This window comes from Eulemur rufifrons, chromosome 17 (assembly GCF_041146395.1).
Source record: "Eulemur rufifrons isolate Redbay chromosome 17, OSU_ERuf_1, whole genome shotgun sequence".
NCBI lineage: Eukaryota > Metazoa > Chordata > Mammalia > Primates > Lemuridae > Eulemur > Eulemur rufifrons.
The window spans coordinates 93,515,890-94,003,476 of record NC_090999.1 but is presented as its reverse complement, the minus strand read 5'-3'; the positions used below and the strand labels follow the sequence as shown (position 1 = coordinate 94,003,476).

Sequence of the window (487,587 nt, the reverse complement as noted above, 5' to 3'; positions counted from 1 at the left end):
CCTAGTTTAATTCCTTTAGTTTAGAGATGTGGGAGTGAACACCCAGGAAGGTTAAATGATTCACACAGTACCATAGAGTGGATTAATAAAAGAGCCATGACTAGAAACCCTGTATGTATTTGTGAAAATATAAATTGATGTGGTTTTTGGTTTTGAACATTCTTATTTTCTTTCCTGTCCCTCTCCTTTAATTCCAGGCAGGCTCTAAGCTGTCGGGGGAGGGGTGGCGGGGAGTGTAACAAAATAAAAGAGCCAGTGTTGGGTAATTGCTGCACTCCAAACTTTTAAAATACTCTGACAAATAATACATCAAGAGAAAGGGCTTTTTAGAGAGTTGGAGGCTCTTGTGGGCTCCACTTCTACAAGGAGTGGAGGCTGTTGTATGCCAACATAAACAGCTAAATTTAGGGGTTTGGAGCAGAATAGAATTGACTGCATGGATTTTTAGAGTCTTAATAGGCCTCAGGTGGCTTCACTGAAATTTCTGAGGCTCGAGAATGGCTCGGAATAGTTCCAACTTTACATTTGCCATCAAGAAGGTACAGGGTTTTGTGAGAGAGGGGTGAGAGGGGTTTGGCAGACCAAAGACGTCAGGGTGCGAGGGTGTGCAGGACGCAGGGTGCAGATGTCGTGACCGGGCTGGCACTGCAGTCGGGGAAGAGAGCAGGGAGACACCAGGCGCACAGACTAGCCTGGGCGAGGACATCCATCCCAGCAGAGGCCGCAGGGAACCAAGTCAGTGGTCACAGACCGCATAATTCACCCCATGTGAACTCTCTTGAACTTAGACAATGCCAGAAAGGAGAACAAATTGGGAAAAATTCCAGAACTAAATTTATGCCGGAAGTGACCTAGGATTGACTAAGTTTATATTTCCTGATATTAGATAAATTGACCAATGGGGCCAGAGAGTTTTAGCAAATGCTTCTCAGAAACAGGTAGGTGAAGAAGAAAAATTGTCTTAGATATCAAAGCTAAATGATTTAATAAGTTTAAACTAATAGCTATAAATAAAATTTTACATACAACAGAGAATGCATACATTAAACAATTACTAAATTCACTTGAAATAGTCCAATCTCCCTAAAGCTTTGGATAACTTACTCTATAGTATACCAAAGGCCGGGTAGTGGAAGCTACTCTTAAGTCCATGTTTCTGACAACTAACAAAGAAAACTATAATATTAGAGGCATTTCTAGCCCTTCAGTTTTGAATCTAGAATCTCTTATTAGTAAGCCTTATCTATGAATTCATCCTGACTCAACTTTATATTCTTCCCACTTTGATCTTAAAATTCATTCCTCCAAGGCTCCTGAAAAAGTCTTTTTTGTGTGTACATCAGATCAGGTTGTCCTTTGGATTTCACCCTCTGAGGGCTACTGATTCTTGAGTTTAGGTAAAGATCTAGAAGCAAAGCCAGGCGGGAAGAGTAGGTCCTGAGGAATATCAGCAGCACCTGGCAAGATGACTACTTCAGGGGAAGACATTGAAGTTCTTTAGGAAAGGGTGACTGGCCTCCTTAGGTTGTGGCGATGGTTAAAAGGCTGCTTCCCCAGGCTCAGCAGAATTTTGGGGTTGAAAGTCAGCAGCTTCATTGGAATCTGCCTGTCTGTCCCTTTCCCAATTTTCTAGATTCGACTCAACCTGTATGAATGGTCTCACTTTAACAAAAGAGAAGCTATAGAGTTGAAAATCCAATTTGCATTTGTAATTCAGCCACCCACAGAATTAGATGGTGGATTGGGTTTTCAGAAATATCCGCCCCATGGCTACAAGAAGTGAGTTTGCTTTAGGACAGTTATTGAGGTTTTCAGACTCCTTATGCAGACTTCAAGCTTACAATTTAAGGTCTTGAGCTCATTTTATTTTCCACATTTCTGCAGCACAAGCAACCAACCAACCCCATTATATTTCTTATTTTCAATAAAATGTTCCATGACAGCAATTACTTGCCTTCTATAGGCACTGATTATAATCGTCGACAGGTGATAATTTGAGTACCTGTTTCGCCACTGAATGCCATGGCTGACTAATGTGCCCTTTACCCTCGGAAACGAGGTCATTAATGCCTTTAAGTCTAATCAGATCAGAGAATTCAGTATGGACAACTCAAAACCATTTCAGATAACTCATTTTAAAGATTCTGTTCCTCTGGACACACTCTTGGCATCAAATTCTGTGCCAGTCAGGCTTTAATTAGAGAAGCAGAAACATGAGGAGATGTTGAAGTGTATGTAGATTTAGATGTAAATATAAGCGTAGGCGGAGATGCAGATGCAGATATATAGAGACAGAGATATGTAGATTCAAGTATAGATAAGTTATGGGATTTGTTACAAGGATTTGCGTTTATACAACTATAGGAGCATGTTAGTCAGTGTCTTTAAGACTATTGCCTTTGCATTTGATGCTGGAGCTGAAGGTCGTAGAGTAGGCGTCAGGAACAAAAGATGGATACAATGTAGAGAAGAGCAAGGACACGCTGTGACCCCCAAACAAAAGATGGGCCATAGGAGGACAGACTGACAAACATGGCAGTTTTTGCTACCTCTGACCTTGACAGCAGGGATGTCCGGCAAGAGAAGCTGTGGCTCTTGCCCTCCGATAGAACTTGACGCACACCTGGCTCAGGAAGGAGAGAAGCTGCGGGAGGCCCCAGGAAGGGGGGCAGTGACAGGCTGCGCTCTCCCCGAAAGATTCTCAGGCAGATGAGCAAAGATGAGAGCAGGCTCCCAAATGGCTGCGTCTTCGCTCCCACTCTACTGAAGCTTGCACAAGAATATTTCTTTAGCTCATCCCTCCCCAGAAACATACAGGAAAGGGAATTATGAGGAAAGTAGTGCAGCCAGCCAAATTGGCACTACAGGGCACCACAAATATTTGCTAATTCATTACCATTCTTTTGTCAGTTCCTGAGAGAAGAGTGTTGAAGTCTTCAACAATAGCTGCAAACACATCTTATTTCTCCTTAAAGTTTTATCGTCTTTGCTTCATTTGCTTTGAGGATTTGTTATAGGGGCATACATATTTCAGATTGTTGCGTATTTTTGGAGAATTGACCACTTTGCCATTATCATTATATAATGTCCCTTTTTTGTCCCCAATAACATTTCTTCTTTTGAAGTCTATTTTGCTTGATATTCTATGACCACTCCAACTTTTTTTGTGGTTAATGCTGCATCATATAACTGTTTCCATATTTTTACTTTTAATATATCTACATCTTATACTTAAAATGGATTTCTTACACAGCCTATAGTTGTAAGTTGCTTTTAAAAAATCAAATCTGAAAATGTTTGTCTTTTAACTGATTGTTAACCAGTTTTTTTTTTAAAAACTTGCCTTTTAACTGCTGCCTTTAGACTATTTTATATTAATTGTGGTTTGCTAATGTGACTGGATTAAAGTCTACCATTTTTAATTAGCTGTTTTCTATTTGCTTCGCCATTCTACTTTTTCTGCATCTTTTTGTATTAATTGAGCATTTTTATGCTCCTATTTTATCTTGTCTATCAATTTGTCACTTATAACTCTTTTTTTCTTTTTACTTTTTTGCTTAGGTCTTACAATCGCCTCAGGTCTTACAATATGCATTTTTAACCAACACTTCATATATAGTTTAGAAACTTTAGAACAATATATTCCTAATTTTCCTCTATTCTATCCATTGTCACTTTTACATATTCTATAAAGATATAATGCATTGCTATATTTTTTGCCTTAAACACTCAGTAATATTTTAGCAACTTAAAATGAGACAATTATTTTACCTTCATTTATTTAATTTTTAGGATTCTCTATTTCTTTGTGTAGACCCAAGTTTCTGTCTGATGCCATATTTCTTCTGCTTTAGAAAGTTCCTTTATTATTTCTTGCAGAGTAGGTCTGCTGACACTAAATTCCCTCTGTTTTCTTTGGCTAAGAAATCTTTTCTTTCTCTTTTATTTTTGAAAGATATTTTCTCAGGGTTTGAAATTCTAGCTTGATACTTACGTTTTTTCTTCCAGCCTTTGAAAGATGTTAGTATATTCTCTTTTAGCTTGTAAGGTTTCTGACATGAACTTTGCTGTAATTCTTATCTGTATGCAGTGTGTTTTTGCTCTCTAGCTATTTTCAAGATTTTCTCTTTATTTTTTCCCCCTGCAGTTTAACTATGATATGCTAAATGCGTTTTTTTGCATTTATCCTGCTTGGTAAACTCCGAACTTCTTGGAGAGTGTGTGTGTGTGTGTGTGTGTGTGTGTGTTTGGAGGGGGTGGAGGCTGTCATCAGTTTTAGGTACTTCTAAGCCATTATTCTTCAGACATCGTCTTCCCCAGCTCTCTTTCCCCTGCTTGTGGGATCCAGTCGTGCACAGGTGAACCCGTTCCATCGTGTTCCACGGCTGGTGCTTTGGACTCTGCGGTCCACGGCTGCCTGTCCCCTCCGAGTCTCATGTTGATATTTGAGTCCTAGCGTGGGGCCCGATAGGCGGAGTTTGGTCACGGGAGCGGATCCCGCGTGGATCGATTCCTGTTCTCCCTCTAAGGTTCCTGAGAAAGCTGGCTGTCGGACAGAGCTGGCACCTCACCCGCTTCGCTGCCTCTGTCGCCACGTGGTCTCTGCGCAAGGCGGCGTCCCCTCCCCTCCATCAGGAGTGGAGGCCACTGGAGGCCTCAGCAGAAACACACGCTGGCGCCGTGCTTCCTATTCAGCCTGCAGAACTGTGAGCCAAACAAACCTGTTTTCCGTATAAATTCCCCAGCCCAAGGTCTTCCTTCCAACTGAGTGCACTAAGACACACCCCATAGAGTAAGGCCTCTGTTCTGTGGGGAAGACAAGAGGAGACCCAGGAGAAGGGTCCAGGAAGAGTTTCAATCTCCTTCCACCAGTGGCTGCTTCCCCCTCCCTCCAGGTCTGCACTACAAGAAACAATTTCTTAAAGCCTTCTGCAATCCTTTCTGTGAGCATCCAGTAGGGTGCACAGAGGAAAAAACCGTGAAGAGGGTGAGGACTTTCCTAATTTCTATAAAACTCTAACTTTGGAGTTTTGACTCTCTCATCAGCTCACATTTTGCTTTCACCAATTGGCCGAAACCCGACCGAACCGTCTCACCTGACCCTGGCCGTGCGCTCCAGGCCGGCAGAGCTCTGCGCTCGCCTCTCCCTGCAGCCGCTGTTGCTCCTTGGATTTGGGGTCCCTTGGTTGCTGTGCGACCTCATCTTTCTCATGGATTCACGAAAACTGGTGAGTTTATAATTTTTCTTTCTTTATAGCGTTGTGTGGGAGTGACACCCTGCCCAGCTCGCCACATCCCCAAGGGGACCCTGTAAGACGGTCTTATCTGTTTAATGCACGATGCCTTCTGGCTGCGCGTACGTGGTCTAGTCTACCCCACTTCCCAGCTTTGCTTACTGTATCATGCTCTGCCATTTTACATCATCCTGTTACCTGATTCGACCTGGCCCCTGCTTTAAACATTTTAGAGACCTTTTACTCATACTGATTCTAAGTAAACAATTTTGCAATTGTTTTATCAGATATTGTCCAGGCTATAAATTTTGCAAGGCTATAAATTTGTGGCTATAAATTTTGCAAGGCTTGCTGCAAAATCTTTCTTTCATTTGTTTTCTACAACTAAAATTCTCACTATTTGAACTGCTGCTTTATTAAATTTATGTTTTCAGAAGGCCAAATCGAAATACAAATGTATTTCTTGGAATGAGGGGCACATCAATGAATCATCATCAAATGTAGTCGAAGGCAAGTTCCTTGGGGATTGGAACCCAGCGTCAGTAAGTGTTGATGTGTGGAGTAGATCTGAGATGGAAACGGTATCTCGGCATGAAGGAGGGTATCTCCCTTGTGTAAGTGACCAGGCAACACAGGACGGACATGCCAATGTGGGGAAGGTGGGGGAGAAAGCACGTGGCTGTCTGAATAGCAAGGACAATCACAGGAATTTCATGACAGGTTTGGGAGTGAGGGAAGTCATTACCAAACAAAATCAGCATTATCTTATTTATGGGTCTTTTCTTAGGGTCAGAATTAGATCCTACCCTCAGTTAATCTCAATGCTAGTCTAACGAGGGTGTGGAAACCCTCAGAGAGACCATCCAAAATCAGAGGATGGAAGTTTAAGATGCTATGAGTTAACTCAATTTCCCACAATATTTTTTTTCATAACTTGAAATTTTGGTCTGTTAGATGTCTCAATCATCAAATTGCTTGCTATTGAAAGTAGTGTCTCACTGCCTAGACTTACTATTGGGCTACTATTCATATATTTGTAGTTCAGTTTTTTCTTCCATGGCGCTTGCTCTAGTTTTTGATGTTACATTTCTCTCATAATAATTCTTTTTTGCTTGGGGCACAAAATAACATTTTTCATGGCTTTGAATCTTTTTGCCCTAGTCAAGCGCTTTCTCAGCACGTAGAAAGAGACATTCCCTCGCAAGGGCAGAGGAATACAAAGGCACATGCCACTTTGAATTCCAGATAGGCCAGGGACTTTGTTCCTCACCAGGATCCTCACGCATGTGAACAACTAAAAAGTGCGGAGTGATAGAACGCAGTTTCCCGCAGCACGTGTGTGTTTACATGATAGAACGCAGTTTCCCGCAGCACGTGTGTGCTGACATGTGCTTTCTCACATGGGGTCAGCCTGCTGCTGCGGCAGGGCGGGGGCAGCAGAGCAGGGCTGACTGGGCGCTTGCTGGCTTCCAGAGAATTCCTGCAGCATGTTTATTCATTTGATCGTTCCAAGTTGTGAGGAAAATATAAAATTATTAACCATGTTTTAATGGATGGAGAAGTTCCAGTCATACCACTGGTAACAGACAGGCTGAATTCTAGGCTCCTGACTTCCCCCCCCCCCATCCTTTCTGCTTAATCTGGGAGGAAAGAGATGAATTTGACAGAACCGCCTGGTTCCCTGAGATTCAGAGCCTGCAAAACTGCCGAAGATGCCCTGTAAACAAATCCAAGCCAGAATTTCACTTTTGCTTTAGTTATTAATTTTTTACAGCATAGATCCATTTTCAGCTATTTTCTTAAGCCAAGTAAATGTCAAAAGAAAAATCAGCATCCACCTGCTCAAAACCCTCAGCTGCTGCCAAACTCCGGGGTGCACAGTACAAATAGTTCGGTCTGACTCACTCTTACGGCCTGGACGCTCCTTGCGCTTATCTCTGCCTGCTAACATTTGGCCTGCCCTTTCAGACCTATTTCAAATGTCACTTCTTCTGTGAAACCTCTGGTCCCCCTCAACCAGAGATCTCGTTTTCTTTTGAACTTCTATTTTGGTTAATTTGGCTTATTTGCTGTTTTATAATACTTACTTCCTATGTGCCTTTCCATTAAATATAGAAAATGCAGGTAGATAATGCTGAAAAGAGAAATAAGAAATTAAAATGAGTCAGAAAGGAGACAAAACTTGTTCATTCACATTCATTCAAAAATACATATTGAGCTCCTGTAACATACCAGGAGCTGTAAAAAGTCCCTGTCCCCATGGCTGGTTGGTATTAATGAAATTTTTCATGACTCTGAACTTTACTGCAAATATCATGTGTTTTGTACGGCTGTTTTGAAGAATACTTTCTACTCTATATACACTATATTCTGTATGATTGTGCTCACTTAAAAAAGAAGCACAGATCTTGTGAAAACAAAAATTGTGTATTTTTATTCACCTTTTAAAACATTTAAGACTGGATTTAGTGACTCTATATAAATGGACATTCAAATGACTGTTGATTGAAGTCTGATTATTTCAGTTTGATAAGCATTACAAATCTGGTGGGTGGATCCCCCACGCGACGTTAAAGAAGGCAGCGCCGCGGCGTGCCCGCCCCCACTGGTCAGCGAGCGTAGCGCCCAGCTCTGCGCTGAAGCCTCTCCGGATGCCGGTGTCACGGAGGACGCTCCCAAAGGCACGAACCTGAAGTTACGCTGAGTTTGAATCCTGCCTCCAAGATTACTAGATAGAAGACTTTAGAAAAGTCCTTAGCTCTTCTGTGCTACACTTACAGAATTTAATCAAAAAGATGTTTTATGATTAAGTGCAGTAATTCTTTGTAATACTTGTAAGGCAATGTCAGGGTTTTCCAGAGAAACAGAACCAATAGGAGATATATATCTCTCCCATATACACACTCATATATATATATATATATATATGACTAGATTTACTATAAGGTATTGGCTCACACGACTACTGAGGCTGAGATGTCCTGTGATCTGCCATCAGCCAGCGGAGACTCCAGAAGGCTGGAGGTGTCATTCAAAGGCCCAAGAGCTGGGCAGAGCTGACGGTGTAGGTTCTAGTCCATGTCTGCAGGCTGCGAACCGGGAGCACTGAGGAGCAGAAGGTCAATGTCCCAGTTCAAACAGAGAGAGTGAATCCTCCCTTCTTTTGTTCTACTCAGGCCCTGAATGGACTGGATGATGTGCACCCTTATTGGGTGGTCAGTCAGCTTTACTCAGTCTACAGATTCAAAGGCTAATCTCTTCTTTTCTGGTTTTTTTTTTTTTTTTTGAGACAGAGTCTCACTCTGTCACCTGTGGCGTGACAAAGCCCACCTCAAACTCCTGGGCTCAAGCAATTCTGCCTCAGCCTCCCGAGCAGCTGTGATTACAGGCGCACACTACCACACCCGGCTAATTTTTCTGTTTTTAGTAGAGACAGGGTCTCACTGTTGTTCAGGCTGGAATCTCTTCTGAAGACACCCTCACAAACACACTCAGAAATAATGTTGAACTAGATTTTAGACACTCAGTGATCCTGTCAAGTTCACACACAAAATTCACATTACAAGCAGTTGCAACAATGCCTAGCGTGCACTACATGTCAACTAAAATGAGCAATTTCTATTTTTTTATTGAAAGCTGTGTATTTTAAGATGATTAAAACACATCTGTGCCCACCAGTTTGCAATCTCTGTAGTATGTGAACCTCCCACTTTTACTTTAGTCAAGTAATGAGTCAATTAGTGAATAGATTACTGGGGCTAGTTCAGTGACAACACCAAAGTATTCTTTGCTCCTATGATTCATTCACTCTAATGGTGTTGGCGTGTAAAGGGGAATGAAGAAGTGATGAGCAGCATGACAGACAATGAACAACTAAACAGTGTTTGGGGTGACAGGTCGGTTCCACGGAGATAACCCACGTGGTAGGGTTGGGCCTGGGCTAGAAGAACGTAGACTATTTCACAGAGACTGGCTGGAGAAGGCCTCTGTGAAAAAAATGTAGTCGTCCATACAAGTCTGGAGTTCAGATGCTATGTCAGGGCGTGGAATATGCATTTGGATTTATCAGTGGTTGGAATTTAAAATTACGATGTTGTGCAAGAGTACCTCAGAAACGAGCGTAGATGGGAAGCTGTCAGGATGCCCTGGGCAGGCCCCACGCGAGAACCAGACGCCCAGGAGGGTCCATGCAAGACCCTTGGCAGGCCCCACGCGAGAACCAGACGTCTAGGAGGGTCCAACAAAGACTGACGAGGAGCAGCCAGTTGGCACCAGGAAAGAGGCCCAGTAAAGGTGTGTTTTCAGAAGCATCACCCAAGCAAATGCTCTGGACAAATTGAGTATTTGAGGACTGACACTGGCCGTTGGGGTTGGCAAGGTGGAGATCATCAGTAATCCTGACAAGGGAAATTTTAGAATATTGACGAGGACAAAAGCATCAATGGAGTGGGTTCGAGAGAAAACGAAAGGAAGGAAGGCCCAGAGTGAGTCTGACAATTCTGCCGAGTTTGTTGTGCAGAGCGTGTCCGGCAACAGCTGGAGAGGAGCAGGGACGGGGCCAATGCAGCTGTTTTTGTTTCTGTCGTTGGCTGGTTTTCAAAGAGGGGAGGCATTTTAACATGTTCATCTGTTGATAGGGGTGATTCAGTGTAGAAAGAGGTTGAGCCCGTGCAAGAAAGGGAAGGGCCAGGGTCATCTGCGGGAGGGGTGGGGTCGGGTTGACGGACGGCAGGGGACCCTGCGCACTTCAGGGTAGAACGGAGAGCATCCGTCCACCGAGAAGCAGGGAGTGGAACTGACGGGTGCTGGCGGAGGGTGTGCAAGTGTGTGCATTTCTACTGTTTGCTTTTATTTTCTTAGTGAAATAAGAAGCAAAGCCAAGTCCTTTTTGCATGTCATTTCTTGAACCTATGGCTTACCTACCTCTGTGGCCATTAACCATATTATTCTGCCCATAGGAACTCATCCTCCTAATTCTCTTGTGGAAATCCTGCTGTTCTTCAACAATCAGCTTAAGACAGGCACCCTCTGAGAAAGTTCTCTGATCCCCTAATCAGAAAAAGCCTTCGTTCCGTGGCCTGCAGCCTGCCGCAGTGCGTGCAGCCCGGCAGCGCCGTCTCGTGCTCTGCAGCGGCCCTGGGTTTTCCCGTTTTTACTGGACGCTGCGTACTCGGGCTCTGTGGGTGGAAACACTGCGATTCTTGCCGGTGGCAGCTCGCTAGGTGTCAGCAATAGCAGTGGTTGTAGCAGCGATAATGGAGCAGGTAGTGTAGTAGTAACAGTTATGCTGTTAAGTAGATAGTAGATAGTTAGCTGGGATAACAGGCATAACTACTAGATAGATAGTAGTTAGCCAGGGAGATAGTAGCTAGTATTTTCAAAATATTGGTGATCTTGCATTTTATTTATTGGAGAAACAAAACAAAACTAGTGCTATATCAACATTTGTATTTTGACTTTTGTTCTTATTATGTCTTCTTAATTTTAAAAACTCTGTTTATTAATATATATAATTGCTTGCTACCTTTGCTGGAAGATGACAGTGCCATAAACTGTGTTATACTTGCTTGGTTCTAGATTGTTGCCATGAATTTTAACTTTTTAAGTCTTTTTTTATTTCCATGTTTTGTGTAGTTCAAACAAAGATCTTCAAAATTACTGTTCTTGTATACCTACCTCAGCAAAAAATCTGAAAACTCAAGTCAAGGACAATATTTACTATTCCTGTTGGCATTTCTGTTCTCTTTATTCAAACTTCACTAACTTTCATTTCCAGAAGTATTTATACTAGGAGTTTAGTAAGAATGTCTCTACCTTTACATATTGTACTCTCTAAAGAAGATTTGAAGACATGTATTTCTGTTTCTGAGTGTCAGGTGTAAGCAAGCTCTAACGATTCACAAAGCACATATCGTGAATACATAGAATGCAATTTTAGACGGTTTTTTAAAATAACAATACAAATTTATTTATTATCTTGCAGTTCTGAAGGTCACAAGTTCAGACTGGGTGCCATGGGGCTAAAATCAAGGTGGCAGCAGGGTTTCCTTCCTTCTGGAGAATTCGTTCCTTGACTTTTCCAGGGTCTGGAAGCCGCCTGCATTTCTTGGCCAGGGGCCCCTTCTATCTTCAAAGCCAGCACTCAGAGCACCCCAGCCTCTGTTTCCCATCCTCACATCCTCTCTGATTCTCCTGCCTCCCTCTTTCTCTAATAAGGACCCTTGTGATTGTATTCAGGGTAATTCAGGATAATCTTCCTGTCTCAATATCCTTAACTTCATCACATCCACAAAGTCCCTTTTGCAGGGGAGAGACATAGTCACAGGCTCCAGAGATTGGGACACGGACATCTTTGGGGGCCATTATCACTCCCACCACAGAATTTATTTTTCCCAATACTTCTCTATGTTATTAAGGTTGACCGACATAGTCAAAAGTCAGGTGTCACGTAACAATGGGGACACATTCTGAGAAACGCATTGCTGGGTGATTTTGTCCCTGTGCAAACATCACAGAGAGCACTTACGCAAACTAGAGGGTGTGGCCCACTACACACCCAGGCTATGTGGTACACCTGCTGCTTCCAGGACACGGTCTGTACAGCATGTTGCTGTACTGAATACTGTAGGCAATGTTAGACCATTTTTCAGGAAAAGATAGTTGAACAAATAATTATTTTAAAATATCGAATGAAATTGAGTGAGTTCCCAAAATGTTATATGTGTATAGTAATGAAAAGATTAACAAATCTATAAATGAAACACTATGAGACTATTTTTGTTAATATCTTATAGAATTCAAGACAATGCACCAAAATATTTGCTTTACAAATTCACTTGTAGATGATAGAGCCAAGCTATTTTATAAAACAAACACAAATAATATAGAATCCTAGCATACTTTCAATTTTCATCTATTTTTAAATGGCAGCTCATTTAAGCCCACCTGTAGAAGCTATCTGATACAGAACTTTCTGAGCATAAGTTTTCATTTGCCATTGCAATATAGATATATGATAGGTAAATATATAGATTAGCAACATCCAATAAAACTGCCTTTTTGGTGCATAGTTGTGTAAGTTTTAACACATTTATAGACCCATGTGTCCTCCACCAGAGTCAGGATTCAGAGTAAGTTTATCACCCCCAAATCTTCATGCTTCCCCTTTGTACTTACACACTAAAATCACCCCACCTCTTGGCTACAGCTGATCTTTTCTCCAGGGCTACACTTTTGCCTCTTGTCAAATTCCTTTTGCTCAGAGTTTCCCACAAGGGGTCCCTCCACTCCAGGGAAATTCCAGAAATCTCTTATTGTCTGGGTGAAGGTGGCGACATTAATCATTTTCTTGTGGTTAGGCTCTGAGAAGAAATGTACTGAAATAGACGAAGGAGGTTAAGACTGTGCCATGACTCAATCTCTCTGGGCACGAGCACATGAAATTGGAAAGAGTAACCAAGTTTATCACTCACTGCTTTCTCTGTCCTCAGGGTAGCTGTTGCTGTCCTCCCATCTGACTTCTAACTCAAACCATGTCGACAGATGGAGAGAAGCCTTCCACAGAGAGCAAGGACTGAAAATCTAAATGATTTCATTCAAAGATGCTGCTCTTATCACAAAACAGGGCAGACTCAAATGGGCATAAGAGATGAAATTGATTTTGCTCCCTTCCTTGGAAGGATGTTAAAAATTCAAGCTCCAGGAGGACACAGGTGACTCAGGAATGCTGCTTCAGATGAAGGGAGGAATGGAGATTCTCTCTCCTTCCTGGGGTAGGTGAAGAAAGAAAAGGAAGGGAATACCAGTCGATCCCTTGACCAATGCGGCATTTCTGAGAAACGTAGAGACAGATTTGCCCTATTTGAGTTGCAATTTGACAGCGGAAACCTCAGAGGTGCACCCCATACCATGAGTTCTGGCTCAAACAATGGAAGTGGTACATTTTGGCAAGAGAAGGGCCAGTCCTGCCTGATATCCCCGTGGCTGGGGAGTGGCATTGAAGAGGTGTATACTCTTCCCGGGGCTCCACGATGAGCTATGGAAATTGTCTTGGAGTGTGAGCTGATGACTGTCCCCAGAGGCTGCCTGGCCAAAAACAAGTCATAGACGGAGGAGATGCATGTGACCAGGATATACGTGGACCCTTAGAAGTGAGCTGGTGGCTGGCTTCTCCAGCACACGGTACTGGTGATGACTGTCCCCTGCAGGAGCCAGCACCACCCAGCACTGGTGCCACAAAACAACCAAAGGAGACAGGATCTCACCCTCCCTGTCAGGGATGAATGGACTCGTCTCCTTCCCAGACCCACACCTCCTCCGGGGGAAAGGGTAGGCGACTCAGACTCAAAATTTGAGTTTAATCTGGACTGAGTTAGTAACCCCGACAAATGATGGATCAGACTGAAGTTACCTTCAACACTATATTTCTGGAGACAAATCAGGAGTTCCTTTTCCTGGTGACCATAGAATGTAAACATGTTACATAAATTTGGGGTCAGAAGAATTGGCTTTGTATCCCAGAAACCAGCGTTAGAGACAATACGTGGCTAGAGTTCCAACCCCTTGACTCACACGAAAATCCTGCTGATGCACAAGAAATCGTCATGGCCTTGTCTGTCTGTGCTGGCCGAGGCCTTTCTCAGCGTCATAGTCCTATTTCTAAGACTCCATTTACAGTGAGTACCAATTCCAGCTCAACCGTCAAAGCATAAATTACCTGTTAAATAAAGATCAGTCTTTAAAGACCTTACAGGTTAAATTGCTCATGAGTCGTGTACTCATTAAGGGCAGAGGAAAAGGGCCAGGACAAAGACATGACCTGTGTCTCTATCTCTGCCTTTTGGTTCCAGAGGGAAATGCCACCGAGAGGCCTTACGTTCCCGGGAGCCTGGAATGAACATTTTAAAATTCACCACGAAGCCCAGGATCACTGTGGCTCTGACCAACCTAAGCCTTGGCCTTGCAGGAGTCTGCTGAGGAGCCGACTCTTCTCCAGATCTTCCCTCAAACTCCAGAGAGAAAGAATCGCCCAGGGAACTTGTTACACATTAAGATTCTGGTTACGCTGTCCCAGGATTCTGAATTTTTTAACAAGCGCGAACCACAATTTGAGCGAAGAGACTATAGAAGACTTGGTTAATGAGTTCTGTGTGCTCAGCTTGAACTTCCCTGATCTGAAGCCTTCTCTGTGTGGGACCCCAATTACTGTCACTTTTCTGTGCTGATGCACACTCAGCGGTCCAGGCAGGTCCCCTGCTCCCAATTCTAGGGCTTAATCAGCACAATTAATCACTCTTACTCCTTTAGAAGTTCTCCACTCATTTGTCAGGATTCCTGCATTTTGACACAACATTAGTACTGCCTCAAAATGTGCAGGCAGTGGTTTGACACCCTGGTGCACACCTGCCATCTGGTGGTGACAGATTAACTCCAAGACACAGGGAAATAAAAGAAGATCCTTTCTCCTTTTTATTTCACGGTTAACAAGATGACACTCTGTGTTTGGTCAGTGTAAATTAAGAAAGGTGCATTTCTGAAGGCACAGTCTCCAAAGACGGGAAAGTCCACGAGCAAACTGTGCTGTTAATCTCTGCCCCGGTGCCGGCCGGCAGGGTCGGAGAGCCAGTGAGTGAGGGACGCGGCCCGGCGAAGCTCCGGTGCTGGTGTGGGCCCGCAGGCCTGGGGAGGCGAGGTTCTCTTCCCAGTGGCTGCGCTGTCACCTCCTCTGGAGCCAAACGCTTTCCTGCCTGGACCCCGGGGGAGTTGGGGCTTCCTGGGGCTGGTGTGTAATTGAGGGATGACCTAAGGCAAAGTTGGAGACATCATACCCTGTACTCCGGAACATTGTGCTAAGGGAGAGGCTTCTAGCAACAGCATTTACTCAGAAAAGAGCAATTAACCCATAAATACTCTTAATCGTAGCGGCTAGGGTTTACTTTTTTACCTTACAAAGAAGCTTTATGAACCTAAATTGACAAAATGGTACAACCTTATGGCATTCAGGTCTACCAGCATTCTGAACATAACTGTGTTTGCACTGAAGTAAAGCACGCATTTTCTGTGTTTGCTCCTGAAGCCCGGGGCTGGAAAAGAGTGCGCTGGAGCAGAGAAGATCACCTTCCTCTGTTTCGTCAGCAGCTGGCATATGTCAAGCCCTGATTACAGTCATGAGAAAATAACAAACAAGTAGGGTGGAAAGAACCATCAGAACAGGTTTGGAAGATGCAGGCTCTCGTTCTAGTTTAATTGTGACAAGCCTTTTGATGTCTGAGCCTCAATCTCTTCTCTTATAAAATACAGTTTTTACACTTATCTCTCAAGATTATAGTGAGATCAGATGAGACTGTGCAAGTGGAAGGTTCTAGCAATCATGAAACGCAGAAGATATGACTATGTCTGTTGCCTTTCTGGCAGCCCCGGCAGCTGGGTGAGTTTCAGGGGTGCGGGCGGCAGGCTGGCACTGTGCCGGACACCACTGTCCGTGGGCACCACTGGGACGGCCACAACCTGTTCGCGACACGTGTCAAGGCAGTAATAGAACTTCATTCAAAGGAGGCTACTACAGTGGGTTCTGTAGCGGGGGAGAGAGTTCAGGCTCAACGCAAGACAAAGTTTGGATTTATAGCAAAGGGGCAGGGTCGGCGCTGGAGGTATTTCTGTGAGGTAGGGTGATGTTTTGCTAACGTGATCTAACAGGATTTTTGTTGAGGGCAGACTAGTGTCCAAGTTACAACACAGCCGGAGGGCAGACCAAAGGCAGGAGTCCTGCTCAAACTGGAATCAGGTGGCCAAGGACAGAGCCCGACATCCAGAGCGTAGTCATGAAGAGAGCTCGGAGGAGCCCAGCTAGAATGAGGACAGAATCCTTCTGAATAACTTAGAAAAGGGCTCTAAAAGTTGTGCATTTATATGTTGAAGAGAAGCAAAATAAAACTTTTTTTTAACTGTATTTAGAATTTTAACAGAACGGTGTGTGACCATTGTATTTTAAAAAAAAAATTCTTGCAGCAGGAAAAATGAAGTTATTATAACTAGTAAGCATTGATTCTAAATGTTGTACTCTTTAACATCATGCATTTTGAGAAAGAAACTTAGTTAACTGCTGTTTCATATATACATTCACTGATACAGTTTTGGACTTGGTCTTGCCATACTTTTATTATTCAAGTGATTATTTAAACAGTATTTTCTCAACCTTGAAACTAATTCAAACGGGAAGGATTTTAATGCTTATTTCATAGCTGAAAAAAGCTATAACATGAATGCTACGAAGTTCTGAGGCTATGAAGCTTGTCCTATGAGGTGTAATTAGCGTAAGGCTCTTGCTTTCTCTCTGTCAGAAACTTAAAAACAGTAAGTATAGTGCAAGTGAAACCGTGTGAGCCTTGAATCTCTTTCCGTCCGGCTAAAGAAATCTGGTCACAGAATGTTTTATACTAAACAAAATTGCTTATTTAAAAGATACATTTTTTAATTTCAATTTTTTCTTTGGAAAGAAAGCCTTTTGTATTTGGGTGTTACATGTGTGTATATGCACGTACTGTGAACACAGACGCACAGTTCTTTCTGCACTGCACGCTTCTCTGTGTCCTCTGCGTCTTCTCAGGAGGTTTAAGGCATTGAGGAAAGATGGAGCACCCTGGGGAGGCCACGTCCTTAAGGCAGGAAGGAAGAGGAGGCAAAGGGCAGGTTATGAACAGAGCCAGGAACGAGGATGGGGCACAGAGTGCACACCAGCAAGTCTCATATGCTCCCTCGTGGAGAGAGGGTCACCATTTTGTCATGGATTTTTCCAGCAGTCTGCACAAAGAAGGAAATTTGATCAGGTACATGAGTCACAGTTTCCATGAAATGAAAGCAGAACAACTGCTTTGGCACAAATCTGGGTTGAGTTTCTGAAGTCATTCCCTTTGGTTGAATATTCTCAGCCCAAGTTGGGCAAGAGCCTAGACTAAGTGATTATTTGAAAGGAACCCCCAAAAGTTATCTTTCCTCTAAGAGATACAGTCTGTTAGACTTTGTGGGTCTAGAAGTAGAAATCCGGAGGGCCCTGTCTAACTACAGTTTAAAAAATATATTTCTCATATATGATAAAATTATATTTATTCCATTATATGAGAGGAGAACTTGAAAATTGGTAAAAGCAATGGGTACAGAAAAAAAAGAGGAATTTAAAGACACTATCAATACAGAGAGCTACACATGCTGAAATGTAGACCGTATCAAATCTGAAACAAGAAGCACGTTACTTAATACTCCTGGAACACTAATCACTGGAGGGTGCTGGGAATGGAGCAGTCCAGGAGGCGGCTTCCGGCTGCGGCTTCAGCGCGTGCAGCAGGGTCAGGGGTTCCTGCTGAGGGCTCCGGCGCCCCCTCCACGTGTCAGCATCACTCAAGGCCAGTCGTACCTCTTTTCTTGCAAGATGAGACGAGGTCACAATTAGTGGTTGCAGGAGGGCAGGCAGGAGCTCTTGGCCTCCTCATCACGCAGATTCTAACCAGGAACTGTATCCAGGCCGTCACTCACAGAATGTCCCTTTGGTAAAACGCCTTTCCGGGACCAAGAGCAGGCTTAGCGCCCACGGCCACCAGGTGGCGGTAGTGCACTCTGGATAAAGGGAGCAGGGCCAGACCTTTTTATTTGTTTTCCACCCACTAAATTCTCGCCTAGGTGACAGCAATGTGGATATAATTGGAATGGCAATTAATGGATTGTGTTAAAAAACAATTTTAATCCTTCTGGTAAATCTGAGAGCAGTACTTTGAAGAAGTATGCACACTTGGAATTTGTTTTCCTGGACAATTTAACATACTGTTTGCTTTTAGGTCTCCCCCACACTAACCTAATATACAAAAACAAAACAAAAGAAAAAAAAAAGCAAACCTTTTTTGGGGGGTACACCTTCCAAAGAAGCTGGGAAAGATCATTGTTGAAACTAAATTCTTAGTAATGAATTTGTGGGTCTTCTCACAGCAGTCCAGAAAAACAGCGACTACAATAGCACTGAAGATAGTGATAGTTATTATTTACTGACCGCCTGGTATGTGCCAGGGATTGTATTCAAATACTTGGAAAACATTAGTTCATTGACTGTGGATCAAAGCTGAGAGCCATGTCCTGTTTCCCACAGCCTCGGCTTGTTCCGCTGCAGCCGGCTTCACAAAACCCACACTGAAGGAGCAATTGGAACGGCTTTCCACGTGTGATTCTGAGTGCAGACAGGAATGTATTCTCCCTTTTTATGACTTGCCCTCACATGTAGATGCATAACATTAATTCAGTGAGATACAATGATATATTTTAATTCTATAGCTACATGGAAGGCTAAAAATGAAGATTGGTTTGGGAGCAATAGGACAGTGCTAAACTCATGCATACTGAAATATAAAGGACTGACAGTAACATAGCTGCACGGTGAAGAGGGCTAAGGAGAGCAGAGGAATACTAGTCGCCTGACTAGTACTGACCGGGTGGGGGGGGCTGGGAGTTCAGGTGAGCAGCTTTTGCACTTCTGTTTTACCCCTGCTTAGTGCCCTTAGAGAGCCCTACCTGTGTGCTCCTAGACAGCCACACGTAACCAGAGGCAGCAAACATGCCTTCCATGTGTGGCAGAGACCTGGACATGTTTCGAATCCCTTAGAGGCAAACATTAGGCAAGCAAGCTTTGAAGACAGAGTAATAGCAAGTGGTATCTGTGTCCACAGTGAGAGCGAAGAAGTCTCCAAGACCTTCATTTCTCCTGTAATTCAGTTCTAAATTGGACCACAACCTCCCACAGAGGAGGGGAGGAATAAGAAGGCAGAGACTACAAACATGATTAAGACAATTTTTTTGTGCACAATTTTATTGTCCTGTAAAGCTGCACTTTAATGTACTTTATTTCAAGTATCTTTAAGAGAAATACAACAAAATGATATGGCGTTATCAAAGGACAAAAGCTGACTTTAGGCCAATAGGAAGCAGAGAAAGTCACTCTTTCGTGTTTTGCACAAGACAGCCTTAGGGTGGGGTGTTTAAAAAGGAGAAAGGGGTGGGGATGGGGGGCTTAGAGAAGGACGTTGTCCAGGAAGGGGAGGTGGTGACGTGACTCTCCCTCTGTGTCCAGAGCCATGCACCCAGGTATCTGCAGGCCACGGCAGGTGAACGCAGGCTGCTAATTAGCTATTGCAAATTAGTTATAGCAACTGCCGTTAATTAAGCAACTGCTTATTAGGAGCCAGACATTGTTCATACCTATGTTTCTTGTTTAGTCCTTTGGCCAGCCCTACTGGGGAGGTGGGTAATATTTCTTCTCTAAGAGAATAACTTGCCAGGGTCCAACAGTTAGCAAATGGCACGGTTAGGCTTCAGACTCTACTCTCTTAGCAGTGTCCCCTCTGGTTTTCAAGGGCCGGGCACCCAGACCATGGTTGATGGTATATACTCACTGCCACTAGGGCTCACAGTATCCAGTATGAATGAATTAGTAATCGCAATTGGATCTAAATGTAATTAATTTTATAACTGTGGCCTGTACAAGTTCAGTTCTACTAAAATTGCAAAATGAAATTGGGGCATTATAGAGGATTACTGGGAAAATAAGAATAAATTTAAATAAAATCTTCTCCTCCCTTCTTTCTTCCTGCCGTAAACAGAAACAAAGGAAAATAAAAGAGAATGACTCCAACCCAACTGGCAGCACAACCAGAAGCTTTTATGGCGTCTACCTGTCAGCTGGCTCAAAAATGATGAGCTCAGACTTCCCTAGTGATCACAGGAGGATGGAGGGGCAGGGAGCGCACAGTATTTTAAAAGCAAGGTAAATACAGTTTGAGCATTAAGACAAGCTTGCTAACAATTGTTGACACTGTTTTACTCTCTATCACAATGTTTAATTTGAGTTGTATAGAATGACCTTTCTGTGACTGCCATCCCAGATTCCTGCTTCCTGGAGGACAAGAGTCAGGCTGGAATTCTCACACAGGTTTCATAGAACAAAGTAGGGCAAACATATCACAAACAACGCTCACATTCTACAGGAAGCTACATTTAATCGTACAATCAACAATACATTCACAGTGCTGGTCCATGTTTCTCTGCAAATGTTTGTCTAGAAAGACTTTTAAGAAATTTCATGTAGCTCTGTGTGTGGCAGTTTCCTCAGGTGAAAAGAGTGCTAATCGTCACTATGGTGACCAAGATGGAGGTCAGGACAAGTAAGATCAGACCCATACGACATAATTTTGATTGCTTCTCTTGTTTCTTCTCCTTTTTCAATAAAGTGTCAAAACCTGGTGTGTACATGTCTCCCAACCAAAACCGTAGGTCGTTAGGATTTTCCTAAAAGAAAATTACATGGAGAATATTATCAATCAGTGATCAATCAGCGTTACAAACTAATTTGAGTCGCAGAACAAGATACTGTCTCAAGTACTCAAGGTCGGTATTCACACTGTCTTGGGTGAGACCTAAGTGTCACAGCTCAAATAAGCGAGGCACCCTTCTCTGAAAAGCACAAGCGCGCGGCTGCAGTCTCCCGGCTGACAGGAATCCTGCAGTTACAACCTGGATGTCTGCAGCAGAATTAATTAGGAGTCTTGTATGATTTTTTTTATTAAATTGCTCACATTGGAGGGTCAGAAACACAACAGTGTTTTCCATAGTGTTTTAGTCAATTTAGTGTTTCTTACGTCTTATAAATAGTACATGTAATCAGGTTAGCAAGTTGAAATAAAATTAAAATTCCTTGCTTTAGGTGAACCTTAGAGGTTTGATTTTGTCTGCATAGCAGGAATAAATACTTGGGTGAGTTTTCAGTAAATCCAGAAGCTGAGCTCCTCGGAAGCAGCAGTGAGGCAGGAGTCAAGAGTCCCTTCCACGACCCTTGGCCTGCCGGTCTCCTTGCAGAGGCTGCAGCGTGTCTGACACACGGAAACTTCGGCATTATTTGACCTCCTGAGAAGGGACCGTTACATCTTCACATCAGCGCCTGTTTATTTCCCGTGTCTGTGTTTCTTTCACGGCCTCATTTTCCTTTCAGTGCCAGAGAATCATCTTCCAGTCAACTTGGTCTCTGTCTAATAAGTCACCTGCAAACTCTACTGTCCATACGTTTATAAAAAGACACTTCTCTTACCATCTCCTGCTTGCTTTTGGTGCTGCACACGGTGTCTGTGCCAGCAGGCGTGCGACAAAGGCACAGCGGACGTTCACTCTCTGCTCTGGCAAAGGCCTGGTCGTTTCCCACCCAGGGCAGTGGCTGCGCCGCTCTGGTCCCCGCGGACGCGGTCGGGGACAGCACAGCCGGCTGCGCCTCCGGGCGGTGACCGCCTGCAGACCGCGTGCGGTGCTGGGCGGGGGGTGGGGGGGCGCGTGCGGGCGTGCGGGGAGCCGGGTGGGCTCTGGCGATGGAGACGTCATTCTTCCATTACACTGTATGCATTTGAACGTCCCCGTCTTAGAAATGCTAAAATATTAAAATAAAATTTGGGCGACCTGTGCACAAGGATAATGGTTTAAAAATCCCGTCCACCCCACTCCCGTCCTTCGTGTCGTGTGTGTCCTCATCGTGGCCCGCATCTTGCCCGCATCTTGCCCGCATCTTGCCCGCCGCTTACCGTCTCTGTCCGCCGTCAAGGGCTTCCATACTGGAGAACGTGCCCCCTCTAGCTTGCCTTGGCAACTGAATACGGGATTTCTTTCCTCTTCTCTGACTCACAGACTCTTGGCAACTAGGAAGATGCGAGTGCTGGGGGCGCGTGGAAGGTCTATGGGCTGGAGGCGGCAGCGGGTTTCGGACAGCAAGGGACGGCTCCGTGGGCCGGTTCCCGACATCGACGGGGCGGCGGGGAAGGAAGCCGAAGGAAGGAAGTAGAGAAAGAAATTCTAACAACAACAAACGTCAAGGCTTCCAGAAGCATCTCTCAAGAAGACGTTGCTAAAGAGCAGCTTCACGAGGCCGGCGAGCAGGCGCAGGGCTTGGAGGAGCGAGAAGGCTCAGAGCACCGGCTTGGTGGCCCCGGATCTGGTTTTACTGAAGCAACGCGCCCATCGTATTTGTGTTCAGTCTTACCAAACAGAGCTCATTCAGTTGTCCAAATTACTGCTTATTTTCTGACTATTCTATTACTGAAAATCTAGGTCCAGCAAAACTGGGCTTGTTTAGACAAAGTCTCTCACTCTCCTGCATTTCGGCCATGGCTCCGACAGAACAGCCTCCCGCTCGTGCAGACCATTTACAGCTTTTGGAACGCTTCGCATTCTTCAGATTCATCGGAAATTCACTTTTTCATGAAGTCTTTTTGTAATCAGGTGTGATTTTTGTTCCCTCACGCGTCTGCACAGCACGTTGTGCCGCCACTGCCCTCAGCGTCCTCCATCCGGTTCTAAAGTGACTGTTAATTTAGTCAGTTCCATGAGCTATTTTTGGGCAGAGACAGTAACATTCACCCCTATGGTCCTCTTGGCTTTCAGGTAAACAGCAAAGGAAAGAGGATCTGGCACCTGTCAAGAAGTGTTTGTGAAATAAATCAATACTTTTCTTTTTCTTAATAGTAGGGGCGACTTCATAGAGAACCTGATCTTACGACCCCTGATAAGAAACACAAGATTTTTTTTAAAGAAAGAAAAAGAAGCACATTATTATTGCTGAGGGTAGCATCTCTGATGGAAACTTCTCTGGAAAAGGGGTACATACATTAAGGAGAAGACACACTCAGTGTGCCAGGAGATTAAGAAACTTCAAACATTCTGGACAATAGGCATTTCAATGAGTGCATATTTGAGATTTTTAATTGTGTGTAGGATTTAAGGGTGCTGTTCCCATCAAAAGAAAAAAAAAATCCTCTATTGCTTCAGGTATGGGGGTTAGAACAGATACCCATCTTTGAAGGAAGGGTACGTATTTGTTCCGTGGCAGCCTTCCTGGCGCAGGCAGGCAGGGGCAGGCCTGGGCTGCACGGGCGTCCAGGCCGCTCGGAAACAGAAGGCAGCCGTCCCCGCGCTGCAGGTACTGCGAGCTCTTCCATGCCGTGGGTGACGCCAGGGGGGAGAAAAAGAAAAACTTAAGTCGGGTTTAAGCTGGGTGAATGAGTTCATTGCATACTTTTCCTGTGTTGAAATGTTTTTGTTTTGTTTTGTTACTGAGACACAGGAAAATGGCCAAAATGTAAATCTGCAACCTTAAATCATTCAGTGAGCTCGAAATAAAATGCTCTTTGATGAGAACTCCCTTGCACAGTGCCCAGGACAAAGCACTTAAGAAATATTTTTGAATACGTTAGAATAGGGAACCAGATCTTAAATGTTTATAAACATAAATGATCATAAACCAGGAGAAAACATATGTAATCTTGCAAAGTAATTGTCTAAAGGCTTTTACCCTCCTGGAAAACCTGTGTTCTGTGCCACGTCATTTTCCCTCTGTACGCTACACAGATGCCAGTAACTGCTGAAATTGTAAAAGTCAAAACAAATAAACACAAATAATGACCAAGAGAGAGAAAGGAATGCCCGAGGCCAGAATGATCTGAAATCTGGAGATTTTGTGCCTAGTGAAGAACTCCTTAACACACCATTTTTAAAGGGTTATTGAACTGACCGCTCTTATCAATTGAAGAAGGTGATTCCTGCCCTCGAGTACCTGTAGATGTCCAGAGAGGTTTGTGTGCAGGGAACGTTTGTCATAGTCCTTGATGGTCCACGAAGGGCTCCTTTTTCTCTCTTCCATAGCTTCCTCCAAAGTTATGTCACCATATAGCGGGTTACTCTTCACCACCGACGACATGGATGGTGGGGGGCTGTCAGCAGCGACACCGTGCCCTGTACTGGATCCTCTAATTCGCTGAGCAGCAAAGTTCTTCTTGTCTCTCTGTTAAGAGGCAAAGAGACAGGCTTCTCTTAGCAATGAGCCTTCTGATGGCAGAGAATGTAACATGAGATAACTGCACCCAAAAATGTGCTGATTCTGCCCAGAAACCCAACAGGTTAGGACAATGGATGAGAAAAGGGGTCTAGGATCTGGTTTGACATAGAAACCCACCATTAATTGAGTTCTTTCTTTGTGTGTAATCTTAATCAGCTTTAGTAATCACTCATTAAACTGCTATTTTATAACTACAGAGAAATAATGCTGTTATCAATTCAAATACTAGAATTCTGAACAAAGCCAACTTTTCCCAGCTTATTTGCATTGAGATTTAATGACATTTTACTTTCTCTGTGCATTCTATGACTTATAAAATATTAATCCAGCAACATCTAAATTAAAAGACATTTTAGAGAGATGCTTTGGCTTTCACAGATGCTCTCTTAGTTCTGATTTCAGACAGCTTTGAAGACTGGACTAGCAGCATCCTATGTGTAACTCAGCCTCTGTATGTGTCTACAGACCAGCTGGCTATTATGCGGCTCTAATGTTGACTTTCAGAATTTTTAAAACTTTTTTATTGAAGAATAATAGAAATATAAATGTGTACACGTGATAAATATATAGATCAATAAATTTTAACAAACCAAATAAGCCCCAGATTCAACATGCAGACCAAGAAACAGAACATTATGAGCATACCTCGTGGTCCTTTGTAGCCACTGCCCCTCCCTCTGCCTAAGAGGAATGAGAAGCCCGAACTCTAACAACATAGGTTAGTTTGGACTGAATTTGTATTTTACATAAATAAAATCATACAATGTGTGCTTTTCTGTGTCTGACTTTCAGATTTTTTTACCGTGGTTTTACTTATTTTTTTTCCTTAGAACCATACAGCTATCATGAAGGTACAAAATTTTGAAATTAAAATTTGTTCATTGGCCAAATACAAATTGAGAAGACACAAAAATCTTACAGAGTGATTTCAGCCTTACTTACATGGGGCATCAAGAGAGAAATTCCATATCAGTTAATTTTAGACAACTTATGTTTAATCTTTAAAAACTGGCAGCCTATTTCTTTAATTTACAGCAATTTTTCAATAAATATGTTAAACATATTTTTTAGCCATCATAAACGTGTAGAAGGTTCAATAGGAATATTATTCCACTCATTATTTATTATCATCAATACCTTTCTGATTTGAATCTCTCCCAGTACCAAAAAAATCAAATACCCTTGTGCTCAGCATCTATTGGGGTATGTAGGTGACATGAACTATATACTATATAAGCTTAAGTTATAAACTAACATTACATATAGCTTCTATCTGAAATGGCTAGTAAGTAAAAAAAAAATCATCTAGATAAACTCATTCACATTCTCTTTGGTGTTGGGTCTCTTTAACTTTCTTAATCCGTGCATTTTTCACATACTTAGAGATCAGCTTAGAGATCCTCTCTGACTTTAGGTTCTTGATCTGCTCAAAGTCAATTTATATTCTATGATACCGAAGTTTACAATGAAATAGTAAATCTTCATGACTTAGCATTTGTGTTAAAGATGGATTACCTCAAAAGAAATGTTTCTGAATTGAGCAAAATATAACTTGATAAGAAATTCAGATTCTATGAGCTTAGCATAATTCTTAGTTTTTTTTTCTTTATGACTAGAAATCTTTGATCGCCTTTGAAGAGGCATAATTATTTTGACATTGACAAATTGGCTTTGTCAGGTTATTTGTCTGCTAGACAAATTGCTGAGCTTCTTAAAGAAGAAAGCTCTATAAATGAGGAGCTTTCACAATACTGTGGTGGGGTAAAAACAATTGCACACTCTATTACAATGTATATAGACTTTAAAAAACCTAATATTTAAAAGATAGCAAAACAATCAGAGGTATATTCTGAAAGAACATTTTGGCCCTTATTTCCAGGCCATATTCTGGAAAGTTTATTCTTGAACATGATGTCATCCAATTTTGCTCTGCATGTCAATTTTATATGTGAGGGACATGTAAAGGAACAATTAATAATATAAATTAATTAATAATTTAATGACAGTATTTAATTAGTATTAAAAATACTAATTATGATTGAAGTTTATTTGTATTTTGGTATTTTTTTCCAAATAGCTATAAGGAAAAAGAGTATGTATTTAACTCCAACCCTCAGTCTATAAGAAAGAATACTTTTACCAGAGAACAACTCAACAGCAATTTCATTATTTTAATTATACAGACTCTAAAATACATAACACTTAAAATATTTATTTAAGTAAAGTAACACTTCAAAGCTCACCTAGACTTTTTTTGTATTAAGAATTACTTTTTCCGCTTGTCATGTATATACTTTAATCATTATGCCCTTTATGAGTAAGTGAACTACCATTCAATAAAGAGAGTGAGATATAATATATATTTGGACAAATAAAAATTAAGAGTACACAATTAATAGACCATTAAAGAAAGAACCTCTAAATCAATTCAAAAAGAATATTGATAACTGAAGAAAAGATTAAGATACAAGAAGGGATACTGAGAGAAAGGAAGAAAGAAAATTGATAAATGTATGTGTAAATCCAAGCAAGCTTTGATTTTATAAAATCAAAATAGATTTAAAACAGAAATAATAATAATCACTAATTTGTGAGTTTTAAGAGAAATGTAAACACTAGCCAATAATAGGTTTAACACAGATATTTTTGATTAGAGAATTTTAAGACACCATTTCACTGAGGGGAAAGAGATATTACTAAAAAGTAGAGAAATAATGTACAGCTTCTAAATCTGTAGAGCCGTAGAAGAAAAAGAAAAAAAGGAAAGTTGATCAATCTTTAAGAAGACCAGAAAAGTGAAATAAAAAATATAGGCAGAAAATATGAAGAAAATAGAAAAATTTTATAAATAATCACATTAAATGTAAATGGACTAAACTCCCTATTTACATGACAGAGATTGTCAGATCAGATTTTAAAGTAAATTAAATTATATTATACCATAAAATGCCTAAAATATAAGGACTCATAATGAGAGTGAGGAATGTAAAAATATATACTAAGCAAATATAAGCAGGAAGAGCTGGGTGCCATGGTGACTGGCTAAATGCTCACCAATTTTCTTTCCCCTTTGCAAGTACAGGGGATGCCTGCCTTTCCCGACCTGTTTTGAATTTTGACTGGGGCCAGGTGTTTTACGGCCAATGATGTGTGGACAGAAGTAATAGAAACCAATTCCAAGTCTGGCCCCTGAAATCATCAAGATTTTTGGCTCACTCTTACTCATTTTTTTTTTTTTTTTTTTGTGACATTGTAAGCAAGACTGCTGAGATATAAAATGAAATAACTTGACACCCTGGGTCATTGCTCGGGAAGGAGCTGCCCCCAAAACCCATTTTCCATTCCTCAGACTTTTTTCATAAATATGAACATTTATTTTCATTTTTAGTTACTGATATTTTGTGGGGTATTTGTCGTCACAATGTAGACCAGTCTGCCCTCCCTTATGCAGAAAGCGATGTTTTGAAATTACACAAATGTGTGGCATTGCCTTAGCAGTCGAGAAGTGGAAGGGGATGAAAGTGATATCAGAAGCCAGAATAATGATTATTCATATTATACGTGGAAAACACTTGGTATATGCGTCACCTGTGGTAATTTGGAAGGTAATCACCTTTAGGAGATATGCTTGTCAATAATCAGAACATTTACATACTTAGAATGATTTTACAAGGATCTATAACACCCATATCAGACCTTGTGTGAATGAGACACACACTTTATTGTGTTAAGTCACTAAGAATTTGGGTACATTTGTTTCCACAGTGCAACTTAGCCTGCCTAACCACTAAGGAAAAAAAATATATATGTATATATCAGACAAAAGAGACTTAACGTATAAGACTTTGTTAGATATAAAGAAGGTTGCTAGAAAATTAATAAAGTTAGACATCATCAGTAAAACTTAATAATTCTAAGCTTTATGTATTTTATGTTCAACATTTATGAAGCAAAACTTGAAATAATTACAAAGAGAAATTTATACATGCAATTTTTACCAAGCATGCAAAACAATTCTTAAGGATAAAGAAGATTTGAACAATAAAATCAACACGCTTGATCAAGTGACATATAAAGATGTCTTTATTAAATGATCGAAAATATTAATATTTAAAACATATACTGAGCATTTTATAAAATTTGATAATATGTTAAACTCTAAAACAAATTTCAAAGATTGAATATATTATATGGATTATGTCTTTGGCCATGGACAACTTAGTCATAAATCTAGAAATCATTATCAAAAAGATTACCTAAAATATCACACTTGGCAGTCATTTAAAAATATATTTCAAAGAAATAATGTTGAAAAAATTAAAATTTAGGACAGAATGAAAGTGAAAATGCTATATTATATAGTTGACTGGAGCTGAAATAGTATTTTGAGAGAATATTATGGGCATATATGCTTGCATTATAAACGCAGAATGAGAAAATTAATGAACTAAGCATCCAATTCAAAGTCTTAACATCAAAGCCACAGAGTAAATCTAAGAAAATAATCAAAATGAAATAGCAAGCATAAAGCAGAAAATAATAAATATTCATAAGAAAAACAAATATACAATGAAGAGAATAAACAAAATTGAAAGCTATTTCTTTGAAAAGACTAACCAGATTGAAAACATCTCTGGCAATACTGCTCAGAATAAAACAATAAAGACACAAATCCACCAAGTTAGAAATGTAAATGTTAGAAATTCCACTGAGCATGAGAAGAGACACAGCAGAGATTAAGAAACAATAGAAAAATAATTTGACCAGCTTTAAAAGTTGATATGCCATTGGGCAATTTCCCACATAATATAATTTGCCAAGCTTAATTAAGAATAAACAAAAAATATTAACAAACCTGTGATAATTTGACTACTTGAGTCAATAGTTTAAAATCTACTGAAAACACACACATACACTGAAGAACAGGCCAGAGAATTTTTCAGTCAATTTCTACCATTCTTGAAACAGATAATTTCTATCTTAGTCAAATTCTTCCAGAAAATAGGAAAATGAATACTCTCCGGCTCCTTTTATGAAGTTAGTGTAAACTCCAAATGAGGGCAGCAAGTAAAAGAAAATTATAAGCCAATTTCTCTTACAGACATAAATGCAACAATTATAAATACAATATTGCTTAATATAATTCTACAATATAAATAAATTATATGTAACAGGATAAGACAGATTTATGCCAGAGAAAAATGTTATACCATGAGCATGGCTTAATATTAGAATATGAACAAAATCTACCACAATAACAGAAGAAGAATATAAAATTTTGCAATAGTTCAGAAAATAATTTTTAAAAGTTTCAGAATTAATACGAGGATGCCAGTAATCACAACGTCCATAAAATATTGCAGCAGAAGCTCAAAGCAATGCAATAAGAATAGAAAAATAAATAAATAAAAGAAATAAGGGTTGCGAATAATGAAACAAAATAGCAAATGACATGATTATCTACAGGGATATTTAGAGGCAAAATGAAATAAGATATTTTAACTTACTTCCTGAATAAAAATTTAATATATAATGATCAGTAATATACATGAGTAATACTCTATTATAAAACATGATTTTGAAGATACTATTCTCAAGAGCAGTAAGCAGTGTAGGTATTTAGATTTAAACTGAACACACTATATGCAAAACTTCTTATCTATAGAGGAATCAAGTAATATCTGCTCCTATGCTCTTCTTGCAAATGTGGAAGACGTGAGTATCTGTATTGATGGGGATTGACAACGTGCTGGTCACTGCCTTGACTGACATCACGGCTTCCTTTTCTAGATCATACGGTATTGCTTCTGCTCACAGAAAAATGGCTTAGAGAATTTCTTCTGGAAGTGGAATGTAAGTTTAAAAACATAGAATATAAATCATTGATATAAAAGTGATACTTATATTTAAGAATTCATCTTGATATTTGGGATCTAGAGAATTCCTGTTTTAACTGCCGAGTTACCCCCAATTTGAAGGTAATAGCTGTAGGTTAGGTCATATGACGTTCCATGAAGTAGCCCCAAACACAATGCACCTGATCGGAGTGGGACTGGAGGACCAGCCGGCACCTCTCAGGAGTGTGTGTGGATTTCATGTGGTGTCATATTTACTGCTTGGGTTAGCTACACAGCTTGACAGGAGCGTTGAGGACATCCCCTCAATCACTGCCACCACACACACACACACACAAACACACGCACACACCATCCACCTCCAAACACAATATCTATAGAATAATGAAAGTGGAATTATCTGCTATTTTCCAAAATCCAGTGAAAGGATAACTTCAGTATATTTTGAAATATTGGTAAATAATAGTAATAATAATACATACTTACCCTGTACATACTTCTTGCTCTCTTATAGGAAGCTCTGCCTCTCAATTGCTTTTACCTCATATTTCATTTGCTCTCACTTTTAAGGAAATACGTAAAACAAATATCATCCTAATTTTTGCAAGCAGAAATACTGCAGCATGGACTAAAGGCCATGATAGACGTCTTTCAAACTGGTTTATTGTGGATTTGAGACAGGAAACCAAGTTTCTAATCTCTTCATTCCATATTCTTCCCATTAGCTTGATGACTCCCCAACAGTGTGAGGGTTTTAAATTAAGAACTATCTGGCACTTTGAACCTTATGTGTGCTTAAAACTTCAATACACCAGGTGTATTCAGTGTCTTCTTCCAGTTATCATGACAACTATTTAGAACTTTTATGTAACCATTTCTCTGAGGCTTATTTTTTAATCTAAGGAATATATCAATCCTGGATTGTAAGATCCAGCAAAGGAAAGAAGAATTATTTGAGTGTATCGTGAAGTAATGAATATAATCCTTGTTACTCATGGTTTGGGCATGCCTACCTGATTACCTGAATTTGTACTTGATTTACCACCCCAGCTCTCCATTCCATGCATTATTTGGATAGTAAATTGGCCTTCATTCAGTCATTTAAGATTTCTTTGTAGGGTAAAAGAATAGCTAAATCAAGTTTATTTGAAGTTTATGATTTTCAACAATGCATACTCAAAGATCAGTGAAGCAGAAGTTTACCTCCTGGGTTTTTCCGTGAATAACTATTTTGACCCAACAGAGCCTGTAGAAACAGCTGGTTTTTAAAAATTTGCATTTCATTTAGGTTTAGGAACAAACTTCAACAGAGTTTAAACTGTGAAGTTCCACATGAAGGAAACAGATCAACTCCAGTACCAAACAAAAGATGTTAGATTGATATGTTCCAACCTCAGAAGAATTTATTGGATATGTTTTCTTAGACTAAACTTCATAGCATAGGAGGGCCAAGCTTTTCTGATTTTTGAATCATTTTATTCTATGATACAAACAATGAGGAAGAAAGAGGAGCAATTTAATTTCATTTAATTTAAAACACAAAAATAACAACTATACCGAAGGGTATGAAAGGGCAGAGGGCTTGAGGATTACAAAAGGGATTGATGCAAAATTCAAAAAATGCCAGTTGTCATAACAGGCTGCCTTATGATGGAAATAAATTAAAATCCTTATAGGTGGAGGAAACACTTACATAATCATTTGAATGTACTTGATTTTGAGTGATCTCATGGCAAAGTCCCGAGGAGCCCACAAACATACCACAAAGGAGTCACTTTACACCAGGACTCATGAGTAGCAACTGTTCTTAAAAGAAAACAAATTTCTGTTCAGGGAATTTGAACCACTCCAAAGGATTTAATGACTTGCAGGGGTTTGTAGGTCAGTCACATCTGTTCTGGAATGAAATGCTTCTTCCTGTTTCTAAATTGACTAACTCTTAACCCCATTAGCCTTCACGTCTGAAAACAAAGATGATTCCTGTTTCATTAGCTGTGCAACAGTCAGGGCCTTTATGTTTACTCCAGCAGACGGAACTCATCACAGTTTTATTCTTCTCTTCTGGTCAGCATACAAGAAGGAAGATGCAAGAAAAGCAAGAGAAATAAAATCCGTGTTGGGTTTGAAGGTCTGATTGGTATGTCTTGTACACATGGACACACGTGGAGAATAAGAGTATCTGTAATGATATTAATAGCTAGCTAGCACTTTTCCAAGGTGGAGAGTTCTTTTTTTTTTTTTTCCCTGTATTTTTTTCCCCTTCAATTATCAGGTTTCCATTGTTCTGCTGTCTGAATCTTCTGTGTGTAAATGAAAGGGAGCTTGTCTAAGAGAGGCAGAGACAAGGTCTCCAGCTGTCTTAGAGGCTCGTTTACACCCACGATGTAAGTTTCTGACGCTTTATGCTTAGATGACGCGAAAAGATAAAGATGGGTCTTTCCCCCTAGATCTTTATTTGCAAACGTCACAACTTGCTTGAAAAGTTCTGAAGGGAAAAAGCAAAATGAGGGCTACATGAAATCCAAAATGAGGACAGGCTGAGAAGCTAGTGCTTGGAGGGGAATGAATGAATGAAAGAATTCTCACATTTTGTAAAGAGATGAGAGGAAGCCTCCTTATGTTCAGGAAGAGAGAGAGACTATGGGAAGAGAGAGCACCCACCTTGGCTTCTGTTCCCTGTGGCCTTCTTTTTGCACAAATGAGGAAATGGCAGGTAGTGAGAAAGACATAACTCCCTCCCTGCATTTCTATGCCCCCAGATCTTACCTGTGCGTAGAGGAGGTTCTGCCAGTGCTGTGCAGTGGGATCATTTCCACCCGGACACCGCGCCAGGCTGGCCTGAAGGAGGGCTGAGCTCATTAAAGGCTTCACGTCAAGCTGCAGGAATTTGTCAGGATGGTTGTTATTTGGCAAAACAGAGAGATCCATGTCTCCCTTCACCCACAGTGGAAACCAGAGGCTGGCGAAGCTGCTCCTATCGGACTCTCCATTATTAATGAGCCCGGGATGCTCCGACTGGCCTCTGAAACCAGGCCTCCTCGCTGCACACACGGAAGCCACTCTCGAAATGACGCATCAACGCACAGGGACAAAGCAACAAAGCAGCACACTGCCTACCTTTCACACACACACACACACACACACACACACGCACACACATACATTGAGGGTGTCTGAATGAAACAGATGGGTCTGACTCGTTAAAATTAATAGGATGACAAAATTAGGTATGTGTAGCACTTACTGTCTCTCCGTGCGGAGTTAGAAATAACAATTCAAGGGAAACTGTTGTTTGGACAAAGGCTGCCAGCATTCAGGGTCACAGCCCATAATGCGGAGCACACGAAAGAGTCACCTGCAGAGAGACATCGTTGCTGAGCTCACCTGGCTGCCTTGGCCCCGCGGCGCAGCCCCACGTGCGGTATGCGGGTCATGTTCCTTCTCATGTTTGGACTCCCGGAGCCTCAAGCTCGTGTGAAACCTAATCACATTTAGGGTGTCAGCTTCGTTCTGAGCAGGGAAATGGCGAGCATTTGCTTCTTAGTTTGCTACAGTCGTCCAGCGCCCCGACCGACCGCTTTGACCTGTTCCCAGCTGTGCGCGCCTGCAGTGTGCGTCCCTGTTCTCGCAGCACGCCGGAGCTGAAGGGAGGTGGCTGCTGGCTTTGGACGACAGGCCGCCCACCCTGACAGAGCCGCCTGCTGCTAAGGGAGCCCAGGTGCCACCAAGGCTGTGGCCAGCGAGCGATGAGGACTTGAATGGAGACCCCCTCTCTCCTCCCGAGCCTCTCCGCTGTGGGCCACCGTGCCTCCCACTGGGAAAGAGGGAGGGGGAACTTCCCTGCTCGTGGAAGGCCAGGGATAGACACATCAGCAGTTTCTAAAAGACATAGGTTGTTTGTTATTTTTGCGTCTCTACAACCCCCTCTGATTCAGCAGGAAGGTCTCCCTGCCGGGGCCCAGGGGGTGCATGCGGAGCTGTCACCCCGGGATTTCAGAAGAGCGCCGCGCAGCTTACCCCGAGCAGCGGCCGGGATGTTCCTGAGCCAAGCGAGACGCTGCAGAGGACTTACCTTCTTTACAGCAATAAGCACCAGGGGGTGTGTTTTAAAAAATCTGCTGTGCTTATGGTTGCAAAGCTGAATACGTAGCTAAAATTTGCCCTAAGAAATTGTTGGACGCAAACTCCATCACTATTTTACCGTATTTAAAATATATTTGGATGGTTTCATAAACACATTTACTAAAGAAAGTAATAGGCACTTCATAATGACAGTTAATAACAAAACAGTTAAACCACAAGTGTTTCAAGACTCACATGTGTATGTGCATGTGCTTGGTACCGTCTGGATTTTTCTGACTGCTGCCAGAATGTATCTAATGAACAAATATTTCTCAGGCTGCTTTTCCTAAAGGATTCTTTGGGGAATAACACACATCTTCAAGCAAAACCTTACTTGTCTTTGGCTTTCTATACTGGCAAGTAGAGACACAGAACCCAGATCCAAATCTATTAGATTAGGCCTTTTCCTTAGCCCAAGAGTAGGTAGGTGGAAGGAGCCTCGGGCCTTCCTCAGGCATCCTTCCCTTCCATTCCTCCACATGCCCTCTCTGGCCAAAGGCTTCCAGACTGTCTCTCTCTGTTTACAAGTTTAGTCTCAGAGTCTCCGTCATCTCCCACCACCCTTTGTCTACGTTTCCCCAGAACCATCAGGTCTCACTTCTCACTGCTACCCGCGTCGGCAGCCTCCCTGGCGGGCGTCAGCGAATCGGGCCTGGCCCTCGCTGCCTCCACTGCTCCCCGCGCCACGCGGACCGAGCCTGTGCCCTGCGCGCCAGCTCTGCAGCGCCAACCGTTTCTCCCCTCGCCCCAACCACCCTTCAGGCCGTCACTGATGCCTTTCGCAAAATCTTTATACATTTTCCCTAGGAGGGATGATTTTTCCCGCCTTTGAAACTTTACAGTGATTTGTTTACATGCTCATCTTACTGTCTTTTGTTCATAACGTATTCCGTGCTTTTGTTCCAGGAGCCCTACGCTACAGGACGCATTACAGAAGAGCAGCCCTGCGATGGCCCCTTTCACTGGAGCGTGGCTGAAGACCCGAACGAAGCCCTTTGCTCCATGAATAATGATTGCTGTTGTCTCTTCTAGTCTCTTAGGACTCAACTATAATTATAAATTGATAATCCAATTAAATTTGGTTAAAAAATGGCTTTGTGCTCTGTTTTTCCATCTATGTTCCAACTGGGCTCAGAGAATAAAGGATTCTCTTGCCAAAAATGACATCCTCTCTGTATTCTCCTCTGGTAGTTTACAATGCATAAACTCACATGGAAGCCTATGTTCTGTTTTATTAACTCTAGCATTTTTCAAATTTATTTGATCACATAATACCCATTCTTTGTTTTCCTATTACTTCAATAAATAAAGTTACTTGAGAATAATTGGACAGATATTGGCTTAGGGTTTCTGTTCCCTATCAATAATACCTTCATTCAAGAGTGACAAAGAATATAAATAGGTATAAAAAAAAGAGCTTCATTGGAGGAGAATTTGGGAGGAAATGTGCATATCTGAGGCCTTACAGCTCTTGCCATGCAGGTAATTATTTGCTTTTTCTTTACAGCAATTTTTAAAGTGTCATTTTCCCATGGATTGGTATCCAGAATTATTATTTTCTGAACTACAAAGTTCAAAAAATTTTGTTTGAAAACAAAATTATATGCAGGTTCATTAAGCAAAACTGTCTACATATTAATTACTTTCTTTTCCTCTATTCTTCTCTCTTTTTAGTTTTTCTCTCTCTTCTTTCCCTCCCTCCCTCCCTCTCTCCTTTCCTATCCTACCCTCCTTTTTTCCTTCCTTCCTTCCTCTTCTTCTCTTTCTTTCTTTCTCTATTTCTTCTTTTGTTTGTCTTTCTTTTCTCTTTGAAGACTGTACCAACAACCCACTGAAATACCAGAAAGTATTTCCAGCTGAAATGCCTGTACAATGATCAGATGAGCAGTTGGGTTTTATCAAACTATGTGAGATAGCTTGAAAATTATTTGGATAGTTATATAAATCCTTGTGCATCTGTTATGAAGCATTCTTGAAATTGGTGAACAAGAGAGGCTATCAGGATAGTTGAATACATGGAATTTATACTCATAGTAGCTGCATTACATCCAACTAAATTGTGTTCTTAGGCAAATTTCCTCAGCTAAAAATTTAAGATATTAATGGTATCTTACAAGGTTGCTGTGCAGTTTAATATGTATAGTGGTTACCAGAATGCTCAGCATATATTATGCACTAAAAAAGTTTGCTCTTATTTTAAGAGTGCATAAGTACATGGATTTTTATTTCAGTTATAATCTGATATAAAGCAAACTGAAAAAATTCAAACTTAAAGCCATATTAACAATCTATAGTTTAAAAGCCAACTACATTTCCCAGAATTCCCTTCCCTGTTCATTCTGGGTTAGAATTGGCCAAAAGAAGAACTTGCATGAAATTTTGAAGGCAAAATGGAAGTAGTATCCATTAGTCTGAAAGTCTTTTTTTGGTCAGATGTGGGGACAGAGTCACATGTGCCTGGTATATTCCAGCTGGACCTTGGTGTCTTAAGCTCCATGCCCATTTGTCTTTCCAACCATTGGTCCTGCTGAGCAACAGACAACTCAGATTCACAACCAGATGTTTGGCTGTGGACCTACAAAGGAGGAAGTTGCGTGGAGGCAACGGCATCCCACAGACATCGTTGCAAACCACCCATCCACACTCATGCTTAGCTGGCGGAGCCTGGCTGCTCAGATTGATTGGCTGGTGACCCTCTACTCCTCCAAGTCCTCTTGTGGCCCTTCAGTTCTTCATCTGCTCCCACAGATACATGAGCTCAAATACATTATTCTGTGACAGCCTGACACCACTCTGCTAACTAAACCAACAATTATTGGTACCAAAAGTGTTTCCAGGGAACAGAACTTAAAAAATGAAATGTGGAATTGGTTCTCTGATCTGAATAGATTTAAGGGCATTAATGACCCTATTGACAGTAGTAAGTAGGACCCTGGCCATCCATGGCGTGCAGTGACTAAACAGTTATTCACATTTTCACCTGTGGTCACCTGCAGTAAAGTGCCTACAGAAGGCAAGGGGCAGAGTTACTAAGTATCTAGGGTATCTAGTATATTAGAACATTTTCATAGAAACAAAGAGAATAATGACTCATTGCTTCTAAATGTGCTGAAGAACTCAGGGGAAAAATGATAAGATTGCAGATTTAAATTCACAGCTCAAAGTCGAGTTAGGAACCAGAAAAATTCCATAACTTCCCTGAAATAAAACCTTTTTAAAAAAAAATTCTTAATTTTTAAATTTATATGTAATAGTTATTTTATATATATATATATATACACACACATATATATATGGGGTACATAGTGATGTTTCAATATATAAAATGTATGGTGATAGATCAGGGTAATTAGTATATCCAATCATCTCAAATATTTTTAATTTGTGTTGAGAATATTTAAAGTCCTCTCTTCCAGCTATTTGAAAATACATATTGTTAACTATACTCATCCTACACTGCTATAGAACATGAGAACTTATTCCCCCTATCTAGATGTAATTTTGTATCCTTCACCAAATCTCTTCCTGTTCCCTTTCCCCCCCACCCTTCCTATCCTCTAGTAACCTCTGGTCTACTCCTTACCTCTATGAGATCAACTTTTTTTAGCTTCCACATGTAAGTGATGACATGTGGTGTGTAATATTCTGTTCCTGGCTTATTTCATCTAGCATAATGTCTTCAAGGCTCATTCATGTTGCCTAAAATGACAGGATTTTATTCATTTTTATGGCTGAATATTATCCATTGTGTATATCTATCACATTTTCTTTATCCATTCATCCATTGTTGGACACATGGGTTGATTCCATATCTTGGCTATTGTGAATAGTGCCACAATAATCATGGGAGTGCAAATATCTCTTTGATACACTGATTTCCTTTTCTTTTGGTATATATCCAGTTGCAGTATTGCTGGATCATATGGTAGTTCTATTTGTAGTTTTTTGAGGGACCTCCCTACTGTTCTCCATCATGGCTGTATTAGTTCACATTCCCACCAAAAGTGTATGAGTTCCCTTTTCTTTACATCCTTGCTGGCATTTTTTTTTGTTTGTTTTTGTTTTTTTGATAATAGTCATTCTAACTGGAATGAGATAATATCTCACTGTGGTTTTGATTTGCATTTCCCTGACAATTAATGACGTTGACAATTTGTTTCATGCACCTGTTGACCATTTATGTGCCTTCCTTTGCAAAATGTCTGTTGAGATCATTTGCCCATTTTTAATCAGATTGTTGTTGGTTTTTGTTTTTGTTTATTTGCTATTATGACATCTGAGTTCCTTGTATACTCTGGATATTAATCCCCTGTTAGATAAATAGTTACAAATAGTTCATCCCATTCTATAAGTTGTCTTTTGATTCTGTTGATTGTTTCCTTTGCTGTACAGAGGCTTTTCATTTGATATAATATCATTCGTTTATTTTTACTTTTATTTCCTGTGCTTTTGAGGTTTTATTCATAAAATATTTTCCCAGACCAACATCTTGAAGCATTTCCTCTATGTTTTCATCTAGTAGTTTTATAGTTTCAGGTCTTACATTTTTGTCTTTCATCTATTTTTTTTTTTTTAAGAATTGTGATTTCTTTATTCATATGGCATGGTTTGTGTTGAAAGAAGTGTTGTCATTTCTCTGTGTTGTCTTCAAGACTTTAATCTATTTTGAGTTGATTTTTACACAGAATGAGAAATGGGAGTCTAGTTTCATTTTTTAGCGTATGGGTATCCAGCACCATTTGTTGAAGAGATCATCCTTTCTCCTATTAACAATATTCTAAGTACCTTTGAGAAAAATCAGTTGGCTGTACATATGTGGATTAATTTCTGGGTGATCAGGTTATGAGAGCAGAACCCTCAGGAATGGAATTAGTGCCCTTATAAAAGGGCTTGAGGGAGCTTCCCTACCCTTTCTGGCATGTGAGGACAAAGAGAAGGCACCATTTATGAAGAACAGGTCCTTATCAGACACCAAATATGTAGGTACCTTGATCTTGGACTTTTGAGCCTCCAGAACTATGAGCAACAAGTTTCTGTTGTATATAAATTACCAAGTCCAAGGTATTTTGTTGTAGCAGCCCAAATGGACTAAGATAGAGATGGTTTTACCTGCAAAGATTTTTGGTATCAGACATTTCATCAGGGAGTTCTTACAAGTGAAATGTGTAGGCATTCTACTAAAGTCTAACTTGATTTTTATTAGGATTATATCTTTATAGTGAACAGAAGACTGCTCTGAATCACCACACCCAAGGGATTATATTCCTTTGATCAGTTTTTACAGCAGAGCTGGTTCACAGACCCGAAACTGGAATGAATAGAAAGGTTTCTATTATACTGTACACAATTCATACTGTAAAACTACCTTTTAGTCTTCCCTCATAGTGTCTCATAGTTATTTTCTACACACTCAAAGTTATTTTCTAATCCTAGAAGACATGTTTGAAATGGACATATTCAGAAACTTACAGAACCCTTCCTACTTGTTGGTTCCATGATCTGTTAAATGAGGACTTTCATGGTGGTAATGCCAATGGAAGCCTTAGAACTACCTTCTCATATTAAAATTAAAAACCAAATCAATACTGCATTTCTGGAAGTATTTCAGACTTTTTCCCCCACCATTAAGGGTGGGAAGGATGTAGGGGTTGTAAATTCTCATTCTTGCTGTTTGTGCAGAATTCTAGATTTTGGAGAATTACATTGGATTATCCAAACTTAATCAGATGGTGGCTCCAATCAGCTGCTGCTCCAGCTATATTACTTGAGCAAATGTACATATCCCCTGGAACCTGGAAAAATGCTTTTTTAAATTTTCTAAAGACTATCAATAGCAGTTTAGTGTCATCCCACAATTACTTTAATTGTCCTACCTTAGAGGTATATCAACTCTCTAGCCCACAGAGTCCACAATCTCCTTTATATTGCATAGAATATCATACTGGTAAAAACATCAATGATACCATGTTGACTGGACCCGCTGAACAGGAAGTAGTAACTAATAATACTACATAAACACCTTAATAAGATACATATGTGCTAGAGGGTGTAAATTAAATCCCTGAAAACTTCAGGGACCTCACACCTTGATAAAGTTTCTAGGAATCCAGTAATATGAAGAGATATCTAAGGTGAAGGACAAGTTCCTGCCTCTGTCCCTTTTTTAAAAAAAAAAATTAATTTTTTTTATTTCAGCATATTACAGGGGTACAAAGGTTTAGGTTACATATATTGCCTTTTTCCCAACCAAGCTTCAAGCATGTCCATCCCCCAGACAGTGCACACTGCACCCATTAGGTGTGAATATACCCATCCGCTCCTCCTCCCTCCCACCTGCCCAACACCTGATGAATGTTACTAATATGTGTGCACTTAAGTGTTGGTCAGTTAAGTCAGTAAATACCAATTTGATGGTGAGTACATATGGTGCTTGTTTTTCCATTCTTGGGATACTTCACTTAGTAGAATGGGCTCCAGCTCCATCCAGGATAATACAAGAGGTGCTAGATCACTGTTGTTTTTTGTGGCTGAGTAGAACTCCATGGTATACATATACCACATTTTATTAATCCACTCATGGATTGATGGGCACTTGGGTTGTTTCCACATCTTTGCAATTGTGAGTTGTGCTGCTATAAACATTCCATGCAGATGGCTCTTCTTAAGAGAGCAACATAAAGCCCAGTTAGGCTGGTGTGGCAATGTATACCTCATTTGGGAATGCTGTCCTGCAGCTTATTACTGAGTAACCCCCAAGACTTCCAGTTCATGTAGTGCATAGAGTAAGAGGAGAGTCTGTAATCAGTCCAAGTTGCAATTGATGCTGCTCTGCTACTTGGGCTACGTGGCACAGCAGATGTGGTGGTACTTGAAGAACGGGTGGCACATATGGATCCCATATAGAAACTCTGGCAGGTGCCTACTGGTGAATCATAAGAGGTTTTTTAGGATTTGGGAGCAAAGCTGTGTTATACTTTACAAATAATTATTTTTGTTTTGAGAAACAACTTATGGTTTGCTACTAGATCCTAGAAAAGGCTTAATGACTTACCATAGGCCACCAAATTCCCATGTAACCTGGACTACCTACTATAAATTGGATGATATCTGATCCACAAAGCCTGTGCACAGATTACCTGGGCAGAATATCACTCCATCACCAATTGTGCAAGATTAGTCATGATCACATTTTGAAGCCATAAGCTTCCATGAACAACTAGATCTGATTGTTAAGGGTCTTACTACTGCTACATTGCCTTGTATCAACCCATACCTAAAATCTCATAATATATTTCTTGTAACTAGTTGGCTGAGACAGAAAACATTTGGGCATGGTTTACTAATGGTTGTTCAATGCTAGCACAACCAAGAGTGGATAGCTGCAGCTATACAACCACATAGAGGTGACCCTAAATGACATTAGTAAGGAAAATCCTCTCAGTTAGAAATAATTCAAGCTGTGCATCTGGCTGTTCATTTTACCTGGAAGAAAACATGGCCAGAGGTATGGACATGCACTAATCCATGGGCTGTGTTTAATGATTTGGCTGGATTGGTAGGAACTTGGAAGAAGCATGACTTGAAAGTTGGTGACAAGTTCTGAGGAAAAGGCATGTGGATAGATCTCCTTGGATTGCTTATATACTTATAATCCACCTGACTGTTCATCAAAGAACACCCTCAGGAGAGGAATCTCAGTCATCTGGTAGATAAGATGACATATTCTGTGGATATTGATCAGTCTCTTTTACCCATCTTTTTCCTTGACCAATGGGCTAAAGAACAAAGAGACAATGGTGGCATGAGTGGAGGTTATGCTTGAGCTCAGCAATGTGGGCTTCCCTTCACCAAGGCAAATGGAGCTAGTCACTGCTGAGGGTTCAACCTAACAATAGCAAAGAAAACATTATGTCCTCAATACGGTATAATTCCATCGGAGGACCAGCCCACCACCTTGATTATAGGTTGATTACATCAGAATGCTTCTATCCCCAAAGAGGCAGTGGCTTGTTCTTGCAGAAATAGTCACTTGCTCTGAAAATGGATTTGCCTCCCCAGCCTCCAATGCTTCTGCCAGAATACCATCTGTGTACTTAACGGATGTCTCATTCACTGTTACGGTATTCCACACTATATTGTTTCTGAGCAGGGAACTCATTTAACAGCAAATAAAATGTGGCGATGGGCTCCCATTCATGTAAATGTCTAGTGTTTCCATGCTCCCCATCTCCCTAAAGCAGATGGCCTCAGAGAATGATACAATGTCTTTTCAAAAAAGATTTAATCTGACACCAGCTGGGTGAAAACACTTTGGAGATCTGAAATAATATCCTCAGATGTATGTGTTCTGAATCATCATCCAATATATTATCCTATTTCTACCTAGATTCATGCATTCAAGAATCAAGGGATAGAATTAGGAGTGCCTCCTCTTACTATTTCAATTTTCCCTCCTCCCATTCACTACTAGCTCACATAAGATTTGCTGATATTGGTTAATCTTCTATCTCAGCAATTAAATTAAAGGTGTTACGTAATAAGGGACAACCTAGAAACAAAATGGCCCCAATATTAAAACAGGTTCATTAAAATGAAGGTGAAAAATATTAAGGAGGAAAGTGCAAAACCGTGAAGGTTTTGAGATTTTACCCTACTTGCAACCTCTCAAGCTAACCTGCCACATTTTCAGGGCAGAAGACATGACTTCTGGGTTAGAGACAAAGGACTTTATTCCTCCAGCAACAGCAGTAGCCAGGGAATCGCACTTTCTCGCAGTGGCTCCCTGAGCCCGAGTCCCACAGGTGTCAGAAAGGAGCCCGGTGACACCGGCACGTGCACTGCGTTGTATTATTGATGTAAGAAGAAACCTCGGGACCCGGACACTTTTAATGATAAGAAGCTTATTTGCCACTTGCTCCGAAGAGAGACACCATTTCTACCTTCCAAGGCAGTTCGCCACACCAAAGTCCTCTAGAAGATACTCCAGAGCAAAAGCGGACAGCACCTTTGCTTGCCAGACATGTGGAAACGTGAGAAGTCTATGAAGAATTCTCTCCCAGCAGGAAGTTTCACATATTTTATTGTAAAATCTAAGAAATCATGTGACTCATGTACAATATTTTCTCACAAGAAACATTTTAAGCTGGCTTTTGAACGTTTCACAGAATTGTAAAACTTTTCAATTTTTAAAAGGAAAAAACCCACAATAAAACTACCACAGTATTATATGTTTTTTGTTTTTCCTTGTTCCTAGGAAAATGGTTGAAAAATATTTAGCAAATTTTCTCATTATGATTTGTGAGGCTAAGTACTATTCTCTTCCATAAATCTGCTAAAAAGATACAAGGAAATGGGTGGACCAATGTCATCTTCGTTCAAAATATTAAAAAAAAAGCTAAAATCTAATAACAACATGTTAAAATAATACACATTTTTGTAAGATGTTATCATTTCTAACGGTTTCTCTACACTATATCAACAGTGCAATGGTGATTCAGTGTAAATCTTTACAGTGTTTCATTGTTACAATACTTGTGTTCAAGTACATGTTCATGAACATGATCAAAGTCTCTATTTTGACTTTTGTTTCCCGTTATTAAAATAAGATTATAAGTACAGCAGAATTTTTCCTATGGATGTTTCCAAATCTGAACCAAATTCATAATACATTCTCTAAAAACCTGTTCAACACTATGAGGTTTGTTATGTTTACACATCTCCTGCAGATTACAGAAAATGGGCTAATTCTGCAGCAGGACACCAAAAAACAAAAATAATTTCTCTCCATATATAACTAAACTATTATGCTAAGTTAGTATACATTCTGGATAACTGGATGGTGTTGATGGGGAGAAAGTAGCACCTTAGAGAGAGCCCTAACAAACAAAAACATTTTTTTAAGTCTAATGATCTTTTTTTCCTTTTTCTTTTATTAAGTTATTGGATCCAACTTAACTATTTATATAAAATGATTCATGAAGCCATATAGTTTAAATCAAAAATATTTGCATAATCAAAACAAGCACCATATTGGATGTTTGGCAGGCCCCCAAAAATAAATTAATTTGATTAAATTATATGTAATCTGATAATATTTGGTCTGAAAAACATGCTAGTGTGTGTGTTTATAAATAAAGTAATTGCAAAGAGCCGTGCGCCAGCCGGTCCGCTCGAGGTCAACTCTTCTGCTGCAGCCTCTGGGCGTAGAAGTCCCTGCAGGTCTCGCAGCAGCGCTGGTACCACCGCATGTCCTGGCACAGGTTCTTCTCGCGGATCACCCGGCAGTACACTGGCCACTGGTCGCCCAGGCACTTGAACGTTAGGGCAGCTGCGAAACAGAACACAGTGAATTCAGTACATGCAGATACAACAGATGTCATTAGCAGACACAAATTTCAGTCACTTGGACTCATGTATGTTACCTTCTGGAACTTAATAGACAAAGAGATACCAACACACACACACTCTCTCTGCTATAAAGGAGTGAAGTGAATGAATAATGTTCTTACTTCTAAAAGTTTTTAGGCTTATTAAAGATAGAATTCCCAAATTCAATATGTTATACTTTTAAGCTTCAATTTTGTGGCTTTCATTTAGGCTTCGTTTGGATTTTAGTAGAGAAGATTAAAAAGAAAAAAAGAAATGTGCTTGATATATCCACTTTTGTGGGGATATGAAAATTACTAAGTAGTATTGTTATGAATGAAATTATAAAGAAACAGACAATTGAAAATATTCTCACATTTATTTCATATTCCTACTTTCCCACATGTAGGTGGAATATCTGGAGACAGGGATTTCCAGCTTCTGTAAAATCAAAGCTCATCATCACAAGTGACTGAAATTTATATCAATAGTTATGGTGTTTGAAATGAGAATGAAGCATACAAAATTTGGTCATGTATTAGGTTACTAAGTATGAAATGTCTGATTTTCTTAAGTACTAAGTTTGACAATTGATACCTGTGATATATCACCTTTACACTTCTCGTTTTATTTTTATTGTGAAGGCACATCCTCAGTCTTTCAAATGAATGGTTTGGCTTGTGATTATGATTACCTTTCAAATTTTTTTTAGCGCAACTTTTTTGAAACCATGGATAAGTGAAAAATTCATGTTGATTTAGAATATGAGTTCCATTGTGGAACCACTGCAGCACAGACAGCTTGAAATATCAACAAAATGTTTGGGAGGGATGTAGCTAATGAATGCATAGTACACTGATGGTTTGAGAAGTTCCATTCTGGTGATTTTAATCTTGAAAACGAGTCAAGTAGGCAACCTGAGACCAAGGTGGGTAATGATGAGCTGAAAGCTGTAGTGGAAATGAATCCATCTCAACCTACGCATGAATTAACGGCAAGATTTGATGTTACTATTCTAACAATATTGGACCATTTGACACAAATGAGCAAGGTAAAGAAGTTAGATAGATGGGTTCCACATGAATTAAATGAATGTCAGAAATTTCATCTCGAAGCTTGCCTTTCTTTGCTGTCATGACATAAAGGCAAACCATTTCTACAATGTGTTGTTATGTGTGATGAAAAATGGATTCTTTTTGACAATCACGAGCATTTTGGCATGATGGTTGAATAAAGATGAAGTGCTGAAACACTGCCCAAAACCAAATATTCATCAAAAAAAGCTAATGGTGTCTGTTTGGTGGTCCAATGCTGGTATTATCTACCCACTACAGCTTCATGAAGCCTGGTCAATCCATTTCAGCAGATGCTTACTGCAACCAGTTGGAGGAAATGATGAGGATGTTTGCAGTTAAGCAGCTGAGATTTGGTCAATAGAGACAGGTCAATCCTCTTGCAAGACAATGCTTGACCACGTGTTGCATAAACAACGCTGCTCAAACTACAGAAGCTGGACTTGGAAACTCTCTGTCAACCACTGTATTCACCAGACCTTGCACCAACTGACTACCACTCCTTCCAGGCTGTGGACCACTTCTTGAAAGGGAAAATATTCAATTCTCAACAAGCTGTGGGAAATGCCTTTTGCGATTTCATCGTCACTCACTCTCCAGGCTTCTTCGTTGTTGGCACAAACAAGCTACATTAAAACGGCAAAGCTGTGTTGATACTTTAGGAGCATATGTTGATTAATTGTATTGCTTATTGTTTGAGATAATAATAAACTACAATTGACTCGAAGTCGGATATTTCATATTTAATGACCTAACTAGATTTGGCCTCAGTTTCCCTGGAGAAACAGCGTGCTCCGGCATAATGAAAGTTAGTCCTACAACAACTCTTTCTTTTGTCCATCAGAATGAATCATATTCTAATATGATTATTTTACTTTAAAAAACCTTAGATTTTCCAAGCATTGTGTTTCTGTGTTTTGGGGTATACCTTCAGGGAATAATAGAGAAACTGCAATTTTAACAAAATTATTCTTTTAATCCATTATTTTCTGCCACAGGCTACTTCAGGGACTCCAAGTAACCGTTGGAGAAAGAGAGCATGCTGTCATTGAAGGCCTGGACTCAGTGCACCTGCTCTAGGATTGCTTAGCCTGTTGTCGTAATTAGTCTCATCCAACTCAAACTTATCATTTCTTAGAAATGTTAATTACTAATATTTGTATTACAAAGTAGAATTTTTGTATTTCCATAAATAACCTAACTTTTCCTTTTGATTGAATCTTATGCCTGGAAAAACACATATGACAATGTAGCTCTTTGCATTTTGGTAATATTATTCTGTATGATTCAAATTGTTCCCCAGGAGATATAAGCACAGGTTATAAATGAAGGTGTTAAATCTAAATTAACCCAGTGATAGTCAGGTAGGAGTGCTGTTAAAAGCCACTAACTGCCATACAAATAAAGGCTAATTCATTCATTAGTATTTTTTATGCAAGGGCAGGCTATACCCTACTTAAAATACATGCTCTATTTCTTGATTAGACTAAATGACAGGAATTGATAATATATATGAAAGCATTTATAAGATAAAAATTATATAAATATAAATATACTACTAGCATTTATTTTTCAATTACTATTATATTCTCAAAAGCGAAAAAGAAAATGGTGCCTCTTGTTCCGTGGTGTAGATCTATGCATCCATTCTTCGTGAGAGCCATTTTTTACTCTATGTCTCTCCAAAGAATAATTTGTACTCTGAATCACAAGGGAGGCTATTAACCACGGAGAGATCTAAGGCTTATAATACAATCTCATCTTTCTTCAGACATTAACTTAATTGATAGTTCTGCCATGGGACTGGTCCAAGCCTAATATTTGGTTATATCCATCAACTCTTTACAAGGTCAACTTGGGTGGTGCGGCATTAGTATTTCCGGGACCTGGCTCTCACTTGATACCTTCAGGAATCAAAGCACTTTAGTCTTTAGAGTTTTTTACCTACCTGACCATTTAGACTAAATGACATTTAAATAGCTTCAATTTAGTCAGAACCAAAATAATCAGCATTGGCTTACAATTCTCAAGGTTAAAGTGATAGGCAAAATAGAAGAAGCCGGCAGCATTTTTGTTTCTCAAAAGCATCCCCCTTTCGGTCTGCTTACCCAGTCTGGGTGACGTTATGGTATTTACATTAATCTTCTCATTGCAGGGCTGAAGGTGGCATGGCCTGTACGCTGCAGGCTTTTCTGAAGAGAAACATTCATTTCCATGTCTTCCTGTGATCTTATGCATGCACTGGATAACGCGAGACTGCATTCCTTTGCCACAGGTAATTGAGCACTAAAGAGATACAAAGTTTATTAAAAGTTCTTTTTGCCATTTCCTTTTCCTGGGCTATGAGCCATTTTCTCTATTTATTTCTTAAAATTAAACAGGAGGCTCAGCCTGCACAGTCAATGCAAAACACGGTCGTGGTGCTCCTAACTCAGGCACAATGCTGTTAAGAGCCTCTGGCGGACCGAAGGCGGAGCTTTGAACCATGAAGGACTTAGGAGAGGAAAGAAGGACAGAGAAAGTTGGCGAGTATGACCTGAAGGGAAAGAGAGTGAATGACAGCAGTAATGCTTAGGCGGATAATTTTCAAAGGTCTAACACATAGTGTACCACAAATAATTGATTTATTATTATTCAATTTCAACATTGATGTTCAAGAGTAAGTACATGCCCAGTGGCAGAGCTGGGTCCTTGTTAGAAGTCTTTCAGCGTACTAATCCATTCTATTTGCTCTGCCCTTAAAATGTTTATTGACAATATCAACAGAGTTCACTAACGTGATTTGTTATAGAACTAACTGCTATTTCTTGGAAGATTAGATGACATCAGTATTAACATAGTAGAAATATTGATAATCTGGATTCTCTAATAAAATGTACTTTTAATGTTTTCCTTCCATTTCACCTAAATGTTGTTTGTCTTTATTTGTAAAATATTTTGCAAAGAAGAACATGTTTGATATACAAAGTCTCATTAGAAAAGTCTCTCAGTTTTATATATATATATCTCACTAGATTTAATTTGTGACACAAATACCTGATGCTAATTTGACTGAAAAAAATACAATTATTTTATGGTATCAAAATTATATGTAAAAAAGGAAGTGTACTTACATTTCTGAGAAAATGATAATTGATTTACTAGCTGTATTTTCTACATAAAAAGATTTAGCTACATTTTGCAAAAGATATTTATTAATTCCATTAGAGTTATTTAAATAGATTATCTTGGTGTATGATATTCTAATTAAAAATTGGTAAATATTTTCTGATTGTCACTTTTTAAATATGCAAACATATGATTTTTAATGATTTGTTTTTTCTCTATATTTTACCAAGTCACTATTAAGATGCATTCTCTTTGCTGTCAGTTCTTCCTTCATGATCATCATTGGTCCCTATCTTTTATTATAATTTGCACAAGAAGCATTCTGCATAAACCCTTATCACTTCAAGTCTAATCTACTATTGTTTGATCTGTGTCTAGTTTTCAGCCTTCCAAGGAATGTCACACATTAACTGAATATGTATTCTTTCAAAATTTATTTTTATATGTACTCTCCTTAGACGAAAATCTTTGGTTATTGAGTTCACCATTGCTACAAGATAAAGCCTAGTATACTACTATAGCCAGGCTGGGGGTTAGCTACCTCTGTAACTTTAGTTTCCATCCAACCTTATTACAAATCATTTCCTTTTTTATAAACTAATCATTTCCATGCAGTTTCTATTCTCGCTTCTACAACTGTGCTCATAGATTTACTCCTTTGCAGAATGCCTTGCCTCTTTTCAGACGCAATCCCAGATCCGCCTCCTTCCTGAAGGCTGCCGCGTTACCCCCACCTGTGCATGTCTGTGCAACCCCCACCTGTGCATGTCTGTGCAACCCACTACCTGTGCATGTCTGTGCAACACTTACGGACCGAACCATGCAACCATGCACTGAGTCTGTACTCCAGAATCACGAGGGAAGATTGTTTAAAAAAATTATAGACTTTAAGCCATAGAATATCTAAGTCAGTAAACTCATGTGAAATTTGGGAATCTGCATTTCAAAACCATATCTAGGTGACTGTGCTGTGCAGCCCATGTTTGGAAGCTACTGGCCAGAGTATGCGTTCTGTATTTAATGTATGCTAATTTGTATTGCCCTTGATCTTTAAATAATGCCTTTTAATGTATCTAGTTTGTCTCCTCAGCGAGATGGTAAATGATATTAGACTCACTGTCATGTCATATTCAGTGAGAAAACGTACATTTCAGGTATAAAAAGAGCTTATTACAGAATGATAGAATTTTATGTGCATGTCATTAATAGGGAACTAGAGATAATTTTCTAAGATCTTTCTAATATTTACTTTGTAAATATTTCTGCATAATACTCTTTGTATTTAATGAATTCTTAGCTTTCTGCAAATAACAGATCAAAGAACAAACTAGGCTGTTACATCCCTTTAAAGTTGTCTTTTTCTTTTTAAATTCTATAGGATCTGAATGCTTCCAGTTCAATATAAGCTTTATTATAAGTTGAAACTACTATAGGAGTACTGTTTGACATGGTCTTTCTCCCTTGAAAGCCTTAATTTCAATGCCACTCTAAACAATGGATATAATTATATAAATAAAGACATCATGCTTCTTAGAAAAATATTTTCAGAAAAATGCAAAAGAGTTACATTAAAGCTTTTAGGGATTAAGATTATATGAAAAAATACTGCTCAAATATCCATTCCTAAAATTTCTGTAGACATTGAAAGCAATCACAACATTTGAGAAATACTGGGGCAGTTCTGGATAAACTGCGACCTAGACTCACCCTGTCTACACACAACAGATTATCAGATCCGTGTATTAGAGAATAAACTGAAATGAGTGGATACATGAAATAGCCATTATATTCCAGGCATTATCGAATATGCTTTTACGTAGAATGTCTTTGTTATCTCCCTTATAACCTTAATAACTTTACAAATGGAAAGTGGAAAGTGTGAGGCGCAGAGAGCTGATTTGATTCATTCATTCGGTGAGTATGTACTGACAGCAGCCCACGTGCCAGGCGCTGCTCTGTAGCCCGAGAGGAGCTGGCAAACAGACAGACAGGAGCAAACGTCCTCTGTGGTGCTTACATTCGCCTGGGGGAAGGAGGAGCAAGAAAATAAAGGAAAAAATACATTGTGTTTAGATGTTAACAGGTACTATGGAAAAAAACAAAGCTGGGAGAGAGGATGGGGAAAGATTGGGGTGGGAGGTTTGCAATTCAAATAGGATGATCAGGGAAGGATTTATGGAGAAGTTGACTTGTCCCATAAGAAAGAGAGACAAACCTCAGATGCAAGCCTTTTGATTCCAAATATGATGTTCTTTCCACTATATGCACTATATACTTTTTATTCAAACATCTGTGTGCTATGGTTTTCCAAAATGTTTAATAAGAAGGGGGAATGAATGGAGTGGGAGGTGAAGTCAGTGTTTCTTAAAATTCATTTTCAATGGCTCTCTCGTTCATGCTCTCTCCCCCCTTCCTTTCTTCTTTTCTCCTTTCTCCCAGTCTTTCATTCCAATACATTTTAAATCTTGCTCTTCACATGTGCATCAAGTAAATTTAAATATATATCTGAAACAAGGCAGCACTATAGACTTCTACTAAAACCCCAAATGCTAAAATGTCAACATCAATTTGCCAGCAACTAGTAAAGAAACACAGGGTGTACCAGACAAGTTGCCATTGATATTTCTTTCACAAGGAAAACTTCCGGATTAGAATATTTTAAAAACAGAACTTTGTATTGTCTGATAAATATTCTGTTTCCCAAATAGTTTAATGTTGCCCCAAAGGACCTTTGAAACAAAGCACTGCATGAATCAATTCCATGTACTATAAGTCTTTAATTCTGCACAGGAAATATAATCATGATATCCCATGTTTACAAGAGTGAAGAGGAAGCAGTAATCTTTAGAACAAATTTAAATAACTTAGAAAATTGTTCACAATGATTTAGGAGTTAAATAGATTTTTTTTTACAGAGAAAACAAGGCACAAGGAAAATTGATATTGGTGCTCTCTCCCCTCCACCAAAAAATAAGACCCAAAGTCTCTGAAAGTGAGGACGTTTTATTTGTTTTATTGATTTAGTGATAGTCATCATTTCAATCTAAGTAAATTATGATCTTCCCTGCACTTGGGTATGCATAATTTCAGCATAGATTTCCCTTATAATGGAATAAATCTTTTCTTGCTCTGCGACATAATGACATTTTCTAAAACTGTATTATATGACAAGAGAGACTTAATAATAAAAAGTTTGGACTATCAAAATGGAGAAATCGTATAATAAATGAGAAGCTCAAAAACGTATGTTAGCAAATCAACTTTGAAAATGAAGTAAAAGGCTTCATCTTCTTTTGAAATGAGATATATGTTATCAAACTTCATGACCGTTCCCATACTCTGACATAATTTCCTGCCATTTCCTACTTTATCACCTGCCATTCTTATGCTAACCAATAAGAGCTGATTGACTTTACTTGAACCTAAGAAGAAGATTTCATCTAAATAAACTAACTGAGAAGGAAATAATTTGGGGAAGTATAAGCCATACCCGAGTGTGTGGAAGTGTAGAGTAGACGATCACTTAACGCAGTTATTTATATTTTTTCTAAAAATAACCAAGGATGATCTAGTAATTATATAGGCGTGAACTCTTACAAAGTTATAGTTACTAAGTTAGGTGACAACACTGAGTATACAGGGTTTGACAGTACTGATAAAGACAGGCTACAATGCTAGAATGATTTGGTAAATATACGGATTGGTCTAAATGCAAACAAATGAGGGGAAATAGAAATTTGTAGGAAGTAAAAACACACTAAAAATTCTTAACTGTGACAATATTATAGAAACTAGAGGATGAAATGAACTCTAAATGCCTGTGAAGCCCATTTCTTGGAAAAGGCAAGGTGTGAAATCCTTTCTTCTATCACAAAAGATGAATGACTAGAGACTGCTGAAAAGTTAAATTGCAGGAAGAAACTGAACTTGTAAATTTCACTCCTGATACACTGTTATTTATGGCACTAATAGAAAGTGTCACTAAGATCTTGGTTGATGCTTTGAACAGTGGGTGAACATCTTACAGAAGGTGCTCCAAGAACGGCCACTTATCTTGAGACATGTACTGATGTCACAGTTTAGGTATGTTCAAGAGCAGCGAGTGTGTCCTGTTGAATAATGGTGGCCTAATGAAAATAAAGCTTTTCAAGTCTAATCTGATGCATTTTAGGAACTGAGGATAATGAGGTCTAAATTAGCACAATGGTATAAAAATGTTTTTGATGTATCAAATGCTACATAGAGATATGAATGTAGTCTGTTGCTAAATTTTTATTACTTTATATGGAAATATTCTTTTTATGATATAGTCAAATGTTTTTATCAAGATAACTTCATGTATTTTTTTCCACAGTTTATATGAACACCACTATGCTTAGTAGATATGCACTAAATACCAGTGAATGATAGTAAACATGCTTTGAAATATATTAAAATGAGTAAAACATGTTTAATTCAAAGCAAGAGGGCTACATAAGCACCAATAAATAGCCATCTACAAATTCATAAAATGCTTAAATGAGGCAAGAAAAGAGTCACTCATGATTTCAGCGGGTTCTTCAAGGTTTGTCTGTAGTTCAACTTGAATCTACTTTTGTAAAGTATAGAATTATCTTTCTGTCATTAAAAATTCATGAAATCATGTAGAAATGTATGCAATGGCTCATGGTAAAACCTTCCCATTATCACGTCTCTGTCAGATTAACCTCAGAATATTGTTGTCTTCTAGTCCAAGAAGTAACCTATGCACTTCTGGACAACTTATTTTGACTTAAGAACACTTTATAAATGGCATATTCGTAAATACCTCTTATCTATTCTCCTATTTAGAGAGCAGACATTCATTCTTTCCACTGATCTGAATCTCGTGTTGCTTCTGTGATCCATGCATTCTGAGATCCATTACACTATGCATCTTATAATTCTTCCTTTGCAAAAATTAAGATATCTTAATGCTTCTCAAGTGAATGTGAAAGAAAGAAATATAAAAATAACTGGCCTAGAATTCAAGTGTATGATACAAGGTCTGACTCTTGGCACAAAAGAGGTCAAAAGAAAAAGGAAATAAATATTTTATTGTTAGAATGAAATATTTCCCAAACTGACAATTTGAGATTTTATTTTAATGATATCATTCTGAAAATAGGCATTGAGATAATTACTAAATCTACTTAACTGATGAACAACTGTTGTTATAGAAAATATTCTCTATTTTTCCATTAAATGATAATTTGAAATAATATATGATTTTGAACATGCGGCTAAAAAAAGACTTCTATAACTGGTTGTAGGTATTGAGAATCCATGGTAAATTTCTAAACTTCAAAATTATTGGTTAAATGTTAATTTCTACCTTTCATTTCAGGACTTCAGAAAAAGCACATAAGCACTGTTTTGGTGCTAGCTAGTTATTTGTCACTCCGAATATTTAAATTACTTACATTTGGGGACCGTATGGCAGATTACAGTGTAAGTAATTTGCAGATTTAGGTTATATAATCTACTAGTTTGTCAGTGAGTTTAGGGAACTATTAATCTGGACATGTTAAACACAATCCTAAAGGAACTGTAAAACTCTTCAAGCTGTAAATCCTATAAAATGTCATCTTAAAGACTTTACCAAAGAGGCAGAAAACCCAGTGGTAAAAATGCCACGATAAGGTATTTACATAAAGTTTTGTTAGATTAAAAAACCTAACTAAAACTGGTATATTTTTTAATTCCTTCAAAAAAAAAAATCTTCAGTGTATTTAGGGGTTAAAAATAATAATTCTCACACTTGGCCAACACGGAGATTACCCGAGATTCCTTTACTTCTAGACTGTGCCAAAGATATATATTTTGGAGAGAACGTGTATTCTCCAGGCCAACAGCTAAGAAGGCTCTGTAATGCTTTGCTCATTTCCAGCTGGCCTCTGTGAGAAGTAGGAATTCCTAAATTAAGGGAAAATTGTCACTGGCAGAGCTCGAATGTTTTTTTCCCCTCAAAAAATACAATGGACGATCTTACAGCACTTGATACAGTCTATAATGATAAGTGCCAATCTGTAACAGGGGTAACAGCATTGACTTGGATAATTTGTCTTTAGGAATAAACGGATTATTCCAAAGTGCTTTAACAAGAGTGAAGTAGCACTCGCAGTGGAGCGAGGACCTCAGAAGGAAACTAAACGGTGACTTCTACTGGAAATTATTAGTGCGGCATTCCTGTTCATTTATGTATATGTTTGGCAGTTCCTTCGTTCACTTTTTAATAAAGTGAGTGTGAAACAAGCATACTAAAGAACAAAAGTTAGGTTTGTTTTTAAAGATTTGCTGTTTATTTTGGTCTGTGTTTCAGTGTCTTTTTAAAGTAATGCGTCTGTCTTATTTAACACATGAGCATTTGAAATTGAATCCATTCCTAGAGGTCAGATATTTGAGGGTGTTTTTTGTGTGTATGTGATTGATTAATTCATTTTTTGGATCTAAAGTTCAAACTCTTCTTGTCTTTTTAGCAAAAATTTTGCACATAAGTATAGCAGATCAAGGAAATGTGTGTGATAAAATCAAACACGTTGCTTATAAATGATTTAGAAAGGACTGAATGTGTTCTGAAAGAACTGTCAAAATAGCCACAAAGGTTTTTTACATGAAGTGTACATTGATCATCACCACAATGGAATTAAAAGAAGGCATTTGTGTGAAGAAGTAATTAATATACACAAAGTCTTCGGCAAACTTGCAAATCTTCCCGAGCTCAGCCCACAAATCACTAGATATTGCTGAGGTGAAGAAACTGTACCAGGACATTTCTATTTTATCACTGTCATTCCAGTGAAAAATCTTCCCACGAAAGAGAACTTTTTAGAATGACAATGATTAAATTTCCTCTTCAAATAAAATATTTTTCAGGTCCAGTCTAACAATTGTATGTTAAAAATGGATAAGGTCCTTTTGTGTAAGAGAGAGAAGTGTGTGTTTTCTGTTTGTTTTGTTTTAATAAGTAAAGTCTTGATTTAAAATAGCACAGAAAGCATTGTATAGCTACCTTTATCTTATTCCAACTTAAAAATAAACCACATGTTTGCTAGCTGACAGAGAAAAATCTTAATTAGCTTTGCTGTCATCCACTGCTGCTCTTCTAGGTTAGATAATTGCTAACCTGATGGTGGGTATTCCAGCCAAATGGATTCAAGAGGATACCAAAGAAGGCTGCCAGCTTCCTTGAACTCAACCTTAAGGGCCTTTTCTTGGCTCAAATATCATGATATTCAAATAAGGGTGTGTTTACTTTTCAAAAAATTGTATGTTTCAGTTGTTTGAGTCACCATACAGGAAAAGGCAAAGGGAGTCAGATGACCACATAAAACTATACTGATTACTAATGTTCCTGGAGAACATGAGTTAATTACTAATTCCCTTATTGTAAAATATATGAAATATCTTACGTGTTATTGAATTAGAGTCAGAAAAATAAAATAGACCATGCTACAGAAGAAAAGGTAAACAATGCTTGAATGTGTCATACCTTTTTTTGATGTACCTGATGAAAAATATTTAGCAGTCATTTATTCAATAAATGTTTACTGCATATAGTACAATATTCTAATTGCTGAAAGAGATTTATGAGAATGGTAAAAGAGTTAAACTATCCTTAATGTAATGGCAACAATGTAAGATAATAAATAAATAGTTGGGGGAAAAAACTAATGTAATCATAAGTGTCCAGGAGTTCTGAGGCTGTCATTTATTGGGGGAGAAATGAGGAATGAGGCACTTGAGCTGGTCCTGGAGGATCTGGATAGTTGGAAGAAACACACTGTAGGCAACGAGAACTGTACAGACGATGAAATGGAGGTTGTAGAAGTAAACACTGCTCAGGCCTGAATTAGTGGAAATGCCTGAGTTGATGAAAATGGCGAGAGAATTCTGAATGGGCAGGTTAGGTCACAATACGGAAAGTTTTGTGCCCGTGTATCTGCATTAATAGTTGACAGTGTAGTCAACGGCGACGCTCGGGAGGTCGTGGGCGGTGGCGCAGACATGGACGGGTCTGCAGAAGGAAAGGCGAGAAGGCGAGGAAGCTGTTCCTCTAACCTGGTGAAGGAGTAAGGAGGGGCCCAGTATGATCCTCAGAGCACAGAGCACCTGAGGCAGAGCCCCACTGTGCACAGAAGAATACGAGTGTCAAGGACAGCATCTAGCCTGGGTAGATGGGGGATGATTTTGACATTTTTTGAGGAAAAGGAAACTGGGAGTGAGCTATGGCTTAAGGAACTAAAACGAAGAACTTTGGTTTGAATACACAAAATTGGAAGAGCTCTTGCAATGCCAACGGCACTGTCTTACAGCAGTTGCAGTTTGAATTGAGACTAAAGATACTGGACACCCTCAACTCCCTCAAATTCAGTCCCCATCTCACTGAACATTCTTAAAAATACTTCTTGCTTTTGTTTCTCATGATTTTCCTGCCACTCCTCTGAGCGAGGCTTTCTCAGTTCCTCTTGCTCGCAGCTGCTGCCTCTCCTACACACCTTCAGCAGGGGCGTCGCCCAGAACCCTCTTCCTCCCCTCCCCAGGCATAGTTAGACTTTAAAATTTTAACCACCATTTAGATGCTGTTGACTCCAACATTTTTATTTCCATCCCATACCTCTCTCTGATCTGCCTACAGCTAGTAATTTAACTGCTTTTTGGGCACATGAAATATAGTCCAAAATAGAGTTCACAATTTTTCCCCTCAAACTTAATCCTTCTCCAGGGGTTTCTGTCTCATATCATATTAATAGATGGATGATAATATCATATTATCATCCATACAAGTTGCTGAGGCCAAAAACTAACCCGGGAGTTCTCAACACCTCCCTCTTTCTTACTTCCCGCTATATGCAATACACCCCACTTGTGTTCATTTCAACCTCATGAAAATTTCTCAAACTCAATCATTTCTCCCCATCCCCTCTGATACTACAATGTAAATTGCCAGCATTTGTGTAGTCACTATGTATGCAGCACTAGGCTAAGAACTTTCCATGAATTATTTCATTTGAGCTAATTGTCTTATCATGAGCGAAGATCCAGAATTCAAACGAGGGATATCTAACTCCATACACTGAGCTATCTTATCTGTTCTGGTCCCAAGTCCTCACCCCTCCTCTGGAAAGTCTACAGTATTCCTGCAGCATTTGCCTACGTCCATGACGTCATCATTCTCAGTATTACAACCTGAAAAAAAAAATGTAAGGATTAAAAAGTATGAGGTTTTTTAAAAAATTCCAGATAAAAACTGTTAACAATTTTATAAAATTAAAAGTAATATATAAAGCTATGGTAGAGTTCTAAGTACAAAAGTTTCTTTTTTCCAGTATAATTCAAAGAAAATGGTCTTTGTACATCTGTGCAGAAAAGTTTTAATATGCATAAAACACATAAGTTTTTATGTACATAACCTCTGTTGACACTATATAACTTTTCTGCATATTTACTTGATAGTAGGTGTTAGAGAAATTTACTCATTGGTATACATTTATTAATACCTATAAATATTTTTTAAAAGTTACAGTATTCCACTATTTAAATATAGTGTCATGATTTATATAATTAGTTAATGGACATATAGGTTGTTTCCAAATTTTTATAGTTCTAACAAGGTGAAAATGATGAGAATCTTCATAAATATGGTTAGCAAATTAGATGGGAATGTCCATAAGGAAAATCTTTAGCAATGGAGCTGCTGAGTCAAAGAATGTGTACTTCAGAAATGACATTGTTTTCACTTATAAAATTAATAAACATTTTAAAAAGTGTGATAGCATTCAGTCTCAGAAGTGGTGTGGAGAGACAGAGACGGGCAGGCAATGGGCGGAGCTGAGCGGAGTCTGCCCTGACACAGGTTCCCGCCCGGATAACCCCGACCCACTTGGCTGGTGCGTGCACGCTGACTTCTACACGTTTGTTGGTTTTGTTTATTACGCTACGTGGACTCACACATCTTCTGTCCTATAGTATACAAGCTTATAGATGTATATTTTTCCAATCCATTCTGCTCTTTGTGTTTTGTTTCCTAAGACAGACATTTCATTTTAAGCAGCTCCGAATACTTTTCCATGGCTTATGCACATCATTGACACTGCATTATTACTTTTACTTGCATAGTTAGAGCATGTTGAACTGCAAAGAAACCTGTACTTACTTTGGTATATTTTGCAAATGTGGGTTTGAGGGTAGGGGCCTAAGGAATTTCTCCTCTGTAAACAATAAGATCAACACTGGCCTGAACCCCGAGGTGTGGATGCTGGAGGCACCGGGCATCCTGAAACAGCACCTGGAGGCCAGGGCCTGGAGCCTAGGGGTCTGTTTGTTAAAGCAGTTTTCCTGTTTGTTACTTTTTCTACCCAAAGACCTCATGTGATGCCTTTGTAACTGGCTGATCACTTGCATATTTTTTTTTCTTGCATTTTAAACTTGTCTTTCTCCAGTTCTGGTTATCTGCTTATGTCTATCTCAGGATAGTCTCTGGTATTTGATGTACATACACTTCACTATATCTAAGTAAAAAACATTCAATGCTAAGATTATTGCTTTTAATTTTGTAACATTCTTATCAACTTCCGTTATATGTTTTTCATGTGAACCTCCCCTCAGACACCACAAAACATAGTCCTATTGAGGTTCAACATCACAAAAATGAGATTTGGCATGATCCATGCTCCATCCCCCTCTAAAGAATATCAAGAGTAACACAATCACATTTATTTACTAAATTACTTTCAGATATGATTTAGAAGATCAAATGATAGATTCCCTGGTATGCTGCGTAAGAACACTGATAGAAAGTATTATTTCAAGAGCCTAGTAGTTTTTCTGGAACCTATCACGAGAGCATTGATAAACCCTGTGAGTTTTATTTTTTTTAACATTATATCTCTTGTATTTTCCAATCTAAAGGATATTAAACATACATTCTTATATCTGCATTTATTGTTATATATGTGTGTTATATACATTACACACAGATTTTATTTATATATATGACTATATACAGAGACATACTACTTCAATCTATCTAAATTATAAATTTTCTTTAGATAGATGATATAGATAATATATGTGCCTTATTGTTTTTAAGCTAATGTATTAATATTTCTGCTCTGTTCAATCATACTAGCCAAACATACTTGATTATTTTCAGTAATTCAAACATTTTAGAAATTAAATTTTTAATTTTTTATATCTGGTGGCAATAAATAAGACTCTCAGGAGATTTTAAAAATAAAAAATGATAGCAATGCAAAAGAATTTCACATTTTATGGCAGTGCAAAGAGACAGATACAAAATGATTTGATAGCCAATAGTTTGGGGATTTTCTGCATGATTTCTTCCGATGTAAAGGTGAGCAGCAAGTTGTATAAGTGCTCAGTATATATAACTAAACAACAAAATAGAAAATCATTCTTCAGAAAAGAGATTCTGTTTATTATTGAGTCATTTCTTTGGTGTCAACAGTTTTTAAGGAAAATATAATGCTAAATATCTATTGTAGGGATATCTTGGGATAGGTTTCTTTAATGTCCAAATGCTTGAAAACTAAGCCCACAGTCTTTGATATATTTAATTGATTGATCTAACAATGATAGTTTTCAGTGTGATAGTTTCAAATTTATTTTTGGGTGCTGAAAATTTCGCTGCTTAAATATTCCTGTCTTATGTGATCATTTATAATTACAAAAATTGTAAGCAGTTATCTTTTTCAAATAGCAGATTTGTAGACATAATGAAAAATAAATTTATAGAAATAGAAATGAATAGAAATGCTAACCAATTTCAAGAATAGTTCTCTAGATTATAGATAATTGCAGTTTGGTTTCAACCTACAAATTTTCTCTGTGTAGAAAAAACATTTACATAACTAGTCTTTGAAATTTGAATAGCCTAATGTGAGGTCACCAAAAGTGTATTGCGCTAAATAACAAACTAGCTACATTCTCTGCAAAAGTGACCTTTGGCAAAAAGAAAAAAGAAAGAAGAAATACTATAGTCTCCTCTTTGTGATTTACCAAATACAAAAGGATGTGGAAAATCCTACAGCAAAGATATTTGCTTATCTTTGTTTAATACCAGCGTTTCTCATACATGGAGATCACATCCAAAGGAATGAATTTTTCATGGAAAAAAATTCTAGAAATGCAAGTGTAAAGAATTCTTAAATTATGAATTTGGTCTTGTAAAAATGATCACAATTCAGGTCTTTAGTATATATCAATTTTACTAATGTATCTACTTGACAATGTATTTTCTCCATTATAGCAGTTCTCATTTTTTTTTTTTTTTATTCTCTAGTTTTGGATAATACTTAACATTTTCTATGTTTACATTTTACTAGATTTGGTTATTTACTGTTTCTGCTAAAGGGAAATCATTCTAACAAGGAATTGAGCTTCCTTCTACTAAGCTGTAACAGCCTACTTCATTTAGTTGTGTTAAAATTAGGAAGCTATACATACCTTCAACTTGGACTTTGTTGTTATTTTAATTGGGGTGGGGTATATGCCAGCATTGGGCCAGTCCAGACATGTGGGGATCCGTAGTCCTAAGGTCCTACCCTGGATATGGGGCAGCAGGAAATCTTTCCTTTGGGATTTTTAGATCTGGTGCTTTTTGTGTCTTTTGACAATGCAAAAACACTAGCTTACAGAGATGCATGATTAAAATGGTGTCTAGTCATTTAGTGCAGGGTATTGTTGATTGCATCATACCAAGGTTTGTTTCTTTAAGTTTCCTTCAAAGACTCACTGAGTTTCTTTCAGTGGAAAGACATGTCCTCAGTAATTATTCATAAATTTCTACCAACGGTGATAAGTCACAATCACCACTGTCAATGTTAATTTTAAAGAGTGACAAGCTTCTGTGTAGAAAATAAAAGGCAAATATGGTCAGGGCAAAGACCCTATGAGCCTAAACGATCTATTAATTTATTGAGAGCTTCAAATTCACACGCTCTGTCTCTGTAAGAATATACTATAACAAAAAGTAAGAGATAAAATGATGTTTTCTTTGGGATATGTGATATACTGCAAATCAAGCCACTTGTATTGACTGTTGGCCAATCTGGATATAGGTAGGGCTCCAAATGACAGGGAGCCCTACCTACTAAATTTTCTATTTGTCTTTATAGACTTATTTTAAGTATGTTAGTAAAGAATGTTTTGTGAAATTGTTTCTTTGATCTTACACTTGTCTGTTATGCATTGTTTTAATTTAATAATTATGCAACAGAAGAACACTTTAAAGTTATAATGCTTGATTAATTTTTACCTTCTATTTTTGAGCTTCATTTTTAAAAAATTAGAGTGCGAACTATGTAAGAATAGGAACACTTATTTTATCATGGTCATTACAGATTCATAAAACAATATGATATATCAAGAAGATTTCAATAACATCAGTAATATGTGTGGTAAGAACACTATTTTTACTAGAAATAACCCAGATATATGTAGGTATTTAGTTACAAAAATAAATTATTAAGTAGTGAATATATTTTATTTTTTTATTTTTTTTAGCCAACACATTATTCCTGAAAGGATGCAAAAAATTATTGTAAAACACCATTCTGAAATATGTAACTACATGAAACTAGAAAATCTTCACTATGAGAATGACCTCAGAATAAGCAGAATTTCTGCTAATGTAAATGTAATTTCTATGGCTAAAAAGCATCTATATAGGCAAATATGTTTTCCCTTCCATTAGGAAGAATTACCTTAGTTTTAAGATTCTTCATTTATCTAATTCCTCTTCTATTCATTTGAATGTGCTGAAAACAATTTTGGTTTCCTTTTGCAGGATAAATTAAAAACGACTCATTATACTACAAGCTTTATATCTATTACTACTAAAAAAAGATATACCCAACTGGCTGCATACCTAAACCATCCAAAATTATTTACTGTGCTTCGAGCATTATTTTGTATTATATCATCTCAAAAAGACTCACAAATCTCTTGTGTAAATATCTATTAATGATGGAAAAACAAGTACCACATGTACTCACCATCAAATTGGTACTAACTGATCAACACTTAGTTGCTTACAAGGAAGTACTCATCGGGTGCCCGGCAGGTAGGAGGGGGGTGGTGGGGATGGGTGAACTCACACCCAGTGGGTGCGGAGCGCACTGTATGGGGGATGGGCATGCTTGTAGCTCTGGCTTGGGAGAGGCAAAGGCATTATATAAAACCAAAATGTTTGTACCCCCATAATATTCTGAAATTTAAAAAAATAAAATAAAATAAGTATCTATTAATGGTGTCATGATTTGATATATGGCCAAAAGTATTAATATCCTAGTATATTAAAGGATTGAATAAGTCTATAGAATATGAATTGAATCTAAGACTAAACCAAGAGTAATTATGTGTAATTCCAAGTTGTCTTGTTTTTCATCAGAATTCAGTTGAATAAGTTTAAATCACTTGTTAACACTGCATGGAAAAGTTAACTCCATAAAAACGTCATAAAGAACCAAATTCTGTGTAACAGGTAGATAAAACAATACTCTCTTACTCGCTCCTCTCCTGGCCTCCAATAATGAAAACCAGAAATTTTAGAAGTTCAAATAAAGGTAGAAAGGTCAAATTCAGACAGAAAATATGTCATTTCATAAACATAAGAGACTATGTTATTTTTCAAGTTAGTGTTCCATATTTAGGACAGCTTAAGTGAGTGAATGCAGATTTATATTGCCAGGAAACATGTGGATCGTGTTCTGTTCTCCCAGGAAAGACCCCAAGGCCATATCTATAGCAGAGACACAGTCAGAACGAGGCAGACAATTGTGTCAATAGCTAATGCAAGCCAGAGCAAAGCAGCCACATTGTGTGTGCCCTGCTGTGCCAATGTTCTAGTCTCAATGAAATAAACATGAGCATTATTCAACAAAGGCTGTATTACATCCACTTAGAAATCAGAGGTAACACCTTTATGACAGATTTCTCTCTTTGCGTGTACCTGGACCTGTTTTTTTCCTTCTCAAGCCCAGAGCAATTTTTCCACTGTTTATACAAAACGACCCAAATCATGTAGGCTGATACCAATGCGGTGAACATAGCGTGAGGCACACACCGTAGTTGTAGTCAGCCTCTGTTTAGCCAGGATTACCTTTGCCCCATAGTGGTCAATGAATCTTAGGCAGTGGGAGAAGCTAAGGACATATTTTTCTTTTGATTCTCCTAGCGATCTATTTTATCATGGGAGGGGCAGATTTTCAGTGCTAGCCTTTATAGATTGTACATTGAATATTCCTGACTAAAGCCAATCCAAGGCTTAATTTTAAGTCCACTTCGGCATTGATAGTTTTAAAATATGAGCAGAACTTGAGTAAAGCTGACAGATTAATTGACCTCAGAGGAGCACAAAAATCTACCCACATCTTGTTGCTATTCCTGTTCCAGGGACACAGCTGATAAGAACAAGAGATTTATGTGTGTTCTCTGTCCCTGAATGCTTTAATCACTGAAACTTTATAATCCTAGCATTATTCCTTTTCTCTGTAATTATTTTGGGACGGTCTTCATTTTCACATGAAAGTGCTATCATGGAAGTATAAAAGTGGAGTGAGATCAATGAAATTCACATGGAGCCACTGGTTTTCATTTGTGCTGTTTGAGTCTGTGATGCTGAGACCTCAGTCGTTATAAAGAAGGAAAAATGGCTTCAAAGAAAAGAGCAGACTTACATTCCTATAAAGAGAACTCTTAAAGAGAAAAGAAAAGCACAACTTATTAGATCTTCCAAATAAGCAAACAAAGAAACAAACAGTCCAGCAAACAAGGCCAAAAGATAAGGAATAAAGAGGAATGCAGTTCTCTCTCTGTACATGCAGGGGATTGGTTCCAGGACCACCCGTTTACACCAAAATCATGAATACTCAAGTCTCGCTATCAGCCCTGTGGAACCCTCGTTCATAGAGGAATGTTGGCCCTCGACAGAAGCAGGTTTCACAACCCAGAATACTGTATTTACCATCTGTGTTTGGTGGAAAAGTATCTGCATATAAATGGACCTATGCAGTTCAAAGGTCAACTCTATTTATTGGAGCTATCCATTGCTTTCCTCAGTCAAAGGCTATGTTCCAGTTGGGTGGCTATATAGTAACACAACAGAACCAGTGAAGAGTAATTCTATCCAAGTATATTTAAGAGTTACGTACATAAATTGTGGTAAAATTGAAAAATGTATTTTTTCAGGTTTAGCATTAAAGAGCAAAATCAATGTTCTTTATGATCTCAGTTAATTTGGCTTTGTTTAAGATCTACCCAGAGGCCACATAACAGGCACATTTTATTAATGAAAAGTAACAGCATCTATCACGCAACGAGGATGTGGGAGCCCGATTTCCACATGCAGCAAGGTACGAGCTTCCAGTCTGCCACACATTACAATAGAACCCGAATCTTCTGTTTTTGTGCAATTATATCTTTTGGGTTTTATAGTTAACTGGGAGTTAACAACATCTAACATTAAAAATATTTATATCTATTACCAAAGTTGGAAAATATAGCTCACCTATTCTAGTGGTTTTCTTTTAAGACTAGAATTGGTTCATTTAAAGAAAATGTACAGAATTTCACTAGCCAAAAGAAACAAATGAGTCCCTGCAATGGGATCATTTGGGAGTAGGTGATCTCCTACTGCCCCTACCCTGTCGCTGGTACTTTTTCTACTTCCTTATCCTATGCTCTGCCGTCAGTGCTGAATGAAAAGCTAAGATACATATAGCTTGAAAACTGGTCCATTTTCCTTATTTTACTCATATGGAAACAAAGACGCAAAGGCATTCAATGGTTTAACCAATTTTCCCACCTACCATGCCAAGAGGGAGTCGAAACTGTCCCCTGTATTGCTTGACTCCCAAGCCCATCCTCCTATTCTATTTCTCTCCTCTAGAGTTAGAGAAAAATATCCTGAACATAACAGAAATTAGTTGTGGTTAATAGGGAATCCTCTGCTGCCTCAAAGTTGTTTACTCTGAAATGTGAAGTTTCCTTATGTGGTTCGCCAGTGAAAAGCTGCACAGATTGAGCTGAATATCTCTAACTTCTATAGTCTGGGATTGATTGACATTGTTTACAGATGTGTCCTTTAAAGAGTCCCCATGTGAAATTTGAATGTTGTGAGTGGTGGAAAGAGAGTATAGTTACTGAGAACTCAGATGCAATGTTAACATGCAAACTTTTGTTAGGGAGAAAAGGCATAAATCGTCATAAGAAAATAGCTTAGATTTTAAATGTCATGGATTTCATTTGGGGCAAGACTGGAAAAATGGGATAATATATTGAAAATATTTCTCCCAGAATGTCCTTAAGTTTTATTTATCAAAAATTATCATGATTCCCATCATGCCCCAGTAGACACACATTCTTTTTTCATTTATGAAATAAATGGGAAGGAGAGAGGATTTATTATGTCTCATCTAAAGCATTATGTCCATGATAATAAGTATATAATATCACAGCTGACTGTGGGATCCCTTGAGTCATACTTACATTTCTGGAAACTACTATGTGAGAGCCATTATTACCCAGATAGGATCAGAATTTTATCTTAAAACATAGGGTTTATTAATACTTCATAAAGTGAATATGTTAGGTATTTCTACAGCTCAATCATATGAGGCTCTACTTTACTCACATGAATTTTAAGTAAGCATTACTATTATTATGAATTAAGCTCACTGTTCACTTGCCAAATAAATTGTGCACACTTGATTTCACCAAAGGATTTCAAAAATTCTGCTCCTTTCTATTTCTACTATACACAATCCAAAAAATTGGTGGGAAAAAGACTGCCTTTTTCCTATTACGATGTGAGTTCCCTTTGTTTGGTTCCACTGCTACACTTCAAAATTATATTTTGAATTTACTTATCTTAAAATATCCTATTTATTAGATAAATTTTATGCAAAAATATTCTGAGAAAGAGCTATATCAACAAAATCTGGCAATGCCACAATAATAATAGCTACTAATTTTTGAGAATTCCTTTCTCAAGCACGGTGCTAAGTGCTTTATACATTTTATCTTAAGTCATTGTTAACACAGATCTATAGAGATCATGATCACTGACAGACAGCTAGGATTTGAACATGGATGTGGTATATAATTCTCCACATCCTATGATCTTTACTCTCTATTCCTCCTAACTCCATTTGGCACGGTTCTAGTACCCAGGGACATGCTGACGTTATTGAAACCTGTTCCTGAGAATATACAGAATGATTCTCACCTTCGACCAGTCACCCATTCGCCACACATAGCACTTTGAATAATCCTCACAGTCCTCAGCCTCCCTGGGTCTGGTGGAGAGGACACATTTCTTCCGTGGGTTAGTACACCTCACTGTCCGATGACGTACACCTTTGCCACACTTGACCGAGCACTGGAAGATAACATCAGAGGGATTAGATAAAGTTGGTGATTAGGAGATATAGACTATGTATTCAATGTGTTAAGTATTGGTCTCTATCATCCCTCATAAGTCCACCAGCCACATTCAAGCAGGTAAATTAATAAAGAATATGTCTAAGGTGACACCAGGCTAAACACCAGCATCAGCGGCCGGTTGGAGCTAAGGCAGTGCTGGAGACAGTCGGTTTCAGGAATGACTGAACCACTATTACGGACAGTAATATAACATAGGGATTATTTAAGAAAGACAAATAGCATACAATGATAAAAATATGATTGTTATCAAGTTTTTAATGTAATAATTAAAGAAATCCATGTTATCTTCGCTAAAATTTACTTTTTTTTTTTTTTTTTTAGTCTGAAGAAATGTTTGTGAAAAATAACAAATGTTCACAGGCTATCTTTTCTCAAAAACATTTTTTCAAGCTAAAATAGAGAAAATCTTAGAAAAAATAAAATGAAAAATGAGAAAAATCTTAGAAAAAATAAAATGAAAAATTCCTTAACATAATCATATACCCCTAGGAATCATCATTCTATATGGATTGAAAAAATAATTTGGTTCAAACATAGTTGTTAATTCAATAAATAGTTAATGTATAATGAATGATGGTGACATAATATATTGAAGCACGTATGTATTTTCCACCAATCTTTTCTAGGTTCAATTTACTCTTTCACTTATATTTATTCTCCATATTGTGGAATGTGCATAAAGCACCCCTGTTTTCCAAAGGCAGCAGCACTGACTGACTGCCGGCACACGGGGCCAAAACTGCATTCTGTGTGAGTCAGGGCGCACCAGATACCGCAAAACTGGAAAGTCCAATTTATGCTCGTGTCTGGAAAAGGCCCGCAGGAGTTGGGTGTGCACTTCGCAGTGATGCTCTCTGGGAGTGAGCGTGCTGGTTCCCGGCTCAGTGCCCCTGCCAGGATGGGAGGGGCTGAGCCCACCGCCCTGCTCACACTGCTGGGCTTTGGCAACAGCTGTGTTCCTGAAAACATGAGCATGGAACTAATGACATTTTAAATAATCACAGTGTGATTTGTCATTTTAATATTTATATTTTGACTTTTTGCAATTAAAACTATCCCTGATTGATAAAATCAAGTTTTAAATTAAATCATAACAAGAGTGACATTTTTTAATGGGCATATTGCATTGTGACATATGATTTCTCTCAGCAGATGCCAGAAATCTGTATAGTAGAATATTTCTGACTAATTTCCTCCTGAAGAGTTGGCAAAAATGTTATGGTTGGGCTGGGGGTGGGGCATTTCGTTTCTCTAATGCTCGTGTGAATCTTCTCTCTAGATTGAACTGATTCATTTCAATATAAAATATGATATGGCATTCATTTTCAAAAGTATACACTGCAAATGAAAAAGAATCTATTAAACAGCAAGGTACAACCCAGAAAAGTAAGAGAACAGAAAGTTGGGTTGTTTGCTAATGTGCTTTTTGAGGGGGTTGGGTTAACTGAAGAACATTTAGAAACCATATTATCTAAGCCACTTTATCCTAATTTTCAAAACAGTGGCTACTTACTTCAAGCAATTTTAATTATAATTTTTAGATCCTATCTAATATTCTGAAATTAAGTAGATGGATGTTTTTGCATGTGTATGGGTGTGTCTTTGCCCATACGTATGAGTATATAAATGAGTGTGTTTATGTGGGTATACGTACCCATACACTCACCTAAAATGCTTCAGGGCTGTCAGTCAATACAAGCAATGACTGCCTGTTACTACTATGCAAAGACACGCACTATGGTAACAGACAAGAAATCACTGTGGTTCGGCTTGGAATACACACTGTAAGTTACAAGCCAGTAGGGGGTGGAGGCTTGGGGGTGGGGTGCAGCGAGTTACACAATCAGATCCCAACTATCACTTAGGTAGAACTTAGGGTAAGCTATTAATATTTCAGTTCTCTGAGCTATATGATCCTTACTTATAAAATGGTGAAACTTAAATTTCTGGCATTGGTTATTAAATATAAATAATAGACTAAATATGAAGTAAAATCACTTTATGCTCACATAAAATAATTTTTAAATGTTATTTTCCTTTTTCCTTTCCCTTTTAAAAGTTCATGGATATGTGATGAGTCAAATGCGTATTTTAATGTGTGTCCACTTAAGAGTGTACTCATAGTATAGATTACAAAAAAAAGCAGAATTCTAAAATGTATATAAAATACAATCTTGCTTATGTTATAATATTTACAAAGAGTAAATATTTTTGTCTTTTTCTATTTTCAAAATTAGTTTTGAATGCATTCCTTTTATTATCAGCAAAATTAATAGGTAGTATAGAAAAACGCCAACTGCCATGCAGAGAAATTCCGGACATGATCCAACTCGACCTGTACAAGCTGAGAGTCAGAGAAAGACCAGGGAGAAAGACGGGGTGGCCCCGCACCTCAGACCACACTCCCGCCTCCCACACGGTCATGCAGTCCTGGCCCTCGCAGCGCTGGGCAGCGGCAGGCTTGGGCCCGGCGCAGTCCCTTTCCCGGGCTCGAGTCAGCGTCCCGTTGCTCAGTTGCTGGGTACAAGCCACTTGTCTGCTCTGCAGCCCTTTCCCACAAGTCCGTGAACAGGGGGTCCATTCCGTCATCATCCACCTGGAAGTAAAGCAAGAGTCACTGGAAACAAGGTAAAAGATACCTACGTGCCATACACCTTGACATGTTTGCAGTTTGCAGAATGTCACACAATAACTTTATACTTTTTTTTATTAACATTATAGTTTTCTCCAAGACATCCATGATTTCTATTCCTTGAGTGCTCTATATTTCGTTTTGCTTTTTTATTTCAGTAGCGTTAGGGGTACAAGTTGAATTCTGCTACATGTATAATATATATTGTATAGTGGTGAAGTCTGGGCTTTTAGTGTACCCATCATCTGGATGGTGTATATTTCACCCACTACGTACTTTTTCAGCCTCCATATTTCTTATCTCAGGGCCTTGTTCTTATCAGAATCTCCGAGTATCTATCAGATTCTGTCCGTGTCATGCTACATGCTGCCTTTTACTACTCATCATATGCCCATATTTAGGTACGCTGTAAGTATAAATCTGCTAATATCCAGGAATTATTCCTATTCTTTGTATTTTAAATCTTCACAATAGCCCCATGTGTTAGGTACCACAACTATCATGGCCATTTACAGAGAGGGAAACTGAGGCATACAGAGGTTTTAGTCATTTCCAGGTCACAAGATTGTGGAGCCAGAAATTGAAGCTGTCGACTACCTCAAGATGAGCAATGTGCTGGTATTAGCAAGGTGACAGAAGCCTGTGACTGAGAATCCCCTCGTGCTGGATGAAATCATCACCAAGGCATCATGCCTATCACTGGCAAGAAGATTTCTGTGAGCGGGCTGTCACAGATGGAGCTAAGTATGCTTCGTTAGCGTAGCCACTGTCTAGCTGTGATGTGATCATAGATATTGGAGTGACACAGGGCTAAACTTAAAGTGACCCCGTTTTATAGGACCTCAGGACTCCAATATTATTCTTTGACTTATTTCACTAAATCACTCACTCATCCATTACATATGTATTTTAATACGTGGATGGAAACCTTTTTCCCCCAATCACTAAAGCAGTGCAATGTATCCGATGTCACTTCCATTTTAATGAATTAGGATCTACCCTAAGGTCCACTAATTTGAACACCTCCTCAAATTTATTTCAGGAAAGAACTAAGAATTATGCCAGAAAAGGGATTCCTAAAATTTGATATTTGTACGATTCTTGTCCATAAAAATCCTCCCTATATTTCCCATTCCTTGGACAATCCTATAGGGTGACCCGCACTAAGCCATTTCACAGAAGCTCGAGTTTATTGTGGGTACATTACTAGCTGTGCATAGTTTTTAAATAATACTTAACAGCTGTAAACCCCCATTGTCTCATCTGTAAAGGGTCTATTATTATATTCTCTGACATACAATAGGTACTCAGCATATAGTGTATAATATATATTGCAGTATATTTAAAATATTTATTCATATGTTTTTCTAGCATCATCTACCACTTGTTTGGAAAATAAACCATATGCTGAGCTTCTTCCCCAGACATTTTCTATTTTCACCTCATGGCATTATTTACTTGGCAACCGCCCCTAGTTTCTTACAGTCAGCTCCAAGCCCCTCCCACCTAGAGGGGCTTCTCCACCTAGCCAGCTTCCTTCCCCGCCCTGTCACCTAGCTGTCACCTCCCTGTCACCTAGCGGGGAGCACGCACATGGCTCACAGATGCTCCCCGGGGAAGGGAACGGGCTTAACGGCTACCTAAGGCCTTCTTTCCCTTTTCAGTACATAAGTTCCTCAAAGGCATAGATCAATGCTTTGTTCTTTTTTGCATCCATAACACATTCACATAATAGCTTCTCATTAAAGGTTTCTTGAAATAGAATTTATGTTTCTCTCTGTTTTACAGAAATAACCCTAATTATTCCAAATTTATCTAAGCCCAAATATTCCTAGTAATGATCCACATTTTGAGGAGTGACATCCTTTTTCAGCCTAGTTTTCTCATCTGTAAAACAGTTTAATTGTGAACAATTTTATGCTTCTATTTCTGAAACAGAAAACCTTCCGATAACATTGGTGTTCCAGCGCTGACCCTTCCAAGGCTCTTGTCCTCTGGTCTATCAAGTAGGACACAGACCTGCCACCTTGCTTTGGAGTCCCCTGGGGCAGCGGCCCCCAAACTTTTCGGCACCAGGGCCCAGTTTCCTGGAAGAGGATTTGTCCGCGGCCGGGGCGGGTGCGAGTGGAGACGCAGCCCCGCCCGCCTCCCTGTCTGCGCTTCCGGGAAGACCGTCGGTTTTTCTGCGGACCGGGCGGGAGGGGGCGGGAGGTGGGGGGGTGGGACAGCGCAGCTCTGCGCCCCTTCTCTAACAGGGGGACCCTGCCGGGGTTGGGGACTGCAGCCCTAGTGGCTATTTCCTGATGTGACTATTCATCACCCAAATTTAGTTTAGTTTGTGCTTCATAGTCTGTGCAAGAACATCCAGGAAATAATCATAATTTAAATCCATCTATATATCTTACAAAATATGGAACCCAGAAGGCACTGATGGAAAGCATTTGCAATTTCATAGAATTTCATATTTTCAAGTAAATAATATTTTGAGATCCTTAATATAATTATAAAAGTTGCGTTTCTATTCCTTGTGAAAACTGCTCAAAATAAGAACTAAATATATTCTAATGAGAGAAAATATTTTTATATTTTAGAATTTATCTAATTTGGAATGATCTCATTTCCTTACGTCTAAGAGGCCTACTTCTTACAAAGCTATTTACTAATACATCAGTCTATTTTATATTTGGCACATAGAGTGCTATTGGGCCATTTGGTGACTTTTCCAGTAAGTGTGAATGGAAATTAGAATGTTTCTTACTGGAATAGAGAAAGAGAAAAGGCAGAAGAAATAAAGGTTGTTCTCTGCTGGTAAGTCTTGGAAAGTTTTCCCATGATGACCCTTAATAATTGCCCGTGTCTATTTCTTACTTTCTGAGATTTTGGTTAACCTCACTAACATCACTTCGTGGTCGTTCAAAATATACTACCTCCCTTTCCAAAGAAGGAAGATAATAATCTCTAACAAGAAGACTTCCAGCCTCCAGATGCAAAAATTTCTCACTCAGAAATGTACTGACCTTTTAAAACTATTCATTTTACCAAGTCATTATTGAGGCATTTTTCCCCAAGATAGCTGAGGTCAGTGAATGAACAATAAATGGCGTCGATTATATACTCTGCTCCTTCGCAGACCAAGTTTTGAAGCGAGAAATATGCTCTAGTCCTTAAAGCCAGCTCATTCAAGATTCCTGATGTATCAAAAAATCCACGGTTCTTTCATCAAAATGGAAAAAATATATGGCATATAAAATGGTGTTTTGAAATATTTTAAGAAATCATTTTACACAAGATAATTAAGGATTGTAATGTCTACTAAAGGGGATAGGGAAAGAAAAAGAGAATACTGAGGAACAGTTGTAACAATAAGGATCCAGGTCTTTAGCTGACCGGGCAAAGGCCAAAAACACTGTTTCTGTATCTGCCCGTCACTGAATTGTAAGGACCCAAGGATGCGACTATAGGTAGCAATAATTCCCCAGGTTTCCCTACCAGATTACTATCCTGCATCATGAAAATGTTTTAGCAGTTCCCACACTTACGGAGTTAGACTGAAAAGCATTCACCCAGGAAGGGGCCATGTACATGACCATTACTGAACACATATTAATATACTTTTCTCTATTGCCCATCCTTTTACATATCATTCTTCCCTCCAATTCTTTTAGAAACACATATTTGCCTGGTGGTAGCATTGTTAGAGCAGGAATGCAAAAGATAGGAAAGTTTTATGACCTCTGGAATAGGGTTACCTCGTTTGGCATGGTTGTTCATTACACTTTCGAATCTGTGGCTCTGGCTTGGTTAAATATTTGCATTTCTTGTTGTCCACAATGCTGATATTTTTGCTCATGATTTTTGTGCAGGACACTGTTGTCTTCCTTTCTCCTGAAAAGAGCAAATAAACATATAAAGAAATGTTATTATAGACCTTTATGTAATGGATTTAGGAGGTGTTCATAGGCTTGTTATACTTTTCAATGATACTTTAAACAAATTTTAGGTTAGATCAATGAAGATGATATTATTTATAATTTACATAATAAAATGTACCTCTAGGCTTAAAGAGGATGAATAATAATTTTTTTCCTTGTTAGAAATTAGATGACAAGTTTTATATATGAAATTATTATGGCAACATAACTTACAAGATATTAATTGAAGATATCTTTGTAAAGGATTGTGGCCATCTTTTAGCATTAAGTGGTTGAAAGCTGTATTTGCATAAAACATTAGGAGTCCAATCTCCCTAATGGGCCTTCCTGAAAGCACATAAACATGCACATAAACATGCATGCGCATTTTGTCATTCGGTTGTACATCATCAGCACTCTACCAGTGAGTTATGGGAATTACGCTTATTTTGAGTATAACTCAGACCTTTATTCTTATCACCTCTGATGAAGACCCCAAGAATTCTAGAAGCTTTACTCCTAAATGATTTTCATCTTCTGTAAGACAAGCCATGGGATTCTTACCACCTTTCATCAGATTTTCAGAAAACTGACTTTTCTACTTTCTCCGGTGTGGTAAAGTCCGGTGATAGGAGGTACAAATGACAATGTGTATGCTGTATTCACTTGTCTTATGGCTGTGTAAACACACGTCCTGGACAAGACTTCTACCATTTATCTTACACTTAAAAAATCTAGTAAATATGTGCTAATTTCTGTTTCTTTTTATAAAAGTCTTATAAATTTCCCATGAGTACAAAAAGATAAACATCTGTATAAGATTTAAGAATCTAATTTAATTTATTGTTTGACATTATAAAATAATCAAATCAGCCAGCAAGCTTAAAGCCAGATGAGTCATGAAGGATTAAGAAGAAATCACAAGTCTTCTGGGTCACTATTGAACGGCCCCTGAGTTAGGGTCCATGGACTGTCTTGCAGTGACAATTAGGAAGCTCAGAGCATTCATGCTGGTCATGCCAAACATGAAAGGCTGGGCTGGTGGCAGAGAGGTCACTCTGTCATTCCATAATAAGAAGGGAAGGCTCGGATCCGGAATGAGAAAAGAAGGGATATATAGAGAAAGGTACTTTGAATAATTTTATAGTATCTTTTACTTTGGTTTGAGAGTGGAATGGGAAGGGACAATGAGGGTGGCCAAGTAGAAGGCAAAAGAACAGCTATAGGTTTGGGATCTTTCCTTCATTTCCCTCTCAACAACTCTGAGTATAGTCCCACCACAATTTGTAGTATAAAAACATGCCTACATCTATAATATATACATGTGTGGATTAAACAATAATTATATCTGTGATCATTGCATATCATGTTATTAAAACCATTTAGACCTTTAGTTTATCTTCTAACAGAGGTAGCACAATGTCAGCCAAATTATTACTTTTCTGGGTAATCCCAGAGTACTGTGTATTGCAATTTATTCTATGGGAGCTCAATACAGGGTAATCGTCACGTAGGTAACTCCCCCTTTCCCTTGAGTGGGAGGAAGGAGGCCCCCTACCAGAATCCTGTGGCATTCAAGAAGTGTGCACTAGTGGGCCAGCAATGGGGAGGGCCTTCAGACAGACATCCGATAATATGTTAAAAGGTGCCTCTCGGGACGGATGTATTAGAGAAAAAGCATTGCCTCTAGGCAGATGAATTAGACACCCGTCCTCCTCCTCCACAGAGGCAGCCTTGCCACAGGATGCATGACTCGGCACGTGAAGCATGGGCTGGATGGCAGTCCCTGCGGCCGAGGACTTTGTGCAGTGCACAAACCGACCTGCACGCAGGGGCTGCTCCCTCTGCAGTCCTCGCACAGAGTGTGAAGTGTGGCATCAGACTTAACCATGCCAGTGCTCAAACACACAATGACTTGAAGTGATTTTCAAATAAGCTACTAGGGAAACAGATATGACTTACTATATTCATTTTCTCACATAGAGAAACAGGCCTTTCAAGGTAGGAGTTACCTAAATGTAAAAATTTGGGACAGATTTTTGGTCAATTTCTTCCTAGTTCCCTATGCTTCAGGGGTTCCTTTATCACCTTATAAATATATCAATAGATACTATGTATAATGCTAGCATATGTAGTATTTCTATATTATTATTATGCATAGCTAAAGGTAGGATTAAAATAAATGTTACTTTTATGACGTATAAATGTTAGTGTTAAAGTCTAATTTGAAGCTTCATAGTCATAAGGCGCTTTTTTACAGAATACGAATAGTTGTATAAACTAATTTAAATGATGGCATTTTTGTCAACTACACAAAAAAATGACAGATAGATAATATTCAGAAAACTTCTGCTGAACATATATGAAGTCACAGAATAAATTACTCAGGGCTAGTTTTAATGCATTTTTTTTCTTTCATCAGAAAATATCTAACCTTAGTTATGTTAGCCCAGAGCTAACATATTGAGCTATTGAAAAGAAAATCTTTTAAGTATAAACATTGATATAGAAAAAGGATGACAGGTATTGGCATCATTGTAGGAGCGCCCCAGTGGTGCCCCGAGAAAGCATGAAGGCCGCGAGTACGGCCTGGGACACTCCGTTCACACTGTGAGCAAAGACATTCGCGTCTTAAGTTTTTGGCAAGTAGAAGCTTAGCCCTGCTTTTTTTTTTTTTTTTAATTTCGTTGAATAAAAACAATAGAATCAGGAAAAAAATGTCTTGCTCAGCTACAGACGTATTATACCTATGAAAGCACAACTAAGATTTTAAAGTCATATGGAAATGTTATTGAGTTTTTCTTTTTTATACTTTTATGTCCCGGCCAACACAGGAAATTTCCATTCTTGCATCTAATAGCAGTATCTACAATGCATCCAATACTGTGGAACCCGGGACAAAGAGGAAGTGACGGAGCAACTGGCCTTCTGCCTGACCATGAGGGTCACTTGCTTTCTGGTGATTAACTTTACCTCTGGGTCATTCCCGTTAAATCAGTCTGGGGAAATCTGTTTGGAGGTGTTGAATATGATTATACATAAAGTAAAATAACCATTATGCATTCGTCCCTTTGCCACGCTGAAAAATCTGAATATAAAAAGTAAATTTTACTTACTTTGTGCTTTGAAGAAATTTAACAAAGACTAGACATTATATTAAGTGAACCTTCTTTTCCAGTTTTGTGGATAAGCTAATACTTTTTTTCATGCTCTGTATTTAACCCATAAAATGGATATTTTTTATATAAAATTATATCCCATCCAGATAGATTGTATTTTTAGAATTTGTATCATAAATGCTGAAATGCAGTCTTGGGGGTGGGTTCAGTGTTTTAATATGCATAATTGAAGTTCTTTTATATTATTGAACATTCCAAATTTTTAACCTAAGTTGTTAAACTCTATAAGACAGAGACTATATATATACATCTTAAATATATATATATTCTATATATACACACACACACACACACATATATATAAATTTGTCTTCATAATTTTCTTTTAAAATTTTTACAAATTTTCCATTAAACTAACAATGGCCAGTAAGCATGAGAATCAAAATGAATACACATTAATGAGGATGAAGGACCTCTCTCTGAGCATGTCTTAGACATACATTTATTTGATTTGGACAACTTCTAAAATCATGTCATGCCATTTACTTCCTAGCCATTCTCTTTTACAGTTCTATAAAATATTATTCCCTCAGGATGTGGGTTGGGTATTAAAATGCTTATTTCATTGTTTATTTGAATGAAAAAAATACTTTGCATTGTTCACAACACCCTATATCTAATCTAATCTGATCTTGCCATTCGTATGCATACAAATATTTTAATGGGATCCCTTAATTTTCAAGTTAAATTTAACTTGAATGCTAGTGTAATAGCCAAGAACCTTCATGAACTGGCTTTCTTCCTACCTTTCTGATCAAATCACTTTCCACTCCCCAATCCTCATATTTTATACCCTAGTAATAAACATTATCACTAACCCCAGTGCCTTTGCACCTACATATATCTCTGGAAGATTTTCTATATCTTCTTTATCACTCTGCGTGGTGATTTTGTTATTATTTGACCCCACTAGATGTACTGTGAGTTCTCTTAAAGCGGGAAATATTCATCTCTGGACCACCAGCAATAGTGCATACACAGTCAGTACTTGTAAAGGAATGAATGAGTAAAATATAAGCATGTAATTCAAGCTCTCAGTATTTTGTGTACTAAGAGGTTGATCTCAATATTATGTTTCATAAAATGGTGAAAAAATCATTTGCAAACTAACTGACCAATTATGGGGAATATATATCAATGGCAAATCCAGTTTATGGATTAGAATTTAGGTATTAAAAATCAAGTATATGCAGAGCCTATGTTAATATAAGATGTTTTTATTCTATTAAGAAAAAAGATTATAAAATTTTAATGAAGATTATTGAAATCAAATAACACAGAGAAAAAAATCCTGGTGTATTTTCTTTGGCAAATAATTGTTTATTTTGGCATATGCATAGTAACTTTAAAATGTAAAAACGGGAACAAATTGCACCCTTAAAAAAGTCTTTCCTGTCAAATATATTCTGGAGGGTTTTAAAAAGTACCGGTGGTTATATACTGAGATGTTGTCCTCGACTTGATCACAAAGGCGTGGCTATCTCCTTACAATCTGGATATGGACAAGGACAGCAGTGGCAAGAGGATCCCACAACGCAACAACAAGGGTGTGAGAGGCATAAGCTGGATGAATTTGGACTAAGGTAAGAATGAGAAATACTGGCTTTCCCCCCTCTTCAAATTGGATCTATTTAGGATTTCCTAAAAGCATGTTTAATTCTTCATTTGTGTCAAAAGCGGTTATTGAATTTTGGGGTGCCCATTCTATTTTGTTTCATTCATCTGTTCCCTAGAGCAACATAAATACCAGAGTAATGCAACTAATGCTGATCCACACGCACCCCTCAGGTATTACGGAATGATACATCACTAATGCCTCTGGAGACCAAGATAATTTGAAACAGGTCTTTAACATCAAGAAGAACCTTGTAGCAAACTGATCCACGCTTCTGAGGTGCCAAAGTAAATTTAAAATATTCCTTCAAATATATTTTAGATGTTTTAGAACTCTAATGCAAAGTAAACATTTATTTTACAAACATGTTTTAAGATGTTTGAAGATAAAAGCACTCATTTCAATGGTCGATGCTGAGCTACAAAACGATTTACTGATTCACGTACTTCTAGAGTTATCATGAGACTTTGAAAAGAGCATGATGAAATGTGTATGATAATTCATGGGCCTGAGTTAAACTATTGGAAAAATTTACTCGCAATCACCAGTCTTTATTAGATATTTTAAGACAATATTCCCTTTAAAAGAGAAAATGTTCATATCTTAGGCCTTTCATATCTTATAATAACTGGCACTAACAAATTAATACAAATGCATAATAAATTAAGTTTAATTTGATTTACCATTTTAAGACTCAGTTTGAGATACTTATGTAAAAGATCATTATGATAAAAATTTAGCTAGACAGCACTAGGGGTGTCCTTTTAAAATTTCTTTTTCTCACTTATTGCAGTATTGTAAATTTAATAGTTTACAGCAGGATTAGAAAAATAACTTATCTCAAACACTGAAATTTTATACTGCCCTAGGGTACTTTATTTGCTCTTATTTATCATATTTGTGTGAAGAAAAATAGTACTATTATTGTTCCTTTTTGCTGTTGAAGATAAGTTTTGCATAAATCTGTTTCCAATGCTCTGTGCTTTGAACTTACTCTCATTTATTTCATGAATATGCTGAAAGATTACAAAGCTCTTTCTGGCTATAAAATCAATGATATGAAGTCAGAAACAATGCGATTCTTGAAATCCTGTTTATCCACTTTGCTTATGAACTCCAAAGAAAAATAATATCCAAAAGCCCAGAAATATTTTGGCATTGAAATGAATATGTACCCTATTAACATAGAGATAATTGAAAATTGTTGGCTAAACACAGTGGGGCAGAGTTAGAAGAGAAGGTCTATTCAAGCACAAATCACATAGGCGTTGTAATTTATTATTATAGCAATTATTTTACAAAATTGGCCATTTGAAATAAAAATAAGAACATATCTAAATCCTTATTCAAGAGAATACAATAAAACATCTCTTTAAATCCAAAGAAATCCTAAGTACTCTCCAGGGCACAGTCTCTACTTTGTGGAAAGAAACCACATCAAGTCTCCTGAGCTGCTCTGGAAGACGGAGTGAGAGGAGACTTGGACGCTGGGGTCGCGGGAACCGGCTCTCCCCTAACGCGCCACGTGACCTCGGGAAGTCACTGGATCTTTTTTTTCCCATGTTGATAACTGAGAAGTCATGTTTAAGAAAACGTAATATTCCTTCTGACTCTGAAACTAAGAGACTTTATATATAGTCAACCTCTATTACTTAAGATTTAACAATTGGTAAAACATATTTTAGGAAGTAATTAATGTGGCTTTGGGAAACATTTTTAACCCTGAACAATTTGCTTTTTCAAACTGAAGACTGACAAATTCTGTATGTTTAACTACGTCTGATGCAGCTTCTATTAGACCACAGTTGCAGAAGGCGGATTAAAAAAATGAGGATAATAAAATTCACTGGGCAACAATTTTCCTGTCTAGGTTTTTAAATGCAAAGAGATTCCAAGGAGCTGTCGGCCTCCCCGTGTGGCGTGTGGCGGGGCTGTGGCCGACTAGGGGCCTCCGCGTCCCATTAAAGGGGTAACTGTGACTGTGCGCTTGCGTCTAGAGAGTGTCCGCCTCCGTCCGTCCTGCTTTCGGTCCCTGGGGACACGAAGCAGAGCCCCTGGGGCGCGCTGGGCGCAGCGAGGACAGGAGCGTGGGTGACTGGGGGACCAGCCGGGGAAACACGAGCGACAGCAGCTCGAGTCACGCAGCGACAGCCACGCGGAGGCCCAGGGAGAAACGTGGCCACCGGAAATCTTGTGGCAAGAATGACGGGTAACATTTCTAATTTAGGGGAGTGACTTGAAATCGTTTTGCTGTAAATACCCTGTGTCCTCAGGAGCAAAGCGAGCCCCGGGCTGGCGCGCCCTCCGCCTGCCCCCACGCTGCCTGCGCCCTGGTGGCCCAGAGTCAGGTGGGGACCCCAAAGCTCTGAGCGCTCTGGCCTTTGGCAAAACTGCTCCTCCCCAGCCTCTGCTCCTTTGAAGGATCCCAGCATCGTCTCTGTCCTGAGGACGTGGTTTCTAGCTTTCTCTGCAGCCTTCATTGTTTCCTTGTGCCCGGTGCCTTTGGGTCTAGAGCGCGTGGGGGCGCCCCTGCTCCCCACTGCCTCTGCAGAGCCTCCCCCTCCTCTTCCTCCTAAACCGCCGGCTTTGGATTAGACTATGCACGCATCACCCTTCTCGCTGTAGTCACTCCTTCTCTTTAAGATTTTAGCTCCTCGCTTATTGTTTTTAATAACACTGTCCCTGGCACGATCTTAGAATTACAACATCTATTTGAATGATTCTTCCCACACCCAGTCCTCTTGGTCTTGGCCCTCTTCTCTTCCCGACAATCTTGCTATTCACTTTACTTAAGCCACTCACTCCACTGGTGATTTTATTACCAATACCTATAACCACTCCATAACTCCGCCCGCCGCCCACACTCGCCCGGGTTTGGATCCGCACGATCTTCTCCTTAAGGCTTGTGCCGACCATCGTATTGAAAGCAGGACCTACTCCCTCTCATCTATACAGCCCCATTTCCTTTCCCTCCTTGCTTTATTTTTATCCAGAGTACTTATCATAATTTGATACTATCATATATTACTTATTCGTATGTTCTGTCTCCCTCTCTCTTAAGCACAATCCCCCAAATCCAGTCTCTGCACCTTCCCTCCTCACTTCTGCTGCAGCAACGTTTAGGCCACACGTGTCCACAATTTCTTTGCTCAGAAAACAAGCTAAATGGTTCATGTCTTCGCATGACTCAGTTTACACTATATACACAGTATATGTATATATAATTAGATTTTCATGTAATTGAATGTGTCTCCTTTCAGCCCTAGGAGGAATCTGTTAATGCAAAGCCATAGATAAGTAGGAGAAATGAGAACAGAAATCATACACTGCTTATCCATATGGACACAAATGGAAGTGGGACATCCCATGACCTGGGATCTTACCTTGGCTTTAGTACTAAATGATTCCGTGAGCACTGACAACCTATTTGTCTTGTGGAACACAGTTGTCTTACTGGTACAATACGTGTGTAGGATTTCGTGATTTCCTAGTCTCACATTTTATACTGAACTAATTTTGTTCTTTTGCCTCCTCAACCTCTAATATAAAAACAAAAATTAAAAAAAAAAACCTTAAAGCACAATTTCAGGATTTAAATTTCTACATTTATTAAAAACAGTGGCACACTTAAAAATAGCAAATTAAAGGAATTGAGGAATTACATGTTCTGCATACAGTTGGCCCTCTGTATCTGTGGGTTTTGCATCCATGGATTCAACCAATCAAGGATCAAAATCTTCAGATTTGAAAGGCTGACTGTAGGGTATTTTCCACCCTGTGGTTGGTTGAATCCGTGGATGCAGAACCCACGGGTACAGAGGGCTGACGGTGCTACACCATTTTATATCAGGAGCATGAGCATCTGAGAATTGTGGTATTCACGCGGGGCTTGGACCCAATCCCTCTCGGATACAAAGAGCCAACTTTATTTAGCATACGTTTTCAGACAACAGAGAAGCAGGCTCAATGCTGCTCTGTCAAAAACCTTTACATTCAGTTCAGGTCTGCAATTCTTATGGGCAGGTGGACTTGAAATTTAGAAATTTTAAGATTTCATAGAAGTAATACAGCACATATATATATTACATAACCTAAATGGTGTCTGAGGAAGGCCCTGTAAACAAATATATTAATATTTACGCAATGCAATGCAATGTGTAATCATATTAAGTGAGATACGTAAGAACTCTAAATGTTTTTTTTTTTTTTTTTCCAGTTCAAGTCAGATTTAGCCACAAAGTAGTTCAGGTGTTTAGCTATGAAACATGTCATACTAAAGTTTCAGTTTCCAAACTTTTAGATCCATTGCAGATTAGGAATTTGGGATCTGTCTTAATTATCAATGCTTAATCAGAAAACAGCTGATGTTTTGGAAAGATAAATATTTAAAAATCCTTCACCTCCTCCGCACGTGGCATCGCAGTCTTCCCAGCCAGTGTGTGTCCACATGAAGAGGGGCTCAGGTGCTTTCGAGCTCTGGTTCTCTGGAACGGGGTCTGATGGGATAGTGTACTCATAGTGAAGACCATAATTCTGATCCTGAAACAGGAGTACCTATAGCATATAAAAATGATCAAGGCAGATGGATCAAACCAGAGTACATTCAGTGTGAAGTATTAAACTAAGGATACTAAGAATTTAAAATACTTATTGCACAGTGTGCTTGTGAGATTTGGTTGTTGTTAAAATACACTTCTCTCTCTCTTTTTTTTTTTTGTTTTTTAGAAACAAGGTTTCACTGTGCCGCCCAGGCTGCAGTGCAGAGCACGGCAGTGCAAGCACAGCTCACAGAACCTGGAACTCCTGGGCTCAAGCAATCTTCCTGCCGCAGCCTCCCAAGTAGCTGGGACTGCAGGCATGACGTGACATCGCTGGCTAATGTTGACATTGTCATGCTTTTGAAAATATTAGAGCTGCATACTTACCTCTGCGCTAAAGACATCATGAAGAAAAGCTCATCTGAATGAAGTCAGGGATAACAAATCATGTTCTTTCAGTCTAATGGACTAGACAGTCTCCCAATGCCTGGTACGTGTATAAAATAACTTTAGTGGTGGGTGGGGATGAGTGGCAGCAAGAATATGTGTCCTATCTAATGTACACAAACCACCCACGATGTAATATCAAATGTAGACTTTCCACTCACATAAAAAGAAAAGATGGACAGGAAGCCCCTGAGTCAACAGAGGAAGAGAATGGAAGACTTAGGGGATCATTCCACTGTGTAAGGACAGCGAACTTCTAAGCTAAGTGGCGATAGGAATTTCATACCATGTATGCTTATAGTTAACTTTTAATTTTGGCAAGGTTGCTGACTTTCCATTTGTAGTCAAGATTATTTACTTTGAAAATAAATTTGTGTTAAAATGAAATTTTAGGAAATATTAATTTAATAACTGTACAGTTACATACATCTATGCAAATAGTCCAATAAAACATAAAGGATATATGGGAATTACTGAACCATGGGCTACGCTGAACTGAAGTATAAGCAGGAACCACGTCTGTTTTGTTCTCTGCTAGTACCCAGTGCCACGATCAGAACTGGATCATCATGGCCACTTATGCATACATGTACATATGTACGAAAAAAAGAGTGAATGAGAATATATGTCTCTTTACAAGTCTATTTTCAGAAAATATATCAAACTATTCCCTGAAATATATCACCTCTATGGATCTGAGGATCTATGGAAAGAATCTATATAATACCACGTGATACAAAAAAACATATATACCTAAATTTTTAAATTTTACTAAATTATTAAGGAACTTTCTTAATATGTAACCTGTATCTAGGTAATTGTAATGATAGGTAATCCAGAGTTAACACTACATGAAATAAAATTTAAATGGGCTCCAGGTTAAGTGTCTGAGCATTTCTATTATATTTTCTTTATTTTTTTCAAGATTTTGTTCAACATATCAACAGAACTTCTAAGATATATTTTGATGCATGGATTGGGGAACTAGTGTGTTGCCTTTATAAAAAAAACTATAGTTTTTAAGTTCTTTAAGTTCACAGAGGCATAACATTCTGAGTACTGATTCTAAATACATCACAGTGCTTATTTTGGCTTAAATATCTCATTTGATGTTGCCAATTATAAGTGACTTTCAGCTTAATGAGTTTAAAGGAAGAGAGTTTAAATGAGTTTTTAAAAAATGACATACTTTGTTTACGGTTATAACCAGACTACTACATAGTTTTTAAATTGATAAAATGAACATATACATAACATCTATTTGCCAACTTATTTAGTTATGTAAAAATGTGCCTATTTTTCCTAATAAACTACCTTTTCATTGACAGAACTTTAGATTGTCCTTGAATATCTAAAACTACTTAAAATAGAGACATTGGCTACAAAACTGTTAGCTTTTCCTTAAACCATTTGAATTTGGCAGTGTTCTCTGCACAAAGGAAAGTGTGACTGCTACGGCCGAGGGGCACAGGCTGCAGCAGGGCCGCGGAAGGTGTTGCCTTTCAAAACGCAGTACCAGCTTTCGGCTGTAATAGTCATTAAAGAAAACATCGTAGAAGTACAGTTTCCCTTGGATTACTGAGTAAATCCAGGTCACACAGATGCCTTCTTTTCGACATAGTTCACCGACTTTAATTATGCTTCATGCTTCCAGGAAAAACCTTGGTAATTACCAGTTAGATTAAGGATTCTGCAGCAAGGAAACTCCCTGTGCCCAACACCATAGTCTCACATTTACTGTTTTAAGATTTTTGAATTAGAAGCTCAGTAAAAAAGCCCAGGTCTTGTTCCATTTTTTAAAAAGTAGGTTATACTTACTAATATATAAGGCAGACACCATGATGGCATTTTTTGTAACACAATCATTAAAAATATATTGCTGATGATAATGCTGTTATTATAAGTGACTCAATCATGAAATGAGCCAGATGTGGTTCATGTAGTGTTTGTTCAGTCATTTTTCTCTCCCTAGATGGCATAAAGCATAGAGTGGCATTTCCAGTTGAAATTGAATAATAGGATCCAAAGGACTTTTGGTGAGATGCACAAAGTAATTATCCATAGTGTATGTATGTTTATGATCCAAGGCTGTTTGGTACAATGAACTTGGATCTAAGCTTTCTATCAGAGAGGTAGCAAGAGGAATGAATAACACCTGGTTTATTCACAGCTAATAATTTATTGGACAACACTGGACACATTGATTGACTTTCTCATACTTAGTCCATTTTAATCTATAAAATGGAGTGATAATAATATGTATTACACATGATTATTGTGAGGATTAAATGCTGTAATGAGGTAAAGCACTTTTGGACAGGGCCTGATACTTAGTGCCCAATGAATGGTGGATATCATTAAGGTTTGAGACAGCAGATACACACAACACTCACCTTGCTCCCTTTATTCTTGTTGGTAAAGCATATCAATTGCAGTTATGTAAAACTTTATAATTAAAATTGTGGTTTGTGGACCAATAGCAGTAGCACCATGTGAGAGCTGGTTAGAAACACAGATTTCAGACCCCACCCCAAACCAAAAGAATCAGAATGTGCATTTTAACAAGAACCCAAGGTAATCTGCAAACACATTACAGTAGGAGAAGCAAATGGGCCAATATGTGATGTGAACCTCTGGCTCCTAGACTAGCAAAACACATGTCTTCAATTCTGAAGACAAATTCAGCTTAAATTGTGTGATGATATTAAATAATGTGGCATACCATGCCCCAAATAAACAATCAATCGTGTTTTAGAGTTGTTTTATGTGTGGACTTACGGAGGTGCTGAAGTGTTTGAATTTTAGACTTCTTGCCACTAGGATGGAAAACTCACCCCAGCTGTGTATTCAGTCCCCTGGGTCCTGTGACAGCAACATTAACTGCCATGGTCAAGGTCAAAAGGGACACGTGGACCTGCTACCAGCCTAGACAGAGTCCCATCGTCCTGATTCTTTCCCTCCAAACTCTATACAACTCATACCTAATCTTTTACGACTTGGTACAGAAACTCATCATCCCAAATATTCAAATTTTCATAATTCTTTATAGGAATCCATTAATCTAGTAAGAAAATATAATAAGGTAATTGGGAGCATTATTAGACATATTTATCAAATTATTTCCCCCAAGCAAAATAACATTTTATCAAAGGATTTCTATGCAAATTCAGACAATGGTCATTTCATAGTACTCTTTTTATAGATATCACTCTGGTTAGTAAATGTATGCTTTTAGAAAAAAGGGGTTCTTAGGATGCCTAATACATCTGTACTTTGAGTCTGTGAATTCTCTAAAACCCCTTGTTCCTCTTGTAATAATTCCTGTTATTAGACATCATGATTTAAAACATATGTTTAAAAAACCTTGAAAACCAATTTCTTAAATAATTTTAAATGTCTATCATTTAAATTTCCAATTCAAGTTTGGAAACAAGATTAGAAAAGGTGCAGCTGGAATGTCGTTCGCCACGGGAAGTGGGTTGCGCAGTGTTCCCAATCCGTCCCCGCCTACCAGGAGGTGTAGAGGGGCCGTGGTGGGGCCTTTGGCGGAGATTTTCTCCCAGAGGCCGCGTCTGACATAGTGGACAGTAGTTCCGGCTAAACTGAAGGCTCCAGAGTGTTCAATCTTCCAGTCACTATTAATAGACTGTTTGCCAGCATCCCGGAGAGCTATAAAGAGATTGAAAAATATAAGGAGTATTATAAATCAGCATCGTTGGTCAACATCCTTTCATACTGCTCAGTTAAAAGCATTCCATTCATTTATAAACTGACGGGGCAGCATTCTCTGGTGTAAAACTCGAGGCGTATCTTTTCAGGAAATGTTCACAATCATGGCAAATTCCACGAGTTCTCCTTTTGTCCTGAAGCTATCCACAACTACACAGCCACATTTATCTTTGCTTCCTGAAACTTCCTTGGACACTTGATATCTGTACTCCTTATAGTCATTTACTCCTAAACACATTATTATGTTACGGCTGTATGTGTCTGCCTAGTCTACCCAATGACCATACGAGCACCGTGAATACAGGCACCACATCTCATCCGTACTCTGTGTCGCCTGTGCCCATCCGGAAAAGTATGTCACTAAAGAAGGGTCATTAAATAGCATGTTAACTAACAGGTTAAGTGGCAGAGTTATATGCATTACAAAACAATTCAAAGATAATACATTGGTTTTAAAACAGACTCAGGACCTTTTAACATCTCCTCTTTGTGATTAGCTGTTAATAAGAATGGAAGATAAATACTACTTCTTAGCCATAAACAGCCACCATTTGTATGGGATTTTACAGAATAACTTTGTTTACATATTTTTTCTTTCTTTGTTGAGCTGATCACTATTATTTATATAAGACTCATGACATAGAAGTGAAATGTTATGGTTATCATTTTAAAGATTTCTTTTTATTTTCCTCCTTTTTAAAAAATTTAAACCTTTAGAATTCCCCATACAACTTTATTCTCTTCCCAAAAGACAGGTACGTAAAGATTCACTGAAAGCTTTTATGTCAAGATTATATGAAAGTACTTTGATAACGTAAGCTGAAAAATCTTGCTAATTATTATTGAAGCTAATCTCCATTTATTGGATGTTTGAGGATTTCCAAGTTTTTAAATTATTAGTGATAATATAATATGATATATAATATTATAAATAATACAAAATAATATAAATAATGCTTAAACATACTGTACACTATGTGTATATCTGAGGATTTCCCTTGAATAAAGATCCAGATTTGGAATTACGGAGGCAAATAAATATTTAAGATTTTGAAAAACTGTTTTGAACTGATTTTCATAAAGGTTGCTTCAATTCATGCTCCCGTAGCAGTGACAAAGTGACCCAATGGTGGGTCCACCATTTCTGAACCCGTCCTTGGAAGAAACTTTTTCTCATATAACATTTAATCATGATAGAATAATAAATTATCAAGTATCAGCTATAACTCAAATAATACTCAAAGTTCTGGAAATCCCAAAATGAACAACGGATATGTTCTCTGGCCTCATGGAATCATGTTCTGCCTGGAGAACCAGACATTCCACAAGCTTCACGGCTGGCTGATTACACCCCGTGGCCCAGGCGGGGCGGGAGGGACAGTGTCTGAGGGCTGCCGCCCCTGGGGAGGGTCGCTGGGGGTAAAGAGCCTGCGAGCCGGAGGCAGCGCAGGTGGGAAAGGCCGCAGGGGCACCGCCGCCCGGGCGGGTCAGGAGACCAGTGTGCACCAAGCCCACTCGCTGAAGCAGACCAGGAAGAGAAGAGGCCGGAGAGATGAGGAACAGCCAGACGTTCCAGGGTTTGTTAGTATTTTGAGGGATTTCCTAAGGAAGGAAAGGTAAAACTTAAGATATTTTCAAAAATAATACGTGAAAATGGACTGTTGCAGGGTGAAGTTAGACAGGACACGAGGCTAACGTTGCAGCCCACCTGAAAGCAATGGTGGCCTGGATGAACACACTGACTGCTACACTAGAAAAAAATTTTTTTTCCTTGGGGCCATGGTATTTTATTATGAAAATAGAATAAAAACTATGAAACTGAACCGATCCTTTCTAATTTAATGAAAAATTTGTTATTTTTTACTGTTTTCTGTGCATGAGTTATATGCAGCTTGAAAAATAGTTCTTGAGGCTTCCAAGGTGAAGAGATGTGTGAGTTATATACACTTCATGAGGCCCTGGGCTCAAAACTAGCGTGAGTTAAATACAATTCACATGACAGTTAATGTGTTAAGGTAGTAGAGAACATTGTTAAGATGTATTAGGAGTAAAATTGATAAACATGGTGATGATTTGATTGTCCTGGGTGAAAGGAAGTGTCAAGTATGATGCTAGGGTTCTAGGATGAGAAAACAGATGGGTTATGATGACAAATATAGAGATGGTAAAAACTATCAATAAAACATTGGTTGAGAAGAAATATCAAAAGTTAAGTTTTCAATAATCTATTATATTTATAAAAGATGTCTTATTTCTATTAAACTTGAAGATTTTTTTCACTTGCTTATTAGTTGCAAATGGATATACTTTAGACAATGCTAAACTGATAAAATAATAATTAATAATTTTGCCTAAAAGGTAAAATATTTCCTTGTATTCCCCTAACATCTACTAAATATTTTGAGGAATCTTTTTGGCCTACATTTTTACTGTGGTCAGTACAATCCCATTTTTTCCCCTGTATTTCAAAACATTTTCAGGACACAATGATAAAGAAATACTTCCTGAAAATATCAAATAAAAATGCATTAAAAGTCCTCATAGGGGTTGCTAGAGTATGAAATTTAGACTCAATTGGTATTTCTGACCTTCAGCATTCCCCGGAAAATGGTGCGTGCACGTACCTTCAAATCCACACAATTCATTAGTTTAATAGCAGCCTCACATGAAGAATCAGCACTTGGTTATGTGGTATTTCTTGGTTTTCATTTTTATTTAATTAATTTGAAAAATGTCCTTTTAGAAATCCTGTTTCTGGCCATGACTGAATAACTGAAACTGTACTAGCTTTTGTACCATAAGCAAATAGAAGACTAGACAATGTATAAAACAACTGTTCTCAAACACTGGATAACATACAACAGAAAACTGTGATCCCTAAGAGGAGAATAAATGCTATGAGCTCTGAAATTGCTTGGCTTTTTGCCTGAAGATATTTATTAATACCAGACCCCCCGCTGAGAGGTAGCATCCACACAGAGGACGGATGATGAGGGCTCCAGTGAGAAGAGGACACAGAGAATGGAGTTCAAATTGGCTAAAGCAGCTGGAATCCGTCTTGGGGTGTGTTGGAGAAGAATGAGCTACACAGAGATAGAACTCCAAAAATCTGCAAAAGGGTTCCTTTAAGCCTGTGGCCAAACGCTAAATGGCAAATAAGTAGGCATGACTCCTCAGAACAGAAAAAAGAGCAACTACCTGGGACCTCTAAATTGTACAACACCTGCAGCCCACATACGGATGGAAGACATCATGAGTTCTATGCAGTCAGAGTATCGAGATCTTACTGAACACACAATCTTTAGTGGAGAACTCAGAAAGGCTACACATAAGAAATAAGGCTAACCTAGTCCTCGAGCAAAGGCTACTTTAGATTTACCTTAACAAAGCTTATAAAAAATCTCAAGAAATGTAGCTGAACCAAAAAGTACTAGGTATGGGAAGAAGTCAGAAATTGTGATCTATCATAATAAGGGGGAAAAAAAAACAGTCAATAAAATGAGATCCAGGAATAATAGAGATGACAGAACTAACTATACAATGTACATTATAATCAAACTGCTGAAACCTAATGATAGTGATAACAATGTTTATAATGTCTAGAGAGAAAAAGGCATATTATATACAGGGTTAAAAAGATTTAAGAATGCACTGGATATACCATTAGAACTACTACAAGCCAGAAGATAATGAAATATCACATTTAGAGAGATGAAAATAAAATAAAATAAAATAAAACCAAACCGAAATTTAGAATTCTATATCCAAAGAAAATATCCTTCAGACAAAAAGGCAAAATAAATTTATTTTCAGACAAAGAAAATTTGTGAAATTTTGCTTGACAAAAAATGTTAGATGTTCTTCAGGCTGAAATAAAATGGTTTGAGATGGAAACGTGTATTTAAATGAAAGAAAGAGGAATATTGGGTACTGGTGAATGTAAAAAGATAAAATATTTATTGTTATTAAAACTGATAGTATAATTCACTAAAGCTAAATGATTAACATGTATTTTTTGTTTTTAAAGCATAAGTAAAAAATATATGAGATGTGGAATAAAATGCATAATAGCAAGGAGGGAAAAAGGGAACTATGCTGTTTTAAGGAGCTCACATTATATGTAAAGTGGTATAATATAATTTGTAATGAGACTAATAAGTTAAAATGCACATTATAAATGCTAGAGCAACGATCAAAAATATAAAACAAGAGCTATAGCTAATAAGCAAGTAAAAATAAGAATGGAATACTAAAAAACATACTCAATCCACCAGAAGTCTGAAAAAGAGAAAAAAAGGAATAAAGAAGAGATGAAATAGAAAACAAATTCAATATAATTATAATTATATTATGTTTAAATCGACTAAGGGCATTGGTTGAAAGATTGTCGGGCTAAAAAAAACAAAAGATCTCGTATATTCAATTTACAAAAATGTGCTTTGAAAATACATAGGTTAAAGTAAAAGGATGCAAAAAGATGTCGCATGCAACACTGATCATAAAAAAGATGGCTATATTAATACTGGGCAGCACAGACTTCAGGGCAATGAATATTTCCAGAGATAAAAGAAGACATTTCAAAAAATGTCACTTAAATTAATTTAATTTTAAAATTTAAAATGACATATAAAATTTGTATGTCATTATGTGTGATGCAACATCAAAACGTGAAGCAAAAATTGACATAATTGAAAGGAGACATATAGAAAAATCCATAATTTTCGTCAGAGATTTCAATACTTCTCTATCCTTAATTGATAGAACAAGAGAAATATCAGTAAGAATATAGAAGACTTGAACCAAATAAACCTCATTGATATTTAGGGAAGATTACAGCCAGATATTATAGAATACAAATTTTTTCAAGTATAAATGGATCATTAGCCAATATAGGCCATGAGCCATACAACAAGCCTCAATTAAAATTACACTCAGTATATTCTTGTACCACAACAGATTTAAACTAGAAATCAATAACAAAATAGCTATAAAAAATTTAAAATATTTGGAAATTAAACCATTTATAAGTAACACATGGATCAAAGTAGAAATCACAATGGTAACATGAAAATATTTTTAACCAAAAATACAACTGGAATGCAACTAAGGCAGTGCTTAGAATTTTACAGCTTTAAATTGTCACACTAGCAAAGAAAAAAGAACTCAAATCTATGATCTAAGTTTTCCCTTAAAATGGTAGGAAAAAAGAGCAATTTAAACCCAAAGTGAATAGAAAAAAGAAAACAGTAAAGGGCAGAAATCAATTAAACAGAAAATAACAATAGAGGCAACCCACAATACCAGAACTTGGTTAACTCAAAAGATTATATGAATGATAGAAGTCTAGTTTGTCTGATTAAGAAAAATAGACACAAATTAATAATATAGAAATAACAGATATAATATTGTTTTTACAGACATTATGATGTAATAAGGAAATATTATAAATAATTTTAAGCCTATAGATTTGACAAGTGAAATAGATTAATTTCTTGAAGACATCAAGTACCAAAACTGACACAAGAACAAGAACATCTGAATTGCCACATATACATATATATATATATATATATATATATATAAAAATGAAACTAAGTTGGGATTTAAAACTTTCCCACAAAGAAAACTTTAATATTCAAACATCTAAGCAAAAATACTACCAATCTTATACAAAATATACTATAACATAGAAAAGGAGGGGCACAGGTTTCTTCTAACATACAAAAAAAGTTATTTTTCTTAAGGTGGATAATAAATGTAAATATGTTCATTTTATTGTTTCTAATCAGCTAAGGATATTTATTTGTACATATTATTCAGGAAAATTACATTTGCATATATTCTATATAAGTATATAAGTTTATTGCAAATGTTTCTCTGAAACTATGGTTTTCATTTTTATTTTCTCAATGGTGTCTTTTAAGGAGAAATAGATTTACTATTAATTAAATCCAATATATCTTTTTTTTAGGATTAGTAATTTTGAAAAGTAGTAAAGAATCATGGGTTAACACAAGGTAATGAACATTTTTTCTTATGTTTTTTCTAGATGTTTTAGAGTCTTAGCGTTTTTGTTTAGCTCTCTAATTCGTTTTGTGGTAATTTCTGTGCATGATGTGAGGGAGGAGCCAAGGTTCATTTTTTGTGTTCTGTATAAATATGTAGTTGTTTCCGCACCACTTGTTTAGAATATCATTTTTCCCATTCATTACTTCAACACTTTGGTTGAAGTCAGTTGAACCCATAACTGTGTGTTTATTTCTCACTATGATGATGAATTTGTCAATTTTTCTTTGCCATGTTTTGCTTTATAGCTTTGAAGCTATATTCCTGGGTTCATATAATTTTAAAATTTTAATACCTTTCCAATGAATGCTTTTATAATTATTTTGTGGCTTTTAAAAAAAAGCCTCAAGCAATGTGCGTTGCTTTCCTGTGAATTCTGACTGACATTATTATTATTATCATTAGTTTTTTGGTTTGTATTTTTCTGGAAGAGTTCTCTATTCTTCAATGTTCAGTATTTGTGAATCTTATTTTTATATATGTCTCTTTTGAACATCATATATCTGAATTATTTTCAAAATTCAATCTGACAATTTTTATCTTTTAACTACAGATTTTAGTCTCTAAGTATTTATTAAAATTGTTGATATCTTTTGCTTTATTTATGTCATCTCATTTTGTGTTCTTTTTTCCTACTTGCTGTATCTTTCTTTTATTTTCTTCTATCTTAGTTTCAATTGATTATTTTAAATTACATTTCTCAAAATTATATTTTGTTCTTTAAAATAATGTGTCTATTCAATTATAGTCATATTCTTCATTCTTACTATTAGATCCCTCTTTTGCATGTTTAAACATTTTAACCATAATTATTTTTATATTCTCTGTATATGACACAGATTTATAGGCTCTTTTTTGTTTTTACTATATTTTGTTCATGTCTATTTCCTTTTGTATTTTCTGAATTTTATTATTAAATTATATTTGTTGAACTTTATAGACGTTTTTTGAGGCCTGATTTGAAGCTGCATTCCTTCCAAAAGGATTTGCATTTGCATGTGCAGCCACTTTGGTGACCACGTTGAAATAAATGTCTTGAGGATCTGGGACTTCACAGTCAGGGTAAACTGGTGCTGCAAATCCATGTGACGGTTTGCTTTGCCTTGCAAATACTTAGGGAAATTGAGTTTTTATTTCCACCTAATACTAAAGTTAACATAGACACATTTTCTTTCTTGTTCCGTTTGTGGCACAGATGCACATCTATCTTTCTCTCCTCGGAACCGAGCCCGCAGTCCTCTGGAGTTCTTGCTTTATTCAGGGTCTCCTGTTAGAGTTCCCAGTTGGTAAAGGCCTCAGGCTTTGTTTTCTGTCCACAGAACCCCGTGACTCTCCAAGTCCAAGCTTGGTTACCAGGATTAAGCATAAGAGGGTCTTCAGAGACAGCCTAATATTCTGGCTTCCTGCTTCCACTTTGTTTTTGGCATCTAAAGATTCCTTACTTTCTTTCCAGTTCAGAGGTATTATAGACTGAATGCCTGTGTCCCCCCAAAATCCATATTTTGAAACCCTACCCCCCAATGTGATGGTATTATGAGGTGGGATCTTTGGGAGGTAATTAGGATTAGATGAGGTCATGAGAGTGAAATCCTTATGAATGGGATTAGTGTTCTTATAGGGGTCCCGAGAGAGCTTGCTTCCTCTCTCTCTGCCACGTGAGGACACAGCCAGACGTTGGCAGTCTGCAACCCAGAAGGGGGCCTTCACCAGCACTCAACAATGCTGGCACCCTGATCTTGGGCTTCCAGCTTCCAGAACTGTGAAATATAAATTTCTTTTGTTTATAAGCCACCCAATCTTTGGTACTTTGTTATAGTAGCCCAAAGTGACTAAAATAAGAGGTAAATTGTGAAATTTTTTTTCTTTTGTATTTTGCTCCATTTAATTTGTTGTCAGTAAGAGATTTGTCCACATTGCCTGCATGTAAAACTGCATGGAAGGTAAATTGACTCATATGACCTTTTTTGAGAGGTTTTTTTGGTTTGTTTTTTGCTTTTTTTTTTTTTAGAGAAGAGCTTTTGTTCTGTCACGATCATAGCTCACTGCTGCTTGGAACTCCTAGGCTCAAGTGATCTTCCTGCCTCAGCCTTCCTAGTAGCTAGGATTCCAGGTGCATGCCACCATGCCTGGCTCTTCTGGAGATTTTTAAAAATCACAAACTATAATGATTTTGTAAAAATATAACACAGGTTTATCTGAAGTAGTCTCCATGTTAGGCTTTTTGATAAATTATTAACAAAATAATAATGCCATAATCTTCAGCATAGCAGATAATAATTTATTATAAGAATACAGTTCAAAGAGAGTAATGAAAAAGAAAAACTGCATTGGGAGATGATTAAATGCCTCTATAACAGAATACATAGTTTGATGTAGACAATTTGTTTAGGAATGATCAGTTTGCCGAGGTTCTATTTTCCTTTGTTTTTTGCTAAAGCCATTTCAGATGAAGATTTCCAATGACTTCCTATGCCCAAAGGAGCCTTTAGAAAATGTGATTTATGATATGTATTCATTTGCCAGGGCTTTGGGCTTGAAATCTAGGATTTTAATACGGTGCCATTTATTTTTTTCTCCCAACTTTCCCCTCGTCCATGTGTCCTATGTCGGTAAATAGCACTACCACTTGCCAGAAACCTAGAAGTCATCCTGGAATCTTTATCCTTATCAACACTCACGTCCATTTTTCAACAAGTTTCAACAGTTCAACTTCTTTAATATCTCTGGAAGCCACTGAATTTTTCCCATGCCTATTTTCTTGACTGGTTTATGCAACTGGTTACTTTGCCTTCATTCTTGCACCTTTCCACTAATTCATCAGGGTAAGTATGTTTTCTGAGTCAGCAAATGAGGAAACTGTTGTCTCTTGAATAAACATGGTGACACATTAGCATTTTCAGCACTGATTTAATCTCCAGAGAAGCATTCAGGCTGTTTAGGAAAATAGATCCTGTTTCTTTATACTAGGCAAAGACCCTGTTAACTTAGGCTCAAAGCTAAGCATCAGGAGAACTGACAATAATTAGGGCCAGACACTTGAGACAGATATGTGATTCAAACATTAAAATGAATGGTCTTTTATTAACAAAGAGTGATTGAGGACTTATGTTTAGAGGTCTGTAGCAGAAAAAGAAGATGAGATTTCGCAGAATTGGAACCAGCAATTAGAGAAGAAAACAGTCACTTCACAATTTTTGCCCTTCTGAGTTAGGTCTATACAATAAGTCAATCACATTAGTTTAAAAAGGGGGAAAAAGAGGTTAAGTGAGGGAAGTTTAAGGAAAATGTGTTCAAATATGACATTTACCTTAAAATCATAAGTGTTGCATGGAAGGCAACACTTTCCTTTAAAAAAGGAAAAATTAAAAAGCAGCAGCATGGTTCATTGTCTAAGAATCTAGATGCTATGGCCAGACTCTTTGGGTGCATATTTAGTATCATAGATTTTTAAATGTGTGACGCTGGACAAAAAATTTAGTCTTTGTTCCTCTATTCCCTGATTTTAAAAAATTAGGAAATCAGTAGTACCCACTTCATAGGGTTGCTGTGCAGATTTATTTAATGGGTATATGTAATTCACTGGACTATATTAATCATTAAGCAAGTGTGGGCCTCTTTTCTTTAAAAAATGCACTCAAAAAATCTCTAATTTCTTGTGTGCCACATTCTGTTTTAGTTATTGTAGGCAAAGCACTGAACAAAATGCCTTCAAGAATTAACAGTGGAGACTGACAATGTAAATGCAAACATGTAAACAAACAAAACATTCAGGCAAGGAGAAGTGCTATAAATGAAATAAAGCAAGATAATGTAATAGCGAGTGGCTTGCTGGAGGTCACACTGTATATGGAAAGAAAGTAATAGCTGGTGGGATTTGCTGATATATCATATTAAAGAGGCAAAGAAAGTGAAAGATCAAGGAGCACTCTCAGTTTTGACATAAACTTCTAGATAGACAGTAGTGAGTGTGGTAGGCTGACTAATGACCACCCCCCAATCCATCCGTGTTCCTAAAAGATAGATATCATACAAAATTCCTCTCTGACCACAAAGCGATGAAGTTAGAAATCAGTAACAGAAGAAAAACTGGAAATTTCACAAATTTATGGAAATTAAACAACACACTCTTAAAGAACCAATGAATCAATGAAAAAAAAATCACAAGAGAAATTAAAACGTATCTGGAAACAAATGAAAATGAAAACTGAATATACCAAAACTTATGGTAAACAGAAAAAAATAGCTCTAAGGGGGACATGTATAACTATAAACTCTTACATTAAAAAAGAAGAAAATGGCAGGGCACAGTGGCTCACACCTGTAATCCCAGCACTTTGGGAGGCCAAGGTGGTAGGATTGCTTGAGGCCAGGGGTTCAAAACCAGCCTGAGCAACACAGCAACGACTCCATCTCTATGAAAAATAAAATTAAAAAATTAGCCAGTCATGGTTGTATGATTGTGCATGTTTGTAGCCCCAGCTACTTATGATGATGCCGCTGAACTCTAGCCTGGGTAACAATATGAGGCCTTGTCTCTAAATAAAAAGAAAGAAAAAAGGAAAGACTTCAAATTAACAATCTAACTTTAGAACTGAAGGAACTGGAAAAAGAAAAACAAACTGAATCCAAAAGTAACAGAAGGAAGAAAGTAATCAAGATTAGAACAGAGAGAAAAACAGAATAGGGAAAAATCAACAAAACCAAAAGATGGTTCTTAGAAGAAATTAACAAAAATGACAAATCTTTAGCTAGACTGACTAAGGGAAAAAAAAAAGAGAAGACTTAAATTACCAAAATCAGAAATGAAAGTCGGGACATTACAGAAATGCTATAGAATTAAAAAGCACTATCGGGTACTATAAACAACTGTACGACAACAAATTGAATAAACTAAATAAAATGGACAAACTCCCAGAAATACAAAACCTACCAAGAATAAATCATGAAGAAACAGAAGTCCTATATAGACCTATAACTGGTGAGGGGATTTAATCAATAATCAAAAATCAAAAGAAAAGTCCTAGACCTGGTAAATTTTTATATATGGTGTTAGGTAAGTGTACAATTTCATTTTTCTGTATATAGATATTTAGTTTTCCCAGCACCGTTGGATAAAAATACTGTCCTTTCTCCACTGAATAGTCTTGGTACCCTTGCTGAGAATCATTTAATCATAAATGTAAGGGTTGGTTTCTGGGCTTTCTAGTCTATTCCACTGACGTATATGTCTGTTTTTAGGTGGGTACCATACTGTTTTGATTACTGTAGCTTTGTAGTAAGTTTTGAAATTAGAAGTATGAGTGCTCCATCTTTTCCTTCTTTTTCATGATTGGTTTGACTATGCAGGGGCACTTGATATTCCATGTGAATGTTCTGATGGATTTTTGTATTTCTTCAGAAGGTGTCACTGAGATGTGAATGTACTCAATTCCACTGAACCTGTTAAACTTTACACTTAAAACAGTTAAGATGGTAAATTTTATGTTATATGTATTTTACTGCAATGAAAATGTGTTAATGGGGGAAAAAATAAATATCTAAGTCCTATCCCTGGAACCTATGAATGCTACTGACATGGGCTGAATATCGAAATTTTAACCCCCAAGGTAATGTTGTTATTAATAGAAGGTGGAGCCTTTTGAGAGGTGATTTGGTCATGAGGGATTAGTGCCCTTATAAAGGAGACCCCAGAGAACTAACTAGCCCTTTATACCGTGGGAGGACACAGTGAAAAGTTGCCAAACAAGGAATTAGGAAAGAGACCCTTACCAGGCACAGAATCTGTTAGCACTTTGATCTTGGACTTCCCAGGCTCCAGAACCATGAGAAATAAATTCTGTTGTTTATAAGCTGCCCGATCCACGGTATTTTCATAGCAGCCTGAAGGAACTAAGATAGCTACCTTCTATGGCACATTAAAAAAAAGGCTTTGCAGATATTAAAGATCTTAATGGGAAGATTATCCTGGATAATCCAGGTGGGCCCTAAATGCAATTAGATGTATCCTTCTAAGAGGGAAGAAGAGGGAGACTTGAACACAGAAGAAAAAGAGATGACAATGAGACCATAAGGCAGATATTGGAGTGATGAGGCCACAAGCAAAGAAATGCTGGCAGCCACCAGAGCTGGAAGAGACAGGGAATGGATGTTTCCCTGGAGTCTACAGAGATATTGCTGCATGGAAGATACTTTGATTTTTGGTCCGGTGAAACTGATTTTGGACTTCTGCCCTCCAGAACTATGAGAGAATAAATTTCTGTTGTTTTAAGTAACCAAGTTTTCAGTAATTGTTATAGCAGCCATAGGGCACTAATACAGAGACATTCATTGTATTGCAATGGGAAAAATTAAGGTAAGAACATGTTTCAGCATGGGGTAAAAATCAAATTTTTGATTTAGACTTTTGATTTTGGACTTACTATTTCTGAGGTGCCTATGAGATGCTTGATAATTTACATCAAATAAACATGTAAAGCAATAGAGTTAAATGTGATTCCTGAGGGAGAGAGTACAGCAGACAAGATAGCAGGGCCCAGGCCTGACCCCTACAGCCTGAAAACATTCAGGAACTGTGAAGAGGCTGAGGGCTCAATAAAAGAGGCTGGTGAGGGGACTCTGGTGAGGGAGAGGAACGCACAGTCTTAAAAGCCAAAGGAAGAAAGTGATTAAGGAGAGGTCACAGTTTTAAAGGTCGTTTACAGGTCAAATAACATTGAATTTGTCAACATGCAGGGCATTTGCTGACCTTGAAAAGGGCAGTTACTCTGTACAAGGAGACAAGAAACAAGACTGGATTGGTTGAAGAGACTGGGAGGCAAGGAATGGGAGACAGCACAGAAATGCCCGTTAGTAAATTAGATGGTTTGTTTTACTACATGCCAGGTTACTAAAACTCATATTATAATTTAGAACTTTGTAAAATTGTGAAAATTCCATTTGCAGCATCTATGTTCCTTTCCAGCTTGGAAAAAAGAAAACCTACACCCAAGTATAATAGCCAATTACCTGCTACTGAATGAATGTATGAAATCCTATAGATGATGCCCTGTGTCTCCAAAAAGTGCATATAAGGAATTTAACCTGAATTTGCAAATCATGGATGATGTACTTGCACTTAAAGTGTATTTAAAAGCCATAGTAGGTAAAAATAGATCATAGATATATATTGGTAAGAACAAACTGATGAGTGATAAGGAATTTCTTTTACTGTCCCTACCCTCAAATTTTCCTACAACCCAAGCAAACTCTAAAGGAAAAAAAAAATCAATTTGAGTGGAGATCACATATTTTTGATATTGCAGAATAGAAACAATCTTGTAAGATGGGTTGTTTTCCATGTACAAAGGATTTCCCTATTGGGACATTATTGCTTATTTGAGAAAGAATAATGAGGACATTATTTTTGTTAAGAAAATAAAGGCCTTGAGAGCTTTTTAAAAGATAATATAAATACAATGTTATAATTCTGGAAAATTATTTAGTCTTCTACATGACCTAATCATATTAGATCTCTCTATCTGTGGATGCCATGACTATAAAAATCCACTTCACATGACTTAATTAGATTGAAACTTTAATACATAAGTGTAATTGACAAATGAGTATTTTCTTTCATATATTCAAAAGTTATTAATCTAAATATTAAAATAACTATATATATGTTCCTTTTCACAAGCAATACTTAAAAATACTCTCTTCAGTAGGTCAGTTTTCCCCTGGAGCATGAGAGAGAATCTTTTTTTTTTTTTTTTTTGAGACAGAGTCTCACTCTGTTGCCCGGGCTAGAGTGAGTACCGTGGCGTCAGCCTAGCTCACAGCAACCTCAAACTCCTGGGCTTAAGCGATCCTACTGCCTCAGCCTCTCGAGTAGCTGGGACTACAGGCATGCGCCACCATGCCCGGCTAATTTTTTCTATATATATTTTAGTTGGCCATATAATTTCTTTCTATTTTTAGTAGAGACGGGGTCTCGCTCTTGCTCAGGCTGGTCTCGAACTCCTGACCTCGAGCTATCCACCCACCTCGGCCTCCCAGAGTGCTAGGATTACAGGCGTGAGCCACCTCGCCCGGCGGAGAGAGAATCTTTTTTCACTTAAAGATCAAGTCCTTTTAAAATGTAGAAAACATTTTTTTGAATCCAACCGTTTTCCTAATTCTAAAATAAACACTATGGATATATACACATATATGCATGTATACATGCAATTAATATGAAGATGTGTATATGTATGTATGTGTAATATGCAAAATAAATACATCTATGAAATATATTACATATGGATATAATACGAAATAAAACATACCCAAACCATTCAATGAGTTTTTCTTTTTCTTATCATTAACTCACATGTGAAAGCAATTTATACCCCTCAGACACATACAGACAACCAGATTGCTTTTGCTCCTGGGAAGTCCCTGGGAGAGAAAGAAAGAAATTCCTACTTGATAATGACAAGAGGTGCTTCCTGGGAAGTTCAAGCATGAAACTAGAAACAGACTGACTTCCTGGTCACCATAGACCTCTCAGGGCGGGGAGCCGGGCTCGCACGGGGTCTGCTCTGTGTCTGTGACGCAGGTTACCTAAATAGCTGTGTGCTGGCTTTTCCTCCACAACTCTGATTCTTCGTGCTCCAGCAGGTATCACCAGCACTTCTACGTAACCTGTGAGAGTCAATAAAACATGAAATAAATCCTGAGATCTTATAAAATCTCTTTTCTTAATTGACTTGCCTTTTTCCCCCCTTTTGGTTTTTGTTCTTGCCGTGATGTTTTGATGCCTATGTAAAGAAAAGTTTTTATGTATAAAAGCTGTCATGATTTCAAGTCGAGAAATTTCCTGGAAAGATGTTGAGCCTATAGCGCCATTAAGGACAGGCAGGCAATTGTGTTTCACGTACAAAAAGCTCACTGTCGCTGATACCTTATGAATAGTGAGGAGAGAAAAAGCCCAACGGAACAGCCTGGTCAGAAACACAGTGGATCTTGGAACAGAGAAAACGACCTCAGATTTTGCTCTGGGAACCCCTTTCAGTGAGAAAGTGTAGAGAGAAAGAACACACAGCTGGAGAGAACACAGCTGGCCTGGACCCGGTCCCCGGAGTGGCTACGAGTAGCACAGAGAGACCAAGCATTCCCTAGAGGAGAGTAACAAGCAGGTTTGAAACGGGCTGGAGACAAGTATAAGGACACACCAAGCAATGAACTGTCACCTCTGAGGTGTCAGTCAGCTGGACGCAAGACAGAAATGCAAGGTGCTTCTCAGGAAAGCTTTTTCAGCAGAGGTTAGGGATGTAATGCTTGACACGAAATAAAATGATAAGATAAAGTGGGATAAGAAGAATGTGAGAAAAACTCAGAAATCAAGATTCCACTTAGGGCAGAATAGTGATAGATGCCTATTTTTGGCTGAATAGTTATGTTTTTAAGGTATATTAAAATAATACTTAATATTCTACTTAGTATTTCTGTGCAGATCTATGTCTGTGATAAAAGTCTAATTTTAAAGCTTTAGGAAAGGTATAAGAGCTAATTCCAGAATTGTCTCCTATTTATTAATTATTCAAGTTCCTGAAAGTGTTTAGTTATTTGCAGCATATACCCCACCTGGGGGCTGCGACTGGAATTGGAGGCATGTGTTTTTAGAATCATAATTTCCATTCGATAACCCTGCTTAAATCACCAGCCATTGAATACCACATGTTCAGTAACACCAAACCATTTTCAGTAACACCAAACATAAAAGCACTATCACTCTGTTACATGGGAAAAATAGGTAACAATGAAAACAGAAACAAATGCTTACTGGCTATTTGTACACAGAGTAAGTAAGGTAAGATGATCTCTGCTCTAGACAAGGCATAAATGCCTTATATAAATAAGAGCTAAATAAAACTGCAAAAATTATGATAAAATGCTAATATGCAAAATGATAAGATTAATTCCCTGCTAAAGAATATAAGCCAAGGTTGTTTAAGCCACCTATTTCTCTGGTCACTCAAAGGTCCACTGTTATTTTTACTCAGAGAGATGGGTTTTTTTTTTTCTGTTAAATGGTGACATATTCACTCACATTTGAGAAATACCAGCATCAGCCAGAATCACTATGATTTAGAGGAAAGAACAATTCATGTTACATTTTTAAAAAGCTTCACAAAGAAGTAAATAGATGAACTATCTTTAGAGAATATGTAGAATTCAGATATATAGGAAAAGGATGAGTTCACGCATGTAAAGAACAGTAAGAGATACATGGTATTTTTAGTTGCACTTGAATAAAATGATTCTGATGAATTGAGAAGATGTACGAAGGTGAGGCTATTAAAGAGAGCTGAAATGAATACGCAGGTGAATGAATTTATCAATTTGAAGCCACTGAACATTCTCTAGCAAGGACTGGCAATTCGATGCCAGTGGAGAGGCTCTGTCTAACAGCCACATGCAGGACAAACGGCGAAGGCGCTGTGGATAACAATGTGAGGAGGCTGAGGTTGAAACGCAGGAGTGGTAAAGGCTAAGGTGGACAATGAAGAAAGCACTGTGAAAATAAAAATTTCTGAATTGGTAATTAATAGCAAGTGGGGAAATACACGTTGAACACAATGCTTTATTATTACTAATGTGAGATGGGGCCATCATTTACAGGAACATGGAAGCCAAGAACGGAATCATCTAGTTTTGGTAATGATTTGAAAAGTTTAGCTTTGCAATTTGTATCTAACTAAAGGGTACAACACATTAGTGGAAGCATCAAGTGAGAGTTCTGGAACATCTGGAACTCGAGAGAAAGGGCTGGCCACTGATGTCCCTTTGCAGGCACCCTTGCAGAAGCTGTAATTTAAACCGAAGTCAGTGGACAAAATTGAGAGAGAAGTCAAGAACACAACCTTGGTGACACAGTTTTAAACAAAGAGATTGAAGATAAATCAGGAAATAAGACAGAGAAGAAACAATCACGAGAAGGAGAAGATCCAGTCTGATTTGAGTAGTGGGATCTTGTGGACGAGAATATCTCAAAAAAAAGTTGCTGGTCGACTGTGTCAAAAGCTGTACATCAAAGAGAAAGGTGACTAATGAGAATCCACTGGATGTCACAGTCAAGAGGTGACTGCTAATCTCTGAGCAAATAAATTTAGTAACAAAGTGTTTGGAGATGTTAAATTTCAGCATGTTAAAGATGAAGAGTAGACAGAACAAAGCAGAGGTGGTCTGTGTAAACTCCTGTTTAACAGCACAGTCAGAGGGATGTTGTACATTAGAGCAATCGTTATATCTAAGTTTATGGCTATAGTTAGAGCAATTCTCTATTATTGAGTTGGAATGGCTTAGGGGAAGATGAGATAGACTGATTTTAAAGAAGAAAGAGAAGCAAAAATATTTTAAGGAAAGACATATGAAGAGAGAAAAGCAATGATGAGGGTTAGATATCTTTCAGTAAATAAGCCATTGGGCACCATAGAGAATGTACATTTCTTAAGAAGTGAATCTGTCCCGTGATTGCCTGGTTTAGAAATCAGAACAAGAAGCCAGTGATGTCAATGTCGTAAATGTGATCCTCATTTTGGACAGTTTGCTTTGCATACAGTAACATCGAATTGTATAATCAGAGATCCAAATTCTTAATCAGCCATCTTAAAATGCCAATAGCAATCATCATCTTCATGGTAGTAATAACGAAGTGATAAATGCCATATTTTGAACTGCTATGAGCTAATCACTATTGTAGTTACTTTACATAAATTATCACTTTGAGCCATAATGATAATATCCAAGGCCGACATTACATTTCTCATTTAATAGATGAGAAAATAAAGAAAGAAAATATACACTTTTCAACAGTAATTAGTTGACCTAGGCTTTGAACTCAGACCCGTCTATTCCACTATTCACTTCCTGCTATGACCTGCTGCTTCTATTTCTTAAACTAGAATATAGTCATGGACCTTATAACTCTCCCACTGCTGTGGCAACCAGCCAACCAAAGAAGAACTCCGTGCACAGAGCATGTCCAGAGCATGTCCTCCGTGCACAGCATGGTGTCTTCATATGCTTGTACTACGAATAGCGCATTTTCTCCTATTTTCTTCTTAGTATATACTGATAACTATACAGTTTTGCAACTGGCCAAATACACAATTTACCTCTCCTTTCTTTAAAAAGTATCACTTGGCTAGGCAAGTTACAGTGAAAGACATGATAAAGCACTAAGAAATAATTCACTTAAGTTTATTTTCTAGGTCCAACAAAAATGATTTAGCAAACCCTAAATAGAGCACAGGGACTGAAAACACCCTCGTTTCTCCGCACATGTGTTACTCATACAGTATATACTGTGTGTGTGGCCAACTGGACACGTAAGGCTGCAAGTCCTTCAAGAAATTCTAGGAAGTCCATAAACTATAGGGATAAAATGGTCTCAAGAGAAATGAATACAACATTTGTAAAGTCACAAGTAGAAGGAGCCCGTAATAGAATTAAGGATTCACGAAGATTGTTTAAAATTTAAAGTTCTGAACAATGTAATGTTTCATTATTAATTAAATGAGCAAATATTAATGGCTCACACCCTATGGTGATAATTGTAAATATGGTATGAAACAAAAATAGCATGATATTTTTCTTCATTAAGCTTAAGGTCTCATGAGACCTTAAGGGAAGGAAAAACAAATGAATGCGAAATTACAAATATGATTAGAGCTACACTGTATAGATACAAATATAGCAGGCATCAGCCACTAAAGTAGTCATTAGTGACAGGAAGCAGAGGTCACTCAGGCATCACTTCACTAAAGAAGTGACATTTGAAATGAGATCTAAGTGATGCCTAGGAATGCACCGGCAAAGCCAAGAGGAAGGTGAAAAAAACACATTTGGAAATGCAAGATGCAGGGGCAGCAGGGAGGGGAGTAACGGTGGGAGGCAGGGCTGGTAAGGAGGGGGATCATGGGCAGGCTGAGCACCTGAAGAACTTAGGGAAGGAAGGGAACCACGGTGCGAGATGAGGCTGGAGAGACAGACAGGGACAACGCTATATAGGCCCTTAAGGTCCAAGTTAGGAATTCTGATTTCTTCCCTGTGAGCAATATGAAAGTAACATAGAAACCAACAGTGACGTTATTAGTCTTTGACATTTCTAGTATCTTTGGCATCTCAGACATTTTCCAAATAGCAGATGCTGTTAATATAACCTACCCATAGTGAGCAAACAAACGATCAAAAGTAGAAATTAAAGTGGAATAAAACCAAAGGGAGTTTGAAGTAGAAATCTAGGAAAAATGTATTCACATGACTAGTCAGAATGAAAAGTGTCACTGATTTTTTTTCATAGTGTTTCTGTTTTCTACACTTAGTGAGTACATGAAGTATCATTACTTTTAAATACAGGCATCAGTGCTAAATGTGCATCAGTCTTCTTCATACTGAGAATTGTTTCCATGCATTTTAAATAATCATGAAACAATATTCTAGAATCTTTACCTAGGAAAAAAATCTTTTAACTATGAAAAAAAATTCTAGAATCTTCAAATTCCTTCAGTTTTTCAGATTTTATTTGAGCTTCTGCACTACAGAAACTTCTCCCATCATAATCAAGTGGAAAAGCTTATTATAATTACATTTCTCTGTTGAAAGTCTGAGAACCTATTTCTGCTAAATATGTTTTTTCTACACGAGTGCTGGCAGATTTTTGACTTGGGGAGCCTATCACCTTTTTCACTGCTTTGGAGATTGAGATTTTGATCTGCAGCTTAGCCTGGGCCTTAGTTATTTTTAGGCTTCAGGATCTTTGTGCTCACTTATCTTTGTATTCTGTTTGGGCCAAGCAAAAGGTTACATTCAATCGTTGGAAGGCTGTGTTCAATTTTCATTTCTGAAGGGACTCTTTTATCTAGAGTGAACTCAGTTTTCTAGATTATTCAAACATAAATGTCCTGTTCTTTGTATTAAAAATAATACATATTTTAGTCTTAGGTTTTTTGGTGTTCCTTTTTGAGTTTAAAATAATTTAATAGGAAAATGTTGATGTGTGTAATATAAGCATATCAGTAATGAAAATAGAGCTATAAATATTAAGATAATACAACAGATACATTTCCAGGTAAGAGACTAATATAAACCCAGAAAATGTTTGCTTCCTCCCAGTAAGTTTAAGAACCTGAGTATAAAACATACATGTGGCTCATTATATATTAGTATAGATAATATCACTTTTTATAGTAAAATACTTTAAAATTCACACTACATAGATCATTCATAGTCATAGTAACATAATATTCCCTGAGTATAAGTGTTTATAGATGAGAAAACAGAATAAGAGAGGATGAACCCTGCTATTAATATATTTGGAACATTATCCCACATTTTCTGACTCCCTCTCTTATGGTTTCTTTTATGCTACACTGTTATAGACCCTGTTTCCAAAAATATATTCCCCGAAAATTTAGCAAAAACATGAAGAAAAAAATAAAGAAAATGGAAAGTTGAAAATCTGGAGACTAATATTCTCAATGGCTGCTTCAGACTGTTACAAATCATTATTTTCTATTAGACATCAAGCTTTGCATTGGAGAATGAGGTCTGTAGATAACATTAGTCAACGCAAATTAGATTACTCCCTTGCTACTCTCACTGATTAAATGTACAACAGATGACTTCATATTGTCATCATTGGGAAATGGGCTTGTTAGAAGTTCTGGCTCATTGTATGTCATCACAAAAAATCACTCAATGCCCATTTGCAAAAGTCTTCCATAGAATCAGAACTGTGATCTCTAAGTCTATTTCGAATAATCTCTGTTATTAATCCCTAAGACTGTAGAAATCAATAATTCTGAAAAAATAAAGAAAAATTACCTGCTCCTCTGGTGTGATTAAAATCTCCTTTAATGATTTTGCATGATTTTCCATTGCCATTGCATACACCACAATGATCTTCCCTGGCAAGAGACCCTAATAAACCATCACAGCCAACTTTCTGAAACAAGAGAATGACAGCACATAATAAATTGAAGATTTTTTTTTTCTTTTTTTCTATTACTGATTCAGGACAAACCTAGTCCCTATAAACCATAAATGTTTAATTGACAGACTTGGAAACTGTTATATTCTCTGGTACAAACTAATACAGCAAGCTCATGTCAAACAATATAATCTGTAAAATGACCAAATAGCAAGATAGCAATGAGTATTTTTCTTATGGTAAGTATTAAATGGTATTTTAAAGTAATTTGGAAAAAATATTATTGAGAAAAATGCAATTTACTCAAATCCCAAAGGAGATCATATTTCTATTAAATATAATATGATTAATTTAATCCATTCTACTCAACACAGAGCAGATATACTTCACTATATGGATGGCTTCGCTTTTAAAAGTAAATATTAAATATCAACTTTGTGGAAAACTGAATATAGATGTTTATTTTTATTACAGTTCAAGAATAAACTTCAGTTTATTCTATTTCCATCTTCTTTGGCACCCAGCACATGAATGTGAGTAAGAGCCCATGGCTGCTACAAGAAAATATGAACAGCTGGGGAATTAATTTTTATATGCTCCCAGAAGAATTTTCTTAATAGGAATCTTCTAGACCGAATCAATTACCTCTTTTCTTGTAAATAATGTTTGCTTCCCATCGATGGTCAAGAAAGATCATAGTTTTCAAAGTTGTACATACTCAAAGGGCAGAATTTGTATGTCAATATTATCAGAAATAAACACTAGGATTATGCAATTTCTCCTCATCAGGAAGGATTTGAAAAAGAGACCAATGATACAATGATACATCCATTTATAAAAAGTTCCCATTATTTCAGAGGAAATTTTAAAACTATTAAGCAAAGCAGAAACGAAAACAGGGTCTTTGTGATTGCCGTTGTTGGTGCTGGAGTGGGGAGGCAGCCAGCCCGTAAGGCACGGCTGCAGGACGAGCACCCTGGGAGAGGAAAAGCCACATTAAAACTGCATACTGCAGCTCCCTTCCTGTTGTCCAGGAGGCTGCCAGAGTCCAGAGGTACACAGTTTAGCTGAGAACTCTGATCAGCAAGTCAAAGCTTACTCCGAGAGAAATAAAGAGGATGTCTCTAGATGAAAGAAATGGCCACCACAGGAAATGCTCAAAACACAACCAAGTATGTGACCGGCCATCAAGCAGGAGCCAGACTTGGAAGTCTTGGGTTGAGAAAAAATTTCTCCTTCATGTACAAATGAGAAAAAATTTACAGTAGAGCTTAGCGTGATTTTGAGATGATAAAAGTGACTTTATGGCTCTATCCCTGGTACCCAGATCGTTTCTTGATAAGTTGCAAGAGTACAATAAACAGTAGTTCCATGACTGACTAGATTGGTATTTAGTAGTGTCTCAGTATTTTTCTAACCCTGTAATTTGAATATTACAAGGTCTGTAAACCTAAAGCAAATGTTAGGCATAGACATATATACTAGAGTTCAATAATCACATTTTTTAAAATAAAAAAGATTTTGTATTGTATAATTGGTAGTTTTAAGTATCTGCATGTATCAAAGCATGCCCACATAAATACAAAAGCGGAGGAGAAATGACTCTGAAAAGGCATGCCGCTTCGCTGGTGGTGGCACTGGCACGTGGGGGACGGACAGGCCACACGATCAGACAGGGTCGGGCCTTCCTTATCCTTTTCATTCACAGAAACTTCACAGAGCCAAACTGGGTCACTGCAGTAAGCTGCCTGTTTTTAATCGCCAAGTCTGGAATTCTATATTCAGCTTTAGTGCTATATATTGTGTGATACAACAAAACACTCTAGACAAACCCCCAATTTACAGAGGGTTTTCAGAAAAAATAAAAGAGACATGTTTTAAATTATATCAAAAGACTAAGTAAAGCATTTTAATTAAAAAGACAGAATCTTGAAGTAGTCTAATGCCATTAGATGTCAGTGCATATCGGAAAATTCTAATTTAATTATAATCATCATGTTCACATATCGTTTGCATAGAATTTCTTGTTATTGTTGCTGTAATTTTAATGTCTAGCCAGGGACTCTGTAAAAGATTTGGTGTACATAGTATTGTTAAGTGAAAAGCATAGAAATTTAGGCTATTATATTTGGCATATATAGTTAGGAAAATAATTTTTTGAAAAATAAATTTATTTAAGGCATATACTAATCTAACATATTTGCATATAATAATGAGATAAAGTTAAAAGCTTTACTTACACAATGAATAGTCATGAAAACGAAATATATATGGGTAAGAGAGTTAAGATGTTTTTTTTTTATAGGTAAATGAAAAATTATATTTTAGTTACTGTCGTATTCTGTTAAAGAATAAAGACTATTAACATGTAATCATAAGACTGCTTCTTATGCCAATGGTTTTACATGAGTCTCTGCTTGAAACTCTACAGCATGCTGGCAAAATATACAATCTTAGAGCTGGGAAAGCATTTAAGCTTCATGTCAGGCCCAACTTTTTAAGCAGAAGTCCACATACCTCAATTGGACAATAGATTACTCCATCCATAGCTTGCAATTGTTTTCAAACTTCAGTGTGTGTATATGTATATGTGTGTGTGTTTGTCTGTGTGTATGTGAGTGTGTGTTCAAGTGTGCATTTTTCTAGGGCAAAATTCCTTTGTCAAATTCTCAAAGGAGCCAGGCACAGCGGCTCACACCTGTAGTCCCAGCACTTTGGGAGGCCAAGATGGGAGGATCACTTGAGGGCCGGAGCTAAAGACTAGCCTGGACAACATAGCGAGATCCCATCTCTACAAAAAATATAAAAAATTAGCCAGGATTGGTGGCACACGCCTGTAGTCCTGGCTACTCAGGAGGCTGAGGAAGGAGGATGGGTTGATCCCAGGAGCTCGAGGCTACAGTGAGCTGTGATTGTGCTACTGCACTCCAGCCTGGGAGACAGAGTGAGACCTTGTCTCAACAAACAAACAAAACAAAACAAAAGACAAATTCTCAAAGAAGTGTATATAGCACAGAGTCAATGACCACTGGTTAACAGCCTTATTTCACAGATTAGTTAATGCATATATATAAAATATATTTTAAGTGATTTGCCCCCAAACATAGTTCACTAATGGCTGTCATGGATTCACTGCTGCCCCACTCAACAACCTTTCATTGCTAATGGATTTATTTCTCTCCTGCTTCTGGGAATTTTACCAGAAATCATCTAGCCTAAAGAAAACTGCCTTTCCCAAGGTCATTTCCACTTCTGGGGCAGCTTGCATCCAAACACTAGCAGATGCTGGGGGTAAAATGGCCTGGTATTCTCACCCTACAAGATGACAATTCTGAAGCTCCCAACCAGCTTAGAACCTCCCACAGGGTCAGCTAAGGCCTTGTGTCTCCTCTGCAGCCCAGTTTCTCCCCGTACCCAGTCCTGCTTCCTTCCCCTCCCCAAATGGATGTTGACGGTAAGAACATCCGCGTTCAACCTCCTGCATATTACTCTTCCAGGGGAAGACAACTTAAGACAGTAGCAGAACTATGGCTAACAACATCTAAGTTCTAGCCTTTGATCTTTCCACTATGCTCTTCATACTCACTTTAACAGAAATTTTATTTTTCTAAAGAGAGATAAAGGAGAGCACATGAATCCACGTAAATTGAAAATATTTTTTAAAAGGAATAGAAATGCAAATAAAATGTTTAAGTATTATAAGAAAGTTGAATATGCATTTGAAATCATTTAAGTACGTTGATAATACTTGAATATGAGTAATAAGACTGATTTTATGGGTTTTTGCGTCATGGCTCAGTCTTGGACACAAAACATGGAGAGCTTGAATTTTTGGTCTGGAATGCTTTGAAATAAAATGCTCAAAGCATTCCAATTTTAGACCTGCAATATAGACATTACACAATCAAAATCTCAGATTCTTTCAGCTAGGTGGATTACCTAGACCAAACCTGTCATACAGATGAAGAAATGGAGTTTCAGAATAGATCAGACTTGCTCAAGGTCACAGTCAAGGTAGGACTATACCCACATATTTTGAATCTTAATCTAAAGCTTTCCACTATACAATGAACCCACTCATTGGGCCCACAATCTTCCATCAACCTACAAATTATCCCTTTTGGAATGTCTTACCTGGCATCTTCCATTTGCACAGATATCTAATCCCTGATATCCACAAGAAGTTCCATCCATCACTTTTTCTGATAAAAGAACAGGTTGTTCTTTTCCAACAGGAGAGCAAAACAAGGCACATGGTTTTTCTACACACAGAGTGGATAAGAAGAAATGAGAAAAAGTTACCTCTTTAATATTTTTATCTTAAGCTTTATTTTTTCAGAAAGGTTATTGAGTAAAAATATAATTCAATGTTATTTGAGTAATATAATATTAGAGTAAGGTTATTGTGAGTAATAAATGAGATGCCTGGAAAAATAATATGTACCCAATAAATATTAATCTCCTCCTTAGAAATCTGGCTTCAAATTATTCTCAAAATGTATCATTTATTATTTTCTGGTACAAAACTTCTATCACACACAAGCCAATCATTTTTCCTGAAAAATATTTTGCACACTCCAATAATTTGCTCATGCCTTTTGAAATGATCTCTATTTTAAGTACATATCACAATTCTACCTAATTTTAAGTTCTAGTTAAGATTTGTAATACTTTATGAAATTTTCCTTAATGTCTTATTTCTAAATTTCAATACACTAATCTTTAATCTAATGCATTTGCATTTTCTTTTTTTTTTTTAGTGGTTTCTTTGCATTTGCATTTTCTAATTGAAAAATTACTAAAGGGACAACCTCTAAGATGAGCAAATTCCCTAAGAGTTTCCATTACTAGGAAGTTTAGAAATGCAATATAATCCCATGAGAACATCCATTGTTCTATGCAATTGCTGATGTGCTAGTGAGGACTCAACTTTCTTCAGCACTTACTCAGAAAGCACATCAGTGTGTATAAGATCTAGGTTTAGAACCATCATTCCATCTAAAGAATTCTTGAATGGCTGGCGGTCTTCTTCAGGGCCTCATTGAGCAATAAGGTAGGGTGGTTGGGGTTAAAATGCCTCTTAGGCTCAAAAAGTGGCAAGGTATTTTTAAAGTGATGTTTCTATTTCTAAGCCTTCTACAGAGGAGCTGTAGTATTTGGACCCCAGTAGTACAGTTATCCAAATCTGAAACTTCAGAGCTATTTCCGTGCTACGTTACTACTCTGTTGGCTTCACACCAGTCAAGCCCTTTGCTGTTTATTAAGCTTGTATAAATAGAATGGAAAATAGTTTACAGTCTCTGACACTGATCTTCCCTTATGTCTTCAGTAAAGTTCCACGTATGCTGATGGGATTCTATAAATACCAAATAACAGCCAGAGGCATGGAACGGGGTATCACTTTGCAAAGAGAAGACAGACAGTTAAATGAGCCTTCAGAATTGAACATTTCAAACAGTTTTCACATGTGGCTTCTGAATACTGCTCTGAACAACTTTGGGGAGTTGGAACATGGCCTTCAATGTGCATGGTTTTGAAATTTTCCTTTACGATGCCATTATAAGCTGCAATAAAGCATTGCAGTGTGCTCTCACACCTCCAAGTAGGTTATGTTTATTCAGTGACTGCTTACTATGTCATATCTCTGGACTGAAAAACAGCTGCTATAATTGAAACACTTTAAATGTGGTATATATAATTCTCTTCCTGGAGTTTTCACTGAAGAGAGGAGCAAACCAGATATATGGATAATGTTGAAAGGAGTTATTCTCCTAGAAAATTCCATACACATTCAGATAAAAATTTTTCTATTTCTCCTTTTATAACATACTGCCAACATACTCTGCTTGCTTTAGCTTTACAGATGACATAAGCATGTGATCCCTCTTCCTTCCTGGAGCACATCCTGGAGACTGTGGCACTGCGGTGATCCGTGTAACATGCCATGCTTGGCAGACAGGCTCTGTCTTGATTTAAGAGGCCGACCCTTTCCAAGATACGCATTGGACATGGATTTCAGCCAAATTTCAGCACACACAGAGTACACGAAACACCTGAATGTTGAAGCCATACATCTCTTTTCTCTAAAAATAAATGTTCACTACTGCACTGATAGCCTATATTTACTTCTCCTAGACATGGATTCACATATCATATAAGAATGACAGATATAGCCACTTGCACTTTAAGATGTCATATGCTATTAAGACTTGAGATTTTTTTTAAAAAAATCATATATTTTAATTTCTTTTATGGTGCAATAATACAAGCAGGCTAGCTGGACAGTTTATTCATCATATAGACTGATGAGTTAGATTGATAAATGCTGCAAAATTATGAAAAAATGATAAGCTGCTAATTATATAAATAGCTATTATGGATCATTTTGATGATAAACACCACTTTCTAGGAGTCAGAAACTTTTCTAATACTTATTTATAATAGCTTTAATGTTCTAAATTGACGCCCATACAACTCTGATTTTCTTTTAATCTGGAGAAAATCTGTTTTCTATCTCTTATTTCACATATGAGTAAATAGATTTCAAATGAATTTAACATTATTAAATCTTACGGCCAGTTAGAAGTAGAGACAGATTAACACTCACATAATCAGGTGATGATTTTCATGAGGTGAAGGGTCATATTGAGTATATTTTTATAATAAAAGGATATTGGTTATGTATTCACATTTATTTAGCAAATATTCATCAGAAGCTTAATACACACCAGATGGTCCCTGAGGAACAGATATTAGAGGGACCACAGACACATTAAAACGTGCTATTGCAGGGTGCCTGCAGTGTACTTAGAAGGGCCACATACCCAATTTGGAGGATCAGGGGAGTTCTTTTTTCGTAGAGGAACTGAGTCAAAAGAAATCAGTAGAAGTTTTCAAAGTAAATAAATAGGGAGAGACATCAAAGCTTGAGAAGGAAAATGTATTATGAAACCAGCTGGTATAAGGGCCCAGAATAAGAGCACAGGTGTGTCTGAGAGGCAGAATGGAACTCGGCCTGGCCCTACAGGAGGCCACAAAATGGAACAAGGGAGATGAGGCAGGAGAAGGTAAAAAGGACAGGGCAAAATCTCCCTGTTTGCGCGACTGAAAAGTTAGTGCTACTTTCACTGAGATGGGAGATACTCAAGAGGATCGAATGGCCACAAACAGGAGAGGTTCAGATCATGAGTTTGGTCTTAAATTTGCAGATATCCAAGTAGCTATATCAAGCAGGCAGTTGCACATATGAGTTTGGAACTCAAATGAAAAAATCTGGCTGAAGACATAAATTCAAGAGTTACTTGCATATTTGAAGTCATGGGAATAGATGAGATCACCTAAGAAGAAAATGCAGAGTGAAAAAAGAACAGCATCTGGGATAGGCAGAAGAATGTGCCAGAGATGCAGTAGGAAAACCAGGTCTTTGCTGGAACACGGAAACCCACGCGTGTTTCAAGAACCAAGGGGTGGTTAATTGTGTGTCTTGAGGGCCATGTCAGAAGAGGATGGGAGACTACTCACGCGGTTTAGTTTCCGTGAGACTCCTTGCTGACAGTAGGGAGAGTTGTGCTGGTGGACTCCAGCCTGAGGGAAGGAAGGAGACCCAGTGCTGGGCAACAGGCAGCTCTTTGCACAAGAGTGGCCCTGAGGACAGAAAGGCGAGAGGGCACCAGCTCGAGGTGGCTTTGGGCTCTCGGGAAGGTGTGTATGTTTTACTGGAAGAGTCCTAAGTATGTTAAAAAATCCAGTGTTAATTACCCAACACAGAAGAGATGAAGTGTACAAGATAGAGCAGGGATCACCAGTAAGGTCTCTGAAAAGGGAAGACAAGGATGACATCCAGGGCACAGTGGGAGGGACGGTCCTTCGAAAGGAGAAACTAAAATCTGCTAAAGCAGATGGAGTGTCTTAAGTCAGGCTTAGGTGTTCCAGAGCAGGAAGGTAAGGAGGTAATCACGGGATGGCTGCTATTTCCCCCACACGTAGTGGAACAATCTGCCCCACTGTTTGGCTGCCTCCCTTACTGCCTGTGCACACGCTGCTCTGAGAACAGGGCTTCGCCAGATGGCTGCAGTGAAATCGAGGAGCAAAGGAGTTTGGATTATTGACAGGCGCATTATCAGAGTAATGGAACGCACAGTCCAAACTGATCGTGGGGAGAAATAAACAAACGAGACTAGCACCATGGTCAGTGAACTCAGAGAACCCACAGTCCTTTCGGTAACTGGAGCTCAAGCCCACAGCCCACCCACCATGGGCAAGTATTAGCACTTTGAACTAATAAGGCAGCACATAATTTTCTTAAAATTCTTATTTTGAAGTAAATATTTACAGGAAGTTGCAAAAATAGTAAAGAGAGGGCCCACTTACCTTTTTCCCTCATGATGACACCTTAGTAACTATAGCACAATAGCAAGCCCAGGAAACCTGCATCGGCACATGTGTGTATAGCTCCGTGCCATTTTATCACAAGTGTAGATTTGTGTAACCTCTGCGGCAGTCAAGACATGAAACTATTCCATCAGCACAGAGAGCTTCCTCATTCTACCCTTTATAGTGATACCTGCTCCTACCGCCGTCCCTAACCCCTGGCGATCACTAATCCGTTTTTCATCTCGGTAATTTTGTCATTTCAAGAATGTTATCAAAGGGAGTCATACAACGTGTGATGTCTTGAGGCTGGCATTTTTCACTCAGCATAATGTTCTGAGATCCATCAAATTATGGCCTGTATCAACAGTTTGCTCCTTTTTATTGCTGAGCAGTATTCCGTCAGTCAGAAGTTCAATTTCTACATTGTACATTAAGTTCATTTTTGGTTATTTAACATGTTGACTCACCCACAAGAAAAAAAAATTTTTTTTCCTTGGGGCCAAGGTGTTTTATTACGAAAATAGAATAAAAACTTCAAAAACAAAATGATGTTTTCTAATTTAGTGAAAAAAATTGTTATTTTGTATTGTTTTCTGTGTGTGAGTTATACGCAATTTGAAAAACAGTTCTTATGGCTCCCAAGGTAAAGAGACGTGTGAATTGCATATACTTCAAGAGGCCGTGGGTTCAAAACTAGCATGAGTTAAATACAACTCACATGGCGGTTCATGTGTTAAGGAACTGACAAACTATTTTCAAAGTGGCTGCACAATTTTACATTCCCACCAGCAATGTCTGAGAGATCTAGTTCCTCATCAGTATTTGGTGTTATCATTACTTTTTATTTTAGTTGTTCTAATAGATAGGTTAGTGTAATTTCATATTTTTAAAATATATTTTTGTCAGTGCTTGTGGTTGTTAAATGTAAATAAAGGTAGAAAAAAAATAAAGTTCAGAAATAGCTGGACGATAATCTGTAAAATGAGTTTACTATTAAATAGACACTTTGCAAACCTGGAAGCACACTTAAGATGGCGGCGATCGGGTTGGGCATACCTTCATCCAAGACGGCTTGCCACTGAAGTGTGTGCTTTGGGGCCGAGGTTCTAACACTAGAGGCCTGACATTGCCAGTCTCTGAATCCAGGCAAACCTGCAGGACAAGGTGGATTCTCACATATTCTGTATTGTTTTCTGGGACCATTACAATCCCTTGCTTCAGAACCTAGCCTAGAAAAGAGTACAAACAATCAATTTTATCTTTGCTTTTTACATTAACTACCCATTTTTAAATTAAAAATCATTATATTATTACTGTATAATCCTTTAGGTTCAATCTACTGTTGAAAACTTGAATGCATTAAGTGATTGGTAGTAGTGTGAAATCCACGTGTTTGTTTTGTAAAACTCTGTATGTTTTTCCCCATCCTTGATCCATTTACCTTCCAAAACACATGAGGAATGAAAGCCAAAATGATATAAAGGAGTAGAGGGAAGAGGCTGGGGACAAAAGAGAAAGCCTTCCAATTCCCAAGAAGTTGGTTCTTTGCATTATTAAGGAAATGTTTTCATACAAATCCTTTAAAGCGGCGAGTGATGGCAGGTGCCCCTGGGCGCAGCACGGAAGCCCACAGGCCCAGGTGGCTTTCTCGCGCTTCCCTGGGCCCTCCAGGAATGACGGGTACAACAAGCCGATCTTGCAGTAATCCCTCTCTGCACATGTGCTTCGCGTGTTTCTGTTTTTATTAGTCTTAGCTTTCTGCGCCATTAATTTTGTCTCATTCCCAGCCTTTCTGAAGCCCTATCACCTTCTGCTCTTCTCACAGTTGCTTTAAATGTTCATTTGGTTTTTCTAATATACATCTCCCTGCTTATTTAAATACATTTCATTTGATTGACTCAAGAAATCACCTTTTGTACCTTCCATTATTTATTCTTAGAAGGGTTGATCTTTATTTTCTTCTTAAAGACAGGCTTTACATAAAAATCAATAATTTGAGGAAATTTCCCGTTTTCCAAAGCAGAGTAGAGTTTGAGGGGCTTCTTTTGCTTCCCAACACGCTTTACCAGTAAAACCTTTGCATTTCAAAAATTGAAGAAAAAAAACAGTGCCCTCCCTCCCCCAATCCAGGAACGTGGAGTTTACCCAGAACATCTGCGCTCGCGACTGCTGATCCCGGAACTGCAAGTTCGGCTGCAGGGACTCCACGCGCTCCACTCTCCAGCCGGCCGCTGCGGTGCCGAGGTCCTGCTGGTGCACTCTCCAGCCTTACACCACTATTCCAAAAGTTATGTCTTAGGTGAACAAATCAGGGCACAACTGAAAATCATTCACTGGTCTACACAGTCACTGGAACTGCAGTTAAATCAAGTCTACGAGAGCCCCAAACACGTAGAATTTAAAAAGACCAAAAATAAGCTGGCACGTGTTTTCTGTGAAAGTGATACGAGGGTCCCGTTCCCGTGGTTCCCACGTCACGAAGGCAGCGCGCAGGTGGTCGTTACTACAGCCCCGAGCACTCAGCAGGTGCAACGCGGACGCGGAAAGATGGTGGTGAGGGAATTTGAGGTTGCACAACCAGAAAAGAAAAACTAACACCTTCCAAGAAACAGATAATAATTTAAAAGGGACCCAAAAAGTACTGAGTCATATATAAGGATGGAAAACAAGAGATAAATGTACTTCTATAACGAGGTCAAAGCAGAAATTTTAGCAAACGTAGCAATTTTGCTTTCAAATGTCAGTGATTCAGATTACTCTTTTACCTTGTAATTAAAAAAGTATGATTTAATCTTAGTACTTCCCTTTACGCTATTTTTATTTCTGAAAGTGTTCCCATCATGTTCAACCTTTAATATGATAGCAAGCTTTCCTCTGAAAGCCAAGTTTATTTGAAAGATTTGAGCAATGAGATGCTGAAACTGTCATTTTTTCCCAATTATTCTATAGCTTATTTGATATCTATTAACTACAAAAGATAACCGGGAAAGATGACTGGGATAGGAAAGAAAGGAGTGTAAAGAGTAGTCATTGTCTCTTTAAAGGTGGTTTTTTTTTTTGTTTGTTTGTTTGTTTTGTTTTGTTTTCATTAACTTAAAACAAAAGCTGTGAAGTTGTTTCTATGGTCACACAGGAATGATTGCCAAGACTCAGTAGACAGACTATTACAAATTCTCCTTACTCTCAAAATCAGATAGGTGATAGTCATAGCAAACACATTTAAGGTAAGAAAATCATGTTGAGAATAATAAGTAAAGATTAGGAACATTTAGATTAGTGATTATGTAATAACAGACTTGAGCAAGTTGATCCTTCTAGCTCTAAACAATTTTCTGCATTTAATGGCAACATGATTTAAAAAGGATTTTGAGGCAATTACAGAAATGCTCTGAAACTCAGCTTGTTCATTTCCAAAACGAGAATCATAATGATAGCTACCTAATAGACTTTCAGCAGGGGTTGAATGAAGGACTAAGCACAATTCATAGAGCATACTAAGGATTTAATAGAGATTAACTATAATAATAATACTAACACATTATTATATGTACCATTATATTAATGTTATTATTAATGATAGTTTTCAGAAATCTAGCCAAAATTTTTCATTCACTCTGATCTTTACTGATCTATCTTTATTTATATTTGTTTTCACAATATGTTTTTATTGTTGTAGTTAGAAAAGAGAATTAGAAGAGTATATATGCTATATAGTTTTGTTTGAGCCCAGTTAATGCTTTGCTTTTATATGCAATAAAATAATTAGTCCCTATAGATTTTTTCTGATAATGTCAACATTGAAATTCAACCTCTTTTAGATTCAAGAAGTTTTAAATTTAAGTTTAAAGACAAAGTAAACCACAATAACTCAAGACTGTATCAATACGCTGATATAGCCATTAAATAAAATTGAGGTTTTGTACAAGGATGCAGTCTAAAAATTGAAAAATAAGGGAAAAAGCATGTGAAAACTTTTGTATTACTTGTTTTAAGGTCTTAACGATGTTATGCCATTCATGGAAAAAAAATCCAATGTGAAAGCTGTTAAACTTCAATTGGTCACATTGTTTTGGCCTACTTGAAAAGTGTTTATTTTTCCCAGAGCGTATATCATAGCTTTTGCCCATTTAGCAACAAGCTGGCATTGAAAGGCTGGACTAGAGTTCATAGCAGACTAAAAATATTCTGGGAGGATTGGCATGCAGACTTGTACATCACTTAAACTAAATCACACCTGGCAGATGAAAAGAAATGGAAACAGATATGCAAGCCAATTTGCATATAGAAATAGTGAAATTTAAAGAAAGTATAGCATAATATTTAAAGTTTGTAATTTTGCAGATAACTAGATCTCTGAATGAAACGAAAGGATCCTGCTTTTGTGTCTTCTAGATGGTGCTATGCCTCAACATTGAGGAAAGTGTTAAATGTTTTGTTTAAATCAGTATACATTTTATTGGAATCATATATAAGATGATTTGCTAACAGTATGCTTTGTTCCATACATTTGCATTTTTTTACCCTACAAAAAGACATTACACATGATTTAAAACACTCAAAATTTGTCTTATCTCCTAGTTCAGTCTGAATTATAAAAATGCCAAAGGAAGATACAATATAGACTATTTCTGGAAAAGTATCTGATCTAAAAAACACTGATTACATTTCTAGTCTCCCAAATTTTTATGTGGACATGTCTAGCAAGTTCATGAAAACACATGACTGAGAGAGATCCATGAAGATGTCAAGGAAGCCTTCTCAAGTCCTCGTGTCCACTGTGGAAGCCTGAAGAAGAGTAAGGGAGGCAGAGAGCTCTCCACCCACGCACATTATGGCTGTTAGGATATTGCAATCTTCATTATTTCCAATCATGAATTATTATGATAATTTCAGGAACCTGAATTTAGGAAAGTAAACAACTAAAACATATTACATAGAAACCTTCTAAACAGTCTAAAATTCTAGCAAATTGGCATTTAACTTTCCTTCCCTTCTTCCCATTCCTGTCAAAAACTGTACGTATAAAAAAATACATTTATTGTTTTTTAGTAAATCATTTACCAACTCTTTAATCTCTGTGTAATATAAAAACATTTATATTTGTATTATAAATCATTATGATTTAAATTTTACAAAAATGACAATAAGAAAGGAAAAGCTGAAGAAAGAAAACAGAAAATAACTGTTTATATTATAAATTGTGTATAAATCTCTGTCTTCACAATCATCGGAATCATAGAATTCTGTAGGCACTTTCTTAGGCACTTGTAGACTTCTTAGATGAACTGAATTTATACAGCTCGATTAATCGTACTAGAGTGTTATAAGTTACAAAATCCCAGGTTTGTTTCTTGGTTCCCAATGTACCAAGCCAGGAGTGTTTAGTGCAAGGTTGCAACCATTCAAATATTTTAGCACTACCGCACACAACAGCAGAATGTTGGAAGCTATTTTCATGATGGCTCCTACAACAGCTGGAACAGATGGATATTTGATGGAACCCACATGGCCTGAAAAACTGAGAGGTTCATCAGTTATTTCAATATACAAAGCACTATAGAACCTCTGAAAGAATATCATTAATATGATTATAGGGAAATAAATCACTTTACTTTTGATGAGTATTTACAGTTTTGATTGCTAGAAAAGAAGTTTATTTTAGAGATCTCAAGAATACAAATTATTCAAATAAATATGAGTAGAAAAAAATCATAGTATAAAATATTTAGGATGCCAGATCATAAGAGTGAAGAGATTTTATATTGCTAAAGAAGACCTACATAAGATGAATGGGTTGTGCGATGTGTGAGGACTTAGGCAGAACGTTCGGCTACCTCTGAGTATTACTGCTCTTGTGTTTCAGGGATGAAAATTGTTGCTGGTACACAGTTTTAAGATCCAAGCAATAAATTACTCAGCATAATATCATGAGGTTTGCTGGATATACACACATCATTATACTTTTGTGTCTAATTTTAAAAAATAAAGCAGACTAAAATTTTGATGCTCCATTTAAGCTCATAGAAAAATATTTGGCACAGTCTGTACACAACTGCCTGATATTTCACAGAAGTTCCCTCTAAGGAACCATTTTCTTATTGATAGTATAAAGTGATAAAACATTTCTAGTCTTTTTTTAATACTTTGGATTTAAACAATTTGTAAATTTTTCTTTTTATAAATAAAGAAGTCATAGAAGTAATAAATGACTGCATGCTTATGTCAAACAATCCAGAAATGTCTGCAGAAAAGTTACATTTACTTTCCCCTCCCATCGCCTTATTCCAATTCGCCAATTTCGCTTCTATCCCAAAAGGTGGCTACTAATTACAGTTTGGAGTTTATATTTTCAAACCATATTCTTTGAATTTAAAAATATATATTATGCATCTTTTTATTTTCCTTAAATTTCAAATGTAGTATAAAGTATCAATTTTTCTGGCATGCCTATGTACTAACAGCCATGTCTTGTAAATCTCTTCATGTTAATACATATATATCTTTTTTTAATAGCTATACTAATCATTCCTGTCCTGATGAATATTTTTATTGTTTCTCATTTATCACCATTGCAAACCACATCCTTACATTAGCATCTTTGTGTGTGTGTGAATGTTATTGTGTGTATCTGTGTGTAGAACAATTTTCTAGAAGTGTATTTGCTAGATTTCCATCCATTTTTAAAATTGATGTATTTTTAAATTAACATTTCACATAGTTTTCCTTAAGTAATTCACCCCAAGTAATCTATAGATTCTTTATGCTTCTGTTGATTTTCATATGTCATAAATATCCATGCTCTTTAGAGGCAGGCTTTCAGATAATCTAATCCTACAATTAATAAGTAAATCGATAACCATTCTACTTTCCCTTTATAGTATATAGATTAGGAAATTATGCAAACTATTGACCTGTTATCTTTTGATTATATTAACCATAATTATGAGCACGAATGAGATATATCTACTTAAAATTCGTCAAAGGAAAATTAATTTCCAACAGCAATCATTTTCACCCAGAAATGTATACTAATAAATTCCTATAGTCTTATGAATGACAGTAAATTAAACTATACAGACAACCAAATATTTACCAATCTCCAAATTCATGATGCTTACACTGACAAGGAAAAAATATAGATACTCAGTTGCTCTCCTGAGACAATATTTTATACCTAAAAGGATTCATCAGCTCTGAGAAATTTTACCATTTATGCTATTATTTGTGCTTATTTTACTTTTAATTTAAAAATTAAAAATAAGTTAATTCAGTTTTTTGTTAAAGTAGTACATGTATCTGACTCTCTACATTATCATAATCAATGACAACTTAAAAACCACCACATCTATATTAACAAAACAATCATGGATTTGAAAAAATATGAAAGCTAGAAATGGATGAAATGCTAATATTTATGTATATACTGAAATTATTCCATCAGTGTTAAAATGGATTCATATGTAACTGACAAAAGAAAAAGATTTACTCAAGACTTATTTAGTATTCTTATTAAATTCAGGTGACACAAAAGACCTACCTTACCAGGGTCACAATCAGTTCCATCCATTGGTGGATCCAGCTTGGTTTTGCATTCTTGCTCGCCTTCTACCTTGCACCACAATCCTGTGCAAATAACGTGCTGAAAAGAAGGGCACAATCACCGATAAGGGGAAGGTGTCACATTTTCGAGGTTAAGCCAATAATTTTTGAGAGCGCTATTTTGAAAGAATAACAGAAAAATATGCTTTAGGTACTTTTAATATTAAACTTATAATTGAAATAGCATACGACTTATTTATAGTGACGGGAAGACTGATACATTACAACAGAAAATCTAACAAAATTATTTTTAAAAAACTTCTTAAATAAAACACACATGCTTATGCAAGATTATGTAGATACAACAGAAAAATTGAAGCTAACAATCATTATATGGACCATGACACGAAGCAGGCAGGGAGAGCGAGCGACTGTGTTTGTGGCCTGAAGACAGCGCCCCCCCCCCCAGCCTGACCTCGCTCACTGTCTGCTTCACGCTGACACAGTCTTGACCCCTGACACAGCAGACTCTTAGCGTGTATGTTTCTGTAAGTTGTTATCAGTAATTTATACTTCAGTATAAATGGGTTTTAGATCTTCTAAGTCTGACGAAATTTGGGGGCGGGGGGCCAGAATGTTAAAGGCAATAACAAAATGCCGGGGTGAGGCCGCTGAGATCCGTCACCGTGAGAGAAGGGACGTCTGAGGACATGCAGGCGGGAAGGAAGGTTGTCCACCCGCAGCCACAGCTGTACCTGCGGCCCCGACACGCGCACGCAGAGGCCGCCCCGACACGCGCACGCAGAGGCCGCCCGACACGCGCACGCAGAGGCCGCCCCGACACGCGCACGCAGAGGCCGCCCCGACACGCGCACGCAGAGGCCGCCCGACACACACGCAGAGGCCGCCCCGACACACACGCAGAGGCCGCCCGACACACACGCAGAGGCCGCCCCGACACGCGCACGCAGAGGCCGCCCGACACGCGCACGCAGAGGCCGCCCCGACACGCGCACGCAGAGGCCGCCCCGACACGCTCACGCAGAGGCCGCCCGACACGCGCACGCAGAGGCCGCCCCGACACGCACACGCAGAGGCCGCCCGACACGCGCACGCAGAGGCCTACCGACACACACGCGGAGGCCGCCCGACACGCGCACGCAGAGGCCTACCGACACACACGCGGAGGCCGCCCGACACGCGCACGCAGAGGCCGCCCGACACGCGCACGCAGAGGCCTACCGACACACACGCGGAGGCCGCCCGACACGCGCACGCAGAGGCCGCCCGACACGCGCACGCAGAGGCCTACCGACACACACGCGGAGGCCGCCCGACATGCACACGCGGAGGCCGCCCGACACGCGCACGCAGAGGCCGCCCGACACATTGCAAAGACTTTCTATGGCTGTAAGAAACAGGAAAAGGTTGAAGATTTTTAGACACAAGCATATTGCGGACAATTGTGTAGAAATGTGTAATCCGTGAGGGACATTTAAAGGTGAGTGGAGTCTGTGATCTGTAGCGACGGTGACTGCTGCCACCCGTCCAGAGACCCGGAGAAGAGAGCGGGAACCGGCCCACAGAGACCGGCGGGCGAGAGACGCACCCCTGCAGGGCGAGGAGACCGGTGGGAGGAGCGGCCTGTCGCAGAAGGGAGCGGTGAAGAAGGAGATGGGAAACACAGGGAACCAGGAAGCACTAGGGACCCCCTGTTGTAGGGACGAGGAATCCATTTAGCGCTTGACCGGCAGCAGGTTGGTAAGAGGCTATTTTGGAAAGCCTACTCTAGAAAGCTTACTCTAAGAAGCACAGCAAAATTAAAGCTAACTTAGGATCCAAATCTATTAAATATGTTATGAAGAATATATTGAAACTAATATTTCAAATACTTCTGTTACAACTCTAATACTGAATTTGTCACAATTCCCAAAATATTACTTTCCTATATTTTAGATTTTTGAACTGTCTGTAAGCTCTTAAAATTCAATACTCTATGGGGAGAGTGTGATACGTTTTATGTACCTTAACTGCTGTGAAATTATTTCCTTTGAAATGTCACACAAATATATCTTATATTTAGGATATGGTTTAGCATAGCTAATATGTTTTTATTTTCATATAACACTTACCAAAAATTCACCTAGAAGATAAGCAGAGGCCAGTTGTTCTTCCTGTGATTTTGTGGATACATTTATATTTGAATTAACAGATCTCCAACCTGAGAATTTTTTAAACCTAAAAGTTTTTCATCCCCTCCCCAAAGACCTTTCCGTCAAGGATGTTTTATCATCAATGCACATTGAACCCAAAAGTAAATCTGCTACGCTGCAGTTTTGCACTAATACTTGCTTGTTGAACATTGTTGGTGGTCTAACTTCTGCTCTTCCACCATTATCTGCTATTCAAAATAGCAGGTACTTTAATTGATTCCCACTTGAGGCACTAAGAGCATAAAAGCAAACTTGGCAGCCTTTCAAGATAAGCATAGTCATGTAGAATAAATCTCACACAGAAATCTCTTTTACCCTTTCTGTTTTGCGGGTCTAGGAATCTTATGGTAAGTAAATTATAGCTTCAGTCTTAAAAATAACTCAAATTCAAGAGTTCAACCCCAAATGTTACACAAAACACAAGAGATGTTGAAGAAATGGTACGGACTGTTTTCACCTTAAGAAGTGCAATGGCTCAGATGTGTGATATTACAGCTATGTCATACCAAGCCCTTTCTAAGAGGCAGGATGGGGAATCATGTTAGAAACAAACACTCTCCACATGTTACACAGGCGAGAGTCAGGTTTTTTTTTCAACTTAGTTGCCAAAACCACTCAATAGGTCAGTTAAGAAACAAACTTTAAAACTTAAAATACTTTGCATAGAAATCCACATAGAATTGTATAACTCAGCATTTCCTCTCAAACTAATTAAAATATTATAGTAGTTATTTTTATTCTATAATAAAGAGATCATTAAAAATATATAAATTTGGATGGTTATCTCAGCTAGGCTTTTAAAATGTTTACATGAATGAACTATATGTATAACACATTAACTGCCATGTATTTTTACATGTATATTACATATATATTTTTACTTTGCAAGCTGCAAAAGACTCTTCCATGGAACAAACATATTAGGAAATGTTAAAGAAAGTGAAAGACTAAAAAGAAATTAAGAGAAAGGAAATCTGTCTATATCAGCTCAATGGAAGCCTCAAAGAAGTGAAAATAAGAAGAAGAAAGAAACTTTATTTAAAAAAAAAAAATTGATCCAGAATTAAGCTAAAAAGATTCCCCTTTTGGAATGGGGGATTAAGTTCTTAAACTAACCTTCTTGTAGGTAACGACTATAAATTGTGGACAGAATATAAAACACAACTTCCTGAAGGCTCTGGAGAGTGAACCTAGGCAGGCACACTTTTGAGGGGAACTGGAAAAATCGGCATAAGGTGAGTTCATCAGCTTTGCAGCTTTGATCTAATAGTTGCCTATGGTTGCATCCTGACATTGGATGGCCAAAGCAACAGGGCAAAACATACTGTCTCTCTAGATACATGAAAACAGAAGCTGAGGTGGTCAAAGCTGCCAACGAGTGAGATAATAAAATCAGAGGGACCTACTTCCCTTGTTGGCACCTGACCCGCACATACATGGGACACACTATAAAGAGCATAGATAAAGGAAAAGTGAATGGATTTAAGATATGAGCTGCTGCTTGAAGTAGATGAGACAAAGTCTCCAGTTTGAATGTAATGAATTTGCCTGTGAAAACAAAACAAACAAAAAAACACTCTTTGGAGGCATATAACCGAATCCAGAATCTCTACAATAGGGGCCAGCAAACTTTTTCTGTAAAGTGCCATATAGTACATATTTTAAGCTCGTGAGCCATATGGTCTTTGTTGCAACTTTTCAACACTGCCATTGTGGCTTGAAGGCAGCCACAGAGAATAAGTGAACAATTGAGTGTGACTTTGTTCCAGTAAACCTTTATTTATAAAAACAGGTAGACAGAATCCAGGCCATACTTTGCTGATCCTTACTCTACAACATGACTTCACAATTTATTGTGTACAAATAAAAATCATTGACCTATAAAGAACTAGTGTAATGTGACCCTTTATAAAGAATAAAGTAAATAAATAGTTCAACCCTGAGATGAAACATATGTTACAATTTTCATAAAATTTAAAACCAGCTTCATGAATATACTCAATGAGGTAATGGGTATTGCTTGTAATAAATGAAAAGGTAAGATATCTCAAGAGAGTAATAAAGAAAGTAAATGGAAATGTTCATTTTATATGGGAAATAAATACATGAAATAAAAATTCATTGGATGGGCTTAATAGCAGAATGAAGATAATAAAAATTCAGTAAACTTGAAAACAGATCAAAGGAAATTATCTAATCTGAAAGAGGAAGAGATGATATTTAAAAATATGAAGGAGCTACAGAAACTAGTGGGATTGTATCAAATGGTCTAACATATGTAACTAGATTCGCAGAAGAGGAGAAGTAGAGAGGTAGAAAAGTAGTTAAATGAATGATCATTAAAACTTCTTCCCAGATTTGGTAAAAGACAAATTTACAAAGTCAAAGAGGTCAACAAACTCCCAATGGGATGAATGTGCATAAAAGCCTACCTCAGCACATCATAGTCAAATTTCTGGAAACCAAAGATGAAAAGAATATCTTGTACACACACAGAGAAAAACAATACATTACATACAAGAAAATAAAAATCCAAAGGCTATACATCTCTGATCATAAACCATGGAAAAGAGAAGGCAGAGGGACATCTTTGAAAGTGTTAAAAGAAAAAGAAAAGGTCAACCTAGAATTTATATCTAGTGAAAATATATTTCAAAAATTAAGGTGATATAGGCATTTTCAGATGAAAGAAAATTAAAGGAATTTGCCACTGGCAAACGCAACTCAAATAAATGAAAAATGAAAATGGAACCAGAAGGAAATTCACATCTTCAGGAAATAATGAAGAACAATGGAAAGGGTAAATATCTGGGCAAAAATTAAAGACTACTTTTTTATTCTTTATCTTTAAAATATATATAAAATGTATAAAGCAAAATTTCTACAATTTTATTGTATTGTTTACAATACATAGAGGTTGTATATATGATGGCTACAGCACAAAAAACCAGAATGAGGAAATCTACATACCTATATAGCTTCATGTTTCTAAATTTTAAATAAAATTGTACCGTATTAACTCTAAATAGACTGAGAAAATTAAGACTTTATATTCTAATCCCTAGAGCTGAGTTTTGCAAAATATGGCCAGGAAATTGGCCAACTGTCTTTGTAAATGAAGTTTTACTGGAACATGTCCATGCTTATTCACTTACATATTATCTACTGATCTGAGATAGAACAGTAGATTTGAGTTACAACAGAGGCTCTATTGCTGACAAGCTTAATATATTTACTGTGTGGCTCTTGAAATAAAAGTTTGTAAGCCCAGGACTAGGACCAGACCAGAGCAGACACAAACCTATAGAACAGGTAGAGTTATAGCTAAAAATGTAATAGATAAATTAAAATTAAGACCCTAAAAAATTGTGCTCACATGGTAGTAATATTCATTGGGTATCAGGTGGGGGGTGGGGGGGTAAACTCACAGCTAATGGATGTGGAGTGCACTGTTTTGGGGAAGGGCACGCTTGTAGCCCTGGCTTGGGCGAGGCAAAGGCATTATATGTAACCAAAATGTTTGCACCCCCATAATATTCTGAAATTAAAAAAAAAAAGTAGAAAAGGAAGTCAGAAGAAAAGAAAGAGTTAATAGAAGAAAATACATTATAAAATGCTAGATCTAAATTCAAAATCATTGTTTAATCAATGAGTAAACATTAATGGGCTAAATATTTCAAATAAAAGATCACAATTATTGGAATAGATAAAAAGCAAGACTCAACTATATGCTTACTACAAGAGACTCACTTTAAATATAAGCACACAGATAAGTTTAAAATAAATGAAAAGAAAAAGTTATACCATGCAAAAATAAGCACACAAAATCCGATTAATATCAGATATAATAAACTTCAATATAAAGGGTGCCACCAGACAGGGAGGAATTTTTCATAATAAAAAAGCCGCAATTCATCAAGAAGACAACAATAATTGTTCTAGTGTCTAGCAACAAAGCCTTATGAGGTATGAATCAAAAGGTGACATAATTAAAAGAAGTGCACAATTACAGAATCACACTAGGATATTTAAATGTCCCATTTTAGCAATTAATAGAACATCTGGACAAATAATAAAAGATGATTTGAACACCTTGACCTAATTAATATTTATAGAATACTAACCCTAGCAATTATAGGAATACATTTTCTCAAATGCATATAGTATATTCATTTGGCTAGATTATAAATGAGTCTCAATAAGCTCAAAAGGATTAAAATGTAGAGTACAATTTTGGTCCTAGGAGTAGAAAGTTGGATGCTACAATAGATGAAAGTTTAAGTGTTTAAGACAGGGGTGGGGAATCTGCAGTCTTAAGGTCACATGTTGCCTTCTAAGTGTACAGCCTTTTGACTGATTTCACATTTTACAGGACAAATCTGTTCATTTTTATTAATAAGTTCTGGTTCAACTTTTATATTTTTATTTTTAAAATGAACATATTTAAAATACCAAAGAATAAAATAAGTTTCAACAAAATAATCCTCCCAGATTGACTGGCACAATTAGAACATTAATGAGCCATAACCACTAAATTGATGGCTCATGATTTAGTTCTAACTTCCCCCACCTGACTGGCACCACTACTGCACAAGGCTGGTTGGTCAGGGTTTATGGGGGTCGAGTAGGCCAGTCTGTTAACAGCTTTTGACAATGGTGACTGTGTTTCTGTTTGAAGTGGAATTTGTGAATAGTTGCACAGCTGGACAGTATTTTTCAATTCTGTCTGCTTAACAGCCCATTATGTCAAAGACGATCAAGGGAACACTGAAGGAAGAAAACAGATTTTGCAATGAGGATTCGGAATTGCAATATTATCTTGTTTCTGCTAAAGATAAGATGATTTGCTTGTTTTCTGTTCTGCAATATCAACATTAAAGAAATTCAATGCTTATCAGCATTATACCCCTCAAAAGGACCAAAAGTGTGAAAGGTTATGCTGTAGAAATTAAAGATGAAAAGCAAAAGCAAAGACAGTTCTTTCAAGCAGCAATAAGACCTGGAAATAATGCCACTGTAGCAACTTATAAAGTAGCTTATTTACTCCGGAGAAAAGAAAAGCCATTCAGTGATGTAGAAATTGTGAAAAATGCATTGTCCAAGTTGTAGGATGCTTAGACCCTGATAATGTTTCAAAGTATAAACAACTGCCTCTTTCAAGGAGAACCATAACTGACTGGCAGCATGAATTCACCTTCAACTCAACAGAACAACTTCATGCAATACTTAAAAAGGAAAATACATATTATTCAATTGCTTTGGATGAATCAACTGATACTACTGACTCAGCACAGGTTTTATAATTCATTTGGGTCATAACAGAAGATTTTCTTTGCTATGAAGAGTTACTCGCTTTGGGCACTCTTGTGAACAGAACACGGGGAATAGATACCTTCAACAACTTTGAAGATAAATGTTGTGAAGTTGGACTGAATTTGGTAAAGTTAGTGAGTGTATGTACAGACGGTGCACCTTCCATGACAGGAAAACATGGAGGGTTTATTGCACAGATTTAAAAAAGTATTAATAGATCCAGATGCTCCCATTTCTTTTCATTGTATCTTGTATCAGCAAAATCTCTGTGCTAAAGCTACTATTTTAAGTGACACTTTGCAACAAGTTGTAAGTACTGTTAACTCTATCTGTGCAAATATAACATGGCATCATCAGTTTTGTAACATGCTAAAATTGAACGCTGAGGTATTCAGTGTAGATTTGCCCTATCTTTCTATGGTGCGTTGGCTATCACAGGGACAAGTAGGTGTTAGCCAAAATTTTATCTCTGTGAGAACAGATAGTTAAATTTCATGAAGAACAGAATCAGCAATGTGAATTATTGAAAGAAGATTTCTGTAGGAATGTAGCATTTCTGTGTGATACCATGTCAAATCAAAACGACTTGACTATTTCTTTGCAAGGTAAAACTAAGTCTATATATGATATAGGGCAAAAAAAAAAAAAAAATTCAAACATTTCAAAAAGAGACTTTTTCCAAAACACTTCTTTAAAAGAAAATTTTGGATGAACATTTTCTCCAGTTAGCAAAGGTCATTGATGAGCAGGATGACATATGTGAATCATGTGAAGAATACACAGCTCTTACAGACCTATTAATTGGAGAATGTAATGAAAAGTTCTCCAACTTTGAGAATCATGACATCACATTCAAATTAGTATTTCGGCCTCACCTAGTTGATATCACCAACACACCTAAAGAAATACAGATGGAATTGATTGAGCTCTCAGTAGATGACATTTTATAGTTATTGTTTGATGCTAAGAAAGATCCCACTGAAATATGGAAAAATGCAGTAGAATACCCATGCCTTGGCCATTCCTGAAAAATGCTTTCTTGCTTTTCAACCACTAATTGCTGTGAATCTACATTTTCCTACCTAACCCAAATCAGGATGCCCTTAAGGTCACAGATGACTGATACCCGTCTAGAAGATCAACGGAAACTGTGGACCTTCATGCCACAACCAAAAATGTTCAAATGCTTTCCAACAAAAAGCAGACACAACAAAGTCATTAAAAGGTTAACTTTAAAATTAACAGTTTCATTTTTTGAACTTATTAAGTACATAGTAGATACATTTTTACAAAATAATGTACATTTTTAATGTTTCTTGAATGCAGCCTTATTTGATTACACCTAAATTAATACGGCCTTCCAACATGAAAAGTTTCCCCATCTCTGGTTTAAGAAAAAACAGATAAAATTTTTCCGAAGTGATTGTACTATTTTTCATTTCCAGCAGCAGTATGTGTGGTTTCCGGTTGCTCTGTCATCATCGGCGACAATTTCGTATTTTCAATCCTTTAAACTTAAGACATTGTAGTGGGTATGCCAACGTAGCTCTTTATGGCTTTAATTTGCATTTCTTGATGCAATGTTAATGATGTTGAACATCTTTTAAGGAGCACGTTGGCTATTTGTATATCTTCATTTCTGAATTGTTTGTTCAAAATGTGTTGACTATTTTATCAGATTGCTGGTCTTTTATTGAGGAATTTATATATTCCGGACACTAATCCTTTGTCAGATGTACATATCATGAATATTTTCTCCCATTCTGTGGCTAACCTTTTCATTTTCTTAACAGAGTTTTCCTAAAGGAAATCATTTTGTTTTGATAAATTCTAGATTATATTTTTTTCTTTTATTGGTCATGTTTCTGATGTCCTATTAAACAAATATTTCTCCTATATTTTCCCTGAAGTTTTATAATTTTATAAGTTTCACATTTAGGTCTATAATATATTCTGGGTTAATTTTGGTGTATGAATAAAGTAATTTTTTAAAGATGAACATCCAGTTGTCCCAGCAAAATTTGTTGAAAAGCTTTTGTTTGCCCATCGAATTACCTTGTCACTTTTGTTGAAAATCAATTCTATGCATATGTGAGAGTCTATAATTAGACTATTGTGTTCCGTTGTGGGGTTATTTCTCTCCTTTTGCCAATACCACACTGTCTTCATTACTGTAGATTATAAGTCTAAAATCATGCAGTCTACGTACTCCAACGATTTCATGTTAAGCCTTTTTACAACCAAATTTCTGCTGCCCCTGGAATTTCACAATGCCAAGTTAGAGACTCAGCCCTCTAGAAATGAAGCCCTCCAGAAATGAAGGCTTTTTCATGAAGGACCTCATTTCAATGCCACTCTCTTCACTGGATCAGATGGGAGGTTTTAGAAAGTCCTCCATAGTTTTGATGAATAAAGCAGTTATAAGAGAAATATAAAACTGGAAGTTTCCGTGTCAATTATTACAGTCATTATATGATTCGATCATACTAGAAAGTTTCTACACATTTAATACATATGCAGTTCACAAATGTGCCTAGTCCAAAGAGAAAGGGAGGACCTTAAGTTTCCTGGAGATCTTCAATTTTATCACACTTTCTTCTTATTCAAAAAAAGCAACTCTTGCAGGGCCACTTCTTACTGTTTCTAGGGAAACATCCCTCCATACCTCTGAATTCTGGGCCAGGCTAATTTCAGGAAGCTATTACAATGACTTGACTCAGTTGGAGCTGGCTCAGCCACAAGATGCCAGATGGCCTGAAGGCACCAATAGCTGAGGACTTAAGAACAAAGCCATCTAAGAAGTTACCCATTAATTCTGCAAGTTAATGCAGGAGAGTGAGCTTTTATTGCTGGAAATCAAAATGTTGCACAAGCATCTCTACATCTGTGCCTTTAAACATTTTGCAGATGTGTAAGCTGTTATCCTAGGGGTAAATTTATATCATTAATTAGATCAGCATTATGCAATAACAGTGAGTCTCTAGTGCTTGTGTTTAAATATCTCTTTACAAGTATGGAAGAGAAATATCTAATGGAGACGCCATGGTCTAGCTGTCATTGTCAGATTCAGAATTATTTTGTTTCTAAAATTCTACCTGAAACATACATGTTGAAGCTCACTGTGAACCTTCACACCATGAAGCTTGACATTTATTTGTAACAGATTGGCCACAAGGTGGTAATAAGGAAGCCTGACCAAATTGTGCATAAGCTGTGAAACAAGTTATCTGCCCCTATGGGTTGGCTTTTATGTAGTTATTACATTCATATTCTAGAAGGTTATCATCACATTATCTTGATATATTATATATTTGAGAATCAAGTATTTATATGAGTGAAAATTTAGAAATTATTACTCCATCATTCAATTGATTGATTTATTCATTCAAAAAATACATATTGAGCACTTACTTGGGTGTCAGGCACAATGACAAAAAGGACCAAGAACTCCATTAATATTAAGGAGCTTGCCTTCTAGGAGATTTGTTTCACACAGAGTTTAGATGACAGATTGGCAGGTATGGTGACTCGACATGGATCCACTTGAAGATATACATGTGTGTAGCAGAACTACAGTCAGGCGTCACTTAATGATGGTGGTATGTTTTGAGAAATGCATCATTAGGCAATGTCGTCACTGTGTGAACATCGTAGAGTATACGCACACATACCTAGGTGGCACAGCCTACTACACACCTAGGCTATATGATATAGCCTATTGTTCCTAGGCTACAAACCTCTACAGCATGTTACTGTGCTGAATACTGTAGGCAACTGTAACACACTGGTAAATATTTGAGTATCTAAACATATCTAAGGATAGAAAAGGTACAGTAAAAACACAGTATTGTAATCATAAGGAACTACAGTTGTACATGTGGTTCATTATTAATCAAAACATCATTATGTGGCATACAACTGTATCCAATCTTCTACATTTATAACTATTCCACTTTATACTTGTAAGATATAACTCCTGACACTCATTAGGTATTCAAGCATATCCAGACACCTTCAAATAATAGTGTGCCAAGTCCTCTGGGAAAAAATAATCAAACATCTATTCTTAGACTTCATTTGTCTCCATTTGTCTTCAGCTTTTCACACAGCTGATCACTCTGGCTTTGAAAAATGTCCTCACTTAACTCTCCAGGATCTTAATTTGTTTTGGTTCTATTCCTACTTTCTCCTCATTTCCTTAAACTCTAAATATTGTATTGACCTAGGTCTGTCCCTGAATATTGTCTCTCTTCTAACTCACTTCATATTATTATCGTTTAGTGTTATGTCCTCAGTATCATCTACTTCTTTATAATGACTTCCAGATACATATCTATATGTATCTATCTTGGACCTGCTTACATCTCTACTTACTTGGATGCTTAATCGGGCATATCAAACGTAAAATTTGGCTCACATTAAACTCCAGGACATTTTGCTTTCTGTTTCCTCTCACTATAGTCTTCACCAGATAAATGCATGGCTTTCTCTATCACTTTGTTCTGATCTCTAAACAAATGCCACCTTGTCTAGGAGGATTTCCTGGGTCACCTTATAAAAAATAGCACCAGCCCCATCCTCCCACCTGGTAGTACTTCCTATCTTTCTTACCTGAGTTTATATTTCTTCAAAACAATTGTCACCAACTGACATATTATACATGTATTTGCTTATTGTCTCTTTCCTCCAACTAAAATGTAAGCTCCATGAGGGTGGAGTCTTTGTTTCCTGCTGTAATATTGGTGCATAGTACAGTGCCTGGAAAGTAGTTGGAACTCAATAAATATTTGTCAAATAAATGACTAAATTTGTAAATAATTTCTTCTATGTCTCCTGCTATCTATCTGTCAGAGTCTTACATTTTGCATACTGTACTGATTTGGGATTGCAATACAAAAATGAAGAGGAAACAATAACAACATTTCTAGATACCTAAAACCTAAAACTTAAGTTTATACAATGTCTAGTTTAAAACAAGGCAACAAATTAGAATATTGAGAAACATAAATTTAAAAAAAATCCAATAAACAGTTATATTTTCAGAGATGGAAAAATCTATGCAGTTGTATTAGTCAGAAATAATCATATGAATAGAGCAAATAGCTTAGAAAATAAAAGAAACCAATTAAGATATGTTTTTAACCCTGATAGGGTAGGAGCTATAGGAGACAAAAAGAATTCAGCTGAAACACAGGATCCGATCTAAGGGTTTTCCCATACAGAAGATGATACGGCATATAAAGAAGTTTAAGTTCCATAAGAGACCATAGAGCAAAGTGGCTACAATGAATTCTCTTCTTTGGATTTAGACATATCTGAGTTTGCATCTAACACTCCCTCTTAATGCATATAAGAACTTCTAAGTGCTATTTATCCAGGCCTCAAATTGTTGATCTGTAAAACAGGACTGGAGAATAGCTATGGCATATAATAGCTATAAGAATCAAATTAGATCATAAATAATAATAATTTAATACATTACGTGGCAGATATTTAGAGCTCAAAATACTGTGGAATGATACTAGTAAAATTCAACTAACTGCAATATGTTTTATTATTAAAATAATTTCTAAAAGCTTTTAAAAATGGCATTTATGGAAAACAATCTGTAATTTACCAAAATCATGTTTCTGGTTGATTATCTGCTGAGTTTTGCTAACACTGGGGGTACTTTATAAAAGGCGAATGTTTTCTATTTATCAGTTCTATCAATTCTTTGTACTGCATAAACTGAAACTCTCCCTGGCAATTCTCCTACAGCAGAAACTATAAAGAGCCTACCCTGTTGTCAAAAACAATGTTAACTTCAGCATGTAAAGTCTCTGTCCATAAACCCAACTCTGTGTACCTCAAAATATTAATTTTACCATGAAGACTTAAGAAAAAAGATTGTGAGCAAACTTTTGATTGTCTAGAAACGCAGAGGTGAGAGCAGAGTGAAGGGGGATCTCTAACCAGTAGATGAGATCAGAGACACACAGCGGCAGATCTGACAGAACCGAATCTGTCTGCTGTCACAATCATCACACATGATGCTGACTTCCCAGCACCATGGCGGTGCCACAGATAAAGCCTTGGGAATTAGATCACAGTCCCACAGCAACACCAGTTTCTCTGGCGCTCCTCTACTCCCAGAGGAGTATTCCAGTCTATGCAACTTTCACATAGCACATTCGATGCAGCTCCAACTCCACAAACTCACTCATTTTAATTCTACATCAAATATTCACTGAATATTTCACTTACTCTTTGCAAGCCACTGGGCTACCTGCTAGAGTAATGCACGCTGTTCTCAGACGTTGCTAATGAGTGAGACTGATAAGGAGCAAATAAACCAATAAATGAATAATTCTTCTGATGAGAACTGTAAAGCAGAGAGACAGTATAAAACATCATAATGTCATATTGCTGTGGTCCTTATAAGTGATTTTAATTATGCTGCCAGTTATCCAAAACAGCATCAACTTCAACAAAGCCAAACTCCTTTGAGGCCATCACAGACACTCCAGTGGGGTGAAACAGAGTTAGCTTCAGGAGGCTACTCAACCAATTTACCCTCAGTGTGGCTACCGATTTATTCCTGAAGCGGAATGTGTGCGCGTGTTAGGAGGAGGGGGGAGGAGACGGGCAGACAGGGGATGGGCAGCAGGAAGAGAGAAGAAAAGAAGAAGGAGGGGTAACTGGAGCTAACATTCTTCCATCGGTTTGGAAGGCTATTCCGCTTCATCCTTTAGATTGTATAGGCCTGACACAACTGTCCTGGCTGAGCAATTACTGACTACTGTAATACTATTAATAATACACAGACACTGTTTTTATATAGACAGTTTTCCTCTATACATTTGCCTGTTTCCTCTAGTTTATTTAGAAATTTATTCTCTTAATTTTTGTTCCTATAAAACATACTTTTCAAAATTTATTTTCAGAGTGAAAGGTACAATTCCTCTTCCACAATGACATGTCCATACATAGTTTTTGCTGCATTTCCCCGGTTATCGGGTGAGAAAGGACCGTAGGCTCTATGGAGAAGCCACGGGTTCCTCATCCAAGGATTCAACTGATCATGGGCCACAGTTTTTTTTAAAAAAACAATATAAAATAACAATACAACAATATAACATAACAGAAATTTTAAAAATATAGTATAACAATTATATAGTATTTACAATGTGTTAGGTATCGTAAGTAATCTAGAGATGATTTTAACCATACAGGAGAATGTGAGTAGATTTTATGTAAATATTACACCATTTTTTACAAGGAATTTGAGTATCTGGGGATTTTGGTATCTGTGGGGGTCCTAAAACCACCCAGCTGTGGATACTGAGATAATTGTATGGGATTTAAAATAGAAGCATCTAACTGTCATAATGCAAATACTTCTCTGACTTCTGCTTAATTTTCAAAGTAGAAATTGTTGGGTCCTTCTTTACTGACGTTGATTAAATGTGCACACCTTATTTCCATCACTTCCAAAGTATAAAGAATAAAATGCATAGATCTTGTCTTAGGAAATCCTTCTCTGAAGCATTAGGGTGCTTTTGACCCACAAACTCCCAAATAAAGTCCTGCTCTTCTTCTCTAATCAATACTTCTAAACAAAGAATGAGAACACTTAAAAAAAACCCACCCAGACACAACTCTTACCTGCATCTCTTGACAAAAGGAGGCCAGTGGCCCAAAGAGGATCTGACACTGCTCGTCGGCCGTGTACGTCACCCCTGGCAGCTCGGAGGGCACCATCACAGAATTGACACTCTGAGGATTTGTCTGTAGCAAACAGCTACTGGCCTTTGACCTGACAATATGCAGATATGAATAAAAGTTTGAATTTAATGTAAAAACCTGTTAGCATGGCAACAAGAAACATTTTTATAAGATCAAAAACATCTTTTTACTTTTACTTCTAAGTGCTTCTATTGAATGCTCAAAGAAATAATTTACTTACAATTATTTACGAGATAATAAATAACAATAGTGTTCAAGTAAATAGAACATTTTGGTTTATAAAGCATGTTCATATGGATTATCTCAGCTAATCTACATAACACTGTGAGGTAAGTATTATTTTATGCATTTATAAGTTACAGAAGCTCAGACTCAGAGAGTAACTTGCCCAAAAGTAATGTGCGAATGTAAGAAATATGTACTCACCAGCAAACTGGTTTCCCTGATCATCACCTAAGTGCACATTTGGGAATAACACCAATTGGGTATTGGACAGAGGTTGGGGCTGGTGAGGGGATGGGTGTATATCTACTTGATGAGTGCGATGCGCACTGCCTGGGGAATGGACACGCTTGAAGCTCAGACTCAGGAGGATGGAGGGGCATGGGCAATATATATAACCTGAACTTTTGTACCTCCATAATGAGCTAAAATAAAAAAAAAAAAAAGAAATCAGCTACACTTGGGGATTTAAAGAATGTATGGAAAGCATTGTCAATTAAATAGTAACAGTGAAGATATTTTTGTACTTGTCATTATAATACAACTCTGTATACAACTTGTATACAACTTTGTAACACAACTTGTAAACAACATTTAATTTGATTGGAGTCCTGATTCATATGAAGGCAGTCACATGAAATCATGCATGATCCTTAGGAACCCATTAGGAACAATTAAGGGCCACTGAGCAGCTACTAATGGTGTGTTCAAAATATCACATGTTGGCCGGGCGCGGTGGCTCACGCCTGTAATCCTAGCTCTCTGGGAGGCCGAGGTGGGCGGATCGTTTGAGCTCAGGGGTTCGAGACCAGCCTGAGCAAGAGCGAGACCCCATCTCTACTAAAAATAGAAAGAAATTATATGGACAGCTAAAAATATATACAGAAAAAATTAGCCGGGCATGGTGGTGCATGCCTGTAGTCCCAGCTACTCGGGAGGCTGAGACAGGAGGATCGCTTGAGCCCAGGAGTTTGAGGTTGCTGTGAGCTAGGCTGACGCCACGGCACTCACTCTAGCCTGGGCAACAGAGTGAGACTCTGTCTGAAAAAAAAAAAATAAATAAAATAAAAAAAAATAAATACAAAATATCACATGTTCTGAGTGCTGTTCCCTATTATGACAACCAGCACGCACAGAACGTATTGTAATAAACATCATATTTTATAGATTTTAATATCCATTTAATAGAATAAATAGGCTTAAATATTTAAAGGGTATGGAAAAATGAATAAAGTTTACCTGAATTGTGAATTTAGCTAGCTTGGTGTTCCTATATTCCTTAGTTAGACTTGCTTTGGATACCTTAAGCATCTCTCTAACTACTTTGCACATCACCTACTGCTTCAGCTGCTTATTCTATTATCAAAGGAAAAAGTAAAAGAACAAGGGCTTTAAGATGAAAATTAGAACACTAGGATTATTTTTCAATGTTTTTCCAACCAGATAGAAGCTAAGTGTTACTCCCATGGAATGTGGAAAAGAAGAGAATCAAAGACTATTACAAGGTTGAAAACTATTTATTAATGAAAAAAGATTAAAAGTGTAGAAGTATCATAATGGAAAGGTGGAGATTTTATTAGAGGAGCTCTTTGTGATAACAACAGATGTGTTGGGTGAAGAGCAGTGAGAATATTTCCACCAGGAAACACTTAAGAGGTAATTAGACACTGTGATAGATTCTCTTTATCATTATAATAATTCTTCAATCTTACAGATCATCTTAACCATTCTTTTATTTGAAAAATATGGAAACTAAAAGCAAATAGCGCATCCAATCCACACCATGAGCCAATGGAAGAGCCAGGACTGGAATTCAGTGCCCTGATTTCTACGCAGGTGGCCTTTCCACTGGGCCCTCCTGCCTCCCCGGCTGGCAGAGGACGCAGCACACGCAAACACGCACAGTGCAACAAGGATAAGTGACCTCAGTACCTGAGAAATCTTTCCAAATCTTCCTTGCTGCATCGAGACCATGAAACATCACCAAGATTTTGTCCTTTAATCCATTCACCAGACATGATGTGAAGACCATCAGCACATGATGGGTGGTCATTGTCATGATTAATGCCCATGCTGATTCCGAACATAATCAAAATTAAAAAATTACATTAAGCAATGTAACTTGTTAACTTTTCATAGCTGCAGGTAAATTACGGTTAGAATGCTTAAAATATTGGGAGAGAAATTTGTTTTAAAAGAAATTTAAAAATAAAATTGGATTTCAGATTATTATTAAAATCATTTTTATTTTATTTAAAATCATTTATTTATTTGCATTTCCCCAATCAACCTACAAAATGACATGTTTAGGCCACCTATATTGAAATGATCTATAGATATATTTTTTGCATAGTATATATGAAACTCAGAAATAGTAAATTTCTATTCAACCACACTAGATTCTTGCTCTTGTCTGAATCAAATTTTCTTCAAAATCTGAACTGAAACCACATTAGACTATTAATATCCTATTATATCTTCACCTTCTACTTCATTAAACCATCTTGTTCCACCTCCTACATATAACACAATCTGTCCTGCGAAAACTCCTGGCCTTCCTTATCTTTTCTGATGAATCCTGAATCTGTTGAAACTCCACTCTATAGCAGCACAATTCACAACTGCAAAGATGTGGAAACAACCCAAGTGCCCAACAATACGTGAGTGGATTAATAAAATGTGGTATTATGTACATCATGGAGTTCTCCTCAGCCACAAAACACAATGGAGATCTAGCACCTCTTGTATTAGCCTGGATACAGCTGGAGCCCATTCTACTAAGTGAAGTATCCCAAGAATAGAAAAACAAGCACCATATGTACTCACCATCAAATTGGTTTTAACTGGTCAATACTTAAAAATCTGACTTATTTCTAAATGAGTATTATAGAATACCTTAAATTCAATATGTCTGAAGTCTGCCCATCTGATTTTCTCTTTCAAACCTCTATTTACTCCTGTATTCTCTTGCTCTCTTTTTTATGCTATTGCTACTCACCAAATTCTGCCAAATAAAGAATCTTCAGGTCGTCATTTATTTTTTCCTCCCTGAATTCTTACCTGGTTTATTTTATTTACTGAGTGTTAGGCACAAGTCCTGCTTTCTAAATATTTCCTTCAACTGCCATCTCCCTTCAATTTCAATTGTTACTATTAAAGATGATTACATGATATTCTTATCACAGTATGTAGAGTCTTGACAATTATTGTGATACTCTGAGTCCTGTGCATCTAATCTTTATCAGCATTTCCCTTCCCTTCCTCTTACACTCCCCAATGAGATCTATTTAAAACACAATCTGACCATGACACTCCTCTGTTTTCTCATTACCTATGTGGCAATTTCCAGCTCTTTAACGTGGTACAGAGCCCTTCATCTTCTTCCATGTCATTTACTGCATTTTCTCTTCAGCAAAACCAAAGAGCTGTAGTTTCCCAACATTATGTTGTTTCTCATTTTCTTATAATTATTATCTAGCATTTCCTAGGTATTCTACCTAGGAAATACATGATAATATGTATCATATTATAAGTTTGAGTTAAACAACCCTGTGGGGTAGGAATCATAACATCCATTTGCTGATGAGCGAAGTAGCTTGCCCAAGACTATACAACGAGAAATTGGAAAGTGATAATGTCTGAACTGAGGTACCTGGCTCTAGAACGCAGGTGAGTAATCATTCCACATTGGGCATCTATGAATTTCATCCTGCAACTAATACCCTGTCCAAAGTGCCTTTCCTTCAGCTTCTTTGCCTGGACAAATTCTATTTAACCTTCAAGATTAATGCAGATTACTTCTAGGAGGTGTTCCTTCCCTAATCCCTGCCTTACCTGTTTGTATTGCCTCTTTTTCTCACCAAAGCATTCTGTAAATAATATTGCTACAGTGTTTTCTACATTGCATTGTAAATTTTTACTTTTGGTTAACTTCAAATTCTTGAGGACAAGGTCTTTTTCATCTCTCTAGGAGCCTAGCATATAGCAATCACACTCTGTAATCCATGCTGAAATGCTGAAACAAGCCATCATGTAAAATCTTTTCTATTTCAGGAAAAAAATCCATATCATCTCCTGTGAATTCTCATAGTGAGGTGAGCAAAATAATTATTTGTGAATGAGGGTTAATGCTGAAGAAGAGAGAAGAAAGTTTGTTTTTGCATATGCCAAGTCTGAGATGATGGCAGGGTAGTCCACTGTTCCTTTTCTCCTTCAGTTATTGTCTAGATAACAAATAAAATTGTCTTTCATAATGAAACACTTATGAGAATATCAATATTGTATTTTAAAACACTAAATTAAAAGAATTTTTGTAGAAATTGCTAAGGGAAATCACAACTAGACTGCCTATGTTTTCTCAAATCAAAATAATTTTTTAAGACTTCCAAATTATATTTTTATTAAGATGAATTAAAAATTTGAATCAAAATTGTTACAATTAAATATGTTTTTGAAAGAGGAAAATGATATGGAAGGAATTAATTCCATCCACATCATTAGTGATTTAAGACTAATTATATCACTATATCAGCAAACTTTGTGAAAATTCTGGTCTAAATAAAACTGAAAATACATTATTGAATATTACTTTTCACTTTTATTGTTAGAAAAATATCACTGATGAATCATATTTTGTTTTCCTGTTCTAATTAATAACTTCAAATAGAATCTGTATCAACACAAGTCAACAGAATAATTGACAAAGAAAATAAGAAGATAAATGTTTTCATAGCTTGGAGATGAGGAAAAGTAAGAGATTATATGGAATATGTATTAAATGGTTCAAATGACAGAATATTGAAGTGTAGAGTGAAGCGTTGTTGAAGTTAGAGAGAGATTTAATCTCTGTATCTTCCCCTAATTCATGTGAACAGAGGCAAGTTAAATAACAATACATAAACATGCCTCAGTTTCCTCATTTGTTAAATATACTTTCCCAAATGATTTCTTTTTTTGAGAATGCATAAGGACGATATAAGAGGCCTGCACAATGCCCGGAATATAGGAGACAACCATAATGATCCTTTATATTGGGGCAATAAATTAGAGAAGTTTTCTGTGACTCTAATTTGTCAAAAGATGCATACACTTATCATTAAAGGTAATTTTCTGTATTTGCTTTCTTTGGTGAATGTGTGGACTTAAGAAAAGTCATAAAAAAAAAAGAGACAAGAATTTTCTTTGCTTAGATATTAAATTAAAATAAGAAATTGTAAATATGGCATAATCTTTCAAATTGGTCTATGGGCCTTAATGTATTTCTAACTGTACAATTCAGATGTGGCGTCGGTTACATCACTGTCTCACCTCCACAGCTACTTGTCACGTGGAACACACTCAACCCTTCATTGGTGGTGGCCTTTCAACCATACACAAATGCTATTATTTTTGAAGGGCAACTGGTCTTTTTCAGCAATAATAAAACTTCCTAAATAATGTGTCCATTTGAGAGAAGGAGAGGGACTACTTCCAAGATTTAGCAATTTGGACATTTTCCCAAACTTGTGTAATATGATTTTCCAAATATGGAAGATTACAACCTCTCATCCAGATGACCGTTTTCCTTTTGGGATCCTGATTCTCATGTAAGAGACTAGCTTAGCCATGGAGAGATCTGGTGATTTAAGCATTGTTTACCATTAGTTAAACTTTCCTAAAGCTATTTAACTCGTAACAGAAAACATTATCATTAAATTGGGACAGGGCTTTTTTTTCTAACCACACATCTGGAATTATCAGAAGACACTGCTTCGTCCTGATTCTACAGATTTGAAATAAACCAATTCAAACCTTTTTCTGTGCCAGACACTCTATTAATCACTGACAATGATGATATCACTTAATCCTAACAGTATCCCCATAATGTTTCCATTATCATGACTTCTATTTTACAGATGAGGAAGGTGCTGAGGTTAACAATGGAGCTGCGACTCAGACCCACGCAGTCAGACACTCAAGCACATGCAGATGACCTTCTACACTGCCACACTGTGGTGCTTCTCTTTTTGGATTAAACTTCTCCATTTCTGCAGATGATTCATTGTCTTCTGAAGAATTTTAAATGCTTCTGTTCTTTTAGCAGAAACGCACCTCTACATATACAGCCCCACAAGCAAGTCACACACAGCTCGCGGAAAACATTCGGTAAGTGAGACACCAGCAACACCTCTCCTCACTCTGAGCAACTGAACTACGTTCAATAATCTCAGTTTAAATTCATTTTGACAAAGAGCCTGGGGCAAATAAACTCTGCACTAACATTGTACATGGTTGTCAAGTCAACTGAAAAAATATTTTTATCTTATAAAACTTCTCAACTTGTTTAAAAGTTCCTGCCAGGAAGTTTTGTGATATCCTGCGGAAAGCTGGAGAAGCATTTGGATTTTGAAGATGGTCCCTTTTGATGTTTAAAGTGTTAGAGAAGAGATGCCTTATGCATTCACTCACATTTTTTGGATAATTTGGAAAGGATCTGATTTGTAAACAGTAACATTTTAAAAGAGTAGAATTTTTGTGCTGAATACATTAGACGTTTTCATGACATAAATATTACCCACTACGGCCATATGTTATGTGGAAAAACTAATATAAGAACGAAACAAACTATCACAATGTCTAAGTGGAAGTGGATTATATTTCCATAAAATAACATTTAAGTTTATATAATTCAGTGGGTCTATCTAATTTGATATAATTTCACTGCTGTGTGCCCGTGGAGAAAAAAAATCAGTCATTAGGAATTACAAGATATTTTTGTATGTTATTTTTTCTTTTTGTATTTTAAAGAATTTAAATGTGCAGAAATCTGAAATTTGTGCTTCTACTGGTAAGTCAAAAGGCTACAGAAAGCAAGTCAGCAACAAGGTAAAAATTTAGAGGTTAAAAAAGTAGAAGTACAAAAAGAGAGATTCCTTTTAATTTTGCTGTGCACTATTTTACAGTTTCATCGAGCAATGCAACGTAACACTTGTTAAGAACCCCCTGCTGTGCTGAGCTGGAGTCATACAGATGACTAAGACACAGTTCTTACCCTCAAAGAGTTTGTCATTACCAGGAGGAACTCTCTTATCCTTTGCCCTCGAGTAGCCCACGGATGCCTGGATGCTGTCAGTCTGATACACAGGGCGGGAAGCTCTCCGGCTCACCTCCCCGTTCTCCCTCTCCTGCTCTCAACCAAGACGGGCACTAGCTCGTTTTACCTCTTGATTATTGTAATGTGTGCCTGACTGACCTCCTGCCCCTCACTTCTTTCTTTGCCTCATTAAACCGTACTTTAACCATCCTGGTTTCTTATGAATATATTAATACAAAAAAAAAAAACTAGCCATGGAGAGATCTGGCGATTCAAGCACTGCTAAGCAAGCAGATTTTCCCTGGCAAGGAGAGATACTGAAAATGTGAATAATGAACCACTCGCACCAGAAACATAAAGCATGATGATGTTAGCTTAATTAAAATAAAGATTCATGGACCCCATCCCAAACTGACTGAAAGAGATAAGGCCTAAGAAACCACATTGTAACACATTTTCTAGATGATTCTTATTTACTAAAAATTCTAACCACCAATGATTTACAGGATAAAATCCATTCTTTATCCTATTATTCAAACCATCTGTAAACTGACATCAGCCTAACTAAAGGAACTAAACCTAACTAAGCAGCTAAATATTTCATAGTTAGATAGAAATTCAAACTCATATGGCCTCTTTCCAACTTAGAGAAAGTGTGAGCCTAAAAAGTTAGTAGATGACCTGCTCAAGGGAGGTTTGGCCTCACTTTAGGCCACATGTTTGCCAAGAGACAGTAGAGAAACGCAAACAGAAAGCCAATTCTTGTGAGGCCATTCATTAGCTGGGTGATTTTTTCCCTCTCTTCCACTCACTGCAGCATCCAAGCCTACATTCGGACAGAGTCTGGTGTGGGAGAGCCGCCACATCTACAGGAAAGCCCCATTATGCTAATTAACCTGGACACACTACTTATTACTTTAAGTGGTACCATTGTCTAAATAAAGTATCAAATACAAAAGCTGAGTTAGTGGTCCCTAAGAGTAGTCCTGATAAGCAAACTTCCTGCCAATCTGCTTAAGAACCCCTGAAAGGTATGAAGTCACTTCAAGAAAGAACAGAGGGATCTAAGGTCACTGGAAGCTGAGAATCTGCTTTTGACATTAAAGCATTCATAAAATAACTATAACACTGCTAACTGTATCACCATTCATTCACTCTATTGAAGGACAACCACTGTGTCATGAAATTAGAGTATCATAGATTCCAAAAATGAACCTTGAAAAAAAGACGTTATCCAAATTTTAAGAATGAAGGAAATGAGTACAGACAGATCTCCGTGCTCAAAGCTCATTCATCACGTAGCTGGCAGAGCAAGACTCCGCCCAAGGACGTACGTGTCTCTCTCACTTTCCCTTTCGCCCATTCACATAGGCAGTTGCCAACGTTAACCAAGGGACATGTGCTAGAGGAAGACACTTGTGACATTCGCTATAGAGAATGCTAAAGAATACAATACAGCCATTACCAATTTTAGTGGTAAAGGGACATTAATTAAAGAAAAATAAATTTGGAACATTTTAAGGAGCAATTTTTTTTCTAGAGGTTAAGAGTGTATTTGTCTTTTTTCTATTATGGCACTTTATTATTATTTAATCTACTTCCCATTCTAAAAGTCCTAGGGGATAATGTACTTGTCTTCATCTTCATTTCTTCTGTGCTTCTGTTTGTCCACTCTCCCTTTATATTATAATCCTCTCTTCTTATAGCAGGTGTATTGCTGCTCACCAATGCAAATGAATGGCAAAAACTGTCTTCACGTCTAAAACATGCTCCTCCTGCAAGCTGAGAGAGAGTGACCAAATTCATGTGTGACAGGAGGCTGATGCTAGTTTCTTATGGAATTAGCGGAATTTTATTTTTAAAAAAATTTTCCCAGCTTCACTGACGTATGATTGACAAATAAAAATTGTATATATTTAGGGTATACAAGGTGGTGTTTTGATATATGTATATATTGTGAAATAATTACCACAATCAAGCTAATTAACAGCCATTAACAACTCACATAGTTACATTTTTTGTATGTTGAAAACACTCAATAGCTACTCTCTTAGCAAATTTCAAGTATATAATACATTATTAATAAATGTGGTCACCACGCTATACATTAATCTCCAGTACTTATTCATATTATAACTGAAAGGTTGTATCTTTTGACCAATATCTTCATTTTTCCCCCACCCCTATCCCCTGGTAACCAAAATTCTACTCTCTGTCACTGTGAGCTTGACTATTTTTGTAGATTTCACATATACGTGAGATCATGTATTATTTGTCTGGTTTATTTCACGGAGCATAATGCCCTAAAGGTTCATCCATGCTGTTTTAAATGGTACAATTTTCTCCTTTTTAAAGATTGAATAATATTCCATTATATATATTTTAAGTAAAGATATAATATAAATATTTATATTTTTTTCACATTTTCTTTAGCCATTCATCTGTTGACAGGTAGCACATAGGTTATTTTCATACCATGGCTATTGTGAATTAGCACAATTTTAGATGAAATAGTGCTGTTGCTAAAACTGCTGCATTTGGCCCTTCTAAGTTCATGACTTCAGCACTTGCGTGAAATAGCTGGACAGGTCTGTAACAAGACTTTAAGGTAGATTCATCATAACTGAAACATAATTGAATTATTGCATTTTCGTACAGTTTATTTTAAATAGGAATTCAAAATATCATCATGTATCAAGAAGGAAAAATGTTTTGCCATGTTTATATTTGTAGAGCCATAAAACCATATTTTCTCATAAAACCATACATAGTCAAGGCAATTGCATTTCTTAACCCTGATATTCCTCTTCTCTACTTCTGGAACTCAATTGTCTTCTACTCTGGATCTCAAGATGACTGTCGATGCTTATTCATTTGTACAACAAATGTTTGAGGACCTATGAGCACTCAGCTTTGTTCTGTGAGAGAAAAAAATATAGTAGACATCAATCCTGTTTTCATTGGGATTGATAGTCATTTGGAGATCTATATATATTTAACTATCAGTGTATACCAAAAATAATCATGACAAGTGATATTTACAATAAACTGTGCAAGAGACTTAAAAAACGAAACATATTTCCTGCCGGCCTTTTAGGTTTATTTCACAAAGGTGATAGCATTTGCCCTGGCCATTAACAGGTAAGTACAATTGGAACAGGCATAAATCAGTAGGGCTGGATGTTGGGTGAGAAAAATGAGCACGAATACAGACATTGAGAATTACGGCTTGCCTGCGTTCACGCTATAGGGAAGTAGAAAAATAGATTGGGGCTGCTCTACAACAATCATGAATTTAAGGAATCTGGAATTTATTCATTAGGTGGCAAAAGGCAGCAAAGATTTCTGAACTGGAGATCAGACCATGACTCAGGAAGTCAAATCCTGCTAGTGTGTGAGCCAGATTAGAAGGATCAGGTACTGAAGGCAAAGAGACTGGGGAGGAGTGCGTTGTAACTGTAGGAGCCTGGAGGGACAGCAGGAGAGGAGCTAGACAGATGGGACAGTTATTTCAGATGGAGAATGAATAGAATTTTGCAACTGATTATGGGAAGAACTAAGGGGAGAAAGAGTTAGAGATGTTTCAGATGTCCCGACTAAAGGTCTGGTAGCAATGTTGACGCCAATAACAGTGACACAGATGTCTGAAGAAGCAGGTTTATAACCTGTCCCTACCCTCAATTCTAGCCAGGCACAATTCCAGAGGAGCATGCATGTAAATGCCATTGATTTCAAAAGCTGATTAGTCACAAGGCATTTGTATTCTAGGTACTCTGACAATCCTTAAAACTTTAGCAGGTGCTCCAAATATTTATTGCCTTCAAGGAGCTAACTTTGAGTATTTATTGTCTCATTAGCCTCTGGGTTCTCAAGAAATTCCTCAACTGCCAACTTAGTGGAAAAGCCATGTTGCCAGGCCAAAGTTTAATAATATATATTAGTCCTTTTCCTCTGGTTCAAAAACCGAAGCAGAAAACAAAAGTTCATATGTATTTTTGGCCATATCAAAAAATGCTCAATGTTTTTATTTTATAATGACATGATATATAAGTAATGTCCCCTAATTTGTATAATTTTATCTAACTCAGCATCTCTATGAAGTAGGCAATCTAATTATCACATGAGATTTTTAATCAGTAAGTAAGTAGTGCATATTTAATGCAGTCTCTTTCAACTTGTGAAAATATAAAACTCTGCTGAGGCTTTCTTTGTTATTTTCTTGACACTATCTGTTATGAGAATAAATTACCATCAATGTGTAAAGTGCTTGGAATAGGACAATGGACTAGGTAGACAAGAAATCATTCTAAACACACAGATATCGATACATAGGTAGTTAAATAGATATAGTTGGATTTTGAAAAGTTTCATGAAGGAAATTAAAGCAGGCGGAGGGAATAAGCCCAGGCGGTGGTTGTGAAGGGTGCTATGTGGGCAGAGAACTAAAGGAGAAGAAGGGAGCAGCCGTGCAGCTTTTCTGGAACAGAAATTTCCAGAAAGAAGGAAGAGCAAAGGTGAAGGTCTTGAAGTGGCAGTCTGCGTTTCAGTAAAGGGTGATGACTCCGGAGCACGGTGGCAAGGAGGGCACGGCGGGCTGCACAGGAAGGAGGCTGGGACAAGCAGAGAGCAGTGGGCCATTGTGAGGGCTCAGGGCTTCACCAAGTAGACAGGAAGCCATTGGAAGGTTTTGAGAAAAGAAGTCAAGCAATTTGCTGTGTTTTAAAAAAATCTTCCTAACTCTGAGTTGAAAACAGGCTGAAGGGGGCAAGGGATGAAAAAGAAAGATAATTCAAGAGGCTACTGTAGTAATCCAGATAAGAGGTGACAGTGACTCAGTCCAGAGAATTAGCAGAATTCATGAGAAATGCCCAGGCCCTGGCTCCACCACGAAGGCAGCATCTGCAGCTGAGGGATCGGATGTGGGCGGGGAGAGACAGAGAGGGCTCCGGAACACTTCCATGGGCTCTGTCTGACCAGCTGGAATGGGGGAGCTTCCATTTCCTGTGCTAGGGAGCGGTCAGGGCAACCCTTCCAGGGCGGGAGGAGTCATTTCTGCAAGTACATACTAAAGTAAGTCTCACTCTATGTGGACTTAGGTGTATGTCAAGACACATGATCTTATTTTTATAAAACTTTACCTGACAACTTATTAAGCATCCCATTCAATGCCAAAAATATTCTAAGCATTTTGAATATGCACACAGAATCTGTTTTTTAATCATTTCACTGATACTCTATGCATAAGAATATTTTACTAAGATAACTACTAGATTAAATCATTCACTTATTTAATATATATTTATTGAATGACGAATATGTCCCAAGCACTATCAAATGCATTCAGAATTCCATGACAAGCAAAAAGAGATGGGCCTCATCACCTCTTGGCGCTTGCAGCCCAGTGAGGTACGTGTCTAACAGAGAACAAACGGACACTTGCAAAGGCGGTGCCCTTGCAACGCCCACTGGAGAGAGCGGCCTGCACAGAACGCTTCCTTTGGGAAACGGCCACTGAGCTCATACATGCACCCTGAGCTGAGCATTTAGTGTATTCCAGGCAGGCAGAGCAACACGTACTTGTGTCCCGGACGGGAAAGACACACGGTGCATTCAGAACTCGGGGAACTCCAGCGTGGCTGCCCGCCGAGACTGCCAGGGGGCACAGCACGAAGTGCGGCTGGAGAGATCAGGTGGGAAGAGGCGATGCAGAGGCAGCACAGAAGTGAGCCGAGCGGAGTTACGTTGGCTAGAGGAACTCCTCCACAGTTCCGGCATAGCATGTAATGAACGACATGGGCTTTGGAGCTGGACAGACTTGGCTTTGAACGCGTACTTGGGCACTTATTAGCTGGGTAAGCTCTGGCAGTCACCGTCTCTAAAATAAAGCTAATATTATTGCCTTCCTTCTTTAGGTGGGAGCAGAAGTCTTTGGCCTCGATGTGCTAAGCCAGTGCAAAGTTCTCCTCAGTAAATCTCCAGATTTAGCAAGGTCAGAGGATGGTCACAGGATTATGTTATCTAACTCAGCATCTCTATGAAGTAGGCAATCTAATTATCACATGAGATTTTTAATCTTTAAAATTATTATTTCCCTGATAATTTATATATTTTAAAATATTTAAGATCTGGAGATAAAGTTTAGTAAAACTATTACCAATAATAGAGGTTATTTTACTTTGGGTTGGAATCCACAAAGAGGACCGATTACTTGTAGATCTAAAGGAAAAAGCGTGTGTGTGTGTGTGTGTGTGTGTGTACACACATATATGTTTATTTATATACCACAATAATCTAAAACACCACTAAGTGTACAAAATGACAACTTTTGTTATTTGCAATGAATTACATCACAGAATTATGTCTAAAAGCACTTCACCAGAAAATACAGATAAAGATATATAGGTACAAACCACCTTTCAAGCCAAAACTAATAAAGATTGCTTTCTAGCAACTCCCATGCAACTTCCTAGTGCACCCTGACTTAGCAAGCACAAGGGTCTGCCCGTCTGTCACGCGGCAGGGCTGCTCACGGTGCGGCCTGTGCCTGCTCCCACTGGGCGAACTGGCCTTGTTGCCGATTTGCATCCACGTGAGTAGCCGGTGCTGGAATGTAAACCAGCTACGTTGCGAAGCACACAGTTACGTTCCGCTGACTTTCTTTTTTCAAGACTTTTCCAGTGAAGGAAGAAATGTGCTACATTCTGGCATAGCTCCCTATCTCACCACAGACCACATTTGAGCAGTAAGAGCATTTAGTGAGCAGTTAATGAGAAACACAAATTTAATGGAGAGAACTTTAGTGCATACACTAAAGTAAATTCTAGACGGGTTAAAGTGTTAAGTAGCGAGCTCCAGAGAGAAAATACAAAACTAAAAAACCTGTGTTTCCCTAATTTTAGAGTAAGAATGCACTTATAACTGCAAAAAGCTACAGAATAAATAATAAAGTATGAAATTTGACTACTAAAAAGTCTACAGGCCATAAACATTAAACATAAGATTAAATTAACTATTAGAATTAGGAAAATCTTTACACTATATTTGGTCAAAAGAGAATGTCCTTAATATCAAAAGAACTGAAAAATGAAATCTCTAATAGTTTCAGTTTCCTCATCTGTAAAATGACAATGATAACAATACTTTGCTCGATTTTGTGAGGTTGAATTAGATATGTATTTGAATTAGCTACAGTAATAATGCCTCCTAATAAAAGAACACATTGCTTTTCTTATTAGATAGCCTTTGGCAACCTAATATAAAATACAAGATTTTAAAACTTTAAAAATATTGTGTAATTATACAGTTAAGAGTTAAGAAGTTAGGGTAGTCCAAAACTGGCACATTCCAAAGAAAGGTTTGGTCCTTCCCTGGCTCTTGGGAGGTGACCTCTGAGCCCCTGGAACGTCCTGCCAAGGTATCTTTGACAAGAATATCTTTGTTTAGTTGTGGACTTGTACCATGATGTATTTTTGCTAACAATATAATTTATGGTGGGACTTAGGACCAGACTGACCTCTGGAGGGGACAGAGATTGAAGGTTTGCTTTGTGGGAAGTCATCCAAGCTTTACTGGAGTGACCAAACCCCAGTAAAAACCCTGAATACCAAGGTTAGCTGGTTGCCAATAATTTGTGCATATTTTCACACATTTTTATTGGGAGAAGCAAGCATTGTCTGCATAAGTCCACTGGGACGCAATAACTGGAAGCTTGAGCCTGGTGTCTCACAGACTCTGCCCACGCAACATTTTCCCTTGGTGATTTCAGTCTATATCCTTTCAAGGTAATAAACTGTAACTGGGAGTAAGACAGCTTTGCTGGGTTTTGTAAGCTCTCTGCTAGCAAATCAATTAACCTGAGAGTGGTCTTTGGAATCCCACCCTGCCAGCAGAGTAATCTAATCACAATTAATACATTAATGAATTATGTCCTAAAATCAAAATAAAACTCCAGAACCCATTTATATTTCATGAGTATATATTAATTTGGTACTATCAATAAACATTGCCTTGTCAAAAATTGTGGTTACAAAGAAATTAATAACTCCCTTGAGCGTTTGTTTAGAAAGGAAAATAATTTTGAAAGGGAATCAAAAATTGTTGGTTTAAATAATTTATTTCCTCTGGCTTACTATAGATTTTAACTTACATTTTTAATTGTATATAAAATTATTTTTAAATTGATAATTTCCCAAAGGAAAAAGATCAATAATTTTCTGCTGACATTGTTTTAGATTCCTTTGCAATAGTAACAGAAGGATTTTTTGTTCTCTTCAATTACTCAAATCCTCACCCCCAAGAGTCACTTTTTATTACCTAGTAACCCATATTGATTTTTCCAGCTATACGTGGAGTTGTTCTGGGAATTTCTAGAAATCAAATTTAAGTCAACAAATATAAATACACTCATCTAAAATCAGTTTAGAAAACTTTCATGTATCAGTATAAAAGCATTCACAAAAAGTTTAAATAAAATCATTCTGCCATTCTAAAACTGTGGGTTACAGAATAATTGTACGATGATATAGTTTGTTGTTAGTTTCTAGTAACAGTTTCCACTTAATATAATTTAACCAAAAAGGAAAGAAATACAAACAGCAGGAAAAAAAATAAGATTTAAGTTTCTTAAGTAGCTGACTCAATCATACCTCTAAGTAAAAGGGCTCTGCTTGGCGTGTGTGGGTGCCCGAGTGCACACACAGGCGACCTGCAGATATGATTGTCTAACATCTATAGGAACTGTCCCCATCTGAGAACCTATGAGTATATGAACATTTTTTTATATTTCCTTTTTCATCATTCTTCTTATATTGTGCCTTACACTGGGGGATGATGATGTAATTTTCTTTTTTTTTTTTTTTAATAAAAGTGACTTACTCTGACTGCTATTGTCTTTCACTCTCTTGTATCAAGGAAACACTAGCCTCTACTTTTGTAACAAATATTGCTTATTGCTCAGGAGAATTTTTAGTAACTGAGTAGTTCAACATATATCACATGTTCTGGCCTTAATCCATCAAGCATTACACATACCTTTGGCACATCTCTATTGATTTTGGGTACAGCTCTATAAAAGTCAAATAAAATAATATTTTAGTACCATTTTAGCCATTCCAACTTGAGCTCCTGGTCACAAACCAGTATTTCTACTACATAAAGCTGAAGTGGCCTTTCCTTAAATTATCTCATTTAGTTTTTGGTTTAAATAGTTGTTGCTTCTTGATCAAGACTTTAGTTTTTAACAAATTAATTTGTATCATGTTTGGTTCCTTTAACTGTTGTTTCTTCTACATCTTAGAATACAACAGAGACTGAAGAAATTACTGTTGCATATCTATTTTTAAACATATGTTTAGACATATACTTTTTAAAGTAAACCCTCTGCTATTCAAGGTACTTGACAAAATTATTTAATGTCTTCCTACGAAAATATGCTCAGATGGCTTATCAATCAAGCTGTTAATGCATAGCTAAAGAGTACAAATTATGATTAGTCAGAAATTTGTATTTATTTTATAGGAATTGGATTTATGATTTGTTTGCATTTATCTTCTTAAAATTGTTTATTAATAACTTTTTCTTGCCTCTAAACATTATTCTCAGCATTTTCCCTTCAATGATGCCCATGGTTTATCATATAGTATGAGTAAACTGAAAATACCTTTTAATTATTAAAATTATATTGGAAATAAGAATCTAAACTCTATCATTTCTGGAGTTCAATATGAAACAGTTTATTGCATGGCATACTTTCCCTAAAGGATGATTTTAAAATATATATTTCTTTTTTTCTTTTTTTAAGTAACTAACTAACTCTTTATATTCTTGATTAGCAGCTGAAGACTGAAGGTCCACACTGGAGGATGGAAAGGGCAGCGGACCCGTGGGCGACACTGGTTGGACTGTGCGGGGCCACTTAACTGGGGTGTGTTTCAACCAACTGTGGATCAAAAATACAGTATCTGCAGGCTGCAAAACCTACATATAAAGAAGGCAAACTTTTAATATATTTGAGTCCTTCAGGGCCAACTGCTGGACTGGAGTACTTGCGGATTTGGGTACACATGGGAATCCTGGGACCAAGCTCTCCCTCCCCCCATATTCCGAGAGATGACTGTATTTCTACATGTTTAAAAACAGTGACATCACACATCAATCACTTGAAAATTAGTAAGAGTAGATTTGGTGTTCTCACCACAAAAAAAAAGTATGCAAGGTAAGGTATATGTTAATTAGCTTGATTTAGTCATTCCAAAATTTATATACATCTCAAAACAACATGTTATACATAAAAAATATACACATTTTTTGGTCAATTAAAAAAAGTTTTAAAAATCAATCACTGCTGATAATGCCCTATTTCTTGGAGCGGATTATGGATACACTGCTATATTCAATATTTGATAATTCATTGAGCTGTATAATTATGATTTGATCATTTGTGTTTACTTGAATAATGTTTTTTAATCAAACACTGTCCTGTCCTACATAATTGTTTCTTCTAAGCTTTCTTCTACCAGTCAAATTCAACTGTTAACTCAGCTTTACTCACTTGCCTACAGAGTCCAAAATACAATGAAAAGGAAGTGAGCTGGGCACATCACACCAGAGTGCCGCAGCCCGTGACGAGCTGGGCACCTGGGTGCATTGCCCACGTACAGGGCACACACGCTGCTCCTCAGCTCCAAGGAATGGTTGCACATGGGGCTGGGGGTCAAGTGTTGCCACGTCTGCAAATTTGAATTTTTATGCCCAATTTAGGCTTTTTTAATGTTGGTAACCAATTCAGTTTCTTAAACACTGAAGGAAAGGCTAAATTTGTCTTTGACCAAAGAGGCCTCCATAAAGATCAACGCCCTGAGAAGGACTTCACTAAATCTGAGTCCAGTGAAAATGCTTTCATTGTAGTGCTGGTACACTAGCAATTAGGGAAAATTAAGTCTGATTTCCCAACTCGTGTCCTTTCTATTTTAATAAACTTCCTGAAAATATATGCATAACTTTTATGCAATTTGAATTACAAATGAATTTCATAACAAAGTTATTATCCCCATTTTACTGATGAGGAATCTAAGGCACAAAAATACCAGCTAATGTTGAAATTTGGAACAGTGAATGTAACCTGAGTTGAATGGCTTGAGTTCAAACCCCTTGCTCCAGCAATTACCACTTTTATAACTTTGGGAGGATAAATTAACATCTCTATACTGCAGTTTTCTTTCCTGTAAAATAGGCACTCTAACACCACATCACAGAATTACTGTGAAGATGCAGAAAGCACTTAGAAGTGTGTCTGGACATAGTAAGTGCTATATAAGTTTGCTATTGCTAATTATTATTGCTATTATTAATATTATTGATAAAATGAGAATTAGAAAGTAACTAACTCCTTGGTTTTTGTATTAAACGAACTAATCTATGTAAAGTTCTTAGAACTGTGCCTGAGACATAGTTAATATTCAATACATGTTAATTATGAGTCTAATTTAATTTTCTTTCAAGTACATTTCACCTAAACCATGCAGGCTAATTCCTTTACTCTGTGCCTGGTAATAACAAACATAGGTACCATTATAGACTGGAAGTATTTTCAGTTGTACCAAGTGAATGTTTAAAAAATAGATAGCATTATAACCTCATGGTTATTGAAATATTTATATTGTTTAAAAATGTACAGTGTAGGCCGGGCGCGGTGGCTCACGCCTGTAATCCTAGCACTCTGGGAGGCCGAGGCGGGTGGATCGCTCAAGGTCAGGAGTTCGAGACCAGCCTGAGCAAGAGCGAGACCCCGTCTCTACTAAAAATAGAAAAAAATTATATGGACAACTAAAAATATATATATAGAAAAATTAGCCGGGCATAGTGGCGCATGCCTGTAGTCCCAGCTACTCGGGAGGCTGAGGCAGGAGGATCGCTTGAGCCCAGGAGTTTGAGGTTGCTGTGAGCTAGGCTGACGCCACGGCACTCACTCTAGCCTGGGCAACAAAGTGAGACTCTGTCTCAAAAAAAAAAAAAAAAAAAATGTACAGTGTAATCAATCATGCACTCTGTAATGACTGTCTTGCTGGTTTTAATGATGTAGTAAGATTTTATTCAAAGAATCAGCAATGGTTACAACATTCAGAACTCTTTAAAATTAGATGGTCGTCTTCATCTCTTCTTGTTTCCTTAATTTTTCAAAAACTTGAAGCTCAAAGAAAATAATCAAAATATGTTCATGTATTTCAATAACTCAAATTACAAATGTACATGCTAAAATATTTAACATAGCCATGGTTTTTACTTACTTGTGACCCATTTCATGAGCAATTGTAAATGCAAGATTCAGGCCATTGTCTTCAGCAATAATACATTTTCTCTTTTCACTACACATTCCACTCAAGTAAGCTATACCTGGAAAACACAAACTTTAATTATCATATGTTTGAATGAACATGTAAATATTTATACTACATATTAATAGTAGGAATGAAAATGACAGTTGTCTCCACTAAAATATGTCAATATTAAACTGTGAAATTTAGCTCCAATAAATGAAATTTTAGGGGAAAATATATATGTATAAGTTAATAAACTGTTAATATTCTTTTTGATACCATATTTTAGGTGAAATTATTTTACCAATTATCCACTTCACAAAAGTCATACTATATGAATATATTTTGTAAATACTACTTTTAATTGTAATATTAGACAAATGACTAATCACAACTTAGAAAATATAAATATAAAAAAGTGACGATTATGTTAAATATTTCCAATTCTTAAGAACTTAATTTCACAGAAATACTATAAAGTAAAATAAACTACATATAAGACAGTCTTGAGCTTATATTTATATTTGAAGTTAATAAAATTTTGAAATTTTATTTATGAAATACCATATTAACTAATATGAAATAGAACCAGGAGTGGTATTTGAAAAATTGAAGTGGTTTTCTTTGAAAATTTATTGACTAATAAGATTGTCTATCTGCAGTGTATATATTGAAATATTATTTAATATAAATAATTTCAGCAAGATATTTGGTCTTTTGGTTTAAATTATCAGTAAAGATGGCAATGTCTAAAATCACTAGTATTCTTTAGTCAGAAATTTATATACTATTTTACTAATTAAGATATATGCTTGAAAAAGATCATTTAACAAAATAACTTATAATATTCCAAGCATATGTTTTAATGATATTTTCAAATAACAAAACTTAATTATAATATCTATTATTTTAGATATATTATATATTCTATAATTCCCATATCCCTAGAAAGTAAATTTTAAGCTCTTTTTATAGATGAAGTAAGTTAGGCATAGACAGGTAAAATGATTTGCCAAAGATTACATAACTACTAAAAATGATAAAATGAGGATTTGATTTCACCTATGAATCCACCTGCCAGATGTTTATTTTGTTTCTGAAAACAATTTAATGCAGAGCTTGCCCTAATTAAAGATTGTTAGCTGATTGCTTATGACTTTTTTTTCTCTCTCCAGAAACAAAAACTAGTGACCAGAAATAATTAAATTTAAATAAAAGAATAAATCACCTTGTCTATGTTTTAGACAGTTAGAAGACTCATGGAGGAATATGAACTGATGTAGTGAAAGTCATACGCTAAATGACAGGAAAGGGAATTCTGATGAGAAGAGAATTTATGAGCATGGTGGAACCCCAGACAGGCTCAAGACTGAGGCACACAAGGTCTAGGGAAAGGCATTGCAGGAGGGTTGAAAATAGAGATTAGTTGAAAATATATCTGAAACGCTCAACAATTCCTTTAAACCTTCATGTAGAATGTCAAGGCCTGGTCTCCACAGGCCTATTGGGAAAATAGAGACAACCTTTAAACAAAATGTAGTATAAATGTGGATTTTAGAAATATAACTCTAAGAAGAAACAGCCAAAAGATGAAACACACGTACAGATGTAATTTTTTCTACATATTTATAAATTAAAATAGATTTTATAGAAATTTCACATTTACATATAGGTGAAATGACTTCTTAATGAGTGGATGGGTGGATAGACGGATAGATGCACTGGCAGACGGTAAGTCCAACTACATCTGGCTTATTAAGGCAAGTGAAATTATTCCAGGGTTAAATCAAGACAAAGTAGGACAGAAAGATGAACAGACAGGGTTGGGGAAGGAAGAAGAGGAGGGGAGAAGGAGAAAACTGTATTACTTTAGTTCCATTAAACAACAAATGAGATAAAATTTTTTGATCTAAAATTAAAAGATAATGTGGATTTTAGGAAAGCTGAGTCATGTATTTATTAGTACAACAAAAAGTGGAAAACAAAGATTCAGGGATAATTGATCTTGTGTCATACTGGAAAGGAAAGAAAGAAGGACGGAAGAAAAGAGGGAGGATGGAAAAAAAAGTATCTCCTCTTCATAGGGTATTAACACACTAAAAAAACTGCTTTGAGCATTTGGAAATAAAAAACAATAATAATTTGAGATTAAATGTCCCCCCAAAATGCTAAATTTGAGCTCACTATAATTAGCATGTTGGTGATCATTTTTCAATACAAAATTTCCCTTAGGATTCTCATATAGCTCATTACTTTTTTTCACCACAACTAAAATAGTCCCGCCAAGCTGTTCAGATTTAAAACTCAGCTGACATGGGTTATCATCATGTCACATACCTGTTTGCCACATGGACCAGTAGGTAGTAAATTTAGTCACTTTAATGAGCTTTACATTTCTCCTCCTGTACTCATTCAAATGTCACTATTCCCACATAAAAATATTATTGCCATTTGCTTCCAATTCCTATCTCTTCTATATATTTCTAGTCTTACTGCATTGGCTAGGATTTCCAACATGCTATTGAAATATATGGGTAGTAATGAGCGGATTATTTTTCCTTCTGACTTCAATAGGAATGTTGACAGTTTCACTGCTGCATATGGTGTTTATGGTAGGATTTTCACAGATAGAGCTTATTACCTTAAAAAAATTACTTTCTGGTATTTTCCTGCCTGAGTGAAAAAGGAGGCAACATCATCTAATACATGGGTCAAAGGTGGACGGGAGTCGAACGGCTGTTTTCTGGAAAAGAATCCAAAGACTGGAAGAGCCAATGAGAGAAATGTGAACGAGCTGAGTACTGGGGGAGTGTGCAATGTGAGTGTGTCAGGAAACACGTTTTAGCCGCAGCTGGAGAGCACTAATGTAGCATTCAGCTGAGTGATATCCAGCCTAGTGGCTAAAATAATATTTGGGCTCAGTAGGGGCTGAGATTTGGTAGATTAGTGTGAAGAAAGAACTAAAAGGTTTAAAAGTTGGCAGTAAAGTTGAGAGTGAAAGAAGGGATAGAACTTGTAGGGCACTGTGGGGATGAGCAAAGAAGTAAGGTTAAAAGGAACCTGATAATTTGGAAAACAGAAGACAGCAGTCAAAAGAATTGAATCATCAATAAAGAAAAAGAGACACACTTTACAAAAAAGTATTGAAGATTGTGATCAGAGAGTGAGATTCAGGGATTTAAGATTTCAGAGGTGAAGTGTTGAGACATGACCTGGTATTGTCACAGGGTAAAGAGGGGTAGGGGTGGAGGTCATCTAGATTGAGGTCGAAGAATTATTCAGTAGTGGTGGGTGGATTAATTATACGAACATGAAGTTGCACATGATCATAAAGAACTTAGGAAAGTGGAAAAGATGGCCGATAGCCATAAGAAATAGGGGCCAAAATCAAGATCAGCCATAGCTTTAAGGTAGTAAAAGCTCAAGAACTTCAGTTTCAAGTAAAGAATTAAAATATAAGGATGGGAGAGATTTTTATTTAGAAGCATCATTAGGAAGTAAAAGAAATGTGACAAGTAGACAACTTTTGTATCTTTCTTTTACCAGCCTTGTCATATAGGGGAAGAGAAAGAATAAACAATGATTTCTCTGGGGACCCTGGATTATAGAAATGTATAATCACCAGATTATAGGAAATCAATGACTATTGCATGGTCATGTAAAAAATATGCTGATAAAGTTTATAAAGACATTTATACTATAAAATATAAACATATATAAATTATTTTATATAAATTTATACAATATAAAATATTCAAGAATGATCAGTACATATTTATGTAGAGATATGATTACAACTATGTATTTAAAAATCCATACCACTATATCATATTCATAGGTGAACAAAAATATTAAATAAGTACGCTAACTTGCTAATAACAATTGCATTACATGGTAAGAATTTGGGTGCTTTTTCTTCCTCTTTTTCTACTTTCCTAATTGATATATTATAATAGTTTTATAATGAAAACACTAAAGACCTATAAACATGATAATAATGCCTATGAAATTTGGATGGTACTTAGTAGAACCTCTTACAGAAAAGTTTGGTCTGTAAGACCACAACCAAAAAATGACCAAAAAAAGTGCCCCTCTATATCTATTCTTTCTTTTACTTAAGTGTAAAGTCAGAATCTTCAACTAATATTTTGATAAATTGGAATTTCATTGTTCTTACATTTGACACACAAAGGAATTTTTCTTTGATTTAAAGGTTACAGAGAATGATTGCAACCGCAACTAATTTAAATGACTTGCATTATTCTGTTTAAAAGCCTGTATGTTTTTCAATTTCTTTGAAGAACCCACATGTTTCTTATTATTATAAGGGATGGGGTTAGGAGGGTAAAGGATTTAACACAGCTGTTATTTAAACATAGCTGTAATACAGTACTTTTTAGAAGCACTCTTTTCATATAAAAAATTCTGAAAATACAAAGCAAACAAAAACAACCTCCTAATTTCTCACCTAAAAATGAATCAAGTTAGTCACCAGGAGTCAACAGGATTTCCCATCAGAAAACAGAACACACTATATCCTAGAATGTAATATGATACACCTCATTAAAGTAATCACAGACTCCTAAAACCCTACAGGATGCATTTTCTAATAATGGACTAAGGGGGAAATCATAGTTTTTATGTGGTCAGATGGATACATCCTAACAAAAGCAAGGCTTCTGGCTCTAGAACTGTTGCTTATAACCACTAGCTAGAGTATCTTAGTGCAAAATCCTGCCTCTCCTGTTACAAAGTCCTGCCATAGGTATTTACACTATCACTTACCCTATGATGTAAGTTATCACCTATGAGTCCTATTATTACTTGAGGCCTAATGGAACAAAAAAGGTAATACATGACAAGCAGCAAAGGTACAAAGACCTTGAACATATATCTTTGAGAGTGTGAGCCATACAAATGCTCATTTAAAATGTGATCATTAAGACATAAAGATTGACATAGAATATTACAGGAGAATAAATAAGAGACTTTAGATAGATAAAAATCAAAGCAGGACAGGCTTTTAGAGATGGAAACAACTTAATGATATCACTGGGTGAACAGGGCTAGCCAGGGAAAGACAATGGAAGTTGGGAGGGAGGTCCTGAGCAAGGGGCAGAGCAGGGGAGAGAGTGAGGAGAGTATGAGAGTGGACGTTTCTCTCAGAGGCGGTTGCTTATGTTCTGTAAATGTGCCAGCCATGCAGCACATTTCTGCACACACTGTAGTTAGCATTTGCTCAGTAAGCTGTGTGTTAAAGGAATTGCATACATGAAATTCCTTGAAGCAAAGACTAATATAAAATGTGATTCAATATATGCCCTTAAGTAAAATGTAATTTTGAAAAAGCAAAATGCATTTCATCCACTAATGAGAAAAAAAGTATAATGAAATAAGGATGGTGCTCAGATAATATGAATTCAATTTACATGATTATATTCAAATTGGGCTTTGAACATATGTTTAAAAATTGTAACTTGCCCTACTAGTTGGCTACTTATCTGCCTGTTTCATTAAAAGACAAGATGATGATCTAGGAATCTAAAAGCACTGTTAAACAAGTTATGAGTTTGATATCAATATAATTATAAATGTAGATTTTAAAATATAGCCTTCCAGATTTTCTTAAATGTTTAATGTACAACATTCTTAACAGTGTAGTTTCTATGACTACAATGAAAAAATTACTCCCAACAAAAAAGTTATTATAATAAAAAGTATAAATTTCTATGATCAAATAAGACAGAATATTATATAAACATTTGTGAACAAATGTGAACATAAAAGAGGTAATCTTTCAAAATGAAAGTTGCTAACCAGGCCAAGCAGCCATTTGTTGACTAAAGATCACACCTGTACTCTGAATTCCCTGACACTCACACCTGTCTTAACTCTGGGACTCCAGAGCTCACCTGAACCAACCAATCAGAGATCAGCTACCATGGCCAATCAGAGCTCAGCTGTATCAACCAATCAAGGCTCTGCTGTATTGACCAGTCAGAACTCAACAAGTGTCAATCCTTCATTTGCATAAATGGATCTGACTGGAAACCTGGGCAGGAACTTTTGGTATAAAACCAGAACCTTCCTTTTGTTCTCTGGAATGTACGTTCATTTTAAACTGAAGGCTGCTTCTCCCCCGTTTGCAAACTGTTTACTGGTATAAGGTCTCTTTCCTCCAAATTCCTTTTCAGAGAACTTTTGTTCACACATTAAAATGTTGTTTATGTGTTCTAAAATCATTGAACGCATAGGCTGAGTGCTCTTCTTTGAAAAACACAAGGAGATGGCAAATAATAGATGATTTAAAATTTTTTCAATGTATAGCTAAACTTCAAGAAAAAAAATTCTTAAGTACAAGAATAAACTTTTTAAAAAATTCAAACCTGGAGAGATAAGATCATGAATTGATACAATGCACAGCTTGGGTATCAGATAAAATATAGGTCCTATTAAATAGGAGTGGGTTTCCAAACGTCTGCAGGTGTAGACACTGGTAACTAGGGAATCGATATTCATGCAGAAATCAGAAAGCCCAGAAATGCTGATGTTAACTACCTTCAAACATATATGAAAGTAACTTTAAAAATCTGCCAGGGCAGGAAATCAGCAAGGAAGCTTGGCTGAAAACAAACAAACAAAAAAACCAAATAAAAACAAAAACATGAAAAAAAAATCTGATGCTAGAAAAGACTCCATTCAAAAACCAAAACCCCAAGCTATCATGAACATAAGTGTGAGGCACAAGGAATATTAAGTCATAGATGCAATATAAAAATTGATCATATGCTGTGAACATCTTTGCCAGTCCAGTAAAAACAAACGAAATATAACCATGATGGTACACTTCATCATCGTAGCAAGCACAAAATTCCCAGAGGGGAAAAAAGTTCCACTGAAGATGAGTTCACAAATAAAAATTACAAACCAATTAAAGAAATGGTCTAGTGTGTGACAGAGGCCACAGTATAAAAATTAGAGAAAAAAATGATGATTAAATAAAGACATTTCTTAACATAAAGAGTTTGAAGTCCACATTCACTGGGCCACCATAACCCAAATCCATTTCTTTGTAAATTAGAGAGGGAAACAATTTCTTTATGATTTCATATTATTCATATCAAAATATAAGTGTAATAAACTATTTGTTGAGAATAAGAACTTTTACTGATAATATGTGATAAAAATAGTTCAAATAAATATATTAATATATGATATATACAATTATAATGTTTTGGATGATGTAAAATTAGTAAGAAATGAAAAGATCCAAAGAACTTCATTATTATTTGGACTCAGAATAGAAATGATAACTAATTTTAGACTGCGTTAATTTAAGAATATGTATTTTTTTAAGTGAGTAACCACTAAAATATAGTACTATAATTAACAACTAGTAAAATAATAGAGAGGTAAAAGAAAATAAGAAATACTAAATTTTTGCTATAGAACTAAAACAGAGGGAACAAATAAAGAGAAAATAATCTGGTAAAATGAAAGCACAAAATAAAGTAAAATATATTAAAATAAATAGATTATACTTTAAAAAAATTCTTTGATGGAATTTTACACAATTCCTCTATACTGGGCTACAAAGAACATATGGAAAGCATAATAATAACTATATTATTACAAAAAAATGAGTCACCAAATAAAGTACCCCCCAAATAATATTGAGCTGATGTTACAATATTTTACAAAATGTACCTTGAGGAAAAATTATCAAGCATAAACAGAATCATTACCAAATATAAGCATTTGTATTTGACAATACTTAATATGTGTATATATCATAATTTCATCTCAACTTACTGATAAAATTCAAATAGACTATTCTAAACTAGTGTAAATAATTGTTCTTTCAATAATTGATAGATTCAATAGATGAAACTAAAGATATACAGAATCCAAATATTCCATCTAAAATGTTTGATTTAATTCCCATACACACATACACACACACACACACACACACGCACACACATTATACCTAACAAGTACAAGATATATCATGTTCAAACCTGCATAAAACTTCTTCTAAAGTTGCCAATGCCACAAAACAACACTATCACATATCCAAAGAATAACGTCATAAAGGCAATATTCTCTAACAACACTGTAGTAAAATTAGACATCAACAAAAAATTAGTTACCTTTCCAATTCCTTTCTCTTTCCTATTTAATGGATAATTTCAAACAAATTTCTAAATAACTTATCAGTCAAAGAAGAGAAATTACAAGGGAAATCATAAATACTTAGAACTAAATGCAATCATTCATTCATTACATAACAAAGCTACTGGCACACAGGGTAGAGTAGTCCATAGTAGTCTAATATTCCTGTAAAGAACCAGGAAGGCTGGATAAAATTGAAAATTATATCTGTAAAGGCATCAGAGAATTACAGAAACAAAAGGGACTACTATGAGCTACAAAAAGGAAGTTTTAAAATCCTTAAAAATGAGAGAAATTCTCAAAGTTGAGCTTAATATCTACAGGAAATTTTTCCCTGGTGCTATTTGCTGATTTTCACCAAAAACTAGCTGTACTTGATCAGGAAGAGGACAATTTCAGAAGAAAAGAGAAGAATATTTGGGGGTCACCCCAGGACTGGATTTTGCTGCCCACATAAGGCTAGAGACTTTGGTAGGCACACAAGCTAGAGTAACAAAATTGGCAACCTGAGAGGTCACAGAGAGTTTCCCCTCAAGACAACTGTCATATTCCAAAACTGCATGGACTGATATTTTAAATAGTTAAACCCAAAACATCTGAATAGCAGAGGAGAATTTCCATGTGGACTTGTGACAAAGCACAGTCCCAAACTGGATTAAAATGATGACTTCCGATACTATCCATCTAGAAGAAAAAAGATTAAATCATTTCTGCTATATGACAATATCATCTGGAACTTCTACTGTTGTAGGAATTAAGAAATAAATGATCATTCATTCAAAAATACTAGGCATGCTAAGAGAAGGTCTATTTGACGAAACAGTAACAACAAATTGTCACCAAGAGGTAACCAAATATTGCAGTTAGTAGGCAGAATTTTAAAATAACTGAGATTAACATGTTAAAGAAATAGAGAAAAAGATAGACAAAATTGATGACAAGCTGGAGAAACTATCAGAAAATTGGAAGCTATGAAAAGAATCAAAAGATGTTATTGATCTGAAAAACACAATTTTGAAACTAAGATCTCAATGGATGATTTAACTGCAGATTGGACACAGAAGGAGAGAGAATTCGTTTACTGGATAGATTAGTCAATTTAACATACCCAAATTCAAGCAAAAGGAAAAAAATGATTGAAATGATTAAAAAAGGAACATAATATACATGTGGGACACAATCACAGGTGTTACAATTACAGTTTGAATCCTAGAATAAGCGGAAACAAATAAGACATGAAATTAATTTGAGAGTTAATAGTTAAATGTATTTCAGAAAAGTTTTAATACATTAACACAGAACAAAAAAGCTCAGCAAGGCCAACTCCAGAACACTGATAACATCAAATGCTGATGAGAATGTGGAGCAACAGGAATCCTATTCATTGCCGATGGGAACACAAAATGTTACATCCAATTTGGAAGACAGTTTGGCAATTTCTTACAAAACTAACCATACTTATACCATGTGATCTACCAATCACACTCCTTGGTATTTACCCAAAGCAGCTGAAATTGAAAATTTCTGTCCTCACAAAAACCTGCACATGGATGTCTATAGCATCTTTATGTGTAATTGTCAAACTTTGGAAAAGCTGAATGGATAAATAAATGGGTACATCCAGAGGAATATTACTCAATGCTGAAACAAAACGAGGTATCGTCCAGCCATGAAAAGACATTGAGGAAACTTAAACATACATTACTAAGTCATAGAAGCTAATCTGAAAAGGCTACGTATTTTGTATATGATTTCAACTTTTTGACACTCTGGAAAAGGCAACACTAAAAAGATAAATGGTTGCCAGGGATTAGGAGAGCAGGAAGGGATAAATAGGTAGAACACAGAGAATGTGCAGGGCAGTGAAATTATTCTATACCACACTATAATGGTGGATACATGTCAGTATGCATTTATTCCCACCCAAAGAATGTACAATACCAAGAGTGAACCCTAATTTAAACTGTGGACTTAGCTAGTAGTAATGTATCAGTGTAGGTTCGTCAGTTATAACCAATGGGCCACTCTAGTGGTGGATGCTGATAATGGGGGAGGCTATGTATATGTGGGAGCAGAGGGTATAAAAGAAACTTCTGTATCTTCCATCAATTTTGCTGTGAACCTAAAACTACTCTAAAAAATAAAAATAAATAAATAAATGCTCCGCAAGCAACAAGCAGAATCAAACAAAAACAGAATCAAAAAAAAAACAAACAAACAAAAAAAAACCCCAAACTTTACTTCAAAGTATTAGTAAACTTTCCTCTTTGGGAACTTTTTCTCCTTTTCTTTTTGTTTTCAGGAAAAAACAAAGACATTCTATAAAAAAGACATCTGCACTCGAATGTTTATGGCAGCACAATTCACTATTGCAAAGATGTGGAAACAACCCAAGTGCCCATCAATCCATGAGTGGATTAATAAAATTGGTATATGTATACCATGGAGTTCTACTCAGCCACAAAAAACAATGGTGATCTAGCACCTCTTGTATTATCCTGGATAGAGCTGGAGCCCATTCTCCTAAGTGAAGTATCACAAGAATGGAAAAACAAGCACCACATGTACTCAATTGTTTTTAAATGATCAACACTGAAATGCACATATAGTAGTAACATTCATCGGGTGTTGGGCACGTGGGGGGGAGTGGAGAGGGGTATATTCACACCTAATGGGTGCGGTGCTCACCGTCTGGGGGATGGACACACTTGTAGCTCTGACTCAGGTGGGGCAAAGGCAATATATGTAACCTAAACATTTGCACCCCATAATATGCTGAAATAAAAAAAAGTAGTAACAATAAAGCTGACAGCTGACTGCAACAAACACAATAAAAGCTGGAAATAATGGAATGATATGTTTAAAATTTGATAGGAAAAATATGCCAACCTCTAATTATACAGTAATTGAGACACCTTTTTAAATATAAAAGAACCCTAAGAGTGTTTTCATACATGCAATAACTAAAGGCCTGCACTAGAAGAATGTTAAACAAATTTCTTCAAGCAGAAGGAAAAATCATCCCAAATTGAAACATGTAAATGCAGAAGAAAACAAGAAGACTAGGAAAAGTAAATATATGGGTAAATAGTTTATATACTATAAACAAATATTGAAAACACAAAACATTAATTTAAATTCCAAAATTTAAAATATAGAGAACTATAATCATGCAACAATGGTGGGCAGAGAACTGAAGTACCAATGTTCTAGCAATATCAGGAGATTTGTAAAAGGATAAATGTGATAATATATGGTAACAACAGAAAGAAGAGTAAAACATATAACTTAACAATTATATAGATAAAATGGCACCAAATATTGAATTTACATATTTTTAAAAAGTAATAAAGGAATAAAAGGGGAAATGAAATAAAGTTAAATAGAAAACAAATACAAAGATAGTATTTCATACCAAATATTTCATTAAATAAAAAGGACTAACATTCTCAATCAAAATTAAGATTTTAAGACTAGACAAAAAACACCCAGTTCTAGTCTGCTTACAAAAGATACACTTTAAATATAAGGATATGGACAGGTTAGCAGTAAAAGAATCGAAAAAGATACAATATGCAACCATTAATCAAAATAAAGCAAAGGTGACTACATAATATTACAAATATACTAGACAAATGAATTTAAGGCATAAGTATCTAGAGAGATAAGGAGTGATGTTTTTCAAAGATAAAAGGGTAACTCCCAAAAAGAAGACATCAAAATTCTATGTCTGTATTTATTCAATGTCAGAGTCTCAAAAGGCATAAAGTAAAAATGAACAGAATTAAGAGGAGAAATAGACAATTATTATGAGAGACTTTTACATGCCACTCTTTTTTAAAAAATAAATTTTATTGTGCAATTATTATGAGAGACTTTTACATGCCACTCTTTTTTAAAAAATAAATTTTATTGTGTATATTTGAGGTTTACAACATGATTCCCTGGGATACACGCAGACACTAAAATCACAGTGAATCAGATCAACGTATCTATCATCTCACACAGTTGCTTTCTTGTGGCAAGAGCAGCTAAAATCTACTTAATTAACAAAACTCCCTAATACAATTTCATTAACTTTAATCCTCATGTTGTACAATATATGTGAACACTTGTTCACCCTACCCATCTGATATTTTGCTTTTTGTATATCCTTAGCTCTACATTCCCCATTTCCTCTAACCCTGCCCCACCTGTGGTAACCGCTGTTTCATTCTCTGTGTATTTGAACTCTTACTTTTTTAATATTCTACATATAAGTGAGATGGTGCAATATTTTCTTTCCAGATCTGGCTTATTTCACCCAACATAATATCTTTCATGTTGTGGCAAATGGCAGGATCTCCTTCTTTTTTAAGGCTGAATATTATTCATTTTAAATGTGTGTGTGTGTGTGTGTGTGTATTTATTGCACATTTACTTACTGGGGATGGTGATGTTATCTCCTTTGGGTATATACCCAGAAGAGGGATTGCTGAGTTGTATGGTAGTTCTATTTTTAATTTCATTTAGAAACTCCATATTATTTTCTAAAATTGCTGTACCAATCCGCACTCCCACCAGCAGGGTACTAGGGTTCCCTTTCTCCACACTGTCTCTTACTAGCTGATAGAACAAGCAGAAGAAAATCACTACAAACATAAAAGATGTAAAAACAGAGCCTCACAGTGAGAGACTTAGATTTGGGTGTTGCCAATGGATGAGATCTGCTGCATCCCAAAATGATGATGTGCAACATCCCAGTAGTTTAGTATAATTTTTTACCCTGCTATGTGTATAGAGACAAAATTAAGTACAGATGGGAATACATGTATTAAAGAAACATGTGTGTTTGTCATGTATTTTTAATACATTTCTAATGGAGAATAAAACAGTGAATCACTCACTTTATATTGTTATCCTAAGGAGTGATGGAGATATCCAAGACCAGTGGACTCCTGGACTAGTTAGTATATACAGCATCCACTTCTAAGTCTTTGTCAAGCTTTTATACAAAATATTAATACGGTGCAGAAGAAGAAGGTGAAAGATGGTTTACGTAAATATTTAGGAAAAATAGCAAAACCTACGGAGGCCACAGGGAGAGTGGTGTGTAGGGTAAGCAGAGGTGACTGATTTCTAAATTCTGCTCTTCTGAGTGATGGGGAGGATGTCATCATAAAGAACAGATTCCAAAATAGGTTTCGTTTTTGCTGTTGTTATTTTCATACTTCCTTTAAGCTTTTGTGTAAACCACACCTCTGGGAACTACTCACCCACCTGCTTCCCACATTAAGATGAGAAGAATTGCTTTTATACAGAAGGAAGAATAATTAAGAAAATGTATGTCTGCAGGTTAGTTTTATGTTGCTGCTATTATATTCTAGACTTATTCTACTTCACATTCACTTCTCATTCCTTTTCAGAAAATATAAGGGCAGATTATTAGATTGTTTTAGAAGATAAACATCTCAAATCCTTAAGAGAATTTAAATCAATGTGCATTATTGTGGTTTTGATATATCATTAATAAATCATTAATAAAATACACCATCTGAAATTCTTAATCTAAGTTTTAGTGCAACTCTTGAAATAAAATGCTTGTGGCACAGTGAAAAAGCCACATGTGGAAGATTACACAACTAGCTCTCATAAATCAGTGATAGGAACATGACTACACAGTCCACACAACAACAGCTGAAAATTGGTATTCTTATTGCAAAGTTAATTAAAAGAAAGATAAGTCAGAATTGTTAAGCTTGCTGTATGACTGTGCTCACAAGCAAAAGAAATGCTTGGAGATAAACAAACTGTGATGACTTTAAAAAACAGATGAGATCAATCATAGTTAAAGAGTTTTAAAAAGTTTAAGGATACAGCTGGAAAAATTTAAAAATGTCCTCATTGCATACAAATCAGGTATTTTGGCTAAAACATTTTTATAATATTCTGACATAATTATGTCCTGAAGGCATTAAACAAGGACAATGAAAACTAAAAACATCATGCTACCAAAAAGTTACTAAATTGCTTTTTTAGTATACTAGCAAAAACATTGAGAGCATGCATTTGTAACCACAAACCACCTCAAATTTCAAGGCAGTTTGATACAATATTCTTTTTATACTATGCCAATTTTTAATCATTTTGTTACTCTTCATAACTTGCTTTCTACTCAGTATGATCAGTTTTTTATATAAGTAAAAAAAGGAATAATTCTATAAACTAGTGAAATCTAAAGAATATAATTTCAAAACACTTATAAATATCTGATGTTCTTAAATCTTAACTATTAATATTTAAAGCATTAAGTTTAATAGAAATAATTTTTGATATAATTTGTTAAATAAAATAAATATTTACTTAAGACAAGTGACTTCAGCTCCAGATGGATTTTTAAGATCTCAGTTTTTAGGCTTGTATACTGAGGAGGTTGTAGTAATAGTAAATAAGCTGTTTAAAATTTTTTCTAAAAAATAATTTGATCTTTCCTAAAATTCTGATTGGAGTTTAATAATAGCTTTTTCACTACCTTTTTTCTGCATTAAGTAGAAAGAAGGCAAAATGCAAAGAATAAAGTTTTTAGAATTAAAGCATATGCCCAAATTTATCAAACTGAATACATGAAACAGTTGTAGTTTTTTGTCTACCTATTATGCCTCAAGAAAGCTGTCTTATTTTTTAAAAAGAACCAAAATAATAATTAACGATCTGTGTCAAATACTATAAGGTTTGAGTCACAGCCTTAATTTTAACTTTGTGACCATAGAAATATTAATAATCTTTTCTGAGATTCACTTTTCCAGTACTAAAATTGGGACAATAATTTGTCTTAGGAATGCTAATTAATTTAGATAGCATTTTTAGCATATATTGGCTTATCTGAGACATGGTAACCACTAAACATTAAACTTGTTTTTCTTTATGTATAAAATGAAATAATTTCTTTTTGCAGTGAATTCTTTTTTTTTTTTTTTTTTTTTTTTTGAGACAGAGTCTCACTCTGTTGCCCAGGCTAGAGTGAGTGCCGTGGCGTCAGCCTAGCTCACAGCAACCTCAAACTCCTGAGCTCAAGCGATCCTCCTGTCTCAGCCTCCCGAGTAGCTGGGACTACAGGCATGCGCCACCATGCCCGGCTAATTTTTTCTATATATATTTTTAGCTGTCCATATAATTTCTTTCTATTTTTAGTAGAGGTGGGATCTCACTCTTGCTCAGGCTGGTCTCGAACTCCTGAGCTCAAACGATCCGCCCACCTCGGCCTCCCAGAGTGCTAGGATTACAGGCGTGAGCCACCGCGCCCGGCCTGCAGTGAATTCTTGAAGAGTTAAAAGAGCTGATATCTTGTAAAACCCCTGGTACATAGCAGATGCTTGCCAAGCATTAGTGTTCACTGACAACACCATGTGAATATGTGATGAACGCAAAGCTGCCATTTCCCAATATTTATAAGAACAACTCTAAAAAATACAAGGACTTCAGAGAGTTATCTAAATTAAGATGCTTTTCATTTCCCAAGAATCTATTCAGCATATTTAATATTCATATAGTATTTAATAGCACCATTAAAACATTTTCTAGTAGAAACAAAGCACTATAATTAAAATCAATCTTTAGCAGAAAAGGATCTTGAGATGAGAAATATCTTAAGAACTACTTTTGATGATAATTCCTAAGAATTATGTATCCAAGTCTTACCCCTGCAATATGTCCTGCCAAAATAGAAATACAAAGTATCTGATTTATGTTCTGGCCAGTGCCTAATAAGATATACAACAGCAATCAAAAATTAAACAAGGTAAGTTCAGCCTTGCTTTTCTTGTAAACCATAGGAAAGATGTTATTTTCTAATCAGGAATTCATTTCTATTCAGAAATACGTAGATCTGGGATGCCGAAGTCTCTGTGCTCTGTGCTGAAGACACACACATGCCTTGAGCAAGATCCTTGACTACAAAGATATTAGAGTCTAACTGGGGCGAGGGAGTGAATGAAATGCAGGTTATAAGCAAGGTGTAACGAGGGAAGCATGGTAGGCTGAGAGACAACCTAGGAAGTCTAGAAGAACAATTTAATCAGGGTTATGAAGAATGGATTGAATTTGAACAGGGATAAAGGGAGGAAATGACGACAAAGACATAGCCTTCCCCTCGGAAATTCTAAGATGATATATTTGAACACAGAAACTTATTAAAATCTGCAAAAATATCAGTCCTAAGCAAGGCCTCGGTTACAAGCATGCATTAATGCGAACTAAACAGAGGCACAAAACTGGAGAGATGGATTTTTTAAAAAGGCTTCTCAGCTGAATGGAAGGATTAGAAAAAGAGCTTGGTAGATAAAGTCTGGGCCAGAATTCAGTCCTTACTCTACCCTGTAGGCCCTGTGGACTAGATACCCTTGTGCAAGGGCACAGCCTGCAGAAAACTGTGGAAGATGCTAAAAGCAATTCTATCATATAATTTCTTTCTTTCTTTCCGTTTTGATTTTAATTTTAATTTCAAATTCATCTACAGTAACATTTACTTTCTATGGTACCATTCTATGCACTTTAACACTTCTACTGATTTGTGCATTGACCATAGTAATCAGGGAACAGAACGTTTCCATCACTCCCCAAAACTGCCTTGTGCTATCACTATACTTACAGCTGTCCCCACCTCTAACCAATAGCAATCACTGATCTGTCCATCATCATAGGTTTATCTTTCAGAGGACGTCATATAAATGTAATCGTACATGTGTAACCTCTGAGACTATCTTCCTTCACTCAGCATAATGCTTTGAGATTCTTCCAGCAGTTAGATGGATCACTAATTCATTCCTTTTCCTTGCTGAACAGCACTTCATTATAAGGATGTAGCCCAGGTCGTTTATTCATTCACCTATTGAAGAACATCTGGATTGTCTACAGACTTTGGCAGTTATGACAGATAAGGTATAAACATTCCTGAATAGATTTGGGGTGAACATAAATTCTTATTTTTCTGAGGTAAATACATAGAATGGAATTACTAGGTCAATCTCTTACTTTCATGAGTGCATGTTTATTTTTATGTTTACCTTTCTAAGAAACTGCCAAACTACTTTCCCAGAGGTGGTAAAGTTTTGCATTCCCAGAAGCAACATATGAGAGTTGAAGTTGATCCACATCTTTGTCAGCACTTGGGATTGTCGATATTTTAATTTCACTCATAATAATGGGTGTATAGTGATATGTCCTGACGTTTTTAATTTTCAGACCCATAATAGCAAATAATGTTGGACAACTTTTCGTTGCCATCACTACATCTTTTCTGCAGTAGGGTCTCTTCAAGTTTTTTGCACATCTTTAAATTGAGTTGTTCTATTTTTTAATGTTGAGTTTGGTATATATTCCATATTCAAGTCCTGATATCTGGATATGTGATTTATAAATCTTTTCTCCTGGACTATAGCTTGTATTTTAATCCCTCAACAGAACAAAACATTTTTTATTATTGTTTTAATATTGATGAAATTTGATTTATCATTTGTTCCTTTCATGAGTCATGCATTTGGTGTCACATCTTAAGAACTCTTTTCCTAACCCAAGGTCACAAAGATTTTTTCTTATGTTTTCTTTTAAGGTTTTATAGTTTTACACTTTACATTTAGATCAATAATCTATTTTGTATTAACTTTTGAATAACGTTCATTCTTGTGCGTACTGGCATCCATCCAATTTTGTTACTACCATATATTGAAAAGATCAGTCTTCCTTCATCGAATAGCCTTTGTGGAAAACCAGTTGGCCATGTTTGAGTGGATCTATTTTCAGAATCTCTATTTCCCGTTGTGGTGCCCTGACCTGAGTGTCTCTTCTTTTCCCAACGCCACACTGTCTTCATTACTGACGCTACGTTTTCTAAGTCTTTAAATCGAGTAGCACTTCTCTAAAACTATTTTTCTATTCAAAATTGTTTTGATCATTCAGTTGTTTGCCTTTCATATAACTTTTAGAATCATCTTGTCTATAACTACAAAAAGTGCTTAAATTTGTATTGTAATTATAATAAACCTATGTGTGAATTTGAGAAGATGGTATGTCTTTCCATTTATTTAGATCTTCTTTTAGTGCTCTCATCAGCATTTTGCAGATTTTAGCACACATATTCTTTACATCCTTGGTTAGATTTATACCTAAATATTTCATTTTGGAGCTATGATTTTAAATATATATAATAACTACAAATATTATATCCTATATGTGTACATATGTGTATGTGTATATATGCTCATATATATGGATGTATACTCATACATATATACTCAAATATATGTTTCTAATGATTTTCACTATTGTTTTTACACTTTTGTTTCATTTATTTATGCTCCTATTTTTACCATTTCCTTCCTTCTGCTTGATATAAGTTATTTTATTTTGCTTATCCTTCTTTCTCAATTTCTTTAGGTAGAAACAGATTATTAATTTGAGACTTTTATAATAAAGAAGAAAGTGTTTGATTACATGGGTTGATTTTCAAATACTGAACCAGCCTTTCCTTTCTAAGATAAGCCCCCACTTGGTTCTACTCTATTATTCTTATACATTGCTGGATTCAATTTGCTATATTTGTGACTACGTTCATGAGAAGTATTTATTATTTTCTTTTTCTTTTGTTTATGTACACCTTAGTTTGATTTTAATATCAAGGTAATTCTAACTTTACACACTGAGTTAGAAAGTATCCTTGTTATTCTATTTTTTTACTGAGATAATGTAGAATTTATCTTATTTCTTATTTAATTAATCATTGATACTTCTTTAATTTAATTCATTCTTTAATTCATCAATGCAGCTTCCTGGTGCTGGAGATTTCATTTTGGTATGGTTTTAAACTACAAATTCCAATTCTCTAATATTTATAAGACTATTCAGGCTATTTTATCTTGGATAAGTTTTGTTAGTTTGTGGTTTTCAATGGTCCATTTCATCTAAATTGCCAAATTTATGTACATAGAGCTATTTTTATTATTCCCTAATGATTCTTTTAATGTTTATGTGGTCTATAATGATAGTTACCCTTTCATTACTACGATTAGTAAACTGTTCTTATTTTCTATTTTTCTTCAAACATGCTAGAAGTTTAAAATTTTATTCATAATTCTAAAAATCAGTTTTGTTTCCATTGATTTTCAACATTGTTTTTCCATTTCATTTCATTGATATTTGGTCCTATTTTTATTATTTCCTTCTGCCTGATTTGAGCATGTTGTTTTGCTAGTTCCTCCTTTTCAGTTTCTCTGGGTAAAAATTTAGATTATTGATTTGAAAACTTTTTATTTTATAATAAAATCATTTAATCCTATGCATTTCCCTCTAAGCACAGCTTTTTCTGCATCCCCCAAAGTATGTATTGTCTTTTCATGTTTGTTCAGTTCAAAATATTTTCTAATTTCCCTTGAAATTTCCTCTTCCTGTAAATTATTTAGAATTATGTTATTTTGCAAATATTTAGAGAATATTTTTATCATTATCTTTTTGTAATTAATTTCTAGTCTAGCTCCATTATGCTCAGGAATATGTTATGTATGATTTCAAATTCTTTAAATTTGTCAAGGTTTGTTTTATGAGCTAGAAAATATTCTCTCTTGGAAAAATGTCTTTGTCATCTGAAAAGCATATGTATTTTGCTATTGTTGAGTAAAGCAGTGTAAATGTTAGCAAGTGATGTTGTTCAATTTTTCTACATTCTTGTTGATTTTCTGTTTACTGGTTCTATTGATTACTGAGAGGAGCACTGACATCTCCAAATATAATTATGCACTTTTTCCTTTTAGTTCTGTCAGTTTTTGCTTCATGAATTTTGAAGATCTATTACTGAGTGGTGAAACACTTAAGAACATTATATCATCTTGATTAACTGACTGTTTTATCATATAATGTTCCTCTTAATTCTTAATTCCTCTTTTCTTTGTTCTGAAATCTACATTATCTGATATAAAGACAGCCATGTGAGCATATTTTTTTAGATTTTATTAGTTTTTCTGTGGCATATATTTTGTATCCTTTAACTCTGAACCTACTTGTTACAGTTGAAGTGAGTTTCTTGCAGACAACAAAGAGGTCTTTTTTAAAATCCATTATGTTGATCTCTCTTTTAATTGGTGAGTTTAAACTATTTATATTTATTGTAATTATAGACATGGTAAAATTTAGGTCTACCATTTTGTTATTTGTGCTTTATTGATAGTGTATGTACCCTCTGTTTTCCTTTCCTTTGTTCCCTTTCCTGTCTTTTATTCACTCATTTGAAGATTTTTTAGTATTCCATTTTCATTTACTTATTGTGTTTGCAGTTTCATGTTTCTGAATATTTTCTTTTTTTTGAGACAGGGTCTTGCTCTGTTGCCTAGGCTAGAGTGCAGTGGCGCCATCATAGCTCACTGCAACCTCAAACTCCTGGGCTCAATTAATCCTTCTGCTTCAGCTTCCCAAGTAGCTGGGACTACATGTGTGTATCACCACATCCAACTGATTTTTTTTTTCTTTCTTGTAGAGATGGGGTCTTGCTAAGTTGTGCAGGCTGATTTTGAACTCCTGGCCTCAAGCAATCCTCCTGTCTAGGCCTCACAAAGTGCTAGGATTACAGGCATGAGCCACCATGCCTGGCCTGAATACTTTTTTAGTGGATGTTTCCTATAGGTTTTATATTATACATATTCAACTTTCAAAGTCTACTTAGAATAAATATTTTACCATTTCAAATGGAATGTGGAAAGCTTAACACTATATAGGTCTTTTACCCTCCCCATGTATGTTTTTGTTTTCTATATTACATAGATATACATCATAAACACCGTTCAGACAATATCGTAATTTTGGCTTTCAAATATCAAGCTATTTAAAATACTCCAGAAAAAAAGTCTATTATATGTACCCAGATATTTACCTTTTCTCTTGCTCTTTCTGCATTCTTGATGTTCCAAGTTTCCTCTAAGTATAATTTCCCTTCTGTCAGAACTACTGTGGCCTTGGCAATTCTTTTAAAGCATCAATGTTGGCTATAAATTCTCGTAGTTTTCCTTCATCTTTTAATGTCCTTATTTTACCTTTATTTCTGAAAGATATATTTTGAAAACATGTAGAATTTTACATTGGCAATCCTTTCTTTTAGCACTTTAAAAATGGTGTGCCACCTCCTTCTGGATTTGATGGTGTGTCATGTGAAATTAGAAACACTGTTCCTATATATATAACAGATTGTTTTTCTGTGTTATTTTTAGTTTGTCTAGCTTTTAACAGTTCGATTATGATATCTCTGGCTGTACATTTCTTCATGTATTTCTTGTTTGAAGTTTTCTGAGCTGCTTGAATCTAATGGTTTAATGTTTTTGCCAAACTTGAGAAATCTTCAGGTCATATTCTTATTTCTTTTCTTCTTCTGGGACCTGTGATGGCTACTTGTCTGGTCCCTGGGTTTCTGTTGATATTGTTTTCCCAATCTTTTTTCTCTCCATTGTTCAAACTAGATTGCTTCTTCTGATCTGTTCTAAAGTTAACTTACTCTTTTCTCTGTCATCTCCATGCTGCAATTCAGCTTAGCCAGAGAGATTTTTATTTTGGTTATTCTTTTCTTAATTCTAAAATTGCCATTTTTTTTTCTATTAATTTGCTGAGACTATCCTTCCATTTATTTCAAGAATGTGCTTACTTATTGGAGCATCTTTATAATAAATGCTTTAGTCTATGTCAGATAATTCCAAAATCTGTTCCAGTTTTTAATAAAATTTTTATAAAATTTTTACAAAAGTTGGCATCTGTTGTGTGTCTTTTACCAAGCAAATTGTGATTTTCATATATCTTTACATGTAAAGATTTTAAATTGTGTTCAGAACATTTTAAATATTACATTATGAGATATTTAAGTCTTATGAAAAATGTTGAATTTGGGGGGCATAAAATTTACCTAATTGATTTCAGGCTGTAAGTTCCAAACTCCCAAGGCTTCTATGTATTTGGGCTGTATTGTCAATTTTCACTGTCAACTTTCAAAGCCTTTGCATTGCTACTGAAATAGCTCCGTTCTACAAGAAATTTTAGGGTCATATCCACACATGCAAAGCTTAGAGTTGAGTGAAAGAGTTGACAAACAACTTTATGATGTCACTTTCCCAAGCTCTTCTCTTTCCATGCTCTTCCTGGTACCTTTCACTTCCCTGCTGTTCTCATTTCAGTCCTGATTTCAGACAGTATGAAGGTTAGTTATTCCCCTCTGCTGTGCACTTCTTATGATTATGTATGTTTTCAGGTCCAAATAGGAGGAGTCGGAAACAAAAAGCAAGGGTGTTCAGCCCACCTACCTGGGATCAAAGCTTTTCAGATCAGAGAGGAAGATTTATTCAGACTTTTATGGCTTCTTTGTCTTCCACTGTTGTTGTCCCCATTGCCACTATTTTAGGATTGTAGAAAATGGGAGATGGGGCAGAAGAGACTGTAGACAATTAAAAAAAATGGTGGGGTTTCTCTTACTTCACCTGAGTATCAGGGGCCCTTCCTGGTCCTTAATTCAGAACTGAAGGGATCCTCCTAGAGCTTTCTCTCTACACACCTTAATGACTACTTCCAAGTTTGGGCTATATTGAGTCTAGGATGGGGAATACAAAGAGAGAGAAAAATTATCAACTCACTTCTGCTTTGGTGGTACTTCAAATTCTTATCTTCTTCCCAATCAGCCTGTTACTTTTACTTTTAAAAATCCTCAAATAGCTGTTCCATTCTCCCAAGTTTTATAGCTGCATTCAATGGGAAAGAGGGGTGGAGTGTGTTTACTCCAGTTTACCTGAAACTAGATGGAGATAGTTACTTCTCTGCAGAAAAAAAAATCCAGCATTTTGTAATTTAAATATAATTGCCCATGGAATTCTATTTTTTTCTATAATGCAAATGAAACAACTAAATAATCTCAACGTTCTCTGGAGTTATTTCTATGTTTCAACTATATAGGGGCCAGGTTTGGGAAGAATACAGAAAATGTAAAGGGACAACTTTGTCATATTAAGGTATTAAAGACCTAGAGCATTGCATTATTTGAAAAATCATTTTCTTCTGTTTTTGTTTACAGAATTTCTACATTTTTTGCCATGCAATAATTAATAATATTCTATATAACATGAAAGAACTAACCAACTATACATTTGCTTGAAAATAATATAGATTATATTAACATTACCATACTAATAAGTAAACAAAAAGGAAAAAACTGACTTATTAAATGTCAATTTTCTCCAATACCCTTGCTCGAAAAAAATAATGATGTAGAAAAATTTGTACTGAGATCAATATAAGGTCTTATGATCAAACCCATATCATTAAAATTTGATGATACACCTTCTTGTCCCTTCATATCCAGATTTGAAAGAAAAGTAATAAGGCTTCTCAATCAATATTTAAGAGATATGTATAAGTACATTTATGCTTGGAAGCCACGATGATATAATTACGGGAAAAAAATGGCTCAGAGTAAAAGGAAGACAAACAGGAAACTTTATAGTTACCTCAATGAGAATAATAAAAAGATGGGAAAATGTTAAAGATTTAAAAGAATATGTAAATAGGTTCGTTTTAATCACTACTCTATTTCTAGCCCCTACAACAATCATGGGCACAGAATAGGTGCTTCAAAATATTGGAGAAAATTGAATAGATGAAAAAGCAATAGAGAGAGACAGACAAACAAAGTGAAAAGAAAATCATCTGAAATTAAAGAACCAATGAAAATTGAGGAAAAAGGACAAATAGAGTATCATAGTTCACATTATCTGCTAAGTATGTTTCCAAGCCTTTTGGATATGAGAATTTAGTACATGATGAGAGATACAACCCTTTATGTATCTGACATATTTGGGCAAAGACCATTATAATGCACCAATAGCCAATGCCCGGTGGCCATGTGAATCAAAGAAACACAAGATTGAGAGAAATGGTATAGAATCAGCTTTCAATACATGTAGCAAGTGCTCATAGGTTTATTTCTAGTAAGTCTAATCATTATTATTGGGAGATTAAGTAATATCTAACTTACAGCAATAACTGCGAAGGTTTAATATTTCTGAAATAAATACTTTTTAATTTATTAATTTAAAATTCTGATTAATATGTAAAAATATCTCAAACGTGCTCATCAATAATAGAGTGATCCCATGGCTGGTTTGCCTGGAGCATCCCAATTTGTGGTTTTGTCCAAGCATAATTGTTAGTTATGCCTCTTTTAATGTTTAAAAGTGTCTTGGTATGAATTATAAATGATAGGATCACCTTGTCTGTAAATGGACCTCACAGCCCTTTTAATTGCAAAGCAAGCGTCATGCCCAGGCCCAGTCTGAGTCCTTCAGGTTTTCTTATCTTCTTTGCTGCAGGCCCAGACACTTGCTGCCTTTCCTCTGTTCTGAGCTGATGCCACTCACTTTACCTCCTTCAAGAACCAGTTTTCCCACCCTTTTCCCTTCTGTACTACAGAATAAGTGTCTTTTTGTTCATCACTGATAAGACAAGGGAAAATAAATATCAAATGTGGAGAAATTGCAAAGATTATTATCGTATTAAGTCCTTTCAAATCCTCTTAAAAACTTTTCACCCTGCTACTGTCCCATTAGATATGATACACGAAAATCTTGAATTTCTCCCTTTAACTTTTACTCATTTAAAGAAACCATTTTCTTCCTTCTGAATCATCTTCACAGAGGACCATGTGTATACTTTCAACCAAGGGGGACTCATTTTCTTCCAATATATAAGCCCCTGATGAATATGGAAGATGCAGCCTTTAGTCTGAATGATTTAATTGTTTTCTATTGCTGCGTAAGAAATTACCACAAATGTAGCAGCTTAAAGTAATAGCCATTTATCATCCCATGTTTCTAAAGGTCAGATGTCCTGGTGGACTTGACTGGGTGCTCTGCTTAGGGTCTCACAGGGTCAAAATCAAGGTGTCATCCAGGCTGGGCTCTCACCTAAAGGCTTTAGGGAAGTATCAGCTTCTAAACTCCCTCAGGTTGCCGGCACAATTCAGTTCCTGGCCTCTGCTTTAAAGCGCTCACATGGCTAGATTTCCGTATCTCAAGGTTAACTGAGGGATTTTAATTACACCTGCAAAATCCCTCCACAGCTCTACCTAGATCAGTGTTTGATTGAATAGCCAGGGGTCAGGAATCTTAGAAGTGCCGTCTGCTGAATTCTGTCTACGACATGGAATACATTCCACCCTGCTCTCTGACGACATCCCCGTCAAACACTGAACAGCACTCCGTGACAACATATCTCACAAATGCAATGGCTTCTGGGTGTTTCAAACCTGGCCGTAGTTTACATAAAGTCATACACACTGAAGGTTGACATAGGCTTCTAATACCTTTGATAATCTCTTTTGCTAAAATACATGTCCCACTAGACTCAGTGGGCGAGAGAATCTATCATGGAGTTTAACGATGGACTTTGAAAATGGCAAATCCCCAATAAACATATTCAAACTCTCTTGAATACTTAATTACACTACTAATCCACTTAAAAATAAGATCTATATAGAAAAAGTTAACCTTATTCTTTTCATAGTCTAAAGGCTTACAAATTTCAAAATATTGCACATTAAACTAATATGGTTTTCACTACAAACAATATAATTCTATCAAAAAGTATTAATTACAAAGATGACTTCAGTAATTGCTTTAGGTATTTTAAGTCTATGAAATTCTCTGTGCTTTAGGTGCCACAATGCAAGATAAAATGCCACACTGCTGTTCAAGGAAAATTAAGCTACTTAAGAAATTGGCTTAACCTCTTCTTCTCACCCAACGAAAATGATTAATTCTGCTGAAATGTGGTTTGGAGAATGGATTGGTGTTGGAAAGGGAAGTGTCTGTTGTATAGCGTTGACATAAAAGGGCCAATTGAAATCTGTTTTAATGTCTGGGTATGTTTCTTTTTGGCAGTTGCTTCCTGGATGGTCTGTATGCCTATCTGATAATTTGCAAGTACATAAAATTAGAATATTCAGAAGTATAGATAAGAATAAACTGGATCATTTCAACCTACTCAAAGGCAGGGAAAAATGTTAGTAATATTGGAGCATCTAAGTTTTGGCGACAGAGTGCGGGGTCGGGGGGGGGGGGTAGTGGAGGGGTTGGCCTCAGAGCACACAGCGGGAAGCTGGTGGTAAAGAATGCACAGCTCCCACAGCTCCTCCCATCTACAAGTGCTGGGAAAATCTCATGGCTTGAAACTCATACTGATCAGCATGTCTCTTTGCCAGCTCTAAGTATGTACCCATTTTCTATATGCTAAAGTCCCTAAAAAGTCTCACGAAACACATGCACCCACACAAACACACACACACGAGTAACGATTGACTATATCCATTGATTATCAATCATTCCTAACTAAAGGCAGAATTTCTCAAAGAAGGTTAAGGCAGAACCCTGGGCCTCCATAAGACCTTGTGGGTCCTCTAAGACCTTTTCAAGAGGTATATGCAAGGTCAAAACTGTATCGACGTTTGTGTGAATGTGCTAAAACAACGGCAGTTAAAACTGACTAACAAATAAAGGCAATGGCACCAAACCTCAGTGTCAGTTATTTTACTTTTCACCACCACTCACTCCAAGAGGGAAAAATGCCAATTTCACTTAAAAATGTCCTAAATAAAGCAATAAATTTATTCATTTTGTTAAATGACTACTTAATATTCATTCATTCAATACCTAATGAATATTAAATGAATCTGAACACTTGAGTACATGCAGTTTTAATATTTTGTATAACAAAAGGAAGTATGAATAAAGCATTTCTGCTGCAGAATAAAATATGATGTTACCTCAGTGAAAATTATTGTGAAGTTGTTTGAGTTATAAGCTGAACTGCTTTTCATGAAGCACCATTTTTACTTGAAAGAATGTCTGAAAGATAAACCTTGTTTATTCAGACTTCAAAATCTGGCTGACACTTGCCCTAAAATGAACAAAGTGAGCTTGTCACTTCACAGAAACCACCTGATGGTAATTTTTTTGGTCAATGATAAAATTCAAGCATTTAAGTGAAAATTAGAATATTGGAAAACTTTTATCTGTCACCCAGAGCTTGACAGTTTCCCAACACTTAAAGTTGTTTCTGATAATACTGATGGTGATATTAACAAATATGATTTCTGTATATATTGTACCGTAAAATGTATCAACATTCACAAGATCTGCCTACCTCAGTGAACTAGTATTTTCAAACTGACCAATGACTGATGCTAAAAAGCCGTGCGTGGTTAAACCACCCGTTTAATGTGTGCGACGTGACACATGTAGACATGAGCGTGACAGAGGGTGACAGTTCGTGATGTGCTTTCAGACTCCTCCACAAACCTGTGAGACACCACCCCTGGGTGGACTTCCAAACAGTATTCACAATAACCTGAAAATATTTCTCTATTTTCCAACTCTATATTTCTGTAAGGCTAGATTTCCCTCTTACAGGTCAACCACAATAACATGTAGAAACATCTTACATGTAGAAGTAGCTATGTGATTCCAGCTCTCTTCTACAAGCTGGATATAAATAGATTTATAAAAATATAAAACAAAGCCATGTCCCCTATTTTTATTGTTTGGGGTAACAGTTAATTTTTGTAAAAATTATTAAAGCATGTTCTTCATGCTAACATTTGATGGGTTTATTAATGTGAATTTTAAATAAATTAAAATATTTTTAGAATTTCTTCATCTCAATTCTAATATGGAAACCATTGATAAATATAACCTTCATAAAAATATTTTTTGGATGGATATCCAGTAATTATCAAAAGTGTAAAGGAGTGTTAAGACCAAAAGATTAAGAATCACTGGCTTACAGCATATAGACAATTTAAACATCTACAGAATAGTTTCTAAAATTATTTATTTTTATTTTTTTCTTTTATAATATCTTCGGTTTACTTAGAACTAAAATTATTTTTTTAAAAAACTTGTGGTGTCATCATGACTATAACATTGATTCTCAGTGTCACAACATGTGTGAATGTTGAAAAATTGGTTTGTGTGACTAAGTGTAGCTGTAACATGTATAAACATACAATAATACTTTAAAAGTTTTCCTTGGAATTCCATTTCCAGCAGTGAGAAAATTCTGGTTGCAAATCACTTGTACATGTAAATGCTGGAGCAGAAATATCCCCCAAAAATATTTTTAAATGCATAGGACAGATGATATTAAAAGGAATGCAGATTGATAGCTGAATTCTCAAAAATGATGGCAGAGGACAGATCAACTAGATCTTTAATGTGCTGGGAAACAAACAAATATGTATTCTGAATACTGGGATTCTCACCTAAATCCAGAATTCTCACTTAAAATATCTTTAAAGACTTATGGTGAAATTAAGATATTTTCAGACTAACCAAAACTTAAGGGTTTGCTAAAAATAGACCTTTAATAAAGGAAATGCTAATAAATACTTCTTCAATTAGCAGGAAAGTAAGATCAGAAGAGAACTGGGTTGTAAGAAAGAAGATATAATAAAAACTAATAAAATAATAAATATCTGAATAAATTTAATTGAGTATTGACTGTAGAAAACCATGGTAACATCTTGTGGATTTTAAAAATTGAATAGAAAATTTAAAAATAGGAATAATCTACAATAACTGCAGGGTATACAGAGTATTCTAAAGACCTTATATTCCTCAGAGAAGAAAAAAGATTAACTTTGGACTTGGGTAAGTTATGTATACATGTTTAAATTTCTAGGGTAAACATGTCTTTAGTGCACATAGGATTTTCTTAGGTACATGCTTAAGAATGTAATTAATGGTCACAGGTTATACAAATGCCAGTTTTAGTAGATTCTGCCAAATTTTCCCAAAGTGGTTATATCAATTTATATTCCTTCTTGAAGTGGATAAATGTTTCCATAGATTCACATACTTCTCATCACCTGGTAATGTCAAATTTTAATTGTATCAATCTTATTGACACAAATCTCGTGATCCAAATGTTCATTTCTCCTATTACTAATGAAGTTGAGTATCTTTCTATTTTTTTTAAATGTACATGATGTATTCTCTTCTAAAAATGGCCTTAGGGTCTTTTGTCCTATTTGGCATGTCTATTGCCTTGTTTATTTCTTACTTGCTAACTTATAGAAGTTGTTTTTATGCTCTGAATTCTAATATCTTGTTGGTTATATGTGTTGCAAATACTATATATAACTAATTTCAAGATTCACATTATTTCACACTATGACATCTTAAAATCAAAAATGTCTTAAAATTAAATTTTGTCACATTTTTTAAATTTAATGGTTCATAAAATAATGGTATACCTTGAAATCAATGACAACTGAAGGCATTTTAAAATTCCATAAAATATGATATCGTTTCCCTGATAGAAGTTTGCTTTTTTCTCTATCATTATGATGTCCTTTGATATGCACAAATTTTAAATATTAATATAGTTGAATTGATCAAGTACTTCCTTTATGATTAGCATTTTTGTGTCTTCTTTAAGAATTCTGTCCGCCTCAAAAATGGACAACTGTTTTTCACATTTTCTTCTATTTTTACAAAGTTAAACCATATGATATCAACTTCAGCTTTTTCCTATATGAATAATCATTTTAACATCATTTATTGAACAGTGTTTTACCCAATGAAGTGCATTATACATCAGTTTCCAAATACATGGAACTGCATTTTCTTACTTACTACACACTATATCTTGATAACTGATAGAGTAGATTCCCCCTCTATTCTTCCTTCACCAGTGTCTAGGCAATTCTTAGGCCTGTTATTCTTCCATACAACATTTAGAATCAGCGTAACAAGTTCCTTCAAAACTCCTGTTAGAATTTTTATAGGATACATTCTACCAATACATCAGTCTTAGGGAAATGGACATCTGTATCACCATGAGTAGGGTTTATCTTTTCATTGACTTATATCTTCTTTATTGAATTGCAATATAGTCTATAATATTCTCCATATGTCTTGAATATTTGTCATTAGACATATTCCAAAGCACTTTATTTTTTACATATATTAAATAGAATTTTAATTAAATTTTTCACTGCCTATCACTGGTATATAAAAACCAATTGGTTATTGTATATTGATTTGTCGTCTAACCACCTTCCTACACTCCCCTATTCTCCTAACTTAATTTCATAATGTCTGAGTTTTTTTCTTTACATAGACAATCTTACTCTCTTTATTGCAAGTCCTAAAATTTCCAGTACATTGTTGAATAGAAGTAGTGATAGCAGAATCTTTACCTTGGTTCTGATTTTAAAAGGAATGCTTTTAATGCTTCATTCTTTAAAAAATGATATTTATGGATCTTTATGTAAATAATTTCTACTGGTCAGTAAAGTTCCTACTTGTTCCTACTTTTCTACGAGTTTTCCTATCATGAATGTGTTTTTAACTTTATGAAAGGCATTTTCTTTATCAAAAGTAGATGATCACATGGTTTCTATCTTTAATTGGAATATACAGTTAAATTTTAAGATGTTCTAATGTTAAACTATCCTTGCATTTCTGGAATAAATCTGGAATAAAATAATCCGAATTGGTTATTTAAAAAATACATTGTGGGAAACTATCTGCTAATATTTGGTTTTGATTTTTTTTTTTTTCATTTCTTTCCTAAGAAAGAATGGTTTATCATCTTTTTCTTACACTGTCCTCTTAGGCTTTGGAAAGAAATTTATATAGTTTTAATTTTCCTTTTTTCTATTCTCTAAAATAGTTTGTATAATAATATTGGAACGATCCATTCTTTGGAATTTTAGTAGAAATTAACTTTAAAATCATCAGATCCTAGTATTTTCTTGGGATGATTTCAATGAATTGCTTCAATTTATTTAATTGCAAAGGGATGATATAGACTTTTGGGGGGATTTAGTCTTTCAGCTAGTGATGATCAACTATAATAATCATGTGTGTTAGCACAGCCTGAGTTTGTTAGTTTACATATATTTAGATATCATGGTACTAATTTTATATTTTTTTATCTAATCTCAAGCTTTTCTCCAGTTTTCAAAATTAACGAAAGAGCCAGAATTGTCATCCCACAGTCTAAAGATTCAAGAGCATCAGGTTCTTTATTTCTTCTCTATAAATGTTGCGGGGAGGGGGGGTTATTTATTAGAAAGCACAATGGTTTTCCACGGCTGCTGTGAAAATGATCGCAAATTTAGCGGCTTAAAGCATCCAAATTTATTCTCTTGCAGTACTCTAGGTTAGAAGTTTGACGTGGACTTCACCGGATAAAATCAAGGTGTCGGCAGGGCTCTCAATGTTCCCTTCTGGAGGCTCTAGGGAAGATTCTAATTTCCTTGCTTTTTCCATATTCTAGAGACTACTCATACTTCTTCATTAGGGTCCCCCTCCTCCTTCTTTGAAGCAGCCATGGTGAATTGAATCCTTCTCACACTGCATCTCTCTGTGCCTTTCTTCGGTAGTCCCATCTCCCTTTGACTCAGAACTTTTCTGCCTCCCTCTACTGCTTTTAAGAACTCTTGTGAGAACATCGGGCATACCGGGATAGTCCAAGATAATCTTCCTATATTAAGTGAGGCCAGTTAATTGGCAGCCTTAATTCTATCTACAACCTTAATTCCTCTTTGTTTTCTAACCTAACATATTCACATGTTCCAGGAATTAGGCCAAGTACATTTGAGGAGACCATTATTCTGCCTACCACAGAAAGTAAGGCAACTTCACTAGCAGTATCAGCAAATAGATAGTTGTCACTTGCATAATGAATTATACTTTATTTCTTCTGAAATTTAAGTATACCACCATAGTTCATCCAATCTAAGATTTAAAAAACTTTGAATTAAACTATGATACAATTCTATTAAGCCATTAATTGCAAAATGAATCCAAATTTCAGAGATCTTAAAAGGTGAACACATACATATTTTAAAATTGATGTCTTATGGATTAAAACATTCAATAATGTTGTTTTCTTCCAATGTTATATCTATCTACCAACCTACAAAATCATCTACCTAACTAAATAAACAGTGTGCGATTGAGGGAGTGGTAAAGTGGTCTTTACTTTTTACCTTTTAAGTAGCTTTTCAAATATAAGCTTAATAAATAACTACAATTTATCAAATGAAGCACTTATTTAAAATATTCTATAACATTTATCTAGATCAGCTCATTTAAAATGCACAAACCTTTTGACTTAGCAAATGAACAAAATATCTTGTTTTAAAGTTAAAATATTAGTAAATAAAAGTTATTTCCAAGTTTATATTTGCCGTTTCCAATGTTATTCTATAACTTCGTTCAAAGATAATTTCCTCACATTCAGTTTTCTGGTTCTATTTTCATCCACTGTAAAGGCGGCATGTTATAAAGGAAAGCTGACTCTACGTGCAGTTGAGGACACGAGGCAGAGTCCAGCACGGCCATGCACTAGCAGTGACGCCGGGCTAACGTGCGGCCTTTGTGCCCAGAGTGAGAGGAGGTGACAGCAACCCGCGCACACTGAGTGCCAGTTAACAGCTAGGGGCTTTGGGCTTTGCTGCTGTCACCGTTTACAGCATTCCTTGGCATAGACAACGAAGCCTCTGTCTTAAAGGTGAGGAGTCCAAGCTTTTGAGGTATTAAATGATGTGCCCACCTTCACACAGGTAATAAACAACAGGCCCTGATTTAAATCTAGATGTCTGAGTTCAAAATTCATGATCCATTCATTCTATTTCAGAGTTTTCATCATCTGTAAAATAATAATGATAATAAAAAACTAGAGAGTTCAGACTTTGAGAGAAATAAATGAGATAATGTTCATGAAAGTACTGTTTGAATTATCATGCAAAGCATAAACGTTTTAAATGCATTGCTTTTAAAATACAGGCATCTGTCTCCATTTATAACTCACATGAGTAATATAAATTCAAAGCCTGTAAGTGCTGTACTGTACCTAGGGCAGCAGGGAAAACTGTCTCAAAGTTATCATTAACCTCATTTATAAAAACTAATAATTACTAAATTCACTTTTTTCCTTTCTCTTTCCTCTCTCAGTTTTTTTGTTATAGTATTCCAAGTGAAATGGTCTGACTTCACATCAGTTATAGATGAAAGAGGAAAAAAGTTACACACTAATTTAAGAAAAACATCTGACAAAAAATATATGCCTTCGTATTATGTAGGGAGATTGCAAATGTGTATAAATAAACATTATTGATTAATCTGAACACTAAGTCTCTTTTGCTTTGTTATACTAGAGATTAATAGCTATTAAGATGACTGAAAGCCAAATACGCCTTCATTTAATTTTTTTAGCAAGTCACAGAGCAGTTTACTTGCACTTTCTTTCAATAACGGTAGAGACATTATTAATGTTGCCTCATATTCTTCTTTTTTTAACAAATGAATAGATGAGCATCGGGGAAGATTTCTATGCCTTCGGCTACGAGTAACATAAAAGCCTCAAACTGCCTTAAATAATAGGAACATACTGGCTCACATATCCAGAAACCCAAACATTATTCGGGGCCCCAGGGCTGGAGTTTGCAGTGATCCAACAATGTCATCCAGGAGGAAGGCACCTTCCACTTCTGCAGTTTATGAGTCAGACTCACCCCAAGGCTGGTTTCCTTTGTGATTATAGTTATCAGGGTTGCACTCTTCCTTCCTTGCATCCAGTGAGGACATACATGAATGAACTCTGACCATCGAAAATGCTCCTTTTCTCAGCTTGATGAGGCCAACATAGGAAACAGATCATACACCCCAACCAGGGCAATGCCATGCACTGACGGGCTTAGGCCTGAGGTCCTGAAATGATCCCCTTCGTAGGCCTAACTAATCAACGGCCCATCCCTGGAGCGCTGTCCTTCCCTGCCATGGCGCTGCAGCTGCACAGTGGTAGATGCGTGGACGACGGGGTGGCCATCACAGCGTCTGCTTCTCACTAATGTCTTCACAAATCTCATCAATCTCTCGGTTTTCACAGGGGATTGGTTCTGGGACTCCTTGTGGATACCAACAATGGTTGATGTTCAAGTTCTTTATATACAATGGTGTGATATTTGCATATTTGCATATATTCTGTGCACATTCCCCTATATACTTTAAATTATCTCTAGGTAACTTATAATACCTAGCATTTATACCTAGTGTTTACAATATAAATACTATGTAAAGAGCTGTTATACTGTATTCTTTTTTAATTTGTATTGTTGTTGTATTGTTATTTTTGTTTTTAATTTTTAATTTTTAAATTTTTTAGCAGAGACTATAGACGTACACCACCATGCCTGGTTAGTTTTTTTCAATTTTTTTAGAGACGAGGTCTTACTGTGTTGTCCAGGCTAGTCTCAAATTCTTGGGCTCTAGTGAGCCTCCCACCTCAGCCTCCAGAGGAGCTGGTATTTTTAGTATTTTCCATCCTCAGTTGGTTGAATTCAGGGACCTGGAACTCGTGGACATGGAGGGCCAGCTATGTCTGACTCTAGACGGGGGCATGACCGGTGTGACAAGGGGGTTTTGCAGAGTTTGGGAGAAAGAGATTACTCTGACTTGGTTGTTGTGTGTCTTGAAGGAATATTTCAGATTTTTATTCTGCTCAAGACCACATAGGAAAAAGACCTTTATCTATATTTGGGCTGGGAAAAAGAACTGTAATAAGATACAGAGGGTAGAACTAGGCTTTAGACACCAAGCAGAGGTGACCGCAAGAAGCAAAGGATTCAGAAACACATTCAGGAGGGCGTGGGGCTTTCCAAACCCTGTGCCGTCGTATTTAAAACTGACCTTTGTGACTATCTAATGGACAGGACAACGGCGCTGAGAACGGATTTTGCCACTTTCCTGCCAAACCTTACCCGCTCTGATTGTCAGAACACACTGGGGCACTTACTTATTCAAATGTGCTTTCAATTAGAAAATAAGTTTTATGGATACTGTATATCCCACATATATATGCTATTTTCAGTTTGCAGATTTAGCAAGATGTGACACAAAGTCATAATGAAAGGAGAGGCCGGTTCTCCCCGCAGCAGTGTCTGCGCGCTGCGCGCAGAGCGGCCCCGCGGCGGGAAGGCCATTGCGCCCGAGCGAGGCGGGACGGCGACCTGCCCCGTTAAAGAAGGCTTTGGGGGCAACACAGCTGCTCAAGCAGAAGAAAAGGTAATTATTCAGAGACAAGCTTTACTGGTAATCAAGAGCGTCCAGGGCTAGGGAGATGAATATATCAAGTTTTAATGTCCGGAGATTCACGCAGGAAGAACAGAACAAGGAGGAGCAGGCCAGAGAGTTCGCCCTGGGAGGGCCACCCCGCGCCACTCGGCTCGTCCTTCCGCGTCCCGGTCGCTTCATGCGACAGTCCCTTCCGAGCAAATGTTCCCCGGATTCCACCAGCACCCGCTTTACACTATTATAACTAGTCGCACTTGTTATCTAAGATTTTAAACAAACATATGAGGAGGCTGATGAAAACTTAAGTTAATGGAACTAGTTGGAATTATTTTTGAAATGCCCCTAACCTTAAATTCCGATACTATCTCTTTTACTTATTGTTCACCTTACAAAGAACAAATGACACCCCAAAAATGGTTATGTTAAACTGCTTCTCTCCCTATAGAAATGAGCCCCACATGCTATGCTAAACTAAGATACCGTCTTAAATATGCCTTACCAACAACACCTTTTTACATACACCTACATGACTTAATATTAAATATATACATAAAATATTTGGTAATATTTGGATAGGTAAATTTATATTTATATAGATGCATTTTTTAAGATATATAAGCATATATGTGACATTCTTTCAAAATTAGAAAGATTTGATTGGCTATATGGTTACATTTTAGGGATTTTAGATATGCAATACAAATGTGGAAAATTTGCTACTTTATGTACAAGAAATCCTCACAAGTTGGGCAAAACTATTTTGACAGAATCTGAGAAGAACTTCAAGCATGCATAACTCAAAAACAAATCAGGTATAGTACAAAATAGTCAATAAAAATATCATTAACAAATTTTATCTTGAGTTACCAGTAATACTAAAATTTTTTTGAACCCACGTATCTCTCAGAAAACAATAAAACAACTGATGATAGGCCCAGTGCATGACTTAAAAATTATCCCCAATACATAGTTTATACATGTCTCTAAGCTATTTCATTAATAACTGAAGTATTGACAAATGATTAAACATATAGGTAAAAAACAAGTATCCCTGACAATTAAAAAATATTCCGTTAAAACCAGTGTAACAATTTCCTATATCAAAACAAGTGTTGTGTTCAAGTCTCCAGAAGTCCCCAAAGTGTAGAAATTTTTGCATACACTTACCAACGGTGTCACACGGCTCATCTTTGTGTACACAGAAATCTTTCCTTGAAAGAAAAACAGAAAATCAAAGTAAAGATAAATTCTTTTGCACAAATAATAGATATCATGTGACTCATTTTAATAGTTATATGATAAACTGAATCACAGTTTTGTGTCGAAAAAGCTAATAAAACTAAGAATAATATTAACTAATTTTTAATTCTAAGACAATGGAAGATTAAATGTTATGGTATATTTATATATGATATAATCCTTAGATACTGCTGTCCCATTTCATAGATAATATTTCAAAAATAAAATCCCATCTTGTTCTGAATTTTATAGGATTTCATTGTTTTATTCCAAAAAATAGTATCTGGTGTTGGGATAAAAATTTCCATATGAAAAAATATTGGACGATCTCTACTTCATGGAACACAGACATAATTTCCAGATTGAAGATTTAAACATAGGAAATACAATTTAAAATAATATAAATATAATTAAAAGAATATAAATTATATAAAATGATAGAAAATTTTATATCATAAGATTGACAAAAATTTTAATCGACTGATAATCATTTTAATAAGGGTATGAGGAAGTTAGTATTATTACATAAATGGGATCTAACTATGAATAATATTCTGTAATTTTTGCTCTTTATTTGACCACCAAATCTTAGTGAGCATTCCTAAGAATACTTCCTTCTTGTTACCAATTATTTAGGATTCCATAGAACATAATTTAAGAGAATTTAATAACTGAGAGTTATGAAATTTGTAGGCAGACTATAAGAAAGCAAAATTTTTATCTATTTCCTACGAGCTACATGATCTTAGGCAACTTACTTCCTGTGCCTCAGTCACTGCATCTAAAAAATAGAGGTAATCAATATCTACAACACAGGGTAAATTATGTAACACATATAAAACATTAAAAACATAGGTTCATTGTGAAGGTCACATGAGTTAACACATATAAGGCATTTAAAACAATGCCAAGCACAAAGTAACTATCAAAAGTTAGCCTTGATGTTTTGTTGGGTTTTTTTGTTGCTGTTATTGTTGCTGCTACTATTGTATCACAATATTAGCAATTTTCTATTGATAGGGTTTTAGGTTCTATATCACTTTTACTATTACAAATGATACTGAAATTGGTTTTTTTGTGGGTGTGAATGAGAAATGAAAAACTATCTTTTTTTAAAAAAAATTCTTCTCTCAGTTATAGGATCTGGATGCCATATCTAAATGAAAAATATAACTTTAAAAATTAAGCACATACTTCTGCTGATGCACCAATGAGATCCACATTGATAACTGTATTATAATGATTAGTTTTCAGTTCACATCTTGCCTGGCTCATCAGCAGCATTTGTGATTTGGCACCTAGACATAGGTTTGTAAATGTTCCCTGGATGTTTGAAAAGGATACTCTGTTTGGAGCAGAGTTCTATGAATGCTCATTAGATTTAGCTATTACAAGTTTTGATATACAATTCTTCAGTGGAATGACCAATTTTGGATTGATTTTTATGTGTTACTAAGGAAGGACTGTTAAAATTCCATTGTGATTCTAAAGTTTTTTATGTTTCTTTATGATTCTACTTTTTGCTTTGTTTCTTTAAAAGCTAAGTTATTAAGTACCTAACTGTAAGTTTTTAGAAATTATTTTGAATTATTGTTTTCATTATTGTGTAAAAACCATAGTTATCACTTATGTACTCATTTTTAAAGTTGACTGTGCATGATACTAAATACTAATATATTAGTAATACATTAGTATTTGCTTGGCATATCTTTTTCCTTTGTTTTACTTTCAGCTTTCATTTTCTCTGAGTCTCTTATAAATAGCATATGGTTTAAATTTTAAAAGCTAGTTATATAATATCTTTATAAGTGAATTTAATCCTTTTCAATTTTATTATTGACATATTTGGACTTTTCTATTATCTTATTTCTATTTACCAAGTTATATTTCTTTGTTCTTTTCCTCTTTTTCTTTCTTCCTATCAGTTTTATTTTCATCTCCCTTTTTTATGCTATTGCTTTGAAAGTAACATTAAATTGTGTTTGATGTATTATTACCTTTACATTTTAAAGTACAGTGTACTGGTTCTCTATTGCTGTGGTAAAAATTCCATAAAACAACACAAATTTATTAACGTACAGTCTGAAGGCCAGAAGCCTGAAATGGGTTTTCCCAGGCTAAAATCAGTATGTTTGTACTACTGTGTCCAGGAAGCTCTAAGAGGGAATCTGTTTCCAGGTTCTAGAGGCTGCGAATTTCTTGACTCGAGTCCCTCTCTATTTTCAAGGTCAGCTATTACATCACTCCGACCTTTGCTTCCATCATTTTCTCTGACTCTTTTGCCTCCCTCTTTCACACCTGGATAATCTCCCCACCTCAAAATCTTTAACATAATCACATCTTCACAGTCTTTTCTGTCATGTAAGACAACATATGCACAGGTTCTGGAGACCAGACTCTTTGTCTTTAAGATCATGGACATCTTTGGGGGAACATTATTCTGTCTACCATATATCCTTTAAATGAGTGAAGCTAAAAATTGCCTTTAGCCTCCTCCTGAAAAAGGCAAGGACATAAAATGCTTAATCCAATCTCTCCTTTTAATCTTTCATGTTTTTTTATCTGATATTATACTTACATATTGATTTTTTTAAACTCAGGTTAGACAGTTTTTTAAAACCATCATTGCATATTTAGCACTTTGCCTATATATTTACCAATTTCTTTTCTCAGTTATGTCTTATAGCTTTACTTTCTAGAGAGTTCATTATTCTTTTCCTTCAGGTACATCTTTCAATATCTCCTTCAGTGAGGATGTGTGAATAGCAAACTCTTCCAATCTTTTTTGCCTTTATTTTCATTATTTTGCATTTATTCAAGATAGAACAGTAGCTGAATATAGAATGTTAGGTTGACATTCAGCACGTTGAAGATATTATTTCATTTTATCCTAGCATTCATAAATATTGATTAGAAGTCTGTAATCATATTTTTTGCTTTTTTATGCATTTGGCTTCTAGTTCATTTTAATATTTCTTTTTGTATTTACAGTTCCATAGTCCCACCAAGATATGTCTAGGCATCAATATGGTTTTTATTTATCTTCTTTGGCCCTCGGTATATTTTTCAATTTGAAGATCCAGGAACATGTAAAACATCTTACCATTATCTATTTAGTTAATCTCTCTGACATTCTAGCTATTCTCTTCTCCTAGAACTCCTTTAGGAATATGCTGGTTCTCTTCATTTTGATGTCTGTAACTCTCAAAAACTTTTTTGTATTTCCATCTCTGAACAACTCTATGCAGCCTTCTGGGAGAACCCTTCAGATCTATCCTTCAATTTACTAATGCTCTTTTCAGCTGGATCTAATCTGCTCTTCAACTTAGACATTGAGATTTCAAGCATAAGTACCATATTTCTTTTCTAGTACTTTTATTTTCCTCAATTTTCAAATCAACTGTTCTTTTTCCCAAAAACATCTTATTGCCATATTTTGAATTTTTGGTTGTTTTTAATCATGTGAACATGCTTATTTTATGATCCCTCTCAATATTTTTTAAAAATTATTATTCTTTATCGCACCTCTGGGTTCTCCCAATTAAAGATCTTGTCATTGTGCATTTTGGAATTCCATTATGAACTCAGTCAGTGGTACTTCAGTTGTGCTTGCCTCGTGTGGGGTCAGCTGAGAGAGGATCCCCCCAGCGCGGTGGCACCTCCGCTCTCACCACGTGCTTCAACTTGGGAATCAGATTCACGGTGAGGAATACGCAGGGGAACCGTTTTCCCAGCTGGGGCCATGAAGACACAGAAGGCTTCCTGCCGACAACCTGTGCTTGCTGGCAGAGCGCTGGCCCATTCACACTTCCTAAGTATTTACGAGTTCCAGCTGTGTGTGACCACTGAGCCCCCGCTTCGCACAGCCTCACTGAAACTCAAGAACCCGCATTTTTCAGTTCAGCAAACTCCCTCAGGGAAGCTGCCACGTTGCCCAGATGCTCAGCGCACTTGCTGCCAAAGCTCGCTGTGTTTTTGGCTCATCTGTGCATGTAAAAGGATGTTTATTATGTTTTTCTACAGTTTATAGATGTCTATAATGGAAACATTTTCTAATTTTATCTAGTCAGCCAGATTATCACATAATTAAAAGAACTGAACTCAATCTGTGACCTACCATATAAGAATTAAGTGTAGTAAAATGATAGATTTGTTTATTGTTAACATTGGATTTTAATATGCATGGAAACAAGCCACATAGGCCTTATTTTATTATTACATTTTTACATCATGCAGTTACTTTTACCAAACTCTTTAAAAGACGCATAAATGCCTCAATAAGATGTTTACATTGACCTCAGATGCTATTTAATGTTTGTTCAAAAAAATCTTTCTACAATTGGAGATTATGTTAGTTATAAATTATTATAAAAATTAATGATTGCTACTATATTGTTATTTTTCTTCCAAAAGCTTAAACAGAGAAAACATATATGTATGAGTCTAGCCACGAGTATACATGAGCTAAGGAATGAAGTATTTTAATATCAACAATGAATTATTAAAATTGTTCTCTATTTCTTCTGGCTAATTTCTGACAGAGACGATTCTCTAAAACATATAGAATCTACTCAATTACAAGAGTAATGGGAAGAAGGGTAGAGTTGGAATAGAGACGATAAAACATAACCATCAATAATATCTTTTTAATACAAGGCACAAAATGGACTTAGTATAAAATTAATTTGTTTAAGTTACACCCAATATATAGGAATACACCTACCATTCTGCAGTTATAAATAGCAAAAATAATTCAAGTATGTATCACATGAATTGCTTCATAAAGAATCACTGGAAAAATTATTATTCCTGTGGGTCTCTTAGCTGAGAACACTTCTCCAATATTTCCTTAGGACTTAAGTAAGGCAGGAATTCAGACCCTCTTGCATGTTATCCCTCCTCCCTTCTTTTCCTCCCTCAATTAACTCTACCCTCAAATACTTGGCTTTGGTTTGTTTTAGTGGCCATGCCTTCCCCTGCCTCTGTTTGATTTACAATGCATGCCAGAGATACTTTTGCTGGATAGGGGGCCCATGACCCACTACAGCCCCTCTCATCAGACTGGGGAGGCAGCGGGTCACCCCCAAAACACAGTAGAGGCAACATAGTGTTACAATGTGCTGTCTTCTGATTACTGTGTATTTCCAAGTAGTAAGAACAGTATAACATGTTTTCATTCGTTTGTACAAATTTTAATATTTTACTCCAACATACTACCATTTTTTATTCTGGTAAATCTATAAACTAGTTAACCCATTCTTGATACTTGAACATTGGCTGTTACCGCTTGATACATTAATCTTTAATTGATTTTTATATATGGAAAACATAATCCTATCAAAATTGCTTGCATATGCCTTAAAAGTCTACTGGTCCAACTAAATGGATATTGCAAAGTGGATGCATTTTTTGTTAATTATTAAAAATTAAATAGCAAAGAAAATAAATTTTGATGAACTAAATAATTAGATTGTCTACCAGCATTGAGAGTTTTAATATCTATGCCTTTTGTTTTAGTAAATAAGAAGATCATTTTGAAAATGCGCCAAAATTAGAAGAACTCTAGATAAATGAGGGAAGACACATTGAAACTGTATCCTCTAAAACATAACCAATCTAGCTACCGTACCATGAAGTTCTTCCAAAGTAAACTAGTAGTCAGCATCACCTTCAATATACAGGATATGAAACTATAAACGTCAAGTGGCTCCTCCACACCTGACAATCCTAACTGAAGTAAACCCTACACCCCCACCGCATCTCTCTAGTGGGAAACCACCTTCCTTTGCATTAGCTCTTCTGGTATATTTTCTGACTACAATACTAGAGTATGCTAGTCATCAACTTCCAGCCATAAAGTTTGCCCCCCAGACTGAAGCCCACTTTTCAGAGGATGCAAAGTGGAAAATATACTAAGAAAATGTGAATGGCCTGGAGTCCTCCAAACCCAGTGGATGGGATCACTGGAGCTTCCGTCCTCACTGTCTTTCCTGCAGCCTGGTTCCTCAGGTATTCCTTTGATTCTGAGAAATACACAGAAGCTTTCCCACTTATTACAATAAACCAAAGAAGTCATCTCTTCTGGGGCTCTACTCAGGCAAAGTTGGTCTCTGTGGCTAAAAATCAATGCCAAATTGTAAAGGAAAGTATATTCCACTGGTGGTTTAATGTATTCAGAGTCTGAATATGACTATAGATGAAGAGGAATGGAAAAGGCTTTCTGGCATTTTTATTATAAGTAAATGACAAAATATATTTAGCATCTCTATGCATAGAAAACTATAGAAATAAAATTTTTCACAGGGACACCACGCCTGGTTGTATAGGTTGCACACTGCATAATTCTAGGGGCACATTTACATACACAATAATGTAAATGGTTCCCTCTACTGTTGTGTAGAGCACAACCTATACAATTGGATATGGTGGGATTCATTAAGTGCCTCACACATGCCAAGCATTAGCTAAGGGGAAGGACACAAATGTAAATAAAATAGGCTTCTACTCTGAAGGCACAGAGGAGGATGACACACATCACATCACCTCTGTAATGTGATAAGGGCCCCAGGAGCAGTGAGAAAGAAGTCTGGGGAATTGAATTAAATAATGGATGTCCTATTTTTCAACTGCCATTGCCAGTTGAGAAAGAAACACCCAAAACAGATGATATTGAATAATATGGCAATGCAGAAAGTTAAAGAACCACATAAAATCAAATCTTCACCTTAGAGCCAAGAATCACTAAGTGTAAAGTATATTCAGATGTAGGGGGAAAGGGATTTTGTGTGTGTTTTCTAAATATACAATACATCATCTCATGATGCATGAGGCTGCAACAGGACTATTTGATTTACATAAAGTGAAACCAGGGACTTCATCTGTAACCAAACAACACGATAAAGTTATGACAAATGCACTGCTTATTGTCAAGGGCACTCAGAGTCCATCACAAAGCCAATTTCTGTTCACTTAGCAAACAAAGGAATAAAACATATTGCTTAAAAAAAATGCAAGTTCTTTTACCCTAAAGCACTGGAAGTACCTCTCACTAAAATTGAGGAATAAATTGTCAGCAGCATTGGAAACCTCAGCTCAGACTATAATTCTTAAATCTTCAATTCTTCAATATTCAGCTTCTTTCTAGAGGATCAAAATGATGTACTCTTAATTTGAAAAGTATTCAAAGTTTTTTTGTGGGGTGGGGGAGAGAGATTTGTTTGCTTCCTAGAACTGTGATCATGTGGATTCAAATTCTCTCAGTTTTGGCTCATGTAGACTAAGAGTGCCTGAAGTCTGCATCATGGAGTTTCATTATGTGAGTTTATGGAAATGATAGTGTTAGACTTTGGCAACTGAGAAGGCCAATAAATTCTGCTTAAGTTCTGATTTATATTGAAAAAAAATGAAATGTAGCCTTTAATTTCCAAGAATGAAGATGCATCTGAGAATAAGAATCACTGTAGAGTTTTATAGTACCCTGGGATATACCTATAAATGATTCATTCAAAAATTATTCTGTGATTTGTATTAAATCAAGATATTTCTGCAATTTATATGTTTTATTAAATTTTCTATCTTACTTGCCAATGGCATTAGTTTGAAACTAACTTTCAGAAGTATTCTACATAAACCAAAAGCATTTCAATAAACATGAAAGGCAAAACCATAATTAATAAAAGTGAATTTTTAAATTAAGGAGTATTTTCAAGGGACATAGACTTAAGTCTTCTCTATGATTTAAATGTGAAATGCGAAAATTACACTAAGAAATCATAAAGTGACAGTTGAGAGAACATGTTTTGTGTTTTTGTTACTATGAGCCCACAAGCACTAACTAGGTCAGCTTTAAACTATTTACTTCCTTGTATTACACAGAACAATTTGACAGATATATTACTTCAGATAGGTCTGGATTTATAAAAACTTTATGCATTTTAGCTGAGATCAAAATTAATCTCTGAGCTAAAATTTCTTCCTACTAATGTGCTCACATAATATGCAACATTTAAAAATTATCTAAGATGAGCACTTACTAGAAACTGGGCCTGGTTATGAGTTTATCCTATCAAATATGGATAAGAACATGGAATTCACGGAGGTAAACATTTTTCTTGTTTTTATTTTTCACAGCTTCCTTAAAATGTTAAGAATCTGATCACCTTACATTTACACTAACTAAAAAGACATACTTTTTCCTTAATTACACATATATTCATTTAGTGTTTACTGATCCAATGGCAGTAGGTCACTTAGGAAGAAAGCATTCCTTTAGTGGGCTGATTTTCACTTGCTGTGGCACTGGAAGCAGAGACATGAAGAAAGCCTTGTCCCACAGTGAGTAAAAGAATAGTTTGCCAGTATCTACCAATACTTCACACAGGCATACCCACTGACACAGCAAGTGCTTTTTAATCTACACTAAATGCTAACACATGTTTACAACCATATATAAAGACATTTATAGGATATTTTTTTCTAAGAGCAAAAAAATTAGACAGTTCCATAAATAGAGAAGTAATTAAAAGTAATTAAACATAGTTATAGGATCCTTTTGTGCAATACATAGTATGTCTGCTCCTCCTCCCAAGTAATTGTAGAACAATATGAGTGCATCCGATTCCCACTACTGCTATCAGCAATTACCACAACCCTCGTGGCTTAAAACAACACAAATTTATTATCTTAAACTTCTAGAGGTCAGAAGTCAAGTGTAGGTCTTACTGAGCTAAAATAAAAGTGTCACCAGAGCTGTATTCCTTTTGGAGGCTCTAGTGTGTGATCCATTTTTTTGCTTTTTCCAGTTTCTAGATACTGCCAGCATTCTTTGCTTTGTGGCCCCTTCCTCTGTCTTCAAAGCCAAGTTTGCAGCAGCTTTCAGTCCATCTATGACTCTGGACTTCTGCAACCCTTTTCCACATTTTAGGACTCTTGTGATTTTACTGGGCTGACTAAAATACTGCAGGATCATCTCCCCATCTCAAGATCCTTAACTTAATCTCATCTGAGAAGTCCCTTTTGCCAGGTCAGTTGACATATTCACGGAGTCTAGGGATTAGAGCCTGGGTATCTTTGGAAGGACATTACTCTGCTTCCCACAGTAAGTGACACAAAGACTTGCAAGACATACTGTAAAGTGAAAAACACAAACAGAGAAAACTTCATACAACGTGAAACAGTGTTCTTCACATACGCACCAGCTCTTGACGTTGGTTACCTTAGGGCTAGAGAGTAGGGGTGGAAATTGGGTAAAAGTTAATTTACTATAAATGCTAAGGTATTTCTTTAACTTTTACCATAAGAATATGTTTCTATAGAGAGTTTGTTTAGAAATTATATTTAAACTTCTATTAGGAGAATATGCATTACTTGGGAAATAAAATAGAATTATGCTATATTTCCTGGAGAAATATTTAAGGACAAGTAAATGTTTGAAATAGATTTTTAAGGGAAAATATGGATTATAAAACAATATCTAAAATGAGGACCTCAACTCCATAGATGATGCTCTGTTTCCTAAATGGAGGGGTGAACAGGCAGCCATTAATTATATTATTCTTCATGTTCTTTTTATGTATGAAATACATCACACTACTCTGTTTCCTATTTTTCAAAAGAGCACCTGTGTCACACAGGGAAGGCAGGAGGCGACGAGGGAGGCAACGATGAAGAGTGAGCAGTTAAAAAGGTTAGTTTTAAAGTTGGATAACATAAAAAAAATTGGATGTAGAAAATTTTAAAACTTTTTTTTAGATTTTTGAGGAGATATATGGCATTGGAAATAAGGAATGATATTAATGCCACAACATTGTTGGGGAGAAACAAACCTTGCATGTAGACCATGATCCCAGTATTGTAAATATATGTATTTACTCATGTAAACGGTCAGAAAATAAAACTGAGGAAATGTACTTAAACATGTTAACTGCAATTCTTCCTAGGTAGTAGGATTATAGACGAATTTTTATCCTTATGCTTGTATTTATCAAATTTCCATAATAAATACATTGTGTTTGTAATACGGGAAAAATATAAATTAGTAATCAAATTACAATTATCATTCTCTTTAGTCCCATAATCAATATTTTCCAAGATCTGCTACCACAGGAAGGAAGAGACTCAGCGGTCTAGATGTTTGCGACTGGCCTGAGCCCACACTGCCAGGGCTCTCTGCTCCACCCACACGGCTTCTTCCCATCCCTCTACCAGCTTCGAGTTACTGTTCTTTCTTTTAACCAACTTTATTGTGGTAAGATTTACATAAAGTACACATAATTTCAATGAGCAGATGGCTGAATTTTGACAAATGTATAAACTCCCCTATTCACAGCAAGATGGACAATGTTTCCGCGGCCACAGACAGTTCCTGCGTGCCTCTTCAGTCAGTCTGCCCGGCCTCCAGCCAGGCCACACAGGAAGATTAATTTTGCTTGTTCTAGAACTTTACATAAATGCAATAATCTCCTGATCTCGGTTTTTAATTTGGCTTTCTCACTCAGGATATAATGTTTCTGATACTCATCTGTGTTGCTGCATTTATCAGTAGTTTGATGAAGGGGTATTCAATTGTGCGAATACACAACAATATATCCATTCACCTGTAAATGAACATTTAATTTACTGACAATTTTTGGCAATGATGAATAAAGCTGCTATAACCTTTCAAGTGAAAGTTTTCTGTAAGTGTTTTTACTTTTTTTGGTTAAATATCTAGAAACTGATGTAGGTTATGTGGTAAGTGAATGCTTAACTTTGTAAGAAACTAACTGCTTTCCAAAGTGGTTGAATCGTTTTACAGTCTCACCAACAACTGAGGACTGTTCCATATCCTCACCATTATTGAGTGTTTTCAATTATTTAAAACTGAAGCCATTCACACAGGTATGGATTTAATTTGCATTTCCCCGATTATTAATGATGTTGAGCATCTCTTCTTATGCTTATTAAGGACTCATATTTTTTCTTTCTTGTTGAGTTTTAAACATTTATATGTGTGTATAAAGCACACATATACACGTACACATTCTGGATACAAGTTCTTTGCTAGACATATGAATGGCAACTATTTTCTTAAATTCTGGGGCTTGTTTTTTCATTTCCAGAATGATTTTTTGAACAGGAGATGGCTTTCATTTTGAAGAAGATCAAATTACTATTAATATTTTTGATTAGTTTTTTTGCATCCTATCTAAAAAATTATCATCCTCCACTTGTTCATGAAGGTTTTCTTCTCTGTTTCTTACTTAAATAGAGTTGTGGCTTTCATGGTTAAATCTAGGATCCACTTTGAATTAACATCACACATGATGTCAACTGGGCTGACATTTATTTTTTCCCCCCAGGTGCACAGGTGTCCAGGTATTCTGGTGCCATTTCACAAGCAGACTGTCTTTTCGTCATTGGATTATGCTGGTAGCTTTTCCAAAATCAATTGACCATATATATCTGGGTTTATTTCCAGACTCTTTGTTCTGCTTTGTTGATCTCTATCACTGTCTGCTGAAACCACCTTGTCTTCATTTCCTAATCTTTATAGTAAGTTTTGAAATCAGATAGTATAAGTCCACCTAATTTGTTCTTCTTTTTCAAAACTGTTTTGATTCTTCTAGATCTTTTGCATCTCAAAATAAATATTGAAATCAGCTTATCAATTTCTATTTTTAAAAAAGCCCATAGAGATTTCCACTGGGATCATACTGAATCTATAAGTTAATTTGGAGAAAATGGACATATTAATAATATTTAGTTTTCCAATTAATGGACCTTATTTAGATGTTTAATTTCTCTCAAAGGTTTAGTGTACTTTTCATTTTAGAGGTTTTTTTTCATATATTTAGTTAAAATCATTAAGTATATATCATGGTATTGGAAGTTCCTGTAAATTTTTTCCAATTGTTTATTTTCATACAACTGATTTTTGTAAATTGACTTTATATTCTGTGGTCTTGCAAATCCAATTACAAATTCTGGCCAATTTTTTGCTAGATTTCTTAGAAATTTCTTTGTACTGAGTCACCTGTGAAAAGAGGGAGTTTTTCTTCTTTCTTCCCAACATTCATTTCTTCCCTGTCTTTTTTCTGCCTTATTGTACTGGCTACGATTTTTAGTAAAATATTGAATAGAAGTGGTAAGAGGGGACATCCTTACCTTGCTGTCAGTCTTAAGGAAAAAACATTCAGTTTTCACCCATAAGTACAATGTTAGCTGTAGATTTTTTTAACAGATAACCTTTCAGAGATTAAGACAGTACCCTTAAGAATTCAATAAGTATTAATATTGTTGGTTGATAGAGTTTCTTTTTCTCTGAATAATTAGAAATATTGTTTCATTGTATTTTGAACTTACTTTTCTGATGTGAAAACAGTCATTGATCTGAACATTGTTCCCTCTATTATGTATTTCTTTTCTCTGGCTGATTGAAATTTTTTCTTTATCTTTTGTTTTCAGCAATTTTCTTAGGGCTCTATATGTTGTTGCCATCAAATATGGCGAATTTTCTAACACTATGTCCTCAAATAATTTTTTTACCCATACTTATTCGCTTCTGAGACTCCAGCTATAACTACATTAATCTGCCAAATCTAACATCTAGGCTATCTCAAGGATATTTTCTGTTGACTACTTTTCCTTGACCATGGGCCACATTTTTGTTTTTTGCTTTAGTAATTTTTATTATACTCTAGACATTGTGGATGACATATTTTAGAGACTCAGGGTTCAGCTATCTTCCTCTGAAGAGTATCTGTAAGGCAGGTGAATTACTGGCTTATCACCCTGAACTTGGGTAAGTTTGAATTTATTCTTTAGTGGGGAGGATGTATATAAAGCCCAAGATGATTTCCAAGCCCCTATAAATTGGTAGGACTCAACCTCCAAACTCTGTTTCCCCTAAAGATCTTGCTGCAGCTTGGTTTCAAGCTTTGTTAGGGCAGGTCAAGAGTAGGCATTTCTCTGAGTTATGGTTCTTACATGAAGGCACAGCTTTTCTGTTTTATCTCCTAAATAAATGCTAGGAGTGATGACAGGATATCAAAAGATTACTCCACTCCAGTCACTTGAAATTTCCTCAATTCCTAATGTCCTTTTAAACCTTGAACTCCATAGCAGCAACACTCTGGGACATTTGGGGCAGTTTCCGTCTGTGTATATTCAGACCCGCCCTTGCGAGTTCTCACAGGTGATCTGCACACGCACTTGGCACCTTCCACGCACGGGACTTTCATCTCTGCTGCCCTCAGCAGGGCCACTGCGTTTTCACTAGATTCCGACTTCTGCACCAGTCAAGAAATATGCTCCAGGCAAAAAACTGGGCTCACGGTGAGGCTTGCCTAATAAATTTTCCTTCTTCCAGGGATTGCAGACTTACACTGCTCATTCTCCAATGACTAAAAGCAGTTGCCTCATATTTTCCAATTTTATGATTATTTATTGGAGAGGTCCAGTATCAGTTACAACTACACAGCTGAAAGTAGAAATCTAGTTGTGCTCTTGCATAGAGATTTTTTTCAACATTACGATTCCATAATGGATTTATAATTAAGGTTGTTTTACACAATTCTTCAACAAGAAGCTATCATGAATTTAACAAATTAATTTCAGAAAATCATGTTTAAGTATGTCACTGTGCTTTCTGTGATGTGAAATGCTAATACTTTTGATGACTAAAATTAAATTGCTAGTGCACAATGAATTATCATCTCTAAGCAAGACAAATCCATAATTACTAACATAGAGTACACATATGAAGTATATTGTTGCTCATCATTTCACCTTCTGATATTTACATACTACACTTAGTGCTGTATTGCAAATGTTCGTGAGTAGTGCATTCACAATGCAACTTGCAGTTAATTAGCTAGAGACTTAAGTGAAACTGTTTTCTCAGATGGAACCAGAAAGTTTGTCAACTGTGGAATTTAACATATTAGGTTACTTTATATTGTGATGACTGAAAAATATACAGTGTCGGTTGATGATGTTGAAGCTCCACTGAAATTTACCATAATTTTAACTTAGCGCCACCAATGGCTATGCCTTTGACTTCAAAAATTTAGGGTAAATTTTTATTTTAAATTAACTAACCAAATTTTTTTTCAGCATGCCATCCAATGACTGTTCAGAAATCAGTTATTATGAATTGAGGGAGACGACAAACATTATTATGCCAAACATTCTTGGAACACAAAATCTGGAATAAAGGCACTATATCAAGGGATTAATGGGGTTAACAGCATAGCCATTGAATTAGGAATGCCATTTAACTGGCTGTGGAAAACGTACCTGGTTATAAGTATAGCTGCATCCACTGAAGTCATGTCTTCCCCCCAGCTTGTTGACATCTCTAAATGTATATCATTCTTTTTGCCAAATTCTTCATGTTGCCACTTACAAAAACTCTCTAGCATTTTCTCTCCATGATGCCCAATATAGAGATCTGCCTACAAACAAAGATATTTCATTTCAAGGCAAATTACACTTAGGAATACAAAAAACTAAGAACTAAGGGCATTTCCTGAATTACTAAAGCAGACTGCTGACCATAACATTAATTAGAATCTGGAAGACATTCAGGACTAATTTAGCCTGAGCTAAACATCTTATAACTTTGTGAAGGTCCAATAATTATAGAATCTGTATAATGCTATTCTGAAAAAGGAAAGAGGTGCAGTGGAACATTAAGAATGTGGAACTTTTAGGCATAACTCATTGTTTCTACAAAAGTTTTCTAAAGTGCCTGTTAAGCAGCATATCAAAATGATGCCACAAAACTTTCTCCATTTAAAATGAATTACAGATAAGAAAAAGTTTTAAGAGCAGACATTTAGAGAATAAAATGTCATTTAAATGATTTTTTTAAATTACATTTTGGAAAGTTAAGGTTTATTTTCAGGATCCTTGGAAACTAAGCACATTCCATTTTTCAAATAAAATTGAGGTATTAACCAAAACGAAAGGCCAGTTTTATGTATACTTTAAGTGTCTCAGTGAATGTTTCTGGGTTTTTAAGTCAATAAAAGTACATTCTTAATATTCCCTTCATTTAAAAATTTCTGAAGACAATTTCTCACCCACTTAATTGAATAAAAACTCAAGACTTTCTTACTGGAGTTTCATGGAGGAGAATAAGCTTTATCACACGAAGATTGACCTGCACACCAAGACTCTTGTGTTGGAAAAGGTTAAAAACCTAAAAACAAATAAAAATAAAAATCCTAAAATGAAACTGAAAAACATCTTAATTTTTCTTAAGGCCCAGACATGGGAGAAGTCTCAATTTAGTTGAGAAATCTTATTTAAAAAAAAAATAAGTGGGAAAGCAAGGAGGTGATTTTTTAATGTGGTACCTTGATTTATTTTTTAAAAAAGCTTAGTGTTTATTTAATTTGCATTTGAAAATGTATAACTGGCACACCAAACTCATGCTGTCAGAGATATTATTAATACTACCTAGAAGAGACTGGAGTTGTCAGGCTATGCTAGTCTAGCCCGCGCAGAACGCCAGTGGAGTGCTTTAAAGATGGCTGAATACGGACGGAGACACCTGAAGTGTGAAAAAATTCTGTCCTCTGGAAAGACAGCCAAATGATAGCAAAAACAGGAAAAATGCGAATATATTTGTCCTCACATCAGTGGTTCTTACCATGCCTTAAATGGTAACTGAAATTATAAATAGACATTTGCCTTTGGCTTTTATTTCTGTTTATTCTCTTTTAAGAACCACTCTTCATTCCAACCTTCTGATTTTTCCTTGAAGGAGGTTTACCCATCAGAGCATACAATTAAGTCAAAGGATTAAATTGGCAGTACACATCCCTAAGATGCTAGATATAAACCAGATTTCCACGGTCCAGAAATCTTCAACCAAAGTTAGCCACTTGCGATTCAGCTGGTTAAAATGTTAGCTATCAGCTTGTATTCATCACCTATAATTATATCTGACATCCAATTGTATATGCCTATGTACGAGTTCAGTGGATTAGCAACAATCACTTTTATTCCACCTCATAATTAATCTACAGTCCTTCCAGCGGGGCCATGCGTATAAGCAAATACAACCTTTCTGCTAATTTCAACAAATGGCCTTTTTAAAAAAGAGAAGGACAAGGAGAGCATAAAAAAGGAGAGAACTGAATAACAGAGAAAGAGTTTTGCCACATCAAAAGTAACAATGAAGGTGTTTTATTTACTAGAAGATGTAAATTGTTATTTTGAAATGGCTTTTGAGATGGATCAATTTGGCATACCTATTTTTTTTACTGATGTAAATAAAAGAAAGGAATAGTAACAGGTTAATTTTTAAAGAATTTCATTATAAATACTCACACATTTCTTCCTTAGAGTTTTCTTGAAAAAATTCCAAGTGCACGTTAAAGTTTGCCTACCATATTTAAGATGGTTAGAATGAATCTTCTGGCTGCATCTGCTCCATGATAGGAAACCATTGCTGGGTCTGCAACCACCACAGTCTCTATGTTATATTCTTGAGGCAATTTGTATGAATATCGCTTCCCTCGTCCACTTTCTGGTACTTTTTTAGACCTAGATCTTCCTTTATCTGCAACAGAGAATTGAATTTTTAAATGCACCTCTATATTGGCAAAGTGAATACTATCCAACATTTGTAATGGTACACAAAGTCAAATAATTTCCCTGCACACATGGAATCTCAAAGGGCATCTGGCTTTGGAGTGTGACTTTAGAATCAGGTAGACTGGACTTCTGCCACTTCTTAGCTCTGCCATTTTAGAACACTAACATTATCCAGTCAGCTTCAGTTTCCTTATCTGCAAAATGGATACTAATACCCATCTACCTTGTAGAGTTGTTGATGACTTATAATCAGATCATGTTAGTAAAATTTCTAGTACAGAGCTCCATATAAACAAAGTAACTCAATAAATAAAAGATACTATTACTTTCTTTCTGACGCCAGTGACAAAATGAAGGTCTATTTGCAAAGAGTGGCTTAAGTGACTTCCCCCCACATCCTCATTTCAGGCAGGTGTCCCTGATTACTAAATTATTGTACATGGATTACAAAGGATTTGGCTCCCCCTTCCATCAGGAGCTTATAGAAGTTATTACCTTAGAGGCATATAGATTCCTCAAACCGAAGCAATTAAAAACAGTAACCGCAAACAAAAAATATTTATAAGTTCGACTACATAAAATTTAAGAACTTCTGTTTATCCAAGCATGTCACTATGAGAATGAAAAGCATGCCATGAAGTGGGAGAAGATATTTGCAATACTTTTTCAGAATAAAGAAATAAAGAGCTGCTCTAAATCAATGACGATGGCCTAATTGAATAATGGGAAAGGACTGGAATGGTCCTTTCTCACAGTAGAATATTTAAATGGCAATTGTCATATGAAAAGGTGCTCACTCTCACTAGTTTTCAGGGAAATACAAATAAAAACCACAATAAATTAAATAACTTTAAATCCCTAGAATGGCTAAAATTAAAAAGACCGACTTTATCAAGTGCTGACAAGAATGTGGGAACAGGTGGAAGTCCCCACACAAACATGCAGGGAGTTTAAACAGAAATAAGCATTTTGAAAAACTAGTTGGCAGTGTCCACTACAGTTGAACATTTACATGGCCAACAAACCACATGTACAGTTTATTCAGAGTAGTACTATTTTTAATATTTCAAATGATTATTGATATTAATAGCACATGGATAAAGAAATTTTGGCCTAGTCACATAAAGAAATACTGTATAGTAATGAAAAGAAACCAGCTGCTACAACATGCAAAAAATATTAACATGAATGAACCTCACAAACAATGCTGAGCAAAAGAAGCCAATTGCTAAATATTAAGTAGTGTAATTCCATTTATAGACACATCGAAAACTGGGAAGAATAATGTTAGAAATCAAGATAGTGAATATCTTGTGGTAGAAGAAGTTAGTGCCTAGGAGTGGGCACAAGGGATATCTGGGTGTTGATATTTTCTATATTCTGATCTGGGTGGAAGCTCATGGTTATGTTCACTTTGGGAAAATTCAGCAGTTGGATATATCATTTGTGCAATTTCCTGTATGCAGGTGGTGATTCAATAATGAAGTTATGATTTTAACAGCTTTATTGAGGTACAACTTACATGCCACAATATGCAGCCATTTGAGTGTACCATTCAATCAGTTTTAACAAATTTCTACACTTGGGCAACCATCTCCACGGTCCATTGTTAAATTAGCTGTCACTTCTTCCTCTCCTTGCCATTTACCAAAATTCTGTTGATGTCTCTAAACTGCTGTCATCTCTTTTCCCAAACTCGTACTTGTTGACTGACAGATTCTATATTTCTTTAACTTTAATTTCAGTGGAGTGCCTGGAAGCGTGAAGAGAAACACACTTGCTCAATGAGTCATATTTCCCTGTATGTCTCTAACATTGTCTTGAACTCAGGCATATGTATTTTCATAATTCTAGTTCATCTTCTTGGTTTCTAATAAAGTACTTAACTGGACTCTTGTTCCAAGTGCCTTGACTTTAGCTTCCTTATTTTATTCTATTCTATTCTATTCTACTCTACTAACCACTATTCTACTTTTTTTGCCCCCTAACATATTTTCCTGGCTACACGAATAATTTATATCTTGGATTCTTGATCTATTATTTTGACTTCTAGGCCCAACCGAGTCAGCTCTGAGATACAACATGACCAGGATCTCACCACCATTGCTGGAGATTTCCCTGGTCTAGACTATCCCCAGAAGTTACTTTTCCTCATTTTTTCGAGCAATGACACAGATGTAAAAATTAATTAATGAACCAAGTCTTAACCAAATATCACGTAGAGTCAGTTAACTAACATGTCATAAAAATAAATGCAAACATTACTTATTTATGAAACAAGGCAATGAAAGATGACAAAAACAACAGTAGCCATGAAACATAACTACTATAGTTAAAAGTAAATTTTTATGGATCCAGATTTAGCATCAGCAGTTAATACCAAAGATCTTAATGAAGGACAAAATAAGAAATTGGTTTTATGAGTATCTTGAAGTCTAAGATACTTAGAGATTAATTCTGTAGTTTTTAAAATTGTGGTGTCAGTTCTACCTAAAGTCACACATTAGTATGTTATGATATAAACTTATGGTAAATATTTAGTAGGGAACGTGCCTACAAGTATCAGAAGAGACTCATCTTGGCAGGATCAACACCTAATAAACTAATCATGAGATATACATATCTCATTATACATGTATATGTGCGTGTGTGTGTGTGTGTGTGTGTGTACATCTGGCACCACCTTTCCTAGATGGATATGTAATTGGCATTGAAAAGGAATGAGAAACTGAATACTATCCAGCACATGTTCACCAAGTGTGACAAGCGAAAGCTTCTCGCCAGTGTCAATTTCTACCAAGCAAATGAAAATAACATGGATGTATCCAATAACCAAAAAGTGGCCCCTCCTTCTACTTGGACACTTCTCCACATTTTCTCTTACTTTCTCTTAGTTATCACCTTCCCATTCTCAGGTTGTAGTTTAGATGCCATAGCAGGGACTATTAATTGTCCATCAGTATCCATTCTCCCTTTCTTTCCTTTAGTAATAGAAAACCCTTCTCTACACCCAACGCCACTGTTGTTTTAGCTAAGTGTGTGGCTACCCAGCACCTGCTGTTCTCAACCTGCTGTTCAACTTGGCATAACTACATGACTGAGTATTGAAGAATGAAATCTGAAAGAACTGGTGTGTACAGCTTCTTGGTCACTCTTTACGACAAAACTGCTTGTGTCCTCCTTTCTTTCCTTCATCCCATAGGCTAGAATCCAGACAAAGTAGGGCAAGCTAAGGTGGACACTGCAGAAGATAACACTTTTGGGGGATGTCAAACAATAAGATTGAAGAAATCCGGGTCACTGGGTAATGTCATGGGTCAGACTGACTACTCTGCCCTGGTCTACCTGCACACACACCTGAACCATAACATGTTGGAGAAATCACCTTCTACCTTATTTGGACCATTGTGTTTTGAGGTCTCTGTTACAGCAGTTTAGCCTACACCATAACTAACACTGATGGTTCTTATCGCCCTTCAGAGTTAGTGCCTCCTGTGAATTCCTTAATATGATCCACTCGTGGCATGCTGCTAGCTACCTGCCTGGTTGTCTCCATCACCCCCCACAATTAGCAGCTCCACAAAAGCAAGGACAGAGTGTTTCCATTGCTTACCACCTGCCACATGAGAAGAGCCATCAATGTGTACTAAAAGAATGACCCTCAGTCTATATGTGGCCCTAAAAGTAATTTCCTGTGTTCTAAATATTGTAGCCTGAATGTTGCCAGAAGATTTGTTAACTAATTTTTCAATGAACTCTACCAATGTTAAATCGAGAATTTAAGTTTGTTTTAAAGCACAACAGACTTTCCTGTAATATCTTATAGCTACATAATTCTGAAGCAGCTCAGGGACAAACAGGGCAACCGTCCATCTCCCAAGACCTCTCCCATCTCTTCCTTCTCCCACTCATCTCTCCTTTGCTCACTGTGTTCCATCGGCCTTGGCACCCTCGCTGGCAAGGAACTTTGGTTCTCTTGGCCAAAGGACACCTATTCCAGATGTGCTACTCACGTATTCTATATGAAGAAGCCTTTCTAACCTTCGCCCATAAAAGGAACCCACCCTATCTCGTCTGGCATTTCTAACCTCCCTATCTTGCTTAATTTCTCTCCAGAGCCTATACTCGACCAGTGTGAGAGTCACTAAAATAATGCTTTTGTCTCCTCTGCTTTAAAAGTGTTAGAAATTACTATAAATAATAGATATCTAATGGCTCTCGGTTACTTTCTAGTCTTAAGAAAATAAATCCATTTCAACTACAAAAAGGTGGTATTACTACTGCTAAAATAAAATTAAAATGGTCAGACCCTCAAAAGGGATCAATATATAATAATCACTTTTCTGTAAATAACATGTGTAAAGAACTTTTAGAATCATCTTGATGAAAGTTTAAACCAGATTAAAACTATGAAGCTATTTTTTAAACATGAATAAGATAAACTCTTTTTTGAGAGAGGTGATATCACTATATTATTTAAAACGTTTTTAATAAACCACTAAGTATATTAGAAAGAATTTTCTGTTTCAGAGTATCTTATTCTAATAAATTAACTGTAAATGCAATGCATGACCTAAAAATGTTAAACCAGAATACCTCAAAATATGCATCAACAAAGCTTATCACTTTATAAACAGAATGATAGAGGAGTAAAGATGATATTTCTTTTTAAGTAAGCCTTCCACTATAGGTCCCATTAAACCTCATGACATTCGCAATCTAAGTAGATGTTTTAAAACCAAGTCTCCGTGGTCAAAATGCATAGACACAAATCTTGGCTCTGCCACTTACTAGCTTTGGGACAATGGGGCAAAAACTTAATTTCTCTACTTCTGTTTCTATTATAGATAAAAATTACACACAAATAGGGATATGTGTAGGACATGCAATTTGTTTAGTGCAATGTCTAACTCGTACTAAAAGTGAAATACGTGTCAGCTACTATGATGACATTTTCAATACGGAAACATGAAGTGTGTTTTCAGACAGCTCCAGGTTATTCTATTTCTAAGTAGGCACCTGTACAGCTACATGGGTCAAGACATACCTAGGCATATACTCTATTGTCTCAGTAAAATTTTGATTTTAACGAACTATTGCCCTTTGATTACCAAATAAAATTAACCAAAACCTAGAGTAAATAATCACTGGTCATATTAAAGTTATTGTTTGGCATTCAGAACACAAGAAAATTCCTAGGGCAACTATTTGTATTTAAGCAATCTAGTGAGGCCACACAGCATATCAAATTCTCTCCCTTCAAGGACATTTTCCTTTATAAAAGAGAGAACTGGATGACATTCTAGAAGGCAAGGAAGCAGAAGGGTGAGCAGTGCAGTCTCCTTCACAGTGGCACTGAAATGACCTCCTGGAGCTCAAGGAAGACACAGATTAGGGTGCAGAGCTGACATCACAGAGTCAGAAAAAAGGCGAGCCCGTTTAGACTTGGGACTTCGCGTCCTGAGCTGTGCTGGCTGCAGCAGATATAAGAAAAACAACACAGACTTAGGAAATGTGATTTAATAAAACAATTTTACAATTTCAGACCCATTAGAAATCATGGATATCTACTCCTTCAGTGACAGAAATGCCTACTCCAAATGACTACCACAGGATAACAAAGGATCTGTTGGACAAAATGCATTTGTCTCAACTCTTAACAGGATTAGGCTCCGCATGATTATTGTCTGAATATCCAAACTATTACCTAAAACCAATGGAAAAAATAATAATTATTTCTCAGGTCTTTTTAAAATTTCATGTGGGCTACCTATTATCGAAATCTCATCTTGCTCTGTTACTTTTCACAAAGAAGATTGTGGCTTCCCGTATTTTTGTCTTTAGAGGATGAATTGAACTCAAATTTATATGCCAGGGTCTAATATGCAGTAAATAATATTCGTGGAATGAAACAGAGGAAACCTTGCCTCCAGCACTTTATTAGGCCTAATGTAGAGTTCCCACCCCCAGAAACTCAGGAGACAGACAAGCGAATCGACATTTCCTAATGGGCAACATCACATGCACACAAGGCAATGGCGGCAGTGGAAAGCAATAGCTGGGTAAGTAGGGCTTGGGGATGCAGAGGGACCTCCCTAAGGCACTGAGTCTTGAGGGATGAGTAGGTTAAAGGAAAAATTTTTCAAAACCTTGAAGGTAACCAGGAGACTTAGAAGAATGAAGGGGTATGGTGCAGAGCGCTAGAAAGAAAAGATCTCTGTAGATTCAGATGTTTCTCTAAATATGCACACAAAAGTCACATTTTGATCCTAGCACTCTGGGAGGCGAGGCAGCAGGATCACTTGAGATCAGGTGTTTGAGGTCAGGAGTTTGAGATCAGCCTGAGTAAGAGTGAGACCCTGTCTCTACAAAAAGAAGAAAGAAAAATTAGCCAGGAGTTGTGCTGGCGTGTGTCTATAGTCCCAGCTGCTCGAGAAGCTGAGGCAGGAGGATCGCTTGCACCCAGGAGTTTGAGGTTGCAATGAACTGTGAAGATGTCACTGAACTCTAGCCTGGGCAACAGAGTGAGACCCTGTGCCAAATTTTTAAAAAAATCACATTTTGGGGTCTATGTTTAAAATACTGATTACCTTGGTCCCAGCCCCGGGAACTCTGACTTAGTATATCTAGATGGGGTCCAGAAATCTGTATTTTAACCCCGATCCCCAGGTGATTTTGGTATAGGTAATCTACCTACCATATTCAGGTGGTTGTATGCCAAGCTAAAGAGTATGGATTTTGCTTTGAAGGTATAGAGAAGCCCAGAACAAAACATCAAATGCACCTTTCAGAAAATTTGGCAACTAGATTATAAGAGGGCTAGACTGAAATCAAGAGGACACACAGGAGATAATAAACTGCAATAATCCAAGCAATATGAAAATCGGCCATAGAGATGAGGTCCAGGCATGGGCATGATTCCTATATGCCATTACAAAAGCTTAGGGTACTTATTTTAAGTCTTTCAATTTCTTTCATTTCATTTTTATTTTTTGTCTGTAAAATGATAAGTAGGCCGGGCGCGGTGGCTCACGCCTGTAATTCTAGCACTCTGGGAGGCCGAGGTGGGCGGATCGTTTGAGCTCAGGAGTTCGAGACCAGCCTGAGCAAGAGCGAGACCCCATCTCTACTAAAAATAGAGAGAAATTATATGGACAGCTAAAAATATATGTATATATACAAAAAATTAGCCGGGCATGGTGGTGCATGCCTGTAGTCCCAACTACTTGGGAGGCTGAGACAGGAGGATCCCTTGAACTCAGGAGTTTGAGGTTGCTGTGAGCTAGGCTGACGCCACGGCACTCACTCTAGCCTGGGCAACAAAGTGAGACTCTGTCTCAAAAAAAAAAAAAAAAAAAATGATAAGAAAAGTACTACGTACTTATAAAACTACAGTAAATATAAAAATATAGTTTCACATGTCACATACCTACTATTAATAGAACTGGCACAAGATACGTTTTTTACGAATGTTCTTTCCATGACAATGAAGCAGAAGGGGAAGGGAGAGCTAACAGGCAAAAATGTCAGGAGCCCGACACTCCCGTGAGTAAGCTCAGTCGGACACAGAAGAAGAAAAGAAGTGGTTAGAATGACACTTTTTTGTTGTTGCTGTTTTTGTTTTGGTTTCGGAGGAGTTACTTTTTATTTTCTAGAGAGCAAATAAATAGTGGGGGGTGAGTATCAGAGAGAAGTTTGGGAGGAAAGATGATGGGTTCAGTTTCACATTTATTAATCTGGGATGCTGAGGACATCTGAATAGAAGTTACTATGTATCTAGAAGTCAGGAAAGAGGGTGAAATGGAGACAGTTTGGAAGTAATCAATATGAAGTTGAACCCATGGATTGGGTTCTATCAACCTGGGAAAGTATGTGGAAGGAGAAGTAGAAAGAAAACAAAGCAGGCCTGAGAGGTGCCTACGTCCAGGGGGCGTACCATGGAAGACATGCCCATAGAGGAGACAGAGACATAAGCAAAATAAAAGGAAAACTAAAATAGCAACCAAGGGGACAGTTTGTGAGTATCAAGAGTGGTACAAAGATCATGCAAGAGAGAAATAGCAAAGTATGTTTCCTTTACTGCCCCAGCCAGTGACAGCTGTGCTGGCCCCAATCCGTCAGCCTCCTGTGTCCTCATTTTCATGTTACATTTAAATAGGCTGCATGGAAGATTCTAGGTTTTTTAAGAATCTCAACTTCATGGTGGACTCCGTCCTACAAATTAGCCATTGTCTCTAAAAATCATGAATACTGAAGTAATCATTTTATTAAGTTGATTCCTTTGATCTTTTTATTGTCTGCAACTATGCTGAGCCCGTTCTTCCTCTCCTCCATCTGTCCAGCACTTTCTGCTCAAATGCATGCATACACAACACAGCTCACACGCCACCCTTCCAGCTGCAGAAGGAATGGAAGCACAGTGTGTGCTCTCCGACCCCCTCCGCACGCTGACAGGAATCCCCACGCAGGGCCGGCTGCAGGGTGGGGGCTATCTCAGCGGTGGCCTGGTTACGTCAGCTCTAAGAATAGACATGATCTCTGCGTCCTGCTTCAATCTTATCTTCAACTCCATAAATCTATTTTTCACACTGAGTCTTAGACATACTCATAAATTTATACTGAAACGTTAACCACCACAAATTGATAATGTCACTTACAGATAAAGTCCTTACCGGGGCTCACAAAAAGCGTGTGGTGACTTTTCCAGGGCTGTATCTTATCAAGTACAGAAACTTGGTTTCTGCTCCCCTGGTTAACGCTTTCTCAGGCCTTTGTACTTTTGCATGTGTTATTCCTTCTGCCTGAAACATTCCTGCCCCATTAACATCCAACAATACGCACTAAAAACTTCACATGTGTTTTCCATTTTCAAACATAATCCCATTTAATTCTGAGGATAGTCTTGAGGTTCAAGTATCACTGTCCCCGTTTTTGTATATAGTTAATGGACCTTTGGAGAGAAAAAGTTAAGTTTCCCAGATCACACAGTTAGGAAGTCGTAGCATATCGATGTGAACACAGGCAGGCAGTCTTACCCCAAAATCCATTATCTCAACCTGCACACTCTGTTCCTTTTCTCCCTCTGGTCTTAGTAAGTCTCCTTGATCTTTGATCTCAGCTCGTCACTTTCAGAAGCTTGGTATCTTGTATACTAAGTCTGCCCTAGTTCTTATCACACTACAGTACAATTGCTGATTTACCAGTTTGTTTAGAATAATAGATTGCTCACCTCTTGAGAATAAGAGCTGTGTCATTTAGCTCCACATCCCTGTGAGGTGACTGACTGTCCTTAGGCTGCCAATAAAGAAGCTAAAGTGCAAAAGTTTAAGAGAATCGCACAAGATTACCTAGCTGGAACAAGACTGAAGCTGGGCCCTGACTCTCAGCCTCATCTGCCGTCCCCTCCTCTATATTACCTTTTAATCAATGAACACAACAGAGTCATTTTGAAATGGGAAGGTTCCGGTTTGGAAAAAAATTCATGTAATCAATATGTATAAACATAATCTACCTAAGGCATTAAAACAATGAAAAGAAATAATGCAATGGCCAAGTTGAAGACAAGTAAATTTTATGATTGAGTTTTGCAGAGGCAAACACTGCAACATTATCAAAATTTGGACCACACTATTAGTTTGTTAACACATCAACTTGAAGTAAAAGAGAAGAGCTACAGTTGGACATATCAGTACAAGTAAACAGTACTTTATTTCATGGATTGCTAATTTTAAAATGATTTTTTACTGAACCCTTAAGAAGCATCTGAAAATAGGTAAGTTCAGTAAATTATCTAGTTGATGATAGCTTAGAACTCCTTGCATGCAATTCCTTGATCCAAGTAGGTCAACATTAATCTGTAACAGTCATGCCTAGAAAAAATATCTATCAGAAACATTACAGTGTTTGCCAAATATGAACCACGTATTTATGCTTTATTAACCTATTAAAATAAGAACTTTCTAGAAACCTTTCCTCCACACATAATGGCATACAAAGCCTGCTTTGTGTCATCATTGAACATGAGTAATAAGAACAGCTGGAACTTACTGTGATTCAAAAGTTACACAGTGCAGATTTTCAGTATAACTCATACAAAGCAATCTCCTTAAATGGACTAAATCCAAATCGTTGCTGTTGTTTTTATCGTTTCACAATACTAAAGCTTTTCTTTTATTTGTTCATAATGCTATAACTTTTGTTCAACTGTCTTTATCTCCTTTATACCTACAGTGCTTAGCATAGAGAAGAGCAATGTGTCCCATTTAAACTGGCTCGATCGTGCACATTCAATACTGCTAACTGGAGACAGACTCACTTAACTGTTTTTGATGACAATTCCTGCACAGACTGATTCATAAGTTTTTACAAAATAAAATAGAAGTAACATTAATTTGCGATAAATATATTCTAAACAGAAGCATATTGTATCTTTTTTCTGAATCTGAACACCCGGAACACACTCGACAATTGACCACCTATGGTCTCTGCAAATATGACTTACTGTCACAATTCACATACCTAAACTAGCCTCAAATCTCATTATCAATTTTAGAATTGATATCTTAGCATAAACTATATTAACACTTAGTTTCAAATGTGAAAATGAAGTTTTAAAGTCTTTACACTGAAAATTTTTCAATAAATTCTATTTCCTCAGATTCTAATTGGAAATATTTCTCATATCAGTGAATAGTCATTGAGATGTCTGGATTAGATGTCTAGACACTTTACCTAAGGAAACTCAATTTTTTTCTCAATGCTGGCTATGACATTCAGTTCCCACTTATGTAACCGAAATCAGTCATTCTTGCAAATGCCACAGATCTCTGCCCAAAGGAAGTGAGAAGGTGCACAAAACAGTCACCCCCATTTTATTTCTGTGAAGAGCTAGCAGACAAAAAGAGATGAAGATTTGATGGTTGGAAATTTTTATGAGCCTCTGAAAAGTTCCAGGCTTAAGGCATTTGAATACTGAGAATAAAACTCAATAGTATAAATCTTTACTCTTCTTCCTATTCTGCATCGAATTTTAACCTCCAAAATGATTTTTAGATGGGTCAAAAAAAAAAAAAAAGAAAAAAGAAAAAGAAAGGCAGAAGGAGTGATAGCTGTATCTGCGATGCTCTCATAGAGGTGGACTATAACAAGGCTATGAGCTCACAGTATTTGGTTTCAGGATACCTGGAATTCTGTGTCATTTCTATTCCAGTGAAGTGAACGGTGTCCCATGAGGAACACTTCACAATTCAAGAAAAGCATAGGACATATTATATGTTAATTTCTGAAGTCCTTTTGAGTTTCCATTTTTTTATTTTAAAGTGTAGTATGTCATAAAATACTAAAAGATAATTCTAAGTAGATACATATAATTGCTATTAACAAAAAGAAATTCCACATTAAAAATAAATAAATAGAGCTAGTAGTTACATGAGAGAGAGAGAATTTTTTAAAGGAGTCCACTCACACCGTATTCACTTAGATCCTTTCGGGAGAAGGCATTACCTGAAACAACACCACAGTACCGACTGTGAAGAGCTGACTTCTCTGTGTCTTTTTCCTCCGTGGACCTTTTCTGCCTATATACGCGGTGTGGGTGACCCGTTATGGCCACTGTGTCATTGAGTGGCTCAATAAATATGAAGTCCTCATTGAGCTGTATAAATCCCATCTGGAATATACAACACAAAAAGATATGTAAGAAGTATCATTTAAAAATACCTTTTAGGTTCTTCTACTCAAACATTCTGTTTTCTTTAACAAATGTGCATACAGTCTTCTAGAGAAACTATTCTAGCAACCCCACTAGCACGGTAACTATCTTCCTGTTTTATGACTTCATCTTTATGTACTTTATTGCACTGGCATAAACTTCATTTAGTCAGTCTTAGCCTGTGTGGGTGGGAGGCTAGACGCCAGCAACAGATGCACAGTAAAAATTTTGGAATGTTAAAGGCTCACTTTGGGAGACCCATGGGGTCACTTACATGTACAGCATGTACAGAAACAGCAATACACTTTTTAATTGCATACACAACACAGTCCAACTTTTTGACAATTATTTAATAAAGTAATTCACGCAACATATCAAGGCAAATGCAAGAGACATAGCATTGAAATTAATACATAAAATATTCTCAAAGCCTTCTACTAAACATTTTTAAAACCTTTAAAGAATAAATTAGAAAAAAAATGAAGCATCACTTACATAAACAAGTTTCATTTTATACAGTGCCATGTTTTTAAAAGTCATCCAATTGTGAGACAGAGGGTTAAAAACTGTAAAATATGCTTATGATCAATGAAAAGAACTTATAACAAGTAGGTATCCTTGAACTATATGGAGGCTAAGCTTAGTCATTTCTTCCTTTTTTTTTTAGAATATAAATTTACATTATAACTAGGAAAGTGTTCTGCATGGAAAAACATGAAATAACTTGATATTTTCAATTTTTATTATTTAACTCTACATAATTAATATATATAAATTGCATACATTTGACTATGTCACCTCTTTAGCAAATAGTTTTGAAAAAATAACCCACTAAAACCTGCATTATTCATATCCAATCTGCAAATATCAAAGTTCTTAATTCTGTTTTGTATTACCAATATGAAATTTATGTAAAATTCATTTAAATTTGATCCATATATAAGTAGTAAAATAGTGAAATTATATCTTCAGATATAGTAATTCTTCCAAACTGAAAATTAAGAAAACATAAATCTACTCTGAAAAAAATGCATGTTTTCCTTAAAAGTATGGAAGAATTATTTTTAAATTTATTTGAATTATTAGAGTGTATTGTATCTTCTATACAGAGAGACCAGGTAATTGCTAATGTGCCACTTCATTTTAGTCTGTACTGAATTGACATTACAAGACATGTTAAAAAGTAAATCTAAAAATCCCAATCAATCTAATTTTATTGAATTTTCTGTATCACTAAAAAAATTCTCAAGAACTAGAATAAGCCATTCCACCACCTCTATCTATCCTCCTCCTCTCTCCCTTCATCCCTCTTTCTCTCTCTCCCTCTCTCTCCCACACACATGCACACATTTGGGGATAGGAGGTAATGTAAAAAATATTAACTCTAATAACCTTCAAAAATATTAAGTATATATGCTTGAACCATATATTTTTGTGTAATTTTAATATCCCTTCAAATAAATTCTTTTATTTTCTGTACATATTTTAATTCTCTGAAATCTTAAACTAGTTTGAATTTTAAAGTAATTACATAAAATTCAGCAATTTTTTCCCTTGAGTTTTCCCTTGAGTTTAATTTGAGAAACAAGAGAAAAATAAATATAAGAAATATTAATAGCCATTAAAGATGTAGTTCATCTACACGTGGATTGAGACTAGGTGGTTTCATATTATATGTAGTTGACCCTGACTGTGAAAATATAGAAATATGTTGTTCTTGTCTTACACATTTGTGTAACTTTGAGATTCACAAAGTATTCCAGGCCTCTAATAAAACTGACAGTGTGGCTGATGATTAAAATAATAATTATGATGTTCAGTTAGAACAGGCTCAGTTTACCAAAATCATAAATTTTCTATCCAATACATTCTTTCAACAGGTTATAAACATGCTTAGATTTATAATAATAAACCATATAAAATTTAATTGCATAGTATCACATAAAATTTAATGACTCCTAGAAGAGAATGTGAACTTAAGATTATTTGGGTTCATAACCTACTGTTAGCCATGCAACTATAAGAAAGTTATAGTACCTTTATCTACACATTAACTGCATAGGGTTGTTTGTAGGATAATTTTTTTAAAACACCTGCAATGATCTTATCATGGGGTCTGAAAATGGGCAACTGCTCAATGAATGTTCACTGTTATTTTTACTTTAATAACAAGGATAACCATAATAAATATAAGAACTCAAACATTTGAGTACAGACTGAAAAACTAACAAGAGTCCAAAGAATCAAAGTATATTAATATTAGTATCCCCCATTAGCACATTAAATATTGTCCGAAATAAATGTTTTGTTGTGTTTTGTTTAGTTTAGTTAGGATTTGGAAGCTTCTTCATAACATAACTGTTGCATTAGAGTTTTATATCTACTGACATTTTTATAAACAAGAAAGCCACTTTCAAAAGGAAAAAGAATGTTGGAATAATTACAAATGATGACTCATTCATTCAACACTTGTTTACGGTCCGACCACTGTGTGCCGGACTCAGTTCACTCTGGGGCACATTGAGCTCCAAGTGTCACGACGTGGACTTTCTGTCTGAGCCTACAACATTATCCCATGGTACACAAAGTGCTCGAGCTAGGGTATGTATCATTCCAGATACCGGCTTGTATTAAAGCAGAATTGCAGAAAATCTTCAGGTTTTCTGTGTCTCCACAAATGGCTCACTTCTCCTATTAACAAAATAAGTTGTTTTATCTGCACTGTTATTTTACAAGCCAGGGAGGAATGTAAACCCATATTAGCCTCTCTACACAGGTGCCCTGTGTTGGAAAATCCACAATCAGGCAGCATTTGCTTTAGTCAAATATTGTCTTCTCAATTTTAGAAGGAAAAAAAAATTATGAGAGTTAATGTGGCATAATACATTATTTAAAATAAATGCAAAGTATATGTGTTTTTCTTCTAGATTATCCTTTTTAAATTTTTCAAAATAATTTTAACTGTTTTGAGGCATTTTATAGAAATACATGGAAATGCAATTAAGTTTAACAGTTGTTTTCTCCTTTATTTCTGCCATGGCATTTTCTCATATGGTGGCATCTGTTCTTTTACCATTTAATGTTATTTTTTGATTTTACAATTTAGTAGGAATTTCAGTATTTTTGTAATTTAGCATTGCTTTTGTGAAAATAAGCTATCAGTCATTTCTTTTCTTAATGGTTCTTATTTTTTTTTCTCTACTTATGTGGCTCTGTGCATTTTAAAACTACCATTAACATTGTCCTCCATGTAGGTGTATTGACACTACCACCCACTTCCAATCACAACATGAAATTTGATTTGGCCAATGTACAGGGATATTTATATATGGTTGCTTCAATTCATCAAATACAAATGTATCATTTGTTCCAATTCAGAGTAATTATGGGCTGTTAAACAGAGGAACAGATCCTAAAGTTCTAATGCAGGCCTAAAAAATTAAAAGGAATGGAAAGCAATATGGTACTCTCCACTCTTGTTCCCTCTCCTACCAGAATGATACTTCACTTCCACTACCTCACTTCCCATCCACTTACATAACCCAAGTACTAGTACAACTATTTCAAGTTTCCTTTTCATTCTTTCATGGTCCTTAAAATTTTCTTTATCTTCCAGAACCTTAGTTTTTTTGGCAGAGTTTCAGTGAACTGGCTGAAGGTAATTCTTTGTCCTGGTATAAGGTGTATCAGAGAATCAGTGAGATACTAAAAGGAACACAGTGTTTTGTTTGTAAACAGTGGCAACAGAAATTGCTGATAGGGTCTGGCATCAGTACATATTTGTAAAAATATTTTAGACCAATGTCCGATGCCCTACGTGATCTGAACTTCTGTGTAAGTTTGGCTTTATTTCCTTAAGTATTGTCTTGCATGGTAAGGTTATAGTGTCTATCTCCTTAAGTGAATAAAGCATTATGTAGTTTCAAATGTAAGCATAGATAGGGGTTGGCATAAATTATAATGCCATACATGTGTTTTATGCTTTATTCAAATAAAATGTCTTTTCAACATCACTGTAAATGGGAGTGATTTCTAATGTATGTGTGTGTCCTATATTTACATATAAATCTATGTGAAAATACATTTCTGACACCATATCTATACTATTGTCTTGTCATTCTAAAACACCCTTCCTGACTCAAGCCTTTTAATGTTTTTCCAGGATGCCCAAAAAGATAAACTCGAAGCCCTTAAAGAAGCTATATAGGGCATAAGGCTATGATAAACTCTTGCCCACCTCTCCATTTTTATTTTCACTACTCAAACTTCATATATAACTGTAACAAATAAACTTTAACTGTGTGAACAAACGTTATATTTTAACATATTTCAGAATAACTTTTAGTCGCATGATTACATCTTGGTGCATTACACATGCTGTCTTCTCTTTCCAGAATGCCACTGTCCCTGTGAAGAGCTATCAATTCTTCAAAACCAAGCAGACCCTGCCCTTTCCTCGAAGTAATCCCTGTCTTCCCTATCCACTTCTACACCATGCATTTGCTGTTGCTGCACTGATACGTCCACTGTGGTGGTGGTTTTATGTCTCTGAAGGGGCTCTGGGCGAGGAGAGTTTGGTACGGTGTTCATCTTCTTGTCTGCAGTGCATAAGGCTTGGTACATAATAGCTGCTCAAGGAATGTTGCTTTTAACTTGCTGTATTCTTCTATGTTGAGATAATAGAAAATATATCCATTCACTGCTATGAAGAGCATGTATTCACTTCACCTGTGACTTCATCCTGAGGAAATGTAGAATTTTATTTCTTCCACTGGTCAACATTTCTTTCCAATGTTGCCTTCCTTGGACGCCCAACTAATATCTTTAGAAAAATTTTTCGTGTGACAACATTGTTAACATCATTCCATTTTCCTTTCTAGCCAAAGGGCATCAAAGAGAATCATAAAACCACAATGATAGAAGGAAACTTAGAAATCATCCAGACATTATTAGAATTTTAAAATAAAGAAAACCAAGCCTTAGAAATATTGCATGGCTTTCCCAAAATCAAACAGAAGTAATGTGAACATAAGAGCTAGAGTGTAAGCCTCCCAATTTCCAAGTTAATTTTTCGTTTTGACACATCACTCCAATTTGCTTGCTACCTAAAGTATACTTTCATTTCTATTCTACATTGTAGCCCCCTTCCCTTATCTTGAAAACTCGAAAAATTTTTCTGAGGTCATCCACGATTTCTTTTCTATTCTCTTTTTCAAGGCATTTCATCTTTGACCACTTTCTCCTCCACGAATTTGTCTTGTCTTCTCTAGAAACTGCTTGTTTCCTTAAACATGTCGTGTTCATTCCAAGGCTGGTCTTTGGTCAGCAATTGTTCTCTGCACCCATTGCTTTCAGCGGCCTGGTGACTTGCTCTCTGGAATGGTTCCCCACGGCTCCCCTCCAGGTCTGCTCTCCAGTGGGACCACCATTCTCTCCAGGTGTGTATACCCGTTTATGGCTCCACCACTTTTTTAGTTAACCAGGCTAAAAATTGTATCATCCTTTAGTTTTTCTTTCTCAAACTTAAAGTATTTACAAAGAAAACAATAATATACGATGATAATTTGCCTGTATGCCAGGCACTTTATATGCACTATTTCATTTAATCTACACGCCAAGTTTGGGACACAGAATTTCACCAGTTTTACATTTGAAAGAAAGTGAGTTTCAAAAAGATTTACTGTGTCCTAAGATCACAAATCAGTTTGTGGTGGACACAGGATTCAACCCACAAGCTGCCTGGCTTCAAGTGCGTGCTGCCTTATGAGACTCTCCGCAGGAGGCTGGGCCAGCCGCATGACTGTTGCTGCAAATAGTCCTCATCTTTAAAAAATTTTGCACTAAGGATTTGGATGTCAAGCACAGCACCTCACAGATGGTAGATATCCAAAATCTGATATCAATAACAAGGCCAGGCCCCATCCCTCACAAAGCAGAAGACAAAAATACTGCATGGAAGGCTCTGAACTTTATCCTGAGCTGACAGTTTTATGTGATCAGACCCCTTAGCTGCCAGAGACACACTGGCCTCTCAGTGGGCTGAGGGTCCAGCCCCAGCCTCCACCAGGGGTGGGTGCCCAGCAACTCTGCACTGAAAGCAGCTGGCAACGCAGAGCGCAGCAACCACATCCCATAATGCTGCCCGTCACCTAAGAACTTACCCCTCCTTCTCGGTGTTCACCGACAGCTCCAGTCCTAGGGAAGCCAGAGAAATCCCAGTGCACGGAGCAAGAGGAAGGAAAGCTCTAGGTCGGGAAATAACGAGGACTCTGACCTCATTCCCTCCTTTTCTCTGCACGTGATTTGTTCCGAGAAAGCCTGAATGTGGAGGGCATGTGGCAGAGAAATTTTAACTTTATGTGAATTGGGACGGTTTGATGATTATGGAATAAATATTTTAATGACCAAACAGAGACTTTTTGTGACTAAATCTACCGGAGGGTTTCTCACAACCTAAAAGTAAACAATACCAGAAGTAAAACGGCGGGTGGGGGAAAAGCCAAAAATGTGTTTTATTATATCCCTTGAGTCCCTTTTACTCAATGGAAGTTATATATGTATAACGTGACTTCGGGTCGTGCCAAGTGCTGTCAGGGGTCGCAGGCTGCCGTGCACACGAGAGGACATCCGAGAAGAGACTTAGCGTACGAGAAGTGGCCCGGCACGGTGTGGGGGACAGCATCCAGGCAGAAAGGGAGTAAAAGTCCTGACTAGGGACCATCCCGGCATGTCTGCGGAGAAGCAAGGCCAGGGCAGCTGGAACAGAGGGACAGAACGGGACAGCTTAGCCGGGGCGTGCCGTAGCAGCATCATTTATTGCCTCATATTCAAAAACAAACCCTCGTGAGAGTCCTCTTTGGCTTATAAACCATCTATATTCTCTTGGACACCGGTTACAAATTTTACTGTGGGTGATTCATGAGGACTTTTTATGTTATATTCTTTCAACACAGTCATATTTTATTTAGATAATTATATAGGAACATATTCCACTCCTACGAAGGAAAAAATATGCTTTCTCTTGCATTTTCTTGTAAATTGCCATCCTTTTCTGTTTTTTCCTCTGACATTTCATAGCGATATGAATTTTAAAAAGTTTTAAAAAGGTTCCCTTTTAACCTCATTATAGACAGACAAGATCAAAAGTGTGATAACAAATGGCAGCTGCCCTGCGCCCTCGGGGCTGCAGAGGGAAAGGGAAGCAGGGCCCGCAGGGCGGAAGGTGGGTGCCCGCCCCGGCGCTCAGATGCCCAGAATGACTGTTGTTGCGGTTGTTACCGTGATAGTTCCCTCCTTTCTAACTATAAACGCTAACTAATTTTTGCTCAGATCAAGAAATGGTATTGATTTTCATATACTTTCTCGTATCCATTCATTTACAGTAATCTCTTACGGCTTATGACAATTTTTAATTAATCCTTTGGGATGACTATAGATCCCCTAACTATGCAGAAAACATGTTAAGAAATAGGGAGCCAATTCAGTTTTAAATCTATTTTGTAGCTTTATTAACCAGCCTGGCCAGAAGCTAGTATGTTCCACTGTATCTTTCTGATGGTTATTTAATGTCAATTACAGGTCCACCTATTGACTACCTACCACCCGGCAGCACGCAAGGCACCGAAGTTCAGAGATGAAAACAGATTGAATCACTGTCTTTACAGACCTTCTATCTCGGGGGATGGGGGACAGGAAAAAATCAGGTATTCAGACAAATATGCTTGAGAAATTATAAATTGTAAAAAGAATTATCAAAGAAATAAACAAGGATCTGAGAGAAATCGAGTGGAGGCTGAGATGCTAGAGAGGGTGGCCCGATTAAGCCTTTGTAAGGAGACGGCATTTGAGGCAAGACCTGCAGTGCAGGGAGCAGCAGCCATGTGAAAATGAAGGTGGTGTACGTGGAAGGGGACGTGGAAGGGGACGTGGAAGGGGACGGGTCTCAGGTGGAAGAACACCATACCCCGAGGCCATCACTCTGGAATTCGTGCGGGAGGAACTCAACATACCTGCTTGGCATTCACAAAAGTGTGCACTGTTAAATTATTATTATAACAACTATGTTTGTGTCCCACATGTATATGTCACAGTAAAAGATATATTTTTTAAAAATACAAAACAAATAATAAGTAACATAGCTAAGGTACTTAGCAATATGGAGGCAAGTTCCAGAGGAAATGGAATTGCTCTGGTAGGGCAGAAATCTAAAATGGGGAGGAGGGGCAGGATATTTCGTTTTTTCTACAGGGTGTCCCAAAAGTCGCCATACATAGAGGAAATGGGAAATTGTAGCTAAATGTACCTTTCTTTACAAAATATTCATTATAATATTTTACAAAATTTTCCCTTTGTATGGAGACTTTTGGGATACACTGTAATATAATTTTTATCTTAAGCATTGACTTTTTAAATGATGTACATATGGCTCTGATTACACTTTAATTTAAAAGAAAGGGTGAGACGGAGAGACACAAGACTTATTGGGAGCCTACTGCATTAGTTAAAGGAATAGATAAAGTGGCCATTAGTGACCGCGCAGCCCATGGGTGAGAAACCTACAGACGAGCCGTGACCCAGTTTCGGACTCACAGGCTGGCGTGGGGACGGAGGCAGCGAGAGGAGTCCCACACAGACAGTCACAGAAGCAAACACAACAGAGAGGTCGGCAGGGCACGGTTCACAGCCCCCGAGACCGTGATAAGGCACTGAGATTTCATTTGAAGTGTAACTTGAAGCAAATGACAGTTGATGGCATGATCTAAGTAAATTCTAAAGAAAATTCTAAAGGTCTCTTTTGGAAAACAGACAATGGGATGACAAGAGTAGAATAAGGAGGACAGTTTGAAGTGAGTTCTAATAGTCCAGGTGCAAGACCACGGTAGCTAGACTAAGGATGCGGACAAAAGTAAATACATTAGAAATTTATTTTGGATTTTCAGCCAAACCAGAGGGCAAACATCCACATGTGTTTATGGTGTGACGTGGGGACACGGGGGACAGTGGCGCAGCAGAACTAGGGACGGCTCTGAAGCTCCTGGCTTCAGTGCTCAAGAAGGGGAGACGGGTGCCCTGCCATTGAGATATAAAGTCCGATCCTGGAGCTGAAACAGATCTTAGGGTTGAGAGTCAAAGTTTCTGGTGAGAACGCACTAGGTCTGAGACATCCCAATGCAGAAATCAGGTAGACAGTCGGACTATGAAGCTTACTGGATGATTCTGAGCTAGAGACATACAACTAGAAGCTGCCAAAATAAAGACAATTTTTCAAAATATAAGAATGAATGGTGTTATCCAGTAAGAAAGTCCAGAGAAAGAACAGAAGGGAGCCTAAGAGCAAGCCCTGAGGCCTTTAACGCTGACCAGAAGAGAAGGCACCAAGCGAGGAGAGCCATGAGGAAGGGCCAGTGAGGTCTGGGGAGAAGCGGAGGCCAGTGCAGTGGATCAGGGTTAAGTCTTCTCTAGAGCTGGACGTTTCTAAGCATCTTGGAAGAAAAGACAGGACTAAACTCTCCTTCAGTTCACTCTGAGGAAATTGTTGCCCTGTCATTAGTTGTCAGGTTGAAAATGTCAGTAGTGTTATGCAAGATGCTCAAACGTATGTGTTCATGCCGTTGTTAAATTCAACAGCAAAACCCGAACAAAGAAACATCCCGCGCCTTCACCCACCAGGATTCTCACAAGTCGTAACAATGTGACCTTTGGTTGCAAAGGACAGCATTTTACATATCCCTTGTTGTTGAATCAGGAGGATTTAATTAACTAACTTTTCTTGACCTATATAAATTCTCACACAACAAAAAAGGTGGCTTCCAACGCACCGCCCCCCAGCACCGCAGGAGCGAGCGCACGTCCGCTTGGTGGCTGCGGGCCGGTCACCGCGACCGCTCGGGCCGCCCCCCGCGGGGACGAGCGCGGGGCTCACCCCAGGGGCCGCCCCGGTCACGTGCTCCCAGCGGAGCGAATGAGGCCGCGGAGAAAGCGCACAGCTGCGGGCGGGAAGCGCTGTCCTGCCAGGTCTCCCGGTGACCTCACGATCGACAGAGACGCTGCCAACCTCCTACGTGCCCCTAGAGAGGACAGGGATATTCATTTTGCCATGGAAACAAGATCAGTGGAGCAAACTGCTCAAGCCAGAGCCCTGGTTCTCAGAGACATGGAAAATCTGCTACAGCGTATTTTCAGGATTCAATTAAAGGTCAAATGAACACAATAATTCATTCAACAATATTTACCGAGTGAATACTCTGTTAATGTCCTAGATGCTGGAAATATAGCAGTGTACAAAAAAGGCAGTCATTTTAAAACAGACTGTCGATTTTAAGTAGCTTACCATAATTAAAGGCTTTACTTATTGTAGATTTTAAGTCTTACTTCATATTTGCACCCACATCAGCAAAATGTAGTGATGGTTTTTTAAAATATTTTTTCCATTTGGGGCCCTTGGATCCCTCATCCCCATTCTGAATGACATCAAATAATATCAAAGAAATTATAATAATGTTTTCCCTCTTAAAGGATCAATAAACCTCGTGCCAACAGAGTTCTTTCTTGCATGGTCTGTTTCTTAACCATAACATCCCCAAATACAAATGTATACATGCCAAGGGAGAATTTTAAAAACACACTTGACCTTTTTTTTCTTCCCTTCCTTTCTTTACTCTCTCTTTTATACATGTCGCACCAGTTAGTACAGGGGCTAAAAAAAACTAATGTAATCTCTTGCTGATTTATCAGAGGCTGCCTTAGGAAGGATACACCTAAAGTGCTAATACAAAATGGTATAAACCCTGAAACCCAAGCACCAGACTACATCAGGACTATCATGTCCACATATCTTGTTTTAGGAAAGACATTTATAAACTGGAGAACATCAAAAGAAATTAGGAGCCAGTGCTTCCAAATTCTACCCAGAAGGAATCCTTCATCAACATCACTGATAAATATTTCAAATTCTGTTTACGAATTTCAATACCAGTAGAGCAATTAAAGTTGGAAGCAACTCAGGTCTCTACTGGACAGTGATACTCTCATAAAGATTTTTATAAAAGGTTCAGAACACCACTACATTGTACCAAGAGTCCAGATTCTGTACTTTTTTTTTTTTTTTTTTGAGTCAGGGTCGCACTCTGTTGCGCAGGCTGGAGTGCAGCGGAGCAGTCACCTTGCTGCAGCCTTGAACTTCTGGACTCAAGCACTCCTCCGACCTCAGCCTCCTGAGTAGCTGGGACTACAGGTGCACAACTCCATAACTGGCTATTTTTTCTTGTTTCATGGAGACAGCATCTTGTTATGTTACCCAGACTGGTCTTGAACTCCTGGCCTCAAGCAATCCTCCTGCCTTGGCCTCCAGAAGTGCTGAATTACAGGCATGAGCCACCATGCCCAGCCCTGATTCTGACTCTTTAAGCACCTTTTTATGCTTCAAATATATGAAAAATATTCCCCTGGTCCAGTTACTATAAGCATTTCTAATATCGGGTGGGTTTGCTGTCCTTCCTCATTCTTACTATTCTTGGATGTTCTCTAGTTTGTATATGTCTTTCTTGGGCCTAATTTCCTTTGATTCTAACACATGGCAATAAATGTTGAGTGAAAAAATGTCTTTAGTATGCAGGATAAGTTGAAATAAGGGACTATTAGAAAAATAACACTTTAAGAACCTGGTGCAGACTGGCATAAGATAACAAAATGGAAAGTGTTTCCATTTATTATTTTTATCATTCTTTATTGGGAAATATTTCAAATGTTCAGATATGTACAGTATAATAAAGTACTTAGTCCCATCCTCAGTATTTAACAAAAATTAATCATTATTTGGTATAGAACTTTTAAAAAAAAATAAAAATGTATTGATTCAGTTGAAGTGGACCCTATACACCTTCCCAAAACCCAATTCTCTTCCCTTATTGCTCAAAAGTAAGTAGTACACTGAAGATGGTGGGTATCTTTTGCATCCATGTTTTTAATTTTTACTACATATATTTTGCCATTAAGAATGTTGCAATGAACATGTTTAAACTGATTTTAAAAGGTTCACTCTGGTCAGATACAAGATAAATATTGAAGGTAGAACAAAATAGAATGAATTGAATGAACTGATGCTTGGAAGTGCAATTTGAGAGAAAGAGACAAATTCACAAAATTCACAATGTGATTTTGGCCCACATCAATATGGACATCAATAATATAAAGAATAATGTGAAAAGAGCAATCAATGAATCAATCCCCAATGAGGGGCTTCAAGGGGAGGAAGAGATCAATTCAGTTTGGAATATGCTAAGGTTGATGTATCTACTAGACCTCATGTTTAAATGTTAAGCAGGCAGCTGGATTGCAATCATGGAGTTCAATAGAGAGGCCTGAACTGCAGCTATGGATTTCTGAGGCATTGGCAGGTATTTGGCATTTAGGCCATGAGAGTGGATAAGATCACTGGGTTAGTGTAGACAGAGATGAAAGAAGACCCTTGCCTGAGTACGAGGACATACCAGTGTAAAGGAGATGCGGAGAAAAGTGACAATCAACAATATGCGGAGAAAAGTGACAATCAACAAAACGTCTAAGAGGAAGCAGTCAGAGAGGTGTGGTGTCTGGGAGGGCAGGCGACAAGAGCACGCCTCAGGGAAGGAACTCAGGGAAGGAACGCCGAGCTACTTCGAATGCGCCGATGGCCGATGGCGAAGTGAGAGGAGCAGCAGCCCCATGTGAACGTTTCTCGCTGGCAGCGCCAGTTTCTATCCTTTGCAATTAACTACTCTGAAATATGGACACATTTGTTTACAATTCAAACAAAAAATCAGATAAAATCACCAAACTACCATTCCATTCCTTATTTCATTAATGCTAAGTGTCATATAAATTTCAATGGAAAATGGGAAAAATGTCTTACCTCAAATTCTTCACAAATACATATGGATTTTGTAACTTTAATATTAATGAATAAAATCTCTGTGGTTTGAAAGGAAAATGAAATGCTAGGAAAAATAAAATATTTGAGAGCAATCCACCAAGAACAAACCGAAAAGTAAGGAGGGTGTGATTTTTGTGAAATGGATAATACTTCAGTAATTGTCATCTGTCTTTCATCTTGATTTTAATAAAGAATAAGATTTAAGCCATTTTATTTCCATCCTTACCTTTAATTAAACTAACTGTAGAACTTTCTCTTTTGATCTTACAAGTTTTGTATTGTTATATAAAAGCTAAGATGTTAAAAATATTTTTGGCTATTGATTTCATCATCCAAGGAATTAACTACTCACAGATTATTTTTAGTTTTGCAAATTGAATTAGAATCATATTAATATTTTTATCTAAGATTATTGAACAGCCAGAGTCAAAGACAGAACCATGATGCTTCCTGGAAACCTCTCCACTGGTTGGTGTTAAGTATTTATTTAAATAGTTAGAATTCTACCTAAATATTCTTATTCTGATTAAAGTTCCTTTAAAAATAACTAGCTACAAAGCAATTTAGTTAAAAGAAAAAAGTTATTTAAAACTCTGAAAAGGAACTAACAGGTGAAGTTCAACTAAAAATGCAAAATGCATCGAGAAAACATTAGGTGTAAACATGATTATGTGACATCATTTTGTAAAGAGGCAATCACTAAGACCCCAGCAGCCAAATGAGTAAATGACATGTACAATTCACAAGTAGAAAAATGAGTAGAGAAATAGATTTGCAATCATGGTCATTTTGGCTAGCAATTGAAAGAATGTAAATTCTAACAATCAGTCACAATTTCACTATTTCAAATAACAAAAACAGCACATAAAATTGTAATATGTACTTGATGAAAATTAAGTAAACTTGGTGCTTTCAAACTTTACTGGTGGACTCATTAAATCAGTGCCCCCTGGGAAATCCTTGTAGAACCATGTTACTTACACCTTTGGACTCTGTAATTGCAGTACTAGTAAGTCATTCTTGGGATACATCGAAAGTGAGACCACCTTGCTTTGTTCTATTAAATTCAACAATATAAATATTTTACAAAAAATATATAGAAGAGATCTGATTATGAATTTGGAGTAAGGAAATTCTTAAAGAAGCACCACAAAGCAGCAACTACATAGAATAATGTACTTTTCAAAATTATAAAGTAACAGAAGCCATCTCAAAGTCAGTCTTAAATTTGTACTGAATTTATGTGGTAATACTGTAAAATGTATGTGATATATTAATTTTCTTTAAAAATGACAAAAGTATGTACACTTTGATTTGAACTTTGGTGGGGTTTTTTGTCTGTTTGTTTGTTTGTTTTGAGACAAGGTCTCACTCTGTCACCCAAGCTGGAGTACAGTGGTGCAATCATAGCTCACTGCAGCCTTGAACTCCTGGGCTCAAGCAATCCTCCTGCTTCAGCCTTTGAGTAGTGAGGACTACAGGTGAGAGTCACCACATTCAGCTATTTGGTTTGTTTTTCGTAGAGACAGAGTCTTGCTATGTTGCTCAGGCTGGGCTTGAACTCCTGGCCTCAGCTTTTCAAAGTGCTGGGATTACAGGTGTGAGGTACCATGCCTGGCCTGATTTGAACTTTTAAAACAAATCAATACAATGATTAAAAAAATAGCCTAGCAGTAAAAACTGTATAGCAAAATATGAACCGTGGTTATAGGTAGTGAAAACATGAATAAATCACTCTTTTTTTTTCAAATGTCTTATTATGTGGTTATACTGTTTTTATAATAAATAAGTATATAGAGAAACCTTTATTTATACAAGCAATATACAAGCACTCTCAAAATGATTTTCAAAAATTATTAGTAAATTTAACAATCTCTTTGACTACCATTCTCAATCCTATACCCTTTCATTTATCTCCAAAACTAATCATTACTATCAATTTGATCTGATTCCTTATATTTTTATATCTTTATGCATATACATGTAGGTACCCACAAGAAAATGCACAGTATTGTGAGATTTTTTAACATAAATAGCAACATAATCTATGTATCATTTGTAACTTGCTTTTCATTGAAACTCAACAGTACAAAAGTATTAACAGAGAATTGTAGAGAAATTTGATTATAAGTCTGCAGAAGAGAAAGCCTTGCTAGAGATACAACAAAATGCAACAAACATACTGGATAGTCTTATCAAATTTGACCACATTAAAATGTAAAACTATCTTATTACAAAATTTTCATAAACAAATTTGGAAAACTGAAAGAAAATATTTACCATATATAACCAAGAATATATTAAAATATAAGTAGAACTTGTTTGCTCTGGCACTTCGCATTCAAACATTAACAACTAAGTCTTTTTCCCCCTCAAACTTAGTAATTAAATTCAAAAGAATATATTCAGTTTTAGCTACATGTAAGTAAAGTGTGCTTTTCCTAAACGGAAGTGTTTTGTTTGGTTTCAGGTTGTAGCATATGAAATTGCTTTTCATTACAGGTCACATATTTATATATTGACAATTTCACACAATTCAACTTAACCAGAGAAAACCTTAAGAGTAAAGGAAAAGGAGGATGTGGCGCTGGAAGGCCAAACTCAGTATCTGCTCTATAACATGGAAACCCTGTGCCTTAAGCAAGTAATATAACCTCATTGGTCTTTATTGTTCTCATTGTTAGTGTAGGCTACTGAGATCTATTGATCGTGGCTATGAGAAATGAACAGTTTAATCTGTAAAAAGTGTTCATCAACTATTATGTGCAAAACAAAAACTATCTATCCTAGAGAACACTGCCAAAGCCCTCATTACAAAAGATAGACACCTCCAAAGCATTTATATAACTGAAAATATGATTCCTAGAAAATATTAAAAATAAAACAACTTCAGGAAATTATAACTGAATTGTTCATCCACACAGAAAACTGAGGGCCAATGGTCTTGATCAGATTCCCACAAAATATAAAATGGAATATTTCAGATTATTGGCTTAAGAAAGGAAAGGTTAAGTGCCCTGTACCTCTGTTTGAAAACTGAAGCTGTCATGGGGCAACAACAGATTCTGAAGACATGAGCTTCTTCATAATGGCTTCACTGAGCATCCTACCTACATTCATGCTACCGAGATGAGATTTCCTGGGCTACCAAAGGGTCTTACAGACTAACATGTTCCAAACTGGAGAGAGATAAATACAAGAAATGGTACAGAAAGTACTAATAGAATTTCCAAGCAACACGTTTCTTCAGTAGGCACTATTTTCTTCTCACTTCAACCATGTCACATTTTTTTCAGATAATAAGCTTTAAGATAAAAAGAGCCACAAAGTTATTTTAATTAAATGTATAAATCATATTGTACTTTTCACAATGAGCACTCAATAAATGTGGTCCTTTGATGTTAATGACTTCAGAATTATTTTCTACTGGCTTGAGAAGTAAACCAAGACTATGAAATATAACTAAATAGTCTCAACCATGGCATTAAAAACCTGATCTTTACACATCACTGAAGTTTTGTTACATTTTTAAGTATATTCTATACTTTGAACTAATTTCCTTAAACACCACTCATTAGTTTAAAGGAACACACATGCCAAATTTGGTTTGTTTTTCAGCCTTCAGAGCTGGGATGATACCAGGCAAAAAAAGAAAAAAAAAAAAAAAATGGGTATGAGTGTCTGTGTAAAGCTGAATCAGGACAAAGGCGACATTAAGAGTGAAATTAAAGCAACCCTTTCCTAGCATATAAATAACAGCTTCCTGTCGGTCATACGAAATAATATATGTGAATGCACTTTGTACACCTATAAATTCCTATAGAAAGTAAACTATTCTGTGCTCTACCTTACAAAAATCCTGCCTAAGGACTTCATTTCTAAATAAAGATTTTCAATTCAACATAAAAGCTTGGCATACTTCCTTTACTATGAGTACTAATAGGTCTCTTATAGAAAATAATTAAAACTAGAGCCCTAAAATCATACCACATACACAATACAGAGTTACAACATCGCCTCATGCTTTCTTTTGGTCTTGCGATTTACCTGTGACTTATTATTTATTCAACTGATCATACACGTAGACTTCAAATCCATAGACGGGTATGCATCCCTTCAAGTTTAATTCAACAACTACTCAACAGAATACACATAAATGGCCATCCTCACCAATTCAGTATGTGCCAGAGTAAACTGATTTAGAATTGAAGACATATGTTTTACTGAATTAAACTCTTAATTAGTAATGCCACAGACCTCTCCTACAAACTGAGATTAATTATGTCAACAGAAAAGCGCATCTAGAAAATGTTACACTAGTTTGAATTCAGTGAGTACCAAGAAAACAGATAAATGTGTTTATTATCTTACATACATAAAAAGTACAAAAACACAAAACTTCTAAATTGTTACATTAATCAATTAGCATATATATATTATTATAATCCACAAATAGAAATCTGACCATTTACAAGTAGAGCAATACACTATGCAAGATGGTGAGCCAGATCTGGCTTAATATTATTATAAAAAATGTACATTTATTATAAAACACCCTTTTGCTAAATTTAAAAACACACTCCAAAGCCATAAAATAAAAATACTTTTATTAAGCTGCTACAGGGTGAGTGTTTAAGACATTTTATTAATTTATAGAAGTTTAAAATGGCAAGAGTTTAAAGTCATTGTTGAAACACATTGTTATTTACACAATAAATAGCATGATATATTGAAAAATTGTCATCTTGCATTTTAAGCCCTGACTCAAATTTTTCTCTGCAACTTGGAAGTGCTCAATTATCCCCTTGAGGAGAAGAAAATAATCTTGAAACACTTTAAGAATTTAAAAAAATGACTCAGTTATATGTTTATCTAAGAAAGAAATTCTTCTGTTTTGGTAACCTCCAACTTTACTATGACTTGTAACAATCTTGGAAAATATTTCTCACTCACGTTTCACATATAGTAAGCTGAAACAGTATGTGGACCTGAAATAGCATCAGTGGGAGATTGCTAAAAGAAAAGAAGAAAGGAATTGTGATAAATGCAAACACACACACACATACATGTTGATTTTTTTTTTTTTTTTTTTGTAAATTGGCATTGCATCCTATGACCTTACTAAACTTACTTGTTAGTTCTAGTAACTAGTTTAGATTCCCTGGATTTTCTATGTATATGATCAGGTTTTCTGCAGATAAATACAATTTTACTTCTTCCTTTCCTACCAAGTTGTCTTTAATTTTAAATTTTATTTTATTGTATTTATTATTTATTTTGCTTATTATAGTGGCTAGGATCTCCAGTGCAATGTTGACTAAAAGTGGTGAGAATGCACATACTTGTCTTACTCCTGATAATGGGGAGAAAATATATTCTTTCAAAACTAAGAATGATGTTAACCATACGTTTTTTGTAGATGCCCATTAACAGGTTGAGGTAGTTATGTTTATTCCTAATTTGCCGACAGTGTGTATCACAATGAATGTTACATTTTGTCAAGTTATTTTTCTGCATCATATTGACATTATCATATAGTTGTTCTCTTTTGCTTGTTTCATGTACTGAATGACAATAATAGGTATTTTGAATATTTAGCCATCATTACACTCTTGGGATAACCTCTTTTTGGTCGTGATGTATTAATATTATTCTTTTTATATATTGCTTGACTTGACTTGCTAATATTTGTTAAGTAATTTAATGTCTATGTTCATGTGGAATTATAATGTAGTTTTGTTTTTTTCTTGTAATGAATTTATCTGTTTTTGATATCAGGATAATGCTGGCCTCATAAAAAGTATTGGGGAGTATTCCCTCCTTTAAAATTACTGAAAGAATTTGTAGTACTTCTTCCTTAGATGTTAGACAAAATTCTCCAATGCAGTCATTTGGGCCTGGAATTTTCTTTGTGAGAGAAATTTTAACTATAAATTTAATAATACCATATACAAGGCTCCATATGTTCTACATTTTTTTCTTAAATTAGGTTGTTAATATATATCTTTCAAGGATTTGTTTCCTTCATCTAAGCTTGTAAACTTCCTTAACATAAAGTGGTTCAAATATGTCCTTCTTATTTTAATTTCAAAGAAATTGTAGTGATGTCTCCCTTTTATTAATAATTTGTATTCTCTTTGATCAGTGCAGCTAGACATATATCAATTTCATTGTTCATCCCAGAAAATTTAATTTTCTCCGCTTTTTTTTTAAATTTCATTGATCTCTATTCTTATATTATTTTCTTTCTTCTCTATGTTTTTGCTGTAATCTTCTCCTTTTTCTAATTTAGGATCAACCTATCCTCTTTCCTAACATAAGTATCTCATGCTATAAACTTCCCCCATAAGCATTGTTTTAGCTACATCCCACGTTTTGATACACTGTCTTCTAATTTTCATTCAGTTTAAGTATTTTCTAAGATTTTTTTGTGATTTCTTCAATTCACGTTATTTAGTAGTGTCTTGTTTTATTTCCAAATTTAAAATAATTTTTAGTTATCTTTTTGTGATTGATTTCCATTTAATCTAGTCTTGCCAAAGAACACCCAGTATGTCTCCAGTTATTCTAAATTTGTTGAGACTAATTAAATGGCCTGGCATAGAATCTATCTTGATCACTGTTTTATGTGTACTAGGTATAAAATTTTCTGTCTCAATTTAAGTCAAGTGAGTTCATGGTATTGTTCCGCTTACCCTTTTTTTCCTTCTTTTTGATTTTCTCTCTGCTTGTTCTACCAATTACTAAGAAGTCAATGAAGATTAGAGGGAAAAACAGTAGAGTCTAACAATTACAAGGAGTTGATTGGTATGGATGTGGGAAAATACACAGCTAGATGAAGTACAGTAATCACCATGAAGAACAATCTGATAATATTTAATAAATATGAAGATGTATATCTTCACAAGCCAAAATCTTACTCATGGGTACATATCTAAGAGAAACTCTTGCACAAGTACACGTGAGACTTAAAAAAGAACAGTCATTATTAAATTGCTTGCAATTCCAAAAATTAAGAAAAGTAAAAAAAAAATAAACTTCAATAGGATAATAAATAAATGGCACTGTATTCAAATAATTAAATAAACACTGCAGTTTAAAAGGTGGGCTAGAAAACTGCATGCATCAACTTGAACAAATGTGAAAAATACAATTTGAATTTTAAAAGTCAAGTTCTAGAAAAAATTGTACAGATTGATTCAATTTATGCCAATTTTAAAAACATAAAACAAGACTATATATATATTTTATGGATGCATACATACATAGTAAGATTAGAAAAATATGGATGGAAAATATATACACAAATTTGAGAATAATTGGTACATCTGGGGACTCAGGAAAAATTGATTGGGGAGGAGTATCATGAGGGCTTCAATGTGACACGCAAAATTTAAAATAAATATCTTAAGCAAAAATGTTCATATTCATGAAATTTGGGTGTTAGCTGTATTAATATCTGTGCTTTGTGTGTGTACTTGAATAGTTCTGTAATTAGAGATCAGGGTATAGCTTTTAATGACAAAAAGAGTAATGGAAAAATGTGAAAAGATTATGAGCGTGTAATGCACAGACAAAATGCAAATTATGGAAAGAAATATTAAATGTTCATAAAATATATCTGAATTTTAAAAAGTGTTAAATATTCACCATGGATAAAAATATGAGGAAAGAGGCACTCTTAGGTACAGTTAGTGGGAGTGTAGTATGTAGTGGTCTAACATTTCTGGAAGGTGATTTGGCAGAACATATCAAAATTTCAATAATGTAAGATCTGCTTCCCCTCCTCCATTAAAGATAACATTTCCATGAATATCTCTTGCAGACATACAAGTACGCAAGGATTACGTAACCAGTTTTATATATCAGAAAACATTGTTACTTGTGTTAGTGTAAGAATGGCACCAACCTAAAAGCCTACCAATATGGAAATTTTTCTTCACAGCCACTGCCATGCACAATTGCAGCAAGAGCTGCCCATTATGTAACCCACGAGAAGAGCACCTTAGAGAATTGCGCTGTGTGTATGTCCACCTTCACATAGTAGGTCTGACACCATGTGGCAGGCCCTTCTCTAGACTCGTAGTTCTCAACTGGATGTGACTGTGCTCCCTCCTCCCCACACAACATAACCTGGGGGAAAATTTGGCAATGTCCAGACACATTTTTGGCTGTCATAACTTGGCATCTAGGGGCAGAGGCCATAGACGCTGTTAAGTATCCTACAGTGCACAGGACAGTCCCCCACGACAAATTATACTACCCCAAATGTCATTATGCTAAGAAACCTCGCTCTGGAGTAATACTTGCATTATATCTCTAATTTGAACTACAACTAAATGAAGTAGGAAACAAAGAAACAGAGCTTCAGAGAGATTAAATATCTTATTTAAAGTAACAAATCTAATAGGAGGCAGAGCTCCTTGCTCTTCCCCAAGATGTTATATTGACAGTCTAAACAAATTACTGTGCTCTCATACTATGGATTATTAAATAGCTGTTTAAAAAAAGTAGATTGATACAAATAGCATAACATGATATCCAGGCCATTGTATACAGCTAATAAAAGATTAGTATCCAAGTTGTACAAAGATCTACAAGTCAATAAACAAGTACTAAAAGTTATAGAAGACACATAATATGCAATCCAGTTTATATTATATAAGCAAAATTATGTGTATGAAAAAATCATAAATATTATTTATTGATGACCCTATATACCAAAAAAAATCATAAGAATGGAATTATCCTAAAAGGATAATTTTTATAAGCATTCATTGAGAAAATTTAAACCCAAAAATAATTGAAGAAAAAATTGCAATGGTACAGACCATATGCTGATAGTGTGACCTCCAGAAACGCGAATAAGAGGTTGGTAGTAACTGGGAGAGGAAAGCAGGGCTGGGAACGTATAGTGATGGTGATGTCATGGAGCACCACTAGTAACACACGAATTATGACAGTTCATGGTTTTTACAGGTTCTCTTGGAATGTAAACAAGTGCTTAATGCACTTAACCAAATTTGGCAAATATATGTATGATATGATGAACATCTTTTTAGATCATTAATTTGGATAATTAATTTGAAATTAAATGATTAGATTTTAAAATAATTTGATTGTATTTTAGATAATTAATTTGGGAATTAAGAAATCTATTTTCTGGAAATTCCCTTAATTTGGAGAAAAACAGGTCCAAACACTCTGCGTGAAATATCTTCTATTACACACATATGGAACAGCAAAAAACAAAGGGGAGGTGTAATTCAAATTGATTTCTAACAAAGGAATGTGGTTGAGTAGAAGGCCTTTGTTTTCCTGTATACCTTGATGGCTTTGACAAGGAAAGTAGTTGGGTGAGAGAAATGTAGAGGTGAACAGCTCTGCGTAATAAAGGGTGAAGAATTCAGAACATCTGGAAACAATCCTGAAATAAAAAGGGGGAGAGCCAGATGGAGGGGAGGAAGCATGGCAGACAGCCGGGCACCGGAAGGCTCAGGTCCTCCAATGCATCTCGTTTCCACAACACCCTAAGTCTTTATCAAAATTGCCTAGAATTCTCAGAATGACTGGTGAATATATTTTGGAGGGGGCAATGAAGCAGTTAAAAGTCCTATACAAGTCGCCACGGAGCACACTTTAAAGGCAGCACATACAAATGCAGAGCAAGGGAAAGGGCCCAGGAAGGATGTCCACTCTTCATCCCTTCTTACCCCAAGTTTGGGCAGAAACATTTAGTCAAGGCCTGAGACCCTCATAGGCCAGGAAATGTGGTACTTTGAAGAAATGTTCCGGAGATCTTAAGGACAGAAAAGCCGTCAGTTAACACCTACACCAAATCTACATATAGCATGTGTACAGATCTTTATGAACACACATCAAACTGCTGTCTAAAGTAATCCCTAGAGAAGGTTTGGGGATTGGGAAGTCTCTCTTTATACATTTACTTCTCTGTTGTTTCATTAGTTCACAATAAATAATCATCAATGTTTTGACCTTTAAAAAGAACTATAAGACTGTATGAAATACAGGTTAAACAAGCAAAGACAATCTGAGATTGCATCACCTAAGTGTTGTCTAGGTTAAGAAAGGTAACAGTTTCACTGTAACTTCTATTAGACTATACCTGAATCCACCAGGCTCAGAAAAACAGGACACTGTGGTGCTTATCCCAGGAGCAAGAGAGTGGCAACCAGAGAGAGGGTGGCTAGATTGTCAGGGGTGAAAGATAGCATGTTGCTTTTAGTCTGTTTTGGCAATATAGACAGTCATGTAACAGTCACTACAATCATTATATAGAATTTTTCTCTCAGATCCCAAACTTCCCTGCGCTCCTTCCTAATCCATTCCTTTCCCTCCTTATCTGGTCTCTTGTCAACCACTGATCCACAGTTTGTCATTTCTAGAATCTCATACAAATGGAACCGAACAATACATAGTTTTTGCTTGTGTTTAGATTCCATCATTTATCCATTTTGTGAAATGTATTAGTAGTTTGTTGAGTAGTACTCCATTGCATGAATATATCACAATATTGTTTATTTTCCGGTTTAGGGATATTGTGAATAATTCTATGAACATTTGAGAATCATGTGGATATTTATTTATATTTCTTCCCTAATGGCTAATAATATTAATGATCTTTTTCATGACCTTATTTTCCAGCTGAATATCTTCTTTAATGAACCATCTGCTCAAACATTTTGTCCAATTTTTATGGTATTATCTGTCTTCTTATTAATGAAGGAAGTTCTTTGTATATTCTGGTAATAAATGTTTTATCAGCTGTCTTTTTTCTAAGTTAATGGCTTTATTGTTTTTATTCTTGTAAAAGCAATACATGTTCACTTTAGAAAACTGAAAAAATACAGATAAATCAAAAGAAGAAAGTACAATCTCTGTCTAATGCTATTGCCCATAATCATTGATGACATTTTTGAGCTTGGGATTAAAATGTGATCACATCAGCCTCCTTTTTACATTAGTGAAACTCGTATCTGCACCTCGGGTATCCCCTCCTTGCATCCCTGGGGTTTGCTCAGACTAAAGAGGCCAACCCGATCCGAGTCAAGCAGGTTGAAAACTCCAAAGCTGGAAGGGTGTCCCGCGCTGGATTCAGGTTGCAGCTCTGTTAGTTCACAGGCAACTTCCGCCCCTTCCCCCAAAGCTTGACCATACGTCAGCATCGGTGTCCCTCGGGACTGTTATCCCCCGTGTCAGGGCGTTTCGGGTCCGACGTGGCACAGTAAGTCCACCTGGGAGGCAGCTTCCGCGGTGGGGTGAGGGCACCGGGTTGCGGTGAGGCCCAGGGACCTGCACTCAACGTACATCCGGCCTTGGGAGAGGGCCACACCTCTGTGTCTCAGATGTATCTTTTGCAAATTTTCCTTCCACTCTTTGTATCATATTTTTTTATTTTTTATTTCAGTGTAATTTGAAATGGGAAAGGTTTTAATAATTAAGATGTCCAAATTGTCGGGGTTTTTCTCTCATAAGGTTAGAGCTTTGTGTCCTACCTAAAATATTTCTAGGCTATGACAACGTAGTAAAGATTTTCTCCTAATGGTTTATGATCCACTCAAATGAATGTTTGTGGCTCATGTGAGGTAGGTGTCAAGATCCATTTTTCCCATACGAATGTCTAATTCTTCCAACACCATTTGTCAAAGACGAGAATTTCTCCATTGGATTACATTGGTAACTTTATTGAAAATCAACTAGCCATATGTGAGTAGATCTATTTCTGAAATCTCTCTTAAGAGCCCTATGTCTCCTCGTCCCAGTCAGGGGCACGTGTGGCCTTCCGAATCCTTGCGTGCAGCCTGAATCCACATTTACAGGACAAATCCTTCTAACAGAGGGACCTGCCCTGCGAAGGTCAGGCCTGGCCGAGCGGCTGCACTTGGAGGTCTGGAGGGCCACGTGCGGCCCTGAGGCCACCGGTTCCTCCATTCTTTTCAAACTTGCTTTGGCTTTGCTAAGTCCCCTGCAATTCAACAAATATAAAAATAAGCTCATCAATTTCTACCCCGAAAGTCTGTTTTTCTAAAAAAATCATGAGTGCATCAAATCTATAAGTAAATTTAGAAACCACTGATATCTTAAAATTGAGTTTTCTGATTCATGAGCTCAGGGTATATCTAGCTCCATTTATTTAGGTATTCTTTAATTTCTGTCAGTAAGATTTGTAATTTTCAATGTACAGGTACAGGACACATTTTGTTAAGTTCATGTCTAAATATTTCACATTTTTGATAGTATTGTAAATGGCATTTTTAAAACTTCTAATTCTAATCATTCATCAGTACTGTAAAGATAATTGATATTTGTACATGACTCTCAGATCCTGCAACTTTGCTAAACTCACTTCTTAGTGTTAGTAGGATTGTCTATATAGACCATCATATTATCCATGAATAATGACAGCTTTTCTTCTTCATCTACAATCTGAATACCTTTTATTTATTTTCTTGCCTTAGTAATTTTTTTTTCCTCCTAGGAGCAATGACGATATTGGACCATATCAGGCACATTTTACAGAAATGCTCTCTACTGTGTGGTAATTTCTTACCTTAGAATTTTACTAACACAAGACAAGAACTAGAAAGAGAAGAGAAGATAGATTACATTTAAAATAAAATCAGCAAATTGTTACTATTTCAAATTCAACTATTTCTACTCCTGTATCTATTCCATGTCAATTTCCACCCCATACCTTAGATCAGAGAATTAACATGACGTGAATGTGTTGTATATGACTGATAAATACGACTGAAATAACAAAGTAGCCTCATCATATACACAGACATATACACACAGATGTGCACGCACACATACGGATTTGAACTTCACTTCCAGGCCTGGCCAGCTGCCTGACTTGGGTGACTTATTCAGTCTTCCTGAGCTTCACCACCCTTATCTATAAAATTGAGTGACAGCATGTATCTTAGTGGGTTTCTGTGAAAATTAGCCATATCTTATGGCAATATGAGTATGGCATATGGCAGTGCTCGGTAAATACTGGCTACTATATTTCAGGCCTCAAGTCTTTGTTGTTTTTTTTTTTTTTTAATTAATGCAAATAGACATAGCAGCATCTCCATTTGATGACTTTCCTTTATTGATCTGATAAGTTAAAAGGTAGAGGTGTCACTTGTTACCTGTCCTTGTAGGTATGATTAGGGAAAAGAATCTGGTACTTTTCTATTCCTTATAGATATGTTCCTTGTCATTTATTATCTGCCACCGCCGTGGCACAGAAAGCTATTCTTATTTTTGTCATATGTGTAATTTTTATTAGCACTTTCAAAATATATAATGTAAGAGTATACCAAATTATTGAAAGGTAAAATAGGCATATCCAAACCAGATCTGTGCTAAGGAAGTAATGCTAAATTAGAAGTTATTTTATTTCCAAAATCATCACAATAGATTTCCCTTAAACAGCAAAATTCTATGGGGATCTTAAAATATAATTTTGTTTATAAAAACTAGACTTACACATAATCATTTGTTGGAGTACGTCACTTGTTTTCTAAAAAGTGTGTAGCCATACTATATTCAAAAGAATTTGTAAATGTAGTTTATAAAATACTCTAAAAACCTATGCTATAATCATGATTGTACCATTTATACTGTAGTGATTCTCCACTCTTTTCTCATTCATTTATATTGTGCTTTTAACTCTCTAAGACTAATTTATTGAAATCTATTTCAGAATAATAGGAACAGAAGGGGACATAGGCACTGAATATGGGATTGAATGTGTATCTTCTGGAGGTAATGGAAAGAAACGAGAAAAGCAGTAAGGACACCGTTGATTATGCAGTTCCAATATAGAGTCTGATGCATTCTCTTACAAGCCTATGGTGAGTTATTAATAGGTTCAGAACATGAACACATAAGACCGTGTGACCAAGGACTCAAAAGCTGGACACTGGGCACTTGTGGAGACGCCACAGCCAAAGGCAAGAGCAGCCAAGGTATTAGAACACTTACTAAAATACTACCACTGAGCTAACTATAGGCAAATGCTTTGGAGACCTTTTAAACCATATTAATGTGTGGTGTTAGGCTACCCCCAAGGACACTTTATTCCAAAGTATTTCAAATGGAAGTAGGGTTTCCACATTCTTAAACTTAAAACACACTCTAAATACCCATCATCGGATTTACTTTTCCTCTTTTATCTTTCCACCCACTAACCCCCTTTATGATTCTACCTCCCTCATAGGAAGGTTGTGTCGATGCACACAAATTATGTAAACTATTGAGGCCTGACAAGAAAAAGAAACTATAGAAACTGAAAATACAAAATAAACAATCTTGGGAATTTTAAATTAGTAATGAAATCTATTTATTTAATTTACCATTTTACCAGCTTAAGATCTGGACCTGACCTTCTCGTAATATTTGTATGCCGTACCCGTTTTCCTCTGACCACAACAAAGTATCTCTCCTAATAGAATTCTTGAGAATAATTTTATCCCTTAAAGCTCAGATTGAATTATAAGATTTACAGGAATGAAAATTCAGTTCAATCCTGAGCTACACAGTCAATGTAAGCAGAATAAATTCAAGCACATTAAAAAAAAAATCTATGAAGGTTTCTTGTGTATATCTCCATACAGTATTATTCAAAACCAAGGACTCCGATATAACCAATCAGACAGCATTTCCTTTTACTTCCCGAGCCAAGTTTTTCCAAGGCAACAGTTGCAACTAGACCTTCATAAATGTTTACTTCCTGAAATGACAGTGAATCCACATTTGCTTTCTTAACAAATTTCATCAGTGCCAAGATGTGTTATGACATACCTCTATATAAAAGCTACTAAAGGCTGGGCACCATGGCTCATGCCGGTATTCCTAGCACTCTAGGAGGTCTAGGCAGAAGGATTGCTTGAGGTTAGGAGTTCAAGACCAGCCTGAGCAAGAGTGAGACCCAGTATCTACTAAAAATAGAAAAAAATTAGTGGGCAACTACAAATAGAAAAAAAATTAGCTGGGCGTGGTGGTGCACACCTGTAGTCCCAGCTACTTGGGAGGCTGAGGCAGGAGGATTGCTTGAGCCCAGGAGTTTGAGGTTTCTGTGAGCTAAGCTGATGCCACAGCACTCTAGCCCAGTGACAGAGTAAGACTCTGTCTCAATAAAATAAATAAAAAATAAATAAAAGCTACTAAAATGAGGAAATTCTTTATTGCAATTAACTAAATGCATTATTTCTATTCTTTACTATTTTTCTTTATATCATTAATAAATTAACGTCTAATAGATTAACTGTCTATGGAAGGGCCCTTATTCCCCTAACATTTTCTCAGGCATAATTCCTTATTCTAGAGACATCTTCCAAAACTCACATTACCAGCAAAAGCACATTGCTTTGGTTTTTATTGTGTTACTAAGTATGAAATGTCCTATTTCCTTAAGTACTGTTTCATAGTTGATATCTCTGACATTTCACTTTGACATGTCTTATTCTATGTACTGTACTGGAATGCTTGGTTCCGTTTAACTAAACATATAATAGTTTGGATACAAGCTTACATTTAAAGAATAACTCTGATTGTGAGTGAAATCCACTTCCTGAAAAAATTGATTTGGATTTTGTTAGTTTGTCTATTTATTTGTTTACTTGATTTGAACCCTGATTCCAATAATTTTGGTCTTTTTAAGCAGAACTGAAACAATAGTGGAGTCTGATACCTGGGTTCATGTCGGAATCCTGCAAAGATACTAATTGATTTTGTGACTTTTTACCTTATGTTCCTTATTTGTCTGCCTCAAAATGAGTGGCTTGGATTACTTGCTCTTTATTAATCTTTTATGAAATTTAAATCTTGCCAATAGTTTGAAACTATCCATATTAAATATTATCATATGGGCTATCAGTAGCAAATTTTGTTCCTTATTAATCAACAGGGTGTTCAAAAATATACCCTAACAATTGCTTTAGGTAATAATCGCTTTCACAGAGAAAAAAACAAAAAAACTTTTGCATAGATTAAGATGGAATCTCTTCCAAAATTGAATTTTGGATTAAGCAGAAGCCCATCAGAGTCCCAGCAGGCTCTTGGCAGATACTGATAATCTGATACTAAAATGTATATGGAAACATAAAGAATCCAGAATAGCCAAAACAATTTTGATAAAAGAAAATAAAATTTGGAACACTTAAATCTCCCAAGTTCAAAAAATATTATACAGCTACATAAATCAATACAGTATGGTATTAACATAAGAATAAGCATATAGATCAAAACAAGAATATAAGTGTTTCAAAAATAAACTCTCACATTTAAGGCCAATTTACTTTTAACAAAGGTGCTATGGCATTTCATGAAAAGACGTATGTATGGTCTTTTCAACAAACAGTGCTGAGAGACGATTGCATATGTACCTGCAAAGAGATGAAATTGGACTCTTACCTCAGACCGTATACCAAACCAATGAATCATAGCCTTAAATGTAAAACTGAAATTATGAAAATTATGGAAGAAAACATAGGTGAAAGTCCTTGTGACTTTAGGTTGGACACAGACTTCTTAGATACATCAAAAACATGTTTGATAAAAGAAAAAAACAATAAACTGAATTTCATCAAAACTTTAAAAAATTGGCTTTAAAAGACACCATCAAGAAAAGGAACAGACAGTCATAAACCAAATGAAAACATAAGCAAATCACATGCCTGATAAAAGATTTACATCCAGAGCATATAAAAAACTGTTAAAACTAAATAGTAGAAAAAACTAATTAAAAGTGGACTAAAGAATTGAGTATGATAGGTGCTCAATGGCTATGAACTAGCAAATGAAAAAATGCTCAACATCATTAGTCACTAGGAAAACAGAAATGAAAACCACAGTGAGATACTACTGCATATCCATAAAAATAATTATAATTAAAAAGAGACAATAATAAGCATTGTTAAAGATGTGAAGAAACTGAAACCCTCATACATTGCTGGTGGAAATGTAAAATATTATAGTAACTTAGAAAAGAGTTTGTCAGTTCTTTAAAATATTAAACATAATTTGACCTAGTAATTGCTATCCTAGGTATCGACCCAAGAGAAATGAAAATACATATCTACACAAAGACTTGTACATAAGTGTCTAAGTAGTACTATTTACAATACCCAAAAAGGAGAAACAATCCAGATGTCCATTAACTGATGAATGAATAAACAAAATGTGGTATATCCAGACAAGGGAATATTATTCATCAAGAAAAAAGAATGAATTACTGATACATGCTACAATGTGGATGAACGTCAAAAACATCACACTAAGTGAATGAAGACAGACACAAAGACCAAATGCTGTATGTGTGCATTTATATGAAAGGCAAACCTGTAGAGACAGAAAGTAGATTAATGGTTGCCTGGAACAGAGTGACTCCAAATGGGTATGAGGAACTCTTTGAGTTCATGGAAATGTTCTAAAACTAAATTGTGGTGATGGTTGCACAATTCTATAAATGTACTTTATAATAAAAACCATTGATTCGTATACTTAAAATGGGTAAATTTTATGGTATGTAAATCATACTTCAAAAAAGATATTAGGAAAAAAGTATTCACAGTATCCTTTATAATTCGTTACATTTTAAATAACAATTTGCTCTAGAAAAATCAGCCTGACACATTCATGAATGTATCTTACTAATGAGAAATAATTAAGCTGAATGTGGAAAAATTTCTATATAGGAATTTTCGTCTTAAGATATTAATTCAATACTTTTCAAAACATTACTAAATAGAGCCATCTATTTTGAAGTGACAAAATTTTAATTGGAGATCTATGGAGAAATTATCCACGTTAGCAGACAAAATGTGGCACGAAATAATTAAATTTGTAAAAATATAGCTAGTTCCACAATGAATTACTCAAACTTGATAGTGTGTTAATTATATTTATATTGAAGTGTCATTTCCATAATGAACTACTCAGACTTTCTATTTTGCTGTAATAAAATTTTAAAGTTCTATTTACTTTATCTGCAAGGATATAACCAGAGTCAAATAACACAAAGACCCTAGGTATGCTAATTAAACATAAGTTCCTCTGTCAATAGTTTAATTGCCTATATATAAATTTAGCAAACTAAAATATTTGCTGGTAATATTACAATAATTTTATAATGGAAATGTACTTATCACATTTTAGTTGCTATTACATACATTCAAATCCAAATTATAATGGAGATAGACAAAATGCACTAATCTTATTAGCGGATATTAATATAATTACCCACCTGCCCACTGCTGTTGGCATGTTAATTTTTTTACTGTTAATTCTAATGAGTTTTACAGGATACTTGATATCCAAATACTTGTAATGTGAATGAGTAGTTAAAATTTGCTATGTTATTTCTGCCATTTGAGATAGCTTACCATTTAATCATAGGCATTTCCAAGGTCCTCTTAACCCGACCACACTACAATGCTATTCCAGCGTAGATACCTCTCACAAAGAGTTTACAATTTTCTCCTTCTCACTGATTTTCTAATATTCTACTACAATGTGCGTCGGTCTTTCTTTATCCACATCTGAACTTGGTGGTATGGTAGGTCCCTTTCAATGTGAAGGTAAGTTTCTTCATTTATTTCTGATAAATTTTATTTTATTGCAATAAACTATTGTGAAATAGCTGGAGTAATTCTCCTGCTATATTACCCATAAAATTGTTGATTATTGTTTGAAATAATTCAGCTCTATTTAATACTTCCAGATTCTAGAATGGGAAGCAGATTTCAACATTTGTATATCTTTTCATCTAAAGAGTAGGAAAACATTCATACTGGAATTAATGTTCCATTATATTAACTTCCAACTAGTTGACATTTAGAGCCTGTTGCTTAATAACTTGAAATCCATAAAAACCTTTCTAGCTCAATGACATGAGTGGGTTCCGGGGAGGATGTTAAAAGGTAAGGTTTGGTGGGTGCAAACCCAGTGTTTAAGGATCCTCAGCTTTGTCACTTTCTGAGACACTAGAGGGGCTGCCCTCAAATTTTAGCTGTCATAAGAATTACCTTGGATTCATTTTAAATATGTTCCTTAGGTTTGACACTCAATCTGGAATAATGATTTTTAATGGAGAATGTTCCACCACCTCTGCCTCATCAAATCCCTCCCGCTGCCCACAGCCATGACTTTGACATTGCTGACCACACACCACACTTGAAGGAACAGGACACCAAGAAGCACGGTCCAAGGGTTGATGATGTAGGCTCACTGCAGAAGTGGTCTTATTTTAGGTGAAGCCAGGCTGAGGCTAGAGGACTAAAAACAAATTGGTGGCAAAATATCCTTATGTTTATCCTTTGAATGTGCTTATAAAGGAAAAAAACATGTTTAGACCTCTTTTTTTTAATGGAAAGCAACAGGAAAGCAGAAGTATGTAATAATACCAAAATTGGCCTGGCCTCACCAGCTCTATCTCCTGATCGTCTGAGTTAAGGTCTAAATAGTTAATAATTTATTACAGATATATGCCATTAATTATGAAATGAACTCAAGTTTCTCTCACTGGGAAAGGCAAGTACTAAACTGTCTAATCCCCAAGGCCCTTCCCAACACCACCATGCAATAATTCTGTAAAAATATCTGGGTAGCATTGGAATGGCTCAGCTCCCATTTTCTCACTTCTCTCAGTCTAGGGCTTGGCAATAGAACAACGATGAGATGGAGACAGGATGATGTGGTCGCTATGGTTGTGCCCTGAGTGCACTCTGCATCAAATTAGGGTTCTCACTTGGCTAAGAGAATCTTAAAACTTCCTTTCGGAAAACCCTCACATTATAATTCAAGAGAGACTACTGGTTCTCCCATTGCCCCAAAACATGTCAGGATTACTTCCCTAATTTAATATATATCCCATCGATCAGGAACCTGGAATTCCTCCGATTATTCTTTATTTTGCAAATACAAAGACCTAAAGCCATCTGGAGTAAAAATGTAATTGCAATTAAGCATAAACATTCAATCATGCATGATCTCAATAAAAAATGAGCTCTATTTTAGTGTTGCATAAAAAATATTTCCAGATTCCTATAAAGAACTGTGTTATTTTAAAAAAGTATAATACAGTCATGATTCAGTTAATAAACCTCAAATAAATAAATGAAATTTATTTATTATTAAATAAACAAAATTTGCTTCTCACAAAATTGGTTCATGCTTGAATTCCCTCAGTAAACTAAAGATATAGATTAATACATGATTAAATAGATTTTTTTTTTTTTTTTTTGAGACAGAGTCTCACTCTGTTGCCCGGGCTAGAGTGCCGTGGCATCAGCCTAGCTCACAGCAACCTCAAACTCCTGGGCTCAAGCGATCCTCCTGTCTCAGCCTAAACTTTTAATGTACAAAGTAGCTTATTCCATCAGCATGATGACTCTGTTTACTAGAATTCACTACATTGCTTCCTTACATAAGACTAGAAGTATCTACATATTGCTCCACTTTAAATATAGAACGTCCCCCACGTGTTACTGTATTATCCAAGCCATTCTAAATGTTGAACTGGAAAACCACACAGTGCCTTGAAGGGATGTTCACTTAAAGACCAGTTATTTCATTAGTAAGGAGACACTGAGCACTTAATAAATCAAAGAACTATGATAAATGCTGGGAGGACAAGAAGTTGAGACAGAGAAACAATTTCTTCAAGGTATCATAAATACCTTGAAGCAAGAAACTATTTCTTCATCTTTTTGCTACCTGAGATTTCATCACAATATACAGATGTGACTAGTCCATCACTGTTGAAGCACTCAGAATACCTACACATAAATCTCTTGTACATGTGTGGTTATTTCTCTAAAATTAATACCTACAAGAATTGCTGAAGAAAAGAGTAAGTACACTCAACATTTTAATAGATAACTGTACAAAAGATTCTCCCTATTTACTGCCCTACAGTGTGTAAAATTAGGTGTTCTCCAACTACGTCCACCAGATATTCTCAATCTGCATTAATTTGTGCCAATCTTATGAACCAAAAATCCTAGCTTACCAATAATTTTGAAAAAATTGTGAAGGTTTATTTGATTTTTTTGTCCTTTTCATAAATACTAAAAAGTTAACTGTTTATCTTTGGATGGCAAGATTATAGATTTATTTTATATATTTTTAAACTTTCTATACTCAGTATGTATTATTTTGTAATTAGCATTTGTCCTTTAAGAATACTAATATATAAAGAACTCTGGAATTAGAGATAAAAAAAAAACATCTAATAGAAAAATGAGTAAAAGATATAAAAAGAAAGTCTATAGGAAAGGAAATGAGAATAAAAAATATCAAAGATGACAACCTCACCAGCAACAACAAAAAATGCAAGTTAAAACTACATCGTGGTAACATTTTTTGCCTGTTAGAGCTCACAAAAATCAGAACTTTAATAAGGACACCCATACTAGTAACAGGACAGAGGAAAGACAGACTCTCGTGCTCTTCTGACCTGAGAGTGTAAGCTGGGACAATCTCCATGGGATGCAATAAGGCAGTATCTCCCTAAAATACCAATACGCGTGCCCTTTGACACAGATACACATTGCACAGGCAAAGCAGCCTATCTGCAGAGTCCTATATATTTAGCACTGCTCATAATAGGAAACTACTGGATTCAATCAAATGTCTATTAACACCAAACTGATTAAATAGATTATGGCACAAACTTGCAGTCATATAAAAAAGCACTACTGAAAAAGAATAAGGAATGTCTTTATGCACTCATATGTGATAATCTCATGTGTATAGGGGTGTGTGTGTGTGTGTGTGTGAATGGTATGAGTTCAAAAAAGATATAAACTTATATACACGTATTTATTTGTTTATGCATCAACTACCTCCAGATCATACACCAGAAGCAGATAACCCTGGTCACCCCATGGAAAGAACACTGAGTAATAAATGAGGAATGGCTGTTGGAGGAAGACTTCACTGCATACCTTTTTGGAGGTTGTTCGTGGTAAAGTTTGAATGCTTATAATTTTGAAAATGATGTAATTTTGGCCTTAGATTTGAATGGTATTTTGGCTGAGTATATAATCCAGGATTCAAAATTACTCTTCCCGGAACTCTGAAGCTACCTGATCCTCTGGCATCCAGTATTACTGATTTGATCCTCTAAAGTCAATCTGATTCTCATTCCACGGTAGATAATCTCTCTCCTATCAAATTTGTAGGCTTTTCTCCTTCTCTTTAATTTTCTAACACATTGCCACAATGTGTCTAGGTTTGGGTCTCTCTTTACTCATGCCATGCTGAGTTGGTGAGTTGGTCCTTTAATCTGAAGGTTCATGTTTTATCTTTGATAAATTTGATTCTGATACCAAAAACGGGGTCTCTTAACCTGTATCTAACTAACTTTGGTTACATCAACCAATTCAGCTTGAATCATTGACTTAACACTCTACACATTATCTGGAAAACATGTCAATGAGGCATGCACCACGTGGGAAGGTCACAGCCAGTAGAATCTCCATTGTTTCACTGCACACAACTGTTTCCACCAGGCAGCCTGTATGTTTACCGGCATTCAGCCATATTTGTTTAAACACATGTAGGCAGGATATTTTATAACTACACAATTTAATCGAACACTAAACATTAAAGCTAGTGAAATATGAGTGAAAAATATACCTTTTTTCTACGAAAACTTTGGAAAATAAGAAAGGTAAGTTGCTAAAAAAAATTAATTTTACTTGACACAACTGTAAAAGAGATGAAAATTTTTAAAATCCAGGATTCTACACATAAACTGCTTTGTGTTTGTTTTTAATTTTAATTCCAAATACAAACGCCCATATTGAAAATTGGTTTTGATGTATGCTGAGCAAGGCACACCTGGAACACCATTTATCTGATCCATACTCAAAGAAGTAGTGAGTACCTGGCCTTACATTCAAAGCTTGGCAGATAGGTAGGATATAATTGCCTGCATTTTTAAAATTCTATCTTTTAATTAATTAAAAAATAATAATTCCTATTAGAGAAATTTTGGATCTAGACCTGTGATTCATGGCTTACAACTGATCTTTCACATTTTGTATTCATTTGCCCTTTGTATTATGTTCTGGGATAATTTCTAGGTTTGACGTTCCAAGTCACAAATTTACCTATCAACTCATCTATTGAGTTTTTTATTCTAATGATCATACAATTTCAATTCCATTGTATCTAATCAGTTTTATGGACAGCAGATTGTTTCTATTTTTTTAATTCGTTTTGTCCATTAATATATATCTGCTATTATTCTTCTGGGCAGTGTAATTTTATTAAAGTGTTCTATTTATTAATTTTGTTGCTTCATGTATTAATTAACCAGACTTTGAGACTCTCTTTTATATGGTTAATTTTCTTCAAAATGTGATATTCTTGGGTGTCAGCTCATCTTTCTTGGTTTCCCGGCTCACCTATCTGTTGTGAGTTGCAATGATACTGCTTGGCATAACTGGATACAAGAAAAAGCATGTCCCACTGTTGTTCTGCTCCCTGCATTGCCTTTCCCTGCATAACAGCAGCGCTGCTGGAATAGCTCCTGCCATTCACAGATATTTTCTCATGTCTATATGGTTCCATTAATCCAAGCCAAGCTGTTTTCACTCCTTCAGGAGATAGTCAAAGTATCTGATACACTGATGGCATTCACATATAATATTGATTTTGATTTATTTAAGATGTCTTTTCTATCATTCCTAAAATTTGTCTCGAATGAAGAAAGTATATGTATGAAGTCAGCCTGCAATCTTAGTTTTTTCATTTGGATATTGACCCCTCTTGCACCTCCATTCCCTTGTCATGCACCCCCATGGCCCGCCCGGCCCTGACACCTGCTCTCACACCGGTTACTGACACTGTGCCTTGCCTGAAATATTTAACTGTTCAAAACTTGCCACAGTACAGAATACTTTGATTCAAATAAGAAGGTAAATTTCACACACGCACACACATACACACAGAAAACTGAATTTGGCCGGGCGCGGTGGCTCACGCCTGTAATCCTAGCACTCTGGGAGGCCGAGGTGGGCGGATCGTTTGAGCTCAGGAGTTCGAGACCAGCCTGAGCAAGAGAGAGACCCCACCTCTACTAAAAATAGAAAGAAATTATATGGACAGCTAAAAATATATATAGAAAAAATTAGCCGGGCATGGTGGCGCATGCCTGTAGTCCCAGCTACTCGGGAGGCTGAGACAGGAGGATCGCTTGAGCTCAGGAGTTTGAGGTTGCTGTGAGCTAGGCTGACGCCACGGCACTCACTCTAGCCTGGGCAACAGAGTGAGACTCTGTCTCAAAAAAAAAAAAAAAAAAAAAACAAAAAAAAAAAAAAAAAAACAGAAAACTGAATTTACACATGGCCCAAGATTCTATATCGAAAGCTAATCAAACTGACTACTGCATAAAACTCTTAATTTAAGTAGGTAAAAGTAGTATTATTAATAGTTTCAATATCCACAGCTCATAATCCTGAAAAAATGAGCTAAGTAGTCAGCCACTTCAATATTCTGTCAAAAAAGGACCATAGGTAAGGTCTGTACTGATCTAGTTTACTTTGTCCCACTGCTTATGTGTGTTTTAAAAAAAAGAAAAACTATTGTGTTAATTTTGAGTAAACATAGTTGTTGCACTGTTTTATGGAATTTAATTTGTTGCCTTTGTGCATTTTTATTTTTTAAAGACTTTTAAAATATAATAATGTACTTTATGTGTTGTATTTTATTATTCAGTCATTTTTATTGAGAGCCTGCTAAAAACTAGATATTTTATGATATGTTGGAAATGAAAAGAGACGAGTAAGACAGTACCATCAGAGCACTAAGGGCATACCTATATTTACACATATCTCAACCTATTGTATTTCCCTGTTCACAGTGGTAACTGGCCAGTTAGGTTGGGAGCTTCTGGAAAAATACCAAGGCTTCTTCATCTTCTTTTTGTATTCTCTGTATCTGCAAAATGCCTTAGTCATAGAAGTTGTTCAATAAATGTTCGATTGATTAGCATTATTATATTTCTGTCTACTTGATCAAATATATGACCTAAATAAGATTATTATTCAATACTAGACTAATTAGGGAAAACAATAAGAGCACATCAAAGATCAATTGATAGATATACAAGTATAATTTGTGCATTTAATAAATAGGGAAATGAGATCCAGAAAGATTGGATCCAAAAGTAATTGAGTTCAGGCAACAGTAGGCAAAACTGGTTACTGAAAGAGGGGAAGGGAAGGTACACTTAGTGATCTTTCCTGTGCACCTGACAATAGAAAGCTATTACTAACTTAGAAGGAAAAAATTGCTGCAAACTAAAGGCAGATGCATTTGTAAGTAATTCACACTCTCTACATAAAGATACCATGATTCCTCATATTAGAATTAAAGGATCACAGAATTCTAGAGATATAGAGGAATGGGAATGTAGTTCTATGAATATGCACAGACAGACAGAAAAAAAAACCCATACTCTAGTGGGCAAGGCTTTGAGGTCCGATCTCTACTGACATTTTAGAACCATTTCCTCCTATTGCATCTTCTGGTCTAGTCACAGGAATCTATTGTTTGTGTGTGTGTGCGTGTGTGTGTTTTGTTTTTTACTTTTACTTTCATACCTCCACTCAATGTCTTCTCTCTACCTACAACACTTGTCAGGTCTTTTCTGCCTGGAGAACGCCTTACCAAGCTTCAAAATCCAGTTAAACTCCTGCTTTCGGAAATCTTCCCCAACCCCCCTGGCAAGATTTGACCTTGGGCATAACATTTGAATCATCATGCTTGTATGTCACCGTCTTGTGTTTACTTGGGTCATTCGAATTACATATGATGTCCTTCTCCTAATCTGTGAGCCCCTAAAAGGCAGAATATTCTAGACCCTAACACAAGACCAGGAATATATTAAATAGCCAATAGAATTTTAATTCTATCATCTAATTTTTAAATCATCTACTTTTCTCCTTTTACTTATGGAAACTGAAGGCTAGAGAGATAAGGGACTAATCAATCATCAGGGAACAAGCCTACTCCAGAGTTCAGATAACAACTCTCTCCTTCCTAATCCTCCAGCTCATAAGGGGAAAGGGCTGGCATAGTAGTCTGGGGTAACAAACCCACCCTTCTTGGCTATTTGTTTAACTTTTTACTGAAAGTTTGACTGCTATACTGTATTACTGGCAACGTCAGTTTTCCTCAATAACAAAGACTTCCCAGTTCGGAACATATACATATGGGGCTAACAGGAAAAGTGAGTAAAAGTCCAACATGATAAACAGGGAGGTATGTCAAACTCCTATTCAGTCTATGAAAAACCTACTCATAATTCTAACTTTGCTTCCTTAAGTATGGAGAGGAGGCATAGCTCATTTGGGAAATCTGACCCAAAGGCCACATTGCAACACAGGGAGATGCTTTATCCCCTATTGCTTCTACCACATCAGGAACTTCCGCTACGTAATTATTTAATCCCCAGCCAAAAGCTAGTGGACAATGAAATCCCCACAAAATGTTTTCCCCAGTGAAATGTTCAAGCATCAGTTCTGCAGAAAACACTTTCAAAACTTTTCATGTAAATTTTCCATGCCAATTTTCTCCCTCATGCCTAAAAATGTCTATATTTGAATATTTATCACTATCAGCTCTGTCCAGCAATTTACATCATTGGAAAATGGGCCCACAGGGCGGCACTGGTAATTTATAGTTTCATTTTGTTTGGATTTTTAACCATCTTTTTTTTTTTATTTCATGGCTTTGGGTGGCTTTAAACGTGCTGATATTTTCTACTATACTATCCACCACTTTTGGATTTTGCTTCAAATGAGAAGGTCGCTTCCATGCAAGTTCTTGTGGATTTCCTGATTGACTCACTGTGAACAGAAAAATGAAGCCACAAATCACAGGGACATTTTTGATATTTTGTGAGTTTTGCCTTAAACCAGTAGTAAAGACCATGGTGGTGAATGTACTTAATGCCACTGACCTGTACATCTAACCACATTTAACCATAGTTAAAATGGTAAATTTTATGTTATGCATATTGACCACCCCTCACACACACAGACACGCAAAGTAAAGGCCATCTTAGGAGAGGCAGCAATTATTTCAAATCCTGGGTCATGACAGAGGGAGAAAAATCAAATGATGATCTACATTGATGGAGCAAATGGCTTTTACGTTCTAGTCACAAGGCTCTCCACACTTGCTACTATCCCCCACGGAGTGGAGAGAAGAAAAGAAACTACTGACAAATAAAATGTAAATCTTAGAAAGAAAACGTCAGATCACGGAGCCATGACCTTTCGAGCACTGCCTGGATTCTAACGTCATCCGTTAGTCCACAGCTCCCAGTCTCTCTGCTGACTCCCTCTCACCTCCGTGTTTCACAGGAACAGAGGACAAGTGTCCAGCACGGCTGTGGATGTGTTTAAATTCTAGACAACTGTCAGAGTGTAATTTCCGAGAGGACTGTTCTGACAACTTTGAAGTAGGACATGAAAAAAGTGTAAGACAATAGATGATGAACAGAGAGTGGGGGGCAAACACCGGGGAGATGAGCAGGGAGCAGACTGGCTGCCTTTCAATCTCCTAGGACACCACGTGGTGGTCTTATTTTAGAAAACCCTGAAGTGTAGAAAAGAAGTTGAACCATTGGGAAGAAGTTCCAAGGAGGCAGAGTTTCAAATAGTTTCCAAAGACACATATAACCATCTGGAAGGAAAAGGTCATTTATCCGTCCACTTAGACTTCCGATGCCCTGGACTGTGGAGACGTTCCGCCGGGACAGAGCAGGGGGCGCACGCTGGGGGAGGGACGTATGCAAATCAGTCTGGCCCGCGGGCCGGCGCGGAGCCTGGGGGCGCACGCTGGGGGAGGGGCGTATGCAAATCAGTCTGGCCCGCGGGCCGGGCGCGGAGCCTGGGGGCGCACGCTGGGGGAGGGGCGTATGCAAATCAGCCTGGCCCGCGGGCCGGCGCGGAGCCGGGGGGCGCACGCTGGGGGAAGGACGTATGCAAATCAGTCTGGCCCGCGGGCCGGGCGCGGAGCCTGGGGGCGCACCTGGGGGAGGGGCGTATGCAAATCAGCCTGGCCCGCGGGCCGGGCGCGGAGCCGCGGGGAAGATGGAGGGCCGGGGACGCGGGAGGTGGGGAGGCGGGGAGCAGGGGAAGGAAGGCGCTTACCAGGCCACCGCCACACGTGCTGAAAGAGGCCAGCGAGCCGGGATGCCGCAGCACGGCGCCGGTGTAGAAGCAGCCCGCGTCGGGCGGCGCGGGAGGGCGCGGGGCGGACGCTGCCCCCGTGGGGCCGGGGCCGGGGCCGGGACTTGGCCGCTGCTCCACTGCGAAGCGCGGCGCCAGGAAGCGGCCGTCTCTCCGGAGCAGCAGGTACAGGTCCCGGGAGAAGGCCGGGATCCGCAGCAACACCTCGTCGCCATCCGGCTCGGCTTGCTGGGCCGGGGGCGGGGACGGGGGCGGCAGCGGGGGAGGCGGCGGCTGCCACGAGGCCGGGGCGGCCGGGGACAGGGCGGCAGCCCCGCTGGATCCCCGCGGCAGCTCCTGCGACTCGAGCTCCTCGTCCTCCTCACCCCCCGGCGGCGGCGGGGGCCAGAACCGGGACTCGGACGGGCCCTCCGCGGGTTCCTCCAGAGGCGCCGGGACCACCGAGCGCACCTCGCGAGAGCTGCCGGCCGCCTGCGCCCGGGAGCCTCCGCCGCCCCCAGCGCCGCGCACCCAGCCCGGGTCCGCGCTGCTCCCGCTGCCGCCGGCCGAGTCCACCGGCTCCCGGCGCCAGAGTGCAGGAAACACGACTTCCCACTCCTCCAGGTCGGGGGCGAGCTGCAGCCCTGCGGGCGGGGCAGACAGAAGTGCGGGGCTTAAAGTGCCGCGGTTCCACTCGCACAAGCACTTCCAGGCTCACAGTCCACACAGATACAGGGCGCTCGCGTGCATGCAATGGAGACCACCCGTCTAGCTCCTGAAACGCTTTGCAACCCCCGAAGCCTTGTGATCAGATTACAGACCGCAGCATTTGCAGAGTAAAAGTATGATTATACTGGGAAAGAAGGGGGGAACAAGTTTGGTGACGGCAGTTGTTGAAAAGAAAACCGGTGCAAAGTCTCCGGAACAATTAAGTGACTCTAAAGTACTTAAGCCGGAGAAAAGCATCGCTATTAATTTACGTACCTCCTAATTTTCCTCCAGGTGCCGTAAATATACCTTTGCAAATATTACTACTCTCATTACAGGGAAACTAATCGTTTCACAGATGGTTAAAGTGAGGCCAAGGAAGTACGCTTCGCTTCGGAGCTTGACACCCTCATCCGCTCCCGCATGCCAATTTTTACTGCTGCCCACTGATTCCCGCTCGCCAAGCCCCTGTTGCACCAGCCCTGCCTACCCATGCGTTCGCGGTCTCCGCCTGGGAGGTTGGAAAGGAAGCCGGAAAGTCGCGGAACTTACCTGAAACGATCCCTTGCGACAGGAGCCCCAGCTGGTAAAGGAGGCAACAGCAGCGGATGGGAGTCAGGCGCATCCCGCGGTTCTTCCCCATGCTGCGCTCCCGCGGCAGCGGATTCTGGCCCCGCGCGCGCCTCCTGCGCGATCCACTGCGGGGCAGCCGCCTCCCCGGAGCGCTAGGAGGCCGGGCGGCGAATTTGCCCAGGCCCTTTGTCTGGCGGGGGAGGGGATGGGGGGGCAGGCTGGGTGACTCGGGAGCACGGGCGGGGGTGGGGTGGGGGGAGGAGCGGGGAAGGCAGCGCCACGGCCCCGCAGCGCTCTGGCTCCCTGGCGAATTAGGTGACGAGCCTATTTTCTGTATTCTGGACGTTGCAGGAGCTCCGTAGGCCGAGCAGTCCAGAGCCGGAGCCCCACCGCACAGACCCACAGTCAGCCGAGCGCCGGGAGGTGCAGGGCTGCAGTGCTGCCTCCGGACGGGCGGAGGACGGCCCGGCGCGGCAGGGGCGTGTGGTGTCCCTGCAGAGTTCGCCGCCTGCACCCTCGCGGAACGGGCAGAGGCTGCCGTGGCCGTCGGTCACAGCAACTCGGTGTGCGAAGCTCCGCACACTGCACGGGTCGCAATGCCAAAGGCCCTGACCCTCTGTGGCGCGGGAGAGAATCAGCAGGGAGATGGGGGAGACACGACCTGCGAGGTGGGGTGTGGAGAAGAAAAGAATCAAGCACATCCCACAAGAAAAAGGGACCAAGGGGTGCCCGCCAAGTGTGACGTTGCGGGACAAAGGTCCCAGAACACCACACACGTGCTCGAAGGCGCGTTTGGGATGGGGTGGGGACCCAAATTTCCTCACCTGACTACTGATTGGCCAGTGCGAACGGCCCGATTTGCATCCCGCCCTCCCCTCCCCCAGCCAGCCGAGGTGTGTGCAGGTAGAACCTCCTCCTGCCCGTCCCACCCCCTCCGCCGACTCCTCCTTTTGTCCACTTCGCCCCTGTCCGCGCGTCACACAAAGCAGAACAGCGCAGACCTGAGCACAGAGCTGCGGCCTCTTTCCCGAAGGCCTTTGGTTTGTCGTCTCGTGTTGGCCTGTCGGAATTTTCTAAGCCTGGAGATAATGTAATTCGTCATGGAGTGTGCTTCAAAGGTTCCCAGGACAGTAGACACCCTTCCATGTCAAAGCCTCCATCCCCCTTATCTTTGCGGCTCCCCATTCATCAGTACTATCAGCCTCTCTCCCCCCTCTCTCTCTGCCGCACATACACACTCTCTTCCGATGGGTGTAAGAGTAAGGAAATCAACATTAAATCTTGTATTATAAACACTTCAGACCAGGTGAGATTATTTTGCCTTTTGTAATTATTTTGGTACATGAAAAATATATTTTTGCTATTTCTGCCCTCTTTTGGGGGCAAATCAACCCCAAATATTCTTACTCCCTTCTTGCAGTCTCTCCCTGGTACCCCCTTGCATACCGCTCGCTCAGTCACATCAGACTCGAGGATGATTGACAGGAACTGCCATTTGTGTCCGCGGGACTAGGCCAGACACCTAGAAATGAGAGTTAATGCAAATTCGTTTTTTAAAAAACTCTAGCACTAAAGTTGGTTCCCCACATTCTTTTTTGCTCTACCTTCCGTTCCTCGTGTCAAAGGTGACTACTATGCCTTTAAGGGAGGCAGACTATCTTATTTCAAAGGAAAGTCATTGTTTGAATAAGCTCCTAGAGTCTTAGAATACTTTCTTTGAGTTGTCCAGAGTTTAAAAACAAACACAAAGACACTCTAGGTGAGTTTATCGAGAGTGTTCTATCTCCAAATCTTCTTTTGTAAAATCTCTAAAACTGGAGTAACTAAGGTGTGGGTTTCCAGATGATCAAGAAATATCTGGGTTTCTTAGAAACCTACAGGCTTCTTTCCAGGGGACTCAATTATATAGACTTAAACCTAGGCAAAAAATCAGAGGCAGTTTATTTTTCAAAAGGATAGCAAGCTATTCAGTTTGAAAGTTAGTTTCAGGGAAACACCTCTTACGAGGATATGAGTCTTAAATGTTTCTCATACATATTTTAGTAACAACAACAAACAGTGTGAGTTAAACTGTATCAAGAATGCATATTAAATTGTATGTATTTATTGGAACACATTTCTGAGTTCTTAAAACTAAATGAACTCTATGATTAAATATATTCAAAAGCACAGATTACCAATATAAATTTCCATCCCTTTTTTTTGTCCTCCTACTGATACACAATCCTTACCAATGTCTCATGGTAAAAGTTAGAGTTAATTGTTACAGAAAGCTTTGTCTAATTCCCAGATAGTTCTGTCTTTCTCCTGTTTGAAATAGTGTTATTATTCATTTATATATTTTCAAAGGCTTTTAATAAATTATTTGGGTTGTAATAATGTATATAATTATTTCTCCAACTATACTATCAATTTTTTAGAAAAGGAGCGATGTCTTTTATACATATTTTTATATATCATCCTGATCAATTCAATGATTTACACTGAATTGGTGCAGAAATTTTCAGGAAATTCTCCAAGGTGCCTTAGAATGTGATGGAAACTGATTTCTTTATGATATTTTGTTCCAATTTTGATTCCTGGATCTGGAGTTACAATACTAACTCTGCTGGTGATCCACTACTATCAGTAAAATTTATTTGGCTTCCAGAGAGAATAAGCTTCAGAGAAAAATGATATGTGGGAAATGTTGTCTAGCCAGGGAAGACATGGATGTGCAAGTAAGAGCATCAGTTAAAGTGAATTTGAGTATGTGTGTCTGTGAAAGACAGAACTAGCCTGATTTGGAACTGAGTAAATTATGTGTGGTGAAATCTAGAAGAAAAGGCAGGACTGTGGCATGTGTGTGCATTATCAACCTTAGAGGAAAGGCAAGAGCAGCTGGGAAAAATATGTTGCTAAGACAGGTCACTACATATGTCACCAGATGGTAGCTGGTGTCAACCAAGCACTGCTTTTGTGTTTCAGAGCAAGGACAGAAGGGGAAGAGGTAAACGACGAAACATCAGAGTAAATGCAACCAACTGTTCTTACACACAAGGTGCTCGTGTGTTACATTTTCTCTAATAGAAAATTGGTTTCGATGCCTCCAGCCCTTCCTTATTTTTTTCACTTATTGGCACTAAGCCTCTCACAATCTAAAGCTAATTTTAAATCCTCCCCTGCCTCCGAAGATTCTCAGTATCTTGAGAAAATACAAAGATCATTTTCACTGAGTTGCATGAAGATACGAACTCCCAATAGAACTCACATCTAAATCTAGATCAAGGCATAAGCAAGTTCTGGCCATGATGGAATAATGGCACCAGATTTAACTCTTATGTTAGTCAATTAGCAAATAAACAAAACATGTAAGACAATGGTTTTCAGATACTGGACAACAGGCAGCCTAGGATTGTGACCCATAAGAGAAGAGGTGTAAATGAGATGATCGCTATAATTTCTCCAGTTGACTACCTGGAAGCATTTTAGGCTTCAGCACGGGAAGGGGAAATCCAAACAGAACCCTGATGACTAGCTGAGCTGAGGAGACAGAGCAAAGTGGCTAGAATTAACAGGGCAGAGTATCAGAGAGGAGGGAGTGCATTGGTTATCTATTGCTGCATAACCATCTTAGCAGTTTAAAACAACAAATATTTATCATCTCATATAGCTTCTGTGAGTCAGGAATTCAAGAGTGGATCAGCTGGGTATTTCTGAATCAGGGTCTCTCACAAGATTGCAGCCAAACTCTGGGCCAAGGCTATAGTTTCAGACGACTTAACTGAAGACAGAGGTTCTGTTTTCAAATGTACATGGCTGGGCAGGAAGCTCAGCAAGTTGCTACACAGACCTTTCCATAGGGCTACTCATTACATCTGCTCCCCCAGAGCAGCTGATCTGAGAGAGAGACCACCCAAGGTAAAAGTCATGGTCTTTTAATAATGTAATCTCGAAAGTAACATGCCTTCACCTCTGCGGTATTCTCTTCATACAAAGCAAGTCACTAAGTCCAGCCCACGCTCAAAGGGAGAAGTATCAAAGAATTTATGGGCATATTTTAAAAACCATCACTGTCTGCTCCTGGCCATAAATTACAAGGGGACTTCAAAAAAGTTCATGGAAAAGTAGAATTAAAAGATAAATATATAAACTTTATTTCTCAACATAAGCCCCATCAAGTTCAAGAAACTTTTGTAAGTGATGATACCAGCCATTTAGTCCATCCCAAAAGAACTTAAGGTCCTCAGAATTTAACCATGTCAAGGTAGTCTTTTTTACATTATGAATTGAAAAAAAATAGGTGCCCTTTAAAGATTGTTTTAAGATTAGGAAACAAAAACAAATCAAAAGGAGTCAAATCAGGATTGTAAGGTTGATACCTAATGATTTTCCATCAAAACTCTCACAAAATTATCCTTGTTTGATGTGAGAAATGAGCAGGAGAATTGCCATGGTGAAAGAGGACTTTCTGGTCAAGCTTTCCTAGGCATTTTTCTGCTAAAGTTTGGCTAACTTCTCAAAATACTCTCATAGTAAGCAGATGTTATTGTTCTTTTACCCTCCAGAAAGTCAATATGTAAAATGCCTTCAGCATCTCAAAAAGCTGTTGTCATGACCTTTGCTCTTGACTAGGTCTGCTTTTACTTTGACTGGACCACTTCCACGTCTTGGTAGCCATTGATTTGATTGTGCTTTGTCTTCAGGATTGTATTGGTAAAGCTATGTTTCATCTCCTGTTACAATTCCTCAAAGAAATGCTTCAGGATCTTGATCCTACTTGTTTAGAATTTTATTAAAAGCTCTGCTTTTGTCTGCAGCTGGATGCAAAGGTTTTGACACCTAATGGGTGGAAAATTTGCTCAACTTTAATTTTTTTTCTTGTTAGAATTGTGTAAGCTGAACCAATTGAGATGTCTATAGTGGCAGTTATTGTTTCTGCTGTTAATGGTCAGTTCTCTTCAATTAGAGCACATACAAGGTGAATCCTTCCCTCCCAAATTCATGTGCATGGTCTTCAGCTGCAAGATTCATCTTCAACATTGTTTCATCCCTTCTTAAACCAAGTTATTCATTTGTAAACTGCTGATATCTTTGGGACATTGTACCTATAAACTTTTTGTAAAGCACCAATGATTTCACCATTCTTCCACCAATCTTCACCATATATTTTATTTTTGTTCTTGCTTCAATTTTAGCAGAATTCATGTTGCTCTGGTAGGGGCTTTTTTCAAATGATGTCTTATCCTTCTTAGTACCTCGAAGTAGTTGCTCTTCAGATATAACAAGTCAGTACAAGTTTATTTTGATGCAAAAATTTTGAAATCCATGCATTTTTTTCATAATACTCATTTTCCATGAAATTTTTGAAGAACTCTCATATTTATATTCCCTCCACATGCAAAATATACTCATTCCCTCCCAAGGCCCTCAAAAGACTCATACTCTTAAAGCATGAGCTCAAAGTCCAGAATCTCACCATCTAAATTACTTCCAGGTGTGCATGAATGTCCTAGTGCAGTTTATTAAGTAGAACTCCTTGAATTCAGACACTCTCCCTTCGTAGACCTGTGAAATTAAAGGAACACTTTACTTGCCTCCCATACACCCAACACACTGTGGTGGGACAGGCATCGGTTAACATCTATAGACATTTCTTTTTAAAAAGGGGGAAAGGGGGAAGCACAAAGGAGTCTCATGTGGTTACACAAATCTATACATGATAAAATTTATAGAAATATATATACACATATACTGGTGAAAATCCAAGTAGGGTCTGTAATTTACTTAATAATATTGTACTACTGTAAATTTCCTAGTTTGATGATAATGCACGATGATTATATAAAATGATATCGTTGGAAACTGGCTGAAAGACACAAGGGAAATATTTGCATTATATATGCAAATTTTTGAGTCAAATTATTTCAAAATGAAACTTAAAGTAGAGCTTCTTCAACGCACTTTAGGCTTTTACTAATACTCTTCTCAGTGTCCACTGCCCAGTTCTAAAACCACTCTTGCAGTTTAGGTTTTTGTTATAGTGAAACCTACTTCAAGTTATCAAAATCTGTATTAGTTTTCTGTTGCTACATAACAAATTGCTGCAAAATTTAATATCTTTAAACAACAAACATTTATCTTACACAATCTGTTAGTGTTAGGAACCCAGAAAGTGTTTTCTGGATAGTTCTGGTTAAGATTTCTCATAAGGTTACAACTAAACTGTAGGTCAAGCTACAGGAGATAGTAACCAAAGATGACGGGGTCTGAGGTCCTGGCTTCTCCCAGAGCACAGATCCAAGAGGGAGCAAGAGCATGCACCCAAGATGGAAGCCACAGTATTTTGGTAATCTAATGACAGAGAGAAATACCGTCACTTCTGCCATAATCTATTTGTCAGACATGGTTCACTAAGTCCAATTCATACTCAAAAGGAAAAGATTTAAATTCCACCATATGATGGGAGGAATATCAAAGAATTTGTAGACATGATCTTGAAACTACCACAGAGGAAGAAAGGGAGAATTCTGGATCTTTGCTGAAAGAACTTGGAAGTAATTGTCTGTGTTGTGATTTGTGTATACATGTGCAGAAACTACCAGAGTCTAGGGGTGGGGGACACAGAAAGCATTAAGCCAAACAATACTTTAAGTGTGATGTGTTCCCACTGTTAGAGTAGAAGGACAGCATAATACAAGTGGCATTAGATAGTGTTCTTAGAAATGCATCTGCTTAGTAGTGGGATTAAATTAGCCTTATAATTAAGGTTCATGTGGGCTCATCTCAGCAAGGCTTAAAAGTAAGCTTCAAATTGATCCATCTGTTTCCAAGTAACTTAATTGCCTACTAGAACAAAGTCCATTGTATTTAAAGGAATAATAATATTTTAAAATATAGCAACAAGATAAAATTCTCATTCTCTGGCATCCAATAAAATAATTCAGGCATGCAAAGAAAAGAAAAATACAACCCATAACAATGAAAAAAAGCCATTTAGTAAAAACAGATCCAGACATGACAGAAGCAATAAAATGAGCCAACTAAAACATTAAACAGCTATTATGGATATACCGAAAATGAGTAAGAAGGTAGAAGAAAACATAAGCCTGATTAGGAGTGAAATGAAAAAGACCTAATTTGAAATTATAGAAATAAAAAATATAATTTTTTTTTTTTTTTTGAGACAGAGTGTTGCCCGGGCTAGAGTGAGTGCCGTGGCGTCAGCCTAGCTCACAGCAACCTCAGACTCCTGGGCTTAAGCGATCCTACTGCCTCAGCCTCCCGAGTAGCTAGGACTACAGGCATGTGCCACCATGCCTGGCTAATTTTTTCTATATATATTTTAGTTGGCCAGATAATTTCTTTCTATTTTTTTTTAGTAGAGACAGGGTCTCGCTCTTGCTCAGGCTGGTCTCGAACTCCTGACCTTGAGCGATCCACCTGCCTCGGCCTCCCAGAGTGCTAGGATTACAGGCGTGAGCCACCATGCCCAGCCAAAAATATAATATTTTAAATGAAAATATACTAGGTGGGATTGACAGTAGATTAGACACTGCAGAAAAAAAGAGGAGTGAACTTGAAGACATTGCAGTAGAAACTATTCCAAGTGAAGCACAGAGAGAAAAAGACAAAAACTGACTTGAAGGTTGGTGAGCTGTGGGATAATAATAAGATAGATATATATGTATAAATAATATATATTATATATGAATAATGTGTATTCATATATTCATATATACGAATTCATATATATATAAAACATATGAATAATTGAAGTTCTAATAGAAGACAAAAAATGGAAGTGGGAAGAGAAACTATTTGAAAAAGTAATGGCTGAAAATTTTCCAAATTTGCTAAGAACTATAATGTATATATGCAAGCATAACATACCTAATGAAAACCATGCCAAGGAATATTTTAATCAAATTGCTAAAACCAAAAGAGAAATAGAAAATCTTAAAAGCAGCCAGTAGTGAAAAGTCCCATTATGTAGAGAAACAAGTTAAGAATGACAGTGAACTTCTCATCAAAACCTATGTGAACAAGAAGACATATACAGTCACGTGCCTCATAAGGACATTTTTGTAAACGATGGAACATGTATACCACGATGGTCCCATAAGATTATAATACTGTATTTTTACTGTACATTTTATATGTTTAAATACACAAATATTGTTTTACAATTGCCTATAATATTCAGCACAGTAACGTGCTGTAGAGGTTTGTAGCCTAGGGGCAATAGGCTATACCATATAGCCCAGGGGGTAGTAGACTATACCATCTAGGTTTGTGTAAGTACCCGCTATGATATTCGCACAAAGACAAAATTGCCCAACAATGCATTTCTCAGAATGTATCCCCACTGTTAAGCCACTCATGACTGTGTGTAAATATTCTAGATAAAATCCTTTCACGGACATAAATTTTGTAAATATTTTCTCCTACTTTATGGCTAGTTGTAACTTTTATTTACTAAACAATATCTTTTGAGGAGCAAAAGTTTTTAAATTTGATGAAATATAATGTATTAGTTTGTCCTTTATAGTTCTTTTGGTTTAATTTCCAAGAAATTTTTGCCTAGGCCTAGATCATTAATGCATTTTTCTCCAATTAATCCATTTTTTCTAGTTCTAAAATTTTTACTCTTACATTTAGGTCTATAATCCATTTTGACTTAATTTAGGTAATGGGATAAAATAAGGGTCAAGGCTCATATTTTTGTGTATGGACATCCAATATCATTAGTAACTAGGGAAACACACATTAAATGCAAATTAAACCCCCAGAGAGACAACATTATATACCCATTAGAATGGATAAGATAAAAATATCTATTAATACAATACCAAATATTTGCTAGAATGTGGAACAACTGAAACTTCTGCATTGTTCATGTGAACGCAAAAGGGTACAGCCACTTTGGAAAATAGTTTGATGGTTTCTTATGATTTTTACATATACATTTACCATACAATGCACCAACCCAATTACTAGATATTTACTCAAGAAAAATGAATATATGCATATACAAAAGACTTGTACATGGATTTTCATACCAGCTTTATTTATAATGGCCCAAAACTGGAAACAAGCTATATATCAATCAACTAAGGAATAGATAAACAAGTAGTGATGTATTATTTTAGTGGAATATCACTCATCAATAAAAGGAAACAAGCTACTGATACATGTAACAACACAGGTGAATAGCAAAAGCACTATTCTTAGTGAAAGAAGCTTCCGTTTCTATGAAAGTCTAGAAAAGGCAAAATTAAAGTGAGCAGTTCCGTGCCGGGAGACAGGGCCTGTGGGGCACAGAGGGCAAAGGGGTGTGAGGGAACTTTCCTGAGTGATAGAAATGTTTTTTTTTATTACAGTTAGGATACCCGTTACATGACTGCGCATGTTTTTCAAAACTCATTCAAATTGTACACTTAACAATGGTGAAATTTATTGTATGTAAATTATATCTCGATAAATCTATTTAAAAAAAAAGACTTAAGCTAATTCTGTGACACCCCCAATGCTTCAATGTGAGCCATCAGTGAGTAGACATTTAACAGGTGGGGACCTTCCCCTGGATCCTACAGCTTAGTAAAGGTACCATCATCTGCCCAAATGCTCAAACCATGAAGCCAGGAAGTCATCCTTGACTCACCTATCTTTTTACCATCCATGTCCACCCAGTCATCAAGTCATGGCTTTTTTTCCCCTAAAGCTCCTAAATTCATCCACTCTCTCTAGTGCTTCTAGCACGGACCTGATGCAATCTTCTTTCACTGGAACCACTATAACACCCAACTAGCCTATACCCTACTTCCACTTTGTCTCTGCCACAACCCAACCTTTACTCTGTAGCCAGAGTGATCATTTAAATGAAAATAACATCCTCTGATTAAAATCTTCCAATTTTTTTTAATGCTTTTAGAATAAAGTTCAAACTCTGTAACAAAACCTAAAGAGCCTGTGTGATCCAACTCCTTTCATATCTTCAGTCGTATTACATTCTACTCTTCCCTTCTGGACTTCTCTAAGTGCTTACAACACACATGATGATTTTTTTCTGCCTCAGGAATACACGTACTATTCTCTCTGCCTAAAACCTATCCCCTCCTATGCTGTACATTAACTTTGATAACTCCTACTTATTCTTCACATACCTTTCTTCTGCCCTTTGTGAAGCATCACTGCTCTATGCCATCATAACACCTGGTATTTCTACTTACAGTCTTCACTGATCTAGTATTTATTTGTAATTGTTAGTTCAGTATCCAACTTCACCCAAACCCTTCCCACCATCCCAAAATTCTACCTAGGAATAATTACTATTAGTTTTGTGCCTTCCAGGCTATTATAAAGCAAAAACGTATTAACAAATTTCAGCATAACACCACACAACAGACAAAATTAAAAAGCACAGATACGCACAGCCTTCCCTCTCTTTTGCCTTCCAAGGGATGTCTTAAATTCCCCCTGCTTAGCACCTAGGCCAAGTAATCGGCTAATTGAATGGAAGCTGGTCATTCAGATTCTTATAGTGCAAAGATCTATTTTCTTAGAGGAAAATAATACATCTGGGAAGGAAAGAAGAGAGAAAAAGAAAGATGATAGTCTGTGAAAGCTGAATTTTGAGAGTTTCATTGCACTTTTGGAGAATGTGAGACAAAATGTTGCAGGGGTCATGCTAGCTGTGATGAAAGGGATTTGGAAAGATTGATAAATGAAGAGGATTATTACAAAGTTTTGTTATGTATTATATATTTTTTTTCAGCATTTTAAACCATATAAAATTTATTTTTATTCCTTTTTGGTGGAGGAAGGAGGCATGTGGTACATGTGTTTTATTTGTGAGTATAGCACAGGACTATCTCAGGTTTGTTTGTGTTATATATAAAACTCAATACTGGAATTGGTTCTACCTAAATAGATATTTAAAATTCTCTCAATAGTAAAATAGGCCAAGGTTAAAATCTAAAAATGAGAATCCTCATGCCTCAAAACAGTAAAGTATGTATAATGCAGTTCTTTACCTTTATGAAAAATGTAAGACCACACATTAGGCCTTTTCATATACCACTTAGATCTTACAGATAGGAATTTCTCTGCTGCTAAAAGTTTACTCATAATTTACACAGACCTGTTGGTACCCCAACTTGAAGATTAAGAAACACTGATCCAAGGCTAAGCGCTCCTGCTTGGAGTTTTCTATTGCATTGCTTTGAGCATCATCCCGCTGAGTACCAATGATCATTACCATAATGATCACTACCTGAAGACCAAACCCACTGTGTCTGATACAAAATCTTAAGCTTCTTGCATTATACAGTTTAGTACCGTTTCTCCCAGTTAGCAGTGTGCTTAATTCCAATACTATTTGCAGTATCAAGTCCTAGAACGAATGCCCTAGTTTGCTAAATGCTCAATGAATGTTTACTGAATATCTGAATGACAAAAGCCAAAGGTAGTGTCATCAGTATCCATGTCACTATTCTTCCACAGGTAGGAGAATGACCCACCTGAGACTAACATATGCCTTTTACGTTTACAGCCTTATGATTATTGTAAGCATGCAAAATGTGTGTGTGAGAGAGAGGGAGAGAGAAGGAGAGAATTAAAAGTTATCAGATTTATTCTGACACAAAAAGGACTTCATTGGCAAAGGAAAAAAAAAAAAAGGTTTGAAAAGGACTCCCTTTATGTGTTGACTAGGGATGGGAAGGTAACCATTAGTAAGAAATGAAAATAGAATTTCAAATCAATAGGGTATTGTGGACATTTGCTTTGTTGAGGTTTTGGCTGTGCATAATTTGACCTCCCCCTTTTTTTTAATGGATTATGTATGTCTTTATTACTCATTAAAACATCAGTGGCCCATCACAGAACACCCAGGGGTGGACAATAAAAATTAAATTCAGTGATCTTTAATAGTTTGCCAATTTTCAGTTACATGAAAACCATACTTTAGGCATAATATTTTTTATTTTTATTTCAGCATATTATGGGGGTACAAATGTTTAGGTTACATATATTGCCCTTGTCCCCTACCCCCAAGTCAGAGCTACAAGCGTGTCCATCCCCCAGACGGTGCACCCATTACGTGTGTATGTACCCATCCCCTCCTGCCCCCTCCCATCTGCCCGATGCCCAATGAATGTTACTACTATATGTGCACTTAGGTGTTGATCAGTTAAAACCGATTTGCTGGTGAGTACATGTGGTGCTTGTTTTTCCATTCTTGGGATAGTTCACTTAGTAAAATGCTGTCCTCCCTTTTTGCATCAGGGGAATCCCACAGTTGAGAATCACGCTGGGCTGGGTAGGTAGTGGGGGTTGTTTTCCATTAAAGTAGCACAAAAGTTCAGCTTTTCATTCTCCTTAACCACCAGGGTACAGACTCATGACCTAGGCTTGGCTAATAGAGCATTTATAACCGGCAAATCTGAAACAAGTAGCACAAAAGTAAGAGTAGCACATTAGATTTCCTTTCAATAGGATTGTCCAGTGGCTGTGGTGGTGATAGAACCACCGGCTTGTTCAGCACCCTGAGCCAACTGCACAAGCATCCTAACCAAATACTCCACAGGGAGGGCCTGGGCTATAATGACAGCCTCCTGCGGTTTCTATTTTCACAGCTTGGTTTTCCAGCCTGCCATCAATTTCTTTAGTCTGCACAATGACATCATTTCAATCAATCATTTTTTACTAAGGTGAACCAGAATCCAATTGTGTTGCTACAAGCAAGAACCATGACTTAAATTGGTATCGCAGAGCAGGTTGGAGTCAAAGGGACCTCAGAAAAATCCAAAGAGTTGGGCATAGCTGGAGTTGGAGGCCATGAACATTCTGTTGGTATTCAGCAGTGGGAATCTGTCAGTCTCTGACATATAGTGACAAACTTTCCCTTGAAGTTGTTGTGTGTGGTCTCCTGACATGAAATACGCACTGAAAGCAGAGTTATCTGTGACCGTGTACTTGCTGTATGGAATATAAGAATTGTGGGGGGTGGTATCTGCTCCTAGTGGTCCTACACAAGGCCAACGAGAAGCCTAAATTTCAAAACAGTCCGCTGAAAGAATGTACTGAAAGCCAGGGCTTTCCTGTGAGTGGACTAAAGAGTCTCTAACCTCCATTCAGTCTAGAACTTCCTTGGTGTATCAGTGAAGAAAAAAGTCAAAGGCTAGGAGATTGAACGCTAGAGGGAATTAATCATGTGAAACTGATGTCCCTCAGAGGGCCTAGAAGTTATTCCTTTCTTCAAGACTTGGGAAATAAGTTGATGAGAGGAGTAGCATCATGTTTAAAAATATATTAGTGGCTGTTCTTAAAGGCTGCTGGTGCTGATGTGGGATGCAGTTTAAATGATCCTCCTGACTTCAGTGGGGCAATTAGAATCCCGGGTGACATAGTGGCACTTAACCTCAGAGGCAAAGTGGACTCTGATTACTGGCAAGATGATCTAAATAGTCTGACCCACAGAGATTTTGGTGGTTGTTAATATATCATAGGATTGTCAGTGGTGAAATGTATGGGCAGCTTACTAGATTCCATTTTATCTGAATTTAAAAAGTATCAAAACTAAAACAGAACAAGCAAACAAAATACCCTCTGTGTCTGATGACCCATTATAATAAAAGATGATGGTTTTCTTGCCAAATTCCCAGAGATGGCTCAAAAGTCCGAATAGCACACAGCCCTTGAATGAAGGAAGGCCTGGACACCCCTGAGAAAACCCGGCAATAACAGCGCCTGCAAGGGAAACTTCCTCCTTGCCTGCCAAAAGAGAACATGAGGGTTCTTCGCTTTGGGCAATAGAATATGCTCAGATATTTTAGGCCTAGATATTTTAGGTCACTAGCTCTGAGCACTGAGGACCCATTATGCGTGGCAATTTACATGTTGGAGCAGGGGCTTCCGAAGGTCATAACTATATTTTGATCTGAGTCTGTTTATAATAGTCCCAGTGAAATCCTGAATCGACACTCTATTCATAAAATGGTAGTAACAAATGTAATCCTAAATATAGCTGAAACAGAAGTATATTTTCTGCATTCATTAGGCTGTGGTAACAAACAATGTAAAATGGCTCAAACACATTAGAAATTTATTTCACACTTATGTAACGGTCTAGGCAGGTGTTCCTTGTACTTTAGGACCCAAGCCTCCTCCTCCTAGGGCTTCTTCTTCTCCTGTAACCGGTGGCTGTCTGCACCCAGCCTGTGGAAGGGAAAGGCACAAGGAGAAACAGACATTATTCTAAAATATCTTAAAGTGGCACACATCATACCTGCTCACGTTTTAAAATAAAAGTCTAATTATAAGATCATCTATATATTGAAGGGAGGGTAGGAAATACAGCCTAACATTTTATTGAGGAAGAAGAGTGGAGTTTGGTAAAAATGTAGCAATCTCTGTCAAAATGGTGTGCTTTTTCTCCAGTTGCTGAATAGGTGCTAAGAATAAAAATACTGTGAAATTTGGAGATGCCCCACATGTATTTTTCTGACACCATAGTATGGACTTACCAGGGTAAGGACACTAAACAGAAACTACTAGAAGTCCCTCTCCAAACCAAAATAATAAATGTAAAGCAACCCTTAATTACTGGGGAGACCACAGCGATTAGTGGCTGTATCAAATGCGTGGAGAATGTAACAGTGGTGACTTTTCTCACATTCCTATTTCATTTACCTGTGGAGATGATGGATGGGCCCTGGAGAATAATAGTGGATTGCTATAAATCTAATCAGTTTTAAGTACTATTCTAGATGCAGTCTTTTTATTTGGGCAAATAATAAATATAGTATCCAACAATTAATAGGCAGCTATTGAGCTACTGATTTGGTAATATTTTTCCTTTGTAAGTGTAAAGAGAAGGAAACAATTTGATTCATAGGTTTCTCTGTGCAATTTGCTAGCACCTGGCACCCACAAGTGGACTGTTGCAATGTGACAGTCCCCCTCCAGGGGTCCCGAAGGACGGCTGGCAGAATGCCAAGCACTACACCTTCTCTGTCTACCCAGCCAGAAAGAGGGATGGCATGCAGGAAATTTCTGTACCGATTAATAAACAGTGGTCAGTGGTTCGCCAAGATTGTAAGAAATTAGGAAGCAACTTGAATGAAGGATTGGTGAGAAAGAAGCCTGTGTCAGAATGTTGTGCAGGAACTTCTTGAAGAGGACCCAGAGTAGAAGACACCCGTGCCCCATGTGAATGCTCCTCAAAGGCTCCCCTCTATGAAAGAGGTGCTCGTTCCTAAAAAAACAGCCCTCTCTGCGGCCATCAGTGGTCAACGTGAGGACTGTGAGTGTGCAGCCAAAAAGCGCTGGTGGCATAAATGGAGTGAGTCATAAACTCGCAAACATCTGCTTCCCTCGCTGAAGTTTATCCGGCCTCTACTAAGCCAGTTCTCTAACATGCCAGCAGCAAACATATCATTACATGATAGGGGAATATTTGAATAATCTTTGGTTGAGAAATCTTCTGAAACAATCTAGAAAGGCCAAGTCATAAAGAAAAAGATTAGACTTCATTTTTGAAAAACTGTGTATTATATTTAAAAAGTGAAAAAAAAAACCACACACACACAAGACAAATGATTAATACCCCTAATATAAAAAGAGCTCCCATAAATTAATTTAAAAAGATCAGCAAGCAGAAGGAAAAATGGGTAAAGGATAAAATAAATGAGGGAAGAGGAAATGCAAATGTAAAATAATTGTATGAAAAGTTGCTCAACTTTACCATTAGGGAGAATAATGCATATTATCACCAAAAAAATTCCTGATTTTTTTTTTTCACTCACCAGAATAAAATGAGCAAGAGTCAGTGGGAGGAAGGAGGTAAAGGTGGGAGTAGTCATGCTCTGCTTCTGAGAGTGTATGCTCAACCCTCTTTGGAAATGGAACTGGCCGTCTTTAACAAAATTTACAGTGGCACATGCTGTTGATCCAGGAATCCCACCTGAAGAAATCCCTCTTGGAGACAGAGAAGTTAGGGAACCTAAGGATACTGTACAAGGATGTTTACTGCACAGTTTAGAGTGGCACTAAACTGGAGGAAATCCTCAAGGCCCAGCATTAGGTGAATGAATAATTTATGGCTCACCTTACTATGAAAAATTCGCAATTACTTTAAAAAGACATAAACAGTTTTCTACTGATATGGAAAGAGGTGTATACTATATTACAAAATTTTAAAGAACTAAGTCATACTATAATACGCATAGTATTTCCTTTGATGTGTGTGTATATACTTGTATGAGTATGCAGAAACTTAAGGCAGAATATACAACAAACTGTTGAAATACATAAAATGAGTGTGAATGTATGTCAGGCATAATAGAGAAAGCTAGAAAGAGAGAGAAATTTTTCATAATATTTTCTATTAATATGTCATTTAATTCTCTATAACTTTTTAAAAATCTAAAGAAATTTTAAAGAGAAAAGTCACAATTAAAAGAGCTCAGTGCATCTCTGTTTTGTTTTATTTTTACTTTTACATAATTGACTCATTAATGTTTATTGAGTAAAGTGCAAAGAGAAAATCAGTCATTCTAAAACAATTCTCTTCTAAGAGAAGTCTTTATATAATACCCCAAATTGTTCAAGAAAAGCTCTTATTTTTTTCTACTATGATTTAGCTGTTAATTATTTGGGCATGTGTTTTAAACCTATGACTGATCATGCCCTTGAGGTTTTTTTTCCCAGCTTGGGAGACATTTGTTTTAAATTTTTACAATTTAACAAAAATATACTTGATCCATAGAAGAAACTACCCTGGCTGGGATACTTCTTGTTACATTAAGGTCACATATCATATGACTATTTAAATTAGAACCAGAAACTTATGCTTTCCTGTTTCTGGAAAGCCTTTCAAATGTTATCTCAGGATAAATAAACTCTTAAAAATTGAAGAGAGATTATAAACTGGTTTTCCATCCTAGAAGTGTACTTGTGTGTGCTAGATCTTGATTTTTGTTTTAAATGCTTTTTGATGACGTTCTTGTCTGTGAAGGTAAGAATGTATTTCTGTTGACCTAACCAGTAATTTATATCAAACTCACAATTTCCAAATGTTCAATGTGTAATTCTGCACTATATTTACATGCTTACATTAAAATGTATTTTAAAATATAAGTATATATATGTTTGAGTTTACTTAAAATAACTTAAAAAAATTTCTTAAGAAAAACTTGCTTTAGAACAAAATCCACTTCTCAAGGCTCAAATATGATACAGAAAACATGTTAGGTAAAGCAGATACATCAAACAACTGTGAATAAATAGTGTTGTTAACAGGTCTTTTCTTCTTTTTGTTATTCAACTAACATAGACCCCCTTCTCTGAAAATGAGATAGAATAATGTACGTAATTAGAATATTTTATGTTACAAATATTTATTAATTTAATTTCAAATTCTTTCTGTGAAAGCTGTCACAGACTTTGTGTGATAGCTACTTAAACTATATTAAGGAACTTTATATATTATAAATTAGCATGTGAATTGTTTAGTGAAAACTAACTGTGAGAAATCTGAAAAAATAATTACAGTGGTAGATGTACTTTATATAAGATGTTTTACAAGAATAAAGGGGAGGAAATGAAGAGAAAAGGAAGAGAAATTTATGGGTGGACATAAGCCCCACAGCCTCACACCCACCAGTGTAGTTTATTCAGACTTCCTGGCTGTCCAGGGTCCGCTACAGGCCCGGGGCAGGGACTGCGCCTGCTCACTGTCAGGTCTTAACAAACAACAAACAGTATTATTAACAGCAGTGCCTATGAGTAGAATTTGTATGATTACCATATTTTTAATAGCGCTGTTCAACAGAACACTGATTGAACTGTCATTCAAGTTTTTCTTCATCTTGTCTCATGTTTGTTATACTGAAGAGAAATGCTTAAACTGATCACTTATACTTTTAAAAATATGGCTTAATGAGAAAGCAATTTAGTAAATTTCTGGGGGCTGTTTTATATCACGTAGAGTGTTGTGTTCTCACAGGACAACTTAATTTAACAGAATTCCCCAGGAAGTTTAGCCGAGGCTGAAATAGAAAACTGTTGCTGCTTGAAAGGTTACATGCTTGTCTGATACACAGAAATTTCAAGAATAAGTAACATTCCTAGTTTCAGACACACACCCACAGCCCTTTCCCATCTTTATACCCCCAACCTGTCTTCTGAAAGTTAGGAGCTTTATGTAGAAATTAATCCAGATATTGTCATTAAATTTGATGAAATCAGTTAAAAGTACATTCATAATTACACACATACAGTTGAGTCAGTAAAATAGCTTTCTACTGGATTTGTTTTTTTTAATTTAATTACTCAAGCAATCCAAAAAAGATACCAATAAGTCAAAAACACTTGATAGGTCAAATCAGTCCAAGTTTTAATATTGACAGAAGCATAAAGTAAGATGCTAAATAACAACAACTAAATTCCATTTTCAGACATCTGAAAAATGACAAACATAGAAAGCTTCATCTCTGGTACTGTATTTTTGAATTCTATAATAGTATTTACATTTCATTAGATTTTTTTCCTACATTTTCCATCTCTCTGGTAAAATTACATATTTGTTCTTGCATGTTTGTCCACATTTTCTATTAGAACCTTTAATATATTAATTATAATTATTATAAATTCCCTATTGGTCCTAGCATCTGGGTCACATCTGAGTTTGCTTCTGGTGATTATCTTGTGTCTTCAGGCTGTGTTTACTCTTGACTTGTCAAATACCTTGTAATTTTGGTTGGAAGCCAGACATGTTGTATAGCACAGTAGACTCTCAGGCAAGTATGTGTTATGCTTGCAGATGGGCGTACCTTTCCTTCTTCTGCACCTGTACCATGGGGGGTGGTGTCAATCTAGTCAGAGCTGGGTTAGGTTTGAAGTTCCGTGTTGCTGTGGTCATTCTCTTTGCACCAAAGGCCTCATATACCGTTAGTGACACCTCACGTTTAGTAAAGCCTCATGTGGGCAGAGTTACCCGGGAGTGATTCTCAGTGTCCGTGCCCTTATGAGAATCTGTCCCTCGCCACTCTCCCAGCCGTGTCCCATTGCTGTTTTCACTCAGTGTTCGCCCCTTGGTGGTGGGAAGCAGGGGAGGACGGGCGTCGTTCTCAGATGTGCTGGTTAAGCTTCAGTTCTGGCAGTCTCTAAGCGCTTGTGGGGTGCGGCCTGCACAGTTGTTCCTGTCCCTCTTCTGCTGCAGGGCTGGGCCCCAAAGTGTGCTTGCCCCGCCTCCCAGGTGCAGCTTTTTGTTTTGTTTTCTTTTACTTTCCTTGTAATTGCAAGGGGTTTCCAGCGCCTAAAGGTGATGGTTCTTCTTGCTTCCCTGCAGGTTATGGTTTTGATCTACGGGGAGATGGGTCTGTTTGGAAGTTCCAATAGTGGCCAGGGTTCCTCTTCCCCAGCCGACATTGCTATGGAAGTTTTCTTAGGATTCTCTTCAATCTTCACTTTGAACACCTGCTGGGATTCAGGGAAGCAATCGGTTAGAACATTTTTGCTGCATCTTCTCATTAGATTATATAGTGGTATATGCCCCAGGTGAGCAAATACCTTCTTTGCTATAAAGTTAGTTACTTGGTATTTTAAAATATTTTGTGAGATCCTGTCTCTATGTATATTCAAATAGCAGTGCTAGCTGAGATTCTGTATGTAGGAAAGACAAACACAAACTCTGATTGTTTATTCTTTTATAAAATTTTTGTTTGTTTGTTTTTTGGGTTTTTTGTTTTGTTTTGTTTTTGAGACAGGATCTCACTCTGTCACCCAGACTGAAGTGCAGGGACAGGACCACAGTTCACTGTAAGCTTGAACTTCTGGGCCCAAGGGATCCCCTTGCCCCAGCCTCCTAAATAGTCGAGACTACAGACATAAGTCTCCACACCCAGCTAATTTTAAAAAATGTTTTGTAGAGACAGGATCTTGCTGTGTTGCTCAGACTGGTCTTGAGCCCCTGGCCTCAAGAAATCCTCCCACCTTGGTCTCCCAAAGTGTTAAGATTACAGGTGTGAGCCATCTTGCCTGACCTGAATGTTTATTCTTTTGAGAACAAACTGTTGGCCTTTCTAGAATGAAAGGGCCCAAATATAGTCAATATGCCACCAATTGGTTAGGTAGTCTCCTCAGGGAATGGTGCCAAAATCAAGGGGTTCAATGTCTTTATCGCTGTCTGTTTGAACACTTGGCATTGACCTTACATAGATTAACTAGTAGGAGCAAATGCTGTCGGGTGCGTAATGGCCGTCCTGGGGAGCCCAGTGAGATAGGCCAGCTGACACGCCGGCTGGGTCATTTTAAACTCTTGCGTTTTCTGTGGGGCATTAACATATAATATAACAATATTCATACTGTGTGCTCCTTCCGTTTGTCTATCCATGTGCCTCTGTCTCATGTGTCCTTGTACTTTTTCTTTCCAACCTTTTTCTTTTTCTTCCCCTGTCAACCATCCAAAGCATTTTTCACTGTCAGTGCATCTTTATATATTTTAACTTCAGGCCTCTTTTCTTTTTACACAGTGTAGATGACCAGAAACATAATCTGAAACTCTACTAATTGGCAAATTTTCCTACTTATTGTCTCCACTGTCTCAGGGCACCCTGAGTTAGGCAGTAATTCAGCTGCCGTCCTGTGATACCTTTCTACCCAGTCAGCCCCAGACAACCCGAGGCGTGACCGGAGGGAGAGGTGCTGGTACAGCAAGGATGGGTGCCTTGGGGATCAGGGCTACTGTTCATGCAGCTTCTGTGATATTGGGTATCAGCTTGCCTGGGTTTAAGCGATACCAGGTGGCTGGTAGAGTATGTCTTATTTTCAGTGCTTCACTAGGCACTGAGCCCATTTCTCTTCTGCTGGAAGGGAACCCAGGTGGGTTTGCTTTGGCTTAGAGTGATTGTCTTGCCCCAGGTGTGTCTGTGTTTCCAGAGGAGATTGATGTGTGCCAGTGAATTGAGTGGGGAAGATCCACCCTCAGTGCAGGTGGGCACCATCGGGTTGGCTGGGGTCTCAGAAGAAAAAGGTGGAGGAAGGACAAGTTCTTGTCCTCTCTCTCCGAGAGCCTGCCTGCTGTTCTTCTCCTGCATTTGGATGTCAAAGTTTCAGGTTATTTGGGCTTTGAATTCCAAGGCTCATACTAACAGTCCCTGAGCTCTTGGTCCGTTAGCCTCGGACTAAGTTCGTGCCATCAAGTTCCCTGGTTTTGAAGCCTTCAGATTTGGACTGAGCCATGCTACTAGCTTTCCTGGTTCTGTAGCTTGCAGACGGCCTATTGTGGGATTTCTCAGCCTCCATAATCACATGAGACAATTCCCCTAATAAATTCCTTTTCATATTTCTCTCTAGACGTGACCTATCAGTTCTGTCTCTTTGGAGAACACTGACTAGGACAGGTTGCTTGGGGTTCTTCATACTGCTCCAGCTTGATCCTAGTGTATCACTTTCAAGTTATGATGAATTATTGCTGGTCCTGCCCAACTTAGGAATTGGTGGGTCTGACAAGATCCAGCTCATGATGGGCTACTATGGCCACATACTCCATTTCCCATAGTCAGGTTCTCCATCTCTACCAGGGCCTACTAACACGCCAGTGGTTGCTTCTCACCAGACATATAATTCTCATTGCAGATGGAATGGCCATTCTCCACAAGCCCACAGGTTTTCACTGGGATTCTCCCAAGGGGGCTTTCCACAAAATCTACACAGCCTCATTTCCCATCATGGACATCTCTAACAACACAAGGTCTGCTGGATCATATGGCCCAAGCTTGGACATGCTGCATAGCCCTTTCCTTCCCTGAGCCCCAAAGACAGCAGCCTTTTGCATTACCTGGCCTGGGAGCCAGAGCACTGCCTCCCGGTGCGGGATATGCTGCCTCTGGAGCGCAAAGGGGCCCATCAGGTGTTTTCTTCCCTGTGGTGGGAGTTGCAAGATCCAATTAATTTATTTTTTAATTTATTTAAAAGATGTCCTGGTATACTCCTGACCTTTGAACCCCTACAACTTTGCAAATTTGTCAGGTATAGAGTTATCATCTTCTCTCTGGAGCTTACATGTCTTATAAAAGGTTCAAGAATGCTGGTAACTTTTTCTCTTCTGACCTGATCAACATAACATCATCACTGTAATAGACCAATGTGATGTTCTTCAGGATGTCCAGACAATCCAGGTCTCTTTGTGATGTATGCCGACAGAGGGCTGGAGACTTCATACAGCTCTAGGGGAAAACCCTAAGTGTATATTGTTCACTTTATGTGAATACAAAGTGTTTCTGATATTTCTAATTGAAATAGAAAAGAACACATTTGCCAAATCAGTGACCACACACCATGTATCTAAGGCTGTATTAATCTGATTTAGCAAACATACCACATCGGACAAGCTAGTTATGAAGGGGCTGCTACTTGGTAAGTGCATTAGCCTACAGTCACCGTCTGTGACTCATCCAGTTTCTGCAGGGACCCGACTAGTAAATTAAATGGAGATCTAATGGTGGCCACCATGTCAGCTTCCTATAGTCTTTAAGGGTGGCATTAATCTCTGCCACAATCCACAGGATGTGCTATTATTTTTGGTTTACATTCTTAGTGAGGTGAGGAAGTTTGGAAGCTTCCATATGGCATTCTGTACTGTAATAGCTTTTGTCCCGCAGAGCCAGGATGCATTATATATTGTACCAGCTGCCAAACATCAATTCCAATTATGTATTAGGGGACAAAGGAAATGATCACCAGGTGTGTCGTTGGATCCAGCAAACCTACTAGAATCCAGATCTGAGCCATTTACTTCCTGGCCTCCACATGCCCCATTCTAACAAAGGGACAATATTGCTTTGGGTCTTTGATTATCAATGTCTACTCAGATTCTGTGTCCAGTAATTTTCCAGATGTCTAGGTATTCCTCTTTTTGCCTTTCCTCCTGCACAGTTGTATGAATATGTGGACAGAGGGCCCTTTGGGAAAAGACCAAGGGACTCATTACTGTGTATACTTGCTATAGTATAAGCAGTGTCCTTCGTCTTGAGGACTCAGCCACCTTGTAAATCAATGAGTTTTGGGTCTGCAAACTGGCTCAGGTCTGGAAACTTGGCAAGGGATTGGGACTTTTTATTGGGGAACTGTTCTCAGCCTTTAAGTTTTCCATCCTTGGCTTCTTCCACTAGTATAAACTAAAGAGCTCCTTTACTGACCACTCACCTATTTTACCCTAGGGAGGCTGTGTTCTATTAACCCTCTTTGTAGTTCTCCATGTCAGGCCCCCTTGGATACCACTTGAACTTTGTTGATCATCATTAAAATTGTAATTGCTTCACTTTTGGAGGTTAAGCTCCACTCATTGGCCTTTGTTTTTTCATGGTCCTATCATTTCCAATGGTATCAGTGAGCCAGGCACTTAACCACTTGCCCGTACTGTTGGCCCTGGCCTGTGGAAGACAGCCACCACTGAGCTTCCTAACGATGCTGACGTCACATTCTTTATGGCCTCCCCTTGTGACTTAACCCGTTCTGTGCTGTTATAACAGAATACCTGAGACTGGAGAACTTATAAAGAACAGAAATTATTTCTCCTAGTTCTGGAGACTGAGAAGTCCAATACCTGGCAGGTATGGTATCTGGTGAGGGCTCAATCTCTGGTCCCAAGATGATGCCTTGAACAGGGCATCCCCCAGAGGGAGAATCCCTGTTCCTGGCATGGCACTAGAGTAGAAGAGGGAGGAGGGGGCCGAACACGCCCTTTTATAACAGTATCAACCCCCACTCATGACAGTGGGGTCCACATGGCCTAATCACCTTTTAAGGGCCCTGCCTCTTAGTACTGTTACAATGGCAGTTAAATTTCAACATGACATTTGGAGGAGATAAACATTCAGAATATAGCACCATGGTGCATCCTCATTGGGCCCCCAAATCTGATTTTGGTCTCATCAGCTCACTGAGACTGACACTTTCTGTGAGATCTCATCTTCTTTCTGCCATGGTTTGAAAGATATCCCTAGGAAGGAAACAAAGTCAAGCATAGCACTTAATTTATGTATTTTCCTTTTCTCAAAGATCAGTCTCACTTTGCCTGTGACAATATCATAAAACTGTCGCCTCATATATTTTGAGAAGCTTTATTTTCTTATGATACAAGATAAGTCTAGTACTCTCTAGTAAGTCTGTGATGATCTGCAGCAAAACCCCATATATATGTAATTTTTGTTTAAATATACTCAAGATTTGTTCTTTTTTTTAATATTTTTTATTTCAGCTTATTATGGGGGTACAAAAGTTCAGGTTATATATATTGTCCATGCCCCCCATCCCCCCCGAGTCAGAGCTTCAAGAGTGTCCATTCCCTAGACAGTGCGCATCGCACTCATCGTGTAGGTATACACTCATCCCCTCCCCCCACCCCATCCCCCCCAGTCAGAGCTTCAAGCGTGTCCATTCTCCAGACAGTGCGTGTTGCACTGATCATGTAGGTATACACCCATCCCCTCCCCCGCCCCTCATCCCCCTGAGTCAGAACATTCAAGCATGTTCATTCCCCAGATTTGTTCTTATTTGATTGACATATAATAATCGAACATATTTATGAAATACATAGTGATATCTCTACATATAATGTGTAGTGATCAGATCAGAATAATTATCTGATCAGTTCAAACATGTATCATTTCTTTGTTGGGAACATTCTATATCTTGTAACTATCTAAAACGATGTAATATTAACTATAGTCATCCTATAATAGTAAATCCATCACCTCATACTTATTTTATTGTGGTAAAAAATTTAAAATCTATTAGCAGTTTTGAAATACACAGGGCATTATTTGCCATAGTCACTATTCTGTGTAATAGATCACTAAGCCCATTCCTCCTGTCCAACTGAAGCTTTGCATTCTTTGATCAACTTTTCCCCTTTCCTTCTTCACTCCCCTCCTCTGGCTTTGATAACCACCGTTCTAATTTCATGAGTTCAACTTTTCTTAGATTCCATATATAAGTGAAATCATGCAATATTTGTCTTTCTGTGCCTGGTTTATATCACTTAGCATAATATCCTCCAGTTTCACCAATATCACAAATGACAGAGTTTTCTGCTGTTTGAATAGTGTTCCATTGTCCATGTAAACCACATTTTTTTGTCCATTTCTTATGAGCACTGAGGTTGCCTCCATATGTCAGCTATTGCAAATAATGCTGCAGTAAACATGAGTGCAGATATCTCTTCAGCATAGAGGTTTTGATTCCTTTAGGTATATCCCCAGAAGTGGGATTGCTGGATCATATGATAATTTTATTTTTAGTTTTCTGAGGAATATCTATAATATTTTCCATAATGGCTGTATTAATGTACATTCCCACCAATAGTGCACAAGGGTTCCCTTTTCCCCACATCCTTGCCAACATTTATCTTTTAGATAGTAGCCATTAGTCTAGCAGGTATGAAATCATATCTTATTGTAGTTTTAATAGGCATTTCCTTCATGACTAGTGATGAGCGTTTTTTTTTCATATGTCAATCATTTCTACGTCTTTTTTGGAGAAATGTCTATTTAGGTCCTTTGTCCATTTTTAGATTGGGTTTTCTTGCTTTTGAGCTGTTTGAGTTCATTATGTATTTTGGATGTTAGCCTCTTATCAGATGTGTAGTTTGTAAATATTTCCCCCCAATCCATGAATTATCTCTCCACTCTGTTAAATATTTCCTTTGCTGTGTAGAAATTTTTTGGTTTGGTGCAATCCCATTTGTTTATTTTTGCTCTTTTTGCCTGTGCTTTTGAGACTGTTTTCAAGAAATCTTTGCTCAGACAAATGTCATGAAGCTTTTCGCCTATGTTTTCTTGTAGCAGTTTTATAGTTTCAGGTCTCCTGTGTAAATCTTCTATCCATTTAGTTAATTCTTGTACATGGTGTGAGATAAAGATCTAATTTCATTCTTCTGCATGCGGATATCCAGTTTTACCAACATTATTTATTGAAGAGACCGACTTTTCTCCATTGTGTGTTCTTGGCACCTTTGTTGAAAATCAGTTGACCGTAAATGTGTGGATTTATTTCTGGGCTCTCTATCCTGTTTAATTGGTCCATTTATTGTTATGCCAGTACCATGCTCTTTTGATTAGTATATTTTTGTAATAGATTTTGAAGTCACACAGTATGATGCCTCCAACTTTGTTCTTTTTGGTCAGTATTGCTTTGGCTATTTGGGGATCTATTGTGGTTCCACAAAAATTTTAGGATTTTTTTTCTATTTCTGTAAAGAATGACATTGGAATTTTGATAGAGGTTATATCGAACCTGTAGATTGCTTTAGGTAGCATAAACATTTTAACAATATTCTTCCAATCCATGAACACAGGATACCATTCCATGTATTTGTGTCCTTTATAATTTCTTTCATCGATGCTTTATAATTTTCAGTATGTACATCTTTTACCTCCTTTAATTTGCCTTTCAGTATTTTATAGTTTTGGATGCTATTGTGAATGGAACTGATTTCTTAATTTATTTTTCAGATAGTTTATTGTTAGTGTAAATAAATGCTATTGGCTTTTCTTCATTGCTTTCATATTCTGCAACTTCAGTGAATTTGTTTATCAGATCTAAATGATAAACTAAATAATCAGACATTTTTGGAATCTTTAGGATCTTCTATATAAGATCATGTCATCAGCAAACAGACAATTTAACTTTTTCCTGTCCCATTTGGATGGCTTTTATTTCTTGTCAAATTACTCTGGCTAGTACTTTTAGTACTATGTTGAATAGAAATGGTAGGAGTGGGCATCTTATCTTGTTCCTGATCTTAACGAAAAGCCTTCAACTTTTCACTGTTGAGTATGATGTTAACTGTGGGCTTTACACATATGGCATTTATTGTCTTGAGGTACATACCTAAATTACTGAGTTTTTATCATGAAAGAATGTTGAATTTTATCAAATGCTTTCTGCATCTATCGAGATGGTCATATGGTTTATGTTCCTTCTGTTAATATTGTATATCACATTTATTGATTTGCATTATTGAACCAATCTCGCTTTCTCAGGATAAATCACACTTGATCATGGTGAATGATCATTTCAACGTACTATTGAATTTGATTTGCTAGTATTTTGTTGAGAACTTTTGTATTTATGTTCATCATGAGTATCAGCCTATAACTTTCTTTTCTTGTAGTGTCCTTCTCTGGCGTTAGTATCAGGGTAGTGCTGGCCTTGTAAAATAAGTTTGGAAATATTCCTCCTTCAAGTTTTTTGAAGATGGAGGAAATTGATATTAGTTCTTCTTTAAATGTTTGGTAGAATAAACCATGAAGCGATCTGGTCTTGGGCTTTTCTTTGGGAGATTTTTTTAAATTATTGATTCAATCTCCTTATTCATTATTTGTTAAAATTTTTTTATCTCTTCTTCAGCCTAGGTAGGTTTTATTTGGGAATTTATCATCTTTTGTGTTGTCCAGTTTTTTGGCATAAAATTGTTCATAGTTGTCTCTTAGGATCCTTTGTATTTCTGTGGTATCAGTTGTAATATCTCCTTATTTGTTTCTGATTTTGAGTCCTCTTTTTTTTTCTCTTAGTTTAGCTAAAGGTTTGTTGATTTTTGTTTCTTTATTTATGCTTTCAAAAAACCAACTCTTAGTTTCATTGATCTTTCTATTGCCTTTCTAGTTTCTATTTCATTTATATCTACACTGATCTTTATTTCCTTCCTTATGCTGACTTTGGGATTAGTTTGTTCTTTTTGTAATACTAAATTGTTTGATATCTTTCTTCCTTTTCGATGTAGGTATTTATCTCTAAGACTTCCCTCTTAGAACTGGTTTTGCAGCATTCCATAAGTTTTCACATGTTGTGTTTTAATTTTCATTTGTCTCGAAAGACTTTATTTCCCTCTTAATTTCTTCTTTGACTCATTGGTTGTCCAGGAGCATGTTGTATAATTTTATGTATTTATAAATTTTCCAAAATTTCTCCTCTTATTGATTTCTAGTTTCATTTCATTATGATCAGAAAAGATGCTGGATATGATTTCAGTCTTCTTAAATTCAAGACTTGTTTGGAAGGTGATCTATCCTTGAGAATGCTCATGTATGCTTGAGGAGAATATATATTCTCTTGCTATTGGATGGATTGTTCTACATATGTCTGTTAGGGTTGTTTTGTCTAAAGTGTTGTTCAAGTCGACTGCTTCCATATTGAATTTTTGTATAGATGATCTATTCATGATTAAAAGTGGAATATTGAAGTCCCCTACTACTGTTGTAGTGTTATCTCACCCTTCAGATCTATTTATATATTTTACATATTTTATACATATTTGTATATTTGCTTTATATATTTAGGTGTATATGTTGGGGACATATATATTTAAAATGGTTATATCCTCTTGATGAATTGATCCCTTTGCCATAATATGATGACCTTCTTTGTCTCTTTTTATAGTTTTAACTTGAAGTCTCTTTTGTCTGACATAACTATAGCCATCTCTTCTGTCTTTTGATAACCATTTGCCTGGAATATTCTCTTTCTCTTTTCTCTCAGTCTGTGTGCGTCCTTAAGGCTAAATTGGATAAATTGGATTTTTTTTCTTTTTTAATGTATATTCAGCCACTCTGCTTGTTTTGATTGGAGAATTTAATCCATTAACATTTAAGTTAATTATTGATGGGTGAGGACTTACTACTGGCATTTTGTTAATTTTTTACTATTTTGTGGTTCTCTTGTTCCTCTCTTCCAATTTTGCTATCTTTCTTTGTGATTTGTTTTATTTTTGTACTGGCATGCTTTCATTCTTTTCTCTCCTACTGGAGGCATTATTTTCTTTGTGGTTACCATAAGGCTTACATAAAACATCTTATAGTTGTAATATCTTAATTTAAGCTGATAGTACTTTACCTTCAATTGCAGACAGTCTAACTTTACTTTTCCTCTCTTCTTCTGTTTTATGCTATTTATGTCATAGTTTGTGTCTGTTTATATTGTGTATCTGTTATCCAATTGTTTATAGCTAGAGTTGTTTTTAATAAATTTGTCTTTTAACTTTTATACTAGAGTTGAACAATTTATATACCACCTTTAAATATTAGAGTATTCTGAATTTGACTATAAATTTATCTTTACGAGTGAGTTTTATACATTCATATATTTTTATGCAGTTACCTATCATCCTTTCATTTCAACTAGAAGAACTCCTTGTAGTATTTCTTATATGACTGGTCTTATGGTAATAAAATCCTTCAGCCTTTGTCCGTCTTGGGATGTCTTTATCCTTCCTTTATTTCTGAAGTACAGCTTTGCCAGGTACAGTATTTTGATTGGCATTTTGAATATATCATCCCATTTCCTTCTGGCTTACAAGGTTTCTGTTGAAGGTCATGAATAGCTTTATGGGAGATTCATAATATGTGACAAGTTTCTTCTCCCTTTCTGCTTCCAAGATTCTCTTTGTCTTTGACTTTTGACAGTTTGATTATAATGTGACTCAGTATTCTTTGAGTAGACCTTTCTTGGGATCTTTTGTGGTTTCTGAATCTGTATGTTCATATCCATCCCAAGATTTGGGAAGTTTTCAGACAGTATTTCTTTAAATAAGCTTTCTGTCCTTTTATCTCTCTATTTGCCTCCTGGAACACCTATAATATGTATATCCATATTTTGATGGTGTCCTGTAAGTTACTTATCCTTTCTTCACACTTTTCCAATATTTTTGTGTCTCTGATTGACTAATTTCAAATGACCTGAATTTGCTAATTCTTTCTTCTGCATGATCAAGTCTGCTGTTGAAACTTTCTATTGAGTTTTTCAATTCTGTCATCATATTCTTCAACTTCAGGATTTTTGTTTGTTATTATTTATGGTTTCTATTTCTTTATTAAACTTCTCATTTTGTTCATTTTTCCTAATTTCATTTAGTTGTCTGTCTGTATTTTCTTGCATCTCATTGAGCTCCTTTAAGATAGTTAGTTTGAATAATTTTTCAGGTAATTTGTGTATTTCCATTTCTTGGGGTTGTTTGTTTTGGAAATTTATTAATTTCCCTTGGTGGTGTCATGTTTACCTGATTATTTTTCTCCATATAGCCTTGAGTTGGTTTCTGTGAATTTGAAGGTGGAAACTCTCCTCTCAGTAGTTACAGACTGGTTTTGGCAAGTTAAAAATCTTCTCCTATTAGGTGTCCAGGCTGATGGAATTGCCTCTGGGATTTCAGTTGCATAGGATTGGATCTGGTTTATGTGACTGATGTTGGGTCCACAGTGGAGTCCACAGTTGGTGGGTCTATTCCTAGGAGCTTTAGTGGCAATAGGTCCTATATTATTCCTGGGCAAACTGGACTGTCTCTAGTACTTTGATCTGTGGGGCTGGCACTAGGGTGAGGGTCTGCTTCAGGGTTTGCAGACAGCAGGTCTGTTTCCATCTAGGTGCACTCATTTCTATGGCTTCTTCCAGGTCTCCAGGAGGCTCCCAATGGATCACTGGATCGGTACTAGAGCGGGTCATATTGCCCCAGTCCATGGCTGAAATGGTCTAGAACTGAGAAGCAGGGTTGTTTCAGGGTCCATAGCCAAGAAAAAGATCTTCAGGCCTGTCTCCATGGTCATGGATAGGTGTCATTCCCCCTGGGCTGCCAGGTGAGCAAGCCTGCTCTCAGAGTACAGTTGAGAAGGGCTGAAGCCAATTTATAGGGATGTTTCAGAATCCACAGTGGGACCAAGATTAGGATATCAGCCTGCAAAGGCACTGCTGAATGTGCCTCCCTCCAGGTTCCCAGGTAGGCAGAACTGCTCTTAATCCATAGATAGGGGCCAGTACCAAGTTCCAGGACTATTTGAGGATCTCCTATGGGACAGAAGTTGGCAAGAATACCATGGAAACACAGATAGGCTTATCTCCCAGTGGGACCCCACCTAGGCAGAACTGCCCTCATATTATAGCTGAGAGAAAGTGAAATTAAGCATCAAGGCTAATTCAGAATCTTCTATGACACCCATGTCGGCAAACCTGACCTGGTAGCACCAGTGGACAAGGTTCCCAGCGGTTCCCTATGTGGGCAGGGTTACTTTTAGACATCAGCCGAGAGGCACTGGTGCTGAGAGTCAGGGCCTCTTCAAGAACTGCTGTGAGACAGAGCCTGGCAAGCATGTCCCTTTGGCACAGATGGATGTGTCTCCCAGCGGTTCCCAGTGCTACTGGGATTGTTCCCAGACTATAACCAAGAGGACTCAAATTGAACTTCAAGGCCCCTTCAGGATCTGCTGTGGGAGGGAGGCTGGTAAGCCCATTATGGTGGCACAGACAGGCAAGTCTCCTAGAAGTTCTCTGGGTGGGTGGCATTATTCCCGGACTGCAGCAGAGAGGGGTTGGGGGCTGAGACAGCGCCCTTCAGGATCTGTTGTGAGACAGTGGCTAGGAATCCTGTCTGGTGACTCAATTTGGAAAGTCTCCCAGGAGATCCTTGTACCTTCAGGATAGCTCCAAAACTATAGCAAGAAGGGCTGGAGCCAAGACAAGGCTGCCCTCAGGATGTGTGGTGAGACAGGCCAGCACACCTGTCCTTGTGGCTCAGAAAAGCAAATATCCCTCTGGGTCCTTGAAGAAGCAATGCTAAGCTGGGACCACAGCTAAAAAGGCCTGAAGTCATGTTACAAGAAAACTTTCATGTTTATTGCTGAGACTAAGGCACTAACATGCATGACTTCTCCTGGACTCCTGGGTGGATGGTTTGGTAGCAGGCTCACAGTCAACCAAGACTGTAGTTAAGCTCTTTGTGGAACAGAGTCATTTCCAAGTCTGAACCCAGGAATAGGATTGGTGGGTCTGGGTGCGGTTCTGCACTTTCAAAACAACCATTCCAGGTCTTGGGCTCTTCCAGGATTTTACAATCTTCTACCTGATTCCCAAGGCTCCCACAAAGAGACTTTTGTTCACACATGGGTGCAGAATTCTATTTGTTGTGGGGGAGATATGAGCTAGTGACCTATTCCACCACCTTGCTTGAGAAGCCTAGATTCTACTTTTTTGATGATACAGCTATGCTCACTTTTTCCTTAGTATATATTTTTTTCATTCCCTTATTTCAAACTCTTTTGGAAGTAGAATATAGCTGGATTTAAAAATTATTTCCAAGCTGTTTCTATCTTTTAACTAATGATTTTTTGATATGTTTTGACTTACTTTAACACTTATTTTAAAATTTCACTTATCAAACTTTTTTCTCTTTTTTCCTCCTTTCATACCTTATGTAGACTAAATATCTTAATTAGTAACCCACCCCTTATTGGTTTGGGAATTCTGCCTTCTAGTTCTGTGTTTTTATCTTATAATTTTAACATGTCTGCTTGAACTAATAATGTTTAAATGAATCAGTATATCTTCTCATTTAATATAGGGACTAAGATTTCAATAATTCCAATCTTTCACTGTAGTGGATATCTGTCATGTTTTTAGCTCACTGACACTTTTGAACATATATTTCAGAAATGTCTTTTCTTTTGAGTCTATGCCCTGCCCCCCGCCCCACCCCACCAAGGTAGAAGTAAAATCTTCATTTTCTTGTGAATGGAGCTCAGCACGTAACCTATCAACCTCCATCAATCAACAAAGAATGACAATTGAAATTAGTGAACAAAGTAGCAAGTGCTACACAGATCTCCCATTCTGCAATGGTCTTTACTTTACAGACAGATTCTGACTGCTGTGTTCAATAAGCCTTCTTAATGATACAAACTCTAAGGTCAGTGTCCAAGCATAGCAAAAGTGGGTTTTTAGTGCAGCTCCATTATTCTCCATTGTTGACGAGTGTTGTGAAACTTGAATAAAACATATGTAGTTGTGTTTAGAAAAGTAGCTCAATGAAAAGTAGCTCAATGAAGATCATTATTGTTTAATGATTAGGAGAACATTTCGATATGGTTTGTAACATGTTCAGTTTTAAATGAAACTTAAAAGATATTGCATTAATAAAATTCAAAAATCTTAGCAGTAAAGATAAATAACAAACTTTTCCATCAAAGATAAAATTTAGTTACAAGTTAGAGATGGGGTAAATACAATACAGTTTACATTTTTAATTGAGGTTGTAAAAGATAGCATCAATTATTACAATAGTACTTTGATGTTGAAGGAAGTGGGAAGATAATTCTACCCCTTCATTTTATTTTATTATTTTTATTATTTCAGCATATTATGGGGGTACATAAGTTTAGGTTACATATGTTGCCCTTGCCCCCCACGCCCCGAGTCAGAGCTTCAAGCGTGTCCATTCCCCAGACAGTGCTCATCGCACTCATTATATAGTTATACCCCCATCCCCATCCCCTCCCCGCCACATCTGCCTGACACCCAATTGATGTTATTCCCAAATGTGCTCTTAGGTGATGATCAGTGAAACCAATTTGATGGTGAGTACATGTGGTGCTTATTTTTCCATTCTTGGGATACTTTACTTCATAGAATGGGTTCCAACTCTATCCAGGAGAACATAAGAGATTCTATATCCCCATTATTTCTTATAGCTGAGTAATACTGCATGGTATACATATACCACATTTTATTAATCCACTCATGTATTGATGGGCGCTTGGGTTGTTTCCACATCTTTGCTATTGTGAATTGCACTGCTATAAACATTCAAGTACGGATGTCTTTTTTAGAGAATGTCTTTTGTTCTTTTGGGTAGATGCCCAATAATGGGATTGCTGAATCAAATGGTAGGTCTACTTGTATCTCTTTAAGGTACCTCCATATTGCTTTCCACAGAGGTTGCACGAGTTTGCAGTCCCACCAGCAGTGTATGAGTGTTCCTGTCTCTCCACATCCATGCCAACATTTATTGTTATGGGACTTTTTGATAAAGGCAATTCTCACTGAAGTTAAGTGATATCTCATTGTGGTTTTGATTTGCATTTTGCTGATGGTTAGAGATGTTGAGCATTTTTTCATATGTTTTTTGGCCATTCTTCTGACTTCTTTTGAAAAATTTCTATTCATATCCTTTGCCCACTTTTTGATAGGGTTGTTTGATTTTTTTCTTGCTGATTTTCCTGAGTTCTAAATAGATTCTAGTTATCAGTCCTTTATAGATGCGTAGCATGTGAAAATTTTTTCCCATTCTGTAGGTTGTCTATTTACTCTCATGACAGTTTCTTTGGCTGTGCAGAAGCTTTTTAATTTAATCAGGTCCCATTTATTTATTTTTGTTGTTGCTGTGATTGCCTTTGGGGTCTTCTTCATAAATTCTTTGCCTAGGCCAATGTCTTTAAGAGTCTTTCCCACATTTTCTTCTAGAATTCTAATAGTTTCACACCTAAGGTTTAAGTCTGTTATCCACCGTGATTTGATTTTTGTGAGAGGTGAAAGGTGTGGATCCTGTTTCAGTCTTCTACATGTGGCTATCCAGTTTGCCCAGCACCATTTATTGAACAAGGATTCTTTTCCCCAGAGTATGTTTTTGTCTGAGGTACTCCTTCATTTTAAACATGAGGTAAATGGTATCCAGTTCAGTTCACCCTGCTCAAATTAACAGAGTAGTAAAGGGATGTATTTGGTTTAGAACCTCTTATTCTTGACTTATTTTCCAGTTCTTTATTTTACTTTCATAATATCAATAAAGGAGCAAGACACAGCAGAATACTTCTAAAATTAGTACTGAAATGGATATGTAAATAGGAAGGAAAATTAGGAATAGCCTAGCTATGTAGCATAGAAAAATGAACTCAGAAAATATTTGAACTTAATATAAAAGCATTGTTTTTTCACAGTATTATACACAGAGTTGAAGGAAAACATATTTTTCCACAAATTATTTAATAGTAGGAAAAGCAGTCAAAATAGAGTTGTATTTGACAGCTTTACAGTAGGCACTTTTGCTTTTCAGTGAGATTTTGATCTAGTCCTAATTATGCATACTTTAGTCTCATTTTCCAGAATTCTCTCCTTAGCCTTAAGAAGTAAAGTTTAGCCACATGATTTGTGTAAATTCTTGGAGACTTCCTTTGCCTACAGTTATGAGAAATGCACGCATAGTCAACCAATCCCAGCTGATGCTGTGTTCCATGTTGATATGACTACCAATGAATGGAGAGGAAGATCTACTAAAGCCTTTCACAACTTCACATCTTTCTCATTATTTCACAATAATAATGTCTACCAGAGTTGCATTAGTATATAACTCTATTTTAGCCAAAGAATTTTTTTAGTAATTTTCCTGCCAATACATGGATATGCATACCGTGACCTTTTAGAATGTTAAAAAAAAAAATGCACTGGCCATGAAAAAATGATTATAAAATCTCAACGAAGAAATTGTCAGATCCTTTGAAGGATGGAGCAAATGGTAGGAAGAATAATGGGCCCCAAAGGATGTCCATGTTTTAACCCCAAAACCTGTGTAAATGCTACCTCTCACAGAAAAAGGGACTTTGCAAATACAGTTATGTTAAGGACTTTGAAGTGGACAGATTATCCTGGGTTAGCAGGTGGGCCCCATGTAATCACTTGGGTTTATACAAGTGGAGAGCCTTTCCTGACTGCAGTCTACGGCAGGTGTGACAACGAAAGACAATGCAACCTCGCTGGCTTTGAAAATGGAGGAAGGTGGCCCCTTGAAGCTAGAAAAGCCAACAAAGTGATTTCCCCCTTTAAGCTTCCAGAAAGAGACACAGCTCTGATGAAAGCTTGATTTTGGACCCAAAAGACATAGGTCTAACCTATAGAACTCTAAAATAACCAATTTATTGTTATTAGCCACTAAATTTGTGGTAATTTGTTATGGCATCAATAGAAAACTAATGCTGAGTATATAGCAAAATGTATAGGAATTCCAACTCTACTACAATTGACTGCAGGCTATGGTAGGAAATACAAAACTGAGTGAGGAGGCCCCCTGCTAATACACACTCTTTGTAAACCACCTATGGGGCTTTGGGACTGACAGTGGTGGTTTACTTCTGTTTACCATGGAAATATTGGGCCAGATGGACATTAAATATGTTTCCACTTGAACCAGTAATTGTGTAGATGCTTTATGAGCACAGTCCAATACCATCGATAGAACAAGAACACTTGTTTCTTCCAAACGTTACTAATAAGGATTACAAAAATATAAAATGAATTTCAATCACATCCATTTCTGCTATTTGGGGATGGTGAAAACAACTGGACTTATCAAGCAAATTTGACTAGAGTAATAATATAGCCAAGACATAATATGTTTAAGAATGCAAATACTGATGGATTTGCACTAAATAAATAATAGGAAGAGATTGTGATTAGAAGCTATATCAGTCTCAGTAATACAACAAACATAACGAGCTATCAAAAATAGAATCGTATGGTTTTTTTTCTGGTTCGTAGTGAAAAGAATACAAAGGGGTGAACATTGAATTTTTTTTTTCTTTCCAAGGCTCTCCTTGAGGTTTCTAGTAGACTATTATTTTATTTGTTCCGACTATTATACTCCACGTAGCTAATATTAAGCAACAAACATAAAGTAAAGATACCCATAGAGTCCTGGGCAAGTCAAATGTCATGTGGGAAAACTACCTTAATGCAATGATACCCTTCAAGCAAATTACCAGGAAAGTGATAGAACAGAAAGGCCTACAGATGAAATGGAGATTCTCCAATCCTTTTTAGAACACCAATGGGAAGAAAGAGGAAAGAGAGGGGAGGTCAATACACGTAGCATAATGTACAAGGGAGGCGAGAGGATCACATTACCTGAATCCTGGGGTGCGCTGTGTTTGTATGTCCAGCCTTTTCCTCTTCTGCCTTTGCCCACTGAAGGTGTAGTTACTGGTAAGCTGAGGTTTGAGCGAGCGGACCCACAGATGGAAGGTACCCAGGCCGATGACATAGTGAAGACATAGGGACAAGTATGCCTGGTCAGAGCTGTAGCTTTTTAATTAGCCTGTTGATCAAACTTGGGTCTTATTTGCATTTCTTGGGCAGGGTAGGTAGGGAGCCAGAGTGAGAATCCTCAATGGCTGACCAAATTAGTGCTCATGAGTAGTGAGTGACTCATATGCTTCATATATATATTTACTGCAGTCTCAATGTTTAGTATATTATAAATATTTTATACCCAGGGGCCTTATGAACATTAGGTATCTTCTGATATGTCCATTCCTTTTTGTGTTTAACATTAATATGCTAAGCATGCATCTTTATTTAATATATCCTGTGAGTTTTGCCTATGTCTAACAAACTCTTGGCTTACTAGCTACTTATTTATGGTTAAAATGTGAAATTTTCATCTATTTTATAAACTGTACACCTATTACTATTTCATAATAGAATTTAATGTTCTGAAAAGTAAATGTACATGACACCAAGCCTCAGAATTTCCTTTTGTGTAAGTTGACATGATACCATAGCAAGGGTGCAATCCGTCTGGTAAAAGGTGATTATGTTAGAATTGGCCTGTAACTGAAAAGCAGTCAATTTATAGCCTAAAAAAAAATGCTACAGAAGAATTAGTCACTTTCTTTCTGAGCTATGAAGAGCAGCGGATAGCAGTAAGCACAGGCAACAGGACCTACGTAGGCAAGCATGGGCCACCGGTTTGCCAGCAGGAGCCTAAGCCAGAGACGAAGACGCACAGTGCAAAGAAGCAGAAAAGTCGCTGGCAGATATTGCTGCAGTGGACTGATAAGCTCTGAGTCCGAGGAGATAGTCCTTAGGTTTATTTTGGGTGTTGAGAAACTAGCCAGTCCCCAGATTTTCTGAGGCCTGACTATTCTACGTCTCTGGTAATTTTCATGACACTTAGTTTGGGGGCTTTTTTTACATTGGCATGAGACATAGCCCAATGGTTAAGATTTCTGTTGGCTAGTTTTTTTTATACATATTCTATATTGAAATGCACTTAAGTTTTTCAAGATGTACCCAAATAATGACCTGTGTTTTTGCACAGTAAGAATTCTCTCAACTCTGTTAGCTGTAGAGTATTACTACAATGTACCAAATAATTCCCCTATAAGTTTTTAAAAGGCATTAAGAAATAATATTTGTCAATAGACTGTTTATATTCTTTCAAGGTTAAGTTATACATCCAGATAAATCAAGTTATTGCCATAATTTCTTGAATTCTTCAATACACCTAGCATATGGTGGTGGTACTATTATAAAGTTCTACGAGCACAGGTCGCACCGTGGCAAAATGCTGGAGGGTTGCTTAGCAGTTTGCTGAATTATGATATCCAAAAAGAGAGAAACTGACTTGTAGAAGAATAAAGAGCCCATACCAATCATGTTTTGATTTCAGAATTTGCCTTTTTAAAATTTAAATTATTACCTCCTGTTGTAACTGTCTTCTTTTTAACTCTCTTAATCACCCATAGCTACTTGTCCAACAAACCTTCCATTAAAGGCCAGCCTAACTGAAATCTCCGGAAGGGATTTGACAAGGTTTCCTAGAGTGACGATTACCTCTCCTTCTCGGGTATTCTCACAGGGCTCACAGGGCTCTTCCATGGTGGCGTTTGGCACAGACAGCTTAAACTCATCATTTGTTACACGTGTGCATCTTCTACCGCATTGGAGCTTTTAAAATTCTCTATCTACAATAACTCTAATATGACACTCTCACAGAATATATTTTAATAATATAGCTGTAACTGAAATAATAAATAGATGGGCAATGTTTGCTTTAATTGAGGTCTTCTTTAAAAGAATAAGAGTGGGTAGAATATTCTTTAAAATTTGTCAAGCATAAAAAAGGAGAATGACCAAATAAAATACACACCTCAAGTGACAAATACTGACTTAACTATTCTTTACTTTCTCATATTTAGGCTGCAAATTTTAGAACTCTGCTAATGGAAATTGATTCTTAGGTTAGTCAAATATTTTCTTCTTGAAACGTAATCTAAAAGTTAGGGATGTAACAGATAGGATATAAAGATAAAATTTAAGAAATCTAGGTTTTGAACATATCCTTGCCGTATTCATTTAAGCTTGACGGCAACATTATCAAAATGTTTACCAAATGTGTCAGGATTATAAATGGAGTCAAATGTTAAAGTTTGTGTTTTGTTCCCATCCCTTTTAATTCCACATAGGAAAGATGCTGTTTAAAAAGCCTTTCAGTTTACATTTCTAAATGACTTCAGTACTTTAAAGACTAGTTATGTAAATTGTTCTTAGGCTATGAAACTTTGCATGTCAGTTCAGTGACCATTGTTGTGTGTCTGCTTTATGATAGAAGGGTGGGTTTACAGCAAGATCAAATAATCTATTACCCTTTTTAAATATACTAACAAGAATGCCATTATAACATCTCTGTGATTTACTTTCTCTCTCTCCTTCTTTCTTTTTAACTTTATTGCTCTCTGTCTCTCAAGTCAGCATATCAGCTCTACATAATTTTGTTACAACTTTCCTGAATCAGTTTAAACCTTACCAGGGAATCAAAAGCATAAGAAAAACCAAACCAAAACAACAACAACAAAAAAAAAAAACTCTAGCAGAATGTATTTCATTTAACCACTGAATTGGTTTATATTTGTATGTGTTATATTTCTAATTCATATTATATTTGGAAAATTTAGCATTTTGACTGTATGTTACAATTCTTTAATATTATCCACATTAAAGATTACTGGATGAAAATGACTAATATAATAAATTTCCCTAAAACTGAAGATCACTATCATGTTTTGAAAATTTGTGAACATTTCTTTTGGTTACCTTGTAGACGATAAACCAAATTAAATACAAAATTTAGTTTTTGTTTCCATCAGTTCAAACAATCATTCTATGAATAAAATGTGGATTCTTTAGATTTTACTGAATTGTCCCTTTCACAAGAAACAGACTCCTAAAGATTAAATTGTTTAAATTATTTCAAAGTGAGACACGTTTCAGTCCAACAATAAAACAAAATAGTTCTTTAAAAGGCAAAATGAAATCCAACTTTTATTTCTTAAATACATAAAAAACAAATATGATATCTAATAGTTGAGAATACTGAGCTATAAAATAGCTCATTTTATATTACTATGTGATTTTATATAATTCTACATAGCTTATTTTTGGGGGGGGGTCTCATTTTTTTATTTCAAAATATTAAGGGGGTACTAATGTTTTTGTTACATGGATACATTGTATAATGCTTAAGTCAGGGCTTTTACTGTGCCTGTCACCAGAATAGTGTTCATTGTACCTGATAAGTTTTTGTCCCTCATTCACCTCCCAACTTCCCATCCTTCTTGGTTTCCAGTGTTCTTTACATCTGTAGTCCCCAACCCCGTGGCACAGATGGGTACAGGTCCATGGCTGTTAGGGACCAGACCACAGAGCACTGCCACCTCCATCCCCACCCTGCACCAGTCCATGGAAAAATTGTCTTCCATGAAACTTAGGATGGGGCGGGGCACACAGCAGAAGGTGAGCAGTGGGTGAGCGATCTTATTTACATGTTTACAGCCATTCCCCAACACTGGCATCACCACCTGAGCTCTGTTTCCCCCCAGGATCTGTGGAAAAATTGTCCTCCATGAAACTGGCCCCTGGTTCCAAAAAGGTTGGGGGCCACTGCTTTACATCTCTTTGTGCTGGTGTTTACCCATCATTCAGCTTAGTTGCCACTTACTAGTGAGAACATGCAGTATTTGTGTTTCCATTCCTGAGATACTTCACTTAGGATAATGGACTCCAGTTCCATCCAACTTGTTGCAAAAGACATTATTTCATTCCTTTTTATGGCTAAATAGTAAGCCATGGTTTGTGTGTGTGTGTGTGTGTGTGTGCGCGCGCGCGCGCGCGCGTGCACCATTTATTGAATAGGGCTTCCTTTCCCCCGTGTATCCTGTCTTCTTTGTTGAACATCAGTTGGTCATAGCTCTATGGTTTTATTTCTGGCTTGTCTATTCTGTTCCATCAGTCTATGTCAATATTTTATACCAGTACCATGCTGTTTTGGTTACTATAGACTTGTAGTATAAATTGAAGTGAGGTAATGCAATGCATCCAGGTTTGTTCTTTTTGCTTAAGATTGCTTTGGCTATCTGTACTCTTTTCTGGTTCCAAATGAAGCTTAGAATTATTTTTTCTAGATTTGTGAAATATGACACTGGTACTTTGATGGGAATTGCACTGAATCTGTAGATCACTTTGGCCAGTATGGACATTTTAACAATGTTGATTCTACCAATCCATGAACACGGGATGTTTTTCCATTTGTTTGTGTCATCTACAATTTCTTGCGGTCAGTGTTTTGTAGTTCTGCTTGTAGAGATTGTTTACCTCTTTGGTTAAATATATTACTAAGTAGGCCGGGCGCGGTGGCTCACGCCTGTAATCCTAGCACTCTGGGAGGCCGAGGCGGGTGGATCGCTCAAGGTCAGGAGTTCGAGACTAGCCTGAGCAAGAGCGAGACCCCATTTCTACTAAAAATAGAAAGAAATTATATGGACAACTAAAATATATATAGAAAAAATTAGCCGGGCATGGTGGCGCGTGCCTGTAGTCCCACCTACTCGGGAGGCTGAGGCAGTAGGATCGCTTGAGCCCAGGAGTTTGAGGTTGCTGTGAGCTAGGCTGACGCCATGGCACTCACTCTAGCCCGGGCAACAAAGTGAGACTCTGTCTCAAAAAAAAAAAAAAAATATATTACTAAGTATTTTAATTTCTTTGTAGCTATTGTAAATGGTATTGAGTCCTTGATTTGACTTTCAGTTTGACAGTTATTAGTACACAGAAATGCTACTGATTTTGTATATTGATTTTTGTAACCTGAGACTTTGTTGAATTTATCAATTCTTGAAGTCTTTTGGTGGAGTCTTTAGGATTGTCTAGATCTGTGGCCTGCACCCCTGGGTTGTAGCCCATTACCAGTCTGTGACCTGCTAGGAAACAGTCCACACATTACCATCTGATCTGTGCACACACCCCCACCACCCATGACACCCCACATCCCCCAGTACCCATCCAGGGAAAAATTGTCTTCTATGAAACCAGTCCCTGGTGCCAAAAATGTTAGAGAACACTGGTCTAGATACAAGATCATATCATCAACAATGACGGATAGTTTGACCTCCTCTTTCCCAATTTGGACACCCGTTATTGCTCTGCCTAGGATTTCCAGCACTGTATTGAATAGAAGTGGTGACAGTTGACACCCTGGTTTTGTTCCAGTTCTTAGGAGGAATGCTTTCTACTTTTCCCCATTTAGTATGATGTTGGCTGTGGGTTTGTCAGATGTGGCTTTTATAAATTTGAGGTATGTTCTTTCTATGCCTAGTTTGAGGATTTTTATCATGAAAGGGTGCTGAATTTTATCAAATCTCTTGGGTAACAGATTATTCAGATGATTTTTCTGCATCCATTGAGATAATCATACGGTCTTTTACATAACTTCTTTAAAGCATAATACCAATAGTATTACATTTATTAAATGAGGAGTTCTAACTATATCACATGACTTAATTATTCAACTGTTTAAATTATATTAGCTAAAATTGCACAAAATAGCAATTAATTTACTTATGAGCTAAATACTATTATATGCCCTCTTATACATTAGGAATTTGGGGATCAAAGAAAATAAATATCAGTTGTTCATGATCACACATCTTGTAACTAGCAGAACTAGGATTCATACTTATTTGATCTGGCTCTAGAGCATCTTGGGTAGCTTGTGACTCATATTATGAATTCAAAAGTTTCTTTAAGCTCTATGAAACTTTAACAGATATCAACAAAAATACTTTTAGCTTCTCCTTTCAGTTTCTAAGGATTAAGTTGGAGCACAGAAAGGTAAGCCCAGCTCCTTGGTACTCTAGTAAAGAGTTGACAAATTCGACAATTGATTTTATTAACGTCACTGAGATATTATTCATACTATCAAATTTACCCATTTAAAGTGTAAAATCTGGTTTCAGCATATTAAGAGACTTATGCAAATATCACCACAATCTAATTTTAGCACATTTTATCACCCCAAAAAGCAACCCTAAACTAAATAAGTCACTTCCGTTCCCCTTTTCTACTCCTTCCAGCCCCAGGTAACTACCAATCTACTTTCTATCTCTATATATTTGTACATTCTGGACTTCTCATATAAATGAATCATACAACATGTAATGTCTTTGGACTACTTAGTTCACCTTGCATAATATAGCATATATCACTACTTCATTTTTATTGTCAAATATTTCATCTTATGGATACACTATATTTTGGTTACCCATTCATCATTTGATGGACTTTTGGGTTATATCCACTCTTTGACTTTTGTGAATAATGCTACTCTATTTGTGTACAACTTTTTGTATGGATATATATTTTCATTTCTCTTGGGTACCTAGATTATTCAGAGAATTTTTAAAAAGTGTTCATGATTATAAATCCAACTTCATTTCTTTGTTAGGAATGGCATAAAGAAAAACTTCACAAGGAGAGAAAGCACTGGGAAACTTTTCTCTGAACCTGACTTGATTTAGATGTCATATATAAAATCTAAAATGCAATGTAGACAGTAGAACTCTCAGTGTTTCAATGGTAGTATAATGATTTGGTTTTATAATTAAGGAAAGAATAGAATCCAAGAGGAACAAAGAAGAAGAAAGCAAGTAGATTAAATGACAACGTATTGTCCTACCCTTTTGTCATGGGCACTAACATGGAGATAAGATCTGATTGTCTGGAGTCAGAAAGTTATGATAGTTTAGAGATATAATCCAGCCAACTTTAATAATATTAATTTAGAAAGAACAATAAAGAAGAACTGAGATCAGAAACAGAACATGATTTGTTCAGATTGAAAAATTAACCTGTGAAGAGCTATGATCCGCAGTTAATCTGAAAGATGGCTGTGGGAGCAGTTCGCAGACTGGATCAGGTCTGGAGATGTGGTCCCAGTTCTGCCACTGCCTCTGCTGCCCCTGAGTCTGAGGCAAGGTCAGTTCTGTCATCTCTCCAGGCTATAGTTTCCTCTCCAAAATGAAGACACTGGATTAGAAAATTGTTAAATAGTGAAGTGGCGTACATGCCAAACAGCTTTACAGTGAAGTGTTTAGAATTTCCAAATTGATATCCAGAATATGGACTACTAAAAGGTATCCCAAACAGACAATTCTGTTCTCCACTTTTCTTTCACAAGTTTTCTCTCTCTCTCCATAAAACTGTAGCATATGGTAAAACTATATACATTATATATTATGCACTATGATTGTACAGATACGTGTATATGGCCATGTAGTTAGTGATTCAGTTAATTTGTTTGGTACCTCCTAAACACAGAATCAGATTGTTAGAGCCGAAATGAATCTCAGCAATCATTTGGTGGATGTAACATTCATTTTAGAGACTGCAAAGAATGGTTATGACTTATGCAAGGACACATCCTAGTGACTAGGGATTCCAGGATTGGAATCAGAATCCTTGGCTTTCAACTCTATCATGCCAGTTTTTCATAATGGTTCCTGGGAATCCTACTAATTCAAAGATCTGTAGCTGCAATCCTGTGGTATCCTCCATGACAGACAAAGAAGTTTACACTTCCAAAATAGCAACCAAAAGATAATTTATCTTATTAATTTTTTAAGAGACTGGGTCTTGCTCTGTCACCCAGGCTGGGATGTAGTGGCATGATCACAGCTTGCTGCAACCTCAAACTCCTGGGCTCAAGTGATTCTCCTGCCTCAGCCTCCCAAGTGGCTGGGATTACAGAAAAATAACTTATTAACTACCTATTATAATATAAAGAACTAAAAGTTACTTAAAAACACTAAGGTTTTCAAAAGAGGTTATCACTTATTAAAGCTCTCTTCCTTTTTCCACAGAACCTGCAGTATCAGTCAGTGTACAACTCTGTGTCACTTTTTTTTGTCATTTCCTGTTATTCTTCAGTGCTGTCTCACTTAGCCTGATCACAGTGAGTCACTTTGTTTTTCTCTCGTTCGATAGTGATCATGAAAGTCAGTTTGCCCAGGTGGTAGAGAGCCCTGCATTGTGGTGGTAATTTTCAATTTTCTGTTCTCTATCAGTCCTAACAAGCCACTCACTTTTCACTCATTTATTTCTACATAACAAATGGAACACCTATTAAGGGGCATAGTTCTTTGCTACAAACCATCATTATTATTATTTTTAGAGTTGGGGTCTCATTCTCTCACCTGGGCTGGAGTACAGTGAGTGCAATCATAGCTCATTGCAGCCTCCAACTACTGGGCCCAAGCAATCTTCCCACATCAGCTTCTTGAGTAGTGAGGACTACAGGTGCATGCCACCATGCCTGGCTAATTAAAAAATTTAGAGACAGGGTCTCACTGTATTGCCCAGGCTGGTCTTGAGCTCCTGGCCTCAAATGATCTTCCCATCTTAGCCTCCCAATGCTACAGAGTGTTAAAACTTAGTGTAGTATGAAAATGACAATCCTAATATATGTGATAGATGTTGCAGGAGGTGGAGGAAATGAGTAGAAGTGGGATGTAATGGAAAGAGTCATCTCTGTCTGTGTGGGCATAGGATAGTTTCATGGAGGTTTGATTGACAAATAAAAAGTTAGCTTGAGCTCTCCATGTGGAGATGACGGTGAGATCAGCTGTTTCTGAGACCCGAGCCCTACCAGCCTCCTCTAGAGGCAAGCAAATCAAGACCGTGGGCACCAGGTAGGCTGCTAGAGTCAGGTAACATGCTGATTGTCAAATTTCAGAAATTCTGCAAGCTGATTGGTAAACACAGCCATTAAATATCACATTATATAAACTTACAACTAAATAAATCATATATTAAAAGGTAATATATATTCAAAACTTAGAATTCTGCAATAATTTTACTATACTCTTATGTATGCTTTGGGGGTTATTTTTATTTTATCAGAATGGTAAACACTATATAATTCTGTGCTGCTGTACATCTCTTTCAAACTTCTCATACAATGACATTACGTTGATAGCTTGAAATTGGCTACAGTGGGAGTGTGTATGCCAGGAAAAATCAGCAAACACTACCAAGCAGGTTTTTATTCATTGTTTTGTTGATCATCTGGGCTTTAGAAAGTGGTGGAGAGTATGTTAATAATGCAGATTACACTTAAAAGTGTGTTGTCTATAGTTAGTTACTATATTATGGGTAACACAAAAAATTGAAATATTCTAACAGTGTTTGAAAATTGTTATCTGATTCAGTTAGTCACATCATTTACTGATCAGTGAAGTTCTGACATATGCCATTTCATCATTGTTCATTTTCATCATATCCAGTAATGTACATACAAATATTACCATTCACATCAGAACTACAGTTTGTCAACTACCACCACAGTGTGGTTCCAGGCACATTACAGACACAACAGTACAGCAAAAATCAACAAAAGCAGTCTGTTAGAATCAACTGGCTAAACGGAATTTACAAGAGTATTGCAGATTTTATTGTTACCTGTAAATTATATACTGTGCATTCTTTAGGTCAGTAAAATATACTGAACTTATATATACATATACATGCACACATGTCTGCATACATGTGCATATATGTATATATGCATGTATATACTTTTTCTCATGGAAAGCAGGCTGTTAAACACTTACAGGCAGCCTGTGTAGCTGTTACTGTGCACGCGCACCAGATAGGAAGTCCTGCTATGTATAGTCACGGGGCATCAGTTAGTGATTTAGAGAAGAATGTTACATGATTGTATCTGGGTTGACAAAAATCCTTTTAACTGAAGTAAGGACTAAAGACAAATAAATAACTTAGGAAATGATTTAGTTAGTTCAGGTAATAAATATTGAGGCCCCAGTACTTATTGTAAAAACATAGTGGCAGATTAGCTGCGTAAGAGGGACAAGAGGAAGATCATCCTCAGATGAACGGCTCAGAAAAATAGCTGGAGAGCAATGTAGATAGGTAAGCTAAGTAATAGGATTTTTTTTAAAAAACAAACAAACCAAAAAAAAAAACAGTACTATAGATGATTTAGGAGCTTAGTTTAGGAGCAAGTTTGAAATACTTACACATTTAAATAGTTTTCCAGCACATAGTTGGAGTGTCTAAATGACAGAACAGGGATCTGGCCTCTGAGTTTGCAATTTTGGAAACAGCAATGAAGAAAGGCATGAGTTACGAATGGATGCATGAAAAAGAGTTATACCGTAAGAAGAAGAGGGAAACGAGATTCAAACCTTGGAATCATCCATATTTGCTGGTGTGATGAGGAAGGGACCCAGTAATGGCAATATAAAGGAATTAAAGTCAGAAGAGAATCGGGAGAGTGTGATGCCTCAGAAAGAAGCTTAGAAAAGGCGTAGAGGTATTAAATGCAGGGGAGAAGACACAACCAAAGCAGATCCACAGAGTTGTGGGCTGAATTTATACTGTTTGCTCTGCCAACTGTAGTAGGATTTTGATTTAGTTATTAATTGCTACATAACAAAGTACACCAGAATGTAGCAAGTGGAAATAGCCATAATTATTATTTCTCATAATTCTGAAGATTGGCTGGGTTCTGCTGGGACGTTCTTCAGCTGTATGTGGAATATGCTGGAAAGTTCAAGGTGGCTGCATTCATCTGTCTGTGGCCTCACTTGAGGTGGCTGAAATGTCTGGGCTTTCTGGGTCTCTTTCTTTCCCTTTATAGTCTATCATCCTTCCTCCAAGGACAGTCAGATTTCTTCAAATGGCAGATGGTCTCAAGAAAGCAAAGCAGAACTTACCAGGTGTCTTAAGGTCAGGGGTCAAAAGTCTCAGAACATTCTTTCTGCCACATTCTGTTGATCACAGTAAATCACAGGGCCCACTGAAGTTCAAGGGATGGGAACACACACCTCGCTGTTTTTTTTTTTTTTTTGAGACAGAGTCTTGCTCTGTTGCCCGGGCTAGAGTGAGTGCCATGGCATCAGCCTAGCTCACAGCAACCTCAAACTCCTGGGCTCAAGCAATCCTTCTGCCTCAGCCTCCCAAGTAGCTGGGACTACAGGCATGTGCCACCATGCCCGGCTCATGCACCTCGCTGTTTGATGGGAGAAGTGGAATGCGTGAACAGGGATGGGAGAAATTGTTGGTGACCATCTTTGTAGACAATTAACCTCACGTGTTCTTCTCTTGTGCCATTTAAGTACCTTTAAGTGTTGTCCTCTTTCTTATTTTGGTCCAAGCCGCTACACAACTAACACAATGTACCACAACTTCCACTCACATACAACAAAAAATTAGCCTCTGTATCTATACTGGAGGAACAAGATCCCACCTGCGTGTTGGTCTCAGGAGTTAGGGAAATGCATACCTATACCTAACAGCAAGGTTTGGATTAGGGTGTGGGAAAGAAGCCAAGGAAAAATGAGCACACTGCAGATACTTATCTGTATAAAGCTGTAAAAAACAGAGATTACTAGCTTTCCCACCCTAGAGTCTGAGTAGAAATGTCCAAACAGCTTCTTTCCATTTCTTTGCTTAGGCACCCAGACATCTTTGGATCACTGGTAGCCATGAGGCATCAAATAACAAGAAAAGGGGAGGGGGATTTTTTTGTATTAACAACAGGCTCTTTGTCCACTTTTGAATGTACCAGAGCAATACCTTAACATACTGAGAAATATTGTAAACAGGGAAGCCTTTTGCAGGATAAGTTTTCAGGAAATATGTTGGCTTCATTGCGTCTTTACAGCATGTCACTTAGCCTTGTTTAAGTGGATGACCCTTCCTGCTAACCATGTGTAAAGAGATGTCCAGAGGTTTGTGTTATTATTCATGGGGTTTTAAAGTAAACTCTAATTCTCTTGTTAGATAATGTAAAGCAATGTTTTAGTTTCTCATTTATTGTTCCCAAATATACATACATAGGCTGATTTTGGCATTTTGGAATTATTAATATTTCTTAGAATTAATTAACAAGTCCATGATACAAATGATTTATACATATATGTACTATATAATGTACTAATGCAAACAGACTGAAATTCATGTTAAAATTCCATAATTGTAGTGGTTTAATTGTATTGGTCTAATTGCAGAAGTATCTACTTACAGTGATTTAATATCATCTAACTGGCTGTGAAATCTTGAGTTAGTCATTTTAGGATTATTTCCCAGGACTAACAAATGATTTATGCAAACAAGCCCTATTTATACATAATACAGATAAGTTAATATTCATTTTTAAATTCATAACCTTGATTTTTAGTAAAAAAGAGTATTATCCTGGCTTCTGTGCAAATCTAGTATACCTAGATATGAAAATTTGAGCTTTGGAATTTATCTGCTCTGGAACATATTTGCACAATTATCCATTGTTAAAACAAGGGAGTAGGATTAGATTATTTCAGTAGTCCATTTCCAGCTCTGAAATTCCACCATTCTGTGCTTCTGATCATGATTCAAGTTACCAACGAGGATCAGCCCAGTTTCTCCTGCAGCTAAATCATTTCACAGGCCTCAGAGCATCGAAGTGTCAGCACTAAGAGATTAGATTTTAATCTCCAGCTGAGTCTTTTCCCATTCCAAGGAAGCTTCCCTTGTTACTTCAAAACATCTCACTTTTTGTTGCATAGGGACATTAAGTGGCAAACTGTCTAATCCTTTCACTGAAAACAATGAAAAATAATGATTTTTCAGAGAAAATGTTTCCACCATAGACACACTGACAAAAGAAAGCAAAGAACTGGTCACAGAAGAGGGGCCTTCTGTTGAATGGTGTCCAATTGTAGCAAATCTGTTTACTACGGCATGAAGACTACTAAAAGCATTGGTGGATTTTGGAATTACAAAGACCTGGGTTTGAATCCTAGCTACACTACTTATTAGCCCTGAGGAGAATCACTTCATAACCCTAAACCTCATTTTCTTCTTGAGATATTAGCGTAAGTATCATAGGCTGCTAGCAGAATTAAGTGGGAAAATACACTGGAGGAGCCTAGACCTGTGTTTGATATAATACGTAATTCATGCTCAAATATTTATTATTACTGCTACCACCACCATCATCATCATCATCATCAAAGCTGTGGCTCTTTTATTACAAAGGCAATGCAAATGAAATGTCATAAATGCTAATTGATATTTGTACACTTATTTTTATAAAAATCATTGTTAATCATGTGTTTACTTATAGATATGAAATAGAGCAAGGATATCAGGCTTGTCCTTTTTGGGTATTTGTAAGATAAATTATTATATATATTGAAGACATATTACACTAATAATTCAGTGACTTTATTGGGAAGCAGAAAGGCCTAGTGTGAATGAAGTGACTGTTGGCAGTGTCTGAATGGGAAGAATCACCACCACTGTGCTCTTTGGCAAAGAAAACCTTCTTGGAGAGATTAGAAAGTCGTTTATTTACTTAAGTTTTCTGATTGTGAATATAATATACTAAAGAACTGGAATACAGAGAAGCATACATAATCAAATATTATAAATAAACTGACAATCCAGTAATTATTGGTATTATATTTTATGCTACATAGTTTGTATTTCTAGCTTTTATTTTGACAAATACAGATAGTTTATTTTACATAATTGATTTATACACATTTTTCTTCAATATGTTGTTTGGTATCCTATCATGACAATGTATCAAAACTAATCTACTTAATTATTTAGTAGTGGGCATATATAGCTAATTTTTTATTATGAATAACATCTGGAAAACATTTATGCAGATTAAATGATATAAAACTGATTATTTCTCTTGAATTCTCTTAAATGGAACTGATTGTTCAAAGAGTCAATCATATTTAAGGCTGATATATGACAAGACTATTCAGAAGTTCCTTTGAAATATTAAAACAATAATCTTGGGATGAGAGGGATCTTCTATGTTTCTTTTATATATTTTTTCTTTTTTTAGGGGGTATAAGTTGAATTGTTACATGTATATATACTGATGAAATCTGGACTTTCAGTGTATGCATCCCGCAAATAGCGTACATTGTACCCATAGGTAATGTTTCATCCTTCACTCCCTCCCTATCTCCTCCCTTTTGAGTCTCCAGTGCCCATTATACCACTCTGTGTGCCCTTATGCAGCCATAGTTTAGCTCCCACTTATGTGAAGTGAGAAAACGTGGCATTAATTTTGTTAGAGTTACTTCACTTAGGACAATGGCCTCCAGCTCCACCCGAGTTGCTGCAAGAGACATCATTTCATTCTCATTGCTGAGCAGCTCTCCATGGCATGTATATGTATACTTCTTCTTTGTGCACTCATTAGTTGACAGGAACTTAGGGTGATTCCATATCTTTGTGACTGTGAATTGTGCTGCAGTAAACATACAAGTACAGGTTATCTTTTTCTTTGGGAAGATACCCAGTAGTTGGATTGCAGGATCAAATGGTAGATCTACTTTTAGTTGTATGAGAAATCTCCGTAGAGTTTGTATAATACTAATGTACATTCCCACCAACAGTGTATAAGCATTCCCTTTTCAAGGCATCTGTGCCAATATGTATTTTTTTTTTTTACTTTTTAGTAATAACTATTCTAATTGGAGTAAGATGGTATCTTATTATGGTTTTAATTTGCATTTCTCTGACTAGTGATGTTGAGCACTTTTTCATATTTTTGGTCATTTTTATACACTTTGAAAAATGCCTGTGCATGTCATTTGCCCACTTTTTAAGGGGGTTGTTTTTCTTTTTTTTTTCTTTTTTTTTTAATTTTTTTTTTTAATTTCAGCTTATTATGGGGGTACAAAAGTTCAGGTTACATACGTTGCCCATGTACCACCTATCCCCCCAAGTCAGAGCTCCAGGTGTGTCCATTCCCCAGACAGTGCACATTGCACTCATCATGTAGGCATACACCCATCCCCTCCCCCCACCCCCCACCTCAGTCTGATATCCAATTGGTATCATTCCCAAATGTGCATTTAGGTGATGATCAGGGAAACCAATTTTCTGGTGAGTACATGTGATGCTTGTTTTTCCATTCTTGGGATACTTCACTTAATATAATGGGTTCCAACTCTCTCCAGGAAAACCAAAGAGATGTCGTATCACTGTTATTTCTTATAGCTGAGTAATACTCCATGGTATACATATACCATAATTTACTAATCCAATCATGAATTGATGGGCATTTGGGTTGTTTCCACATCTTTGCGATTGTGAATTGTGCTGCTATAAACATTCGGGTACAGGTGTCTTTGTCATAGAATGACTTATGTTCCTTTGGGTAGATGCCCAATAATGGGATTGCTGGATTGAATGGTAGGTATATTTGAATTTGTTTAAGGTATCTCCATAATGCTTTCCACAGGGATTGCACTAGTTTGCAGTCCCACCAGCAGTGTATGTTTTTCTTGCTTAGTTGAGTTTCTTGTAGGTTCTAGGTATTAGTCCTTTGTTGGACACATGGTTTGTGAATATTTTCTCTCATTCTATAGATTGTCTATTTATGCTGCTAATTATTTCTTTTGCTACACAGAAGCTTTTGAATTTAACTCCCATTTGTCTACTTTTGTTTTTGTTGCATTTGTTTATGGGGTCATAGTCATAAATTCTTTGCCTAGGCAAATATACAGAAGGGTTTTTCCAGGTTTTTTTTCCCCCTAGGAATTTTATGGTTTCAGGTCTTCCATTTAAATCTTTAATCCATCTTAAGTTAATTTTTGTATATGGTGAGAGATAGGTATCCAGTGTCATTCTTCCACATGTGGCTAGCCAATTTTCCTGGCACAATTTATTGAATAGTGTGTCCTTTACCCAGTATACATCTTTGTCTGCTTTGTCAAAGATCAGTTGGTTGTAGGTATTGGGTTTTATTTCTGGGTCCTCTATTATGTTTCAGTGATCTATGTGTCTACTTTTATGCCAGTGCTATGCTGTTTTATTGAATAGTGTGTCCTTTACCCAGTATACATCTTTGTCTGCTTTGTCAAAGATCAGTTGGTTGTAGGTATTGGGTTTTATTTCTGGGTCCTCTATTATGTTTCAGTGATCTATGTGTCTACTTTTATGCCAGTGCTATGCTGTTTTGGTTACTGTAGCCTTGTATAATTTGAAGTCAGGCAACATGATGTCTCTGGATTTGTTCTTTTTGCTTAGGATTGCTTTGGCTGTTCAGGCTCTCTTTTGGTTCCACATGAATTTTTAGAATGGTTATATCTAACTCTGTGAAAAATGACATTGATATTTTGATGGGAATTGCTTTGAATCTGTCAATTGCTTTGTGCAGCATGGTCATCTTAACAATATTGATTCTTCCTATCCTTGAGAATGGAGTGTTTTTCCATTTGTGCTATCTATGAATTCTTTCATCACTGATTTGTAGTTCTCCTTGTAGACATCTTTCACCTCCTTGGTTAAATTTATTCCTAGGTATTTTATATATTTTGCAGCTATTGCAAATGGGATGGAGCTCTTGATTTGGTTCTCAGCCTGGTCACTGCTGGCGTAGAAATATGCAGTTGACTTTTGTACATTGATTTTATAATCTGAGATTTTTGAATTCATTTATCAAATCTATGAGTCTTGTGGAGAAGTATTTAGGGTTTTCTAGGTAAAAGATCATATCATCAGCAAACACATAATTTGCCTTTCTCTTTTCCAATTTGTATGTTCTTTATTTCTTTCTCTTGCCTGATTGTCTGGCTAAGATTTCCAGTATTATGTTGAATAAAAGTGGTGAAAGTGGGCATTCTTGGCTTCCTCTATTTATTATGGGGAATGCTTTCAACTTTACCCCATTCCATATTATGTTGGCTGTGGGTTTGTCATATATGGCTTTTTTTGATAATAAAATGTGAAACAATTTAATAACCTATTCAATATTTGTAACAGCTGAAATTAAATTTACAGAATCCAGAAGAACTTTCTCTTCTTTCATTGATGAAAGTAATGAGGACATTTCTTGTGATAATGTGAATGGACTTCAAATGCAATCCAACATTTTCACAGAGTATTTCAAAACAATGAAGAAATTCTCACTTGAAAATGCAAATGAATTGCTAAAATGATTATATTTACAGCTAGTTTGGACAGAAATAGCACAAAAGAACCATCATAAGGAGAGCACAACAGCCACAAATAGAACAGAAGGATCCAATTTTTGTGAGAACCAAGCCTCTGGGCTGGCCCCTGGAGTCAGGGCTTCTAGTCCATGCAGAAGTTTGCCTTCCAGCTTTTCCATCCCTCCTGCCATTCAGCCTGCAGGCCACGTTCCCAGAGCACCTGGAACATGAACTTCTTCCTAGACTATGCAGGCATCTGGTCCACAATGGGTGGAAAAGTGCTCCCTGACTGAATTTCCCTGCCTGACTTTCTCATTTCACAGTAGAGTGAAAAGAAGAGTCAGATGCTGCTTATTCTGGTCCTTGTCTGCAGTGGACCCACATAACCTTATCCATTAGCTCCTCCCCTTTGCCCCAAAGCTCCTATGAGCGAATGAAGCCAACAGCCATGGGATCTTGCTGCCCTTCAGGACCAGACGACAAAGCCATCCTAGTGACCCACTCTATTCAAACCACATTCTGGAAAACACTGGCTAGGAGGGACTTACTTCACCCTCAGTACAGAGAAAGGCAGAAGCATGTGTCCATGAAAGACCTGTAAATCCAGGATTAGCACATCAGCTGTGCTGACATTCCAGAAGGGATGGTAATAAGATTCAGATCAATAGGCCTGGTGCTTCCACAAGTGGCCCTGTGTGTCAGGCAAAGAACATAGCTCTATCTTCTGAACCCTTGTCCAAGTAATGTGGGAATTTTAACTACTGAAAAAACAACTGAGCTTTCAAATTGAAAGGTGTACATGAGTCAACAAAATATTATACATATCTAGGTTGAAAATAACAACTGAAGGTGCAATTGCATCCAAGTAACACGTCAGAAGCAGAGTCATAGAAATAAAGCTCATTCATATTCCACAGCCCTTATCAGATAATAAAGAGTTCAACATAATTCAACTGGTAGCTTTTGTTTGGTTGAACATTATTACCTGGGAATCATGATTCATTATAAATCTCATCAGTAATGTCACTTTTTTTTGTATGTTCCTTTTATCCTGAGCTTTTGAGGGTTTTTATTTAACATGAAGTGATGCTAGATTTTATCAAATGCTTTTTCCACATCTATTGAGATGATCATATAGTATTTTTTATTCTGTTTATGTGGTGAATATTGTTTATTGACTTGTATATGGTGAACCATTCTTGTATGCCTGGGATGAAACCCACTTGATTGTGGTGAATTATCCTTTTTATGTGCTGTTAGATTCAGTTTGCTAGCATTTTGTTGAGGATTTTTGTAACTATGTTCATGAGGGGAATATTGGTCTGTAGTTTTCTTTTTTGTTGCATTCTTTCTTGGCTTTGGTATCAGGGTAATACTGGCTTTGTATTGTGAGTTAGGGAGGATTCCTTCTTTTTTGATCTTTTGGAACAGTTTCAGTAGTATAGGCACCAGTTCTACTTTGTACATATGGAAGAATTTGGCTGTGATTCCATCTGGCCCTACCTTTTTATTGAGGGAGATTTTTTTTTTTTAGTAGTGATTCAATCTTGCCACTCATTACTGGTCTATTCAGGAGTTCTAATTTCTTCCTAGTTCAATCTCGGGGGGTGGGGGTAGGGTTATGTTTTCAGGAATTCATCCCTTTCCTCTAGGTTTTCTAGTTTGGGAGCATATACTTATTCATAATAGTCTCTGATCTTTTATATTTCTGTGGTATCAGTTATAATGTCTCCTTTATTATTTCTGATTATGTTTATTTGGATCTTCTCTCTTGGTTAGTTTGCTAGTGCTTTACTAATTGTTTTTATATTTTCAAAAAATCAACTTTTTGTTTCTTTGATCCTTTGTATTGCTTTTTTAGTCTCTAGTACATTTAGTTATGCTCTGATCTTTGTTATTTCTTCTGATAACTTTGTGTTTGGTTTGTTATTGTTTTTCTGGTTCCTTGAGGTGTGATGTTAGGTTGTTAATTTGTGATCCTTTTACTTTTTTGGTGTAGGGCTTTAATGCTGTAAAATTCCCTCTTAGCACTGCTTTCTCTGTGTCCCCCAATTTTAGTATATTGTGTTTTCATTTTCATTCATTTCAAAAAATTTTAAATGTGTCTTTATTTCTTTGTTGACTCAGTTATTGTTCAGGAGCATGTTGTTTAATTTCCATGTATTTGTATAGTTTCTGAAATTTCTTTTCAAATTGATTTCAGGGTTTAGTCCACTGTGGTCTGAGAAGAAACTTTAAATAATTTCAATTTTCTTTGTGTTTGTTTGTTAGGACTTATTCTGTGGTCTAAAATATGATCTACCTTGGAGAATGTTCCATGTGAGGATGAAAAGAATGTGTATTCTGTAGTTGTTGTGTGGAATGTTCAGTAAATACCTATTTAAGTCCATTTGCTCTAAAGTTCAGCCTAAGTCCAACATTTCTTCTGTTAATATGGTGAATTTCATTTATTGATTTGAGTATGGCAAACCAACCTTGCATTCCAGGGGAAAATCCTCCGTGATCATAATCCCTTAAATATATTCTTGAATAGATTTGCTATAATTTTCTTGAAGATTTTTGTATCTATGTTCATCAGGGATATTGGCCTGTAGTTTTCTTTTCTTGTAGTATCTTTGTCTAGCTTTAATATCAGAGTAATTCTGGCCTTGTAAAATAAATTTGAGTATTCCTTCCACTTTAATTTTTTGGAAGAGTTTGAGAAGTATTTTTATTAATTCTTTAAATTATAGAATTCAGCTGTGAAGCCATCTGGTCCTGAGCTTTTGTTTGATGGGAGATCTTTTATTATTGAATTAATCTCCCTATCAATTATTGGTCTGTTTAGATGTTCATTATCATCATGATTCAGTCTTAGTAGATTGTATTTTATACATTTTTAGGTTTTTCAATTTGTTGGTCTGTAATTGTTCATAATAGTTTCCTATGATTCTTTGTATTTCTGTGGTGTCAGTTGTAATGCCTTCTCTTTCATTTCTGATTTTGAGTATTCTCTTTTTTCTTAGTCTGAATGTTGCCAATTTTGTTTAGTTTTTTTAAAAACTACTCTTAGCTTCAGTGATCTTTTTAATTGTTTTTGTAGTCGCTATTTCATTTATTTTGCTCTGTTCCTTGTTTTTTTCCTTCCTTCCTTGTAACTTTGGGCCTAGTTTATTCATTTTCTGGTTTCCTCAGATGTAACTTTCAGTTGTTTATGTGAGATCTTTCTTCATTTTTGATATAGGCATTTCTGTAAACTTTTCTCTTAGAACTATTTTTGCTCATTCCATACATTTAGGTGTGCTGTGTTTCCATTTTAATTGTCCAAGATTTTTAAAATTTCTCCTTTAATTTTTTATTTGACCTAATAGTTGTTCAGACACATATTGTTTAATTCTCACATATTTGTTAATTTTATATGATTTCTCCTCTTATTCCTAGTTACATGCCATTGTGGCAAGAAAAAAATACTGATATGATTTTGAACTTATTTAATTTGTTAAGACTTGTTTTGTGGCCTAACATCTATTCTGGAGAATGTTCTATGTACATTGGAGAAGAGTGTGTATTCTGTTGCTTTTCAGTAGAATGTTCTGTATATAGATGTTAGGTCCCTTTGGTCTAAAGTGTACAACCCAAGTGCCCATCAATACATGAGTGGATTAATAAAATGTGGTATATGTATACCATGGAGTTCTACTCAGCCACAAAAAACAGTGGTGATATAGCACCTCTTCTATTATCCTGGATAGAACTGGAACCCATTCTACTAAGTGAAGTATCACAAGAATGGAAAAACAAGCACCACATGTGCTCACCATCAAATTGTTTTTAACTGATCAACACTTAAGTGCACATATAGTAGTAACATTCATCAAGTGTCAGGCAGATGGGAGGGGGGAGGGGGATGGGTATATACATACCTAATGGGTGCGGTGCGCACCATCTGGGGGATGGACACACGTGAAGCTCTGACTCGGGTGGGGCAAAGCCAATATACATAACCTAAACATTTGTACCCCCATAATACGCTGAAATGAAAAAATAAATAAATAAAATGTAGTCCAAATGCAACATTTCCTTACTGATATTCTTTTCTGGATGATCTGTCCAATGTTGGAAGTGGAGTATTTAAATCTCCTAGTGTTGTTGTTTTGCAGTCTATATCTCCGTTCAGATCTCTAATGTTTGCTTTATATAGATAGGTGCTTCAGTGTTGGGTGTATACATATATTTACAATTACTATATTCTCGTGATAAATCGACTCTCTTTTTTTACAATATAATAACCTACTCTTTCTCTTTTGACAGTTTTTAACTGGTCTATTTTATCTAAAAATAAGTATAGCTGTCTTTTTGTTTCCATTTATGTTGAATATCTTTTTCCATCAGTTCACTTTCAGTCTATGGGTGTCCTTTAAAGTAAAGTGAGTCTTTTGTAGGCAGCATAGTGTTGAGTCTTATTTCTTCTCCATTAAGCTACTCTGTGCCTTTAGATTGGAGAATTTAATCCATTTATATACAAAGTAATGTTTTCTTAACATATATGCTATTATTCTATTTTATTTTGGTGAGCATACTGTCATTATTTTATTATCAAAGACTGTTGTTCTCCTACTATTTCATGCTTCTTTTACCCTCTGAAATTTCACCAAAAATACAAATTTGAAGTTTTAAAATGTATCTCTTGTTTTCTGTAATAATTCTCTTTAAATAGAAGCCATTGGCTTTGATTAATCTACTAGTTCCCTTTTTGAGGCCACTGAATCTGCTCAGGTTACTAACTGGTGATTGTTGCTACAAACTTACGTTCACAAATATAAAAATTCTACACTGAAAAGATCAAGAGCTCTACTGGGTGCTGTCAGCAACTGCACAGGTCTCTATGATCAACCCCAGCTCTTCCCAGTTACCTCTGCCTGCAGTCCCTGCTGGCACAGTCCTGTGGGTTTCAGCCCCAGGAGGATTAGCAGATAGGCCCTGCCTTTGCCATGGTTGCAGAATATCCTGTCATACTAGGCTCATATCTTCCAGAAAGCCCTCAAAATTTCTGCCTGGTTGATGTCATTCTTCCTTATATATTTATTTAAATTTTAGTTATTTTATTTCCAAGTATTATGGGGTAGAAATGCTTTGGTTACATAAATTGCTTTTGCACCACCCAAGCCAGAGCTGCAAGCATACCCATCCCCCAGAGAGCATTTTTCACAGATCTAGAAAAAATAATGTTATGCTTTGTATGGAACCAGAGAAGACTGTGTATAGCCAAAACAACCTTAAGCAAAAAACACAACCAAAAACAAATCGGGAGGCATCAATTTATTAGACTTTAAGCTATACTACAAGGCTACAGTAACCAAAACAGGATAGTACTGGCACAAGAAGAGAGACATAGACCAATGGAACAGGACTGAGAACCCAGATATAAAACCATCCTTATATAGTCATCTGATCTTTGACAAAACAGACAAAAACATACACTGGGGAAAAGAATTTCTATTCAATAAATATTGCTGGGAAAATTGGATAGCCACATGTAGAAGACTGAAACAGGATCCACACCTCTCACCTCTCACAAAAATCGAATCATTATGGATAACAGACTTAAACCTAAGGCATGAAACTATAAGAATTCTAGAAGAAAATGTTGGAAATACTCTTCTAGACATTGGCCTAGGCAAAGAATTCATGAGGAAGGCCCCAAACGCAATCACAGAAAACAAGAAAAATAAATAAATGGGACCTGATCCAATTAAAAAGCTTCTGCACAGCCAAAGAAACTATCACTAGAGCAAACAGACAATCTACAGAATGGGAGAAAATATTCACATGCTACACATCCAATAAAGGGCTGATATCTAGAATCTATTTAGAACTCAGGAAAATCAGCAAGAAAAAAAAATCAAACAACCCTATCAAAAAGTGGGCAAAGGACATGAACAGAAACTTTTCAAAAGAAGACAGAATAGTGGCCAACAAACATATGAGAAAATGCTCAACATCTCTAATCATCAAGGAACTGAAAAATCAAAACCATAATGAGATGTCACTTAACTCCAGTGAGAATGGCTTTAACCCAAAAACCCCAAAACAACAAATGTTGGCGTGGATGCAGAAAGATAGGAACAGTCATACACTGATGATGGGACTGCAAACTAGTACATCTGTGGAAAGCAATATGGAGATACCTCAAAGAACTAAAAGTGGAACTACTATTTGATCTAGCAATCCCACTATGAGGCATCTACCCAAAGGAAAAAAAGATATTCTCTAAAGGAGACATCTGCACTTGAATGTTTATAGCAGCACAATTCACAATTGCAAAGTTGTGGAAACAACCCAAGTGCCCATCGATCCATGAGTGGATTAATAAAATGTGGTATATGTATACCATGGAGTTCTATTCAGCCATGAAAAAAAATTGGTGAACTATCTATTGTATTATCCTCTGGAAGGAGCTGGATCCCTTTCTTCTAAGTGAAGTATCACAAGAATGGAAAAACAAACACCACATGTACTCATCATTAAATTGGTACTAACCAATTCAAAGTAATTGTTAATAGGTAAAATTTGTGCCATTTTGTTAATTTTTTTTCTGATTGTTTTATAGTCTCTTTGTGAGTTTTTTCCCCTCTATTATTTTCTTTTTTTGTGGTTTGATGACTTTCTAGAGTGGTATTATTTGGCTCTTTTCTTTTTGTCCTTTGTCTATCCATCATAGGCTTTTGTTTTGTGGTTACCCAGAGGCTTACAGAAAACATCTTGCACGTATAATTGGCTATTTTAAGCTAACAACAACTTAACTGATTGCATACACAAACTCTACACTTTTACTGCACCTTCTCCCACATTTTGGGTTTTTAATGTCACAATTTACATTCTTTAAAATAATTTGCATTCTTAAAAAATTATTACAGACTCAGTTATTTTTAATAGTTTTGCCTTTTAACCTTTGTACTAGAGATATAATTGATTTATTCATCACTATTACAGTATTAGAGTCTCTTGGATTTATCTTTACCAGTGAGTTTTATACTTTCATGTTACTAATTAGCAGCCACTTCCTTCAATGTGGGAGACTTTCTTTAAAATTTTTTGTAAGCCAGGTCTCATGGTGATAAATGTAGTTTTATTCATCTGAAAAAGTCATTATCACCCCTTCATTTTTGAAAGACCTGATTGCTGTTATAGTATTTTTGGTGGGACATTTTCTTCTTTCAGCATTTTGAATATATCATCCCACTCCCTTCTGACCTGTCAGTTTTTTACTGAAAACTACGCTGATAATAATTCACTTTTCCCTCACTGCTTTCAACACTCTGTCTTTAACCTTGACAATTTGATTATGATGTCTTTGTGTGAGTCTGTCTGGATTCATCTTATTTGGTATCTTCTGGGTTCTCTAGATCTAGATTTCTATTTCTTTCCCCAGGCTTGAGACGTCTTCTGACATTGTTTCTTTGAATGTATTTTCTGTCCCCTTCTGTTTCTCTCTCTCTCTCTCTCTCTCTCTTTTTTTTTTTTGATACACCAGTAATGTGTAAGTTGTTATGCTTGATGATGTCCCATAAGTCTCTTAAACCAGCATCACTTTTTTCCATTCCCTTTTCTTTTTGCTCCTTAGATTGTAGATTTCCAGCTTCCTATCTTTGAGTTCACTGATTCTTTTCTTGTGCTTGATCTAGTAAGCTGTTGAACCCTTCTATTGGATTTTTTTAGTTCAGTTATATTATTCTTCAGCTTTGTTTTCTATTTGGTACTTATTAATACTTTCTATTTTTTGTTGAATTTCTCACTTTTTGTATTGCTCTCCTGACTTTGGTAAGCAGCTTGTATGGCCGTTATATTGAATTCCCTGTTGGGTAGATTACATACCTTTTACTTCACTCAGCCTGGTTTTTGGAGATTTCTTTTTCCTTTATTTGGAATATATTTCCCTGTTTCTTCATTTTTATTGACTCTCTGTGTTGATTTCTGCACATTGTATAATACAAGTACCTCTCTCAGTCTTGTCAGACTGACCGAGTGTAGGAGAAGTATCTCAATCTGTCCAGCCAGCGATTTTAAGGTGCCTCTTAAGAGTTTGGGTTTATCTAGAGTCCAGACTGCTGCCTCAGTTCCTGGTGGTTTGCTATCGTGCTAGGTGTGCCAGCTCAGTACTCTTGAGATCGTGAGGGAGGAGCCAGACTTTCTGGGGTAGCTAGAAATGTCCTGGTGTTGGATGCATGTTCCAGTTTGTTATATGATCATGCTGGAGCTGAGCACAGGTGTTTATCTCACACTCTGCAGTAACCCAGGGAAAGAATCTGTGGCAAATGCTTATATTTATATTCAGGTTGTACCTTCTGATCCTGGGGAGACAGCCACTGAATGTGGGCTTGTTTTATGTTTACCTCTTTGTTTTCTCTGGTTTATGGCCAATCAGGAATGCAAAACCACAACAGCTCCCAGAGTTAAATTTATTAAGGAGGCAATCCTTTGGGTGGGAGCTATAGAAGTTGTGGCATTTGGCGCATGGAAAAATTCCTCCTGGCAAAAATATGTAGAGCTGGACTTATCAGGGGAGCAAGCTGGGGGAAAGGCTCATTAAGTGGCGAGCTCTTGTTTTGGCTGTTGAAGGGCTACTGTTTTGGGGGCCACTCAGCTTCCTGATGCAAGTTTGGTGAAAACCAGGCCATCAGATAGCCACTGGGAGTGTGTTTTGTAAGCCCCTTCTGGAAAGAAAGTGAGAGCCTAGCCGTAAATTCCCAGCCCCATCTGTGTTTTGCACCCATTCAAATCACTTATTTGTTCTGTGATCTAGGATGACTCACATACGCTTAGTTCCTTCTGTTCCCAGGGCTAAGAGGTTTAGGAGGAAGTCCTTCGGGAGGTAGCTGTAAAAGTTTTGGCACTCAATGCTTGGCATAAACCCCTTCTGGGGAGAAATAGAGAAATGCTTTTTAAAAGTCTTGTCTGTCCTTCTGGGGGATGAAACCCTTGAAAGCACATACACACACATGTGAAACTGCCACTTTCTTCTGTGGTCTAGGTAGACTTGCATACACTTAGGCCCTGTATTCCCAGCGCTGGAAGGGTTAGCATGCAATTTCTTAGGTAGAAGCTGTAAAAGTTCGGGTATTCAACGTGCAGAAAACTCCCTCCAGGAGGGCTTAATAGACCTCACATTATCACTGGGGTAAGGGCTCGGGAAGTAGTGACCAGCTTCTCACGGGCCAGTGAGCTAATACTTTCATGCCCCTTTAACTCCTTAATGCAAGTTAGTTAGAACTGAAGCCACCAAGTAGTCACTAGAAGAGTGTGTCATAAACCACTTTTGGGGAGACATGGGGGGCTGTATTTTTAAAGCCCCTACTCTGCAGTGCTCTTGGGGAATCGAGTTCCTGTAAAAGCTTGCACACTCATATAAAACTGCTGCTATTTTTCCTGTGGTGTAGAGAGAGCAACATATGCCAGTCCCCTTTGTTCCCAGAGCTAGGACGTTTAGATGCAGTTTCTCAGGTGGAAGCTGTGAAGGTTGGGACATTCAATGTGTGGATAAACTCTTTCCAGTAAGGGTTGATAGAACTGGAGTTATCTCTGGAATGAGCTGGGAAGAAAGCCCAAGAAGTGATGATCTGCTTCTAATACTACTAGTGGGCTAATATTTGCCCATTTAACTACCCAGTGCAAATTAATTCGAAGCCAGGCCACCAAGTAGCCACTGGAAAGAGTGTGTCCCTTCAAAGGAGAGCAAGTGGCTAGTTTTAAGTCCCCTCTCTGTACTGCTTCCAGAGGATGAAGCCTCTGCATTGCTTTTTTCTCCCCAAACTGTTGCATTTTTCCTGAGGTCTAGAGAGACTTGCATGGACCTAATCCCTTCCCCCCCTAGAGCTGGTGGACTGGGAGCCAATCCCTGGGGAAAGCCGAGCTAGGGCAGTATGTGTGAGGTCCAAACCCTCCTCCCCACAGAGAGACGCTGAGTGCTGGGGCTTCCTTTCTCAAATTTATGGCCGCGTTCCCGGGGCGGGTCTGGGACTGAGTGTGCCTCAGCTTTTCCTATCCATTGGATGTGGATGTTTTCTCACTTGTCCAAAGGGCAGGAGTTTCTCAACTGGTCTCTGACTTTCTCTCAGAGGGAATTGATTCATGAATAGACATTTATTTGGTATATCCGTGGGTGGAGGGAGAGTCAGGAGCTTTCTTTTCTGCCATGTTGCTAACACTACTCCCAGACCTAGTTTCTTAGATTACTCCAGGTGTTATTTATCTTTTCTTCCTTTGAATGTCATATCAATTATTACTCATATATTTATAAACATTGAGTATTATGTGTCCTTGCACTTAAATGTTTTATGTATTTCTTGTGCCTCCAATAGGTTAGTTTTAGATTATAGATACCATGTCACATAAACTTTTAAATACTTATGCATTATGAACCATGGAGCTGTGCTGCATATTACTGTTCATAGCATACTCTGTAGTATTCACGGTAGCTCAATGAACACACAAAGAGAGTGAAGACAGTTTAGAAGAAGAGGGAATTAATAGGACATATTTATTTTATTTTTTTGAGACAGGATCTCACTCTATTGCCCAAAGTAGAGTGCCGTGGTGTCATTGTAGCTTGCTGTAACCTCAAACTTCTGGGCTCAAGAGATCTTACTGCCTCAGTTGAGACACCAAGCGCACACCACTATGCACTGCTAAGTTTTTTTTGATTGGTTGTTTTGTTTTTTATTTTGTAGAGATGAGGTCTCACTATGTTGCCCAGGCTGGTCTTGAATTCCTGGGTTCAGGCAGTCCTCTTGCCTCAGCCTCCTATAGTGCCAGGATTATAGGTGTGAGCCACTGTGATCAGCCTAGGACATTTTTAAAAAGGATATTTAAATACTTAACAGTAATACAAAGTAGGATGATCTTTCTGATTTTTTTTTTTTTATTTTGGCAAAATGAGATGGAGTGAAAAGGTCCTAAAAGATACTTTTCAAATTTTAGCTTTCTTCTTAGCAAGAAATAATGTGTCTTGGATGGGAGAGTGGCTTTAACTATATAAATGATATTTAAATCCAGAAGAATAGATGAAATAAACAGCAGGATAATACAGAGATAGGAAAAAGTCTAGGATCTGGACCTTGCGACTTCCAAATTTTGCAGTGCAGATAAATAAAGAGAAGCCAGAAATGCATAGAAAGAATGGCTGCAGGGGTGTACAGGCTCCTGGAAGCTAGTAGAGAAGAATATTTCAAGAAAAATAGTGCAACTCTGTCAAGTGCTGCTGAGAATCTGAACAACAGGAGTAAAAAACCTAATGGGATTTGGAAAAGTGGAGGTCACTGACAAGAACAGTGTTGTTAGTGGGCTGGAGACAGAACCAAGTTGGAACGAACTGAAGCTTGGATGAGTAGTTAGGAAACAGGCAGGACATAATGCATTTTCCATAAAGCTTGGCTACAAAGGGGAGAGAAGAAATGGAGCTCTAAAGTAGAAGGAAGTAGGTCAAGGGGACTTTGGTTTTTCTAAGATATGCACTGTTAATTTTGCTACAGAAGAAATGATTTTCAGGGAGAGAAGGAAGTGGTGGTAAACACTGTCAGGGTGGTAAGCAATGCACAGAGCCCTAGAGACTCTGAGGGCAGAGGTGCAGTGGTTAGTTCTGTTTCGACATGCTCGAACAGCACTTCTGTGGAGCAATAGCAACATGACAGATTTTTCCAACTGTAGAAATTTTCTAATTCCTCTCTAGCTGCTGCTTAAATCCTTGATGTAAAATCTAGAGAAGCTAGCTTCTGTGTAGCTGCACCCAGTTGAGATGATGTCTACAAATGCCAGTTATAAGAATGTGAAAGTGTGTCTGACTCAGCAGAAGTGTGATAAAGATCAAAGTAGAAACAGCACTGTTAATAATGTGCATACCTTTTTTTACTCTTCCTGGAGAAATCGCAGAAGCATCTAGGATAAACGTGAAGCAATACTAAGCAGACTTCAGGGCTACAGGCTGAGAGTAAGCAAAACAAATGTCCTTTCTATCAAGATCATGTAAAGTACTGCGGACACAAAACAGATGTGAAAGAAATTCAGTTTGTTTCGGGACACGTGGCAACTGTACCTATTCAAATAATCAGGCTAAAATCTTTCTAAGAACATAATCCATGAAAATGTATTTCCTCACATTTATTAACATTTTGTGTAACCCAAACCCATCCTTTAGTGGTTTCAAAAATTCCTACAAATTCCCCTCTTATTCTTGCCACTGAGAGAGGGGTGTGTGTGTGTTTACCATTTAAAATTAAATGAGATTACATGTGTGAAAGTATATAAACCAAAGCATGGTATATAGCAGACATTTAATAATATGCTAATTGATTCTGAACCTTTATCCCAAGGTAAATAAGCCAAGGAAATAAGGGACTATGATATTTGAGTCTTTGTGAGAACTTACATGATTAGGGTCATAGTTTAAAATCTTTCACTGATTTTAGTTGTTCTGATTATTAAGAAGACCAAATATTTTTTTTTTTTTTTTTTTTTTTGTTGAGACAGAGTCTCACTTTGTTGCCCAGGCTAGAGTGAGTGCCGTGGCGTCAGCTTAGCTCACAGCAACCTCAGACTCCTCGGCTTAAGCGATCCTACTGCCTCAGCCTCCCGAGTAGCTGGGACTACAGGCATGCGCCACTATGCCCGGCTAATTTTTTCTATATAGATTTTTAGTTGTCCATATAATGTCTTTCCATTTTTAGTAGAGACGGGGTCTCGCTCAGGCTGGTCTGGAACTCCTGACCTTGAGCAATCCACCCGCCTCGGCCTCCCAGAGTGCTAGGATTACAGGCGTGAGCCACCGCGCCCGGCCTAGAAAACTAAATATTAAGTAAACATCTCGTAACATCATAACACTGGGGTGGGGAACTTGAACCAACACAATGAGACTTTTCACAGACAAAAGTGAACTCATTTTGAGCCCATTACACTTACTGTGTAATATTGTTCCTGTTTAGGCTACATCCTAAGTAATATCTACTTGCCTGATTTATAGACTTGGCTCTATACAAATAGCTCTTTATTCTGTATTTTGACTTTCCTTATAGGAACAGGTGTTGAAATGAGAATTACTACTCCTCATAACCTATTGATCTCACTTTGAAATAAAAATTTGAATAGACTTGCCACAATGGAAGTGAATGAGAGAGATTCCTTATAAATTTAGAAATAGAGTATTAGTAATAAGTGCTTAAATGCAGCTTTGGCTGTCATTAAAGTTTTATGAATATAATATGTACCCAAATTTTATGTAATATATATCTTAAATATGTATTTCCAACTCGAGCTTTAATGAAATACATCTCTTTTCTGCTTCTACCTTTTCTTCTGATCTACTTTAAGTAGAATGTGCGCTTTGAGTTATTGCCTTTGTATTAGAGATTATTTTGTCCTAAACACTGTACTTTTATTGCTATGATATAATCTACAGTATGTCACTTGACTGTGGGTTATATTAATCCTAAATTACTAAAATATGACTATGATTGTTTTGATGTATTTTTATATTTTAGAAAAATGATGGAAAATCTTATACATTGTAGGCCATGGATTTACCTGCTAACTAGGATACATGTGAGAAGACTGAGGGAAACAGTGAGTTCAGGAAGGGAGGGTGGAAGGTCTTGGGCTTTCAGTCCTCCCATTTGCTCTGGCTCAGGAATATTCAATGAGTCTTGCTAAAGGAGGGGACAATATATCCATCACTCAGACTATGCAATATAAAGACATTACATGTAGCTTGATTACAAAAAAATCTGAAAGGCAATGTGACAAGTTTTGAAATTCCCAAACCTTCAAAATGACAACAGGGTGATATAAACAAGTTGTGTTCTGCCATATGATGCTACAATCATTTCTTAGACATCTCTTAAAAATTCTCATATTAGTAATGGTACCAGGAGATAGAAGACATAACTGAGAAATCACTGCAAATCAGTTGTGCAGTCACAAAGGATATAAATCATTGAGGAAACAACATTTGAGTTTTCTGTCTTGCAGTTGGCAACTTACTGTGACGAACCAATGACACCTTCTTTGAAGTGACCGCTTCATTGGTATTCACTTCAGCTGACGCTTTCTTGGTGTGCCCTGTACTCTCACTTAAGCTCATACCATGGGGGAGGCACCTGATTATAAATGAAAGAGCCGAAGGATCTTCTTTAGATGTGACAATATGAAAAGAATGTGGAAGTGGTTATTTTAGAGAGTAACCTTAGGGGCAAATTCCAGTGAAATTCACTTTACCGCTTACAATAAGAGGCAAAGACTTTTTAAACAAAGTTAAGTGACCATGGATTTGGTTCTCTTGTAAGGATTTAAGGCATTTCCCAATAATTTTAGAGAAGTTTGATTATTTTTTATAATTGTAGGGAAGTACAATGGGAAAAATCACATATTCCCTCTGTAATTTTCTTGCTCTGAAGAAAATATTAGTATATCACAATTTAAAAAATCTCAAACTTGAGCATTTTTTCATATATTTATAGGCCATTTGTCTCTTCTTTTGAAAAGCTTCTGTTCATGTCTTTTGCCCCCTTTATAATGGGGTTATTTGATTCTTTTCTTGGCAAATTGCTTGAGTTCTTTGTAGATTCTGGTTATCAGTCCTTTAACAGATGGATAGCTTGCGAGTATTTTCTCTCATTCTGTAGATTGTCTATTTGCTCTGTGAATTATTTCCTTGGGTGTACAGAAGCTTTTTAATTTAATCAAGTCCTACTTATTTATTTTTGTTGTTGCTGTGATTGCCATTGGGGTCTTCATAATTCTTTGCTTAGGCTGATATCTAGAAGAGTTTTTCCAACATTTTCTTCTAGCATTCTTCTGGTTTCATGCCTTCCATTTGAGCCCTTTATTCATCTTGAATTAATTTTTTTAAGTGGTGAGAGATATGGATCCTGTTTAATTTCTCTGAAGGTGACTATCCAAATATCCCAGCATCATTTATTGAATAGGACTTCTTTTTCTCAGAGTATATTGTTGTCTGCTTGGTCAAAGATCGGTTGTTTTTATGTGGAGGGTTTTATGTCTGGATTTTCTGTTCTGTTCCATTGGTCTACATCTCTATTTTCATGCAAATACCATGCTGATTTAGTTACTATAGCCTTGTAGCATAGTTGGGAAGTGCAAACTAAAACCACAATGAGATATCACCTTACCCCAATCAGAATGGCCTTTATTAAAAAGTCCAAAAATAATAGATTCTGGTGTGGAAGCAGAGAGAAAGAACACTTATACACTGTTGGTAGGACTGCACATTAGTAAAACCCATACAGAACACAGTATGACGATTCCTCAAAGAAGTAAAAGTCAACCAACCATTTGATCCAGCAATCCCACTGCTGAGTATTTACCCAAAGGAGAAGAAGTCATTTTACCAAAAAGACACCTGCACTCTAATGTTCATCACAGCACAATTCACAATTGCCAAGATGTGGAATCACCCCAAATGCCCATCAATTCATGAGTGGATTAACAAAATTTGGTACATGTACACCAAGGAGTTCTACTTAGCTGAAAGAATCGTGACTTAATGCCTTTTGCAACAATTTGGATGGAACTGGAGACCATTATCCTAAGCGAAGTATATAAAAAATGGAAAAACAAACACCACATGTACTGACTACTAAAATGGAGCTAACCTATGAGCACACATGTGCATAGAGGGAAGAAAAACTCAACAAAAACCAACCAGGCAGTAGGGAAGAGGAGGGGATGGGCGAAAACCTACGCAATGGGCACAATGAACAATATCTGGGTAACAGGCCTCTACGACTCAAGCATTATAAAAATGATTTGTGTAGCAAAAATTATTTGTACCCTGTAATACTTTGAAATAAAAGAATTATTGGGATAAATAATAAAATTTGATTATGAGCTGTGGATAGGTAATGTACATAATCAATGTGAAATTCCAGATGTTGATAAATGCACAATGGTTATATAATGTTCTTGTTCTTAGAAAATACATACTTAAGTATTTTAGAAGTAAGAGGCACAATGTCTCCAAGTTGTTCTCAGATAGTTCAGAACAAAAGAAAAAAATATATATGGAGAGAAAGAGAGAGATAAACAAACACTTGGTGAATCTGAGTAAAGGGTATATGGGAACCCCATGTACTATTCTTGCAACTTTTCTGTAAATTATATTAAAATAAGTTGTTAATTTTTTTTTAAATCTCAAACTTGAAGGATTTGACCTAGCATCTGGTGAATCAAAGTATTAGGGGAAAAAAAATCTAAACTTTATGGTATTTTAATACTTTGGAAATAATCATCTCAAGAAGAAATGAAACATTCTTATATTCCCCAATATGTTTTCCCAGAGATACTAGGTACAATTACTTTTGAGTAAAAACATAGAAGATATTACTGAAGCCTATTACCCAGAGCAGCCCATTGGAAACTCACAGTTTCAAGAGAAAACTAAAGAATAAAACTAGTGGTTTTCTTAGGTGTCATTTCAATATGCAAAGAAAGATTCGTATTTACTTGTCTAACAGGAGCTTGTGTTAAGGGTCACAGGAGTGTTTAAATTATAGTGTACATTTTACACCTAATTGTCAAACAGTCTCATCACCAGATTTTGTGATTACTTCTAACTTTAAATCATATAGAAAAGAATCCATCCATACAGTTTCATTTTAGAATATTCTGGGATATTTGGATGACATACAAAGCCACAAACTCTCCCTGAGCTGCCTCTGCAGCCCACCTCTGGTAGTGCCCTTTGGCATTCCTGCACCCCAGACCTCAGCAACTCAGCCGCCTGCCTTATCCAAGCATGCCCAGTTTCCCTTTCCCCAGAGATTTAGCATGCCTATTGCTTCTGCCCAGACCATTTTCTTCAGTTTATGGGACATCTCCAGTTCACCTTCTAAAACTCCAACTCACCTTCTACCACCCCCTCAAACCATTTTTCTTCTCATCAGTTTTCATAGCGTTCTCTAGGCAGGGCTAATCATTCCTTTCCCTAAAACTTTGTGCCTTTATTAGAGTACTTACCACATCCACTAGACAAGGTCAATCATATTATGGTCTTCTCCTCTTGGGTGCATGATTATTTCAGTAGCGATACATGGCATCATGTGGCAATGACAGGGAGTTGGTCGTATGGGATCAGAATCTAAAAGGTACCCACTCTTCCATGTTTCCGGGAGTATTCTCTGCCTTGTCTCCCTGAAGCTGCTGGCTTTGAGGATGGGAAAATGTGTCCTCTCCTCTCTGATGGAGCCAAGCACAGAAAATTCCATAGCATTCCAACACACATCTGCTATGACGTTTTTTTCCTCTTACCTTTTTCAAACTCAGTTCTTGTGTATTTTCTTCCTGGATGTCATCATAAAAATATCTTGCTTTGTTTTACTTCCTTAGCAAGCTCTAAATAAGGAATGCAGCACATAGTTTTGAAGTGTATACACAGTTGCTAAAATTGTTTTGTTTTTGACCTTTTGGGGTGTCCTCTAAAACTGAAACAGTTACTTAGAGAGGTAAGGTGTTACCAGGCAAAAGAGTTCTAGAGAAAACACCCTGTGTTTCTCGTACGCATAGAGTGGGATATGACGGTGTGTGAAGATTGCTGTGCGTACAACTAGGCAGGACGTTAGAACCAGTGCACATGCGCCGTCTCTCTGGCGCGGAGATGCACATCAGAGGGAGGCCAGCTGGCCTGTCCCCGGGAGTAACCGGAAGAAGAAATGCTGACGTCTCCTGGCTAGATTACCCATCACAGTGCACACACATGTGAGGGTCAATTCAGAGCCAAGATTAACCTGTAGAGTGACATTGTGTGGTTTGGAAAAATGTAGTTTGGGAGACAATTTAGGAAAGGCCACCATCACTGGGGTGACAGCTCTCTGCAGGGCACAGACTGGAAACAAAGTTCAGATTGTCTTGTAACTCAAACTTGTCCCCCTTTCTGGGCAGCAACGTGTGATTGCGCAATAATATTTTTCTTTTCAATTTTTTTTTTTTAGAATGAATATCTGTCGACATACTTAGAAAACTGTAATTTATTCCTAAAACACTCTTAATAATTTAGGGAAATATTTTAAAAACAAACAACCAAAGACAACTTCATTTTAAACATCCATTGAACATACTTATCAGCAAGGGAGAAAACATCCTCATCTCCATGCCATCTGGGAAGATGACTCATAGTGTCATAAAGTGATCTTTGAATTTAAGGATTTCAGGGCAGTGGCACAAAATAGACATCCCTCCTAAAGCCACATGTGGCCAGCTGCTTGGATGAAAGGCAAAGAGTGAGCTGTGATAAAAAGCACTTCTATTAGTGACCTGTGGCATGTGTTTCTAAAATAAGAGTTCTTTTGAAGTTGATACTTGCTAGAGAGGCATTCTTAAGTGTGTACTTAAAAAATTGATTACTGTGTCCATTAATATCCCAGAGCACCAGGGCTAGCATGGTCTTCATACCAGAAGGATGCTCCCTTATTCTTTATGTTTAAATATACTAAACCCCAAATCCTTATTACCACAAGACCTATAGATCATCTTAATAAAAGGTGGGCCCATTTCAGTCAGAGTATGTTCATGTTTACATCAAATTCTATAGAAGCTTTGCCTTGATATTCTCTCTAAGATCTTTATAATTGTGATTCAGACGACTATGAGAAATTAGGCATATATTGGAGGATACTGGGTGAATTTTAAGTATTCATAATCAGCTTCTGTATATTTTTGGAATAATTCACCAAAGAATTTGAAATAAAAGTACATATTTTGTTATATCTCCTTTTCTTATAATATCGCCAGGTAAATTAATCACTACTTTTTCTATAACTATAGTTACAGGAAGTATTAATAGTATAATAGTATTTATTCAATATTATAATCTTTATAATCCTTTGATTTTTCCAGTAAGTTTTTTTCATGAATGTATTACAAAGCAAACGCTAGTCTAAGCACTACCTACATCAAGACAGAATATTACTCATCCCCGGAAGCTGCCTCCTCCCAGATGTTACCCTTCCTTCCATCACTGTCGAAGTAACCCTGTTGTTACTTCTGGCACAATAATTTTGGCTACGTTTTGAACCATGTGTAACTAGAACCACACAGTATGCTGTCACATGTATCTAGTTTATTTTGCTCAATATTATGTTTTTAAGACTCAACCATGTTGTGTGCAGCTTGAAGTCCACTCCTCTACATATTCCATTGTATAACTACATAACAATTTAAGCTATCTTATTTTGTTACAAATAATGCTGGTAAAAACATTCTGTACACTGTTCTTGCTCATTTATGTGTATGCGTTAGTCGTAAGTATGTACCTAGGAGTGAAATCATTGTGCTGTAGGATAGGCGTATTTTTGAGAAGGCAGTTTACTAGCTTACACTATCGCCGAGAGTTATTGTTGCTCCACATCCTTGACAACAATGTCAATTTTGAATTGGACACATTCTGGTCATTGGGTAGTGCTGGCGCACTTTGGTTTCCATTCTCCCTAAATACCAGATGGAGTATTTAAAAATAAATTTAGAGGCCTTTGAGTTATCCTTGCCTATGAGGTTCAGGTTTAAGAATCTTGCCCATTTTTTCTATTGAGATTTCTTTCCCTTTCTTACTGATGTTTAAGTGAAGTATCCCAAGAATGGAAAAACAAGCATCACATGTACTCACCAGAAAATTGGTTTCCCTGATCATCACCTAAATACACATCTAGGAACGACACCAATCGGATATCAGACTGAGGTGGGGGGTGGGGGAGGGGATGGGGGTATGCCTACACAATGAGTGCATTGCGCACCGTTTGGGGAATGGTAACACTTGAAGGTGCTGACTCGGGAAGGGGGGGTGGGGAAGGGAGGGATATATACCTACGTGATGGGTGCAACGCGCACTACCTGGGGAACAGACACGCCTGGAGCTCTGACTTGGGGGGAAAGGCGGTACATGGGCAACGTATGTAACCTGCAATTCTGTATCCCCCATAACAATAAGATGAAATAAAAAAAAAAAAGAAAGAAAGATTATAAAGCTAACTAAAAATATCTATCACCATTGAAAGTGTGTAATATTTAAGTCAAAAATAACTACGTTAAAAAAAAAAAAAGTGTTTCTCATATAATCTGGAAACAGGCATTTTTGTCCATTGTCTATATTATAAATATGTCCTCCCTGGCTGGGGCTTGCCTTTTTGCTTTCCTAACGGTTTCTTTTGATGAACAAAAGTTATTCTTGTCCATTTATTAATTTTTTGTTTATAGTTATGGATTTTTTGTTTTGTTTATATATTGCTACATTTGATTTGACATCTTATTACAATCTTTGAATGTATATTCATGAATAAGATTGGTCTCTGTAAAAATGACTAAGATTTTGCTAACATGGCTATGCTAATGTGATAAAACCAGAAGGGACATATTCCTGGTTTTCTACTCTGGAAGATATTTTGTAATTTTTGTGTTATTTTTTACTTGAATGTTTGAAAATAGTTAAGGACTATTCATATTTTTGATTTCTTATACAAGTTTTTTAAAGTTGCATTTTTCAGGAAAGTTTTTCATTTCGTCAAAATTTTGGAAGGTACTGATGTGCAGTTTTTCATAATCTCTTTAATGTCCTTTTTGTATGTGGGTTCAATGATTATATCACTATTTTTATTCCTGACCTTGGTAATTTATGCCTCCATAACCCTCAATAGAGATTTATTTCACGAGCCTTTATAAAACATTTTGGCTGGGTTGCCAGTTGGCTTTAAAGTGTTATTTATTTATTTTTACCTTTCTAGTTTCCTTTATTCTATCTTAAGATTTAATTGGGGCCGGGCACGGTGGCTCACGCCTGTAATCCTAGCACTCTGGGAGGCCGAGGTGGGCGGATCGTTTGAGCTCAGGAGTTCGAGACCAGCCTGAGCAAGAGCGAGACCCCATCTCTACTAAAAATAGAAAGAAATTATATGGACAGCTAAATACATATATAGAAAAAATTAGCCGGGCATGGTGGCGCATGCCTGTAGTCCTAGCTACTCGGGAGGCTGAGGCAGCAGGATCGCTTGAGCCCAGGAGTTTGAGGTTGCTGTGAGCTAGGCTGACGCCACGGCACTCATTCTAGCCTGGGCAACAGAGTGAGACTCTGTCTCAAAAAAAAAAAAAAAAAAAAAAGATTTAATTGGATCTTTTTCTTATTATTCCAGTGAATTTTTAGATAATTTATTTTTGCCTTTATTTTCTTATATGTACTTTTAAAATTAGAGATTTCTCAGCATGGTTATAGCTGCATCTCATTTGTATTGACATATCATATTATTGATGGGTTCAAAATACTTTATTTTCAATTGATTTCTTTATTTACTCATAGTTTATTTGGAAGCATATCTTAATCCCTAAATGTATGTTGTCTTTTCATTATGGATTCTGATTTCATTTCAGAAATCAGAACTTTCTCTTTGTAATTTCAATGCTTTAGAAATTGAGACTTATAGTTCACTATGTAGAAAAAATTTATAAATGCTCTATATGTTTGAATAAAATGTCTACTTTGCAGATGTTTTATACCACCAACAGCTCTGCTCAGCTTCTGTCGTTGGGTGGTCACTTTCTAATGAGTTTCTCAGCTTCCATATTATTTGCAAACATGCAAATGCCTTCAGAGAAAAAAGGGTGTCATCTTGTTCCTGAAGTCCAGGCTATCACCGGACCTCTCCAAATCTTTCAAATATACTTTTGGAAATAGATCCTGGTGTTTCTAGTTGTTCTCAGTTGGAGGATTGGTCTGCTCCAAGTTAATCTGTCATAGAGAACATAGTCCATATCTAGATTCTTTTTTTTTTTTTGAAAAGAGTTGATTTTTTTATTGATATATAATAGTTGTACATATGGGAGTACATGTAGTATATTAATACCTGTATACAACATGAAAGGATCAAATCAGTGTAAGTGGCTATCCATCATCTTAAACATTTATCTTTTCTTTTTTATAATTTCAGAATATTACAGGGGTACAAACCTTTTCATTACATGAATTGCTTTTGTACAGTTTGAGACAAAGTTATAAGTGTGTCCATCACCCAGGTAATGTGCATTGTACTCAACAGGTATGAATTTGCCTATCCCCTACTTCCCTTCCGCCTGCTTGATTTCCTTTGAATTTTACTACCATATGTGCACATGAGTGTTGATCTATAAGTTTCAATTTAGTCGTGAGTACATGTGGTTTTGTTCTTCCCTTCTTGTGATTCTTCACTTAAAAGGATGGTCTCAAGTTCCATCCAGATTGTTACAAAAGGTATTAGTTCACTATTTTATTTGATGGCTGAGTAGTACTCCATGGAATACACATACCACGTAATATTGATTCACTCATGGATTGATGGAAATTGGGTTGTTTCCATACCTTTGCAATTGTGAATTGTGCTGCTATAAACATTCGAATTCAAATGTCTTTTTAATAAAATGTCTTTTTTTTCCTTTGGGTAGACACCCAGTAGTGGGATTGCTGGATCAAATGGTAGTTCTACTTTTAGTTCTCTAGAATCTTACTGATATTTGTCTGCAAATTCTGTTATTGAGGGAGGTGTGTTAAAATATTTTCTTCATAAACATTCATATGTATATGTGTGGAAAATTTTCCCCTAGACTCACCACTTATATTGAGGGTGTTTTTATGAGCCATATGAGAGTGAGTCACAGACACAACGTCCCCTCATTCCTGATTACTTTCTACAGACAAAAACATTCTTCTATATAATCACATTACAACCATCTAAATTAGAAAAATTAACATTGTAAGCACTAAACTCCATTCAAGTTTTTCTAGTCATCCCAATAATGCCCTTTATTGCAAAAAGATCCAGTTTAGAATCATACATTGAGCTTGACTATAGTTTTCTTCCCTAGTTTTATTCAATCTGGAAATGTTCCTTTGTTTATTTTTGACATTTATAAACTTGATACTTCAGAAGATTTCAGGGCAGTTATTTTGTCCAGTTTCCCTCAATTTGGGCTTGCCAACGGTTTCCTTATGATTAGATTTAGGTTATACAACTTTTACAGAAGCATCACAGAAGTGAAGTCAAGTTCTTCCTGTTGCATTCTATCAGGTGACCCATGATTTCAATTTGTTCCATTGCTGATGATGATCACGTGGTTGCTTCATGAAGGTGATGTCTCCCAGGCTTCTCCACTTTATAACTCAGAGGTATTTTTCAGAGCACATATGTGACCTGTAGAGACTACATAAACATCATATTTCTCACCTAATTTTCAATTTATTATTTTACTTATATAAGTACTGACTCAGTCTCCAAATTTATTCAGTGAGTTATTATATATCAATTATTTGTTTTGATGCTCACATTATTCCTCATGTGCCCAGGGGAAGCCCCTTCAAGTTGGCTCCTATGTCATTTTCACATGTCCACACAATTTTTGAGCACTTTCTTATGCTCTGGTACCATAAAAATTTCTGGGATCCTCTTGTACTTTCCCTGCTTCAACCCTGAATTTAACCATTTTTCCAAGGAGCACCAGTTGTTTTAGTGGCGAATGGTATTTAGAAAAAGAGATCTGGGTGCTGGATGTGTTCTTTGCTGTGGAGTGTTGTGCTCCTAGCCTTTCTCAGGAGACAGAGCTGGGGGCGTATGAGTGTTACATCTGTCTATGTGTCTATTTTTCTTTATCCATCTATATAGATCGAAAACCTTGATTTAACACTGATGCATCCAGTTCACCATTTGCTTTATTCTAGTTTTCTCCCTTTTCTATTTGTAATCATCTGCTACTACACTGAGAAATGTGATTTCCATTACCATTCATATGTTGGTTTATTTGATCAAACTTTTTATCTGTAACGGATCCTCCACTGGCACCACCTCTCCGCCTTTGTGCTCGTCCTCCCCGTGCTGGTGCCCCTGGCGCGGGCTCTGACCACTGCCGTGTGGCTGCCCCAATCACAGCACCGTCTGCGTCTTCACCTCGCAGGGTTGGACCCTGAGACTCCACGGTGTTACCTTTCCTAATCAGACGCCCTCCTCGCTCCACCTGGTCTCTGGTACAGTGGCCACCCCTGCCGCAGACGTCTTCAACATGGTCAGACTCTGACACCCCACATCTGTCTGGATTTCTACATAGATGTTTTTTTCACCTGGCTTGGTTCAAATGTCTGCTCCAGGTCACGGCATAGATTTGCTTGTCTCTGTCTAATGACTTTGGACTAAATTATTTAAGAAGGGAAGGGGAAAGGGAAAAAAGAATGATTTGCCACTTTTTAACAGTCTTCATACCTGCATATTCATATTTATTCTCCCTCTCTTTTTCCTTTCTCTCATTTTCTCGGACAGTTCCTTAGCATACTTAATATACCCACCTTCCAACTTATGTGCTTTTTCCTTAGTCGTTGGAAATAAACTAAAAAATATTTATCTATAACAATATGTGATGATTAAAATATATTAAATTATAAGTAAATATACAAAATATAAACCAGCAATAATTATTTTATATCATTCAATTTTATTTAGATTTACTCTCATTGTTACCATTTTTTTTTTTTTTCTTTTTCTACCATCTCATATCTCTAATCTACCATCTGGGATCCTGTATATTTCTTCTGAAAAGGTATTTTTCTTTCCAATAGTAGGTTCTACTAATGGTAATTCTTTCAGAATTTGTGTGCCTAAAAATATAGTTGTTTTCTTTCATTCTAATTTTCTAAGGGAATTTTTGCTGTAAATGGAATTCTGGTTGGCAGTTAATTTCTTTTAGTACTTTGAAAATATCATTCAGCTGTCTTCTGTTTTCCATTGTAGCTGTAGAGAAGTCAAGTTTTATTTTAACTGTCACATATTAGAATATAATCCTTATTTTTTTTTAACCTCCCAGTTTTCTTTAGTTTTCACCAGTTACTGATGTGATTAGGTGTGGATTTTTACCTTGTTTATTGTCAGTCTTTTGAAAAATGGTTTTGTCTTTCAAAAGTTTTATAAAGATTGTATCCATTATCTATTCAAATGTGTTTCTGCTTCATTTTTTTCTTCTATATTTTAGGATTACAACTACAACTATGTCAAACATTTCTATACTCTTTGTCTCTTACCATTTATTTTTTTATTTTCATCTCATTGTGCATGAAAGTATCTTCCCTTAATTCTCTCACTAAACAAATTCTCTCATCTACTTTTAAATTGAATTTAAACTATCCATTGAGTCCTTCATTACAACTGTTTTATTTTTCATTGCTAGAATTCCTATTTTTTATAGTTTGTAATTTTCTTCTGAATTTTAATCTTGGCTATTATCACCTCACACATAATTAGTATAATCATTTCAAAATTTGTTGCTGATAGAATCCCTGTAGGTCTGTTTTTATGTTTTATTATTGCTGCTGGTTTTCAGGCATGCTGTGTTATCTTTGTTTGGATAATTTAGATATCTTGTTTGAAAGCTGTTTGAAGAAATCATTTGAGACCAGGCATATTTTCTTGATTCGAAGTCTTTTTATTTTGCTTCTGCTAGCTGCATGGGAACACTAGAAATCTGGGGTTGCCTTAATCCAGTCTGAGGGGTTGAGATCAGTTATATTCTCGGGAAGTGCCTTTCTGTATAGAGGTCATTCTTACCCTGGGTTGGGCCCCTTGCAGCCCCAAAGTAAAGTGAAAGATTTTCCAATTTCTCCTCTTTGAAGTTCCCTGGACTTTAATGCCCAGATCCCTGCCCATGCCAGATTATAAAAGTGCATACTTCACCTTTGTGTTTCTTGGCTCTGCTTTGCAGAAATGGTAGGTACTTTCAGAAGAAAGCAACCTCACATCCCAGACTTTCCTCAGTGGACTTCTATCCTTTCCCAAATTCTAGTCTGGTAAAGTTTAACTATCTTTTCTACTCTCCAGTGTTTTCAGAACACATGGTTTCTCCCACACCCCCCTGACTGCCCCCCTCTCTCCCCGCCCCAAGTTTTCTAGTTATCCTCATGAAAGTTTTCGTCCAAATTACCTAATCTACTTTATTAGGAGCAGACGTGCCTTCAGTGTTTTAAATTATTATTATATTGATTAAATATCATCTGCCATCTCTCCACCTTGAATTTCTGATCCTTTATCCATATTAAATTTGTTGTATTATAAAGCACAACCCCAATGCCAGTGCAAGGCATTATCACAAAAAAGAGTACATCAAATTTATTTCTTCATTTTTTAAACTGATAAAAAATAGTGGGTGCATTTTTTAATAAAAATTCATTGCATTTCTAATTGACAATCCAGAAAATCTGTTAAGTCGGAGTGTTCATCAGAGGCAGGCTGATGTGAATGTCTGTTAACTTTAATCCAAGTCTTCCTGCTTATTGGACGGGTGACTTTGGGCAAGTTTTTACTTATATGTACTTCATTTTCCTCACAGATCATATGTGATAATAATACTTGTCTTAATGGGCAGTTAAAATTTAAATAATATTTTCCATAAAGTAAGTAGTTAATACAGTTTATTTCTCTCTTCTTTTTTTGAAAGTGGAAGTTTGTTATCTTTTCCTTTCTGCAATTATTTGTCCATACATTTGGCTTATTAAGAGAAGTAATAAGAATAAGAAGAAAAATTTCTACTGGAGTCATCTCAAAAGGTCGTGTAATTCGTTGCCTATTTAAATGATCCATTAGAGGAGAAAATATACATGAGCACTTTCAGACCTGGTTTTAAGGTAATTCTGTCATTGTTGCTAGATCTTAGAAAATGAAAATGAATTACATGTATATCTACTCACTAGCTATATTTTTTTCTTCTCAGAGTGTACCAGTATCACCACTTTCAATTGTTGCTACAACTTCCCATTTTTCCTTTTTCTAATCTGCCATATATAAACTGCATTATTTCAACCACTTTTACTTGCAGGGTATCCATTGTTTTATTAAGGTATATTCTTCATGGAAAAAGAAAAAAGGAGAGGAATTTGTATGTATAATAAAAAGCAATCAAACTCTTGTATATTCAAGAGTAAATTTTGTCAATATATCAATTTTTAAAGGAACACGGAGGGAAATATGCTACAGATTCCAAAAATGTGTGTGTGGCTATAAGGGTAGTATAGATGCATATGTTCATATTTGTGGATTGTAGAAACTTGAATTCAGTACCATGATGGTGTATCTTGGTGGGCACATTTATCCATCCTTGGTAGAATTGGAGTGGTAACAATTTTTCACAAAACATTAATATTTACCTAAAGTTTATAACTAACTAGAAAATATTTCAAGAAAATACTTGTTTGCTTTCTGTCATTTTATAATTCTGTATTTTATATTTTAAACAATTCTATAAACTATTTGGAAACAGTAGTTACAGAAATTCTTAGGATCTTATGCATAAAATTATACATTTGAATAGCAACATAGACAACAAAATACTTGTTATGACAACTCATTACACAAAAATATAATATATATTGAGTGCTAACTGTATACCAGGCACTAACAGCACTTTTCCATGTTTTATATCACTTGGTCTCCAATACAAATCTGAAATATCTGAGTTGTAAGCTGCCCAAATAGATAGGCAAATAAATAAATGCAAACAACTCCCAGATGTAGCTGTTTTTTAAAATCATAACTTTCCTAGCTCTTCTGTTTTCTTTTTTGTTGTTGCTCAAGTCAATCACATGCCACCTAGTGATATTATAAAGAAATGCAACTTATTTATTAATATAATACATTTTCCAATGGTGGTTATTTTTCCCCTAACAACTTTCCCTCCCTTTGTCTCTTTCTTTCCCTCTCTCTCTCTTTTTTACTTGTTGAAAGTCAGTTCATTCTATGGTAGGAATGTAGTACTTTCCTTTATATGCATGCTTGCCCCAGGCAACCCTAACATCAGAAGTTTGTGCTACTAATTAACAGATAACAATCTCAGCTTTAGAGCCATAAAGAAAAAGGAAGTGAGAACAGGTCAAGGGAAAAAACTTAAGTAAATATATTGAATGTTAATCACAGATAAAAAACAAAATTACTTTTAATTTAATATATTCTAATCTCACTGGATGTATAATATATAGTTTTATATTTTGTTATATTTCTTGTTTCTTTAAGAAATCCTAATTATTAAACATTAAGTATAAAAATTCTCTTCAAGGAATACAAAAACCTTAATTTTCATTTTTGATGTCATTCAATCAGGCTGTTTCAGAAGTTAGCTGCCTTATCTACATCTTCCTATTTATTGTTATCCAAAAAACATTTATCTGATTATAAGAACATTTATCTGATTGAAATAAAAAATGTTAAATTTCCATGTTCATATGATAAGGTAATGAACCTGCTACACAGTTTTCTTTTTTTATTTTATTTTATTTTATTTTTATTTTATTTTATTTTTATTTTATTTTTTTTGTTTTTCAGCTCATTATGGGGGTACAAAAGTTCAGGCTATATATATTGCCCATGCCTCCCCAACATTTTTCCATACATTCCATTTGAACTGAAAACTGAGTTGATTCTGTATCAAGCCAGGGCATTTATTATGTAAAATAAATAAAGATATCAGTTACTGCTGTGCACAAAATTATAGTAGGAGCCTCAGGACACAGATCTTGAGGTGCTTTCTAAAGGAGAATTGTCTTCCCAGCATGTTTTGTACAATGTTGTATGAAACATCACCTGTGGTGCGACAGGTTATTTGGGAAAGTGTCTTTGCTACCCAAAATATCCCTCCACTCTGAAAGCTAGACATTTAGATTTTTTTAATCTAGAAATTAAGTTTTGGGCTATACAATTAAAAAGAGAGTTTAACATTTAAATGAGCCCAGAAGAAGTAACAGGTAACGGACACACGTACAAAACGAGTGCCCGCCCGCGTCACTACCTTTCCTCCAGGCTCACTTCGTGGCAGGTCCTAGAGTCTGAAAGGGGATGAAAACGACACAGAGAAGAAGGGAAACTGCCAGAAAAACATTTTTGCCTACTTGACAATTTCCTCAAGTGGGCTTTATCCCTCTTACATAGCTAAGAACTTAAGCCTCTACCAAAGCTTCCAGCCTTTTAGACTTGTCCCAGATGAAGAGAGGACTGTGGGCCAAAGCCAGCCTCCGTCTGCAAGCTGAGCGACAGAGGGAAGAGTCGGGGGGTGCAGACTTCACGTGACAGCTCTCACGGTGGCAGATGGGAGGACAGTGGCGACGGCGTGGACCTCATGCCGCCGTAGGTGCGTGTGCTGTCAGCCCGGGTCCTGGCTTTAAATTCACATGTTGAGTTACTTATGGCATCGTCCTCGGAATAACAATATGTGCCGACCTTAGAAGAAGGAATACATGATAGGAGACCAGGAGGAGAGAAGCAGATGTAAATTTAATAACAAAGGAAAAGAAGTACTAACACCAATGCCATGACACTGTTCATGCTATTCCATATCAAGCTACTTTCCATACAATTTTCTTTCTTACAAATGTCTCAATTTATCTCTATGAAGGTGAGCAACAGTTTATGCCAGCAATGTACATATTTTATAGATGTGTATGAATTTCAAAAGATGTTCAGCCTCTAAGTGGTAAAACATTGTGTACATTAATAAAATATCTATGCCAATTTAATCAAGAATAGCAAAATAATGAATTACTTAGTAAATATTTTTAAATAATAAATTACACAGTAAGGAAATTACTGTAAGTAGTTTATATAAAATTTGTGGTATTTTCATAAAATTGAAACTTTTAAGTCTACTTATTATCTCCCTTGCACACACACAAACACCATGCACACACCCTTCCTTTTTCATCTTGAATTTTCTTCTGAACACGCAGACCAGCTTCACAGGCCCGGTCTTGATGCCAAATGAGCCTCTCTCATTTGCTGATTGAGACCTGGCTCAGCAGCCAATGTTTCCCGCTGGGTCCTTACAGAGGGTGCATTCATATTTTATCCGAGTTTATTCATTATCAAACATCAAACCTTTGGAAGATAAAACAAAGAGCTAGTGAACAACGTACGGAGAGCTTACTGATTTGTTTTCATCTTCACTCTCAAATGAAAGAATTCTCAGTAGCACTGCCCATTCCACCAATCCATCATCCAGGTAATTGGAGGGGGAAGGGCAGGAGTGACAGGCTGGGCCAAATCACCCTTCTGCATCCACTGGTGCACACACTAATTTCCACATCAAAGTATCTAATGAGAATTTGAGAATCCAGGGCATTATATTAGTTGACCCAATCTTGTAATTAAGTATCAAAAACCCCCAAGCTTTTTGTAACTTTTAGAAGTTACATGGCAAGATCTCCTCATATGCAAAACAAAAGACCTTAGTCATATTTTCCTTCTAGGAGGAAAGCTTGAATGACAGCTATGGATAAGCACTAGATTTCAGTATCAAAGACCCCGGTTTCTGTGTGTGTTCTGCTCATTTGAGATTGCAGAATAATGGATAATCCATGTATTTTATTTTATGAGAAAGAATATTACCTTCCTCAAGGTGTTTGAGAAGGTAGATGAAATCACATACTAAGATTGTTTTGTATAACATGAAGTATTTTACAAATGCTCAGCCTGTCATTATCATTAGGACAAGCATTGACACTACTGCACACAACCATCAAGTACAGCAGCAAAGATAAGAACTTCTTCCATCAAAATTGGCCTCAGGTGGAAATGGCTGCAAACTCGTTTTGATTTGACGGTGCCATGATGGCCCAAATATGTGCGTTTTCTGTCCTACTTAACATTTCAACATTAGACATTTTGTTCTTTGGTTTAAAACATCAGATATGTCAAAGGTATCATGACAATATGAAGCAAAGATACATAAATATTACCTTGGGATTGACCCTGAAGAGAAAACAGACAACTCTTACAGAGATGCACACATACATTGAGTGAGAAAGGAGATATATGGGTTTATTTTATGGATTAGTCTGTGTATAATTTTTGTGTAAAGACATTATGGTATGATATCCTTGTCTTATCTCTAAGACACTATATAGCACCATTTTTTTTCTTAACTATTCTCTTCCCGCTCCTCTTTCTTTTAAGAATAGTGAGAGTAGCAAAGCTCCTCCAAAGCCAAATTTAAGGGTACAAACCAAATGAAGGTTCTGAACCACGCTGGATAGAGGTTTTCTGTCTTGTCTCACCAGAGCTGATACCATTTTAGGTGACCATGTTGCTGTTTATGTCTAATCAACCAATTCCAGACACACCACTGAGGCCCTTGAAATTAATCTTGTGTCTTATTTTTGACTTTCTTGACCATTTGCAGCCTGCAAATGATGCATGCTTCACCGCAAAGGCACCTCAACAATGGTCTGACAGTCAAGTGAATGCATCTCCCATGCTCCACTGCCGACCCCAGGTGTCTGGTATTCTTCACCATTGGCACAGCCTCCTTCAATATCAGCTCAGATTTCTAGCTCTACCTCCCTTGGCTTCTACTGATCCTCACACCTTCATAAAGCAGTGTGGTCACTTAATGTGGCTGTTTTCAGAAAAGATGATCTCCTTTTGACCACTTCCTAGGTAGTGATTGCAAAGAAATGAGTGGAGGGTTGTACTGACTGACTTAGGACTTTTAGAATTCTGATCCATTTCTGGATATGATGCTTCTTTCTTTCCCTCAGTGGCAACTCCAGGCTGGTTGGTGCAATGTTCAGATGGCAGTCCAGCCAAAAGGGTGCGAGATTTAAATCTAATTCCGGTTTGGATATCTGGATTCTCTTGTTGGACTGACACGACCCTAGATCATAAGGACAGTGACCCCCTAGTTGAGCACACTGCTCCGTGAGTGGCCACATGGGCTGACCTGCACCAAAACAGGCCATACAAGTCTCTGTTTTTATCAGAGTGCCTTTGTTCCTCTTGCACCTGTCCCTTCCGGACAAAAGGTCTGAGTGTTGGGAGGGAGTATTTGGAAAATATGTGCAGTGACAGGAACTAAATTTGGACACCCTGATTTTATGGTAACAGAGGCATAACAATAACATTGGGACCAGGAGAGAGAATACCTCAGAGCCCAGGTGTGATGGGTAGGTAGGGATATGTGAAAAACAATAAGGTAAAAAGACCTATGATAATATCTTGAGCCAGGACAATACATGGGAAATTTTAAAATGCTGATTTCTGTGACTTAACTCTACGAACACTCTGGTGTCCCTTGGATATGTAAGGTGACCATATACAGAAATTAAAGACACTTGTTTGACACTGGGTCACAGCAGTAGATTGGAGCTACTGCTGACAACCATGGTGGCTTTAGTTATGGGACACGTATTCTGCTAAGGACTTTAAGGAGTCAATTCAAAAATATAGAAAAATAAGTAAGGGAAGAGATTTCTTACCACACTTACAAATCTTTGCTCTTTTATTTGATTCTTTCAGCCTTCTGGGATTAATTTATCTTGAACAGATGTCAACTCTAATAAGAAATTAATTTATTATTTATTTAGAGATAGAGATTTAAGTTGTTTTTTACCTTTTCTTTTAAATGTGGAAAAAGGAAGGTGATGATCTGTTGGTGTTTAAAAAGGGAAAAGAATTTTGAAAAATTGAATTCGCTACAGTTGACTAAAAAGCCATAAAAATACTTTTTTTCATATTACAAATAAATTTGGAAAGGTATCCATCCTTATATACATACATTTATATTTACATACACCCATACATATATGCACACATATGCAAACCCCTATATATTTTATCATTGACTGAAATGTAGATATATTTTTCTTCTAAATATTTTAAACATACGGCAATAATAAGAAATAGTTTACTTTATTTCCCAGGTTTAAGATTAATCAGAATTTTAATAATATATATTTTAAATGTGTCATATTGGAAAAATATAGCCATGTAATTACTGTAAAAAGAAGACCAGGAAAGTGCTAAGAAATAGTGGATTTAAAGTGTTTTTATGTTTATAAGGCAGTTTGAAAGCAACTGTTTTGTAGTGTAATACACAGAATCATTGCTACCTTTTTGGTTTTCATCTTATTTTATAGATTTGCCTGTGTATAATTTTTGTGTGAAGACTTTATGGTATGATATCTATGTCTTATCTCTAAGATACTAAGATACTATATAGCACCATTTTTTTCTTACTTACTCCCTTTTCCCTCCTCTCCCCTCTCTTCTGAGAGTAGTGAGAGTAGCAAAGCTCCATCAAAGCCATTAAGAAATATCTTTTCCCTTATAAAATCACAAAATATTCCTTGGAATAATAATTCCATAGTTACTAAATATCAATCCAATAACTAAAAAGACACAAAGATTAAATAATTTTCAAATTTTTATAGAGGAAATACTTTAAGAATTTTGTAGGGTTTTACTTCTTGAGACCATTCATTATTTCTTAGTCTTTTGTTTTTCAATTAAAAGAAAATTCTAGACTTAATTTCTAAACTATTTTCTCTTTTTAGAAGTTCAACAGGCATAGAACTTCTGGTTCAATGGTTGTAAAAAGTTACAAATATAATGCAGGTATATAAGCTAGGAGTAAATGGTATATGTACAAAATTGATAAAATTGGGAAGCAAAATTTATAGAGTGGAAGTACACAGTTGGGAGCACTTAAAAAAATCACTCTATGCCAGAGACTTCCACCTTTAAAGTCATCTCATTCCCTGAAAAACACTTTTAATAAGAATAAACTTTCAGACTGAATTGCTTCCCACTCAGTTCTAAATAAAGTTTTGCATATTTGTGAATATACCAGGTGTTACTTTAAATCATTATAAAAATTCATGCCACAAATCTTCTGTCCACTGAAGGTTAAGTACTTTAACATATGACTCGCATTATATCACCACTGTTCCTTTGGGAAGAAATGCTTTAATTTTGTCAAAAATATCCACACCATTTAAATATTTATAATACAAGGGCCAAGCTGTGCCCCATATCTAAAGAACAACTTCAATAGAGTTTTAAGTTACTACCCAATTTTCAGCTACCCATTCAGATCACGTTTCCATTACTTTCTGTTACTGTTGAAATTGATGAACGATTCTATGCAAAGAAAGCCTTTCTCAAGAACTCTGGAGGTTTTCAAGTCTTTCTCTTCTCTTTCTTCATTAGGAAAGTTGCTTCTGAAACCTAATGAAGCAAACATATTTAGGAGAAAAGACTAAATTCCTCATGCTTTAAAACTTTCACTTGAGGATCCAAAGTATAGTTCTCTTTCATAAAAAAGATGTTGGTATAAAAACTGAGCTGCTTCTGGAATTACAGGACAGGACACTTCTGTACAGCAGAATAAAAACAAAAAAAGACTGGATGTAATAAACGTATAACATTCTCCTAACTGTCATACTACCTTTTAAGAAGGAAAATTCCAGAGGCAAAAACAAAACTCCAGGATCCGGGATTTTAGAGTCTCTATTCTAGGTTTAGAGGAGTCTTTGTAAATATGTGATTAATATTTACATGAAGCATCTTAGTTTACCTTCACGGTGATCATCTATATCCATCTTCACATGAATACTATCATGAAATTATGAAACTGTTAGATTATACTAATGTTTTTGCTTGCACATAATTATTTTATTTACTTTTTATATTTTTAATTATTTTTATTTCAGAATATTATGGGGGTACAAACATCTTGGTTACATAGAATGCCTTTGCAGTGGCCAAGGCAGGGCTACAAGCATGCCCAGCCCCCATACAGTGCACTCTGCACCCATTAGTTGTGAGTTTTCCCACCCCTACCATCCCCCCCTCCCACCTGACTGGCACCCAGTGAATATTACTTCCATGTGAGCACCTTAGTGTTGATCAGTTAGTACCAATTTGATGGTGAGTACATGTGGTGCTTGTTTTTCCATTCTTGTGATACTTCACTTAGTAGAATTGGCTCCAGCTCTATCCAGGATAATATAAGAGGTGCTAGTTCACCATTGATTTTTATAGTTGAGTAGTATTCCATGGTATACATACACCACATTTTATTAATCCACTCATGTACTGATGGGCACTTGGGTTGTTTCCACATCTTTGCAATTGTGAATTGTGCTGCCATAAACATTTGAGTGCAGATGTGTTTATTAAACAATATATTTTTTTCCTTTGGGTAGATGCCTAGTAGTGGGATTGCTGGATCAAATGGTATTTCTATGTTTAGCTCTTTGATATATCTCCAAATTACTTTCCACAGGGGTTGCACTAATTTGAAGTCCCACTAGGAGTGTAAGAGTGTTCCTATCTCTCCACATCCACACCAGCATTTGTTGTTTTGGAACTTTTGATAAAGGCCATTCTCGCTGGAGGTAGGTGATATCTCATTGTGGTTTTGATTTGCATTTCCATAATGATTAAAGATATTAAGTACTTTTTTATATGTTTGCTGGCTATTATTCTGTCTTCTTTTGAAAAGTTTCAGTTCATGTCCTTTGCTCACTTTTTGATGGGGTTGTTTGATTTTTCTTCTTGTTAATTTTCTTAAGTGCCATATAGATTCTTGTTATCACCCCTTTATCAGATGTGTAGAGAGCAAATATTTTCTCCCATTTGGGAGGTTTTCTATTCACTATAATGATAGTTTCCTATAAATTCAATTCACCACATAAATAAAAATGTGCTGGATTTTTTTCAAATGCTTTTTCTGCATCTACTGAGAGAATCATATGGTCTTTGTTCTTGCTTTTATTTATGTGGTGAATTGAATTTATAGATTTGCATATGTTGAATCATCGTTGCATCTCTAGGATAAAGCCAGGGTCATGATGAATTATTTTTTTGATGTGCTGTTGCATTTGGTTTGCTAAGATTTTGTTGAGGATTTTTGTGTCTATATATTAATGAAGTATATTGGGCTGTAGTTTTCTTTTTTTGTTTTGTCCTTTCCTGGCTTTGGTATCAAGGTGATATTGGCTTTGTAGAATGAGTTGGAGAGGATACCATCCTTCTCAATATTCTAGAATAATTTCTGCAGTATGAGTTCTTCTTTGTAAGTTTGGTAAAATTCAGGTGTGAACCCATATGGTACAGGACTTTTTTTTGTTGGAAGATTTTTAATTGCTGCTTCAATTTCTGTGCTTGACATTGATCTGTTCAGAAATTCTATTTCTTCCTGATTTAGTTAGGGAGGTTGTGTGTTTCTAAGAATTTGTCCATTTTTTTCTACATTTTGTAGTTTTGGGGCATACAGGTTTCCATAGTATTCAAAGATAATGTTTTGTATTTCCATGATGTCTCTAGTGACCTCTCCTTTTTCATTTGTGATTGAGCTTATCAGAGTCCTTTCCTTTCTAGTTTTTGTTAATCTAGCAATAGCACTGTCAGTTTTGTTTATTTTTTTGAAAAACGAACTTTTGGTTTTATTAATCTTCTGTAAAGTTCTTTTATTCTTGGTTTCATTTAGTTTTGTTCTGATATTAGTTATTTCTTTTCTTTTGCTAGGTTTGAGATTGATTAGCTCTTCCTTTTCCTGTTCCTTGAGACAGTTTATTAGTTTGTTGATTTGTGAACTTTCTGTCTTTTGGATGTGAGCATTTAATGCTATCAGTTTTCCTCTCAGGAATGCTTTTGCTATATCCTACAGATTTTGATAACTTGGGTCCCCATTATCATTTAGTTCAAAGAATCTTTTGATTTCCATCTGGATCTCCTCCTTGACCCAATAGCCATTCAGCAATAGACTGTTTAATTTCAATGACTTTGTGAAGTGATGAGTGTTTCTGTTGGAATTAATCTCTAATTTTACACCACTGTGGTCTGAAAAGATACATGGTATAATTTCTATTTTTTTTTTAATTTGTTGAGATCTGATTTGTGGCCTAGGATGTGACTGATTTTAGAGAAAGTTCCATGAGCTGAAGAGAAGAATGCATATTCAGCTTTATTTGGGTGGAAAGTTCTGTAGATGTCTGTTAGACCCTTTTGTTCTACAGCTCTGTTTAAGTCCATTGTTTCTTTGTTTATTTTCTGCTTGGAGGATCTGTCCAGTTCAGTCAGGTGTTGAAATCCTCAGCTACTATGGCATTACTGTTTATCATGTTCCTTAGGTCAAACAGGGTTAGCTTTAAGTATCTGGGTGCTCCTGTGTTGGATGCATAAATATTAAGAATTGTTAAGTCTTCTTTTTGAATTTTTTCCTTCACTGCTTTATAATTATAATCTTTGTCTTTCTTTACTTTTGCTGTTTTAAGGTTTATATTATCTAATATAAAAATAACTACCCCAACTTTCTTTTGGTTTCCATTTGCCTGTAAGTTTGTTTTTAAACCCTTCACCTTGAGTCTGAAAGCATCTTTGCAAGTAAGATGCATTTCCTGGAGACAACAGCTACTTGGCTTGTGTTGCTTTATCCACTCAGCCAGTCTATGTCTCTTCCATGGACAATTCAAGCCATTCACATTTATTGAGAGAATTGATATTTGGAGTAGGTTTCTGTTCATACTATTGCTTAAATTATCACTGCTTAGTTTTACCTCTGAAGCCATCGTGGAATCAGGGTTCTGGACATCAACTCTTGAGTGATTTTACTTTGATGGGTGTCTATTGTGCTGTTCAGTGTGTAATGCAGTTGTGAGTACTTCCTTCAGGGCAGATCTGGTCTTCACAAATTCCATTAGCAATTGCTTTTCTGGGAAAGTCTATATTTTTCCCTCATAAATGAAGCTTATTTTGGCTGGGTAAAGAATTCTAGGTTGGCTATTATTCTGTTTTAGAAGATTGAGGATAGGTTCACAGTTCTTCTGGCTTGTAAGGTTTCAGTTGAGAAGTCTGCAGTTAGTCTGATAGGTTTTCCTTTGTAGGTTATCTGCTATTTTTGCCTTACGGCTTGAAGGATTGCTTCTTCTGTGTTTACTTTGGCCAGCCTAGTAACTGTATGATGTGTTGATTGCCTTTTCACATTGAGTCTCCCAGGAGTTCTGTGTGCTTCTTGTACCTGTATACCTAGATTTCTGGCCAGGCCAGGTAAGTTTTCCTCCATTATTTCAAGAAATAGATTTTCTAGCCCTTATGTATTTCCTTCTTCTCTCTCCAGGATGCCTATAATTCTTAGGTTTGGTTTCTTTATATAATCCCACATTTCTTGTATGTTTTGTTCATGTCTCTTACTTCTGTGTTCTTTTTCGTCATCTGATTTGTTTAGCACATAGGCATGAGCTTTGAGATCCTTTCTTCTGTGTGATCCATCCTATTCTTAAGGCTTTCCACTGTGTTTTATAGTTCCTTGATTGCCTTTTTCATTTCCAGTGTTTCTGTTTGGTTCCTTTGTAAAACTTCAATTTATTTAGAGAATTTTTCATTCATTTCCTGTATTGTTTTTGTGGCTTCTTTGTGTTGGGTTTCCATTTTCTCTTCAATTCCATTGAGTTTTCTTATAATCCATGTTCAGAATTCCTCCTCTGTCATTTTAATCATTTCATTTATGTTGGTGTCCATTGTTGAGGATCTAATGATTTCTTTTGGAGGTGACTTTTATCTCTGATCTTTCATGTTTCCTGTGTTCTTTTGCTGATTCTTTCTCATCTGCCTACTTGGTCAAGAACTGGGGGTGGTAGGACTGGTTTATGGCTCTATCTCCAAGTCCCCAGATGTTGTTCCTTGACAGTGCTGGGGAGAGGCATGCTGGACCTATATTGTCTTAGGGGTATTTTAGCACATTGGGTTACCTCTGGCCTTTGTCTTCACATCTTACCAATGAAGACTAGTGAGTTTGGTGCCCCAGTTTAAGCTTCCGTCTGGTGGATTGCACTTGTGGGTATGACTCCATTGCCATCTAATAGCTTGAGATGGAAGGCACTGTGTTAAGCTATGGGGTTACCCTCTCTGTCACTGATTGTGGTTTATGTGGAAGAGACAGTAATCGAAGTAATCTGATGTCTCTGTGGTAGGCTCTGGTCCCCCAGATGAGGTATATGAATGCCCTGATCTTTGGGAGGGGCCTCGCCATTCCCGAGGATTATTTGCACCCTGTTTCCCCTTAAGGTGGTGGTAAGGGCAAGATAGATTGCTGCTGGTTCATGCAAGCCTGGGTGTGTGTGCTTCTGTGATTGCTTGATCTGATGCTAGGGGGAACCACTAATATGTTATTCAGGGCTCTTTCACCACACTTAGAGGGCTGCTCCTGATGGGAGGAGTCAATTGATGACATTGCTGAGATCTCTGGCCAGGTTTTTCCTTCCGTGTCCACAAACCCCAATGCTGGTGGCCAGCCAGACCTGGAGAACAAGCCATGGAGTTATGTTCTTATTATATGACCTAAGCCAGTCTGGTGGGCCGAATCAACAGGCCACCAACTATTTTTCAGCACCAAAGCCCCACAGATTCACACCAGTTGCATAGAGAAAGTGGTTTTTCTCATTTCTCCTAATCTCCAAGGATGGGGTCTGCCACCCAGTGTGAAAGTCCCTGGGATAGGGGAGGAATGTTGCCCAAAAGTGCGTGCTGCAGTGTCTCCAGGCTGGGGACCCCTACAATGGTGGCCGCCCATCCCTGGAGAGCTAGCACTGGGGGTGACCACCCAGGGGTTGGTAGGTGCCTATCAAGTGGGCTGAATCAACATGCTGCCAGCTGTCACCTCTGCATCACAGTCTCACAGTCTGCCATCCACTTAGCAGACGGTCCTACTCTTTCTGTCCCACCCTGAGGCAGCTGAATCATCAACAGTTTCCAGGGGCAGAGACCCCTTTTCAGTGTTCACCTCCTGTGCTCTGGTCCCACTGATCACCAGAGGTGAGGTGCCTGTCTCCAAACTCCCTCGCATGGTCACGGGAAGTAACCACTCAGACCAGTCCCTCCCCTGCCCAGTGTGGTCCCAGCACAGAGCACCAGAGAGTTCAAAATGATTCCAAAGAGTCTGTGGTCCCATGCCACAACTTTGCACCAACTTCAGGAGCTTCCGGTGTTTGTGGAGGTCTGTGGGGGAGCTGGGCATCCTCCTGTGGGTCAGATGGTACTGTGCTGGCTGGCTGGGTGGGCGCTGCCCTTCCGTGTTCTGTTTCCTATCGCGTATCTCACACTCTCCCGTCTTTGCGAACACATCTCCCTTTCACCTTTTCCCACTGCACTGCATGTCCCCCGCTGTTTCTCTGCAGACTCACAATGCTGTCTTGTGGGGGAGTGATCTGTTCATGTGTAGCCATTCAAGCTCTTCACCTCCTCATTGGGAGTAGTGAGCCAAGAGGCCACCACTAAACCGCCATTTTTTCCTCTCCCTGCACATAATTCTTTTAAAACAACAAAAATAAATTTGATTATTTAATTCTAAAAACATGAGTTTTGGGCAAATTCCTGTTTCTAATTTTAAAAATAATATTGGTGCATGAAAATAATTGTAACATTGTAACTCTATGGAAAATGATAAACAGTTTACTTGTTCTCTTCCCAACTCTGAATATTATTAAAAGTTATTGGATGTAGTTTCAGAGATTTTGATTTATATATAAATAAATAGCATTATCCTGCAATAAAATGACTTTTACAAGGCCACCTTCCTAAATTCAATGTATATTTTCTATATCATTTCACTTGATTTTTTGCAATGATATTGGCCTTTGTTGAGCTTTATTTATTTAAAATATGCTGATCTTGCATTACCAAGAATTACTATTTGGTTTTTTTGTTTGTTTGCTTTTGAGACAGGGTTGCTTGCTCTGTTGCCCTGGGTGGATTGTAGTGGCATCATCATAACTCACTGCAACCTCAAACTCTTGGGCTCAAGTGATCCTCCTGCCTCAGCCTTCTGAGTAGCTGGGACTACAGGCATGTGCTGCCACCACCACCATGCTCAGCTTTTTTTGGGGGGGTGGGGGTAGAAACGGTTTTTTTCACTGTGTTGCTCACGTGATCTAAAACTCCTGGCCCCAAGTTATCCTCCTACCTTTGCCTTCCAAAGAGCTAGCATTATAGGCATGAGCCACTGTGCCCAACACAGAATTAGATATTTTATCTTTCCCTATAATATTATCCCATTCTTTTTCCAACTTCATCTACTCAAGTATTACTCATCCTTCCATTCTAAGATGGTGGATCATTTTCAAAACCTATGATTCTTTCCTTCAAAGCACCCATCAGAGTGATCATTTTATACTTATTAATGAAGTTTCTTGGTTAAGGATCCTTCACCACAGCAGCACACAGGAGGATGGAAAGTTTTGAGCTCAGTTGTGTCTTCAAAAAGTTGTGGAGTATCTGAGTATAGAAAGAACTTAATAAATATTTAAATGAATGAATGAGTAAAAATCCTTTTAACAAAAATCAGAGGACATAAATAATACTGTTCTGAACCTCATACTATTCATTGCACATTTTAAAAATATCTTTAAACTTTCTTGCAGCTTATTTGAGATGTATCTTTCCCTAAGAGCTTCACTTTGAGGCTAGATATTGCTGGTTTGTGTTTAATATGCTACTTGCTCATGGGCATGGGGTCATTCATTTTGGGCTGGCATAGGTGCCAACTTAAAGGGACTCCATCTGGTAAAATCTGTGACAAATTCAGACTTTAACAAAGAATGATCATAAATGGTTCAAACACAACCTATAAAAATACTTGGGTTCATGATGATACTCAATAAAAAGAAATCAAACTTGCCTATTCAACTGCTTAATCAACTGTTTCCTTCGAAATTTAATAATTAAAGAAAAAGAATAATGAATTTTTCATTTAAACAGTAACTGTATTTTAGGATACTAATTAGCTTTGTTTAGTAAGGGAAAGCTAGAGAATTCCATAAAAGAATTGGGAGGAATGATCAGCTTGTAGAAATCTTGATTATATATATTCTGGTAACAATTATAAATTAGTTTTGAAACCATAAGATGAACAGTTGATGAGACACTAGACGTATGACACCAAAGTCATAACACAGAAAGTACTTCTTGCTTACATGGAGAAAAACAAACTATACTATGGTCCTAAAGATACAGAAGAAGCAATTTAAATCTATGGTGTTGTTTCCCTTATTTTGGATATTTTGGGACAATTAGAAAAATTTGAATAAGAAATGATAATGTAGCATATTAAGAAATTACTTCAGGTGAGATGATAATATTTTGGCCATGTGGGAAAATATTTCTTTTTAAAAAATGCATACCAAAGATAAAAAAGAAAAGCAAAAGTATTACCTGATACACTTCAATTGAGAAATTTGTTACTATCAGATCAGCATATAAAGTAGGAAAAATAAATGACCCCAAGGGACAGGTTTGAGGTACAAAGAGTGAAGAATAGAGATAATGAAAAACTATAAATAAACCTTGATTTATAAAATAATAAGAGTAATGTCTAGAGTGGTTTAAAAAGAGAAAAATCAGATTTACAATATAATAATAAATTGAGAATATAAGTTATGAGGGATGAAGAGTCACAGGGGTCTGAGGCCTTGCTACTTCAAGTGTGTTCCATGGGGCAGAGCGTCAGACTTACCTGGAAGCTTATCAGAATGCGCCCTGAGGCCTGAATCAGAGTCTACAGTCGCACGGGGTCCTTGAATGTTACATAGGGACATTAAATTAGAGAATCATTGGTCTCAGGGCTGGAAGAGAGTGGAGATATTGTCAACTATAGATTTCAAAGTAAAGGCTGCTTGTAGAAATTATAAATGTAATCAATGAATTAAAATTCCATGAATAAAAATTATTTTGTAATTTCAAAACTAGAAAAGGGAGGAACATGAGGAGAGAATAATTTAAAAGGCAAGAAATGTGAGAAAAAATATGTATTAAGCAAAACAAGTAGCAGAAAACATGATAGACAATATAAGCTCAAATATAAAAGTATAAGCCATAAGCCTTTAAAAATTCTCTTCAGAGCTGTCTGGTGTTTCTCATCCTTCCTAGTTTGAGGTGGCACATGTGGCTCCTGTCCAGATGGTGGGTGTTGGAGGCTTCTCGGAACCTTCCATCACGCTTTTCCTCCACTCCTGCCTGCTGACGTGAGGAGAATAGCAAACCGGGAGGAAAGCTTGGGGTTGACTTCTCAATCCTTTTGTTGCTCTCCTCCTGAAGTCCACTCTGGACTAATGTTGAACCCCTTCCTTCATTTTACAGCTGCTTTCTTTGGCTTAGTTTTCTGATATTTACATGTATTTTCTAGAGTATTTTTAGTTTCTCAAGGTGCTAGAGACTGGGGAAATTTTAAGCTTTCACTTTACCTGAGAATTGCAAGAGGCTTTTGGATAAATGACCCCCAAATGTCAAAGCTTAAGATACAAAAACATTTCTCTCATCCCCTCCGGGGTCAAGAGTCAGGGCACACCTGAGCTAGTGGTTCCGGGGCAGCTGTCGCAACGGGCGCTGTCAAGATGGCGGCCAGAGCTACGCGCGCCGAGAGATTCGTCTGGGGGTGAAGAATCCACGCCCGAGCTTCCCCTCGCTGTGGGACTGAGGACCTCGGTGTCTTGCCACCTCGGTCTCTTCCTAGGGCTGCCACCATGGCAGATTATTTCCCCTGCGGTGAGGGATGAGTGAGAGACCAAGAAAGAGGGACCACCATCCTTTTAACCTGAATTCAGAAGTGACGTATAACTTCCGGCAAATTCAATTTGTTAGAATTAAGTCGTGAAATTTAATGGGATTAAGGAAGACCTCTTGAAGACAAGAGTATTAAAGAATTTGTGGACAGAATTTTAAAAGCACCACAATGACTATAAAGAACTACGATATGGATGGTGACTAGATATTCTATACTTTTTTACCGAGGATAAAAATGAGAACGCCATTATTACAGTGTGAGGATTATAAATCCCAAAGTGTCAGATAATACCATTTTTATTTAACATATTCCTTCAATAATTTTATTTTCTTATTACAAAAAAGATTTATGTTCAATGTATTGAAAAGTACAAGGAAATAGAAATAAGAAAACATCTATATCTTGACCAAAATGCTCCTCTTTCTGCTAAATGTTTTTAAACACACACCGGTGTGTGTGTGTGTGTGTGTGTGTGTGTGTGTTGGCGAGCCTCCCACCCCCACTCCATACCTCTGTTCTCAGTCTCTCTTCCCGGAGTTTTACAGCTCCGCACGCCTTCACAGCTAAGGATTCTTAGTCCCTGGAAAAGAAGATGGCTTTTATTAAGCATAAATCTAAAAGGCATAAGAGTTTGTTTTTTTTTTAGTCAGTTATTCTCCGATGGCATTGTTTTTCTTTGTTAAAGATGAACAAATTTGAGCCAATTTGTGATTTTGGCTGACTTTTTTATAAAGTGGATTTAAAATGGCAGCTTTTCTTACTTTTCATTCCAATTTGGGTTTAATTAAGATAGACCTGTCAGAAGAATAAAGCCAGAGAAAGCAGCCAAAGATAATGCTTAATCACCATCGATCATAACTATGCTCTGACGGTGCTAATCTTCTGGAACACGCCGGGGCCTGGCAGTGGCTGGAGGCCTCTCAGTTATGCTTTGCCCATTGTTCTGAGACTCCCCAGCATCAATCTCCAGAGAAAGATTATTTTTTTAAGATTTTGTTTTCTTTGCAATTAAAGTGAATCTATTTCAAATTTGGAAGAAAATTATTTTATAGTAACTGTTATCAAGATCTGTGAATGCCTGAATAATAGTCATAGTGAAAATACATAGATTGCCCAACTTCTTTTTCTTTTCCTTTTGCCCTGAGACAGGGTCTCACTCTGTCACCCAGGCTGGAGTGTAGTGGCATCATCAGAGCTCACTGTAACCTCCAACTCCTGGGCTTGAGCGATTCTCCTGCCTCTCAGCCTGCCAAGTAGATGGGACTCCAGGCCCACATCACCATGCCTGGCTAATTTTTCTATTTTTTTTTTTTTTTTTAGAGATGGGGTCTCTCACTCCTGGCCATAAGTGATCCTCCTGCCTGTCCTCCCAAAGTGCTGGGATTGTAAGCATGAGCCACTCCACCCGGCCCAGCTTCTTAATATTTCTATAAGGGGTCCATTTGTTTGCATGTGACTAGCAGATGTGTACGTATAGTGGCATGCTTTTTGTTATTGCTGTTTTTTGTTATTTTCTGATTACAGAAAAGAAAGAAAAATATGCTTATTTTACTAAGGGTAATAAATGCTAAAAATTGTATTGAATTGCATGTTGCAGACACTTGAAATATAGTAGTGGCTTAAGCTTAATTTCAGAATGTCTCAGTCATGTAACGTGAACAGTAATGGAAGCTCCATAAAGTTATCAGAACCCAGGTTCCTACTGTCTTTTTGCTCTTCTACTATCCTTAATGTGTGGCTTCCATCCTTAAATTTACCTCATGCACAAAGTAGTTATTGGAGTCTCACTAACATTACTGTAGTCCAGATAGGAAGAAAAAGCAAAAGATTCCCTACCAATTTCAGAGTTCTTAGACTTTGCCCTCAAGCTCACTCAATAGCTTCTTCTCACATATCATTGTGATATGTGAGAACTTCATAAACAAGGACAGCTAGAAAAGTGTAATTTTTTGGATGGGCATATTGCTGTTTCCAATGATACAGAGATTCTGAAAAGAATCAAGAAGCAGAAAATAGGCCGGGCGAGGTGGCTCACGCCTGTAATCCTAGCACTTTGGGAGGCCGAGGTGGGCGGATCCTTTGAGCTCAGGAGTTCGAGACCAGCCTGAGCAAGAGCGAGACCCCACCTCTACTAAAAATAGAAAGAAATTATATGGACAGCTAAAAAATATATATAGAAAAAATTAGCCGGGCATGGTGGCGCATGCCTGTAGTCCCAGCTACTCGGGAGGCTGAGACAGGAGGATCACTTAAGCTCAGGAGTTTGAGGTTGCTGTGAGCTAGGCTGACGCCACGGCACTCACTCTAGCCTGGGCAACAGAGTGAGACTCTGTCTCAAAAAAAAAAAAAAAAAAAAAAAAAAGAAGCAGAAAATAGATATTAAGCAGGCATCTAGATTGTGAAGACTGAAAGGATGGGCTGGGGTTTGGGCAGGGGTAGAGTCAATTTTACACCAAGTCATCAGGAGTTTAAAAGAGGGAGCACTAATAGTCTCTATATGCTGCCACCTGTAATATATTAATATAATCGATGGTCATGTCTTCACATAAAACTCCATCCACTTAAACATTGAGGTTAATTGTAAATTATAAAAATGTAATAGCAAACATTTAAAAGTTTAATCTAGATAAAGATGCATCTAGATAAAGATATAGCCCCAGGATTCTTTTATTTTAATATAATAATATTTTGTAAATTCTAGATATTTGAAGAGGTCCAAGCTGCTCAAATTAGCCTGGCTCTGTGGTTGCTAACAATAGTCATCTCCTTTTCAGTTTACCATTCTTTGGGACCTCAGTGCAGACTCCTGCAACTGGTTTCTGCAAAAGAATAACCAGTAGAGGGCACTTACTGAAGAGGGAAATTACAACCCCATTTTACATTTATATAAGTTTTTAAACTAAAAATAAAGAAAAAAATATGCATATTATTTTATAAAAAAACACTCAGCACTTCAGTGGATGAAGAAGTAGTCTTATCCCCATTCCACTGATAAGGAAAATGGTTCACTGCAGAATGATTAAATAACCTGCATATCATCATCAAATACATTCATGGTCTAACTGGTTTCTCAGTGTAGATCTTCCAACTCCATGATTCATATAAGAGATAATAGGAAATCCAAATAATCTCTCAGAAGATGAAACTTCAGACAAAGGGATCTAGGTTCATGGCCACTAAAGAGCAACAACGCAATCATGAAAGACCTACCAGCTAAGGGGAAATAGAGCCTACTGTGCTGACCAGCCCGGGGCTATGGAAAAGCTCAGTTCCACCTGCTTGAGCTACGTGACCCCCTCAGTCATGCATGTGGATGGTAGACACACAAGTTATTGGTGGCAGAGGTGGTAACAGCTACTCAAACAGAAAATTACAACCACAATATTATGATCTGAGATATGACATTTTCATTGTGTAAAATGGAAGTCTCTGGAAAGAAAGACTTTTATAGTCAATTTCATTTAATAGAAAACCTGATTGGAATTTAATTAAAATGATCATAAAAGACAACTGTTGTCATTCATTTTCCAATGTGAATGTGGGTGACCAAAAATAACAACATTTTTTGGTGGATCTGAAAGTTTCCTTTGTTTTGTTTTTATTTATGGATCTGAATTTTTTATAACTCAATACTTATTAGACTGTTCTAAAAAGATAGCATAGTTGAGTTATCTGGTTACCTCTATTAACAGGCTGAATGCAAACTGTTAACATCTGCTCTTTACCTGTAGAATTCAACTATCCATCAAGAAAATGCCTCATTAGTGGCTACAAATTAGTCATGGGCTGACACTGTTAAAATGCAAACATAATACATATTCATGCATAAACAGGAGGGTAGACTGCATCATCACTTTGTTAGACCACATTTTATAATGAATGCTTGACAAATGTTATAAACAACTTTATATAGTACTTCACCATTTTCTGTGTGAGGGGAACTTGGAAAGAATATAGAGAAAACCACCATAATGACTCAAAGGGCTAAAAAGGCTGACCAATGATGTAAGATTAAAATATTTATTTAGCTTTAAGAAGTTGTTCCAAGGGTTCCTAAATACACGTCTTCAAGTACATTATATAATTATAAATTTTTGACAATATAATTTAAACTATGAAGGGAACAAAAGAGGCATAATACAATATGATATACTTAAAAATAAAAAGGTAAAAAGATTCTTAACTATATAAAAGCTATTAACAAGTAAAGTTGCCAACAAGTATAGTTGGGAAAGTTTGTTACTTAGCTCACTTTATGAATAGGATACATATTCAACAAAGAAGAGCTTGTTGGGTGAGAGATTATATTCGCATAGTGATAACAGTGTAGGATAGCTGGGCTGGAGTCAACTAAAGGAGCAATGTGGCCATATTGTAAGTGACCAGGAAATCAAGCTATGTGGTTTGAAAATTTTTCTGCAAGCAATGCAAAAAGTGGAAAATAATTTTAAATTGGGGAATTACATGATACTTCAACAGAAACTAAGTCACTTATCCTATAGGATTTAAGTTTTATTAAATTTTCAATATTTGTTAAATTTTTCATTCTGTATACGGTACTACAATAGGGTCAAAAACTGTCTATCAAAATGCTGGGAGGAGAAATAGAGATAGGTAGAATGTTGTTCTGGCTTCAAATTTTTGAGTCCTTACTGTCAGTAAGAATGGTTAAGCAAGATAAATATTTTTGGAATCTCTTATAGCTTTAAATTTCATTAGTCAATTATTTTTAAAGATACATAAAGCTAATATATCTAGAAACATTCAGTGGATGCTACCAAATTTTAAAACATTTATTAATTGTTAAATACAGTTGTCTGTCCATATCCAGAGATTCTGCCTTTGTGGGTTCAACCCATTGCTGATTGAAAATATTCAGGAAAAAAAATTGCATCTATAGTGAATATGTACAGATGTTTTTCTTGCCCTTATTCCCTAAACAATATAGTATAATTATCTACATAGCACTTACATTGAATTAGGTATCACATTAATAAGTAACCTGGAGGTGATTCAGACTATAAGGGAGCATGTGCATAGGTTATATGCAAATTTTAGAGACTTGAGAATCCTCTGATTTGTCCTAGAACCAATCTTCGTGCATAGTGAGAGATGACTATATTTTCTCTCTTTTAACTTATTGATGGAACATATTAAAGACAGAAATGAAAAATTAGTTTGGCCATCCCATTAAAGATTTCATGCTCAGAATATGATCCCACAATGAGAAACAAATCAACCCAAACGACAAAATTGATTCCTTTCACTAGAAGTTGCCGACTGGTTAGAGCAAGAAAGTTAATTTATAAACAGACTGTAGATATGTCTCTGGGTGTCCTTGACATTGAGATGTTTTAGAAACAGTCTTGGTCTCAGAAGGAACCCTAAAACATTGGATAGGTCAAGAAACTTCTAGACATCCTACTTTGTTGCAAAGGAAATACCTATTATAAAAAATTTTAAAAGAGTCTAGAGTTGAAGAGAAACACCCTAGCTCCTTGACACACCAAGCCAGATCATCCGTACACAGGGTCTTGTGACACCCCACCAAACCAAATCTTCAGTGGAGTTCAAGGAGATCATTATAGAGTGCCACAATTTAGCCTCAACATCAGAGAGAATATATTGGAAATGATGTAGATGTAAAATACTTTGAAATAATCCCTCACATTCTTAGGATGGTAGTCTGATCATGGCATAAGATATCACAGGGAACCTTGCTAAGATTGTCCATGAGATATTTTTACCACAGCAAGGACAATCTGGCCGCTGATCTAAAGCAACACTGACAGGTAAGTTTTTTTTTTTTTTTTTTTTTTTAATTTCAGCTTATTGTGGGGGTACAAAAGTTTAGGTTATGTATATTGCCCATGCCCCCCACCCCCCGAGTCAGAGCTTCAAGCATGTCCATTCCCCAGACAGTGCGCATTGCACTCATTATGTAGGTATACACCCATCCCCTCCCCCCACCCGCCACATATGCCTGACACCCAATTGGTGTTATTCCCAAATGTGCACTTAGATGATGATCAGGGAAACCAATTTGCTGGTGAGTACATGTGGTGCTTATTTTTTGATAGGTAAGTTTTAAAATAAAATAATGTAGTATGTCTTTTGTACGTGCCTCACCTGCCAACAGTACAATTCTAGTAAAACTGTGAAGGTTGGGTGTGGACAGAAGTTAAAAGTACAGGACCTTTGTAAACGCCTTCATGTGAACTCCTTACTACTGCCCACTACAGTGAAATATGAATGTCTTCTGGTTGTTGTTTGCTTATTTTAAGGTCAAGTCTTTTCCTTATGGAAGAGTTATGTCTCTGAGAATGGAAAAAATGCTACTCAATTTCGTGTTTTCTGCTTTGGAAATCCTCGTCTAACATTTAGAGTTACTGGCAGTAAGAAACTCTACAAAGCACTACACTTACTCACATAGTCCACCATCTGTGCCTGGGATTGGAAAACAATGGCTCCCAGGACAAACATGGTCTGCCAACCATTGTTTAAAAAAAAAAAAGTTTTATTGGAGCATTTGTTCATTTTATGTTGTATGGCCACTTACAGCAGCAGAGTTGAGTAGTTCCAAGAGAGACCACAGGTCCACAAGTCTGCATTATTTATTATCTGACCTTTTACAGAAAATGTTTGCTGGTCCCAGCTCTATATCATACTTGATCTTCAGGCAAATGGGATTCTTATATTAAACTGAGCCAAATTTTTCAAAATACTAGAACTTTCCAGGCCCAATGTAATGTCCATAGCTATAGTTACGAAAAGATCAACTCACTTGGCAGTTAATTGGCTCTCTACAAGTTACTATAGTAAAGGCCAATTTATAAATTCAATAACACCACCTATGGTCTTTGACTCTGCCTTGTTGCAAGCAGACATGATCAGATATTACAAGGAGCTCATAGAGTACACACGGTCTTATGAACAGATATGGGCAACTTTATTCAGGATCCCTATAATCAACCCTTGCATGAACTAAAACCTAGTTTTCTAGAAGAGACATCAAGAGAAAAACAGCACTTGAACCCTTTTGGAAATAACATTGTTAAGTTCCCTAAACAACTATCACTGGGATAAATCTCAAGACATTAATTCCTAGATTCGTGAATGCCAATTAGAGAGACAAATATCATCCTTGGCTTAGAATTACACAATGTGTTCTACATTTTGAAAAGATCACTCAGAATGTTGGCTGAAAAAATATTGAAAGGAGGAAAAAGTAGGAACAGAGAAACTATTAAATGGCTACTGCAACTGTATACATAAGAGACAGTTATATTTTGGATAGGTCACTTTCCATTGTCTTCAAGATGGGATAGATTTGAAACATTTTGGAGTGTAGATTCAGATAGAATTGGAAAATTTTCAAGCAAAATATGGTAAAAAGGAAAAGTGGAAAATAAAGTAATTAAATCCCAACTCAAAATTTTTTCAAGTCTTTCTACCCTAGCTTCCGTAGTCACAAAGCCCAGATGTTTGAAAAGATACATTCTGTCACATTGTTAAGCAACAAATAACTTCTACTGCATATAAACTATTAAAAAAATACAAAAGAAAATCTAACAACTTCATTTTACAAAAGCTTTTTAACATTGATATGAAAACTGAAAGACTGTCCAAGTGAAGAAATAGCTCAATGTTATTTATTAATCCATGTATAAATTAACACAAAATATTACCAAATGGATTCATGACAATTATGAGAAAAGTATGTCATGTTCAAGTAGTGTTTTTTTTTTTTTTTTTAAGGTAGATGTACTCATGCACACATATAATTTGATGGTCCCAGATTGAGTCTGAAGACCCAAAAACCAGGAGCACCAATGTTCTCGGGCAGGAGAAGCTGGCTGTCCCAGCTCAAACACAACAGATATGAATTCACCCTTCCTCCGCCTTTTTGTTCTATTTGGGCCCTCAACAGGTTGGATTGATGACTGCCCACATTGGTGAAGCTGATCTTCTTTACTCAGTCTGCTTATGCAAATGCTAATCTTGTCTGGAAACACCCTCACCGATGTATCCACAAATAATATTTACCAGCTGCCTGGGCTCCCTTAGCTCAGTTACCTGAAGATATCTAATGTAATGCACTACCTAAAAAGATTAAGGAAAATAATTTTATATGGTCTTCTCAACAGGTATTCATATATTTATTTTTTAAATTTATATAGTAATTACAAGACATCATGAAAGTAACTAAATGCTTTTTAAAATAGTGTTCATCAAATGTGTTAACGTGAATACGTTAATGTTGATAACAGTTGAAAGAGAGAGGATGGCATGAATATTAGAAAGTAGAAATAGAACTACATTTATATCATTTTTCCCTCCTTTAGACTGGAATTTGGACCTGGTGCTGATGAGTCATCTTTTATGATACAGTTGAGGAAAACATCATGAGAAATGGTAGAAAAATAATATGAAAGGAATAATTTTCCCTGAGTGTCTTTTTGGTTCCAAGACATCTACTTGCTACAGACCACTTACCAACACTTGGATTATTATGTGAGAGAAATACAAACTTCTACTTTGTTAGAATCATTGTATTTTTAGTGGTTTCATTATATCGGCTTAGTGCTTTTTAGAAATTAGTCTCTGAAAATGGAATGCTGCCACAACAAAATATAGAATAGTTTTTATATTTTCATTTTTATGTATGTATGCTTTGTGTCTCCTTGAATATGTTATACTATCTAGTGGATTTTATATCTTAACATTTTAAATATTTGAGTTCTATTTCTTTTCTGTTTCCTCATTAATTCATTTCAGTTATAAGTTTTAACTTGCAAAATTAATTCTTATTTTTATTGAGACAGGGTCTCACTTTGTTGCCTGGGCTAGAGTGCAGTGGCATCATCATAGCTCACTACAACCTCAAACTCTTGGGCTCCAGTGAACTTCCTGCCTCAGCCTCCCAAGTAGCTGGGACTACAGCTGCATGCCACCACACCTGGCTAATTTTTCTATTTTATGTAGAGATGGGGTCTTATTCTGGCTTAGGCTGGTCTCAAACTCCTGGTCTCAAGCAAACTTCCTGCCTCAGCCTCCTAAGATGCTAGGATTAGAGGTGGAAGCCACAATGCCTAGCCTAAATTAGTATTTTTGGCTGGCAGATTATAATAATTATATGTATTTATGGATTACAATGTGTTTTCTTGATATATGTATACAATGTGAAATGATCAAATCCATGTAACATATTTATCATTTTGCTTATCTGTCATTTTTTTATGTGAGACATTTGAAATTTAGTTATTTGGAAATATAAAATATAGTATTATTGCTCATGTTCACCCTGCTGTACAATATATCTCAAAATTTATTCCTCCTACCTGAAACTTTGTAACCTTTAATCAACAACTTCCCGTTCTTTCCCTCCCCACTCGCAACCGCTTATAACCATCTATCTACTCTCTACTTCTGTAAGTCCAACTTTTTTAGATTCCACATATACATGAGATCATACAGTATGTCTTTCTGTGTCCAGCTTGTTTCACTTAGCATAGTGTCCTCCAGGTTCATCCATGTTGTCACAAATGATAGGGCTTTTCTCTTTAAGGCTGAATAGTATTCCATTATCCATTCAATCCACTGACAGATACTTATGTTAACTCCATATCTTGGCTATTGTGAATAATGGTGCAATGAACATGAGAATGCCGACATTTCTTTGACATATAGATTTCAGTTCCTTTGAATATATCCCCAGAAGTGAGATCACTGGATCATATGGCAGTTCTATTTTTAGTTTTTTGAGGAACCTCCATGCTGTTCATAATGGCTCTACTAATTTACATTCCAATCAAGGATGAAAGAGTTCCCTTTTCTCAGCATCCTAACTTTTATCTTGCATCTTTTTGATAAAATCCATTCTAACAGTTGTGAGGTGATATCTCATTATAGTTTTAATTTGCATTTCCCTAAGGATTGGTCACACTGAATATTTTCTTATGTACCTATTAGCCATCTGTGTGTCTTCTTTTGAGAAATAACTGTTTGTGCCCTTTGCCTATTTTTAAATTGGATTGTTTTCTTGCTATTGAGTTGAATTCCTTGTATATTTTGGATATTAATCTCTTATCCAATGTATAATGTGCAAATATTTTTTCCCAATCTGTGGGTTGTATCTTCATTTTGTTAATTGTTTCCTTTGACGTACAGATGCTTTTTAGTTTTATGTCATCCCATTTGTCTGTTTTTGCTGCTGATGCTTTTGGGGTTCTGTCTAAAAATTTCACTGCCCAGACCAATGTCCTAGAGTTTTCCCCTGTGCTTTCTTCTAGTAGTTTTACAGTTTTGAGTCTTATATTTAAGTCTTTGATCCATTTTGAGTTAATTTTTGTATATGATGTGAGACAGGGTTCAAATTTATTCTTCTGCATGTAGATTTCAAGTTTTCAAAGAGACTACCCTTTCTACATTGTTTGTTACTGCCACCTGTAGCAAAAATCAATCAACTGTAATTGTGTGGGTTTATTTCTGATCTTTTTATCCTGTTTCATTGCTCAATACATCTTTTACCTCCATGGTTAAATTTACACCTATATATTTAATGTTTTTGTGCTGTGGGATGGAATGTTCTGTATATGTCTATTATATCCATTTGGTTTAAGGTGTCGCTCAAGTACATTTCCTTATTGATTTTCTGCCTAGCTGATCTGTCCAATGTTGAAAGTGAGGTATTAGGGCCCTCTGGGCCCCTACTATTACAGTATTGCAGTCTTTCTCTACCTTCAGATAATTTAATAATTACTTTATGTGTTTAGGTACTCCAATGTTAAGTGCTTATGTGTTTACAATTGTTACGTCCTCTGGTGAATTAACCCCTTTGTCATTATGTAATGATATCTTTTTTTATAGTTTTTGACTTAAAGTCTGTTTTGTTTGATATAAGCCTAGCTACCCATGATCTCTTTCAGTTTTCATTTGGGTGGAGTGAATTTTTCTATCCCTTCACTTTCAGTATATGTGTTTCCTTACTGGTAAAGTGAGCCCTTTATAGGCATCATATGGTTGGATTTTGTTATTTTTATCCATTTGGCCACACTGTGTCTTTTTATTGGAGAATTTAAGTCATTTACATTTAAAATAATTATTGATAGCTAAAGAATTGGAACTGCCATTTTGTAATTTGTTTTCTGTTTTATAGGTCTTGTTTTCTGACCGTTTTTGTAGGTCCTTTGTTTCTTTCTCTCTTGCTGTCTGTCTTTGTGGCTTGATGGTTTTCTGTGGTGGTATGTTTTGAAACTTTTTATATTTGTGAAACTAGTATAAGTTTTTGCTTTGTGGTTATCATGACGTTTACACAAAACATTATAACAGACTACTTTGAGCTGATAACAACTTAACTTTAAATGCATATGAAAACTTTATACTTTTATCCCTACCCCACCATTTATGATTTTGATGCCAAAATTTACATTTTCTTTGTAATTTATATCTCTTAACAACTTATTGTAGCTATATTTGTTTTTAATATTTTTGTCTTTTAATTCTCATAGTAGGGATAACATTGCTTTACACAGCACTAATACAATATTAGAGAATTTTGATTATTACTATGTATTACTAATACTATTGAGTTTTTTTCTTTTATATGGTTTTTGTTATTAATTAGCAGCCTTTCATTTTAGCTTAAAGAAGTCCCTTTAGCAATTCCTATAATGCAGTGATAGTGGTGATGAACTCCCTCAACTTTCGTTTGTATGGGAAAGTTTTTATTTCTCCCTCACTTCTGAAAAACAACTTTACCTGGTAAAGCATTCTTGGTTGGCAGGGTTTTTTTTCCTTCAGCACTTTGAATATAGCATCTCATTCTCATCTAGACTGCAGGATTTTTGCTAAGAAATTCACTGAGAGCTATATTTGGACTCCCATGAATGTGATATATTTCTTATCTCTTGCTGCTTTTGGTATTTTTCCTTTGCCTGTGATTTCTGACAATTTGATTATGACATATATTGGTGAACCTCTCTTTGGGTTGAATTTGATTGGTGACCTCTGTTCTTCCTACACCTGGATGTTGTCTTTTCTCAGATTTTGGAAATTTTCATCCATTAATTCCTTGAAATATGTGTTCTAGTCCTCATCCTCCTTCTTCTCCTTCTGTAATTGCCATTATGTAAAAGTTAGTTTGCATAATGGCATCCCCAAATTTTTGTAGGCCTGTTTTATTCTTTTTTGTTCTTTTTGCCCCTTTGATTTGATAGTTTCAAGTATCCTATCTTCAACTTCACTGATTTTTTTCTACTACTCAAGTTTGCTGTTGAAACTTTCTATTTAGTTTTCTGGTTTAATTATTATATTCTTTTTCTCTAGGATTTATATATTTTTAATTGTTTCTGTTTTGTTATCTAACTTATTCTGTTCATGGATTGTTTTCTAAATTTGCTTTAATTTTCTATGTGTATTTTCTTGGAGTTCTGCAAACTTCTTGAAGAGGATCCTTCTGTACTTTTAGTCATTTTACAGATCCCCATTTCTTTGGGTCCATTATTAGAGTTCTGTTAGTTTCTTTGTGGTTTCATATTTCATTTATTTTTTGTAATTCTTGTGTCTTTAAGTTTATCCCTGTGTATTTGAGAATAAAGACACCTATTCTGGCCTTTGTAGGTGCTCATTGGGGATGATAGGCCTTTACTATTTAGTCTAACCTGGGATTCTGGATGGGCTGGCTGGTAGCAATGCTGGACAGGCAGACCTTGGTGTCAGGTTCTTTGGTTGGGCTGGGTAACTTCTTGTGCTCTGACATCATGGTACTGCTGGCTGGCTCCATAGTCATGGTACTGCTGGCTGGCTCCATAGTCCAGCAAGCCCACTGGTGGAAATTTGACATTAGACAGAGTTGCTGGCTGGGCTCTGCAATCACCTTTATTTGGGCAGGTTTGCAGGTTATCTTCCCTGGCTAGTTTGTACCATTTTGGAATCTGTAGTTTAGGCAGGGCTGTACACTGGGCTTCAAGGCTGAGTGTGAGGTCTCTGGGGTTGCTGTTCAGGCACACAGAGTGGCCAGGGCCAGAGGCTATGCCCACAGATATATGTGGACTTGCACTTGCCCCTCACCATAGGGTAGACTTGAGCAGAGCGCCAAGGCTTTCTGGAATCATTGATCAGCAGCTGGGTATGGGCAGGGGCAGATGCTCCCTCCTTGAGTAATTGCTGACTTGCAGTTGCCTCCTACTCTGGGGAAGACTTAATGGGAGCACAGGAGCTGTGTGGAGAAGCTAGCTAGGGACTTGAGCCTCTTAGACCTATGTACTGTGCTTCCTATAGCATGATGTTGGTTGTTAGTCTCTCTGCAGTGGTGCCTTCATTGGCTGAAACGCAGAGCAATCCTCAAGATTCACCTGCTGGTTGCTGTGAACTCTACCCCTGTTCTTTATTTCTACCTGACTTTAGGTGGCCCAGCCCTGTTGGTATCCCCAGTGTTTCCCAGGAGACAAGACCGGAGTGAACCTTCTATGAGGGGTCCCAGAATGGCAGGGAGGCTGAATGTCTACCTCCAACTCTCTTTTCCCACTGTAGAGACCATGGATTCAGGGGAATCCTGTGTGGTACTGTGTCCGCTGTGAGGAGGGGCAGCACAGTCAAAGAGAACCATTCTTCTTACTCTTCAAATGTTTTTCTCTATTCTGTGGTACAAGGGGGTATCTCAGCATCAATTCTAAATTATGGGATATTAACAAAGGTATTCTTGCCTTTGGATTGTTGCTAGTTGGACTTCTGTGGAAGGTACTGGCACCAGAGACATTTTATTCTGCTATTTTGCTGATATCATTTTAATTTTTATTTTTGCCTTTTTAGGTATACCCTATTATTTTTTGGTAATTCTTTGGATTTAGGGTTTTGTTTATATCTATCCTGTCTTTGTTAGAAATATAAATATTTATCATCATAAATGTTTCCTTCTGTGTTACTTTAGCTAGTACATCCCATAAATTCTAACACTTAGAATTTTGCTAAGATATTTTATACCTAATCACCAACATTGGTTTGATTGTTTTCCTTTGGATGGAAGTTGAATAAGACTATAATTTTTAAAAATAAATTTTAGCATAGTACAATTTGTTTTCATCTTCTACTTTTGTTATCTAATGATCAAGAAATCTGGTTTGTGATGCTATTTTGTTATTTGAAAATGTCTCATGGGCACTTGAAAAAATGTTTAAATGCATTGATATATGTCAAATATATAGAAATACACGACTTATAGTAAATATGATATAGTCTTTCAAATTTTCTATTTATTAACTAAATCTTCTCTACCCTTACTTATGTCTTATATCTTTAATTTGTCCTAGGCTGAAAAAGGGGAATTAAAATCTCTACTCTTATGTTTCTCCTACTATTTATAACTTTGTCTTTATGACAATTTATGTTTTGTCATTTTGTAAACAAATGGTCATGACCATAATACAATGTGAATTATTTTTATTATAAAGTTTTCTTCATATTGTTAGTATTTTTCAGTGAATTAAATATTTCTGATATTTTCAAACTTCTGCTTTCACATTAGTCTGTATAGATCTGTCCATCATTTTACTTTCTTTTCTACCATCCTTATTTTTTTTTAAATTTTTATTGATACATAATAATTGTACATATTCATGGAGTACATGTTATATTTTGATATAAGCATATAACATATAATGATAAAATCAGGGTAATTGAGACATGATTCACCTGAAACATTTATCATTGCTTTATGTTGGGAACATTTGAAAACTTCTAGCTATTTTGAAATATAATAAATTATTGTTAACTATAGTTGCCCTATTGCACTATTAAACACTAGAACTTTTTCCTTCTATTTAACAGTATTACCCATTAACCAACACCTCTTCATTACCCCTTCCCACTACCCTTACCAACCTCTAGTAGCCACCATTCTATTCACTACCTCCATGAGATCAATTATTTTTAGGTCCCATATATGACTGTGAAAATGCAATATTTGTCTTTCTGTGCCTGGTTTATTTCACTTAAAATAAAGTCCTCCAGTTCCATCCATGTTTCTGCAAGTGACAAAATTTCCCATATGTGCATATCAGTGTTAATGGATTAGTATCAATTTAATGGTGAGTATATGTGGTGTTTGTTTTTGCATTCATGTCATACTTCACTTAGACGAATGGGCTCCAGCTCCATCCAGGATAATATAATAAGTAGCTCACTGTTTTTTTCTTATGGCTGAGTAGAACTCCATGGTATACATATACCACATTTTATTAATCCACTCATGTATTGATGGGCCCTCGGGTTGTTTCCATATCTTTGAAATTGTGACTTGTGCTGCTATAAACATTCAAGTGCAGATGTCTTTTTAACAAAATGCCTTTTTTTTCCCTTTGGGTAGATACCCAGTAGTGGAATTGCTGGATCAAATGGTAGTTCTACTTTTAGCTCTTTGAGGTATATCCATACTACTTTCCCTAGAGGTTGTACTAGTGGGCAGTCCCACCAACAGTGTATGAGTGTTCCTATCTCTCCATATCCACACCAACATTTGTTGTTTTGGGACTTTTTGATAAAAGCAGTTTTTACTGGAGTTAAGTGTTATCTCATTGTGGTTTTGATTTGCATTTCCCTTTTGATTAGAGATGTTGAGCATTTTTTTTTATATGTTTCCTGGCCATAAGTCTGTATTCTTTTGAAAAGTTTCTGTTCGTGTCCTTAGCCCACTTTTTGATGGTGTTGTTTGATTTTTTGGCTGATTTTCCTGAGTTCTAGTTATCAGCAATTTCTTGGATATATAGCATGCAAATATTTTCTCCCATGCTGTAGGTTGTCTATTTTGCCTAATGATCGTTTCCTTGGCTGTGCAGAAGTTTTGTAATTTGATCAGGTCCCATTTATCTATTTTTGTTGTTGCTGTGATTGCCTTTGGGGTCTTCCTCATAAAAATTCTTTCCCTAGGTCAATCTATATAAGAGTTTTGCCAACATTTTCTTCTAGAATTCTTATGGTTTCATGACTTAGGTTTAAGTCTGTTATCTCCATCATGAGTTGATTTTTGTGAGACGTGACAAGTGAAGATTATTTTTCAGTCTTGTACATGTGGCTATCCAATTTTCCCAGCATCATTTATTGAATAGGGATTCTTTTCCCCAGTGTATGTTTTTGTCTATTTTGTCAAAGATCTGATGGCTATATAAGGATGGTTTTATATCTGGGTTCTCAGTCCTGTTCCATTGGTCTATGTCTGTTCTTGTGCCAGTACCATGCTGTTTTGGTTACTATAGTCTTGTAGTGTAGCCTGAAGTCTGGTAAATTGATAACTCCCAATATGTTCTTTTTGCTTAAGATTGCTTTGTCTAGACGGGGTCTTCTCTGGTTCCATACAAAGCACAAAATTATTTTTTCTAGATCTGTGAAAAATTATGTTGGTATTTTAATATGGATTGCGTTGAATCTGTAGATCACTTTGGGTAGCACAGACTTTTTAACAATGTTGATTCTACTGATCCATGAGCATGGTATGGTTTTCCATCTATTTACATCCTCTGCTATTTCTTTCCTCAGTGTTTCATAGTTCTCCCTGTAGAGTTCTTTCATTTTAGTTAAATATATTCCTAGGTATTTTATTTTCTTGCTATTGTGAAGGGTATTGAGTCTTTGATTTGATTCTCAGTTTGACTATTGTTGGCAGATAAGAATGCTACTGATTTGCGTACTTGATTTTGTAACCTGAGACTTTGCTGAATTTATTTATCAATTCCAGTTGTCTCTTGGTAGAACCTTTGGGTTGTCTAGATGTAAGATCATATTGTCAGTAAAGAGCAAGTTTGACCTCTTCTGTCCCCATTTCGATTCCCCTGTTTTCCTTCTCTTTTTTGATTGCTCTGTCTAGGACTTCCAGCACTATGTTGAATAGAAGTGATTATAGAGGGCAACCTTGTCTGGTTCTAGTTCTAAGCAGAAATGCTTTCAATTTTTCCATGTTCAGTATGATGCTGGCAATGGGTTTGTGATACACGGCTTTTACCATTGTTAGACAAGTGCCGTCTATGCCTATTTTGTTAAGTGTTCTTATCATAAAAGAGTGCTGAATTTTGTTGAACGCCTTTTCTGTGATCGAAGGGATCATATGGTCTTTGTTTTTACTTCTACTTATGTGGTGAATTACGTTTATAGATTTGCATATGTTGAACCATCCCTGCATCTCTGGGATGAAGACCACTTGGTCGTTATTTTGGGGAACTCTCTGTACTTTCTGCTCAATTTTTCTGTAAATATAAAAATGCTCTAAGGTCTATTAATTAAAAATACTTCCAATCATATTTTACTGTGATGGAATATGGTTGAAACTCTCTTCACTTTTCTTCAATGCCCTACATGCTCTGCTTCCTACATCTGTTTTTACTTTATTTTTTTTAGTGGCTTTCACTTCCAAATGTCTATATTTCTGTTAATCAAACATAACAAATTCTTTTCAATTCAGGACCATGGCAACTGTATCTCCTTGGTGAATTTATCATAAATCACCATGTCTTCTCTTCATTCAGATGCCTTCAAATAGGCCTTTAATTATCACTACATCTAAAGATTTTCCCCCTCCACAGAACTTACTAATAGCTGATATTTTCTTAGGTATTCTTATGATCTTTTGCTTACAATAAAAATGGGATTTTATGTGAGCAGATACCTCATCTGTCCTGTTTATAACTCTCACTTTCAAAATGTTTTACAGTCTAGAATAGTAGCTGATGTGTAGACATCACAAACTTCACATTTATTTGATAAATTAATTATTACTTTATAGATGAAAAAAATAAGAAGTTGAAAGGTAGGTGACTTGTTGACGTTTATACAGCTAGATTGTCATAGGAAAGGAATCTTATTTCCTGGAGTCTCTTTGAGCAGTGGACATTCTATAATAGGCTATGGTGCAGTGCAGCATAGGATATTCATACATCATTGCCATGACTTTAAGGAAAGAGAAGTCATTTTCATGAAGACTTTCATGAAGTTTCAAGCTGTTGGTTTGGGCTCCAACATTCAATTTATGATTCTCATCTTAATTGCCATAAATGATAGCTGTGTGATCACAGGAAATTGCCTTAAGTCTTTAGCGATGCCATTTTGTCATCTGTAATCCTAGCACTTGGGGAGGCTGAGGTGGGAGGACTGCCTGAGGCCAGGAGTTCGAGATACCATCTCTGACTTTGTGTGGCAACCCTTGAGCAGAGGTTCCATGATTTGTGGGAAAATGTTCCATGTCTTCACAGTAACTTCTTTAAGAAAACCTTCCAGAGGCTCTTCTCCTGATGAGATCTCACAAAAAAGCATGCCTTCATTCCAAATCCCCAGATTCAGGCTCTCAGGGATGCTTCAGGGTAAAACTTGGGGCAAAGCAAGGTGGTCAAAGCCATGTGTGGATCATGGAAGCCAGGAGCTGGGAGGCGTGGCGTCTGTGTCCATGCGCAGAACTGGTCGGATTCACCCCACTGCCCTGCCTCGTCAGCGCTGGCTCTGCCGTAGGGACTACACCTGGGTTTCCTGGAGCTCCTGGCCATTTCCTCATGGGGGAAAACCACGACAGATCGGGACTGGAAACATGGCGGATCCTTAATTATTTTTTAAATGAATTTCTCGATTGTAGCAAATAGCAGGATTGATTTGTGCTGAAGTTTCCAACATAATAATTTTCTATTTCCTCAATAAGGGGTGCATTTATTCTATCTGTATTTATGAATATGATAAATATGCTTGTTATTAGTGTTGCATCATATTGGAAGAAATGCTCACTAATTTTAATTCTTAAATACTCTTTTTGATAGATGACTTGTGTTGTCCTTCTTTGGGTTTTGATATGTTTTATTTCTATTCTGTGATTCTTCTGTAGCTTATCTATATAACATAGTACTCCACTAAGATATCAAGGAAATCAGAATACAACTCTCATATAGTTTCTCTTTACTGCCTGATTTTATTTATTTTATGTTTTCTATCTTTTAAATGTTTATATGGATTTTTAATTTTTTATTCAAATATAATATTCATTGTTACTTAGCCTTAATTCCATATTTAAGTGGATTCAGTGTTCATAATCAATGCTTATACTGTGTTTCTCTATTTAACTTTAGATGGGTCAGAGTTTATCTTCATGAAGGTTTACTTTCTTTTTTAAAAATTAAGGTAATAAGTGCTTTCAAGATTTTTTTTTTTGGTCTTATTTCTCCCTTTTTTATTTGAAAATATTATGAGGATACAAATATTTTGGTTATATGTATCAATTTTGTTATACTTAAGTCAGGGATATAAGTGTACTCAGATATTGTTCATTGTACCTGTTAGGTAGGTTTTCACCCATCATCTCTTTTCCCTCCTCTCTGATTGATTTCTGCTGAGTTTTACTCCCCTCTGTGCATGTGCGCTCATTAATTAGTTCCATTTAAATAGCAAGTACATGTGGTGTTTGTTTTTCCATTCTTTAGATACTTCCCTTAGGATAATGGTATCCAGTTCCATCCAGATTGTTCCAAAAAGACTTAATTCATTCTTCTTTATGGCTGCATAGTATTCCACAGTATACATATAGCATATTTTCTTAGTCCACTCATGAATTGATGGGCACTTGGGTTGATTACACATTTTTGCAATTGTATATTGTGCTTCAGTAAACATTTGCATGCAAATATCTTTTTGGAAAAAATGATTTCTTTTCCTTTGGGTAAGTACCTAGTAGTGAGATTTCTGGATCAAATGGTAGTTCTTTAAGGAATCTCCATACTATTTTCCATGGAGGCTGTACTAATATGCAGTCCCACCAACAGTGTGTAAGCATTCCTTTCTCTCTGAATTCATGCCAGCATCTATTGTTTTTGGACTTTTTAATGAAAGCCATTCCAACTGGGGTAAGGTTATATCTCATTGTGGTTTTGATTTGCATTTGTTTGATAATTAGTGATGTTGGGCATTTTCTCACATGTTTATTGGCCATTTGTCTATTTTCTTTCAAAAAACTTCTGTTCATGTCTTCGCCCACTTTTTAATGGGGATGTTTGTTTCTTTCTTGCTGATTTGCTTGAGTACTTTCTAGATTCTGGTTCTTAGTCGTTTATCAGATTTATAGCCTATGATTTTTTTTTCTCCCATTCTGTAGGTTGTCTAATTGCTGTTGATTTAGCTTTTTAATTTAATCAAGTCCCATTTATTTGTTTTCTTTTGTTTTTGTTGTTGTTGTTGTTGCTGTGATTGCCCTTGGGTTCTTCTTCATAAATCCTTTGCTTATGTCAATATCTAGAAGAGTTTTTTCAACATTTTCTGCTAGCATTCTTGTAGTTTCATGCTTTATATTTAAGTGTTTTATCTATCTTGAATTAACTTTTGTGAGTGGTGAGAGATATGGATCCTGTTTCATTCTTCTGCATGTGGCTATCCAATTTTCCCAGCAACATTTACTGAATAGATCTTCTTTTCCCTGGGGTATATTGTTGTCTGCTTTGTTAAAGATCATTTAGCTGTATGTGGACGGTTTTATATCTGGGTTCTCTGTTCTGTTCCATTGGTCTATGTCTCCATTTTTGTGCTAACAGCATGCTATTTTTGCTACCATACCCTGTAGTACAGTTTGAAGTCTGGTAATGTGATGCCTCCAGATTTGTTCTTCTTGCTTAGGATTGCTTTGGATATTCAAGCCCTTTTCTGGTTTCAAACAAAGTGCAGAATTATTTTTTCCGGTCTGTGAAATATGACATGATTATTCTGATGGAGTTTTTCAACAAGGGTTATTGAATGTTATATTCCTGGGTTTTTGTATACTTGAGAAATGTAAGATTCTCCTCTATAATGAATGAAATTTAGCTTCAACAAAATTTGAAATATTTTTTTCAAACTGAAAATAGACTTTTAGCTATACTATCTATATGTTTTTGATTCCTTATTAGAAAAAATTTTAACTATTCTCAAAACTAGGGAGACTATTGTAGGGAAAATATGTGAATATTAGATGTGGAAAATTTTGACTTCAACTGGATTATTTTTCCCATAACAACTTGATTTTTTTGTTTCAAAGTTATTTTTTAATTGCTTTTTCCCAAGACACTCAATATTACTTGGTCTGCATATTCAAATACATATTTTGTTTTTATTTTAGGGAGGTTTTCTTGTATCATATTTGAATAGTTTTTTTTTTTTATATAAAAAGGTTCTATTCTTGTTCTCAGATACACCACCATTTAATGTATTGAAATTTTCTGTCTTTTTAAAAAACTTTTTTCTGTCTTTTAACTTTATGTAATATACACTTTATAGCTATTTTTTCTTTCCACTATATCCACTTTCTTCAGGCTTCTTTATAAGCATAGCCTAATGAATAAAATAGACTTTTGTCGTTATTCATTTTATCTCATGGATGACAAATATGAGAGAAATCAGCCTTTCACAATTAAAATAACTCTGTCCTGCTCTAAATGTGGAAAACTCAAATAACAAAAGAATAACCTTGATGTTTTATTCATTTAAAATCATATCCCCTTTCGTTTTCTGCCCTAATACTGTGTCTTCCTTTTTTTTCCAAATCATATCTGAATCTCTGTTCAGATATTACTTTCAGTTGTTTGTTGAGATATCCTTTATTTTCAAAATATGTAGTTGAATCACTTTTCAAATATTAAAGAGAGACATTGATTTATAACTCATGTAAGAAATTGGTATTAAGAAAGTTGATTTGATGTTGGGAGGAATGTAAATGGTTCAATAACTTCATTTGTTTAATAAATTAGACATTAAACAAAGACAAGCAGTTTTCCTCTTCATCCATACAACATCCATGGTTTTAAGGAGTCTAACATTGGTTTTCCTTCCTTACCTTTGTACAGACACCAGGCTAATTTCTTTCTGTTATTACTCAACTTCGAAAGGGTAGCCTTTTTTCTTAGCCAGCTATTTGTTCAAAGATAGTGTGAGGAACAGGTCAGGCAGGGGAATGAGCTGAGTTTCCATTGGTAGTTTCCTATCACTTTTCTACCAGGCCTTTACCTAACATCTGTGTGCAGGCTTAGCCCGTTCCAGGTTGGCAGGAAAACACTGAGCCCCAGGGAAGAAATGCAGTGTTTGAAGTGGTGATTTGGCAGGAACTTGTCTTCCTGTGATCAAAATCAACAGCTGTAGAGCTGCTTGCCCTGTGCTTTTCTCAGACTCTTTGACGTATTGTCAACCTGCCTATTGCCTCAGTCATCTTTATCTTATCTTCCACTCCCATGCTGCAAATTGGAGTCAGGAAGTCTTCATTCAACTACCATTTGAAGCAAGAGATCATTGGACTGGGCCCTCAGATTATGGAATATATTTTGAAGAGCTTTGCAAGATGTTATCTGCATCTGCTTTTGAATTTATATTACCACCAACATCATTTTTCACTAGACTTGTATTCCTTCCTCAAAGAACACAGCTCTTGTTTGTGTTTGCTTTCCACAGTCCCCAGAAATGATAATAACTAACATATATTGAATGCTTACATAGTTTCAGGCACTGTTCTGAACTTTTAACATATGATGTAATGATATAATCAACATAATTAATACCAATTTTAAAAAATGAGGAAAATGAGACAGAAAGAGATTAAGGAGCTTGCCCCAGATCACACAGCTAGTAAAGAATGCATTCAGAATTTGAACTCAGGCAGTCTAACTCTGGAGACTATGCTGTTAATCACCATGAATTGTTTTTTATTCTTTCAAAATATTAATTAAGTGCTACAAGTGTCTTTGTTACATGGATATCTTGTATAATGTGTAAGTCAGGGATTTTGGTGTGCTCATGACAAGAATAGTGTTCACTGTACCTGGTAGGTAAGTTTTTATCCCACCCAACCTCCTACCCTCCTCTGTTCTTGGTTTCTCCAGTCCTTTGTATCTTTGTACCCACGTGTACCTATCTATTATCTCCCACTTATTAGTGGCGACATATGGTATTTGGTTTTTCCATTCCTGAGATAGTTAATTTAGGATTATGGTCTCCAGTTCCTTCCATGTTGTTGTAAATGACACTATTTCATTCCTTTTTATGGCTGATTAGTACTGCATTGTATGTGTGTGTGTCTGTTTGTATACATATATATATACATATATATTTTTATTTATTAAAATTTCAGAATATTACAGGTACCCCCCCTTTTTTTTACATAATTTGCTTTTGTACATACAGTTTGAGTCAAAGTTATAAGTGTGCCCTTCACCCAGATAGTGTGCATTGTACCTGTTAGGTGTAAATTTACCCATCCTGTCTTTAAAATCTTATAGGTACTGACCTAGGCAAAGAATTTATGAAAAAGACCCAAAAATCAGTCTTAGCAATGACAAAAATAAATAAATGGGACCTAATCAGATTAAAAAGCTTTTGCACAGCCACATTTTCTTTATCTACTTATGAACTGAAGGACACTTAGGATGATTCCACATCTTTGCAATTGTGACTTGTGCTGCGATAAACATTTGAGTGCATGTGTCTTTTTGATAAAATAACTTCCTTTCGTTAGGATGGATACCCAGAAGTAAGATTCCTGGATCAAATAGTAGGTCTACATGTATTTCTTTGAGGAGGTGCCATACTGTTTTCCATAGTGGTTTTACTAATTTGCAGTCCCAACAGAAGTATGTAAGCTTCCTTTCTCTCTGTGTCTATGCCAGAATTTGTTTTTAGTTTTGACTTTTTAAAAATGGTCATTCTGATAGGGGTAAGTGATATCTCATTGTAGTTTTAACTTGCATTTTCCTGATGATTAGTGATGTTGAACATTTTTTTCACATGTTCCTTGACCATTTGTCTATCTTCTTTCAAAATACTTCTATTCATGTCATTTGTACACTTTTTAATGGGGTTGTTAGTTTCTTTCTTGCTGATTTACTTAAGTTCTTTGTAGATTCTGGATATTAGCCCTTTATTGCATATGTAATTGCAAATACTTTTTTACTATTCCACAGGTTCTCTATTCACACTGTTGATTATTTCCTTTGCCGTGCAGAGCTTTTTAATTAAGTTAAATTTATTCTTTTTTATTATTGCTATATTGGCCTTGGGGTTTTAGTCATAAATTCTTTGCCTAGGCTAATTTTAAAAGAGTGTTTCACACATTTTCTTCTGGAATTTTTATGGTTTCATGCCTTACATTTAAGTCTTGAATCCATCTTGAATTAATTTTTGTATGTGGTGAGAAATAGGGATCCTGCTTCATTCTTCTGCATGTGGCTATCCAATTTTCCCAGCACCATTTATTGAAAAGGACTTCCTTTCCCCAGTGTATATTGTTCTCTGCTTTGTTGAAGATCAGTGGGTAGATGATTTTATTTCTGGGTTCTCTATTCTGTTCCAATTGTCTATATCTCTACATTTATACCAATACCATGTTGTTTTTGTTACTATAGACTTGCGGTATAATTTGAAGTCAGATAATGTGATGCCTCCAGATTTGTTCTTTTTAATTAAATTTACATTTCCTATTTGGGCTCTTTTTTGGTTCCAAATACAGCTTATGATTATTTTTTCCAGGCCAGTAAAATCTGACACTGGTATTTTGATGACAAATGCATTGAATCTGTAAATCACTTTAGACAGTATGGATATTTTAATGATATTGATTCTACTAGTCCATGAGCAGGGAATTTTTGTTTGTGTCATTTATGATTTCTTTCATTAGTATCTGTAGTTCTCCTTGTAGAGATCTTTAACCTATTTTGTTAAATATATTCCTAGATATTTTATTTTCTTTGTAGCAATTGTGAATGCTATTGAGTTCTTGATTTGCCTCTCCACTAGACTATTATTAGTATATAGAAATGCTACTGATTTGTGTACATTGATTTCATAACCTGAGACTTTTCTGAATTTATAAGAGTATTTTGTTGGATACATTAGGCTTTTCTAGATATAAAATCATATTATCAGCAAACAGGGATAATTTGACCTCCTCTTTTGTGACTTGGATGACCTTTATTTCCTTCTCTTGTCTGATTGCTTTGGCTAGGACTTCTAGTATTATGTTGAATAGGAATGGTGACAATGGGTGCTCTTCTCTTGTTCCGGTTCTTAAGAGGAATGCTTGCAACTTTTCCCCATTCAATATGATGTGGGCTGTGGGTTTGTCATACAATTATAATTTATAGGTATATTCTGTCCGTGCCCAGTATGTTCCTTCCGTGCCTAGTTTGTGAATTTTTTTTTTTTTAATCATGAAAGAGTGCTGGATTTTATCAAATGCTTTTTCTGCATTTATTGAGATGATCATGTGGTCTTTGTTTTTGTTTATACAGTGAATCACATTGATTGATTTGTATATGTTAAACCATCATTGAATCCCTGGGATGAAACTCACTTACTCACTTAATCATAGTGGATTATCTTTTTGATGTGCTGTTGAATTTGGTTTGATAATATTTTGTTGAGAATTTTTGCATCTATGTTCAAATGGCATATTGGACTGTAGTTTTATTTTTTTCTACTTTCCGGCCTTTGGTTTCATAGAATGAGGTTGGGAGGATTCTGTCCTTCTCAATGTTATAAAATAATTTCTACAGGAGAGGTACTAGCTATATTTGTAGGTCTGGTAGAATTTAGCAGTGGATCCATCTGTTCCAGGCTTTTTTGTTGTTGGGAGATTTTTTTTATTACTGCGTCCAGCTCACTGCTCATTATTGGGCTGTTCAATTTCTTCCTGATTCAGGCTTAGGAGGTTTGTGTTTCCAAGAACTTATCAATTTCCTCTACATTTTCTAGTTTGTTTGCATAGAGGTTTTCATAGTATTCATGAATGATATTTTATATTTCTACAGTATCAATTTTAATGTCTTTTTCATTTCTGATTGAGGTAATTTGAGTTTTTTATCTTCTATTTCTGGTTAATCTGGCTAGTGGTCTATTGATTATGTTTATCCTTTTAAAGAACCAACTTTTTCTTTCATTGATCCTTTGTGTTGATTTTTTGGTTTCCATTTTGTTTAATTCTTCATTGAGTTTTGTTTCTTTTGCTAGCTTTGTTCTTCTTTTTCTAGTTCCTTGAGATGTGACATTAGCTTGTTAATTCGTGATCTTTCTCTTTGATGTGGATAACTAAGGCTATAAATTTTCCCCTTAGGACTGCTTTAGCTGAATCCCATAAATTTTGAAAGCTTGTGTCCACTTTGTCATTCAGTTTGAGGAATCTTTTTATTTCCATCTTAATTTCATCAGTGACCCATGGATCATTCAGCATCAGGTTGTTTAATTTCCATGACTTTGTGTAGATTTGAGTAATATTTCTTGGAAGTGATTTCTAGTTTATTCCACTGTGTTCTGAGAAGATACGTGGTATGGTTTCAGGTTTTGGTTTTTTTTTTAATTTACTGAGATTTACCCATTGCCAATGGTATGATCAGTCTTGGAAAATGCCTCATATGCTGATGAGAAAAATGTATATTCGGTATTTTGGGAACAGAATATTTTATAAATGTCTGTTAGGTCCAGTTTTCCTAGAGTCCTGTTTTAGTGCATTGTTTCTTTGTTCATTTTCTGCTTCAATGATCTCTCTAGTTCTGTCAGTGGAGTGCTGAAATCCCTAACTATTAAGATGCTACTGTTTATTTCTTTGCTTAGCTCTAGATGAATTTTCTTTACAAAACTTGGAGCTCCTGTGTTGAATACATATATATTTAGGATTGCTATGTCTTCTGGTTGAATTGCTTCATTTACCATAATAATTACCATCTGTATCATTTTTTACCATTGTTAATTTAAATTCTATTTTTATCTGACATGAGGATGTCTACATCTTTTGGCTTTTGGTTTCCATCTGTGTGAAACATTTTTTCCCATCCCTTTACCTTCAGTCAATGTGAGTCCTTGTGCTTTGGATGTGTTTCTTTGAGAGAGCAAATACTTTGGTTGTGTTTTTTCATCCATTCAGTCAGTCTGTGTATTTAAAGTGGGGCATTCTGACAATTCATGTTGAGTATTAGTATTGATATGTGGGACGCTGTTCTATTCAACATGTATGATGATACCTGATTTTTTTCCTCTTGTGCTACCTTTTTTTTCTAGTATCAGTTTTTTTATTTCAGCATATTATGTGGGTACAAAAGTTTAGGTTACTATATTGCCCTTGCCCTCCCCCACCTCTGAATCAGAGCTTCAAGCATGTCCATCCCCTAGACAGTACGCATCACACTCATTATGTATGTATACACCCGTCCCCTTCCTCCCCAAAGTTTGCCTGACACCGATTAATGTGTTTCCTAAGTGTGCTCTCAGGTGATGATAAGTGAAACCAATTTGATGGTGAGTACATGTGGAGCTTATTTTAACCTTCTTGGAATACTTCATTTGGTAGAATGGGTTCCAGCTCTATCCAGGAAAAAAATACAAGAGGTGTTAGATCACCATTGTTTCTTATAGCTGAGTAATACTCTATGGTATAGATATACCACATTTTATTAATCCACTCATGTATTGATGGGCACTTGGGTTGTTCCCACATCTTTGCAATTGTGAATTGTGCTGCTATAAACATGAGTGCAGATGTCTTTTTTATAGACTGTCTTTTGTTCTTTTGGGTAGATGCCCAATAATGGGATTGCTGAATAAAATGGTAGGTCTACTTGTATCTGTTTAAGGTATCTTCATATTGCTTTCCACAGAGGTTGCACTAGTTTGCAGTCCCACCAACAGTGTATGAGTGATCTTATCTCTCCGCATCCACACCAACATTTATTGTTTTGAGACTTTTTGATAAAGGCCATTCTCACTGGAGATAAGTGATATCTCATTGTGGTTTTGATTTGCATTCCCTGATGATTAGAGATGTTGAGAACATTTTCATATGTTTTTTGGCCATATTTCTGTCTTCTTTCGAAAAATTTCTATTCATGTCCTTTGCCCACTTTTTGATAGGGTTGATTTTTTTCTTGATGATTTTCCTGAGTTCTAAATAGATTCTAACTATCAGCCCTTTATTGGATGTGTAGCATGTGAAAATTTTTTCCCATTCTGTTGGTTGACTGTTTGCTCTCATGACAGTTTCTTTGGCTGTGCAGAAGCTTTTTAATTTAATCAGGTCCCATTTATTTATTTTTGTTGTTGCTGTGATTGCCTTTGGGGTCTTCTTCATAAATTCTTTGTCTAGGCCAATGTCTATGAGAGTCTTTCCTACATTTCCTTCTAGAATTCTAAGAGTTTCACACCTAAGGTTTAAGTCTGTTATCCAGCATGATTTGATTTTTGTGAGAGGCGAAAGGTGTGGGTCTTGTTTCAGTCTTCTACATGTGGCTATTCAGTTTTCCCAGCACCATTTATTGAATAAGGAATCTTTTCCCCAGTGTATATTTTTGTCTGATTTGTCAAAGATTAGATGGCTATATGAAGATGGTTTTATATCTAGAGTCTCAGTCCTGTTCCATAGGTCTGTGTCTCTGTTCTTGTGCCAATACCAAGCTGATTTAATAACCACAGCCTTGTAGTATAGTTTGAAGTCTGGTAAATTAATACCTCCCATTTTGTTCTTATTGCCTAAAATTTCTTTTGTTAAGCAGGGTCATATCTGGTTCCATACAAAGTGTAAAATTATTCTTTCTATATCTGTGAAAAATGATGGTAATTTAATAGGGATTGCATTGAATCTGTAGATCACTTTGGGTAGTATAGTCATTTTAACAATGTTGATTGTTCTGATCCATGAGCATGGTATTGTTTTCCACCTGTTTACATGCTCTGTAATTTCCTTCCTCAGTGTTTCATAGTTCTCCCTGTAGAGGTCTCTTACCTCCATAGTTAAATATATTCCTAGGTACTTTATTTTCTTTGTTGCTGTTGTGAAGGGCATGGAGTCTCTGATTTGGTTCTCAGTTTGACTGTTATTGGCATATATGAATGCCTCTGATTTGTGTGTATTGATTTTGTTTCCTGAGACTTTATTGAATTCATTTATCAGTTCCAGGAGTGGCTTGGTTGAATCCTTGTGGTTTTCTAGATATCATATCATATCATCAGTAAAGAGTGAGAGTTTGATCTCTTCTGTCCCCATTTGGACACCCTTGATTCTGCTCTCTTGCCTGATTGCTCTTGCAAGGACTTCTAGCACTATGTTGAATAGCAGTGGGGACAGTGGGCAACCTTGTCTGGTTCCAGTTCTAAGTGAGAATGCTTTCGATTTTTCCCCATTCAGTGTGATGTTGGCTAGGGGTTTCTCATATATGGCCTATATCATTTTTACATAGGCCCCATCTATGCCTATTTTGCCAAGTGTTCTTATCATAAAAGGGTGTTGAATTTTGTCAAATGCTTTTTCTGCATCTATTGAGAGGATCATATGGTCTTTGTTTTTGCTTTTATTTATGTGGTGAACTACATTTATAGATTTGCATATGTTGAACCATCCCTGCATCTCTGGGATGAAGCCCATTTGGTTGTGATGGATTATTTTCTTTATAAGCACCTGGAGTTGATTTGGTAGGATTTTATTGAGAATTTTTGCATCTATATTCATAAGGGATATTGGTCTGAAGTTTTCCTTGTTTGTTGCATCCTTTCCTGGTTTTGGTATCAGGGTTATGTTGGCTTCATAAAATGTTTTGGGAAGGATTCTGTACTTCTTGATGTTGTGGCATAACTTTTGCAGGATAGGTACCAGTTGTTCTTTGTAGCTGTGGTTAAATTTGGGTGTGAAACCATCTGATCCTGGGCTTTTCTTTTTGGGAAGGTTTTTTATTGCCGTTTGCATTTCAGTTGTTGATATTGGTTTGTTCTGGAATTCTATTTCTTCCTGGTGCAGCCTAGGGAGGCTGTGGGTTTCTAAAAATGTGTCCATTTCCTCCACATTTTCTAGTTTGTGTGCATAAAGGTTTTGGTAGAATTCATAGGTGATATCATGTATCTCTGTGGCATTGGTTGTGATTTCTCCTTTTATGTTCATGATGGAGGTTATTAGAGATTTTTTGTTTTCTGCTCTTAGTCTAGCCAAAGGCATGTCAATTTTGTTTATCTTTTCAAAAAACTAACTTTTTGTTTTATTAATCTCCCATATAGTTTTTCTGTTGTCCATTTCATTTAGTTCTGATTTGATCTTATTAATTTCACTCTTCCTGCTGGGTTTGGGATCAGTCTATTCTTTTTTCTCCAGCTCTTTGAGTCTATTCATTAGGTTGTCTATTTGTAAATTTTCTGTCTTTTGGATATAGGCATTTATGGAAATAAACTTTCCCCTGAGGACTGCTTTAGCTGTGTCCCACAGATTTTGATACCTTGTGTCTCCTTTGTCATTTAGTTCAAAGAATCTTTTGATTTCCTTCCTGAGTTCCTCATTTATAAAATAATCGTTCAGGAGAAGGTTGTTTAGTTTCCATGACTTTGAGTAGAAATGAGAATTTCTGTTAGGGTTAATTTTTACCTTTATTCTGCTGTGATCTGAGAAGCTGCATGGTATAATTTCTATTTTTTTAAATTTTTTAAGACATGCTTCGTGTCCTAGGGTATGGTCAATCTTAGAGAATGTCCCATGAGCTGATGAGAAGAACGTATAATCAGTGGATTTTGGATAGAATGTCCTGTAAATGTCAGTCAGGCCCATTTGTTCTAGCGTTCTGATTAAGTCCATTATTTCTTTGTTTATTTTCTGTTTGGAGGATCTGTCCTGTGCTTTCAGAGGGATGTTGAATTCTCTGGCTATTATGGTGTTGTTGTTTATCCTTTTGTTTAGATCAAGTAGAGTTTGCTTTATGAATCTGGGTGCATCTATGTTGGGCGCATACATATTTAGTATAGTTATGTCTTTTTGTTGACCCTTCACCATTATAATGAGCATCTTTGTCTTTCATTACTTTTGTTGATTTAAAAATTAACTTATCTGAAATTAAAACTGCCACACCAGCCTTCTTTTGACTTCTGTTTGCTTGAAATATCAATTTACAGCCCTTTATTTTTAGTCTAAATGCATCTTTGCAGGTTAGATAAGTTTCCTGGAGACAGCAGATACTTGGCTTGTATTTTTTTATCCATTGGGCCAGCCTATGTTTCTTGAGTGGGGAGTTCAAGCCATTCACATTTATTGAGAGAGCTGATAGGTGGGGCAGATTTCTGTTCATCCTGTTGGGTAGAACTTCATTGCTATGTTTTCTCTCTTGAGCCATTGCGGTATCTGGCCTTTGATAATTTGCTTTTGATTAGTTTTACATTCGTGAGTGTTTCTTGTGCTGGTCCATGTGCAACTCTGTTTTAAGTACCTCTTGGAGGGCTGGTCTTGTCTTGGTGAATTCCCTCAGTCTTTGTTTATCTGAGAATGTCTTAATTTCACCTTCATATACAAAACTTAGCTTTGCTGAGTACAAGATTCTAGGCTGGGCATTATTCTCTTTCTAGAAGAGTGAGAATGGGGCCCCAGTCTCTTCTTGCTTGTAAGGTTTCAGTTGAGAAATCTGGCATTACTTGAATGGACTTTCCTTTGTATGTTAGTTGTAGCTTTTGGGTGTTTTTACACTGGTTGATATCTATTGTGATGTTGCATGTATAATTTACTTTGAGTATTTCTTATAGGTCGGGTCTAGTAGTGACAGATACCCTTAGTGTTTGCTTGTCTGAGAAATACTTTATTTCTCCTTCATTTATGAAACTTAGTTTAGCAAGTTACAAAATTCTTGGCTGGAAGTTACTCTCTTTAAGGAGACTAAAGATAGGACCCCATATCTTTCTGGCTTGCAAGGTTTCTCTTGAGAAGTCTGCTGTTAGGCTGATGGGTTTTACTTTGTAAGTTACTGGATGTTTTCACCTCATAGTTCTTAGGAATTTCTCCTTTGTATTGACTTTGGCCAGTCTGATGGCTATATGCCTTGGTTATTCCCTTTTTACAGTGAATTTTCCTGGTGTTCATTAAGCTTCTTATATCTGGATTTCTAAATCTCTAGCATGAAGAGGGAAGTTTTCCTTGGTTATTACCTCAAATAGGCTTTCCAGGCCTTCTGTTTTTTTTCTTCGCCCTCAGGAATGCCTATGATTCTTGTATTTGGTTGTTTTCCATATCCTATATTTTTGTAGATTTTGTTTGCTCCTCTTGATACTTTTTTATTTATTTTTGACTGGGTTAACTCAAAAGAGCCGTCTTCAAACCCTGAAATTGTTTCTTCTGTTTGAGCTAGTCTATTCTTAGAACTTTCCACTGAGTTTTACATTTATCTAAATTTATCATTTCCAAAAGTTTCTATTTATTTTTCTTACTATATTTATCTCTTTAGTAAATTTTTTATTAATTTCCTGCAATATTTTTCTGTTTTTTTTTTTAGTTGATTCTCCATTTTCTCTTGAATTTCATTGAGCTTCTCTAAAATTCACATTTGAAATTCTTTATGTGTCATTTTAGTATTTTCCTTTTGGTTGAGATCCATTGTAAGAGATCTGGTTTCTCCTTTGGGGGTGTACTTTCACTCTGATTTTTCATATTTCTAGAGTACTTGCACTAATTCCCTCTCATCTGGAGCAGCCACTGCTCCTTATTTTTGGATTTTCTTTTTAGATGGGGCTCTCCCCAGCACTCTTAAGGGTATGTCTGTAGTATATGTTGAATAAGGATCTTTGGCTTTGCTTCTAGGTACTTAGATGGGAGTCTAGGTTCTGAATGGATATTTGGTTATAGATATCCTTAGTGTGGTGTTTTTCTCAATTTCTAACTATTTGTAGCTGTAGTGATAGTGTACTCTGTGTGGGGGCAGATTCCATCTCTTGTTGACAGGTGAAGGTGCAGGTGTTTCATATCCTTTCTCTCTCTTCATCCTGTGGTCTTCTTAACAGTGTGAATTATATTGAGACATCCAGTAAAAGCTCTGAGATAGTAGGTGGTGTTTGTAAGAGTCAGCCATGCCCTGCATGATTGAATCAGGAAATGGTATAAAGGTGTATACATGTCCTCCCTGCCAGTGGATAATGCTTGCAGGAAAGAGCCAGCAGCAGTGGTGATTTTTGTTACTTGTGACCAGCTCTAGTAGAACAGGGGAAGTACTCCGTTGCTCCAGGTGGCTGGTGGGACCCTGGAGCTCCCAAGGGACTCATTGTTCTCCACCACAGCAGGTGTGGGTGGAAGAATGGGACTGGGAGGAATGAGGCTACATTAAGGATCTACAAAGGCAGGCATAAGCTCTGTCTCAGGAGGTATCAAGGGTCAGCTCCCAAGTCCTTGAGTGAAGCCACTAAGGAGGGGCTGAAGTGACCTCACAAAGCCAAAAATCTGCTCATGGTGGAGGGACTGTCTGGGATTTACAGAGTGGCTGTTGGGAGTGGGTTTCACTCTTCCCCCTCCTCCCCTGCCCTATGGGTCTCCTTCTGACATCTGGCTACAAGCAGCAGCCCAAACTAGCTGACCTCACCAGCAATGGCACTGCTGGCTGAGAGCTTCCCTGCCCAAGATCCCCCTCCAGAACAAAAGCATGGTTTTCCTGTAGGGGGAGGGGTGCTCCATGAGTACCCTGTGGCTCGGATCCATACTGCATTCTCCTTTCCGTTCTTCACATGTGGGCTCCCTTGCCTCCCATGATTGGTTCACAAATCTTCCCTTTGTACCCTCAGACAACACAATTGAGTCCTGTGGGCATGGGATCCAGCCCACAGGCCTGTTCCCTGGTCCCCCACGTTCAATGCCTGACTATGCCAGGGTGAAGTGTGCTGGTCCCAAGTTTCCCGTGGAGTGCTCAAGTAGGCTTCATATCCCTCTACTGGGTATGCCCGACTCTGCTGGAGCAACCAGGTGAGCCACACTGGGGAGGTCTGGTAGTCGGGGAGCTCAGAGTCTGAGCACCCCTTGGTCCACTGCAGGTCTTTAAGAGGAAACGTATGAGCCCCACTCTCTGTAGGAACCTTGATGTAGTGGATGCACAAAAAATAGAGGGAAAGAAAGCCACTCCTGAAAGCCCTGGCTCAATCATCCCTTGGGGCACTCATGCCACTTAGCAGCAGTGAATGGGCAAGGGATCGGGGAGGAAAAGAGTCTGAATGGAGAAGAGCTGGCTCTCTGGGCATCTCTGTCCCTCTGACCAGAAGGCAGCCTGCCCAGAATGTCTAAACTCTGGGATCACACAGTTTCCCTGAGACCCACTGCCCCCCATGCTGCCACAGTCTGAGCAAGAGTTGGGAAATGTTTGTGTGGGGACCAGCAACACAAAAACTGAAGGACTGAAGCTCCCGGGGGAGGACAAAGGCACACAGTGGGTGGAGAAGCAGTATGGTCCCTCCCCGCCACCTCTGCTCAGGTCTGTGATGACGTGGAGCAGTCCTGAGGAGGCTGGCAGCCTGGTGCTTTGTTTTCAAGAAGCTCCCAGTTCACTGGTGGCAGCAGCTTTTGGTAGAGGGTAAAAAAGTTCTCTAGCAGCTCAGGAGCCTACTAACTACCAGAGGCATGAGGGAAGGAGGAAACCCCCACCCCCATCTACCATTTCCATAAGACTCCAAGTTTGTCAGGGGTTGATTTTTGTGGAAATCTTGCTCCTCTTTGTTCTGCTCTGCAACTTTGTCCTGTGGAATTTCCAGTAGTTTCTGGCACTTCTCCTGCTGAATTACAGCAGAACTATGATTTTGTCATCTAAAACTTTTCCTACTTTCTGAGACGATCTGGCAACTGATACCTCTTGTCAGCTATCTTGCCCTACCCTCCCCAACCACTACATATTCTATAATCTGTTTCACCTTTTCATTTTTCTTTGTTTTTAGGAGGAACGTAAGGACATAGATGCCTTTATTTCAGAAAATTTTTACAAAAATCTTGTTGCATTTTAAGGAATGAAAGTACTTTAGGCCGGGCGTGGTGGCTCACGCCTGTAATCCTAGCACTCAGGGAGGCCGAGGCGGGTGGATCGCTCGAGGTCAGGAGTTCGAGACCAGCCTGAGCAAGAGCGAGACCTCGTCTCTACTAAAAATAGAAAGAAATTATATGGACAACTAAAATATATATATATACAAAAAATTAGCCGGGCATGGTGGCACATGCCTGTAGTCCCAGCTACTCGGGAGGCTGAGGCAGTAGGATCACTTAAGCCCAGGAGTTTGAGGTTGCTGTGAGCTAGACTGATGCCACGGCACTCACTCTAGCCCGGGCAACAGAGTGAGACTCTGTCTCAAAAAAAAAAAAATAATAAAAAAAAAAAATAAAAAAAATAAAAAAAAAAAAAAGAAAGTACTTTAAAGTTTTCAAGTCTTGGTTATGAAAGAATTGATGAGACATTTGGATTATCATTCCATGATTATATTCTACTTATTCCCACAATCCTAGGTTGTGAGGGCAAAATCCAGGCTAAGAAGTGTTTAATGATTCCATGGTTTTTATTTCATAGCTATGAAATTTTATTTATATCTTTATTTGCAATATTTTTTTAAAAAAGAGCTAAGTAGTTATATAACAATTTAACTACAATACTGCTAAGTTAGGAGACCAAAAAAATGAGTTAAAAGTAGATAGATTCTAAAATGCAACTTAAAAAATACATTTTATATAAATGTGTAATGCCAATAGAAGATTAGTAAAATAAATTATTGCCCCTTTATGCACTGGAATATAATACATTTTAAAAAAGAGATTTCTGTTCATATTAATTAACCACAAGGTCTCCAAGACTGACTGTGAGATCAAAGAAATAGTTTCAAGAAAATATGGGTAATGTGATCTGATCTACATAAATTCTTTGGATAGAATACAGCCAAATTATAATATATTGATTGAGAAAGGTTGAGAACTGTGTGCATACAATATTGATTATAATTACCCCCTTGGGAAGATTTCTGAATTTTTCATTTTTTACATTTTAAATATTTTAATTTGTGAATTATCTATATTAATAGAAAGTATAGATGTAATCAGAATACTATACTAAAAATATTGCATTTAACTCAAGCCACAGGCCATGAAAAATCAGTATATCAAGTAGGAAAACCCCATCTACATAGGAAATCGATAAAGATATTTCTTAGGACAATGGGGGAGAACTACTTAGATAGAGTAATAGGGGAAAAACTGGTCAGATGGACTTTTATTACCCCAGACTGAAAACCCAGTGGGGGTGTGGCTAATGGTTGGAAATAACCCAATGAATTTAAGAGAATCATAATAGTTAGTCTTATTTTTGGCTTCCTTAAAAACAGAATGGAAACCTTAAATATGTTTAAACAAGTAGGCATACAACATGTATTACCAGATAGTGGGCTACAAGTGGCTGAGGGAGGGACTTCTCATCAATTTCTCAAAAGTTCTCATGTCCTCTCAGTTGGGATGAGGAAGGAAGGCATCTATAGACTGGGCCAGTGGTCTGCCTTGGAGCTAAAGAGTGAGGGATGAGATAATTCAACTTGAGTAGGCTGTATAGAAAGTATTGGTATGACTCAGGGGTGTCTGTAGAAAAGAAAGACCAAAGAGGAGGCCAGGTATATGTGAAGCATTACTGGAAACCAAGCAAGACAGGTGAACCAGTCTTGAGTTTACCAGCACCACACAGAACCAGCAGGTGTCGTTAAGGTGTCCAGTGATAAGGCAGAGAAGAAACTCTCAGAGAAACAAAAAATGGTTAAGATGACAGAACTAATCACAATATCCAAATACTTAAGCATTATCTTAGGAAGAAGAAATTATCAAAATATTGAAAATTTACTCTAAATAGAATAATTCAACCTGGGATTCTATACATAGGAAGATTCTTCAATTGGCAATATAAGCTCTCTGGCTCTTTATTTCCAAGGAAGCTACATCTAAAGAGCAAAACTAGAAATATTACAGAAATAAAAGCAGCCATATTTTATTCACAAACTCTTACTATAAAATGAATTAATGACAGTTGTGTAATCTTAGGAAATTTTCTCCTTTTCATAGACTAAATGATGAATAAGTGAGCAAGCCTGGTAAAGTGAGTTTAAATCTTTCCAAAATATCTTAGTGTTGAAATACCCCAGAAGTAAAATAATTGACATTTTAACAAGCTGCTATAGGCTTTCAAATAGGAAAGAGTGAGAGTCAGGCTCTGGTACCCTGGTAGACCTAATTCAGAATAGCCAACTTCAGGAAATGATGACATTGGTCAAGGATAACCAACTAATCCTACTGTTAGGAAGGGGAGTTGCAGGGTATCATTTACTAATGGGAGAACCAGGCCTTGAAATTGGATAATTGGCAATCTCAGAAACTGCCATTTGACTGAGTGCATAGATCAAGGTTAAGGGTAGGATTCCCAGAAAATAAAGCCCTGGAGATCTCAAGGAAACAAAAAAGAAATCCAGGTTAACAAAAGTACAGGTTAAACTAATGTATAGGGTAGGATTTGTTTGGGACCCAGAGATAAGAGCAGGTTTCATAGGATGTAAATTTCAATAGAGTGCAGGATGTTACCAGAAGTCCCAGAGACAAAATCAACAAAAATATGGTCTATTTCCATAAAATTTAACTGCATTCATAGTTTCTCAGATGCAATGAGGCTTCTATTACACTTGAGCACTGTGTCTCTGAACTAGGATTGTATATCTTTATCTAACATTTAGGCCAATTAAGCAAACATTATTCAGTCAAACATTTCTTTGTTTGTAACTTGATCCACATTATTTTCAACTTCACTTTTTACCTGAGCACATAGCTGCTGATTAAAGACTATAATTTCCATCCTCACTGCAGATAGAAATGACCAATGAAAAGCAAACAGAAGGGAAGTCTGTGATGACAATTTCAGCGTATTCCTCCAACTGTCAGAAATTCTCATCAGTTTCCCTCATTTGTGAGCAATTCAGAGGAAAATGTTTGAGAAACAATGTTTCAGATAATTCTACATTACAAGTATTTATTAATACATATTGAAACCTATTCCACTAATTCTCTATCTGGGATAAACAGTTAATGATGATCACATTTTAGTGCTGTCATCTTTTCATTTTTAGGTTCAGTACATATAACTTGTTAAGTAGAATGGGCACACCCATTTATTGAGCATGTAGTGTAAGGCTTTATTTTGTCATGTATTTAAATAGATATTTAAGTTTCATGGCAGACCATACATAAGTGTTATTCTCACTTTACAGAAAAGAACTGAGTTTCAGGAAAATGAAGAAATTGATCAAGAGTAAGTAAAGCATTAAAAAGTACATGTTTGGAGATACTGAAGATTTTACTTGAAAAAATGTTTACTTAAAATTTAAAGGGAATATTTTCTTTCATAATTTCCAAGGGATAGTGAGCCGCCATTATAACCATCCAACTCAGAGAATGTTATCAAAACTAGTAAAAATTTCCAATATCAACAATCCATTGAAAATTAATGTGTTTTGAAACTACTTTTCAAACTTTTACATAAACTTTAGTACAACGTAACAAATACTTGCATTTTAGAAATAATAAAGTGCACAACCCTTCCCAGAATATGTACATATACTTATAAACATATTTGATGCCTCATTTTATCAACTATCAAAAAGTCTTAAAATAGGCAAAACTTTAGTCTCTAGATTGTACATCATATGTGAGGTCAGTTAAATTTCTAAAATGCTGTCATTTTGTCAAGAAGCCTGTGAAGTTGAAACTGTTATTCCTATTTTATAGACGTTCAACATATAAAGGTTAAATATTTAGCCCAAAGATGCCCAGCTAAACAAAGTTGAGATGTCAATTAATTCCAAACCAATTTTTTAAAGTCAGCATTAAGTTTTCACAATTTCAAAATAAAGAATTGTGGTCTATTGATGTCAACATGCAAGATTTAATTGTATTGGCTTTTAAATCTCATCTTGGCTTAGTTTTGTATTCTTGGAATAAAAAATTAGCCTTTCTAAGTTTAATATCTATAAAATAGAAGTACGATTCCAACTTCACCTGGTTGTGGGTAATATTAAAAATGATAATGTATATAAAGTATAGGCACTTGCACATACCAATAAATGGTAAAAGAGTTGCTAGTGTTATATTATTTAGATCTCACTTTTAAAATAATAATTCATTTTTTCATTTGAAAATACACACCAATATTCCACAGGGGAAATTTCAAACAAAAGATTGTATTTTGAAATTGAAAAATTTCCATATTCATGCATAAGGACCGATAGCTACAAGCTCCAGGACAGCAGGTATTCTATGTTTTGCTGCATATTATATCTCTGTTCATTGTTTGTCACAGTACCTGGCACTTGGTAATCACCTAATAAAGATTTTTTTTTATTAATTTGACTGCTTTATCTCATGAAAAGGAAAAGAGAAAGCCATAAACTATTTCTTAATAGAAATTGTGATACATTTTTATGTATTTAGAAATGTAGTCACTGGTTTCTCCTGTAGGAAGTTATCAAGTAAATGTAGATGGCAAATAAAACAATAGTAACCTCACTAGATATCTCAGTTAAAAGAATTTTAATCTATGGCATTCCCTTCCTAAGAATATTACTAGGCTAACTGAAGAAAGCTGAACGCCTATGCTCAAAGCTCAGCTAACTCAGTGAAATTGTCAATACTCATTTTTCAGTATTCTAAACTATTACCTTTCCTATCCGTTTTTCTTTTGTTCATATACAAAAGCTATTAGCAATATTAGATTTTTTAAAAAAGTAATCTTGAAGTATAGTACATCTTTCCACAAGTATAACAGAAACCTAGTAGCTGTACACATAGGTGCGTTTTATCACATAAGAATTAAAATTTTATTAGTGACAAACTTAAAAAAAACCCACTAGAAATAAGTGTAAAAAGATAACCAAGTAGGAAAAATATTTTGCTACATAGATTACATGGAAGGAGCTTTTTGTTGTTGCTGCTGCTGTTGCTGTTGCTGTTTTAGCACCAGAGGCCCCAGTAAGACACTGGCATAGGATGCTGGTCACGGGAAGGTCTTCACAGAATGAGAAAGGCAAGGCCACCCACTGATTAAATGATGGTCAGACATATTCTTAATAAATTCGAAACAAAAATACAATGAGATACCTTTTGTTTCCTGTCTGGCAAAAAGCAAAATATTTAATGATACGACCTTGGGCAGAGAGTGAGAAAATAAGCCGTTTCACATACCATTGATGAAATGGGACAACTTTTTGAGGGACAAAATGGACTGTATATCCAAATGTCAAATGTACACAAATTCTGACCCAGGAATTTCATTTCTGGGAATATTTCAAACAAATAGCCTAAGACAAACATTCATACAGGTAATTTCCAGCATTTCTGTAAAGGAAGAATCTAGTCCTGGAAACAGAACTAGTTGAATAAATTGTAATATCTCTATGCCATTTTATACTTTAAACCACTAAAATAAATGTTGTAGCTATAAAAATTTTATAGTATTTGTCAGGTGAAGACAGAAAGTTTATAAATATTGCACATAGTATGATTCCATTGACATGTCTGAGAAGATATAGAATAAGCCAAAACCCTGGGGAAGTAGTCTGTGATTAAGATAGGGGATTTTTAATATTTACTTAATAACTACTTGTAGTGTTAACTTTTTTCCACAAATATTGTTATTATTTACATGTATTTTTTTTAAAGAATGAAACCATCTGTCACATTAAACTGGAAAATGGTATCCTGCTTTTTAAGTATATAATTTTCTTTTATAATTTTGGAGTGATTTTTTTTTTCTTTTCAGCGGCAAGTAAATTTAGCAAGGGTTTAATCCCAAACAAGTGTTATTATAAAAGTAAATTTGCTATTCTGAATTCACGCAGTAGCCTGAAAATAATGCAGACATTTATAATAATTATTATTTATGAAATTCAATATAAGAATTTCTTCAAGGGGGGAATTCTTTTCAAGTGGAAAACTAATTTGAAATATATATTCTCTGTAACCTGTCAGAAGTCTAAAATTTGTGTGTCATCTTACTTCAAAGAAAGATTTTTTTGGAGTTCTAGTGAAAAACTTACAGAACATTTTACCTTTGTCTTAAATTGATTGTTAATTTGTTTAGAACTTTATAGATTTTTCCTTGTATGATAAAAAGAAGATCACAGCTGTTTTAAAAATTGTTGATATTTTGATTCAAAAGTAACTATATATTTGTGGAAAGGATATCTTCATAAATGAATTCAACATAACACAAGAAATCAGCCCTTTCACAAACTATTTATCATTTTTGCTTAGTTACTATGTAGCCTTCCTGTTATAAAATTATTAATATTTGAATTTTGCAAGTGAAAACATATTTCAAACAGGCTATTTTAACATAAAAGCAATATATCTTATAATAGTATGAAGCACCCATTTTAAAATTTCAAATATAAAATGATTAGGAAGCACCACCCTCAAAGTTGGTATACTTCTTTTGACACAGTCTAATGCGTAGCATCACAATGTAATATTATACTGTAGCATCAACTATGTTCAGAGAATTACAGAACAAAACAAAAAAAAAAAGATTTTTTTCAATAATGGGTAAAGCATTAAATATGTCTGCTGTTTAGAAGGTTTTTGCCCCAAGGAAACATTATAATTTAAACTTCTTGGATAAGCTGAAAGTGTAATATCCAATGTCACTGCTTCGTGTTTGTAACTCAGCCACTCCGATTATCTTGCCTGAGGCAGTCACACATCCTCTCTGTGCCTTTAGAAGGATGAGAAATGGAGCCAGATTCCATTTCCCTTCTTTTCACTCCACTTGTTTTATTTGCTCAGAACTCCTTTTGAAGCTAAGAAGGAATAAGAATTTGGTTCTTTTTTTCTGTATGGATAGTTAATCCCCATTAAATAAATTCCTCTGATCAACCCGCTTCTAATTAGGACTGGATCTTTTTTCCTGCCTCAGAACTTTTCCATGGTACTTAGAAAGTCTGGTGAATATTATACACTAAGAATAAACACACGGTGTTGATGTAATTGCCATTAAAAACAGCCTTCCAATTAACATAACATTTTTAAATTTTAAAAATAGCCTTTCAATGAGAAAATATTGCTTAAATAAATTGCAGAAAACTTCAACATCATTTTATGTTATGGCTGTGTTTTTTCCTCCTCTGTGTGAATGAAGCCCCGTCTCTGAAAAAGCATAGCCTCCTTAATTATTCCAGTGGGAAATTAAGAACAATAGTGTGACATTTGATTGGTAGTTTTACTGGATGTAACCAAAATCCAGTAAAATGAGCTGCAATTAGATCTGATCCAAAAGATTATATTATAAATGTTTATACATAAAATAGAATGACCACACTTTTTAAGAGGAGACAGGTATATGGTTAGGCAACAAGATTTTATGAGATTTTTAAAAATCATATGAAGTGGTATCTGATGCAAGATATACTGGCCTTGGGTTAAAGTCTGAGTGCCAAACCTGGATCTGTTAGTTATCTCAGCTGGCCAGATGTCATCTCTGTGTTAAAATTATTTTTTCACTCAACAAATTTATTCAACACACATTTATTAAGCTGGCATAGAGTCGAAGGTCAGTAAATGGTAGTGTATTTCTTTTCTCTTTGTGAATGTGGGGTCCCCTCTCTTTCTTCTCGTACCCTACTTCATTGTCACTTTTTAAATTGATTTGATCACAAGAAACTCTAATCACTTGCTTGTGTAAATGCATCCAAAGACTGTGAGCCCCTCCGGCACAGGGACTATGGCTTGTCACATTTTAATATCCTAGCCACTAGAACACAGGAGATTGAATGTATTCTTGTTGGTCTGGATGAAATTACATTTATTAATTGTCAAACACTCTTTTTGTCTACACAGCAGGTCCTCCCTCTTCTGTCTTCCCAGTAGAACCCTTCTCTGGTCTGCACAGCAATTGCCTAGCTCCAGAGTTTAAGCCAATCATCCTAACATCACTGGCAGTAGTTGCTCTAAGGGTAGGACTTGGACCTATTTCTCTCCAGTAAAATATTAAATATGAGGTGAAGTCTCCTGGAAACAGGATTCTGGGAAAGATAAAAAGGCTAGAGTGAAACAAAAAGAACAACCATAAATTTTATTCCTTTCCTTTTAAATGGAGGGGCTATCATGCAAAGATATGATTCTTTTTAATTTTTTTATTATTTCAAAATATGAGGGTACAAATGTTTTTGGCTACATGCATCAGTTTAGTCATGTTTGAGTCAAAGTTGTAAGTGAGCCCATCTCCTGGATAGCATTCACTGTACCTGTTAGGAACATTTTCACCCATCTCCTCCTCTACTCTCCTCCCTGCTTGATTTCCACTGAGTTTTACTTCCCTCTGTGCACATGTGTGCTAATAGTAAGTATGTGTGGCATTTGTTTTTCCATTCTTAAGGTATTTAACTTGGGAGAATGGTCTCCAGTTCCATCCAAATTGCTGCAAAAGGCATTCAGTCATCCTTCCTGGCTGTGTAATATTCCATAGTATACATATACCATATTTTGTTAATTAACTCATGAATTGATGGGTAATTGGGTTGACTTCACATCTTTGCAATTGTAAATTGTGCTGTAATAAATGTTTGAGTGTAGGTGTCTTTTTGACAAAATGACTTCTTTTCCTTTGGGTAAATACCCAGTAATGGGATTGCTATATCAGATGGTAGGTTGATTTTTACTTCTTTGAGTACTCTCCATACTGTTTTCCATAAAGACGGTACTAACCTACAGTTCCATCCACAGTGTATAAGTGTTCCTTTCTCTCTGCATCCATGCCAGCAGCTATTGCTTTTAGACTTCTTAAAAAAGCCATTGTAACAAAGGTGAGGTGATATCTCATTGTGGTTTTAATTTGGATTTCACTGATAATTAGTGACATTGATCATTTTCTCATGTTTATTGGCCATTTGTCTATCTCCTTTTGAAAAGCTTCTGTTCATGCTTTTTGTCCATTTTTTAATGGGGTAGTTTGTTTTTTTTCTGGCTGATTTGCTTAAATTCTTTGTAGATTCTGCTTATTGGCCCTTTATCGGATGTATAGCTTGCAAATGTTTTCTACCATCTGTAAGTTGTCTATTTGTTCTGTTGATTATATCCTTAGCTTTCCAGTAGCTTTTTAATTTAATCACATCCCATTTATTTTTATTATTGTGGTAATTGATATTGGGGTCTTCTTCATAAATTCGTTGTCTAGGCAGCTATGTAGAAGAGTCTTTCCAACATTTTCTTCTAGAATTATTATGGTTTCATGCCTTATATTTAAGTCTTTTATCCATCCTGAACTAATTTTTGTGTGTGGTGGGACATATGAATCCTGCTTCATTCTTCTGCACGTGGCTATGCAATTTTCCTAGCACGATTTATTGAATAGTAGGGTTTCTTTTCCCCAGTGTATATTATTGTCTGCTTTGTCAAAAATTGGTAGGCTGTATGTGGATGGTTTTATAACTGAGTTCTCTGCTCTGTTCCATTGGTCTATGTCTATTTTTATGCCAATAACATGCTCTTTTGATTACTAACACCTTGTAGTACAGTTTGAAGTCTGGTAATGTGATACCTCCAGACTTGTTCTCTTTGCTGAAGTTTTGACTATTTGGGCTCTTTGGTTTTCCAAACAAAGCACAGAATTATTTTTTCTAGATCTGTGAAATATGACATTGGTATTTTGATGGGGATTGCATTGAATCTGTTAATCTCTTTGGGTAACATGGACATTTTAACAATGTTGATTCTACTGATCCATGAGCATGATATGTTTTTCCATTTCTTTGTGTCATCTACAATTTCTTTCCTCAATATTTCGTAGTTCTTTTTGTAGATATCTTTCACCTCCTTGGGTAAGTATATGTCTAAGTTTTTTTTAAGCTATCATGGAGGGTACTGAGTCTTTGATTTGACTCTCAGCTTGACTGTTGTTGGTGTATAGAAATGCTACTGATTTGTGTACATTGATTTGTTAACTTGAGATGTTGCTGAATTTACTTTTCAATTTCAGGAGTCTCTTGGTGGGGTCTTTGGAGTTTTCTAGATATTTTAATAAGATCATATCATCCACAAAAAGTAATAGTTTAACCTCCTCTTTCCTGATTTGGATACTCTTTATTTATTTCACTTCCCTGATTGCTCTGACTAGGGCTTCCAGCCCCATGTTGAATAGAAGTGGTGACAGTGGGCACCCTTGCTTGTTCCAGGTCTTAGTGGGAATGTTTTCAACTTTTTCACATTTAGTATGATTCTGGCCATGGGTTTGTCATATATGGCTTTTATAATCTGGAGATATGTTCCTTCTATGCCTCTTTTGTTGAGGGTTGTTACCATAACAGGGTGCTGAATTTTGTTGAATGCTTTTTCTGCATCTATTGAGATGATCATATGGTATTTGTTTTTGCTTCTGTTTATGTGGTGAATCACATTTATTGATGTACATATGTTGAACCATCCTTGCTTCCCTGGGATGAAGCCTATTTAGTCATGGTAGATTATTTTTTGGATGTGCTGTTAAATTTGGTTTGCTAGTATTTTATTGAGGATTTTTGCATCTATATTCATAAGGGATGTTGGACTGTAGTTTTCTTTCTTTGTTGTGTACTTTCCTGGATTTAGTATCAATGTAAAACTGGCTTCATAGAATGAGTTGGGGAGGATTCTCTCCTCGATATTATGGAATAATTTCTGCAGTATGGGTACCAGCTCTTCATTGTAGGTCTGGTAAAATTTGGCTGTAAATTAATCTGATCGGGGACCTTTTTTTGTTAGAAGATTTTTATTATTATTTCAATCGTGTTATTCATTATTGTTCTTTTCAGGAGTTTTATTTCTTCCTGATTGAGTCTTGGGAGTTTGTTTATTTCCTCTATATGTTTATGTTCACAGAGATTTCCATATTATTCACAGATTGCATTTTTGTTTCTGTGGTATCAGTTGTAATGTCTCCTTTTTCATTTCTGATTGAGCTTATTTGGGTCCTTTCTATTCTATTCCTGGTTAATCTGCCAAAAGGTCTATCAGTTTTATCTTTTCAAAGAACCAACTTTTTGTTTCATTGATCCTTTGTATTATTTATTTTTCCATTTCATTATGACCTTAATTATTTTTCTTCTGCTGGTTTTGTGTTTGGTTTGCTCTTCCATTTCTAATTCCTTGAGAGGTGTCATTAAATTGTTAATTTGTGATATTTCTGTCTTTTTGATGTACGTATTTAAGGTTATGAATTTTTCCCATAAGACTGCTTTTGCTGAATCCCATAGATTTTGATAGCATATATTCTCTTTGTCATTCAGTTTGAGGAATCTTTTGATTTCCATCTTAATTTCACTATTGACCCAATAATTGTTCAGTAGCAGGTTGTTTAATTTCCATGACTTTGTGTAGAAGTGATTATTTGTCTTGGAGTTGATTTCTAGTTTCTTCTATTGTAGTCTGAGAAGATACATGCTATGATTTCTTTTTTTTTTTTTTTTAATTTTTGAGACATATTTTGTGACCTAAGATGTGATCCATCTTGCAGAATGTTCCATGTACTGATGAGAAGACTGTATATTCAGTAACTTGGGGGTAAAGTGTTCTGTGAATGTCTGTTAGGCCCCTTTGTTCTAGAGTCCTGTTTAAGTCTAGTGTTTTCTTTATTTTCTGCTTGGATGATCTGTCCAGTTCTACAGTAGGGTGTTGAAGTCCCCAGCAATTACAATACTGCTGGGTATCTCTTTACTTAGATTTAGCAGGGTTTGCTTTATGAATCTGGACACTCCTATGTTAGGTTCATAAATATTTAGGATTATCATGTGTTCTTGTTGAATTGCTCTCTTTACCATTATATAATGACCATCATTGTCTTTCTTTAATATTTTTGATTTAAACTCAATTTTATCTGATATGAGAATAGCTACACCTATTCTCTTTTGGTTTCCATTTGTGTGGAATATTTTTTTTCCATCTTTTCACATTAAGCCTTTGTGCATCTTTGTGGTTGAGATGTATCTCCTGGAAACAGCAGATAGGTCTGTATGTGGCTTGAGGAATGTTTTCAATCCTATCTTATATGCTGCTCTGATTGCTCTTGTGTGACTCTAGTCCAATACATGCGCATAAGATTCTTGACCTCCACATTGATTGTGATCTTAGGAGGGCTCTCTTTGGCTCTCTGTCCCTGGTTCTCTCTGTTAAATGTCTGGTTGCTCCACCCTCTTCACTTGTTGCTACTAGTATCATGGAGATATAGGTTCCCACTGCACCAGAGCTAAGGGTGAGGACAGTAACCCACTTCTCCCCAAGTGGCACCTCTGCATTGTGAGTCACTGCTGAGAGAGAGTATAGCTCCTGGTTTTCTCAGCTTGCCCCTCCATGTATGGAACATCTGCCCTATGAGTAAGCTGGTGTAGAGCCATCAGGGTACCAGTATTCTCAGCCTGCCATGCCTTCTGTCCTAAGAGTAAGGGTCATGTGAGAGAAGAGGGCATCAGTCATAAATAGATCTTCTACAACATATGGCTAGGAGATGTGAGAAAGGCAAATGGCCCAACTCTCACTGTAGAAGTATATCTCTGAACTGGGAACTGAGCAGAGAAGGATCCCTGTCATCTTGACTACTTTTCCCAGAGTAGAGTTGTAATAACACAAATTTGATGAAGGAGAGGAGATTGGAGTCATGAGTCAAATGCTACAGAATCATTCTGGTCTTACCAAGATTTATTAGGTTTTGTTGAATTAATGTTTCCCCATTTACTGTATACTCTTTGGACAATTTCAAGATTTTTACATGGTTACTGATGAGGGTATAGTGTCCACCCTGCTGCTCATTTCACCATTCCTAAAGTCTCAGTTCCAGCCTTCTCCATGGCTGTTAGTTTTTTAATGCTATATTCTAAGTAACTTTTTCAGATTTGTATTTCAGTTTACTAATTTTCTCTTGAGCTGAGTCCAATCTGGTGTTTAAAATGTAAGAAAGTTTTTATTTTAATTTTTAGTTTTCATATTTTAATTTATAGATAATTTAGATTTAAAAAATGTTTAAAATCTGCTTATGTTTAATAGTTTCTTGATTCTTGATTTATATTTTATACACATTTGTGTTATGTGTCCTAGAATTCTAATTTCCAAACTACTGATATTCCTAGTCTGTTTATTCTTTTCTTTCTCATTCTTGAGGACAACATCTTGTTTCCTCATGTGTATTTCCTAATTTTTTATTATTAGGAATTTGTTTAGCTAAATTTACTGTGTCAGAATCCCAATGAACCTTATTTGGGGATGCTTTCCTATGGAGAAGATTTACTTGTTTTTGCCAAGTGCTGACTGGTGCTAATTTGGAATGCTATTTATTTAATATTTTTTTTTACCTTTTTTAACAATATGAAGATACTAAATTGTTTAAGCAAAGTAGAAGAAAATAAAAAGGAATATGTAAACCTGTTTTCTTATTAAAATTCTATAGACAAAATCAAAGTTTATAATTATTGCTCAATATTTTTGCTCTAAATATATGGACTCCAAGTCTATTAAGTCATCAAATATAATCATGCAGTTACTAGGTTGGTGCAAAGGTAAGTATAGTTTTAGCATTGCTGAAATTTGCCTTTGATATTGGAATACATTCTTAAATAAATGTAATTATGTTATACATCATTTTAATGTCCATTTCTCACATTATTTTTTTTGCTAATGACTTATTACTTGCTGTTTATTTTAGACTATGGAAATGATGTTAGACAAAAAGAAAATTCAAGCAATTTTCTTATTCAAGTTCAAAATGGGTAGTAAAGCAGTGGAGACAACTCTCAACATCAACAATACATTTGGCCTTGAACTGCTAATGAACATACAGTGCAGGGGTGGTTCAATATGCTTCACAGTCTCCTTGTGAGACCCACCATACTGGAGAGCCCGCCTTCTTTCCTGGAGACATGAAATGAAGATTCAGACCACTTGGGGTATTAAAAATCTCAAGGCAACCTGCAGGGAGTGAGAAAGTATAATAATAAGAAGAAATGAGTATTAACTGCAGGACCCTGGAGCTCCCAGAACCTTGGAGCACCCATCTCCCTTCTGAAGTGAAGCATGTCCTGGATCCTCTCTCCTCCTGCCCTCCTTCAAAATGAAAAACAGTGCTTGCTTGAAAAATGAAGATACAATTCCCAACTGGAAGGGTTGCTGTGGCAATTAGGGACAATAAAAAAAATTTGCAAAGGAGAAGAGAGCCTTGAAGATGAGGAGCGCAGTGGCCGGCCATCAAAAGTTGACAACGACCAGCATTCACCATACCTATTAGGTGTGAATTTACCCATCCCCACCTCCCTCCTCTCACTTGCCTGATCCCCAATGAATGTTACTTCCATATGTGCAAATAAGTGCTGATTGGGTAGTATCAGTTTAATGGTGAGTAAATGTGGTGTTTGTTTTTCCATTCTTGTGATACTTCATTTAGAAGAACGGGTTCTAGTTCCATCCAGGTTAATACAAGAGATATTAGTTCACGATTGTTTTATGGCCGAGTAGTACTCTGTGGTATATATACCACATTTTACTAATCCACTCATGTATTGATGGCACTTGGGTTGTTTCCACATCTTAGCAATTGTGAATTGTGCTGCTATAAACATTTGAATGCAGATATCGTTTTTATCAAATAATAGTCATTCTAACTGGAGTTAATGCTATCTCTTTGTGGTTTTGATTTGCATTTTCCTGATTAGTGATGTTGAACATTTTTTCATATACCTTTTGGACATATGTGTCTTCTTTGAGAAATACGTATTCAGATCTTTTGCCTTTTTTTTTTTTTTTTTTTTTTTTTTTTGGCTGTTGAGTTGTTTGAGTTCCCTGTATAGCCTAGTTATTAATCCCTTTTTGGATGAATAGTTTACATTTTCTCCCATTCTGTGGGTTGTCTCTTTACTTTGTTGATTTTGTTTTGTTTTGTTTTGTTTTTTGCTATGTAGAAGCATTTTAGATTTATGTGATCCCATTTGTCCGTTTTTGCTTTGGCTGCCTGTGCTTTTGAGATATTACTCAAAAAATCTTTGTCCAGACCAATTCCCTGAAACATTTCTCTAATGTTTTATTTTAGTGATTCCATAGTTCCAGGTCTTATATTTAAGTCTTTAATCTATTTTGAGTTGATTTTTGTACATGGTGAGAGATAAAGGTCTAGGTTCATTCTTCTGCATATGGATATCCAGTTTTCCCAGCACCATTTATTGAAGAGACTGTTCTTTCCCTAATACATGTTCTTGGCACCTTTGTCGAAAATGAGTTCACTGTAGATGTGTGGATTTATGCCTGGGTTCTCTGTTCTGTTTGTCTATGTGACTATTTCTATTCCAATACTATGTTGTTTTGTTTATTATAGTTTTGTAGTATATTTTGAAGGCAGCTAGTGTTATGCCTCCATGTTTGTTCTTTTTTCTCAGGATGGCTTTGGCCATTCAGGGCTTTTTGTGGTTCCATACACACTTTGGAATTTTTTCAGCTGTTTTTGTGAATAATGTTATTGGTACATTGAATTTAAAGATCACTTTGGGTAGTATGGATATTTTAACAAAATTTTTCTAATTCATAAACATGGGATATTTTTCCATTTGTGTGTATGTGCTCTTCAGTTTCTTTCATCAGCATTTTACAGTTTTAATTGTAGTGATCTTTCACTTTTTTGGTTAAATTTATTCCTAGGTATTTTTTTGTAGCTATTATAAGTGGAATTGTGGTCTTGATTTCTTTTTCAGAATGTTTGTTGTTGGTATATAGAAATGCTACTGAATTTTGTATGCTGATTTTTTATCCTGTAACTTTAGGTTTTTCTAAATACAAGATCATGTTGTCTGCAAACAAGGGCAATTTGACTTTTTCCTTCCCAATTTGGATGTGCTTTATCTTTTTCTCTTGCCTAAATGATCTGGCTAAGACTTCTAGCACTACGTTGAATAAATAGTGTTAAGTAGGTATCAACCTTGTTTTGTTTCAAATCTTAGAAAAAAGACTTTCAATTTTTATCCTTTCAGAATGATGTAAGGTATGGGTTTGTCATTTATGGCTTTTACTGAGGTATGTTTCTTCTAAACTCAGTTTGTTGAGGGGTTTTATCATTAAGCGATATTGAATTTTATCGAATGCTTTTGTTGCATCTATTGAGATGATCATATGAATTTTTTACTTTATTCGGTTGATGTGGTGTATCACATTTATGAATTTGCATATGTTGAACCATCTTTGCATCGTTGGGATAAATCACACTTTATCATGGTATATTATTTGTTTGATTTGATGTAGAATTCAGTTTGCTAGTATTGTGTTGAAAACTTTTGCATTTATGTTCATAAGGGAAATTGGACTATAGTGAGGTTTTTTTCTGTATCCTGGTGTGGTTTTGGTATAAGTGTAACAGTACAATTAAAATGTGGGCAAAGGATCTGAGCAGGCATTTCTCTAAAATAGAGATATAAACGGCCAAAAGATATAAGAAAAATGCTTCACATCACTAATCATCAGGAAAATGCAAGTTAAAACCACAATGAGATACTATCTTTCCCAAGTTAGAATGGCTATTATCAAAAAGACAAAAAATAAGCTGGAGAAGATGCACAGAAAAGGCAACTCTCATATGTTGTTGGTGGGAATGTAAATTATTACAACCATTATGGAAAGCAGTATGGATATTTCTCCAAAAACTAAAAATAGACCTAACATATGATTCAGTAATCCCACTATTGGGTATATATCTAAAGGAAATGAAGTCAATGTGTTAAAGGGATATCTGCATTGCCATGTTCATTGTAGCACTATTCACAATAGCCAAGACATGGAATCAGGCTAAGTGTCCACTATCAGGTAAATGCATAAAGAAAATGTACATTTACAAAATAGAATACTACTCAGCCATACAAAGAATGAAATGCTGTCATTTTCAGCAACATGGATTGAACTGGAGGTTATTATGTTAAGTGAAATAAGCCAGGCACAGAAAGACAAACCTTGCATGTTATCACTCTTATGTGGAAACTAAAAAATTTGATCTTATGGAGGTAGAGAGTAGAATGCTAGTTACTAGAGGCTAGGAAGTATGTGTGTGTTGAGGGAGGGATGAACAGAGGTTGATTAAATACAGTTAAATAGAAGGAATAAATTCCAATGTTCAACAACAGAGTAGGGTGACTATAGTTGACAATGTATTATTTATTTCAAAATAGCTAGAAGAGAGGACTTGAAATGTTGCTAACATATAGAAATGACAAATACTCAAGGTGACAGAAACCCTAAATACCCTGACTTGATTCATTACACAGTCTATGCATATAACAAAATATCACATGTACCCTATAAGAATGCAAAAATATTATATATCAATACAAAATTATAAAAAGGGAATTAAAGTCATATCTAAAAACATATTTGAAAACTCAACTCTTATCAAATGTGAACCATATTCTTCAAACTCTTCTAAGCCAAGTGTGAAAAGCATACATCATTTTTGTTTGATTTAGTATGTTTTAAAAGTAAAATTACAACTCACCAAGTGGTTGACATTGACCCGAGACATCTGTAAGTAGAACAAAAGTCATTCTACAGATTCAACTCTTACAGGTAGACATAAACAGATCATGGTTCCAGCAGGTGTTTCTGAAACAGGATATTAATCCTCCATTAGGAGCACAGAAGATGCACAAACACTTTCGAAAGGTTAAACTTTGAACACTCAAATATAGGTTTCCTTATGCAAATGCACATATAAGATATATTGCTTATATAGTACCCATTGAAATTGTTTCTGTGAAATAAGAATGATAGAGATTTCTTTGAACAGAAGAATGGATAAAGACTTGAAACAAGAGAAACTACATAAGCACTTTAGACTTTATAAAAATCGTTCAGTAGAGTCACAGTATGGCTATTGGTAATATGAATTAAATCATAAGCTTCCTTTTGTGTAATTAAATATACTATAAAATCATATTTTTAAATAACTCTTTACCACATACTATATGTCACAAGTATGCATTATACATGTATACTCAAGACTGTGTACCTACAATAAAAGTGTCATTTACAAGGCATCTTTTGACTATATGATATCTTTTCCCTTATGCACTGATTTTACAACCTAAAACAGTATAAAAACTTTACAAAAGGAAAATGTTTAATTTTCTATAATTATAATAGAAAATATTTAGTTAATTCTAGTGGGTTGCTGTGAAGACATTTCTAGGGTGGTGGTTTTGTGTATGTGTGTACAATGCTACAGATAAAGATCATACATGTATGATACAAGAGAGATAATACTCTGCTTCTCCTTACCTAATTCTATCCCTATTTCTACCAGAGTTGATCATAACAATGAATGAATTTTTTTTGGAATTTTAGTTGTCCAGAGAGTATGTTGATGTTTTAAATTTTAAATTATATTCATATCTATAATCCCCCCACTCTTACACATCTGTATTCTAAATCTTACAGGTAAGCCAGCAGGAAATTTGATGAGGAAAAAAAATTTCAAGTGATGTGAGTGGAAAATATGGTATGCATGCTATGGAAAGCGGGAGGGCAGTTTGGGGCATTTGATACGTGATGAGTACCTTTATTTACAGGGTATTTCCCCTTAAATGTTTCTTACAGAACATAGCGTATTTGGCCCCTCAGGGCTGGGACAGTGCCTATACATTTTTCCGTCCTTGGCCCAAACAAGTCACATAGTAGACATTTCATGCTCAAGAAGTGTTTCAAAATTATTTTTAAAATCTTCCTATGAATAAGTTACTGGCAGACCTGAAATCCTGTCTGACATTAAGAAAATTAAATGCATCTAAAATTTATCTCCATAATCAGGTTTTTGCAAAAGTAATAGAAAACAGCTCTTGGTCATATTCAGACCTTCCACTGGCCATGTAAAAATAATAATAAATGATTTGAAACCATTTTCTTTATTCATTAATAGTACAGTATAAAAGATAATAAAATTTTTAATAAGTTTGGTGTACATTATGTTTTTTACCTACTCAGTATGATTTTCATTAAATTAAGAGGGATATTAATCACATAGTAAAGTATGGGAGCTCTTTAGTGGAAAAAAAAAAAACTCTTCAGGTAGAACTAAAACAGCAGCTGCAGGTATTTTGAAATAAATTGACCAGTTTAAGTACCTAGAAATCCTCTCTCTAGAGGATTTTTGCTAACATGTGATTTATATTCACTCCAAGGTGGGCTAAGATTGAGTCTTAAGATGAAAAGTAAAAAGATTGTCTGACTTAAGAGAATTTTATTCTTAAATATGAAGTTTTCTCTCAGAGTTGAGAAATATCTAGTCCTAAGTCTTCATTCTTCTCCATGAGAAGGACTCACAAGCTGGTAATTGCACAGAATTTTTTTTTAGCTAAATTAATTTGGACGTATACTTTGTACTGATGTCCTACCGTGTTTTCTAGAATTCCGTTATCAAACTACTTTCCTAGGAGCATACTAACTAGGAAGATGATTTTAATCAAATAAATGTTTTCCTTTCAAAGAATCAATCAGCTCCTGCATAGACTGTCTATTCCTACCAAACAAAATGACAAACTAAAGTGAAATATTAAAATATTGTTAGTACAAAAATTCTTGAGATTTCATATTTTGGAACTTAAATTTTAAATCATTCCATTGACTTATTAATGGTTCAGTATAAGCTACCTAAAATAAATCCCTAAGAAATCTCTTCTCTATAGTGCCTAGGACACTACAGGGATCCAATTGATTTAATAGATTAATACTGCTTCCAGCTCTTCAATTATACTCTGTGCACTTAAAACAAAAAAAGGATAGCAACAGTATTAGTTAGTGTTTATTTTTCCCACATGATAAAGATTTGATGACTTTAAGAAGTAGGGAGGTAAATTCCATTTGTTTTATTTATTAAGCACATTTTTAGTTATTATTCCTCATTCCTTCTTACTCTAAAAGAGGAGAAAATAGTACAGGTTGCCCCTTGAGCTATTAGCCAAGTGACCTAGTTTCAGTTATCCCTCTTCTGGGTTGGGCCAGTGCTGATTTTTCCCAGATGACCATATTTTCTTTTATTCCCATACAGGCATTCCTAGAGTTTTAAAAAGAAAGTGTGGAGCTCCTCCAAGATCTGTGGTCAGAACACAAATATTTTGAAATAGTCTCCTCCCCAGCCTGCTGGAGCTATCAGCAACATCACCAGTAGTCCTTTTTAAAAGAGAATCTTTGAAAAATTGTTAAGAAGAATTTAAAAAACAAAGTTTTATTGATCTCTTTCATAGGCAATTAATTAGACACAATTCACATACTTTCTAATTTTTTTTCCCATGACTTTAGAAGTCTAGGCCTGTGGCTAGGGACACTCAAAATAATCATTAGTATAATTTAATAATAAAGTCATTATAATACCCAAATGATGTAGGAATAGAAACACTATTTTAGAAAGGATAAAACTATATAGGAAATAAAGCCCTTATTTCCTCTAGTGGGAGAGGCAGAAACATGTAGGTCATTTTAACCTTCTGGTGGATTTGACATTAGTGGGAAGATGGCCAGGACTTGTGAAATTCTTTTTGCCTCAGAAGGAAAAGTGGAAAGGAAAAAGAAGCTATGGGATTTTCCTAATAAATAATCTCTGGGCTAATATGCCACACACACACATACTAAATATTATCTGTACACATCTATAAAATGCGATAACTAATTTTTCTTCCTTATTTTATATAATAAAGTGGTAATGATTACAATTTGGTGTTTACATTAGAAAGCATTCAGATGAAAATATGACTAAATTAGAGATGGAATTAATGCTCCTCAGAGATGGATACAATGACTACTGGAATTTTTGTATCTCATCTTTGAACAGATGATGACAGTGTCTTTTTTTCTACAAAGGATGGTTATTTATAGAAGGTTAAATGTGTGCAGAAAGGTGTGTGTCAATGACTAGTATTTTAAGGTGCGTTTAAGTGTTTTCTTGCAAATATATTCATGAAGTCAATATTTTCGTACGCTATCATAAATTTCCTAAATACTTTTCCACCTATTTCAAAGATAATTTAAAAATATACTTCCTCTACTACATAAATTCAGGATGTTCTTCCTTACTGATGCTAACAATTTTAACTTTTATTACAATAATTTGCCAGTATCTGCTTTGTCAACTCACGGAGACTGATGTCTCTGGAAGAACTCTAGCGCTGGGCCCCAGCAGCCACACCATTCTAGAAGACTTCCACAGCAGCTTACACTGCAGCCTGATACAGCCCTTTGAGGATGGATATTTGATGGCTTATTTCCGGGCTCTAGGGGAGAGATCTCCCATCACTGAAAAAAGTAAATAATTCTTAGAATGGAAATACCTGCTATGTTATGAATAATGCCAGAAAGCTATTCCCATAAGGCTGGAGCCACCCAGCAGAGTTTGCTGATAAAACGGACATGGTGCATATAGGAACGTGCTCCTGGCTGGGGCTCTGCTGTGTGGGGGGCGGGGTGGGGCAGGGGGCTGTTGGGGAGATCAGATCCATGAGCAGCTCCCACTCCTCTTTCGGGGACTAATGATACAATCCCTACAATTCTTAGCTCCCACGCCCTAAAATTATGCTAATATTTTCTTTGTGTTTGATAAAAACTTTAGACCAGGGTAAGGCTACAGAACGGCCCTTACTGAGTGCAGCATATCTGGCAGTCCCAGGAGAACTGGGCTCTTCCTCCAGAAAAATGTTTTAATTTTATGGACTTATGGGCAGGGACCAATAGCTTTGCCATGCGGTCAGGCAGTTGGTCCCTAGATGATTGTACAATTAAGAATATACCTGTGTGGGGAATGTAGTTATGGAAATCCTATAGGAATTGCAAGAAAGAACTAAAGCGGGGCCACGTAGCTGCCCAACTGGAAAACTCAACTACTGGCTCGGAAGCGGACTGGGTCGCAAAAGCCGAGAGCCTGTTTGATCTTAGAAACAGCTACGTGTGTATCTCAAACAAGGTGGCTGGGAAGTGCGCAAGCTGTGAAACATTGTGCGTAGTAACTGCATGTTTCTTCGTCAAACTTTGAAGCGAATGTGGTAAAAGATGTGTAGGATGCCATCAGGAAACACAGATGTGCAAGATCTCTCAAAGCGACAGCTGGCCGTGGCTGGCAGGCAGCGACACGGGGCAGCGACACGGGATCTTCGCCGAGTCCCGAGTGGCTTCAGATGGGTTCCGGCTGGCATGGCACGTATCTGCCTCTGGGCCCCATTACCCTGCGACAGAAACAATAGCTGAGAATACCATGAAAATTCTGAAATGGAATGTGGATCAATTTGGTCTCAGGCAACACTGTTTTTCAATAAAGGTAAGTATAGCTTAATACGGACGTATGTCCCTCTTCATACTCAAAATAGTGGTTTGAGAACTAGAATGGGCAGTTAAAGTGAGGTTAATAAAAGGTGGGGGGTGGGGGAGGAGTGAAAGGAAGGTTGACTTGATCAGATGAATGTACTTGGTCTGAATGACCAGGAGAGAAGGACGGACCTTTGTCCAGGTTTCCGGGGTGCAACAGTGGAATGGGGTACGGGGGAGGGAAGATGATACAACCACAGACTCTTTCATGCTTTCCGAATTCTTTCTTCTTGTCAGATACAGGTTTATTGTGTCTGGGACTGTCTGCACCTGTCACAGCAAGAGAGACTTTGCTGTACTCATTCAGTTCCTCTGAGTTTATGCATGTTCTTAAGGAAATGATGGACTGAACAGTCTTCACCATATATGTTTAAACTAGGATTAGCATATGGCCTCACTGTCTAATTATTAAAATTGTTCCGTTCTGTTCCTTTAATCTGTGTCTGGATGAGAAAGGATTTTTGAGAATGCCATAGCTGTTCTGTGGGTGGTTGTATGCCTGAATCAGAGATCCCACCTAGGGAAGTTGAGCCTGGATTAAGACAGGTAATGAATAAAAGAAAAAGGGAAATTATGGCAGAAGAGGAGTGATCATTTACATTGGTAATGATGTCTGAAAGAGCATCTCACATCAGAAGAGTAATTTTCTCAGTTGTTTCTTTCGGATGTAGTGCCAAGTCAAGGCCACTGCTGGAAGACATCGCGGGGTTAGTTTTCTGCTGAGAGGGGTATCTGAATGAACTGAAGTGTAAAATTTACCCAGGAAGTCTCTTTGGCTGGTTTGGAGAAGATATCAATGAGCATCCCTTGATGATGACAGTGCTACTAGCTGAAAAATTGCCTGAGTAATAGTGGTTTGTAATTACCATTTGGATTGTGTTTTGATCTTGGTTTTCTTACCATTGCACTGAACTGGGCATATTGTTCCTGGTAATTGGCAACTGGTGTATCGTGTTGCTGTAAACCAGGATGTAGCCTGTCAAGGTAACTGCTTGGAATATGAAAGGCAGCATATCATTATCACCTGCTCTGTATACTTAAAAAAACTTTACTAGGTGTAAATATATATACATATATACACACACATACATATACATGTGTGTGTATGTGTGTGTATATATGTATATATATATATTCAGTGAATTAGATATGTAAAATAGTGGGTATTGCCATGATATGGCAGTCACATATCATTGGTGATTTGCCCCAAGAACATGCAGAAAGGCGATTTCGAAAGCCATGTGGTACGTACAAACTGAGCGACAACTGGAAATAGTGTATGATTTACTGACAATCTTCTATGGCACTTAACACTTTTGGAGATACAGAATATACTTGATTCTTTGTTAGGATTTCTATTTTTCTGCTTACATGTTGTCTGTTTTTTCCATTATAGTCCTTAGCCTATTAATCAGAGTTGTTTTAAATTAATAGTCTGATGATTACAACATCCTGACCATATCTGAGCCTGGTTCTGATGCTTTCTATATCTCTTCAAACTTTATTTTTTGCCTTTTAGTATGTCTTGTAATTTTTTGTTGAAAACTAGACATGTACTGGGTAAAAAGAACTCTAGTAAATTAGACCTTTAGTGATATGGTGGTGAGAGGAAGTGTTCATGGATTAGGTCACAGTCTTCTAAAGAACTTGTGTCCATCAATGTCACAAGTGCTTCTCAGTGCCTCCCCCAAACCCCACCTTAGGTGAGGCAATATCTGGAGGAGCCTGGAATTGATCATTTCCCTTCCCCCACATGGAAGGCTAGAGAGAACTTAAATTGTATATTCCAGTCCACCAGGACAGTTAGGCTTTGATAAAACCCCAATAGGTTAGGCTTTGCTAAAACAGTTTTCCCTGAGGGCAGGACTTGTTAAGAGTAGAATTCTCTGGCACATTCCTAAAGGGTTACTTTTTTTGTCCTCCTGCAAGAAGCATGAGGGGATTTTTCTCTGATATTCACTGTGGAACCTAGCAGACCTTCAGGAGCTAAAACTCACAAAAGTGGGGGCGTTCCTCTGGGGTTTGTAACTCACAGAGTTCTCCACATTGCACCTGCAGCAATTTGTCAATTGTAGTTCAGGTTTTCCTACTCTGGGACTGGCTTCCACAGAGGTTTCTGTTCATTCATGTCTGCTCCAGTACATTGTGAATCTCTTATCCACCTGTCCAAACAGGAAGTCCTCCACAATATACTTGAATTACACCCACCCATGCCGTAAGCATTCAGAAGCAAACACTTATGGTGTTTTACTCAACACTGGCCCCAACATACTGACAGGCAATTGGGATTTGGGAGACCCGTGCCCAAAATTACAGGGACTGAATCAAGAAAGAAACAAATTTAGGTTTGGAAAAGCTGCACATGCAGTGAATAGCCTCTGTTTAAAGCTTTAAAAAGCTAAAAATAATTATGGCTAAATGCCATAAAAGTATAGTACAATTAATAGAGAAATATGAAAAATTTGCGAAGGGGTATAATCACAGTTAATGTGTTTTTCCCCAACTGTCCATTGGATGATAAAGATATCCCGGTAGTTGTATGTATGATATTTTAGTATGTTGACTTTTATGCAGTATTGTAGAAGTTTCTGGTACTTTTCCTCCATCTTTTTCCTATAATTCTTAATTTGAAAAGATGTTGACAAGAGTTGGGAAGAAACTGGGAGTAAAGGATCAATAGGTGATTTTATGGCCTTTCTTCTGGCTTCAGGGGTACTCAGTATTTGACCATTGGCTGAATTTTCCTAGTAACACTAACTCACAGAATTAGGAGTATAGCTTTACTTAATACAAGATAAATCAGAATGTGTTTAAGGATAATAAGGTACCAAGTTAAGCACCTATACCTGATTCTTGAGATTGCTTTCAAGTAATGAAGAATCAATGTTGATAAGGTTTAGCTGCAATTGGAGACTGGACAATCATCATTTTCACCAAAGGATGGCATAACTAGCAAGATATAAAAGCTAACACAACCTCAGAATTGATGCTTTTCTTAAGCAGAGATTGTCCATGTCTACTTAGATTCATATTTTCTAATTACACATACCCCAAGCGTGGCAGGGCATCAAACACTGCCTAGAGGTCAGGACACCCTAGTTGTGTTGCTACTGCATTGTTGTCTTAGAAGATGATTTGTGAAAACTGATGTGTTTCATGAGTGTAATTGTCAATCCAAAACTAAGACCAGTTTTTAAATTTGAAAATATAAAGGGAGTTCAAATGCTTTTGTTACATGGATAGCTTTTATGATGCTTAAGTCAGGACTGTGAGTGTGCCCATCACTCAAATAGTGTTCATTGTACCTGTTAGATCGGTTTTTTAACCTCCCTCTACTTGATTTCCTATGACTTTTAATTCTCTCTGTGCCCATGTGCACCCATCAATTAGTTCCTAATAATTAGAGAATACACGTGGTGTTTGCTTTTTCATTCCTGACATACTTCACTTAGGATAATGGTCTTTAGTTCCATCCAAAATGCTGCAAACACATTAATTCATTCATTTTTATGGCTGAGTAGTACTCCATAGTGCGTGTATATATGTGTATATACACGACATTTTGTTAATCCTCTCACAAAGTGATGTGCACTTACATTGGTCCCATGTCTTTGTGACTGTGAATTGTGCTGCAATAAACATTCAAGTGCAGGTGTCTTTTTTATAAAATAATTTCTTTTCCTTTGGGTAGATACCGAGTAGTGGGATTGCTGGGTTGAATGGTAAGTCTATATTTATTTCTTTGAGGAATCTCCTTACTGTTTTCCATAGAGGATGTACTAATTTGCAGTCCCACCAGCAGTATATAAGCATTCCTTTCTCCGTGCTTCGGTGCCAGCATCTTGTTTTTTTGACTTTATAATAGCCATTGTGACAGGAGTAAGGTTTGAGTTTGCATTTTCTTTTAAAAAACTTCTATTCATGTCTTTTGTCCACTTTTTAATAGGCTTGTTCGGTGTTTTCTTGATGATTTGTTTGAGTACCTGGTAGATTCTGGATATTAGCCCTTTATCGGATGGATGCATAGTTTTGTGAATATTTTCTCCCATTCTGTAGGTTGTCTATTTACTCTATTGATTATTTTCTTTGCTGTGCAGAGCTTTTTAATTTAATTAAGTCCCATTTATTTATTGTTATTGCTGTAATTGCTTTTGGGGTCTTAGTCAGAAATTCTTTGCCTAGGCCAATGTCTAGAAGAGATTTTCCTACATTTTCTTCTAGAATTTTTATAGTTTAATGCCTTACATTAAACTCTTTTATCCATCTTGAATGAATTTTTGTGTATGCAAGAGATAGGCATCCTGTTTCATTCTTCTGCATGTAGCTATCGAATTTTCCCCACACCATTTATTGAATAGGGCTTCCTTAACCCAGTGTATGTTGTTGTCTGCTTTGTAGATCAGTTGTTTGTAGGTAGATGGTTTTATAGCTAGATTCTCTGTTCTGTTCCATTGGTCTATGTCTCTATATTTATACCAATATCATGTTTGTTTTGGCTACTATGGCCTTATACTATAGGCTATAGTATACTATAGTATAATTTAAAATCTGGAAGTGTGATGCCTCCAGATTTTGTCCTTTTTCCTAAGATTGCTTTGGCTATTTGGGCTCTTTGTTGGTTCCAAATATAGTTTAGGATTATTTTATCTAGACTTGTGAATTATGACATTGGTATTTTTATGGAGATTACACTGAATCCGTAAATCGCTTTGAGTAGCATGGACATTTTAATAATGTTGATTCTACCGATCTGTGAGCGTGATATGTTCTTCTATTTGTTTGTGTCATCTGTGATTTATTTCATCAGTGTTTCATAGTTTGCCTTGTAGAAATCTTTCACCTCCTTGGTTAAGTATATTCCTAGGTATTTTATTTTCTTTGTAGCAATTGTGAATGATCTTGAGTCTTTAATTTGACTATCAGCTTGGCTGTTATTGTTACATAGAAATGCTACTGATTTTGTAACCTGAGACTTTGCTGAATTTATCAATTCTAGGAGTCTTTTTGTAGTGTCTTTGAGCTTTTATAGATGCAAGATCATATCATAAGTGAAAAGCAATAGTTTCAGCTTTTCTTTCCAGATTGGATATCCTTTATTTTGTTCTCTTGCCCAATTGATCTGGCTAGGACTTCCTGTATGATGTTGAATAGAAGTGGTCTTGTTACAGTTCTTAGGGGGAATGCCTTCAGCTTTTCCCTGTTCAGTATGATGTTGGTTTGGGTTTGTCATATATGGATTTTATAATTTTGAAATATGTTCCTTTTATACGTAGTTCATTGAAGGTTTTGATCATAAAAGTGTACTGGATTTTGTCGAATGCTTTTTCTGCATCTATTGAGATGATCTTCATTTTTGTTTTGGTTTATGTGGTGAATCACATTTATTGATTTACATATGTTGACCCATCCTTGTATCCCTGGGATGAAGCCCACTTGGTCCTAGTGGATTATTTTTTTGATGTGCTATTGAATTTGATTTGCTAGTATTTTATTGATGATTTTTATGCCTATATTTATAGGGGATATTGGTCTGTAGTTTTCTTTTTTTGTTGTGTTCTTCCCTGACTTTGGTATCGAGGTGATGCTGGCTTTGTAGAATTAGTTGGGGAGGATTCCCTCCTTCTCAATGTCATGGAATAATTTCTGCAGTATAGGTATAAGCTCTTCTTTGTAGGTCTGGTATGATACATCTATGAATCCATCTGGTCTGGGGCTTTTTGTCATTGTTCTTGGAAGATTTTTTATTACTGCTTCAATCTCATTGCTTGTTATTATCCTGTTCAGGAGTTCTATTTCTTCCTGCGTCTTGTGAATTTGTGTGTTTTCAGAAATTTGTCCATTTCCTCTGTTTTTGAGTTTATGTGCATAGTGATTTTCATAGTATTCACAGATGATATTTTATATTTCTGTGTATCAGTTATAATAACTTCTTTTTCATTTCTGATTAGCTTGTTTAGGTCCTTTCTCTTCTGTTCCTCCTCTCTCATTTTTCCTCCCTTACTGGACTCTTTTCTTTTATTATATGATACTTTGAACTATTTCATTTCTGAGATCATATGTTTCCTTTGGATATAAATTTGAGTTGATGCAGTACAACTGACAAAATGCTATTTTTGTATAGCCATTTAATATCTACTGTATCTAACGACTATCAAAAAAGAGGTTATACAAATAATATAAGGTTTAGAATACAAAAATTCATCTAGTTTTAGCTAAATCTCAGAATGGTTCAGATCATTAGTTATAGATACAATAGGAAAAAATGCCTTATAAGTATAATATAAAGGATGAAGTCACACCTATAACATGTTGAAGAAATAAACATTAGTGTATTAATATATTTATGTCAGAATGGTTATCTGAAATTTTGATATTTTAAGATTTTGTATGAAAAATAAATAAGCAGGATCAATCAACAATTAGGTTAGAATTAGTGTTGTGATTTAATGTCTCTGCACAATGAAAGCATCATTTTACATTTAGTTGCAAGAAATCAGGAAGGTAGGATAAGAATTAGACCAAGTTATTAAAACATGCTTGCATTCTATTAAAAATACTGAAAAAAAAAAAAAAAAAAACCCTGAAAGGCAAGCCAAACAAGTTGAAATAGGAAAATGTCAAAAACAGGTTTTTTGCAGTTGACAGACTTGAGCAATTGGGAAGCAAAAATAGATCAAGGTAGAATGTTTTACCAGAATAATGGTAGAGCATGCATGTGCTAATTTGTTTGTAATCAAAGTCTATGACTATGAAATAACAGAAAAGGAAGTCATCAGGCTAATTCTGCAGTCATGACTCTGCTTTGACATACTATCAGACTAAATTTTTTTAAAAAAACTTTACATTAATGGAATGTTTAAACTATTTTCAAAATAGAATATGTCATTGCTTATATTAAGAAAAGGGAACTTGACTGGCTGACTAGTTCATTAGCTAAATGTTGCAAGTGGCTTTTTACAAATATAGGAAAAATACATATTTCTAAACTAACCTTTATATAGTTCATCAGATGATCTTTGGGGTAAGTCCTCTGGACCAAAATGGAGAAGTGAATTCCTGTTCACAAAAACAAATCTCCTACCAGCCTTTGCAGGAAGTTTGTGAGGATTACAGATAATGTGTGCAAAGTGTTGACATATAGAAAACAAGTTTCAATAAAATTAAGGGTATTGAGATCAGTAACAAAGATACACTGAAAACTAGTTTAAAAAAAGGAAATTAAAGGATGTATTTCTAAATAAAACATGGGTCAAAATCACTAAGGAAATTATAAAATATGTTTAACTAAATGAATCATATATATTAAATGTATCAAAAGTTGTAGTATGTAGCTAAAGCAATGCTAAGAAAACTTATACATGGGCCAGAATTAATAAACTTGATAATCCTGCCTCAGACCAATTAGGATTAAAAACAAAAGGAGACAAGACACAAATTATATCAGTAATGAAAGAACGACTATCATTATGTACACTACAGTTATAAAAAGACTTCTAAGAGTATAAAATAATGTAAAACAAGACAGTATGAAATAAATTTGACAATTTAAATAAAATGGGCAGATTCCTTGAAAGACACAAACTGCTAAATTCACTCTAGAAGGAAGAAATGCCTTGAACAATCTTGTATCAATTAAATATGTTGAATTCACAGTTAGAAATATTTTGACAAAAAAAACTTCAGGCCCAAATGGCTTCAATGTTGAATTCTACCAAGCATTTAGGAAAAAAACAACATTAATTCTACACTAACTGTTCTAGAAAATAGAGGAGAATGAAAACTCTTCCCAAATAATTTTATGGAGGCCCTCATTACTCTGATTCTAAAACCTGACAAAAACATTATAAGAAAAGAAAATTACATATCATCTCTCTCATGACCATAGATATAAAAATCCTTAAGATTTTTTATCAATTTGAAAGCACAATACAGTATAATTGAGTAGAATTTATCCTAGATGTACAAGATTAGTTTAAAATTTTAAAACTTTAATAAGTATAATTTTAAAAATAAAAATGATTAAACAGGCCGGCGCGGTGGCTCACGCCTGTAATCCTAGCACTCTGGGAGGCCGAGGTGGGTGGATCACTCGAGGTCAGGAGTTCGAGACCAGCCTGAGCAAGAGTGAGACCCCGTCTCTACTAAAAAATAGAAAGAAATTATATGGACAACTAAAATATATATATACAAAAAATTAGCCGGGCATGGTGGTGCATGCCTGTAGTCCCAGCTACTCGGGAGGCTGAGGCAGGAGGATCGCTTGAGCCCAGGAGTTTGAGGTTGCTGTGAGCTAGGCTGAAGCCACGGCACTCACTCTAGCCCGGGCAACAGAGTGAGACTCTGTCTCAAAAAAAAAAAAAAAAAAAAATGATTAAACAAATCAATGTCTATTCATTATGAAAACTCTAAAAGTAGAAGAGAACTTCCTCAAACAATACCATCTACCAAAAAACTAGACTACACCATACTTAATGGTTAAAAACCAAATGTTTTAATTTTGGAAACAATGCAAAGATGCCTGCTTTCACCTCCTTTATTTAACATTGTACTAGCAGTCCTTATTGTCAAAACTCAACAAGACAGAAAAGTCATAGAGATTTGAAAGGAAGAAATAAACTTTCTTTTCAGATGAAATGTTTGTTTACATAGAAAGTCCTAAAGAAAGTACAAAAAGAATCTCAAACTAATATGTGGACTCAACGTAGTTATAGGATACAAGGTAATTTAAAAAAAAATCAATTGTTTCTCTATACTAGCTATGAACTGATAATTGAAATAAAATATCATTTATAATAGCATTTTTAAAAATTAAAATATAAATATACTTATCAAAATATATGTAAGTCCTGCATACTTGATAAGACTTAAATAAACGTGGAAAAAACACTTTCTCCATAGATCAGAAGACTCAATATTAAGATGTCAATTCTTCCCAAGTTGATCAATATATTTAACAATCCTAATGGCTTTTTGTAGAAATTAACACACTGATTATAAAAATTCTATGACAATACAAGGAACATAAAAGCAATAGAATTTCAAAAAAGAAAAATAATTTTGAAGGACTAACATTACTTGATTTCTGGTGTTGCTATAAAGCTACTTTAATCAAAACTGTAATATTGGCATAAGAGTAAACATAGATCAGTTGACCAGAATAAAATCCAGAAATAGTCTACACATATATGGTCAATTGATTTTACACAAAAGTTCCAAGGCAATTCAAAATATAGGGGAAAAATAGTCCTTCCAACACATGATACTGGAAAAAATATTTATCTGCAATAAAAGAAGGGAAGGAAAAAAATAACTTCATACATACTTGACAACATACACAAAAATTAACCCAAAATGGGCCTATTTATAAGAATTAAAACTATAAATCACCTAGAAGAAATCACAATAGAAAATATTTATGGCATTGGTTAGACAAACATTTTTATTAATGGGATAGGCCACACATAGAACAATCTCTTTTTAAAAAGGGATAAGCTTAATATCATAATAATTAAAATATTTTTCTCCTCAAAAGATGCTAATCAGAAAGTGAAAAAGTAGACATTAAAAGAATATTTGCAAAACATAAATCTGATAGTGTACTTGTATGCAGAGTATACAAAAAAATCTTTTTTAACTCAGTAGTAAAAAGAAAACAGTTAAAACTGTGCAAAATATTTGAGTAGACACTTTACAAAGAAAATAGATAAATGGCAAATAATCATGTGGAAAAATGTTCATATCTTTAGACATTAAGGAAATGCAAATTACAAAGGCAATACAAATCATCTCACTAAGATTTCATGAAATACCAACAACAGTGTCTACAATGTAAAGAAGTGCTCCAACATGAAGTGTTGGTGAGGATGTATAGCTGCTACCAATCTTCTACAATGCTGGTGGAAATGTAAAATGGTGTGACCATGTAAAAAATGTTTTATGGTGTTTTATAAAGCTAAACACAAAGTAATCATGCAATCCATATATAGGTTTATGTTTGAAAACCCTAATTATATAACTGTTTTAAGGAAACTTGGCAAACTCAAGAAAATATAGTGAAACAACAAAATGAGGAGGAAAATAATCATAATGAGAAAGAGAAATCTAAATACTAAGAGTACATTCTGTAGTTGAAAAATACAATGAATAAATTGAAAAATACAGTAGAGAGTAATAACACTAGACCTGATCAAGAAAAAAAAAAAATAACTGTAAACTCAAAGACAGGTTATTTGAAAATATACAATCAGAGTAGAAAAAAGAATGAAAAACAATAAAGAAAGCTATGGGATTCATGAGTATCAAAAGAGGAAATTTGAGTTGTAGGTATTAAAGGAAAAGAAGAAAAAGATAAAAGAGTAGAAAGCTTATTTGAAGAAATAATGGCAAAAAACTTTCCAGACCTGGAGAAAGACATAAATATCCAGGCACAGGAAGATCAAAGGTCTCCAATCAGATTCAATTCAAACAAGACTACCCACAGACATTATATTCAAATTGTCAAAATCAAATACAAAGAGTACCCTGAAAGCAGTGAAAGAAAAGAAGCAAACAATTTATGAAGGAGTTCCAATATGGCTAACAACAGATTTCTCAGCAGAAACCTCACAGGCCCAAGGGTGCAATCATATATTCAAAGTGCTGAAGAGAAAAAAACTGCTAATCAAGACTATAATACGCAGAAAATTTGTCTTTTAGAAATGAAGGAGAGATAAAGATTTTCCCAGATAAACAAAAGCTGAGAAATTTCATCACCACAAGACCAGTCTTATAAGAAATGCTACAGGGAGTTTTTCCAATTAAAAGGATGATAATGAATAACATAAAAACATCTGAAAGTATAAAACTCACTGATAAAAATATTATAATTACATAATCAAATCCAGAAAATTCTAATATTGTAATGGTGGTCTTTAAAACATATTTTCAATATGAAGTTTAAAAGATAAAACTATTAAAAATAATAGGTATAATAATTTCTTAAGTGTTATGCAATGTAGAAAAATGTAAATTGTGACATCAAAACCTAAAATGTTGTGAGGGAAGTGGTGTAAAATTGTAGAGTTTCTTTTTTATGATAAAAGTTTTTATCAGGTTAAAATAACCTGTTATAACTGTGAGATGTTTCTCATAAGCTTCATAGTAAACACAAAACAAAAATCTATAGTAGATACACAAAAAATTAAGGCATCAAAGTATACCACTAGAGAAAATCATTTAACCACAAAGGAAAACAGAAAAAAAGGAACTAGAAAAACAAGAACAAACTGAACTTAAAGTTAGTAAAAGACAATAGTAAAAATTGGAGAATAAATAAATAAAATAAACACTACGAAATCAATAGAATAAACGAACAAAGTTTAGAGTCACTTTGTTTTGAAAATATAAACAAAAATTAACAAACCTGTAGCAAGATTATGAAAAAGAGAGAGAAGATTTAAATAAGAAATTAAAAAGGAGACATTACAACTGAAACAAAAGAACAAAAAAGATCATAAGACACTATAATGAACAATTATACACTAACAAATTTTGACAGCCTAGAAGAGATGAGAATGTCCTCAACACATACAACCTAATCATTAATAAACAATTTAATCCTCATAAGATTAAATTATGGCCAGGCACGGTGGCTCACGCCAGTAATCCTAGCACTCTGGGAGGCTGAGGTGGGTGGATCACTCAAGGTCAGGAGTTCAGACTAGCCTGAGCAAGAGCGAGACCCTGTCTCTACTAGAAATAGAAAGAAATGATCTGGACAGCTAAAAATATATGTAGAAAAAAAAATTAGCCAGGTCTGGTGGCACATGCCTGTAGCTACATGTCCCAGCTACTCGGGAGGTTGAAGCAGAAGGATTACTTAAGCCCAGGAATTTGAGGTTGCTGTGAGATAGGCTGATGCCATGGCACTCTAGCCTGGGCAATAGAGTGAGACTCTGTCTCAAAAAAAAAAAAAAAAATTGAACAGATTAATAGTAAGGAGATTGATTTAGTAATTTAAAACGTCTCCTAACAGAGAAAAGCTGGGGCCTGATGGCTTCACTGTTGAATTTTATCAAACATTGAAAGAGAAGAAAACTTAGGGGAAATGCTTCATGACATTGGTCTGGGCAATAACTTTTTGGATAGGACCACAGAAACACAGGCAATAAAAGGAAAAATAGACAATGGGATTATATCAAACTAGAAAGCTTTGCACAGCCAAGGAAATAATCAAGAGTAGAGAGAAAACCTATGGAATGGGAGAAAATATTTGCAAACTATACATGTGATAAAGGGTTAATATCCCAAATGGATAAGGAACTCAATAGCAAGAAAACAAGTAACCTGATTAAAAAATGGGAAAAAGAGTTGTATAGACATTTCTCAAAAGAAGACATACAAATGGCCAACAGGTATCTGAAAAACTGCTACATATCATTAATTATCAAGGAAATTCTAATTAAAACCACAGTGATGTATTACCTCATACTTGCTAGAATGGCCATTACAAGAAAGATGAAAGGTAAGCATTGGCAAGAATGTGGAGAAAAGGGAACACTTGTGTGCTGTTGATAGGAATGTAAATTAGTACAGCTATTATGGAAAATAGTCTAGAGGTTCTTCAAAAATTTAAAATAGAACTATTATACCTTATGACCCAGTAGTCCCACCACTGGGAATATATCAAAGAAAATAAAATCAGTATCTCAAAGAGACATCGGCACTGCCACATTCGCTGCAGAATTATTCACAATTTCCAAGATATAGAATTAACTTAGATGTCCATTATTGGATGAATGGATGAAGAAATTGTGTTATATATATAATAGAATACTATTCAGCCATAAAAGAAGGAAATCCTGACATTTGCAACAACATGGATGGATCTGGAGGATGTTGTGTTGAGTGAAATTAGCCAAGCATGGAAAGACAAATACTGCATGATCTATCTCATATGTGGAATCTACCAAAGTTGGTCTCACAGAAGTAGACAGTACATAAGCCAAAAATTCCACATAATTTTAAAAGTTTCCCTAAAATTTATCAAGATAAAAGTATAATGATAATAGGTCTCAAAGAAAAGTGTAAAAATAAATCAAGTTCAACCAATTTTTGATGACTTGTCTTAAACACAAGGGAACAGTGCCAAAGAAAAATTATCAAAGCAGCAACACATTTTAAAAATCTACTGGGAGGGGAATTGTCTCATTATTACTTTCTGATTTTGATTCTATTAGACATTCTGCCCTACCTCAGGGTCATACAGAGATCATCCCGCATTTTCTTCTATTAATTTCAATGTCTAAATATATCTTCTCTGCCTTTCTGCTTATTCTCCACTTCTAGAACTACTATTACATCAATGTTTGGAGCATTTCAATCTAACATTCTGTTTGTTAACTTGTTCTTTTATAACTTTCATCTTTCTTTATAACTGTAAGATCATTCTACTGTGTCTCCTGTGAATCCTTCAGTGCTATCTTCAAATTCACAAATTCTCTTTGTGACAGGTATAGGGTTTCTTCCATGTGTTGACTTTTAATTCCAAAAGCTACATATATGTATTTATTTTGAGGACTTGTAATGCTTCCTTGTTTTATTTTCCCGTTTATTTTATAATTTCTTATTTTTTATGGTTATTCCTTTCTTTAAAATCTTTTAGGTTTTGCCCACTTTTTAATAGGGTTGTTTGATTTTTTTCTTGCTGATTTTCCTGTGTTCTGTATAGATTCTGGTTATCAGCCCTTTATCAGATACGTAGCATGTGAATATTTTCTCCCCTTCTGTGGGTTGTCTGTCTCCTTGGCTATGCACAAGCTTTTTAATTTGATCAGGTCCCATTAATTTATTTTTATTGTTGCTGTGATTGCCTTTGGGGTCTTCCTCATAAATTCTTTGCCTAGGCCAATGTCTACAAGAGTTTTTTCAACATTTTCTTCTAGAATCCTTATAGAAGGATTAAGTCTTCTTAGGTTTAAGTCTGTTATCCACCATGAGTTGATTTTTGTGAGAGGTGCAGATCCTGTTTCAGTCTTCTACATGTGGCTCTCTAATTTTCTTAGCACCATTTATTGAATGAGGATTCTTTTCTCTAGTGTATGTTTTTGTCTGCTTTGTCTAATGATGGCTATATGGGGATGGTTTTATATCTGGGTTCTCAGTTCTGTTCCATTGGTCTATGTCTCTGTTCTTGTGCCAGTACCATGCTGTTTTAGTTACTATAGCCTTGTAGTATGGCTTGAAGTCTGCTAAATTGAAGCCTCCAGATTTGTTCTTGTTGTTTAAGACTGCTTTTGCTATACTGGGTCTTCTCTGGTTCCATATGAGGCATAGAATTATTTTTTATAGATCTGTGAAAAATGACATTGGTATGTTAACATGGATTGCATTGAATCTGCAGGTCACTATGGGTAGCATAGACATTTTAACAATGTTGATTCTGGCGGCCCATCAGCTTGGTATGGTTTTCCACCTGTTTATGTCCTCTGCTGTTTCCTTCCTTAGCGTTTCATACTTCTCCCTGCAGAGGCCTTTCACCTCCTTTGTTAAATATATTCCTAGATATTTTATTTTCTTTGTTGCTATTGTGAAGGGCATTGAGTCTTTGATTTGGTTCTCAGTTTGACTATTAGTGTATAGGAAGCTCTGACTTGGGCGCGGCAAAGGCAATATGTGTAACCTAAACATTTGTACCCCTGTAATATGATGAAATTTTAAAAAATTCAATAAAAGAAAAAAATAAAATCTTTTAGATTTTAAAAAGTAATTTAAAGAGATCTTCAGATTTTTATGTTACTCTTTATATTTTGTTGAGCAGGAGTTCATTCCCAACTGTTTAGTTTATTTTATGAGTTAGTGTTATACCTCAATTAAATGGGCTAATTTCACAAAAAAATTACAAAATAACACCTATACAATTAGTGAAGCCTGACTGAACATCCTGACCAGCATTCACCTAATTGGTAGAAAAGAAAAACAAGAACACTGAAAAACCCCAGATCTACCACTAGTTAAGAATGTATATAGCCTTTTCAAGAAATAAATAAACAATAGTTTCTGTATTACTGAGTGCTGCTGGAAGACTATATCTTAAAAATAAGTAAAAAGTCAGCCAGCAGTAAAGCCACGTACATTCAATCCCCTATGCAATTTGTAGCACTTCTCCCCCATCACTGTGATAGCTGCAGTTGTTTATTTTCTCTTTTATTCCCCTTTCCACAAAGTAGAAAAAGGTGTCTTGCACTGCCTTGATTGCGAAATCCTCCCCTCACTTGGCAGGAAGTGCTGGTAGGAGAATAAGAACTTTGGAGTCATGGCCAACAGTCTGGGGAAACAGCTTGATAGTGTCCACGACAAGGCCAGATGGAACAAGTTTGAGGATATAGTGGGGTCTCCAAAAATAAGCAACCGTGGCACTTGAACAATATTCATGTGAAGCCAAACAAGTTTGCTGTTTTAGTGTTCTAAGTTCACAAACTATACATTTTAAATAGTTGGTGGTTTATCACATTTTACATTATTTTAGGTGGTAGATTTTAAAAGCTTGTCTCACCAGGTGATTTCTTTAAATGGAACCAGTGTAACTATAAAATTATATTTGCCTGGCTTTAAAACTAATGTGTTTTGTTTCTGTCTGTATAGAAACTAACTTTTGAATTTTTGGTCATGCCGAAATATCAGTTACAGTTGGGTTATAGAATTAGTTGAGCTTATTTTGTGGTTACCTAGAACTCTGCCTCTACTATGGATTTTAATAAAAAACTATTCCCTGCCTGCTACACAATAACAATCTTATTTTTATGCCAAATTAAACTATCAATATATATGCTTTAAATATTTGCAGAATATCCATGTGATTTTCATGTTTACTACTCACATTTTACTGTGTACCATTGTAACACATAGTCTAAAAAGACGAAATGAACAGCACTGTTGCAAATATGCAACAGTACAAGAGGAAAAAAATAAATCCCACTCTACATGACCACCTAGCTCATTGTTCTGATTGGCTTCCCTTTTATATGCTATTATGATCCATTTCGTGCAAGATTTTTCTACATATTAAAAAAATGCCTCCTCTTGCCACTTGGATAGAAGAAGAAATGTAAATGAAATGCCAATTAAAATCCTTTGCTCAGTCTAATTCAGGGAGTTCACTACATTCTTGACTCTTCAGGTGGTGAAATTTTAATGAAGTCTTTTGTAATTAGAATTCGTGTATATTCAAAATATGCCTCCAGAACGGCGGCACTGGGAAGAGCTTTCTGTCCTCCACGACTCAGTCCATCTGAGACATCATGTTGTGAATTTAAAGTATCATTTTTCTAAATTTTTCTGTATTTGATGTGACTGTGTAGCAGTGCTAGATTCATGGCTGATCTATGATGAAGATCACCAAAGCTGGCTTTAAAATTTTCTTCCCACCTACTTGTACAGTTTTAATTTGAGGTAATGCCCTTCTAACCTATATCCACACATTCTGAGCCATTATGCTAAGCACAATGACAACATTATTTCCTTTAATCCTCACAACTACTAAATGAAGTAGTTGGTATTAAAATATCCACTTTTAGAAGTGAAAAAAATATATAGTTTTGAAAGACCAAATAACTTGCCTAAGGTCATGAATCTAGTGGTAAGTGCTTAAATTGTGATGAATTCCTGATCTGTTTTATTCCAACAGAGCTCTGTGCTCAGACATATACTAGAAATACAATTCTGCGAATTCTGCTACTGACAGTCTGAGAAACCCTCAAGACAGTTTTGTGTAGAAGTTTAGAGCACATTTTCTTATAATAGTCACATTAATTATAATGCAATCTTGATTTGAACAAACCAGATATAATATCCACTGAGAGGAAAAGTGTGGACATGTGAGTATAGACTAGATATTAGATAATATTAGGGAATTATTAATTTTCTGAGGTGGGTAGTGATATTATGGAAATGCAATGGACTGTGTACTTAGGAAATTCATGCTGAAGCACATAGAAATCTCATGTTGTCCATAATTTTAAATGCTTAGCAGATACACACATGCATAGATATATAGACATAAAGCAAATATGGTAAAAATGTTATCAGATGGTGAATAAGCAGGCATTTAGTATACAATGCTTTCAACTTTTTGTGGCTTTAAAAATTTTTACAATATAACGTTAGGCAAAAGAAGAAAAAGAAGAGGAGGAGGGGAAGGAGGGGAGGAAGAAAGGGAAGGAGGAGGGAGGAAAGAAGGAAGAAAGCGGGGAAAGAAGGGAGAGAGGGAGGGTGGAAGAAAGGATATTACCCCTAAAGACATAATTTCTCAGCTTGACTTCTTCTCTACCACTTACTATCTTGAGAAATATTATATTACATTTATGGATTTCAGTCCCTTCCATGCAAAATGGTGATAACAGTAATTATTTTTAGGAGGAGTCAGCATTTAGTGACTACAAAACACATCTTAATTATTATTCAGCATCCCCAAAAGATTATTAGAATGTGACTGTCAATAGAGCCCATTTTTTGTTTGGTTCTATTATCTGGAATCTCTTTCAGAACTAATCTAGATGCACCCTTACAAAACAAAGTTAAAGTAACAAGACTATAACTATGACTGGCTATAGGAAGGTTTCGTTTTCATGTGAATAAATTATATGAGAACCAGAGTTGGTGGTTATTGCATTCTGCTTAATGTAAAATTCAAAAATTTTACTTATAATTCTTATAACAATCCTGATATGAAGGAAACCTCTGACTATGAAGGAAAAAAAAAATGTCCTAAATCAGACAGGTAATTTAGGCATAGTTTTGATGATAATGGTGACAATAATTTAAGCTGAGTGTGAGATCACTTCAAATGAGAATATGAATATCAGCTAGTGGTTTCTGAGTATTTGAAAGTATAATTGATAAAGCTTAAAACATCAAATGAACTCAGAAAAGCATTAAAGAAGTTTAAATCATTCTATAAAAATAAGTGTTTGGTTTCTGTTTTAACCTTATCACAACTAAATCCAGATTTTCTCATAGCAAATTTTACCTGTGGTTTGTTTATCAATAGCCTTCAAGTTTTTTTTTGCATTTGTATATTTAGTGACATTTACATAAATATGTACAACTAAGAATAATCACTAAAAATGTCACCTTCAAAATATTCCTACTATTCTTATTTGTATTCACTTTATTATAAAAATAATTTATACAACTTTGTAGGAAGCCTTATCAAGATTTCCTCTACCTTCTAACTGATAAAGCAGTCTTCCCGGTTTCAAAATTTAATCAAAGACATTGTTTAAAATTAAAATCTCTAAATATTAATAATTGTTGTCACAGTTAAGATGCTTGTAGCCAGTCCTTTTTTTGTTACTCTCCCAGTATTCTTTTACTCCCCCACCTCTTCTTCCCTCTCAGCAATCCCTACTTTCTCTTTGGAAACTCACAGTTTCTGGGGAAGGATGATTCCACCCCAGCTCATAATCTAAGCTAAGCCAGTCAGTAACTTTCATATCCCTGGCTCTAGGGACTGAATGACCGCAGCCAATCCAAGTGGAAGGAATACCAAGGGTTCGCTGTTAATGCTAGGAAAGCTCTTGTTCACCCTCTTGCTAATCTGTCCAATTAAATAGCACCAGAGCTGCAGAAGGTCATCTTGGATCCCCAAAAGTAGTCAGCTACAAAATAAAGCTGAATTGTGGAAGTTGGAGCATGAAGGCGGAAAAAAACCAGGTCTTAGATAGCAAAGTAGTACCAAATGATTACCCGTGTCTGAAGCCAGCAATACCTCTAGATATTTTGTTTACAATAGGCAAAATAAAAAAGGTCTTCATTGTTTCTGATAGGGGAAGCTGATTTCTGTTATTTATTAATAGAAGGGCATGTCATTAGATGTCTTCTGTGGGAGCTGGCACAGGCCACGTGGCTTTGGCCTCCCATGCAGTCAGAATGTTATTGAACCTGACCTTACGTGAAAACTCTTAAAAACTCAAGTGTTCAGTCAGGAGTAAACCAATTCCTCCAAAGCAAACAGTTTACTTTCAATTTATAATTCAAAAATTTATGAACATCAAAGGTTATGACTAGAAAATAAATATTATTTTGATGGTACGCCACCATCAGCAAGCTGCTTGTATCCACCATTCCCCTTTTGGTTTTAATTGTGCATTTTTCAAACCAATATTAACATAAGAAATGAGCTTTTGCATAAGCCTCTAATCAGAATTATGCGAATTGGTGTTTTGTTTTGGCAAGTGCCTAACCACTATATTAGTTGGCATTATAATTTAGGGTTGACTCAGAGGACATCAAAGGCTTGCCTTTGTGCCTTTGTACCTAACTATGTACGTGTATCTAACTATGAATCTAACACATTTATCTAACCAGGTATCCAAATATGTACCCTTAAGTGGGATGGGCCCCTCGATTTTGTTTCTGCTCAGCTTTGATGTAATTATTTCCTTTAAATCTGCTCAGAAGCAAATGCAGAGAAACAGTTTTCTGAAAATTGGCTCAGAAATTCATTATGATTGGATAACACTAAAAAGATTATTGAACTAGATGCCATTTAATTTACTTGAGCATGACTATTTTGTGATACCTTTATATGAGGTAAAAGGCATTTTTTGTTTCCTAAGCAGAAAATAGCCTCATTGAAATATCTGTCTTTTGCTTTCTCAATTCCTCCCTCCACCCTACCCCTTACCATCCCCATAAGACTTACATCAGTCTATAATCTGTCCTGCAGTTCTATGTGCTATATGATAAATGTGCTAATAACCTTGAATTCTTTCCAGCCCTCCTTGGCTTCGGATCACAGGAACCTTCCTTAGACGGGAAAGGAAATGGACTTTCAAAGATTAGAATTACCACTTAACAGATACACAGGAGCCAAAACCCACAGGCCACTGAGATTAAAAAAAAATACTGACTTTTTTCGGTGGTATCTTCTGCCTTCCAGTTTAATCAAGAGTCACTTCCCCATCTCTGACTCAGTTATGGAGCTGTAACCTTGTTTATAAAGCATGCTTTGAAGTTTTCTATTTTAGGGTCTCTTTTATTTTAATCTGAATTCAACTTCATAATTGTCCATTAAAACACCATCAGTGAACTGTTATGTTTGAATTCTAAGTTAAATGGGCCACTTGGGGGTCCTGTGCAACAAAGCCAATGGAAAAAGAAACGTAACAAAGGGAAATATAATCACTATTAACAGCCTAAATTTACAGAGGGACCCAGATATCCTGGGTGGGCCCAGGATCTTTGTGACTATCAGCTGCTATCCTAAGAAGAGAGGTGGGAAGAGAACATTGCAGTGACTTTACTTAAAAGTCTCTAATGATAATGAAATTTTTTAAAAACTTAATTATTTGTGGTTTTATTTTTCTCTAATTGTTTATTTGAACTACATAGATGTGTATGAATATGCTATTACACACACACTATATATATGCACACACATATACACACAATCTATACACACCACATACATACTATACACACATTTACATATACTATGCCTATATACTATGTATACACATATGTGTATATATAGTGTGTGTGTATATATACACATACAAAACTCAGTTTGATATCTTAAGCTTCGAGTGTGATGGCTAACCTTCAAAACAGAACAAAGCATGCAGTTAGCAGGGTCTGGAATTGAGTTAATGATATTTTTATGAGAGTATCATTAACATGTTAGTTTTTATTTTAGTGTGTCTATTCTTTTCATAAATATTTGTTAGAGGCCAATTCTGCACCAGATTTTATGCTGGGTACTGGATATAAATTAAATATACTCTCCTACTATTGACTCCTATAATTCTACCAAATATTACTTTTTTAAAACTATTAAGCTATTATACTTTTACAAGGAACTTTAATAAAAACATTTCTTCAAGTTAGGCAAGTATTCCTAATTTTCTGAATTAGGAAACTAAGACTCAAAAATGTAGAGTGACTTGTTGAATGTTAACAAAAAGAAAACCTGAGTTCCCATCTTATTTCTTGTCTTTTTATTTCAGAGTATGACGGGGGTGCAGATGCTTTGATTACATAAATTGCCTTTGCACCACCCAAGTCAGAGCTGCCAGCATGCCTGTCCCCCAGACAGTGTGCACTGCATCTGTTAGGTGGGAATTTACCCATCCCCTCCTCCCCAACACTACGATGTTACTTTCCATATGTGCACATTAGTGTTGATTAATTAGTACCAATTTAATGGTGAGTACATGCAGTATTTGTTTTTCCATTCTTGTGATACTTCACTTAGAAGAATGGGCTCCACCTCCATTATGATACAATAGGTAGTTCACCAGTTGGTTTTTCATGGCTGAGTAATACTCCATGGTATACACATACCACGTTTTATTAATCCATTCATGGATTGATGGGCACTTGAGTTGTTTCCACATCTTTCCAGTTGTGAACTGTGCTGCTAAAAACATTCAAGTACAGATGCCTTTTTTGTAGAATGTCTTTTTTTCCTTTGGGTAGATACCCAGTAGTGGGATTGCTGGATCAAATTGTAGTTCTATTTTTAGTTCTTTGAGGTATCTCCGTACTGCTTTTTTATAGAAGTTGTACTAGCAGTCCCACCAGCAGTGTATGAGCATTGCTATCTCTCCACATCCATACCAACATTTATTTTGGGGGACTTTTTGATAAAAGTCATTCTCAGAGTTAAATGATATTTCATTGTGGTTTTTATTTGCATTTCCCTGATGATTAGAAATGAGCATTTTTCATATATTTGTTGGCCATTAGTCTATCTTCTTTTGAAAAGGTTCTGTTTATGTCCTTTGCTCACTTTTAAATGGGATTGTTTGATATTTTCTTGCTGATTTTCCTGAGTTCTATATAGATTTTAGTTATCAGCCCTTTATTGGATGTGTAGCATGCAAATATTTTCTCCCATTCTGTAGGTTGTCTGTTCACTCTAATGATAGTTTCCTTGGCTGTGCAGAAGCTTTTTAATTTGAGCAGGTCCCATTTATTTATTTTTGTTGCTGTGATTGCTTTTGTTGCTGTGATTGCATAAATTCTTTGCCTAGGCCAATGTCTATAGGAGTTTTCCAACATAGTGCTTGGATGGGGGAACTCAGATTTTCGGTGGGAGAGCCATCATAACTGTAAGTAAGGTAAATATTTGAAATATATGAATTTTTGTAAAAATAATGAAAAATAGTTGGTTCAAAAGTTTCCCCCTTGCATGAGTTTTCACTATCTCTTCTTTGTACACTCACACTCACACACACACAAAGATTTTGTGTATTCATTCCATTTCTAGAATCTCCTTTATAGTAGAGCATTCTGATAAGAAGTCAACCACATGAGGAAGAGAATCAAAGCAGAAATCTGCCAGTTGGGAGAAATGGAGAAAAGGTTTTGAGCAGCTGCTGTGTGGGAGAGGGAGAAGTATCTTAAAGAAGCCTAGGGTCTGTATTTCTGAGGCTTCTGGAGTTAGATATTTTTCTCTGAATGTGACACCACTTAGAGATTGAACCTCATGGGGCTAAGAATTATAATCAGGTAATAACATAACAGTAGATGAGAACGTTGTAAAGTGTAGTATTATTAACAAGAGGTCACGATGCATTGGCACTCAAAAATTCAACTCTGGTTTGACCTCCAGGTGCTCCTGGAAGCTGGCAGGCCTTCCTCCATCTTACACAAAACCAAGATATGCAAGGTAGTTTTTAACAGGCCAGCACTATTCATATGTTATCTCTGGATTGCATGCCTAGCCTGGTTTTTTAAGCTCTACATTCATATTTTCTCCCTTTTCTCTAAGTTTCTGACCTGAGACTATTTTTCCGTTTTGTGGGTCTAGGTGTCAATGCTCGCGGTTTTTGCTCAGCACCATTTCCCCAGATTCAAGCATTTACCATCCTAGACTGTAATATCTCCCGCCCACTCTGACCACCCCAGGATTTCCCTAAATCAGCCTAGTACTTGAAGGCAAGGGGTTGAGGGATACGTTTGTACATTACCATGGGACAATTTCTGAAGAATAATATTCAATTACAGAAAAATTAAAAACCACCATCATTTGCTGCTATGCCACGTACTATGAAGCAACGCACAATTTCCCTTGGATAAACTATGTGCTAAATCAAAGCTTGTGAAGAGTATATGATAACTATTGTTGCTACAAAGCAGAGACACAATTTGAAGCACTGAGTTTTGAGAAAATACTCCAACGCAGTAAGCTTTCTACCTACCAAATAAGAAACTTAGACATAAATGTAAAATTTTCTCCTTACTTTTGGTTTCCTGCTTAAATCTTTTGATTCTTTTTGTTGAATTCACTGCATCAGAGAATGAATTGCAGTTTCTGACACCCCTGATGATATACGGTAAAATGTTCCCTCACTTCTGGAATTACAGTCTCAACTAGCACGTCATGATGTGCCTCATTTCTTACCTCACATTTTCTCTTCTATGTTTCAGAGACATTTCAGGTTTAATTTTTCCAAATACGACCTCTAGAACTTCATTCCCCCAAATGTTTTTCTTTTCTATCTTTTGTATCTAAGTAACCGACGTACCTTTTGTTCCACACACACTCAGAAAATTGTGTTCTGTCTTTACAATTGCCCTCATAAAAATCTATTTCCAACTGTATTTCAAAATCACTCACTCTTCCCAACCTGCGTTCTAATTCCAGTCAGTCACGCGCGCCCCGGGCCGTGCGCGGCTCCTTTGCCATCTATCTGTTCCCCTCTGCGTCCTCGCGCCTCCTTCGGCCCCGTGGCCACATAGCGGCAAGGGGGCCTTAAATCCGACGGCCTTCCCTGCCTGAAACTCTTCCACAACTCCCTGCTGCACGTTGAATATGACACACGTCTTAAACATGGTCCTCAAAGCCTTAAATAATGGGTCCCTTAACGTTCTGTCCGTCCTCATTTTCTGCCGTGCTCCCAGTGGCTGGCCACGATGCAGCACGCTGATTTTCTTTCCGTTATTTTAAAGCCCTCGGCACTTCCCCTCTATTGTCCTTAGGCCATGCTGTACCTTCTGCCTGGACTCTCTCCTCCTCTACAGTCTTCAAGTCTTCACCAGGCTGACTTAAAATACCCCTCCCTGACACCTGCACTTTGTGACTTTTTAATAGTTTTGACTGGTAATTCTTGTTGGAAGATACTCTCTGGCCAACGAAGCCACTTACTTGGTCCATGCGGTGGTCAGGTCACAAGTCCTAGGCAATTAATGCCCCCCCCCATTTCAGGAACGCCCCTTGACCAAGGACTGATGGTGGCAACTACCTCAGCTCTCTAAACTCTCCGCTGGGTGAGGAGTGTTTTGCTTCATCTCCGAGAGTTCCTAGAGTGACAGAGCCCCAATTGCCCAAGTGACCTGTTTAATAACATCCCTTGAGAAGCACTTCTTCTCTGCCCTATTTCACAGCGCAAGTCTCCCCTCAGTGCACCCCCAGACATGCTTTGTGTACTCATCCTGGCCTTGCTTCGGCTTCTGGAGGATTCAAGCATAGGCAGGGGGCATTTCAGAATGAAGACAGAACCATTAATTAAATCATGTATTCATAAAACATAACTAGGAACTATATTTTACTCATTATGCATGTTTTTATCTAAAATGAAAAATACTGACAATTCTAGAATTATTCAGTAGTAATGCTTATGTAATCTGCAGTTATTCATGTCTCTGTGTGCAAATACATGTGTTTATGTGAGTAGATGTGTGACTGTTTTAATTATTTATGTGTGTGAAAATGTGAATTAACTGAGACTATTTTATCTAATTATTGATGCATGCATGTCTGTACCAACATGTTTACACGAATCACCTGTGTGTCTGCTTTAAGAGTGTGACTACTTACATTTTCTTTTTTTCTTTAAGAATATTATTTTGATCATCTTGTGCTGGGAAAACAAAGTTTGGAAACCATGCTAAATGTACTTTAATTAATAACACACTGCATTGATAAAACAGAGTAGTATAATATTGACTATTGAGTATCAGGTGGCCAAGCGACTGTTTTGATTTCATACATTTCTAAATTTGTCTCCATAGTAATGGAAAGCAGCCGATGCAAGGCAGAAGCCACACAGGGACCACTGGGTAGAAGGTGTCAAAGTGCTGTCCACGTGGATGGTTGTGGCTATCGTTTGCACTCTGCATTGGCAGGCCAGGCTGGTCTTCAGAAGTACTCCTAGGTTAACCTTTAATACAACAAGGAAACTCCATGTTTCTAATGCTCATCTTTAGATGTTTGTTGACTTTGGAGAACTTGGGTGTGGTCATTTGTAAATGAGTTAGTGACATAGACAGAAATAATAGACCATCCTTTAGCATAAAGTTAACAGGGATAATCCATGGCACCTTTCCACAAAAGCAGTATTTTACTACATATTTCTAATTAAATATCTACCATTAAAGATTTATTATTTTGCCCTTTAAGTCTAGCTAGATAGATTTTTAAGTGAAATTGCTTCTTTAAGTTTAAATTTCTTATTTGGGTTGATTCTCCCTATTCTCAAAGGGCTTGCCTTTCCCCTCCTGCCACTTAAATTGAACTCTGAGAAGCCTGTGTGTGGCAGGAGAGCCAGGGGACGAGCTCCGCCACACGTGCTGTGCTTTCCCAGTGACGTCCAGTGCTCTGTGCTGGGCCCTCGGTGAGCTCCCGTGCTGCGTGGTACATATTAATTCCTGGGTATCATGAGCTGAAATCTACTGATGCGTGGCTTATCCAGCTGGTCTTTTGGACGGTCATACCAGGAATCATCATGAAGTTTGGAATTCCTAAAATATTTACCCAGTGATAAACTCCTTATTATGGATCCAAACGTCAATTACTCCATTGATTTTCTTAGCACTGCAATGACTCCACACTGGACACATATATGGAAATTCTGGGCACACTATTTGTAGGCTGGGAAGATTGGAGCTCTGTCTCAAGTCCGTGAGTACAGACGCTGTCATCTATTCTTACTCTTTCACTCCCCTGCCATGCTGGGCATGGTGGTGCAGCGTAGCGTCAGTTGAATGTTGCTAGTGTCCTCCTCACCTTCTCTAGGCTTTCTCTCATGATACTTGTGATCTGCCCCTCTAGTTTTTCTTAGCTTTTTTCTTTTATTATTCTTCTCTAAAGCGAACTTCCCATATGAAATATCCTTTGTTTATACTACGCTCTGATTTATTGTTAAACTCTATGCTTATATTCCTCAAGGGCTTTTTAAACATAAATATATTTGAGTTTAGAAACTTCCTTTTTTCCTCAACAAAGATTGGTTTTCAAGAATATTTTCTAACTATAATTCAAAGATCATTTGGGAAATCAAGATTTGAGCATGGACTCTATTTTATTGCAACAAAAACACAAATGCTCTTAAAGCAATGGATATCTCTGACTAAATAGGAGAAAGATCATTTTCAAGAAAGAAAAAGCACAAAACTATATTTCAAAAATATTATCTATATTATTTTAACAACAGATCACACAAAGATTCACAACACTTCTGTACCCCTACCTAGATTTTGAAGGTTGTTCCCTTTGGGATGAAGTAGTGTTTCTGAAAATGTTTTTGTTGTTCCAACTCTCCTTTTTCTTGTCCATTGACAATAACTAATGAAATTCTACTTTCACAAATTACAAATGAGATCATAGGCCTTTCCTTAGGTCATACAGTACTATAGTAAAAGAGTTAAAAATTGTCTTTTCCATTATTTAATTACTAAAAGCAACCCACATGAAAATCTACTAGAGAAAATTTATGAGAAAAAATAGCAACCATGATTTTTTTTTAAAATTTTCAGAAAGTAGTGGTTTGTTACAAGGTTGACTATTAGTTTGGGTAGATGATGTGATTTGGAAAGGTGAAATAGTCATTGCAAAATTGAGAGGCTTGATTTGTTGTTAATAATACACTCAACTGTTTAGAACAAATGGCAATTGGTTATCCAGCTATTCACTAGAAAAAAAGGCATGGTATTAGAGATTTGGGGACAAAAATGAAGAACTAAAAATAATTTATAGTTTTACTCAACAAACACATTTTTTATGAAATTGTGGAGTGTGATCACATGAAACAATGTATAGTTTCTCTAGGGAATATTAATTCATTTCCCTTGGCAAACTAGGTTTTTATTTTTTCCTGTTCCTAGTTAACCTTGCTCCTCAAACAGTCAAGAAATATGCAGACCAAAGAAAGATGATCTCCTAGACTCATCATAATTATGAAAACATACTTTTTGATATTGATTTCCATTTTATAGCCATTTAGGGCCTCATAGATTTTGAATTTCACCTCAAAGCAAAGTAACTCAAGAAGAATGGCTCTTTTCATTAGACAATGTAAGTGTATTATGTTTCTCATAATGTCAAAAACAAAAAGCCAGCAGTCATGTATTTGATGAATAGCAGATCACAAAGTTCTTTTAATCATGTCATTTAAAGAAAAGTCTTTACTTTCTTGTTACATCAAAACTATAAAATTACTTCATAAAATCCAAATGCTTATACTCCAGAATAAAAGCTACTATATTATGTTGCTCCTCAGTAATTTAAGACAAATGTTTCTCATAGTATACGTATAAATTTTAATTTACCTTTCGAAATTGAATCTTATGCCAAGAATGTGCACCAAACATAAAATATTTATTTCAGTAAAGTCTGGGATATTTAAAGAAATTTAATTGGATTTCATTGATATTATGCCCTGAGCCTGAAAAAGCACCTAATATTTCTATTCTTTATTATATTCTCCTGATAATTCATTTGAAGCTATAAAAGATACATTTACATTATGTTAAATGGAAACAAGATAAGGGAGCTAGTATGCTAGGGGTATAGAGGATCTTAGTCTTAAGTAATTATTCCTGAAAAGGGTTTAGGACCATCAAATAAAATCTTTCTACATTTGGCATCTTTAAGATAATTTATAACATAGGCAACCTTAGATTGCCATGGAAGCATTTAGGTAAATTGATTTCCATGGACTAGCATAGAACTTTTAAGGAAAAAACAGAAATTAACATCAATTGTCCATTTGTTCTAATTGTACCTTTAAAGTCATCTGTCAGTGAAATAACTTTGTACAGCACCAAAGCAATCTTGTTCAAAGACTGTGAGATGATACATCCTGTGATACCCTTTTTCCCCCTCTCACATGAAACTGGGGCATACCAAGGGGTCCCAAATGAGAAGACAAATGGGAGGAAAAAGTTTAAATGCCTAAATGTTTAGGAGCATGTGTTCTTAAATAACCTCCACTTGGCCATTGAAGTGCCTAAGCAGCAAATGCATAAAACTGATGGTGCTCATGGTGGCTAGGGCACAGAAGCATAAAAACACAACAGCAGGATCTGGGTGGTCCTAGGGGCAAAGGGACATTATGGCAAGTTATGCAAGGAAAACCTTAGATCACACTGCTTCCGGGAGCTGAAGAGCCACATCATAAAACCAGTCTGAGCCCATAATAAAGTTGGAAGGAAAGTCTATACTAAAATACTTAACATCTAAAACATCTTTGAATGAGCTCTGTTATTGAACCAAAACCAAAACCTGTAGGCTAGAAGTAAGGTCTAAGCAACAGGACACAAATTGCCTACAAATAGGACAGGGGTAGATCAGGTAAACATTCTTGAACAGACGCCACACTGTTTAATGTATGATGGTAAGAGCCAAGATAATATTTCTCCTTAGTTCATTCAATCATTCATGTAACACATATTTATTTACTGAGTGCCTACTGTATACCTGGTACCATTCTAGACTCTGAGAATATATTAATGATCAAAAATAACAAAAATCATTGCCTCATGGAGATTACATTTTAGTGGTGAGGGATAGAAAATAAATTTTTCAAATGGGGGTAAAATAAATGTGAGAGGTGGTTATAAATGCTATGGAAGAAACAGAGCAAATTAAGGAGGATAAGAAGTTTGAAAGAAACAAGATGTAATTTCATCAAGAATGTTTTCATTGACCTGAAAGGGGTAAGTAAGCCATGCAGATCCATCTTTGGGAAGAATTGTCCAAACAAAGAACATTAGGGGTAAAATCCTGATGCAAGAGTATGTCTAGCTTCTTTGGGCAAGCATAAGAAGGCCAACTGATTGGAATGGAGCAAAATAGGTAGGAGACAGAATGCATTCAAATCATGTAGAGCTTTGCAGGTTCTTCTGAGAATTTTGGATATCACACGGAATGAGAGGAGAGACTACTGGAAGATTTTCAGTATATAAGTAATGTGATTTTTTAGGGGACCACTCTGGATGCTATACAAAGAATAGATTATAAGGAGGCAAAAATAGAAATAAGAAATCTATGTAAGGTGATATAGCAACAATCGAGGTGGGAGAAGACGGCAGCAGGAGACAGTAAAGGAGATGGTGAGATCAGATACCAGAGCAGGGTTTCTCAACCTTGGCACTAATGGTATTTTGGGATAAATTTTTGTTGTGGGAACTTCTCTGTCATTGCAAGATATTTAGCATAATTCCTGGTCTTTACTAATTAGATATCATTAGCAACCATCTTCCCCCTCAGTTGTGGCAACCAAAAATGTCTCCAAACATTTCCAAGTGTACCCTCAGAGGAAAAATCAACCCTGGTTTGGAATGACTATTCTAGATACATTTCACAGGCAAAGCCAAAAACGATTGGAAAGAGATGAATCAAGTATGATGCATTAGTTGGAAGACAGTTAAACTTTTGTCACCATGAGATAGAACATAGAACAGCACAAATAAAGCAAATAATCCAGAGTGTGTTGGTGGGCACTGTTCAGTGAGGTCACCCAGGGAGCACCGAGGGGACTGCCATACTACATATATCTGATTTATTAGGTAGCTCCCAATAACTGAAGCCGATTTTCAACTTGTGGAAAAGGGGAAAGAAAATATGAAGATCACACAACATCAATGTTAAGAACATGCAGTTAAAATTGCATGCTTTACTTCCATGCATATCTCATCGGAGAAAGTCTAGCCATATAGCTACATGTCATGCAAGAGATCTAAAATGCATTCTTGATATAAGAATACACATGGCCAGTCAAAACATGAGTAGCATCAGGTGTTGGGCAGTTGGGAGGGGGGAAGAGGGATGGGCATATACACACTTAATGCGTGCGGTGCGTACCGTCTGGGGGATGGACACACTTGAAGCTCTGACTCTGGCGGGGCAAAGGCAATATATGTAACCTAAACATTTGGTGCCCCACACTATGCTGAAATAAAAACAAATAAATAAATAAAAACATGGGTAGTGAAGAGTCTATAACTAAATGAAACGATTACAAATGGGGTATAGTTAGCTGTCTCTGCCAATAACGTCTCAAAAGCTTCTTGGTCTGATCAACTGGAAATATCCTGTTACCTTCCTAGGAAAAGTTTTGGTGGAGCATGTTTGTTCAAGGTGGTGGTGGTGCCCGGGGAGACCAAAAGCTGAGTTTTGAACATATTAAATTTAAGATGCTTATTTGACACCTAACTAGAGAGATTCACTAGTTCAGGACAGAGTTCTGGAATAGAAATTTAAATTTGGGAACACAAACTTGTGCAATGAATATGCTCACCAAGGGAGGATGTGTGTGACTAAAGAATTCTAAAAAGTAACTGTTAGGATCCTCTGATGATTACAATTAAGGAAGAACTAATATATGAGACTGAGAAGTAGTAGCAAGTAGAAAGAAAATTGGTGGAGTATACCAGAAGCTTAGTGAAAAAATGTTATAAGGAAAAGAAAATGATTGATTATGTTAAACCTTGCTAAGTCAGTAAAATGAAGATGGAAAACTAACCATGGTGATCTTGGAAAGAGTAATTTTGGTGTAATGGTAATTGTGAAAGGAAGCCAAGAGAAGAGACGAGAACTGGACACCACTGTCATGGCAACTTATCCAAGGAGTTATGCTGTAAAGCAAAGCAGAGAAATGAACAAAGTGTGGGTATCGGGGAGGTAATGTAAAGAGGTTTTGCCCCCAACTTCTATAGCATGCTTGAATACTAATGTAAAATATCCAGAAAAGAGGAAGAAATTTATAATAACTCTTGCTATTTTTTCCAGATCTCAAAGCTTAACCAGCATGAGTTCTACTCTAAACACCATTTTATTCATTCTTTTTTAATTTAAAAAGTTATATACCATGGAAAATTCTGTATTTTCATTCAGAAAATGACACACATGAAGACATAACACTTGTACATATTGAATTCTATACAAGAAATATTTGAAATGAGAAGGTTGATAGCATGTGCTGGCACAGCCATCTGTTAATACAACTAGACAATCTCCCCTAATCTGGTCATCTTTGTATTTAGCTATACAATAGACAAAATAAAATCATAAAACTACAGAAATTATGGATGTCCATGAATAGAAAAGGAGATAACAGGCAATTATCAACAAAATTAAGACTGATATAAATATTTTAATATAAAAAATAAGGCAAAAGAGGGTTAATACATAATGGAGACAGTTCAAATTGTTTAGAAGGTAAAAGACTACTAAACTTGTATGTACTTAAAAGCATAGTCACAAATATAAAAAGCAAATTTGAAATACAGGGAAACATTGACCAATGCATCATAGTAAGAATTTTGACAAAATATTCATTAACTAATAAAGTATTGCCCATGCAAAAATCAATAAACTTCATCTACTGGTCACAAATGGAACACTACACCTGACAAATGGAGAGAGCATAGTGTTTTCAAGAACAAATGGAAGATATACAAGTATTGACTATATCTTTTACCTACAAGCAAGTCTTAACAAATGTTAAAATCTGACCATAGCGCAATTAAGTTAGATACCAATGTAAAGACAATTTTAAAAAATTCTACTTTTGAGAAATTAAAAATATAATTCTAAATAATATGTAGATAAAAGAAGATCAACCAGTGAGTGACCTTTTCTGGCTAACTGGTATCTATGCTATGCTGGTTATTAAATAGTTTTTAATCATCATCCTAGAAACATTAATATAAGAGGCAAATCTCTGGCATAATTAAGAAATGAACAAGAAAAGGAAGGCAAACAATCCAAACCCACATTAAGAATAAAAAAATACTAAAGATACAATGAATATTTTTAAAATCAATAAAATAGTAAACATAGCAATATTAAAAGTAAATACTTTGAAAACCTATGTTATATCTTAGAACTATGTAATTTATTACAACTGGCTCAAAAAGATATAGAAAAAGAATATCCCATAACTATTTAGGAAATTAATTGAAAATTTACACAATTTTTTTACCCCCTAAAAGAAAACCTGGGCCCAAATAATTCTGGAGGTGAGTTTCTACATCTATTCAAGAAATAAATAATCCACAAGTAATATAAGGTCTTCTATAGAACTATTAGGGAATAAAAAAACAAATGAGGCTGCTATATCTCTGATATCCAAACCGAGGGAGGTAATAACGGAATATAAAATTATCCAACCTCATTGAAAATTCCTATATAAAATATTAATACACTGAATTCTACAGTGTATTAAAAATCATCATGGCCAAATTGATATTTTTTCCAGGAAAGGCAGGGGTAGTTCAACATTAAAAATAAAAAATGCAACTAGTGATCAAGTGACATAGCAACCAGATGCTTTAATAAGCCTTCCAATTTCAAATTCATAGACGTGACAGATATTACATAAAAAAAAATACTAACTACTATTAGTATGGTGACATACATTGATACAGTTTATGATTTTGTAATATCCTTACATAACTGGGATAAAACTTTGGTCATGGTATATTAGTTATTGAAAATACAGCTATATTTTGTATAGAACTTTTATGACTATGGTTATATATAAAATGAATTATTTCATCTCTTATAATTCATTGAGTTGAAGTTTCAAGTATACACTAGTATAACAACAATATTTATTTATTTTTTATTTATTTTTTTTTTTTTTTGAGACAGAGTCTCACTCTGTTGCCCAGGCTAGAGTGAGTGCCGTGGCGTTAGCCTAGCTCACAGCAACCTCAAACTCCTGAGCTCAAGCGATCCTCCTGTCTCAGCCTCCCGAGTAGCTGGGACTACAGGCATGCACCACCATGCCCGGCTAATTTTTTTCTATATATATTTTTAGCTGTCCATATAATTTCTTTCTATTTTTAGTAGAGGTGGGGTCTCGCTCTTGCTCAGGCTGGTCTCGAACTCCTGAGTTCAAACGATCCGCCCACCTCGGCCTCCCAGAGTGCTAGGATTACAGGCGTGAGCCACCGCGCCCGGCCAACAACAATATTTATATATTTTGTATCCAGAAATACTTTTAAAAGTGTTATCCATACATGTAACATCATAGATTTGAAATATATAAAGCCAAAATTGATAGAGAATACTAGAAAAAAAGATTGATATATTAGGAAAAAATAAATCTGTGAGAAATCAACAAATCAGACCACAATTAAACAAGGATAAAGAAGATATAAATAATATACTTAAGATTTATCTGACAGGCCTGTACCTAATAGAAAACATACTCGTTTAAAATGTATATTGAACATTAATAAAAATTGACCCAGTAATAGGCTAAGAAATAAATATAAAATTCCAGAAAGCTGATACATAAAGGTTACATTTATGTAACAAAATTGAATAACATTAGTAATCCACAAAAGATAGGCTCTCTCACATGTATAGAGATCAGTTTCTTGTTAGCTGATCTAGGTTGGCCTCTTCTGGGGCAAAACTGAGATGATTTGGTTTGTTCCACAAGTTTTTCTCTGGGTTGCTAACCCAGACATGTTCTATGGTAGAGAGCAAGAGTCAGAGGAAAAATGCAATCCCTCTTGAGAGTAGGCTTGGGACTGAAACACTGTCATTTCTACCTCATTTTATTGGCCACAACAAGCCAAAGGACAAACTTAGATAGGAAACTAGACAGCACCTCTTTATTGAGAGGATCTAGAAAGTCACATGGCAAAGAATGGATACAGGGAAGGGTGAAGAATTGCAACTACCAAGGCAATCAATCTATATGACAGCCTAGAAAAGAGGGGCTAGGCAGAGCTTAGCAACTAGTAAGTGTGCAGGCATACAGAGAAGGAATGAGAGAAAGATTACCTAATCTGCACCCTCTCCAAAGTAAGTATTACACAATATGATAGGGTGGAAGATTATGGGGAAATACTGTCTCCTATGGGCAAATAATGCTGACATTTTTGTAAAGCTGAAAGAAGAAAAATAACTCCAGGATTTGTTCCAAATTACTGAATACTATCTTGACAAAGCATCAACACATTTGTATTAATATAACTTCTAGTTGCTCTGCTAATATTTCTCTTTTTCTTTCTGATTTTCATTTTTCTCTCAAAGAAAAGTGAAGGAATTTTAAACATACTATGATATTTTAGTTTTTACAGGAGGAAAACTATTTAAACTGCTTCAGAGTATTTCATGAAGAGTAACAGTTTTTCATCTTTGACATATCTATGACTTTATTAATAATAATATTTTCTCTTTGGGGGGAAATTATATCCACCTTTAGCTTGGTTTTCTAATCATTTAATTAAAATCTCTACAGCAAAAGCTTTGTGCCTGGTATGGTAAGAATAGGGGAAGTACTGAATGTCATCACTAAGTACTGTGAATTGATGAAGAATTTTAATAATAGGTGATGAATATAATACTATCATCTAATAATGGTTTCATTATGTTTCATGATGCTGCCCCATATGTATCCTTGATTATTTTTCATTTATGCCATGCCTCAATTCAAAAAAGATTTGAAGTCTTGAATGGCCTTGATTTATTAAAGTATTTTTCAATATTGAGTCCATTGTTTTATTATTAACTACTGATATGCAACAGTAAAAAAAAGAAAAGAATTGTCATTTATTCCTATGCCACGTTGTAGAAGAAAAGAACGCACCAAAAGTGAGGCTGTGAAAAAGAGCCCTAATAGTAATATGAAAATATTGTTAATTAAAATTAGAACTCTATACAGGAGAATTGTTAAATTTTGTGCCACCTGAAATATCAAAATAAATAAATTATACTCTGGTTACATGTAAAGAATGCTTTATTTTTAGAAAATTTTTAAACACCCTGCATAAAAGATTAATAGATATAGCCAAATGCATCAGGCAGATGTGAATAGTACCTGCTCCAAATGCCAGCTGGATTTGTAATTACATCTTTGGAGAAGCTGAAGTCCTGAATGGCTGCACTGGGTATAGTGCATGTTATTTCCTGACAGCCAGTACTACTTATCATATGTTAACTCTCCTTTAATTAGACTATTTCATATATACCATATTTAACATATTATATATTAAAGAAGATATATCCTGATGTTAATTTTTATCATATATATAAATACATTTAAGGGGGCATCTGGTACTCACCTCATCTACAAAGAAGAATCAAAATAATGAGTAGATAATCACATTTAGAATATAACATCTAAGAGAGAAGACTGGAATTCAGCAAAGAAGTGACAGAAAATTCCTGAGGCACAGAACGAAAGGGAAGCAAGGCAGCCAGTCCAATCAGCATTGGCTGGGAGTCCAGAGAGGGCCCGCAGTGCAGGGAAACTGAGAGATTCCCAGTGGTCCACATTCCTGCTGTGGACTCCGGCAATCCTAGATGTGGGAGTGCCCCTGGACTCCTGTGCGGGGAGACTAGTATTGGAAGCTGCTTGGAGTCTGTGAAGTGGCATCGCTCCAGAGAGGGAGCTCACACTGGGTCCCACACAACTCCCATGACCGAAGTAGATACAGCATAGTGCCCTATTGAGAGCCCAGACTGCATTCTGCCCTGGGGCCCAATGGCTCCTGCATTTCCATTCCCCCGGAGCCCCACTGACATCCTCCTGTGTCCACCTGGAGTGCTGCAGTGGTGCGATGACAGTGGGACCCAGCAGTGAGGCAGGGTACCCCAGATCTCTAGTCCATAGAGTGTCTTATGCCCTCGGACATGGGCAGTACAGTACACTGAGGAGGCTTCCCTGAGGACAAAGGGAACCAAAGCATGCACTTCTCGGATACTGAAAGCTGCCTGCCTGGGCCCACATCCACTGGCAGCAATCCTACACCCACCAGGAAAAGGACTGCCATGACTTTGTACATGCCCTTAGGACAATCTCTCTCTGCCTACCACTGCTGCCATAGGGAACCAAAGTGTACACTCTCCAGAGCCTGAATGCCAGCTGCCTGGGGATGCTGCAGCTGACAACAAGCATCTCCCCACCCCAAGCATCAGCGCAAAGCACACTTGCACATGCCCTGAAGACATGCTCTCTCTACCCACCACCACTGCTGCTGCTGCCACCTAAGCATGCTGCCTGGAGTCCTGGGGATTGTTCTGCCCACCAGAGCCTGCACTTCTGTGCACCACTGGGGGGGGTCTAAGGACAGGCCCTTGTAGCTTGGTACCACCCACCTCCCAGTGCCTGAGCATGCTGTTTGAGGGCCTGGGGATCCCCCTGCTCTGTTGGTTTCCCCAGACCACCAGACATCCTAAAAACAGTCCCAGAACACCTCCCACTGGTTCCACAGCACACCATCTGGAGGCCCGAGGATTGTCCAGGCCCATCTACCACTGCTGGCATCTGTATACTTCTCCCAGGAGCCCAAGACAGGCCCACCCAGCCTAACACCACCAATACCACCACCACTGGCACCCACCACCGGGAATTGTTCTGCCCAGCCCATTCAAACACCACCAACACTGAGCGCCTGAGGGATGTCCTGCAGCCACTATTGCCATTGCTCATGCCATGCATGCTTCCCAGGGGCCTGAGAACCCCCCCACCCACCCAGCTCTCTGTTGTCACCTCCAGCACCCAAACAAGGCAATTGGAGGCCCATGAATTGGCCCACTTGGATTTGCTAACACTGGTGCCCACATACACCACCTGGGGGCCAAAAACAGGCATGCTTGGAATGCTCAGCTAGCTGCTACTACCACCCAAGGACTGGCTCACCTGGCATCTCCATTCCCAGCAAAGCTGCACCACAGCCTCCACTAACAACTTCAGGCTAAACTACTGAGGAAATCACAAGTGCCACTGATGCTGTTTATAGCTGAAGAACTCATATGGAGACTACACTACTGCAAACACCCAGAATCAAAGCTAAAATTCTTTACCCAACCAAAATGACAAAAATATATCTACAGAAAAAGTCTTCCTATGAAAGCCAATCCAAAAAATTGGAAGAAGCAACTGTTACACCAAATGGGCAGATATTACTGTAAAGACACAAGTAACATGAAAAAGCAAGGATATATGATACCTCCAAAATAACACAATAATTCTTCAGAAACAGATTAGAATGAAAAAAAAATTATGAAATGCTTAAAAAAGAATTCCAAATTCAAAATAATGATATTAAAGCTGCTCAGTGAGATACAAGAGAATAAACAAAAACAATACAGAGAAATGAGAAAAATAATTCAGGATATGAATGAGAAATTCACCAAGGACATGCTTGTAGCTCTGACTTGGATGGCGCAAAGGCAATATATGTAACCTAAACATTCATACCCCCAAAATATTCTGAAATAAAAATAAAATTAAAAAAAGAAATAGATATCACACACAAAAATCAGAAATTCTGAAGAATTCAATGAATGAAATAAAAAATACAATTGAGTGCTTTAATAGTAGAATAGTTCAAACAGGAAAAAATTTCAGTACTTGAAGACAGGTCTTCTAAAACAACCCAGTCAGATAGAAATAGGAGAATAAAAAAGAATGAAGAAAGACTATGTGACATATGGGACCAATGAAGCAATCAAATTTTTGATTTTTTGGGGTGTTGCAGAAAATAAGGGAAGAGTAAGGGCATAGAAAACTTATTTAATGAAATAGTACCTAAAAATTCCCAAGGCTAACAAGATATTTAAACATCCAGATACAGAAAGCTCAGAGAATCCCAAGGTCTTTCCCAGGACATATTACAGTCAGTTTCAAATATCAAACACAGAGAGAGAATTCTAAAACAGCAAGAGAAAAGCATCTAGGCACATATAAGGAAACCTTCATCAGACAAACAGTGGAATTTCTCAGCAGAAACCTGAACAGCCAGAAGATAATGGGATGATATAGTCAAAGAGCTGAGGGGAGGGGGCGGGAACTCTGTCAGCCAAGAATATCATACTCAGGAAAGTAATCCATCATAAATGAAGAAATAAAGTCTTTTTCCAGAGAAAGAAAAACTGAGAATTCTTCACCACTAGATTGGCTCTACAAGAACTCTTAAGGGAGACCTACAGCTGGAAGTGGAGGAATAATATGAAAACACATGCAAGTATAAAACTCACTGGTAGAGCAAATACACAAATAAGAAAGAGAAACGACTCAAATGTTACCATAACAGAAAACCCCTAAACCTAAAGATAAACAAAAAGAGAGGAACAGATGATATTAAAAACAACCAGAACACAAGGAATAAAAAGGGAGAAATAAGTCCTCATATATCAATAATGACCTTGAATGTAAACTCATTAAATTTTCTACTTACAAGATATAGTCTGGCTTAATGAATAAACAATCATGATCCAACTATACAATGCCTACGAGAAACTCACTTTACCTGTAAAAACACATATAGACTGAAAATAAAGAAAGGGAAAACATTATTCCATGCAAACAGAAACCAAAAATGAGCATAAGCAACTATCATTAGATAATACAGACTTTAAGAATAAAACAGTAAAAAGAGACAAAGAAGGTCATTATATATGATAAAAGGATTGATTCAGCAAGAAGATAAAACAATTCTAAATATATAAACAAACAACACCAGAGTACCCAGATATATGAAGCAAATATTATTAATCTAAAGGGAGAGATAGACTCCAACACAATAATAGCTGGGAACTTCAACGCTCCACTCTCAGTATCAGATCACCTAGACAGAAATCAACAGACACACTGAATTTAAACTGTACTTTAGACCAAATGGAACTAACAGACATTTATAGAACATTTTATCAAACAACTTCAGAAAACACATGCTTCTCATCAGCACATGGAACATTCTCCAGGATAGACCATATGTTAGGACATAAAACAAGTCTCAACACATTTTTAAAATTCAAAATCATATCAAGTATCTTTTCAGACCATAACGGAATAAAATAAATATCAGCAACCAGAGGAACTGTGGAAACTATTCAAATAAATGGAAATTAAACAACATAATCCTGACTGACCACTGAGTCAATAACAAAATTAACAAGAAAATCAAAACATTTCTTGAAACAAGTGAAAATGGAAACACAACATACCAAAACTTATGGGATGCAGAAAAAATAATGACAACAGGGAATTTTACAGCAATAAACACCTACATCAAAAAAAGAGAAAGGTTTCAAATAAAGACCCTAACAATATATCTCAAACAACTAGAAAAGCAAGAATAAACAAAACTCAAAATTAATAGAAAGAAATAATAAAGATCAGAGCAGAAGTAAATGAAATAGAGACCCCCCCCCAAAGAAAACCCACAAAAGATCAACCAATAGTTGGTTTTTTGAAAAGATAAATAAAACTGATAAACTTCTAGCTGGACTAGCCAAGAAAAAAGGCAAGAAGACCCAAATAAACAAAATCAGAAACAAGAGACATTAAAACTGATACCACAGAAATACAATAAATCATCAGAGACTATTATGAAAATATATTAACAAACTAGAAAATCTACTGGAAATGAATGACTTCCTGGACATATACAACCTATCAAGATTGAACTGAGAAGAAATAGATCTGAACAGACCAATAACAAGTAATGAGATTGAATCAAAAATTCTTGCAGCAAGCAAAATTCCATAACCTAATAGCTTCACTGCCAAATTCTGTCAAACTAGTAAAGAAGAACTAATACCAATTCTTCTCAAACTATTCCAAAAAATTGAAGAAGAAAGATTTCTCCCTAGCTCATTCTATGAGACCAGCACTGCCCTGATACCAAAAGCAAATAAGGGCACAACAAAAAAGAAAACTTAAGGCCATTATCCCCAATGAACATAAACACAAAAATCCTTAACAAAATTTTAGCACAGTGAATCCAATAGCACATCAAAAAAATAATATACAATAATCAAATGGGATTTATCCCAGGAATGCAAGGATGGGTCAATATATGCAAATCAATAAATGTTGATACTTCACATCAACAGAATGAAGGCAAAAAGCCCATATGATCTTTTCAACAGATACAGAAAAAGCATTTGATAAAACTCAACATATGTTCATGATAAAAACTCTCAAAAAACTAGACATCAAAAGAACATACCTCAACATAATAAGGGCCATATATAAAAACACACAGCTAACATCATACTGAATGGGGAAAAGCTGAAAGCATTTCCTCTTAGAACTGGAACAATAGAAGGATACCTATTTTCACCACTTCCATTCAACATAGTACTAGAAGTACTAACCATATCAATAAGATAAGAAAAAGAAATAAAAGACATCCAAATTGGTAAAGAGGAAGTCAAATTGTCCCTCTTTGCAGATGAGATGATCTTATATTTAGGAAAACCTAATGACTCCACCAAAAAAACTCTTAGAACTCATAAAAAATATTCAGTAAAGTTGCAGGATACAAAATCAACATACAAAAATCAGTAGCATCATTATATATCAATAATGAACTATTTGAAAAAAAATCAAGAAAGCAATCTCATTTATAATTGCTACCCAGGAATAAATTTAGCCAAAATCGTAAAAGACCTCTACAAAAACAAAACAAAACAAAACAAAACACCAAAACCAAACCTAGAAAACATTGCTGAAAGAAATTGAAGGGGACACAAACAAATGGAAAGACATCCTAATATCATGGTTTGGAAAAATATTGTTAAAATGAACATATCACCACCAAACAATCTACAAATTCAATGCACACCTTATTAAAATACCCATGCATATTTTCACACAAAAATTTTCAAAAATCCTAAAATTTGTATGGAACCAAGAAAGAGCCCAAATAGGCAAAGCAATCCTGAACAAAGTAACAAAGCTGGAGCCATCATACTATTAACACCTGACTTGAAAATATGTTACAAGCCAATAATAACCAAAATAGTATGAGATCAGTATGATCAGTATAAAAATAGACACCTAGACCAATGAACCTGAATAAAGAACCCAGAAATAAATCCACATATTTACAGCCAACTGATTTTGGACAAAGATGCTAGGAACATAACTTGCAAAATGGACACCCTCTTCAATAAATGATGCTGAGAAAATTGGATATCCATATGCAGAAGGATTAAATTACACTGTTATCTCATTCCATATACAAAAATCAACTCAAAATAGATTAAGACCTAAATATAAGAGGTTCCTGTGATGGCGGAGTGGAGGTGACCTCCTGGATTCACGCTCCTGGAGAGGAAGGCATGGATCTCGGCCTGCCACAATGCTAGAGTATTGCTCCCCCGCAATAACAGCAGTGTAAACCCACGGAGAATCAGCATGGGACACAGAAAGCAAGAAAAGACTGAGGTGAATGGGAAATAAGATTGCGAAAATCTGGAGAGTGCGGGACGGACAATACAGAGTGAAGCACAGGATGGCCGTACTCGCCTCACGAGCGAGTGAGGTGAGTTCAGCCCCACAGGAAAGCAGCTTGTTTCCCCACTGACCTTCACACCCACTCAATTAGGGATCTGCCTGAAGTCAGTGCAGAATCACCGTGGGAGATATGGGGCTCTGTGGAGAGGAGACATTAGCGGGAAGCAGCTTGGACTCCAGGAGCTCTGCACAGGGACGGCGCTTGGTGGGGGAGGGACAGATCTGCGCTAAGGCAAAAGGCAATGAGGAGACGGCCGAATTACAGCTTTCACTCGGCAGCTCTCTAGCCTAGAATCTACTGTGGGCTGCTGGACTTGACAGACCCCCGGCTCTGGCACGTGCTAGACCCTGAACATTCACCCCCAGTGCCAGAGACCTGCAGGCGGGCAGTCGTCATTTTCAGGGTCACAGCCTAGCCGCTGCAGAGCCATAGGGTGGTGGGTGGCTCCCTGGGTGGCTCCCTCCCCTAGTCTGTGGACCCTTGTTAGAGCTCCGCCCTTGTGTTAACACTGAGTGCTTCCCCAGTCACGAGAGAGTGGAGCGTGGACCTTGCAGACATTGGGGTGGGGCAGACTATCATCCGCAGAAGCTGCAGCAGCTGGGGTGCTGGGTGAGCGAGGGCACCACTCCCTTCCCGTGGCCACCTCTGGAGAGGAAGAGGCAAGAAAAAGATGCTTTCTGTCCACAACCAGTGTGAATCCTGGCTGCTAATTGAAAGCGGACAACACAGCGACTTAACTGGTCAAACAGGTCTTAGGTCAAATCAATCCTCTGGGGCTGGACCCACCAGGAGCAGCCCCCCAACTGAGGTAGAAAAACTCTAAACAATACATAACAGGTTCCCCCTAGTAACAAAGGAAGCAACATACCTACACCACTACACAGCCTAAGAACAGAATACAAGGCATGCCACTATCCAGACTAAAGCTGAAAAAAGAGATCTAATGATTGATCCAGATGGGAAGGGCTCAGTGAAAGAACATGGGGAGTATAAAGAATCAAATGGAAATCTTGCCCCCAAAGAGGAATACCAGCTCTCTACCAAATGACACAAACCAGATTCAAAATGTCAATATGTCACAGGAAGAATTTCAAATATGGATTATACACAAGCTGAATAATATATACAAGAAAAAATGGATAAACAACACAAAGAAACCACAAAAAAAAAAAATCCAGGGTTTTGAAGAAAAATTCACTAAAGAAATAGAAATATTGAAGAAAAATCAAACTGAAATCCTGGAAATGAAGAATTATTCAGGGAGTTTCAAAACACAGTGGAAAGTCTCAAGAGCAGGGTAGATCAAACAGAAGAAAGAATCTCAGAGATCAAAAATAACACTTTCCAATTAAATAAGTCAGTCACAGAGACAGAGCAAAGAAATAAGAGAAAAGACCAGAGTCTACAAGAAATGTGGGATTATGTGAAGAAGCCTAATGTGAGAGCTATCGGCATTCCTGAGGGTGAAGAAGATAATAAGCAAGGGTTGGATAAGCTATTTGAAGGCATAATTGAGGAAAATTTCCCAGACCTTGCTAAAACTCTAGATATACAGGTTCAAGAAGCTCAAAGAACCCCTGGGAGATTCATAGCAAATAGTAAGACACTACATCACGCAAGTTATCAGACTGATCAAAATATCCACTAAAGAGACCCTTGTTCGAGCTGTAAGGAGAAAGAAACAAGTAACATACAAAGAAAAGCCCGTCTGAATAACGCCTGATTTCTCAACTGAAACCTTACAAGCAAGAAGAGACTGGGGCCCCATTCTCACTCTTCTGAAACAGAATAATGTCCAGCCTAGAATCTTGTACCCAGCTAAGCTAAGTTTTGTATACGAAGGAGAAATTAAGACATTCTCAGATAAACAAGGACTGGGGGAATTCACCAAGACAAGACCAGCTCTCCAAGAAGTACTCAAAACAGACTTACACACAGACCAGCACAAGAAAGACCCATGGATGTAAAACTACTCAAAAGTTAAGATCAAATCCCAGTTACCATAATGGCTCAAGAGAGAAAACTTAGCAATGAAGTTCTACCCAAAAAGATGAACAGAATTCTGTCCCACTTATCAGTTCTCTCAATAAATGTGAATGGCTTGAATTCCCCACTCAAGAGACATAGAATGGCCCAATGGATAAAAAAAAAATACAAGCCAAGTATCTGCTGTCTGCAGGAAACCCATCTAACCTGCAAAGATGCATTTAGACTAAAAATAAAAGGGTGGAAATCGATATTTCAAGCAGAAGGTAGCCAAAAGAAAGCTGGCATGGCAGTTTTAATTTCCAATAACTTAGTTTTTAAACCAACAAAAGTAATGAAAGACAAAGATGGTTACTATAGGCTGGTGAAGGGTACCATTCAACAAGAAGACACAACTATACTTAATATATATGCAACCAACTTAGGTGCACCCAGATTCATAAAGCAAACCCTACTTTATCTGAACCAAATGATAGATAACAATACTATAAGAGCCGGAGATTTTAAAACCCCATTGACAGTACAGGACAGATCCTCCAAACAGAAAATAAAGAAATAATGGACTTTAATAGAATTCTAGAACAAATGGGCCTGACTGACATCTACAGGACGTTCTATCCAAAATCCACTGAATATACATTCTTCTCATCAGCTCATGGGACATTCTCTAAGACTGACCATATCCTAGGACATAAAGCATGTCTTAAAAAATTAAAAAAAAAAATAAAAATTATACCATGCATCTTCTCAGATCACAGCGGAATAAAGGTAAAAATTAACTCTAATATAAATTCTCATTCCTACGCAAAGTCATGGAAGCTAAACAACCTTCTCCTGAACGATTATTTTATAAATGAAGAAATCAAGATGGAAATCAAAAGATTCTTTGAATTAAACAACAAAGAGACACAACTTATCAAAATCTGTGGGAGATAGCTAACGCAGGCCTAAGAGAAAAATTTATTTCCATAAATGCCTATATCAAAAAGACAGAAAACTTACAAATAGACAACCTAATGAATAGGCTCAAAGAGCTGGAGAAAGAAGAACAGATCTACTCCAAACTCAGAAGAAAGCAAGAAATTATTAAGATCAAATCAGAACTAAATGAAAAGGACAACAAAAATACCATAAGGGAGATTAATAAAACAAACAGTTGATTCTTTGAAAAGATAAACAAAATAGACACGCCTCTGGCTAGACTAACCAAGAGCAGAAAAGAAAAATCTCTAATAACCTCCATCAGGAACATGAAAGGAGAAATCACAACCAATGCCATAGAGATACATGATATCATCTATGAATTCTACAAAAATCTTTATGCACACAAATTAGAAAATGTGGAGGAAATGGACAAATTTTTAGAAACACATAGCCTTCCCAGGCTCAACCAGGAAGAAACAGAATTCCTGAATAGACCAATATCAAGAACTGAAATCGAAACAACAATAAAAAACCTTCCCAAAAAGAAAAGCCCTGGTCCAGATGGGTTCACACCTGAATTTTACCACACCTACAAAGAAGAACTGGTGCCCATCCTACATAAACTATTCTCCAATATCGAGAAGGATGGAATTCTCCCCAACACATTTTACCAAGCCAATATAACATTGATACCAAAATCAGGAAAGGATGTAACAAAAAAAGAAAACTACAGACCAATATCTCTTATGAATATAGATGGAAAAATTCTCAATAAAATCCTACCAAATCGACTCCAGGTGCTTATAAAGAAAATAATCCATCACAACCAAATGGGCTTCATCCCAGAGATGCAGGGATGGTTCAACATATGCAAATCTATAAATGTAATTCGCCACATAAATAGAAGCAAAAATAAAGACCAAATGATCCTCTCAACAGATGCAGAAAAAGCATTTGATAAAATTCAACACCCGTTTATGATAAGAACACTTAATAAAATAGGCATAGACGGGGCCTATCTAAAAATTATACAAGCCATATATGACAAACCCACAGCCAATATTATACTGAATAGGGAAAAATTGAAAGCATTCCCACTTCGAATTGGAACCAGACAAGGCTGCCCACTGTCCCCATTACTTTTCAACATAGTATTGGAAATCCTTGCGAGAGCTATCAGGCAAGAGAGCAGAATCAAAGGAGTCCAAATAGGGAAAGAAGAGATCAACCTCTCACTCTTTGCTGATGATATGATGTTATATCTAGAAAACCCCAAGGATTCAACCAAGAGACTCCTGGAATTGATCAATGAATTCAGTAAAGTCTCAGGATACAAAATCAATACACACAAATCAGAGGCATTCATATATGCCAATAACAGTCAAATGGAGAACCAAATTAGGGACTCAATACCCTTCGAAATAGCAACAAAGAAAATAAAATACCTACGAATATATTTAACTAAGGAGGTAAAAGACTTCTACAGGGAGAACTATGAAACACTGAGGAAGGAAATTGAAGAGCATGTAAATAGGTGGAAAACCATACCATGCTCGTGGATTGGAAGAATCAACATTGTCAAAATGTCTATACTACCCAAAGTGATCTACAGATTCAATGCAATCCCTATTAAATTGCCAACATCATTTTTCACAGATATAGAAAAAATAATTTTACATTTTGTATGGAACCAGAGAAGACCCCATTTAGCAAAAGCAATTTTAAACAATAAAAATAAAATGGGAGGTAGTAATTTGCCAGACTTCAAACTATATTACAAGGCTGTGGTTATTAAAACTGCTTGGTATTGGCACAAGTGCAGGGATACAGACCAGTGGAACAGGACGGAAAATCCAAATATAAAACCATCCTCATATAGACATCTAATCTTCGACAAAGCAGACAAAAACATACTCTGGAGAAAAGAATCCTTATTCAATAAATGGTGCTGGGAAAAATGGATAGCCACATTTACAAGCCTGAAACAGGACCCGCAGCTTTCACCTCTCACAAAAATCAAATCATGGTGGATAACAGACTTAAACCTTAGGTGCGAAACTATTAGAATTCTAGAAGGAAATGTAGGAAAGACTCTTACAGACATCGGCCTAGGCACAGAGTTTATGAAGAAGACCCCTAAGGCAATCACAGCAACAACAAAAATAAATAAATGGGACCTGATTAAATTAAAAAGCTTCTGCACAGCCAAAGAAACAGTCACGAGAATAAAAAGACAACCTACAGAATGGAAAAAATTTTTTGCATACTACACATCCAATAAAGGACTGACAACAAGAATCTACTTAGAACTCAGGAAAATCAGTAAGAAAAAATCAAACAACACTATCAAAAAGTGGGCAAAGGACATGAATAGAAATTTTTCAAAAGAAGATATAAGAATGGCTAACAAACATATGAAAAAATGCTCAACATCTCTAATCATCAGGGAAATGTAAATCAAAACCACAATGAGATATCACTTAACTCCAGTGAGAATGGCCTTTATCAAAAAGTCCCAAAACAATACATGTTGGCATGGATGCGGAGAGACAGGAACACTCATACACTGCTGGTGGGACTGCAAACTAGTGCAACCACTGTGGAAAGCAATATGGAGATACCTTAAATAGATTCAAGTAGACCTACCATTCGATCCAGCAATCCCATTATTGGGCATCTACCCAAAAGAACAAAAGTCAGTCTATAAAAAAGACACCTGTACCCAAATGTTTATAGCAGCACAATTCACAATTGCAAAGATGTGGAAAAACCCAAATGCCCATCAATTCATGAGTGGATTAGTAAAATGGTGTATATGTATACCATGGAGTATTACTCAGCTATAAGAAATAACAGTGATATGGCATCTCTTTGGTTCTCCTGGAGAGAGTTGGAACCCATTCTATTAAGTGAAGTATCCCAAGAATGGAAAAATAAGCACCACATGTACTCACCAGCAAGTTGGTTTCCGTGATCATCACCTAAGTGCACACTTGGAAATAAAACCACTTGAGTATCGGACAGAGGTGGGGGGTGGGGGGAGGGGATGGGTGTATACCTACATGATGAGTGTGATGTGCACTGTCTGGGGAATGGACATGCTTAAAGCTCTGACTCGGGGGGCTGGGGGGGCATGGGCAATATATGTAACCTGAACTTTTGTACCCCCATAATAAGCTGAAATAAATAATATAAAAAAGACCTAAATATAAGATCTAAAACTATAAAATGACTGGAATAAAACATAAGCAAAGCACTCCAGGACATTGGTCTAGGGCAAAGATTTTATGGCTAAGATCTCAAAAGCAAGGCAACAACAAGAAAAAAATGGGACTATATTAAACTAAAAAGCTTCTGCACAGCACAAGAAATAATCAACAGGAGAAAACTTGTTGAGTGGGATAAAATATTTGCAAACTATTCACCTAACAAGGGATTAACATACAGAATAAACAAATTCAAACAACAAGCAAAAAATAAATAATCCCATTAAAAGTGGGCAAAGGACATGAATAGGTATTTCTCAAAAGAAGACATACAAATGGCCAAAAGGTATGTGAAATAATTCTCAATATCACCAATCAAGAAATGCAATTCAAAGCAACAATGAGATATCATTTTATTAATATCTTAGCTAGAATGGCTATGATCAAAAAGACCATAAAAAATAAGATGCTGGCAAGAATTTAGAGAAAAGGCAACTCTTACACACTGTTGGTGGGAATATAAATTAGTAGTCATTATAGAAAATAATATGAAGATTTCTCAAAAACTAAAAATAGAACTACCATATAATCCAGAAATCCTACTACTAGATATTTATTCAAGGGGAAGGAAATCAGTATATTAAAGAGATGCCTGTACTATTCGCAATAGCAAAGATATGGAATCTACCTATGTGTTCATCGATGGATGAATAGATAAAGAAAATGTAGTACATACACACAGGAAGTACTCTTCAGCCATAAAAAAATGAAATCCTGTTATTTGTAACAACAAGGAAAGAACTTTAGGTATTATGTTAATGGAAATAAGCCAGGCACAGAAAGACAAATATACTTCTATGATATTCAGGGGCACGCAGAGTGGTACAATGGACATTGGAGACTCAAACAAGGAGAAAAGGAGGGAAGGAGAACTACCTGTTGGGGGAAATGTATACTTTTCAGGTGATAGATATGCTAAAAACCCAGAATGAGATCCTTCACTTAGGATAAGAGTCTCCAGATCAATCCAAATTGCTGCAAAAGACATTAATTCATTTCTTTTTATGGCTAAGTAGTACTCCATGGTGTATGTGAATATTTTCTTTATCCACTCCTCAGCTGATAGGTATTTGATTCCATATCTTTGCAATTGTAAAATGTGCTGTAATAAACATATGATTTCAGTTACCTTTTTAATACAATAATTACTTTTCCTTTGGGTATTTACCCAGTAGTGGAACTGCTGGATTGAATGGTAGATCTGCTTTTAGTTCTTTGGCAAATCTCCATACTGTTTTTCATAGAGGTTGTACGAATTTACATTCCCACCAACAGTGTATGACCATTTCCTTTTCATCACATCCATGTCAACATCAATTGTTTTTGATTTTTTTATCAATGGCCACCCTGGAGTAGGTATCTCATTGTGTTTTTAATTTGCATTTCTCTGATGATTAATGAAGTTGAGTATTTTTGATATACTTGTTGGCCATTTGTCTATCTTCTTTTAAAAAGCTTCTGTTCATATAATTTGTCCACTTTTTAATAGGATTAGTTTTTTTCTTGCTGATTTAAGTCTCTTGTAGATTTTGGATATTAGTCCTTTGTTGTATGTATAATTTGCAAGTATTTTTTCCCATTCTGTAGTTTCTTTATTTACTCTGTTGATTATTTCCTTTGCTGTACAGAAGCTTTTTAATTTAATTAAGTCCTATTTATTTATTTTGTGTTTGTTGCATTTGTTTATGGGGCCTTAGTCATGAATTCTTTGCCTAGGCCAATGTCCATAGGAGTGTTTCCTACTTTTTCTTCTAGGGATATGACCACCTTTTCTCATTCATTCCCCCAAACTGAATTCCTGAGTGAAGAATAATACCTCAAGGTACTTCAGTGGGAGAGAATAATAAGCACTTGGCATCCCATACTCAGGAGATCAGTCTAGTGTAGATTATAATAGCCAAAGTCTGGGCTGCTCCAAGTCTGTGAGGTAAAGGTGTGCTTTTTTGGTTTTCCCCAAACATCTGAGTTGGTATATATATATATATATATATATATTTTAACTGTAATTACATATACACAAAACCCACATAATTCTCATAATATGAATGTAAAAAAATATTTTTTCATAAATCAAACATTTTCCCAGTGAAGATAATATATCATATTGTTAAATTGAATAAAGCCAATTTACCTTGACTTTTCTTTCCAGCTGATGCATAGAGCATTGTCTGTCAAAGTGTGGCTTGGGAGCCGCTGGAGGTCCACTAGGTTAAAACAATTTAATTTTTTTTATTCCTCCTAGTGAATCATTGAAAAGTCAAAACTATTTTAAAGTAATAACAGAGATGTTATTTTCCTTTTCAACTCTCATCCTTTTGAAGTGCACTGTAGAATTTTCCAGAGGCTAAGTAGCCTTCATTGCCATCATCACTCTGATGGCTGACGGAATATGTGATTGTGTATCCTTGTGTCTCTAAGATTTTCTAAACCAAGCTCTTGGGGTCTTGAATTTTAAGAGTGTAAAGAGGTCCTGAAACCAAAACTTTTGACAACTAATGGCATAGAGGATTATAGATACAAAATCATTTCTACACCTTTAAACCACAGAATGATCCATCTCTGATGGACTCTCTTAAAGTATATCACAAATGCTGAGAATTTTCAAATCACAACTTTTCTTTGTATCAAGCATGTCAAATATCTGGCCAGGGTGTTTTCCCACACAAATCTTTCTAAGCAGAAGGCCAATGGTGACACTTCTTTTTAGCCCAGAATTTGTATTACCTCCTAATTCAAAACCAGATTTTTTCCTTCTATGAGATATATATGTGCATATGTATTTTTATATGTATATGTAATATTTATATACATAAACTATGTGTGCAATTTTATATGATATATATAGTTTTAAACTAGATAAAATCTTATTGTTATTAAACTAACCATTTTTGTAACAGACTACAAGAAATTGAGTAATTTCTGCAGATATTGACATCTCTATAATAGACAAGCATTTAGATTTTATGAAATGATAGTTGGTCTAAGTAAAAACCAACATAGCTCTTAAATTTATTATAGAAGAAAATAGAAACTCAAATTAAAGAAATCTGATTTTAAATGCAATTTTTTAATCCAAAATGAGCTATAATAGGTAGCTACTGAAAAACTATCAGGGCATCATTTGCCATGTACTTTGAAAGTAAACAACCAGTCAACATTGACAACTCAATTATAGTTTAATAGTGAAAAACTTAGGTCCACATTTTGTTTTGGATTTATATTGGACTCCCTATATTTTAGCAACTCTTATAAAAAGCAAGAAGGAAAAAAATGTAGAACTGTATCAGTAAGCTAAAATTCATCTGTAAAGTTGATTTCTGGTATTTCTATTCCATATGGTTTCTATGTGTACTGAAAGGTTTCCTGTTATTTACTTAGAAAAGCACTTCTCTCATTGACTATAGGACCTACCCATTATTTTATCCCAGATCTTCAGAGGCAAAGCACAACTCAAGAACTTACAAAACCCAGCTTCTTATTCATAGACTCTTTACCACTATAAAAGTTGCCTTCTGGTGCCAGATATACTTAAGGAACTGTTAAAAGTGGGTCACAACCAAAAAATAATAGGTCAATGCAAAAATATTTAGGAATTATGAAATAATAATTGATCTCTTTTTTAAAGCCAACTTTGTTTTATGATCATTCAAGCATTATAAAACTTAGTTGAATGTTACTTCAAAGCCCTTTTCACTGCCTTTTCATTTTGTTGGTATTCACACACAGAATGCAAATAGCAGACATGATTTAGAACTTAGAACCTACAGTTCCCAAGTGCCTGTATCTTGGAGAAAGAACAGAAATATCAAACATCTTCTACTTTGTACATTTTACCTGGGTGCAATAGCGAAAATAAAGGAAGTTTCTATGTCTACCTGCATCGTGAAATGGTCTCAGTCTCTATTGTTGTCACCGACGTATTTCCGAGCACCAGCCAAGCCAGAACCCTGTCGTGTAGAGCTGCACTTTCATACATGTTGTCTGTTGAACTGTTGATCCTGTGTGCTCAAGTTCATGTCTTCCTGGTCACACTTGAATGGACCATGGGTAAACACCTGACCTAGAATGTTTTATAAGTGGGGCTGCGTCAATCATATATTTCGAGAATTTTAGCTAAGGGGAATAGGTGGCCTGACAAATGGAAATATCAAGCTTCAATTAGCCAGTAATCAACTCAAGGTAGTGTGAAAGTCAGAGACCCCTATGGTGTCATTTAAAGAAACACATCTCCTGTCCCTGGAGAGTTACCAGGCTCCATAACAGGCTGAGGATATGACTGTAAGGGAAGCAGAACTACAGAGAACCCGGAATTCACAGAACGCGGATCTCCAGTGTGAATGTCAAGGCCCTCACAGGCGGAGTCCTGAGACCTGGAAGGGGAACATTTGTGTGGGTATGCTTGAGACCACTGAATGAAACCTTCTAAGTAAGCTTTACAATACTTGAACACCCATGGTCTTCTAAACCCTCTTAAAATGCAGGATTGGCCTCCCCCAAATCTGGAGTGTGTATAGAAACCTCAGCTGAGGCACATGTCCTACAGAATACTTGCGCTCCTCAGAATCCACCCCCCTCTGCTCCTCGCTAATACACCTATAACTGGGATCAAGCTTTAGCACAGACTGGCTGAAAAAGCACTAACTCTATCAAAAGACAAAGGAATCATTCACATACAGATCTGCGGGACCTGGCAAATAGATTCCCACAAGAACTAAGAGAACATGCCTGGCAATGATGCCTGAGGATGCTAAACCAGAGGGCAGAATGTATAGCTAAATGATGGAATGTTTTCCGATTCAGAATGTTGCCCCATGACTTAAATACAAAACACTTACATCATCTCCTAATGCGGGTCCTTGAGGTGCTAGAACTGCCTTGGCGTTCTTGGCAAAAAGGAATGAGAGGCTTACAGAAGTAGTGGGCTAGAATGGATCTATTATATAAGACTCAAGAACATATCAGATGACTACACTCATCTGAGCACTCTTTTCACTAATACATAAAGAAATGTGCTAATGAAAAGGTCATGACACCATGACCTTTTCAGTAATGCCTCAGTAATGGCTGTCCTCTTCTGAACTGATGGTAGGGATGGTGTTATGGAACTGGCATCCCTATTGACAATTGGAATGACAGAATTATGGAATAGAAGAGAAAAATGAGCAGTACTTAACCTTACAAGTCAAGTTTGATGGAATTACTGTGGCTGGCAGCAAGGCCAGAATGCTAACCTGGGGACACTGACCCACAGGGATCCGTGACAATGGCTAATTACAGAAGCAAGGAAAATGGGAAACCAAGAACATTGCTGCTTGATACAAATTATCATTCTCCCAATGAAAAAAATCACAATCCCTTGCTTTCTCAGTTTCTGATCCTGAGCAAATTCTCAGAGCTTATGTCCCCTGATAGAAGGAGGGGGCTAAAACTTAAGGATCAACTGCACAACATTAGAGAAAGTGATCTATAGCCATCTATGAAGTAACTGAGCACTGGAGAAAGTGTCTAGATCTTTCCAGGGCTTTTGTATATAGGATTTGATCTACCATTGATACTAAAGACCCACAAATGCTTTTATAGCCCAGTAATTATGTTAGGACATATGGAGGCCAGACAATAAATTCTTGACCCAGGTCCATCTCACAGTGAGCTCAGTGAGTTGAAAAATCCACCTGGTAGTCATTTTCTAAATGCCTAGTTAGGATGGACACACTTAGAAGCTGAAAGAACCCTCATATTCATTCCTTGTCTTGTGGGTTAAGAGATGTGGATTAAGAGTAGGATATTACAAATGGAGACCTCCCAAGCAGCAATCTCTGATAAGGATAATCAAAATAATACATGATTTGGAGTAAAGAAAAAAAAAAAACAAAGACAAATGCATTCTCAATAACTTTAAGGTCTTAGCTATGTTGTAACATCCCCTTCAAAGGGAAGAGCACCTCATATCAGCCATCCTGAGAGAGAGGCACAGAGCTTGGCAGTCTGTATCCCTTGAGAATACTACTCCAATCTATTTTCACTGCCAGTTTTGAGAGGAGCCCAGAAAAATAGGAGGCTGCTTGGGTCACATGACCTAGAAGTTTCCCTGATGTAGACATCCCGGATCAATGAAATGCCATGTGGACTCTCTGGCATGTCACAATAGGACACTCACAGTATGGACCTCTAGGGCTGGGAAGAACTGCTGTGACTTCAGAAAACAGTTCCTGGCATGTTGTTTGGTTCCAGTAGAGGCTAAGAATCTGATCAGGAGACATCAAATGTCTATGCACCAGAGCTAGCAACTGTGAGCTGTGAACTGTCAAATTTACAAAGCTTATAACCTTGAGTTGGCACAGCAGCTATCCATTATTTGATAGGAGTAGAACATTTGGATCAGGCTTTCCAAGGTCCTGAGGACAAAAGTAAGTTATAGATTTATCTCAGACCTCCCCCTCTCTCATGTCATCTACCCCTGTTGTACTAATGACTCTTCTATTGTCTTCTACTGTGATCTCATGAGGGTAGGGAGTGAGAGGGCCCCAATGACTAGTTGAACAGAGGAAGAAGAAACACAAGGCTGTTTCAAAGATGGGTCAGTTCTATGCTTTGGTGCTGGCCAAACATAGATTGCAGCTGTGCTACAGCCCCACTCACAGATGCCACTCAGAGAGAATGTGTGTTTGTGTACGGATGAGGGAGGTGAGTATTTTCCAGTGGGCAGAACTTAGATTTTCTTGCCACTCAGTTTACTTGTAAAGGGAGCAGAAGCTTGAGGTAAGAATGTCTATGGATTCCCGAGAAATTGAGGAGAATCTGGCTAAATGATCTGAGGGCTAGAAGGAGCAAAATTGGAAAGTGAGGGACAAGTTGGTCTGATAAAAGGATATACCTATTTTAGACTTGCCCATTTCTCTACAGGATTTGTTTTACTTTTCTCATTGATCTGTAGAATTGCATATTTGTATATCTTAAATATGAGTCCTGTATTGTAATATTTACTGCAAATATCTTTTTCTACTGAGTGGTTTGCCATTTCTCCCACCTAATTGTTTAATTTTATCAATGGAAAGTCTTAAGGTTAATGTACTATGATATATCAAGTTTCTATTTTCCTTTAGAATTTGTACTTTTGTGTAGTGTTTAATAATAATCTTTCCCTATCCCCAATGTCAAGGAGAAAATTTATTTTGTTTTTGTCCAGAGGATTTAGTATTATACCTTTTACCTTTAAGTCTACGTAACACCTGGAGTTACCTGCTATGTATACCGTGAAATAAGAGGGAGGGCTTATTTAAACGTGGACACTCAACTGGCCCAGGCCCATCAAAACACCCTTTGCCCCACTGCACGACAGCGCGAACTGTGGCACGAATGAAGCCACTATGGGAGTGTCGGGCTTGTTTCTGGATCTCCAACAGATTCCACTGGTCTGTTTGTCTTTTCTTGAGAGAACAGCAAAGTGTTTTAATTTATACTTATAATACTTGATATTAAGGTCTCCAGCTTCACTGTGGTTGTTTCTTCTTCTTGTCTTCTTCCTCCTCCTCTTTCTTCCCTCTTCAGGTGCCAAATCTATTTTTTGTTGTTCAGATTTGACATCTATTCTAGAATCATCTAGTGAATTGCAATAAACTACTGTTTTGATTAGATTTCATTGAATCTATAGATCAATTTGGAGAGATTTGACATCTTTGCAAAACTGAGTCTTCTAATACATAAACAGAATATATCTTTTAAACTTTCAGTAATGTTTTGGTAGTGTCTGTATAGAGCCTTGCACACCTTTTGTTAGATTTGTAGTTAAACATATTAAATAGTAAATATCTTTTAAAATATTATTTTATATTTGTTGCTGACACATAGAAATAAAATTGATTTACATATATGGATCTTGGTCATCTCCAGTTCTGTCTCCATCAATTTCTTCTTCTCTTGAAAATAAGTTATACTCTTACATTTTTTGTATTCTGGGTAATTTTGTATTCTGTCTTGCATATTATGTAGATTATATTCTGAAAACTTTATTGCTGTTACAATCTTCCGAGGAGTAATGTTTTGTTTTAGCAGGCAATTAACGTGATTATATATAGCAGCAGATCTGTTTCGTGGGCAGCAACTCAAATATTCAGTTCTTGCACGCTTAGCTAGCCTGTTTCCAATCCTTTCTGTGCACCTTTGTTGCAGCTATCAGTCAACTCAGACATCAGAGTTTGGGGCAAAATTTATGTACAGAATTTTGACCTTCCCTTCCTCAGATTTCTGTCCATTGATTTTGGTAGCCCTGAACTCTGCTCTCTGGTTCTCATGGCCAAAAATACTGAGGCTTTTCTACTAAGCTTTTAGGCATGCCACTTAGTACCAACGGGGCCTGCCCTTGGGCTAGAACCTGACGGCAGAAAAGGCCCTTATTGCTGTTTCTTCTTCCATGACTTTTAGTCTTTCTTGAGTCTTTTCAGGCAGTTGTGGAGTGATCTTGTCAACAGTTAATAGCTGTTATTTGAGGAGGATTGGTCTAATAGGTGCTTCCTCATCCTATTTTAGTTGTTGTGAAGTTAAATTGGCTCATGTTTGACTTTTATTTTTTCTCCCGGTCTACATTTTGTATATTTCAGACAACTTTTGATTGAATTTAAGACCCTGTGTATGAAAACATTTAAAGGCTCTGAATGTTATTTCCTTCAGAAAGGGATTATCCTATCCTTTGATAATTAATAGAGAGAGGGAAGATCACCTTAAACAGGGAGCAGGCTGGTGAGGCTGGGTTTTACTAGTGTAAAACTTCTGGCTACCTATTCCTAGGATGTCGCTCTTCAGGGTTCCCAACTAAGAGCATGCAATACTTCCTAAGGGCTTCTCTTCCTTGGCTGATCCTAAACTCCAATTTTTCCCTCCTTAGCACTGGGTGAACATAATGAAACCCCCACTCTGCTTTTCAGAGGCTTTCTGCTTAACATCCAAGCCTCTTACCCAGTGTAGTTCAAGAATTTGACCAGTTTGCTAAGGTGAAAGCCAGCATTAAAGGGTATACTTGTCTATTCCACATTTCTTTCCAGGATTTTGGCTCCTCAAACCTTTGGAGTTTGGCAGATGTAAATTTCATGTGTCACCTCTCCATCGTCATAGAATTGCCCGAAGCTCTGCTACCTTCTCTGCCTCTCAGCTAGAGTTTTATTTGCAGCTTCCTGCTTTGTACAAATAGTCACCAAAAGTACCTAAAGTAGCATTCTTTGGTCAGCATTATTTTTGTGGGGGGCAGGGATCATAGAGGCTTCTCAAGTTCTTGTCAGGCAGTTCTCTGATCTTACAAAATGCTAACAGGATGTGTGTGCGCATGCGCACATGTGTGTGTGTGTGTGTGTGTGTGTGTGTGTATGTGTGTGTGTGTGTGCTGGTCTGCAGCAAACAACTCCATATCTACAGTGAAAGTTTTCAATACATACTTTTGAATGAATGGACGAAAGTCCTTTAAAAGATCTTTAACTCTTCATTGCCCTATATAATGCACTGTGCTATTCACTATTCAAAGGAAAAAAATTGTACTGAAAATGCATTTCCCAGTTAAACAGAAAAAAAATAAAATGTATGTAAATAATTGTGTATGTAAATCACGCAAATAGATCAACTTCCAAATTTCACTTGTAGATCACACATGCATCACTACAAGTGTGTTCTTACATACATAAATTTAAAAAGAGGAGGCAAAACATAGCCACACAGGCAAGTATGGAGAGACACAGTTCAAAAGACACACTCTGTGAGAATTTCAAGAGTTTTTGTTGCCATCTTTGTTTTCTTTTACTGTTTATCAATTGCAAGATGCAACTTGGTATAAGTATATGAAAAGTCTAAGGCTTCTAAAGAAATTAGGACTTTTGTTCATATAGTGTGATAAGAACCAGTCCAATCTTTTGGAAAGCAGATAACAAAATGTTTAAGAAAAATGATGTAGCTATTAGGCAAAAAATAAGATAAACCAGATGTTCCTTTTCTCTACACACTCGTAGAGCATATTTATAAAAGTCCCTTTAACGAGAGAAAAAGTTTAAAAGGGCAAAAAAAAAAAAAAAGAGGCTCCATAGGCTGACTTTGTGAATACTCAATGTTCACAAAACCCAGTTCAGTTTTCTTTATTACTTACAGAATTTATATAGACTTGTAGAATTATACATAATTTACGTGTATAATGTAATAAACAAGAAAGTAAATACCAGTAAAATTCCTACTCCATTCTTTTCACATTCTCATTTCCCTCTCAACATAAAAACAATGTTAAAAGTGAAATATTCCTGTGTACCTTTTCCCCTCATGTACATCTATGTGTTTAAGCCTCTGTATGTGTACACATTTACATATACAAACATAGATTTTCATAAGTAACAATCCCATATTTCTTGCCCTTGTCATTTAATATTCAATATCATTTTCCATGTCAGTTCATAAAGATCTCATTCTCTGTCATGTTCAGTATGGTGGTACCACATTTTTTGTTTAGTAATTCCCCAATCGATTGACATGTTTTATTTTATTTCTATATTTTTGCCTTTATATAAAGTTTCAAGAAATATCTTTGGATGTTAAACATTTTTTATTTTTTTATTTTTTTAAGTTTTTCTTACAGACTCCATGTCCAAAGCTTCAGAAAAGAAAAAAAGGAAGAAAAAGATGGCAGGAAGGGGTCTGCTTTGCAGTGTACGAAAACCCTGACCCAGAATCGGGCCGCCTACAAACGGTTTGGCGCCATTTTCCACTCGCACTTTGTTACCTGACAGGTGAGGGGTGGCCATGTGTCTGGCTGCACCCAGTTTCCCAGAACCAGGGGTGCTCCAGGCCAGACCCGTCCCGGCGCGCAGTGGGCAGGTGAATGCGCGCAGGTAGCAGTGAACTTTTTGACAAAGGTTTGACCATATCTGAAGGACAGATTTAAAAACATGTGACTCTTTCAAAATATCTGCTAAGATAGCTTACAAATTTATGCTCCTACCACAGTGTCTGTTAAGTGTCTGATCACATCCTAACATTAGAAACTATAAGAAATTTTAATCAGGTAATATTAACAGTTATATCTCAGTGTTGTTTAATTTTATTTTATACTTCCCTGATTTGTTGTTGATTTCTAGGTCTTTAAATATTATGTCTATTAACCCTTCATTATTACTGCTGCAAATGTTTTCTTCAAGCCAATTTTCTAAATGTGGCAGATGATGTCTTTTGCTAACCTTGTCATTTTTTTTAATTTTAGTGTTTGTCTCTGCATTAAACATCTTAACTACATTTTTCAAAGCCTCTGGATCCTCAGTTATTTTATTATCTACTTGGCTTTTTTCTTTTCCAAGGGTAATGCACTTAGGTTAAATCACTGAGAATCCAAACTAATGAGTCAACTTTAGCATATTGGAGACAAGAAGTGTTGGAATGAGTTTGTAAGAGAGCCAGCGACAGAAAGTTAGGGCCAGATGTAAGCAAAACTGTTTGCATTCTCCCTGAGAGACATATGTACTGAAATACGACAAGCACCTGGTGTTCTTACACTTTTTCCTTCCTTTTTCCCATAAAAATGTGCTGCCATAAAGGTTCCTGAACTCATCTGCATTAAATAGAAAATGAGTGAAAATGATTGAAATTGTTCCACAATGCTATTGGTATTTTACAGGAATCCAGGTAAAAAATGAAGGTCTAATTTGTGGAATTTCAGATATTATCCAGTTGGTAGAAACAGAATTTTTCATCAGGACAGACTTTTCGTTTGCTCCAGAAATCACAATGTCAACTACTCTACTGACATAAATAAAAATAAAACATTTTATCTAGAAAATCAGTATAACAATATATAATGCAAAGGTAAATATATATATATATATATATATACACACACACATATTTACATTTGGTAATGCAAACTGTAGGTAAATATAACTACATTTAGGTAAATATAATAATGACAATCATTGCCTCTGGCATTAGACTGGTTAGGTTTTAATACTGATTCTCTCACTTAATATTTTTGTAACCTGGGTTTATAACTCCTCTATGCTTCGTTTTTCTCATCTGTAAAATAAATAATAGCATATAGCACCTATGTTTGGTTATAATAATTAGATGAAGTGCTCTCCTCCCACTTAGATCTATCCAGCTGTCTAGTAAGCAGCCGCGTGCACACGCACACCCCTGTGTCTAGTTAGCATTTAGCACAGTGCCTGCACAGCATATCATAAGTTCTTATCAAACATTAGTTATTTTTATCAAAGAGAATATGGTATTTGGTCATGATGGCTTCATATAAAAATGAAAGCAAATCATAACCAAGAAAATATTTCTCAAAAAGAAGTAAATTCTGAAAGAGAACACTGAGTATCAATGTAAACAAAACCATTTTTAAAAGATTTATACTGATTTTCAATTTTTAAAAAAGTATGAGAAACCAGAAAATTACAAAAGTTTCTTCACCTTTTCATTTAAGCATTTTCTTACTTCTAAATTGAAAAAAACAATTCTCATAAGACCTCTAAATAAAAAAAATTTAAAAAGCATATGACTACACCAAAATAGTACTTTTGCTTGCTTTCATTGTATTTTCTTGACCAAATATGTAACTGTGCCTTCAGGCACTCGACTCAAGTCGGACTGGCACAATTCCAGTTCTGACTCCACACCTCCTTGTGTATATAGTTTTGGGGTTTTCTTCCAGTCTTTGGAGCAAAGTATTTAGTGTGTTAATGCTGCAGTTTTCTCAACTTATAAAGCCCCTAATTTGCTACTGTGCGGGGGTTATGTCACCTGAACTCACAAATATGGTTGAAATCCCTCTGCATCTGGAAAGCCTGCTAACAACACCAGGGACTAGTATATTAGGGCTAAGCTGGTCTGGTCCCTACAGCAGCCCTCATCAAATGCAGCAGCAGCACATGGCTCACATGTCTACTACCATCAGAAGAGACATTTTTCTGAGCTTAAAAAAGGGAAAATTGAGTTTTGACTCCTGGTCACAGAGACAGGAACATTCAAAGAATAGATAATAGCTGAAAAGCCATCTCTAAGAATGAGAAAAATCCAGTGTATCATGGCACTAGTATTGGTTGGAATAGTATATATGGTCTTCATGTACTGTATACAAATGGAGTCACAATAGGAAATGGGAGCTATATATACAGAGTTCCTTGGCAGGAAACAGTGGGGGGAAGGGTGATAAAATTTATTCATGTTTTCCTTCACCTCCTCTCTCTCCACATCCTTTTCTTTCCCTCTATCTTCATAGCTTTCTCTTTCTCTGCATCTTTCCATCTCTTTTACATTTTTCTTCATATATCTTTGGACCTCCACCCTTTACCCACCAATTTTTTTCCTACATACCAAGAAAGATTGGCAGTATGAAGACATTTTCAATAAACATAACTGAATTACCCTATAGCCAGTGCATCTGTGATTAGAGATTATCTCAATTCCTTCTCTAAATTGTATATCAGCTTTGACTTTTCTACCCAAATTCAAGCTCATTATAATGTTGTAGCCTTTTAGTATTCCTTTTTGTCATGTAGTATAATGGAAACCTAATTGATTTGTCTAACATAACCTTTCTAGCCCAATAAATTTATCCCCATCTTTCCAAAATACTCCTTTCATATTACATTTTGCTCAAGAACAATAGTGGGATACTATTGCATTTTGAACCAAATTTTAAAGAATTAGTTTAATATTCCAATGCCATTTCTAAATTGACCCGCACACCTCATCTCCATCTGCCCCCAGCAGCCTTCCCACACCCACACTGCTCGATCTCTCTAGATTGTCTGTGTTTGCTCAGAACGTTTTCATCCCTCGAATGGCCACTATACTCTTTCAGATGCACCCAAAGAATCAACTAGTTCAGCCGCTAAGGGACCTTCCAATTACAGCATTCTTTTACTCCAAGATTTAAATTAATTTTAGAAATAAGGGGTAGACTTTCTCACATTCATGTCTCCAGTACTGAAGAACAGAATTTTTTTTTCTGTAGAAAACCTTAAATTTTGGTTGAAATCTAAGTTCTCTCTCTAAATCTTCTGCAAAGAGCTGAGTCTTCCTTAAGAATTCTAATCATGATAATCATTCTTCTTCAATATTTTATCTTTGATATTATTATTCCATTTATACCCTATTACATGTGTTACTTTTATATTATTTCCCAAATGTGAATTTAAGCTTTTGAGAGTAAGAGTACTGCTCTGCTATCTTCTTTACTCCTATGTAGGTGAGTGGTGCTTTTTTTATTGCTTATCTTTATTTATCCACATTTGTATGAATATTTAGATGTTTTGCTGTTGGATTTCTTTGTTTATTTGTTATGGGTAAATACTAGTATGTCTTTATAGGGTGCGTGTGATGTTTTGATACAGGCATACAATGTGAATTAATCAAATCAGGGTAATTGGGGTATCCATCATCTCAGGCATTTATCATTTTTGTGCGTGTGTTATGGGGTTTTCAGCATCTGAGGATCCTTAGTGAACACAGGGGTGGCCTGATGGCCAAATGTGTGCTTAGATAATTGAAAATTGTCAATGGAGGCATCTTGGAATGTCTCCCAAATATCTGAAATCACTTGTTTTCTTGTGTTTGTTTTGTGCCTGCATATCTGCGTTTTACCCTTTAGTTTGTCAAAAAATTAAATAATTCACCTGGATCCTTTCCTGCAAAACTAAAGTACAGGAATGAGTTGATGCCACTTGGGTATTTCTTTTAAAATTTTTCATCTTGTTTATTTCTGTTTTTCAACTGCTGGATAAGAAATAAAGGTCCATAAGGTTGAGAGAAATAGGTGAAATTTAAACGCTTTTATTCAATTTATGGAAACTTACTCTTTAAAAAAAAACTACAAATAAACATGGATATTGTTGCTGCCTATTTTTTTAACTTCAGACATTTCCAAATTATTGTCCTAGCCTAATAGGCCATAAAATCATAAGCATCTCCAACACAACTTAGAGTTTGAGTACATAATAATCATAATTTTTATAAATTGTTATTTTCCAGATTTATATGGAGGGCTAGAAGAATAAATGCCTTCAAAAGTTATAAAACATCCGTATATCCTTAAAACAACTTTTCCAGTCTCATTCTAGTTTAAAATTGTATTTTTTTAGAGAGTAACTTAGTACACAACACTTATTACACATGCTTCTGTGCATCTCCAGTTAAAAGGAAAAGCCTGAAGTTTAATTATTCTAAAATGTAATTTTATTTGCATATACCCATTATAAAAAAACTGAACATCAGTAAAAAGAAAGTGTCCTTTGCCTGTATCTCTACCTCTAATTCAGCTGCCCTCCTATTGGTCTCATTAGTTTTGCATATCCATAGAGAAAATTTTCATAGATTTACATAAATATATGTGTACAAATATTTAGTTTATGCTTTAGATTTTTCATTAAAAAGTAACACTTGCACATGATAAAATTAATACTACAAAAGCATAAACAAACACCAACCTCTTTCCAAAACCAGACGCTGAGTACCACTTCAAAAAAAATTGTAAATATTTATATCTATAAATATATATGTATAACAGTATGTACGTGTGCGTATGTCATTGTGTATAACAGATGTGGAAGACAGACAATGATAGAGTAGGAATTAGAGTATCCTGGATTAATTTAAGCAAATGGGAGCAAATTATCTGAATTAGTTTTAGACACTGCATTTTCTCCTTAATGTTGATCTTTCCAAATCAGCGCATATTTATAGAATGACATTTTTTTTTTTTTTTTGAGACAGAGTCTCACTCTGTTGCCCAGGCTAGAGTGAGTGCCGTGGCGTCAGCCTAGCTCACAGCAACCTCAAACTCCTGAGCTCAAGCAATCCTCCTGTCTCAGCCTCCCGAGTAGCTGGGACTACAGGCATGCACCACCATGCCTGGCTAATTTTTTTCTATATATATTTTTAGCTGTCCATATAATTTCTTTCTATTTTTAGTAGAGATGGGGTCTCACTCTTGCTCAGGCTGGTCTCGAACTCCTGAGCTCAAACGATCCGCCCACCTCGGCCTCCCAGAGTGCTAGGATTACAGGCGTGAGCCACCGCGCCCGGCCAGAATGACATTTTTGATTATTGCATTTTTCAAAGTGGTATCATAATTTATCTAACAAGTTCCTGACTGATGAACACTTAGGCTCTTTCAAGTCTTCTGTTACCACATATAATATGTCAATAAACATAGTTCTGAGTACAACTTTGTATATGTAAGTAAATATTAGCAGAATTCTGGACTTAAAGGATGTGTGAATTTTTCACTTTTATGTATATTGCCAAACTGTCCTATAAAGAAGTTGCAACAACTATTTGGACAATGTCTTTCCACTCACCTCTCTCTCAATGTTATCTATTACCAAACAATTTTCTGCGTATTTTATATTACCAAACATTTCTTTTGCATTTTTAAAGTTAAGTACAGTGGTTTAGAGTTCAAACTCTGGTGATTGACAGGTTGGGTGCAAAAATGAACTCAGCCACTTATTAGCTATATGTCTTTGGGAAGGGCACTTAACCCCCCTCTACCTCAGTGTCTTCATTTGTAAAACATTTACTCGATCACTATACATTGGCACGTAATGTGAGATAAGCACTGAAGATCCAACAGTGAACAAAACAGATAGATGTTCCTGTACAGTCTATCTTAAAATCCAGAGGCAAATAGTAAATAACTACCCCGTAGGGTTCTTGTGACTATTACATAAATTGATTTATGTAAAGTACTTATGACAGTGTCTGGTACATATTAAATTTGTTCAGTAAATGTTTACTATTATTATCACTATATTATTGGTAACAATATAACACAAGGAAAAATGGTATCTCAGTGTTTTAATTTCCACTTTCATAATTGTCAGCAATACTGAATACATGTGTATAGGTTAGAAAACATTTGAATTTCTTTTGTAAAAGCTGCTGCTTTAAGCCTTAACTCATCTTTCTTTTGGAGAGTGGTCTTTCCTTGAATGCTTTGCAAAAGCGCTCTGTACATGTACAAATTATTCTTTATATGGCAAATCATTTTCCATATAAAAGTTTAAATATTTGATATCTTCAAATGTAACAATCTTTTAATCACTACATTTCTGGGTTTTGATTTTTCTAAGACTCTTTTTATTTTTTTTTAAAGTTAAGTTTTTTTAAATTTTTTTTATTTCAGCATATTATGGGGGTACAAAAGTTTAGGTTACGTATATTGCCCTGGTCCCCCTTCCCCTGCCAGTCAGAGCTTCAAGTGTGTGTTCGTGCAAAATTGAGAGGAAAACAGATTTCTTACACTCCTCTTCCCTTGCACATGCATAGTTTCCTATTACCCACCTCCCTTACCAGAAGGTACATTTGTCACAATTGATTACCTACATTGACACATCATAGTCATCCAAAATTTATATAAATAGTTTACATTAGGGTTTGCTCTTGGTGTTACACATTCTATGAGTTTACTACAAATGCATATTGACGTGTATCCACCATTATAATACCATGCAGAATAGTTCTGCCCTAACATTCGTATGTGCTCTATTTATTTTTTCCTCACACTTAACCTCTAGAAACCCCTGATCTTTTTACTGTCTCCATAATTTTGCCTTTTTCAGAACATCAGATAATTGGAATTAGGTAGTATATAGTGTATATAGCCTTTTTGTATTGGCTTCTTTAAATTAGGAACATAGGTTTTCCCTATGGCTTTTCAGAGCTTGAGAGCTTTTCCTTTAGCGTTAGTGTTGAATAATGTTCCAATTTGTGGATGCACCACAGCTTATTTATCCATTCACCTACTTAGGACATGTTGGATGCTTCTAAGTTTTGGCAATTATGAATAAAGCTGCTATTAACATCCATGTGCAGGTTTTTGCGTAGACTTAAGCTTTCGATTCCTTTGGGTAGATACCAAGGAGCATGACAACTAAATCATATGGTAAGTGTATGTTTAGTTTTGTAAGAATCTGCCAAACCGTTTTCTAAAGTGACTGTATCATTTTGCATCCCCATCAGCAAAGAATGGGAGTTTCTGTTGCTCCACATCTTCACCAGCATTTGGTGTTGTCAGTGTTCTGAATTTTGACCATTCTAATGGCTATATAGAGGTATCTCGGTGTCGTTTAATTTGCATTTCTCTGATGACAGATGATGTGGAGCATCCTTCCATGTCCTTATTCGGCCTCTATACATCTTCTTTGGTGAGGTGTCTATTAAGTTCTTTTGGCCATTTTTTAATCAGGTTGTTTTCGTACTGTTGAGTTGGTTTTATACCTTTTTAAGAATGTCTTTCTTAATCCAAGATGATTAAAAATTCCATATTTAATCCTGGAATTTTAATACTCTTGCATTTTTCAAATTTCATAGTGTATATGAATTTCAAAGTGTAGAAATTATAATTTTACTTTTTCTTGACTCAACTTATGAATCCCTATTCCCATTCAGTTGGTGGCTAACCCAATATCAGTCTTTGTTTCTGTTTGTGTCCCTGGAATTCTGAAACGTTCTAGAGGCTCTTGCAAAGCCAAGGTTTGGAACCAGCCCATGTCACCATTGATTCATTTGTCATACACGGTTCTCCTCCCATCCTCAAAGCCCTGCAGAAATCACAGCTGACAAAATGCCATGCTGAGGACACAGGAATCTTTTGTTTTAAAACTACTCCTGACCTCACCTACTTAGATGCGTTCTCCAGACATTTCCTCTCCTCTCTTGCCGCCTTTTTAAGGGCATGTTAGGAAAGCCTGCATAGGCATCTCTTTCATGTCTTCTCTTGATCCTACTACTCTTAGTGCTGAAGAATTTTTCAGCTTGAAAAGACCTACACCCTGATTCTGGCCCAGATATTTTATCAATCCCATCTCAAAGCTTAAGTTTTTTTAAAAAAGCCAGAATGTCTGCTTCACCCAGCTATTTCTTTTCTCTTAGGCAATGAGCAGGAAGGCTCACTAAATACTTAAATGGAGCAAGAGAAAAGGGTGAACTGTAAGTGGAAAAAAATACATGGAGAGCTGGATATTTAGTTTTAAAGCAATGGAACTTAACTCCAGCTAAATTAAGCAGAAAAAGAATTTATTAAAACTCCCAAGCTCCAGAAAACCTAAAAGACCTAGAAAGAGAAGTCTACAATGTCTAAAATAAGGCCATGGTACTAGACCACTATCAATACCACTGCTGCCGCCACTAAGCCCAGACTCCACAGCTCATGCCGCCACACTGCCGGCCACTGGGTGTCACCATCAGAGCTGCTGCCTCATCGCTGTTGAAAAATGGAAATCGCTGCCACAACCACTCCATGTAGTGATGGCAATGAAAACCTGCTGGCTGAATTGCCTCTTTAGTCCACACGCTATTGGCTGAAAGGCCACCTTTTGGTGATTGATTAGTGGAGCTTCAGTCATGGGCC

The 487,587-nt window shown here is 36.6% G+C and overlaps 2 protein-coding genes across 2 annotated transcripts; both read right to left on the bottom strand.

Annotated features, from left to right (window-relative positions):
- Positions 1-20,375: 20,375 nt before the first annotated feature.
- On the bottom strand, positions 20,376-32,921 carry MINAR2 (membrane integral NOTCH2 associated receptor 2). The gene is made up of 3 exons (XM_069491952.1): positions 32,760-32,921; positions 23,857-24,084; positions 20,376-20,555 (listed from the first exon to the last, which is right to left on the bottom strand). Exons 1-3 carry the CDS (start codon positions 32,919-32,921, stop codon positions 20,376-20,378), a joined length of 570 nt encoding a protein of 189 aa, XP_069348053.1.
- Positions 32,922-42,826: 9,905 nt separating this feature from the next.
- ADAMTS19 (ADAM metallopeptidase with thrombospondin type 1 motif 19) lies at positions 42,827-266,391 on the bottom strand. The gene is made up of 23 exons (XM_069492515.1): positions 266,209-266,391; positions 264,931-265,592; positions 223,626-223,791; positions 211,916-212,088; positions 210,637-210,720; positions 209,814-209,971; positions 195,465-195,508; positions 158,962-159,067; positions 141,538-141,678; positions 139,303-139,453; positions 124,128-124,229; positions 118,736-118,866; positions 117,647-117,819; positions 112,352-112,479; positions 108,112-108,232; positions 101,845-101,925; positions 86,981-87,138; positions 82,885-83,038; positions 73,529-73,664; positions 69,539-69,743; positions 66,930-67,082; positions 47,662-47,839; positions 42,827-44,442 (listed from the first exon to the last, which is right to left on the bottom strand). The coding sequence occupies exons 1-23, from the start codon at positions 266,297-266,299 to the stop codon at positions 44,291-44,293; spliced, it is 3,648 nt and encodes a 1,215-aa protein (XP_069348616.1). The 5' UTR covers positions 266,300-266,391; the 3' UTR covers positions 42,827-44,290.
- Between the last annotated feature and the right edge of the window lie 221,196 nt (positions 266,392-487,587).

What these genes read in the sequence shown, in the direction of transcription:
- ADAMTS19 (XM_069492515.1), bottom strand. Translation starts at nt 266,299, where the DNA reads ATGGGGAAGAACCGCGGGATGCGCCTGACTCCCATCCGCTGCTGTTGC. An exon ending in CGATGCCACGTGCGGAGGAG is followed by an intron (nt 73,665 to 82,884) that starts GTGAAGGATTTT and finishes TGCTCTTTTCAG; the next exon opens with GAGAAAGGAAGACAACAGTG. An exon ending in GAATGGGTGACTGGTCGAAG is followed by an intron (nt 47,840 to 66,929) that starts GTGAGAATCATT and finishes GTATCTCTTTAG; the next exon opens with TGCTCAATTACCTGTGGCAA.
- MINAR2 (XM_069491952.1), bottom strand. Translation starts at nt 32,921, where the DNA reads ATGGATCTCTCTGTTTTGCCAAATAACAACCATCCTGACAAATTCCTG. An exon ending in AGAACCTCCTCTACGCACAG is followed by an intron (nt 24,085 to 32,759) that starts GTAAGATCTGGG and finishes GCCTCTTAACAG; the next exon opens with AGAGACAAGAAGAACTTTGC. An exon ending in ACCTCTCTGGACATCTACAG is followed by an intron (nt 20,556 to 23,856) that starts GTACTCGAGGGC and finishes ATTTTCTTTTAG; the next exon opens with GAAAATCCTAACGACCTACG.